This window comes from Pseudopipra pipra, chromosome 5 (genome assembly GCF_036250125.1).
Source record: "Pseudopipra pipra isolate bDixPip1 chromosome 5, bDixPip1.hap1, whole genome shotgun sequence".
Lineage (NCBI taxonomy): Eukaryota > Metazoa > Chordata > Aves > Passeriformes > Pipridae > Pseudopipra > Pseudopipra pipra.
The window spans coordinates 52,918,521-53,495,236 of NC_087553.1; the positions used below are offsets into that span (position 1 = coordinate 52,918,521).

The 576,716-nt window shown below is 38.1% G+C and overlaps 5 protein-coding genes and 1 pseudogene across 21 annotated transcripts; 2 read left to right on the plus strand and 4 right to left on the minus strand.

Moving 5' to 3' along the window:
- The first annotated feature begins 558 nt into the window (after window positions 1-558).
- On the plus strand, window positions 559-110,640 carry PTPRZ1 (protein tyrosine phosphatase receptor type Z1). 6 transcript variants are annotated; one of them, XM_064656114.1, is made up of 31 exons: window positions 559-646; window positions 15,367-15,432; window positions 47,919-48,098; window positions 49,957-50,108; window positions 51,457-51,552; window positions 51,810-51,876; window positions 55,256-55,413; window positions 55,948-56,098; window positions 61,546-61,730; window positions 62,469-62,595; window positions 68,740-68,783; window positions 70,937-74,507; window positions 78,190-78,334; window positions 85,177-85,268; window positions 88,364-88,449; window positions 90,711-90,731; window positions 90,897-90,993; window positions 96,004-96,086; window positions 96,801-96,935; window positions 98,167-98,301; window positions 99,331-99,494; window positions 100,187-100,270; window positions 101,783-101,918; window positions 102,863-103,009; window positions 104,101-104,194; window positions 104,507-104,580; window positions 105,527-105,655; window positions 106,678-106,824; window positions 107,110-107,252; window positions 107,853-107,988; window positions 109,605-110,640. In XM_064656114.1, the coding sequence occupies exons 1-31, from the start codon at window positions 571-573 to the stop codon at window positions 109,743-109,745; spliced, it is 7,062 nt and encodes a 2,353-aa protein (XP_064512184.1). In that variant the 5' UTR covers window positions 559-570; the 3' UTR covers window positions 109,746-110,640. The 6 variants fall into 6 exon arrangements, with proteins under 6 accessions (XP_064512184.1, XP_064512186.1, XP_064512185.1 ...); XM_064656116.1 differs by lacking the exon at window positions 100,187-100,270; XM_064656115.1 differs by lacking the exon at window positions 90,711-90,731.
- On the minus strand, window positions 99,666-143,025 carry AASS (aminoadipate-semialdehyde synthase). 2 transcript variants are annotated; one of them, XM_064656130.1, is made up of 23 exons: window positions 142,235-143,025; window positions 140,991-141,167; window positions 140,245-140,329; window positions 139,468-139,535; window positions 139,208-139,354; window positions 138,174-138,252; window positions 137,960-138,087; window positions 137,639-137,787; window positions 136,511-136,633; window positions 136,250-136,361; window positions 135,679-135,738; window positions 135,518-135,585; window positions 132,686-132,807; window positions 129,780-129,909; window positions 128,806-128,916; window positions 127,413-127,521; window positions 126,841-126,981; window positions 124,978-125,145; window positions 122,627-122,722; window positions 120,662-120,777; window positions 120,396-120,484; window positions 119,901-120,077; window positions 115,793-118,432 (listed from the first exon to the last, which is right to left on the minus strand). In XM_064656130.1, the coding sequence occupies exons 1-23, from the start codon at window positions 142,544-142,546 to the stop codon at window positions 118,314-118,316; spliced, it is 2,886 nt and encodes a 961-aa protein (XP_064512200.1). In that variant the 5' UTR covers window positions 142,547-143,025; the 3' UTR covers window positions 115,793-118,313. The 2 variants fall into 2 exon arrangements, with proteins under 2 accessions (XP_064512201.1, XP_064512200.1); XM_064656131.1 differs by lacking the exons at window positions 115,793-118,432; window positions 140,245-140,329; window positions 142,235-143,025 and adding an exon at window positions 99,666-108,390 and having other exon boundaries at window positions 140,991-141,126.
- Window positions 143,026-170,250: 27,225 nt separating this feature from the next.
- Window positions 170,251-173,173, minus strand: FEZF1 (FEZ family zinc finger 1). The gene is made up of 4 exons (XM_064656133.1): window positions 172,350-173,173; window positions 172,044-172,178; window positions 171,589-171,721; window positions 170,251-170,974 (listed from the first exon to the last, which is right to left on the minus strand). The coding sequence occupies exons 1-4, from the start codon at window positions 173,145-173,147 to the stop codon at window positions 170,670-170,672; spliced, it is 1,371 nt and encodes a 456-aa protein (XP_064512203.1). The 5' UTR covers window positions 173,148-173,173; the 3' UTR covers window positions 170,251-170,669.
- Window positions 173,174-182,944: 9,771 nt separating this feature from the next.
- On the minus strand, window positions 182,945-471,038 carry CADPS2 (calcium dependent secretion activator 2). Of its 9 annotated transcripts, none has more exons than XM_064656120.1 (30): window positions 470,589-471,037; window positions 409,301-409,414; window positions 374,966-375,298; window positions 350,465-350,545; window positions 348,708-348,944; window positions 344,528-344,649; window positions 326,347-326,458; window positions 319,079-319,218; window positions 293,909-293,975; window positions 288,395-288,503; window positions 287,044-287,244; window positions 279,129-279,265; window positions 275,325-275,512; window positions 263,077-263,178; window positions 258,869-258,932; window positions 256,668-256,791; window positions 254,155-254,175; window positions 242,712-242,815; window positions 238,965-239,121; window positions 231,736-231,877; window positions 231,487-231,606; window positions 223,729-223,884; window positions 222,399-222,546; window positions 221,424-221,438; window positions 218,840-218,914; window positions 215,484-215,567; window positions 215,340-215,372; window positions 205,721-205,828; window positions 187,674-187,778; window positions 182,945-183,899 (listed from the first exon to the last, which is right to left on the minus strand). In XM_064656120.1, the coding sequence occupies exons 1-30, from the start codon at window positions 470,913-470,915 to the stop codon at window positions 183,729-183,731; spliced, it is 3,897 nt and encodes a 1,298-aa protein (XP_064512190.1). In that variant the 5' UTR covers window positions 470,916-471,037; the 3' UTR covers window positions 182,945-183,728. The 9 variants fall into 9 exon arrangements, with proteins under 9 accessions (XP_064512190.1, XP_064512198.1, XP_064512193.1 ...); XM_064656128.1 differs by lacking the exon at window positions 470,589-471,037 and adding an exon at window positions 470,112-470,236; XM_064656123.1 differs by lacking the exon at window positions 254,155-254,175 and having other exon boundaries at window positions 470,589-471,038.
- A 44,269-nt stretch (window positions 471,039-515,307) lies between these two features.
- On the plus strand, window positions 515,308-521,906 carry LOC135415250 (inositol 1,4,5-trisphosphate receptor-interacting protein-like 1; annotated as a pseudogene).
- Window positions 521,907-548,119: 26,213 nt separating this feature from the next.
- Window positions 548,120-574,242, minus strand: SLC13A1 (solute carrier family 13 member 1). Of its 3 annotated transcripts, XM_064656135.1 has the most exons (16): window positions 574,111-574,242; window positions 572,272-572,400; window positions 571,378-571,514; window positions 566,472-566,659; window positions 565,832-565,883; window positions 565,677-565,743; window positions 565,007-565,170; window positions 562,347-562,466; window positions 561,079-561,177; window positions 560,888-560,989; window positions 554,714-554,817; window positions 553,759-553,868; window positions 552,935-553,096; window positions 550,779-550,916; window positions 550,496-550,677; window positions 548,120-548,261 (listed from the first exon to the last, which is right to left on the minus strand). In XM_064656135.1, the coding sequence occupies exons 1-15, from the start codon at window positions 574,207-574,209 to the stop codon at window positions 550,534-550,536; spliced, it is 1,815 nt and encodes a 604-aa protein (XP_064512205.1). In that variant the 5' UTR covers window positions 574,210-574,242; the 3' UTR covers window positions 548,120-548,261; window positions 550,496-550,533. The 3 variants fall into 3 exon arrangements, with proteins under 3 accessions (XP_064512205.1, XP_064512206.1, XP_064512204.1); XM_064656136.1 differs by lacking the exon at window positions 548,120-548,261 and having other exon boundaries at window positions 549,347-550,677; window positions 565,007-565,167; XM_064656134.1 differs by lacking the exon at window positions 548,120-548,261 and having other exon boundaries at window positions 549,347-550,677.
- Window positions 574,243-576,716: the final 2,474 nt, after the last annotated feature.

Consider the following 576,716-nt stretch of genomic DNA (forward strand, 5'->3'; position numbering starts at 1 on the left):
GAGACAAGAGTATGTGTTGTTTGAAAGTTTCATCACAATATTCATGAAAGTGAAAGCTTGACTGCCTGTTTTCTCTGCGGATTTATGTAAATTTTCAGGGACCTTGTGAATGGAAGGAGTCTGAATTGTGTCCATGGTAATCTGTTCAATGTGTAGAGGAAGTTACAATGGCCTTAACCCATGAAAAGGATCAGTTGTTTTCATGGAAAGCAGTCAAGACATGCTTTGAATTCAGATAGTCGACTTAATCAGAGCTGGACTTTGTTTTTTAAGGGTTTCTCTTTGAAAGAACTGAATGCTGGTCACCTGCTACAATCAAAATACATCATTCATCTGTAAAGGGGCATAAAAATTTAACAGTTAGATGAAGAATGGATACATCCCTGAAACAAAGGGGAAAAAAAAATCCTTCAGTTATTTACAATCTCTACTTGGACATGTAGAAGCATGAAAACACCATAGTCATCTCGGCTCATTACCTGCCTACAGCACTGGGAGCCGAGTGAATTCATACCAAGCTTCTATAGGACTGGGAATTTAGCAGCTTCAGTCCTCACTGCCTTCCTGGGTATGATGGGAGTCTTGCCTGGGCAGGAATGGCCAGCACACCTGAAAGGCAAGACACAGAGCGGCTTGAGCAAGCATGGTAAGTCAGAGTTGTACATCTGCCATCACTGGACACAAAAAGAATTCAAGTCTAGTCCTCCAACTCATTTTTCCTTGGGCAAAATTGTTCTGCTGGTGCAGCTCACAGCCCTGGTAAGAATAAAGTAATTGAAACAATATTCCTCTTTTACCTTTACCAAAATAAATCATACATAGCATCTTCATTTGGATTTTTTTCCTGCATTTAAATGAAATTACAGTGCAAACATTATGAGGAGTAGCAATAGGCAAACCGTGTTTATTTGGCTATTCAGTAGAAGTTTAATTTGCAAGATTGAATAATACCTGTCTCAGCTTTATCTGTTTCAGCTAGGGAAAGTAAAAGATCCTTCTGCTCCATATCTTAATTAATTTGCTGCAGGATATTTCCACAGTTTAATGGTAGATTTGTATTAGGGATGGCTTGCTTTTGATGATGATAAGGATGACAAGGTTAAAAATAATAAATACAATAATGTAAGAAAATAAACAGTTCACTGGCTATAGCTTAAGCACAGGTTTTTTGCAGTATCCATCTAGTGCTAGTTGAACATTTTATACCACTGTTAGCTAAATGAATTTGCTAAATTGCTGCACAAAGCTGCATTTAGAGAGCATTGTAACTACATTTCCTGGCCTTCCTTGAAAATGGCATTACCCAACAGCTTTCCAGTGGGAAGAGGCAGATCTTTCAATGCAGAGCTCTGAATTAACACAGCAAGAATAGCTGGTACTCGCCCCTAACTGAATTTAAGAGCTGTAAGTTCCCAGAATTATTTTCGTAAGACCTACTGTGCCCTGTGTATGTTCACTAGTGGAGATGTTTGGACATTAAAACTATAATGGGAAATATGGTAACTGCTCAAGGCGTAAGGAAGAGGAGCATTGACGGATGGGTGATCACAGTGCAAGCAACAACATAATCTCATCCAGATGGAGGAAAAACAGTCAAGTACTGTAATGTCTGGGAGTTTTACTGGACATTTAAGTTGTCTTTCTCCATGGGAGTGGACAATTGCAGCAAGGATTTCCTTACAAGTTGCAACAAAAGATAAGAGCATAGGCAAAGGTGTACTGTTAAGGAGTATCTCAAGTGTCTTTACAGGAGGCAAAAGGACCAATGGCGAGATCAGACTATTCTCCTGGTTCTCCAGGTCAAAGACAGTTGGATAAAGCAGAATGTCTAGGAACTGTCTGGAGGAATAAAGCAATATTAATGATAGCAGTAGTCACCTAAATAAGCCTTTCTAGAGTAGTTGGGATTTGAGGGTGAACTGTACAGTGAGGAGTCACAGAACTGGGCCATTTGAAAATACCACTGCCCACAACATAAAGTGTACTCTGCAGTGTTGGTTAGGCCAAAATCCGCTCAATCCTATTCTCTTACAAAGGCAATAAAATCATCATCATGGCTAGGCTTCACGAATGAAGATTTGAGAAGGATTCTATCCACGCTTGCTACAAGCATGCTGGTGGCTAAAAAGGCCAATACGAGATAGACAAGTCTGGTTGCAAAAGGCACAGCGGAATGTCTCCTTGGGTGGTATTGGCAAGACACAGTTCTTTCTGCGTTGTCTTTTCTCCTCAAGAATGATTCTGCGTGCGTTCTCAAAAGCAGCAGTGTTATGTATAGTGTGTCTCCATGTCTCCTGATTGGAGGCCAGAGTAGACCAATGATGATGATCAATATGGCCAAAGCTGAGATGTTGTTTCAGGGAGTCCTTGTATCTCCTCTTCGAGGCTCCTCTCTTGCAGCAGCCGGTGGCAAGTTCACCATAGAGCATGATCTTAGGGAGGTGGTGGTCCTTCATCCTTGAGACGTGCCCTGCCCAACACAGCTGTGTTCTCAGCAACATGGCCTCAATACTTGAAACTGCTGCCTGTTCAAGAACAGACACATTAATCACACAATGAGTCCAGTGGATGTTTAGGATTTTACGGAGGCCTGATGGACGCATTCTAAGAGTCGCAAGTGGTGGCGGTAAATGACCCATGATTCAGACCCATATAAGAGAGTAGACAGTACAATGGCTCTGTAAACACTGATCTTTGTACTTTTCTTCAGGTGTTTATTACACCAAACTCTTTTATGGAGTTTTCCGAAAGCTCTATATGCTTTTGCTAACCTGTTGGCAGTAAAATACAGTGCTGGCTAAAACCTGCATTTACTCTTTGAACAAGATGGATGTTGCAACACAAAAGTAAGAGTAATGTAATCCCCAGTTCTATGAGGTAGCTGCAAATGATGGATCTGAGATTTTTCCATTTATTAGATATATTAGTTCTCAGTCATGTTTTGCTTCCCTGACAGAATTTCAGAGTCTTAAGGGAGACATTGCTATAAAAAGCATCTATGGACACATTCTTGTCAACTGAAGCAAGGGAAGAGTCAGTCATATCACTTGCTCCAGCCAACTTCTCGAAGTTAACTTTTTTGCTTGCCTGGATGCAAGTAGAGTGTCTATCACAGAACAGGAAGTAACATTTATTTTTAGTTTTAATAGAAGTTGCATTTCATCTAGGACAAGTACTGCCACTGTTTTAAACACCGTGGTATGGTATGCAAATAGTGGGAATAGCCATGTTGGGTCATCCCTAAATTTAGTATTGTCCAACAGAGGCCAGTGCAGATGTTTCAGAAGAATGGGCATGAAATCCCACAGCAGGTAGAAGTGAAATATTCCCCAGTCTTTTCTCATTCATCTCATCTATGCCAGGTACCTTTCTACATGTATTGTGATAACTCTAAATAGTCTTGATATCTTTATAGCTATTTCAATCTTCATTTAGCTGTTTTCCTGAGCAGTTTCTTGCAGTGATAATTGCCTAGGCAGATGTGAAAAAAGTGTATCCTTTTACTGATTTTCTTCCTTTCAGCTTTCGCATTCATGCCCCCGGGTGTTCTTGTTCTTCCAAAGAGAGGGGAACAAAAGTTCCCAGTCTTCATCTTAGCAACATTCATTATTCTTTATGTTTGTTTTCTTTACAAAATAAGCATTCTTAACGTTTTCTGTCTCGCCTTACTTGGAACTTTTCCCAGATCACTTTCATCAGTGTTCCTTCTCACCCATGTTATTGTGCTTAATTGTTTTCGAAAAGGCAAGATCAGCACAGAATGCAGTTTTCCAGATGAAGCCACACTGGTGATTTGTGTTAAGGGGCAATAATATTTTTTCTTCTCTATTTCTCACACATTTCCAAATTTCTGCTTGAACTCCAACTGTACACTGAATTAAGAACTTGATTTAGATGTCCAGGGATGCCCTGGTCTTTTCTATCAGCTGCTAAAGTTAATTGAAAACCCGACAAAGTAAAAGTAAGAGTTTTTTTCAGTGCCTTTTTTTTTAAATTAGTTTTTGCTGCTATGCCTGTCAAAGCTAAACATCATTTGGCATTGTTACATGTTTGCCTTGATTGTTATAGCTCTTCAAACTTCCTTGAAACCATAGTTTTACCCAATCTAATTAACTGAATCATCAATGCATTGCAACATTTTGCCATATTCTCTTGGATCTTTTTCCTTTTCTGGAAAACTACTAGACATTTTGAAGACTTCTGAAAAGTGGCATTGCTATCTAAACTGGAAGTATTTTTATTTTAGGGAACTTAAAAAAAAACTTGTGCATTTTAATTGCTAAAAGTTGGTGTCAGTGTACTAATTTGCCACCCTTGCTGTCCCTTGAATGTCAGCTTGAATTATGGCGCAGTCATCACTCTTTAATGGCTCATCTGCTGTTCACTGGGTGAGCTGTCAGCTGTGCAGAAAGGCTTTGGCTTGTTTGTGTTCAAGAGGTGCTTTTCAGATTTGCACCTGCAGTATTTCTCTAAGCTTTGTCCTCTTGGGCCATTTGGCCATTTTAGATGTGGTCATTAAAGTGTTACTGGTTTGTTACATTGTGCTGGTTATTGCATCTTGCCACCCCTTAGGAATTCAATTTGCTTTTCTTTGCATTTCCTTTTCAATTTGCTTCTCTGTGATATAGCCACATATAAATACATATGCATATAGTATATATGTATGTATATTTATATTTATAAAACTCTCCAGTTTATTAAGACCCTTTTCTGATTAGTATCTGCTATTGGTTGTTTAAACTGGCAGTGAAGAAATAACAAAGAGAAGTCTGAGGGCAACCAAAAGAAACTTCAGAACCCTGTGAGGATTGGTGGATGGTTCGGAAGCACAGATAGTGATTTCCTCAATTCTTCTGGTAATGAGGAATAAAATTTATAGGAATAGGCAGATCCATCAGGTCTATGAGTGGCTCCAAGGTTGGCGTAATTGGAAACTTTTTTGCAGGTGCTGGGGTCCATCAGTGCTGGTCAGGGAGGCCCTGCAGAGAGACTTCAACAAATTAGAGGACTGGGCAATCACCAACCATATAAAGTTCAGCAAGGGAAGGTGCCAGATTCTGCACCTGGGGTGGGACAACCCTGGATGTCTGTACAAACTGGGGAATGAGATGCTGGACAGCAGTGCTGTAGAAAGGGACCTGGGGGTCCTGGTCAGTGGCAAGTTGAATATGAGTCAGCAGTGCCCTGGCAGCCAGGAGGGCCAACTGTGTCCTGGGGGGTATCAGGCAAAGTGTTGCCAGCCAGTTGAGGGAGGTGATTGCCCTGCTCTTCTCTGCACTGGGGTAGCCTCACCTTGAGTATTGTGTGCAGTGTTGAGCACCACAATATGAGAAAGATATTAAGCTATTAGATAGCATCCAAAGGAGATGGTGAAGGGCCTTGAGGAGAAGCTGTATGAGTAGCGGCTGAGATCACTTGGTCTGTTCATCCTCGAGGAGACTGAGTGGAGACCTCATTGCAGTTGTCCTGAGGGGAGGAGGAGGGGCAGGCACTGATCTCTTCTCTGTGGTGACCAGTGACAGGACCTGAGGGAATGGCCTGAAGTTGTGTCAGGGAAGGTTTAGGTTGGATAATAGAATGAGGTTCTTCACCCGGAGGGTGGTTTGGTGCTTGAACAGTCTCCCCAGGGAAGTGGTCGCAGCACCAACAGAGTTCAAGAAGTGTTTGAACAATAGTCTCAGACATATGGTGTGACTCTTGGGTATGGTCCTGTGCAGGGTCAGGAATTGGACTCAGTGATCCTTGTGAGTCTCTTCCAACTCAGCATATTCTGTGATTCTGTGGTATATATTATTGGGACTCACACCTTGTTCTGGTATAAAGTCAGTTGGAAACTTTCTGACCATCCCCTATTCATAACTCTGCAATACTAGGCATGATATGTAAGTCAGGCTTCCTCCTTAACACAATGGCAGAAGTGTCTAAATGGCCCTAGGACAAAATGCCCCAATTATGTGCCCAAAGGATATTCACAGAAGACACTCTGTATCCCACCTATTGAAGTTTTTCCCCATACCATAAAACCTTTATATAAATATTCGTAAGAGAGAAGGAGACAGGCAGACACACTTCACAAGCTGCTAATTAATGCCTTTACCCAGGGTTTTATTGCTCTACACCTAGACTGAGGACAGGATGTGTTTATCAAGGGCTTTGAGGATTTTGGGAGCCTGGAATATGAGTTCAGTGTTAAAATCTCTTTCTGGAATTAATTCTTCATCACTGAAGAGTCCAAATCCCTTAGTTCTGCTGGGAGTTAAGATCTGAACCAGCAAAGAGTTTAGGTAGGTGGATTCCCAATGTAGGAATGACTTCACAAGATGCTTTAGGTGCCTTGAAATCTAATTACAAGATTCAGGCATGCTTATAACATTAACTCACTATGCATTTTTAGATAATGTTTTTCTGATTCTGGTTGCTCTTAATTGATGGAACAATTCATTACTTTATTAATTGGCTATAAAAATAATTCAATCTTGGTATATGAGTCATTACAAATAAATGAAAACAAATTTAATAGTTAGGTACATAGTAATTAATTTCTTCATGTTGCGGTGTTTAGTACAAATTTGCCTATGAATCATGGTGACATTCTCAGGCTTCCAGATTTTCATTTCAAAGATTTAATTTCTTACTATTAGAAAGTCACAGTCGATTTGCAGTTCGTTATGCAGTGTTGACAGCTGACTGCCACCATGTATGACCTTTCAGTTGTATTGAACTAATCTGGTCCTAGGAGGATTGATGCAATAAGGTTCTCAGTTCAAACTGTGTTAAACATTCAGTGTAGGATTGGAAGTAACAAGAGGTCAGAACCTCCATTTTGTGGTTCAGTGCACAAATTAAGGCTTTTTGTGGAGTGCCACCACCACCTGAGACCTGGGAAAAGGCTTTTTACTGCCTTAGTGAAAGGTTGGATTACATGAGGAAATCATTATTGCAGTAAGGTGAAATTTCATGTTTGCAGTGATTGATTAAACCATGTATCTATCATCTTATGGGGTTGTTATTTCCACATTTTGGGTGAAACCTTGTTCAACTTAGTTTATGTCTGCTGATAGAATTCAACAGAGGTTAGAGCTGAAAGAATATGAACTAACAAAACAATGTGGTAGAGTTTTTTTGGTTTGGTTTTTTTGTTTTTTTTTTCTGAAATCACAAATCTGTATCCTGTCTCCTATTACTGTTATGTAAAATGTACATAAGGTAGGCATTAGGAGGATGGGTAGGTGATGTTTGTATGCCTATATGATGGGTTTGTATTTTGTCTGCCTTCACATGGGCCTTATATGGCTTCCCAGTCAGATTCACCTTCTCCCTCCAAGATGAAGAACATATTCATTGAATACAAAGGAGCAAGATACATGACTGTATAGATCATGCAAAATATCTGATCAAAAAGTCTCGGTCTGTACTTCCAAATATTATTAGTATTTGAATTCCAAAGTTGTCTGTGAAGTTTCAGTTTTGTGGATGATTGGCTCAGGACTAGGATGAGATTCCCATTTCCCTCATATTACTCTCTTGGGCATATATAAACCATGAAACCGAATTTGACATTAAAACTATATGAAATGGTAGATACAGTATAGATAACAAGCTGCTGAAAAGAATTAAAGTCAAGAAAAGCAATGTGAAGAAAATAGTAGTGACCTTATTTTATTCAATATCCTTTTTTTTTATGAAATCTGGTAGCTGTAAGATCTGGATAAGGATTATGGGAACCTCAGCTCCATCCAACAGCACCAGACTCCCAACTAACAGTCAGCCCCTTCCCACTGCCACTGTCTCTGAGTAAAGCTCAAAGACCTGGGAAAAACTCTGGCTGAGTGCATTAGAATTTATTTTTTATTGAACCTATGTGACACATACTTCTTTTTGCAATCATTTCTGGTTTTAGGTTGTGCCATAAAGGTTAAATTTGATATACATTCCAAATATATCATGGTGAGATCTCTATTAGTATTAAGCTGTATTTAGAGCCAACAGGTATGATTCGGCCTATTCAACAATTTCCAAAGGCTTTTGTCATTTTATACAGCAGGAGTCAGAGTGAAAAGTGACACTTAGGCAGAAGTCAGACAGCCAAGCCCAAAATTACCCAAGTCCTGAAAATGCTGAGAAATAATTGCCTGACTTCACAGATACCTCAGTTCTTCACCTGAAAGTCTCTTGAATGCTTAAAATTCTGCTTTAGGGTTTGCTGAGAATTTCTTGGTCTGGATATCATGAAGCAGCCTGGAGCCTATTTCATATCTAAGAAGTGTTTCTAATTTAAAAAATAGTTGATCTTTCAGGCACCCTTTCAAAATTAAACGTTGTCAGAACAGTTTAAAATATACGTTTGTAGTGTTAGCTCCATGTAAGGTATTACTGAGACTGATTCTCCCTTTCACTACATCCTGCTGGTTTGAAAACTTTATGAACATCAGGAGACAGGTTCACTTCTTCCTCTGCCTGGGGAGATATGTATCTATGGGGCAGTTGGTCCTTGAGAGCACCTTGAGAGAGGCAAATACAAGCCATCTGCAGCGACAGGAGGGAAGGTACTGCCTTGTGCTCGTGGTGAAGAGAACCTGAGTGGAGTGGGAAAAAATGTAAGTGGCCACGTGACTCTCTAGTCCCACAGTCAGATGACCTGTAGGATAGCAGGTAGCATAGATTTTGGCTCCTCACCTCAGTGTATTGTGAAATACTGTATGATGAATCAATTTTAAAGTAATTGCATTATTCTGATTATTTTTTCTGTGATCTCCCTTATGGCACTATATTAATAATTCTGCTCTTCTATTAAAAAGGAAAACTATTTAAAAAAAATAAAAAATGAACACAAAAGCATAAATTAGATGTGTTGTTTTGAATTTGGTTTGTGTTTCTAGTATGCCAGTGCCATTTTTCTCTGCAATCGTGAGCCACTGTTTTCTTTTCCAAATGATATATTTATGTAATGAGTTGCAATAAAGAAATGGCTAAAGGAAGAGAGTAAACATGAGATTTAAAACATGTTGTAATCATAAGAATTTGCAATATATATGTGTATATATATTTTTATACCCCTTTTTGACAAATCCTTATAGATAGACATTTATCTGGACATACTGATGCATATATATAATATAATTTTTAGTATTTGTCAAAAAATACCAGGTTCTAGATATGTTTACAAGTTTTTAGTTGTATTGTTTTTATTATGTTCATATATTTTGTATGAAACAGAGGAGATAATTTTATAGATGTGCAGTTGTTACTGAGTGTTCATGATGACCTTTGGAATTTTTCAGTCTTGATGTTGTGAGTATAGTTTCCTCAAGGGAGTAGAATGATGTTGGTACGGTTCTATAAAAGGTATGTGGCATAATCCCTAGATTTATTTGAATACTTATAAGAAAATCATCCAGGGCAACCTCTCTCTTCCCCTCTGTTATTGAAAAATAATTTCATTGAGACATTTCAAGTAAATACCACCCTGAAGCAAAAGAAGATATTGTTATTTAAAGAGCCGCCTTTCAGGAAACTTGCTGTAACATGACTGGAGGAGTAGTGGTTGAGTAGAATTTGCAATTCCAGCATCAAATAAATGGGAAAGGAAAAAATAATTAAAGACTTCCACCTTTAAAGAATATATTTCTCTTAATACCCCTCTGCCAGCACCTTCATAGGATCTAGTATAAGGCTGTTCATTAGGGCCAACAAGATTATTTAAACTATTTAAATAGTTTGCAAAAGGGAAAGTTTCTGACAACTTGACTTCACAGTCCGTACTGTGCTAAAAAAGCATTTATTTCAGTAAATGCTCCTTTGAGATTACTTGCATAAGGTCTGTTCTCTGGAGTTTTAGATAGATATTACCAAAGCTGTAGAGCTTTACTGGTCTGTAGCTTTTAATATTAACAAGCAGAAAACATTGAAGAAACATAGTAAAGCTTTGTTAAAAAACTTTCCAAAAGCCAGTTAAATGTGAACCTTTCCTATTACTTTGCTTGTAGTCAGTGAAGGTGACGGCAGATAACTTAAGCACATTGAATCGTACCCCATAGTATCCCTCCCAGTTTCCACTTGGCATGCTCAGACATTTAAAATTCCAGAGGGGTGGAACCTAAATGGTTCAAATTGGAGTCCTTGTTACATTTGCATATACAAATGCACTAGAAAATTGTGGTTAAATGTGATTTATAAGCTTTAGCTGATGCTATGGGGATTACACTTTTAATTCATGGCACTGTTCACTGTAGAGTTGTGATAGGTGAAGTAAACAGAGTGCCTATTAATACTCTGGTGCTTAGTAATAACTACTTTTAAATTAAAAAAATCAATCTTCTTCTTTTTTCTTTTTTTTTTTTAATAAGATTTCAACACAATTTATGTTAGTGAATACACACAACAACTGCCAAATTGTAAGAATAGGGTTTTTTGGCTTTATATTTAGTGCAGGAAAAGTCTCACTTGTCAATCTGTATTGGAAAGAGCAACCTACACTCAAGCATAATGAAGGGAATTGACTCTCTTTATATACACCTGAGCACGTACCATTGTCTGAAATAAGGCTACACAGAAGAAACTGTGGGGAAAAAAAAAAAAAGGATTTTTAAATTTCCCTAAGAGTGTGAGAGTTCTCAGACACATCCGGACAAAAGATTTAGACACTTCGACTTTCAGGGAGAAAGAATATATGAAACTGCAGAGGTGGGTTATTCAAGCATTTTTGTGTTTTTAAAGAATTTTACAGATGGCATTACAAAATTAAATAAATTTGTAAAAGAGAGACCTTACTCAGGCAAATGTAGATCATTCTGTTAAAGGGATAGCTACTGTCTGTTAGAACTTTAGGGCTACTAGCAGGTTGTGCTCTGAATCTTTTCATTGCCTCCATTGGTATAAACCAAGAGTTATTTCACTGGAGGCAATGAAGCTACACCATCATAAGATTGATGAAAGGTATAGAAGTGGATCCTGTTACCTTCCTGTCAATGGAAGAGGCTAAAATAAGGACATTACAATTGTTGAAGAAACAATTCATTTATCATCAGAGGTGATTTTGTGCAGTTTTAACTCTGTTTAAGGTTCTCAGAAGCAGAACATGTGTAATGAAACTCCCTGATCTATTTAGTTGTATTCTTTTTGTATTTGAAAAGCACCAAGCATCTCTTTTTTTAATCATGTGTAACTTCTTTTTTTGAATTTATTATTATGCCATTTTTATGGTTCGTCTTGCTCTCTTTGACTTCTTTGCAGCAACTTTGTCTGGTGTCCTACTTCTTAGCCACTAGCCATGTGCAGATTTTCTTTCAGGTACTTTGTATAAGCATTGCTACTGTCATACCCTTTCAGTTTGTTCTAAATTTCTAATTCTTTTCCAGTGAAGAGGCATGTATCTTAAACTACAAATAAGCCTGCCTGATAACCTGTCTCTGACAAGAACCAGTAACAACTGCCTAGGAGAGTGCATTAAAATAGGGCAAATATATAATGAGAATTTCCCAGTATAATCCTTCCAATTTCATCAGTGGACTTAGTGAGCCAAAGGTGGTGTCACTGTGTTTAAGAGGTATTTGTGGATTTCTCCTTCACGGATTTTTAAATCACTTCCAAACTTGTGTAAGCTTCTGATATTCCTTGCTTCCTCTTTCTGCAGTCAGTAATATACACTGCTATATCAGTGTATATAGCAGAGATCTCATGAGACACAGTTTGTTTAAAACAAGAGCTTCTGTATTTCTCAAAGAGAAAATTACCACATTTTTCAGTGACTTCTCACATCCTTGCTGGTATCTCGAGAGTTCCTGTGCACTTCTGTGGCCTAAGAACCATGAGCTGAATCTTGCTCATGTAAATTGGAATTCCCATAGGTTTTAATACCAACACAGCCTTTATCTCCATGACTGTAGCCATTGCCATTATCCACTTAAGGCTTTAGAATCTATCCTCTTTGCTCTCAGTTTAGATTTTAGGACAGGAGGAAAATATTGAATGATATCTGACTTCCCAGGACCAAATGGTGTTTGTAATGTCAATGCGTAGTGCCTACCCATACTGTACATGCAGAACATCAGTGCCCTGTTTGTAGATCCCACAAACACTGACATTACTTAATGTGTCCCAGTTCCCATAAGGAAGTCATTCTGATGTCAGAATCTCATACATGCCAGCTCCACTGAAGGTGCAACTCACAAGTTCAGGATGAGTGGAGGTAAAACCATAAGGATGTTGTCTCCTTTTCCTCTTGAGTCTCGCAGGTGGTATGTCTTGACACTGCTGTGGCACAAAGGACATAAAGGACAAAACAGAATTCAGAGGTTTAAGGTCCCATTTCCTCTTTTCTTACTCATTTTCCTGGCACAGAGTATCAAATCAAGAGGATCTCCCTCATAGACAATTCTTTCTGTTAATCATTAAAGCTATTCATTTTTCACCTTTAGTTATGCATAACTATGCATTGAGAATCAGAATGTTTCATTCACAGAGGAAAATCAAAAGCAACTCAAGCAAGATCAGTAAGTGCAAAAGGAATATCAGACTTATGTCAGAAGGAAGAAAACCTGAGTATTTATACCTTTTAAACAGGAAAATATATCTACAAGATCTTATTACTCCTAGTACTATGCTTTAACCAGAGATCATCTTCTCTGTTTGTGGCTGAACATGTGACAGATTCTGTCACAAATCAGTCGGTCCTGCTACCTGTCATGAGCAGGAGAGGATTTGTCACATTATTCCTGACTTTGTGGGCCTTGGGCACTGGGGTGCACAGTCTTTGGACAGAATATAAAAGGAAACAAATCTCACATCCTCAGATAGAAAAGTTTGTCTTTGAATGAGGGTAGAAAAAGGGGGACAAAAGCATTTAATGATATCTTGCATGTCTCTTTAACAGGCATAGAAAGATAACTGTAAAACTGTTTAAAACATGATACTGAAACCCAGCTGCCCTATTCTATAAATAAATCAACAATCTATGGAAATGTGTTCAACAGCTTCCTGGAAACAAGAGAGAACATTAAGGATTTTTTGCTTTATAAAGCAGCACCTCATTCAATAAAATTCAGACTATTTCGGACACTGGCTGGAGATGTCAGTCAGTATGACAGGAGTCATGCAGATTCTCAAGCTTATCCAGATTAGTAAGTATCATAGATTTACATAAAAAACCACAAATTTGGCATCAATTTTGCCTTCTTTTTTGTGAAGATGTTCTTACTATTATCATATTCATTTAAATTAAATGCAAGGAATTTAAATACAATATTTAAGCAGAGGTACCTGCTGTCATATACCATCAGCAAAATTTGTAAATATGTCAATTTTTTAACTAAAATAAAATTTAAAAATTAAATAAAATAATTTTCTTTCAGCTGGTCTCTACAGCTGGTTAACACTGACAGTTTACACAGCAATAGAATGCACGATTGAGTTTCCCAGGGCAGTTTACACAAGCAGCTCAAGGGAACAATTGCTGAATGGCTCATCCTCCCACAATCACACAGAACTTTCCTCTGCTACCTCTGCTGCTAGCTTCGTGCTAGCTATGAATCTTCAGTCCATTCCCAGACGAAATTTGCTTTTCTTCCCTGGTTTTGTCACAAATTTATAGTGTAAAGAGACAAGACTGACAGTCCGTGCAGATACAAGAAGGTTCATGCTGTGAGTGTGCTGTGAAGAGGCTATGGGCATATGGTGAACAACAGAGGAAAGAAGGTGCATGAACTCCTGACACCTCATGGAATTTTTAAAGACTTTCCATGAGATTTACTGAGTCTATAAGTGTGTAATGCACCAAAAAAGTGAACCTTGCCCTTTTTTTTCTTGTTCATTGAAACTATCGCTCTGTGTCCATCAGAACTCGTGGAATTAAAAAAGTGGTGGGAAGCTCTCACGCCCAGCCTCTGCTTAGTTTGCATGTGAATGCTCAACTGATTGTGCAAAGTAACAATTAGGACAGTGGATAAAGAAGGAAACTGGAGACATCAACACCTGTGAATCACAACTTACACAGCTTTCTTTTCCATAATTAATTGAAGAAACAGGCATAATGCACATTGACTTGGAAATGTGGGCCAAAGACAACACTGATGCATGTAAATCCCTTTTCAGTGCCGGTACTTATATGTGAGGTTTGATCTTAGTCACTAAGTGAATGTCGAGAACTGTTGCAAGGGGTATTTTTTTGGCAGGGAGAGAGAATGAAAAGAGAAAAACATTTAAGGGCAAGTGCATGGAGGAGGCAGAAGTCTGATGAAGTTAATAAAACATGGACTTCAGATAGGTAGCAGAAAGTCATTGTAAGACACATAAACGTGTAACCTTGCAAATAGCAATTATAATTTAACATGCTGTAATCAGGACTACATACTTTCTGCATTAAAGAAAAAGAAGTGGATGTTATGAAACTGTTTCATTAAATTATTTATTGAAGAATGTAGGGAGAACTGTATGGCACATTCTCAAGGAAGCAATCCATATGTGTTCTCAACATGCTTATATGCAACTATTTCTTAAATTTTGTATTGTACTTCTGTAGAACAGTAATGAAGCTAGTTAACATTATGACTCTTGAAGTGACAGTCTCAAAAAACCTATATATCTGCAATTTACATATATTAATAATTATTAGTGAGCATAGTTGTCTATTTGTCCATATCACTGGTGTTGCTAGAATTGTCCTGGCATAAAAATAACAAGGTTATTCAGTAGTCAGAATAGAATTTATACAGATAGATTTTTTTCTCTAGAAAAATATAACATGATTTAAAAGTATCTGGCGTCTAACATTCTGTCTCCATAAAGTTTATGGAGATATAAGTAATTTCACATACTTGACCTTCAATAATGCTGATGATAGTCCACAATGAAATTATATTTTAGAACATTTCTTTCATTATCCTTAAATGGTATCAGTACAAAGTCAGAGAAAATATGTAAAGTCATGACCACATTGAAGCAAAAGTTTAACTCATTGAATTCATAGTTATCTAGAATAGTTTTTTCTAAAGGACAAAGGACATAAAAAAACATAGTTTCTTCATGGGGGAGTTGTATTAGTTTTAAAAGGGGAAGAATGAAAGAATGGTTGTGATGAGATAGGGGTGGAAGGAAGGAGGGAGGGAAGGAAGGAACAAAGGAACGAAGGAAGGAAGGATAGAAAAGCACTTCTGTTTGCTTTGTTTATGTCCTTTATATGCTACAATATTGATGGTATTTATATTCTGTTTAGCCACTACTTAGCATTTGGGGTCCAAGATAAGGACAAAGTAAATTATTCATCAGTAATTAAAAGAGTGATTGTCTTGTTGGAGAGTGGCATGTCATCAACACTTCAAGTTCCTGTTAGACTTCTGGTTTTAATATTGTAAATTCATTACTATTTTGCAGATTTGGTGTATGGATACTACAGACAACAGCGGAAATTGATTGAAGAGATTGATTGGTCATATACAGGTAGGCAAAACTGTCTATTGAGGAACTTATTTGACTTTGATATTTTCATGTTCATTGTTATAACTTTAAGAGCCTCATATGCCTGTATACCACACGACATGCCTAAACAATTGCTAAAGTAAAAATGTAGGAAATGGAATCTGAAAAGATGCAGGAACTTTACAATAGGAGAGTGTTTTCATGTCTTACATTTATTACTTTTGGAAAGAGAAAGTCCTCATCCTTAAAACTTTAACCTGAGACCTGACTTATTTGATGAAGGCTGAGCCAATAAATTGTTAGGTATGAGTATTACTGTTCTAGCAAGTCTGAAAAGCAGACAAAAAGGCTGAAACAAGGCACAGCACATTAGGTAGAAAAGAAACTATCTATACACTGCATATGAACTTCTGCACTTAGCTTCTGAGCACTCGAGCATACTTTCCAGGTCCCACCCTGACTCTCCTAAAACCTCAGTCATTTTGAATCTCTCGTTTGCATAAGTAATAAAGATATACCCTGAAATTTTGCATGGCCATTGCCTCATCAAAGAAGGACTTTGCGAAATTCACAACTAGTCTCTTAGGTTCTTATGTATGTCAAGCACTTTCAATAATACTGAAAAGGTAATTTTGCCCTAAGTGATAGGTATCTTTTACCCAACATGTAGGAAGTGGCTTCTTGAGGATGTGCATAGACTCTTACATTTTAAATTATTTAAATTCCTGTTTCAAAAATACCAATCTATGAAAAATAAGGACTGTCAAATACCAGTTCTTTCATAAATTTGATCCAAAATGTGTTTCCTGTTACAGAAAATTACACCATTCTTTTTATTTCTCTCACTCATTTTCAAGACAGTTTTTATCTCCCAGCGTAAAACATATCTAACAAGTTTTAAGTCTAGAGGGAATTGAAACAGGTTAGCCATAAACCTTTCAAAATGAGATTTATAATGAAAACTCACACAGATTGTATAGCAAAATTCAAGCATAAGATCAATCAATACAGTATTTCATGTTCAAAATTGATCCATTTTTTAATATTGCAGTTTGAAGACTGCAGGGATTCCAGGATTCCAGGTGACCAGAGGACAATCTTTAAAGAATAGCAAATGAGGTTTGTTTAGGATATGAGAGGATAGAGCTCTTCCCTAGGCTGCACAGAGCACCCATATGCTGTGCAGCTGCTGCAGTAGCTGCAGGTCACCCTTGAAGGATATTTTGTGTGGAAAATTAGCACAGACTCTGCAAGCCAGAAGATCCAGACCTGTTGTTTCTCTCCCTTAATATGTGAGATACCTGTGTGTAGTCATCTGAATTCATATGCTTTGCCCTAGTGACTCCACTGTTGGCAAAGCCTTTCTCCCCATCCAGACCTATATTCGAGCCCTGCTCAGCACTGTGGGCCTTGCCTACCATCCTGCTGCTCCTGCAGCCTCCTGTCCAAGACACATCCTGCCCCTGCTCCTGCTGCCTCACCAGGCGCCCTTCTGCACAGGCTCTGTGTGTCCCCAGCACTCTTAACAGAATGCTTATGCAAATCAGGTACTCAAGAATCTAGGGCTAGCAATGGTATTGAGAGCTGTGTAATATGTGATGCTTTCCTGAAAAACTAGGTAATTGGTTCATAGCATAAGGGGAATACACAAATTCACTTATAAAAAGACAGTCTTCCTGAATATGAAGAAAAATTACAGATTTTAACATTGTGTTTTGGAGGCACAGAAATCTAGAGACTGGAGCATATTTGTTTTCATCTCATTCATTTATAATTACTTAATTTTATTCCTGCAGCAAGTGATATCAGGTACTGTATGTTTAACCACTATACCTAACTCAGACTTGTGGTTTTGAGGCATAGACCAACATGCACATTTCTGATCCTGCAACCATAGAGTTTAGTCCACCATGGGTAAGAAAAGTGCATGTGGCTTGGTACATTGACCTGAGTTTGAGCAGATGTTATTCTCTATATCAAATAAGAAATTTCACATACATTAGCTGCAGTGGGTCAATACACTCCTTTACTGGCATGGTGCTGTGAGATGAAAGTAAAATGGAACTAGAGAATCCAACCTACTAAAATTATCCAATTTCTGAAGGTGAAGTTTCATAATAAAGCAATTGCACATACTGGAAATTATTGTGAGTCATCATCAGATTTTGACTTCTGGATAAGTGTATAATGAAGTCATAAATGTTACTGAAAAGATTTTGTAGTGCTTTCAAGAGCTCTGCTTTAAGCCATAGACAGAGTCTGGATTTGCAAGCATTAATTTAATTTTTTTGAGTTTTAACTTTGCCTGTATTTGCATAAACAAATACAGGCAATAAACAAAAGTGTTAAAAAACTGAAAGGTGCAAGTGCTTGTTACAGATGCATCCAATTTTTTCAGGAATAACTGGATCCTGAAGTTAGTCCTATTCCTAAAAATTACTTAACATTTCATTCTATTTTTCATTAAAAGAGTCATGGAAATAAAAAATTTATATCATGAATATTTTCAAATGGTATCATATGCTAAAAGTGAATCCAACCATTTTTGGTGTAGAAAAACCAAGTGTACTGCAAAAGTTCAGTTTCCTTAAATCAGTCATATACTGATTGATGAGCAAAAATAATTTAGACAATATTTAACTGCACCACTAAGTTTAGTCATTCATATATTATTTCAAATCATAAAGCAAGTAATATGAATTTCAGTTATTTTCTGTCAGTGAGGTGGAAGATTAATTTTTATTGATGCTTTGTCTATCTGCATTGTTTTTGGCAGAAGGAATGACATAATGCTGTTTTCTGTTTTGATTTTTTTTTAATGTGGCTGGTTGATAGTAGTCCATGAAAATTCCAAGTGTGAAAGGTCACGCGTAAAACTGGCAAATGATACCACAAAGATTTTTTTCCCAGTGAAATTTCTTTCTGTTGAGTTTTACTCTTGGGATTTTTGTTCTTGTTCACAACAAACAAGTTATTTAGTTTAGGGAAAAAAAAAAACCACAGCTGAATTTTTTTAAAAGCAAGAGATTCTAAACAGTCTTCTGGGAATTACAAAAACTGGTTTTGAACATTTTTAAAAAATGAATGTACTATGTAAATGTATGGGACAGTCAGATCAGTGTTCTTTGTCTCACCATTCAGGAGTGTTATGTTCAGCCTATGCTGCCATTTATTATGTGATACGCTGTTACACAATTACCTTATAAGTCCTTGCAATTCTGATCTTGAGGGAAGTGTGATTTTAATACAAATTGTTAGGTCTCCAGGTATTTGAGATTAGCTCAAAGGTCATGGGGTCAATCCCCTATATGGCTCATTTACTTAAAAGCTGGACTTGATGATCCTTGTGGATCCCTTCTAACTCAGAATACTCTGTGATTCTGATTTTTGTTGTTTGCAAGCAGAATGTGAATCATATTTCCTTTTTCCTGGGGAGAAGCATCATGAATCACAGAATCACAGTACAATTTAGGTTTAAAGGGGGCCTTGGAGATCAGGTGGTCCCAGCACCAGCTCAAAGCAGAGCGAACTTCAAAGCTGAAGCAGGTTGCTCAGACCTTGTCTAGCAGAGTATTGAAGATCTCCAAAGAAGGAGATGGTGCAGTCTGGGCAGTGTGTTCCAGAAATGTTTTGAAAGCATTTTTTCATTTACCCAACTGCTATATGTTTTATTGCAACTTGTCACCATTGCCTCTTGCCCTTTTCTTGTGCTCTACTCTGTAGATTGCCTTTACAGAGCAAAGACTTCATCTAACCTCACCCTCTCAGCTTCAGTTTCAGCATACTCAAGTGCCTCAGCCTCTCCTCGTACATCATGTGCTCCAACCCCCAGATCATCTCAGTGGCCCTTAGTTTGTAAATATCCATCTCATACTGGGTTGGGGAAGAAATCAAGGCTGGACTCTGCATTCTTGATGTCACCTCACTGGTGTGCAATAGAGGGAAACAGTCACTTCCCTTGTCCTGTTGACTCCTTTTTTTGCTAAGGTAGCCCAGTACAGTGTTTGTCTTCATGGCTGCAAAGGCACACTGCTGATGCTGACTCACACACCACTCGTTGTTCATCAGGATTATTAATTATGACCTTTCCAGATAATTTTTAATATCTGGTGTATCTCAGTAGTAATCTACAGTGATGATGCTCGTCTGGCACTTGCACCAATACTTCCTTCAATAGCAATGGCAAAGTGTAATGATTTCTTTATTTTGCTCCCATGTTGAACATTGAACTAATATTATTAAAACTAAAATTGCTACCTTTTTGTGCCTGATTCAACACCCCACTCGAGATAATCCCCTAGTTTATCATTCCCCATTACTATTGCCAAAACTTCAGTTGTCATTTGAAAAGCCATGTTTGCCACCCCGAGTCCTGGAAATTTGCAGTTATTGCTTCAAATGTTCATGCCTCTAGCTTGGCTCAGAAATTAAAATTAAAATGGCGTTGTTTTCAGAGGTAGTGAGAAAATGTAATTCTCTTTCTTGCTCAAACAAGATCTAATGTTTTAATTTCAAATGTTCTGTAATATTTCAATACTGGGGAGATTGTATTTTCAAAGTCACTGCTCATAAAGTTTATGGGAAATTATTTTGTTGCTTATATCCATAATAACATACAGGTGTATTTTGCTTTTCACTTTTCACTTACCCTAAAAAGTGATCAAGGATCTGCACTATCTCAGCTGTGGCTCAAGAGAATGATTTTAACATTGGTAGCTAATTCTGCTTATTCTGTTAAACATCTGCTGCATCTGCTACCCCCCAGTTTGATCCAGGTATACTGGAGGCTTTCCCCGCAACTTCACTCTGTCTCCTTGTTCAGCAGCCATCTGCTGGAAGGATGGACAAGGTCGAGCATGCAGGTGCTGCTCCCTGCCCTGCAGCTACGATGAAGGAGAAGCTGTGCTGAGGAGTGTTTGTTCGAGTGTGGGCATGGTGCATGCTCCCTGTGAGACAGCCCTAGGAGCAGGGCAAAGGGAGTCAGGAGGTAAAAGCAGGGGTCTGGGTCCTAGCCATCACTGCCCAGGATGCAATATGATAGATGAGCCATTTTGTGAGCCAAATACTGACAGTCGGACTGTGTAGAAGAGTGGGAGGCACCAGCAGGAGCCTGCTGGACGTGGAACCCAGGAACTGCCTCCTGAACTGACTGCTTTAATGGACAGTTCTACTAGACCAGACTTAAATGTCTCCACGAAAGCCCTGGCAAAACCTGATGAAATCTCCTGCCTTCATTGGTTTGGTAAAACTGTGTTCTGGGGAGATGATGCATACCAAATTAAGTTGAATTCTTTTGCTTGATAAGTAACTACCATGGCGGTATCAGTATAACTTTGTGAGAAGATCTGGTCTTTTTATCAACTCCTATGAGATAAATCACTTTGTTTTATATTCACCAGGTATAGTCATGTCAGATGTATCAATCGTGGATAATAAAGAAAAACCTGTACTCTTGGGCTCTGTAGGTTCCTTCAGTAAAGGGTACAGGATAAGAAATGAAAATAACAAACATTCTTTTATTAACTCATAAAAATAGCTCTGCAGAGAGTCTTTTCTTTTTTAGTAGACCTTATGCTTCAGAGGCCGTCACACCGCTTCTTGCATGATAGCTCATTACATATATTTACATTCCCCAGATCACACAGTCGCTCATGGTTTAGTGTTTTGTCACTAAATTCACGGGCTTACTAATTAAAAAGTCTATTAAATTATTATGGTTTTTTGGAAGACTGATGATTCAGCAACAGAAATTACATTGTTATGCATCTGTTCATATCAGAGAGACAAGGTGTCCTCAAGTGAGAAGCTACATGCTGGCATTTCTGGCCAGAGAGAAATTCTTTTTAAAATATCTCAGTGTAGTGAATCAACAACACAAAGCATGTTACTCAACACAAATAAGATATCTATTCAGTATATTTGTGAATTTTGAATTCATATACAGTGATATGTACAGTCTGTTTCCTACAAGCTTTCTTTTCAATGAGGAAAGCTGATCTTTGTTAGCAGCAAAGTGCAATTTGTTTAGCTTTTATTCAGTCAATATTTGCAGGATAAGGTGAGTGGAAAACCGTTTCAAGAGGTGTAGGGAGAGGAGGTAAGACAATTGGACCTCAAATTCATGGAATTTTCAAAGTTGGATGCTTTTAGGACAGGTGTGAAGAACCACATGGTATTCATATTTGGCTCATCACTTCTAAATTACAGCATTTTTATTTCAATTAATATTTAAGTGATCTGTTTGCCAAAGTTTCCTTATAAGGAAGTCAGATAAGACCTCTTACTTTCCCCATTTCACTCCTTTAGTGCTATAAACAAAGTAAACCACTGGATCATCTTTAGAAAGTGCACAGCATGTCTTTCTGAGCATCATCTAGATTATTGAAATGATGGAAGGTTGGTTTCTGAAATACAGAAGTCAAAGTGTGAGGTATTTGCATAGTGTGGGACTGCTGTTATGATAAAGTCTGTCCAGGGATCAGAAAGATGTAGAAAACATTGGAACTTAAAAGCTTTGTTAGGAGCGCTGTCTTCAGGTCTTCAGGAATAAACCAAAGTGAAATGAAAAAAGCAGATTGTGAATATCTCACAGTAAACTGAAGCCTCTGGTCAAGCCTCTTTGCCCTTCAAAACAATTGTAAAAGTGTCCTCATGTACATACTACTGAATGATTTCTCATTTACAAGTGCATTCAATCTGTGCTACAGTAGGAAGGTTATGTTCTTGAGAACTACTGCTTACCAAATGCACAGATGGTTACTTTGAGGTCATCATCCCTCCATATCAAGATGATTTATGTATTTGTGAGGTTTAGAGCCCAGCAAATAATTCTCCAATTGTTTATGTTTCCAAAAGGCCTTATTTAATCACCTGTTACATCCTATTTGTTTAGGACTTTGTTACCAACGTTTTTTCCCTAATGAATTCAAACCCCACTCATTTCAGTGTGCACAGTTTGATAATACCTAATAACTAATTCAATGCAAGAATAGAATTTGAAGCCATTCCTGATCTTGCTGTGTCTCAGTAATTCAATAGAAATCAAACCTTTCTAGATAGATTTTCCAAGTTATGTTCTTTAACCCAATAAGCATTAAAGCAGTCCTCCAAAGGTCATGGTTACACAAGTATGTGAGAGGAGGAAAATGAAGGGTACAAGGAAGGATCCTGAGGAGGAGGGGACAGTAGGGTGCGGCCTCTGTTGACAGCAGAAAGCTCTCATGTAGGCTCAGGTGTCCCTGGGCACTGAGATAGGCTCCCAAGGGAAGTGGTCACAGCACCAAGCCTATCTGAGTTCAAGAAGCATTTGGACAATACTGTTGGGCTCATTGTGTGATTCTCGGAGTGTCCTGCGCAGGGCCAGGAGTTTGACTCAATGATCCTGATGGGTGCTTTCAACTCGGCATATTCTGTGAAGCCACAGGCTTTGCAAGCTCAGGGAGCGATGTGAGCTTAGCATTTTGCTTGACTTAGTTGAGGAGAGCATAGGAGGGGCAGCATCTACTGTTTCAGTTTTTAAATTTTGGTTGCTAAGTTACTGCAAATTACTGTAAATGAACCTAACCCATCTTTTTGTGCTGTACTGTGGAATTTCATATTCAAATATTACAATATGACTTTTTCCCACAAATAGTAACTTTTCTAAAACTTTTCAATTTGAAAAACTAGGAAAACCCATCAGAATTTCTACTTTGAAAGAATCAGCATTTGCCACTAGATGTATCAATTGAACTGTTCCCTCAATTATGTGATTGCCAGAATCAAAGAATTTCAGCTCTGAGCATCTCTTTCATCTGTGAAAGGTGCACAAAGTCCCTTCTGTCAGAAGCCAAGTCAGGGGATCACTCTGCATACATATTTAGCTAGTTCATGCTATGCTTCAACAGCTTTGCTTGAACAAACTCCGTATAGGAGCTGTGGCAGCCTCTTTCTGCTCTCTTCCAAGAGCTTTCTATATAAGAGAGTAAACTGTGGCTTGATCTGATATTGCCTGGCATCAATCCTATTTTAGGAGCCACAGAAACAAATAACTGTCTTCTTTCATCCTTTATTATAGATGCTGCATTTGAGAGTTAAGCTGTTTTTCCTCTGTCAGGGACTCCTCTGTCAGTGCACTTTAACTGATGAAAACTGTTAACCAGAGAAGTTTTTAAAAGGCAGTTAAGAAAATTAAGATAGTAAAAATGTAAAGGCAGAGAGAAAGGCAATGTGCTAGAATAGAGAAAGAATCATTCACATGTAAGGATTTGGAAATTTGTTACCCACCTTCTGGTATTTCCCTAGCTATGTAAGGAGCCAACTCAGGGCGTGGGTGTGTGGTCATCGACAGACTACAATTATTTTTAGTGGGTTAATGGCATTAACAAGCCCACAACAACAAAAAGCCAGTTTTGAATTACCCTGCCTGAAAGGGAAAAACAAAAAAAATATTGTTGCTGGAGTATTTAGGAATACTGAGTCAATGATTCATAAATTCTTTTCTCCTGTTTCGGAACAGACTGGATTTTCTGCCTGCTTGTACATGTTCTGACCACTTTGCATATACGCAGCACAGTATGATCAATCTCTTTGTTGTTCAGCTACATTTGTTCTGTTGTTTTTCATAAAAGCAAATATTTATGGCTGAAGTTCTAGTCAGTGAAAATTTACAGGGCAAGAGGTTTTTTTATTATTATTATTCAGCTGTATCTTCTTGAAAGCTAGCTTTACAGTAGGGCTGTGGTGTGTGTGAACAGAGCTCTCTAAATACAAGCACTAGCACATTACCTCTTAAATCTGCATTTTACTTGCTTTCTGAATGTCCAAAACAGATGGAAGGTGACCAGCACAGACAGGCAATAGACAACATGTAGTATTTGTTTTTGGGAAGTGGGACCATACTTAAATAAAGCAAGCATACATTTTTTTCACTTTAAGTGCCTACTTCAAACAGATTCAGTACATTATCATGGCTAATCTTTACGAACACACTTCACCACCAAGAAGAGATCTGTACACCTGCCACTCCCAATGTGACATGTATCTGATCAAAATGAGAACAGTACTTGTTCTTTTCTCTGTTAAAGGGACTGATGATAATCTGTTGCAGTGGCTTGATCACACGTCTGAAATACCCTTTGTAATAATTTGGTTTTTTCTTAGAGAAGCTGTGGAGCATGTGCTAAAAAGAGCTTTTCTGGATGACTTCCCTTGTCTCCTCCCTCCATCCCTTTCTCAAGAGAAATCTTCCTACCCTTTCCATTTGACACTTTTTGTCGAATTGTTTTATTTCCTCTCTCAGAGTGCAGACATGACTTGTTTCCCTTTTGCATTATAAAATTCCTCTTTTACCCACTATCAAATGATTATGTAGGGTTTTTTGCCTGCTTCTCCCTAACATTTATTAATGGCTGCATGTCAGTTTGCCACTTAATCTCCTGTGTTTCCAGGCAAAAGTCTTTCTCCTCCCAAGTAACTAATGGAGAAAGAGCTGGCTGAATGTTTCCTGACTATCTTGCAGTACCTCCCAGCTGCATTTTCCTCAATGTCAGAGACAGTCTCCAGTGTGGTTACCATGGTGCATTGAGCTGGCATGCCTGCAAGGGTTCACAAGAGCCAGCACACCCACTGCACGTTTTATAGGAATGTACGAGGAGGGAAGGCTCTTACCTGCTGTGTCACAGTTATGTAGAACGTATCAAAAGGTGCTTTTTGGTGCATATTCTGTGTAAGATTGGCCCAATTTAGTAGCATAAAACCCATCTGTCAATTAAGAATATTCTCTTTGTTCCTCCCTATGTGAAGGTGCTAGTACATCTATAGATGTGTTACAAGTTACATACATAAACCTGCTGATGAGCTTGCCAACTCAACAGGTCAGTACATAAATGTAAATGCTGATGGAAAAGAGTGAGGTTTACAATGTGCTATACTCATTAACTACCTTCTGTAAAAAGATTTTAAGGTGTTTTTTCTCATAATTTTTTATTCAATCTGAAACATTGTTATTAGCAAAAAAGCTTTTCATCAATATAGTTTCCTGATGTGAAAGTCAATACAAATAAAGTCCATCCTGGATCCAGCCATTGGAAAACATGATTTTTTAAAACTTGTGTTCGTAACTAGCAACCCGTAGATTTGTAGCTGAAATAACAAAATCTTTTTTAAGATGCTGACAGATTTAAAAGTTCACTTTGAAATGTCAAGCAACTGAGTCATATTGTTGTCTCTAAAATATATAATTCACTTCCCTAATGGATTTCAAACATAAACATGAATAAATGCCTTTGTTCCAAATAATAATTTACCAGTAACTTTTGTTCCAGTCACTTGTTTCGGGTTAAGTTGGTCATATTCTCTTCAACAAATGGTTGGGTAGGCTGGAAACACATTGCAGCAGATTCAGTGATCATAGCGAGAGGAGCTCTGAACTACAGTGTACTTTGATCTGTCTCCTTGATAAATGTTTCATAGAAACAAAATACTCTTCTCTCAGTTGCTCAGCTTTAGTCCTTGTGAATGAAGTAGGTGGGATTTTCCAGTCTGATTAAACTCCTTTCACTGAACTTTCAGGTTTCTCTTACTGGTATCATATATGAACCCCCCAGCTCAAACACTGCCGGTACAGGCAATCATGCCATCTAAGTCTTGCATAAAATTAATTGAATCCTGTTTTAAAAGTAGGTGTGATATTTTGCTTCGTAGTTCCCCTGAATGTCTGCCTCAGAAACTCATTCTTGACTTTTCAAAGAATCATAGAATCACAGAATCATTTAGATTGGAAAAGACCCTTAATCATTGAGACCAGATGTTAAACTAATACTGCCAAGTCCACCACTAAACCATGTTCTTAAGCAACACATCTTTTAAATACATCCAGGGATGGTGTGGTGGCACGGCCACTTCCTGGGCAGCCTTTTCTAGTGCTTAATATCCTTTGTGATGAGGCAATTATTTCTATTATCCAATCTACATCTCCCCTGATGCAACTTGAGGCCATTTCCTCTTGTCCTGTCACTTGTTACCTGGGAGAAGAGGCCAACCTCCACCTCGCTACAACCTCCTTTCAGATAGTTGCAGAGAATGATAAAGTCTCCTTTCAGCCTCCTTTTCTCCAGGCTAAACAACCCCACCTCCCTCAACTGCTCTTCATAGGACTTGCGCTTCAGACCCTTCACCAACTTCATTGTCCTTCTCTGGACACGCTTCAGCACCTCAGTGTACTTCCTCCTGTACTGAGGGACCCAAAACTGGACACAGGATTCAAGGTGCAGCCCCCTCCAGTGGCAAGTCCCTTCCCTAGTCCTTCTGGGCACACTATTTCTGATACAGGCCAGGATGCCGTTGGCCTTCTTGGCCACCTGGGCACACTGCTGGCTCGCGTTCAGCCATCTGTCAGTCAGCACCCCCAGATTCTTTTCCACTGGGCCACTTTCCAGCCACTCTTCCCCAAGCCTGGAGCATTGCATGGAGTTGTTGTGACCCAGGGGCAGGACTCGGCACTTCGCCTTGTTGAACCTCAGCCAATTGGCCTTGGCCCATCGATGCAGCTTCTCCAGATTCCTCTGCCCTCCTGCCCTCCTGCAGATCAACACTCTGGCCCAGTTTGGTGTCATCTGCAAACTGACTGAGGGTGCACATGATCCCCTCATCCAGATTGTTGGTAAAGATTTTAAACAGAACTGGCCCCAGTACTGAGCCCTGGGGAACACCACTTGTGACCGACTGCCAACTGGGTTTAACTCCTTTTACCACCACTTGTTGTACTGGGCCAGCCAGCCAGACTTATTTGGATTTCCAAGCTAGCAGTATTAGAAGACCATTGAGGTAATCTGGTTCTTCTGATAGAATTGGTTTGTTTGTTCTTTGGAGAGTTATTTTCTCTTGGTAAAATTAACCTGCACTGACATCCCTCTCCTGTTTGTTTTTCAAGTTAAACCATGACAGTCTAATCTCTTGACCCCCTTTGATCTAGCTTTCTCTGCTCATTCATGGCTCAGCTAAGATTATTTCGTCTTCAACATGGCTGACCAGCATCTGATACACTTATCCCAGATGAGCTGTCTGCAGGACTTTGTGCAGAGACATTAATACTTTACTGTCTTTACTAGGGGTTGCATGATTAGAGCTTCAGTACACGCCTGCCTTTCCATCATACTGTTTACAGCCCTCTGAGATGTCAGACGTGGTCTGATTCTCCTCCTCCCCTGTGTTTTTCCTATGGTGAGATTCTTATTAGTAAAAAAAACTCCCACTAGTAGTCTAAATGTATCTTTTTTTCAAATAGCGTTGTTGAATTTCATGCTGTATTTGCTACTGTTGTTCTCAAGGTCAGCTGTTTTTCCCATATGCTATACTGGACCTCCTTGTGATGGCATGTTTTCACGTCATGCCATCAGTAGGTGTAATTGGCAGAACTGAGAACGTCCAGAGTCTTCTGCATATACACAGCCTAGTACCTCCCATTTACTACTGCTATTTTTCTTCTTTTCTTGTTTTCTCATAGCAAAAAGTACTGGGTTATTAGATACTGCAGTAACAGGAACAAGATACTATGGTAACAACGTGGAGCATTTTTTGCACAATTACAGGATTTCTGGTTTTTTAAACACTTTTAGTAATCCTTCCTTCCTTTCTTTCTTTCTCTCTTCCTTTTTTCTTTTCCTTTCTTCACTTCCTTTCCTTCTTTCCTTTTTTTCCAATCTGTCTCAACTTGGATACCCCCTAAAGAGCTGTCTATGTTCTCATTCAAATTCTATAGGCAAATTCAGCCTCATTCTAACTCCATTGACTTTATGATCATGAGTCCATATAAGGAAGTTGGCTCATAAAATGTTCTATATCCTAGGCAAAATATCTCTTATGTTGAAAGTTTATTTCCTGATCAAGCATTGTTATGTTACGATGGTTTATAGTCTTAAAATAAATGCTTGTATGAATATTAAATATCCAATTAGTAGCTCTATTATGCTATCACCCACAGATAAATCCAGTTTGATAAATTCCTAGTTAAATAACATTTTAATTATTTCTGTGTAAGTACCAAATTTTACAACCACTACTCATTGCCTATATTCAAATTTCAAACTTTAGTCTTATAGCTTGAACTAAAGCTAACTGAAATCAGTGAAAAGATATCCCTTAAAATTGAACTTCAAATCAATCCTACCTTATAGTTGTGACCAATTTGTATCACATTAATGATGGAGTATGTTTCTAAACAAAATTTAAATGTATGGATTTTAGCAGTGATGGAATGGATAACAAAAATACTGAGAAATGAAGTGAGAATATTTATTCTACTTTCAGTGTGTAAAAATTACCAAATTATTTTTAAAATTATCATAGCAAAACTAAGAGTATTTGGCAATTAGGTGAGGAATCACTCTGTAATAGCTGATGGCAATTAGCTGTTCCCATGCAGATCCCTCATTATTTTACATTGTAAGAGAAATTACAAGCATATTAGCTTGCTTCTGCAAAGTTGATCATCAGTGAAAATTAAAGCTGACATTTGATTGTCCTGAAACTTCATATTTAATATCTCTCTAAGGTGAATGGCTCAGTTTACAGTTAGCAGAGCTATTGTTTCAGTCTGTGGTAGTACCAGATCTAAATTAATGCAAGTAAGTACAGCTGTTTCTGCACAACAAAATTAATTGTCATGTGAAAATATAAAATAGTTTCATAAAGCCTTTCAAGATATATTCAGGAAAGCTTCTCCCTGAATGTGATGTTCTTCACTGTTTTCACTAATACCTCAGATGAAAGAAGAGAGGGCATTTGCAAATTCATGGAAGATACGATGCTGGAAGTTGCAAGAATTTTGGGTGACATAAGAAGAATTCAAAATGAGCTTGAGGAATTGGAGAAATGTTCTGAAATCTATCAAATAGAATTTGTCGATACAGTGGTAACAGTAAGCACAAATTAATCCCACCAAGAAAGAAAATCAAGCATATAGATGCAAAATGAGAATTAACTGGTTAGGTGGCTGTATGGCAGTTAGCTATAATTACATCTGAATTAACAATATGTAGTTGTTATAGAAAGGGAAATCCCATTTTGAGGTGAATTAGAAGAAATTATGTATCAGGCATGGGAGGCAATTATTCTGCTCTAGTTGTCACTAGGAAGGTCTCAGCTGTAGTTCTGTATTTATCGCTGGGCTGCACACTTGTAGAAAAGACAGCGACAGACTGAGAGAAGATCCAGAGAAGAAGCAAAAGGAATAACTGGTGTCTAAGAAAGCCCCAAATCCTTGGAAAATAACTGAAGGAAATAAGTTAGTGTAGAAAAGGGACTTATGATAATAGTTTTCAAATATTTAAAAGTTGTTACTAAATTATTAGTTGCTCTCCATTCCACTGAAGTGATAAGGATGAATCAGTTTAATTTGCAGAAGAAAAGGCCTAGGTGCAATGATAGGAAAATCTGTGAGAATAGCTCAGTTCAGGTTGCTTACAAAGACTGTAGAATCCCTCTCATTGAAATTCTTTCAAAAAAATGGGAAAGACAAGCATTAGTGAGGGATAGTCTGATTATACTTGATTCTGTAATGAAGGAAAGGACTCAGATGACCTCTCAGTCTTGCACGTCTGTGATGCTTTGGGGACCCTATTTAATCATCTTTCGAACAGACCTCATGTATATGTTGTTGCATAGACAAAGACAATACTACCAACCATTCCTGAAGTTACCCAGATTTTCAGTCCTTTACTACTTTGTTAATCATCAAACATTTGTCTAAGAAAATTATTTTCTATGCTAGGTCATTTCCTAATGTTTGGCTGTTTGAGGCTGTGAGAGGAAGGACTACAGGGAATATTGCAGACCAAAATATGTTTTTTATATGGACACTCAGAAAAATGTGTAAGTTCTTCCTTCTGAAAAAGAAGAATAAAGCAGTATTTTCTGTGTAAGCCTAATATGTCCTCATTTTGGATCTGGAACCTGAAAGGATGAGTAGCTTTTATTTTATCAGCTCAATTTCTGTCTAAGGCAAGTGTTTCTTGGTCAAGCTCTTGACACAGTGCCCTGACATAAAATATGTGTTAAATTAATTTAATATTATTTGGGTGATTTAGACTACTGTAATTATTTTCAATGGAATTGTAGTAGGATTCAATGAGACGGAAACCTTTGTGTGAGAACAATAACTTCTTAAGTCACTCAGACTTGTTTCTAGGGCTTGTCTAATGTTAAATTCAAATTTAACATGGAAGACTTCTTGTAACTCTTAAGTTCATAACTTTTCGTGGGTTTTACCAATCACTTACTCTTCCAAAACTCCTGGATCGCATTTTGAAATCCAAACTCGTTTGCTTTGCATAGACATTAAAAAGTGTTTTGCTTTTCTTTGGACATTGCTGCAGATAATATGAGATTCAATTAATTTCATTTTCTGTTTCTCAGTCTCAGGCCTGCAGTCATGCGTGCTTATTGCTTCTGTCTGAGGGAAAAGCTCTTTATGGTAGAGCACTGAGAGCAGGCAGTGTTTTCTTTCTTGTGCTGCTGAGCAACTCTGATCATCTGGACTGTCAGCAGCTGGAATATTCTGATTTCACCGTAGGAGGAGCCCAAGGGTCGAGTATTCTGCATTTGTACTCCTTTTATCCTGCTCTGTATTAGTGGGCACTGTGGACTAGCAGAGCCTGTTGTTCCATCAAGCCTCCTGCAGTCCTACCGGACCAACGCAGCTACACAGCATCACCCATTAACCCAACTAATGGCTTCTAGTGAATGCTTTGTATTTGTTCTAGCATTCACATTTTATGTTAATGTGATAATATGAGAAATCAGTTTTGCCAACATGCTGTCTCAGAACACCTCCACAGCTTACTTCAGCAGCACAGTGCATCAGTGATGCTCACGCATTTATCGTTGGTGAATCACTTTCCTTCGTGTCACGCTCTTTTGCTTTCTGTCTAGCTGATATGTTCTTTATAATATTCCCAGAGATGACTGCACTGTGGCGTATGATGAATCTGTGCCCCTATGAGGATAATGTTAGGTTTCTTTTATGTGTCATAATGATAGTGCATAATGGAGCCAGAACCTATGCCTGGAGATGGAATAGTTACAAACAAAACCAACCCAACAATAGGAAATCTAGAAAAAACAATTTTAATAGCTCTTTGAAGTGTCAAGCTTGCACCTGCATATCCTCAGAAACGTTTTGTGTGTGTTCTTTAAAACACAAACTACTTTCTATTTGCTGAGCAGCCCAGAGCAGTAACACGACTCTATAAATTTTGTGCATGCTTTTATAATAAACTGACACATTATAGGAGTGAATTTAGGCAGATGCTCTTTCAACGTAAGATACATTAATACCCACATTTAAGACCTGATTCTAGCTAAGCAGTCCCTTGTGGTTACTGGGAACTGAAGACACTGCAATTTACAGGCCTATGCACTTGGTTGATTTAAAGACAGAGGTACGGTCAGGAAAAAAATGTCTCTGTCACTTCCCAAACATCTTTCTTCTTTCCTTTGACGTATTTCTATAACCCATGAAGTGGCTATTCTAGTTGTCAGGATTCACCGGGGGTTTTTTTGGCAGCAGAGCACGGAAGTGCTGGTGTATATGAGTAGCAAGGCTGTCTGTCTCTGCATAAGGGCATTATGTTCATCAGGCTGAAGTATCATTTGTCTTTTTTATTTTCAAATTAAGCATCCACTGCTATTAATTAGTTAAAGTGAAATGAAATACACAGTCAAACAATGCTTTTCCATTAAAAATTTCCAGGATGTACAGGGATGAGAACCATAAAAATTATAAAGCAGAGGATGAAAATTCTCCATCCTAAATGGCCATTTAAGTAGCACATCTGGAGAAAGGCAACTGCCAAATTTTTAGCAATCAGCAATAGCATTAACAAGGGAACCATTGTGCTATGTGTATTGGGAATGTTTGTTTTAAGCAACTAAGAGTTGTTCTAATACCAAATTAAATTATGTACCAAATTAAAGGTAAGATCATGATTTACAGTCTTTCAGTGGGCTCTACTTATTATTGAACAGGGACTTGTCATACCTAATCTAAAGAGGTGAGTTTATGCAGATATACAGCTGCAGCCAAGTCAAATGGCACAGGACTGCAGAGTGGGCAAGGGCAAGGAGTAAAGCTCCCTTAGCACCCTGTGCCTGCAAGCTGAGGATTATTTGAACAATGATCAAGTGTTCTCAGGGGACATGTTTTAATTAAATTCTACTCAGCTAAGAAGTTGGACAAGGACACAATATTGTCAACAAAAATCCCTCCCCGATGTGACACTGAATGCCAGCATCATGAGACCCCCTCAGTGTCCTTCAGTATTTTGCTTTGGTGGACTGGCAATAATATTACAGGTTGACAGTGCAGAAGCTGGCAAGAACAGAGCTCTTCAGGCTGTGCTTACTGACATTGATTTTCCAACCTGTGGAGTAGTATGCACCCAGGATGGCCATGCAGAACACTTGTAATGCATCAGGAGCTCTTAGCCCTGTTAAAGTTTATGTAGCTCTGGTGAAGAGATATTCTTTCTGATTTGACTTTGCAAGTTGTCTCAGTTTGAAGAGACTGGAATGTTTGTTAAAGAGGATGAGTTATGAGACCAAACTCCTCTCTCTTAGCAATTATAAATTCAAAAATTAAGGGGCTTTAATCGAGTAAGTGTGGAAGAAAAGAAGAAATAACAACCCTTTATTAAAAGATATATGTATATTGGCAAGAACAGTAACAGAACATAAAAACAACTAAACAATAGTCCTGTACCCAGAAGTTCCCTTCAAACAAAAGAAAAAGTCTGAATACTTCTCTGTCTTCAGCGCAGTTCTAATCACGGTCGGCAGGGGGCGCTGTTGGGTCACTGGGGGTGCAGAGCCTGCAGTACCCGTCGTGGCCGGCAGGGGGCGCTGTTGGATCACTGGCGGTCACCATGCGGGGAGAGGGGTCCGGGGGGTTGGTCTCGGGTCGTGGGAGAAGCCAAAAAGAAGATGGGGGACCCTTCCCCCAGTGGAAGGAAGGGGAAATAAAGCAGTTCACCCCCAACAGGACTCACTGTTGTTCTCAGTTGATGGCGCCCCAAAAGCTCCTCCTTTTATCCCAGCGAGCACAGAGACTCTCGGATGAAAACACAGCAGGTCTGGGCTGGAGACAAAAGACAGCTCGCAGGCAAGTTGAGGCCAGCAGTCAGGGCTGACTAGAACGGGAAGCCAGAAAGACAGGCTTCCAGGCCTTCTCTCCAAATGCACCGAACACAGACCCTGTCTCAGTCCCCGATAGAGAACCCAGCAGTCTGACCCTCTCCCCTTCGAGCAGAGCCAGCCACCCCCTCCCAAAACTCCTCTCCCCCCAGCCTCTGATGGGCCATCAGCAAGGAATGTGGCCTGGCTAGCTAGTTCTTTTGTAAGGCTATTAACTCCCTTCCCCCTTTCCATTCAAACTCTGTGGGGGGTTAGGGGAAAGAAAAATTCTCCTGAATTTCTAACCTATAACACAAGTCCAAATTATTTTTTTCTTTACAGGGGAAAATAATGGGAAAACAGTAATACTGTATATCTTTGTCAGTGATCTAGATGATGGGGCAGACTATACCCTCAGCAAGTTTACTGATGATATAAAACTAGGAGGAGTGCTGAGGGACCTCAGCTCACTGGAGAAATGGGCTGACAGGGACCTCATGAACCCATGAGGCTAAACATGGGAAAGTGCAAAGTCCTGCACATGGGAATGAACAACCTCAGACACCAGCACATAGTGGGGGTCAACCTGCTGGAAAGCAACTTTGCAGAAAAGGAGCTGGGAGTCATGGTGTACACCAAGCTGAACGTGAGCCAACAATGTGTCCTTGCAGCAAAAAAAGAGGTTAATGTTTACCTAAGCTGCATTAGGAGGAGTAATGCAGCAGGCAGAGGGAGGTAATCCTTCCTCTCTACTCAGCCCTGGTGTGGGGTTGGAGTACCCCTGGAGTACACCTGGAGTGTACTCCAGGCTCCTCAGTACTCTGGGCTCCTCAGTACAGGATTCATGGATGTATTGATGGGGCTCTGAGCAATCTGGTCTAGTGAAAGGTGTTCCAGCCCATGGCAGGGGCATTGGAACTACATGATCTTTGAGGTTGCTTCCAACCCAAGCCATTCTGATTCTATGATTCTGTGATTCTGTGATTAGAGAGAGTCCAGTGAAGATGACAGGCACAAAGTGAAACACAGGAGGTTCCCTCTAAATATCAGGAAACACTTTTTTTCCTGTGAGGGAGACTGAGCGATGGCTCAGGTTGCCCAGAGAAGTTGTGGAGTGTCCATGCTTGGAGATATTCAAAAGCCATCTGGACATGGTCCTTGGCAACTGGCTGCAGATGACCTAGTTTGAGCAGAGGGGTCATATAAATGAGCCCCAGAGGTCTGTTCCACCCTCAGCCATTCTGTGGTCCTGAGATTCTAGTAAGAGTCTCACACAAAAAAAGGATCATGACCAAACTGGAGAAATAAGGAAATACAAGAACATGGCAAGTTAAGAGGTGACAAGGGTGTGAGTCTCAATAGAAGTTTGCAATGGCAAATCTCTGCAGAATAAGAGTTTCGAAGAAAACCATGAGTCAAGGAACTGTTTATCAGAACTGGAGTGTGACAAGATATTAGCAGAAGTACAGGCAATATAGAAAAAAAAATCTTTTTCAACAGATCTCCTGTGACTCACAGTCACAGACTGGCAGTATTTTCTGGGAAGTCAAAAACATCTTTTCTTTGCAGAAACAATTCCATGGAAACTCCACTCACTGAGTCTTCTAGATTTGATTTTACCCTGCAGGGAGGTAGGCTATACTGGAAACAAGAGATTCTGGGTATTATTCCAAGATAAAGCTCATTCTCAAGAACTGAAAAGTTGTTGTTGCCTACAGCAGAGTGAAATTATCTTTAAAGACTTCACAATTATATATGCAAGAATCTGTCTCTTCGTTTTCTCAGACACTTTCATTTACACAGTTCTTTTGCCTTGCTTTCACACCCCTGAGCTCCCACCCTTTTCTAATGTAATACATTACTATTTTAAAATTGATGCAGAAGAATCATATAATTAATCTACAGGGTTTTTTGATGAATGCCTCCGACTGAAATCTTTGTGTAAATGTCATGCAAGTTGTTCAAGAGTGAGACTAACTTTTTCCTGTCTTCAAAACCGTACCAAGAGATAGAGATTCAGTACTTGGGCCTTAGTATGCCTTGCCTGCAGGATATGCCTTAGCTAGAAACTCAGGTTTGTATCTGCTCTTTAACATTCATAATCTTTTGCCACATTTTCCACCCCAATTTTAATCAATGCATACATTAGTCATTCACGTCCTGATGAGGGAGAAGTCATACACAGGTCCTCAAAGAATCAGAGCACTAGGAGACTGATACCTACACTGTGATGTAGAGTGCACATGGTAAGCACGAGAGAAGTTCTTACAGAAAAAAAAAAGAGCATTTTAAAACAGTAACTGCTTGGTTTATACTTTGCATGAATTAGGTGAGGTTTCTTTTCTGATTTCCCTTATTATTTTTCATGAGTCCTGGTTTTGGCTTGGATACAGTTAATTTTCTGCTTAGTAGCTGGTACAGTGTTGACTGTGTTTTGAATTTAGTATGAGGATAATGTTAATAACACACTGATGTTTCAGTTGTTGCTAAGTACAGCTTACCCTATGTCAAAGGCTTTTCAGTTTCCCATGCTCTGACAGTGAGGAGGTGCACAGTACACATGAAGCTGTGAAGGAGCACAGCCAGAAAGGTGACCCAAACTAGCCAAAGAGATATTCCATACCATAGAGCATCAGCCTCAGTAATACAGTGATGAGAGTTGGCTGGGAGCCACTGATTGCTGCTGAGGATCGGGGCAGCAGTCAGTGGGTGGATCGGTTGTGTTGTGCATCACTTATTTCTCTTGGGTTTTATTCCTCTCTGTCTCCTTTTCCATTATTATTATTAATAATATTATTAATAATGCTATTGTAATTTACTGTAATTTCCAATTATTGAACTGTTCATCTCTCAACCCATGAGTTTTACTCTTTTTTTAATTATCCTCCCCATCCCACTGGGATGGTGGGAGTAAGTGAGTGGCTGCGTGGTACCTGGTTGCTGGTTAAGGTTTAGTCATGACAGTGTGCAGTCTGAGCTTCATGTTTGAGAATGCAGGAATTAGACGTCATTGTTTGATGCAGACTTAGGGAATAGAGGATTTTTTACTTTGGTCACAAGACAAAACTTTTCCACAATGAGAATAATCAGGCATTGAAATAATCTGGGAAATGGTAGAATCCCCATCATGGACATTTTTAAGATTCAGCTGGACAGGGTACGGGGCCACCTTTTCTGGACTGTGCTTTTGGTAAGAAAGGTTGGATCAGATGATCATTGAGGCCTCTTGCAACCTGGTATTTTGTGGTTTTATCATTCAATAGTCATGGAACTATGTTAGAAAACTCTTAACGCATGCTGTGCTACTTGTTGCCAAAAGCCATATTACATGCACTAGATATTGTGCTGGAATAGCAAGTTTAAAACTACTAGAAATTGATTATGTTTGTCAATTTATAACAATTGTTTGCTCTAATTGCTTTAATAATAGAGGAGTTTGATTTGCTACAGAAATATGATCTATTTATATGAACAAACTAATGATACACAAGGGGTTTTGTGGCCATCAGTACATTCTGTGACCAGAATAGCTGACTGTGCATATGGATCTAGTTCAAATGAGAACCAAAACACCAGAGAAATACTGTAGAATAATTAGACTATGATTTAGGGGTTATGTGTGCCAGTTGGAGCTACATGAGGAATAATCTAAGGTGCGAATTTGAAAATCTTATTTTGCAGCAAGTTGCTGTGTAGACTTCTCAAGTGCACAAAGGTTTAGCATGTCCCATTGTAATAATGCTGATGGTAAGGAATGTATATTTTCTTTTAAGTTCACAATTCAAGGTTTGGCATCTACGTTAGGTACATAAATAGCACAAGAGGGAGTTATTTTCTTCAGAATCCACCAATTTGCAGAAAGGTGCCTGTCTCAGCACTTTTGTGTTATCCCTGCCCTTTCCCTGCTGAATGCTCCAGCTGCTGCTCTACAAAATCAGCCTTCCCTCTCCTTATCTTCTTGTGGACCAATGATGCTTGAATTTTTAGCCTCACCATGTCACAGCACTGGTAGGGTGAGTGAAGAGGACTTGTTCTCCTTCCCTTTTAAATATTCTCAGGCCTTTTCATGGGAAATGCAAAATATGGATGATGAATAATTTTCTTTTGGCTGAGGAAGGTACTCAACTCATCTTGTGCCAAATACACTGTCTGGCTGTAGCTACTGGAATATTGTATTAAAATGGGCATCACTTTGAATGGTCTTGCAGGGCAGGAGTCGCTGCTGCAGGGCTTTGCTTTCATCTTGATGCTGTTGGCTGCGTGGTCTGAGGGTCACTAGGTGCATACCAGCTGGGTCTGTGCCTTGGAAGATCGTGGCAAGGGATGACAATTCTTTGAATCCAAAATGGGCTTTGATTTTGGTTCCTCAGCTTAGGCAAACTGACAGTGCCTTAGGGCACAGGCAGTAATAGAATATTTAGGGAGCTTTTGTTGAAAATTTTGGTGTCTGTCTATTGTGCAATTCTGTGTATTAGCCATGGATTTAAAAAAAAAAAGTATTAAGCCATTAAAGAGTTTAGTGAATTTAAATTTAATATTGATATGAAAACTTTCCCACTATGAACTTCTGTCTCAGAAGTAGTAGGTTAGGTGAGAATTTCTATTTGTTTTTCAATACAAGCAGTGCAATGAAGTCTTCATTTCAGAAAATATGAAGTAAAAAGCTGTGCTTCTAAGAGCAGTAAGACATTTTAGGCAAGTTTTGTCACAAGACTAGAAAAGGTACAAGAACTTAACAGCTGATTGAGATAGATGTAAGAACACAGTTGCTGAGAGATGCATGAATTGTGTGCTTCTGTTGCAGTTGGTCATTTCAATTTTCACTGTCTATGTAGGTAAATGCTGTTAATGGCAGTGAGTTCCCAATCTGAGGTGAGTTACACCTACTGCTCAATAGCTTTTAGCTATGCACTCATAAGAATAACTACTCAGCACTGAAAGTGATTTTGAGAGTTCTTAATACTGAAAGATTTTAAAAGCTAGTTAGGCCTTTTAGTGCAAATTTTCAAAGGAAAAACAGATATGTGCACAACTTGTTTATGCAAAAAATACTTAGGGGAAATATCTACTGTGTAATTTACGTAATGCTGTTATCACATCAAGGTTGGTTAAAACATCTCTCGGTGGAAGAGTTGATAAAGAGTGTTTTTGAGGATATGATAATCTCAAAAAATCTAATCAGATAATAGTGTTATTTAAACTTAACATGGAATTTTATTAGAGGAAGAGTCGTGTACATCCACTGACATTGCTATGGCATTTCTGAAAGTGTCTGTTACAAAGTTGGAAATGTAATGGTAATGCTGAAATTATGAAATTAGTCCAAATAAAATAGTGCCATTAGTGAGGGAAGGTCTTTGGAATTCTAGGAGGGGGCTTAGTTTTTAACATTTTTTCAAGGATTTTCTTTTATTTTAGGGAGGTAAAGGAAGGAGAATTTAAGTCTTTGCTATTGTTGTCAAAATCCTTGCTAAAGGGCCATTTTATGAACTAGAATTGTCTTTCTAAAGTGAAAAATAAAGTGTGCTAAGAAATTGTGTAGATAAGCACACATACAGCTATGGCTCTGTGTAAAAAAAACATATGGCTCAATGTAATACTGTATAACAAATTCCTGCCCATCACCTTCTCTTATTTTGCAAACATAATATGTATTGAAATTCTCATAGAAATACACAAAATACAAAATCCTGCTAAAATATGCTGAAAAGTAACCCAAATTTCCTGTGGTATTATATTCTTCCGGAGATATATAGGAGCCTCATTTTGTAAAAATTGAAACTCTGCGAAAATGAGAACCTAGGGATCAAAAAACCAGAATTACCGGTACATCCTTTTGGACATTAGGGTAGTTTATCTGCTGGGAACTAGTGGGACCAACTGGCCAGTGATGTAACTCAGTAGTTTTATATCCTTATATTTGTCTTACTTTGGTTTATATCTGTCTAGTCCTTGCTTTTAAAGATCTTTATGTTATTCTTTACAGTTGAAAGAAATGCCTTTTTGCTATTCAGAGTTAAATACTGACCTTTTTCATACCTTTTTGTGTGACTTTTTCTTGTTCCACTAGTGTTGTTCAATAGCGATTTTGTGTATTTGCAGCCAATCTGATCCAAAGCCCAGAGAATGTAGTCATGATTTGTTTATATAAATCAGCAGGCTTTGGATCAGAACTTATGGCTGTGGCTTTTATGAAATGTATTATTCTTTTAGATAGGCTAGTGCTGACAGAAGTTGTTTTCCTAGGTGTTAGCAGCACAGTAATGCATGTGTTTGATAACAAAAAAAAGTGCCCCTGAGCTGTGCCCCCACAGGACTTCTCAAGGAACTAAACAAACTGCTCATTAACATTTATTGGTCCAGGAGGGAGGGAAGGATGGAGGTCATACCGCAATAGAAGAGAAAAGGAAACCCTATTGATTTGCTCAGTGAAAACCAATATTGTTAGATCTGTTGAGAAGATTATATGCTCTCTTTTAAAATATATCATTGCGTTTTGTTTCTCTAATGAGTGCCTCGTTCTGTCACCCAAGATAATTTCTAAAATACAACAGAGTCTACTTTGTAGTAATGAAGAGTGAAAAGTGAAGACTGACATAGTGCCATAGTGCAAATCATTAGATTTAGATGGTGAACTGTACTCTGGCAAAAATGAAGTTTCTTGCTGCTGAAGATGAATTTCATTTTGCTCGTCTTCTGGAACTACATCAACTATCACTTAGCAGACAGCTGCTAAATGCTGCACTTGTAGCAGATTATAACTTCCTCTTTCTTTGCTTCAGCTGAGAGTCCTTTAAAGTGCATTTTTTTGGTCAGTTTAAAATTGGTGCTAGCTTTGAGTCTACAAAATTTTTGTACTGTGTATGTGTTTCATATGCAGCCATTCCATTTGTGATAGAATGGTAGTTACATGATATGGGGCAGAGGGAGATACGACCATAAGCTTCATTTACACCCCTGTTCACCAACAGAAAGACGATATACATCTGTACAGTAGTCATAAGTTTAGGAGTAAGCTTTATTTCCAGGAGGCACAACTAAACTGTTCATGGGAGTGCACCATGTTAAAAAAATGTTGCTTTTACGTTGCAAATCAAGGGTGGCTTTAGGTGACAAAGCTTCTGACTATCCTGTTTTATTCTTCCTTCCTTCCTTGCTAGCAGCATGTGAAACAGCAGAAGAACAGGTAGGGAATCCTCTTCTTGTGGGAGACCGAACAAGCCTTTGACATTGTCATGATACACTGGCAACTAATTAAAAAGTGCAACTACACAGTATATTAAATGAAGCCTTAGGCCATATTCCTTGGTTCTAGCCAAAAGGCATTCATTGCTTATTTCTTTGCCTAAAAGTGAGTTCTATAAATTCCAGTTCTACTTTTGGCTCTGGTTAGTCGTAATCTTGGAATTATCTTTGCCACTCAACAGTGTTGTATTCAATTTCACTATCTATTAAGTATTACTAAAGGTAAAGGAAATAATTGCTGCAATCTGAATTGCTTGGAGCAAGGTTAGAAATACTCAGGGCTTCCAATTAAGGCTTCATATATTGTCAAGAATGAAATAAAGCAGGAGGAAGAATGTGTTTCTTTTTACTGGACATATTTTCATTTGGCACCGTACCAAATTTCTTTCCTTAATACTTAGTTGAAAAAAAGTATAACTTAGATCTTAACACTATAGTAATTGTAAAAAATTACATGGGAAGTTTTCATTATATATCACTACATGATTCTTTAGCTGCAATTATATGCAAATTCAGGAGCAATGAAATGAAAATAATAGAAAAGAGGTACCTTAAAAGGTTGGCAGAGTTTCTCCCATAATCCTTCTTCTGGTCTAAACAGCCATGAAAAAGCAAAAAAATTTTCTCAGTTGCTTTTTGACTATTTTATTGATCCATGTCTCAGTGACTGTAGATGTGAAGAAAGCATAAAAAGTTTATGTTCAAAAAATAAGCAAGCAGAAGATGAAAGAAAGAGCCATAGTCTGAAGATACAAAATGTTTCATCAGAATTTTCCTGACACATTTTCTGTGATAGATTTTAGTAAGAGGTAAGTGGTCCAGCAGATTTCAAATGAAGAGCAGAGAAGATCAACATAATAGGGTTCAGCTGAAGACAGGTTAGTGCTGTGACATCTTTCAGGGTATTCTCAGAAAGAGTCCATATTTGTGTGCAAATAGACACGATACAAAGAATAAAGTATCTATGCTGATACTTAGATACCAAAATGACAAGTCAGTAAATGGAATAATAGATTAGATGTTTTGGCTTGCCTGAATGCATCCGGTTGCAAAGCAATTAAGTGCTATTAAATGTTTTTGTAGGGGACAACCATTTACTCTGTGGGCTGACTCTCTTTAACCAAACCAGTACAATTTAATTTTTGAACACTTGACCTACACATTGGCAAGAAATCCATTCTTGGAAAACCTGCAAGCAATTAAATCACTAAGACTGTCATAGTAAGTGGCTAAGCCCAAACCTGGAAGCCAAAACTCCTTCTCTCTAGATATGACTCTTTTCAGACAAGTAATTTCATCCATTAAATTCAGGGATTTTCCAATCTGAAGAATTTTTACAAACTTTATGAGACTGATCACAATCAGGCTGTGGGGATAGCTGGGACTTTTGGAGGGGAAAAACACAAACCCAAAAATCCTTACAGTGAAGATCAAGCAAGATAAAGCAGACATGTTGTCTTCTACTCAATAATATGCAAAATTTAAGCCGTCCATTTTTTTATGACCATAATGTTTCCCTAGAATGCAATGTTATGCCATAGCCTTGGGAGTACGAGGTACAGTAAGATTCACAAGATTTATATTGGCAGAATTTCTCTTTTTGGGCCAGTGGTGCACTTACCCAGATTGAGAATTGAAATCATTCTTCTGCATTGCGCAACTTTTGGTAATAAGCTAAATGCAGTAGTTATTAATGGCATGAAACATCCTGAGATTCGCTGATCTCCGTCTCCTCTGTTCATACAGTTTGGATGCGCTGTCTAAATAATGACACAGAAATAAAGAGGGAAGGAAAGAATGATCTCTGTAGTTTGATGTTTGGAGAGGTATTGATTTGGCATCTAAATTTAAATTTTGTCCCCTTATAAGTACCCCCATCTTTTCATGACCTTATTTCTAGTTTCCCATACCTTAGATAAAATGTGTTTGCTTAAAAAAAGATTGGAACCATTTACACTTCAAAGTGATGAGTCAACAACATTTTTGGTAAGGACAATCCATTATTAACAGTCCACACAGAGGGGTTATCTTTAATATCCTATAGGTGTCCAATCTATATTTATAAAAGTAATTTTAACATCATGAAAAAAAAAGCTGATGAAAAATGGAGAGGAAGAAATTAAGTGGAGGTAAAGAATCCATCTCTCCTTTCTGCTGCCTTTCATCTATAACATAAACCCTAGGGTTCACAGCCATTTAAATTATTAAAGGTCTTCCCTGAGCATCATTTTCTTCAGACTAAACAGCCTCAGCCTCAGCTCCCTCAGCTGCTCCTCATAAGACTCGTGTTCCAGATTCTTCACCAACTTTGTTGCCCTTCTCTGGACGCACTCCAGTTAACTCGATGTCTTTTCTTTAGTGAGGACCAAAGTGAAGGCCAAAAGGAGAACTGGATGCTCATTGTAGGGGTGGGATCATTGGGACTAAGGTTAAGGAGCAGAGTTAGGTATGAACATTTCCTACAAAGAAAGGGTAGGAAAATTTTCTTTAGGCATTCTGCCCTCGGCAAGAGTGGCAAAGGTTATAATTCCTTCATTAACTTGTAATCTGCTGTGTTTGGGTTTATTTTCCTTCTTTGTGAATTGTCAGTTACTTCTTCAGAGCTGACAGCTTTGACAAACATTGCTTCCTCTGTGCACTCTTCAAGATATATTGTGCACATTTTTATTCTCCTCAGATTTCCAAAGCACAGTTTGGGGGAATTCATTTTCAAAGCTCAGTTTCGACAATATTTTTCAAAATGGCTGGCACAGCTTTGATTTATGATTTCCATCATAACACCTATAGTAAAACAATCTGTTCTTGTTTAAAAACATTCAGTTCTTTTGCTTTTATTTTGGCTTTCAGCAAGTTATGTAAACTGGAGCAGTTTCACCACCTGCTACCTACACCAGATGCATTTATGTTAACATTTTAGTTCAGATCAGGAGTGGACTTTTAAAGCAAATCTCCTGTCTATGCCCCACTTGCCAAGCTTTGATTCACAAGGTAGAGTTGTCTCACAGTGTGTGACATGGGTCCATCTTAACTGGTACTAAACAGGAGATGTACTGCAGGAGAGTTACCTTTTACCCTTCAGCAGCTGATGGGCATTCAGCCCATGGGACCAGACAGAGCTAGTCTGAGGTAAAAACCTTCTGAAAAACATATGGTATGGACATCTGGTCCTCAACCTCAACTGTTTCACTCTATAAATCTACTCATATTGTTCAGCACTATTTGCTAATATAGACACAATCAGTATCTGCTGGAACACTTGCAGAATTCATACCTAAATATATATTTTGCTGCTCAAATGTAATTTGGATTATCATTACCAGACTCCAGTTCTCCATTCCTTCTCAGACTCCATTCCTTATGATATTTCCCATAACGTGTTCCTGTACCAGACCAGAGCCTGCCATTGATTCCCTGGACATTTTAATCCATAGTTTTTTATCCATGCTAGGGCTTCACACTGTCTTCTGTGCTGAGCGAAGATTCCTATTGTTATCACTAGCTTCATGCTAGGAATTTATTTATTACACATTGAGCCACAGGTAATAAATATCAAGTTGAAGAACTTAAGTTCTACATACAAAACCACAAAATACAAAACTAGTAAGTTGGAAGGAGATTATAGTTTCTCTAATTTTAATTTATTTGTTTTTATTGAACTTGATAGTGGAAAGTAGGGAACGTAAAGATTAGTAGGGAAGATAGTAGGGAATTTAAAGAGAAGATGCAAAAATGGCATAATGGCATTCAGCAAAAGAAGCGTGGAAGAAAGTACCCAAAAGCATACTAGCAGGAGAGAGAAAAAGAGTACTGTTTTCAGTCAGTTCTAGTGTCAATGGTGGAAAGAGGAGAATAAGGGAAATGCATGTTGGAAAACAATTTGTGATGATGTTCTGAAGGAGAGACTGCAGGTGGGCAATGGGATTGGGTATGTCAGTGGAAAGAGAATGGAGATTTCCACTGCCTTGGGGCAACAGCAGGAGTCTTGAGAAGTCTTCAGCTGTGGCAAAAGGAGCAAAAGAAATAGAGCATGGAGCAGGGACTGCAGCCTAACTCCAGGGGATGGCCATTGGCAGCCAGCTTGGCACAAATTGGCAGAAACTTGCCAGGCAGGGCTCTAAAGACTTTGCTGCAACTTGGAAAGTCACTGAGCTGTCTGAAAGCAGACCTGGTGTAGTGGGCTTCCATGGCTGGGTTTTGGTGGGGGATGGGGCCCTACAGGGATGGCTTCTGTTAGAAGCTGATAGAAGCTTCCCCTGTTCCATGGAGCCAAAGCCAGCTGGGTCCAGGATGGACTTCCTGCCACTGGCCAAGGCCAAGACAATCAGGAGTGATAGTAACACCTCTCTGATAACATATTTAAGAACAGAAGGTTGTTGCACAGAAAAAATTCCAGACAGGGAAGAGCGGAGTGAGAACATGGGAATAACAACGTAGACACCAAGGTCAGTGTAGAAGGAGGGGCAGGAGGTGCTCCAGGTGCCAGAGCTGTGGCCCTGCAGCCCGTGGTACAGACCATGGTGGAGCAGCTGTGCCCCTGCAGCCCACGGAGGAGCCCATGCTGGAGCAGGTGGATGCATAAAGGGGAGTCTGTGACCCTGGGGGAGGCCCAGGATGGAGTGGGGTTGTGCTGGAGACCTGCAGCCTGTGGAGAGGGAAGCCCATGCTGGAGCAGGTTTTTCCTGGATAGGACTTGTGGCCCCTGTGGGGGACCCACGCTGGTACACGTCATTCGTGAAGGACTGCACCCCATGGAGGAGTGACCCACAGGACAGCAGTTTGGGAAGAGCTGCTGCCCGAGGGATGGACTCACGCTGGAGAGGTCCATCAAGGACTGTCTCCCATGGGAGGGACCCCACAGGAGCAGGGAAGGACTCCTCTCCCTGAGAAGCAGCAGAAACAACAACTGACCATAATCCCCATTTCCCATCCCCCTGCACCACTGGGGGGAGGAGGGAGAACATGGAAGGAAGGAGGGATGGGGGGAAGGTGTTTTTAAGACTGTTTTATTTCTCACACTTTGGCTTTTATCCTGTTAGTAATAAATATAAGTACTATCCCCACTTTGAGTCTTGTTTTCCTGTGAAGGTGATCAGTCACTGACCTCTCCCAGCTCTTACCTCTACTCATGAATTCTTAGCTGGTTTTTTTTCTCTCTCCTCTGTCCAGTTGCAGAGGGAGAGTGAGAGAGCAGCTTTAGTGAATACCTAGTATCTGACCAGGGTCAACCCACTACACCTGGTAACAAGAGCCTGTCTGCAGGGATGGATGGGGCAAGCTAAGAATTGTTATTTCTGTCCTTTTTGACCCTGTTCGAAAGCTTAACTATTCTAGTTTATATTTACATAAAATTGGCTTGCTTGGTTTTAAAAGCCTTCAATATTTTTTAGAAAATTCACTATAGAAGACCTGAGTAGATTCATCTTCAAGTATTGGTTGACTTGAGCTCAAAATTTCTTAAGGGAAGCTTTAGAGAGAGGTGAAATATTAACCACTCTTTTCTTATCAAAGTACATTAGAAATCAGAATACTGCATTATTTTCCCAGGTGATAAATTATAACTAACAGGTAGTGTCCAGGACAAGTGTGACTTGAGGAGGAGCTGCAAGCTTACTCTGTGTGCCATTCCCAATGTGCTTGCTTGGTACAGGGCACTAATGCCCACCTGCAGGATATTCACATTCATAACCCTGTAACTTGAACTCACTTTGGATTGCTTGGCTGTTGTGCCTAACAGTTTCTTCTGATGCTGTTTGCAAGAAGTAGATGTGTTTGTCTACCATCTGATCTGCAGTAATTCTGATGCAACAAGGTGATCTTGGTAACTAGCTTGACTTGTACTTGTTGAATAATTTAGCTCAGGTTTGTTTCTGGGTAGCTGGCTATCCAGATTAGGAATCTTATGTTACTGCCTATTGTCATGGTGACAGAACTGGCTGCTCTCTTCTCCCCTCTCTGAATTTTCTGAGTGCGATATGAGGGCTGTCCTTGCTTGGGGTACAGTATAGCAAATCTTCGCTGACAGACTTGGATGTGGCACAGTGGCCTGTACATGAGTGTTGTTTTGTTTCGACATATGTAATAGAATTCAAATATATGCACTGGATGCACTAATATTAGCTCTTAACTACTAGCAAGTGGGAAGCTAACTGAAGCAATTACGTTTTCTTAGGTCTGTGCAGTTAACTCTTGGTTTTAATTAGCCTGTTGAAGTGTTACCAGAATTCCCTGTCAGGAAAAATATCTATATGTTTGCAAACACATAAACATACACAAAATACCGTCTTATTTATATTAGGATGTTATGTAAACAAAAGATTGTCAGAGCAGCTGCTAACGCATCATACTGCTTAGTGGAGTACTTGTGCATTTCTTATGAAAAATAATCAAGTCTTTGTTGAAGGACATGGTGCCTGTGTCCATATTGTCTGTGTTTGACCTGGTCCCAGTGAAGTGCTGTGCAGCCCCTGTGCCCTGGAGAAGGGGTCTTGCTGCAGTGCAGGACCTCCCAGCTGCTCTGCCCAGCAGCAGCAAAGGGAGAAGGGTGGTTGGAGTAAGAGCACACAGACCTCCCTGGGCAAAGCCAGGCCGTACAGCCAGGCTCTCCAGACACAACATTGCTAATCTGTTTTCTTTTTCAGGGTAAAATCGCTTTACCTTTTCTCCTCTGTGTAAGGAAAATTTTTAAACATCTTGCTGGAGAGCCGACTTCATTTGGCAGAATGAACATTAATGACATTGGCATGATTAAAAGTTATTTGGAGAGGATAGTTTTGCAGCAGTTCCCAAGTTTTTTTGAATGCTGATTTCTTTCACCTAGAAAGTTGGGTTTTCTTAATTTATGCATATTGTGTGTGAGGGTTTTGATGTTGGTTTATATTTTCCTTAGAGACTCATAGGAATGCGTATATGATGTCTAAAGTGGTCAAAGTGTGACTAACTGTCAAAGGTAGGATGCAATGGTAGGTGTGCTAAATATTGCTACAGACAAAGTCTAAAAGAAGGGCAAGTACTCTGATCTCAGATTGCAAATTGTGTTTTAACTTTACCACAGTAAAAAATATATGGATACCACTTTGGGTTTTAAATGTATTTACCTAAAGTGTTTTAATTTCTAGGAACTTTGAACCAAAAGAACTGGGGCAAGAAATATTCAGCCTGTAATGGTGCCAAACAATCGCCTATTAATATAGATGAAGATCTTACCCAAGTAAATGTGAATCTGAAGAAACTTAAATTCCATGGATGGGAAAAGGAAACTCTGGAAGATACTTTCATTCACAACACTGGCAAAACAGGTAAAAAGACAGATTTCCTGTTTGGAGCTAAATGAGGTCAGAAAAGTGGACAGATGGACAACTAACCAAAGACTTGTAATGGATCATTTTCATTTCACTCTTCCTTAGCTGATGCATTCTGAACTTACCTATTAAATAAACAAACAAACAAATAAATAAATAAATAAATAAGAACAGTGATGACAATAGTTAAACATAACAATCACACAAATAAAAATTATGTGCATGGACAGATATAGCCAAAACAATCACATCGTTACTATCATCCCATCATGGGCACTTCATAGAAGCTAAACAGTAATTTGACATTTGCTATGAAATAATGGTAATTATTACTACATATATAGACTCTAATGAATATGCAAAAATTATTTTTTAAAAGTATGAATAAATTACCTTACCCATCTGAAAGCACTTCATGGATGAGTTGAGGTTTCAAAAAACTCAGGATGGGATTCATCTCACTTACACATAGACACATACAATGTAGAAACTTGCATCTGAATTACACTTGTAGACTTCTAACAGTCAGAAGAGAATTAGGTGCTTTTATGGTCTGATTTGTCTTACCAATTTTAGAATTGTATTTTAGAAAAAAAGGGATTTATAACTACAAGTTCCTATTTCTCCCAACCATAAAAGAAGCTTATGGTGGTATTTAAATTGTCAGACAAATCTTTTTGGAACCCCTTAGAAATTCAGGATAGCAGTAACTAAAAGGTGCTTGTTAGAAATACTGTTTCTGGTTTTGGGTATAAGAGTAGAGCAAGGAATCTCCAAACAATGTTCTTTGCCTTCTACCAGTTCCAGTGAGACCCCTAGACCAGCCTGTTTAGTTTAGTTTAGTTTAGTTTAGTGCAGTTTAATGCAGTTTAGTTTAGATCGTTGTTCCTAATTTCTGTTCTTGGCCCCGTCTTGTTTTTCCTACATACTACTCACAAATCACTTACTTCCCTCTTGCCCTACTAGCTGAGATAAATAGTGCATTTGTCTTTTCAAGATGCCCCTGAGAAAACATTCTTTAAAATCCTTGAAAGTGAACTGAGCTCTTCCTCATCTACAGAAATTCAGATATTATACAAGGAACTGCTAAGCTCGCTAAAATTGTCTTCAAGGTTTTGAGGAAAGTAATACAATGAAACTGAACTCTATTAGTGGTCTTTTCAGCAAGAGGTGAAGCAATTCTCAATAGCTGGAGATGGGAAAGCCAAAACGTATGGCTTCAGTCTACTCCATGCTGCTCATTCTCTCCAGAAGACAAATGCTTAGACTCATCTACAGTTTGTGTGCAACTATGTCCAGCTGAAGACCTGTTATCATGTTTTCCTAAGGGAGACAGCTCCACAGCTAAGGGGTCTCACAGTGGGGACAGTCCTCCTAAGAACTGGATAAAATTTTCTTTTCCCATGTTGCTTCATGATTTGTATAGAGAATTGCGGTAAAAATGGCGTGCAGGTGTGTATTTTCCCTTTTGTTAAAAAAACGGGTGCTTTCAGGAAGTTATGTGTTCGGGAATTTACTTTCTTAGACAACCAGCACAGTGGTTGTCAGTTGTCTGAGCTTTTTAATGTAGTTCTGTGTCTAGTTTCAGTTAATAGGAGACCAAGTGCACTTCATTAAATGATTATTTTATGAATTTCAGCATGAAATGAAACATTTTCTCCATGATAAGAGTGAATTACCACACTTCTTACTTAGTTTAAATAACCAATTTCCTGTCAAATTACTTATGAAATACAGAGAAATATGTGTATCATATTACCTTCTAGCACCTAATACTGAAATATGAGAGTTATAGCTGCCTTGGCTGGTGTTTACCTTGACACTCCTTATTTTCTCTCTTTCTCAATTTGTTCAGTGGAAATTAATCTGACAAGTGATTATTATGTAAGTGGAGGTGGGTTAGACACCATATTCAAAGCAAGCAAGATCACTTTTCACTGGGGAAAATGCAACGCATCATCAGATGGATCAGAACATAGTTTAGAAGGACAAAAATTTCCTCTTGAGGTAAAGTACAGAATTGATTTTGATTATTTCGATGATTTGCCAATCTGAAAAATTAATGTTCTTTACTTAATACCTTTGTTTATCTCTTGATTTAAGTCTATTTGCAAATATAATCATTCACTTAAATCCAAATTATTAATATCTAAATTATGCATTTTAGAAGGGCAGTGTAAAGTGTTAGTCCATGGCATGTTGGGAGTGTCTGAACTTTATTTTCACACATCTTTTAAGATGATATGAGATGTCAGTTCTGCTAGTCTGACGAAGTTCAAGCTCCCACTAATAGTTAAGCTCGTATGAGTTTGACCCATCATATTCCACATCAGTTCATTGTTTATAGTGTAAATGGACTTCTCAAAGCTAGGACTTTGCTGAGAGCCCATCGGAGCTGCTGGACCTCACAGAGACAAAGCATGGCCCATGTCGCTGGGCAGGAAAGAGCTGGCAGTAGTGTGCCAAGAGCCATGTGAGAGCAGGTCCTGGGTGCAGCCACATTCACAGGCAGCCAGGCCAGCATACCCCTGGCTGGTTTGGCAGAATAGTTTGCAGCAGCATGGGGATGGAGCAGCTCTCGCTGAGATACACAAAGGCACTCTGCAGGCCAAACTTTCTACCCTCAACATGACATCGTGGTCATTTTCCAGTTAAAAAGATGTAGTTGTGGCAAGCAACTGTGCTGCTCCTCATTCCAAGTACTTTGGGCTTCTATGTGAGAGCAAAGCAATAGCGCCAAGATTGACCTATACACAGGGGAGAGCTGTGAGCCAGGAGCTTTCCCTGGGCAGTGTCGTTTCCTTCACCTCATTAGCCATTCGGAAATACACACTCACGCTCCACCTGTCCTGCCATTGAAGAGAATATTCTCTTCCATCATCATCTCCTAGAAAGCTGGTCAGAACAGAACACTGCCCATTTATGTTGGTGGCCCAGTGCTGGAGATTTCCCAGCTTCAGTCAGATGTGGGCACAGTGTTCAGTAATCTTACATTACCAATGCTTCTCTACACTTACTGCAAGGCAGATGCAGTAGGCACATCTTGAAGTATTATTCATGTTTTATCACTGCTTTCAAGATTCATCTCACCTGCGTTCTCTAGATCATGTGTCCAGAAGAGGAGAACTCCTGCGTTCTTAATAGTTTTCCAGGAGAGGTTGTTTTTAGATAGCCAATTGCTGATGAATTCCATTCTTTATCTTCAGATAATGCATGTAAGATAAATTAAGAAAATCTATATATTTGTATTGAAATTTTTTGTTTGGATGTTTTTTTCTCCGAATGGTAGTATAAGTAACTGCATTTTTAAATTTTTTAATATATATATGACATTTGAATGTATTTTTACTTGCAGATGCAAATCTACTGCTATGATGCAGATCAGTTTACAGATTTTGAAGAGGCAATTAAAGGAAATGGAAAATTAAGAGCTTTATCAATTTTGTTTGAGGTAAACAAAGTATATCTTTGTGTCATTTAACAAGCCTTAAAACACACCAAATGTTCAAACTGAATTTAAGTGGTTCCGTTGTGTGACCACTGAGTTAAAAAAATTGCATGTCTCTTTCTAATTTATTCTTGCAGAAAAGCAAATGGACAAAACATGTTTGCTTGGCTTTAAGTCATCTATAATTTGGTGGTAAACTGTAACTTTCAAATTTTTTCATGAAGTGTGCACTGTTAAAATACACAATTTCTTTTTAACAGGTTGGACTAGAAGATAATCCAGATTATAATGCAATCATTAATGGAGTAGATAGTGTTAGTCGTTTTGGTAAGTTTGCCTCCATGTTTTATTGATTACTGATTAGACTAAATTCCATTTCAGTGTGATTAAGAAACCTTTAAGACATTGAGGAGCACAGTATTGTATTACTCAGCCGTGTCTATTTTGTTAGAAATTACAAAAGTTATCTGAATAGACTGGAGAGCTCACGATCACCAACCACGTGAAATTTAACATGAGCAGGTGCCAGAGACCGGGTAGTCCTTATTATTTGTACAAACTGGGGAATGAGAGTCTGGAGAGCATCCCTTTGGAAAGAGAGCTGGGGGTTTGGTTTGATGGCAAGTTAAATATGAGTCATCAGTGCCCTGGCAGCCAGGAGGGCCAGCTACGTCCTAGGGAGCATCAGGCAAAGCATTTTTTTGTTCAGCTTGGAGAAGGGGTGCCTCATCACAGTCTACAACTTCCTTAAGGGGGGCAGCAGAGGGGGATTTGCTGATCTCTCTGTGGTGACCAGTGATAGGACCTGAGGACATGGAATGAAGCTACATCAGGGGAAGTTCAGATTGGACATCAGAAAAGGTCCTTCACTGAGATGGTGATCTGTCACTGGAACAGGCTCCCCACAGAAGTAAATGGTCATGGCACCAAGCATCTGGATGATGCTTAGTCGTATCATTTAGTTTTAGATAGTCCTGTGAGAAGTAAGGAGTTGGACTTGATGATCCTCATGGGTCTCTCTTCCAACTTGAGATATGATTTTCTATGATTTATTTACCCCAAGACTGAGTATTTGTAACAACAGAACTAAGTGTGAATGAATAAATCTAACTATCATAAGAAATTTGCAACTGTTCAAATGCTAAAACCAGGTAAATCTGGATTTATTATGTGAGTCTTCTTAATCATACATTTCAGCATTTTTATATCTGGTTGGAAGCCAGATAGTGCTGTTGCAGCTATCCAGGATAGGTCTTACAAGAGTGAGACTATATGAATATCAGCATTCAGTAGACTCAGAGGAGAGGAATCATTTTATTCAGTAGCTCCTGTGGAAATCTGAAATAATCCAATTATATTGTATTTGTAGTAGCATTATTAAAACCAATTGTTAACAATTTTGTCTTTTAAGAAGTGCTCTGACATTGTTGCTTATTGGAACACATTGGAATTCAGTGTGGTACATGAAGAGATCTGGGCTCAGTTTCTAACTCGGTTTCACAGTAGCTTTGCAGAAGAATAAACATGAACGAGCATGGACTTGAACGAGAATATTTTCTTACATCATGTCCATAACCTTAAGTAAACCGTCTCAGATTTCCTTTATGTAATGATGCTAGATTTTGTAGAGGTCCTTTAGATTGATAAGTTGAAAGTGTACAGAGCTGGTTTTAAAGCTTTCAAAAGTATGATGCTAAAATCAAGATTTTCTTTTCTCTGGAAAACAAACACTATTCAACAAATATAAAAGGGAGCAACTTTCATGAATTATAAAGACAGAGGAGGTGAAAATGTAAAGCAGTTAAGATTCATTACTTTTGTGTGCCATCTTCTGTGAAACAAAAAGGAGAACGAGTAATACATCAAGGCAGATGCCATCCTACAGCCTTGGAAGGAGCTGTAAAACTATCGGTAGCAAGATTCAAGTCAGTCACTACATGGCACTTCAACAATGAATAGAATATCATTTTCTTGAAAAAATTGCAAATGAGCTCAGAAAATTCAGGTCATGAATAATCAAGTTGTTTCTTCTGAAGAAAGGTGAATAGCACACAATCTGTCTTTGTCTGTGATGTACATGAATTGTTCTTGTCAGTCATATCTGTATTGTGCTTATTTGAATCCGAATTGCTGAGTTCTCAAGCTCTGCAGAGGAGCACTCCTGTTTCTTCTGGATGAACTCTCTGTTTTTCATTATTCTTTGTACATGTTTTATTTTAAAATCCAGGCTGTCAATAAAATTTTAAAATTTTATTTTAAAATCTAGACTGCCATTAAAGGACGTTCTAAAATCCAAAGCTGTGAAATGTATGGCAGGATTCTTACTATGAATGAGAAGTTTCATGTCCCCATGTCAAGCATCTACATAAAACGGACTGGCATTCTTTTTTCCTGAGGCAGGGATATGTTAACTAGACATACCAGATAGCAATAATAGCTTCTGTCTGAAGGCTGATTAATGTTTCGACAGGAGAAACAGAAGGATGGGCTTTGCTTGGCACTGCCAAATGTTCCCTTTCATGATACATGAAAAAGAGAGGGGGAGGAGCCAGCTCCTAAACCTTAACTTAGTAGAGCAGTCACTCTACAGAAGAAAGGCACCAATCACTTGTAATAAACTGTTCATGTAATGTCACCAAATTTGTAAAGAATTATGAAGACAAAGACAGTTCAAAAATCTGTACAGGGCTCAAGTAACAGACATCTAAAACCACAAGTTAATGCAGGGTCTGAAAATTCATTAGATATTTAGAAGTGAATATTTACCAAATAGGGAGAAATTTAAAATCAGTAACTTTCAATTGAATTAAGGTATATAAGGATCTATGCTATTCCAAGCTGTGAAAAACAGCATTAATTTGGATGCACCAGACAATAAGGCAGATAATTGTCACAGACTAAATAAGTCCACCTTGTTGAAGTTGGCACCATTTATGCCAATTTCTGTTGCTGGACCCTACTGCCATACCAGTAGAAACAGCCTTCTGAGGATGGACTTTAAGCAATTCTAACAGTTGACAATGTACCAGGTAAACTGCTGACCTGAAAGATGTGATATTGTTTTCACAGGACAATAAACAGGGTGGTCATACTCTCCCAGAGGACATCTTTGCATTCTTTGCTGCTTCGTGTTACAGTTTTTTGCTGTATTATCGCCATTTTAAAAAAACCTGATCCACAGAAATTCTGCTTACACTTTCACAAGTTATATTAACTCTCGAGTCTAACGTGGTGACAGCTCCCCAGTCAGTGATTTTCTGCAGCAGTTTGTATCCTGCAAGGAACTCAACAACTTGATTAATTTCAGGGAGAATTTGAAGCCATGTAATGAAACGTAGAACAAAGATTTAACGTATTTTTTTTTCTTTGAAGTTCAAGAGTGGGACAAAGATTTGGCATCTTGGGCGTTTATGAGTAAGCTTACAGATGAACAAATTCTTGTGAACCAATGTACTGATTACTCTATTTATTACTGGAGTAACTCAGTACACCTTCCCAAATAAACAGAGTTGGTTCTGAAGTATGCTTATTCAAACTAAATAAAAAAGGCCCTGCAATTTATTTGTATGTTAGTCTCTCTGGAGATTAGATTTTGAATAACCTCAAAATTAGCACGTTCTTATAATGGTAACTCTTTTAGACAGTGAGATTTCTATTTATTCATTGCTTCTGTAGTATTTTAACCATCTGACTATTTTTTTTTCAGGAAAACAGGCTGCCTTAGAACCATTTATTTTGCTGAATCTTTTGCCGAATGCAACAGACAAATATTACACTTATAATGGATCTTTATCAGCTCCTCCATGCTCTGAAACAGTTGAATGGATTGTGTTTAAAGATACCATAAGTATTTCTGAAAACCAGGTAATTTGTGTAATGTTGTAAATCCAAAATATTATAGATAATACCAAAGAAAAGTATTTGCCATGTATGACATTCATTGCCAGGCCAACAACATAGCTTTTCTTCTATCTAGTTAGAAGTTTTTCATGCAGCCTTTAAATTAGAAAGCATATATATTACTGGAGTGTGTTATCTTTTCCTTTTTTTTTTTTAGTTTAGGACTAGAATCTGAGTCATTTCTTGTCTTAAATGGGTAAGAACATACTCCAGGCTGTCTGGACTTTGAACTCAGATAAAGAGGAGTACAAAACACGCTTCCCAGCCAAATGGTGGTGCTTGGCAGAGCACAGCTCCAACAGCAGAGTAATTGAGAAATACTGGTGGAGTAAACCATTAGATTTATTGATGGTACAGAAGAACAAAAGTTCAGTGTCATGCTGGATAGCTCAACTGTGAGACTTTAACCAGCAGCTGCTCCCCAGAGTTTTTGCCTGCTGGCAGAATCTGCTCAATTTATTTTGACTTTTGACTTCTTTTTTTCCTCACCTCTTCTAGTTAGCTGTATTCTGTGAAGTCCTTACAATGCAGCAGTCTGGCTATGTTATGCTGATGGACTACCTACAAAACAACTTTAGAGAACAGCAATATAAGTTCTTTGGGCAAGTGTTTTCCTCTTACACTGGACAAGAAGAAATTCATGAAGCAGGTACTTACTGAACAATCATTCCTCTCTTCACAAGTTGAAAGACAATTTTTGGTAAAAGATTCATCCAAGTATGAAGATACTCATTTTAAACCGTGCAGAACACAGCACACTGTATTATTACTCATAAATCTATCACTTCAGAGAAAAAAACTAGCAATCAAAAAACATGTCAGATTAAATGGAGTGGAAAATTAAATGCTTGTCTTGACCAAGCATTCAGTGAAGATCACGTCAGTTCAAGCTTTCTTGCACTGCCCTTTTAATGTGTTTCACACCTAAACAATGCTGCCTTTTCAGGGACTGCAGGAGAATTTTATTTTACAAACCCATTTGGTTCCTTGTCATTTAGTGTGAATGCTTTTACAACAGAGACTGAAGTGAGGTCACCTAATTTCATGTAGTCTGCTTAAAAATTGATAGATAAAGAGAATCCTAGAAGCCAGATTCTAAAACTTCAGGGAAGTTTATGAAGGTTATATGACCAAAATAGTACATTATGTAATGGGAAACAAGATCTAGCACTAAATATGGAAGTCAATGATTTCTATACTTAAAAGCACAGAAGAATATAGAGTAAACCTTTAAACTGAGGGCATTATGTTGCCACTTGGATGGGATACCTGTAGATTCTTAAACTCAATTGTGCTGAACTGTGCTTAATTAGAAATAAACAGTTGACTGAAGCACATGGTGTAGGTGTTCTACAGATTTAAAAGAAGCGTGGTTTCATAAATATACTTATTTATATTTATGTACATATATATATATGCACAAAAATGCAGCTATAGATTTTGTTTAATGTAGAACATTAGAGAAGCATTTATATTTTCACCTCCATTTTAAGAGAAGGTAAATAAGAACCCCTAGGAATCATTAAACTCAAATGTCCAGATGTAAAAGCTGTAACATGAATGCCAAGGTCTCCAAGAGTGAAAAGGCTTATGCATTTCATGTTTAATAATGAATAGTAGTCAACAGAAGAAAAATAGTCTTTTTAATCCCTTTAGAGGATGCAAGAAAAATTACAAGAGTGGGTCTTAGTAAGGTAGACAATTGAAAAATTATTTTGCATTGTGAAACCTAGAATCCTAATTTTCTCCTGCTGCATTCAGTGTATGTTCTCATTAGGCAGTAGGATTAATGTTTGATTTACTGCTGTTGTTGATACATGACATTTCTTAAGTAGAACTAAGTTTCATTTAGAATCATAGAATCATAGAATTGATTGGGTTGGAAAAGACCTCCGAGATCATTGAGTCCAACCCTTGGTCCAAATCCAGTCCATTTACTAGATCATGGCACTCAGTGCCACGTCCAATCTGCGTTTAAAAATCTCCAGGGATGGTGAATCCACCACCTCTCTGGGCAGCCCATTCCAATGCCTAATTACTCTCTCTGTAAAGAATTTTCTCCTGATATCCAACTTAAATTTCCCCTGGCGGAGCTTAAGCCCGTGTCCCCTTGTCCTATTGCTGAGTGCCTGAGAGAAGAGACCAACCCCCACCTGGCTAGAACTTCCCTTCAGGTAGTTATAGACGGTGATGAGGTCACCTCTGAGCCTCCTCTTCTCCAGGCTAAACAACCCCAGCTCCCTCAACCTCTCCCCATAGGACTTATGCTCCAGTCCCTTCACCAGCCTTGTTGCTCTTCTCTGGACCCGCTCCAGCACCTCAATATCCTTCCTGAACTGAGGGGCCCAGAGCTGAACACAATACTCAAGGTGTGGCCTCACCAACGCAGAGCTCTTTTAGCTCTTTTTCCCATGATGGTTACTGGTGAGCGATCTCCCTGTCTTTATCTTGACCCATGAGCTTTTTCATCTTACTTTTTATCCCTGCCCTGCTGAAGAGGAGGAGTTGGAGAGCAGCTGGGTGGGTACCTGGTGACCGGCCAACATCAGCCCAGTACACATCTACTGTCCTGCTCCGCCTCCATCACAGAGAGAGAGTAGACTGGGAATACTGATGAGCTACTTTTTGCCACATACTGTGTCAGGGATCTGCAAAGCCCCTGAATATCTTAATGTAAATGAAGTGACTTCATGACCTCAACAATTGAAAAGCTGCATTTAAAAGATAAAAAATCTCAAACCTAGATTCAGCTAAAAGTAGAAGAAAGCAACAAATGTGGGTGGAAAACAGCCAAATGTGGGCAGCTTATAAAGGTCTTCTGGTCAAAAATACAGTCCAGGCAGTTTTTGACAATGATTGGGCTAATGTACCCTGTCATTCCCCGTGATGCAAATGAGTTTAGATGAAAATTTTTTAAGTTACATGAGTAGCATTTTATTCCACGGAAGAATAAGCAGAGATAGGTGCATTATCATGGTGTGCAATGCTGGTTTTGCATATGATATGCAAAACCAGCATTTAAGTACTCATCTGGGGAAAGCAGGGACTTGAATTCAAGCCCAGCAGGGGTTTGAATAGGCCTCTGACTTCCTGTGAATTTTTTGCTCTTTTGTATTTTGCTGCTTGAGACTTGTAATCCAGTTTAATATCTGTGACTTCAGATTAGTAACAGACTTGAGAACTCCCTTTCTTGCTCAGATTTTCCAAAAGTTGGTATCAGAGCAGAAGTATTTAATTAGGTAAGTTGTTATGTTCCTTTCTTTTCCTAGTCTCTGGAGAGGGAAAATGGGAAAAAACAGGAGAAAAGTATCTCTGTGTTGCTAAGACTGGCAGGAAAGAAAAGGAAACAGAACAGGTAGAATGACTTACAAAGTGACATCACAAGAAGGGCAAGAGAACACCTTGGGAAGGAATGGAGGTGAAATAATAGGTAGATGATTGTCATGTAGGAATATTGTTGGTCACTGCTGAGATGAACATCAAAAGAAGGAGAACAAAACGGAAGACAACTTTTTTTCTTGGGGAAAAATAGAAGAACCATCTGGAAAAGGAAAAAATCCCAAAGAACTAACATTGGAGACACAAATCTTGTATCTTTAGAAGTTCTATAATACTGCTCTGTTACTCTGAACACAGTCAAGAGATTTCAGAACCGAATTCACTCACAGACAAGAAAGATGAAAGGAGGAAGAAGAGAGAAAAAAAAGAGAAGTGTTTGGAACACAGAGAAACTTGATGTTTACATTATAAAAAAGCATTTTGAGAGTAATTTTAAACACCTTCAAAAATTAATAGCTGTGGAGTCTTTAGAATCATTGAAAAAAAAATTAAATCAGTTTAAATCATCTGTCTTAATACTCAGAATTGGAAAGGGTGGTCTAGTGGTTTACTTTTGCCATCTGGTGGAAATGGTGTGAAATTAAAAAATTTAGTAATGGAATAGAATGTACACAACTTGAGATTTTTTTTTTTTAATTTGCTCATTCAGTGTCATGAATAAAATGGCATATCAGTTATATAGCATAATAGATTAAAAACCTGGCAAGCTACAGAATTCAGCTAATTTACACAGGCTAATACTGCCTCTATCATTAGCTTACACTCGCAAACAAAAAAATTAAAAAAGCCTTGATGCTTATTTTCCATTGACTAGGTCAGACCAAAGCTGCTCAAAACTGCCGACCTGCGTACAGAACGGAAGTAGTTTTTACAAATATTTTTGAGAAGTTTGAGTGCCCTCTTGTGTTCAATTGGCAAAATGCAAAGCTAATGGACTTCTTTTCTTTCAAAATGCAGTATTTTCCACCAAAGCATTGTGGCATCATGGTGTTTGCTTCCTTTAAGAGGACTCCAAAGGATCTGCACTTGTTTTCTTAGTTAGCTAGATAGGTTTTTTACTTGTTTTTGCTCAATATTCACATTTTGTTTTAAACAGATTATGAGATATAAAAAATGTTTCCTCATTTATTCCAAATTGGGAGTGACTATGTAATTACTTATGCAAAGTCAAGCTTAAAATTTTTTAATGAAAATATATCCGTCTAATAATTTCAATATGTAAGATTTAATTGTTGAATGATTCAGAGTAAACTTTGTGTGCTCCAGTCAGTGATTTTGCCAAATCTAATAGATTAAATAAAGTAGTAGAAATGAAGTAATAAATGAAGCATCAGACTGAAAAATATACCTCTCCAGTACCTATGGAAGTGCACATAAATGTATTTTCAGTACCTGAGACAAGCAATTCCCAAAAGCTAGTGCAGGGCCAGATAGCCACTCTGAGCATTTCAAACCAAAGTTCCAAACCCACGTAATTTCAAAAAGATAAGAAAAGGGATTTCTAACAGGAAGTATCAGGGACCCCTGCCTTCATTCTGAGACATCAGAACAGATCTAGTTGCTGTGCTCTCAAGTTGGGAACCAAAGTTGATGAACACTTTTGTGTTCTCCATTCTTCACTTCTGTGTCTGAAGACACAGTTCCCCCGCAAGCAGAAGGGACGATGAGAGCAAGCAAGGAGAATGAAGTCTCAATCCAAATCCAAACCATCCATTTATGATGCACCTCTGTATGATACTGCTTTATTTTTTTTTTTTTTGTATATCCTAACTCCCTAGACATTTTTTCAGTGAGCTTCAACTAGATAATTTACATTTTCTGCTAATGTAGTTTTTTCATCTGGGTTAATCTACATTTGACCTTTTATATTATTTTTAAGCCACACACAATTGTACTTGTACAATTTAAAGAACAAATGTCAGAGTCTCAGCAAATTTCTTGTGCACTGATAATCAGTACATCTGTGTATACATATGTATATGAAAATATCTAAATGTTCAGCTTATTTGAATAAGATGCAGAGTATTGGAGGATAAAACCTGGGAGACTGGCAAGAGTTGCTGCCTGACCAGGCTCCCCTCTGGTGTGCAGGTTCCAGGCACACAAAGAAGGTGTGTGTGAGCCAGGCCCAGGATTGCAATGGCCTGACCAGACTTCTTCAGCAAATACCTGCTAATATAATAATTTCTTAGCTGCTTCCTATGTGCCTTTTGTCTCTCCTTTAGGTACTATAAAAAGATTCAAACATCACAGAGGGGAAGTTCGAGTGTAATAGGTTTACCTTTAACATTTAAATATTTGAAAATCTACTCTAGATTACAGTCTATTATAGGTGGTGAGAGAATGTGCAGGTCTTCCAATGCTACTCTGATAGACCCATAAAGACAGAATAATAGAATTTTTTTTCCTCACAAGGACAGATATATGAATCTTTATGTTTTGTAGTTTATATGTTATTTCTTAGGGACTGGATATTAATATTTCACAAAATATAGTGTAAGAGTGAGGGAGATGAGGCTCAGTCCACAAATTACCTTGCTTTTGAAAATCTGCTGTTAACATACTGGTTCTGTTTATAGTGCATGGCATCTGAAATATTTTAGTGGAAGGCTAAAAACGAGACACATGAAAGACTTGCATTAATTTTCTCAGGAGGTAGCTCAAGATCTTAGTAGAGTCACTTGTACTATTTAATAAATACCATATTCTTTCCTCTTTTAATAAATACCATATTATTTCCTCTTTTCTATCTTCCAGTTTGCAGCTCAGAACCTGAAAATGTTCAGTCCGATCCAAAGAATTATACTAGTCTTCTAGTTACGTGGGAAAGACCTCGGGTTGTATATGACACCACAATTGAGAGATTTGCTGTCTTTTATCAACAGTTGGATGGAGAAGACCAAACTAAGCATGAGTTTCTGACAGATGGGTATCAGGACTTGGTAACTTACTCTTCAAGTTTCATAAAAAGGAGTGATGGCATAACAACTCTGTTAATTACCTTAAGGGATTAAACTCTATCTGGGAGCCAATTCCATAAAAAAATTCCTTCTTTGTCACCAGCTCACAGAAGCTGTAGTTCATTTTTCAGCCATAAAGCCACAAAGACAATTTAAAAAAAAGTAAAAGCCCTCTTACCCAGAAGAGGGAAAACCTCTGCAGGGAAAACCTCTGGCTTGCCTATACTGGGTCCAGATGTTTATGACCATGTCAATGACAGAGCTTAGCCAGAAACCTGTTAGTCAATTAATAGTGATCTGTACTTCATTGCTCACAGATGTGAAAGAATTACCTACACAGACATCTAATAAGATTCAATTCCATCATACTGCTATAAGTATTAAGTTACTGATTACAGCTTCATGTTATTTTACTGATATGTTCCTGTAACCCTCTTTAAAGACTCATAACTTATCACACATAATGTTACCTAAGCTTGTGTTGAGCACTAAATAATTATATAGTTTGGTATCCTCCATATTAAAAGTCACAAGATTTTTTTTTTAAGTTGACTGAAGAACATTTGTGACAATAAAATATAAAAAAACATACATTAGAATACTAGAAGAAAGGAGCTTTATGGTTCATATGAAAAATGCATTATTAAAAAAATAATATTTTCAAATATTTGATACTTATTTGCAAGTAAATTATTAAACATGGTTTTTTTTTTCTTTTAGGGGGCTATTCTAAATAATCTGCTGCCCAATACAAGTTATGTTCTTCAGATAGTTGCTGTTTGCTCTAATGGTCTATATGGAAAATACAGTGACCAAGTCATTGTGGATATGCCTTTAGAGGACCCAGGTAAGTGGTCTTTTAAGCTTAGTGATCTCTTTTAGCTGAAAATCTGTATTTGAAGAAGTAGTTTGTTTGCAAACCAGTTAAAATGCGTGACTATCAAATTATGCTAAAATGAAATTTCAAAATCACTGCAGTTAACCCTCAGCATGTTCCTTGCTACTGATATTTTACATGATGTAATTCCTTTTAAGCATTACCTATAAAAGACTGCATGTTAATTTTTTTAACTCTAAGAATATTCTGAAAAACACCTATCTGATTTCAAATCTCACAAGTGTATCTTTTATCAATATAATGTAGGGAAATAAAACTGTTTGGTATTATTTCTCTATGGCTCAAGCCCAAAATTAATCCACACAGCTAAATTATTAAGGTAACAAGTAATACAACCCCAATATATTATTTATAAGTCTGTATTAATGATTTTGAAATTTTATTTCTTATGAATACTTGGAGTTTGATTTCAAAAGACTTGTGGCGATGGAATTCCCTTGCTTCTTAATGCTGCCTTGCAAAAAATCAAAAGTCCTAACAAATAAATCTTAATGATTTCACAGCCAGATTTACTTCTTTTGTCTGCTGGTAAATATGAAATAATTTGAAACTATAGCATGAAGCTTGATTTTGTCCTTAATAATTCCTTAAATTCTGTGAAAGTTTTAGCATCAGACTCAGCTCTTATGAAAGTGAGAGCTATGTTTTTAACTAAGAACCCTGTAATTATTCATATTAAAAAATCAAAGACTTTCTAATCATGCAAGGAACCATTTTTTATCTAAGGGCCTGGATTTTGTTGTTTATTTATATATTCTGTAAGTTCAGTTTTACACTTACATAAGTCTGTTTGCCTACAGCAAAGTCCTTAGTGATGTTGTGGTGTACTTGGGAAAACAGGTCAGTTTTTCATTTCAAGGGAGCCACATTCCTTTACAGTGAAAAAAAATATGATTCTCAATGATCTCTACTGCATGAATTATGGACTAACAATGGTAACAGGCTTGTAATAGTGTGTTTTTGTCTGTAGGAGGAGGACACAGCATCTGGTATAGCACATACAATTTTTCAATAAACATTTAATTTGTCTTTCAAACACAATGCATTAAGAAGAATGCATTTTTGGAGTCTTATGCTGATATGTACCAGAATTTTCCTATTTCTCTTTAGTTTTTTAAGAATTCCACAAAAAAGTTGTGACATTCTGCCTGTCATTTCACTTTTCTGCTTATCCTTTATCCATCTCTTAAATACTATATTCCTCCACTTACTTTCCAGAATTCACTGGGTTTGTGTTTGAATAATTTTCTCAGATAAGTTCATCTACACACCCCACATCCATTTCTATATGGAATGGCAAATAAGCAGAGTAGTGTTGTCATTATTAAACAGTAGTTCAACCAATCAAGTCAGTGCAGTGCTGCCATAAGAGCTGTAAGATCTCTGAAAATAGATACTGCAAAACAAAATCCAGTATAGGTGGTATCCACAGGATAAACCATCCTTCTGCTGCTACTGCTGTAACCCTGCTCTGAGGATGAGTTGCATACCACCCTGCTGTGTGCCTCCCTTTGGCAAGAAAGGCTAATGCAGAGGCAAGGAGAGAGACAGGAGCGCTGGGTAAGCACTGCCCACTACACCTGCAGTGCAAGCAGATAGGCCTGGGGAACAAACTCAGCGAGAGGACAACGGGACATTTGGCAGCCTCCAGCTGGCCAACAGTACAGTCACTGAGCACAGCATCCACATATTGCTGCTGAAGTCATGCAAAGCAGTGGCTTTGCATTCATTCCAGTAGAAGAAAGAGTGAGGGTCTTGCTTTGGAAATACGTACTGGAAAATTAAATTCACCTTCCAGTATGTCAGCAGAAGTTTCTCTTGAGCTTTGTATGCAGTTCTGACTGTAAGTCTGATAGTCTCAAGACTTTTTATGCAGATGCACCATTAATTTCTTTGTTGATATTTTAAATTCTACAAAATATAAATAAAAATAGGAGGAAATTTTTAAATAAAAATGAAATACCAAAATACAAAAATATTTCTTTGGTATGCTTCCTATCTGAAATGAACACCAGATTATTCAATCTACTTTGGTTCTTTTATTTTCACACTTCCACAATGGTACCTCTCACAGTGTTGGATGAAAAAAATTCAGGGAAAAATTCCTTCCATGTAACTAGTATGATTCCTAAGGATGGACATTGCTCTATAAATTTCTAAATCTCTAATATTAATGTTTATTTGCATACTTAATTTTAATAATTATTTACATCTGAATTAAGTGCTGCAAATATTGCAAATATTTCTGTATTTAATTTTAAATATTCCTAATATTAAACAAAAGATATATGAGAATGTAGATACCTAATGAGAAAAATTTGTTCAGAGCAACTTGCTGTTTTCAACAGTAACATCAAATTGGTTTTGTGATCTACTTTATAGATCTTGAGGCAAAAGGGGATTTCTTGGGGCTCCTGCTTGTGAATTTATGAAAGAAAAGTTATCTTCACCATGAAGACATGAAATAAAGTTGACTCACATAAAACATAAATTAAATCTTTCATTTTCAAGAATTACTCTGAGTAAGCCAGTTTAATTAAGATGAAATTCACTGCAATCACCTCCAGATCAATTAATATTCATGTTAAGAGCTAGAGCAAGGCATGAGTCATGCAGAGGCATTAGAATGGCCTTTCCAGGAAGAATTCTGCCTTTGGAGTGGCCACTTCTAATGAGGGAAGTTTCAGTACACAAATCTGATATTTAAAAAGCTCAAGACCATTGTTTTAGACTTTTCCTTGTGAGACACTTGCAAGAAAGTGTTTCTCATGCCTTCTTCCCATGCAGTCTGTGTGCCTCCCTTATGGGGTTAGTGAGGACTCTGCAGCCTCTGGTGATCCACAGACAAGGTTTAAACCCTCTTATTCTCAGCAGTGCTTTGTAAGAGGAAGAACCTCTCTCAGGCCATGCTCGCTGCCTCAGTTTGTGGAAGCCTCAGAAGCAATGATGTGACACTGCGCAAACCACCATAGTGGAGTTCTCTGCTCTTTGGGATTTCCCTTATCTCTTGAGAGTGGCAGCCTTTCATCTTGTAATACAGTATGTGCGCACATTAAAATTGTTTCCAATTAACCTCCACTTAGTGAAAGTCACCAGATACACTATGTCATGTAGCTACACAACCTCCATTGAAAACTAAGGGAATCATGTATAGAGTGTTTTAGTAAGCTTTGATAGAAGTCCAACCTTTTTTTTACAAATTTTTCATTTGCTATTAGAATTGGATTTAGAATAACTATTTAAATGTGTGCTTTGACTCTCTAAATAACATCTGTATAGCTCTGAAGGTTCTGCAATAGTTTGTTGTGTAGTTAATACTGATGTTACTTATATGCTAGGAAAGGGAAAACAAGAATATTGCTCCCTGCTCATCCTCCTTTGTATCGACTTCAGATAGTGTTTATCAAAAAACTCTGTGCCATCTCCTGCATGGCAGCTCATGCCGTCAGCAAAGCTTTGCAAGGGTCTAACTATGCAATTTCTTTGTAACCTGTCTTTGTGATTTTAGTCCTAAAAACCAGTAAGAATATATTAAATGTCTAATTTAGGGGATGCTTTTTTCTAATTTTGTACTGATACAAGTAGAAATCTGAAAACTAATTTAATCAAAAGAAACAGGCTCTAGTTTTGTTCTTGCCATGCCATTTATTACAAAAGTCAGTACAGAAATGAGAACAGCTTATGTTGTTCATATTATTCTACAATTACAGATCAAACTCTTTAAAGAGATTTTTTTGAAGATTTGCATTGAACATAAATGTAGGGAAATGGTTAACTTTTTTGTCTTTGTTCTATCATTTCTTCATCTGTTGTTGAAACAGAGTATGAAAAGACCTCTACAAAACTTTCTAATGATTTAATTATTTTATTGAAAAGTATAGAATAATCAATATATGTTCCAGAAAAAATAAACAAGCTTGTTCATCAACCTACATCCATGGATTGTATTTGGAGGTTGCAGTTCTTTTTGGTTGGGGAATGTTAGTATATTTCTAAAATCTCCTGTAAATCAAAAGCTCAGCAACAGGATTAACAGAACTTCTGTAGGTGTGTGTCTCTAATACTTTTGACAAATAAATTTCCTATGACCAACTAAATTTAAACAGGCTTTATAAAATTCCTTAAGATTTACTGTTGTTTTTATATAGTTTTTATATAAATGTATGCTAATGCCTCTCTGTGGAGAAAATAGCAAGAAACTACTTTTATTTGGTGGAATTTGAGAGCATGTGCCCTACTGTTTACTCCAGCACATTCAGAACAGTTTATTTTTCTAATCGAGTCTGGTTAAAGCTCAGCTCAAGAATAGAGACCACAAAAAGAATGGATAGCATTTCTCTGTATTATAAACATTTTTCAGACAAGTCTGTTGAGTATAGAATACATGGCATGGGTGTACTGTGGGAAGACTTTCAAACTAATGTCTACAATAATGATTTATGTCATTGAGAAGCCAGGGGATATCATTATCTCGTCTACCCCCTCCTTTCCTCCACTCCCCTCCCCACCCTGCCCTGGAGCCTTCTGGGCTTCCAGGAGTCAGAGGTAAGATAATTTTTATATATCTTGCTAATGAGAGGTCAATTCAGTACTTGGTAATTTATAAATGTTTGTTACAAAAGAAAAATTTATGAAGATTTTGCGCAGCATTGTTTAGTCATAATTTATTTGCGTGCTTTACTTTAGAAATGAAACTGTCTAAGCTTATTATTTGGATAAACTTCATCTAGTGTATGTTGCCTGTAGCACGTCTCAATTTGTTTTGAAAGGTAAATATGGACAGACCAAAGAGAATACAAATTAAGTCGTAGATCCCCATCTGACTTTGCAGAAATGAGAAATATGAAGATGACAACTTTATACTAGTGTATTGAGGAAACTTCATTTGGGAATTGTGGAGGAAATGCAGACATGGAGCTGTGTGCGATGCTATTGTTCAAATCGCTCCCCAGGCTGAGATCGGCATTTTCACTTAGTGCAAATGAGCCCTCAGACTATGTACTAGCATTTGTGTACAGATAGACTGCTAGAACATTTCTTAGGAAAAAGCCCTAGAAAGGTTCAGAACAGGAATGGACCTTTCTGTGTACCAAAGGAACAGTAGGATGCATTAGCACTGTGGAAAGGTTTAAATTCCCTCACTGTAGACCTGTGCCACTTCCTACCAGAGATTTGTACATTTCTTTCAACCTACTTTGAAGCTTTTCTTGCTGATCACCACCAGAAGTACACTATTGGATTTGGCCAAAAAGACAGAGAGAAAGAAGGCAAGAGACTATCTCTGAATTTAGAGAGAAGGACTTTCACCTGGGCTGTAGGAGATGAATGTCTTCATCCTGCTTCAGCTGTTATTTATTTATGAAAAGTGGGGATGACTCAAAAGCCTTTAGAGGAGTTCTTCAGAGAATGCCCAGTACATGTTTATTAGGGTCTTTTGTGGGATGTGATACAACTGGCTTCATGTCCTTAAATTAAATCAAGTGGAGTGTGAATTTGAAAAAGGCCATAAGCAGTGGCATCAAGGAAAGATGGGTCTCTTTGGTCTGCCCTGGCAGAGGCAGGCAGCCTGCTGCATGTTGAGTATGATGGCATGGCTGTTGCTCTAGTACCTAACTCCAAGCCTGGGTGCATAAATAAAGAATTTGCTGCATGAAAATTATAGAACAGATCATTTTACAAGAATATTTTCCAAGCTTTCAGGTTAAATGCAGAGAACTATTTGGTTCTCAAACTTATCATTTTTCTCTCTTCTGTTTTTCTGTATTAAACTGTACTTTCTTATGGAAAATGTTCTCATAAACTTGCCTTTCCCTCACCAAGATGTGGTTCCTCAGTGCAAATCCAACATGGGCTGCAGTATCAAATTAGAGCCAGGCAAAACTGCTGTGGCTGAATATGACCTGTCTAGATGCATTAGCATTGCTACCCTCAGTTCTCAACCCTGATGTTGGCCACTCCTCCAAACACAGTCCTATAAAACATCTTATACATGGTCTCAATAAACATATTAACTACTCTGTTGAGTCCTTCCAGAATTAATAATTCTGTCAATTTAAAATGTTCGATGATACGGTGTGTATTTTTGTTTTGTAGAGGCTGACCTCATTCCTGAACTGAATGAAACTGAAGAATATGAGGTATAGCATTCATTTATTTTTAAGAGAGAATTTCAAATAAATGCATTTCAACTAAATTGAAATCATATTCTGTGAAAATTCACAAAAATATATCACCAACTGAGTGTATTATCTGCATTTATATATACATACATATATATGCACATATACAACCTTTGAGCTATATTTCTTCCTAGATAACTATAGAGATACCTCAGTATTTAGTTCTCTGGGGCTGGAGATAGTTGGTGAAGCAAGGGATATCACACAATCAAGTTACAATCACCTGACAAAATTGTTCATTTAGCAGAATCAAACTGTCACCCAGTGTTAGGCTTTTTAGTTTGTTTAAAGAGAAGTTGACTTGCTTATGATGGTCTTATCACATAGTAAACTAAAGTAAGGGAGAAAGGCAATTGTGCTGAAGAGTGAGATTCATGTGTGTCTGCTATCAGTGTGTTATTGGTTGAATAGTCACTCCAAAATTCTTGGGGGGGTCATTTGCTTCTTGAACTCAAGTTAGACTTTACAATATAGCTCTGTTTTACACAATTTTTTATGACTTTATGATAATCTCTGAAGGCTTCATGTTCGGTAACTAGGTTTCTGGTGTCCCAGCAAGGAGAGAGATAAAAATACACAAGATTTTAACAATCTCTAATACCAATTTTGCAACATGGGCAGTTCCTGCAGTAAGACCTACATTGGTATCAAGTAATCCCTCAGAATTTGTAAGGAGGTCTATGACATCAATATTTTCATTGTGTGACCCTGAGATTAGCTCAGTTGGTTAGAGCGTGGTGCTAATAACACCAACTTCATGGGTATGATCCCTGTATGGGCCATTCATTTAAGAGTTGGACTCGGTAATCCTTGTGGGTCCTTTCCAGAATATTCTGTGATTTGACATGATTTAATCAAGTCCTTGTAGTTAAGTAGGCAGTCTGTGCTTATCTGTCTATCTCTTTACTCTCCCTTGCATTTGTGGACACTGAGTAACCAATAACATAGTCATTTCTCTGATGTAAGCTATGTATCTAGATTATTATATTGTACCTGTCAGGTTAGTAACTGAGTGCCAGTGAACCTCAATTGATTTTTACTTGAATCAAGAAAGTTTAAAAGTGCAGGCATCGCCCTACAGAAAGTAGATTTTCAGAAACAAGTTTGGGGACACAGAGTCTAGGTACTACTGTCCCTACATTTTAGATATTTAGTCCATAGAATGAAATCCAAACCTGAGTCATGTATGAGCTACCTGATATTGTGTGAGTGCACTACTACTAGTTCCTGGTACAAAAAGGGGCTGCAGTGTGAAGCACAGCTCTAGCCTAGTGGGTAAAGCCCTTGTTCTGCTGAGGCTGGGTAAAAGCAAACAACTCCTATTTGCTGAGTGCTTCAGCAGGTGTTTATCTTGGGCACTTTCTTTCAAAGGCTTTTTTGATTTTTTAAATTTTTTACATTTTTCTCCCTGCCGTGCCCTCTTCAGTGCAGGAGTGGATGATCTACTCAACCTAAACTATAGTGGAAGATGAGAAGTTGTTAGATTGATAACTGTGCCCAAATCTCCAGTCTCCTCAGTGTTTTCTCTCAACATATGCTTTTGAATAAAAACAGGAGGCATTGCCACCACATCACCAAGCCAGATCTTAAAAAAAAAAAAAAAAAAAAGGAGTTGGGACTGTATTTTGCAAGAGGCTCTGTGCTGTGTGTGCCTGTCAAAAACTCCCTTCAGAAAGTGAAGGTGTCCTTCAATCTAGTTTGCAGAATTGTGCTTGGACAGGTTTGATTGTGATGCAGGTCTAGATGGGGGCACAGCACAGAGCTGCAGGTGCTGCTGTGTCTGGGTCAAAGCAAAAATGCTTGCTCAGTGATTTAGATGCTTCCACATTATGTTTTTTGATTTGGTGTATGTAAAATGGGAGAGAAGATAAAAGGTTGGGGTTTTTTTTGATATTTTTCAAGAGAGAAGAGGATACCTGTTCTTTGCAGAAATACTTTCTTAAGTATGCTTAATACTTTTTTTAAGACCAGCAGTTTTCTCAAGTATTGTCTTGCTTTGCCCCTCTTATTTTATGGAGCCAGGAAAGTATATTGTTGCAGTTTTAGTTTTCATTTGGGTACAGAGTCTATAAACATTTTTAATTGTCTTCGGCTATGATATTTTTTCAAAGGATGAAGTTGATGAAAAGGAAACAGAGGTGGATGAAGAAACTGCAATGGTTCCTAGCACTGACAGTACAATAAACCAGTTGAGGAGAGATTTCCAGGTGATTACATCCAGCTACAGTCAAGAAAAAATGGGGACAAATCTCCATGAAGCTAAAACAAATCGATACTTAACAAGAGAGGAAGAATTGCATAGCAAGGATAATGTTTTCAAAGCAGTTTATTATGCTACTTCTCCACCTGTTGGTGAAATTTCTGAAGAGGAAGATCATTTTTTGGAGTCCCAAACAATTACTGGAATTCCTCCTCAGCTCATCGACTCCACCAAAGGCGTAGAAGAAGAATACATATACCTTTCTTCAGGCACTGAACCAACAAGGATAGCCACTACTGGCCACAGTGATGAAGATTTCTTACTGTCTCCTTTTAAACCTGATGAGGAATCTGATGACTTTTGGAGTTCAGTTCCTACCACTTCTTCAGCACAGCTGGTTACAGAGGAGACCTCCCAAGAAGATACCCTTCCTTCAGGAAGTCCAGATATAAGTGTGCATGATGTTGTTTCCCAAGGCTCCATTAAGTATGTTTCAGAAGGTGCAGCACCCTCAAGCTCTGATGAGCCTCCAAAGCATACTTCAACTGATGGATATTTATGGCTTCATAATGCTACAGGTCCAACAACTCAATCTGTTGATACATCAGCTAGTAGGCAATTGTCTCAGATCAGTTACACTGATGCTTATGTAGAGGCATTAAAGCCAACTACATTGCCCTCTTCCAGCAGCCCAGTGATTTCACAAGACACTTCAGATGCGGATTTAGAATTGCCACATTATTCTACCTTTGCTTTCTCCTCTGCTGAATTATCACCTCACTCTATCTCTTCAAGCTCTGGAGAATTTGGTTCTGCTTCTGCTGCCAGTGAGGTACTCTCTCAGACAACTCAGCCAGTCTATAATGGTGAGATACCTCTTCAACCTTCCTACAGTAGTGAAGTGTTTCCTCTAGTCACCCCTTTATTGTTTGACTCTCAGATGCTCGACTCTACCCCTGCTACATCAGATAGTGATGTGACCTTGCATGCTACACCTGTATTTCCCAGTGTTGATGTGTCATTTGAACCCACCCTGTCTTCCTATGATGATGTACCTTTGCTTACATTTTCCTCTGCTTCCTCCAGTAGTAAAATGTTTCACCGTTTGTATACAGTTTCTCAAATGTTTCCACAAAGTGCTACTCCAGCTGTTGCAAGTGATAAGGTGTCCCTGCATGCTTCTTTGACGTTGGCAGAGGGTGATACATTAATACAGCCAAGCCTTGCTGAATATGCTGATGTGGTGTCACATCAGACCACTCATGCTGCTTCAGAGACACTGATATTTGGTCATAATAGAACTCACATATTTTCTCAAGTTGAACCATCCAGCAGTGATTTAAATGTGCATGTACTATCTACAATGTCTGAACTTCCTTATGCTTTGTCTGGTAATGTGGGCTCCCTCCAAAGCTTTACTGTTTCATATGGCTCTTCAGAATTTGTGCATGATTCTGTTGACATATTTCATCAAGATCCTTTATTTAGCAGCTATAACAATGTACTGGTGCATAAACCTTCTTCTGTAATATCACAAGCTGATACTTTGCTGCAGCCTACACACTCTCTATCTAGTGACATGGATTGGTCTGAAGCATACTCTGGTAGTGAGTCCCTTTTGCCTGATACAGATACTTTGATGATACTTAATGTTTCTTCCTCTGATTCTGTAGATGAGATTCTATATGAATCGTCTGGGTTTAGTGATGTTAATAACATGCTTCAAAAAGGTGATGTTATATATGGAGATGAGAGAGAACTGAAAATTTCCTCCTCCTTAAGTGAAGTGTCCTCCAGTGCTCAAAGTAAAGTGATACATGAACTTTCTGCATCTGTTTCTAATAATGATGTAATTAAGCAGAATACATCTCTGCAAGAAAGCCCACTTCCTGTTTCTAGCACAAAGGGAATACTTCCAGTCTCTTTTGCTTTTCCCACTACTAAGATATTTGATGATGATATTAGTAAACTTACAGAAAATCACCTTTCTGTTCAGCCTTTGCATGTTACAACTCCGGCCTTTGACGACACTTTGCTTAAACCTATGCTTAGCGCAAGCTCAGATCAAGCTCTCTCTGCCCCTGCTTATAGCAAAATGTTATCCTCGACTCAGCTGTACTTTTATGAGACCTCAGCTACCTTAAATAATGAAGCGTTACTGCAGTCCTCCTTCCAATCTTCTGACGATGGCACTCTGCTTAACACAGTTGCGGTTGTGCATAGTGATCCGGTATTGGCTGAAAGTTCAAGGGTTCATAAAGATAGTTCTACATTTGACCAAATATTGCATCAAATGGCACCAGGTTCTGCTACAACTGAAATCAAGCTGCATCCTACATCTCCACCTTCTGTTGCTGATATGATGTCAAACACTTTTAGTAAGCCCACAGCGTCACTTCAAGGTTTATCTGTTTCTTATGCGAGTGAGGAGTATGTTTCATCCAGTTTGTTTAACAGTGAAGTTTTTCAGAAGGTTATGCCTTCATTGTACAGTAGTGATGTTTCAATCCAGCTGACCAGTTTAGAAAATACAAATGCCTTTCCCCTCCAAGCAGCAAATGCCGTAACAACTCCCTTACTAAGAGGTGATACATTACCACATGTAGCTACTCCTACAGACAGCCGTATCTCTTCAAGTGTTTTTGAAACAAGTGAGGCTGCCAGTGTCTCTTCAAGTTCCACACTTGGTTTTGATCCTGTTCATATGCCTGCAGTTGTTTCTGTTTCTGATGTGTCTGTTCATCACACTCTTCCTTTACCAAATGTACATATTTCAGTTACGGGTGTTCCTTCCAAAAGTGAAATCCCCGTAACTTTGAGTAGTTTGCTGATTCCTTCTAGAGAATCCTCTGGGTTGTCTCCCAGTATCATGTCCAGTACCGATTTGTGGCCTCCTGTAGTTGAGGATGACTACGATGAATATGATGATGGCTTCCCTGTAAGTAACTGTATCTCATGCACTTCCCATAGAGAAGATGAGGATATGGTAGTAGAGGATCAAAATACAAAGGTAAACAATAACGAGGATCAGAGTAACCTAATTATAAGCTCACATTCTGAGAAACCTGAAGAAGATAAATTTTCAGCTGCTGCATCAGACAGTCAGATAAACCATGCCATGGACAGACGTAATTATACATCCATACCAACTTTGACAGCAAGCGTGATACCTAAGAAGCACAACGACCCAACAGTTTTGGAGAACCACTTTCAGACTTCTAGTGTCCAGTTGCAAAACACATCAGAGTCTAAGTCTTGGGCTGTTTTTACAAGTGATGAAGAAAGTGGTTCTGGCCAAGGTACCTCAGATAGCCTTAATGATAATGAAACTTCAACAGATTTCAGTTTTCCTGACTTTAATGAGAGAGACACTGAAGGGGCAGTTGAAGCAGGTAACTCAGAATTAACTCCTGGATCATCACAGTCATCAGCCTCATCTGTTACTAGTGATCACTCATCAGTATTCAACATCTCTGAGGCAGGTTAGTTATGGATAAGTCTAATGAATACCGTGGGATGCTGTGAGGGGATACTTTTGTGCTGTAGAAAATCAGGTTTATCTACAGATAATAAAAAGAGAACATAACAGTGCCAGTAAGTGTGATTAAGGAAGCATTGGGGAACGAGGTGAATGCTGAGCTGGATATCTTGTGAATGCTACTTTTGGCTACTTAAAACTGCACCTGAAATATTCTGCAGTAAGAAGATTCATAGTCTGCTTTTGGATAGATGCATTCTGTCAGCAGAAATTGAGTGATGCAAAATCTAAAACCAGAATTTTTGCGGTGCTAATTGTTTCATTTTAGTTTTAAAGGTTTGAGAGGGACTTAGGTTCTCTGTTAAGTTCTCTGTACAAAGACAACTGCTGACCTTATGGAAATAACACAAGAGGAAAACATGCCTCTGCCAGAGGAAACATACCTCTGAGATTCTGTTTTAAACTTACAGCAGCACATTGTTTTTTATTTTCTAAAAGGTATTGAACAGGGAAGAAGATGCTTGCCTGATTCTGATTCAATTTAATTTTAAAAAATATTAATTTTTATTCTTACTGCGTATGCCACTTTCATATTTCAGTGAGATGCAGAATTTTTGTGCCAGATTTGCATATTCCCAAAATAGAGCCAGATTCTCCTCTATCTGTTTATACTCAGTGCTATTTTCCAATTTATTCCTCTAAAAGTCAGCAAGAGTGTTTGTGACCGGTGCTTCCAAGGATAAAGTCAGAAGGCAAAACTGATAACACATTTCCTTTGTATTTAAAAATGCACTGTGGAAAATCTGAAGTATTCGGACACGTGTTTTACACTGCTTCTTGTTAGAGAATTGAAAATCCGAGAGTCAAGTTAAAAATCATCTATGATGTATGGGGGAAAAAAAAGAAAAAAAAAACAAAAAACAGAAAAACACCCACCCAACCAACCAACCAACCAAAGAACAAACCAAGAAACAAGACTGAATTTGTATTTTAGAAAATAAATTGAATTTCCATTAAGTACTCACGGCACCTGTAGAGGGCAGTATCATTCAACTAAACCCACTAAAGAATGGAATCCACAAAGCAGGGAAAGTGTCGGCCCAGTCCTACAAGTAAATACACAGTTATGTCACATGACGTCATATTACTTGTAAACAACAGTATCCTAATATGAAAAGGTGGTAAATTGGCACTCTATATAGCTAGGGCTAGTAGAATGTGAAAAATAGAAAATAAAAGAAAATAGAAAATATATTTAAATTAGTAGGAATCCTAACAAGATAGCTGTTACAAGACTAAATCAATAAGTGAATTAGTTCAGTGGGTAAATAGTTACCACTTTGTGTAAAATACATAACATTTCTTTAAAAATAAGCAAGAATAACATCAATATTTCAAAACCTATGTTACTAGTATGAATGAGTGTTACCATAAGATACTTGGAGTTTATATAATGGGTGTCATTTGAATTGTTCTCAGAAGTAACTCAAAAAGGCTTATACAATGCTGGAGGAGGAGGAGTACAACAGACTTAGTTTTTCTTCTAGATACTCTTGAAAGACATTAGAGAGTATCATTTCATGTACATTATTTTTTCCAATAAACAATGCCAAATACTGTCTTTTAATAAACTGAAAAATTAATTTGAGAATGTCTAACATGGTCTACTGTAAATCAAAGACATACTGGCTTTATTAAATTTTAAAGAAATGAAACAAAAACAAACAAAAAAGAACCTCTCAGCTGAGAACTTATTTATATGTTACAGTGGATTTACTGGAAATTAACGAAATGTCTTCTTGTTGTGACCATTACAGAAAAAAAGTTTTCATTTAAACTTCTCTCAGTCTTGTAGTTGTTGATGCATAATTATGCTTGTTCTGAACTAAGATTTTATCTGTAAGACCTCTGTAGCTACTTAAACCTTTCAACTTCGGTTGAAAAACTAGGAGAAATTAATAGAAAGAAATATATGAAAGATCCACACACATCAGTTATTAGAAATAAATCTACCATAGATGAGACTGCCTTTTCAGCTGCCATCATTGGAATGATGTACAAATAGACAAGAAACCCTGTGTTACAGGAGAAGCCTGCCCTTAATTAACCACAGGAGGAATCCTAATAGGATTTGGTCATGCAGTTTGAAGGAGTCCTGTCATTATACAGATAAGATTGGGTTTTGTGCTGTGAATTGGTCCACAGCTGGATAATCTAGTATGACTGTTTCAGTGGGATCATATTATGTTCTCTCATGCATACGTATAGTTTTTTCTGAAATCAATAAGTACTGATTTTAACCCATTCACTGGAAACTCAGGGACAGATTTTTTCAGAAGTAACTTGTGCCTTAATTACTTTGTCTACTGAGCTGCAGGATTTAAAGAGTAGTGATTGATGTGGGTGTTAAGAGTGCTTTGAATTAAAAGCAAGATGTCTGCAAGATCAGAGCCTAGACCTTTTTGCATATGAAGTTCTGAAAGCCCCTAAACTCAAGAAAATGCAAGCAACCAGAGAGCTGCCTGGAAATCTGTACAGGGTGAAGCCATTTGTTTTTTGACATCCTATTTAGAACACACCGCTTGCTGTCTTTTTTTTTTTTCCAGATCCAACTCCATTCCTTCCTCCATTTTGTGTGAGAGCTTTTTATTCCTGTTGAATTGGTCTCTTGAAATCCCAATGCAGCGTAGCTGATTTCTAGACAGCAAAATTCTGCTCCTATACAGAAAATTCATTGAATTAGGACTATTCACAAAAGCAGAAAACATTCCAGAGGTTTAATCCTAACAAGTGCCTTTTAACTCACATAATGGTCACAGATCACAGTAAACTGCACAGATTGAAAAAAAAAAAATTAGTTATTGTTAGTCAAAGTCACAGCTTTAAAAAGTTTACTTTTTAAGGTATGACCGAAGTTAAAAATGCAGGATTGATGTCATCCACCATTGTGTTTTCTTCTTTAATGAAATTATAGAATATATTGTTTTAATTTTCATATGCTCAAATATTTTGTTCAACCAGCATTACATGGCTCACAGAAACATGAAATCTAAGCAATATCTAAATAATAATTCAGATTATTACCTCCACTTGTAAAGATGGAGGTAGGAAATTTAATTCTGGCTCCAGTATAGTTGAGGGAGGAGGTGCACCAATTGGATTCAAAGGAAGCAGGATGTATCTATAAGACAAGTTACAGAATGGGCAATGGATTAAAATACAGAAAGCTTAACTGCAATGCAGCAAGCACATAAGAACTATTGCAAGAAAATTTTCCTATTAAACTATTAGCCAGAGAAGTGATTTGCATTATATGAGTGACAGATTAATATCAATTCCAATGCACATTCCAATATTACATTTTCAGATTTTTAACTCATTTGGCTTTCAGCTAATAAACAGATGAAAATAAAAAACTTTCTTCTATATTTTAACAACAATCTGCTATTCTTACAAAGAGAAGTCTCCACTGCTGGAAAGCTGAGTCACATGATCTTGAGTACTTTGCTTTACCCTCTATCTGCTTATTCTCTGTAAGCTGGTTTGCAAATGTATACACTTTCTGCAGTATGTAGTAAAAAACAGAGGTAAGTGGTATTAAGTAGGCTCATTATAAGACACATTCACTCGTGCTGTGCATTTCTCAGAATTTAAACATGGACTGTTTCAATTTTCTCTGACTGCAGAGGCAAGTAATATTAGCCATGAGTCTCGTATTGGTCTAGCTGAGAGTCTGGAATCAGAGAAGAAGACAGTTATACCACTTGTGGTCGTATCAGCCCTGACTTTTATCTGTCTAGTGGTTCTTGTGGGTATTCTCATTTACTGGAGGTAAGTTGTTTTTTGGTTGATCTTTTATTCAATTCTAAAGAGCTCTGATTTGAAAACTGTGACTGGCATTATTGAGCTGGTTTATAGGACAGAGACTGGATCTTGTCTCTCACAATGTCTTCATATTGCTTTCAGTGCCATAAAGAAGACAAAATAAGGTGGTTTCTGTCCAAAGCACTCAACTGCAATTCTTTTTCTTTGCAGAGGGTTTAACCACTGCAAATAGTTTATTTCCATATTAAGAGATTTTAGTAAACAATTACTTATGATTATTAATCACCTAGAAGCCAAGTGACTTAGAGCACTGGGAAGAGCAAGAGGTAGAAGAAAAATAAATAGCATGGCATGGGGTTTTTTCTATCTTTCCAATTCATTAACAGTTAAAAAAGGTAGTTGTTGATTCAGAATGAGAATCCATGGTCCTCAATAGGACTGTGTGAATAAGCAATTCATAGACTACTGTAGGAGTTTCTGTAGCTGACATTATATACAAGCTAGAAATGGGAGAGTTTAGTGATACTATAATAGTGTAACTGTTTGAAGATCACTTACTGAGTAGCTGTTATGATGTTCTGTGATTAAAAAGTTGTTCTACTTTGTGATTCTGCCAAACCAAAATTAGCCCACCAGCCTTTCCAACCTTTTAGCAGGTAACTAAGGATGTGTTTCTTGTGCACACACATACTCAGGTTTCTTCATGGACATGTTTTTCTAACTTAATAAATTGATATGCCAGTAAGAAAAAGACATAGGATAAAGAGAATTTATAAGTATAAGAAGTCATGATAACATAATCAGTGAGAGTGTGAAAATGCTCTGTGTGTAATCAGTGAATGTGTGAAATACTGCAAGTTGGCCTGAGCTAAAAGCATATCAGGAATCTATTTGGCAGTATGTGGCACTGATCCCAGCCTTTGGCACTCTTTTGTTGGTTCTAAAGCCAGTCTTCCTAGGGACATGTATGCTTAAGCTCTCAAAACCCGTGCACTTTTTCAAGTGTGGAAATTCTCAGGGACGAAGTTCAGTGGTGAACCAGAAGAGGGAAATAAGTTGCAAAAACTTCCTGCCATGGAGGTTTTTGCTGTTCAGTGATTGCCTGGAACCTGATCCTGTCACTGCTTCTGCTGTGCTAACACAGAAACCAGCAGTCAGAAACAGGACCTTGCTCTTACAAGAACTGTACAAAGAAGGGGGAAGACACACTTAAACATCTCACAGAAGCTTCCAGAGCTTGTTTCTTCCTCCCCAACCCCCACTAATCCCGCTTAATATAAAATGCAAAAAAATGGTGGAGAACAAGTAAAGAGACTCAGACTACACTTTCCAAGCTACTGACTACTGTAGTCTCCGTATGTGATGTCCAAGTTGTGCTTACTGACTTTTCTTCTAGTCTCCTGACACTGGTTTTCTGTTGGCCTATCAGGATATGTCCTACATGGGGACAGAACACATTCCATCCCTGAACAGACTAGGCTTGAGAAATTGAGTTCAAGCTTCCTTTTTTCCAGGCAAGTGTGCTAGTGAGTCAGTCAGCAATTACCATGGTTAAGGACACTTCTGAAAATGAACTTTGATAAATATTTCTTCTGTTTTCCCAAGTAGAAGTTAATTCTCATAATAATTGCAGAACTCATTTCTTAGTTTATGTCTAGTTGGATAATTATACTGTCCATCCCAGGATTTCCAGCCAACCACTTGCATACTGAGAATCTTTTCGTGTCTGTCATGTTATGCAACATGAATGTTCATATTTATCTTCCAAAGGGGTTCATCCCTGATGCTGAACAGTATTTGAAATCTCTTCTATTTGCCAAAGAACACCATCCATTTAAAGACCCAGATTGTACAATTCAGTTCTAGTAATCCTACACATTACAAGCTTGTTTTTGTTGAATAACATGGTGTTCATTTTGTATTCTTTTTCTGAGAATGAACAACTCTGTAAAGCGGGTCTTTCAGAATAAAATAAAAATCCCGTTAGCAATAATATCTTCTTGAATGGAATTTAATCTTTTCTGTATTTCTTGTGTACTACAAAATAAAATATGGAGCTCTTTTATTGATAATCCTCAACAAAATTCTCTTGGCATTATGATAACACCAGTAACTATTTCTTATTTCAGGGGAATGAAACATAAGAAGTATGTATTGTAGGTAGGACTTGGTAGTCCTCTTTCAAAGTTACCAAGACCCTCACCTCTTTGTAAAGCATGGAAAAAACCAAGATATTAACTTCATTGCTATGCAGTTTTTATTAAGCCTGGAAAATATTACTAGAAAGTCTGTAATATTTTTTGTGGTTAGATTTATATTATTTTGAAATAGTTGAGGTAAGCTGTCAATGTTTCTTTCTGTAATGCTCTTTTATTTTTTTTTTAATTTGGGCCAATTATTTTCACTTATTAAAGTTCATAAAAATTTTATGTTTTCAAGAAGTTATCCTATATTCCTTTTTCAACAGTAGTCAGTTAAAAAAGCATTGGTATATCCTAGCTGGTTATTTGAGTGAATAATGCTTTGGGTTGTTTCCGCTATTAACTCCGAATATGAATATGCAAAAGGTGTGTTATTTGGTTTAGAAAACCAATAACTACAAAGAGCAACAAGTTCTAATCTCTCAAGGTTAAAGAAAGGCAAAATTATTTTGTTCTTCACTTGAATGACTTGTATTAGAAAAATAATTCTATACCATCTGTTGTTTGGGTTTTGGGGGTTTTTTTACATGAAATTGTTAATCAGCACTTGAGGAAATTCCTCAATCTCTTCCCTATGCCATTAGGCACAGTTTCAATCTTTTTTTGGTAAAATATTAATTTTTCTAACAAGGATGAAAACTTCTAATGGCAAAATTGTCTAAAGATTGACTAATTACCAGTAGGAAAATACGCAATTTTGAACTACTCTGTTTCTGTGTATCTTTTGTGATTCAAGCAATTTTCAAGTAATTTCATTTTCCTTTAATTTCTTCAGCATGTGTAAGATTACAGTGGAATAAACAAGAAGATTCTTTTGCCTGTTTAATGGTCTTGTTGTCCAGATAGACTTTTTTTAAAGCTTTAGAGAGAATTTTCTGTCCAAATCTAGAATTTATCCATCTTTCTCAGTATCTGTCTACTTGACTGAGTCCTTGCAGCAGAGATGCAGGAGGAGTATTTGAAAGTACTTGCTCTGTTCTATTCTGGATGGCTTCATTATTACCATATTTCTTAATTAATCGGATTTGTGCAGATCAGTTTTATAATAGTCACTGTAAGAAGAGCTTGGAGAATAGTAGAACGGTAGCAGTTGTCAGCTGTGGGAGTTGTACCATTCAAAATTCTTTTCCAATGAATATATGTGAACTCTAGTAAAAGACTGGCTGTAATAACACTAACTGCAAACTGCTAATGCCTTCCAGCTACATTTGTATCTGTAGACTTACTGAATATCAGCTGACTGTCATGCAGGCTCTTACACATCTCATGACAGCAACACATCAGAAATTACCAACCTGATGGCAGACAACACCCTGAGTAGCCATTTAACTTTTAACTTTTCTCTACTACCCCGTATCTTTGAAACAGAACTGTCAGAAAATGTTCATTTCCTTATTCATTATTTGAACTGATGCCTTGAGTCCTGTGATAAGTTTATGGGAACGGAGTTGAGAACCCTCTCTAAGGATGGTTAAACTTGCACATGGAGAAACACTAAAATCAGATTTAAATTCACAAAGGCCACACTCATTCATCCATGAAGGAAAAATTTTTCAACAGTGTGACATCAAATTATAAATAAAAGTGTTGTAAAATCTGACAAAATTCCAGCTGACAAGCACATAAAAATTAATTGTAGCCATTTAAAAATTGAATAATTGGCATCATTGGATCCATTGAAGAGCCATTTGAAGATCCTTTGACTCTATCAGATCTTTAAATTATCTGAACCTTTTAAAAGTAAATTCAAATAAGTGTTTGAGAATGCTTATTGGTACATAATCCTATGAGCTCAAAAGAAGTTCTCAGAGAAGTAACTATGCCTCTAAGACCATTCTTGGCAAGCAGGGGATGTGCAAACACATCCTCTCACAGATGCCTCTTGACTTCCAAGGTTCCACTCCCTTCCTCAGTCCGTGCAGCAGCAAACACCATGCACATATGCACGTTCCCATGCACACACAGCGTCGTGCTCTTTGCCTGCCTCAGTGACAATCCCAGTTAAGCTCTGAGCAATCCCTGCCCTGGGGGAGAAGTAGGCAGATATCCTCAGCCAAGGTCAAGGGGCCCAAATTCTGGAAAAACAGTCTGAGGTTTAGTCTTGTCCAAAGTTCCCATTGAAGTGCTCATTCAGATCTAGTGTCCCTCCTGTTAGACAGAAGCACTGCTGCTGCTGCTTGCCTTCCTATACAGATCCAGACACTGTAATTAATTCAATGGCTTAGCACCATCTCCATATATAAAGTGTGTGATCGAAGAAGTGCTGTGTCTAAATTACAAATTACAGTTTTAGGTTGAAGATCTAAATTCTGTGATGAAAGGTGTAAATTAAATAATCGGTTTAACATTGAGTGATGGGACCTTTGTCTGGAAGTTTGAAATAGTCATCACTTTTTTCATTAACAACAAGTGATAATTAACGATATGTGGATATTAGCATTAGGTTTAATCATGAAGGCTTTCACTGCTGATGCAGAAGCAGATGGAGTGCCTATTTGTGAATCTTATTATAGGTTAAGTCAACTGCTATGAATTTGTCTCAAATGCGCTAAGGGTGTAATTTATTTTCAGCCACAATTAACTTGTTAAAGATTAAAAATACATTGGTTCAGTGACAGATAATGAGTGTATGGCATATTATGGGGACATTTTAAGTACTACTTTAGAGGTGAAAGCAATTATGCTAATTAAATTCTTTATAGCTCAATCTTTTCTCAAGCAAGGAGGTGACAAAACTCTGTAATGTTAGTCCATAAACTTTAGGTATGACCATTGTTCACAAGCAGTAGATATTTGGGGAAGGACACTTTTTGGGTTTGGAGCTTTAGCATCAGGGTGGTTGGCATGTTTGGTTGGTGCTATTTTTGATAAGCATAGTACAGCATTCGCTGTGCCCAGCAGGCAGAGCCGGACTTTCCAAAGTGTTTGATGATTTAAAGTACTTTGGCACTTGCCTACATTTTGGACATTCACACGCAGTCCTGAGACTAACTCTTGAGTCTTATGCTGTCAGTGAGACAGCCTCTCTCACCTCACCAGCCACTAACTAACTGTAAGGTGGTAGACTCTTTAAAAATTAGAAAGGTGTTCCCAGGCACATCCTGAATGTGTTCTTGGTCTGCATCCAAAATTGCCATTTTTTAAGTAAAACCAGCTAGGTAACAGATAGCATTGCTCCAAACTTCTCGTGCAAAGCCAAAGCTTCTCTGTAAACATCACAAATATGCTTTGAGAGGATTCTAGTTTCAAATTAATTTGTCCTGTGAATCACCAGAACTGTTTTGTGTGCCACAGTTTTCCCTTTGATGTAGCTGCCCACTTCTTGTGTTTTAAGAGAATCCATATTGTACACAGATCGAAAATTCCCAACAAATTCCGAGATTATGGGCATGTTTCCCAGAGGCTTAATTCAAATAAATTTACCAAAGTCTTTATTATCTTCATTAATGTTCTGAAAAGGATTACAACAGCCACATATTCCCTATCTATTTTTCAAAGTATCTTCAAAATTTATGGTTTTTTATAACAGTTATATCACTGCAATGATATAGGAATGGTACAGAATTAAAAATCACAATGATTACACAAAGTAGCAATCATACAACAGCTTCAGCTTTGAAGAAGCAGAATCTCACAAATATAAAATGAGATTAATATTTTTGTTATGCATATATTTCTTTTTAAATTTAATGATTAGTGAATAATATTTCAAAAAGATTAAGTGACCCAAAGTAAAGATTGTTATTAGTATGTCTAATCATATGGAGATTTTTTAATTAAAGAGGCTTTGCAAAGCTTACAGCAGCAGTTGATTACTCATTCCCTTGAATAGCTTGGACTGTTAACAGATGCTATTCCTATTATCTTCGCATCTGGATTACAGCACAGATACAAATAACATTGTGGGTCATAGTTGAAGTTGATTCCATTTGTATTCATACTTCAATGTTTTTGCAACAAAGCCGGCATCTCCTGGAGTTAGAAATTCCCCTGTTTCTGTCTGTCAACTTTGGGAAGTCCTCCTTGTTTAAAGTTCCCTCAGTGTTGCGATTACATTATGAAAATAATGTTTAGCCCCAGTCATAGTAGTTCTAGAGCCACTGTTAAGCTGTTACAGGGCACGTTGTCTTTTACTGCATTTCCATATCTGCAGTAGGATCTATCAATGAGTTACCACGACTGATCTCATACACTGCTCCATCTTCAGGCTAGCATAATCACGTAAAAGGGAACAGTAATTGTGTGTGGGAATTTGAATAAGCCAGGAAGACAGTAGCATTTTTTGTACTTGGAATTGCACAGCATCTACAGTAGCTTCTGATGCAGAGTTCCTCTTTCAGCTGTCACTATGTCTGATGCGTGCTCTATCCTCTGCCTCTGGTATAGGTACAGTTGAATGAACTATGTATTATCCTGAGGTAATGTATTGTCAAGTTGTATGTATAATTTGGTGGTGTACTGGGGGAATATTTATATTGTAGCAGTAATATTTGACACTCAATGAAAAATGGTTTTCAAAACCAAGATTTTTCTTTCTGACTCAATAATGCCAGAATTCCCAAAGATCTTAGATAATGTTTTGTTGGGGGTTTTTGTTTGGTTTGTTTGTTTGTTTTGCAATATTTATTTATGTTTCTTCCCCTCCAGGAAATGTTTCCAGACTGCTCACTTTTATTTAGAAGATAATACATCACCTCGAGTGATTTCTGCTCCCCCAGCTCCAATCTTCCCAGTCTCAGGTATTTCTGACAACTACTCTGTGGATTGGTGTTAGCTGTCGGAAGATACTGTTTTGTATGTGTCAATATGAATTCTTCACGTACTGTAACATCTGTAAACCAGAGATTTGTAGCCTCTTGTACAAATCTATGTAAACACAGGTGCACTTGATGTCGGCAGAGACTAGTGTTCCTAATACTCTCTCCTGTAGGTAACAAAGAAGAGAAATATTTTCACCTTACAGAGTTGTCTCAAAGATACGGTGTGCCTTCTAGCCATTTGAGGTGTAACCTCGCTGGAGTGGCTGCTGCTAGTGTAGCCATCTGAGCTATGCTAAATAGCTCTAGTTCACTGTCTCAAGATGGAGCAACATATTCTGCTATATTTCTGCCTTTAATTGGGTTTGTCACCATTGTATAGAACATTTCCTATTCTTTTTACCAGCAAGATGAGCATATGTCTCATCTCTCTGCATTTCATTTCAATTATGTGTTCTTAAACTTATGTATTTTACCAGAATAGTTACTATGGTAAAGTTCTCTGGGATCCTTTCATAAAAATGGTACAGAAGTTCAGAACCTTATTGGTGTCTTCTGGTTCTATATCCACCACATTTATTTGGAGAAATTCTGTCTTTTCCTTTCTCCTGAAAGGGTATCAGAGGAGCACATGCAGCCCTCCCAGCTTTTTCAATCTGTGTAGAATGAAAGTACTCTAAATAGATTAATTCTGAAGAAGATCCTAAGCCACATTTTCACCTGTGAGACAAGGATATCTTGTTCCACAAGTAATGTTTTTACAAACTGTTATTACACAAGGTGATATATTCCCATGGAATGAATAAGGGAAGAAAATCAGCCCTTGGGTAGATAACTAGTAAACACACTTAATTAAATAAATCCCAAACATTAGGCTTCTATTGTAACTGAATTGTAGACATCTTTAAATTATCTTTAAATGCCTTTTGTATTGATTGCCAATGTTAGGAGTTGCATAACCTTTTACTAAATGAGTTCTGAGTTCCTAAAATATGTGTTTTGAAGCTGGAGGTTTTCCTTCTGAAATGCTGATAAATATTAAAGAAAAAAGTTTTGCCAAGTGACTGAAGATACATAAAACATTTTATGGAAAAAGCTGCAAGCACCGAGGAAATAGTTCATTTTATTTTGCATGCAACAGATGTCAAGTGAGCAGGTTTTGAGTTTTCTCTATTGTACAAGTGTTGCAGCAGTGTAATTTTACAATTGAGTTTAACTACGACATAATACCTTCAAAGAGTGTAGGCAGGAAGAGCATTTTGTAACTGCTAAGTTTAATTCCTATGGATATGACCAAAAGCACACTCCACAGATCTCATTATATATTAAGTCTTTCTTTTGAAGGGTTTCATTGGCAGAGAGAGGAGATCAGTTATTCACAGAAAATGCCATGGCACTTTGCAGAACAATTCAAAGATGCATTCAAATAATAATCAATTACAGGGTAGTATTTGGACCCACTATCAAACTCTAAGTAGTTTGAAGTGGTATCTGCCATCCAGATATAAAATACATTCCTGGTTCAGAAGTGATTGAGTTGGGAGATTAGCTCTGGCAATGAAATAAAACCTGAGATCTCTTTCTCCCATGTTGTCCTCACTCTTAGGGTCATTTGCCTACCCTTCTGGTTCTGCATTTACATATCTTTAGGATAAACACTTTATACCAGATTTTATCTCTGAAGTGTGAAGATAATGTTACATGGTTGTTCAGCTTCTCTTAGGCTTGACTGGAAAAATTAACTTTTTTATTAGGGTCCAGTCATGTAAGTAGAAGACCAGATAGATCTTACTACAAATCAAAAAATTCTTGGTAACTGAAAGCTAAAATTATTAGGTGGGCTAAATGCTGAACATTGGTTGATGTAAATAACAGGTCCTTGTTTAATGTTTTTGATGTTTTGTTCTCATATGAAATAGTGATGAAATTACAGATTGTGAAATAAACATATTTTTAGTCCATGAAAGGCTTTAAAAAAAAACCAAAAAAACAAAACAACAAAATTATTCTTCAGAACCAACACTCTGTGAAAGAATATCCTCTTTTAACAGATAATTAACAAGCAGATGACTTTGTTTGCGTGGCATCTTTGCAGGAAAGAGAAGATTAAAAGTCCCAAAGATTTTTGGCATGATCTCTGATGAATGTTCTACACAAGAGTGTTTTTCTATATTTGTATAAAGTAAAATGAAGATGTCCTGAAATATAAATATCAGATGGAAAATTCAGGCTCAGTATCAGAACCCCAAAGTTACATGAATCACGGTTATTCCTTGAGAATGTAGATCTTTTCTTTGTGAGTATCCAGAAAGTCTTAAACATAAATCTTTCACTGAAATCTTGAAATACAAGACCTGGTATGAAAATTTGCAGTCAGTACTGCCAGGATCAGACTTATTATTCATAAATAATTGTAGAATCATGAGGAGAATGGGGGGGAAATTCTGGACTGGAAGTAGTCGCTGATGCAGTAAAAGATTAAAAAAATGATTCCTTTGGATACCAATGCAAACATGCAACATGTCAGTTAATATTAAACTACTGGTATAATGCTGCTTTAATTTAGTAGGCTTGGGACTATGCGGCCAGTCCATATACTGGATCAGAATTCCAGTGCAACACTAATCAGCATAAAACACCCACACAACTCTGCCGAATCATTCATTCTTGCTTTATCAGTATTATTCAGAGCTGTGCTCCTACATTCTCCCTTTGAACATCTTGTAGCAAACAGATAATCTTCCCATTTCTCCTTGACTTCACAGGGAATTCTGTGTGTTCTTCTATTTACAGACAAGCTCAGCGTCTTGCAGAATCAGCACCTTGATTTGGGGGGCTTAAAGACAGAGCAAGATCTTCCTAAATAATTGTTTAGAAACGTACAAGTGTTAGATAACTATTTTAGAAATGTTAATGATGTTAAAGAATGTTTAATTTTTGTGGGAGTTGTATATCCAAAGTTCATGCCAAAATTTTATTTCAGGATGTTGTGTGGATTGCCTACATATAAACTTCTTTATATGTCACTAGCTTTTTATTCTTCATAAATATATTTTTTGTCTTTTCCCACCCCTAAGATGATGTTGGAGCAATTCCAATAAAGCATTTTCCAAAACATGTTGCAGATTTACATGCAAGTAATGGTTTTTCTGAAGAATTTGAGGTATGGCTCTATGACGTCGTCTTTGTTCTTAGTACATACAGATAATGTTAAGTTTAATTGCCTGGAAACAAAAAACAGGGGATTACATTCTGACTTGGGCACCAATTTCAGGAATGCATGTAAATACAAGTGCTGTGAGCCCAGTAAGGAGTTCATGCATAAAGACTAGGGAGATTTATAAAAGCTAACAGGACTGGAATGAAAATGGCAATATTTATTACTGTGATAAAATACTAAATGATTGTGTGAATAAACTGTGCAAAGATAATGCAATGTATATGACTTATCAGATACAGTGGTAGATCTAAAGCTTTGCCAATACTAATGAAAATTTAATTTTGCAGAAGCTACCCACATTTGCTTGCTCCATTTACAGGGAAAATAAAATGGAAGTAATAATGAGTACACGTGGCAAGACTTCTGATTAACAGGGGAGCTAATGTAGTCTTCATATGTGGTAGTAAAAGATTTACAGTTCCTTTCCCAAAGTATATAGTTCATAAAAGGTATTTCAAAATGTTGAAACATATGCTCTAATCATATAATGTTATTATCACCATATGTAACTAATGAACTTCATCTTTTTTTCACATTCGTGTGTATTGCAATCAATTTAAAGATAGATATGTTCTTACTTAATTCACATAAACATTAAAACCCCAAATACTTTAATTAAAGATATTAACATTTTTTGCAAGAGATTTCTAAGCAAATCAGTCAGTTGGGATGGAAAAAAATTTTTTAATTGATCTATATTAATTTAAATATGATTGTAATATTCCTGCTGCAAAAACAATAATGAAAGTAAACAATTCATAGTTTTGCATCATTTGATTTTGCTTTTGTTTCTCCAGCCAATGTATTGTGATCTAATGGACCAAAAATTCCATGTCCTTCACATAACCTACTTCATCAACATTTCTTCTTCAATTCATTTAACATTCAGAACATCCATTTGATTGTTGGACCAAACTTGTAAATACTTGTGAATGTCCAGTTCAATATTCATATATTACACATGTGCATATGCACTGGCGGGACTGGACTCCAGCCAGACTGGCTATTAGTAAGAGCAGATGTTGAAGGACAGTGTGTAAATACAATGGTTCCAAAGCTCTTTCACCATTAGTGAGTACAGCAATACAGAAATCAGACTGTTTGTCTTAAATTGATCTTTTCCTACAATTGTACTTTTCCTAAATTACAGCAGTGATCCAAAGACCAAATATGCTACACCTCACTGAACTACAGCTGCCCTATCTGGAGTATTTCATGCTAATCTTAACTGTCTTGGAGATCCTTCTTGACTTTACAGAGTACTCCAGAATTAGTGTCCTGTTCTTTTCTGTACTGATGGAGAACTTAGAAGATTGGGAAAAACTGAAATACAGTCATTGTCTTTGCAGAGTTAACATACATTTGAAGAGAACAGGGGTCGTTCAGGTTTTGGTTTTTTTTTAATTTTTTTTTATATTACTATAAAACAACTGATTTAAAATCTAATTTTTATACTTGTAACCATTTTTCATATCTATATTTAAATAGGTGAAGGTGATTTATATTAAAAGGAATTATCAAAAGTGTTGGGAAACCTTATTTATAGTACTTTTAGCAATGACTACTTATTTCCTACTTAACAATGTGGACCTTATAAATGCTTGAGTTTCCTGTCATCTAAAGTAATAAATAAAATAAAATAATTTTGTGAGTCTTGCAGACTTTGTGCCTGTCTTTTCAAGCCTTTCTCTCTATAACATTGTCGGCTTCATTGTGAGACTGCTGGCAACCTGAGTGAGGGCTGTAACTCTGTCCTTCACCGGAGTGCCATGAGGCTGACAGAGTGGCACACAGTCCTGCTTCAGTGAAGGTTTTGCAGCTGAATGCGAAGAGAGCAAAAGTATTCCACAGAGAAACTAATGCACTTATAAGGACCAAGAAAAAAATCCAGTGAAAGTTAAAGATATAGATAATCTGGCTAAAGTCTGTGATGTTACTCATATGTATAAGCTTTCACTGGCCTAAGGTCTAACATTAAAGCTAAAGATAGGAAAACAGATGCCAGCATTTTAACTGGAAAATTACCTCGTTTCCTTTAGGAGTTATGTAAAAATATTCAGTTTTGTTGTTATTATGGAGATATATATTGCATGACCATAACTGTTTTCCATATAGTAATTGTAATTTATATAAACACTTATCCATTTGTTCTGTGCTGTGGAATTTGATTTTTTTTACTTTTTTTGCATTCATTCCCTCATTAGACACTGAAAGAGTTTTATCAGGTAAGGAATTATTTCACTGCATTTTTTTTTTTAGCAATGAAGTAGTTGTAAAATATCATAGATAATTGGGTATAAGGTTGTGGTTCTTTTCATGATTACTTACTGTATTTTAAGACATTTTATGAATCTTAATACTTACTAAAATATAACATAATTTTTTTTCAGGAAATCCAGAGCTGTACTGTAGATCTAGGTATTACATCAGACAGCTCTAATCACCCTGACAACAAGAACAAGAATCGATACATAAACATTGTTGCTTGTAAGTAAAGGCATCATTTGGTGTTTTGTTTAAGAAATAATTATAGACAAGTATAGGTTTATATGTTTTTGAAGGGAGTAAAAATACCTCTACACTGAAAGCAGAGAAGAGGCAGTCTAGGAGATTCCTAGAGTGTATAGAAGATAATTTCCTGCACCAGTTGGTAAATGAGCCTACCAGGGATGGGGCCCCACTAGACCTGCTGTTCACAGAGAGGGGCTGGTGGGAGATGTGATAGTCAGAGACCATCTGGGGCACAGTGACCATGAAATAATAGAGTTTTCAATGTTCAGGGATGCAAAGAGGGCCATCAATAAAACTTCTACCCTGGACTTCCAGAGGGCAGATTTTGGCCTACTCAGAAGACTGGTTCAGAGGGTACCTTGGGAAACAGCCCTTGAAAACAAAGGGGTCCAGGAGGGATGGACATGCTTCAAGAAGGAAGTCTTGAAAGCACAGGAGCAGGCTGTCCCAGTGTGCTGAAAGGCAAGCCGGTGGGGAAGATGGCCAGCCTGGCTGAACAGGGAGATTTTGAAGGAAATTAGGGGAAAAAAGAGAGCTTACCAACTATGGAAAAAAGGGCTGGCTACTCCTGAAGAGTATAAGAATATAGTTAGGTCATGTAGAAAGAAAATTAGAGAGACAAAGGCACAATTTGAACTCAATCTAGCCACTTCTGTTAGGGATAACCTCCATTCTTTATTGGACGTGGGGGGGAACATAATCACCAAAGATGAGGAAAAGGCTGAGGTACCTTAACACATTCTTTGCCTCAGTTTTCAACAGTAAGACAAGTTGTCCTCAGGACAAGTGGCCTCTGGAGCTGGTAGACAGAGACAGGAAGCTGAATAGCCCCCCTGTAATCCAGGAGGAAACAGTCAGCAACCTGCTGAGCCATCTGAATCCTCACAAATCTATGGGATCAGATGGGATCCATCCTAGGGTGATGAAGGAGCTGGCGGAAGAGCTCACCAAGCCACTCTCCATCATCTACCAACAGTCCTGGCTCACTGGGGAGGTCCCAGATGATTCGAAGTTGGCAAATGTCACACCGATCCACAAAAAGGGCTGCAAGGAGGACCCGGGAAACTACAGGCCCATCAGCCTGACCTCAATGCCTGGCAAGGTTATGGAGCAGATCATCCTAAATGAAATCCCACAACACCTACAGGATGGACAAGGGATCAGACCCAGCCAGTATGGGTTTAGGAAGGGCAGGTCCTGTCACACCAACCTGATCTCCTTTTATGATCAGGTGACCCATCTGGTGGATGAGGGGAAGGCTGTGGATGTGGTCTGTGTGGACTTCAGCAAAGCCTTTGGCATCATCTCCCATAGCATCCTCCTGGAAAAACTGGCAGCCCATGGCTTGGACAGGGGCACTCTGTGCTGGGTTAGGAACTGGCTGGGCCCAGAGAGTGGTGGGGAATGATGCTGCATCCAGTCACCAGTGGTGTCCCCCAGGGATCAGTGTTGGGTCCAGTTCTATTTAATGTCTTTATTGATGATCTGGATGAGGGGATTGAGTCCACCATTAGCAGATTTGCAGATAACACCAAGCTGGGGGGGGAGTGTTGATCTGCTGGAAGGCAGGAGGGCTCTGCCGGGGTACCTGGACAAGCTGGAGAGATGGTCTGATTCCAACAGGATGAGGTTCAACAAGGCCAAGTGCCGGGTCCTGCACTTTGGCCACAACAACCCCCTGCAGTGCTACAGGCTGGGGACAGAGTGTCTGGAGAGCAGCCAGGCAGAAAGGGACCTGGGAGTTTGGATTGACAGGAAGCTGAACATGAGCCAACAGTGTGCCCAGGTGGCCAAGAAGGCCAATGGCATCCTGGCCTGGATCAGGAGCAGTGTGGCCAACAGGTCCATGGAAGTGATTCTTCCCCTGTACTCAGCACTGGTGAGGCCACACCTTGAGTACTGTGTCCGGTTCTGGGCCCCTCAGTTCAGGAAGGATATTGAGATGCTGGAGCAGATCCAGAGAAGAGCAATGAGGCTGGTGAAAGGACTCGAGCACAAGTCCTATGAGGAGAGGCTGAGGGAGCTGTGGCTGTTTAACCTGGAGAAGAGGAGGCTCAGAGGAGACCTCATCACTCTCTACAACTACCTGAAAAGAGGCTGTAGCCAGGTGGGCACTGGTCTCTTCTCCCAGGCAACCAGCAGTAGGACAAGAAGACACGGTCTTAAGCTGTGCCAGGGGAGGTTTAGATTGTATATTAGGAAGAAATTTTTTACAGCAAGAGTAATCAGGCTTTGGAATGGGCTGCCCAGGGAGGTGGATTCACTGTCCCTGGAGGTATTTAAGATGAGACTGGATGTGGCACTTAGTGCCATGGTCTAGTAACCACGGCAGTGTTGGATCAAAGGTTGGACTCGATGATCTTGGAGGTCTTTTCCAACCCGGTTGATTCTATGATTCTGTGATTCTCCAGCTCCTCTTTAACAAAATGCTTAGAGAGGAGTAGCATGAGATTTCACATCTCTTCAGGTTAGTCCTCTGACATTCTTCTACTTTAATGAGCATGTGTCATGGTTTGAGAGCCTCAAAAATCCAATTCCCTATCTTCAAACCCCCTCCCACATCTCAACTCAATGTGAGATGGTTTTTTTTCCAGACAACCACACAAGACTCAAAATGGGGGAAAGGGAATATATTACAATGACTATACAAATAAATACTACAATACATTATTTACAGTCTTAATTGTCTCTACCATGACATAAGTATTTACAATGGATCAAATCTCTTCTCCCCTCCAAATAAAAGTCCAGGAGGGAAGAAGGAAAGATCCCTTCTTCAGAGCAGCAATGTCTCTAAGGCAGCAGGTTTATCTGTTTCGCTCTTCTTCTCATGCAGCAGCTGGATCTCTGCCAGCACACACGAGGGGTATCCAAGCCCCTCGGCCACCCGTCTTCAAACAAGGGTCTTCCTCTGTGGGCTGCGTAGCAGGGACAAAACTCGCTTCACCATGGTCATATCACGAAGTGCAGGGGCATCTTCATGAAAGTCCCTTCCTCAGGGGGGTTCACCCCTGAGTCAGAACATCTTGGGCAGCATTCAGTTGAAAGCCTTTGCCTCAAGAGTTCTACCAGAGCTCCTGTGCTCTGTCTCAGGCTGCCAGGCTTGTCAGCAGCAGCAAGGGGGGCCAAGGTCACCCCCTCCACATTCCGTTGGCCGTCCCAGTCCAGCTTCAGGATGCCTGAGCTTCTCAGCTCCTCTCTCTCTGGTGCTGCAGCACTCTACGACTCCTCTCAAGCCGAAGTCCATCTCCCTCCTTTCTCGGAGGTCTCAGAGGGATATGGGGTTTTTATTTCAGTTCTTACCCCAACTTCCTCTCTCTCTGCCCCTCTATCTCTCTCTCGGCTCTCTCAGACAACTCGGTGTCTTCCTTGGCTGCATACTGTTGCTTTCTTATCTTTTGGCTCTTAGCCACAGTCTCTGGACGCTGCTTCTGCCGCTGCTCTGTCTTTGCTCACTCACAGTGAAGAAAACTTTTTTAGCTTTGAGCCACAGGTACTTAGCCCAGCATTACGCTGTTCCAAGTCCCTGCAGCCCCCACCCGGGGGCTGGGGGGGCCCAGAGGCCCCAAGGGGCTCCGAGCCCCTTTACTCGTGGCATTCACAACATGGCTACCACTTCTACTACCAACTACAACTAAGCTTCTCTTCCGTTTGCTTGTGATATGTTTATATTTTGCAGAAGCGCTCATTGGATAAAACCTCAAAACTTCAAGGGTCACCACCCCCTGGGGTTTTACCATTTTATAACTTCAGGGGGGAAAACTGTTTCCCCCCCATCACAGCATGTTTTTCAAGACATAATTGTGTCTTCTGCAATGACCCAAAGGAAGTTGGGAGGTTTCATTATAATGCCATTGTAAAGCCAAAGAAGCTGTGTTTTGATTACCAGAATTAATCCATCTTCGATCTAGAATAATGATGATTTATCCTCTCTAGGATCTACACAATCCCTGGATATGTTTACTGACACATATAAACATAAATGTACTGGGTTTATGTTGTATTGTGCCCTGCAACAGTGGAATAGAACAGCTTCATTAGCCAGCACACTATTGCATCACTCCCAGATTTTTCTTCTCTGAAATACATCTATTCAGTTTTGTTAATCTCTCTTTGAAGCTTTTGCCTCTGGGTTTTCGATTATTTTGGTGGCTCAAAACATTCATTTTAACTCTCTATAGCGTTTCAACTTTGTTCTGATTACAAGAAACTCTAAATTAAATCTATGTTCAGCATTTGGCAGAAGGCAATGTAAACCAGCAGCAAGAAATTCCATTCCACCTTGCTAAAGATACCTCTAGATGGACAAAATGTCAGGGATTCTCCTCTGCCACTGTGTTTGTAGCAGACTGTACAAAAGGTGCCAGCCCAGCAACTTTTTTAGCAAAGGGCAGTGCGTAGGGAGCTTAGTGCAGCTGAAGCAGCAAGAATTGTCCTCTGTAACTGACTCAAGTCTAGTTCTTACAATCAGTGCAGGCTGCAGAAAGTTTCAGCTTGCCCTGAAGTTGCCACTGCTGAAGTTCTTCAGCTGACCAGTGTTTCTTCAAGGTCCCATTGTTCTCCGGTGTCCGCTCTTTTAACTTGGAATTATTGTGCCTCAATACTGGTGCCTGCTGTCAATTTGAGACATCCTACTCTGCAGATTTGGCAGTCATGACACAGGACTTAGGAAACACCCACACACCTCCACAGGTAGCAGATAGAGGCTGTAGGGGAAATACATCACAGGGCCTAAAGTGACCCAAGGTGCTGGTGTTCAGGCCACTAAATTATGAATCCCTTCAAACTTTGGATTAATAGTTTATTTTTCTACAACTAGAATTTTGAATCTGATTCATACCTAAGCAGAAGATGTTTGCATGAGTGATTGTTCCTGTATTAATCTTATGTATTGTAAAATATATTTCAGTATTTTTAAGGGCATTTCTTGCAGAAAGAATATAATTCTTATAGAGACTGCTTATTTTCTCCCTTGTTTTACTACAGATGATCATACTAGGGTTAAATTAGCCCAGCTTGCAGAAAAGGATGGAAAACTGACTGATTACATTAATGCCAACTACGTCGATGTAAGTGTCTTTTTCTATCTGCCGGCCTATTCATTTGTTAGACTTTTCTGTAAGAAAATTATCTATGGAGATGAATAGATTTAATTTTTAAAAAGGATCACAATGCTACAGATTGTATTAAAAAAATTTTTCATGGTCCAAGTTAAGCCTAGAAAGTTAAAGCATAGGTAAAACTCCAAATCTTTTTTGAATCCTTCTTGATATTGTAGCAGCTGCAGCTTAGTTAAGGGCATTTTGAAACAAAAAATGTTCTGTCACTGAGTCATTTTAGAAGTATTTTTCATCTGAGTGGTTAATTCTTCTGTCTGAGATAATCTCATGAGAAGATGCTATTTGGCTAAGAGCCTCACCAAGGCACCATTACCAGTTTTCATTACCTAGTTATTTACATGTTAATGGTCTTGATTCATTTTTTAAACCACTATTGTAACAGATGTCTCATAATCATTATCATGTCAACATTCTGCCAGAACATGGGCACTTGAATGTGTGTATCCTATTTGTTGGAATGATAAACATTGACATAGCAGTTGTATTCATATGTCATCTGGTACCACAGAGTTTCTGTGATTTGGATAGTTACAAATTTAAAAGTGCTTAAAAGCTTTTGTGAGTCTTTAAAAATAGATATATAAAATGTCATGTACTCCTCCCAACCTCCTTTTGCTCATGGACAGTGATTTGACAAGTGTCGTTTGTTATATTTCAATTTAGGGCTACAACAAGCCAAAAGCCTACATTGCAGCTCAAGGGCCACTAAAATCGACAGCAGAAGATTTCTGGAGAATGATATGGGAACATAACGTAGAAGTTATTGTGATGATAACTAATCTCATTGAGAAAGGAAGGGTATAAGTACCTTTGTCTGTTATTTATTTATCTGATGTTGATAGATTTACCTGTAGCAAACTCCTGACTCTCTTTAAAAAAACTGATTTAGGCATTTATTGAGCAAAGAGCAATAGTTTGTAGTAGTTGCTTGTGCTAGGATTGGCTATAGAAGTATAAAGCTGAGGATTTGTAGAATGAAACTTAAGAATAGATTCAATAACTCTTTGAAAATACCATGTTTTAACTTAAAAAAAAAAAAGTCTTATACTGAAAAAAGACTTTTCTTATATATGAGTGACTGTGGAACCTTGTGCCACGTTTGCTAGCAATTGGCTTGCCATAGTTCTCTTTCTCAGGGTTTCTGAGAAAGATCCTGGAAAGGAGAAGAACATAGTGCAGGTGAACTTTTCTGGATGTTCACTAGCAGCTCCCTGTTAACATCCCGTTGGACTCACAGTTGCTTTCCTACTACATGACTAGATACGTGTTTGTCCAGTGAGACAAAGTGAGGTCAAACCCCATCACAAGGTGTGTGTTCCTCTGGTCATGTGATGGAAGTACCTTGGGATCACATTAGGAGACATTGCATCACACTTGCCAAACACTGGCAGCAATGCCTAAAATGAATGTAAATCTTGTCATACAACCTATAAAGCATCTATCAGATGATACAGACAGCAATTGCAGAACAAGGGCTGCACTCAAGAGTACCACTTCATTTATAACAGCATGCAATAAACATGCACTCTTCTATATGACTACCCAACCAAAACGCTGGACATCACAGCGCTCTACTCTATATTCTGATCATACAGAGGCTCACTCTCAGCCTTGCTGATCATATAGATGTATACTCTGCCCATACTATAAACTAATCAAAAGCCACATACAATTCTACTGACTTGAATGTCTTCCTGGTTTTCCTACAGATCATGTTAGTTTCTTTAGTTTTTAGAGTGCCTATAGAATGGCAAGTTCCACACTATTAGAGCCTTTTAATTCTGATAGTATGATTTAAACCTCTCTTTTTTTGAGTATTCCAAATAAAGAGCATCTTTGCACAACCATCTCTCTTTACAACACAAAATAATGTTATTTGTTCTGTACAGAAGATTGTGTCTATTATAAACTGGGTATATTGAGAGTCCTTATATGGTTTTGTGCTTGACTATGCTTGACTTAAATTGGAACATTTCAGTTTACTAGTTTGACATTTCTTTTTCTCTGGTTTTCATTTGCTTTCTAACAGAGAAAATGTGACCAGTACTGGCCTGCCGAAGGCAGTGAAGAATATGGGAACTTCTTGGTTACTCAGAAGAGTGTTCATGTACTTGCCTATTACACTGTGAGGAATTTTACTCTTAGAAACACCAAAATCAAAAAGGTTTGTGGCATTCTGAAAACACAAGTGGGCAAAAGGAAATGTTAAAAGATGCTCAGAATCTTTTTAAGGAAGTTGGCAGCTCTTTGCTGCTGTCTATGTAAAGCCTAGTTCTGTAGGTCTCAGCTAGCCAAGTTGCTTGTCCACTTCAGTTAATTTGACGAGATCAACAAACTGAAAAGACACTGGCCTGTAGTACTGGTGTGATGTAGGACCATCAGGGGAAAATCACTGTAGAGCTGATGTGGACTTTGCCTGCCTGGTGAGCAGGATGATACATTTGCAGAAAGAGAGCAACTGGAAGAAAATCTTGTATGAATTGAATTATCTACCTCAGCTCTCCATTTTCCTTTTTAAGGACAGGTGAATCCAGACCTTGTTTTATTGTAATCAGAATCAGCATGTTCTCAGCTCAGCACTGTGATGTTGGTTACTTTGAGGGGGATTCTGAAAACTAAATTTATTCTGGCCAAATAAATGTCTGAGGCATTTAGTCTCTCACTTTCCCTGTATAATTAATACATAACATGCAGCATTTACTATCAATGAATTTATTCTGCCTATTTTAGGAAACAATATTTGAATGAGATGACCTACTTTCTGAACGCGTCCCTGCCTCTGAGTTGCCATTGAGGGAGGGAGCTTAGAAAAGCAGCCTACACAAGGCTATTTGCCTTGTAGATCACTAAAGCTGGGTGAAGTGAATCTTATTCCTTCTGTTCAGCCAACAGAGGAGCAGAGTGGCAGAAAGAGCTGGTGACTCTTAAGAGCGTCTGTAGTTTGTTATCCCTCCATTGCTCTTAATCTTTCTCTGTGACTTTCTAAGGGACAGTGCCGGGTCATTTTTCAGTGGGCAAGTTAATGGGACAGAAGCATAAGCCCTTCCTCTTCTGTTTGAAAGCTGGAATATTCAGAGCCAGGTGGCATGCTTTTAGCTAAACAGGGACAGTTCTAGTTCAACAACTATCAGGTACGGAAATAAAACTATGACAATGTGGGCTGCTTACATATGGAATTATTTTTCTGTTGCAGGGTTCCCAGAAAGGGAGGTCTAGTGGACGTATAGTAACTCAGTACCATTATACCCAGTGGCCTGACATGGGTGTTCCAGAATATACATTGCCTGTTCTCACCTTTGTGCGGAAGGCGTCACATGCAAAGCGCCACGCCATCGGGCCTGTTGTGGTTCATTGCAGGTGTGGTTTTTACTGCTGTAAGGTTCACTCCACTTTTGTTTTGCAGAAAAAAAGAATTTTTCAGTGGTGGGCTAAGCAAATTTCACTCTCGCATTTAGCAATTCCTGATGGAATAAGATTAATTTCTTAGCTGATATTTTTCTCCTTGGTAAGGCCAACTAATCAACTGTCTGTGCCACTTCCATAAATCTCTGTAAACAAGATGAGGCTGCTCTGCACTGTATTCTTTTTTTTCTTGCAAAAATGCTTTTACTTTTTTGCACATTACTATACTACTCTCTTGAATGCTATAAGCTTACCAGATACATATATAGCAAAAATTGTTACCTTTCTGGAAATACATTGTTAGGATGCTTTTGGCTCATGCTTTCTTTGGTGCACGGATAGTCTGTAATCCTAAGAGGAGCTCTGTCCACAAGAGAAGACTCACTGTATTCCTGTCTGAACTACAACTCTGCTGTTTTTAACATTACTTTGGGCTGTAGCAGTCATTGGAGGAGCATTCTGGGGAATGGTTTGAGGTCTGCATGTGCTGCAGTGTGCAGGCAGGTGTCCTGTCAGTGCTCACTAAAACTGGAAGCTCAGGGAGAATTGGTTAAAAAGGGTTTGTAGGTCCTGGAATGACTTCACAATACCCGTGAAGGACCAGGTTATTGTAAAATATATAAGCAGGTTCTGGTTTTCCACTGTAGTACCTCACCTTTGATGGAACATTTGGAAAGAGAACCTCCTCATGAATTGTGTCCTTCTGGAGCTGACTCTGAGGAAGCCAACAGGTAAAGTCTCCTCACAAATGCTGCAAATGAAGATATTTTATTTGTGGTATGATCTAATCTGACTGAAATCTGTTTTTAGCTTGGAAAATGAAAATTCCACATTTTGTTGTTCTGCTGCTATCTACATCCTGCTTTTTCATGTGAAATCCAAAATAGCCCAAAATGTCAAGTCTGAGATTGCTGAGAGATCAGCAATACATTATGAGTCAATTAAATTGAGTTTTTAAAAAATGAACATTGGTAAGTTGTGTGGCTTCAGTCAGACCTCTCCACTGGGTCATAGGTGTAATTCATCTCCGTCTGTACAGCTTTTAGCTAACCTGATCCCATGCACTATGGAATTTCAAAGGAGTGATCTCATGTTAGAAATGTAACTTTTGTTTATCTTTACAGGCTCTATTAAAGACACAGATGATGAGCTTCATTAAACTTATTTTAGCTATTTTTATGTTTTAGTGCTCTCCATGTTTTTTCTTTCATAACAAGTACGGATGGTATCTGGTAATCTTTGTGCCTAACAGTGTATTAATAACCTGGACCTTCCAGTTTCATATAATGTTTATTTAGACAGTTCAATACTGCAATTTGAGCTTACCCTACCTATGCTATGTGCTGCATCTGTGGAAGAAATGAGATGATTGAATTAGCATGTATGGAGTGAGCTTGGATCTGCCTGTAAGGAACCATGCAGACTCAGCACAGTGCTGCTCTCAAGTTACGTGTACCAGTATACGTAACACTCATTCATAACTTAGAGGAGAATTACAATTGACTAATTCCCACATATGAATAGATCACAAAAACTGACCTCTTGACCTTGTAATTCCTACCCAGATATTTTATGAAAGTAAAAGGTGGGTTTTAATCTTACAATACAGCTGGTTTTATGCTAAATCAATCAGAGTTCATAACAGGAATAAGTTTATTAACCCTTTCTTTTCCATTTTACCTTTTTAAGAAGACTTTAAACTATTGCTTGCCATCTCTTAGCTGTATCTGGAGAGCACTTAGGCTTTATCCTTTTACAGATATACTCAGCAGCTCTTCCATTCCCTGGGGTTTTCTTCAGTCCAGATCTTTGAAATCTCCTTTATTTGTAATGGGAGGCATAATGCAACTTTCCTTTTAAATTGTGGTTTCAGCATAGAAGAATTTGAGCACATTAATGTGCCCAAATGCTGACATATGCCACACTTTCTAGGTATACTTGACAAAGTATCCTAAGGAATATCAGAAGCTTGAAAATTGCAGACCTGCAGGAAACCACTTCATTCTATTTCAACCAATAGTTTAAACATCATTTGAGAAAATTATCTTTAGACCTGTTCTTGCACAGTGAAAAATATTATTATCAGCCTTGAAGTTTTCACAGAGTATCTATAGACCAAAATAAATTCATTTGTAAAGGAAAATCTTCCCTACGCAGCAGTTTGTTGAAAAAACTATGTGTAAGGACCAGTTCTTTTCATTAGTGTTTTACTTCAGGCTCAAGACTATTTTTTTGTTTTATAGTGCTGGCGTTGGAAGGACAGGCACATACATAGTGTTAGACAGCATGCTGCAGCAAATTCAGCATGAAGGGACAATCAACATATTTGGATTCTTAAAACACATACGTACCCAAAGGAACTACTTGGTGCAGACTGAGGTAAGAATGAAATATAAATAGCGTGAGATTATTACAAACTATTTCTGTTTGCAGAAGGAGAGATGATGCAGTCTTCTTTTTGGCACCACCAGACAGACTGGCAACCAGTCACCAGACTGGATTTTCCCGTTTGTTTCCCATGCTTTTGTAGAGACATCCTTCTAGGCTTGCTTAGAGCAATGCACTAGAAATTACCTATCTGTTGGTTCTTGTCTGTTTATCAGGAAGGACTCAGAAGGAAGTCTATATAAATCATGCTTCTTGAAGTAGTGCTTTCTTGGCAGGACTTGCATTTTTGCCATGGAGTTTTTTAAGGAAACACCATTGTCAGGTGTTCATCAAACAGTTTATATTAGGGAATAAAACATAGGACAAAAGCTGTTTTAGACAGAAAATTATCTATAGATGCTTTAAACTGAAGATTATATATAGAACAGTGAAAGACCAAGAGAAAACAATTAGGGCAACAGCAGGGCATTTGAAAGTCTGCTTCAGGTTTCAAGAACAGGTGGTTAGATTCCCCAGTGCCTTTCAATAGAATAAAAGGTAATCAACAGGTAGGACACCTGTTCCAAAGGATGTGAGAGAGGAAACAGAGGATAGCTATAGAAACTAGGGGTAGGACTGACTTGAAAATTTGACTCAAGGCTATGCTTGCATTTTTAATTCTGTTCTGTTAACATGAGATATCACAGGTGGTGGGGATTTGGTACTGTATTATATGATATATCTATGCGTATACATATATATTGCAAGTGTAATTGTCAGTTGTGCTTTTAAATGTGTACTGTCACTGCAAAGGGACAGTTATCACTCTAGGGGATAACATTTGAGAAAGCTCCCCCGTGAAGAAACACTGACCACATCAGAAGTGGCAGCTTAACCAGAGGTAACCAGGGGAATCTGAAAATGATGAGAGCTCACGTTTGGTTTCCTTTTCCTAGGAGCAATACATCTTCATTCACGATGCATTGGTTGAAGCAATACTCAGTAAAGAAACAGAAGTCCTTGAGACCCACATTCATGCCTATGTTAATGCTCTCTTGATACCTGGACCAACAGGAAAGACCAGACTGGAGAAACAATTCAAGGTGAGCTCTCTGAGATAGTAACACAAAAATCTTTATGTTTGCAAGCCTGAATTACTTAAAAGTAGGTATCTCAACACAACTTCCATTAGCTTTCTGAACACAACTTTCATTAGCTGCCGAACCTAAATTCAGATTAATTTAACAAATGCATGCAGTCAGTTGTGACAGAAGAATTATTTGCTTACTCTTAAACAAAGGATCTACAAAAAAAAAAGTAGGCCAATAAGTAGATTTTGGAAGATCTAACTATGTACCTTTGCAGGAAGATCTTAAAGGCAAAACAACAGTCTGGAACGATGTCATTGTAGCAATAATGTCATGAGCTATATTGATCAATCAGTGTATTCCCCTCAGTGTACATCACTGGTTAAAGACAGACTCCACCTTCAAAGACATTTTCATTGATCTAAGATTCAAGAGTCATTTGAACTGCTAAGAACAGTGAAGAAAAAAATTCTGATGACTTTCTAAGTTGTTTAGCCAGATAACTAGATACCTGTGATAAACAAAGTCTCAAGTTTCTATAAGTTTTTGAATAGGAGTTTATTATATGGTAAAAGCAAGCAGCCGGCTGGGTGACAGAAGTGGGGACAAGTTTCCCAAATCTGCACCCTTACTACAGTGTACATTTGGCATTTATCTTAGCTACTTCTTGCATATTAATTATATCATATACATATACATTTTACAGTTTTTTGCTAAGTATTTAATATATGGGTTTTCTTACAGCTAAAGCTAAATGGTTATCTTTACAACCAGTCATAATTCATGCATTCTTGGACAAACAGGCGCCTAAAAGATTTAAAGTTCTACCATATTTTATTCTTAGGATAGTAGGGAGGTTTTAGGGCCCCTTGACCTTGTAAGGGTCTGTTTTATTTCTTTATGGGAGTGTAATTAAGTTTTACAATCCGCTTGTTTTATTTTGATGTAATCACCCATTTGTTTCACGAATCACAATTATTTATCACAATACCTAAAGTTAAGAGAGACACTGAACCTGCAATATGTGCACCCTTCTGTTTAGTGCAACTTGTGAAAGAATGGCTTTTATCTAGTTACCTGAGTTCTTTTACATTTCATTGTTTCAGCTACTGAGCCAGTCTAACACACAGCAGTGTGATTATTCAACTGCACTCAAACAGTGTAACAGAGAAAAGAACCGAACTTCATCTATCATTCCTGGTAAGTTTGTTCAAATTGTCTTCTCTGGGTGGCAAAATGTTTATGAACCTCGTGTGTCAAACCTTCAAAATTTCCTCAACAAGAACTGAAGACATTTGCATTTGTGTGGAACAATGTTCTGTAAAGTACTTATAATGAAGAAGTGATTTAGGAATTACACATAGAAAAACAAAATAGATGGCTGGATAGCACTTCAGTGATGAAGATTGATGGAGCTTAGTGTTATTATCACTGTGAGATATGTGAAATAATCGCTGTAATGTTATAAGAGTCATTGCAACATACTTACTGATTCATAACTTTTTTTTACAGTGGAAAGATCTAGAGTGGGTATCTCATCACTGTCTGGTGAAGGGACAGACTACATCAATGCTTCCTATATTATGGTAAGTCAGTTAACATATTGGTGAAAAATAATGCATAGCTGTTTTCAGAGCTGCCATGTGTCTGAGTTAGGGTGGCACAATCCTGATTTTGAAAGCTCCTTTCTTCCATTATTCACTCTGCCTAAAAGAGTTACTTCCCCCAAGAAATACTATTACCATTATTACTGGGTTTAAGTTTGGTTAAGTGCATTGCATTTTAACAATCTGTAGAAATAGAAATCCCATCATAGTTTTAAAACCTGGTAAAGCTAAATGCCACCTATGGAAGGATCTTGTGAGATAAACTAAAAGTGTTAACTAACAAGTTAGTTTTTAATGGCTGTACTGTGATTTGCCTTCCTACCTGCTCATCTTACAGAGCCTTTGCAACTAGCATAGCCCAAGACACCATAGCTCATCAGCTTTCCATTATCTTTTGTTCTGTGGGTTTTCTTCAACATTTTGCCCTTCATTAGGTGAGAGGGAGGAGTTAATGCCTCCTGGACATTCAGGAAAGAGATGGGAAAGCTCTCTGCAGTGGTATATGTACATGATCCTTCATCAGGTGCATTAATGCAAAGGAACTCTCTTTTGTGGTAAGAAGTTCATTTGAGACATCTGTACAAATTAAGAAACTGCTTGGAATTTTTGCAGATCTTTCATGTATTCTTATATTTGTTTCAGGTAGTCAGCTCCTCTGAGTTGGCCATTCGAGTCTCCTCTGTCTCTTTTATCCTTTTTTTTATATTTTTTTTAGGTTTTAAAAATTATTTCAGTGTAATTGAATTTATTCCTTTCATGTGGAAAACACTGCAATGGATTTTTTTTTTTTTCTAATATTTGCAGGAAGCCAAAGAAGACACAATTGTGCAATGTATTTTCTAGACTTCTGGTCCACTAGAAGCTTCCTTTAAGCATTAATAGTTGGGCATCAATTCTGAGCCTGTTGATTTTTTATTTTTTGCAGGGTTATTATCAAAGTAATGAATTCATCATTACCCAGCATCCCTTACTACACACTATCAAGGATTTCTGGAGAATGATATGGGACCATAATGCCCAGCTAATAGTCATGCTTCCTGATAGCCAGAATATGGTGAGTTTTGTGGCTGATGGTTATGGGTTTATGTGTGAATTTTACTAGTATTACCATTTTGAAATATGCAAGACATGAGAAAACAACTTGGATTTTGAAAAAAAAACCAATTAAAAATTAGCAATATTGAATTGAGTGTAAAATCCCCAAACAATCTAGTGTAAATCTAGGGATCCTTATCTGGGCAGATTGTGATTGGCACGAGAGCCAGGAGCAATGGTGGCCAAGCATTCCCTCACATATGAAAGAAGCCCCTGGGGAGCATGAGTGGCCAGGACCGCTGCCAGCAGCGTGGGCACACAGGGCCTGGGGTGGCAGTTCATGCAGAAGAGTGTGCAGGAAGGGCACTGAAGCCCTGCCAGCTTGACCAGGGAGCAGTGGTATCAACCTAGCATACAACTGTGGTCTTTCTGAGCTCTGCATTCACCTCGACTGGAATCCTACTCTACCCTCCCTGAAACACATCTGACAGGCAGACAGGACACATGGCAGGGAGGTTTCCCTATCCATCTGACCATTTTGGTCATTCAGACTATTACAGGATTTTCTTAAATAAAAAACAACTCTTTTCATCATTTCTGCTGTCAAACAGAAAGGATGCTCTTATGAGAACTTCGGTCTGTACTTTCAGATAATCCCAAGACCACTCAAGTGCTGCCTGCAGGCTCCTATGTTACAATATACCAGCTAAGTTTATCCTGTGGCCATGGCCTGTGCACTGCACAGCAAAGCACAGGACAGCCTGAAGGCCAGGCTGGATGCATGGCACAGTGTAGCACAGCAAGTTGACTGCTATGTGGATCCACAGGGTACAGTGGTCTTTGGTCAGGATCACTACAGAGATGTCTGAAAACCATCACTTGCCATGATTGTAATCCTGATCAAGTTTTGATTTGTCGGTTTAAATCTAGTTGGCTGGATTGATAATATATGACATAGTATTTATTATGATGGATTTTGTATTTTAAGAGCTCAACATTACTTATCTTTATGTCTCCTTTTTTTTTTTTTTTTTTCTGGAGGCTGAAGATGAATTTGTATACTGGCCAAACAAAGATGAGCCTATAAACTGTGAGAGTTTCAAAGTCACTATGATTGCTGAAGAACACAAGTGTCTGTCTAATGAGGAGAAGCTCATAATCCAAGACTTTATTTTAGAAGCTACACAGGTAACACTGTCATAAACATATAACTTGATTTGTTAAAGATAATGCCTACATTTTGTTACATTTTCTATGGTAAATGAGTGATAAAAACCCATGCCCTAGGAACACCCCTGGGGGAAGTAACCTCTGTAGGTAATATGATCACATGGGGAATAGCATATTCCAACTTCCACAGCAGTGGGATTCTGTATCTGGAGGCTGGAGCCAGTCTTGACCAGGGTGAAGGAAAAGAATAAAGACAATAGTTTACAAAATTGATTTATGTTTGGATTTTTTTTTCTCGTTTAGGATGACTATGTGCTTGAAGTGAGGCATTTTCAGTGTCCAAAATGGCCAAATCCTGATAGTCCTATTAGTAAAACTTTTGAACTGATCAGCATCATCAAAGAGGAAACTTCCAACCGTGATGGGCCCATGATTGTACATGATGAGTAAGAACTGCAGCTTTCTGTTTGTTTTGATGTTTTTCTGTAGAACCATCATTTCACCTCATTTAGAGTGAAAGCTGCTGAAACAAGGCATGAAGTCTGCACTTAACAGCAGTGCTGCTGCTTCTGTTTCAGCTGCATCAAAAAGAGAAACATTTTTATTGTATCATACTTCATTTCAATTTTATTATTGCCATACTTTGGATAGTTATCAGGTAGGACATTGGAAAGGAAATCAGTCAGGACCTCATTTTCTTACTAAAAGAAGTAAGGCTGTTTAGATGAGGCACCTTACCTTTCTCCAACTGTTCAATAATGACAAAAAATACTGAAATGTTGAAATACTGAAGGACCCAAGGCCTTCAAGATTTGGTTAGAAGGGGATTGTAGAAAAATAACTCTAAGAAGTTGTAGCCAGGTGCCATGAAAGTTTTGTTAAGCCACTGCTGGGCAGACCTATTTCAGAAATTGCAAAGATCACATGACAGAAATTCATTTTATCTGTTTACCCTGGATTTTGTATTTTCTCCATCTGTAAAACTTGATTCAGTGTCTAGAGACACTGAATGTCTGTTTTGTTTTGTTTTGCTTTACTTTACAAAGGCATGGAGGGGTGACAGCAGGAACTTTCTGTGCATTGACAACTCTGATGCATCAACTGGAAAATGAGAATTCAGTGGATGTTTACCATGTAGCAAAGATGATAAATTTGATGAGGCCTGGAGTCTTTACAGACATTGTAAGTAATAGGCAAAATGTGTGCATTTTTTCCCTATATGTGACATTATTAGCTCTAGATCTTAGAGCAACATTACTGAACCACTAACATCTTAGTTTCTGCATGAGTTATTCAAAACTGTCTTCCAGAGGTGCTGTAGTGGACCTGCTGCCTATTCCAAAACAAAGAATTTCCTGTGAAAACCTATTTTGTGGTTATCAAGTGGTGATATTCAAAATGTGCAGAGCTGCTGCCATGATCATAAAATCTGTATTATGTCATGTAAACTAAGGTTTTAATTTATCAGGAATAAATTTGTGCTCCAGGTAGACCCTAAAGTAGTTACCTTAGTTTTCCACTTCAGGATGGACCTTGATCTTTCATGATCTGTTGAATTGTCACTTAACACCATTGTCACTGTGCCTGCAGGAAGGAGAAAAAAATGTGAAAAGTATAAAGTATAGTACATAGGAATTACTTGCTAAGGCAGTGTCCTACAAATTAAAATTCATCACAGAAATAAAAATTATGAATCCCACCTCTTTGGTCATATCATTACACACCCGACTGCTAGAGTTACAAATGAGTGTAATAAGGAGAACACTTTAGGAGTAAAATGTTTGGGTTAGCATTATCCAGTTTTTGACAGCAAAAACAGAACATAGGATTGACAAATGTGTCCACACCTTGCCCTGCCTGGGTAGCGCAGAGTGAGGAGACTGGCAGACAATGGAGCGAAAGTGGAACTCCTTCCACCTCAGAAGAACCATCAGGACATTTCACTCCTTTTTCCCGAGGATCCTAGAGCAAATACCTAGGTCCTTTATCTTAGATTCCAGATTCCCATCCTCTTACTGCAGATTTTCAAATTTGTGGCTCTTTCTACCCCATATCTCTTAACCCAAGATAATAGTTCAGACCCCAAATCCCACCCTATTTAGTCTGTCTTACTGTTCCACACTTCTTCCCTCACAGAAATTCTTTATCCTTATATACCCAAAATATTCCTCTGCCCTCAGAGCATCCACTGCCAGCACAACCTTTGCTGTGCCTGCTCTCCCTGCACAGACCATCCCAACTGTTTCCTCATTCCCAGCCCACACTGCAGTCCAGCTGGCTTCTGGCACTCCCCATTTCCCATGCATCCAATTGAGATACTCTGCCCCTTCTTGGACAGTGGCCTCCTTGATGAATCTTCTCACAGTCTTATCTGTCTTTCTAACTCTTATTCCTGGCAGGATCTTCAAAAACAGGAACAGTAACTGCAAGCACCAAAAAGAAAAAAGAAAAGAAAAAATCTTCCTGGATAGAATTCAGATGACAAAAAATTACAAAAAAAGCCAACAGGCAAACAGTAGCCCTAATTCTTACCCCACATTTGTAACTGACTTTAACAAGGATCAGATTCAGCATATAATATTTCTTTAAAAATACAGCTTTCTCCCCTACCTGTACTATATTCCCTAATGTTGTGCTTTACATCGTGTACAGGGGGAATCATTAGTCATAAAATCAATAAAGCTGCTAAGTAAGTAACATAATAAATTGTGGAGCACAGTTGTGCTCCATGTGTACAGATGTGTGACTGATACATCAGCTGTTAATTAATTTTGACTGTATCCTCTTTTCTTCTCCAGGAACAGTACCAGTTTCTGTACAAAGCTATTCTCAGCCTTGTCAGCACAAGGCAAGAAGAAAACCCTTCGGCATCTATGGACAGTAATGGCTCAGCTTTACCCGATGGAAATGCAGCTGAAAGTTTAGAATCTTTAGTTTAATTAACACATCAAATTAAACGTACACATCACTACATCACACCAGTCACACCTGTAGTTTACCATTATTATTTTCAGTTTTATACTTTGGGTGGGGAAAATCTGTGCAGTCTCTCTATATATAATCAGATCCCAACCGTTGCTCAAACCAACAGTCTTTTCTGTTACATACAACTTTACTGTGGAACTCTTATCATTAACAATGTGTGCCTTTTCTTGAAAGATTACTTGTAATACATTGTTATGTCTGGACTAACTTGATTGACTTTTACAGTGTTTCTAAGAATTGAATTGTGGTATGATTTTTTCAGTATTAGTTTTTTGATTTATCTGGCTTTACTTTTAACTTAAAGTTATCATATTTATAGATGTTAGGGAATCCTCAATTACGAACATGCAATGGGTTTAGTATTTGATCTATTTGCTGTATTTATAACAATTTACATTTGCTAGAAATATAACTTTTAATATAGTAGAATGTAAATAAAATACTGTTCTACATAACATTCAACATTTTAAGACTTCTATTAGACATTTAGAATAGTAATCTGATACTTACTGTAAATACTGCTACTTCTGTAGTGATCCATGGACCAAATTTATATTTATAATTGTAGATTTTTATATTTTACTACAGAGTCAGTTTTCTAGTTCTGTGTAATTGCCTTGTTAAAAAGTTGTAGTCAGTATGTTTTTATTTTAACAAAGTCTTCTGATATATAATTGTGCATCTTAAGCAATTTACCTTCATATAGCTGCATGTGATTTTAACTTTTTGTGGGAACTAGAAACCACTTGTTTTGAAATGAGAAGTTTTTATGAGAATAACACTGTATTTGGCATTGTTAAATTGTTTTTACCTATGGCATTGCAAAAAATAAATATAAATATTACAGTCTGTGCTGAGCAGTCTTTCATGTACAGTACAGTCCACTATACTTCCACACAGTCTTCACTGTCAAGTAGGAGAGCTTTTACTTACAAGAATAAGGACTTATCACTGACCTGCAGGCGGCTGCACTTCCCATGGAATCTGCAAGTTTAGGAGACACTTATGGAAAACTTTCATATTATTTAATCTCTGCTCCACTCCCACCTGTCCCCTCAGTGCCCACATTAGCTCGTTCTTTGGCCTCTCCTTGCTCATCTCCCAGTCTGGTCACTCACAGGTTAATGGGCTATCCCAGGCCTCCCGATTGCCTTAGCTGCCCCCTCCCAAGACTTCTCCACGCTGACTGTTTCAGATCATTCATTCAGCTGCTGAGGTCTTTGCTGCCTCCTTTGGCAAGGCAACAGTCAAACTCTGGGAAGCAATAGAGCAAGTAGTCACTGAAAGAACAAAAAATGTTTCAAGTTGGCCACTCGATTATTTTCTGTAAGCTTCTGAACTCAGAAAAGATAGTGATTGTACTGAAGATTGCAGCACCGAGGAGGCTGGAGGAGAATAACATATTTGTTTTAAACAAACACAGGCTATGAGAGCAGCTATTTTCTCACTTTGGTATATACAGTTGCTACATAGAAAGACTGGGAGCAGAGATACTGTTCCGGAGTAGAATGCCACAGAAACTAATGGACCCTATCTTAGATGAAAACGAAGCATAGGAAAAGATGAGCCTGATGTGGTCTTGGAGATTTTAGTTGACTGATTCCTAAAGTAGGGTTGTATGAAGGATCTCAGCATGTCAGGAGATAAGATCTAGACCCCCTCAGCAGTGTAGGATAGGTGATAGATAGGTGAAGCTGCAACAAAGCTAAAATAAATTTAAGTTTAGAGAAATCTAAACAGCAGAAACTTTAAAAAATCCTCCTACTGTTGATACATGAAACGAAGGTGCTAGACCAGGAGACAGAACGGCACAGAATGACAGAATACCTAGCAGTAAGAGAGACTTTTTCATGCTCATCCTATTTTATTAAAAAATAAATAAAATCATGTAGACAAAACAACGTATAACAGAATCATGGAGATGGTTAAGGTTGGAAGGGACCACTGGAGGTTGTCTAGTACTTGTAACAGATAGGTGTTTTTTTGTAAAACTGTGGTAAAATGTTAATGTGCTTAAATTCTCTTTTACACTTGACCACTTCTCTTTATAACCACAGCAGTGCAGTCCCAGAGGTTATGGAGTGGCTGAATACATTGGTCTCAGGACCCCAGGGGTTCCCCCTTTCCTGCCCCCCAGAGCTGCATGCAGGACGATTCTCCTGTCTCAGCCCAATGTCCCTGTGTGGGCACAGCCAGGGAGCATGCAGGGCACACACATGCACACACACACACATGCTCACACACAGGGAGACACGCATGCATACACACCCAGAGGATGGTAGAAACAGAATTCATGACACAGAGAATAGGACTAGAACTTAAGAAGGAAACAGGATAGAGGGCAGTGGTCAGGCACAGGGCAAAGTACTGCCCAGTAACTAGCACACGTACATGCAAACATCTTTTACCCTCTTCTCTCCTTTTTCTCATGCTTATTATTTCCCCATCCACATTGATCCCTCTGTTTCTTCAGCCTTCTCTATCTCTTTGTAGATAAACAACCTTCTTACCTAATTACCTTCATGGGTCTTAGTTTTCTTACAGCCATATCCAAATGTGTATTGTCAGATGCTGCCACTTAGATCATCTCACCCATACATGGTACTACCAACAGTTCCCTAGTATTTCTGGCCTTTCAAGCTTTTCTTTCCAGAATGTCTCCAGCAGAGCTTGGCCTTCCCTCACATAACTCCCCATGAACCACCTGTGTGGTGCCACCAGACTTCATGTCATTCTTCTTAAAACCTGCCAGCTGCTTGCTCTTGCCGCTCCAGCAGCTTCCCTCTGATGCCCAGCAGTTTCTCAGGATCTATGCAGGTGGCTCAGCCTCAGGTCAGGGGGTGCTAGCCATGTGCCTGCAGATAGCAGTACTCATCTCTTTAGTTCAAAGCCGTAATTAGTTCATGGAATAACTCAGAGGGAACCTACTTTTCTGAGGCAGAACATCTTTATTCAAAATATAAAATATAAAAATTTTACAACTTTTTTTTCCTGTGGTCCTTGCCATGCCTGCATATTTGCCAATTCTAAAGTTCAGGAAGAACAGGGCTGATATATGACTCCTAAGTGCAAGCAAACATGTGATGTATCCCTAGCTGAGTTAATGCCTTTGAAGAATAGGATCTAGAATTATTTTCTTATAATATTTGTGGGGTTTGGGGGGGTGACAAGAGTTAAAAATGTACAGAATGGGTGCATTGTACCAAATGATACACATTTTTGTAAGACTGTTGAATTACACATACACATTCTTCACAGTGTTCAGGGACAAAGTTGGTGCAGACAAAGGTGTTTAATGGTTGTGCTTTGAGAAAGGGAGTATCTTCTTTTTCCAAGTGGCCTGAGGGTTCTTTAGCAGTTCCTTTAAAGCACTTAGGTTGGCTGACACACTCCATTTGCACATCTGGTCTAACAGGGACAGTGATATTATACAGATTTGCTTTCTCATTCAAAAATTATACAATTTTTGATTTCCTAATCGCTAGGGGTGCCTGTATGAGAGAAATTATTTGTGATTTTATGGCTATTTTCAAATCATATTCCATAACCTTATTAGCAGATACTATACTTCTGCACATTAGCACACAGCAAGAGGGACTATAGTGATCATGTGCTATTTCTTCAGCCTTTTCTTTTAAAGAAAACTGGCTTGTTGCCTCACATATCAAAATAAAGAGCATGAAATTATTTTCTATAAATGTATTTACAGTTTCATACAGTTGTATATAAAAAGTAAATTTTAGGCAAATTAATTCTACTATGTTTTTCAAGCCACTATGGACCAAAAGCAAAAAAGGACTCCTCCTTCCTAAAATCCAATCTTGATATAACTGTTCCTTTCAACCTAAATGTTTTGCAGACATTTTAAATTTATAATCCAAGGAATCAGCTGTCAGTCAAGGTTTCTTCTAGATGTTTGTAATCACATTCATCATCTTAGCATGCTGACAAGTTATTTAAAACATAAGTGCTTAGGATAATCTCTTTACTCACACATATTGGTTCTGATCTAGAAAAAAATAAGAATCGTAAAAAAAAATCTTCTATAATCTTCAACTGTGATGGATTACAGATTTTAATAAATGCGTGTCAGTTCGTCTCTCAGACAAAGGCCATATTCTAATTAATTTTTTTTCTTGTAATCCAAGCTACAGACTCAAAAGACACATAGCCTGCCTTTTCAAACTGGGTCAAGTGTGGAGAAGATGTTATGTATCTCCTGCAAGAAGTAAGATATTAATAAACAACAGTTTAAGATCTATTTTTTTTTTTTACAAAGCTCCAAGTCATGTGTGACAAGGAAAACTTGATTAGTGGGCTTTCTCCTAAGAAATCATAGGTGAGTAGAGGCTAAAAAAAAGATAAAAAAAAGAAAACAAGTAATTTACTAATACCAAACATCACCAACTTTTTAGTGATTGTGATGTTGAGATTTAATACTTGTGGAAAAGCCTTATAATGATCAGTAATAAGTGATCAACAGGAGTCATACAAACTCATTGCTAGCAGTACAACAAATTAGCTAAAGACCTTAGTACGGACTTCGAAGATCAGTTGACAAAACTAGTTAGCAATGTTTATCACAGTGCTTTACCTGGCACAGTTTTTTGCTAAGTGCTAGGACAATGAGTAATTTCAGATGGGTTGAAATTTTCTGTGGTAAACACTTACTCCAAGATGAGTTTAGGAAAGTTAAACTTGTTCCTCTCTCAATTTTTCTGAAGCATAAGCAAAGCAGGGCTGGGGAGAAGAGGAGCAATATTGTGTTGTTGCGGTTAAAAACAGAAACAAAGACACAACTACTAGCTGGGTCTCAAGCCTCTTGGGTTACAGTCTTAGTTTTCACTATTTCCCTGCAGCAAGCCTCAGGTCTGACCATTCACTTCTCACAGGTTTGTGCTTTGTTGGATTAGGATCTTTCAAAGGGACAAGAGGGAAGACAAATCTCTCTCAGAACATTTGACCACGTTATGACTACTCCCTCTGTTTCCAAATTGCACTCTTTCCTTCCAGAGCTAAACCAAGTGGGCAATAAAACCTTTCGGATTATGGAATTCATTTTCTTTTTTCAGGAAAGTCACAACTCTTACACTGTAATTTAGACAGAGTATATTTGAGATGATCTGATTTGCCTTGATAAATTCTGCTGGACACTCGAAGCTAAATTTCTTTTTTTTTCCCCCTCCTCTTCTTAGTTTTCCAGCATAATCAATTATTTGATTGATTTTTTTCCACCTTAAACTATAGCCCATTTTTTTCCACCTTAAACAGCTACTGTGCTATGAGCTTACTCCCTTTGTCTAGCAGTGCCACTTTTGTACTCCAGTCCCTCAAAGGGATATAATTCTCCCCTGTAGGAATATCTGAGGCTGACAGAGTGTGAAACAGAGGCAAGAAAGGCAGCCTGAGTGTAATGGGGCTCGAGCACCTCATCTCAGGAAGAAACTGGGATCTTACACATCATGAAGAGCTGGCACTAGCATAAATTCCAAAATGAAAAAATGACAGACAACCTGTCCCTTGGAGCCTGATGTGAAAAAAGAGCTTAAGAGCCTTTTGGCCCAGGTAGTGATAGCGAAGCCACGTATTCAGCTAAGCAAGGCCCTCAAGCTGAGACAGGCTGTGAGACACCACGCTTTCATGCCTTCCTGGGGTACAGGGAGATATCATACATCTGCTGTTCTGTAGCTTTCCAGTTTAGTAGTTGTCCTTGTGCCCAAGAACAAAACTTACTAAGCAAAATTAATATACTAAGATTATAGCTGAAAATGATGTCTATATACAGGTATACCTATGTATATATGTATATCATTATATAGATGGGGATGCTTAAACAATTCTTGAAGAATCTTCTCCTGTGTGTCTAGCAAGAAGTATGCCAACATATTTCATGCACATAGAAAATGTGTAGACATCCTTTCAATATAACCATCTATGTGAAAAACCAAATCCCATTCATGTACATCTCATTAGACTGTAAAAATGACATGACAACAAAACAGAGGATTTCAAATTTATTTTTCAAGCAATCTTGTGTATTAGATATAATTATCTTTCCAATAATATGCAAAGAGAACTGAGAAGTATAATCTTCATACAAAAAGAAGAAGAATAAATTCATTTAAGTCTAAATGTAGAAAACAAAATGCAGCATTGCACTGGGAAACAGAAATATACTTCGATACAAAATGTTTCAAAAATAGTAGCAGTGTTTCTTGAAGGAAACACTGTAGTGCTCATTCTTTAGTGCTCTAAAAATATTAGATACTTCTAAAATTCCAATTTTCTTCGCATACTGCATTTCCAAGGCAGAAAAGCAAGTACAGTGCATGCACATATACAGAGTCACAACTCCATGGTTGTGTATTTGGGAGCTAAGGGGGGGATCAGAGAATTTTAAAGTAAAATCCTGGTCTCACCAAGCACTGGGCTGGAAGGGACCAGCAGATACAAGTATAACTTTAATCCTTAGCTGTAGGTCTTTAATCTACGTGGAGAAGGAGGAGGCAGCAGAGAGCAGAACATTCACTGCATTCATCCTTAGCCCAGCTGCCTACACCATCCATACAACAGACCAACAACCTGTAAGGTCAGTGAGAAGTGAAGCAACTTTGTGGAGCCAGGATTTCATCCAGTATATGCATGGCACTGTAACAGAATTTCATCTGATATATGCATGGCACTTTAACAGAATCCAAATTTGACATGACAAAAGCATTCAATGGTTCAGTATTCTCTTTGAGAATAATACTTTGCCCTTCATTCTTCCTTCTCCCTTTGGCTCCTTTCACCTAACTATTGCAGCTGCTACTTCATTGCATTTACACAAAGAAAATCCAAATCCTGAGTAGCAAAATTTGGAGATCAAAACTTGAATTATTATTATGGCTGCTTTTCCTACTGTGCAAAACAACACCTGGAATTCCATCACCTCAGAACTGTAATTACAGCACTATGGTTCTCAGGAGGTAAAAGGCTGTGCTTTTATCAGCAAAGTGCGCTTGTGAGCAAAGTTGAAAGCAGACAGCTTCCAGCATCAGTATTCAGCTTTAGAAAAGGGAAGTTCTAGGCAGCTGCACAGGTACCAGTGCAAATACTATCTGCCCCCAGCATTACACCTCACAGATCTAACTGTGAAGTTTAGGCCATGCTTGCATTGCAAGGTGGTGTAGAAATCCCTAAGCAAAAGCCAGAGAAGCAGCCCTGAACTGGAAGAAGGCAACTGCTGCTTTGTTACAGAGAAGCTGCACTTGGGCTAAAGTTCAGTTCTGGACTGATGTGGTTAAACTGCAGCTAGAGGGGGGCTGACACATCTGTGCAGCACAGCACTCAGCAGCAAGTGAGCTGGCCCACCGGCAAACTCCCATCAGTCTAAAGTGGCACTGTACTGAGTAGTATGCATAGGCTCCCAAATGAATACTTGAAAAGCCTGATAGCAGAAGGGCAGAAGCTAACTTAAAATGTGGCAACTTAAAATTCTAAGCCTACTGCATTTCAAAGCTGCATATACTACACAATCTATTCCCTTTGTAACAGTACTTAACCTGGACAAGGCACACAGTGTAAGTGGAAGGACTAAACATCATTTGGAGCAGCTTCTAACACATTAACTGTTGTATTTCTGTATTAACTGTAGAATGCCCTTCCTAGCTGCCTAGCTAAATGTTAATGTGCTCTCTCCACAGCACAAGGCAACACAAAACAGCAGGTATTTCAACATATTGCAACCAGCTTCCACTCTGTAACAGGAAAGGGTATGGGGAGGAAGTTTAAAGCAAACTTCATACACATCTGTGTATGAAACGGCAGGTGCTGCCTTTAGCTTTAAACTCCCTCCCTCCTCCAATTAATTTAAATTTACACTTATTATAAATGGATTAAAAAAAAATATTAAGATCTAGGTTTGAAATATTTAAGAACTGAACATTTTTAAGATTTAACAGGTTCTTATTTGCTAGTAGTGCAGAATTTCTAAACTATTTCTTGCATATTGTTATTGTGAAAATATTCAAAAATCCTATTAAAGGGGAAGGAACAATCAGACTTAAAATTTTAAATATCACTTTCATCTCCATTATTCTGAAAAATTTTTACTACATGAACAAGCAAACTTCATCAATGGAATTCATTAACTAGACTTTTCCACCAGAAGAGAACCCACTAATAGATACTTCTTTCAGCTTAAATTTGTCTTAATAACCCTATACAGCTGGAAGATAAACTATAACAAAAAAAAAAAAGAAAAAACAAACCCAACCCTTCCAAGATATTTTAGAAAAAGATCTAAGGAAAGATCTGATCGATGCTGAAACGCGTAGATGAAAGCTTATCAATTTTCAGAGGAAAATACCAAAATTCATGAGTATCTACAGTTTCTACATCAAAGCAGGTTTTATGGAAGGCAACATCTGTGTATGAAACGGCAGGTGCTGCCTTTAGCTGGTTCAAATTGAGATTCTTAAAGAGGCGGCAGAGGTTGGAACCAAACAAAGCCAAGACCTGGTTAAATCCACTGCTTGCAGTTACTGTTTGATAACACTGTGAGTACTGTACACAATGCCTTCTGCCCGAACACGTTCAAGTATTGGTCCATAAACATTCTTCGTCAAGGGTATAACCATGCCTTTGGCAACTATTTCACCTGAAATAAAGGTAGAAAAAACCCAGTGAGTTAGCCCAGAGTTAGGGCTCTACTAGGTTTACTCAGCAAGGCTTTGGTAACTTCAATGTGGGGCTTCTGAGGGCAAGATCAGGGTTGCTGTGCTGGACTTGGCCAGCTCCAACCGCAGGGCACAGCTGAGCCCCTCAGCCACAGATGAGGTGCCTCAGGGAAAACGTATTTAAGAAAGAGCAAGACACTGAACAGCAGTGAGGAAAGAAGTGTGAGAAACAGCCTTGCAACACCAATGTCAGAGCATGAGTGGGAGGAGGTGCTCCAGACACTGGATCAGAGTGTGATGAAGACTCTGCTGGAGCAGAGGAAAAGTAAGAGCAAGGAGCAGCAGAGAGAAGCAGTTATGGACTGATCACAGGTCCCCATTTCACAGCTCCCTGCACTTCTCAGGAGAGAGGGAAGAAGTTGAGCAGTGAATGGAAAAGTGAATTTGAGCCTGGGAAAAGGAAGTTGTTGTTTTAATTTGTCTCTTTTTTTGCATTATCGAAACCTGTTTAATTGGAAATAAATTTTCTCCCAAGTTGAGCCTGTTTTGCCCATGACAGTAAAGAGTAAGTCATCTCTGTCTTCATCTCAACTTATGAGCTTTTTCATCTTGTTTTCTCCCCATACTGTTGAGAAGGAGGAATGACAGAGTGGCTGAGTCTGGCGGTCAGTCAAGGGGAACCCAAATGCAAAGATTAATATGCAATTATATAAATTTTCATTTTTTTTCTTTTTGCATATATTTAAACATGCAGATCTATCAATCCTGGCATTAGGTTCTCACACAGCATCAGTACTGTATCAAAAATAAGGAAAAAAAGTTTGGAACACATTGTGGCATACACAGCTTGAACTTAATTCATAGAGCTGTGACACAGCAGTTAGGTGAAAAGTATCTAAACCTTAAAAATTTGAGTTGCTGGGACTTTTTAAAATAAGAACAACAACAAAAACCCCATAGTTTTGCTCATTTTGGTTAGCCATGAGAAGAGCAATGTTCTAAAGATTAAATGCAAGCACAGGGAAATAATATTATTTCTTTCAACACAGTAATGACTAGGAAGTTTTCTTGTTTATATATATAAAGCCTCAAATAAGATAAGCCTCAAATTTTGTCAATCCCGAAACTAGGTAGTTTGTTCAGCACAGGTGTATGTTAACCTGTTTCACTGTGGCATAATCAATTGTAATTTATCATGCTAAAGGTTTCCTCTACACCAGTTTAAGATTAAATTGCTTAAAATCTTTATGGATTAAGTAGGAAATTAAGACTTGTCACTGAACAACCAAACATGCAGATTAAAAATTCCTGTAAAGAAGACAGAAAGATTCTGATAAATTTAAAAAAAATATACATGTATACACTTCAGAAACACTATATATCTGCTTTTTACAGCAGAAAGATACAGAGGGTTGCAATACTGTTACTGAAGTCAGAATAGCCACTTACCATCTAGAACCATCTTCGCAGCAATAGCCGTGGGGTATCCTACTGTTTTAGCCATTGCAGAATGTCCTTTGTTATCTCCATAGACAACCAGATCAACAAATTTGTCTTCCAAATGACCAGAAGGATGCCTGAGACCTATTTCATTTCTCATAATAATCATATCTCTCTCTCCAGTACCTAAGAGAAAAGCGCACAAACTGTATTTCAGGTACATCAAGATGAGATTCCTGAGGAGCCAGGCACTACACATGGACAGCATGTGTATCAAGGAAGTGACTGAAGGCAAGGACTATTAAGGAGGACAGAATACTAAGATGAAACTAAAAACGTAACAGGGAAAGAAAAGGATAAATTGGAGAAGTAAAGAACATCACAATACATTAAAAACCCTAACATGAAGGTTTATTGATGAAGGTGAGCAAACTAATCTAACTATGGCTGATAAAAGATATGGACTTGCTCCACTCAAACACATGAGAATAATTTCTCACATACCAAAGGGCAACTTCATCTCCATATGCTTTGCAAGAGCCCCCACAATGGAATCTGCTGCTGGAACTTGTTCATCTCCCAATAAACCTAGCCTGGCAGAAGAAATGAGAAAGGCTTATATCATTGCCTATCAACAGCTTCATCTCAGTTTTATAATTTCCAGCTTGTTCAGCATACCAGTTTAACAGTCTCAACATGAACCAAAATGACTAGAATTGCAAACATTTTATTTTTTTTTAAAACATCAAAAATCACTGGAACATTTTTACCATTCTACTGCCTCCAGCTGACTTTTGTCCTTTTCCAGTTTGCTAAATACAGCTTCTTTAAGAACATGGTGCTCAACAGGAGACTTAATTCCAACCAGTTTGCACATGAGCTCTTTCTGCATTAAAAAAAAAAAAAGAAAAAAGGTTCATGAAGATATTTTTCCCACCCCTTTTCAGTCAAGGTTTTGGGAAACCACTGCTCCACTAAGCTCAGTTAAAATTCAGGACTTCTGACAAGACAGGTTATGTGTAAGGGAAAGTGAGAAAGTGTGAAAATCTTAATCACGGCAGGTGAGAATAGGGCCTATCTTTTTGTAAAACACTTTGTACCCCACCCCTCAGCTGCTTCCCCCTACTTTTTAGTCTTATCAGTTCCTCTGACAGTACAGAAAGAACATAGAAATCTGCATAAACAAGGAACAGTGGGAGGATGTTAGGACGAAAAAGAAGACACCTGGAGACTGCCAGAGTCAGGAACTTAAGGATATGATATCTTTCAGTTGGATTAGAAATGAAAATCGTCCCTCTCAAAATGAAGGAAACAGACTGATGAGATGAACGAGGCTCTGGCAATCCTGGGAGTATTACCAAAGAGCTTTCTTAAGATTTTTTTGCGTATCTGAAGGCCATTACTTAGATGCTAATTATTGCTTCCTTCATTCACAGCAAGACAGATAATAAAGAGAGCTATAAGCAAGATATGAAGCAAGAAAGAACTGCAGTCTCTTTAGAAGCTCAAGTTGGCCTGAGCTTCCCAGGCAGAGGAGATAAAGGGAAACTACCAAAATGTAAAAACCTTGCTAAGACAATGTTTGCAGTGAGAGTAATGAGTTTATAGTTATTTTCACAGATTACATAACACTGTATACTTATTCACTGAGGCTAGAAAGACTAGCCTCAAAATGAACCCTAAAATTCAAACTGGACAAAAATTATCAAAAAAAAAAGTTAATTCTCATATGGCTGTTCAAAAAATCCTTGAGTTTGGGAAAATGAGAACTACTGTAAGTTAGTCAGAGACAAGGAAGACTTTGCCCTCTTGACCTTCTGCTTTCTTGGTTCCGAGAACAGTCAAGACATTCTTAACTGGAAATAATGACATCATCAGAAAAATACTGTGTTGTCCTCAGACCATTACACAGCACAGCACAAGTCATTTTCCAGATTAGTGCTTAAAAAAGCAGAAAGATGAAGGCAGATCTGAATTTTGTTCACCTGAGCAATGAACAGTTATTCTCTCAGGGGCTTGCAAAAGGGAAGACAATTTTTCTCAGAAGGCAGACAAACAGACCTGGTAAGTAATAAGCTCTCTTTACCCCATATTGAAATATGAAATTCCCTGCTTTCTCCACAGAGCCAACCAAAATGTTGATTGTCAAACGTAACAGCAGCACATCAGAGTCAAACGTAACAGCAGCACATCAGAGTCATGCCTTGGCTGCGATAAAGATGAAGGCAACCAAAATCAAGACAGAAAAGCAGCATAACAGAAGACAAAAAAAATGCTGTATGGAGTTTTAACAGAAAAATAATATTTTAATATACTCCTTTATGCACGATCTCTTATTTCTTGATGCCCTAAAACATACTTTTACACTGAAGATCATGTGCCAGTACTGATATGGACACTGCAAACTCACAGCGCTGAGGGCTAGACTCTGAGTAACAGAAAATTTAAGATAATTCATAAAGACATGGCCATGGTTTTGTCTAGCTAAGTCCTGAAAGCCTCCAATGTCAGAGATTCCAAAGTCTCTCAGGGAACCTGTTCCAGCACTATATTACATTCCTGAAGAAATTATTATATTATATTACTGAAGAAAGTCTTCGAATTTCCAGGAACAAAAATCAGAGAAGACCAGGATGCAATACAAGATTCAGAAATGCTAAGTACATCCAAGCCTAGCAGTAAGAAAACTATGGATAAAATAGAGGAAAGAAGGCAGAGTAATCAGAGTAACTTACCCAGGTTAGAGGTGGTGTGGTTGAGCTTAGCAAAGGGTAAGGATCTGGGTTAATTAATCCTAGTTTTACAAAGCCTCCCATAGTTTTGGAGTATCCCTGAAATAAAAAAATAACATCGTTAAATATAATAAACACTCGAAAATGAGGTATTTCTCCTTCGTTTGAATGTAATGATAGACAAAACCATGGCAGTGTTAAGTGTTATTCTCTTGGCAAGTTAGCCACAAAAAGTCAGTGCCAGTGGGGTTACTGCCTCTCCACCCCTTCCCTACTTTTCAATACCCTCTTTAATGACTTATTCTGTCATAAATACTTCCATGGCAAGTACCATTGGTTCCTGAGATCAAAGGGCTCAGCTGGGAGCACTAGTTCAAAGTCCAGCACATCATTATAGGCAGGGTTGTATCAGCCAGCTGGCCCATAAACAAGCTACCAGAGAGCCCAATGCTGAACTCTGCTCACTCCAGTCTTACAACACTGTGATTGTATCACAGATCAAATCAGATATAATGATTTTAAAGATAAGAATCCTGTGTGTTTGTTTCTCTCCTTCAGGAATATCAGAGAGACTACCAGGGCGGCAGTAGAATGGTATTTAAAAGGATTTGACAGCAGTGGAATGATACTGCAAAAGCAGCAATAGGCTGCACAATAAAAGAAGTCTCAATGGATTTCTGCTTACTTTTGTTTGTATCCCCTTAACACTGCCACACCTCTGCTGCATACCTGAAAACACTTACATGCAAGTGACTAGAAACACTAAAAAAGCAGAATGGTGGAAATAAAGCACTCTGAAAGAGGGCTAATTATAATTAGGAGCCACTTCCATCAGCACTAGGTTATCAGCTCAGATGGCCTTGCAGTGAGATCCTTCTGTGTGACACCTGTTTTTAAACTGAGTCCATTATCTTTCTAAACCTATTCTTTAAAAGGCACTTTGAGAGGATGATTGCTTCTGCGCTGAACAGATTGCTTCCTGCTCTGCAGAACAGCAGTATGCGCAAAGGGCCAACAATACCTTCTGCCCTGCTCAGCACTATGTGCTGGGATGCAGGTACCACGCAGGTAGAGGTATGGCAAGCTCTTCCACACACCCCTACCAACATCACCCCAACCCAAAGTGCTTGGGCCTGCTTTGGGCATTAAGAAAGCAGCACAAACAACAGAAACAGCACTCTTGCAGCACATTGACAACCACTCGTCATGTCACTCTGACATTTTTGCAGTTCCTTGTGTTAACACTTTTACAAAAGAAGAAAATTTTACCAGGCACCAAATGGAAGACTAGATACTGTCATATTAAGACTCCATTATGAGATAGATGCCTTCCACATATTTTTAGCTTCTGAACAAGAGATTGTATCTAGACTGACAATAAGAGAGCTAGTGCAATTTGTAACTCTTATTCCGCCACACTGGCCTTACATCTTCTTTTGCTAAGCAAACCTACCTCCCTCCCAGAAATAAAGAAAAAATCCTGTTGTATTGCAACGAAGGAATTATGACAGAAAGGACATACACATTCCTCAGGCCATGGACAAATAACAGTAACTTAAACCTTGGCATAAACCATCATTCCAAAGACATGTTATGACATCCATAAAAGCTTTTTCAAACCTTCAATATGGCTTTAGATTTATTCCTTCATAATGTATATTGACTGACAATATAATTTAAAAAAAGGAAATCTGAAAGAAAAAAGATTCTGTTTTGATTCTGCTTTATGCACCTAACAAATGAAAGAAAAAGAGTCGATCAGCTAGAAGGCAAACACATTTATCTCTTAATATTTTACTTAGCTGGCCAAAACTATAAAGCTTCTGAAATTCAAGATGCCTAGTCACTTAATGAAAAACTTTCTCAGCTTCATGGAAAACCATAATTTTCTATAAGATTTTTACATTATGTTTTTCATGGGAATATAAGCATCAAAACTCTAAGTTCAAATTTTTATCAAATAAAGAGAATAGATCGGTTCTTAAAACCACTTAAACCATCACATAAACCCACCAGAATTACTTAATTTTTTTAAAATCTTCTATTGATCTGACACCAAATACAGAACCAGAATAAAAAAACCCACAGATACAGACTATGCAAAGCCCACTGACCAGTTGCTTAAAATGAGTAAAACTTTTTTTTCTTGTTTGCAACAAATACCTGTTAAATACAGCAAGTAAAGCTATATCAAAAAAAATGAGATACGTGCTTTGAGTTATCTCAATTGGAATAGTGAAGAGCTCATAAATAGCAAGTGCAGAGCTGAGTTTTAAATACACAGTTTTCTTGAAATTACAACATTCATCTCTTGAGGAAAACAATAATTGCTAATAATAACACCAACAACTTACTTTGTATCTTAAGGTGCCTCTCAATAAAGTGCGAGCTGTCTGAATACCATATGGCTCAGCATATTTTGTACTATCTCTGTTAGGAAAACCTTCAAGATTTAATCCTGGGAAAAAATCCATTGGAGTGACAGAATCCAGTAATGCTCCTCCAGCTGGAATATTGATAATCTAAAGTTTTTGAAAGAGTAAATAAGCAAGTATTAATATACTTAATAATTAATATAATATTAAATAATTACTATAATAATAATAACAAGAGTAAATAAGCAAGTATTCTTTTGGGGCACTATTCAATTTATTTCAGAACACAAAAGATAAAGTATGCTCAAAAATAGAAGAAACATGCTTAGTGTTTCAGGTGCAAACAAAGACCCAATCTAAATTGTGAAGGGAGACTCTGCCCCATATGCTCCCTGCTTTTTGGTCAAATCATTTATTATCTTGGGGTTTTTTTATGCAGGAGAAGGCAAATATAAACAGCATGGTGGGGGTAGTTTCTTCTCTTTTTAAAGATTAAAATAAAGATACGAAATTGCTGCCCATGTGTATCTTTACTTGAGGCTACAAAGCACAGAGAGAATACACTATTGAAGGGAAACAAAAAAAGACATTGACTAGGTCTATTATCACTCCCAGCCACAGCCTTGAACCCTGATTCCTTCAAGCAGCTAATGCCCAGATCTGCTGTGCAGCATCAATGAAAACTCATTTTCTGACTTCTGAGCAAAGGGGCAAGGTATACTTCTAGAAGAAATACTAAAGCAATGAAGCCTGTAGCTATGCCAAAAGATCATCTTGTGTTTGCCAGACAAGACAGGTGTGTGAAAGAATCCTACACAATGGTCAGACAGATAACTATTTAGTGGCAAGGAGAAAAAAATTGCAGAATTTACTGACAAGCTTTCCCAGTGCTCTCATTCACATGCATGATCTAATTTTTCCTAGCAATAGGTGAACCAGATCAGAATTAAATCAGAAACATTTTCACATTTTCCATGAAACCCTTTCGTCTTAAACTTTTAACTATGTGTTTTTACTTTTTAAACAATGATCCAATGTACAATCCTTGAATTTCTCCTTTCTTACAGTAGAGCACCAGAATGTCATGATAAAACATCTCAAAAGATTTCTAAGTTTTGCAGATAAAAGAGTTTAGGTAATTAGCTAAACTTTACAGTGGTTATACAAGGCAATATTGCAGTAACTACTCTGAGCAAGTGACAGTAGAAACACAGTACTAGAAACAGGAATTGTGATAATGGTTTGCAATAGCTTTGCACAAATCAGTTACAATCTTTCCATAAAACAGATGCAGTGCCATTTGAGAGGTTGCACAAACAGTAAAACAGATCATATATAAAACACATAAAAAAACACTTCACAAAACCCACTCAGTACTACAGGTTGCACTAAAAGAAAAAGAAATCAAGAATTCTGCTATACACTGCACAATTACAAAATGAAGCTGTTTGGTTTACAAACGTGACTAGATAGAAAAGCAAGTAGAAGGATGCACTCTCACCTTTGTTTCACAGGGCCAAAGACAGGGCAATTAAGTGGCAAAAGCAACACCCAACAGGTCTGGAAGTTGAACCCAGAAAACCAACTCCAATCCAGTGCTTTAGTTATTAGAACACCTTCCCTCCTTGCAATCAGTTTCCATGTAGTAAGTAAGAATTAAGCTGATAGCAGTCAGTCACCATCATTCCCCAAATATGGGACTAAGTCATGTATGCAACTGGCTTAGGCACCTGACTGACACTGGTTTGAAAGTAAATAGCACCTTACAAATTCCAATTCCCTTCTTAGCCCAATACCACCTTCTTTGTCTGGCTTTAAATAAAAATATTCACATTATTTCACCTCTCCATCTTTTAAATATGTGGCAGACTGAACTGTATTCAGCAACACTCCTTGTGGACTCCAGCTGAACTTGTATCTCAGAGGATTGTCAGAGTGCTCCGGAGCTGGCAGGCCACCGCAGAAAGAAGTGTAGGATATAACCTGTCAGATTTATCCACAGGAAAAAAACAGTGAAGACAAGACAGACCAGGATGCAAATGGCACAGAGCTACCCTGTAGAATCCCCATTAGTTCTTAAAATTTCTGTTGACATTATCCCCTAAATGGGCCAAATCAGAAGAATCTACAGTAAAAAGGGGAAAACAAAACAATTTCACTGAGCAACAGTGTCAAGTTGTCCCGCTGCAGACACTGTCCATAAAGGAGAGGAAACCAAAACATACACTGGGGCATGGCCATCTTAGTTGAAAAAGTAAAATGTCCACCATCTGTCACATATCAGTTACACATTAGTATCTACCAAATTCCAAGCACCAGAAAAAGTAAAATGTCCAGAGTCTGTTACACCTCATCTGGGGTTAAAAAACCAACTTTACTAATAGAAATTTGGCAGAACTACCTGCTAACCTTACCGTAGCACCAACTTCTTTTGCCTTGTCAATGCATTCCATTGCCAACATATGGTCAAGACCAGGATCCAAACCCATTTCACTGACAACTGTAATACCAGCAGCTTCTACACTAAAAATAACAGAAACACAGAGCCATCAGAATATTCATTATTACTGGCCTTTTATTCGGTAAATCTGTCCAGCAAAGGCCCAGTGAATCTTCCCCACAGTAAATTCTGGTCTCTATCTGCAGCTTGTGGAAAACAAAAAAACCAAAAGCAGATGTTGAAACCTGAACAATGACAACTGTCTGAGAGCTTTCTAACTTTTGATTCTCTTACTTCACTGCAAGACCTAAGGGCTGGTGGCAAAAGAAATTCCTCACATCCCGCACATCCCGCACTCTCCTGGACAGTGCCATAATGCAGGAAGGTAGTAATGCAGAGGGCAGCACAGAGATAGTCCTAATTGTCCTGAAGAGGTCCTGCAGGTGAGAGGGATTGAAAGGCCTACTTTCCCAAATTAAAAGTATTAGAGTTTTCTTTTTTTTTTTCTAATAGGTGCCGACACTCCCAGAGAAGCTCATTTATCACCACAAACTGAGGATTTATTTTATTTTCAAAATCACTTTGTGTTTTGATAAATGAGAAGTGCCTTTTCTTTTTTTTTTTTTCCTGAAAGCATGCCATGACGTCAGCAAGAAGGGGAGGAGGGCCCCTAAATCTCCCTCCTTGTCTGCAACACTGGTTCTCTACCTGTCTAGCTTTTTCTGTTTTATCTTTTGTAAAGACACAGCATGTACAGTTCTCATCTCACTTGAATGTGCTTCAGATTTTCTGGTAACACGACTGAGAGGAGCACCTAGTGAAGCCCCACGCCAAAACAACTCCCAAGCACATAGTAAGTAGGACAACAGAAACATTACAATAGTTAGAGCTGTCACCAATTTGAGAATAATACAGTGTGCCTATCCAAAAGAAGGGCACGAAGAAGGAGATTACTGTAGATACAATAAGCCAAGAATGAGTTTTTATTAGGGGAAGGCAAAGGATGACAAACAAGCTTGCTGTTAGAATAGGACAGCCCAGCTGCTCAACTTGAACATCAGATGATCCTGACAGGTCTGAGGGGAGAGGAAAAGGAACATTAACATGAAATAAGATGATGCATGCAGGAAAGTACATTTCAGTGTTTAGAGCACTAGTATAATGAGGTTGGGTATGCACTCATTGCTCCTCATTGCCACATGCACCTTTGGGGAAAAGTACTTAGTCTTCCAGCACAGAAAGGAAAGGAGAAAAAAACACAGAAAACACTAATTCACACCAAGCATTGCAGATGTAACAGACTGCAAAATATTCAGAAAATGCTAAAAAAGAAAGCAAAACCGAAGAGATGCTACTGTCACACCTACCTCTCCTGGAGTTCTTTCATAGCTGGTGTTAAGTAGCTGGCTGTTACCAAGTTCACTTTGTTCTCAATACATTTCTTAGCAACAAAAGGATGTGCTGAATAAGGTAGCAAACTACAAATGAAGGAGAATTATGCAACATCAAAATTCAACCAGTTACTTATGCTGTCACTAGAAAGACACTCACAAATGTTTTTTGTATGCCTACAAAAGAGCTCAAGTAATAGCTCAAAAAAACAGTCATACCCTGAGCAGTTTCATACCTACATAACTGAAGTACTACCCTATCAGGCCAGCATTGTTATATGCACTCAGAACAGGGCACCAAATAGTAGGGGAGTCATTCTTGAAACAGTATCTTTTGTCACACTTCTCTGTAAAACGCAAACCACTGACCTCTTTCCAAAGCCACCTTCTAAACAGGTATGGCTGCAAAACCACACCCGTGAAAGCTGGCATTACAAAGCTCTTGGTGAAGTACTTTGTGAAAAGCATGCTCTACATGGAATGAAAACAACACTCATGACATCCACAGCAAAAGAAACAGAAAGGTAAGGACTATGAAGTTATTTCCTTCCCTGTATCAATACCTGGAATTAATTCTTTCTTAATGGGATATTCAGGAGGAATGACCAAGGTGTCAGAATTTTGCCTTCTCTTGTGAACATGCCCATTTGATCCCAGGGACACATATATTTGTGGATGCAACCGGCCCCTCACACAAATGCCTGTGGAAGGGAGTCCACGTAACTAGTGAACACTTCAGAAGAGATGCTGCAGACAAAACCCTTTCTAAAGTCCTGATGCCATGGTACATGAGAAGGCACTGGCCAGTTACAACTACTTATATTTACAAATATGACCCCAGTTCTTGGCCATTAAAAAAAAGTTACTGTATTGATTTAGATCAGTCAACTAGGAGAAAGAAGCAGCATGACTTAGTTTTGAGCCAATCATGTTTTACACAGAATTCGGACCTGATCACGAGGTCATGTTTCTTCACCAGAGAGGACAGCTCTTCCTCGTGCTTAAGGACATCCATATGAACTGAAGTAACACTGCTGTATTTTTTTGTCAGTTGCTCAAGTTGCTCCTTCATGACAGATACTGTTTTAAAAGTAAAATGCATAAACCGTTACCTAAAGACAAAGCTAAGTCCTAAGCACACCCATGTATAATTGCGTTATATTTCCCAAAGACAAACAGTTGCATGGACGTTTTCCTTCACTAATAGTTGAAGAGAAATCAGGCATAAAGCACTTTACTTCCCCTAAATAGTCAATTTTATTATCAATTGCCAGTGTCAAACCAGTTATAACTCAAGAATAAGAATCTACAAGGATTACTTACTCTCAGAAGTAAAGAACCACTCACTGCTAAATTGTGTAATGAGAACAGACTTGCAACTTACTAGCAGCTTTGTTGGAGTACTTGACAAAAGTTTTAGCTGCAGTTTTCCTATCAGCAGACTAAGTCAACACAAATTATTCACACAAAACCAGAAGTTATCTCCCTTCTTTTCCACTTTAATGAAATATTGTATTGCACTGACTCTTGAGGGAAGATTGCAGCAGAAAAATTGTATGCCCAATATGTTTTAAAAGTAAACCATGTTTGGATTAGCATCATCCTGCTGAAAAACAACCATTTTCAATTAGTGTAACAATTTATCCTGAGACCTAAAGTATTTTAGGTCACTATGTAGTACATATTTTTGCCTGGTTCTAAAATAGTTACTTCTCTAACCTGGCCAATTCAATTCAGAGGTGAAGTATTCAATCAGTTTTTGATGGTAGTATCTATTTCTGCAAAAGCTCAGACTACTTCACTGAAAAGCAAGAAGCTGACTAGAAGTCCAGGATGGAAAAAAGCCTAAAGAGGAAAATTTATTTTTCCTTTTCAAGCTCTGTTTGGCTTAAGTGAGACAAGAAAACCTTAGCTGGTTTCAAGGTCTAGATGAACATGCAAGTTCAACACAGCTAACCAACAGATTTAGTAAACAAACACATGCTTAGAAAAACTTAGTCCATCCCTCATTCTACATAGCCATACATTTATAGATAACTATGGTTTAAAAAGAAATCTTTCAAACACTCCTTTTTAATACACTTTAACAGAATTCCTATTTACAATGAAGAACAGTTTAATAGTTTAAAGCAAAAACAATTCACATCATTCACCACTTTTAATGTAACAAAGATAGAAGCATTATGCTTTAGCTTAGGTCAAATATTACTAAAAGGCCCAGATTCAATCTGATTAGTTTTAATATTTCCCTATGGCTTACTCCTACCAATCATGCATACGATAATATTATAACTAAAGGGAATAAATCCAGTGTTTGCCTGCCTTCACTTCCCTACCATTATAAGGAACGCAGAACTGAAAAAGATCCATGATAATGCAGCCAGTATTTGCCACATTTCACTGGTTTCCTGCCCCGTCTCACCACGGCTGCCAACACAAAACAGAGAGAACTCAGCCAGGAATAAGGAGTGGCCAAAGAAGGAAGCAGGTGGGGCACAGGGTTATGGAGAATTAAAAGCATCTGTGCCTCTAAGTTAGGGCCTTATTTCCTTATGACCTTTCCACACTCAATGGGAAATAAAGATTGCTGGATTGTGATTCTCCACACTCTACTAGTAAAATTGTGCTGAGAAAAAGTGCTAGGCAAAATCATCCACAAATTCAAACTAAAAGAAGTTGATTACATGAAGGTTTCCCAATTAAGGTTTCCAACGTTTGGATTTAAAGTGGTGTAGCCTGACAGTAGGAAACCAAATATGGCACTGTGATGTGCATTTTGTGCTTTCTGCACCTACTTGCCTCCTGTCAAATATTAAACAAGTAATATCTTTGTGTCTCTTTCCTTCCGAGTGTGAGCTGTAGAAATTGCATGTTTTTAAGCTACCCAGATAAGAGGCACCTGCTATGTTTGCTCAGTGCTTGGCAAAACACATCTTCCAGTTCACCTAGTTTCCCTTCCTGCTACTGTATTGCAGGAACTAGATGCAGCCTCTGTACTGATGAGGGGATGTTCACTGCACATTGCTGTAATCCTTCCGTGTTCACCACCTCAGGCAGTACTGATAACCAGAGTGCAGCTTTCCTAGAGTTCCCCACTTCTTCCTGGTAAATCTTCTCCCAGGGGTTAAAAGTACTATGGTTATCACCATGAAGGGTACCAAAAGCAGCCAAGTATGAAAATAGCATGAAGGGAAAAAACAAACCAAAGCAACAACAAAAATCAACAGAAATATAACTGTAAGTTTTAAGTGAAACCACTTCCCAGTAAAGTATCTTTCAGGCAATACAGCCTTTGCTTTAAATCTGAAGTCACAGAATCAGGATAGTCAGAGTATGGAAAACAGCTACTGAGATCCCCAGCCTGAAACATGCTACAGATAAAACCAAAACAGAGGAATAAAGAAGCAGGCATGTGGGGCTCATGGGAAGGTCAGAGAAGTTTTACCACCAGGGCACTGGTTATAAAAACAGCAGAGACTTCACTCATACAGATGTCCATAAAAACATTTTCATCATCTTGTTGTTTGAGGCTGAAAACACAGCCAAACACCAGCTGACTTACTAGCTACAAAAACAATCCCAAGCCTCAAATAGGAAAAAATACCTCTAAGTTCCCTACAGATTACACATGCAAACAGTAAATTTTTAACGTGGCTATGTAATTTTCAAATCAATTATATAAACCCAAAATGCTCACAAAGCTACAAAATCCTTTTCTGCTGTGCATAATAACAAAGATTTTCTTTATCTGTTCTCAGTATAGCATCCATTTATTATTTATGAGAAAGGTTCTGCCACATTAGCAGGTTTCAGTAAGACACAATCTTGTAATGAAAATAAACAAATTCTTACGTACCAACTGTGATGCCAATGTTGGAATCTCTAGTGAGATATTCAAGTACAGGGCCAGAAACATAGCCTGATCCAAGCAATAAAACCCTCTTCTTATCACCCATCTTTAGCGACTGAGCCTGTTCCCTAGAAGGTGTTACAGGCAAAATTAAAAACCACACAGAAGGAAACTGTAAGCTGCTAAGGTTAACAGAAGTATATTTTAGTAAGTCTACAAACCAAGAGCTCTACTCAGACCGAGAGTCAAGTTCCTAATTAACTGATCCAGCACCATTTAGTACTGCTTCCATTCTTCTGCTGCGTAACTTCTAATTTATTTTCTCTAACATAAACATGACCGATCCATCAACATCTCTGCTGCTTCTTGAATTGTTAGTGGCTGTTCATCAAAATTTTCCTCAGTTGCATCTTTTCCAATGGCCAAATTCCTGTAACCTGATCACGGGAGGACCACCAAGCTGTCTATGTCATGCTGGGCTGTCAGAAAGGGATTTCAGTCTCTATCTAGCTCCCTTTACATCACAGGTAACTCTTAAAGTACGCAAAACCATTCTGGTGAAAGTGTATTTTGTGTAAGTTATACTAGGCTCATATTAGTCCATCATAGGAACATGATAGTCAATAAAAGTCAAATAAAAGTTAATGCCCAATTAAGAAATCATCATTGCAGACAAGGACTCAGATTTGAAAATCATCATACAGTGTTTCAACCAAACTATTAGTACTCTCATAAATAAATTTAATAGATCTCCTGATGACTTTCAATATAAAATATATTCACAGCAGATTTTGCATTTTATTTGCCAACTAGAATAATTTAATGCTGCAGTTGTTTAAATATGTTCTCAGAAACACATAAATTATAGTTGGAAAACACATTTTGGTTGTTTATAATTATTTTTCCTTTTAGCTTAAATTTGCATTAAGTTGTAAAACTTTCTAATCTATCTAAATTATTACTATGGATTACTGTAAATTTTTACCTTCATAAAAGTTTTACAGATTTTATTCTTTTTATAGAAAGTCAAGTCATGATTTAATACATTCGCAGAAAGTCTTCTAAGCCCATCACCCAAGGACTTTCCTCCTACTACTACCTATTCTAATAGAATATCTTCCACAGCTACACACTCATGGGCAGGGCAAGAGAAAAATACTTCTCTACCCTTTAGAGAGCAGAAGTGGTATGCAGCTTGGAGTGCTGATGAATGGAAGGACTTCCTCTATGAAAGTGAGCTGAATTTTGCAATCAAACTTTTCATATTTATTAAAAACTTTTCCAGTGTCTAGAATGAGGTCACACTTGGACCAAACACAGCATGTCTACTCTAGGACAGTCAAAAATGTGAGCTGCCAAATGACTCATCAATTATGGGAACAGAATCTACATGGGTCCAGAAAAAAAACATTTCAGATTATGCCTATTCTCTATATATGAGTTTAAATAATTCAGTTATGTTGATCTATGAAAAAATAACAGTAATACTGGAGGCCCACACGGTGATATGCCATTGCAGCTGTGGATGGGAAACCAGTAGGAGTTAAGAAGCAAGTAAAGGTGTAAAGATGAAAATGAATTTGGTAAATCAAAATGCTTCTGCATTCTAGTGGTACCCAAGGCAGTTCAGCTCATACAGTCTGACTGTCCTATGTCTGAAACGTTCATGGACTTGAAAGGGTATTAGCAATTAGTCTAAATAGAGCCCTCAAAAACTGAACTGGACACAGCATCATACTATGTTACAGTAATAACAAGGCACATCATTCCTATAGGCTTTAAACAAGAGCCTATCTCTACCTAAACCATGACACCTCAAGCAGTAAACCCCTGCTTTCATCTGCATCATCCCCAAAGTTTGCAAAGTAAAGGAGGGTATTGTTAGCAGGTTCTGCTTTTCCAACAGCTAAGTGTACAATACCAATGAACAAATGAACATGACATACAATACACACACAGATCTGCAGAAATATAAAAAATCTACCCACAAAAACCCCCTTTGGAATGAAGTCTCCAGATTCTCAGGGTAGTTTGCACAAGACCATGCAAGGGATTATAGAGGAAGCAAAAAATTTAGATCATTAGGCTGTGTGAGGAATAAGAAAATTTGCTATTGAGACAATATCTTGAGGAGGTCTCTGAAACAGCACATAACAAAAATCACTCTGAACTGAAGCCTCTGAGAAGCAAACAGCATGTTACTTTGTGTAGAAAATGCACCTACAGTACATCATGCACGTGTTCATGACCACAAATCTCAAAGTTCCCCAAGGAAAGCAGAAAGGTTTGGGATGCAGAAGTCAACAAACTATGTTTTTAGTGCATAATGCATGCAGTGCTTATGGTCAGATCAATTTAAACTTTTATATCATGTACAGTGCAGCTCTCATTGACCATGAATGTGAAGCCAGAGGTACCCACTTACTGTCAAACTACACAGCACAGCACTTGAGTCATACAAGATGTAACTAGATTCAAGGTATATTTAAGAGCCTTTTGCTTTCAGCCATTCCTTTCAAATGACTATATGTTACATCCATTTCAAAAGGATGAGTTACAGAGTAATACTGGCATGTGGCTGTTTTCTGCCTCTCTCTGGTAAAAAAGCTTTCATAACTCAAGAAAGAGAAAAATGATAATTTTCTCAACTTCAATATAAGTTATCAACACATGTTAATGATTTAGGCAATGTGCATGAAGAAGTAGGGAAATCATCAAGCATCAAATTTAGACACAGTGCAATATAGATGCATTCCACTAAACCACAAGAGTAAATAAATTCAAAAGGGGAGACAGAATGCAGAAAAGGGTGTGTGTGTGTAAAAAGCTATACATTACCTGCTCTCTCTCAGTTTCTGGATATATTGATACTTAGGTGTCAGTGAGCCATTGGATGCAATCACTGCCTGAAAGTATATGAAACAAATTTTGAGGGGTTTATGTATCTATGTATTTCAAAGCAGAAGAAGACAAGAAGAGCACCAAATTGAAAAACTTACATCTCGAACAACAGGTGAGTAATTCTGTTTTTCAAGAGGTTCTGAGCCTTCTGATGACAGCTGTGGAAATAAGTTCTTTCAAATCAGGTCATATTACACATTACATTTTCAAAATAAAACATCAAGATCTCAAGCAACATTTAAATGCATGCAACAATACCAATATCTTATAAATTTGAAATTCTTCTGGCCATACTCATGTCACTTGACTTTTAGGAAAATACAGGAATTCAAACAGCAGTCTGACTGTAAGCGAATGTTGAGTGCCCAAGAAAATCAGACTTAGACATTTACTGCAGGGTCCAGAAGCAATGAACTACCTGCCAGAGTCTGTTTCCTGCCTACAGAAAGCGTACTTGACAAATCCCTAAGACATCCAGGTCATTAATGTCTCGTTCATACTGTGTTTGAAAGGATTGACTTCAAAATCTTTTTTCTTTTTTTGAAGTACAATGTCAGTTATGTTCTACAGCAGATTCCATTTGAATGTATACAGGAGACCAGAAAAGCAACAAACAACCAGACCAAAGTCCAAGTCTTTTACCTTCTTGTCGGACACATAAGACCTTACCATCTCTTCAATATATGGGAAAAGCATATCGCCAAAGTACTCTGTTGCTTCTATAGGAAGCTGAGCTGGCAGATTGTCAATGGAACACATTAGAATCCCCGAGCCTTCAACACTGAAAGAGAGAACACAGCTCTTCTAAACTACTTCTCAGTACTTGAAAGGTACCACCTTTCAGAAGTGTTCTAAGCACATGATTTTTCAATATAATATTTCACTGTAAAAATTACATTGGAAAGCAATAATAAGTAAGGGCTCTCCCACCTGTCATGAGTGATATGCTGGTCAGCATCATACATACAAAATGGATTCTCAATTGTTGTACACTCTGTCATAAATTCTATAGATCCTCCAGTGTCTGCTGAAATGTCACATATTGCCAGAAGTCTAAGTGATTAAACAAAAAAGACAATGGAATAGAGCATTATACGAATTACTAAGAAAGATAGTTATAAAAGGCCACAAGTGAACAGGAAATAAAAGAAATGTGAGAAAATGTATCTGACTTGTAGCTTCATTCATCTTAACCAATTTAGAAGTCAACAAAACACAAACAATGATATCTGGAAATGTAATGGAAATCTGGCCCTACTGTAGTCATCAGATTTGCATTCACATCAACAGCACTCATATTTCATGTGTAACTTCTCAAAGACTGGGAGAATTTGTTCATCCACCATTTTTTCTCTACTCCATGTACTGCCAACACCTCTCATTTATTATCCATCTGCCAAATCCCTCGAGCTGTCTCTGAGAAAGAAAGGCATCAAGAGTGGGCAGACAAGAGACAAAGACGTGATTCCTCACCAGAATACATTTATATGTCCTCCCCAATTCCATGACTGAGCCAGTCTCCCAAAGAACTATTACACAGGGCTATTAGACAAAGGGTGGCTCTCACCCCCAATGAAAGGAGACTAACCCTTGATTTGCACCCCACACTTCAGTCTCAGGTTTGTGAACATTTCCACTATCTGCTGCAGAAATAAGAGGTGTTAAGGAACAGTTGATTGGACTTGTACAAGCTAAATGACACGGTAGGAAGAACTTTCCCAAAAACTCTGCTTGGGCAGAGAAACTTCTAGCAATATTGGAGCAGTAGGTACATTCCCAGATACCACACTGGATTATGTATGTGGATCAAGGGCAGAACTACCTCTGCAGAAAGACAGCTGATGCCTGTGAATCATTTGTACTATGATGTTTTCAAAAACTCCAAACTGTGAAAACAAGACTGCAAAGCACAAAAGAACAAAAGCACAGTCAATGGGGCACTGTAAAACATGCAAGAGGAACAATGTAAGAAACATTATAATTTACTAGAAACTGTGGTGAAATTGCCTAACATTACAACTCAATCATGGTGCTGCATGATGAAATGAGGTGTCTTACTTGTGTGGTAACTCAGGACAGCCCTCTGTTGAACCATCAGCAGATATAACTGGCACCAGCAGCTTCTGAGCATCCTGTCGACTTAGCAAGCGAGGAGTATGTTGCTCCCAGTATATGCCATTAATTAAACAAGTTGTGTAGGGTGCAACCTGCAAAGAAAGTTACAGATGCCTGATGTTCTTATTTAGTACTTTAAGAATCTGAAAGCCCCTGGTCTAGCATTTTAAGTTAATGTTCTCTCAAATGATGAATATGCAAAAGTTTAGTAACTACTAACACTCTCTGGAAAACCTTTCATAAAAGAACACAAGAGATGCTCACATCAATATGAAAGCGAGAAGTGTAATTTTCTGGATGTTTTTCATAGTCTACTGGATCATATATTCCATCACGTTTCCTTACAAGATGATGGTGACGACTTAACACTGTCCCATAGACTTTTCTGAGGTCTGAAGTTAAAAAAAAATAAAATAGCTGTTATACTTGCACAAAAAGTGTTCCCAGTGTTTTCAAACACTTTATTGTCACAGCATACCTCCAGATCTGGAAACTTCCTTTAATTCATGTGGTTCCACAAACTCACATGGGAGGGCATTGAACATTTCTTGAGCACCCTGAAACCATGAAGTATGATTTAGAATAAGCAGAGCATAAATGTAATGTAACACCACTTATTTGGTATTTGAAAACATATATAAAAATGTCACACACAGTTTGACAGTCCTGACAGAGAACATCTTCAAAGATGGACACAGTGTTTAACATATACCCCTGCTTACCCAAAACCAAGCTGCCAAGGAAGCAAGAAATTTACATCATTCCACACTACTGCAGACTGCCTAATACACAATCCAATGCCTGGTTCATGTTTCTAATGGCTGAGCTGGGAGGCCTCAACTCAGCCACAATAGATAGCTTAACTGCACTCTGAGGAGCAGTTTCTCTTTAGGGAAGACCCCTGAAGCCACTCCTCATCAACCAGGCCAAGAACTACCAGATGACTTCCCCAGTGAGCTGTGATCACAAACATAAGCCTTTCAAACACACCATCTTTTTGCATTTATGTGGTCAGTGATTTCACTTTATAGATGGAGCCTTGTTAACTGATCTTTGTTGCCAAAGCCAGGAATAAGCCTTTTCCCATGTCACAGAAAATAGCTCTAAAGTCCACCAAGCCAATTCAATGCTATACAGATATAAAAACTCAACAAATATAAGAAAAAATAACTCTTTCCCCTATACTTTATTAGGGTGCTTCAACATACTTTGTGAGACCAGAGTCAACAGTGGGAAGAAAGTGAGACAGAAATCATGCAGGGGGGAAAGGAGAGAGAAGCAGTAAGATTTAATCCATTTTTCATGATAAGAAGTTAGTGTGTCAGCCTTGTCAGGCATGATCTCACCTTAAACATTTTAGTCTATGTTACTTAAAAATTCTTGCTAGAAAAGGAAAATGTGAAGTCCGAGCAATCAAAACGAACCCATCAGCCCATTTAACCTGACACTTATCAAATGCCAAGGATTTCTATTAACAATAATATAGCATTTCATTTTGAAGACAATTCTTACCTTAGAAACATTACCAGTGCCTGTAAACACAAATGTTAAGGGCCCCACTGACTTTGGCATCAATCCCAGTGATATTTCATATCCAGCATCCCGTACTGCCTGCACAGCCTGACTGCTATTCCTGTAGTTGTGTGCCATCCCAATGTGCTGAAATCAAAGGCACAGAACCATCAAGATATTTTCCACATTCAAATACAGATAATTAGCAGATGCCCAAATGTCATTTTGTTAAAGACAAAAATATACACATATACTCTTACCATGAAGGGAGTGTGATGTCCCAGGGCTAAAAATCGTAAACCCAATCCGTGTAGAATGTTGATCATTCCTGTTGTTAAAAAAAAAATAAAAATCAGACCATCAGTGTTACTTACGAATATGCAGTTAGAAACTGAAGAGACTGACTGAAGTCTAAAATCATCTTGGATCTTTTTCCCATGTTGTAATACTATACTTCTAAAGAAAGTCTAATAAAACCAGAGAAGGAGAAATTCAGTAGCAGCCCATGACCTTAAACCTGCTCTTGGCCCACCTTATGCATTTCAGCACCATTTAATACTCAGACATACTTTTATGAGATGCATCCACATCACCAGATTCCAAAGAAGGAGATAAGAGTCTTCTGAAGAAACAGAGTTAAAGTTCAGTAGAAAGGAATGAGAACCATGCCCCACAAAAATAAGTGTAAATGTATATCAGAGTGACAAACATGCTGTTAAAGCTCTCAGGACTGACAGCAGCCTTTTTTTCCCAAAAACCTAGTAAGTTGATCTCTTGGTATTTCATCTGCTTCAAATTAGTTCAATGGACAAACAGGACTTCAAGACAACATAAAATATCAGATTTGTCAGGAATCCACAGGACTATTTGACATGTAGTCTCATGAAAGGAGGAGGAGCAAATCAGAGTGGAAAAAAGTTGTTAAAAGCAAGAATTAAAAACACACTGCAAGCCTCAACTTTTAGGAAACACAGAACAACCAGAAGTATTACAAGAAGTTACTTGTTGCAAGCCTGCCTTTACTTTATGCACTATACCTGCTACACCGGCCCACTTTCCAAAGGCCACAACTCGCATTCCTTTATGATCAACCATTTTTTCATAGTCAAACAGTCGAATTTCCTGAAAATACACAGTAAACTGAGTATCAAATTTTTCAGTGAATGCAGTCAGTGGCACATTGCTCTCCCAGGAACTACCTTTTCACATGCTTTTGTCATCCTTCGTGATAGAGGTTGATGGGTAATATAAAAAAGGCAACTAAATCATAACAAGATTTAAGTATAAAAATAAAAACATAATGGCTGTGTTGAATTCTTATTTCAAAGAGTCTCTGCACTGCCCGTGCCCTCTGGCACAGAGCTTGCCAATGTGCCACTCCAGATGCTGCAGGCCCATTCATATCCTCTGCCAAAGGACTGCTCTTTTCTGAGTGAACTGTCTGCCTTCCTCTGTAATGACCAATACACACTCCAGCTTAGTAACTTTCCAACAACTCTTAGCGCTCAGATAGAAAGAGCCTCTCTTGAGCACACCATGCTCACAACTCACCTGCCTCATGTGCATGAACAGAGTAACACTGCAAGCACAAGATTCTCTGAGGAAGAAATACTCAGCTCCAGGAAAGGATACTAAAACCAGTCTTCATTAGCCAAATGTACTACTGGAATACACGTCCTGAAAGTAAGTGGACTAGGCAGCAAGCTCCTGATCACACTGAAGCACCAGGTTCAGTTTCCACCTCATAATAACTGTCAAGGGTCTTTACTATGGCACAATTTACCTGTCTTAAAATCTCATCCAAAAGGGGCATGTTTGCCTCTTGGGCTTTAATAGTGTGAGAGAAGAAGGCATAGTTCTTTCTAGGGATTAATTTTTCCTCTGGAGGTCTCTTCACACCTATTATCAGAGAAGCCTCAGAAATATCTTCTTGAATAATGGCACCTGCTTTGATGTACTCCTAGGAAAGAGAAAAATCAAAGTAAATTTTTCGGTGCTTTTTCATATTCAGATCTCAGCAACTAAAACAGAGGAAAAGTTGATAATTCTACAAAGGAGAAACAAGTAACTGCATGTGCTATAGTCATAAATCTCTTTGATAAAGAGGTATCAAGTATCAAATTGAAATACCATGCTATTATCCTATTATACAAGGCCAAAACATAATTATGTGTAATTAAAATCCTTCATCTTAAATGTAAAAAATACTACGAAAATGATATTTTACTAAATTTAAAGTATCCTGTAGCATTGCAATAATGAAGAGTCTTTTATAATGTGCTGAAATAATTTAGAGAAATATGACAAATTAATCTGAAGACTGATGACACCTGATTTTATAAAATTGTATAAGGCTAAGTCCAAGCTGAAGAGCCACTTCTGAAGGAATATTTTTGCATAGTATGATCTGTGCTTTGGTGAAAACCAGCACTGTGCCTTAATTAAAAGGTGATATGTGCAAGTGATCACTAATTCCCTACTTATGTTTCAATTTTTGTTTTCTCAGATATCTTACAGCAGAGTATTACCGCTGCTACAAGAACTGTAAAAGCTCTCTGTCCTCAAGCTCATAAGTGTTAAAGAAAAAAACCCCTATTTTACATGAGGAATGGGATTGAAGCAAGAACAGGATTCACCAAATTTGTTCTTTTAAAAAAATATGAGGTTTTTTAGAGTTGTTGCCTTTGTACAAACAGAAGACAAAAGCACCAATATTAAATGAATTCCCAACTTTCTACTTCAAGAACAACTAGAACTTCTATGGAGACTGATGACAGGACAAGAAATCAATAAAAACAACTCCAAAACCCCACCACTCTGTCAACATTATATTAAAAGGCTAAACAAACTACTCCTTTTTCTTTCTACTAGCACATAATGACTCCTCATTTAACAACAACGTTTACATGTTTATGTTTTATTTCTTTATATGTTTTCTCATTAATAGCCTCTGAGTATTATTTTTCCTGTACTATGGTTAATAACTGAACTATGGTTTTCCTTATCTCTCTCAAAATGGGACCTTACCTTTTCATGGATGGCTCTCCGGTTTGACGGCTGCACCAAGACCTTATATCCCATCTTTGTCAACTCCTTAACATGTTTTGGTGCTAGAGGTGCTCTTCTTTCCCATGCATTAACATCTTCCCTCCTGATTGCCAGCACAGACTTACGATGATGCCAACACTTAGTATGGTGGAACATGCACCTACCATTTGTGTGACTAAAGGCTCGGAGCATGGTAAAGCCTGATGGCAGCAAAGACAAAGTAATAAAATAATACATGTACATGTATGATTCAAATATTTTTTGTGCAAAAGTTCTGGTCTCCTTTAGCATCTGCTGTAAAACATAAACCAGATAATTTATACTCTATTTACACCCTACTTTTGTGAGATATGAATTTACTTTCAGTGTGCTTTGTTGCATCTTGGTCTGGTGGGGTGTCCTTACAGACAAATTTTCAATTTCACTAATTGTTTTTACTACTGCAAAGGAAGGCTTTTAATGTGCTCAATTCATCAAGTTTTTAATTACAAGGCTTAAAAAGAATGCTGGAAACTTAAAGTTACCAATTATATTGGTACCATAATATGCCACCATAACATGCAAAGGTCAAATACTTATCAAAGGCTTGTATCACAAACAGTCAGAAGTAACAACCACACAGAAAGAAAGCATGACACAGGCTATAATGCAAGCAGCTGATTAAAAGAGAAAACCCAATATGTAAGACCAACACTAAGTATTTTTACATAACTAATTCTTACATGAGCCAAAAATGGAAGACAAGATCAAGACCTTAACTATTGCTCAGCAGTCACCATATGTGTGCCCAAATTTTATGCAAAATGGAAAACCATCATTAGGATGGATTCCCATGCAGAGGAATATCCTTTTATTTTCTGTCTCCTCCTCTTCACTACCAGTGAAACATATGTGCCATCACTTAGCTCTGCTGTAAATAGCAGGAGCTCTGCTCAGGTCCAGCACCAAATATCCAGGAGCCTAAGGACTTAAAATACTTATGCAATTAAAAGATGTGGATGTCAAAGATAGAGGCTTCAAAAATGTGAACTTTGTTTCCAACTCAATCTTAACTGATAATTACATTAATCTCTGTATCCAAATCGCTTGGAAAATCCTGTTCGTCCTCATGCCTCAAATTTGTAAAATCTTTATACACCTGAAGACTTAAGAGGTCCTATTTAACTCCAGGCTTGCTGAAACAGAAAAACTGGCACACAAAGGAAGGCATGAACAGAGGCACAGAGTCATCTACATTAGCTCCAAGTGTGGCCTTCCTAGGATTGCTAGATATGTCTACCAGCAGTTACCGTACAGAAGTTGGAGTTATTTTGTGACACTGCTTTTCAGCATAATAGGAGGATCCTCAAAGAGCATGTCAATACCTCTCAAAAACGAGGAAGCCTTGACATGCCATGTCACTGTAACTGCACACTAAAATGTAACAATAAGAGTAGCTTATAATCAACACACTGCATCTCATACCCAAACTTGCAGTGAAGCAAATTTCCCTCACACAGAGGCGTCCCACAAGAATAGAAGCGCCTCTTTTCAGCGGGAGTGCACTGCCCTGTCCTGAGACAGTGGGAGTCGGGGCAGTGAGCAAACAGCCGGATGACCTCTGGCAGGCCAGAAGCTGGTCTGCATACCTCCCCGTGTGTGCTCAGGCTCAGCCACAGAGATACCCATATCCCGTTGTAAAAGCGAAAGTAACTTCAGCATTCCAAGCCTGCAGCGCCGGGGAACTCTCCCTGGCCTCCCCAGCACGCCGGGTGACGGCGGGGCCGCAGCGCCCGTGCCGGGTGCGCTTCACATCACTCCGAGCATCACTGGGGCTGAGCCAGCGCCGAGTAGCACAGCGAGGGGCCTCCCGCCAGCAGGGACCACGCGTGAGAGGGAAACAAATCCCACGGAGAGAGGCAGGGAAAGGCAAGGGAGCGGACTCGGGCAGCGGGAGAAGCGGTGTGAGCGGGCGGCACCGGTCGCGGGAGGGCGGCAGGCACCGGGAAGCGCTCGCTGACACCGGGAGCGCCAGGCAGCGCCGTACCTACCTCGGGCAGCGGGGCAGCGGGAGGCACGGCCGGACAGTCCCGACCCCTCCTCCGGCCGATGTCCAGCGGCGCCACCGCCCCGCGCGGCAGCCAACCGCGAGCCGGCCGCGGGATACACCTCCCGCACCGCCAATGGCCGGGACACGGCGGCGTCATTTTCGCCGCAGCCACGCCCGCCCGGCGCCCCCCGTTCCTGCAAGGCCCAGCGCTTCAAGGAAATGCATGGAGAGGTAAGGTATTTACGGGAACTGAGCAGGAACCGTGCCGGCAGCTCGGAGGAACATGCCGAGGAGTAGGAGGCGCTGCGCCTGAACTTAATGCTGCTCAGATCATGCTAGGAGGAAGCATTGTGCCTGAACTTAATGCTGCTCGGAAAGGACTTCTTTTGCCAAGAGTGTCAGCTGTGAACATTCCGCGGGAGTTTGGAACCTTTGCCAGGCCATGTACCTTTCAAATGGGAATGTTACACAGATACCCTCCCCTATGTTGCATATTCTGGTTTGGCCACTAACCAAATGCTTAGAGCACTCTACTAGTAACTTGAAGACTGTTTTGAAAGTTGCAGTGTCATTCAGAACGTTGATTTTAAAAGCACGTCTGAAGTGTAAGCACTAGCAAATTGGGGTTTCTAAGGTGAGCCTCTTTCAGCTATGTTGGAAGTTACTATCTGTAAATGACTACTTATAACTGAATGGTCTCATATCTGAGTCACCACTGAATACCCTAACTACTGTGATGGTAATTAAAAACTTTGTACAAGTTCCTGCTGTCCTTTTTGAGTCCTGTGACATGATCTAGACACCAAAGCATTTCACTTTCAAAACATTTCTGTTTGAAAGAATTCTATTTTGAGATTCCTTCATGACTATATAAGAGTATTTTTTGTTTAATTTGAAATTCTTGAGGTTTGTACATTTTAATTTACTGAGGTACACTTTAATTTACATTTTAGAATGTTCTTCTAGGGAACTGAAGTTCCAGGCTGCGCCAAAACAATCAGCAAACCAATGACCATCCATCTTTATTCATAGAGATGTACTTGGTGACTCTGGCTTTATCCAGCAGCACAACTCTAAGTGCAAGCAGGAGGAGCAGAATGAATAAGGACGTGACTTAGATACTCTACCAAAGTACCATTTGGAGAGTTGATTTCTGCCACGGATTTGCCATCCCTCTGAAGGCAGATCAGAGTTTTATTGGCATAATTTGATTCTCTTCCTGCATCTAAAACAGACCAGGTGAACTGCACTCTGAAAGTGCCTACTGTGCTTCATAGAGAAAAAGGCAGCCTAAGTAACCAGCATGGACTCATGCTGTGATAATGTAAAGCCAGGTAAGATGAATCCCACCTGCACTGTACTGAGTTCCAGATAGGGAATGCAGAATGGCTTAAAAGGAATAAAACAAATCTGGAATTTGGAGTTTACAAAACATGCTAATATGGAATTAGAGCTGTTTTCTGTGATAAATACCTCCTGGTTTGGGTGGACTGTGATTCCATCTGCCTGAAAAACCCTATTTATAAGGTCTAATTCTTACCCAGCTGGAATGCTTTTTACTCTGCACTGTGGGGGAAGTGCTGACTTCCATTATGGTAACAATAAACTCAGAACACCTAGAGAGAGGTGGACTTCATAGATTTTATTCTCAGAATATCAAGGATAAATCTTGAATCTGTTGAAGTCAATGAAAAACTCACACCAACTTCTGCTGAGCTAGGGTTTCTCCCCAGGTCTTAAGTGAACTGGGGAATTGGCATCCTGAAGAGATTTTTGCGGACTGTGTATCTACCTGTCGAACTCCTGTTTCTCATTTAATTCTGATTTTATACTGCAGAGATCAAGAAGTTCCAAGAAGCTTTCAGGCTTTCAGTCAGAATAAGGCTATTGAAAAACATGACCTTTTATTCAAAAGCCACTACCTGCAGTGGCTGTTGACTGCTACTGTGAATACTGACCTACCAGCAGAATACTAGACATCACTGAACAGCACAATGTTGTGTTCCTACAGTCATGTAGAGAATACATTTACATTCCTACTGCCGGCGGAGGAACTGCCTTCTCAGCATTCCCAAAGAAAGACCTTCTAATTTTAATAACACCTAAGATGTGGGGTATATCTGTTCACATTTGTACATGCTAGAATTCACAGTAGCATCATACATGTTCATGTTCACTGTAAAATTGGTACTTCTGTCTTCACAGGGCATGCTCGGATGGTTGCATCAAATCGAGATGCCTTTTTAAGTCATTCTCATAATCCTGAAGACCGCACATAAGTATTTTGTGCAAATAAACCTAAACACAGAATATTACAGCCTGTGATATCAAATAAGTGAACTGACTAATTTGTACTAGGTTCATTACAAGTACTAGGTTCATTGCAAGAAACCGCAGCAGCTCAGCTAAAATAACCTGTCTGAAATATACTTCCATAAAAATCTTATTTGGGTCTTATTAATTAGACTTACTGATGTTCACACTAGTAGGGCTTTCAAATCAATAACAATTTACCACTAAGTATGGATCCATGGTATGCATAAAATCAAAACTGGGGCCTTCTTTTGAGAGAATCAGGATTTAGTGCTTAAAGAGTCCATTAAAGCAATTATGCCATAGCTGCATTAAAAGTGCAACCTTGCTTCTTAAGTTCCTTCAGTAAATAATGCCTGTCACTGCCTTAGCTCCTGCATCTGAAGTTTGTCAGAAAGTGTTGACATTCTTCTGAAAAAAATCACACAAAAACCAACAGATTTTTGCATTTATTTAGCACTTTACATTTCTGTACCACTAGTGTCTTTATCAATTTGCCAGTAAGAGAATGTATATTTTTCACATTTTAAAGCTGAGAAAAATGGCACAAAATTATGGTCCAGCCCATGATTCATATTCAGATCAGTGTCAGCACAGTAGCTCAGGACTTCTTCACTAATGTTACTTTTGCAAGAGTTCATGATTTTCAATGGATCTTTAAAATCAGAGATATAAAAATTATTTGAACAAAACCATGAAAATAGTAGGAAATATGTAACATGTAGTGACAGGTTCTAGACCTGCACAACTATCTCTATAGCCATGAAATAAAACAGAACTGAACTAGTAAAAAAAAAAAAAGCTATTTCTCTATTTCTTTAATGAGGATACTTGTCATTCTCCAGTACAACTCAGCAGACTTAAACAACTGAAGATGTGTGCAGGCATGAGAACAAAGTGGAATAGGGATGGGAGGAGGGAAAGGAGATATCTGCTTAAGCCACAATTGCTGATTTAAAAAGAGAAAAGCATGTTAGGCTATTGTCTCAGGATGGTGGGGTTTGACTTCCATTGAGAAGTACATGTGGGAGCAGGTCCTGAAGCACAGGATGTAAGCAAAATTTTACCCAGTAACAAGCAGATGTCCCAAACTAGATCCCTAATGTGCTGTTGCATGTGATCAGAGTGACAGTACATCTAGGGCCAACTGGCTTTCAAATCATATGTGATTTCTGGGTGTCGTAAAAAGGCAGTTTGGGAACATCTTTGGAAAAGATTAGTCAAAACATTTCTTTGAATGTGTTTCTTCTTTAACTCAATTTGTATGCATACTGAAATGCAGAAATTACTCTTCAAATCTGGTTTTCAGCTTTGTTCAGTGTCTCAGCTGTAGATTGGACTATGGTTAAATTAGAAGGAAAATTCTTACATCACCAGAAGCTATGTGTAAAAATCAGGACATCATCTAATGAGTCGTTTGCATTCCTTATTTCTGTGGTGCACTAAAAAAGAACAAACAAGGATGCAAATGGATGAAAAGAGGCATATCATGAATTATCATGCTTCTATTGTTTTCTTTGTCTAGTAGGAAAATGTCAGGGACAGAGCATAATTGCAGTACTTTTACTGGAATCACCATTGTGGTAGAATTACGGCTATCCACATTACCATCATACTAACTACTTCACTCTACCAGATCAAAATCTTTAAAGGTTTTGAGCACTTTTCAACTTGAACTACATGCCACTTCTGTGACTGGATGGAAATACACTAATAGAAACCATGGTAATTTCTATATCCCTTCTGAGATAGTCAGAGGAGCTAGCTAGACATTTTGTGAACCCAAGATGAAAACAGGAATTCAGAAAGCCTTTGTGAAGAGTGGAATACTGCCTGAAACCTGCCTGAAAGTAAATCTTTGCACCTGAGTAAGATTAGACATAGAAAGATGCATGCATTTGTCCCAGTTGCAAGTCTGTCAGTGTCTTGTTTCTTCTACTGTTGGCAACTCTGGAAGCCCTGCACTTTCTACAGATAGGCAGAACATTACAGCCTCACCTTTCCTCAGCACCAGCACCCTCAGAGATACCCACTGTGTCATTGCCCTGCATTAACAAAATGTATTGGAGCTGGCTGCCCTTTGTTGTGTGCTGGGAACTGGCCAATTTACTTGCCTGTTTCTGTTGTTATATCTATAAAACTAAAGCCTTAGCCAGAGAGGTAGACAATGAAACCATCTACATTCAGCATGACCAAAATTGTCTTCTCTACAGTCAGTGCTTCTGGCTTTAACAAAAGCTAGTGGATGGAGACTTGAGCCACTTGTACATCCTGGACTGAAAGGTAATCTTCAGGAAGCTGGGTATTATGCTGCCCTTGGATGGTTCAAGAATCACATTTTCAAATTAGCAGCATAAAGACCATCCAAAGCATTTGTCTGGTATTTGTGTCACCAGATTACCAAGGGTACTCTCTATCCATCCTTCCTCCATCATACAATTATGACTATACTGCATTTTCATCTACCTTTTACCTCTTGGTCTTAATATTAATTTTGATGGCTTTTTCCAATCATCAAGCTGCTTCTGTTTCAGTTTCAGCCACTTGGAATAGCAAATCTTCCAGCTTAAGCAAGAAGGGTTTTTACCAAGTGGAGGTTTGGTTTAGAACAATCTCCCAGAAATAGGGCCACCTCATATGTTCCACCAGCTCACTAAGGTAGTTCCTTTCAACATCTTTCTCCTCTGATACCACTGGCTACTGTTTCCCCCACCTACTACTTCTCACTCACAAGCTTTCGGTCAAACCGGTCTGATGTGGTGCAATTCCCTGCTTGCTCATCTCAATATAGCAGAACAATTATTTGAACCTGGTCTAGATTTTTGGAGTACAGCCTCTTTCTTTGCATGTCTACACAGACTGCATCTCATAATTTGCCTTGCTGCACGTCTTCTTTCTCTGTGCAGAAAGATCCCCAACTGTCTTTGCTAGTTTGGGCAGTACTTCCTTTTCACTGAAAGCCTTTTGCCTCAAGCCTGGTGTCCCCAGCCTACAACAGCTGAAGGACAAGTTTCATTTGGATACAGACCTGCACATGCACTTCCTCTCAAGCTCACAGTGCAGGGTGCAGGCTTGGCTTTCCAGTTAATATCTTCTCCGTTATAGTCTCTTAGTATTTTTCCTTGTTGAGATCTTATCCTTGGCATTGTTTTATTTCCTCCTTGCTCTGCCTTAAGCTTGCTTTTATTTATCACAGTGGTATTGTTAAGCTGAGGTAGATACTAAGACAAATTAATAAATAAATCATATTAATCTCATCTTCTTTCTTCACAATGTGAAATTTACACCCCAAAATTGTCACCTGATGAAGCTTGGACTGATGTATTATTTTTCTTTGTTCTTCTCCAGAATAATAAGTGTTCTTACACAAGTGTTAACTGTAAATTAATGTATATTAGGGTAAGATCCTAATAGTCTTTAAGTTCAACAAAGCTTGCTCTGCCTTCCCATTAATTAAATACAGATTCCTTTCACTCCACCATCTGTAAGAGTCCAATGCAGATGAAAAACAGCTTTCCACTGAGGACCATAAGCAGGATCTAGACTAAAAAATTAAATACCATGAAGATTTTTCCCATCTTTTTAATCCCACTATTTGCTATGTGAATTTTATGACCTGCTTCCTTTTACCTTGCAGACAGTTCCACATGCCCAGGAATCTGCCCAGGTGTCTGAGACAAAAACCGGTTCCTTCATGATACCTCTAAAAAATACATGTGAGGACTTAGAGTTTACATATTTGTTACTATATGCATAAAAAACTACATGCTTTCCTTACAGCAATATCTCTGAAGACTTCAATAAGTAAGACACTGAAGGCAAGGATAAGTAATAAATACACGGTTAAATACATTTCATATGAGATCTTTGAAGCGTTTGATCATGTCCTATCTGCTCTTTTTCCTTAAATACCTACATACAGTTAGTTTCTGCTCCAGATACAACACTCGAAATGCTTAAGTAAATTAGTGTTTCAAGTACGGTCATACTGTTCCCTTGAGATCCAAGGGGCCCAATTCTCAGTTTTATCTATATCCTTTTAACCACTTTGCAATGTAGTGGACTTCTAAAACCCTTCAAATGTATATAAACAGCCCCTCTGAGAGCAACCTTTGTCTAAGGAGTTTCTTTTTCTGATACAGTACTGTGATATGGCATCCCTCTCCCCAGAGCCCTGTGCCAGGAAACAGAACAGGAGCATTCCAGGAGCTTACCTGGCATCTGGTGATCTAGAACTATGTTCTGGTTTCCAGGCCTCACGCAGAGTGCTTTATACATTTACGACATCCACAAAAATCACTGAGAAGTAAAAAAAGCAGGAGCTAAACTTTATGGTGACAAAAGCATCAGTGATACCCTTATCCATGAGTCGGACCCTTTGCTATGTGCCTGAGGGGATGAAAACATGGCAATGACACACTAGAGTTTGTTTTCCAGAGCAGAATAGAACATAATATTCTGACCTACATCTGATGGAATATTGTAATGCTTCAGGAGAGCACTTTGCCAGGCTTCCCAAACTGTGGAGAGAATATTTTTTTAATAAATACATACATATATGTATATATGTATATATGTATTGTGTGTGCACTGTGCATACAGAGAGACCGTCTTCTGAATTTCATTAAAATAATACAATCCACCAATTTTACTTTCCTGGAAGACATATGGTAGTTGACAACAGAATCAAAGAATCATTTAGGGTGGAAAAGACCCTTAAGATCTTCAAGTCCAACCATTAAAAATACATTATACTTTATATGTGATAACTGATGGCAAGAGTGGTCTCCTTGAACATAACAGAAACAACATACTTTGGCGTAATAACGGTTCAGAAATTGAAAAAAAAAAAATTGCCAAAGTGAAAGCTATATTCCAGTATTTCACTTACCAAAACAGTTCAAAGATTTTGATCATTCAGTTTGAGATAATCTTGGTTCAGCAAAAGTGAAAATTATTTTTTTATTTTGAATTATTATTAACATTCCAAAATAAAATTACTTGATTTTATAAATGAAAGTTTTTAAAATAACAAATATCTAAAAGTTTGGGTTTTAAAAAATTTGGGGTAGCCATGGAAAAACTCAGTAAAAATAACACGTGAGTTACTTAGGTTAATCCAGATGTCTTGATATTGAAAACGAAGCCTCCAGAGGGCAGGAAATGAATGTATTTTTAAGTGGCACAGGTCTCTGAAACCTCTGACTATGCTGATCTGAAGTTTATCCTGTGCAATTCCTCTCTAAAATGGAGACGAGGGATTTCATCGTTATTCAGTGAATAAGCAGCTGAGCCTATGTCATACATTATGCTCTGCCAATTCCAGTGTGAAAGTAGGGTACTTCCAGAACAGCAGTGAAACAATAAGAACCACTGCAAGGGGACTTGTCAGAGAGAGTTTCAATTCTGTCAGGTTATCTTGCATTTAAAGAAAAATGTCTACCATGAAAAATTTAGAAATGCAAAGGAATATGACATTAGAACAAATTCAACACATGGCATTGACTAGCTGGCTGGCTCTGCAGAAGAGCTTCCTCAGAGCGACCACTGTGCTCTTGCAACAGGCAACGTTCTTGCCAGCAGCACAGTGCTACATGACAGCAGGAAAATCACAAACCCAGAGAGGAATAGCCTTTAGTGACAGCCATAAATGGGATTTGTCAAAAACCAAGATATTTTTGCCATGTATAAGAGAGGAGGATGCTAACTCCTAAAACATGTGAACAGGTGGGATTTCTTGCCAATTTGAGACCAGAATATAAACGTGTATGATAGGGAAAACATATCCACTGCAATAGTTTAAAGCACTGGTATGTATGTCTAATGAAATCCATGCACTGCCACACTGCCAGCTCTTCTCAGCAATACAGAATATTTCCACTTGATGGCACCAAATTTTGTTTTTAACCTCAACTCGAAACAATTCTCTAACAAGAGATGCTGATTTTTGAGGAGATAATCAGGGAAAAAAAATGTGTTTCTTTCTGAGCACATTTCTTTTCTTAAAAATCTGGAATTATAGATAAGAATTACAGTGAATCTGTTACAGTGGCTTTGTCTCCTCTGTTTGACCATGACAGTTATTCAAACTACCTATTTTTTTTCCAATGCTTAGAGTATCACCTTTCAGCGAAATAGAGGTTGTTATATTTTTATGAGTCAGCTCCTGAATGCGGTTGAATAATGCATTTTAAGATAAATTTTGTATATGGCCACATCCTGGAAACTCCAAATGCATTTGCTTATTTTAAAAAAGGCACCCATGCAGATCATAGTAAAATAACAGGTAATTTTTTTAAGGGCTGAGTATCCATTTTGATTCTTACCCTAAATTACCTGTTGCTTAGGAATAGTAATTACTGATGAGTGTTTCTCCAATAGCCTTAACTACTTTAAAAACTACTTTTAAACCTAGCTTAGTTGTTCTATTTAGGCACTAAGAATGTAAGCAAACAAAACTATAGTTTCAATAGTTGTCCAGTTCTTGGAGATTTCGCAAGCTTTAGACAATGGTCAGCATCACGTACAATGTACCAGATAATAACAGATTATATACTAAATAAAATTAGATTACAGTAGCTATCCATTTATTGTTTCTCATCTCCTCTTTCATCAATAAGCTGGGTAAGGCAGGGCTGAGTCCTGTGTCTATGCGGTACCTGCATAGGGAAGGGAGGATGACATGGTTCATGACTTAGCCTCCTATTATACTACAGTAACACAAATGATGTACAGAACCACCTGTTGAGGTTCTACAACTACAAATGAGCATTTTAGCCACATAATGAGAACTGTAACATTTCTATCCACAAAACAGAGTGGTGCAGCACTGGGGTTTTTGGAAGGATGAGGGGCATAGTCTTCTCCAGGGAGAGGATCAGGAAGCCAGGACAGTTTTGTGTATGTCCTCATCCAAAATTAGGGCATTCAAGGCAAAAGGTAATACCAGAAGTTTTCTACCAGAAGTTGTATTTTTAGGTTTTGTAGGAGTAGACTCTCCAATGTGTGTTCTGCATGGACATTGTGCATATGTGCAGTAGAAGAGCACTGAGAATGTGCTGTATTTATTGTGCAGGTGCAGATCAACTGCTTAGTGTGTAAAGCACATCACATTTACTGTGTGTCCATGACAGAGCTTCTCTGTATATGTGTATGTATTGTCACTCAGATGTTCAGATACACAACAAGATTAAAGCTACTGTTGCTGCCATGAGCAGGCTGCCAGATATCCAAAGGTCTCACTTAACTTACAGGAAAGAGGACTTCTTTGGAAAAGCGCAGATATAGTTTTCTTTCATCTACAAATCACCTCCTCTCCTGCTACCTGTTCTTTTTTCCTGCTCTAAAGGTCCAAAGTTCCCAGCTGAGTCCTGAGTCCACCTCTAAAGGACTTTTCTGATGTGCAAATTTTAAGGATTATCCAATACAGCTTATCCATCTACCTCCAGTTCACAAATCTATAATGAGACTTATTTCCTATCTTGTTCAGAGGTAACTTTCAAATCTAATTTCCACAAGATTTCTCTCTCTTCTGTGAGAATGTAAGTCATTTTCCCAGTCCTCGTTCCCATCAGGAAGATTTCCACACAATCTTATCTCCATTTGAGACCTGCTCTTGAGGTCAAACCTCTCTCCTTAAGGATGTGAACATTTCAGGTATCTGGGCTTCTTGGACCAGGAACTGAAGTCAGTCACTAAGATCAGTGTCTGTCATGGGCTGGCTTTTCTCCTTTCCTCTGTAGAAGAACAACATGGAAGAAAGCCCAGGCTTACAAACATGTAAGGACAGAACTATTCATTGACATTCAGTTATTGTTTTAAGCAAGTGATCTTTTATCATTTCTGTCTAATAACATCAGTCATTGCAATTAACTACCAAAAAAAAAAGCGCTTTTCATTTTTTCATTTTACTTTATGTTCTTCTGTTATTTCTTCTCTGCACATTACTGTTATTCAATTACTACATGACATTTATGGTGTTTCATTTTCTGTTAGAACCTGAAAAAATCCAAGAGCCTGTGAAAAGAGCATGAGCCTCCTTTCTGGCTCTGGAAAATACAAAGAGCATTCATTACCAGCTCAAGCTTTATTGGAGATGAAAAATAGCAGCTGAAAGCAATATTTCTCTTTTCCTCACACAAAGGAAGGAAACTCCTGGCACCATGACATCTTTCCAAGCCACTTCAGCCATCTAGAGTCCAGCCCAAAGCAGCTTCTCTGGGAGCAGAGATCCTGCTAAGGCACATCAGTCCCAGCACACACTCCAATTCTGCTGCAGGACTCTCATTCTGCTGAACCATGTGGGGTTTAATTAACAGATGTACGTCCCCTAGGACAGAGATCTGACAACCAAATACATTTTTCATGGGCAAGTTAATCTCAGTTAAATCCTTCATTTTCCCTATTTAATAGAAGTTAGTCATGTTAGTCGTAACTCACAATTAAACCAGAAGTTACTAATGTCACAAAAAAAAACCCCAATTCTTAATTACTCTTTCCCCTCCTATATTCCAACAATTACTTTTGTGTGAGTAGTGTCCTGACAACATACCCATGATTTAGCTCTAATGTGTTAGCAATCATTTTCTGTTGTTCCACACAAATCCTGCATCATCTCATTTATATTACTGAAAATTATTTTAAATTAGAAATGGATTCATGGAGCAAAGAGAAAAGATGCATGCCAATGCCAAATAATTCTGCAAGCATCCTATGCGTATGCCTCCATAGCCTCTTTTTTTGGTCACATGGGCTTTGTGTTTAATTGTGCTTATGAAGTTATTAGGAAATTACTGTTTCTGTGCTTGGTTTCTGTCTTATTCTGGCTGTAAGATACTGCTTTGCTCACTTTTTTTTTTTGTTATAGGTAAATAAACCAAATCAAAATATAGCAGCAATTTTTATTACAAGATTTATATAAAGTGCAAATAAGCAAATCAGCACGCTGGGCAGCCTGGAGAGACCTCTGCTCCTCCAATGGCCCGCAAGCTCAACAGAGACAAACAGTAACTTTTATACTTTTTTCAACTCCCCTCCCATAGTCACTTGTTAGCTCTTCATTGGGCTTGAGTTCGTGGGCTTCGTTCTGGTTGGTTCTGTTGTAGGCCCATTTTAATTGCCAGGTACTTCCCATCAGTAGTTTTAATTAGCTCTAATGTCCTTGGAGCTGGGTATGGGAATGGTATCCAGATGTTCTCTTTGGGTCTTCTTTATCATCTTTGTCCTTGACTCCCTGATCCTTGTTCTCTTCTTCCTTTTCTAATGAGTACATGTAGACAATATTTTTAGAAAAACAGGATATAGTATACGTGCTCAGCAAAGCAGAATACTTTACCTTGCCAACTAGGGAACTGCCAGTTGCAGGATAGTCAACTTATAATAGTAACACAGCAGTTAACTATTCCGCAGCTTACAACTCCCCAGTCCCAACAAAGCATTAGCTATAATATATGGAAAGTACAATATATATATTTTGACGAGTAAATTATTTTATCATTGCTTACTCATTACATTTTTAAGGATGTTTCTGACATAGTTTTTATAACCACACTGGCATCTAGGTGCCATATGCCACATCTCTCTGTTTTCAGAGACACGGAGTCTGGGCCATTTTGCATCCATATCACTTATAGTGGAAAAGCTCAAGCATGACCCAGGACTCCCCATATGTTTCACCTTTCCCAGATGGGAATCTAGCTGACCCTCTCCAGGGGAGGTGTAGAAGATGCCCAACATGTAGGCAATCGGGAAAAGCTGAGACTTTGGGCTCCAGTAGGAGTTTAAGCCCTGAAGTACCATGACAGTCATGAACTGGGGTCCAAGAATACATATTTTTAATGGTTGGACTCAGTGATCTTAGAGGTCTTTTCCAACCTTAATGATTCTATAATTCTATGATGTTGAAATTGCTGTTTATTCACAGCCCTTCCAGTGTACCTGTCTATAGTTCTCCATTGCTGTAATTGGTCTCACCAAGATAGCATAGTAGAAAAAAATTAACTGACCATGGCTGTTGTGCAGACTAGTGCCAGAAATATGTTCTGCAAGGACTAAAATAAACAGAAGCTACTAAAGAGAGCTGAACTAGGTGGAAAGAGCTAATGGTGTTAATGGTGTGCAGGATCTGAAGCAGCTAAGTGGTCTGCAATCCAAGAAGCTGCTCATTTCCGAATAGTATTGGGCAAAAAGACAGAGATATCAGCAGAGCAAGGGTTTCAAGTGGCAAGCTCACTAAAGCGGAGAGGGAAAAAATCTGATAGGTTGTTTATGCCATTTGAGTCTTACTGTTTTGTCAACAAAAAGGCCCTTCATACAAAGAAGTGTGTTCTGTGAGAGAAATCAGGAACATGCAGAGGCAGCTAGTGAGTGGGTAACCCAGTTATACCTGTTAATACAAGATAGCTATTTCACTGATAAATGTGACATGGTGATGATAAAGATCACAAGAGGATGACACTCAAGAGAAATACAAAAGAAATCTATATCATAGGACAACTTCATATTAGAAAAAATGATCATTGGAAAGCCAGAAAAAGCTATTCAGAAGAGCAGAGAGAAATACTCACTAGCACCAGTGGAATACATATTATAAAACAGAAAAGTAGTGCCAGCAAATAATTGCACGCACACAAAATGCAGCAATATGGCATCAGATACTCCAGCTTAGAAACTGAACCAAGAAGCAAAGGTAAAGATGTTGTAGATTTTTGTCAGATGTGGATTATATCATGCAGGACAGGAATCAGTATGATTATGGAAAGTACGAAATGACACAAAGCAAAACATTTATATTAGCACCCTGCACAGACAAACAGAAAAACAGGTCATACTGGAGGACTTCCCAAAAAAAAGTAACATAGCAGCAGTGAAACTATCTTCCCTTTGGCTACTATACAAACTAGCATTTCTGGAACTGCATTGTGGTAAAACATATGCAAATATCTAAACAGATCCAGTAAAAAAAAAAAAAAAAGACATTTAAAATAGATGTTGAAATGCAAATAAGCTGCATCTCTTGAGAAACAAGGTAAATAAACTTTAACTCATACCATGAGACTATTATATTTTTGAAATTTTGATTAACAGGATATACAACACAGAAGGCACAGAAGGAAAATACCACCAAAGGAAATGCATTGGTCTGTCCATGCAGGAGAACATGCTTGCAAACGGAAGCACATGAAGGCTGATATGTCTGCTAAAGCACCTACTGGTAAAGGGCGTCTCACAGCTGGGAAAAAAAAAAGATTAAAACAGAGGGTATTGCTGGTTTTAGCAAGAATAGTTAGTCATGGCATTTCTGAGTGCCACCTATTTTCTGAAGAATGCACAGTATGTGGGTGGAATTAGGTAACTGGTGCATGTGACCACCAGAAAGGCACAGGAAGGTGTTATTCAGCCAGTTTAGCAATGGGTTCTTTCAACCCAAGATGATTATCACTACTCCTTCTATATGCAATAAAAGCAATAACAACAACAAAGGAAAAAAGCACATCTAAAGCACAGTTCATGCAAACAGTTTTAGAACAGATAGATCATGCTCTAGAAATGCTTATTTCTCTGCAGTGACTTTAACAGGAGTTTGGACAATTAGATTGTGAACAGCTTCTATTAAGAAAGATTAATGTTAGACAAAGCACCAAAAGAAATGTTTTCCAAAGATTCTCTGTATCTTTTGTACAAAATATCTGGAAAAAATGCATGTATTTTGAAGTCTTGCTTGCAGTGCTTGAATATTTCTACATCGTTTTCCCTTGCTGTGAGCACTTTGACCCAGGACAATATGTTAAGTCAGGCTCATCACTTTTTGTAGAATTAGTGACACTAAATACTGGGAAGTGAAGGTATTGAAAAATAAATACAACAATCTTCTAAAAGCTGCTTCAGGCCTGTATCATCACACCAGACAGCAGCAAAAACTTTGTCCCATGTCTTTGTGAACCATATGGTTGCAGAAACCCTACTACTTCTTAATATTTCCAGTCCGTCCTTCCTTCCTCCCTTCAGCACTCCTCAGAAAATGAGGGAATGGACTGCTGCCTTAGACATGCTCTATATGCCCAGCACAGAATTTTTTTCCTGTGGAAAAAAATGTGCAATCCATGAGCCCTTCTATGGAAACACCAGCTGAATTGCTTAAGCACAAGCATACACAATAGCTGCCTCTCTGTTAGTAAATAAAACATGCACTGGACTGGTTTGCAGGCACTTAACCTAGCTGGCAAAAAAAGCCCCAACTTGTATTTATATTATTCAATTTTCTTACTCTTCAGAGTGGCTGCATCCAACCTGCCCAATGGGAATAGTCTCTGACTAATGTTAATCCTTAACTGAGCTTGGGAATTGTTTTATCTGGCCCTCACTAAACCATGCTAGTGACTGGACTAACTAGTTTGACAGTACATACAAATGAGTTTCAGTGCCCAAGAGAGTTCCCCCAGCTCTATTTAGTTGACTATTTTGGAATTAGTAAATATAAGTCACATGGTTGTGTGCAAAACCTGTAAAGTCTTCCTTTTGCTAAAGCAGAATCCGTGGCTCCATGACAGTGTTATTTATGAACAGTTGCCATTGTGATCCTGCATTGAATAGGACTTCATGCCAGTCAAGTGCTCGTGTGCAGGGGTACATGAGAGAACCAGGGATTCAGGCTGGGATGGTCACTAAGACATAGGTACCTGCTCTCTACAGGAATTTGTAAAGCCCCAGACGAAAATGAGTTGTACAGTTACAGATTTGAATGAGTATACACGAAGTACTTTTTTCCTCTGCAGAGTGTGTGAGGGAGAGTGGGGGAAGGGGAGTAAAAATTAACTACTTATGTAAAGGGAAATTATCAGAAAAACAAGTTTCTATTCTTGGGTTTTCCCCAAAACCTCCTACTGAATTTCCACTGTTTGTTTTCAGTTACCAGCCACAGAAAACAATTGCTTAAATCTCTGCCCTTCACAGCTGAATCACCAAGCAAAGATTTAGTTCAATTGGATTTCACAGAGATGACAGGATCTGTCAGTAACCTTAACAATGAAGATTTTCTCCTATGTCTGGTTTTACATGTCAAGTTTCTTTCTGCTTAGCTACAGTCTTAGACATGATCAGTGCAAAAGCCTAACACAGACTGTTTCTTCAAAGCAGGGAGGGATCTGTTTTGTATTACAGAGTTTAATAGCCATAACAGGTGCTCTAGACACCCACCTCATCATCATGAGGAGCATGCTTCCCTTAATTAAGATAGTCTATAATTCAAGGATATTTTGTTATGACCCACTTTTGTCTTTAATATGGACAAATATAAAATTATAGCATTAGTGGTCAGATTGGGATTTAAAAAAAAAACCCACAGTTTTGGATTCCATCTGTCTTCCTTGACAACAGGTTCCTTCACTGGTGTGATGAAGACTCAGGACAGATAGAGCCAATAACAAAATACCTTCTGAATCCTTGCATCTTCCCTTATGGCAAAGACCAGGAAAATGCCCTGGCTTGGGATAACAAAGAAACAAAGCAAATGGACATGATACTGCCACCCAAGGATCACATGAGGGCTCTGCCTTGATGCTGGCCACCAAAAAACTTGAATACTGTGGAATTTATCCTCAGAAAGCTCAAAGAAGACCTGAATTAGATTCCTAAGCATCGAGTCACATTTCACACACTCCCCTTTATTGGATAATAACCTGTACAATATATCACAAGAAAATTAGCAATCCCTTTACCATTCTATTAGTATTAGCAGTTAATGAACTATAAAGGCAACTGACGGTTGTGGGTTAGGGTTTTTCTCTGATTGATTCATTTAAATTTAACCTTAATTTATTTATGTCTCACTGAGAAGCTGCTACCTTATTCTGAGCTACAACTGTGGCAATTAGCAGCAGTATCCCACTGTGAGTATAATTCTGATTGTGTGATATACATCTGCAGTGGAATGACACTGCCCAGATATCTATTGAAGAGATCAGACTACTAACCCCAAAAATGCAAGATTATCTGCAAACATTTATTTGGCAGCACATTTTGAAATAGACTATAGCATGGTAACATTTTATAGGTGGGAAGTATTGTATGCCTTACTTACTATACCCACCATTGTTGATGCCCAAATATTTTTACAGATATAAATGCTCTCTTTCTATCTTCAGAATGCTTATACTTGGATTCTAACATAATATTTTCACAAAATAATTACATACCAAAGTGGATAATATTTCAGCATATCCATATTATCATCTTCCAAATACCCATGTCTCATGCTAATTCTACTGAAGTTAGAGGCAAAATCTAAGTTCTGTGAAGCTTCTGTCTAAACTATTGATACAAATAAGTTATTTTATTAGAAACTGCACAGCACTTTTCATTATTGAATAAAACCTGAGAAGTGGATTTAAAAAATCTGTATCTAAATTGTGAAGATTTTTCTGCTGCTTAGACTGAATAATTAATTTTAAAATAACACAGAAGATTATGGTATGTCACCAGATTTTTAAGAACAGCAACAAGGTAAAACTATAAAATACTTGAGAACATCCAGATCAACTAGGATATGGTGTTCCCGAAAGCTTGGAAAGCCCCTCAGAAATGGAAAATTATTAGTTACAAACTGAGGTACCATAAACTATTTTTTACTCTTTTAGATTGCTGATAACACAGAATAATTTTCTTCAAAAAATTGTCTTATCTAAGTAGTTGGGCTCAAAGGAGAAAGGGGTTTGGGTTTTTTCCGTTCAATCTAATAGGATTTAAAGTCCGCTCTTGAGGGGGGCGAGGGAAGCCAATCTTCAACACAAAAAAACCCCTCACTCAAACTCCAGAGACCCTCAGTGGGATCAGCATAGTATAATTTTTTGTTGCCTTTTCAATACCACAGACTGGTAGGAGCCTTAGTGCTTGAGATCGAGTGCCACAAATACAGTCCTTCATTGTGAGGGGAGCACACAGCCTACAAATGCAACTGCCACATTGAGGAGATGTCAGATGACTTACAGTGAGTTTACTCTGGCACATGGGCTGCCAGTTAATTCAGGTCCCCAGTGTAGGGAAGAGACAAGAAAGCAGGAGTGTGTCTGCAGTCGTTTCCACCAACTCATCTCAGTCTCAGCTGCACATCTGATCCAGCCTCAGCAGTCTTGAGACCACTGTGAGACTCCCGCTAGCACTTTCTCTCCTCTTGGCTTCCCAGGTATAAGGTATGGGTATGATGGCTCTCAAACATTTGAAGAGATTGATAGGTATCCAAGTGTCAAGAAGGTTGTCTGCACTTGTTGCAAATGTTTCACACATAAAGTGAGAAGCATTCCCTTTTATGTGACTTCATACAATCCAAAGTGTTATATGTGAGTGGGAAACATGGGGAAGTTTATATAGTCAGATTATCTTATGCTAGCCTTCACTAGGTAAATACACTTATATTCCAGTGCTATTATTTTCAAATACTATTTTTTGTTGGAAAGGTACAGATATTCAAAAGAAATTCCTCTCCAAGGAAGATACTTTTTCAAAAGCAAACCAAGAACAGGTTTCCTGATTATCCCAAATACTTGCTAAGTTTTAACAATTCGATAAAATCAAAATAATTTGGGGATATTTCTTAAATGGATGGGAGAAATCTCCTATGCATTTAATTTTTCTGCACTGAAGAATCAGAACCTTTCTGTTCCCTCACTTTTGCTATTAGAAATAACAACTGCTTTGACATTACCTTCAGCAGCTACAGCCTATCTTCCCATGCACTGTATTAGTCTGTAAAGTCTTCATGGTTGAATACAGCCACAACCATGGCTCCAGAAAGAGTCATTCCAGCTTGCATTGACGAGAGCCTAAGGTTTCTTAAAATCTACCAGATGCAAACAAGAGTGGTGTTTGATAATGAAATCTAACAATTGTCAGAATTCGGCTCATCCAAAAGAAGTCCTTAATCTGAACAACACAAAGTGGACTATACCCAAATCCAAGGGGGAAGTTGAAAACAAGAACTATGAACACAATATCTTACATGAGAGTATTTTTCATCACTCTTCTTTAAAATGAGGCACGGTGCAGCCAGACATGCAGGACACAGAGCATCCACTGATTACACCATGTACTCACTAGGCAGTAGGACTGGGATTTCATCCCTGCTTCCAAGGCTGTTTGAAAACAGTATATGTGCTCCAGGGCACCCAGCTAGAACAGCAACTCTGTTCTCTCCGATAGGCTAACCCTCCTTTTTGCTCACTGTCCTGCTTGCCACACCAATATTTTCCTGTTGAATGCAAAGGTAACTAAGAGGCTTGGAGAGTGCTTTCACTCAAAGTACTCCATGGCTGAAGGACTAGGATGGTGTCCGAGGATGCAGATGTTGGTGTCGTGAGTCAGCCAAGCAAAGCAAGGTACAGCTTCTGGCTATGTGGATAAGCAACCTCACCACCAAATTATTTTGCAAAAAGTGGTCACTAGCACCATTTGCTGGGATTTTATCTTGTTCACCCCGAAGACATAATAGAGAAGAAGGATGCTTCAGTAACTGGAGTGCTTCAGGAGGCTGCTAGAACTGCAAACTATCTGCAGTGAAGCCAAGACCTAACATGAGAGGGACTGCTAGAGGCACCTATGTCTCTCCATTGATGGTATAGAAAATACAGACATTTATGTTGATTTACTTCATGTTAAGATGCCCAAAGCTGTAAGCATTGCCCAAAGTAGACAGGCTGGTTTGACTCATACCTTTAGCAAGATTTTTCTGACTTGAACTTTACTCAAAAGAAAATAAAAATCCAGAAAAAAATTATTCATAACCTAATTACTCCATGTGGCATTTAACAACCACTTGTTATTAAAAGGGGTGAGGGAGTAACTATATCTATACCTTGGATAAGGCAGTGGGACACTTTACAAGTTGGTGTTTCACACTCCTTAAGAAATGGAAACAAAATAGACTAAGAGGTCTGTAAAAGCAGCAGATGGGTTGTACAAAGAGCATGACCAACAAAACTGGCTGGGAAAGCAGGAATGCCGGTTAGCAAATTATCTCATAATTCTAGAAATTAGCTTCATTTGTGCACTGGGGTAAAACCAAGATCTTTCAAAAGTATTGCAACACTGACACTCAGCAAACGAAAGCTTAATTCCCAGAATCTGGAATATCAAGACTGGGGACTGGGGAATGCTCCTAAGATGCCTGACACCCACATTAAATCAAATTAAATTATTGCTATCTCCTTATGAGTTGCTTAAGTATAGTAAGATAATTTTTTAATTAATTCACTTTTAAAAAGATGTTTCTCTTGCAAAATATTGGTACTGAACACTTGTAATTGGGCTGATCACACACCGCAGATCTGGGACCCCCATCCAATCTCTAATTCCCTCTCTGATCTTATGACTTTTCATTATATATGCAAAGAGAAGCAGTCCAAGGAAAGACCAAAATATACACACTGACTTTACAGTGCAGGACAGAGAACTCCTGAAGTGCTTGGAAGGATGTGAAGCAGAAGGGGCGTTTGAATGTGACCATGACCCCTGCAGGCAAGAACCCAACCCAGCAGACTCTTCCTTGCCCTTAAGCTGGTTATCTCTGGTCTTAAGCAAATTCCTCCCAATACAAAAGTTTTTATACTAATGTTTCGTCAGCAGCTACTTGTAGACTTCTACAGAGATTTATAAATGCTGATTTGTCAAAGAAATTTCTACCAAAAAAAGATTTAGAAAAAAAAATCTTATAAAGTAACACCTTCTGTAATTAGTATAGAAACAGTAAGTTCAATATAGTAAATGCAACTTGGTTGTGTTGTACTCCTTTGCTTGCATAAATTAAAGTAGCACTTTGGCCATTGTAACTTCTACTACAAGTCAATTTGGAGTGAAATAACATTCAGCATCAGGCTGGATTTAGAACAATTCCTGACTGCTTTTTCAAGAAACATGAGTTTTGCATTGCTGAGGACCCAGCTCCCTGTCTCGTGGCAGATTTCGTTTTGGAGTAACTCAGTCTCTGCTGTAGTTATAACCCTCACATAGTTTATTATTTTCACAAAGAAAACGTAACTGTACGCTGCATTTCTCAAGGTATGTGACAACCAGCACACTCCACAAAAACAGAAGAAACACTGTTTGCAGGAAAGGGCGTCTCTGCTTCTTAGGACTAGCAAATCAAAACAGTCCATGACTTAATTATGTGAAATCGTAATAAATACAGGTTGTCCATAAAAGTAATTATGAATTTGTTTTGGTATTTCCCTAAGTGTTCTAACCATTTCTACTGTAGCTTTTCAAACTGGATATTCCCATAAAATTAAAAACGTAATCTAAATTAAATTCCCTGTTATCACTTGCACTTCTTAGGATCATGCGATGCAATAGCATTACTGGACACAAGCAACCATTGGCCCTCAGCTTTCAGTATTCAGTTAAAGCAGCCCAAAGTGTTTTTTAAAAATGTATTCTTATTTACGATACATAAATTAATGTGTTTGCTAGCTAACAAAAAACAAATGGTTATGTGATTCCAGCATTTCTTGTAAGTTTTTATTAAGAGGAAGCATATTCTTCCTTTAAAATAAAGTAGATTAAAAACTAAGATTGTCATTTCTTTTTTATTTTCTCGTGAACAGAGGAAAAAAAGCAATCTATTAAGGTGTTTTCTAGTTAAAGCTAAATGATTATTTTTCTAAACATATTGTGGTTCAGATTTTGTTTAGCTTCAGCAGAGGTTGCTTTACAAATTCTTACTTGTTCAGGAAAAAAATTCAACTGAACTTATTTATCATCCAAGAGTTTTCATTATTGTTATTTAGAAAGTTCTTGTTCAAGATCTTTTCTACTGAATCTGAGTTAGACAAGGTTTTTATGTGGATATAAACTCTTCAAATGTTTCATGGTAATATCAAGAGGTTAACAGGTGTTTTAGAAATATTTTGAAAAGTTTTATACTGTTCCATTGGTTGTATTTAATCCCTCTATGCTACAGTACTGTGAATCAGGGTTTCTCTCACGTGCTGTGTCAGTCTGCAACTCAGTTTTATAATCCCATCCCTGAAAATAAATATTTAACTTACCTGTGCGCTGTTGCAGATAAGCTCGTCATGCTTACATTTGCAAAGGATTGCTCTTCTGTTTTCCACACAAAATAAAACTTATTATGTATTAATTTTTCATCGAATTATTCAGGGGGGAAAAAAGCAGAAAAGCAGCTTCTCTATGTGTTTTACTTCATTGGTAACTGAATATGGGATTTTAGAATTCACATAATAATGGTGGGAATTATTAGCCATCTCAAATACGAAAAGGGAGGACTTTTCATATTTCCACTGACATGATGTGGTGGTGCATTTTTTGAGTGACCTTAAAACACTTGTTTCGTGACAGATGGTTATTGGATTTAATACTGTTAATAAAAATATGCAAGGATTCTATTACACCAGAGTGATTGAACAGTAAAGCCATTAAAACTTCCATGGAAGCTTCAAAGGAGGACTGAACACAGACACTGCTCGAACTTCATAATACCACTAGAGGTAAAAAGAGAAGTTTTGTATTGTTTCAATAGTTGCAGATCACTGAAGCAAAAGGACAACTTTCTGCAAACCCACAGGACTAACGGTGAGTCCAACTAGCTGTTGCAGAGAGTCACAGTGTGCAGTGCAGCCCCTAAGTGATCATCCAAAAGTTATCCAGCCTGTAGCCTCGGGTCAGAAGGAGAAGGGAGACCCAGCATGGAGTGAAACTGGAGCTACCACTGCTTTTGCAGGAAAAGTGGAAGTTACTACTAAATTGTTACTACTACAGTTGGCAGCAGGGTACAACAAAATTCTCCCTCTGTAAAGATGGTACCTGAGCAAACCAGTAGCCCAACAGACAGCAGGCGGAAAGATTTACATACCCACAGAGTTATAATTATTTGATGTTAGCATGTCAAAATCCCAAGAGCAAATTAGGTCCTTTTTTTCTTTACCAAGCTCCAAAGGAAAAAAACGGTGACTCTCCCATTCTAAGTCTGGCAGAGGAGGTACAGAGTAAGAGTGTTTTAATTGCCAGTTTTCAAGCACTGTCCAAATAAACTGTTCTGGTACTAAGCTGTGACTGATATGCCTTTATTTGATATGGCTTAAGATAAATTTGTGGCACTTTTCTTACATCTCTCCATTTTCACCACTGTAGTGTTAAAAATAGGGGGAGGGAGCAGGGAGAGGGATTAATTAAAAATCGTTATAAAAATAGCCTAAAAAAACGCATCCTTGACTAAACAGTGTCCAATATTCATTCTGCTGGATTTCTATATGACTGCCCATGAAGTAAAGAATAGTTTTGAAAGCTATTAAAAAACTTTGTTCTTAATTTACTCTTTGACATGTATGGCTTTTCATTAAAAAAAATAAAAACAAAATAAAAACAAACAAACAAACAAAAAACCAACCAACCAAAAAAACCCCAATAAAATCCCAAACATCATTACTAATATCTTTGTTTGTTTGGGGTTTTTTAGCTTTTCTTTGGGTAGGGGGATTTGTTGTTGTTGCTGCTGGGAGGTGTCTGATCACAAATTAAGCAGTAATAAAGCAAAGTGAGTACCATTTCAGCTTCAGAAAGAGCTTTACATCTGATGCTGTGAGAAGATCCTTCTGTTGCTGTGTTTTATTTCTACAGTGATATATGAGAGCTTCGGTAATTCTGGTAGCTCTCTCACACAGAACTTTCGATATCAAAACTGTAGCATCTGACAAGCGTGGAAGAAATTCAGTTCCACCTGAAAAATTCTGGGTGGGAACAGTGGGTAGAGGGCAGCAGCTCCTCCTTTACAAGGACTCTCTGCTCCAGGGTCCCATAGGCACCATATTTGTCCCCCTTTCATTCAGTACTGATGCTGTTGTGATTGATGGGGGGTGGGCTACACTGTTGTCAGGATGCTAATGCTGAACTCTGCATGCCTATTTTAGCAGATCCAGACACACCAAAGCCCTTATCCTCCCAGCGTCCACAAGAAACTGAAAGAATGAGGCTGACCAGTTGTCACACAGGATATGGATAATATGGCAATGATGCTGAGTGGCACACAGGAGTGAGAACATATGACCTTTCTTTTAGGTACAGATGACTCAATTTCTCCTATCAAAATTATTCACAATTAAAAAAATAATACAAATTATTAATCTTCTCTGTGGTGCAGAGAGCTGTTAACAGCTCTACACTTTGGATATATATCCAATTATAGCTTTTCTCTCTCATGATGATTTCATGAGCTTTGAATTGCCTCTGACCATTAACTAGAAATGCACTTAACCTGAGATTAATCTTGAAAGACAAGAAATGAAAGATAATTCTGTGCAGGCCTTCCAAGACATGAATTAATCCCAGTCTTTGACACAAAATGGTTTTATATGGTGAAATAACAAATGATCTATCCATATCTCCCTGTGAGGTCCCACATCTGTAGTGTTTACCCTAAGAAATCTAGGGAGGATAAATGCTTATCCATGCTCATCACTGACTTTCTCTACTTCACCCTGGAATAAAGCTAGTGATTCATTTCCACTCCATTTCAAAACATGGTCACCCCTGTACCTGCATTCCTTAGCAAAATATTGTTTTTCATTAGAAAGATACAGAAGAATCCAGGTTATGAAGTGACTGCAGATCTTTTACAGGAGGAAAGGTAAAATACCAGTTATTGTTTATAAACGTGTAAATGATCTATGGTCAAGGAACACTGGAAATTCTCTCTCCCTCTCTAACCATAAAAAGGAAGAAATTACAGCCTCTGAAGAAACAAAGCAGAGCAAAGAGTTGCCATACATCTGAGTAACCAGCATGTATAGTCTTCTGTGGTGTCTTCAAGCATCATGTATGGTTTTGACTTGAAACTGCTGCTCATCACAAGGTGGCCAGATTATATTCTCTTTTTGTTTCACCATATATTTACATTCAAATCCTCTTGTTGTGATATAAAACACTTTTGTGACTTTTACAGTATACCTGCAGTGCTTTAATAGTTTTGAACTGCTTAAAAGAGTTATAAAACTTAGCACCTTGCCAAGATAGTTGCAGTATCATGTACTATTCACATTTGCTCAGCAGTAAAAAAAGCAAGTTGAACTTCTGCTTCAATAAGAACAGTAAGCTGGACTTCAAATTATTTCCCTCAAGCAGAGGCTCACAGAAATAGCACACCCGCATCATTTTAACGGGATGTTTAGGACATTTTACCTTTTGTTAGGTGTTGCAGACGTTTTTCTTTTAACTATAGACACACTGCAGCGATCTGATTTGGGAGGAATTTATCCCTGGGGAAGCTTGAATCACACTGTCCTGGTCCCAAGATCCGAGCAGAGCTGGAGGGAAAGTGTCCTCAGCTCTGCAGGACCCTGTCCTCCCTGCCCCTCTTCAGCCCTCCTCCCGCTTTACCAGAGATCACTTCAGGGGTCACTCACCTCCCTATCCCTCTGCTCCTGCCGCCTCAGTCCCTGGAGGAAAGCGGGGAGCGGGTCCCCGTTTCCCTGAGGTTTCCGAAGGGGAGAACCGCTCCAGGGGGTGTCCCCAGGCCGCTGCGCCGCCAGCGCGTGTCAGAAGGATGCACTGAGGTGTGTCCCTCCCCCCAAAATTTCTAGACGCTTTTCCCCGGGGCTGAGCACTGCCGAGGTGCCGCGGGCTCTGCCCGAGCTGTGGATCCGACCTGTTGCTTTGCGTTTTACACGCAGAGCCGCCCGCTCATAGGATTACCGCGGTAATCCGAGACGTGTGAGAGAGACGCGTTTTCCCTCTCAACCGCTTTCAAAGCCCCGCGGTGAGCTCAGAGCCGCCGGCCCCAACCTGAGGGCCAGACCTGCTGGTTGCGGACATCCCCGAGGGGGCGGCCCGGGGGAGGCAGGAGCGCCGCCTGCAAGGGGATCCCCCTCTCCTGGGTGTAACGCGTTAGGTATGATTTTAACCATGGCGTCTCTCTCCTCACCAAGAGCCAAAACTCAGGGAGGGCTCCAGGTGCTGCAAAACCTGGGGGAGACCCAGGGATGCCCCGCGGCACCACATCACCTGTTCTTGCAGGGCTCACTCCGGGACGGATCCGCAGGTAGGTCCCAGCGCCCATGGGGCACCCTGCGCTTCTCCCCGGACAGCGCCGCGCCGCCGTCCTCTGGCCCTACCCCGAAATGAAGCACTGTCAGCCCCCTGCCCAGGAAAGGACTCTGAGCATGAGGTGAGCTGCGGGCACAGCGCTGCGCTAGCAGCGGGAGGTGAGCGGGCCCGCCTGCCCTTCCAGGAGGGTAGCACCCGTCTCCCATGCCTGGCTCGGTTACCCCGGGAGCCGTATTAATCCCAGACGCCCCCTCCCGCTGCTCCTCAACCGCCCACCGACGGGCGGGCTTTGTTTTCAAGGCTCAGCTTGGCAGAGTCTGCTGAGCAGCTAATAACATAACAACTGGGCTTTGATCAATCCGAACTAATTACCCCTCTTAATTAAAGTCTTTAGCGGTTGTTTCAGTGTTTTGGCAAGGACGCGGGAGAGCTTTGCCGTGCGGCAGCGCCAACGCCGCGGTCCCCGCCCGCCCGGCCGCACCGCAGCCCCGCCGCCGCAGTCACTGCTCGGCAAAGGTTTATTTCCACCAGGTCAACGAATTCTTTCTTTTTTTTTTCCCCTCCACTTGCAAGAATCAATCCGAAATTCAAATCCGTACATAGAGAACAGTTCTGTCCATATAGATACTATATTCAGGGAGAAGAGGGAGAGGAGGAAACCAAGAAGGGTGGGATAACCAGCAGGCAGCAGAGACAGGACAGGATCAACACAGTGGGGATATATATACATCGAAATAATTATAAAGTGGTTCAGCGTTCCCCGCTCGGGTAATACAGATCCCAAATAAATACAGCAGAAATTGGCTTGACGCTTTTTCTTTTTTTTTTTTTTTTTAAACCATCTCTCCACCTGAGATGCAACGACAACAACAACAAAAAATTGAGTCTTTAAAGAACAAACGGAAAAAAAATAAAAAAACCCCAACAATCAGTCCCATAAACGTTAGTGGCGATATAGAGCATAATACACAAAACCGCTTAACAGGTGCATGCAAAGAGGCGGTGGGGGCTCGCACGGGCGGCCGCCCCTCAGGGCTGGAGCGGCGGCGGGCCCTGCAGCAGCGGCCCGGGCGGGGGCGGTGGGTCGGGCCCCCCCAGCTCGGCGGGGGGCCGGGGCAGTCCCAGGGCGCTGTCGTGCAGCTTACGGACGTGCTTCTTGAGGTCAAAGTTCCTGCAGAAGCCTTTGCCGCAGGTGGGGCAGGTGAAGGGCTTCTTGTCGTTGTGGGTGTGCATGTGGAAGGTCAGGTTGTACACCTGGTGGAAAGCCTTGTTGCAGATATTGCACTTGAACTGCTTCTCCCCGCTGTGAGTCAGCTTGTGGTTTTTGTAATTGCCTGGGAACGAGACAAGAAGGGCAAAGGGATCTGGGTTTGCAAGATCGACGCTGCAAAAAGGAGAAAAATATAAAAATCCCCAAACCCTGTCTTGTGCCCAGAGCTCGGCTTTAGGCTTAAACCACCGCCGATCTCTCAGCAAATGCCCACCTTCTTATCATCATCCCCGCGGCTGTTCCTCGGACAGACGACAAGGGAACGATCGAAAAAACAAAAATCGCGACAGTTGCAGAAATAAAACGCCTGGATTTAGCCTTCCCAGCAACGCGGGGGGGGGGGAATAAATTCTTGCATTTGGAGGCGAAAAAAATCAGCGAACTTATTTGCCGAATCGCGCTGGAAGCTGCGTGTTGCAGTGCGGGGAGAAGGGGCTCTTCCCGCGGAATGACTGCCCCGCGCTCCCCCCGGAACGAGACCTCTGCCCCGCTCCGTGGGCTAGGCCAAAGGAGATATGCCGGGGCTAGCGATCCTTAAAATTAACCTAAATATCTAATAACAAATATTTAAAACAAAATTAACTCCCCACCAGCCTTCCTGTCGCGAATTGTCCCGACACTTGACCTCGACTGGGGAGAGGAAAGCGGGGCAAGAGAGAGGGAGCTGGAGACTGGTACCTTTCTGGTGAAATCCTTTGCCACAAAATTCACAGACAAATGGTTTGTAGCCGGCGTGTATTCGAGTGTGCGTGTTCAGCGTCGAGCTCCTGTTGAAGGCTTTGCCGCACTGGTTGCACTTGTGTGGCTTTTCCTGGAGAGAAACAAACACCAAGTCACGGCTTGTTGGCTGTTTTGCGGGGTCTGTCTTCTGGTTGCCGGGGTCTGTGTGATGTTTTGCGTGGTGTATGACCTAGTTTGTGCGGTGTATGTGTTAACTGACGGCTCGCAGCTGCCGGTGCGGGACACCCGGAGATACCTACCGCGCTTGGGGCAAACGACATCCCCCCGCGGCTCTGGATCGGCCGCCCCACACCGCACGCCGCTGCCTCAGAGCAGTCGGACATCGCCGAGCAACCCGAGATAAGTGAGTGGAGGGTCTTGGGCAGAGAGGAAGGGACGGAGGGGGCGCTCACCTGGGTGTGGATGATCTTGTGCCGGCAAAGCGTGCTCGCCTGTCTAAAACCCTTCCCGCAAACTTTGCAAACAAAGGGTCTGGCTCCCGTGTGCACTGGCATATGGCGCGTTAAGTTATAATGTGCATTAAATACCTGTAAAGAGGAATCAGACAAAAATAATTAAATGAAATTGCTATTAGAAGATGAGAGTGCTGAGGGGAAGCCGTCGTTTAAAAATCAATCAAGCAAGGGACTGACAACCGGCGGACAGACGAACGGAGACAGGAAGCCGAGGAAGGGAAAGGGGGCTGCGGCGCTACTTGCCTTTCCACAAACTTCACACGTGAAAACTTTGGGCTTGCTGCTGGGAGAGCCGCGGCTGATCTCAGAGGTTTTATAGGAGATTTTTTCTGAGAGGATCTGAGCACTTTCTTTCATGTAGTGCTGCAACTGAACCTGCGATAAGTCCTTGAAGGCCACCCCCGCCGGGTACTTGTCCACGGTCGGCAGCACCAGCTTGTTCCGCTCCGCCAGGTAAGCCTTGGACTGCGGGTGCAAGGGAGAGCTGAGGAAATAAGAAGCCACCGGGTGGATGTTGACACTGGAGGACGGGTGACAGGGGCTGTCGCCTCGGTTGAAATAGCACAGGGCTCCCATGGCGTGGAAGGAGGAGTGATTGACCACTCGGGGTCTTACCAGTTTGTACTGCTGGAAGGGCAGGGCATCGCGGGGGAAATCTCCTTTCAAGCTCAGGGCACAGTTCAAGAGATCGCCGCAGCTAAAGGAGGGTGAGGAAGAGGAGTCTAAGTGAGCCTTCCTGGGTTCCGCTCCGGCCACCGCCGCTTTGGGCAGGGTGTCGTACGCCACCGGGACAAATGGGATCATGCAGGGGATGGAAGAGTTGAGATGCAGCGGGTGCTTGGGGTCGCCTTTGGCCACGGAGCCATGGAGGAGCTGCGGGACGGGGATGGAGCGGGGCTCTGGAGTCCGCGCCATGATGCGCTCAATGGAGAAGGCGAGGGGCTTGGGCGTGCTGATCATGTTGCTCCTGGCAGACAGGCTTTCTCTGGCTGGAGGAGTCGCTAGGGTTTTGGTCGCCGTGTGGTGGCCACTATTGTCCATGGCTGAATTGCATTTGTTCGCCCGGTTTGTGCCGCTCTGGTAGACGCCTCTTTTTTTTTTTTTTTTTTTTCCCTCCTCTCCCCTCTCTCTCTCTTTCACTTTCTCTGCCCCTTTTCTTGTTACTGATCTGCGAGGAGGGAGACCAGCATCATCGCCGCCACCATCACCACAGTCTCCGCCGGCGGAACCAGCCTTCTCAGTCCAGTGGACTCATGCCAGCCCATCACAGTTTACTTTGGCGCACCAATGACTCGGGACAATCGCTACTTATTTCTATCAATAGAAAGTGTTGTGTCAATAACGCAGCCAAGATCTCGCCAATCGTTAACTTCCAAGAGGAGAAGGTAAACTAGATAATTGCTCAATTCGCTTCCAACAGTCAACAGGAAAAGTTTTTTCCCCCCCAGCAAGCGGTTACTTTTCATTGGCGCCCGCGCCTCCCCCGCCCAGGGAAGGAGGTGGCTTTCCCTCCTCTCCGCTCTCCCCTCTGCCTCCCTCCCTCTCTCTTTTTATTATTATTATTTGCAATCTGCTTAACCAAGCTTTAGAGGCCAAGCAAATCCGAGATCAATTTTCTTGTTTGGCTTTAAGTGACATCATCTAAAATCATTGTCCAAGAACTAAATAGGGATGTGAAACCCAATTCAAGGGCAAGCACCAGGGTATTTGTCAAACGAGGTGCTGCAGAAGAAGCGGCTGGAGGGGAAGCTGTTTATTTCCTTGCCACTTTCCAGCCCGAGCTCTCTTTGTGCGTGCGTACGTGTGTGTGTCTGAGGGAGGGAGGGAGATGGCTGCTCTGCTCCTGAGACTGCTCCTGGTCTGCTCACTGCTTTAAAGAACAAGGTCAGATGGTGGTGAGCTTTTGGAAAACACGCTAGACAATTAGGCGGGGGACTTGCGGCAAGCAGACGGCCAGAGCAGCGCGAGGGGAGGCAGGCACCTCCCGGGCCAAATAGAACGAGTGCTTGAGAGCAAAAGGATGACTCAAAACCTGGGGCAGGGGAAGAGAAGAAAAAAGAGGTAGGGAGTGCCTTTTAAATCTGAAGCACTATTTATATATTTTTACATACATATATATATATGTAACCTGCATATACACTAAGTTTATAGCTTGTCTGACCTTATATGATACATGCACAACACAGATACCGAAAACTCAGGGCCGGTATAGATACACGAAGGAATATACAGGCTCCACACTGCTTATAGGTATATATGCACCTAAACAGATGCGATGCCCATGTATTTAAGAGGAGCTTGACGGCCCTGTTCGGGGCGGGCAGCTCCAGCGGCTGTTCGTACTTACAGCGAAGCGGGGGTGGTCGGGGAGATGAGAGGGGCAGCAGTGGGTATGGGGCTGTGTTCCCGCCCATCCCACCAGTCGACAATTCGGGCTCAGGACAAGATCCCGTTTTCCCTCCGGCCGGGGGTTCACTTGGCTACTCACTGAGAGCCTGCTACCGAAGTAACCCCAGGGAGAAGCCAAGGGTCCCTCCGTTCTTTCCACCTCCCGCAGAGAGCGGCTGGGCTGCTTCCCCCAGCGGAGGGACCCATGGGGCAGCCTTCCCTCCAGATGTCCAGCGCTGCCTTTCTCCGGGACCGAGGGAGAGAAGCAGGAGGTCTCGGTTTTGCTAATGGAGAGAAGCCTCCAGCGAGGCAAGGGAGGCGCGGCCCCCGCTGCTCTGGTACCAGCCGAAGAACCCGAAAAGGCTGTGTCTCCCCATCACCTCCCGGCCCAGGACAACCAACCTGAGGGAAAGTGAGAGCAGGGATGATGAGGGCTGGGGGCCTGGGGAGGGAAGTGGTAATGGAGGGACGGAAGGAGGGATGAAGGGAGGCATCCTCGCCCTCGGCGGTTGGACCTGGCCGACGCCGCCCCGGGCCACCGCGGCTCCGTTTGAGAAGGGCAATGCAGCGGCTGTTCCACGACGGTACCTCCTTGGCCGGGAGCTCCGTGCCAGCAACGGGGAGCTGCGGGGGACCGAGGAAGAGAATATCCTGCTGTCTCCGGGACGGACGTCGAACGATGGGCCGTGGCCCGTGCACCCCTCGCTGCAGAGGATGTGCCCCGCACGCCCTGCAACCTCCGTGTCCGCCCCGTCCCGCCGGTGCCCGGAGCGCAGGCGGGCAACAAGAGCCGGGGCTGGCCTCGGAACCTGCCGGGGTGGACACAGCCGTGCGGGCAAGAGTGGGACGAAGGAAGGGCGGAATCCGTGCTGGGCCCTGAGGGGTCTCCAGCCGTGATGCCCCGCTCCAGCCCTGCTCCCTGTTTTCCCCCGGCCTGGATGGGGGGGCCGTTGACCGGGGCTGCGCCGCTCACCTCCCCCTCCCTACCCCCAGTCCCCCACGGCACATGGGTCAGGGCGTTAAGACCGTAATTGCTGACCCTGATCGGGCTGCCGCACCCGCCTGCCTCTTACCTGCTCCTTCCCGCACTGGCACCACCAGCCCGGCTCGGCCGGTGTCACCGACCTGGGGGAGAAGGAGGCAGCAGTGACCCGCGGGGGAGGGGGGAGGTGGGACGGGGGCCGGAGCCGTGTCCCCCTACTTCTCCGGTGTGTCGGTGTCTCTCGCGTATTTTGTGTCCGCCAGAGGAGAGTTTCGTCCTTCAGAGCAATTTACATTTAATTCAATCTAGGCAAATTTCCTCTTGATTGGTGCTGAAGAAGGGAATTATTGTTGAGTGGGTTTTAGAGGCTTCAAATCCCATATACTTAATATGTTAACAGCTTGCTCTTAACTGGTCTTTTTGGGATTGACTTTTTGACATGTGTTTGAAAGTAAAATATGTAGTGTCATTTGAGCAGGGTAAATATCCCAAAGCAGCAATTACAGCCCTGCCATTGCAATTATCCTCCATACTGAGATACGGAGAGAAACGGGAGCTTTATTATTCGTTAGTTCCTTTCGGATACGTCTCCCTTTCTTTTTGTGCTGTGCAGGAAAACTTATGTTAGTGCCTAGTTATTCAATAGCGATCTAAAAGCAACGTTTTCAAAATTTTTTTTTGGGGGGAAGTCATCCCGTTCCGTCTCAGAGATGGAGCCTTGTTAATTCTGGAGTTGCCCGCAGTATAGATAGAGTTACTAAAATCAGTGTCGATTTTTTTCAGTCCTGTCCTGAGCTTTGCCTTGCTCTCGGACCGCATCTTTTTAGCGATTTTGCATATCTGCTGAGCTGCAAATGTCCTGAAGTCGTGCTAGTGAAGGTTTGTTTTGCTAGAGGCAGAAAGATTTACAGGCTCTGAAGGTAGCAATAAGAAACTTCTTGGCTGGTTTCTTTTGGCGGGTTCACGACGGGCCCGGGGCTTCCTCCAGTCTGGCGGCAGTTATCGAGTCCCGGCAGAAGGGGCCGACGGGGGAAGGAGCGGGCCTGCCGGCCTCCCAGTGTTACGAACCGTCGGAGGAATTAAGGGCAAAAGTTTTGCCTCGAGTTGATTTCGTGCTCTGCCCGGGAAAGCTGCTGTTCTCTTTTTCCCCGTAATCAGCTTTGTGTTTCATTCGCTCCTAAGCTATGTTCTTGATATTGCTCACTTGCATTATTATCATAACGTATCTCTACATGCATTCAAAATCCGAGTCACTGGCGAATTCATCTCGTCGTCAGGATTACTCCAATCCGATCCCAGAAACGATTAGAGGGAGATAAAATACCGCCTAAAGCCTAATCTTTAATTTCTTCCCCCTTAATAAAATGAATAATTCCATTGCGTTTTTAAGTAAAAAATGAATTGAAAAGGATAATAACTCCGCTAACCTTCTGTTGCGTGTATTAATATTTTCCTGGGAGTGTTTTACCACAACGCTCCTGCCCGAGCGGGCTACTCCCTCTGCGCGCCCGAAGCCGGCTCTCCCCGGCCGGAGAAGGGCAGGGAGGGCAAGCGACCCGCCTGGCTCCGAGGCGTCTCCGAGCAACCCAAGTGTGCGGGTAACCCGGGAGGTTACAGAGCATCCTTCTGGCCGCGACACCAACGGACCCGACAGCGCCTGGCCAGACCCTGATTACTGTTATTATTGTTCTAATAGTCGTCATTAATAGTGCCACCACCGGGATTCGCTGCTAAAGCTCGGGTTTGCTCTCGATACGCATCAGTCCGAGCCGTCCCCTTCCCAGCCGCCGAATCTGTGAAGAGGCGATTTATCCCGACACGGAACAGCAGCGCCGTCCTCCCTCAACCCCGCCGCCGCCGTGCCCTGCCCGCGGATCCGTGTCCCCCCTCCCGTCCGCCCGCAGACCCGCCGCGGCTCAGCACGCTGGCCCCGGCTTGTTACAATTCGGAATTAGCTCCCGGCTGCTGCGGGGCTGAAGGGCTCTCTGTTTATTCCCACTGTTGTTTACTGTCTTTTGAAGGGAAGTCAAAACATAAACGGGGGAGTTAAAGCGAGGGAAGCAGACCCCGGTGGGTCATCCACCGTCACCGTTTATCAGCCCGCGCCGCCGTCTTTTTAGGTGGGATCTGCTGCTGCCGCTGCCCGCCCGGCTGCTGGGGTGGGGTACATGGCTCTCAGGCCGACCCGGCCCCGGCCCCGGCGAGGCGAGGAGGGGGCGGCCGTAGAGCTCGGGCGCACTTCGCAGCAGTCTCGAGCTCTGCTGTTTCGGGAGCGCAGGCAAAGGCGCTTGGGCTTTTGCTGCGTTGTTTTAAGTTGTAACACTTCGACGTTTTCTCAACTGACACTTTCTCCGGTGGAAAAAATTAATAATATACGTGCGTGTGTGTGTATGCCTTCAGAGACTATGTGTAGTCTTCCCATACAGTGAGGGTGTGTTGGTATCCTTCTATAGCAGTTCCACTACAAGCAAAAAAATACAGTGCTGCTATTTTTAACCGAATCCATCACAAACGAAAACCAGTTGACACTGACCCGCCCAACACAAGTGTTGCCGGAGGTGAAACAAAGTTTGGAAGTACTGTACATTTCGTACAGATCCCTCTAAATCGAAAAACAAACTGGTGCAAATTAAACCTTTTCACGTATAAAGCCTTTAATCACATATAAACGAAATTACAAGTGACCCTCTAAAGCAGTGCTTCCGGCCCTCCTGTAATTCATGCGAGCGATTTGGCTAAGTGTGCCAGCTCCAAACGTGAACCGCAGCCATCACGTCTAATCTAATCAGTCCGCCTGTGAGGGGACCCAGCGGTGTCATCAGCTCCAAAGGGCCCTTGGTGGAAGTGGCTGGGAGAGGCCAGCGGCAGCTGGAGCCATGAATGACACTTTCTCATTTGTTCCTTTCCCAGTTCAACAAATGTTTAGCCCCGTTGCCACTAAATGAACGTCTCGCGCTCTTTGGCTGGGGGAAGCTATTTATTTTTAAGATTCCTGAATCGGATCAGGAGCAATTAACTTATTTTTTGTTTCCGTTTTTCTGTCAGTTATTGGGAGGTAACTTGGAGCAAAGCAAAGAGCTGGTCGCTGTGTGGGCCGGGCTCGCCATGGCGACGGGTAGAAGGTGCCTGCCGGACCTCTCTCGCTTCCAGTGGGGCCTGTTTCGATTCGCCGCTGCTGAGAGGGAGGGAGAAGCCAAGTGAAAAATGTGAAAATAAGAACAAAACCAGGAGCCCTGCTCCGTCGCGGCCGCTCCTGGACAGATCCCGGAGAGGGTTCCCGTCACCCCGCCTGCTCGCCCGGCGCCCCTACCCGGGCACGGACGCAAGGGAGAACTGGGCATCACTCGGGACGGGGCGGGGTGAGGGGCGACACGACAGTACTCCTCCTAAGGCCGTAAAAGTAAACTTTATGTGTGTGTGTGATTGTTCCTTTTTGTTTGTTTAGCTGCCTCTTTTTTTTCTTTTTTTTTCCTCCCCAGTCGCTCTTAAGACAAAACGCGCCCGTGCCGGTGGGAGGCCGGCCATGATGTTTCCGTGGGTCCCAAGGGCGTCGAGGGTTCCGTCCGTTTCGCACAGAACGAACCCGGCTCCCTCTCGGCTTCCCTACTGCCCTGCTGCTGCCACGCGGCTCCCGCCGTCTGTTCCGCGCTCGTTTGCTGACAGTCAAACGTCTGATTCAAAACACAGGTAGGTGCAAAACGGGCACTCTCTGTGCAGGAACCCACCTCACAGCCTTACAACCACTCCCCGAACCCCCGAGCTCATCGCCGTGTCCCTCGTGGAGCCGCACTTGCTGCCCACTCAGAAAGTTGACACTGGTGCCCCGGCTGCCCTCTGCGGCGGGACTCTGGTGTGTTCCAGGAGGAGCTCTGGCCCCTCAAGCCCGGAAACACCACACTCGAGATCTCCTCGGGAGGAGTTGTGTGAGTGTCATGTCCACAGGGGACAGGAGGGAGGCAGGAGAGAGGAGGGAAGCCGCTCCGCTGGGAACCCTCTCGATGAGCACCCGGTGCCCCGGGAGCCTCTCGGTCTAGCGGTCCCTCCAAAGCTGCGCCGGCTCCTGCACAGGGGGCTCCTGTCCTCCGCTCGGGTCGGGTTTACAGCGCGGGGCCGCTCTAGGACCGCCAGTATCAGCGGCGGGACCCGCCGGTGCGGGCTTGGTCGGCTGGGGCGGGCAGCGCAGCAGGGGAGCTGCGATGCCGGGACAGAGGTTTTGCTCGGCTGGAGGTGGGAGGCTCAGTGCCCTGAAGTCGCCCTTGTCGCCTCGGAGATTCCCACAGCCGCTGCCTTGGCTTACCCCTTGTCCAGGGTAAGCGATAGCCGAGGGGGCGAGCTCTTGGCCCCGGGAACCCCCTGCCCAGTGGCAGGAGAGCTGTGAGGGTCAGCGCCGCTTTCTTGCCCCGGCCCCGACCACCGCTCGCAGCGCGGGGCGCACACTCGGCCATGGCTTCTTCTGGTTCGGCTTCTACAGACCCTTTTATAGCATTAGGGCGCGGGGTGAGGGGTGGGGGGGAATTAAACGAGACTCCTCCTGCCCCCTTGCTGAAGGCTTTCTGCACTCCATGCCCGCTTAGGAGGCGGGGGCAGTGTCCCCGTGGAGGCTCCCGGAGCCCCAGGACAGCGTGGCGGGTGCGCCGCTGGCTGCCTTGCACGGAGGCGATGTGGCCGCTGGGTACGGGCACACACCTCCGGAGCGTGCTGAGGGTTTAAACACCCCAGTTAAGATGTAAAGGTGGCCCCTGCGCCCGCCCTCGCGGGGCTTTGCCGCGGCTGCTGGCAGCGGCCGTGTCCAGCGGTGGAATGGTCACGGACTTCTACCGGACTTCTCAAGCTTGGTATTGGTTCACGGTTTCACAAACCTAGTTACTAAGAAAATACTTGAATTTAGAAGAAATGAAAAGACCTTTGAAGCACTGTCATTTCTGCATCTGCCTTCCATTGATGTCTGCTGTGCTGTCTCTCTAGCAATAACTTACACATACTTTGTGTCTGAGTTAATTTCTCTGAAATCCCAAACATCTTGTAACTTCTTTATCATGGTTACATCATCTTTGGCCTTTGGTTTGCAGTTTGGTTTTTTTTTTACTATTTACTTACTCAAATCATCTTTGTTTTGGTTTGGTGTTTGGTTTTTTTTACTATTTCCTTGGTCATTTCCATCTTACTGACAAACGTGTCTTGCAAGTACTGCATGCAGACAAAATCGTATAGCAAAATGCTCGACATATGGGGTTTACATGCATCATGCTTCATGAAATTTGATTAACTCAGACATACTTCAAGCCACAAAACCTCATGGTCTTATTGTTTGGGTGGTTTTTTTTTAAATTATGTCGGGGTGCAGACAGAGTTGACTGCTTCCTAAGATATAGGGCGCTGGGGGGATTCCCCAGGCTGTCTGGACAGGGTCCCACCAGCCAGGGCCAGTCCCACCACACCCAGCCAGTGAGTGAGGCAGGGGGAGAGGTGGTGGAAACCCAGATCACTGACATGTTTGTGATGGTCACAGAGGTCTGAAATCAACCCTTGAGACAGGATCTGGACAAACTGGGCACATAAACAAGCACATGTAGGGCTGCAGCTGAGTGAGAAACCATTGCTCCTCTTCCATTGCTGATGGAGAGACTTGCAGCCCTGGATGAAGCTGAGGCAGAGTCCCTGGACAAAGGCTGTTGGTGGGGTCCTCAGGTGACACCTGTTAAAGACCACGATGGCCTACGAGTACTATTGAGGCCTTAACAGCTGAAATTACTATAACCTGTTCTGTAATTGTCCAAATTGATAGGAAAAGTTGTTTTCCTTACCAGGAAACCCTTCTTGGCACAAGGAGGTCCCTCTTGGGACAGAGGAAAAGCCCAAAGGGAAGGTGAGTACAAATCACTGTTTCCGACAGGGCTTTTGGCTAGCAGGGCTGGGCAGAGGTGTTAATGCGAGGTTGGTCTCTTCTGAAGGAGAGACAGACCCATCACTTACCTCATGGTCTGTGCTGGTGACAGCCACTTATGTCCCTAGTGTTTCTAGTTCCCACTCCAGGCCCCTACACTGTTTGTGGCTTGCTAAGGACAGTGTCCAGTTTTCGTATCACTTCCTACTCTCCTGTTACCTCAACACCTAAAAATCTCCTAATGCCTTCTAGTGAGAGCTCTACATGGATATGGCATGGCCCTGCACTAGGAGGCCTTGGCAAGCACTGCAGGGCCACTGCAGTGACACCTGCCTTCACCTATTTACAACTGGCTTCTCCACAGGCACCTCCACAGGGTCTCAGCAATGTAAAGATGGCTGGGAGAGCGCAAGCAGGGAAACTTTTGCAGAGACGAAGCTCTGTGCCTGAGTGACACTCTGGCCCTTCAAGTCCCACCTGGCCCTTCAAGCACTGTCAACTTCCATGCACTAGCACCACAAGGACAAGCGATAGGAAAGGGATATGTAATTCCTCTAGAGCTATCAAAACCTAAATGAGCAAACCCATCTGGTAATAGTGGAAAATACTGCTCCTCCCTCCAGCCCAGCAGAGATGGTAACGTGAATGGGAAGTGAATGAAGGAGAATGCACTGTGTTCCCCCTGCCTGCCTCTCCAGTTACTCTGCCCTACAGCAGTTAACTCCTGCCCCGCTGCTCCCCAAAACACACATTGCACTGCAGCTGCATCTGTCCTGGGGCCCAGCCTCCTGGGACCCTCTGGGCAAGGACTCAGTTGGGGCACAAAGAGCTGAGCAGAATGGTCTTCCTCACCAGTTCCCAGTTCTTCCTTCTGCTGAATTCACCTCTGCTCATGCACAGATGAGAAAGCTGGTTTGCCACAGGAAAAAATATGCTACCTGGAGTTTCTCTGTAGACATGTAAGAGAAGTGTAACTTGCCCTTCCATCCCTGCTTGTCCAAGCTTCCAAGTGTGCTGAAAGTCACTTTCCCTGCAGCTCTCATCCTCCGTTCCTGCATCCCTGCATGCTTGCAACAGACCCCTGAAGTCTTACAGACTGTTCTTGCAGGGAAACCTCATGTTAGCCTCATAAACCCTCAACATGCCCTCAGTGAAGCCCTTCAGGTATAACGCTATGGCTCAACAAGGACCTGAGAAACATTCAGTACTTTGGGTGTCATCTGTGTTCTTTCTGATTCTGTGTACACAAATTGGGGAATTACTCATGCTCCCACAAAAAGAAGTAGGAGAAAAAAAAAAGCCTGCTGTAGTTTTCATAAGCTGTGTGAGTTTTGACTGATGAAAATTTGAATTCTTTCCACCTCAAACTGAGGGCATCAAAAAACAGGCAACGGGTCCTGTGTTCATCTGCTGGTGAGGTGTTTTTGTTTGCTTTTTTCCTTTATCAAGGTATTGTGTCCTTCAGTATTTACTTGTTATATATATCTGCTCTATAAATGAAACATTTGCTATAAATCACAAACTATATAGAATAATCTTTCAAAAAACTTGCTCTCATGAGGAATCATACAATGGTTCAAATGGTTTGAAATATTGAAAACATCTTTTAATTGTTGAATTCTATACAAACTTGGGTAGATACAGAAATGGTCACGACAAAATGTGTTCTTATTGCCTGAAAATTTTCACAGAAATACAAACATTGATAGCAAGCTTACTGACATCCAACAGGATGAGATATCTTTAAACTTGCAAATTGAATAGACACAATACTCCTAAGCAGTTTGGATGTGTTTGACTGCCCTTGAAGTCCTACTACTTATATACCAACCTCAATATACAAAGAAACAAGATTAAAATTTTTAATGCACATCACATAATAATGTAAAATTAAGCACAAAATAAAGCTAACAAAGTAATTCTGAAAATACAATATTTTTTTTCACCTAGGGCACTGACTTATTCCAAGGAAGATTTCCTGTAAAGTTGTGTTTTAAGTGAGACACACATTTTGTTTTTGCACAGGACGTCAATATCAGATGGAGATACAGGAACGAATGGTAACAAACAAAAGTGGAAGAAACATAATCACAAGTGGAACTCAAACTCCATGCCAGTATTCTTGCAGCCCTAAGCAAAGCTATACATAAAAATATTCTACAACCATTATTATCAAAAAGTCCTTGGCACTTTTCCTCTGATAATCTTAATTTCTTTTTTAGTGGAGCAAATTACATTTCTGCACTGATATCATAAGGGAAAACTATAAATGCAACTACAAGGACAAGCTACCAAAAAAACCCCGAGCCAAAGATAAACCCCACCCTCAGACCATCACCCTCAACTCCAAATGCTTTGTGAGATAATATCATCCTTCCTCCTCATCACTGTCTTTCATAGTAATGCCCTGAAGTCCTCCTGCATCCGTGACTGAGACTGTGGCTTCCTCTACAGTCAGACGGCTGTGAATGGTATCGTAGGTTTTACTGTTCAGCGTTCCCTCCATCACGCCTTGTAACCTGAAGTCTCGGTAGGATTTCTGTGGCAAAAATAAAACATCCCGAATTGGACTTCAGCAAGTTTGAGCAGTTTTTTACTGTATATTGGCCATTTCTAGCATGCCAGTGGCACAGCTTCATTCCTTCTGCAGTTAGGGACCTATCATCTTGGTAAAGATTTTGCAGTCTTAGTTTTTGGGTTGCATGAGATTTCTATAAACCTGAGAGATTCTAATTTGATGGTCATTCCTTTAAGAGATTGTGTTTTGTGCTACAGCATACTATAACTGCTGATTTCTCAGTAACTTCCATTTGTCTCATTTATTCAGTAAGAAACCAGCAAAGAATTCTTCTAAATACATATTGAAATGTGAATTTGGCTACAGGTAGTTCTGTCATTTCACAGAAAGCATTAAATGCCTGAATTTTTCTCCACAATGTAATTTTTACTTATACTTATCTTTCCATTTATATGCCAAATGTGGAAAATCAAAGTTTAGATTATGATCTACATTTTAAAATGTCAGCGTTTCTCACCTGACTACTTTATTCAGTTACTTTACATTCTAAGTTTCCTCTAAATTTTGACTCACATCTCCTTTTTTTTTTTCCACTTGAGATGGTTTTGTTTCCCTGGTATCTATCCTTGCTGTGAACCAGCAGATATGACTTTCTTCTTTGACTTTCCATCATGTAAGAATTCTGAGTGAGCTTGTTTAATTCATCAATGCTACGTTCATGTAAGCATACGGAAAATCACCTACCTTCTTTATTTTTAAGTTGTAACACATCTGAAATAATCTTTCCCGATGTTACCCTAAAAAGCTTAAGAAAGACAAGTTGATCTAGCTAGTTTCTTATTTTGTGTACACTATCACTACAAATTCCAAATGTTTATGACAGAATATGGGGAAAAGAAAATGGAAGATAATTGAGGGCCATCAGGCCCATTCCTTTGCCTGATGAGGAGACCGTGCACAACCCTTAGAGAAAGAAAAGAGTTGATCTGTTTCACTCAATACTTCAAAGAACTGCAAAAGACACATCTTAAAATGGGTAACATTCATCTGGGAGATTTTTTTCTGCCACTATCTACAATGATTATTTAAACCTTGTTGGAATCACTGCAACTGAGATTTATTTGGCTTTCACAGGTCAACATCAGAGTCAACGGACACAGCTTATGTTTTGCTCACACACTCCTGCCCATACCCCATCTGGTCTTTTTCAAGTGTCACCACTGCATTCCCTTTTTATAACACTGTGCATTCAATTTGCTTTTATGCTGTTAACAGGTCCTACAGCAATTTCTTTCAGTTTTACCTTGTATTCTTCCCATTCTAAGACCAGCACTCTGGGGTTCAGACATTGCTCTTCTCTTGACACAGTTTTTCAGGATAATAATGTTCACTTCCAAGCTTAATTTTTCATTTCTCCCTAACTTTCTTGGTCCTTGACCCTTCTTTAGTCATATCCCTCTGTACGTGTCTTGGACATTTAACAAAGCCTTAATGCCATCATAAGATTTTAAAGAGAATAAAGGGAACAACACATCTTCTTCTAGTCTTTCTTAATAATGCTTTGTTGCAGCCAAACACTAAAGAAATGTATTTCTCTTACTCATCCTATGTCCCTTAAAAACGACCTCCTACTTTTTTTTCTTTTTTTTTTTTTCTTCAAGAGATGACTGGGGCAATACAGCCTCCCAGTGTTTTTTTGTTGTTGTTGTTTTTTTGGTTTTGGTTTTGTTTGGTTGGTTGGTTGTTTTTTATTCCTTTTTTTTTTTTTTTCCCAAAAGCAAACAGAAAAGTGCCCTTATGCACACAAGAGTTTGGAGGAACTGTGCCTCCCCACGTCTCTCTCCAGATGGGCTGCAGCAGGGAAAGTTTCTTATGATACTCTACTTAAACCATTGTTTCTTAGCAGGCTCCTGTCTGCTGAGTTCCTGTTTTACTGGTTCTGTCTTCTCCACTCGCCAGGTGCACAAAATTTTTTGTTTTCCAGAACAAATAAAAATGACCTCAACTTCTTCAGTCTCTGGTATCCAAAGAAGGAAATTTACACTTGAAATTTACATGCAGAGCATATGGACACAGAAAGGCCACTGCCATAAGCAGAATGTTACCACCTCCGCTGGAGGCTTTCTGCTTTTGAACAAGGATAACCAGTGTGCCACGTGGCACAGGGAAGGTGGGCTGGCAGTGCTGCTCATTCACCTGAACTTCAGTTTCGAAAGATCTTCTTTTCATCTCCCTGCTGATATTTCACTGGTCTAATTTAGCCTGCCCATTCTTAGATTTCACTGGGCACAGGTTTTAGATCCTCTAACACCTATTTTTTTCTGCAAGAGATGATAACTACCTTGGAGAGGGACTTTTTACAAGGGTATGTAGTGATAGGACAGGGGGGAATGGATTCAAACTGAAAGAGAACAGGTTTAGATTAGATGTTAGGAAGAAATCCTTCCCTGTGAGGGTGGTGAGGCACTGGAACAGGTTGCTCAGAGAAGTTGTGGATGCCTTATCCCTGGAAGTGTTCAAGGCCAGCTGGATGGAGCTCTGAGCAGCCTGGTCTAGTGGAAGGTGTCCCTGTCCGTGGCAGGAGGGTTGGAACTAGATTATTTTTAAGGTTCCTTTCAACCCAAATTATTCTATGATTCACTTGAGAATATCTTTAAACTTTTCATAAGAGCCATTAATTTCAACAAGCAATAGCAAACTGCTTTTGCCATTTGGGCGCATAATATAGTGAAGAGCTAAATCCTGTTGACAGAGAAATCAGTTAAGGTCAAAAATAGCTAAGGTCAGCTTGGGTGGTTCAGGGAGCTATGATCCTATCATTATTATGACTGTTTTCTTGCATTTCACTCTGTTCTGCTCCTTTTTGCTAGTGAATCCTGAAAGCTGCAGTTGCAATTCTGGTGTATATGAGTAAAAATGCTTCTGAATTTATAGTCTTGCATGAACTTCATGAGAAAATATTTTGAAACAATCAAGGTCACCACTGACAACAGGTGCTTCTTATTCCACATTTATACAGATAACAAGAATGTCCAAAGCTAAACAAGACAGAATTAAAAGGAAAAAAATCTGAAATAGTTTTATGTTTCTTGCCTAAAGGTATTGACTAAGATCTGAAAAGGATTTAGGAGGAAACTTTCTTTTATGGTAGGTTAACCCATAATTGCCCTATTGCAAGGAATATTACACTTTGCTTGGAAGGATTTGACATTGGCCAGTGTAAATGACTGAGGACTGAACTGGAGGGATTGGTATTTCTATTGATGCTGAGTACTGATTCCTGAGTACAAAAAATTAGAAAATGTTATCTAATACATGGAATACATTGAATGTTTTCAATTAAACCTAGTAATCAGATGCACATAAAAAAGAAAATAGTTTGTTTTTTAGGAAAAGGGGGAAAACAGAGAAAGAACACTATTGGAACTACTAAGGTAAAACAAAAAAAAAATCAGTAACAAGACAAACAATAATTTAGTAAGAATAATCATACAGCATTGCTGTATAGCTAGAAGTAACCTGTTAAAACTCCTTGGAACAATCTTAATTGTCCCTGAGTCCAGAATGGACAACAAATACTCATGCACACATAACTAACATCAGGGGGTTTAATAAGTTATTTTTCTTCTGGAATTTGCTACAACTGTGGGAAAAAAATCCCAATTTAAAACTACATAAGTTCACAACTTTATTCCACATTTTCTAACTTTTAGGGTGACCTATACTTATTCATGTTATTACTTTATTACTTTTCTCTCTTTACTATGCAGCCTAATGCAAACACATTTTATTTACCTTCACTATCTTGATGAGAGTCTTCAGCTGGTAGATGTGAAGCTGAAGGTCTAATCTGTCAGCCAACCACAAGGATATGACTTTCATGGAGTTGCTATACCATTGCTGAAAGGAAGGATAAAAAAAAAATAACAACAAACACCACAAAATAACCCTGCAGTATTCATTTAACAGATTTGGTAATGAGAGGTAATGAAACACTTTGAAATGATCACAGATCAGCACTTGAAGTCAACAATGATATAATTTCCTGTTATGAGAATCGCATGGGTCAGTAGAAAATCAAATAACTTGACCTAGACTGTTCTTTACATGAATTAGCACCTGCCATTTTATCTTTCAGTTACAACATGTTCAAGCAAAATAGCATTATGCACTTTGTTATCTGTCAGTGAGAATGGATATTAAAGATACAATTACATGAGAGAACTGACAGCTAAAACAGCAAGGATAAAAACAGGTAGGGTATCTTGAGAGAGAATTTACAATAACTAGATTTTTCAATCCAGACAGGAAAACATCATCAGAGCATATGGAATCTGTCTTGCCTTTTTTTTTTCTTTTAGTTCACTTCATTATTAAATAAAAAAATCAGAATCCCTGGAAACTGTTTTTAAGTAAGATCAAAATACCACTCCACCCCTCCCAAAATAACCATGTTAAGGTTTTGTTTTACATTAACTATTAATTATAATTACAGTCTACCTTATTTCCTTTTTATGTCTAAGGCAGGAGTATGTTTTCACTCATCAATTCACAAATGGATGTGTTAAGAATAAGCTCTTTGCTGTTGGTGTCTATGTTACTGTAAAAAATGCTCAGTTCCAAATAGCTACTATAATAGCTCTTTCACATTAACTGGATTAAAAGAGATTTTACTAAATATAGTTGTAGCATTTTTCTTCCCCCTCCTGTAAAATACCAACCAGATGTCATTTAGTCAAACTGTAAAAAAGAAGGGATTTTTTTTTTTCATTTTAGCAGTGAGAGATTAAAAGAGTTTGTGTCATAGCTGTTTCCATTCTCTTTCCCCACAGGGAAGAGGCTTAAATTCTTTTCTAATGTAATTTCCTGTATCTTTGCAAAATACAGAGATATGCAAAGAGAGGAAATCATGTGTATATTTTAAAATGCAGCATGTTAGTCAAGGTATATTTCATGAAAGTGATTCAGAGTACATATCTAACATGTCTCATTAGCCACCTCTCCATTAACAAACAAAATAAAATACATACTAAAAAATGAAGATAAATTACTGGCTACTAGATGTAACAGAAGAAAGAAATAGAATTCTTCCATAAAAATGTAAGCTCTTTGTAAAAAGCCTTAAAGACATACAGTAAATAAATATAAATATTTTTTCCTTACAGGAAACAGTCTCATCACATTGTAACTGCGAGTTTTAAGGTAAGTTTGAAACTAGATTTTCATATAATAATGGCTTCAATCTAATTTTTGAATGTGTTAAATTGTATTTTAATTATAAATCACTGGAAATAAATTACTTTTTTTTTTAGAGTTTCTTCTATTTACTATTTTACAGAAGTGAACAAACACACCACAAAAAAGGCAGATAGATACACATTTCATAAAAGTAGTTTTATTTATTCAGTAAAATGTGGGACTGATTTGATATCCATAAAATACTGTTTTTTAAATCACTGAATGACATTCTTCTACTATTTACATTATTTCACCCCAAACATACATGCTGGTATTGATTTCCTTTGTAAATACCTGCAAAATATTTTTAATGTGACAGAGTTGTTACTAAGTGGAAACTGTAAACTATATGACAGGTGTTGTACGTATACAGATGTCTAGAAAATAAAATACAGTTGAGCTTATTCACTTGGGTAACTCTATTGATCTAAATAAACATAATAAGTCCTATGTCAAGCATTCTACCCAGATGCAATAAGATGAGGCCAATTATTATATTGTCACTTGGACTCTGCAGTTGCTAATCTTAAACATAATCCTGGTAGAGAGAATTTTTTTAGCAGTAGAGCTTTCTCAAAACTGATATTCTTCCATAAAAAAAATCCAGTAACACATTCGTGATGTATTCTGTTCGTATCAAATAGAAATCAGAAGGGGCTCAAACTTGCTTACACAAAGTACAGACAGGATCGAAAATTCTGAGATCAATTTTCCATGCAACAACACTGAACAGTGCCAGATCACTGAGAAGAGACCATTCCAGTTTTCTGGCAAAACATGTGTTTTGAAGCACAGCCAAATAAGTTAACTAAGATAGATGCAGTAAAACTTAGATTCTCCCTTCATACCTGTGATATTCTTACATGCACTGAAAACAAAGCTAAAACATTGGAGGAAATTTATTTTCCTACTCAAATTTATGAATGAAAACAATATAATATGTTTTCCTGCCTAGTTTTGATGCATTAAACTTTCAATAGAAATGTTTAATGTGGTGACTGTGAAATGATACCACAGTACTTGCTCTTCCATCAACATGCTTTGTCCAGAAAAAACATGACTGCTATTTTATTAGAAAAAAAAGTATTATTATTTTGATTTGTCACAGTATTTTTAATAAAAATCACATCCAGTATATTTTTAGAGTCCCTCCAGAGTACTTGTGAGTAGGATTCCTGGTAAGTATTGGTCTTATACCCATTAGTGTTGAGGACTTGGTATTGGCTGAAGCTGCATAAATATAAATCTGGACTTTATAACATGAAGAGTAAATATTTTCCTATTGCTTCTTTTGGAGTCTTTTAAGAAGCACAGCACCGCAAATTCCTCTCAGAGGTAGAATCCAAGGCCACGCACTTTGACAACCATGAGCACATTATAGAGGCAGGGATGGATCTACTTAAGACTTATGGGAATCTGTTGCAAGCTCAGAAACTTCAGTGATTAGATAATTGTCCTGAGATCACACAGTTAAAAACAACAACAACAACAACAATCCCTTCTAACTGGTTTTAAGAAAAAGTTAATTTCCCACTAGTAACAATAGAAGTGAAAGGACAATACGCCTCTTGCTGATGTTCATTATATGGTACTAGTGCCACATTCTTTGCTGTCTTCTATGTAAGAGTAAAGCAGTAAGTGTTTATTATACATTTTTTTCAAATCCACACGTAACAGCAGCCAACCACATTAACAAAAACGTTTGCCTCGCTATTTCCCCTTCTCTTCTTATTCATAGCTCATCCAGCTCCTGTAAGGGCATGCATTACTCACTTCATTTTCCTGAGATACTCTTTTAAAGTAAAAAGTAAGAGAAAAGGAAAGGCTAGGGTTGACTCTGTGAGACCCTTGTATTTATTCACACTTATTGTGCATGACTGTACACTGGTAAATCATATTAGCAGCCCGTCTCCCCATCAAGCTGCTACTTGCTTTCCAGCCCTGGGAAGGTTCAACAAATCAACAGGAGCACGGAAAACAGAACATCAGTCTAATCTAGTGTTTAAGGTGAAGTTTTCAAACCCAATCTAAGAAGATCTTTAGAGCAAGCAACAAGCTGAAGGGCTCAGAAGGTGGTATTGACAATGAAAGAGTGTTGAAATATTGAGAAGCGCAGCACTTGTGCATTTTTAATAACAAGAGGGTCAACAAGGACACAGCTCCCTCAGTGCCAATAGTTGCCACACCAGGGCTATAAACGCTCTCAGTTCATCAGATTTCTTAAACAGTTCATCAGCTTTCTTAAACACCCTAAACCCCCTCAGCGGACCTTTAGTCTTAAATTAACAAACCAAAGCAATGAAAGAGGGTGCAGCTTGAATGGCCAGCATTGATCCCCAACGGGGCTCGGCGCAGCTACAGGCGCTGAAAAACTCGCTCTATTGTCGGGAGGAATTGACAAACCTCCTCGCCTAAATAGTCCAGCTCAGGCAGGCTGGTGGCACGCAGCTGTAAAGGGCTCCCCTCTCCCCGCTCCCAGCGCTCACAATGCACCAGGCATGAGCTCTTTGTCAGGCCCAGACTCTGCAATTTTCTAACAAGGATTAAAGTTGTTTCTCGGCAGGGCCAGTGAAAAGCGATTTAGCAACATACCGTGCTTTCTTCAGGCAAGTTAAAGAGAAGTAGTTCAGGAATTTCATTATTCTGTTGACCAGTGGAAATACAAAACAAATATATTAAATATTCACTGTCTTTCTGGGTGCCTGAGCTATAACATTTGCAGAACGGTTCAATTAAATATAACACTTATCGGCTGAAAGCAAGCACTTCAGATTTATTTTTGAAGTTTTATAAAAAGGTGCAGCTGTTTGCCACCTGGAAGGAGGCTCAATACATAGCAATACACAATGGTTTAGTCCTTGTAGGGCTGGTATCCCTAACGTCTAAGACATAAGACCCTGTTGAGTTTCTATACTTTGACTGCTCTTGATAAATGGACACCCTCAAAATGCTTTTTGTGCCAAATATGGCAGAATAATATGACAGATTTTCTAGGAACTGCATTTTATCTTCCAATGGGAGCCTTTTTCATGCTATTGATCAGGAATTTAGTCACTCAGACGACAATGGGATATTTTTATTTCCTTCAGCTTTACTTGCCCTACCACAAACAATAACAAAAAGTAAACTTCTCACTGAAGACACTGAACTCCAAATGCAGCATAAGCTAAACTGAGAAAATAATAATGAGCTAAAATAAGAAATAACATGAGCATGTTAAAATTTAAGTGCTAAAATGCATAGTTTTTATTAAAAGGCAATCTATTCTATTGTTTCAAGACTTTGACAGCTAGCACTAGTAGTGTGCCAAGGAACTTATAGACCGTTTAAAAAAAAGGTTAAATGGTGAAAGAATGCATAAGTTTTTCCTTAAAAACACAAAATTTGGAAAAAAAGTCCTGACTTAAGTTTCATAATTTATTTCCCTTTTTGTAAAATATGAATAATCGTACTGACTTCCTTTGTTGAATGTTGAGGAAAACAAGTGTCATTTGTAGTGTCTTTGAAAATACTCCCAAGTTTAGAAGGCATAGCTGTATTTAAAGTTTAGGTATAGACATCACCTACTTAAATGAGGATTTTTACCTGAGCAATGATGAGTTCATACACTCTTCTGAAGGCTGGCAAGCCTTGGTAACATTGAATAAAACCCTCCACGAACCCGGGGAAGGATTTCTTGGCCTGTGGGCCACCATGGTACATCAGAAGGTGTGTATACACAGGAACACCAAAATGTGAAATCAAAAGACCTAATTAACATTCAATATATTTTTTCAGAAATGAAAATATTTAGTTGCAAACTAAAGCAAAAATGAAGCAACTTTGCATAAGATGTTTATGCTTTTCCCTCAGCTTTAGGTACCCTTTTGATTAAGAGAGCCTGAGAAACCTTGGAAGACTGAAGTAACTGTAGGTAGATGTAAACAGAAAATTCAATGTATCAACATGTAGAAATTTTGTTTGCTCTCTCTTCTCAGAATAACAGTTCTGATTCCTGACATGGACAATTTATGAACTGGTTAAAATATTAATTTCTTCTAAAGGAAGGAGACCAGAACTTGATGACTAGTGATGTACTGCCCTCCCACCACTTTTCTGGGAGAAACTAATCTCTCCAGTGACTTGACTTTTCTAGATTGCACTGGTCATAGATGTGCACCAGTCTGTGAGGCACTTCCAGTCAGATTTCGTATAAGAAAAACTGTGTCAGTGACCAGGAAAATTAAGGAACAGAAGCTGGGAAACTTGAGAGAAGAGAAAGCTTTCTCACTTTTCCATCCCACTGTCAGCTCCACATGGCTTCATAGTGACAGCTACTGCCTTTCTGTGACACATTATCCAGCACCACAAGGATGTGGTTTCTTAATTCACCTTAGAATTCAGATCATGGGCAGTCCATGCAAAGGTGGTTTTGTTGTTGTTGTTGTTATTTGTTTGTTTGTTTGTTTTTGGTGCATGTGTGTCTTGTCATTTTTTTTCTGAATCAACAGAGATTTCTGTGTTATTGAAATGTTCTTCTATGGTAGTGCCATTTAGATTCAGCTGGAAGAAATGGTCAGTTAGCTGGCCTCCAACTGTAGAAATAGAAATTATATCATCTTCAGATAGAACAAAATTTTCAAGTACACTTGTAGCCTGGCTATTAAAATGCCATTACATTTTACAGCTATTAAAACGCTGCTGGCTGTTTTTCTGGGGGGTTGTTTTTTTTTGTGTGCGTGATTTTTTTTTTTTTTTTTTGTGTTTTTGTTTGTTTGTTTTGATTTTGTTGTTTTGGTTTTTTGTGACAGTAATTTTTCTGTATAAGGCATCAAAGAAGTTTGTATTATTTCCCTGAAACATGAAAAATGTCTCCACCTTTTCATTCAAAGCACTGCTATGAATGAAGAAAAAGTGACTGGGGGGGGTGTTCAAGAATACTACTGGTTTTGGGCATCACCATGATGCCATTATATTTATTCCTTCTGCACTTTTTTCCCCCCTAGGAATTGCCATTTAAAATAAACTGAAAGAAATTAAGATTAAACTAAGCATGGGTGAAAAATCCACAGTTGGAACCATGGGGTTAGCAGGCAGTACAAACAAATGAAGCCTACAGTCCTCTTCCACATTTTCATTCAAGGACCTGTCCAGAAATCCTCCCATTGCTGTTTCAGGAGCATTTCTGCTGTAATGCTCCTGAGCCCTGTGTTCCTTCATGTGTTCCTACTTCGCACAGAGCCCATGACACATACCTCTTTCACCCCACCAGTGTCTTACACTTCTAATACTCAGCACCATTTATCTAGGCATCTTCCTGGAAATGTCTCAGGCTTTCATCCAGCTTCTGTGTTTTGCTTCCTCATCAGGGCCTGAAACGCTAAGTCAAGTTTTGAACTTTGTCTCAGGAATGTGCAAAATGTTGACAGCCTAAACTACAGGTATATGCACAAGGAAGGGAGAAGTGAGAAAGGAATAAGACACAACTGTCTGCTTCAGCATTCATATTTCTTCTGAAACAGGGCTCAGGACCAAGATTTCCTTAGTTTAGTAATACGAAATTACAAGCTCTGTTTGGGTTCCCCTCCAATTTTTTTTTTTTATTCCCCCCCTCCCCTCACTCTTTTTTTTAAAATCTGATTGTAGCAGATTTAGGAACTTGCCTCTTGCACCCTGCTTGGCCAAGGTAGAAAGTTTTTCTTTCTTCCAGTGGGACTCTTCTTTTAATTTTCTTCTGCTTTTTTTTTTTTTTGGTGCCATTACTCCAGCCTCCCAGGAAGCTCAGAAAGCATTTTGATTTCTCTTAAGAACACATACTTTAGTCAGTCCCTTCCTTGCATATTTGAATGAGGGAATCCCACTGATGCTCTCAAAGCAATCAGAGGAAAAGGGAAATGAGCTCAACAGAAAAAGGAAACCAAATCTTGACAGAGAGACCTTGTTCAGCAAGACTCATGATGACAAACCAGTGAACAGTTGTTGGATGGGATATTTTGGTGATGTGAGGAAACAAAACTAGTTTTCAGAAATTAGTAATGAGAATAAAAGAAAAAACAAGGCTCATTTAAAAGCATATTAAGCATCTTTGAAACTCCTAGGCAAAAAGGATATAGTTCTGAACTAACAAAGAACATCTAACATATGAAAAACTTATCTTTTAGGAGGAAAGTAATTTTTTCATATTTTATGCTTATAATTAGAAGCTGGCTAGTTGCTATGGAACTGCTGCTACTCTACAAATAAATATACACTTTTAACACAAAATATACAGTACTCATCTCTCCCTGTATTGCATATTGGTTGAGGAACAGCAATTTACAATATTTATTTACAATATTTATACTACTTTCTAATGTTTGTGACCCTCATTTTTTTTCTGGCTTCTTCACATATGGCAGACGAGGTGAGAAACTGGAAGTTTGAAAAATCAGACACATCTAACTTCCTTCCATATTTGGATATATGTAATGTTACTGTTCTCAATTTAAATACTAGGTACTAATATGATAACCATGACTGTGAGAGACTAACAGCACAAACAGTTTATCTGCTCTACTCTGGATATGCACTGTGTCTGTGAACAGTACTTCAGTAGGTTATTCTGGTGCTAAAACTCTCTGGAGCAAACACTGTCAGTCTTGCTACACTGTGCATTGTGTTGCAATTTGGGTATATCTGCAAACATCCTCAAAGGCACAGAATGAGGAACATCACTTGAGTGACCCTGAAATGAAAGCCAGCTTGGATCCTTAAAATAAACAAATTAACATAATGCGAAATGGCCAGGTTGTTATTCGTTATAACACTTGTCTCTTTCTATCAGGCTCTAGTTTTAAAAACCCTACAAATGCACTTTGCTATACAAATACTAAGCAGTCTTCTTAAGTGCATGCCTAACATTATAGAATCACAGAATCATAGAATCGTTTGAATTGGAAGGGGCCTTGAAGATCATGTAGTTCCAACCCTCCTGCCATGGGTAGGGATGCCACTCACTAGACCAGGTTGCTCAGAGCCCTATCCAACCTGACCTCCAACACTTTCAGAGACGATGCATCTACAGCCTCTCTGGGAAACCTGTTCCACTGCTTCACCACCCTCTGAGTAGACTTTCTTCCTTACATCTAATCTAAACCTGCCTTCTTTCAGTTTAAAACCATTGCCCCTTGTCCTGTCACTACCTGCCATATAAAAAGTTCCCCTCCCTCCTTTTTGTAAGCCCTTTTTATAGCCCTTAATGTACTAGAAGGCTACTCTGAGGTCTCCCCAGAGCCTTTTCTTCTCCAGGCTGAACAACCCCAGCTGTCTGAGCCTGTCTTCACAGGACCAGTGCTCCAACCCTCAGATCACCTTCATGGCCCTCATTAGTAAGGTTAAAGGTCTGGGTTCATTCTGCCTGTAAGGTACGTAATTGAGCACTGACTTTTGCCCACTCATCCAGAACTTACTGGGGAGTCTCTGGACTGAGGCATCATCAAAGAGACCACAGGAGGAGAACTCTTGTTAGCTGTGTCCCTTCCTGAAAGTGGGAATATTCTTCATCTTGATACCATGTACCAAAAGTGAGGTAGACTGAAGTTGGATTAAGGTCTGTGCTGTAGCTTTTACACTCACCTTAGTAGTTCTTGTCCTAGAGTCTTCTACTTAGACTCCCTGCTCCCTGTGGAATGAGGTCAAGTACTTATTTTTATTATAGTATTTAAATCATCCTGAGTTCCTGTGGGTGAATATTTACAGACAACTAATTTCTTTTCACCTCGGCAATCTTGACTCATCATCCATTTACTCTGTATGTTATTGCAGTGGCATATGACAGGGCTGGATGCAGCTGTGAAGCTGACAGGGAGATGCACTCTGGTGGAGCTACTCCTCTCTTACATTGCATCGATTGGGCACTACACTGAGCAGCTCTAATGTGGAGCACAGGTCCAGCCTCCTGCCTCTCTCTTCCTTCTCTCCTCCCCTCATCTCTTTGGACAAAGTGTCCTTGGACTGGGCAGGTGCCTGGTTTGCTCCTTTCCATTCTTGTCACCCGTGTACACTCTTCTAGCTATGCAGATTTTACAGCTGTGTTGGGGGCTTTTTTTGAGCTGATTTTTCTATGCATTACTTGTACTTTTTTTTCTTGTACATTGTATAAACATTTAGTACAGTATAATACAAAGGACAGACAATGCAAAGTGAGAAAATGAAACACCTGAAAATTATGTAAAAGAAATCATGTCTACATAGTCCAACACTTCTGCACATTTAAATCAGCACTAAAGCTTCAGCTCCCCTATGAGCAAACAGGTGAAGAAGCTCTTTCCACTGACAAATCTGTGTCAGAGCTCTCTGCAGCATCCTCACCTGGTACTATTTTGATTTGCAACACAGCAATCTCTTTCTGTTATGCCTGACTCATTACAGCAAAACTAGGTTACTCTCATGCTTTCTGGCACTATTTTTCTTGTAATATGATCAACAGTGTGGTTGTGTGTCTATTTGTGAACACTTAATGCAGAGTTTTATTTTCCTTTTCCAACTAAGCTTGACCCAAATGAAATACAAGTATAAATATCAAACCCACAAGTAAGCTTTGAGAAGCCACAAGGTTCTCCTGCTGTTTATACATGTGTGAATTACAGTACATCAAGAAATCAATATTCCCTAGATGGTGCTTGTGCCTGGCACTTCATGGTGAACAAACATTAGGTAAGACAATATAAATGGTACAATCCTTATTGATTTCTCTTGACTGTGTAGAATGTGAAAGCTGCAGCCACAGTAACACTTACTGACAGACTCATCTAAAGTTTCAGTGCTATTTTATATTTTTATAGTTGTCCATGCTCAATTGATTCTATTAAGTTGCTAGACACATTTCAAGCCATCTAGATAAGAAAAAAAAGTGCAGTGCCTGGAATGAGATGCTGCTACTTTGTGCCTAGCAGGATAAAAAGGCTAAAGGACGAGATTGTGCCTGGATGCTGGAAGGAGTTCTCTTTTAATTGATAGAATTGTTATTGTTTTTAGTGAATGGATACCGTGAGTGATGGATAGGTGCATTTAACTAAGTTAATAAATGAGTGAACAGTATATACCAGAAACATCAATGAGGAAACTGTACTGGAAGCTCTCAATGTTATAGTCCCTCCACAAACAAACAAGCAAAACCCCCTCATAGTTCCACTCAATTGATAAAATTCTGTCACTCAGGAAAAAAAAGTAAGATGGGCTTCAAAATCTTAAGTTTGGGATTTTTTCCACATTTTTTCCTCTTTTGACTCATGATACACATTTAAAATTGCTTTTTAAGAGCAATTTGTACATTGTTTTTTGTTCTTTCCAAAAAAGTGAGCTTCTCACACAAGTCAGGGAAATTAGGGGGTAGGACAGTATAAGGAATCCTGAATATTGGGATATGAGTTTTAGTGCCCTAAAAAATAATTTTCTATTTCCCTTTTATACCCAAAGAGCTCTTTTAGCAAGATATCAGAATATCTATTTCATAGTTTCTTACTCCCCTGCTGGGAAAATTTAAATAATGTGACTGAATTGGTGTGAAAAAGGTGTCAGACATCCATTCCATGAATACTAAATGCAGACTGGGCTCTGGGATATTTAATGTCTTGAGAAAACCAATTTTATATCTTTTTGGGTTGTGTGGTACCCAACAAGATGGAAATTCAGAAATTAAAAATGGCATAAAAATGAAGACACGTGAAGACATGTATCATATTAAAACCATATAAAATCCATTCATTGTGTTATGGTTTTCTCTAGAGAAAACACTATCAGCTACAGTCTAAAACAGCTTACAAAGTGATGAATATTCTGATCCTGAAGCAGCAATCTCTGAAGCAGATGCTTTGCTTTAAGTGTATTGTGGTCCTAATGATTTCAACAGTACTGAGCTTTGCTGGATTCACAGCAGCATAATCAGCATGCTCCAAGAGCAGGCACTCTTTTTCTTAGCATAATTCAGAAAAAAAAAAACAAAGAAAACTTCTGTACTATATGAAATCAGATGGAGGTTACATTTTTCTCATTTCAAATGAACTGTTGTTCCTTTGCAGATATTGCTATCTCAAAAAATGAGGTGATCCTACTTGAAAACATCAGGAAAAATTTAGTGAACTTTGAAAATACTTTGAATAGTAAATTTGCAAGATGTTACTTCAATCTTGCTCAGAAGAGTTTCCTATATTTGAGCATGTTAATATAATTCACTTTTTCAATCCACATTTGGTGACACTGCCTACAGTTTTCTTTAAAATTCTTTTACCAAAAGGCACAGCAAACTGTTTCATAATTACAAGAATGCTATTAGATCATGAGAAAACTGCAGAGTGGTTCTCATATCAGGAACTTTCTATTTTCCCTATAAAATATGAGACATAATTAAAGGTGAGTTAAGACTTTGGTGAAAATCTAAAGAGCATCGGCAAATCTGAGCACTGCTCAGCTTTTCAATTGCTTTTCTACTTCTCAGTTCTTTTAAATGGTTTTCTATGGCAGGAACATTTTTCTTAATTAGTCACAGCTAATTACTGTTCTGGCATAGACAAGTAATCAGAAATGTCAGAGCTGCAAGGCTACATCTCCCTAATCCTTTGATAATAATTTAGCCTCCTGGGAGGGCCTCAAGCTGCGGTAAGTAGTGGCTGACAATAAGGCAAAATTAGGTGGGCAGCAGACCATTAGGACAGAAAAATAAAAAGCACTACCAAATCCTGCTGAGCACCATCAGGCAACTAACTACACTGCCAGATGAGGTGCCTGTTTAAGCCTGTGTTGTTAATTAGCTGATTCTACCAGACCTGCCACATATGTCCAGGTGCATCATGCAAAGATGTGTATTTCTGGGTTTGTGCCAAAGGACAATTTTGCACTGTGATCAAATTTCAAGAATCTGAGAAAGAAGCCCACATATTTCTTGAAGATTATTCTGAGTTATCAAAGAAATAAGAAGATCAACAAGCTACAATCCATTTTTGTTGAGTCTTTTTTTAAGTAATTAGGCACGGTCCTCTCATGTTTCTCAGAGGTTAATACAAACACAGCTTTTGATTCAAATGTGGCCTTTAACCAAATAGACCTTTTGTCAAATCACACACTTGCAAATAATTACATAACAACTAAAGTGAAGATTACTTATTAAAATTACCATGACAGGAAGTAATTTGAGAATAAGGAAAAAAAAATCACAATTAAGGTTTTCTAGAAAAACATTGATGAATACTAAATACTACAGCAATGGTGCTTTTGAGGTAGGCATGAATGGCACAAGGAGTTGTTACTACAGAAAACTCACATTTAAATTAAGTGTTCCTCTTAGCTGTGTAACAGCAGCTGAAGATTAAATCACTTGCCAGGGAGAAGCATTTGCACATTTTTAAACATATTTTGTTTTGTAAAAGGTCAGAAAACCTATAGAAATTATGCAATTGAATAAAGCATTTACTAAATATGTACTTGCAGATATGACAACAAACAGAAATTAATCAGATGAGTACTTCATATCTCCACAGAGCAAAGTACATGACATAATAATCTTTGGAGAATAATGAAGACCTCAAATAAGATCAAGTACATAATTGAACTTAAATCGCCCATCCCTGCTACTAATGGAAAAGAAAATAATGGTTTTGATATGGGAAAACCACTAGCACTTAATTAACATGCCAGACAAAATACAAGCAGTTTTACAACAGAAAAAGAATATTGCATTACATCTGAACTTTTGAAATACAAAAGCCAAAAACAGCTATGTAAAATCTGGAGTGCTTAATTATTTATATTACTCATAAAGACATTCAGTCCTTCTGCACTCCAAAGAAAGTCGTATGAGTTCCCTGCCATTTACTTCTCCTACAGTGCTTGTTGAATTGTTACCATGCATGAGGCCAAAGCCCCCAGGACATTCTCCTGCATGAGCAGTCCCTGTGAAGTCAACAGGAATACTCTGTCACACCACACTAGTTTAGTACCCAGAAGAGATAGGCGATCAGGAACAATACCTGCTCACAGGTAGCATCTTGTACAAGATAACTAAGGGACCTGCTTGCTAATGCTGACCTTTCCAGGATGTACCCTCTGAATATTTTATGTGTTTATGGTACACCTGGGAGAAGGTTTCCCAGAAATTAAAGCCTAAAAAAATTGGAAAACCTTTCAGTTATATCAATGACTAAACACTGATGCATTAAAGCTGTTCTTTTAAACCATTCTTTATTTCTCAGAGCAGCAATCAGTTATTGCATAAAGGTTTCATTGCATTTATAGTCTTAATAAAACTGGAATCATACATCTGTTAACACTATAAGTTTTCCACAACAGGCACAACACAAATATAAACTATAAGATAATGCTTCTAATGGCAAATACACCAAGAAGGAATTTGAAGCAAAAATGTCTGAAATTATTTTTTCCTGTGTTCCAACAAGAATATTCATACTTCACGTGCAATTCACAGGTACAAGAAAGTGAGAATCTAACCAAGTGGCACTTAGGAACTGCACATCATCACAGAAAGTAAGTATTGCATCAATGTTTTAAACAGAGCTTTATGCAAAATGAAAAAATGCTTTTCCAAGTGGTTTGTTAACAAAATCCAATTTAATTTTAAAGGAAATAGTTTTTAATTTAGAAGTCTAATGTAAATTTGCTCAGGAGTTCAAGATTTATTGGTCTAATTATAAAAAATCTGGTAGAAACATTAATCTAAGTTTAGTCAGTGAGGATAACCCAGCATGTTTATGGACACAGCACCACATTTATTAAGGTTAATGGTACAACTCCAATTGATTTTGAGAGGGTACAACCAGACCCCACGGGAATTTCATAGTCGGATATTTTTTGAATCTGTTAATTTTGTGATCAGATACACAAAAGCACTGTTCTTTCATAGGCTGTACAGATGTTCTTACATCATCCATCAAAGAGATTATAAATAAAAGAGGCCTTAATAATAATTAGTAATATTTTCTATTTATTCTAGGTTTGTGTAATTCTATTCTAAATACTTAATTTTGCCATTCACCAGCTTCTACTTTTACAGCCTGTTCTGAAAATAAGTATTTTTCAAACTGTTAAAAAAAAATTAAGTACACTTTTGTTTCTAAAGCATTAACCCAGAGCTACTGGAGAGCATCCTTATGTGCAACACATTACAAAACATTAGTGCTCTTTAAGAAATGTAATCCTAAAACCAAAGAAACACCTCCCCTCCACCCCCCTCAACTAGAAACTGTTACTGCATGAGAGTAGGAAATAAATGACCTGAGCCTCTGTAACAGGAGGAATTTGACAGGAAAAATTCCCAGCTCATTTTAGGAAGAAGATCATGCTCCAGACTGCAAATGAAGACAAAAATTCCTAAGTGTCTCTGACAAACTGACCAAGTGAAAAATCTTTGTGACTTCAAACCTGTTGACTAGTTATGAGAACAAGAAGATGTTCATCTGGGAGAGACCAGTGCTACCAGGAGCAGCCAGACATATTGCTCTGCCTGCTGTCTATAGCTCTTCTAGAGGAGGTAATAATAAAATGCACACAGAAGTTGAGTTTGTCAGAGGAAAGAAAGGAAAAAAACCCCACCACCTTGCTTCCACTGCATGATCAGCAGGTGTACTGAAGCACAGGATTTAAATGGTTTAAAGATGGTGCATAAAAAACTATCCACCCAGTCTTCTTTCAAAGTCCGCTGGAGATTTGAACCTCTCTCATACGTAAGGATTCATATCACAAACTTAAATTCCATTCTCCTGATTTTTGTATTTTGTATAGCATGGCAGTGCTTTTCTAGGCTTATCAAGCACCACCATAAAACACCATGTATTTTTTGTCTTCTTCCTAGTTTGAGGCTTCTCAGGTAGATAAACAACTTTACAACTCCAAACCTTAACATATTGTGACCCGCTGGCAGACATCTGTACTTGTATCAATACTATTCTTATATTTAAATGATCTTTGTTATGTACATAACTTTGTATGATGTTTGCTTGGTCACTGTAATAGCTGTTAGCATATAGCAGCCCTAATCAAATCAATGAAATCTGTGCATAAATAGTTTGCAATTATACATTTTTTTGAGTTTAAAATAGTATCCAAGGCCTGATCTCATCTGTATTTATAACTAACACCTCTAGCGCATAAAACAGTCAGGTTTTTGTTTTTCTGGATGAGGTGTTTCCCTGGATGTAGCACAGGAACATGCACTTGTGCTCTTACACTTGGCTGATGATTACTTAGCTGATATTAATACAAGGTGTTTTAAGGGGAAAGTAACTGTAGCCAGTCGAATGGCTTGAGGTATATTTACATAAAAATGTGAATATATCTTATTATTTCTATTGAAATATAACTAGATGGATTTGAATTTATAAGTAGTAGGTTTTGTTATATCACTAATTTAAAAAAACCCTATTAAAAATCATGGACAAAATCTTGCTCAGTTATAATGTCCTAAATCTGAATTAATCCCAGGAAAGGTGAATTACAGAGTGAGATAACTATTTTAAATTTCTGCATGGTATGAGCTTCCATATTTGTTAATGCTTTTATCTGCATCTGTCCAATCAGTTATATCTCCCAGTGTGATGTTATACAGAAATGTAATACCACCCTATGTTAAGAAAAATAAAGATAAAAATAGATTTTTGATACACAAAATACATATACATCCTTTTTGTTTTCTTACAGATACAAGCATTGGCCATGACAGCACACAATGCATACTTCGGAGTAAAAGGGGTCAGAAATGGGTTTGCAATCTCAAAGGCAAGTGCTACGTCAGAACTTGGATCCATACAGATGTTTTCTTGTGCTGAAAAGCTTAATTGCTGAAATGAAATTTGGAAGAGGTCCTTAACCCATGCTAATCCAGCTGTACTGAAGCACTGTCTTTGGGTTAGTGCTAACCCAAAATCATGCCAGGAACTGTGCTGATGACTTATTGGTGTGGATGATCCCTTGCTAGCTCTCAGGCCTGTGCCTGGTCCCTGGCCAGTGCACTGCTGTGGACATAGCCTGAGACCTGGTCCCATCCCACTACCTCAAAAAAGTCAATGTGGTCTCTCCAGTGAGAGCTAGACTTGGCCTTAGTCAGATAATTTTATTAACATTCAGAAAATGACAACATAAGCAGAAATAACCCCAAAGAAAAACAAAAAAATAGAAACTTGAAAATGAAACATATGCTTGCAGATTCAGTGCAAAAGCAAACTGAAGCAGAAGTTGCTAATACGGTTTTAGTACTTTGTGAAGGTGCCAGCTGGATGGATGATAATTTTTCTACCCCTGCAGGGCATCAAAGCTTTTATAAAATCATTCTTTTCACACATATTAGCACTTAGCTTATTAAAACAGATGATACTTTTTTTTTTTTGTAAAGCTGCATGGGAGTGTCTGGAAATATAAAATCTGAGAGATAAGTCTTATTTTGACCACCCAGTCTAACAAACAACAAACACTGACATGACATACCATGGCTGAGAGTCTATGTTATGGGACCTTCTGTGACTGCCACAACTGTAGTGTCACAGTAAAGGCTGTGAATTGCTGTTATGAAAACATTTGCTGTAACTTGCATAATTAAATGAAACTGCCAGCAAAGCTTTCTAAAATACTTAGGAGATGACACAAATAAATACATTTCAAAGTCTGTATTATGTTCCAGAATTAGTTTTGTAATAAATTCCATTTCACAGTGCCAGAGATGACTTCTATCCCTGTTCAAATTCCTACCTAATTGTAAGTGGCTGAGATAATTGTTGCATAAATTTATCCAACTTTATAATAAAATAAATTTTATTTTACAAATATTTTACATGTGAAGTGCTTTAAATTTATACAGAAGATACAGTTTCCGCTGCCTATAGCTACTTCTTCAGACAACTCAGAAAGGGACAGAGTAAACATAAATTAGTGGTCAGAACTTGACTGAACTGAAATGTGATCATATCTAACAAAAAGATGAGGGATTAAGGCAAAGGAATGAGTGGAGGGAGGCTGCAGAAGTTACTATCAACCCGAGGAAATTACTATGTGCTCGTTGAGAATGAGCATTACTCTGAACTTGCAGAAGTCAAATTAGAATTTTGAAAACGAGTTTGACAATTCAATAAATGTTTGGTCAACTTTAAGAAATTAGAAGTCTTAAACTAAAAATCCATAAAACAAAATGCTAAAAGTCATACCACAAAAGTACCAGTCAAACCCATAGATGTACCTGGCATAACTGGCCTCTTTCTGTATACAAGCAGAAAGTGATATGTGCAAGTTCTTAATTTAGCAAAATTAGGTCTGCAACAGAATTCACAACCCACACCAATCCGATTCTCTTAATTAACAAATTCAAAATCAAAAGGTGGAATATAATTGGACTACTCACAGTGGAAAAATGACTATTTCAAATAATAATCTTCTAAAAACTTTACTTCTGCCTCCTAGCATTTAAAAGTTTCATGCAGAAAGTATTTAAAGAAAGGCCACCCATGACAGCTGAAGCTTGTAAATAAAAAGCAAGAGAAAAAATTATCAACAGGGGAGAATATCTAAACTTGTTGGATATTATCAAAGTGCAGTTTATCCCTTATGATATAGCAGTGATACCAGAAAACTTTGAAAGGGTAGTTACTCACATCAAATAACTTCTCTATGTACATTTCCTCATTGACCTTTTCTCGAAGTATATCTTGGTTTTGTCGAACAAACATAATGTAGGTGTCTGCTAGATCCATCCCTGGTTTCTGTGGAGACATAAAGTGAAGGGAGAAAGTAGTGGGAAGGGGAAGATAGACCCCTCAACAACTGAGACTTACAAGAAGTTATACTTAAACATAATGAAAGCTGAGATATTTTATAATGTTCACACATGTATATTTACAAAATCTGCTGTGAATTCTGGGTTAGTTAACAAGTTCAGGAGGGTTCACAATTAATAAAGTTCTCCGTGCTTTAACTTATGGATGCTTTGAGTCATAAATCTACATTGCCATATGCAATGGAATGAAGTCTTGGCTCTCTGGTAACATCAATGGCAAACCTGGACATTTTGCCCTTTTTTGTTAGTGAGGCTTTCATAGGTACTCCACCTGAGTATGGAGGTCCAAATCCTGCTATCACATTCAGAAAATGGTTAAAAGAGAAAGGAGTCATTTCCTTTTTCATTGTCTCAGATTTCTTGCAATTTGCTTCCAAAGTACAGCTGAAGTTTGTTTCTGAGGTTAGCTTCAACTAACTGTAATTTAAACTAAGTTCAAGCACTTCTGACAGCATTGGCATGAAAAGGTTGACTATTTTTGGAAACTGTTGCACTGGCACAATCAGCTCAGAGGATGGCTAAGGAAGGAGCAAGGACTGAAATGTTTCCCTTCTCATACCACTGTATGTTCTGTATGAACAGCAGACTAGGCATAATTTTCATACCACAATCCCAAACATGAGACAGGCCAGGATATGTTGTGTGCATGTGATACTACCTCTGGACAGCCACAACAATGGCTGAAACTGCTCTCTCCTGCCCAGCTGTGACTTCTGGACCTCTGAAGCCACAAAAAGTTGTTCCACACTAACACTCCTAACAGCCTGCAACATCCCCTTTACTGGCAGCATATGCAGTGATGGTAAGGAGTTCACCTTTTTCTAACAGGAACCAAGATTGCACATAGGCACTTTGGAAGGTCTTCTGCAAATGCCTTCTATGTGAGTAAGTTTGTAAAAGCATCACTTGCTCCCAAATAATAGCTTATAAAGTTCTGGGCATGCAAAAGAAAGCTAAGTTTTATAATACTTCATAGTTAGCCTTGGCACAAAGCTATTTATAAAGGATCTGGATTTTGTGAAGCTTACTCTGTACAGAATAATTAACAGTTCTAGGGAAGGAGGATAAAAGCAGTTATACCCAGTCCCTGAATTCCAAGGCATAAGTAATTTCTATTTCTCAGAAACTGTTATTGCCTGAAAACAGCATATGAACAACCCCATAAAAACAGAGCCTATTTTAAAGACATTTATGCGTAACATGCTTATACAGTTAAAATATTTATATATAATTTTATATTAGGTCTTCCTTTCTACTCTGCAAGTGATAACTTCTCATTTTTCCCATTTCTTATTATCTTGTGTGCAATATTTTACAATGTATATGAACAGGTCTGAGCACAAGAGGGAAGGAAAGGTGCAACATGCCCATACTAAAACTTGCCCAAAAACTGTCGTCATCCTATTACAGTAATAAGATGACAGCATTGTCTCCTCAAAACTGCAGCGAGTGAAACCTCCTGGATCATGAACTTTAGCTCTATTTTTCCTAAATCTACTACAGACATATATCGAAATATGTTCCAAAATGAGAAGATTTTCGTTTTCATTTATACATGTACATATATGGCAGTTTCATTTTTTAAGAGTAACAGTTAAATGTGGAATGATGACCAGGTTTAACACTTGTAGCATCTCTCAAACTCACAGTGAAAAGCTGAAATGTTTCCTGCACATTTGGATTGGTCATTCCAGGGGCAGTGAAAGCTCGTTGCAAAAACTTATCCCATACATATATGCTTACGTGAAACTCTTAAAAGGAAAGCAGGACCATTTATATTTTTATCTGCATCACACATCTCAATCCCAAGCATAGAAATAAAAATGTAAGATTTCAATAGATAAAACGGTTTTCTGTTAGAAAACCTGGTTGACAGAAATCAATAGAGTTCCTTCATGAAAATGTGCCTTCATTAAAACGTGACAGAAATGTTTTTGTATTAAGACAAATCACAAAGTAAAGCAGAATTAAAACAGAAGACTCCCTACTTTACCTCAGTATACTCATTTGCGATAGTACAAAAGAATACAGTCAGTTGAAACCTTATGTATTTTCTAAAACCTGATAGGCAATTTACAGGAATTGGACTAGTTTTAACTCAGAGGAGTAATAGAAAAATAGTTTGAAATCTCCAGAGGTCGGCGAAGGAGATAATCTAACAAATGAAGGGCTGATGGTAGTTCTTGGAGATATATATTCAAATGTATTAATGAATCTTCACCTGGGTGCTAAAACCTAGTGGTTCTCCAATTCATGCATTTTTTTCTTTACTAAGTTCAATAAAAAATGTTCTTGCAGATAGCCAAAGCTAAATAACAACATTTCCCATCAGCATTAACTCTCCCCTTATCTATGAGATGTTTACCTAGTCTTGAAGCTATGACATATGGGAATTTCACACCTAGTGAATATATTTTCATGTGGCTTGTGGCACAGGAGTGTAATCATTAAAAGAATACACACAAGTAAGAGTAACTGCAACAGCTGGTGACATTTACCAATTAGAATTACAGTTCTTTTAAACACTTCATCCTTCTTTAAAGTGTGCAGGATAATTATCTTTGAAATTGCTGTGGAAAAAAATTAATTTTCCTTTTAAACACTGTCTGTCTACAGTAGAAATAAGTCTGGGTAAGGTAGATTATCAATACTCCAAAGTATGACTCTGTTTTAAAACCTCACCAAAATCATTGCAGGTTAACCATCTTTGCTCATGGTGGGCAAAGCACACATTAAACATTGAATGAACCAACAGTATATCAAATACTTCATTATTGCATGCATATCACATGCATTCAATTTATTTGTTTTCTCCAAACGTGTGGAAGAAGAAAAGAAAGCTATTATATGCATCAAAACAGCTTTATTGCTGTGTACATAATGTTTTAACGTTTTTTAATAGGAATTTTATATGAGTTGGAAAAATCTGATTACATGATCCTCTACTGCTCTGTACTGGATTATTAAACATCAGAAAAAAACCCAAGTTAATGTAGAGTTAAACAAACAAACAACAATTAAGAAATTTCATGTACCTTAAAAGACAAACAAATGGAAACTGAGATATATTTTAGATAACTGTCACGGGGGCATTTCATTACTAATATTGGAAACACTGAAGTATTCTAGTCTCCACATCTATATTCAATATAAAAAAAATTCTTATCTGAATCTTTGGCAGAATATCTGCTGAAGTTAATGAGAATTATTTGCACATCTTTGACAGAAGAATTTAACCTGGTATATTTATCCAGATAAGTATAAAAAAAAGATATTTTGTCTGAAAATTTCCTCAAGAAAAAAGGTGTTTTTTTATGATAGATAGAAAGTTATTGTAAGTTTGTTTTGTTCAGAATAGCAGACAAGATGTTTTGCCTATCTGAAAATGAAAGAGAACCAGACAAAGAGATGAATAGAGAAACTGGAAACACAAAGAGATCAAATAAAATACCAGGAAATTAAGAGTTGTAAATAGGGTTACTCTGTCGCTGGTTACACAAGTAACTGAATACACTGGTGAGTGAATGAGTTTAAACAAGGGTGTAGGCTTCAGCACATTCTTTTTTAGGGTTAATCACTAGTTAACCTGGCAAGATGAACATGCTGTTTAGGAAAAAAATTTAAAAATCCTTGTTAATTATATACTGCAAGTGCTCTTACTTCCTGCTGCTGCACCTAATCCCACAGGTGCGGGTTGTCTCTTTTACTATTCACTGGTAGGTAGGTCCTGATTGACAGGCACTTTTTCATAGCAACAAATTCAGATAAAGAAGAAACAGCTTAACTTTCTCCCTTTTAACAGGAAAACACTATATAATGTCTATTTAACAAGGAGGCAAATGTTAAAATACACTATTTCAGTTTCCAAGATGTTGTAGAAACTGTTTTATCATTGACACACACGGCTCCCACTTCAAAACTAGCCTGAAGCACCTAGTGAAAAGTAATGCTGCATTGCCTTGGTTTCCAGGCATTCAAATATTTGCTGCTGAAAGGTTTGCTACAGGCTTAATGCTGCCACTAATATTAGGCATTTTCCTACAGGAAAGGTACACCTCAGTTTCTGCACAGCATTTTGCAATGCAACAGTTTGGTATAAACCTCAAAAAAAATCATGTACATTTGTAATACTTCAGTTATGTTTATTCTCACTTTGGCATTTGTCACAGAACATTTCTTAGCATCAGAGGGTGTTAAACAAACTTGTATTACCAAAAAAACCCCCAACTAGTTTTACCAAGCTGCTATCCTGCCAAAGCAGTAATGTTTCCAGGATGAGAGCAGATGTTAGAGACTAACTATACGATAACAAACTTCATCCCGTTTTGTGTTTGCTCTCCACCTCTTTTCCCTCCCTTGCATCCTGGAGGGAGTCATTTTAACTACAGAGTGGATGTAACAATGAAATGAAAAGAAGTGATGAGCTGGAGGGGGCTATTGTGAGGAACACAGGAGTTCCCTATTCAGTGTCCACCACTAAATGAAGAGCATGTTGGAAAATTTCACTGCCTGAAATTTCTTTTCTAAATACTGCAAGGCTCATCAGTTGGGCTTTGGAATAACAGAATTAAAATATCATTAAAATATTTTTGGAATAAAACTACTTGTACCCACGGCAAGATCATCACCCCCTTCATTTCTTACAAAACAAAATACTTAAGCCAGGCAAGAAGGTGCATCAGTCTATTATAGAAGTAATATTTTAATCTCACATGGTTGTGAAAAAAAAGATTTTGCTTAAATGAAAGAATACAATGTATTTTCTCTCTCTCCAAAACATTTTCTTGTAGAAGAAAAAGCAACCTTGGCAAAGAGGAAATGTGTGTATTTTGAAAACTGTCATGTAGAACTTGTACTGTGATTCTGCAAGCATTTACAAAAAAAGCAAACACCTCTTCATATACATATAGTTTCATTGCATTCACAGGGCAACATAGGCATGCAAGTGTCTGCACCAGGATTTTGATTCTGTAGTGCAAAAAGTCTTCAAAATGCTACAGTTCCTATGACAAAATTGGGTATTTAAATATGCTTTTCCCACCAAAAAAGTGATATTTTACTATGCTACTTTAGCTTTCCTACTGATTAGCAGTCATCCTTCTGATCACCATTTAGGAGGTATCTCAAAAATACTGCTGACTTAAAAGAGATGCTGCAGGGCTTTCCCTCCGATTCTACAATACCCTGTTTTTACAGATCTGAAAACAGAAGGGCCAGTTCCCAGGTCTTGGTATACACAGGAGAAGGAGGAGGAGGGCAGAAGAAGACCTGAGCAGAATTCTTCAAGAAAATCTGCTCAAAAATGCCTGGCACAGTATGGCCACACATGGACAAATGCTCATTTCCCACAAAATGCCATTTCCTTCTTAAAACCAGCTAAATGAGGCCATGTGTGTATCACAAGTGTGATATTTGGAAATGGAGGTAGCTGGAAGGTCCCCATGTGTATCTGCCTGGTAGGAGGCAGGGTTCCTTCTTTGGCCTCTACAGGACCCCGTAAGTCAAATGCTGGCACATGTGTGAGGCCCCTTTTCATACCTTTGATCCCCACATAAAGGCAAGAGCGGAGTGAGAGGGCTGGCATTGTGCGAGCTATGCACTGCTGTCAGCCCTGGGTCCTTCAAATGGCCTCTCTGCCACTTGGTATGACAGGTGGCCCACATGAAGTGAGGGAGGATTAGGTTCCTTCTGTGCCCTCTAAGTGACTGGCATAGATTACTGGCTCCTACAAAAGGATTTAAACATACCTCTCCAAACAAAAAGCATGTAACTGGATGCTCAGTTTGTATGAGTAATTGCTCTGGTTGTATTGTAAATGAGGCAAATGTGTGTAAAAATGACCAGCTAGAGACATAATTATTTGAGTGCAAAACTTATTTACATTATGAGAAATTGAACACAATGAAATGATCTATATGATTAAGAAATAATATCATTTGAGATAACAACATACACTTTTTCCCTCTAATTCTACTGCATTCTTTCCCTGTTCTCATTAATTAATTGTCTTTGTGAACAGAATATTTTTTAAAAAAGAAAAATATCAGACAGGTTGTCTGATATCTTACAGATTGCTTGGACTTTCAAAGAAACTATCAAAGAGTCATAGCAGATTTTGATGAGTTGTTTAAAAAAAGTTTCCCAAATCAGCTTCTGCATTACCAAACACCCAAAACATAGCATTAACAAGAGAGCAAATGTCATTCTTCATGCACTATTTATATTTGTAACACTTGTGTTGTTTTCCTTCAAACACTTGGTTTCTTTCACATGCACAGCAGACACAATTTATTCCATGTCAGAGCCTGGCATACTGTGACAATTACCAATAAAAAGAGCATAACAGAAACTAGATTTTTCCAGTATTATTTTTAGGAAATCACAAGACACCATTGTTGTTACTTTTCTTAGTCTGGTCAATTTTGCACTGTTGCTAGTATTTCTGTTGATATTTCAATTTCCAAAACATATGCAGTGCCCATATAGCCCCATATGAATGGCTGGGGAAAGCAATGAGAGCTCCTCGGGACTGCATATGTCCCACTTCATAAAGAGCATTCTGAAAAAAGGAGGCTTATGTTGTGTGTTTTCTTAAACAGTTAAAAAAAAATACCCCAAAACACCTTTTTTCCTTTTGCATGGAATTATTCATAATTCCCTGGCAAGATTAATGAATGGAAGGGTAGACAGCAACATTTTCACAAACATATCTGCCAAATGAACCACAAGTCTGTGTCTATCTTTCCCATCCTGGCCTTGAGCATTTAAGAGATGCCTTCTAGGGAGCGTGCAATTTCATGCCCAACTATTTGATGTCTAAACTTCCTCTCAATAGAATTTGCCTTTTCCTCAAAATGACCAAGTATCATCCAAGAATGTCTTCCTTCTTTTTTGCATTCTTTAGTGTTTCTATTTTTATTTACCTTTTAACTTTTTAATCTCCTTTACCTCTTATCCCTTCTCTAAAACATTCTGTTCAGTACTACTTTAATTTTCTTCTAAGCTCTCTTTGGTCTAGTTAGTTTCTACTTATTTCACTATAAACCAGCATACTTTTCCCTCTTTGCCAAATCCTAGTAATCAAAGATAAAAAACTCTGTTGAACTCACACTCTCAGAAAACCCCCAAAGGCCTGCCCCTGCCCCTGCCTCCTTCTCCCCTAGATGTACCAAGTGATCAAAGGTGACCAAGTAAGATCTTTGAATGGAGAGAGGTGGGGCACAGGGGCAGAATTCCATTGTCTAACACAGTGCAGTTCTGCACATATTTGCAACTCCATCAAAAGAAAGGGCCTACTGTGGTCACTTTTAAGTCAATTCCATATATGCAGCTATATGGTAAGGAGGGACAAGAAGAGATTTAATACTGTATCAGATCAAAATAAAAGCACATGAGGCATTTAATTAGCTCCAGTGCAGACTTGCTAGGTTACCATCACACTGCCAAGAGCTCAGCATAGATTCCTCCCTCTGTGCTGTCCCTCACTCTACTTCTCACTTCAGCTTCGAGCCCAGGTGATGACCTTGTGACATGATGACTCAGAGCCTCCTTTTGCAGCTGTAATTTTCTACTTCAACACCTGGTGATTTTAGGCGCTATTCAGACTGGACACTCGCTGTCAGTTGCGACAGTGATGGCTCTTCTTGGCCTCAACTACATCTTCACAACAAGGAGAAGAATGTGAGGAAGCAAAATCAAACCACAGTCTACAAAACTCCTTCAACCCAGGTAAAAAGTCCTCTAGAATTTGGAAAATGTTTGTCTGGTCAGATCCACACCCTCACAGAAGTACAGTTTACACTTCTGGTTTACAACTGTGGAACTATAGTCCAGCTTGTATCTTGGGCTGTGGGAAAGGTGTGTGGGATAGCTGGAAAGCAAAGACACTGTGACAATACAAGGATCCTGTCAGCCTGTCTACAATCTGGTCATTTCTTCAAGTCAAGCGCCACCATTCAGTGAATGTGAAAAGGGTAACAGAGCCCCAGCAACCATCTCCCCGCTCTGCCAACCTCTCCTTCTGAAGTAGTGAGTGCATCCCTGTGTGATCTGATTTGCAATATTCCCCTGAGCTTGTGGCAAAGGTATTTTTCAGTCTCATCTTTACTGTGAACTTCAATGTCAATGTATGCAGGCCAATGGTAAAAGACTTTGATGTCTCCTCATGGATATTCTATGTAATTTGGAGAGTTTTCCATGTTAGCTGAAAGAAGTCTATGAATTTCTTGTTTGTTCAGTAATTTTTTCTTAGGTTTTTGAGTCTTAAGTGCCTCACCAAGGACCTTTTGGGGCACCTCTGCAGCACAATATACTAACAAGAGGTATACTAAATTAACTGGATTTGATATGAGGTCATTCCTTTGAATGCTAGACTGAGCCTACTTTTGTCTTTTTTATAAAACACAAGAGCATTTATAAAGCTAAAAAACCCCATGCAACCACTTAAGAAAAAAATTATTTGAAAACATCATCTGAAAACAACAGAAATATTACAATTTATCTTATGAATAAAGCAAACATAAAGAAAGCAAAATAACAAATTCCCGAAACAGATATTTCTCCTTTCATTTAGCACACACGGATTAAAAAAACAAATTCATTTCAGCTTGCAAGCATTGTATTTTTCAGCATAGAACTGCTAAAAGTTTTTCTGGCCACCACACAGTCTAGCATGTCTGGCACTCTTCTACATTGTAATTTAATTTTTTGTAAGATCTTTAATGTAAAAATTTTAGTCTTGGGTTTTTTTTCGCTATGCTTGGAAAATAAGATTTTTTTAGAATTGCATTAAAAAAAGATGAGAGCACAGACTTCTGAGAGAACAAAGGATAACAACAGTGACAATGACAATATTTGATAACTTTTTCTTTGCTTATTTAAAGAAAAGATATTCTACTATCATACTCTATAAAAATATTTTAATAACTGAATTTTGCTTCTATGTATGAAAGGGCTCCAGCAGTTACCCTTTTTATTTTTTATTTAAACCACACAACCATTGCATAAGCACTGGTAAATCAAATGGGGATTTAGCAAGGAAGAGGTTAAATAAGCAAAGTTGAATCCTGAAGTAACAAATCAAGAAATAATGGATATTCAAGTATGATGCTTTTACTTGTTGCTTATACTGCAATTTATCCAAATGATGGGAAGAAGCCTACAAAAGACTGTCTAAGTTACAATCCTCACTCTTCCACAACTGAAAAAGTGCATTGAGAATAACCTTTCCAAGCTTTGCTTTGAGAGTTACTCGTTGCTCGAGGGAAATGAAATGCCCTCTCAGGGTTGTAGTGACTGTTTAAATACTCTGTGTAAAGCTATAATGAATCTCTGTAGGAAAGCAAAATGTCAACAATAAAAAATGTGAGCTAAACCCCCCCTACTTTTTGAATTATTATGAACACTAGAATAAATAAATTAAAAAATGTTCTACTTACAGGAACATCAACATATTTTGCAGCTGCTTTCACCTTTAGAAAATTAAGCATAAAAGACACAGTAAGTACTTATTACTACAGATTGTACACAATTTCAGAATTATGCACAGAAAGAACAGAAACACTGTGAATCCAAACACTTACAGTGAATGAAACTAATGATGAGAAGAAAGTGCCTTCATCATATCTTGACAATTTAGACAGGACACCTTCTAATACTGAAACAACCTGGAGGAAAAACACAGAGAGAAATCCAAATGCACAGTATAAAAATTAAGTATTTGGAATGAGAATGTGAATTTTTCATCCTCATATTTTTATTCTTCAGCAGGGCAATGAAAACTGTAAATTTGATCACTTTCTCCATTTCACCAAGCTTTGAAATTAAGGAGAACCTTCATTATGCAGCTTCACCTACTGATCAAGCTGCTGAACCACTGCAGAAATAGAAACTCAACCCAAATTTTCTACTGAGGTGGGCCTGATTCCAGTGCAACATTGCTGCCTCTGGAACGTGGGGTTAAATACAACAGTGTGTGTACCCAGTACATACTTTGGGTAGAAATTATATGTTATTTTCTAGGACCATAGTTTCTAAGATCACAGCTTCAAAGACAATAAAGCACGATTGCTAAAGGTGGTGATCTTGATATCATGTTTCCCTTACCTTTGCAAGTGAATAGAAACCCAGCTCTGATTTCACCCAGCAGTGTAATAGCACTAGAGTTTTCTGTCAACAGCATATGCTGTCGAGCTGCTACTCCACGGCCAAGAAGGCGGCAAGAAAATGTATACTCAAAGTCTCTGGTACGGTGTGGTTTCTCTCCCCTCTGTTGTCACGTGGGATTCTCTGAGTAGTGTGATTCCTCAATTTGCCAAAATTTATTGCTGACCAAAAAAAAAAATCTAACTAATTGCATGGATTATAGCTTTAATGGTTAAACTCCCCCAAATCAGCATACAAATTCCCTTTGCATGTCCCTCTGTGATGTTATGTTGCTCAAGTAATTAATGGTATATAACATAAAATTCTGTCAGCTGTTGTATTCATGCACATTTCTTTTACACATATAAATTGCTTTTCAGTTTATATAAAGATTGTTTTAAAAATTGTCCCTTGCTCCCAACACAGTCATTCCCACAACCATGAGTATCATTTTATGAGTGTGAGGATAGAACAAAATTCCATCTGGCATGCTGTTAATGGGCACTGTAACAGTGTCACAACAGTGTCACTTCCAGAGGAACTGAGATCATCACTTTACAATAAGCCCTGCTCTTAACAGTTCAAGGAGCAGGAGCAAGTGCAAACCTACATTTGTCATTTATCAATCCAACCTGTCATATTTACAGTGATTAATTAAGACACCACTACATAGGTGCCAATCAAAGAATAAATCTACATCATGAGAGAGAGTGGCAGTTGTTTCTGCACCCCCTTTATTACAAAACAGCTTTCTGTTTTGCTATTGCATTCTTGTGAGAAGCTGCTGTTCATACTTTAACTCATTTTATCTGACTGGCAAGGATTCTTGGGCTCTTTCTGTGGAAAAGTGTTCAACCTTGTTGTGCAAAGATCTGCTATGGAAAAAGCTGATCTCACAAACCACATGGTGTCCTCAGCGCTAACATACGGTTCCAATACAAGTGGGACACAAAACAACAGAAAGCAAAACATTGCAGTATCAAGGATCAAGCTTGTTTTTCGAGATCTCAGTGCATGGACTTGTGAAGCTCTAAAAGCATTTCTGTGCATACCTCATATTCTCTGAATTGGTTACCCCGAGACACACTGTTTCACTGTTTTTTAACAGTGATTTTTTTAATGCTTTAGATTGGTAAGCCTTGTACAAAAAAATGTCCAGTATAGTCCTTACCAAGTAAAGCAGCATTGAAATGAAAGTTCTATTTTCATTTTCATAAATGACTTGCAGCTAAAAACAATGATTGAGACACTAATTCCACTGGAACACAAAGGAAATAATACAGAGGTAAAGGCTGAAAAATAGTGAAAATATATTAGATGCAAAAAACGAACACAAGCACATTGATGTGTATTTTTTCTGGGCAAAGCCAAGAGTAAAGCATCAGCGTCCCACTGTACCTTCAGAAGCTTTCTGCCTTGAAACAGGAGCAATCAGGATGTCATTGGCATTTCACATCTCCAGTGAGGAGACACTGGTTAAACTTCTAATGATCAGCCAATGACATGGAATATATGCTTCCTGTTCTGAGATTTTAACCTCTGGTAATACTATATGTTATACCAATAATGCAAATCCCTCTGTATTGACTGCAGTTGTCTTTAGAATTTCTTGTACACACATCCAGGAGGAATATGATTATTTTCTTCCTTCTTTTATAATCTCAGATATTAAAAAAGATAAAAATTAAAAGGTTTAAACCTTTAATAGCATGATTCGCTCTGATTAAATTCCCCTTTCTTCCTCTCCCTCTTCAATAACACTAAAACTATGAATTGGAAGGTTAGTCCGTGGCAATGACAGGCAGCATGTAAAACTTGAAACTCTCTAGTTGAATTGTTTGTAGTTACTTTTACATCAAAATTTCACTTATCAGTAAGTGGACACATTTTGCTCAAACTTCTACAATGATTCTACAAAGCCTTCCTCTTCAACTGATGGGTGTCAGTCTGAAAGCAGATTCCTGCTCCTCCCATCCCCTGCCAGCAAGCAGTGACAAGTGAAAATGAAGGCATGATGAAAATAGCACCAGAGTCTTATTTTTTGTCACTAACTCAAATTTTAAATGTATGGCTTATTTGTCCTATTTTGAAAATCATAGTTCTGGGTAGTTTGCAATACATAGATAACAAAACTTCTTATAAAATCTTTCTTTTCTGTGTCTTCAACCTATTAGGGATTTTCTTTTATATCAAGCACTTAAGACTTTTACTGGAGAAGAGGTGCTACAGATACACAAGACATTGTCTAAGTTTTCTTCAAAAGCCTTATATCATCTCAAAATATTTTTTCTTATTAAATATAAAAAAATCAATTTAAAGAAAAACAATTTATAAAATATTTTAAATTAAATGGTTTGTGGAACAAAATCTTATTAAAAAGTTAAACTGGAACTCTGGATGTTGTCCATCTCCAAATACAAAATTTAAATACTAAGTGATAGGAAGAAAGTTTTCATGTAAAAATTTAAACAAAAAATAACGCATGGTCTTACTTAAGATAATATCAACATAATTAATTCCTACCAGTTCTACTAGCTGCTATGAGTTCCTGTCTATAACAGAAATACAACAGACAAACTTATCTGAATAGCAGGTTGCACAGAAATTGTTTATCTGATGCGTTACAAAATTTAATTTTGTAAATTCAGTATCATTTGCACGACTGTTATTTAAAAATCCTACTGTTGTTCCCCAAAATCTCACTGTGTATTGAAAAACTGTGTGATATTTAAAGACATCTCCAAAGTTCAACAATTTTCTGCTTTATTATAAATTAAAACGTAAATAGTTTTACCTTTGAAACAAGAAGTGAACTAATTTCTTTAACAGTTTCTTCAATCAAGTCATCTATTTTTGAATGGTACTGTTGCTGTATTTCAAAAGATAAAGAAGCATTAGCATGTATATAAACACACACTTTTGCCATAAGTCAGAAATGCGCAAAGCTGATAACCTTGCCAGATCAGATTTACTTAAAATTATAATTTTGAACATCAGAAGAACAAACCCTTGAAAATGATCCACCCAATCAACACTTTCTTACATTCTGTGTTGAAAATTTTCCCATGTACACTGTTGAGTTAAGCAGCTAATGGGGTTATTATTTAGATGAATTGAGTTCTTATACTTATTCAGGCAAAGGAATGTGAAGGATACTTTTTGTCTTCTCCTATATAATTAAGGTGGCCATGTATTTTTTTCTAAAGCGTTAGTTTAGCTGGAGAAGCAAAAAGACTAGAATAAGATTTAATTAATACAGCATTTCATGTCTGACAACTCTCATTCATAAGTTATTTTAAATGTCCTCTAGAAATAAAATGAGCTCCAATTGTTCATCCTAAAAGAGCCTTTCTGTTAGCACAGTGAGCCACGGTTTATACAAATCTTACAATATGCTCAAGCAAGGGCAAAATTAAAATTTCATCAACAAAGCAGAATAGATGGTAACAAATTAATAGGCCATAGAAGGCATAATAAAACAGACTTCATTTGCTTTTTCATAAAGAAGGTGCCTTTAAGTAAATGCTTTTAAAATAAATCCGAAAGAGTTTTTAGATAATGCTACAGAGTTCCCTCCTGAAATTAACAGGAACTAGGGATCCCATTCTGTCAAGGAGGCACATCGCACATCAATTTAAACAGTAATTCTTCCTTTAGAAACATTTATCTGACAGCAAAGATTGTCCCCAATAGCCACTTCACAGAAAATGTGACTTGTAAAGACTAACCCTATCTTCATAGTTCAAGGCTAGTTGGAACAGCTAGCAGCATAATGCTCAGAGTAAAAGTACTGAGGTCAGTGTAAACATTAGCCTAACTTAGCAGCTGCCAGCTGAATAGTTTTTAGAGTTCTAAGTTTTTAAAGGCTGTTTTTATTCTGTCTCAGAATTGCCACACAGACCAAAACAGTAAATCTGATCTGCTTAATATATTTAGGAATAATTTTCTAAATAGCACAGATACCAAACCTGGATCTGAATTAAGAGAGAAGAAAACTAGGAGTTGTGTTTGCCCACATGTATGTATCTACTATAGGTACCAACAACAAATACATTAATTTTTGGTTTTAATTTTTTTAAAGGTTAAAATAACTTGGAAAACATGAACACAGAACTCAGACAAACATCAGCAAATATACTGGAGCAGTGAAAGAGTATATTAGAAATTCATCAATGAACTTTCTACATTTTCAGATATATTATATTCCAACCATATTAATGTCTCGACCAATATAATATTGTCTTGATCTGCTAAGGACTCAAATCACCGCAAACTGCCTATGACATCTGTGCTTACACAGTCTTCAGAAGGCAATGCTTTCTTACTCTCTGAAAACAATAAGCAATTATTCTCCCACTGATGAATGTCAAAAATATACACATTCCTATGATCCAGGAAAACTCAGTTGTCCCTCCCAGAAACAGTCTGCAGCTTTACCTCCATAGTACATTAAATTAATGGACCTATGTATGTACGATCAGTTCCCATATTTTTTTTCTGGTACTTTTTTTTTCCTTTATTTTTTTTTCTCACCACAAAGCAAGTGTAATTTTGTAGAAATGGAATATAATCAGTAACTTCACTTCTGACCGCAGAAAAAAAGAACAGAGTCAAGTTACTCAAAAAACACAAGCTTCCAAAATTACAATATTTGTTTAAAATAATTTTCCAATTACTTCAATCTGATTTTTTTTCATGATTTATTTTGAAAATCATGAGATCAGAAATACCTTAACCCACTCCTCCCCCATGCCAACTTATGCTAAAACAGCCACCCTCAACGAAACAAAACTTCAGATCCTCTTGGAAGATTATTTGACTCCAGAATAAAGGCTTTAAGATGGCTGAACTTTGAGCAGACCGGCTGACAGTGCAGGAGGCATCATCCAGAGCAGGCAAAAGGAGACTCTGTGGAGAATGAGGCTATGCCATCTGTCTTCTGCAGGTTGTTATAGAGGTACTGGTATTGCCTGTCCCCAAAGAAGGCTGTGCACATGTGTGCTTGCAGTTTACTGCTTGTACACTATGTGAAAGATGAAATGGCAGCATCAGCCTCATATAAAGAGTTGTTAGTTGAGGCTACTTCTGATGAGCCTCACTGAGAGGTCAAAGAGTCTAAAACCTTGTGACCTGGTAGGACAGGACACTGGGTCTGAAAAGCAGCAGAGTGAAGAATTCATCTGGAATCATCTTAGAGGATGAATAAGGAAAGAACGGAGAAGCTGATGATCAGTCTGTTGCAAGGGCAGACTGTAAGGGAATTCTGAGGGCATGGCTAAAAAGTTAACATGAAAAGCAATATTACCATTTAAAATAAAAAGTAGATGTTAGTATTCAATGAAAAAATGTAAACTAAAAAACAGTGAAGAGACACTTACCCATTGACTAGCAAACTGGTTCACATCACAGGAAACCAAAAGGAAAAATAAAGACGACAGGGTATAACAGGAAAATGATGAATGTCTCATTGAATTAAGGAAAAAAAAAAAAAGGACAATTACATAGAATATGCTAAATTTGAAAGATCACTCAATGAAATGAGGAGCACAGTACACAAATGCAAAAATCAAATGACCAAATAATGTAAATGTGTGCCTAAAGCAGACATACTTTTTTTGTTGACAAATCCTGAAATTTTTTTTCCCTCTCTCCAAAACCAAATCAAACAAATTACACTGATGATGCATTAGCACAGAGAGAACACTTTCAATTTTACTCTGGTGGTCTTTCCAGTCTGTATAGTATATCCTTTCATTTCATGCATTATTCCTGATGAGAATGACAACATGGGAAGGACAGTTATATATATGAAGTTTTCATATCCTTTGAAAGTACATCAGTGCTCCACTGTGGAGTATCTATAGACCTGGCAGCAGACTACTGCCAAAATGGTCCCTGTCCTTAGAGACCAAATAAAAGAATCCCACTAAATTACCTGATTATTTCTTTCCTCTCTTTTCAGGATATTCATAGGCATGAATGGTCTATGAGCCATTTAAACCTAAACTTTCCTCATTTGAAACCTACCTGCAAAGGACAATGTTTTGCTTCTATTTTACTATTGCAAAAGAAGCAGGCTCTTTCTCTGTTGCAACCCAGGGGCTGTGAGCCAGGAAATCCTCTGAATGTTCAAAAGACCCACAAGTCAAAGGAAATAAACTACAGAAGCACTCTGTGTGTTCTCTGGTGGAAGATGAGGTGTTGTGTCTTGCATGACGCCTGTAGGGACCAGTTGTACAGAGCTATGTGGTGCATTTCAGTTAGTTTGAAATGACTCTCCTAAGGACTGTCTGCAGTCTGAGATGTTTCAGATCAACCGAACATAGGAATTAAACAGACAAAATTCCACTTACCTCTTGCCCCCCATCCAGTATGCAGAGTTTAGCTGTCTGTTTTTTAGCATCAACTAAGACGTTAAACATTGTACACAGAGAAGAAGGGATACGCAAGTCTGTTGATTTGTTCGTCTTTTGCAGTTTGAGTTCAAATGCAATTCTTGTTCTGTATATTAAAATACAATTTGCAGTATGAGTATCTCTGATAATTCTGAACAGCCACTGTTCATTGTACATTGTTCATTCATGTACATTGTTAAGCATGTTGGCTTAACATGAACATTTTAGAATTAAAATTCGGTAAGTGCAGAACATCCGCCCATTCAATAAACAATTGCATTGGTGGCAATCTGAAGGTTCATCAGGGTTTCAGTGAATTCAGTTGAACAATAAAAGTATTATCTTCTTGCCTACTAGAAAACAATATGTTTCCTTGTATGATGACTAAAACCAATTTTAAGCAATGAAAATGCCCCATAATTTTCCAGCTTTTCTACCCTAAAATGCAGTTCATCAATCAAATGATTGCTTCAGAGAAATATAATGAAAAAAATTCTCTTCTGGCTTTAATACAAATGAGAATTTTAGACAATAAGTTTATTATTAAGAAAATATTAGTATTTATATTAAAAATTAAGACATATCCAGAGACATGTAATACAAACTCCCTATTTTCTTCTCAGTGCAAATAAGGAATAATATCATTGAAATATATTATAGTTCAGCATACATAAATATAAAACTAATGTTTTATTCCCACCCTTATTTTTAAATGCGGGTACCAGAAATTGACACAATATTCTTAGAAAATGGGAACAGAAGAATCCTATTTCCATTTTAAGAATTCTTAAGATCATATTAATATCACAAGAAGAGTTAGAATAGAATAGTTTCATCATTCTTTTCTGAGTTGCTACTGTGTAATCTTTATTACCTGTTGTACAGTATCTCTGACCACACTACAACATAATTAGTGTATTAAGACCAGCATGTTATGAATTAAGTCTAAAATATTAATGTATTTTATGTATTGGTACTAGGATTATTGTGTATTAGTAATTAAAACATTTATTGCCAACAGAATCTTCTTATTGACTATGAAATTAAGCAGCAAAGGTACCAGGATTGATATCACAGACCAAAAAACAACCCATAAGGAATGTTTCTTGTAATGTCTCTGTGATAATAATTCTGTTCCCAGATGCTGGGAAATACACACAAGTCATGATCTCTTTAGAGTTGCCCTGTTTCCTGTGACAGGATTCTGGTACAGATACACCTCTGCAAGCCAGTTCCTGTGCTCATTTTCAAATCTCTCCCAATTTTTAATTGATCATCTCAACTGTACCTTTTAACGCAGGCTTCTATCATGTCAGTGGCCATGAGTTTAAGTCTCTGCTCTAAATGGTGAGCAAATTCTGGTTCTGGCCAGTGAAGATCAAAAACAAACATCTGTAGAGCATCCAGTTTCCAGAAAAGATCTTCTGATGTAGCTGATCCATTGCTATAAGAAACAAAACAAAACAAAGCCCCCAAGAAAGAGAAGATAAATTTATTGATGTCTATCCCAGTTGCCACAGAATTATCTAAGGTAATAAGATTTCCCTATCACACCACCTTTCTCCTTCATTTCCCTGTATTTTTTAGCACAGTTGCTCTTACTTAAAGAAATGTAAAAATAGTAATGGAAAACTTAAAATAATTCCTATTAGGGTGAAAAAAGTAAAATTTTTCTCATTTGTTAGCTGAGAAATATGACAGGCTAGGGAGGTACATGGGAAGTTGGGGAGCATGAAAAATGAAGTAGCTCAAAGTTTAGATCAAGACAGGAAAAATATAGGGTACAGGAATTATTAGTGTTAAGGATCTTTTCAAAACAGTGAAGACAGGATACACATTTTCTTGCCTTCATAACTCTGGTAGATAAGTCTATCAAAGAAATGAGGATGCTATCAGTAATATTGTAAAAGAGATACCCAGACATATAGTCCCTTGATAAATGCTCATTAATTCTAACTGAGGGAATACCATCAGACCCATGTGGAAAAAAAGAAAACAGAAACTATTCAAAGAAATTTGTGTGCATACAAAACCAGGGCATTAATATGGTTCTATGTCACCTCAGATTGTCCATATAATTTTAAAGTTCTTCTTCCACCTTGGACAGACTGATAAATTTAAAGAGAATTGCTTGTGATAAAATACAAGATGGCTAATTTTAGCAGTAACTACAGTTACGCTTCCACTGTCAGTGCAGATAATTTACATTTTAATGATGTATTGTACTGCTATGCCTGGCTTACTCTTTAGGATTACTGCATACTATGCAGTATGGAATTCCAGGATGCTAGTGACACAAGCAACCAAACTCCACCTGACAGTCCCAATTCAGATCCAAGTAGTTTAAATACATCAGTACTGCCATTTTCTTTCTTCTGCCTCATGACAAAAGAACTGAATTATCAAAATGTTAAGTGATCCCACCTCTCACGGAAGGAATCAGTAAGTGCTGAGTATACTCAGGACAGAGCAGGGTCTGATTCAAAAACAAATGAAAAATCAGAAAGGACCTCTAATATCCGACTGCCTAATGCACCACCATTGGTTCATGCCAGGTTAGCTGAGGCAGTGGGCAGTGAAGTGAAGCAAAGCATAGCTCATGTTCAGGGCTCTGAAGTGGCAGCATGGATGCAGCAGGAGCACCGCTTCGGTCTCACAGCATCCACCACCTTCCAGACCCACCCGCCTGGCCCCTCGCCCTACTGCCTTAACACAACCATAACTTCAGAGCCATCATTGTCTTCTGCAATGTTGCCTCAGTTCCCAGTGGGACTGCCAGGGCAGGTGAAGGGGACAGCCAGTAAGGGCTGGGCAGTGGGTGACAAGCTGGGAGCAGAGGCGGCCGCCTCAGAGAAAGGCTGGCTCTGAGCGACCAACTCTGGCTTTGGTTTTAAATGGCACAGGTTTTCATATCTTCATGATGCACAGAATAATATACCAGAGTTTCAGACACAGTTTTTAGTTTAGGCTTTTTTGATATCATGTATTTTTTTCCCACTTATTTTAAACAGTAATTGTTAATTTTACATTGTATCATGCTCCTGAAAGAAAACAGCAGAAACAGGAAAAAGGCCCATGGGACTCCTAAGGTTACAACTTGTACATGGATATTACCTGTTAAGGTTGAACCTGAACAGGGACCACTTCTATACATCACTAAGTTTAATTAAGGAATAGAAGGGGAAAAAAAAATCAAAACTTCTAGCAAATTTATAATCCTGTTGGACTATTTCTTAAGTTATATGACAAGCAAATATTGAAGATGTCATTACACTTGCTGTGTATACTGGCAGTAAATGAAGCTGTAGATGCTACATTATGCACATTAACTGATTCAAAAGTGACTAAGCCAGTTTTTGAGATGACTGGGATAAAAGAATAAGATAAATCATACAGTGACAGAAATTGGAACAATCTCAGTATTTATATTAAAGTTGATAAAAACATGTATTTTCTAGAAAACAAATCATACTTTCTCAAGAAACAGAACTAACCATTTTCATCATCAGATCATACAATTTAACTGTTTTTTATTCCTCCATACTTTTTTTTCTTTTTTGCCTAATGGAATTCCAAAGGAAATTCTTTAGGACTCAGGAGGACTAATGTATTCATAATAACATAAATGTATTCTTATGCACGTTTACTCCCTAGTAGCCACTTCATTTTGTTTCATTAGACTACCAAATTAAGTTTTGCAATTATAATAATGTAATAACAGACACAGGTTCACGGAAGACTAATTCATTCCGTGAGAAACACTCATTCATTTTCTTTTAATATAATTTTTATCTCCCATTCTTCAATTTTTTATTCAGCATTGTCTAATGACATTTAAATTTGACTAACATATTATTCAAAAAAGATGTGGAGGGAAAATAAAGTGCTACAACAGAAACTGTTTGTTCCTGGTTCACACATCCAGACACCAATGTCTAATTTATTTGTTAAATGCTGCAGAAGAAGAGCTAAACTCAGATATTACGTCCTCCTGGCAGCAGGATTAATTCCTGCTTTCAAATCAAACCTGCATCTATATCCATAATGTCAGAACCACTCTTTTTTTTTTTTTTTTTTTTTTTTTTGTGAAGGTACAGGACACTCAGACATTCTCAGCTATTGGAAGTTTTTATTTGAATGTGTATGGTAAAGCCAATTCAGTCTAATGAATGGAATAATATTGCTCTACCAGGAAACTGAACTGATACTCTTTCATTAATAACTACATTTATTAATTATCTATGGTTTGAAAATTAAGCACTAACTCCACTGCTTTGCTGGTCAAAAATTAAGCTTTCAGGTACTATCTAGTTGTCCACTCTTATTAATTAGACCCTGGCAGTAAGAGAAGCTTACCAATGATTAAAAGAGGCAAATATTATGCCCATCCTGTTAAATTCCAATTTTTTTCTGATGGGAATTTAACTTTGTGTTTGGTCACACTTTGACTGGGAGAGTGGACCAAGTATCTCCAGAGGTCCATTTTAATCTAAATTATTTCTTATGCCTTGCATCATACTGAACACAGCAAAAAAAAGATCCAAGACATAACATTTCTCCAAGAAATATCATATCAAATCTGGGAGATGCATACAGCCTTCTAAGTAATTCAGTTATCCACTGACCGCTGAAAGGCAGCTTCCCACTAAGCTTGCCAAGTACCTAAGAAGCAGCAATTAGTCAAATGGTCCACTAATAAAGCACACTTTCTGGAAAATATGCAGACACATGGCTCCAGAGTAGATGTAGAATAAATAATTTCTTGCCTAGATATGAAACTCCACAGGGTGGCTTGGGATATAATAATATAGGAGAAATATTAAATATCTAAAACCACTATCGATCAACCTCAAGATTCAAAAGCAGCTGTCTTCGATTCTTCTAGAATTTACCAAAGGGCAATGATGGTCATTTTATAAATTACCAAATTTACTGTTTTTTTAAGGCTACTACTGAGATATTACCCTTAAGTGTTTAGTGAGGACTGTTTACAGAATAGGGCACCAGCTCTACATCCTTTGTGAGTCCCCACCTTGTGAGCTCCAGCTTTACATTTTGTATGCTGCCTCAAGATGTATGTTCAGGGTCACTTGAGAATTTCTTCAACAGAAGAGGATTTTCAATAATTTCAGAGTCAGTTGTACTTACCCCCATCTCTCTACTTTCCACCAGCAGATGAGGGGAAGGATGAAGCAAAACTTTTGCAAGAATCTTGCAACTTATGTAAAGTTCCTCAAAGACACTAGGGGTAGAGTTACCCCATGATTTCTCTTAGTTTAAGAGTGTAGCAACCCAAGCATCGAGCAACCAAAACACATTTCTTGAGTTTTCTTTCTTACTGCATATTAGTATTTTTGGAAGAAAAGAAATTTCCCCCACAATATACATTCGTCTTCCTGAAGACTCAGAAGGAACTAGCCACATTCAAAACTTCTGCAGAACGTAGAAGTCCTATGGCTATACTTTTAAATACCCATCCTTAAAAAATGCAGACCATGGCCTCCTACCACTTTACTGGAGGTAAGCACTATGACAGGAATGTATGTGGCACTACAGATAAAAGCCTTCAAAACAGAAACAAAACGTGGCCACGTGACTCCTTCAGCATGCATAAAGACACAGAGAGGTCCAGCATGAGAGCTCAGACACATTCAGACCAGCTCCCTTCATGTCACAATCAGGGCACTGGGACTGCTCCAGCTGGTCCCTTCTGGTCACTGATGGTCACTCATTATAGCTGAGCCATAGCAGGAAGAATATAGCTGACACATTTCCTTTGATGGTGCCTTGATGAAGACAAGACAGGACTATTTTCTTATAAGCATATATCTTATTCCATATTTCCCTAGCCTTGAGTTTTCCTGAAGCTGATGTTCTAGACTGGCACCAGATAGCAACAGACAACCTGTATCTACAGCATTTCTGGTCACTGAAACTATGTCATATCTGCACTGAAAATAATAATATATAAATTAAACCATAAACAATTAAAATCACCCACAAATCTAACTTAAAAGCCAGGTTCAGAACAGTCAGAGAAATTAAATTTAAAATATGAAGAGCAATTTAAAGTTGTACATCTGAATTAATTAATAAGTAAGGAAAAATTCCTCATTCCGGCTGAATAGAAGCTTTTACAGAATATTCAAACTTTTTTGCTCTTTAAGGTTATCTTCAGCCAAATGGAATAGTAATCCACACTGCTCTGCTTGTCTAGCCAAGGTGTCCTATCAGTTGTCCTCTCCTGAGACTAATCAAGAAAAACAGACTACTACTCATAACAATTTCCCCTTTTCATATCTTGCTTTCCAATGTCCAAAAAATAACTGAAAATGTGGTGATCTTTCTAAATGCTGTTATAAGCAGCATATATTTACTGCTACAAAACAAGGGGAGAAGAAGGAACAGACTGCTTTTTCTCAATCTTTTTGACTGTAGATTCTTCATTGTGCAATTCAAATTTGTAATGATTAATTGGCCAAAACCATCACTTTCAAAGAGAAAGAGGGAAGTCCAGCAGAACTTCGTGTATACATAGCCATCTTCTTGCGAAAGCATCAGCTTTATGGCCAAGATGAGTGAGTATGGTGAACTGGAAAAGGACGACTTGGAGGAGTCAGTGGAGAGAAGGAGCCACCTGGGATGACTGACAAAGCATGGCCTGGGCTCCTGAACTTAGAGCCTCTGCTGACTATATGTACAATACAACGTGCCACTCTAGTCCATTTAAGCTGCGTGTTCATCACATTGAAAGTGAAACCTGTAAAGAAACACTAGGTTTTGCTTAACAGGTATTGGAGCATAGGTATCTTCTATAATCTCCCTGTTGAAGAATTTAACTATAGGAAGAAGCTTTGTTCCCCCTGAAAAAGATGGGAAGGGAGAATTGGGCAGAGAAATAAAACTCTACTCCTTTCTTTCACATAACACTGAAAGTAAACCACTTCTGCTGGAAGGTAAGACACATTGCCAGCAGGAAAAAGGAAACTCCTTAGCATGGGAGGAGGAAAACTGTCTTGCAATGCCTTTGCTTTTTGATTTGATACAAATACATGGCCATTCTGAGAAGTTACTTGGCTCTTCAGTAGGATGTAGGTAGGCTGATTCTTAAAATACTGCCTGAATACCAGAGTATTACAAAGGTAACTTAATGCTATGTTCAATCAAGATTGTCAATTCATACACATCTTGTGAAATATAACCTCAAAGCTCTCTGCTTATGGAAAAACAACAGGAAGAGGTGCCTACATCTGAGCCAGCACGTTCTTGAATGCTGTGTGGGGTGGCTGAAAGGAGATGATGACCTTACAAAGGTCACACTGCAGTGGGGACACTACTCATCCCCACTCCTTTTGAAAAAAAGCAGAATGATAGATACTGCTGGCAAGTAGTTACAGCATATGTCAACCTCACTGTTCACCAAATGCTATGACAACTTCACTGATTAGTTTAGGATTTTATGCATACTTTGTCATACATACCATGAAACTAAATACCAGAAAATGTGCAAGGAGGATAAGGCCATAGCTTAATTTCACTATACTGGCACGTATTTTGACAACACAGTCTAGGAATTTTTTGCTGCACCAAACCCTCCATTTAAGAAAGATCTACCCCTACAATCCTCCAATCAGAATCTGTATTTATTATATAATGATTATAAATTCAATATTCAGAATAGATGAATATGAATCAGCTCTTAACTCTGAAAGCTATTCTTAAAAAAAAAAAAGTGACCCTTGAAAACATGGGGATAATAGAAAGGAATTTGAGTTGCAGAAGACTGATTAGTTTGTATCAAAAGAGCTGAAATGACTTGCATATCAGGAGAAACCTAGCATTATTACAGTAAACACAAAAGGTACCACAGCTGAGGATTAAGAGAAATTTTGTCAGTTTTTAGGGGAATTTACAGCAGAACAACAATCATAATAAATCCTTTGTACAAGGATTCACATGTAAGAGATGAGGGATAATGAGTTTGAGTTACTTTGGGGGAGATTCTGATTGGAAACAACAGGAAAATTTTTCACAATGAGGATAATCTTCCATTGTAATAATCCCCCCAACACTCCCAGGGGAAGTGGCGGATTCCCCAGCATTGGACATTTTTAAGACTCAGCTGGACAGAGTGCTGGGCTAATCTAGACCATGCTTTTTGGAAAGGTTGGACAAGATGATCCTTGAGGGCCCTTTCAATATGGATTCTATGATTCTATGAACTCTAGCAGAAAAAGTTGTAGTGCTTGTTAGGAGTGTTTACAAACTCATAAAACTTGAGAAGACAATCTTGGCTTAAAATCATATTATTAAGCTTTGTGTTTAGAATGTGTGTTTTTTGAAGTCTTTCACAACTTTTTCTAAAATAAGGTTATTGAGCCTTTCCCTAACATACATGAATGTGTTCTCACACAGAAATCTGACCTGTAACTACAGGAATACTCCCACAGAACAGGGTATGTATATTCTATTTTTTTTTTTAAGAAAAGATCACTGAAATACTAGGGAGAAATCAGAAAGAAATATGCTTTTTGTTTTTTTCAAACAGACAAAGAAATGGATGTACTTCTATTCTGGGTACTTATTAATATTTTACTATTTTCCTGTAAAATGGACATTTAATCTAACAACAATATTTGCAATTAATGATTTTCAGAACCAATATACAATGAATTAATCAAACCCATGCAAAAATGTAATGGGCTGCCTCATTTTATAAAACCGTGATCTAAAATCAATTATCCAAAAGGTTCCCCACTGCTTATTAATTCAGAAGAGTCATTAGGTTGTTTAGAATATTAAACATCATTCATACTATGACAGACCTTTGCCAAGTTGATTTTGTGTTATCAGGTTTAAAACCACTACATTTTAATGCACTAGAAAGCGCAACTCACTAACAGTCCATGCTTGGCTCACTCCCAAGAAATAATAATTTCCAACTAAGAGATGATAAACACCATGCAATCCAAGTACAGCTGCACAGAACACTAGCAAGGCCATGCAGAGCTGACATACAGTCAGAAGGTTATTGAAGAATACACACGTGGATTCATACAAAGAAGTCATCCAGGTTGGTGTAGTAAAGCTAGGTATTTGTGGAAGATTAAGAGGCAAACTTGGAACTTTTGGAAGAGCTACATTAGGAAGACTGTTGGTGATGCTCCTGTGAAGAAATAAACAATGTAGGAATACAATAAAAAATAGAATATTTAGAGGACAATGGGGGAGAACCCCTTATTAGACAGAAAACTATAGGCAGGTGCTTTGTTCAGATTTTGTAAAAAGCACTTACTTGACAGGTTGCCATGACTCTTGTTCAAGACCTCTGTGAATGGATTGGGCAATTGATGATTCCATGAGATCGATGTAGCGGACGACCATGGGAACAAAAATTTCTTGCAAGTGCTTGTGAAACTTTCCATTGCACAGAAATGCTTTAAAAACAAACAAACCACAAATACCTTCCTTGCTTTATTTTGTTATAGGAATAAGTATATCTTAAAATGTTTTAGTACACAAAAGCTAAGAATAAGATCCAGCTTGTGTAAGAAATATAGTTCACAAAAGGCAAGTAAAGTGTTCCATGAGGATAGTGCAGTACATTTTAAAATGTCAGTGTAATGAAAACTAGGTACATCCTGAAGTCCTTTATTGAACCAGAACATTTTTGCATCTTCTTAAAATGAATAATACTTTGCTGAATCTAAGCATTAGCAATTTGGTTCATTACTTACATATCAAGACAGAACAACAACAAAAAAACCCCAAACAAACCAAAAAGATAGTATTTGAATGTCATTCATAAGCAGTAGAATATTACCTGCTTCATAGATGGGATTTACTACATGAAAAACTGTACACATAATGCAAACTTAAGATTTTTAAAACCTGAAGATTAGTTAGCCACCACTACTGCTTGTCCCTGTATCCCCTGAAATGTTCTCTTAGCAAATCCTAACTCTTAGCACACTAAGGTCTTGTCCCACCGAGGGAATATATCAGTTTCATGTTTTGAATGTCTGTGTTCACCCATTAATCCAGCACTGTTATTAGGAACTAAAAGAATATTCCCATGTGCATATGGAAATCATACAGGCTGAGCCATAGAGAGAAATTTTCATGACTTTGGTAACCCTCCTTTTCCTTCACTCATATTCTGTTGTTTTAAATTCTTTTCTGGGTTTTTCCTCCTATCTATTCCCGCATCCAGGCTTCTTGTTTGACTGAATGGTTACAAGCCCATATTTTGAGAAGGCTTCCTCCTCTCCCTAAGAAGAAAAGCCTGAATCAAAGGGCTCAAAACCCTGGAAACCATATCATAAAATTACAATCCTTCTTGTTCCACTACTAATACAACTCCATGTATAACATATCAAAATAACTTCTATAACTTCCAGAAACTCCTTTGCCTTCCATTCCTGAATAATGTCCGTTCCAAAGTGAACCTGGGAGAGATGGAGACTATGGGAAAAATGTGCCATCAATTTCAGTTCCCTACTGCTACTTGTATTGCAAGGAAGTGCCTTTGTTGCTGAACGTCTGGACACTAATGCTATTTTTTTTTCTTGAACACAAGGATCTGAAAGCAAGAACTATTTTCTTGAAAACATACTTGTAGAGTAATAGGAAATTAGGTATCAATCAGTTTTACCTAAGGAAACAATATTATGCAATAAAGCATAATAATAAAGCATAATAAAGCCCTCTCTGGCTTTGTGTAACTGCCTCTCTTGCTAAGAATTTTGAAACTTTCAGCTAATTTCAACCACATTAGACACAGGGTTGGAGATATCAGATATAGGAAGTTTCATGAAAACAGGCAGCTAGGTATCAGACAGAGATTATTAGGGTTTCCACTGAGAAAAAGGCAGCGGCATAGGATCATCTCTTTATTAAACACTTGAGAATCCACCCTTGAGAGCACCTATGAGTCCATTACAAACATGATCCATTATTTACACTGCTCCTAGAACTACTTGTTAACTAGTTAGTTCTAGTTTAATTGTTTGTATATCAGGAATTCAAAATGGTGTTATTTTTCTCTATTTGTAGCTATTTTATATATCTCAAAACTGCATCATCTGTGACCAGCAGTATACGCGACTGAGGAGGATTTGGATATTAACACAAAGGTTTCACAATAAACAGCTGATGCACATCGCCTTTGAGAAACAAAAGGTGGCTGGTATCCATTTGCACATTAGGCTGATTTTTGAAGGCAACTTTGAGCTTAAAATTAACAGTAAGAACACAACTGTGTCAATTAGGTCAATCTTGCTGCTTTAGAGCAAACCAGTGCAGGACTGTAATTAATCAGGCAGTCACAGTTACTTGAAGCGATAAGCTTGTAGTTTAGTGTTTTCTGAGCACACCACAGAAATGCTCTGCTACAAGCCCAGCTCTGGGAATTATAGTAATGAAGCCTCATGGGCAAGAGGGTGACTCTTGTTATTTCAAAGTCAGAAGGAAATTTAAAGAAGTCATGGGCAATAAGAAATGTTCAACTTAAAGAGCTGAATCATTTTTTAACATCATGACATCAGTCTTTACAGGGAAGTGAAACTTTCCAAAATGATGGCAAGACTTATTGTCACTGCTCCTCCACAGGGATGCCTATGTACGTGGGTAAACTTACAAGAGCACTGTCTCAGATCAACAACTCTTTGAGCTTTCTCTTTTCCCAGGGTTCAGGGCATGGCAGCTCTGATTTGCCCATTTGGAGATCTCTATCAAGGATTAATGCAGGGCAGGGAAAGAACTCAGAGCACAGGAGTGATATAGCTGAGTATCATCATCAGACTCATGGCACTCTACCCCATGATTAGAATTGATCTTGCCAAAAGGCACCACCTGTGCGTCAAAGCAGATGGGAAACAAGAGATCCTTGAGGAAATGCCACACTTCAAATCCCTCAACTACCACTTGTCTTCAAAGCTTAATTCTCCATTGTCTTGTCCATATAGACACCCCACACCCTCTTCATATGAGCCACCTCACAGAAGCAACAATAAAATGAAAGCCCATGCCAGGGCAAGATAATGCATAGGTAATACTAAAGGAAAACACATCATGGGAACAGAAACAGATCCACAAAGGAGAAATTCTTGAAATACTGAAGATGAAAATTATTAAATTTTTGCATATTAGGTAGCTGAATCACATTTAAATATGACAAGAAAATACTAGAGATGAAAACTACAGTGTAATTATGCAGCGCTGGAAGGAGGTTTCATCTGTAATAGGAGTAAAAGAATCTACTGTGCTTGTGTACAACAGAAACTGTGGGGCTTCTCTTACTTTTACTTATACAGGTACATTTTAGTAGTTATCCTGGAGTCAGCATGCTATTCTGTCTTTAAGAGCTTCTGCAGAATCAAAGGAAAGGAAGAATGACACAGATTAACATGAGTCTCTTTTCCACTGACAAAATTAGCCCTTTGGCAAAGAGTCTATAATTATCCTGCTCTCCATAGGCTTCTCAGGAAGGCACCACTTGAATTTTCTGCCATATTTTAAAATCCAAAATGAAAAAGAGTAACTTTCAAGAAAGAAATATCCTTAAGGGTCCAGATTACATTTGTAGCAACTAAAACTCAACCAATGCCATGTGTAATGAAAGTTTATATTTCCATTCATTTCCTGTTTATATTACTTTCTGCCTCCACAGTGAAGTTCTTAATCAGTTATTTAAATTGTAGTGAAAATTGCAAGTGTGTCAGCTTATATAAAAATTGTATTTTTACACATAAGACATATATGAAATGTCTTGAAAAAGTGAATCAATACTTTTCATACTTGAAAAGTGAATTTTAGAGGTATATTTTGTGGAAGCAAGATGAAAATTTATTTCATCTTTATAAGACAGAGTGACTGGTTATTGCACAATTTACCTTTGCCAAAACTCCCATTTAGTCAGAAAAGGTTATGGAATATTCTGGTAAGGAGCTTGAGTTAGCTCTCATTATCAGTAAGCAACACGTGTAGCTCTTATCTGAAGGCAGACTATGATTTCAAAACATCTCCTAAGAGGAATGAGCAAAAATTTTAAGTCCCTGATCTAAGAAAAGATTCCCACTACAATTAATGAGAAGTGTAAGTTTGGAGGAAAGGTATTGGTGTGGGTATAAAGTTTGCCCTGATTACATGAAATCCAAGTTGTTTTCTAACTCTACTCTGTAAGATAGGGGCTATGATGTTATACATAAATTCTAGTACAAAAGAGATACAGAGGATGTAACAAAGCAGGAAGGTGATGATGCTGTCTTTGGTGTTGGTTGCCACTCTGCTACTTGCAACAGCATTAGTGGAAAAAACATATAAGACAGTTCCTGTTTGAAGTCAATAACCATAATAATGGCAATGGCATTGTAAAGGCTAACACTCAACATGCTGATTTTTCTAAATCAGCTTCATCAGACTGTCTACAGCTCATGGCTGAGTTAGAGCAGGTGCACAGACATTCCACTGAGTAATACTTGATAGGAAATGAAGCTTATGAGTTAACTATAACTCTCTCAGTTTTGACTGATTCATGCCAATAATGCTGAGCAACAGCACAGTACATAGTAAGTGACACTCAGGGAGAAAAGTTGGGAAGGAAAGGAGCAGAATATTGAATATAGAGTTGAAAAATATCTAAAATAAGCCAAATATACAGATACTTCATGTAACTAGGCATATGCCATTAAAAGTTATCTCTGATACCATCTTAAATGAAGAGGAATTAGTACATGTCTGTCTTCAGGCACTAAAAACATGATGAATCTAAATAATTAAACAACTATAGAAAGTAAATTGCCCTCTAGAGCTGGCCCCTTCACAACATAGTTTATAGGCTCTGTGGACAAAAAGTAACATATTCATTACAGAATATAAGACACAATCCTGGGACAACTATGTCCTTTTCCTCCCCTATGAATATCTAATTTTGGAAAAAATAATTTTGCTGTCTTAGAGAAATGTTGAGTACTGTCACTACTGTACAATCTGTGAAGCTTTACACAGTCAGGCATAATTGTGCATGAATAACAGAAATCTTGGAGATCATTAAAATGTATACTATAAAAGCAGCTACAATAATTTTTTTCAAACCTTTACATTTTGAGAAATCACAACAAATTCATCTTCAATCTATTATTCATCTTTGCAGTGAATGCCATTTTTTAAATCACTTTTTGCAGTTAGGTCTCATGCAAAAAGCTGAAATATTTTATAGGATGGGAAGATCATACTACTCCATTTTTAAAAGCAGTTCTTCAGTTAGACTCAACAGGAATGCAATCACTGATGAACTTTTGCTTGTGAAATTAGGTCAGAAAAAAATGAAGAATCTAAAGGTGACACAAAATGGAGTCCTTCATAATAGAAACGAGAAGCTTCAGTCAGGACTTCCCTATCCTCCCCTCTCTTAATTCATGAAAAGTTAAATGCTGTATTGGGAAATACATTTTCTTCTCATTGTTAATTGAACATTGGCTTTGAAGTATTCACCTTGAATCTTGCACAATGTTTTGTACACTATGTAAAATAACACATTCACTATTATTTGAATAGCCAAGACTATGCATTTTCATTATCTCAGTCTTTCTCATATTATATTTTAGTGACATAGTTATAAAAATAGTCTTACATGTAAGTTTCCTTTAATGCTGTAAATGTAAGATGTTTTCTTTATTGTTAGGAGTTCTCTCATGTCAGGTTTATGTGAAAACTGATTCCTGCACTGAAGATTTAGAGCTCATTTAAAGCTCTTGAGATAGAATAGCGTGCAGGCGTCCGTCCTCCAAATTTCACTGAAGATTAACCTAATATGCAATATGGTGACCTAACAGTTCTTCATTTCAAAGAAATCTGAAAAGTAATCTCTGATATAGCCAGAGAGTGAGAATAACCCAGTGGGATTTCCACCTCTTCATTTCCTAATGAGTTTTTTGATAATGAGAGGTGACTTTGCCAGTCACTGTGGGCTCTATTATGGCTAATTTACTCCACTTCACTCTCCTTGTTAATTATTAGCACTAGCCTTTTTATCCTCATGAGACCACATTCCAGTTTTTCCCTTTTTACATTTTTTTTCTAAATATATTTTTATGAAAGTGATAGTTTTCAGGAAAAGATTTTCACTTAGAGTAAAGCTAGAATTATTTATTTTACTTTAGAAAACTGTAAAATAGAAGCACAGGAAGCACTTTCTAATAGCTTTAATGGAGTTACAAGGTGAAAAGGCTGTTAATTAAAGAATAAGCACTGAGGTATGTTCTGCTTGGGAATCAATTCTTGGTAGAATAGTCACTTGCCACTTGCTAACATATCCACTGATTTGAAGGTGACTAATTTCCATGGTTGCTTTCCAGTAGTTCTGGGGGAAACAAAAGTGTATAGTTTTCCAGATGGTTTTCACTCGCCAGAAACTGTAATTTACTATATCTATTACCATTAGGGAATTGTCGAAATTGGTATACAGGTGTGATATTTCATACAACAGTTGTTTCATATCCTCCAGTTAAAGTTTTACAATATTTATGATAATAGTTTTAACATGAAAGTTTTCATTAAATGTCTTTCTTAAGGCTATTTTAATAATTTAGCATTATTATCCACTTATACTTTTAAGGAAAGAAAAATCAGTAGCCTATCAGGAATCTCTTTGCATGTGAGGACAACCCTTGTTTGTTTCTAACACTTCTCTCAGGTTGGAACTAAACCTCAAAGGAACACAAATGACACAATAATGTAGTTAAAACTGGTGTCACAAATCCTTCTTATAAGACTACTCTAAAATACCTACAGGGTTTTCAGCAACCAAATAATTGTTTTAAGTTCATGTAACATCACAACTAGGGATGTGCTTTCTAAACTGAAAATATAAGATGGTAGGAAAGACACCTGAATATTTTTCATCTGGATTTTAGATGATCAGACACCCACTTTAAGTGGTGTACAATCCACTGTATAGGAGTCTAACTCTTCTAGGGTCTGCACAAGATTGAACAATTCCTACACCCTTCTGAGCAGCCTTCTAAATTGAGCTTAAATGACAACATCATGGCTTTTTTAATAAGTTTCTGAAGATGCAGTTGATTCAACAAAGGATCCAAATGGAACATTTGTTGTGTGTATCTTACTCCATTCATGCTAAGCCTACAATACCTTTACAGACATAACTAATCTGGAAGTAGTTTACATGGAGGCTTAGAAGGAAACTTTTTTTAAGACTACAACTTTTTTTAAGCAGTATAGATTAAACACAAACTATCAATGCATCTTACACTACTTGGACATAATTGATTCAAAACCGTGTAATTTGTGAATACTAAATGGTTAAGGGATTGCCAGAACAAGGACTGAAATGCTGCAAGAATAGAGAGAAACTTCCAAGAAATGGCGCACCAGGATATGTATCATAAAAATAGACACTGTCACTTTTATTTTGACCATTATATTATTTAGAAACACATCTCTAAAGTGAGAGCACATAAAAAAATATAATACATAGAATATGTAAAAAAATGTAGAACTTACTGTCATTTCTGAGGGCATTATTCAGCAACTGGAAAAGTGGGAAGCTGTCCCAGGAGTCCTGTGGCTGTGCCTCAAGTGCTGAATCCATATCAACAGAGTACAAAGACAAAAATTTCTCTGCATGCTCAGCCAACAATTCTGGCCACCAAGCAAATGCCTGCAAACATGACAAAATAGATTTACTAAACACGAGTCAAAGGAATGAAATGTGTTTTATCTTCGAAAAAATATATCTGAGTATGTCATGTCATGTCCTATCTCATTTGGAGAGGAAGAATGGGCAAAGTGAAAAATGTGAAAATATTTTATAAAACCGTGCATCAAAAATGTAGGAAATCAAACAAGTTATGCTGGGAAAGGTGATATCATCAGAACAAAAATATAACACCAAAAAAACAAAAAAAGGAGTATAAATACCAGAGAGCAAATAATTTGCCAGAGAGCAAATAAAAGCATGAAGGCTTATCCTTGAAAGAATTATTGTATATGCTTCTTTCGTTTTCATTCAATTCTAAAGCTGGTAGTAATCAAATGAATTAATTTTTAAATAAATTTTTATGAATACTTTTGCATTCATTTAGTAATCAGAAGGGATGGTTTTAGTGTGAAATTTTACTCCCTGAAGTCTGACAAATTTTTTAACAGCTACAGCATGCTTTTTAGTTCCTATTTTTGCCTTAAAGATGTTGGCTTCTCTAAGAAAGGCATTCAGTTTTCTTTCTGCAAATGCTATAAGTACATCTTGAAAAGTTCACTAACGTTTATATTCATTTTCAGTAACTTAACATATTGGAATACACAGTTTTCTCTGGGAAAAAAATTATATTCTTAGATAATCCTAACTTTAAAGAAGAGAAGAAATCTGTGAAAAATAGTGTCAGTAAGTAAAGCCAGCTCCACATCAAAGACATGTAACGATTGTACCTTTTCACTGTCACATAAACCTAGGCTTTTAAAGGTCACTATTGAAGCTGAGCATTGGGTCAGGGGGACCTGTACGATCCTGGAGTTAAAGATGAAGGTGAAGTGAGTTCATGATATAGGATGAATATCAAATACTGCTGAGAGTGTTTTGCTCAGAGTTTACAAAAATGTCTGAGAGTGAGAAATGCCTACACACAGGAGACAGGAGAATGTCACTGCTTTCAAACTTATGCCACTCATTTTGAATATCTAATTTTGAATATTTTTGAGTTGCCACCATGGAACATATGTAGCTTGATCTACAAGTGCTGAGTCCCCACAACATCAAATAAAGTCACAGAAATTCTCACTTGCATTTCTGAAATGTAAGTCCTCGGTAATGCAGAATTATGTACTCAGGTCTGAAAGTCATCAAATAAAAGACAACTTCTGTAAAGTGATCTACAAGTACGCTTTTGCATCCTGGACTTTCTGATGACTGCCTGTAGTGCTTTCTGACATGGGGAAAATGGAGAAATGATGAATTGGCAAGATGAATTTTTAAAGAAATGCTAAGCATCCTCTGCTATTACTGAAAAGTACTTTGTGTGTTTACGGTGTCAGTATTGAAGGATGACGATTGGCACCATAGTGAGGACAGATGAGGCTTCAAAAACTTTGGTCGGAGTTTGAAATGGAGCCTTTTTCATCAAACTGGAAGAAGTTTCTTGTTAATAAATCCTGTATGAATGGGAGTTCATTAAAGCAATAGACCCTAGAAAATAACTGAATGCAAAAAAAATTGTGTACGGGCTTTGGCAGGTGACCCTTCCAGGCATGCAGAACTCCTTTCAGAAAAAGAAAACATTGCTAACTTTTCAAAGCAAAGCAAAACCAAAACTAGAAAATGAGCACGCTTTCTCTCCATTTGCTTCACCTTTGCAAATGACACTTTGAACTCAGATAGAAATTTTTCTGATTCTCTCAAGAACTACCCATCATTACTTAGGCAGCAAGGAAGAAGAACAGAGAAAAAATGTTACAGCACAGTCGTTATGGATAATATGTAAACAGGCTAAAAGCAACTCGCGATTGGTGACACACATTCTAGGAGAACAAAATCATTGATTGGATCAAAACAAGAATGAAGTTCTTATATTTTAGAAGACAGACAAATGTGGCTATACAACATCAGAAATCATCAAAACAGTTTATGCTACAGGTTCAAGACACAGTTCCATGATAAAAGCAGTGAAAAATAATGCTTAGTTCATCAGGAATCACATACCTCTCCTCCCTTTGGGAATCCCCGAAATTTGTAAATGTTATGAATTAAAAAAAAGAAAAAAAATCTAGTATTAAAAGTGTGATATACTATTTTAGAGATTCATCAACTCTACCATCACTGAACATTTCCTTATCATTATGATGTGAAGTCACCACACTTAAAATTCAGTTTTGAGTAGGGAATGTATAATTTTGTGATCTTTTTCACAGATATATTTTAATATTGACATTCCGTATGCTCTATAAATTTTAGTAAAATTGAACATTTATTACATGAATGAAGGCAGAAATAGTCTTAAAATGATCTTTATTCTTTTCAAGCTATCTTAGATGAGATTGAAAACTTTTGCTGAATAGATTTTCCTGAAGACACATGCAATATATTTACTCTTCTGAAAAACACCACATCTCTGACTGCAAATAAGTAGCAAAGAAATGAATTTTTGAACAGAGATGTTTAATCATGCAGGTGTGATTTGATCTTGGGGTTTTTTTTGTATTCTTTTCCACAGAAGTCTATTATTCTTAAAGTAATGCAGGTCCTCAAAAGACAAAGACAACAATATATACATTTTATTAAGTAGTCATTACGGTGTAACACAGTGGCAATGGTAGTGTAGAACAGGACCTCCAGGGAATTAATTTCAAATCATCAAAACAGCTGTTTCTTCAGTGTAAGATAAAACATCTATAACAAGTTCACACATGACAGATGTAAGCTAAAAACTAGATTCCACAGTGTGATATAAAGCCAGATGTTTTGAATGATCATATTTTATAACTATATCTTCTAAATCATGTTTATTCCTTTGCATATTTTAAAAAAATATTTATTGAGTTTTTGAGAACATTTTAAAAACAACTTCCTGAACCTTAGAAAACTGTATTTATTAATTAAATGTCTATAACATATAAAATTATGTGTATCTGGCCAAGTTTATTTTTGTAATTCCTTGATATAAAAGGTGCCATAATTCCAAATATTGTGGTTTCTGCATCATGAAGCAAAAGACATAAGCGTAAGAAACATAAAATTGTTCTATTTTATTTCTTCTACCCTACAATGCCATTGTAAAAAGCACAAGTTTAAAAGCATACTTTTCCAATAAACAGAAGAGTAATGTGAATGCAATTACCATAACTATCATTATTTTTAGATCTATAATCTAGATCTGTACAGCATGATGAAAACAAGCATTCAGTTACATTTTCTTTCTACTTTGAATGAGAGGTGAAAAGTTGGAAGGAAAACTGTATAAGACTACGAATATTTTCCAAACCATTTCACCACCTCCAGCACAAAGATGCTTTCTCTTTTTTATGCTCTTTAATTTTCATTTCTAAACCTACAGTTCATTCAAGCGAATTCAAGTAGAGTTTTATTTCACTTCACTTTTCATAAGCTTCAAGTCTCTTATTCCTCTGTAAATGTGAACTGCCTTAAACATATGTCAGAAAGTAAAGCTAAAATGTTTCTTGACACACTTGCTTCACATCAGGGGAGAAAAAAATCTAGTAACAAACCATCCTCTACAGCAAATGCAGCTACAGCCTCACCTCTGAATGATGCTCTTCATTTTGCTGCAATACTTCGATACAGAGTTCTGCAAGGTGAAGAACCTCTTCCAGTTTTCTAGCAGGTGTTGCTTGGTTCATGGTCTCTATACGAATATAAAATGCAAATTGAAATTGCTTTAGTTACAAATATGATTTACAGTAAGAGAAAATTATGTCAGAAACTAATAGGAATGGTGCAAAGTGACAATTCTCTGAACTATAAGCAATTTCAAACGTTAAGGATAATCATTTAATACACGTAAACAGAGTGTCCAGATCACAAGAAAGAGAAAATACTTAACTCACAAAAGCATCACTGATCACTGTAAACATTATCTATTTAATATGTGAGAAATAAGAGGTGCATCAGTGATGCTCAACTTCTGCAATAAGGAAGTCCTTTTTCTTTCTAAAGTCATATATACAAAGACAGCACACAGTAGAGACCTTTTTTGTTATTGTCAGTACCATCTCATTCTTACCAGATGACTCATTACTGTCATCAGCAAGATTCACGTGTTTTGCAGCAGTCAAAAATTCCAAATGTTTCATCTAAATAAGATGTTCCATTTTAGGCATATTTTAAAAATAGGAAAAGTGCAAACCACAATAATTCATATAACTAATTTCTAATAAATAATTATTGAAATAAATAATTTTCTACTTGCTGTTCAGCAATGAATAAATCTGCATTCTTTTCAGTACCATAATGAAAAGTAGCATTATAAAATAAGGATGTTATAACATAATTGACACAAATCTAATAAAAACTCCACATAAAAGAAGCATAAATGCAAAAGTCCCAAAAGACATGAGGGTCACTCATTCTACACAGTAGACTTCAAAAAGAAAGGAAACATCAAAGGTAAAACAACTGTAACTAAAATTCTTACAAGGAAATTAAACACTGATTAGTTTTCAATTAAAACAAATAATCATAGGACCAGGTCTCAGAAAGAGTCATGGAAGATAAAGGAAGAGTCCAACTGAAATTTTTTACAATCACAGTAAAAGTAAAAGTAATTTGTCCAATAACATAATTTGCATTGTTACAAGTAACTTTAGCATTAGCTATCGAAGCTTGTTTGCTTAACAATGCTTGTTTTGCTAAAAATAAACTATGGGATGGAAGGAAATGATGTACAATATAATCATATATAAAGTATGGTCACATTAACCAGCTTTGCAGACGACTTATGAAGCTGATAATAAAATGTCAGTGAGGGTCTCAGGAATCCTATTTTCTCATTTTTTGTGCAAGTTCATGGATCATATGGATAGCAACTTACATGAATACACATCTTCATATATAGAAAATTCTGCTGAAATTTCTGTCCAACTTCGCATTCATCATGACATAGAACATTAGCAGATTAATTAAAGAATTTACATAATCTCCCTGGTCTCAGTAAGAATATCAATCTGCATGCAATAAATGTTTTTAACAGTTAACATTTCTGGCAGGTCAAAGCAACTTTCCATACATTTTAAAGGCAGGTGATCTTGTCCAGTTCTTCAGCACTAACACACTGATGCATAGTACAGTGATAAAATATACAGCTTTGATGCAATCTTTGAAGAAACATTGGATTAGAATGTCCAGCAAATATCTACTTCACGGTAAATTAAAACCCACATCGTTTTCATGAAAAAACAAAGCAGGCAAATTATTTATTGAAGCAACTAAGAAGAATTTTTTCGAATCTTATTAAAATAACCATATAACCAGACACATTGAAATAATATATTTTCCAAAACCACTATCTAACTCAAGAAAGACTTATTGTAGGAACATGGGCCAAGCCCAAAATGTAGACCAGGACACAAAATTACATTCATAATGCCAAGATCACTGTTATCAACACTGTACTGTATTGAATTTGCAATTTTTATACTATAGAACAATTTTACGAATATAATAACAACTATATTGAATCAAATGAGATTAGGAAGGATTGGTCTAGTCCCTATTATTAAGGTTATAGTATACAGACTACTATTGGATTCAAACTAAACCCGTGGTTTCTACACTTATCCTGGACTGAAACTAGTGGTCAATGTCCTCTCTGCCCTGAACACACAGCAAGCACTATTCATACATAAACACGCATAAACGACTAATTTTATTTCGAATTCACCCTGATTTTCATTACCTTACTACTAACCACGTAAACAAAATAATCGCATTCGCAATGGCATTCATTCCTAATGAAACTAAATAAGCTGTAAACTATTCAAAAATTATATCCTAGAAGGGGTCCTCTAAATTATTAAGGAAGTAATTATAATAATTATATTGAATCTCATGTTACATTTTTGCATTCTCCTTCCTCACTACAGAGAGCAGGAGAAAAAAGATTTACTAGCTAACTGTGAGATTATCCTGCACCACCACTCTGATGAGATCGTGATGAAGAGAAACATTGTCTCAGGCAAGTACCAATTCAATTGAGCAGGGCACTAATGAAAATCAGTTCTGATCATATGTGCTGAAGTGAAGAATTTTGATCAGAAATGGAAATGAATGGAGAGTCTGGTTTTTTTGGTGTGTTTGTCTGAAAGGCATCATAAGCCTAATAAAATGAATGATGAAAGACGGGATCAGAAGTGTTCCCACACAGGCAATATGGGAATACAGTGTTCCCTAAATGGGAATACTTAGGAAGGAGAAGACCTACTTATGATCAGGCATGATGCTGCCATAAGAATAAATCAGTCGTGATAAATTATTTAAAATAGAAACTGTAATTTTCAGTCATTAAGGGACTAATGTTCAGGATTAGTTTCTTCTACAGAATTAGCATGTTTAGGAGGAAAGAGAGTAAGAAAATTGTAAATATTCCTTTGAGGTGAGTATGGCAAGTTTCTGAATGATGTTTCATGGAGGAATGACTAAAAATGTGGGAAACATTTGAATTCCAGTTTCACTTTTCATAAAACTCACCATGCTATTTACTATTTACTAGCTTACTCTGAAACAATTTATTGCTTGCTAAAAACAAACAAATTACTCTTGATGTTTCATACAGCTTTTCACAATATTTTAAAAATCATGATTTTCCTATGAAATTTGTTCATAAGAAAAGGTGGCAGAGAATTGCACTCACTCTCCATCCTTGGACAAATCTCTCTAATTTTGTGGTCATTTACTTATTCACAGAATAAATCAGTTCAGACAATTTCTTCTGGATGCTATGTACTTCCCTACATTTCACTTAAGCTTCATCTGAAGCTTCCTTTTCCATTTCTAAGTTACCACATCAGCTAGTCATTTTTCTCTGTAACTAAAGAGTTTCCACTTTCAAATTCTAGGCAGTATGTTTTATGGATAACCACCATTTACATGGGTATATAAACAAGGGGTTATGAAGTAATTTGAAACATAAAAAATGAAATACTCACTTTTTTTTTTTTTTTTTTTTTTACTAAGCAAGTAATATATACGAAATATGAGTAGCAATAAATTCTTATCTGGAAGTTTTAGAACCTCCAAAATACCTGAACAAAATACTGTGCTTGGCTTTGTAAGCATAAAAGAGTTATAGGAATAGAAATCAGTGCTGTCAGTTTTCATTATATTCATGATGTCTTTCTTCCCACAATTACTAAGGGTTGTTAAGATGTGTTTACACTGCTCAAACTAACAAGTTGCAGTGGGAGTCGAGACAGTAAATATCCTGCTTGACATCTTTTAGAAAATAAACAGAAAAAGCCATCAATCATCTGTTTTCATCTTTGGTTTCTGCTGAAACGAAAAAGCAAACCAGGCTTTGCAAATAATGATGCTTTCTCAAGTATGCATTACCAGTGAATCACAAAGGTACCGAGAAAATATTGTCAAATGAGCTAAGTTAACTGACTAAACCACTGCTGAAATGAAAAAGTGACTGCTTCATGGACTGATTGAGCCTAGGGCCACAAGGGACTGTCAGATCATCCAGTCTCACCTGCTGTGTCATACAGGTCTGGGAACTTCTCACCAGTCCTCCTTTCCTGAGAAAATCAGGATGTCTAAAACCTAATAACACTGTCTCTAAAACCTAACTTAAGCTTGTTTTCCAGAAGAGAGTTTATCTTTGAAGACAAATGCACAATTCACCTCTTTCATTTTCTCCCCAGCATGTAAGCTGTTAAACATGTGTGATTAATTTCTCATTGACATTTGCTGAGCACAGGAATCTGCTGATTAAAGAGGCAATTTTCCTTGGTTATGAATACAGTGCAGCTATGACATTCTTGTCTATGGCCTGCCAGTCTCCCCCCACTGACACAGCATACATCTCTTACTGGTTTTCCCTGCCTAGTATTTCATCCTTCCTCCTTTTCTTCAAACAAGCATATCCAGAACGAGACACTCAGGAGAGTCAACCTGTCTCAAGGCCAGAGACCAATGGCAGGGGTATTGGAAAAAATGCAAGTATGCTAAGAGACCCCCAAGTTCACAGTCTTGTTGGGCTTACAGAAACCTACACATTCACATCCAGAGGGGTGGATGTGGCTGGAGACTTCTGGGGTGATGCTGCAGTTTAGAATGAGGTTCAGCTCATTTTATGTGAAAGTGCAACAGAACATCCAGTTAGCATTTTGATCCTTCGTGTAAGACAACTGGCATTTGTTTTAATTTTCATCAGCACTGTTGCTCTGGTTGCTGGCAGCACTCAGGAGTTGTGCTACTGAACATTAAAGCTACCAGCATTAAATAAAGCCTGGAGAAAGTGCAAGATGTCTAATAATGGACGTGTCTGAAGATCAACTAATTTGTTTCTATGTATGTGCCAGAATTAGATTCAGGGAAGAGCAGATAATGCAATGACTGTCTGCAGTCAAACTCTTTCCAGGATACACTGCATGGCTTAAGCAAGTTTTGGAGTTCCTGAAAGAATTTGTCTGTATAGATATTCTGTAGGGGGACATAAATCTTGCCAAGGAATCTGACTGGCCCACTCCAGATAGGAACCTGAGAGTGAGCTCATATTGATGCAGAGAGGATGACAGGGACACCCCACAGTAAAACAGGAATAATATCATTTGATAATACAGATGCATCATAATTTGGGCTTTACAGATCCAACTCTGTTCCAGTAGGGCCCAGTACTTTGAACTTTTTCACATGTGAAAATCGCAAGATTGCTTCTAGACTTGTATCAAAAGCAGTACGAATATCAATAAACTGGAGCTAATATGTTACTAAACCTTAACTGACTCTGAAGAGTTAATCCACAACTAGGATAATCCACCCACAGATAATTTAGATTTGACTGTACTGGATTTTCTTGCAACTTCTCACAGAATTAATTCTGCATGAAAAAGTACAGAGGGACATCTGGGAGGACATTCTATATTTTTCTGATTAAAAAATAAAAATTTATCCCTAGATGAATAGTAGAATTTAACTTCATTATGAAGTTGAAACCAGTCTGTCCAAAACTGCTTTCTAAAAATTCAATAGCATTTTAAATTCTATAGAAAAAAATTAGAATCAATTATCATTATCAGCTATGTACAGAGAGATTATGAGATTCGTAGAAAGTTAGAGTTTACATCTCTTAGCCCACAACCTATCATTTTATAAAGTGGGTCACACTACAATATTTTCAGGTTTTAAAAATTTATCATAGTATTCACTTGCATTACCTTTATGGGGCAATCACAGGTTTGGGGTTTTTTTCTCTGTGTTTGGGTTTTTGGTATTTTTTTTTTCAAGAAGAGGAATCTGCTCATGGAAAAGCACTAGAACAACAAATTCGAAAAGGTATAAACAGCAGAAAAAAGGCAGAGATTAAAAGAAATCTCCTTTTTTATTGCTGTTCAAAGCATTTTTTGATTCTTTGTATTCTGATTCTGACAGCACAGACACGTGCAGTTGGTATTTTCTTTCTTTCCCTCACTTCTAATTTCTCTTCAAAGGGGGAAAGAACTGGTGTTCTCAGCAGTTTCTGATCCAGTGGAATAAAACTCAGACATAAGAAACATGGCAAACTGCAAGGCTCCATGAATGAAGAGATCTGAATAACTCATACACTAGATGGAGATAAAACTGGTACTTGAAAGTGCAGACTTACTAATAAGTATTTTTAAAAAACAGAATAATCTTAAGAGTCTAAATTTTAGAGACCTACTGAAAAATGACAACAACAAATCTAATGCTGGCAGGTAGGGAGAAGGAAAAAGAGATACAATTATTAACTGAAACAAATTTTTAAAAAAATTACTAATTGAGGGCCTAAAATAAACAGAAAACAGAATGAAATGTAACAGATTTGCAAAGGTAGGTTGAACTAGACTTGTGCAGCAGCTTTTCTTGATAGGATATTTTCTTATAAAAGAAATTCAGTAGATCTCATCTATTCTGACTATAAAGTATTTGATACTGTGCCTCATGGGAAAAGTATCAGTTAAGCTGAAAAAAATGAGGATTAAAAAAGAAACTATGTGTTGGATAAAGAAGATGCTTCAAGTGAGAGGCAACAGGTCATGTTGAGAAAGAGCAAAGAAAAGTTTCTTGAGGGATTCCTTGAAGATTAATCTGAGCTTCCTTAATATTTTCACCAATGACTTTAGAATAAATATTAGGAGTGCACTGATAATGTTGTAAAACACTGGCAATAGATAGCAGGGTCAAAATGCAGTAACAAGAATTGGATAATTCCAAAGAATGGGAGAGAGAAACATTAAAATACGTTAAAGAATTAAAGAAAAACATATTAAACTACTTTAAGAAGGAGAGCAATACATTTTGACACATGAACAGCAAAAACATTTGCTACAAAGTGGGAATATGTCAGCTGGAAACGATCAGGACTCTGAAGACTGGGTTGAATTAACTTTTCACAGAACAGCTGTGTGCCACAAGCACGATACAGACATCAGAAGACAAGTGTTCCTTGAATATATTAGATGAAGCATTTCTGGTATAACAGTACTGCCAGTACTGTGCAAGGTGTGTCATAGGAATGACTTTGCACAGTTCAAGAAATCCAATGTTCAAGAAGGTGAAATTCAAACTTTAAAAAGAAAGACTCCTAAAATTATAAAAATGAAGAACTGGAGGCTAAAAATCTGAGACAAGGTGATGAAAGCCTAGGTTGCATGAGTATGAAACTCTTGTCTAAAAATGCACCACAGGGCATGCAGGAACTGGAGATGATGAAATGCTAATGAAGGATGGAACTATCCCTTCCTCATTTGGGACACAGGACAAGGCTAGCATGCTAAAAATTGGGAACTAATTTTAATGTAAGGTGATTGATACACGTATAGATCAAACTGGACTTGGAAGGATGCTCATGTGGCTGAAGCAGGGGTTGGAAAAGGGGAAGCACAGTGGCAAAGACAGACTCAGCCCTAGTGTTAAAAGAGGATGTAGGTATGTTTACAAGAGTATCAGGATGTGAATCTAACAATCCAGTTCTTTTACAGACTTCTGCTCCAAAACTGAAATCAGGGATGTTTGCCCATATCCCCTTCTTTCCATTTAGTTGCACAACAAACAGAGACCAAGAAGATGCTATGCCACTGTGCAACTCATTCACTTTTGTTTGTTCAGTGAAATGAACATGCATGGAGAGCTTTAATCAAGTCCTCTCCAGGTACAATGACTCTCCACTTGCCTTCTCAGCTTCAATAATGTTTGTAGTGTTCTTCTTTTTAAGTCAGACAGATCCTTCTGAGCCTTGAGGGAATTTACATCCTTTAGAAACTTACATGTAATGAGTATGTTAATGATCGATGTCTTTCAAAAAACAGCAAACTGTTGAGTTGCTCCTGACCTTCTCTTGTATGGAGTTAATAGTTATTCAGCCTTTGGCAATCTGTCTGACAGAAACAAATATTGGGATGACAACTGTGATTTGTCTTTGAGCAATTGCACACTACACAGTAACTATCTGCCCTGATTTTAATGGAATTTATTCCCATTCCTTTCATTCAAACTGTTTGGCAGAAGGAGCGCAGTATAGTGAGTTACTACAGTATTTTAAAAATAATGAGTTAAAAGACAACTACGTAATAAGTCAAATCTTTACAATCTGTCTATTGCCTCAGAAATTAATCAGTGGACAATGACAGTTCACTTTACAGCCATTTACCACTTTAATCCCTACCCCAGTCCTTTTGTATCTGTACAGCAAGGTAATGTCCCTGTGCTCAAAAATGTATTTATGTGTAGGTTTCATTCACTTCTTAGACAATAACAGAAGCAATAGCAGAGTTAATTACTCCTCCGCTATTCAGATTTAAAATAAATTTAAATGGGGAAAAACATTAATTTCTGAGAAGGAATAAACAATGTATTTTAATACTCTCTGTGTGTTAATGGATGTGTGTAAAATATAAGTAAAAAATAAGAAATCTGTATAAGGAAGGCCATCTTTTTTGAAGGAGAGAGAAAACAAGTGAGGGAGGCATGCAAATTTCTATAGGCTCTTCATTGGAAGTATACAAAATGCATGTAAAGAATGCTATTTGTCTCTGGCCTCAGAATGTAGCAGGTCCAGTTATGTTCAAGATTATCTATAGGAAGAATTAATGAAAGTTAAATGCTGAATAAAACAGGAAAACATGCCATACACAAAATGATCAAAAAAGTACTTTCAGGTAGTAAAGTCTCAAATGTGGCATATGCTGAAATGAAAATGGGTTATATTTAAACAGAGATCTTCCCATATTGATGATGTGATTCATATCCTTGACAAATTATAAACCCTTCCTGCAAACTACAAGGGCATCATATGAGAATTCTTAGATACAGTTCAAAATTATAATAGTAGGTTTGCTGGTATTCTCCTCATAATGGCAACTATACTGACTGAGCAGATTAGCTACTCCATGAGAATTTCAGCTGTACGTGTAATAAGGAATGACATGCTGAACCCTGTCATTGCAAATGTAATTTTTGTTAAAAAAATCTGTTCCATATTCATAACAGCACAACGACAGGGGAGTGCTAAATAAAACGTCATCCTGACTGTAAACAAATATTGTTGATGGAAGTACTGCTTGTACCACCATGTCTGCCATTAAGAACATAACCACCGTCTTCGGGAAAACATTGAGAGTCTTGTTCAATTGAGACTGAAAATGAGAGCACTTGGAGAATAGACCTAGGACCAGGCAACCACACTGCTGAGAAAGGATTCTCTCAACAAAAAGAATTTGCATGTTTACCTCTGTATTACCTAACAAGGACACTCCTGCAATTCTTTATATAGTAGCTAGTGCACAAGCCAAAGGGTAAATAATAGTTATCAAGAAATAGTTCTTCCTCATTTTTCATGAAAATGCAACATATGGTATTAGGGCTAAGCATATTGCACATCAAGTTCATTATGAAATCTGTAGGAGTCCAGCTAGTGACACCAACAAGAGCAGGATTTGGCCCCATTAGCCAGGCTAAAATGTAATTTTATTGGGATTCCCTTCAGTGACTTTATCTTTTGCATCAGAGAAATGGGTTCAATGGTACACAAATTTCTGGTGAACACAGTCTATTTACTCCTTTCTATAATTTTTTTTCTGGGTTTCTGATGAATTTTTGGTTGCATTTTTAGTCAGAACTCATATTTAATTAAGAAACTAAATTATAGACACAGCCTAAAAACCTCTAGCTTCACCTAACTCAAATAGTGAATTTCTGTTTACTCAATATATGTGATAGCCTCTCATCCATTCTCTAATCTAGTTATTTGCCAGGTCACTTAAGGGACAGCTTTGCTATCCTATCTTAAGAACATGGCAGTGGTTTCTTTCAAAGCATGGATAAACCTAATGTAAAATGACTGAAATCAGGTGTAGTCTTTTTTTTTTTTTCTGTGCCTGTAACTATGTCATCTGTGCTTAATGGTCTAGGTTTCTGACATAAAGAGCCTGAGAAAGAATAATAAGGGTGTGTCACAAGGAAGATTTGCACTGGAGGTGATACACATCATATAAAATTGTAGAGATGAGGTTTTAGAGTGCAAAGGTCAAAGGACACACTCTCTACAATTACTTTTCTCATTTCACAAATTAATTACAACAAATTAATTTCTGAACTTCCAATTTTAAGAGATATTTTCTTTAATACCTACAGGTGTAAAAATAGCAACTGGAATTATTTGTTCTATCTAGCTTTAGGTATCTTACCTAGAAGGGAAACTGTCTTAGGGTATATTTGTATTTGATGGTGTGAGATAGGTCCTTTCACAGAGAAATTGTTGAAGGATCCTCTGAACACTCTGAATCGTCTGCTTAAGGAACCTCTCCCCGTTGATCAGAGGGGGTCAGCAGATTCCCTGAGTAATCCTATCAACTCATCCTAACAGACTGTAGTAAAAATAGCCATACCACCAGTGCATTGTCGGCTCTCTTTTTCTAAGAATTCCAAATAGATCTCTTCTCTTTACAGGGCATTTAAAGCTTTCAAACAAAAATCAGTGGAAGTTTTGGAAATTAGTGGAATCTTTGGAATCTTTAGTTATGAACACAGACTTCAAAAGAAGTAGTTTTATTAATCTGCTACTATTTTTCAAGCTCCTCATTGCCAAGGAGCTCCTCTTTGAACTACATCCATGCAATCTTTATAGTCATCACACCAGTCTGTCTTTCCAGATGGAAAATTATTTCATCCTGAGAGTACTACCAGGTCAATGCCCCTTCCTATAACAGTGGTTGATATTATTTGTGAAACCCCACAAAGCATCATGATCAATCTTTCTTTGGGTATGTGCATATGTCAAGTGAGAAAAAGCAGTATGCACATCTATTTCATAGTGTATATAGGCACAATTCCTCATATTTTTATGCAGCCAGTACCACTTAGTCACAAATACTACTTCAGCTGTGCTCTTTGTATGATGACTTTTAAGTATCGGGATAGAAGTACCAGAAAAACCTTTTTTTTACTACTGAAGAATATACACCATATTAGCTTCTATAAAATCAGGAACACAAAGAACTACCATCCTCGCAAGATTCAGCTGTAACTAGAAAAATACACATATCACTGAACAAAGCCATATCAGAGAAATGCAAAACCAGTTTTACAAAATTAGTTCTCCTAGCAAGACCTTCATCAATAAATCCATCAGTCCCCTTATGAAACAGATACAATTGTTGCTGATTACTATGAAATTACATTTCTTTAAATATACAAACTGATTTTGAATTTAACAGACAAACTTTCTGCCATCATTTAGGTATATCTCTTTCACAGAAACTACAATTGCATCATATTCCAAACCAGAAAATTAGCTTAATTGCTGATAAATATGTACAGCATAGTTAAGTATCAGTGTAAATGAAGAATTCATGGATTATACTACAACAAAATTAATTTTAATGTTCACAAATATTCTGGTCAGTATCTTGGTATTGTAGAAATTAACAAAAATAATAAATAATAAAACAACAGACACAACACACTACATCTGTAATACATGCAGACATGCACACAAATAGTAATCACCTGAGTCCTTTTCTGCTGTTGCTAAATAAAAAAAAAAAAAGAGAAGAAAAACATCATTACAAAAATTAAACTAATTTAATTTAATTAGGGAAGAAAAAATACCACATAAAGAGGTAAAAATCTTCTTAAAATCTTGAGCGCATCACACAAGGGAGGAGTTTTGTCAGGTGAAGAAGAAATGGTGTATGTTTTTAAGTAGTATATGTGTATTTACTAGTCCTATATAGTCCTTATTTCAGGCTCACACACTGAGCTTGCATTCATATTGTGTCTCGGAATTTAGAAACATAAATAATAGTAAAAGAATACAAGAAACTAAGAATATGAGAATATTAGTTTTACTAGAACCTTATTTTCATCTGCTTTTTAGGTACTTACTATTGGTCTATAGCTGATATTATCATGTAACAGTTACATTTTGACTGACTGATATTATGTTGTTCACTGAAGAAATATTCAAAGGAGAAAAATCTCCAAAATGTATGACAGCCACATTTTGAGAAATTCGGGAATATTATAAAGACAAGGACTATATGCTTTCCGTATGCAATTTGGAGTAAGTATTTAATACATACACTAACATAAATTATTTTCAAGAGAAGAATGTAACTTTAGTGCACAGATACAATAATGCTTCTATAAACCCAAAGAAGCAGAATGGAATTTATTGCTGAAAGCTATTACATTTATATGGATAAAAACGTAGAACGCTTGTAATGGCCAGAGTACAGAAGGGGACCTACACAGGTCTCATCACTACTGAAAACCAGTGCATTAAATTTTCTGATGTTATGATGCTGGAGCCCTTCACTTTCAAATAGCATTCCACTTTATTCTCAGAAAAGTACTTAACTTATTTCTCGTTATATATGCAATGATCTATTGTGCTTTGAGTTTACAACTACATGAATGTAAAACTACTTAAAGAAATCTAGTTGTGTTCTAATCAAAAGGCAATAAATCCAAAAAGAAATTTGCAAGTCAAAATATGGGCAACAGTTTTGTGTGCTGTTACATCTTACTGCAGTGCTAACAGTGTGCATACTTTAAAGTCCAAACTTTGCTACTCTCAGTGGAAGTCCCACAGTTTAAAATCTCAGGAAAAGATGAATTTACACCACTGCAAAAAAGTTTTCCAAATCATTTTATTGTCAGTGAGTTTATATATCTTTTGCAAGCTTCTGCCATATTGAAAAAAGTATTTCTATTTTTATACCCATTTTTTCAACAGGTTTGCAACATGACTTAAATACTGAACATTAAAAATTCCCTTTATGAATACAGAAAGATAAAAAATAATGAAAACACTTATTTTTTTCTTTTCATTTTCCAGAATAGATTTATTATTCATCCTTTTTTCTTTAACATAACATGATATCATAATTAATTATGATAAACTGGTTACTAAGATGGTTTCATGTTGTTACTTCCATGATATAATACTGGTTGCCATAGTGATGAGATGGGTCTTTTGTTAATCCCTTGTGAGATTGGTTAACTCATATTTTTCAGAGAATTTGAGCAGAAATGAAAAAAATCTTGGCTTTACAATATTGCTAAACAGATGAAGCTTCTTCATTTTGCTGCTGTGCTAACATTATTTCTTCTAGTGTATTGCTAGAAATATATGCTATTAAAAATGCATAAAAATTAGCATTTTTTAAAAACAGAATTCATCTTTCAGTATTTCCCTATAATTAACTTTATCTCCAAAAAGCAGTTATATAGATGTGCATACAGTTTTCTACTCCTGAGTATATCTGTACAGGCGTATCTCAGGCTTTTTTTGCTTTTTACAGAATAAGAGATGTGTCTTGACAAGACTATTATGATTTCCTTTTTGTTCTACATAAGGATTACAAATAGTAAAATGAAACTGTGTATCCTTGTCATTTTTTTTTGTAGAATTTTACTTAATTTCATTATTTACTTTCTAGAACATACCTAAATTCCAGAAAAACTTCTGATTACCTTCAAACCTAATATTTTGTCCCATTAATTAATTTAGACAATCAGGATGTAATTAAGGTTTTAATAATAAGATTATTATTATACATCTGACAACACAGCAGCAAAAATAAATAACATTTATCTATCTGTGTGCCTTATAAATACTTTAGAAAAGCATCTATACTCAGATTTTTCAAATTTCATAGTAGTGACACTGCTAAGGAAAGAATTTTCTATCAGTAGTTTAATTACTAGAAATAGTTAGAGAAATAAAAAATAACCCATAAACAACCTCTTAGATTTATGAAAAACTCAAAAGTAAGAACAAAGGGCAACTTAAATTAGGAAGTTCTAGTCTTTCATTCAAACAGGGTCCCAGGAGGCATATTAAGGCAATGAATAGGAAAAAGCCCCACAGTTCACCAGCTGAGATTTTAATGAGACATTTCCCCTTGCTGTGGAAGGGGTTTATTCTAGAAAGGGAAAAGGTTGCTCTTAGAATATGTAGTTAATAGGCATTGTTGGCTTTTACAGCCATTTTGGCAGTAGATTGCTGTACTAACCTTCTATTTTGGCATATTCTGTAAGTCGAGTGTAATTGATCAAGGCAGCCTTCTCCAGACATTTTTTAACCACTTTCTTCACCTCTTCTGCTGGTATGGGCGTGGCAATATCTTTCATTAAAACCTATGTCAGAGACAATTATACCACTTGATTACAATCATTACCCAAACCTCACAGGAAAATGATAAGAGTATCCTAAAGTTACTACAGATCTGATAATGATTAAAGGCAGAAATCAAAAAGGAACTATTTCAGCTGGTGGAACCAGATATTAATCTTTGAAGGTTTCTGTTCAACCCTGGTTTGACTGCCTACTGTCTGGCATCTTGCAGCCTGCCAGTCACTTTTAGTTTGGGTGATGTCAAGACCAGTATAACAGCAGCATTCCGTGGATGGGCTGGATCATGGTTACCACCAAAGATGTGGTTGTGGAAATTTGCTTTGTTCTCACCTATGGAAAAGCTTCCACCATTGCACAACCATGGACTCTTCAACAGGGTAAAGTTATTCAAATTCAACATGTCCTTGCTGTGAAAAAAATGTCATCTGTAGCAGGCAGGGAAAACATTGAACTTCTGGTGGAATATTTTATTTCGGACAAGTAGAAGAATACACCATATAAAGGTTTTCAAAACCTGCCAGTTGTTCTTACCTCACCTGTTGCAAGTGAGGTAAACTGAGAATCTATACCTCTTTATATGAATGCAACGTTATATACTCTGGAGTGCTATATAAAAAAAGGAATACTGTTAAAAATTCACTTGCATTTTTCCTTTAATTATATAATCCATTAAATTTCAACAGGTAGGTGTAAAAAAACCTCAATATGTTTTTATCACATTTTAAGGTAAATAATAAAATTTCAGATAACTCACAACCTTTAAAAAATGCTTCTCTGGTGGATTCCCAGACAAGCTACATCCTCATACAATATGTCTAAAAATTGTTGTTATATGAGGGAAGCAAGAGATATGGTCTGGGGAAGGACATGGTAGAAAAGAAACAGGTTCAGCAACAGAGAAGCTATTAGGAAGACATTGCAGCAAAGAAGACAGAACTACCATACTTGCACACACATATGGCTTATCTGTCTTAACTTGCTTTCTTTTAATTAATAAATTCTGGGTTATCAACAAATGAATATACACTATACACAACCTTTTATTCTGAATCTGATTTTTTTGAAAATTTTCAAAGACAGGTAAAATAAAAGGGTTCTTACCCATTCTGCATCCACAAATATAGGCATATACATTTATTCTCAGTCAAGACTGACAGCAGTGTTGCTTGAGCACCAGCTATAGTACCATTGCCATTTGTAACAGCAGGAATGGTGAGAGGAAATGGATGTTTCATATAGCACAAAGGAATCCACACAGCACTACAATCACTGAGATTGTAAGTGAAATAAAATATACATACTCAGAATCTTCATGTGTTTTTCAAACATGGCAGAGGTTTTCTAAGATGGAATCTCTATCCATGGAGTGTTCTGCAGTGCAGAATAACTAATATTTTCTAGGACCAAACCTCTCAGATTTTGGCAAAGCAACACAGCTTGGGATCTAAGCTTCTTTTGAATTCATATCTTCATCAGACGCCTGCTGATACAATTCCTCTGGAATCTCTGCTGGAATTTAAAGTCCTCTTTCCTCAGAGATGACTGAGATGCTTTTATCATTATGAGGTATTCCCCTTTCCAGTCAATACAAGAGGATTTTCTGGGCAGGAGTTTACATTTATAGCCGCCCATATCAGATTTGCTGCATATAGCTTTTGCTTCTTAAATTGACTCGGTTTATGCATTTATGGAATATTATTTGAATTATATAGAAGCTTTTTAATGTTACATACAAATACAGACAACATCAGCAGCATAGAAGGCATTGAAAGCAGGAAAAGAGGGCTGTAGAGTAGACTTGTACTACTTTAGAGGTAATGCTGTGTAAGCATTAAATTAAATAGAAACAGTGTCTTTACAGTGGCTTGAAGTGAAAGTCTAGTAAATAAGCCTTGCAGAAAAAAGCTGTTTGCCTCTGTGGAAGACATTGAGAAAGAAAAAAATGAACCTTTCAGAGAGCAGTTAAAACCAGTAGTAAAATATCTGAGAAGACATGAGTCTGCTTTCAACAGTCTGAAGGCAAAAGAAAAGTGCAGGCTCAGCAGTCATGCAGAATTTAAAATATGTTCTCAAACTTACCCTTTCAAGTAATGAAAGTGTGGCTTTTAAAGCTCCTTCAGGACGTCCAAAAGGGAAACAGTATCTTAAAAAGTAAAAATATATTAAAAAAAAAATTGGAATTATAAAACCTGTGTTACAAAGTTAGTTTGAGATGTAACTGTACAAAACTTGCATTAAATTATGTTAGCAGACGACTCCCATACACCAAATACTAATAAAAGTAGAAAGGCTTTTCAGTAGTCTACCATGGAGTACATACATAGTAGAGCAGTATCAGCCCATCAGCATCTCAGGCCTAAATACAGAAAAAAACTCTAAAAGACAAAGAGCATTACTTCCAATTTCTCAATTAGGAAGGATATTTAAAGGTCTCTGATGAGCTTAATTGTCACCTTCCTGGAAAGAGGCACTATTTCTTATGTAGCCATGACTGCTACTGCAGCTATGAAGTATATTATGTAAATTATACTTTGTTTCAATATTGGATCAAGACAAGAATAAAATGCCAGATATTTTAGTTTCCAGAGATATAGGAGAGTATAAATGCTGGCAGATATTCCATATTTTTTCCTATTATATTAAAATACTTCGGAAAAGCACTTTATGTTATCTTAAATTTTATCTGCTACAACTTAAACCATGCCCATTTCTAAAATTCTGTAAATTAAAAAGTGATTGTATTCATAGCTTTGTTTTTTATTTTTGTTTACTGAATGATCCAATATAGCAGCTCAATGAGAGTACAATGCTCAGGCAACTGCAACCTCTCTTAATCCTATCTATAAAATCTTGCTGGGATATCCCCAATTGAAAAAAGGATTTTTTACTTTGCTGAGATTATTTTTTTCTTAATATTACTCATTGAGAATGGTAGCCTCCTATTCTAATGTTTTTCACTAGTCAAATCTTTTCTAATGATAAAAGGATTCAGACCAGTAAATTTTAGATCTACATTTTGGTCAGCCAAAATAAAGCCTTGTAAATGAGGTCAAAACAGGATTTCCTGCAGCGAGAATTCCAGTATTTGTTTTTATCTCTGGAAAGACTCGAGAGAGAAAATTGACACAGCCAAGCAAGAGAGGTTAAAGTCTAAGACACTCATGGCAGCTTTCTCAGAAATATTGTATCTTCCACATTTGATGCCTGAGAGGCAGAGAACTGAAATCCAGGGGGTAGGTAAGGTGACAGAGAGGAAAGGTGTAAGAACCTTAAGAACTGGGAAACAGTTCAGATGACAGCCACCAGCATGGGGTGGGCTGACTGCATCTTAGTCATAATGAAGCCAGGCTGAGATCAACAAAAATGAAAATTAAAAAGGCCATAGGGGAGTATTAAAACTCCCCTATGTGTGGGTCAGCGGGCAGGCATGGAAGAGCATCTTTTTCTGATGGGTGTTACCTAGTGACTTAGGTGAACATAGCAAATGTTCAGTGCACCTCTGAAAAGGCAAGAAGAGACACACACTCTGCAGTTAAACTGTCCATGACAGCTGACCAGTTCATGAAATGCTAAGCAATGGAGAGGGGGCAAAGCTTAGAAAAATTCTGACATATTACGGGAAAAAAAAAAGCGTGCTGATGATTCTTGAAAGTCTGTACCACTGACACACTAATTAGGATGATCAGCGTGATTAGGAAATGTCAAGTGAGATGACAGGAGCTCCAAATTCAACATTTTGACTCTAGAAATATGCACTTGACTGATATCTTGTTAGGACAAGATATAATGACAATATTTTGGGACACAGATTTGAATTGCTTCCTTGGACAGCTAATTTAAGATTCACAAGAAAAGATACTATTACGGATTTCATCTCAAATGCAAAGAGAACATAGTTTGAGAGATGCACAAGAGAAGAGGTGCTCTGTACTAATGATGGTAATACAATACAATTTAATAGAGTAGCAAAAGAGAACAGGCCAAGAAAATTCAGTACGTGTACATTTAGTACATGTATATACAATTTCAAGAATAGGAACTATGAAAAAATGAAAAACTTGAAAAATGAAAGCAAAAACCATAGAGGTACAATCAAAAAAGCAAGAAACCTACAAGCAGCCTGTGGGAAAATTCAAAAAAGTAGGAGCTCAAGTCAAATGCATACCACAATTAAGAAATCAAAGTGCTAAAAATAAACCAACCAACCAACACCCCCCATCCATGAATCCATGAGGATGATAAAGAAGTTACTGTAGAGAATCTGGCATTTAAAAACTGTAAAACCTATCTGAACATGGAGGACATGAAAGACTCTGAAATATTCTAGAGCACGTGTCAACAGCATGGCTGCTCCAAGTGACAGTAAAAAGGACAGTGAAAGCAGGAAGCCAGTCTAGGAGATGGTGGGCCTGTCTGATGATGAGGAATACAGGGCATTCTAGAACAGTAAGGCCAAAATAGAGAAATTCAGTGCATACTTTGCATAAATATTTACTGCTGAATGCATTTTTCAAAATATTCTGCACTTCACAGTTATCACAGAAATTTTGACGGAATGAAAAATGGAGTTGTTTTAGTACAATGTTTTCTTAAGAAAGCAATCTCACAGACAAGGTTATTATTTGTTACTTGATAGTGGTGATCTTTTTACATTTCTCGAGTCAACGTTTTATTTAAAATACTATTTCCAGTGCTTTATCAGGTTGTCCTATACTGTGACTCTATATGCTTCATAAATTCAGATTCTAGGGCACTTTCTATTCTTCTTTCTTCAGTTATTCTGCTGGTATCCTTGTTTAAGTCCAGACATTTCGCTTAATTTTTTTTTTATTTCTAACATTTGTTCACAGAAAGAAATAGCAATTGCTCTTCAGTCGGCAGAGCACTGTTTGTCTGTATTGATTAAACAGGATTTTAAGGCAAACTTTAGAGTGCTCTGAAGGATGGAGGCATTTGTCTTTGAATGACATATTTAATTGCTCTTAAGGAGTTTCTAATGATGTCTAAATTTGCTCAAAATCCACCAAGACTGATGCAGAAAGATTCTATGGTCACTGATATAGGTCAAGCTCATCGACATAACTCTAATGTGTATGCTAGAAGACGTGATGGGGTTTTCTATTTGTTCCAGCTCAAAAGATTATTTAGACATTATCGTACATTTTGTAATTTGTCTCATGCATGCGAAAGCTTGAATGTAGGAGGCAGTCTGTCCTACACAGATCTGTATTGCTTCTCTTGCAAGAGCTCTTTACTCCCATGGAAGGCAGGAAAAAGATAATGTGTCAGGGAAGAATCTTTAAAGGGAAGGAAGGATCTTTTTTTTCACAAAAGGAATACTCTCTGAGAAGAATTCTAACTCTCTTTAGTTTAATATAGATATGAAGTCCCAAGTGAAGACAGCTGTGTACTCTATGCTCAAAAAAATCCCCAGTGACCTATGATGCCAGTGAAAACATGGCATTTACCTCATCAAACCAGAGGGGCATTCAAAAAGCTCATAGCCAACCACGCCTAAAGAAAGCAAGCTGTTTCACACAGCACTATTTAAACCATGGAACTGGTTGTCATAAGGCGATACAGAGATAAAAATTTCTACAAACAGTCTAAACAAGGATTAAATTGACAGAATAGTGGCAGATAGGTTGGCTTAGTGTGATAAACTAATGGGTTTGGTGGTCTATGTGCCATTTCTATGCAAAGCTCCATAAACCATCAATTGCTACAAAATTAGCAGGAAATCCAATGTTTGCTCTGCTTCTTGTAGTCCTTCCCTAAACATCTTTTACTGGTATTAACAGTCCTTAGTATGACACACTTTAGTGAGGATGATGGCCCTGAGCTGATTTAGTAAAGATAAGTATATCATGAAACCAAGAAAATTACATTAGATATCAAGAAAATTTTTAGCTGCTATCAAAGTTGTTCTCTACTCATATGATTTTTCTGATCCATAGTAATCCAGAAATAGTTATGTCTTAGTCACTTGTCATTCAGACAATTTTCTTTGTTAGTTACACAAAGTTTCAAGTTTAAAAGCATCAACAAAAGCAAGGCCTATATTCTTGCACAATCTTTTCTAGCATAAAAAATACAACTCACACGATACACAAATTTTAAGTACAAACACTCGTGTAAATAAATTATTCCATATTAATCTATTGAAAATTTCTTTGCAGGTAGACTATTTTATATTCACTCTACTTGTTCAAGACCAAAATTGAACACTGTGAGAAAATTCTTCCAGAAAAAAATCTTAGCATTCATTGAATAAATTACACACTCACCTGAAATGGCTTATTTGGTTTTCCAAAAGGGAGGAAAGTCTATCCTTAATTTCCTCAAACCTTTCTTTCTCTTCAACAGATACTGTTCCAATTCCATCTGGCCTGTAATATTAAATATTTAATAATTGTTGATATGTCTTCATGCTGATTCCTCTTTGAACAATGATCTTTATTTCTAAAGCTTTCATTTAACACATGTGCTAATGCACCTTCCCCCTTTTCCCTTACCTTGAACGATAAGCAGTTACTTGTGAATATTGTTAAAGAGCAGACTGCAACTAGACAAAGAATTGAACCTTTGAGCTGAACTTTTAAATTCAAGTCCGAAGTTTCTATCTGATCCCAATATGAACACAAGGGAACATATATCTCTCCCAAAAAATTCCAAAAGGTAGACAATATCCTTTCCCAAGAAAATTAGTACTATTGGCATGGTAGATTAACTCTTTGAATCTTCCATATATTTTCCGAGAGGAACAATATGGCTGAAAGTGATTCTAAAACAAAGGTGAGAGGGAAACTATTGTGAGAACAGCCATAGCAGGCAATGTTTAGGAAGCCCCCTGTATGGTGAGCATGGATTTTGATTCCTCATCCTATACTGACAAATGGCATCCTGTAATCAAGACTTCCATATAGATACAGCAATAAAGATGCAACAAAAAAGTCTTTAAAAAACAAAAGAAGTGGCATTTTTTCAAACATCAAATTTAAGTCCCAATAATTAAAAATAAGCCCTGTGATATGTATGTTAAGCATACAATTAGTCTAAAGTCTTAGCCTAAAGGTGTTATTAATGTATTTATATTAAAATGATGACAAAAGTAAAAAATGTTAAATACACTGTCCCCAAATGGTATTTTTGCCATACAATCACAATTTCCCCACATACAACACACTTTAAAAAGAAGTATTTCAAAACTTCCTGTTATTACTGTCTTAACTTTCGGCTGCAGGGTAACAAATCAGCTACCGCTTCCCACCTGAGTTTCTGACCCTGACACTAGGAGTGGATCTGCACTGTATCTTCTTCAGACCCTCCAAAACTATCTCAATGTTCCTAGAGAAAATTGTAGTAAGATGACATGAAGAAAGACAAAGTTTTGTGAATGTTCCAAGAATCATTCTAGGATTCTATTAATATCTTTTTCCTAAATGGTTACTTTAACTTTCTGCACTATACTTAAATCTGGGAGGGATAAGTTGCTACCTGGTCATGACATAAACAATTCTCTCACCCTTTAAATCCCTTATATTTGTGACCTGTCAAGTCAAGGTGGGAAGAATGCCTGAATTCCTTAAATTATTGTGCAGACAACAATAAAAAATCAGATATGGTGGGGATAGGAGTAACCAGGCACATCAATACACCATTGTATAAATTTGATGTGAAAGAGCAAAAAACTTATCTTTTCTCTTTTGATGGATGCCAGGATACTTTACCTCAGCCTTCTGACAGATGGAATGAGCTAAAATTTAAGTAAATTGCACTGTCTGATTTTATTGTCAGGAGAGATCGTGCTCTGGAGTGATAAAGCAAATAGTTCTGTCATATTAAGCCTCACTGAGGCATGTCATATATATGTCAGAAAAGACCTAGGGCTTCAGATAACAGTAAGTGAAAAAGGTGAGCCAGTAGGATGTCATATCTGTCAACCTGCACTAAGGCTAGGATCACTATGTACCAGGGACCTGTCACTTCACTGAGTTTGTTGTCATAAAGAACCTTGCTGACAACAACTAAAATTTTCAGAACTGCTAAATATATTTTCAGTGGATGTTTGCATAGAAGCAGATGTCCCAGAAGAAAAGAAGGACAAGATAAAAAGGTGTTAGAAAACTGTACCATCTATAGTACTGAAAAATTCATCTCCTGAAAATGTGCTTTTAGAAAATATCATGAACTCTGAATCATAACTTTGCTTCTTCTTGTTGCAAGCTTATTGCAACAAGAACAATATAAAAATGCATTTTTGCAACACAATTCTGAGACATATTGTGCTGATGATAATTTTTTCTACTTTTGGGAACATCTATCTACTACTGATAAAAAAAGAATCCATGGAAAAAAAAGTATCTGACTCTGAGATGAGCGGAGATAGAAAAAACAGATAAGTAGTTTCAAAATTCTCACTAATTTAATCATCTTTTTTCTTTAATTACTTTGAAGACTGGATAAAATAAATAACAGTGGTTTGAGCTAGCTATTTTTATTTATGAATTACTGTGTCTGCCAAGAAAATCAGACTCAAGCAGTCACTTGGTTTGCAAAAGTTTACGTCATCCATAAACTATGCAAGAACAATTTTGCAACAAAAAGCAACAACAAATGTGTCTTCCCTACTATCCCAAATGTTATGAATACTGGTTTGGACTTGATTTTTTTCAATTCAAAACCAGTGCTAAGCTTTCTTGTTGCAGCCTGGGACTCCTCTTACAAGAACTTGGTCAAGAAAAGTGATGTACTGTCTTAAGAAGCGTTTTCATTTTAACATCATTTTCTCAAGAAGGTAAAGAGAGAGTGGATTTTCCTTTCCTCCACACTCTTTTTACTCCTTATTGTTCACAACTATTTTTAGGATTAGAGAACTCGGTGGAACAGTGAACACTCAAAACCTGAGTAGGCTTCTCTCTCTCTCACTTATATTAGTTTTCCATTTTTTGAGAACTCTGTCAATTGGATTTGGTTTGGCCTGTCTTGCCTGCTTAGATCACAGTCTAACTGGCACAGATGTAATGTTATCTCTGGTCACAAGTCAAATTGTTTAATTCGCTCAGACTTAAATATCAAAAGAGATTTGAAATAAATACCTCACCAACTAGAGCTAGTAAATTCAAGTGGAAAGTAGTTGTCTGACCATAAGCCACTTAAATAATAAAGAAAAATAATGGTTGACCAAAATTTTAAAACAAATTTTTACTGTGAAAATATTGCAAGATTGCTGGCCTGACAGCAGTTACTCCAGAGAAGATGAGTGATTTGGTGGTGGATTTTGGTTTTCTTCTTGAAACTGACTGTTTTTCCTCATTTGATATAATCCTTTAAGGCTTGGAGTACCCTCTACTATTATTTAACTATAGACAGGTGTTAAAACCTACAATAATTTGAAGAGGTTACTTTATGCATAGTACGATTAAGATTCTTGTGAATACCTATGGCATTTGAGATTCTATTTCAGTTCCAACAGGAATTAGATATGATGGACACTGGGTTGACTGCAGATTGTTTCCAGCCCTCAACTTTGGAAACAGCTTCTCCTAGTGGCCTCTCAGAGAGAGAATTGTTACTTTAAGCAAAACTGCTTTGTTGAGACAGACTTGGAAATACTAGCCGAGTATGGCTGACTTTTGTCCTCAGGAATATTGTTGATACTGGTACTTTTTGGCAACTTTATATATTTTAAAAATGTTGGAAGTCTTTTCAATGAGCTTTCCTCATTAAACATATAGACCATCACTTTGGTCTTTCACGAGGAGAGCAATTCACAGATTGATATTCTAACATACACACTCAGATAAGAACAGTAAGGCTGACCAAAAAAAAATTGCCAAATATGAGAAATCATGATGAAAAATAAAAGAAAATAAACAGAATAAAACAAAATAAAAACAAAATAAAAAATACTTCAGCCAAGGTCTTACTTCAAGACATTTCTGTAATAAACCACATTTCAAGGGTGTAGAAAAAACAAAACTAAACTTAAATGGCATCTTCTCTCCTAGAAACAAATAGTTTTAGAAGACTGCAGTGGTTTCTAAGAGTGCTTGTTTTTAAATTCAGTAGGACACACAATCAAATGAAAGAACAGTGACAAGTTTCAAATTAGCAAGACAAAAGTTTGGCTGCTTCTTTCTTAGTAAACCAAAGATTTAATTGTTTAGAATTTTGATGTAGAATTTTTATTATCTATTTATAGGACTTCAATATTCAAGGACTTTAATATGGAAATTTTCCTTTAAAATGCAACTGTATTAATTAAGGCTTTTGCAGAGTCTACAGTTTATGTTACAGAAATCTAAGAACAAGGATTTACACTATCATCTTAGAAGCAGGCAGAGCAGAAGTCTTTTTAACTGAAAATGAAGAGAGCACCTTATCCCATGGCATTTAAACATAGCTTTAACCAGCAGACACTTGAAGACCAAGCATTTTGTTGTTTATATTGATTATTCTTCAAACATTCTGACCAAAAAATGGCACAATAGAGTCTTCTTCTGTATGCATTTCTCAGGCTGCTCCTACATCTGCTTATGGGTCATACCCTTTTTTCACAACTGAATGAAAGAGACCAATTCTGAAGGCCACTAAAACAGATTACAGTGATAAATCGGGTTAATTTTAATAATGTTTTATGTAGTTATATTTTAGGTATAATTCGTTAATAATATAATATAATATAATATAATATAATATAATATAATATAATATAATATAATATAATATAATATAATATAATATAATATAATATAATATAATATAATAATATAATATAATATAATATAATATAATATAATATAATATAATATAATATAATATAATATAATATAATATAATATAATATAATATAATATAATATAATATAATATAATATAATATAATATAATATAATATAATATAATATAATATAATATTGTTTTACCCAATCTATAAGGGTATGTATAGGCAGTAATCAGATAAAACTAATGACAAAACATGGTATATTATTTAGAGTTAGTAAGTAATAGCATTAGCTGTTCTTTCATTGCCTAAGATGGCAAGTACCACCTTAAATACGCAGAACTTTGTTCTGATACTCCTTATTAACGTGTGAATGATGTTTTATTTTCTACTAACATTTTCTATGAGGTTTTTCAGCAGCAGATTTGTTTTGGTATGTTGAAAAATGTGCTTCTGTTAACACTGTAGGGAATGACACATTTTATTATAACATTACTATATCTAGGAACACTTTCCAACACAGGACAGGAGCCTTTCTTTAACCAAAGGGGAAGACAACACGGCTTCACTTGGTACCTGCAACTTGGTGAAGGGCTTTGCTACCAGCTTTGGACACAAGAGAACCGTACTGATAACTTTCTTGTGGCTATTTACAAGAGTAATGTATGAAAAGGCATGTCACTAATTGAACAACATCCATAAAAAAAGCCCCGTAATTCAAACTAGTTATTCCATCAGAGGCTTGGGGGTGTGATGCTTATAAGCAAACCATATAAAAAGAAGAATATAGATTAAACTAAAGGTTTACCTTCCTCAGTGCTCCATATACTTTGGAGACAATCAGCTTCCAAAAATGAAGGATGAACTGGATGATGCAAGATGCTTGGCACAGGGCAGTACATAAAACTGAAAGACCTAGTGAAAAATTTCTATTCTCAGCATTGCCCAACAGGTCTCAGAAAAAGGCAAGATTATGTTCACTTCAAGAAGAGGGATATAAGTGTCCAAGGATCTACTAGTTTTTCCAGTTTTGAGAGAAAACTGCTTCCCATTCAGAAGGATATGCTCACAGAGAATTTCAATCCTAAAAGGTATATTTTCTCATTCCATTGTTCTGGTGAAATGCTGACTGATAACCAAATTCTGAATAAAAACATGGGTTTGAGTATGGGAAATCTACTCTCACTATTTCCATAACAGAGGACTGATAGAAAACTGAGACAAACTACACAATCAAAAGACTCTTGTTAAGTCTCTGGATGCTGTATCAAAAACGAAAGAGAACGGTAGCCTGATGTTATATAACTTCTGATGTAACACACTTCCCTAAAGATCCACACTGTAAGGGATCTCAGGCTTCTTCCTTCGGCTTTTGAACAGCCTTGGAAAAGATCTAAGATTAAAGCAGAAGACCCAATTGCCAATAAAAAACAGTGAAAGAAGACCTTGCACCTGCTATCATTACAACACAGACATGTATGGTTGAGAGTGAATAGGAAGCACAGCAGAAGAGGAAGCACTTTCAACTCCTTAAAACTAAAATGTTCCACAAAATCCTGTTAGCAATGGTTTCTTGGGAAAACCATCTATGAATAAAGCTACATGATATTCAAACACTTTATATATAAGTTTATATGTATAAAAACATAACAGTTCTGGGAAGAGATCAACTGGACAAAACCTTTCATGTCAGATGGTGACCTTGTACAGATAAATGGTGAAACTACTGACTTAATTCTGGAACTTTGGATCAAATCTTATTAGATATTGTTTATGAAAGACATAAATGAAGGAGAAACCATCAAGATACAGACAACCTTACTTTAGAGTTAAGTTAGTTAGGGGAGAAGGAAATACCTATTCAGAAGTTCCAGAAAAAAATATTAGAAGAGCTAGAGCAAAGTAATTATATTATTTTCTTTATTTTTGCAGAGCTTCGTGTTTAAGATTTAAAGGGGGTGATTTTTCTGAACATTCTTCTATCACTTGACACAAAGTGTAAAATTGCAATCAATGGTTCTTATCACAAAACATTGAAAAATGAAAAGAAATATATGAATTCATAGCACTCTCCAAAGTTTTCATAGTTTCATTTCTCTTAGATGTTCTTTTATTGCACTTTAAGATATTTCCTCTAAGCATAACAGAAGCAAGAACCCTATCAGAGAGTCTACAGGGCCAAATAATGGCAATGATCTAAAAGTAGCTCTCAGAGAGGGCAAGGCTATGACGCAGATAGGAAATGAATTTTTTGTATCATTATGAAGGAAATTATTATGAAGAAGACTTCTGTGCTGGAACCCTTCTTTGTTCATAGCAAAAGAATTCTTAATTTTCAGCACAGAATCTGTTAAAAAATTAAAGCGAGTAAAAAAACCCTTATGTAACATATTAGAAAAATGGACAGCAGTAAGTTGCTGGGACCACTTGGCAACCTGAATTACCTATGGTTATGTGAAAGTTCTCACTGAGAACTGTCACCCTCCCAAGGAATCAAACTGGGAGAACATAAGATCAATTTAAAAACCAGAAAAATTCTCCAGGGAACGTAGGGGAAACTAAAGGCCAGGAAGTTCTACATACATCTCAAAAAATTAAAGGAACTGTAATATAAGGAACTATAATAACCTTTTATTTAAGAATAAAAGTAAAGAAAAAATGGGTTAATATTACCTACTGTGAAGTCTGTATGGCTTTAAAGCCATGAGACAGAGAAATCTTACCTTCTGATCCTGAAGTTCTCTAAAGGGATCAAAAACAGGTGGGTGTGACCTGATTCATATGAGGTACCTGGATTTCCAAAGCTCTTTTGTCAGAGTTCCTAATCAAAAGCTTTTAAAGGCAATTAAGCAGCCACTGAGTAAAAGTCCTTACATTTATATTTAAAACTGGAGTGGTGAGTCCATGTTGTGAAGGTATGTTACCAGCAGAGATCTGTACTGATCTGTACAGATCTCGCAGAGATCTGTACTGAGGCCTGTGCTATTTCAGATTATTCATAAATGACATGGCTAACAGCTAAGAACTGAGGTGATAGCAAATGTAATTGTAATTATAGTTATATGGCATAGTGTGGAATTCCAGAAAGACCTCATGAAATCAGGCAGCAATAAAACAGCAATCAATAATCAACATAGATAAATGTAAGGAAAAATCAGTTGTTATTCAGAATGGAGATCTTGGTGTTATGATGGATAATTCCACAAAACTGTGGAATTCAGTAGCAGTCAAAGAAGCCAATCAGCATCTTTGGGAATCACCAGAAAAGGATAAGGAACTAGCAGAAAACATCCATCCAGTGTAATCGTTGCACTGTTCACTCATATTTGTTAAATCTTAAATTGCAAAGAGAAGACAGAACAGGATTTTTTTTTTCTCTCCTTTATGTCTCCAACAGCAACAGAGCATGAAATGAGATGTGTACGAGTCAAGTTCAAAGCAAGAGGTCTTCAAGCAAGAGGAGGCCAAGTTGTAGAATTTGCTGCCAAAGGTGTTGAGGGTGAAAAGGGCTTACTGAGGTTCAGGGGTGCAATGGACAAGTACCTGAAACAAAGGCTCACTCCAGGTTATCAAACAGGCATATTCTGAGCTGCAAAGAGTTAGGAGTCTGAAACAGGAAATATTGCATATGCTTACCCTTCTTTTACTCCAAGCAGGACAATGCTGGAGAAAGATGACTGGCTTAGAAGAACCCTGATTCAATAAGACTGTTCTTCTATAGAAACATACATGTGCTGAAGGTTTTACAGTGGAGAGAGAAACTAATTCTCTTTGGTTATATCAGTTATATACTGATTTTTGTAGTATTACTTTCACATTCACTTCTCATATTTGAACTTCCAGTAAATCAGATATCTTTCTGAATAGAAAAAGGTATAAGCAGGGAATATTGCTTGAATTTTGAATTTTTCAATTCAGTCTGTAACTCAGCAGGTGGAAAGAAGTCACTTTGCACTTCATGTGATACCCACCAGCATTCATTTCAGACAAGAGGGACTGAATAGAAGTCACAGCATGAAAAGTAGACAAGAGTGAACATGATGGGGAAGAAAACAATAGCTCCTACCTGGACTGTTTAGACTGAAATGTTAGCATTCAGGAATATCCTATAGTTCCTTGTTCTGCCCATTTAACTTTCACCAGCAATACACAATTGTATGCATAACTACAGTGCAAAAAGTATACTTGTGAACTAACGACTTTGATGGAGACCTTATAGTGGAACATTTCAAAAGAAAAACATTGTGATGAGAAGCCAAAGGAGATGCTTCTGTGTAAAGCTACATAGAATCAGAAGTACAGCCAAAGAAAGATGATTTTATTTGCTGGAGGAAATGAAAACAGTTGATTCAGAAACAAGGATGTGTTTTTGTTTAAACACATCAAGGCTATTCTTTTAAGAAAATATTTTCCTTTTTGGCAATTTAGGAATAGAATGTCTTAATAATATTATCCAAAAAAGCAGAAATGCCTTTTCTACATAAGCAGTTTGTTAGCCCAGTTGTAATGGGCTAACTCTTTCAGCAGGAAAGGAAAGGCACAAATAAGGCCTGAATTTCTCACTGTAGGACTCAGCACATTGTCTTCAACCCTGACTAAATGTTTCTGTTCCCAAAACAACAACACTGGCAAAAGACACACCAATTACCCGTATGCTTGATAAATCTACCAGAAGTTGTTACCTATATCTTCAACTCAGGAAGCTGTTAGGGACTGTTTTCTCTGGCCTTGAGATCAGGAATAAGGTCTGCTGCATACAGCCTACACCAGAGCTCAGTTCAGGTCTCCTCTGTGCTCCACAATGTCCCTGAAGCTCCAGGACAACAATTTACTTTTACATGTTTATTCCAGGTGTTTTGAAATAAACCCATGGTTATTATGTTACAGTCTGCAAGAGAAGTACAGCCTGCAGCATGAAAACAGAGTTTATGTTTCAAGTCCTAGGGTGCAGCAAAAGAGCATAGGGGACACCTGAAGGATCAAAAACATGTCAGAAGAGTTTTGGAAACATATGAAGGGTGGAAAGAGCCAAAGCTGATTCGGTCTTGTTCACAACGTTTACTAGGAGCAGTACTCTGTACATGCAATCCCACAACTGAGACAGAGATCTCAGTGTCTATGACTAATAGCCAGTTAGGATCCATTGTATGAAAATGCTTCCTCATCGGTTTTATTTAAGAAATCAGATGTGGTCATCATATGTCCTGGCATGGCTCTGGCATATTTTGTGGATTTGTTCTGATTTGTGCTTGAGTTCCTCCTCACCAGACTACCAGAAATGAAGGTGAGTGACACCTGTATCTGATCATTTGACTGATGTCACTAGATTGCCTACTATTTTAAAATTCATACCTAAAAGAAATGGACAATATAAACTACAGATACAGCTGCATTGCTACATTCTCCTCCATCACCTGACTTCAAGATCAATTTTGATGATCTTTCTCAGGCTAGTGGAGGGTCTAAGATCCCTCTGTGAAGCAAAGATGACATACAAATTAAATATATCGTGCCCAGAGTATAAAGCTCTTTGTTCTGTGGTCTTTCTAATTCCCAGCCTGAGTTATAAAACTAAGATGTATAACGCCAGGGACCAGCCTAGAACTTTGGCCTGTCATGCATTGTCTGTGAAATCCTTTTCTCCCTTTTACTATTTCTTAGTGCTGTGGTAGATGAATGAGTGGATATATTATGTGCCTGTATATGTGTGTCTGTCATTCTCAGTGAGCATGTCTGCTTCTGTCCTTGACTTACTTTTCTTCTTTCTTCATGTTTCTTTTTATTTCCTTTTTACAATATCTCAGTTCTAGTCAGACCCTCTCTGTTCAGCACTTCTTTTATTCCTAAAACACTCATAATGCTATTCAAAGAATATCTGTACAGTAGGAATAGACAGAATACAGAGTGCTTAGCACTGTAAATGATGTGCTCCCTGAGATATTTTCATGCACTGCGCGCACTGTTGTCCTTCACTCAAATTATGAAATAAAAAGAAATGTATCTACCTTTCTTTTGAATTCTTGAAATAAGTTTGAGCAATTATCACTGTATATTTGTCTTCTAAGGTTGAAACCAGTAATAAAAAGGCGAGAAACAACAAAGACTTAGACTCAATGGAAAATACGAATGCGTCAGGTTCTTCAGGAACTGACAAAGAAGCATGCTTTTACAGAGAATAGTTACCAAGTAAAAGCCAGAAATTTCCTAACTTACCGGTATGAATGTTAAGATCCTTGACAGTATTTCAAGCACATTCAAAAACATTTCAATTTTGGATATTATTATCAAGGATTACATATTTTCAATTTACCACTACGAAATCACTCCGGTCACAAACGCCCAGCTCCAGATGAGGCGTTCTCTGAGCCAATGAAGAGAACAATATCCTCCCTAAGGATTGCCCCTTCTTCTCTGGCCTCCATACAAGTAAAACGGCCTCTGTGGCTGACTAGTTGAAAAGCAACATAAGCATACACCTTGAGAAGAAAATACCTCTCTTTTCCAATTCCTACCAAGATTCAGTTTTGGGGATTTACTGACAGCATTACAGTAATTGCTTTTTGGGACTGTGAGGTTTATCTCTAGTGGCAGGATTGGACCAGTTGGGAGGATCTACTGGTTTTTCCCTTGATATTTTTGAACTTTTTAAACATATCTGGTACAGCAGTCTATAAATATAGTGCAAGGAATGGGGTATAAATGCATGTTCTCCTATAATTTGATGGATTGCCCGCCCCACTCCCCACTTGAATACAAGAAAGACATGGATAAACTGGAAGAAGTTCAGAGAATGTCCACCATGATAGCCAGAGACAAGAGCACTTGCTTTGAGGGAAGGCTGAGGGAGCTGGGATTGTTCAGCCTGGAGAATAGGAGGTGTCTAGGGGGACTAAATGACAGCCCCCCAGGTGTACTGGGAGGTAGACAAGAGACAATTGATATAATTACACTGAAATTAGACAGGTTCAAATTGGGTGAAGACCTGACTGGATAAAGCCCTGAGCAACCCGGTCTGACCTTGCAACTGATCCTGCTTCAAGCAGATGGTTTGCTTAGACACCTCCTGTGGTCCTGTGGCTATCCAATGATCCCATCTGCAGTATCTATTGTTCAACAGCAGAGATAGTTCTCTCACAGTTTGCAACAAGATATAGATGAAGCAAAGCTTCTTTTAAAGAATGTGCTTAGCATAGCAAAGCAACAACTTAATTTCTTCTGAGTCTTTCACTTGCAAGTGGAATGAAGACATCATCCCAAGAGAATCACTGTGATCACAAGCTCCTGAAGCAGTCTGCCTGTCTAGTGGAAAGGATTCCAGAAGTGTCATATCTCTTCCTGTCTGGGGTCACACCAAATTCCCAATATATGTTACTTCACTCTGTGGTAGCACAGCCAGAAGAACTCAGTATAGTATGATTAGGTGCCAAGCTACAGACTACAGAAAAAGAGTCAAAATTTCCCTTAAACTGCAAAATTGTTCAAAATGTTCACTGAAAATACCATTTAGTAACACAACATAAATGCAGAATAAAGAAGACCATCCTTTTAACAGGATGATATCCTTTAGCCTTGAATCAGCCTGTACCTATACAATGCCCAAGAAAACAAACTGCATTAAGACAGTACACACTGAAAGGAGACACTTTTTAACAGTAATCTGTACAGAGCCTCCAATACCCCTGAAGAAACTTTCATGACTGATTTCTGAAGTGTGCTACCTCCCTACCTGGTGAGTACAGGAGCCTATACATACTTTTACTCAGACTATGCATTTAAAGACTATGAATTTAAAAGTATATCATTAAATTACCTGTTACCATGAACATGAGAAGCACAAAATGCAAAACTGTAGTGGAGCAAGGTTGGATCAATGACAGAACCATTTTCCGAATATTCGATCAATTCATCAAGGTAGCAAAGGTGTCGGTGGCAGCCTCTCACTCCGTAGCGAGCACAGTATTCATCTAATACGAAGACTTGACCTGGGCTAAACCAGCCCTGAAAGAGAAAGGCAAAAAAACCCCACAACATTTTGAGATTTCTGTTCCCACTCTCAGCTTTTAAACTAAATAATGGAAGCATATATTTTTATGTCCATTACATAAACTTTTTCTACTAAAATGACTTATATCTGACTAATGCTGATGGCACTGGAAGAACCTAGATCCAACAATAGCCCTCTTACTGAAAGCATTAATTGTCTGGAAACTATTTGCAGTTCTGAGTAACCACTGTTATGAAATATATAGCTTACAAAAACCACACTAATACATTCAAAGTCTGATATGGATTAAATTATATAAAAACATAATATAAAATAAATTAACACTTTAAAATAATTAATTTTGTTAAAGTAATCACCTTTAAGCTGCAAGTGAATATTTGGGTAATGCTGAGGGACATTACATGTCCCTTACATGGACATTAAAAGACAGCTTCTGGATGGTCAGTTCTCTGTGGCTGCAACTTTAAGGTTTTGACCACAGTCTGACCATTTACTCTGTTTCTTATGTAATATGCGTGCACTTTTAACAGCTTTTTAATGACTTTTACTAGTAAAGAGATACAAAGCTAGGTAGTTTTTTGAAAGCCACCTGAGTAAAATGAGTAGGATTTGACCTTAAATAATAATTAGATATTCTCAGGTATACTGAGGGCTTTCTTAGGCAGAGTTTTGATGAGGCCAGAATGGCATAACCCAGACAGACATGAACAAAGTACAGACTCCTTAACACACGAAAACAGTTCTTGAGTGAATCCAGAGTGTAAAAAATATAATTGTTCTTGATGCATAAATATGATAAAAACAGCACAGTGATCTTCGAAAAAGCAGCACAGAGAAAAACATAAACCCTGGGAAACTACAACTATTGCACAGCTTTTCTAAATAAGCATTCGTCTTTGTTCTTTTCTTAATTGTGGTGATATTTCCCTCTCATCATCTCTGCCAAATGTTTAAGGGAGATTGAGGAATACCTGAACTCAAATATACAAATAACTTGAATAAGCAAAATGATTTTGTAAGTCATTAATTTATAACATCAGTATAGCAGCTGAAGACCAATATTTGTCTATTGCTTGTGAATACTTCTGCAAGGTCAGATGTTTAATATTTATACAAAATATTAGCAAAAATACTACTGAACAACACTTAAAAATATATTCACGTCAGTTTTAAATCATCTGTGTTTTAACTTCACTAAAAACTTGCATGGGACAGGAATTTAAATTTTATATTCTCCCCCAGCTCTTCAATTTAACATATTATCTGCAAATAAGGACACCTCAAAGTTATTTCATATTTAACAAATTTGTTTGCTCCTGATTAATTTCTTTGAAACCAGTGTTTCCACTGCCTCTAAGGGGCTTCAGGTGTTTCTAGAGAACACTTAGCTTTATTACAGAACCCATAACAGTACTCTGCGTTTAATCTAATACCTTGTCATGTTGTAATGCCTTGAGTAGCTTACAATGTGTTTGAAAGAAAATACGGTATTCTATTGAAAGAAGAAAGAAATGGATTTTAACTGAATATCTGCAATAATATGTATCATAGCCCTCGATATAATCAACAGTGGTTACTGTGATTGGTATTCTGCCAATACATCATCATTGTCACTGATCTCTCGCTACATTTTTATGGAAAACATAACAAAATGTTGCATATCATTGCCTAGCATAACAAAAGCAAACTATTATTAAAATTCCAGCTCATTCTCATAGGGGAAAATTCTGACAAGAACACAAAATTTTGAAGAACTCATTATTTTAACTTCAGTCTCTCTAAGAGATCTGTTTGTGTGGTCATTTTCACACAAATGCGTTCCTTCCTTGCTCTTGTTCAATCCCATATCATGTATAAGTCTCACAAACACATAACAACTATATCCTACAGAGTATTAGATAACAGCATATTTTTTATTTTGTAATTGAAAAAAACCAAAACCAAAAACAAAACACAAAAACCCCGCAACCTCTGCAATACTCTCTCAATGATGAGAAGAATATAGAATTGAAGAAGTTTAGGTCATATAGTAACTTAATACAGAACTGTGCATAATATTAATTACTATACTTATTTTTTGTATGTGTGGTTATTCTGTATTTGTTGAAATAAAAGGATGAATTGTTTTTAAAAAAATATAGGAAATGAGTTATTAGGGAAAAAAAAATCACATTATATGTCTATGTATTCTATTGTTAACTTGACACTCCCAATTTTTTTACATAAAAAAATACAGTTAAATATGCAGTTTAACAAAGAAATTATCACCCATTCTACTTATTAAATGCTGAATTTAAAAAAGAACTATAAGAAATACATCTGCTTTATGGTTGCTATAGCACTGTGCATTTCACCTAACCTCTTCTAAAAGTTCCTGATTTCAAGGTTATATTAAGTGTCTTACTATATTATTATTATAAAAAAAGATTTTGACCTCAATGCACTGTTAGAAAGCTAACCATTTTCTCTTTGAGTGCCAATTACTTTGTACAGATGTACCTTCGGGCCTCTTCTTTGATTCAATGTGCAACCCACAAACAGAAAATGAGTCCTTTAACTTTTCTATACATACTTATCTGGTAGTATTTTAAAAAGGAAGCAACTGTCATCAAAAAATCATTTTTCCCCTTTTTAACACTTGCAAACAAGCCTAAAAATTCCTTTTATTATCTTTGTATTATATGACCAGTCAGATCAACAGAAAAAAGAATTTTAAAAAGTTGGAAAAAAGAAGTAAAAAAAGTTATCCTTTTTTGTTGCTGTTGGGACAGTAAAGTTAAAAAAATTATGTGCTGTGAGGCATTTTAGGTCCTTAGTGAGGGATCACTATTTCAGACATGATATCAGGTGAAAAATAAAGCCTCAGGAAGTCTGATCCATACAAACCTGTTTAACAAGTGTGTATAATCTAACAGACTTCCACAAGATTGTTGCTGGTTTTCCCTAATAAAAACAAAACCTGAAGCAGCCCCACCCTCAACTAGTCCACAAAGCATAGAATAGAAAATGATTGTAGGAAAGAGAAACTGCAGCCAATATCTTATCTTTTATAGCTGTCTTTGAACGTGAAAAACATTCATTTTGATACAGAGGTCACAATCTACTTGTTTTCATTTAATAATTATCCTCCCATTTGTTACTTGCAATTCAGGTAACACATATATGCCCACATAACTATCATGCCTGTGGGTCTGCTTCCCTTCTTGGGTGTTTTTCCTTCTTCACATCAGAGTGGAATGAAGAACTACAAGACAGGTGAAAATGTCTGACATGTGGCAACTACATTTGGACCATAAAATGCCTGTACAGGTGTCAGTAAATCGTACCACAGGAGTACTTACTATTATCAAAACCTTATGTTTTTATTCAAACCTCCACAGAGAGCATGATAAATTTCAGCTGATAAAATTGGAGACAGTTTGTATCTCTTTGCTTTCTATTGAGTGGCACAGCAGTGGCTTGCAAGTATATAATTTTCAAATTTGAAACCAATCAATTGGACCCTTTATTCCAACTATAACTGCAGCTGTTGAATGAACTAGGAAGAAAGCACTACTTTGTAACAACTATTTCTCACTTCTTTATATCTATCTTTCAGTCAGTACTCACCAAACAAGAATAGGAGTCATTCAATCTGTGATCCAAGGTCTGTCTCTGAAGCAGTCTAAAGAGGGAAGCATGGTCAAATTTGCAGGGATTAGCAGAAATAAACTCATCCATGCCATGTTTCTGACCACGGTCTGTATCTGTTATACAAGGGAAAAATGTGCAGAATAATACATGTGAGTGTGTGTGTTCAGACTTACAAACACAAGTGTAAGCATGGTATATAAGTCTCAATATGTAAGCTTTCTTGAAAATATCTCCAAGAAATAACTCACATAAGTAGATGCCTGCAGGTGACTTACAGAATTTTGCTTTTTTAATCTGAAAATATTATTACTGAATTATTCTCCACCATACCAATCTATAGAGTTTAACAGTGAAAAAAAAATTGCTAACACAGAGACGTTAAACAAAATTTAGAAAGGCTGCCAGAAAACACAACACAGTACATTAAAATAATTCTTAAAGCATTGTTTTCTAGTGGGCTCTTCAAATGTTAAGATTTAAAAACAATGTTATGAGTAGAAAAGAAAAATATTCTGTTATTTCCTGGTTTTGTGTGGCTTTCTAATTTTAGCAAAATAAATAGAAAATATTTTTTAAAAAAAGAAAAAAATAAAAGAAAGGAAAAAAAAAAGAAAAAATAAGTTTGCGCATTTATTTCTTTGGAAAAGAAAGAGCATCTTTACTACAGATCAAAGTACCACTCATAGAAATATTCATCATGGCTTGAAGCCTACTTCTCAAATGGCAAACTGGAGCAGAAATGAACACACTGGCTTGAGCTAGGTCATTTCCAGCCTTCTTTTTGTACTCGGCTTTTAATGAGACAAACCTTAATGTAGTAATGGCAAAGAGCTCCTTCAACCTTCCAGCAAAGAGTACTGAAAAAGGGAGCAGCATTTTTGTGTAAATACATTGAGAAAACATACCATCCCAAATGGCACTTCAATCAAAGGCCCAAATTTATTCTTCTTCACAGATTGCATCTTTCAACGCCTTTAAACCCCGCGGGTTTATCAAAAGAGAAGCTCTAGTGATTGCTTTCATTAATGCTATGTTTTGTCAAAGTATTCAATGTGAATTATCTATCTAGTATGGACAGAAAAAGCCTTACAGTGCCCAAAAGGACTAGTTATGTATTAGCACATTAGCTGTCTTGGATTCTATAGACTGTACTGGGGTGAACAGTCCTATCAACTTAAAAATTGACTTCCCCTTTCAGTAGGGTCTTAGCTCTTTGTTCCTTTAAATTCAAACCTAGGTCTTTTTATATTCGTTACCAGAAAAGTATAGATCTAAGTGTATCCTAAATGCAATTTTGAAAACCTGCATAGTAGAAATCTCAAATTTCTAAAGAAAGGAGACAAAAGTTTATTGATTAAACCCAATTATAGAGTCAGGTTCATAATAAAACTCAATATTGATCTGTGGGCATGATGCTAACATAATCAGTCACATTTAGAAATTTAGCCCCAGATCATATTGATCCATGTCAAGTCCAACTTTCAGCTGTATTTGTGGATGGGAGAATTATTTAATTCAAGCTGAAGGATCTGCAACATCACATCCTGGAAAGATGCAGAAACTAATTCATATCACTTGGCTTTGCATTGTCAAAGCAAGAGTCACATCCATGTGACAGATTTCACCAAGGTGGATGCAGCAAATAAACAGTATGACAATATGTCGATGGTGTAAGGTACAAGACCATCATCCCAGAGAACAGCAGCAAGTATTTTTAATGGTTGAAAGATCTGTAGCATATGTGATTACATAGATTAGCATTATTTCCATGAGCATTAGACTAGCCTATCATTATTGACAAACCTAGCTTATATTTTTGAAAAAGGTGAAGGAAATGGTCTCTCTTAATTAGTGCAATTAAACTGTATTTAAAGAGATTAATTCAAAGATAAACAACTGATATCAATACATTTCTGAAAGTACTGAACAATATGTGAAGTTATCTACAGCTTCCAAAATGACCACAAACAGATAAAACTCTTTCAAACCCATTATGTTTAATGTGTGATGATTTCTACATTTCTTATAAGTTTTCCTTCTTATAAGAATATCTGGTTTATCACGACACTATTTATAGTAAGAGAGATGACAAAAAGGAAAAACTATTAATATTTCTTTCTGCCATTGGTATCATCTACAAATTCTATAGAGCTGAATCTTTCTTAAACTAACTGCCTGGATTTTTTTCTCTGGTTAATCACACAAATATAAAAGATGCCCCTTTTTAAAAAGAGAAGCTGTAAGTACTGACAAGCAATTAAGTATTCTGAAATCCAGGAGGCTGGATATTGCAAAAGAAACAGATTCAACATACTGATACAGTATCCATATGATCAGAATGTGTAAGGTGACCTATTGAAAACAATACAGCTTGTGAAAGCAGAATCTGATATTACATAATTTGGACAAAATAAGCAAAAGTATTTATTTAAAAATATAAATATTTGCTAGAGTAAATTCTACGTAAAGATCCTTGACTTTCCCATCTTTCTAAGTGAATCAAGCAGTACAAAAAACATTGTCAAATAGTAACAGAAGATCTGCTACCAAATATATTTTGGCAACAGAAAAACAACTAAAAACTTACCTTTCCCAGCTGTACGCAAGCAGGAAATAACAGAAAAAAGGTCTAGTGTAATACATTACATTTTTGTTTATTGTTATTACATACGAGGTAACTGGTAAATATTTTGAAACAAAATGGATTTTTAAACAAAAGTAAGAACTTGAACAAAGTTTATGAGGAATTTATTAATATTATATGACCATGATGAAAAAAATTACCACTCTACTTTTAAAAATTGTTAGAGTGATTGTATTTTTCAAATTCCTGCATAAATGAGCTTTAGCTGTCCTGTTCAAGCAACATGCAAATGAAGAAGACATAAAGAGTCCCATATTATGATAGAGAGTTAATAAAAAAATACAAATCCATTATTATCTCTATGCTTTCTCAATCTTGGAAAATATTGAGAAGATATTTGGGGAGAGCTTTGAAGCAGTAATATTTCTTCTGCATTTTCACAATTAGTTTTTTCTTCCCTTTTTGATGGAATTTGTTGTCCTGCTTTTCAATTTGCCTTTATCTCAAAATCATTGTTTTGGCTTCTACTTACATGTTTCGCTGCCTGTTTCAAGTTGTGTATTTATTTAATCTTTTGGAAACTGCTAATGAAAAAACTATGCTTTTTTGGATCAAGATAGGAAAAATAAATGTATTTTCAAATGATGGTAAAAACACAAAACCTATTGCAGGAGTTCTAGCAAATTCTTCAGGTGTTCTTTCAGACAAGAATAATAACTTTGGTAGAATATAATTCTAAATATGCCTGTTGCTGTCTTTGCAAGAAACTTCCAATTTTAGTCCATCTGCAAAGGTTATGAAAATCATCTCATTCCCAGTGACTCAGCAGAATGAATGAATTAAGACTACCAAGAATTTTATGTTTATAGCACATTCTCAAGTGGTTCATAGTATCTCTAGACATCACCTCTGCCCTGTTCCAGCCCAGAAGCAAACACACATTTTCTGCAGCATTTACTTTGTGCTCGGGTGAACTACAAGAACTGGCATTGCAAAGTGGTGACCTCCTCCCTTTTGTGGTTCTCAGTGACACCCCTGCTTGAGTTTAAGCATTGTGGAAGCAATCTGAACTAGCTCAGGCAGGCAGGAAAGAAGAGCAGGTAGAGGCAAGAAATTCAGCGTTGTAGGGATTTAAAAGATTTAAAGACTAGGAGTAGCAGGGTAAGAACTATGACTGATACAGAAGGGGCTGGAACTGGTTGGTAAAGACAGTGGCAAGACATGCATTACACTCCTTCAAGTGCCACTCCAGACAGATAGTGACAGCTTACATTGGAAACATTTTGACTCCTGATCATTGACCAGGACTCCAAAGTGCTACATGCTTAGAAACATAGGCCAAAGAGACAATCTATGACCCCAGAACATTATAATTTAGGTATCAGGCCATGAAATCACTGCTGCAGAGAAAGTGGCAGAGAATGAGAAAGCAGCTGCCCCATACAGGCTGTCAGGCTAGGGATACCACACTGACCACCACTGGATTGCCAGTATTTTGCTGAAGGACAGATTTGAAGAGGATAGTAGATAATTTTTATATGTTTCTGAGTAGTACAGGAGAAGAGCATAAAGGGGACTTACTGAATGCCTGAGGTGGTAGAGGCCAGTGTTAACATTTTCTTTCTAAAAGGGAGATGGGGGTAGTTGGAGGCAAACAGGAAACAGACATAAAAGGGAATGGGGGAACATGCAGGGAGATTGGAGTTACTCTACTCTTCCAGGTGGCAAAGGGTAAGATGGAAATAAAGCTGCCACACCTGCTGAGAAAACTACATCAAATGAAAAAATATATTTGTTTTTTTCTAAAAATTTTAATTAATTGAACATACAGATGCAAACATCAGAGAACTATTTTAAAAGAACTGCATTACAAGAATATTCCAAATTATTCCAAAACTGAGCAACGCCACCGTAAGTTTAAGCAGTGGTATTTCTTGTGTATATGTCTTATGACACCAGTATTAATATTAATCATACTCTGGTTTTTGCATAGAGTCTCTAATGTAGCCAGTTCAAAGACTGAGAGTGATACAAATAACATTTAACCCCCCCATGAAATTCATAATTTATTCCCATATTATTAAACTATGATAGAAATTTTAAAGCACTTATCATTGGTATATGCAAATACATTGAAAATGTTAATATTATATTTTCATGACTAACTCCAAAGCATTAATTCATTTGGCAAATTGCCTGCATTTTCTGCTTGACTGCACAACACTGATGGCTCCGCTTGCATGATTTAAATGTCCACACAAGTTTCCTCCGTGGCAGTCTCTTGGTCAGATGGATGTTTCATTTGCAAATGTCTTCAACTTTGCTGTCACTGGATTGGTGTTTTGTAACACCAATGTATGGCCTATGTATTTGACTTCCTTTGCTACCCTTTGCTACTTAAGAAATAAGATCTGATGTTCTGTACATGGGCTCTAAATAGTATTTTTATGACAACAGCTATAATCGGTCTCTGCAAATTGTCAAATTATTTTTGTTAGCTGTTTTGATGAGACATGATTCCAAAAAAGAGATGAAGAAAGCTATACATCTCAGATCAAATGATTTCTCACCTAACTTGGTTTTCCAGTATCTGATTCTCTCCTTCTCTGCAAATATTTTCACAAAGAGACCATTTCTGAACTCAAGTGTGTAGGATCAGAATGATGTTTGACTTTATATTTGTTGATTAAGACATGACAATCCCCTGATGTGCTGCTGTTAACTCCTGTGTTATGACCAAGTTATTATCAGTGTTCAGCACTTCAGGAGCCTTTTCAACTATATGAATACATCTCTTAATATGCTGCTCATTAAGAAAGGGATCACTTCCCACACCTTTATGTGACTCAGCTGAATCTATTTTTCGTTGGTGCTTTTGCTGAAACATTAATGACCTTGAGAAACTTCTGCCTTTTCTATAAACATTCACACTTAGATACTCTGTTCTTTGTATTCAACATGCTTTTGCAGAGTGGAACTGGAGACCAGTCTCTTTTTCTTGATCAGTGCTGACATTAACCTGTCTACTACAAAACTGCAATACCAAGTTACTTTACTTAGAAATGAAGAAGTTGGCTAGTATGCATTTTAAAAGTTTGACAGATGCAATAGTAGTTTGATTCCAGTGCCACACCAAAATGTTTGTTTGTCTCATTGGTAGTATAGAATATCAAGTTTCTTCTAAATTACCTACATGAATGATACTAAACTGCTATACAGCACCAACAGGAAGAGCCTCTACATTCAGTTAGAGATCTTTAGGCTGGCCTTCTGGAGTGCTGCTGCTGTGCACACGCAAAAGTAACATTTCTATTTTCTCCATTTGTGATAACAGCTGTAAAGATCAGGCAGACCCTGGCTGTCCTATTATAATCACATCTAGTTTCTTTTCACAAGTTCCTGATGTGTTTGCTTTGATCTAGATTTGAGGTGGCTGGATTTTATTCATATCATTTTAAGCACTCTTTTGCATAAGGAATTATCTTATGTGGAACCAAGCACCAGTAACCGCAAAAAAATACAGCCCATGGTATACAAAAGGAGTCTCTTTCCTTTCTACTACTTTCTTTTATACAAAAGGAGTTTCTGGTATAGATCACAGGAATACCCCATCTTAAATAACCCTTAAAAGTTTTGAACTTGAGAATATAGAAAACAGCAAGGGCTGTGAAAACAAAGTATTGTTTATCATTATTTACACAAATCACTTGATTAAAAACATTAAATGTTTAAGGAAAAGCTTGCATTTAACAAATGTCACTTCCAGCTAATAATGCAAGCTTAACTTTGGAAGATGCAATTTTGTCTACAAGGCAATGGAAAATGGAAATGTTAGTATGTATTACTAGCAAAGAACTAACCTCAATACTGCTAGGTATGTGGCATATTAATCATCATCTGATGTTTTAATTTCTTAAATGACCACTTTCAATTGCTTTTAGTATCTATCAAGAAAATTTCAGGATGATAGAAGATATTTTATATACACAATACAGAAAAACATTGAAACCTGTCTCCTTAAGCTGACTTTTTTCTACATCCTGCAGTTTTAAAGATATTTAAATTTTCTTCACACAGTGAACTCCCACTACCCAGTCCAGATCCAGATAACTGGAAGGAGGTGAGCAGAAGCACTCCTTGGCTGTTGCTCCACCTTTGCTTTTGCAACATTACTTCCATCCCACAAAATACTGCACTTTAATGCCTCTGTCAGGAACGGTTACTTCACAAATTGCTTCAGATTCCCTTCCACATTGTTTCAGATTAAAAACAGATATCAGTGCTTTTGTGAGAGTAAATTCTTTTCAATGATCTTGACAACCTAGTCAGGATTTTAGATAAATATTACTGAGTTTAATAAGCACATTTTACATTTTTTCTAACAGCAAAATGATATAAGATTATAGGGTGAATGGAAGGCTGTGAGACTGAGTGACAGCAGGACTGAGAGAGGAGACTGGGTTTGGGTCAACCTGCTGCAGACTTCAGACATTAAACCAAGTTTAGTCTAAAACATATATCTCCCTTCTGTCACTCTACATGTACAGGTATATGATAATGAAGAAGGATTATTGTATACAGTCGTATGACATTGCAAAAATCCAATGGTTACTACAAAAATCCTTGAATTGCACTCAGCCTCCATAACAACAACAAAAAAATGCATATATGCTTCCTATGTGCAGATACATGACATGAAAGAATACTTTGAAAGAGGCTATATGAATATCTAAAGATATATTTAATAAACGCTATCTACCTTAATTTTCTCTGAAACAATATTTTCCTCAAAGAAAGATGAGGAAAACTTGAATAATTTTAAAAAGGTTTTTATACATAGTTTAATATTACACTGTGCCCTGAAAAAATCCAGCAGCCTCTCTAGTGCCTTTCAGCTCACAAGGTACCGTCTGCACAGCAATTTTTAGATAACTAATACTTACAATGTATGATAAAACTGACCTAACTCTATAAAAGTTTCGAGAATAGATTGATGCTTTTCTATTCAACGCTACACTGGCTGGCTAATGAAAAATATAATGCAAACCAAACACCGTCTCCATGGTAATATGTTGGTCAATTGTAATGAACATGAAACTAATTACTGTATTTTCATGGATTATAATAATGACCTGCAAGTCAGGATTCCCCTTGCTGTTAATAAGAATCTGAGTTAAAGAGCTTCTGGCTAACAACAAACTGCTAGGCACATTTGCCTAGTGAATAAGTTCTGCTTAATTAAACTTCACTGAGGGACCTGCTACACATTTTAACAGCTAAAACCAAAAGCAATGAAAGACAACTTACAAAGTGGGGATATATCTGTGACATTGCCTCCTTTAGGATTCATCTTCTGAGCTTGACTTGCAGGAACAGGCTTATACGACTGACCCGTGGCTCTGTACATAGCTTGAACCCAGAGTATTCTATCCTGCTCATCATCACTGGCAAATATCACGGTATCGCCTTCTTTAACAGCATTGAAAAACATTCGACCACCCTGAAGACCTGAAGCAGTAAATAAGAAGGTAATATTGATAAATGCATGTTACTTCTTAGTCATCGTCAATGTTTATTACATTATTGGTTTTACTCTGAATATATATGTATGGAGGAGTGTGTGAAAACATTTTATAGGTATTTAGGACCTAAAAATATGATAAAATCTAGAGCTATAAGGATCAAATGGTAACACATAAGTAGAATAAATATATAAGTTACAGGAGAAAATATTTACATTACTCCACTTCCAATTCAGCTTCAGTTTATTTCTTATTCATCTTCTCTGTTTCATATGCTATTTTGCATTTCTCTAACGTATCTTCCTTCCTGGCAGTATTTTCCTAGATGGAATACCCTGTCAACTTTATTTCTTATTGAACAGAGACAGCTCCATACCTCTTATCACTGCTGCCGTTCCTTCCTTAGTAGTTTTTCTCACTCCAGTATTTTTCTCTGAGACCACATAATGAGAACAGCACACAATGGTCAATATGGCTGAGCCAGGGATTTCTTTATGAAAGAATTGTTTGAATTGTTGAATGTGTTTTTCCAAACACATTCTGAGCACTGTTTGCCTTCTCGACTATTCTAAACATTGAGCCAACATTTCCAAAGATCAATCTTCAATATTTCAGATGCCTTCTAATTTCATAACCCTCCACTGTATGGGTAGAACTGTTTTTCTCTGCATATGTAACTTTACTTTTTTCTGCCATTTTAATACTAACTTGTGCAGATTTTTCTGATACCTCCAAATTTATTTTTTATTACTATGAGTAATTTGTCTTTCACAAGCACTGTCATCATTTGCCTTCCTTTCTACGTTATTTATGAATATACTTAACAGTACACTGCCACATGTCACCACCATCAAAAACAGAAAAGAGAAATAGTGACTAGAATTCGTAAGTTTTTCCTCGTATTATATGTGGTCTTTCAATGGTTCAGGAAACTTTAGTGTAAAGTTTATTGTTCATTAGTCTTACAAGAAGCTTCCTTCTAAAAGGATGATTTTTCACATCAGAATGTCCTAGTGGAATAATTGCCAAAGAACCTTGGTTTTTTTTGGTGCTAGATCAAAACGATCAAATTGAATCAGCTGTTTTACACACATATATCGTGTCTCAGCATCACACTTCAAAATCATGAAAAGTACCTGTGTGAGGAGCTGTATAATCCACAGTGTATCCTTCGAGTTGCATCAGTTCCTGAGGCTCAGATTTCTTTTCTCTGTAACTGCACATTGCAAATGTGTATTGGCTAACCTGGATAAGAAAGTACTTCTTAATTGATGATTATATTCCAGAAATGTATAACAAAGGTACCATGGTTTAAATTAGCGTTCAGTTGCACTGGAAAAATAACAGCCTTTTTTTTTCCTCCAGAAATATTAACAGTGTAAAACTTTGCGTTCTTTCCTCTTTCTGCCAAAATGAAGGAAAGAAACAAACCACAGCCATAAACACATCTCTCTGCAGTTTCCTGAAATACAATGCATTTTGGGCTGTTGCTTTATAAGAAATTGAAGGGGAGCCATTTAGGTTCTTATAGGGAAAATACTTGGTATTGTGCTACTGACCAAACTTCTCAGTCTACTGTAAAAGAAAAAAAGTAATATATTCTAAGAAACTGAAAAAACCCGACTCTTATGTATAAAAGTACTGTTTGCAGAAGGAGTGCCACAATTATCAATAAACTGGAAAAAGGAACACATAATCTGGCCATTTCTAGTTACAGATGGAAGCACCAGAACCTTCAGTTTGATTTTGGTATCTTTTGCACCTGTGTTCTCACCCATCTCTGGGTTGCTTGGCTCACTAGATACAGCACTGTGTAGGCCAGGTAGCCTGCAGCTGGCATGAACAACATTAATTACTTCTCATCAAGTACAATTATTAAAAAAATAATAAAGCAATAAGAAAAGAATCCATCACCATGAGGTTATAGACTCTGTAGACAAAATAAAAAACAATAAGGAGAGCTGAGGAAAAAGTGACTGGAAAGATAAAGAAAGAAATGTAACAGCTGGGAGGGAAAAAGCTGAATCACTGAAACAAAATGAGGTGTTCCCAGCCTTAAATGAAGAGCTGGGAAGATTATAAGAGGGTGAGCAGAAGAAAGACTGTGTGAATCTGTGAACACTTGAAACTTAGGGAAACTGAATGTATATGTACCTCTGAAATGCTCATCTCCAAAGACTGTAGGATACCTGGCCAACAGACTTGTTTTGAACTACAATATTATTTCTTAGATCTGTAACATTTATGGATAGGCAAGGACTCATCTGAGAGATGATGGACCATCTTTATTTTGGCTGCTTATTGCTCAGCTAATTGTTATCTAGAATTACTTCTTAGGCTACAACTTCAGGAATGATTGTTTTTGAAGTAAAATTTGGACAGCTGCTTTCAGCTTCATTCATATATTTGCTGGTGCTGTACCTTTATTCTCTGTAAAAGATTGATGCTTTTTAAAAATAAGGATGGAATGTGTGATTATTATATGCATAATGCTCTAAAAATATTTCATTATTCTAATTATTGGGGCTTTTTTGAAACAGGACTATGCTGTGCTATGTGTATGCAGTGCATGGTGACTGAATATCCCCTGCCACAGCCTGTACAAGCAAAAGGAACAGCTCTCTCCACAAAATGGCCATCAGGCCTCAAGCACCAAACTGATATCTCCAGAACCACAGCAGAAGTCTACAGGGCGGAGCAATTAAATGTAGGTATTCGAGTTTAATTAATATATTAGTTAAGCAAAGGCAGTTGTATAGGAGATAAGAATTTGAGAGACACTGTCAGGCGACTAAAACTGAGTGCCAGCTTTCCACATCAGATTTGTACATTCGCTTAAGGAGGTTGTACCAAGACCAGACTAAATATACATAAACACAAAAAAACCAACCTAGCCCATCCAGAAAATCAGATTTTCAGGTTAGTAGGGTCTCTTACAAGCAGCCAGCCCATCCTTCAGCATGACAGGCACGGCAGAATTTCACCTCACTCTTTGTGCATTGAGCCCACAGTTTTGCTTTCATTCATAGTATATGTATTTTAGAAAATAAATATATTTTGGTTTAAAGATTTTAAATTATCCCCGGGCTGGCAGGGCAGGGCTTTGAAGCTAGGGTCTAGCCAGGAGTGAGGCAGCCAGGAGCACTGGGGTAGCCTGCCCCAAACCCAGCACCAGGCACTGGGCATGGGCCAAGGCTGGACCTTGGATGTGGGGAGCTGGAGACCAGCCCTTCTGTGGCATCACTGGCGCTGGGGATGATGGCCCCGGGAGGCTAGAATGGGGTGCTGGATTGTGGACAGGGACAGTCAGGGCTGGTGGTCCCCTTGGGACCCTGACACAGGACTCATCCTCTATGCCACACCATCCGCTCTAGGCCTGACAGCAACATCACCTTGGTCACTGCTTGGTATTTCCCTGCTTATATTCCCAAGAACCATATTTGCCCTTATACACAAGCATGGAGGGAGCTGTTGGTATGTCACACACCTCTAAATCCTTTGCAATTAGCATCATATTTCATGAGAGGTTTCTTTTCTCCTCTTTTCTTGTAAACCTACAGTTTTAATTTTTGATACCTGGCACTGCAGTAAAAAAAAATTTTTCAATTATTCTACTTGGTTGAATTAAATAAACTGGCAAGCACCCACATCCATGACTCACATTTTTATGCCAACAATTCCATATAATCACACTGTACAGGCAATGTGAGCCATCAAAAGGGAAGCTATCAGACACTAATTGTGGAAATAGGATGCACATTTTTTTCATATTTCTTCAGCCACTCTATGTTTCTGAAGATAAGCTTGTGGAAGGTCTGGGCTATGTATCTTCATTTTTTAACCTTACGTCTATAACAAAACAGACATTACAGTGCTGTTGATTTTACTTTTTCAAATGTATTTCAAGTGCATGCTCTTATTTTTAAAAGAACAATCAGTCACAATCAGTGACTTCATCTTTTTGTTGAAAATCAGAAATTTTAAAGTCTCTTCACCAAAGAAACAGATACAAAAACACCAGAAAACTTTGGCAGGGGAAAAGAAAGTCTCAACAAAATAAATACAGAACTTGACTCGTTTATTTATACTTGCAATCTCTTAAACCCTTTTCCTTATGGTTATCAGTGGCTGCTATCACTTATTACAAAAAGAATCACCAGCACAATCTGAAATTACACACACTTTTTAACATACATCTATGACTGGGTTTAAGTGTACTATTAGTAGTTAATGGAGCTGTAATTAGCTTTGCCTTAGAATTCAGCAAATTAGCATAAATTCTTCATAGAGTACTTTTGGTACTTGCAAGTCAGGACTATGTATGACACATTCTCAGATAAAAACAGAATTAAGCCATCTTCTTGAATGGTAATCTTGACAAAAGAAAGGGCAATCCTCTTCCTACAACTGCATTTACCTGAATTTCATTATTTTCCAGATGTCCAAACACCTGACTACCAGCTGTTCCACCTATTTTGTAACAAAGTGGAAAAGCAACAACCTGTGCATGTATGACAGACAGGCACAGAAATGTGAACGTGACTTATGAGCAGTGTCACTAGCGGATGTCCCCATGGGGCACAAAGACCCTGTTTAATGTGCTGGGAGGAAGTGTTACTGCAAACCTGGAGGCTGACTCTGTGGTGTCTGCTACAGGGCTTCACTGGGCAGCCCACTCCAGGAGTTCAGCAGCAAGAATTAGCCTGCGTGGTTGGCATGTTTAGAAAAAAATTATCCATGAAACAAATGACTGACTTTTCAAACATTAGAACAAATGAAATTAAAATGACAGAAGTGAATCTGCATTCTGATTACTGGAGAAAGATATTATCAGACAGTAAATGAAGTAAAACACAGCAGGTCCAGCTGAGGCTTTTCACCAAACATGTTATATCCCTGCCTTTTTCTGGTTTTAAATGAATAACCTTTTAGAGAAATAACTGGATGGCAAAGGATAAAAAACAAATATAATGAAGAGGCTAACATTTTCAGATTCTATAACCTTCCTGTAACACTGATCTGTTCTTTCAGAAACCACTAACAACTTCTAATACGTGCAGCAATAATGAAGGTGCACATTACTCACATCACACTCCTAAAAATCAACATTATTCTTCTAATGTCATAACCGAGTTAAATTTGCAAAGTCTGTGTAAATCATATCGATAGCATCTGCTTTAGAACTGAATTTCACGGCCTTCATATTTTGCTATGTAAGCTAAAAGTTAATCTATAAAGGAAGACTTGTCAATGTGTCAATAATATATCAATACAACAGATTAGTTCATTACTGAATGCTTATTTCACATGTATTGACTTCAGCTTATTGTCAGTGTATGTATCACAGCTGGACTACATAAATGAGCCAGAGCTGCCTGGACCGTAAATATTGATTTAACATGGTATTTTTTATATAGCTTTCTTGAATGTATAGCTGTTTTAAAATGAAATATATTACTAAATCCCATCACAGTTGGAAAATTCCTGTAATATTCTCCTCCAGTATTTCAATTTCAGCATAGAGAGCGGAAGATAGTTAAAATTAACTTGACTGGAATAAACTGGTCTCCCAGATGACGGTTCCATATCACACTCACATAAAGACTATGTATCTCTTAGGTTTACAATTTAAAAATCAGATGACACCTGTGTCTTAGAGGAAAAGAACAAGTTCTTTGTTTTTGTGAAAGGGGTAATAAGTAGGACGAGTGTTAAAGTAAAGAATGAAGGACAAGGCAACATGTAAACTTTCTTTTTTTTTTTTCTCTGCAACTTTAAATAATTTTCTCTTCACATCCATGCCTTATATAGAGATCTTCCCAACACTGACAAATATTAATAGTCACAAAACGCCCTCCTCTCTTCACAAAGGATCTTGGTAAAATCAGAACCCAAATGACTTCTGTAAACTTTCCAACTTTTTTAACCTTATAAGCATTACTCACTGATTATCAATATGCAAGCCAATTCCCATTGAAGCCAGAAAAACACCATATTGACATCAAGCTCAGCAAGAATAATATGCAAATACTCTTGGCTTTTAACTTTAATAAAGAACTTGTTCAGTAATTTTCTTTTACATCCTTACAATTTTCATAATTGAAGAGTAGGAGGAGACCGGGTGAGTGTGATTGACAGAGTGATAAAGGAATAAGGCTTTCTAAAAAGTAGTTTAAGAAGGTTTAGTTCTTAAAAAAACCCTCACTAACAGGCTTCAACCTTTGTATGACATTTATGGAGACTCAGATTTTAAGAGTTTTCTGTCAATAAAACAAAGGATGCAGAACAGCATTCCCTGTACTTAAATTAATTAAACAGTAAGTACAATCCTTTTTGTGAAATATGACTTTATTTTAACTGAAGTGCTGGTGGAAAGCTGTCAGCAGACTATTACAGTGTCACAGAAGTTTCCTTCAGAAGTTTCCAGGTTTCAGTTGAAACATTGCTCAGTGTAGGAACCTATTTATATATATGCAAAACTTGGTAATGCTTCAGTTTACTAGGTATGTAAATTACAAAAACTAACAAGAAGCTTGGAGTAGTACTGCATACATTGCCTGGAGATACTGATTTATGAATGACTCCAAAAATCATACATAATTCATAGTCCAAGAATTCTTTTTATTAAAATTTCATGGTAGACTACTAACCTGAACAAGAACAAAGTAGCGTTTTTTCCACCGCTTCCAAACCTTCTGTCCTAGAGCATACAAATATCTGCAAAGGAAAGGGAGTATTTTTCCATTAGTATGAAGCATGACATTAGGAGGACCCAATATAAATTTGTGTATTAGTTTGCTCTACCTACTGAGCTGCTTCTTCAGTGTTGTCACATTTAAGAAGTTATTTTTTTCTTCTATTTACTCATATCATAAAAATGCAAAGAGACATCCCTTTTCACTCAAAATAACACAAAAAGCAGAAACAAATGACCTCATATTTGGGAAGACTAACCACTTACATTTCACCAATTGTGTCCGAAAAACAGAAAAAATGGCTTAAAGTAGAACACTTTTGACTACACAAAAATACTGAATGTTAGAAAAGTTAAACTCCCCAACAGCTTTTATCCTGTTTGGTTTCTACAGATTTGCTAGTGTTCATTTAGTCTGTGAGAAGTCAATTTGGTAAAATGCTCACATAACACAATGTCAGCAGACACACAAGATTAAATTTTTTTCCCAGAGTAAACTACAATCTAATTTCCTAAACAGAAGCACTTCACTATAAAGACTCTTAGATTACAACAACTCCTTGTCACCTTGGCAATTTCCAGGCTTTGAATCAGATCATGTAATGAGAAGTATCAACCAGTGAGATGAGAAAACCACAGATGCTGATACTCTGTGGTGGTAGAGGGAGCACACTCATTACCCAAGAAATTGCAGCAAGTTTTCTGGCATTATGGTGACTTTTTTTTCTGTCACTGTGATCATGTTGCACTGTTGTTAACAAAGACAGCAAGAAGAAAAGGATGAGCTGTGGGATTGTAAACAAGAGCCTATGAGTGGTAAGGATCTGATGCTTAAGACCTGTCAAGAGAGCAAAATACTACCCAAGAGCTGTCCCTTCTGGCTGGCCAGATTCTGTCAAGGGCATCTCATACGAGGTTGGTCAAAGGCAGAAAAATAACTGTTCAGACCAATGAATTCTGGCTCAACAGGGCACTCTCCAGGGCATGCTGGTACATATATTATGAAGAAATAATAACTAGGATGGGAATGGTTGGTTGGATGATTGATAGATGAACAGGAGCCTCTCTGGTAAAAGGATGAGGTCTTCTGCTTTCTGATCACTTTTGTGGCTTTGCTGCCCGATAAGTTTGTAACTCAGTTAAAAAACAGAGCAATGAACCAACATCTTACCTGAAATGGGCAAACAAAATAGGGGCAAAACCTTTTTACAACTGTCCTAGGCATAAACTCAAGCCTATTCTTTCCCACATTAGTCATCACAAAGGACAAATTTGTGTCCAAAATGAATGTTCAGCATAATGTTTATTAACCACGATGGTTTGTCAGATTAAGTAGTGGTTCCCTTGTCATTACAACACCAATGTTTGCCCTTCTTCAGCTTCTGTTACACTTAAGTTGAAGCTCTGACTCACTTGGTTACTCTGCTTTTTATTTGTATGAGGGAGAAAAAATTGGCTTTGTGTACACAATTACCAGGCTTCATGTTCTCACAGGAAAATGTCAGAAAATGAGCAACCCAAACTTAGAAACACCAAGTTAATTATTTTTCAGAATTAATGGTGTTAATGTTTTCTTTTTTTCTTAATTTCCTTTTCAATTTAATTCTATTCTGAGACTGGTACAGAAAGGTGCTTTTAAAAAAAGAGGTCTTAAAAGAACATTTGCCATAGGGAAAAGTGGGCTGCTTTTTAAATTACTTTTCATGTAAGATATACCACGTACAGGCAGAACTAACACAAGATACAGTAAATTAAAAAATAAAAAATAAGAAAGCATACAAAAAGAAATTAAATAGCAATGTGCACTTTTATTCCGCCTACAAATTACTTCCAACTAAGGTGTTAAATAAGAGTCTCCTTGGGAAACAAAAGAGTGGAACATTAGCTATCTCACTTTAAAATCTTCGGGTCTTACATAAGAGTAGGTAACAAAGGAAAATAGCATTCATGACACAAAGCTGGATTTAGTATAGAAATGCAAAGCTTTATGTTGTCTGGTTTTACAAATCACTGTAAACACAGTTATAATCTCATGTTATTAATCCCTCTTCCAGTGCCATCTCTAATGGTGACAGCTTTTTTTTAATGTAGAAAGTTTCAGCCATTTACAGGGGGTATCTCCTGTGCTCATCTTAAGTGTGCATGCTCCTGAAAGATAAAGAGATTAATTCTTACTCAAGAGTCTAACATTTACATCTGGAAGGACCCAAATATTCTAGACTTCTAGAATCTTCTTTGAACTTCTTTTTCTGTAGAAACTGCAGCTGATGTCTAGAACAGAAAAAAATCTCCAATAGCCAGTTTGCAGAATTAAATGAGACTTGGGTTTCTCAGCTGGAGCAGAAATTACTAGGTTAACAGACTCAGAAGTCAGCTAAATCCCAGAGCTAAGCTGAGGAATGTTTTATTTTTAAGATGGGGAATTGCACCATTTTTCATGGGTCTCAGTTGAAGAATGTTTTGTTTTTAAGATGGGGAATTGCATTATTTTTCATGAGTCTCAGGTAAATGTCAGTACCACAAACCAGAACAGACCCTCACAGTCATGAACTCACACAACTGCAGCCTGCTATTTCTCTACCCATACGTGTAGCTGTATTCACCCATCAGTTCCACTCACTCTCTCCATCCAAAAAAAATGTGCACAAGATGCACAGCGTCAATTGTTCAGACTATTTTAAGCAGGAACAAGAAACACAGAACAGCCATTCATTCAAATACTTTACCTTTCTTCAGGTAAAATATTATGTTCAATACAAAGAAGAAACTGATATTCAGAAGAAGCCAATTCCATATTTCTAAACATTAACCACACCATTTGCTTCAATTTTTCTCACTCTAATTTGGGTTCCAAAGTTGGGATCATCTAAAATAATTCTTTAATTACTACAGTTCAGCCATGCAGAAGGAAGGAAGACACTGAAATACTTCCCCTATATCTGAACACAGCAATAGTAATTGCTTAGATTTATTTTGACTTTTCTGTAAGATCATGTTTTGAGAATGTTTAATAAATAGACTGACAAGAAGCTCGGAAACATTGGGATTTTGATGCACTTTGAAACATATTCAGATGGCAGACTTTTATTCTGTAAAAATATATGAATATAATAAATGAGATATACACACATAATTTCTGTGTCTGTACATATGCACACTAGAAAGAATATTTATAGTTTGTATGTACATTTGTGGTTGCCTTCTTCAGTGTTTTGATATTACTCACATAATTTCCAGTAACTTAAGACTAATATACCTGTTTTTATACAGCACATAGAAAAAAGGACCTTGATCAAACATTTTGAGTATTTAAGTGTGACCCCAGTGTGAAGATTTTCTAGCAGTTTTGTAGTAATGTGAAAATGCAACCAAATGTACAAACTCTGCAATCACTTTTTTTAGACTTTTTCTCTTATAAACAGTTCTGCAATCTTCTTTTCTTCAACATTAATACTGCTTTTTTTCTCTTCATTCACTCCCAAATAAAAACCTAAAAATTTGATTTCTATGAAGCCACAGATTTACATGATTATACTTCACAATGCTTATAATATGGTACCAAAAAAACCCATTTAATACTTAAAGTTAATTTTCCTGGAAAACAAGTAAAAATACAAGAAATTACTTTTCCACTACAAAATACAGAAAGACCTGGATAAAAACATTTTATACATCATCTCATCTCAGTCAATACAATTTTCTTCTCCAGAAATGGAACAAACAAAATGAACATCCATTTTCTTTAAAAAGTCTGGGCATCCCTATATTGTAAATACATAAATGTTGAATAGCTTTCAAAGTATATTTCCTTTTGCTACCAAAACGCAAAATCACACTGCTAAATATTATAGTTTAGTTTCAATTATGTGATGGCATACACAGGAAAGATGATGGCAGCTTATTTGCTCTAAGTCCTCACCTCACTGGAAGACTGCAGGGTTTTACTTTTTGATGAAAAAAATAAGCACTAATGAATAGCTGAAAAACATAATTTTGTGTGGAATACTGGAGCTATTCACTGATGGAGAAATGAGAATGGACTTATTACTTCTACAGAGATCATTTTTAGACCAGCCTTTTTATTCTAAGGAATGAAGCAATCTATCTACATCTTGAATGATAAATTCTCTACTTGTAAAAGGCTTCATTTATCACAAACAATGAAAAAAATATAGAAAGAAAAATCAATACATGTAGCAGTTTAGTCCAGCAAAGGCCTTTCTTAAAGAGAAACCTCAGTCAAGGTTGAAAGAGCAATTAATGCAGTCTCAAAAATCTGGGCCACTCTGATAGAGTTCGGTTAACATGTGGCAGAAGTAATCATCCACTTGTGAAAATGATTTTCAGTTCATTCTCAAACACCTTTCAGACACTCATGATCCCATTTAACTGACAACAATACAGGCTATCCGTGGGCATCATTGCATTCGCTGAGAGAGCCAATGGAGACCAAATGCCCACAGGCACTTTCAGTCATCCCTGTGCCTTGCATAAAAGGAATCTTCCCAGCACTGCATTCCTTCTTTTATTTAACCCCGAAAGATTAAGAAATTTTTTTGTCTTCAGTTGAGGACGAGAGAGAAAACTGATTCAAGACAACAATATGACCTAGGTCATAAGAAACCTAGCTGTAAACATTCTCAGATTCATTTTAGTACTTTCTGTGCTCTTGAGAAAGAGAACTAAATAAGCCTTCAACAGATGGAATGAAAAAAATCAGCCTAAACTACTGTAATTATGCCTGCTAAGGATAAAGAAATGTTGAAGAATGTCAAGTAATACAAACATCACAGCCACAGAAAACAGTTCCATTTATTCCAATTAGCAAGATACTCATAATATGAACAGGACAATGTGTGGCTTTTTTCCTGATAAACAACTTTTCACTTACAGTATAAATGGTTATTGGTATGCTGGCAGATCAGATATCCCTAGATTCTTTAACAGTGATATTTTACTAAACTCCAGAGTGCTTCAACATTCGTGAATATGCATGCTAGTACTTATGGAACCTGTGAAGTAACTACAATGGCAACTTGAGAATTATTAATCCAATTTATGTCATATCATGAAACCTATTTGGTATGTAAAGTGTAACTGTTTAAGAAGACAGAAGAACATCCTTTAGCCTCAAGAGAATTCCAGCAACAAAATAACTAAATCCTTTAGATGCAACATAAATGTAGAAAGCACTCTAATTCTAATGTAAGTTAACTGCAATGTAAATAGGTAATGCAGCACAACAGCAAAACAGCTGGTGCTGAGGAGCAGACATCCACTCTCTGCTTTTTGATGCAGTTTACTTTGGACTAGCTCTAGTCTCAACCCATGGACAAAATAGCTACCAGTGGTTTGCAGCATATACAGGTACACCCCTGGAGCTCAACTCTTGGTTAAATTTAATCAAAAAAGATAATAAGCTGTGAACAGAAAAGCACAGTAAGGAGGAACAACTAAGAGATTGGTTTTCAAAGTGAAAATCTGAATTTAAATGCTGATGTTGGTTTAGTATAAAAAGTTTCAATGACATCGCTCTCCCCTAACCGTTCACTTTAGCGGTGGAAACTATTATTTACATTGACAGACCTTAAATAACTCAGAAGCATCTGAGCACCCAGAGGTAGTCAAGTATCCAGCCTACACATCTTCATGTCACTGGAAGCACATGACACTGCAATTACATAGAAAAACAAGGAAAAACTGATGACCATTTTTCCGGTCAGGGAGTGATATCATTTGTGATCTAGAAAGTCTAAATGAAGGACCTGTTAGTATGAAAGATTTACTTTTGTTTCTTGGTCATACTCATCCACTCACGGAAACAGTAAAAAGGTGTTGAAAACTTTGGTGGCGGAGGCCAGTAAAAGCATGAACTCTTTTAGGAATGATAATTGGTTTTGGTTATCTCTGGGTGGTTACATATTTCATGTATTTCTTTTCACTGGTATTTTTGAATTGATATAATTTTAATTTCCTAAAGAATACAGACCTCAGCAAAGCTAATTTTTTTGTAATAAAATATATAAGAAGAACAAGATGCATACACTTTTTATCCTGAAGACTGTAAATTCTAAGTATTTTCATAACATTTGTTGTCATCATTGTGAATAGGTATTTTGAAGTACTTATGAAGTAGCCTAAAGGGTCTGATCTAGCAAAGGCATGAGAAGGTATGTTACACCTGGTATCCTGATTTGTGATTTGAAAAGAAGCACAAAAATTATGACATTGAATCAGTCTAGCACCTTTCTTTAATTTGTGCACGCAGAATATGTTTATTCAGAATGTTATGATGTTTTAAAACTAATTTTTAAAATCCTTGACAATGAGATTCTTTAAAAAATCCCTAAAAGAATTCAATTAAAACCACCATTTAAAAACATCACCAAAGATTTGAAACAAATCAGTTTACCAAGTCCTCACTTACATAGGATTGTTCCCTTAATAGGAACATTTTGTGACACTTGAGGAGTGCTTTATAAACCAAGCAATTACTCCTCGCAACATGTCCAGTGCAGGAGGTTAGCAATACCACATTAATTTCTGTGGGAAAGAAACCAAAGCGGAAAAGAGCAAGACTGTTCAGAACTTGAGGTCCTTGTGCACCAGAAAAAAACATCCAGGAAAGTCTCACAACAGCCCTTATCTTCCAGACACTGGAAAACGCATTTCAGAAGCCTGTAAAATTGATCAGTCTTTTAACTCCCTGTGTCAAAACATGCAACTCATTTATGAATTTAAAAAAAGTGAAAAGAAAATATTTCAAAGGGAACCAGCAAATTAAACATGTTTGTCTTTGCAATCCACTATGCCACTTTCAGTGAATATGTTTCCCCTGCACCTTGTATGGATCCAGTGTGCTTAGGGTATATTTCATTTTCAGAACTTTGCAGATTACCCTTCTGCAGAAACCCTTTTGTTTCCATGGGCTCTACCAGATCCTGGCAGTGCAAAGACTCCAAATTTAGCCATTGTAATTAGTTGCCTGAAAAGACATACATGAAGGAGGCTTTCGGTACCTAGGCACCATGAAAAGTTGATAATGTGACATTCATGGAAAATGTTTGCCATCTGACAGAAGTATTCATTCTAAAGCACAATTCAGAATAGTGAATCTTAGTTTGTTCTTTTCAGCCAATGCTATGAGGTAAAACTTCTGTGAATCCAATGACAATGTAGTTGATAACGAACAGAGACTACACTGACTGTAAAGATTTCAAAATGTTTGGCACACTGGGCAGAAAACAATTCTTTTTAGTTATGCTACTATAGAGCCATCCAGAATGAAAAGTGCTAGAACAAAAGTGGGGAAAATGCAGTTACCTTCCTGGAATTCATATACAATCTTCCCATGTTGCAGAAATAACAAGCTTTTTATTGGGAACTCTGTTATTTTCTTCCAGATTAAAATTTTGACACTTCAGTCACTGAAAAACTAAGAATACCACTTCTCTTTCCATCCAACATACAGAAGCAGAAAAACATAATGCTGCCTGCATATCAGTGGTGTGGACTGTCTCCATCATATCTCTAGCACCTTTAAGGAATGTAGGAACAGTGCCAGACATTAATTTCTGCTCTCACACAGCAATGCAACTGTTATAGCTTGTTTCCATGAACGCAAATTAGGTAAATTTCATTGTGCATTTTAGGCATTCCTGGACAGACTGTAGAAAAAATATTTAATTGCACTGAATGTTTGTATATGCAGTCATAATCTGCTCAGAAAGTCCTTGGTCTGCAGATGAGCGGAGTCTGGAAGAGTACTGAGACTACTCTTATAAACTTTCCCAGTCATTTGCTGTTGGCCACAGTGGGAGACGTGATATTGGGTTATATGAATATTTGGTCTAAAACAGCAAGGCTAATCTTATATTCTGATAGAGCCATTCTGCCTCAGGAAACTGAGTGGTGCAGAACAACTGTAAGTGATCCTTTCATCAAAAGTTAGAGTAAAAAAACCACTTTTATACTCCTGGCTATCTTTTGACGACAATACAAAGGTAAAAACAAGGAAGAAAGCTTTTATGGTATGACCCAGCCAATCAGTTCCCTGAAAATATCCATTTTTAAGAAGCTTTTTATACAGAACACATGTAGAATTTTAAAGATGCCAAAGAAACAAAAAGTCTTCTGACTCCATGTCACTTTGTCTCTTTCGAAGAAACTTCTCTCCAAAAGAATGTAGAAGTGGCCACCCAAAAGCCAGGCCTGTACCTTGTTCTCATCAGGGTGTGGAGGGAAGTATGCAGTTATACACCCCCAGAAATTTCTCATATACTCATGCTATTACTGTCTCTAGGAGTTTCTTTATCTAAAAATGGTGTCTCTGTGTTTATAACTTTTTAATGGATTTTTGTTTCAATTAATTTCCATAATGTTTTTCTTAAACATTTTAAACTTTCAAAATCTACACCTAGTAGCACAGTTCCACACCTCAACTACCTGTGCCTGGAAGCAGCTCTTTTGGCTAACTCTGAAACTGGCACCCATTGGTAATATTTAGCAATTGTCTTTTGGCATTGGAAGAGACAGCTTCCAGTGTACAGTAATTTGAATTAGAACCATTAATGTGATTGGATGTTTATCCTTGGAAATGCCACATAGAAGCAAACAATGTAAAAGTGAATTCCACAGGACTTACTCTAGAAAACAACAGAAATGCATCACTGGAAAATATATTCCCTTTGAGAAAGTTATTTAAGTATTCCCTCATGGAATTCAGGATTTTTAAAATGGATTAATAGAATTAGGAAAAAAAAAATTTCCTAACATGGTTTTGTTCTGGGTGGTGGTTACGGAAAAAAAGGTGCTATGCAAGAAAGATATAAGCTTAAAACAGCAGCACAGATTTGCAAGTTCTTTATTGTATTAAATACGCAGAAAGTAAAATGTTCAAATGCTCTGTCCCTCCACTGGAGTTATTAAACTGTAGCTGATTTGTGGTTGGAGCTGTAGGAGGACTTCAGGAATACAGAATTTACCATCTGTGAGGGAACATCAGAGCCATCTCCTGGGATCAGTCCATTGCTGCTGCACAGGATTGCTCTGACAAGTAACTGTCTACCTAAAATAGCAATACTACAATGATATTCAACTCTAAAACTGCTGTTACATAAAAATTAAAAAAAAGTGAAATTCATAAAATCTAAGAGAAAATAGAAGTGAGATTAATTTAGCTTCTGGAATATAATCACATTGCCATCTTCTCCCTTAATTTAACCATGCTGCCCTCCTGTGGATGTCAGGATATGTATAACGCCATGGCCCAGACTAAGAAAATCTAGCTCAAATTGATGCCTGTTACCTGCTTGTGACAGATTTGAAGAGGAAAGAAAATGCCACTGTGTAATCACAAAAAGTGGTTAAGTTAAACTTCAGGGCAAGGATTGTAAAACCTGTATTTCAAATAATTTTAAAATGAGTATTTTAAATAAGTAGAATGTGATATTATTCCACAAAGCATGTCTCTGTGGGAGCATACATATTAATAATACATTTATTCTCAAATTAAGGGGAGCAGATTGATTGCATAATGATGAATTACTTTATCTGTTGAAGTGCCAACACAGTTGAACACATATATTAGAAAGATTATCCAACAACTCAAAAAGCATAGAAATTATTCACAAAACTATCAGTATTTGGTAAACCAAAAAAGTGCTATTAGTTAAATTGTAATCTTTTTTTGCCTGGTATAGAGATACCAAATACATCTTGAGAAATTAGTGAGTCACAAATATGTTACATTTTTAAAGAAAAATATAAAAAATGGTGTGGCATAGAAGAATCTAAAATTAAGGAGAGGTCTATAAGCAATTATTCAAAGAAATTATCTCACACAGAAAAAAAATATTTTTTGATAATTACATTTCCATAAAGTCTCTGTTTTCATAAGCTCTGTTACTAATTAACTGGAAATTAATATTATGAACTAAAATGTTTATATAACTTGAGCTCCTCTATACTCAGAGTTGTCAGATTCCACTACAGAACAGATCCCAAAACCACCAGAGTACAACAGCTCCAGTTACACAGCACTGCTGGTTTTCTTCCAGACTAAATTTGTAAATGCTGAGAAATTATGCTTAAAGTCATAATGATAAACAATGTTTTAAAATAGACTTTTCTTTCTGAAGAAACACTAAAGTTTTAAAAACTACAAAAGGTAGAGTTATTTTCTGATGCTAAAATATATTGTTGGGAAATAAACACTTTTTCTTTAGAATCTTTTTTTGTCTTTAACTCAGTAACAAAATGAAAAGTGAAATGCTAAATTTTAAATCAAGCCACTCTGTCAAAATATTTTATATATTGTTGAAAAGACTTTGAAATAAATAAAAAGTCTCAGAATTGTGAAAAAATCATAAGAAAATCTTTTGGACAAGAAAGACAAGATATTTAGTATCGTCACATGCCATTTTGTGCCAATTAGCGAAGTTGGTAACATGGCATATCAATAAAAACCCAATTGACCTAAGTAGCAGGACTAATTAAATGAAGTAAGGTAATTAAAAGCTTCTCAATATATAATAAAAAATTATGGCTGAAAGTGTTCCATAATGTTGTCTTTTTATCTGCTTTTCTGCTGAGTTTTAATCAGTGTATCTATATGCATAAAAGATAGTGTCCAGATGTTAACGTGTTGGTGGCAGGAATCAGGTGTTCAATTAAAATATATTGAGTGTGCAAGAAAAAACCTCAAACCTTCCATTAAGGAGAATACATACAGCTCAATTAAAAATGAATGTAGCATTTGTGATTAAGTTGAACACTCACATTCTATAATGGCAATAAAATTTTACATGATATGATTACTTTATTAACTTAATCATACAATTCTAATCTAAGGATCAGTTATTTCCTGTTTACAAATGGATCCATTGCTTCTCAACACACAAAATAATGGTAAAGCTGCATTTACACAAATTGTTGGTTCCTCTCCTCTGATTCTTCTTCATTTTCACAAACAGTGAATTAAAAAAAGCAACTGCAACATCTGTAACGTTTTTAGAGATCATAGCCTAGCATGTGTTTTCAGCTACTGGCATTATTTTTAATATTTAATATCAGTCCCAGTTTTGTTGCTTGCATAACACCTTCAATTTAATTTGGATGCATTCATTACTCAGAATGTGTTTCTAAATGGCTTGACTGAAAGATCTGTAAAATGACATCCTCCGCCCATGTCATGTGGTATTGGTTCCTGGCCTATTGCTCTTAATCTAAATGGAATCATTCCGTAGTCTAAGTATTCAGATTGTTGCTTCAGATCTTAGCTTGCCCTTCAAAGCCATTCTATCATTCTATGATTCACTTACCAGCTTTCTTTTATCCTTTACACATACAGTGAAAAAAACCCAAACCTCACACGTTATGAAAAGACAAAGCAATACTACATCGCTGAACAGACACAAAGTTAATTTAGGAGGGGATTAAATTAAAACAGGTTTGTGACAGTAAGCACGCAGAAAAGACTATTTGCAGTGCAGGGTGAACTCTTCTTTACAGGTTTTATTTAAAGAAAAAGACAGAGTGAGCCAACTCTGTATGAAAGCATCACTAGACTGATGACATTGTAGAAACTGCCAGCCTGCCAAAGTGATGCCTATTTAAGAATGTGAGAGGTACTCAAGGACCCTGACAAGACAGTACAGTATTGGACTGCTAACACAATTGTGTTGACATTTAACAGGACACGGACTATTTAAAGGGAGATGGCTGTGACAAATATACTATTTGAGCAAAGCAAGAGTAGTGCAGGGCCATGAGGACTCTCCTATTATGTTGAAATAAATGCAACACTGCAATAATTGAAATTATATTACTGTGGAGTAAAAAACCCAAAACCACTTAATTGAATTTATAAGAAATTAGCTCTGCTTTTACATCCAATTTTGTGTTAGAACTATTTTTGCCCATACAGAAGAGCATATTATGAGTTGAAATCCACCCTCAGACCCAGGGACACATAGGGAGAATTCGACTGGTTACATACTATTAGTATTTAAAATTAATTTTTCTGTCATACCTTTGATTTTGCAACTGTTTATATTCCAAAAGACAAAGATTAGGTGAATTTTACCTTCCTACAAGTAACAGATGGATAGGGCAAGAGACAGAAGGACATAACAGGTAGGTGGCATGCCCCCATCCTTGCAGCTAATAGTACTGGCACTCTCTGTATTGAAATAATGCCAGGCCATGACAGTCCATATGCAATGTCAATGTACGTCAGGTGAAAATAACTCTCTCTTAAATTCACAGATTAGTGTATGTTATCAAGAAACAAGTCAGATCACCTGACAAAAGGCTACTGAGTAAACTGCATCTTTCACCTACATGAGATGTGTGCTATGCTCATTTGTAGCACATATATAGAGTAAAGCGATATAAAAAAACATCTAAACCAATTATTTCAATGATGTTCCGTCCTGCATTCTGGGAAAATAAAAATATTGCTTAGGTGACTATGTACAGTAATAATGTTATTAGGAATATCACAATCAGTTACATCTCCATTACTACTGACTCATGCACGTAAGGGAAGTTTCTAGACACCTTTCAAAAGGAACTTAGATGGCAAAAAGTTAAAAAATTTTATATGAAATAAGTAAAAATATAGTACAAAATAAACAAATATAGTCTAGCATATAAAATACTTGCATGCAATTTCATTCCAATGATGCTGTCAGTATATTTGGGTGCATTTACAGAGTAGCAAATTTAAGCAAAACTAAAATTCAGATTTTGCCATGAATGATACTTTTGCAAAGCTATGGGAACAATGTAACAATAACATAAAGAAATTTATGCAGAAAAAGCCAACTTGAAATTTCCAGTGACCAGACTCCCCTCGATTATGTTGTAGAGTTACTGGGAAGTTCCCAATACTTTGAACTTATTATTGCAAATTTCAGAACACTTCTGATGTGATAAATTTATTCATCATTTATTGTATTAATAATAAGCAGCTTACTCTATGCTTTCATTTTAGTAAGGCAAATGATGCATAGGAAAAAAAAAATGACCTGCCTATATTTCACTTCATGTACATGAAACTACTCTGATCATGATCTTCCCTGTGAGGACCTAGAAGGCACACATTTTGCTACAGCCAGACAACATTTATTTTTTTAATACTACCTTCAATCCACATAGGACTGACTGGTCAGCCCACTTATTCTTCTTACTTGATAGTAAGAACACTTACATGCAAATGAAACTTAAACCAAAGTTATTAGTTACTGTTTTAGAAGAAAAATCAGTTGCAAATCACAGTATTTTCTCAATTCCTCCCGTACAATTTCATGAACTTAAGGCCTATTTTCAGTAAAATGTTAGCACATCATTTTGCCACCAGCTAAGTTACCACCAGCTTTGTTATTTTAATTAGAATATAGAAAAAAATCTTTTTTTCACATGAATAGCTCTCTGAAGTTTTGATTTGAGCGTTTCCAATAACAGGCAAGACTCTGTTTAGATTGTACTCTTTATATTTTTAAAAAAATCTTATAAAGCCAATATTTACAAGCACAATTGTAAGATTTCACACAAAAACATGTATTTCATCTATTTTCAGGATTGAACCCTTACCTGAACCCTTGACATGGGCATCAAAGGAAGCTGTTGCCCAGTTTTGCCCAACTACTTTCAGGTACTTTAAAGAAGTACCTAAAGAAAAAAAGGGTTTATCTACATTGGTAACTTAGTCTGAGTAAGGAGTGTGCTTTTGAAGAAAATCTCTTCATTGTCCCCCAGTTGCAGCACTTGGTTCACACTGCAGAATTGAATCAGAGCACGTGAATCAGATTCCTCTTGCATTAAATGAAATCAGGTACTGTGCTCAGCTAGTGCACCCCACATATTCCAGCCACTAAAGGGCTGGAAGTCTAGGATAAGACCTGACAGAGACTGAACTAAATCCCCAGAAAAGCATCTAAGGTCCTCCACAATCACTGAGCCACTTTACAGATCTGTCTGGGCACACTTCACACTTGGCTCCCTTTGTAGTCAAGGAGACACATGCCAAACACAGTTCAGGTTTTCCAGACTACCACCTCTTTGTATTGGGTAGCATAATTTTGGTAGCCATCAGTGGCTAAAAATCCTTCATAGGTACCTTAGACAAGTCCAGGTTACTGCGCTTTGAACCATTCATACTTCAATTCTTCTTTCTCCATGATAGGGTTATGACATGCAACCTGCCATCTTGGTAGAGGGCTTAATTTTATCCTACTGCTGCATCAAGTGCCTGCTGCTAGAAGGTACTCAGTTGACCAGGCTCTCTCTCTCAGTGATACTGCATTCAAATTTGCTCAAGTGATATAGCCATGAATTAGGTATCAGCCACATAAACTATGCTGACAAGTCCTCAGTGATGCTGCAGTACAGCTCATAACCATCTTGACGGCCTGAAAAGTAATCTGTTCTCTAACATGATGCACTGAAAATTGTTGCCAAGGTTTTTTTCACTTCTTTTTTGTCTCATACATGCATACAAAGACCAGGAAGTTGAGATGGAGAGAGTTTTAAAGTTGAGAATTGCAGACAAAAATTTGATAGTATAGATCAGAAAAGTCTACCTAGCCATTCCATGGGTCACTGAGATGCTTGGTCATATGTTCTCAGATATTGCATGATAAGAAGAAATTAACTGGCGTTTACGCATGAATGCGAGGCACCATTAAGGTAAACCATAAGAAATAATCCATGCCAAAAGAATAAGAGTTTAGGATGCAGTGAGACTGTGACATAACTGCATTAAAGAAAGCTGAAAAGAGAACAAGGTACAAAATCCAGTATACAGGAAACAGACAGGTACCAATATGAGCAAGGCACTCCAACCGATAATTTTGTGAGGCTCAATAAGGATTTTAGCAAAGATGAATTAAAGAAGGATCTGACACACATGCAGTACTGATTATGGGCATTCTCTATATCTAATCAATTATGCATACTCAATCCTAGTGAAGGCAAGAAAATACTGAACAAGTGTTGTAAAGTTATGATCTAAAGACATTACATATGCAACTGAACCTGCATAATTTTGCTCATCACAGAGCTGAAGGAAACCCATCTTAACACTTCAGAAGCATGTAGCTTTAAAGTGAAATATAAGAAAAAGGAACACCCTACATAAACACTTTTAATGATCTTTCTAATGTGAGAGTAGAATCACAATTTAAATAAAAATTACATATTAATGACAACAGATTCTTAAACCTATTCTCAATTTCTTAAACTCGTGTTTCAAAAAGTTATGAGAAAAGACAAAGCAAACTTTTTTGTAAGAAAATATTTTAAGTTTTACTAGCAGCCTTGACTAACCCATGGATCTTTTTCACATGGAGTCTGTTGTGGTTAAGCTAAGTGAGTTTGGATCTAAATTTATATCTCAGCTTTTACAAATATTTCAGATTAATTACTATGGAATGAATTAAGAATGACACCTTAATTAGTAATGCTTCTCTTGGCAATTAGGATTCTCTTGGCTTCTCTTAGCAATTAAAGTGGCAGTGGCATATCATTAAAGTCTTCAAAGATTCCCTGTGCCTCCTCAGAAGCAATTACTGTGGGAAGCACTGAAAATCAGGCTCATAGCTATAATCTGTTCTCTAAGGATGTAGCAGCAGGATAAACGCTTTTGCTTCTTCCATAGTAATTTTGCATTAACCCATCATCATTATCCAATCAATCATTAATGTAATTTTAATGTGTCATTTTTCATGAAGTTCAATTTAATTTTGAAAAAGTAACTGATTATACTCAATTGATTTTGCAAAAGTGTACAATAGCAAAATCATTTAAATGAAGACAGTTAACACATTAGCACTTTTCTTCACGGCAAAATGCTAGGATTCTTTTAGCACAGTGAAATATTAGCACTTAGCACAAATTAAACTAGGATAACAGAAAATACTGTTATGAGACACCTTGGAATAATAGTTGCAAGGCATGCATACATCACTAAAAGTGCTGCTTATAATGTACGTAGGAAATTTTGACCTTAGTGCATGCACCCTTATGAATGTAAAAATGAGGACAGGTTTATCTGAATTTATCAAGATAAGGTAATTACAGCTACATGAGTGACACTTTCAACCCTCTGACTAAATAAACAAAAAATGTACACCATTTCCATTGGATCAAAATTTAAAATTTTTTATTAATTATGGGCCAAAATGTGACCAATATTTCTGCTGAAATATAAATCCATTGTTTTAATTTTCAAATGTTCTGACTTCAGAGTTTCTCAGTAGTTTAATTCCACATGTCTGAAGTTCTTGAAATGCTTGAGTTTACTCTGTGCTGGGATTCATGAGTCCTGTCTTGCAGAAAGGGATACTCACAGGCTTGTCTTCAATGTCTTGGATCTTCAGAGTCAGCAACTGTTTGAGATTTACTGTTGAAAAGAAAGATATTCTCCTCTTCCTAAGTTTTATTAAAAAGCTCTCATGGTTTCAAAGAAATCATGTTAACTTCATGCAGTAAAGTTACAGATCAGCAATGCCAGTCCTTTCCAGTTCAAGATATTCAGCAACGACTACATTTCATGAAGTATTCTAAAGTTTGCAGCCAGGATACTTTTCACAGCAGTTTGTAATATATCCTTCTTCAGGATTGTTCACTGAGTAGAGAAAATATACTCTAACCATATAGATATGTGGTGCTGCATGTTAGATGACATTTTGGCACACCTTTACACAAAGTAAGGAGCAGACCTTCCTGAAGTGGTATTTGCTGTGCTGTATACTCCTGGTGCTGCTCACATTTTTTTACCAAACCCTTTTTTCTTCAACAGTCCATTGTGTTTAAAATTCAACCAAAGCCTATTTCATCAGCCATAAAATGTATCTTCCATAAGTGGTAAAGCACTGTCATTAATACAGTTTGCTTCAGCACTGCAGAACCACCTACAGTTACCATGCTTGTCTTGATCAAACCTTAGATTGTCATTCTAGGTCTAGGTTAAATATGGATTGGGAAATGAAGCATTGTAGTTCACACCTCTTTTGTCTTTGAAGTCAAACAAACTCAGCTGAAAGTCTGGTACTTCTTTATGCCTTCCTGTCAGAAATGACAATGAAATCTTTTGCCCAGTGTCTCAAAGGTATATGGCAAGCAAATACAAGGTCACACTGCTCTGTCTTTATGAGAGAATTCCCTTTAGATATGTCTGCTTTTGTTCATCTTCCACATTACAGACATCCCCAATAGATTATAAGGTATTCTTTGGAAAACAGTTCATCTGCATGGGTAGATGAGAATGAGGTTCTTAGGACAACTTGGGCACTACACGGAGGCCAGCTACACTGACTCAACATTGTCCCATTTGCCAATAACAGGACAGATGAGAAAAACTGCACACTATAAAGTCACAGTGAGAGGGAGTGACTAGGTTTTATTTAGACACAGCTGAGATGAATACACACAGTTCCTGTGATGGGATAGTCTTGCAGCAGACTGCTGCATCCCACTGCTGCACTTAAACATGTTGTAACAAGATTTCACGAGGCAACAACTGAGAATCAGGAATCAGGAGTATTTTTGTTATATGGTTAGTGAATTAAGAACAAATCTTTCCTTTGTGATAGGCATCCCTTTCCCATGCACAAGGAAGAGTGGTGAAGGATTATCTTTTCCCAGAGGTAGTTTCAAATGGCACAAAGGTAGTCTAATAACCTACCATTTGTATATGAATCGCAAGTCACCTCAAAACACTGGAAAGCCTGATGTTGGCAGTGGGCAGTCTCTGTCAGGTATTTGCAGAAAGATTTACCTTCTAAATGTATTTCAGACTAATTAGGAGTACTTTTAATAGAAATTATAAAGGATACTGATATACTGAAATACAGCTCTACTGTTATTAGGATAAGGACATTTTTTGAATAGAACTGCAGGTATTAAAAATACAAATGAAGCATGCCTGCTGCCAAATAGAACAAAATGTATACGTCAGAGGACATCACAAACCCTAAACTACCACAGGTGCAAACACCTGACTTTTCTTATACTTCCTGGTCTTGACATTCACAAACCAAAAAATAAGCATTCTACCAAAGGACCAGAAGAACTTTCCTCTTCAAGGGAGTAGCTGAAGTCAGTGCTCTGCTGCCCTTTTCTGAACTAGAAGAAGAAATGCAATAGCAGCAAACAGAAAGCTAGATGGTGCTACTACGCTGACTTTATGGTTACAAGTAGACAGGCTGCACACAGACTTGGATAGACAAATCAAATATTATAAAGAGATACAGAAGAGTACATATAAAAAGATACTTATGTAGATGCAGAAACGCTGTAGTTGGATAAGTATTTGTGTATCTTTACATTTGGTTGAGTAAATTATGCTGTGTTGATAAGAAATGAAAAAGAAGAACAGGAATCTCTCAGATAGCCCCCTCTCCCTTTTGGAAAAGAAAAATGTTAAGGAGAAATATTTTCAGTAACTCTTGAAAAGTAATATACAAAGTTATTGGTTTTATCTCATGGAAAATAGTACTAATTGAAGAAGTCTATGATACATATTATCATATAATAACAAGGATTAGTAAGGATTTTCTAAGATGTTGGATAAATCTTAGGTGTCATTGTAGGTTTCTAACACTTTGAAGCAACTCTATATCTACTTAATCTAAGAAAAACTAAACTTAGTATTTTAGCTTAGCCAAAAACATGTTTCTATTTCATTTTTTTACTGTTGGTAAAACAAATTATTTAAAATTATTCTGACATATTTGTGTGTTTTGGCTCAGAAGAAGGACAATTACAAAGGCCTATCTGTGACAGGGAGCATGCAGTGCTTGCTAAGAGAAGTGTGATCGTATCCCTGACATCTTTATCTGTAGAAGTAACCCAGAATTGAAATAGAGTCATTTCAATGTAGTCATCTTCAAATCAGCCGTCAGATTGCAAATCTTAAAGTTATAAAGCCATTTCTACTTCTCTTCCTGCTCTTCTTTGCCAGGGGACCATGGACAAACAGCACGTAAGAGCTGGCACCACCATCGTTCTGGCTAACTTCAGTGTCTCCGTGGCTCTTCTTACTCATGAGCTCACTATGACAATGGTTTATCCAGGTGACAGGTGCACAAAAGCCCTACCACTGAGAAGCCAGCAGACCTCAGTGCTATCCTCAGCATGGTCTCCAAATTGCCTGTGACTTGGGGTGATCTCTGTTTGTTCCTATGCTTCAGTTCACTCAACTGCAAACCAGATTGCACTCATCTTCCTGTCTAAGGAATTCTTCTATCGATGGGTGACAAGTGTCACAAAAATGAGAAGGGAAAATAACTTATCCTCTAATTCTGCATCTTAGAAGACTGCTAATCAGGGCATTTGTCTCAGAGATTTCCTTTAGCTCTAAAACTACAGCAGAAGGAGGAGAAATGCGATACTTCAGTCCCAGTCAGAAACCACTAGCTATATTTATTGTTTATAAATGCTCTCCTAAGAAAATTTCAGCCAATTTCAAGTGCAAAAGAGAAAAAAACTGAAAAGGTTAGCAAATAAATGGCGATCTTTATATTTTGAAAATACAAAAATACAACCATAAAACCCCCCACAAAATAAAAAATAAAACATCAACAAGTTGTGAGAGAAAAATGATTTTGCACAGATTCTTTAAATTTTCAGAGACTACAAGTTCAAAAAAGTCACTAAAACACTTGCTTTGCAGATGAGACACAGAAAATCCCAAGTGCTTGCAGAATGTATATTCCAAACACAAAAGATTAAGAAATTAAAGGTATAACATTTCTATATGCAACATGTCATAGCAGAAAGCAGAACAGAATTTATAAGAATGAATTTTGCCCTTCAAATCTTTGAAAAAGTTCTGATCAGGAGCTAGGTTAAAATGTTTTACTTTGGAAGTCAAACCCAAATAATATCACCTAGTAATTTTGTCCTGTTCAGGTTGTTCAATTAGTAAGAATTTAATTTTGGTTTATTAATTATTTTCCTTCTGTTTTTTGGTATGACTATTGAACATTACTAATCCTTTTAAAGCAAGCTCACTATTCCTTTTTTATTTCTAGATTGGAAGCAATAGAATAATACCCTTTAGTAACCACTAGGCTATGCTAACAGTCAACTTAACAAGCACAAAACCTACTTTAAAAATAACGCATGCTACAAATGCACACAGATGTGCAAAGGCACATCAAAAAATCCCACACACATTAGAGAAGGTATTTACAGTAACTCACATATCTTGAGTCAATTAACCTGTCCTGCTTGGGTTTTCAACCCTAATATAATTATGAGTTAAGGAGAGCCAAGTGAGCCTTCCTGAAGCAAACAGCAGCTCCCTAACACTGCTATTCTAACTCAACAGAAATAATCAGGCTTTTAGCATTTTATAGAGAAAATTTTAAGCTCCAATTTTCCTCATTTCCTTTTATGATTTACTTTAGATTCAAGACTGCAACAGAAAAAAATTATAGAAATCTTAAAACCCCTTTAAAGATTACTAAAGATTAAAAAAAATATCTTGTATATGGTCTGCATTTTAGACAAGGGAAAGGTTACCATATTCTATGAGATGAAAAATACATTAAAAATTATGAGAAAGGAATTTGAAATATCACGAGTTGTCAATAATTGGAAGAACTGTTTTACAAATCCCCAATAATGAATGACATTTATCTTGTCATTACTTAGACTAGCTGTGTAGGCTTCCCCTTGTATTGGCAGGACTGAAGTAGAAGAGGATGGCTATATATAATTAGGATTAATTCCTCCTCTGAGAGCCTTTCATGCGAGAATAAAAATCTAAAATAGATAATAGGATAATGTTTACTGTAAGATGCTTATGAGTATTCCTTTTCTTCTTTAAGCGTGTAACAGAATGCATAGAAAAACCATGAACTGCTTCCTTGATCAAGTGCCTTCTTAAAAATCACATTAATAGGGGTAACACTAGATTAACTGTATGAACATGTCAACATAAACATCAGAGTAAAAGTATGTGGCTAGCAAAGCTGCTTCTGTTCTGAAGAAGTACAAATGAACTGCAATTGAGATTCACAATAGTGTTGAGTCCTAAAGATTTTTATTTCTTGCTCTTAGAAAGGTTACAATTCATAATGAAAAATCTCTAGTTTATAATTTTATTTTAAGTATAATTTTTGGTTATGACAGTGGAAATCAAAGAGAGAATATGATTTGAATATGCTGCAGCCAGAATACTATTTGTGAATTAAATACAAGACAGTATTTAATATTGTAAAATTACATATTTTGAAGTCTTGCAGCATATCCCCCAAGTCAGTAAGTAAAGTCTGTCTTAAACAGGAGAAACTTTTCTGAAGAGGCAAAATTGTAACCCCACCATTAGCTTGGTTGGCTTTTGCCAACCTTGCAGAACCTGAAATATTTGAGTGTAGCTCCCATATCTAAAAACTCTCTTACTGTAATTAGATAGAGCATTAATCCAATAAAGCCATCTTTCTGAAGTTGGCTGTGGAATAAAATTTTAATTCAACTTTGAATAAATTTAAGATTCTAATCTGAAAGACATTGTGTAATGCCAACAGATTGCCTTCTTTTTCTATGAGAGAGATAAGAATCTTGCACATTAGTTTGTTAACTCAGACTGACACAGAAAATTCAAGTTGTCTAGTTCAAAGATTAGGCAAAGATGAAGAATGAGATACTTCTGAAAAATCAACTGAAGAAATAGAACTTAGCTGGGCTAATCATACTAATTACATTAGAAGTCTGTTATTAAGGTTGTAAAATTCAACTTCCTAACATGATGAAATTCCAGCAGAAAGGATGATCACATTCTGTCTTTCTTTGATTTCTCTTCCTTTTGTGTACTCTATGACACTAAATGTAAATATCTGACCACATACTAACAATAAAATAAAATAAAATAAAACAGACAAAAATCTCCAGTCATTTTCTCTATTCAGGACAGCAGCAGCTGCCTTCAAGCTCTTTGGCACCTTATTTTGTCCTATGTCCTGCTTCGTTATTTGTTATGCAAACAATGCTTTATAGAGAGAATTGAGTTATTTGCATTTCCATGTTGTGCAGGTTCACCAGGGAACTGTAACAACACTGCCTGGCAAAGCATAAGCCTTTGGCTGAGTGAAATGACAATGTCTCAACTCCCGCAGCTTCTCCAGCATGTGGAAACTTTTTCTACCAGATGCTTTCCAAGATTTACCTTCAACTGTGTATGATCCTGGGAGGTGGTACTATTCTCCCTTGATAAAAGGACAACTGAAGTACTAAAAATTTTAGGCTTCAGATATTAAAATGAAGATCTAATTCTTTCAATATTTGGACTCTAACAGCACAATGTATATTTACATCCGCATTTCCACTGATTTCAGCTAGTAGCTGTATAATCAGATTCCAGTTTATCAAACTGAACACAGGAAACATACCACCAGTTACTATGTATGGAAACATTTCAGTCTCTTACAGGGATGTCCTTCTGTGTAGCACAAACAGGATAAAAGCCAGTTTTTCCACGTCTCTCTCAACTATTTTAACCACAAAATATTTCTTTGCCTTCCCGTAATACTGCCCATCATCCATCATATGTTTCCAGCCTCTTCACAAATGCAGATTTCTCTGATAACACAATATAAGTTCAGAACCAGAATAGCTTTAATATGTGTGTTGAAGCAGGTGTGAATCTCTCTTGAAAAAATAGCAAATGACCACTTAATACTAACACTCCCCCAGGAAGTCAAGAGAAGGCTGCAGAGAGTGCCTGGATAATGGCTCTTCATAACATTAATGGTTCCTGACTGTATACTCTAATAAATCTACTAGCAGGTCCTTATTTCCCTCCAAACAAACACCCTCTTCCTTACTCTCACTGCAGCTCCAGTGCCATCATAAAGAATTTAATCTATCTCTTCAATGGTTATTGAAGGAATTACTAAGCTTTTATTTCATTTCACATATATTTATTGTGGAGAAGTCCACACAGCCCTTCCTTGGTGCCCCAACTTTTCTAGACAAGTGTGTAGGTAATAATCATTATAGCCAATAGCTACAAAGAAAGGGAAATGATGACTGACCTTGAGCATTTTTAGTGGGAAGAACAACAATATTTGCCTGGAGAATAGTGACAGCAGTGACTCTGATGTAAAATGAGGTGCCAGGAGATTAAGATTCAAAATCAATGTGAGGAAGTAACCAGCAGCAGCAGATGAAAGGGATAATGACTGAATAAAATTTTTGACAGCAATATTTGATTGGGCTCTTTAATGCTCAAACAAGAAGACTACTGACATAATCCACCATGGAAAAGTAAATTGTGGGGTTTAGGAAGATCCTCTGAAGATCTCAGAAGAACAGCTGCTAGCCAAGAAAGTCTCAGGGGAAACATAGGAGCATAATGAGAAGAAACACTGGAGCCTTCCTTGTTGCTAGATCCAGGTGCATGTTATACTCTAATTGGGGTTGCAGAGAACAAGACCCCAACATTATCAGTGAGACGATCAAAAATGGTGACTACTTCTAGTCATGGCTTGGGGTAGCTGCAAGGCAGCACAACATCCCTGATGTGTGTAGAGTGAAGTATGCAACTGAACCAGGTCATGTGCAAGTTGCATCTGTTGCGTATTATTCATTACTGATGCTGTTCAAATCACCCTGCCTCCGTGGCCGCCTTTTGACAAATCTGCTGAAGAAGGCAGGCAGCACAGTGCCACCCTGCATCACGCTGAATACTGCAACTGGCTGAATGCCTACCAGCAGCAGGAAACTGAAACTATGACAGTGGGTTGAATCTAAACAACAATGTGCCACCATTACCAAAGCATTTCAGAGGTGTTTGGTGAGTCCAAATGAATGGGACAGGGGTTGAGGACTCAAAGGAGAGCATCATACTTTAGTACTGACAAACATTTCTCTTTTCCTCCCAGCTCCTCTCCACTCTACCTTATTCAAGTCAAGCCAGTGTTCCTGCTCTCTTCTGCCATATTAGCCAATTTCCCTTATTCATGTATTTGCAGCCCTACTTTGAAGTTTTCTAATCCCAGTCTCCAAGCACAACAGCACCAGTTCCCCTGTTGACTCCATGACTGGTTTCCTCATAGCTCCTGGTCACCAGTCACTGGTTTCCATCCAGCAAGTCTCATAGTTACAGTCCTGACCATTTGCATCTAAGTTTCCCAAAAGCAGACTGAGGGATGAGCTTGATACCTGGGAAATTTCAGCCCAATTAATTAACAATTCACCAAAACTGAAATAAGTTCGGTTGTTTTTTTAGAGAAAGGATCATATATAGGAAATTTTGGCAATTACTGCCTATATTCAATGAGCAGAATACTAACAAGAGGAGACTTAATAGAAATCTAAATAGTATGGACAGTACATTGATTCTTTGTGATTGTTTTATAACAAGATATGCCCTTGCTTACTGTCAGCAACACTACCTGGTTTTGCAGTGGGGCTGAGGAATAGTGGCGGCAATCGACTAAAGGAGATATCTTTATGAATAACCTATTCCACATAGATGAGTCTTTCTGCTGTGCCGTTTGCAACCGGTCATGCCTATCTCATATTGGCCTTTTTAGCCACCAACACGTCTGCAACAACTGTGGGTAGAGCCCTTCCCAAATCTTTGTTCGCAAAGCCTAGCCATGATGATGATGATTCCACATAGCTTCAGTGTTAGACAGAAAAACATCCTTTAACTGGTAGTTGTACGTAAATTCCTTTCAAGAGAAAGACCACACAGAGAAAGGAAAGGGGAGACTATGTGGCAAATACCATCACATTCAGGTATATAATTAATCCTATTTTAATGGAAAAATGTTTCTCCTAAATATCTTTTTTTTTTTTTTTTTTACGAAGTGCTATAAATTGTAACATTCAAAACCAGTATCTAAATGAGACTGTACTTTCAGTTCTGCATTTCAGACTTAGCTCATCATATGTCTTTACATATCACTGAACATCCGAAATGGATGTTATTCCTGACTAGTTTAAACTTTATGTATAAAATGAGGATATAACACAATGCCATACCTAAGAATTATTTTAGACTTTGATAATGCTTTACAAACTTTACAGGTTTAGATACATATGGTTAAAACACAGGCACAGTGAGGAAAAATAATAAAACACAGACAGATGGGAAATGGACACTTACCCACAGTGCTTCATGTGAGGTGGTTTATCCATTCTCACTGCCAGTTTAATTTTCAAATCATTATCCTGACTGTTTTTGGGGACTATCATTTTATGCAGATCAGGTGCCTTTGGGCTATTGGATGTTGGATATAATACTACCTGCAAGTCATAAAGAAAAACTTCAATGAGTTGATAAAAAAATCAACTGTTAGTCTTTAATGGAAACTTCTAAGCAGTGAAGATTTTTGTTGCATTTCCTCCAACACGAAAGATGACTAAAAAAGATTTCATAAATCTGATAAACCAGTTGACTCGATCTTATTGTAACAGACAAATTTCCAAAATCAACTGCTTCCTTTTCTTACAAATTGGAGTTTCCATATTATGAGTTAAGAAAATTTCCTCCTGTTAATACATTCTGAATTAACAGTTTTAAATGAAAAGGAACAGTTAGCATTTCAGAATGATCACGTACAATTAAATAAGAACCTAAACTTTTACATTATTCAGTGCTCTGCTGGAAAAACCCTGTTGAAACAATTTGCTGTAGCATTATGCAACGGATCAGGCCTCCAGTAGTGACATTGAGAGAAGATAACCAAAATATACTCTTCATCTATATTTTTTGATCAATAGCATTAGTAAAAGTCAATTTTAGTAAAAACTGCAGAAATTGGAGATGAATTCTAAAGCACCTTTGCAGCAAATGGAATATCATAAATGTAAGATACTATGTCCAGTTCATATGTGATATGACACAAATCTTTTGTTTAATCTATAGTGGTAGATATAAAAAAATTAAAAAAAATACACTGAATTGTAAACATTTAATTTTTAAAACATTTATACAAATTTCTTGAAAATTTTACTAGCAATTAATTTTAGATCATTGTTAGTCACAAGCCGTTAAATATTTATTTACCACCATTTATAGCCAGTACAATTAAATATTATTGCTTCATCAAATCCTTACCCACAGTAACATGTTCAGCACTTCAGTGCTGCTGAAACATAATTTCCTTTCATTCTTATTATAAGCACTACTTTTGAATCAATTCAGACTTTAAAATATTCTAAACACACTACTTGGGAGACTTTCATAACATTCAGTGAGTTCTGAATTACCATTAACATGGAGCAGTATTTCAAAAGTAACAACATTCTAAAAAGCAGCGTTCTTCACATCCTTTATTTCTTGAAAACTAAAATTAATCATTATGTTAACCATCAAGTTAATTTCTTACACATAGTACTGGGAGCTTGTGTCACATATTTAAAAGACAGTATAGTCTCCTCTGTGTTATTATGAAGGTTAAATCAAGGATTTGAGCAAAAGTCTCCAAGCAAGTGTAAATCTAATTGATGTTATTAAGCCAAAGATATTACAATAGTGTCATTCAGATCTAATCATCTGAAAGACGATGTAAGTGGAAGGCCTTCAGCTTTTCATCTCAGTATTTTGCAGAAACATATTCCTGCATCCCACTATTACAGGAGCTCCAGTCAAGCAGAGAAATATAAGGCATCACCCCTAATCAAGTATGCAACCTTTTTAACACCAGTGTAAAAAATAACCTGTCAGATCTATTGAGTACATTCAGTACCTTTTAGAGAGATAGCAGAAGAATCAGTGTATTCTGATTTTAACAAACCAGCAGGCTACTTCTTTTATTGTTTGAAACACACAGAAGACACTATTTATAACAGAACTTATTCCTTTTTTCTGATTTTCATTCTGAGTAAAAGCCATCCCTTAAAAAAACATTTAAAAGCATTATGAGTATAGCAACCTTTGCATTCTGATGTATCAAACAGAAATCTATTTTTAGTTTGTTTATCTCTTTAAATGCAAGATTATATAAACAGAATTATTACTCATTCTTTGCATTTCATCACTTGACATTCACATAGGACTGTAGGTGATGTTAAGAACTTTTCCTTTTTTACAGGCTGTAGTTCTCATTGTCTGTCCTGTAACAGCTTATTACAGCTCATGTGTCTCAAGTGACATCTTTCTCCTGTCAACTTCTTGAGTTTTTAGAATGCTGATTAAAATACAAGCAGACAAGAGTATAATTAATTCATAACTTTGGTACTGGGGATTTTTTCTGAATTTTTAAAGAAATATTATGGAGCTTCAATTTCAAAGCTCTCACAATGAATAAGTATCTGTCAGACCATTTAAGTATGCACTGTGTTGCTTTTGTATTACACTTTGTCATGCCTTCCAGCTGACAGAACTTTGTAATCAAACTTTTTGTTACATGCAAACACACGTACACACATTCACACTAAGCATTTGACAGGCATTAATCAGCTTCACGATAACCTTCACACTAGTATTGCCCTTAAGTGCAGTGACAACCATGTTGTACCACACATCAGGTGGCACAAAATTTAAGCTCCCACCACACTGAAACCAAAACACTCAGCAATTGTTCCTTGTTAAGAAAAGTAAAAAGTTGCTGAAATTTCTATTAAAAGCTCTCTCTCCACTATGGTACACTGCAACGTGATGTCATTGTCATTGTCCATAGAGAAATATTCTAGGCTATTTTGTGTCAGATTCCCTTTCAGCATTGCTTAAGGGATTTTAATCTTCTGGTTGTTTTATAATATACTTCAAAAAAATGAAATGGTATCAGCTCATATGTCTTATTTGACAGACATAAAACTCAACTACAGGATACTCTCACTGTGTCTAAAACTTCTAAAAATTTCATAAAATTACTACTACATCATATATTTCTGAAATTGTATTTTATTTTATTTTATTTTGATTTATCTTATTTTATTGTTCATATACCTGTGGATATCACCATAGTAGGTTATTCAGCAGCAGCACAGAGAACTATGAGTTTCTAGTCTAGGACTGTGCTTACTATAAGTAAACTAACAAGTAATCTACATTAAAAAGTATAATGAACTATTAATCACCAGAATGCTACACAGCAAACATAACTGCTGTGCATTACATTACTTCAATTCATTTAAGGCAAATTAATAGTATCAGAACAGTGTGGGTTGAGATACTTCAGTAAATTCAATCATCTCATGATCATTAAAAATATTGACCATGTGTTCCAATTACATCCATTATTACATTTCCTCAGACCACACTGTAACTGAAAAAGTGTCAAGTTCACTTTATGCTTTTCCTCATTTGGATGTAAAATAAACACAAAAATCCTAAATACTATAGAACAACACTTATATGCATTTGTGAAAAGTGATGTTCTCAAAACACTGTTTCTTAATTGTAAATGACTGAAAATGTTTCTCTCCTGGGCTTAAAAAATGACAGGTTGAAAGACATGAAGCTAATATAATCTGACAGTTTAACTAACCATCATTTTTGTGATTCAGTAGTATATTTGGGTCCCCAGCTGGATCACAACAGAAGTTAAATGAAGTACACCTGAGCCAAACAGTCAACCCAGACAAGCAACTATTAACTCTCCTCTGTCTTTGGCCCACTGATCATATCTTCTTTTAAAGGTATGAAAGAAAAGTTGAGTTGTCCAAAGTACTCTGAAAGCTTGAACAAACCAAACAGGAAAATCTTGCCTTCACAGAGCAGATAACCTTACATCGCATGGCCTTATTCATAAGCAGCTTTGTGAAGTCTGTTCAGAATAAACAATACACTCATGATCACGTAAGAAACCCCACAATGAAGTAGAGAAACCAAGCCCTCTAACTCCTGTGCTCTACCAGACACTTCTAACTCAATTTGTGATTATTTAAAGCTATGAAAAACAGCCAGTGCTTGACACATAAGATCATACACTTCCTCAACTGTATTTGTTGAAGCTTTCATCACGCAATAGGACTAATTAATTCTATGTAAGGCTTTTTCTTTCATGTTTTAAAATGCAGCAATTTAAAAAGTTGCCAGTGCAAGCAGAGAGAACAGGCAAAATTTATGCTATGAAATAAGTACTCTTCATCATTTGGCACATGTAAATTTATGCTGCTGGTCATTCTCTGAGCAAGTATCATAGGAAAATCTTCTAGTCAAATAGGCACTGTTTCACTAATTTGAAAATAGTAGTATAGACCAAAAATTATTGAGCTGGTTTGGGATATGAAATACTAAAGAGACCCTTTAGTGTTATGGTTTTTTGTGTAACTCTGACCCCAGCCTCCCTTATGGGACACTTACCTGGTTTTGATAGAAATGTCTACTGACTCCTCTTAAGTCACCCTCTACCCTAACTTGAAAGTTTGGAGCTGTTCTGAATTCTGTCAGCCCCTTGCCCCAAGACTGGCTAATGTCAGAAAGCCAGAAGCTGCTGCCAGTGTGGCAAGAAGCGAAATTCCTTCAAATTTCCCAGCAGCAGCCTGCCAAGCACAGCATCTCATTTTCCTTGAGCATTAAGTCATGATGCACTGTTGCCAGGAGGATGCAGAAAAAGAAGCTCAAGAAGAGGCTCAAAATCAGAGGTAGAAAGGGGAAAATGAGATGTCTCTCTTGAGAGTAACTCTTTTAAAAAAGTTATCCCCTTGAAAGAATGGGTTAATAAGAGCTCGATCACCAAGGGAACTTATGAGTTTTATATGCAAGCTCCATCATCTCACCTATTGATTAATCTCTTGCTTTTTGGCTGTGATTGTATTACAGCTGAAATGCTGAGACAAGGCTTTGAGTAACTCATGGTTAAAAAGAAACAAAAAGCAAACATAAAAACTGAACAGGTGTATGGTGAGAGAGCTATCTAAAGTACGGTTGATGATGAACTGAGAAGACTTCACAATTTATGCAAACAATGGACATCTGTTGATGGTGCCAGCCGAATACTTCCCCTAAGAGCTCTTAGCAATTGATAAAAATTGTCTTTGAGTCCTTCCCAAAGAGCCTGTCACCTATATCTAAGACAGAGCATCCCTGAAAGAAAAATATCTCAAGCACTTCTGATGAGAGGCATTCTCAAAGATACTGAGAAACCCTCTGTTAGCATGGAAACAGTAACACTCAGCGAGACATAGCAGGGTGCTGACAGGCAGACTGCATGGGGGGCAAGAGAAAAAGAGGGAATGGAAGCAATCTGTTATCATTTTCAAAACTTAAAAATGATGACAGAAAAACCTGAGAAATCTCAGTCATTTCAATCCTCACAATCCCCAGGCTGGCAAGCTTTAAATTTACATAGTCACAGGATGAAATTGTCTCTGCTCAGAGGCTCTTTGAATGTGGCACATTCAGAAATCCGGAAAACATGCAAGTATAGGTACCTAGCCAGTACAGCTACTTAATAATGTCTTTAAATTAAACCAAGAGTAACAGCACTAAAGGAAAAAAACTCCTAGCTGCACAGCTAATTATTGCTGGCTGCAGCTGACTGTGACAAGCAGGCTGTGAGACAATAGTTCTCTTTTAATTGAATAGTCAGAGCGACAAGGCTGAAAATATTCTTATATTCAAAAAGTATCAGCAATCAAACACCACCTGCTGCTCTCACATTGTATCCACATGTGTGCTAAGCACGCACAATGGCTGTCACTTTGAATTACTAGGTTTGAACATCTTCATACACAAAGTACTGAACAAGAAAACGTGGTGTGAGATTCCTGAGTTTCAGAAACCACCAGGCTGCTTTTTCAGAAGTATTTACACCAAACTGAATGCTTCTTCACGCTTCCTCAGTTGTTGCACATATAAATGCAAACATCAATTCTGCCTTCTCTATGCACATACAAAAACTATTAAAGTGGCCAGATCAGTGTCAGTCACATAAACCCTTCAAAGATATCTGAACAAAGTAAGCTCTTAACATTTCCTCATTAGAATGAACTTTGCTTCAAAGATGCAATCTGCCTCACTTTCTGGAAGCTAAAATCAGGGGTTTGGAGGTCTGGACAACCACAGGCAGAGACCACTCCAGAAGCTCATTTTCTTCAGAACTCAAATCCAAATAACATCCCTTCCCCTTCCGTGCAGCACATATCTCTGTTTTCAGCAGAAAACTGAGTTTGTTCAACTGTTCTCCAGTTTGTGTAAAACAGAGAAGAAAGGTTATAATTTGTTTTTGTTTGAAAACGCTTAAAGTGGTCAGCAGGGAGCCAGGACAATACCCTGCAGCAAGCAAATCTTCTCTTGGCATTCATGACTGGATTTATTGGTTCTTTTAGAGGAAAACAGACATGTCAGACTAGTGACACAGTAAGTATTACTTCCTGTCAGCTAACCCCATCTTAAATGCCTTGAAGGGAGATGTACAGACAACAGCCCTCTGTGGCTTGGTGCTTACCTGGTGACTTTTGCAGCAGAGGTTGAGCAGCCCTCAGCCTTCCAAATAGGGAAAAAGCTGTAAATACAGTCTGTCCTCTCTACTGAAAGCATGAGACTGCATCCCTTCTGCTCCACCATGAGCTAGTTACTTCTGGAAATCAGTAGTGCCTCCTCCTGAAACAGGGGACCTGCAGTGCTGGTATCAGGGTCTACATCTTAAGTTCATAAGTGAGAGAGACTGCTATGCACTGATGGGGTCAACGGAAATATCTTCTCTACAGCTCTGGGGAAACATTTGCTAGCTCCACATTTCACACCTTAGGTCTCTTTTCCTAAAAAACTGATCCCTTGGTGGCAGAAGAAGAGTTCTACAATCTAGGACTCTGATTGTAGAACTGAGCATTAAAATGTGAGCTATTCTTCATGTGCTATATGTCAGAGGGGAAAACTTCAGCAGAAGGAGGGAAGATTTGCAGACACTCTCTGCCTCATTCACACTACCCTATTCTTTCTATAATACATTTCACTCTCTAGCTCTTGGTTTTGGCCTAAAAAGGACAAATGATCGTGTCAAGACAGGGAAAACATGAAAAGAGAAGAGAAGCTCATGGAGTACAAGAATAGCTCTTATTTTAGTCTGACATACTATCTCCATGACTCCTCTCTCATTCTGTTTCATCCTTCTACCACTTAAGTCCTTCCTTTCCTTTCCCCAATTGTTTGCTGTATTTACTACATGCCAAATCTTATCTTACTCCCTTTCACTCCTACTTTGAATAGCTAAAAGCATTGGTATGTCATGTAGAAATTAAAAAAAATTTAAACATGACAAAGAGAACCGCCATGGATCCCCTATGTAAGTTTCTGAAAGTCAACATATCATGTTTTGAACACTAGGAAAAGTCACCCTTAATAGAAAAAGCAGTGTTTGGTACAGTCACAGCAGAGAAGATTGGTACTGAATGCCTTATACTATTTTATGGCATGTTTTATTAATATTCACACTTCTACCCATCACTTCTCACATATTTCTTGTGTCTACATATAATACTCACTCTTCCCAGTTCTTTATCTTCAAGTGCCAGCACCCCAGTGCTTTCTGTAAAGAGTTTTACTTTGACAACAGGGCGAGGGTGAGTAGTGGTGAAATCCCCTTGGGTTCCCCATCTGCAATAAAGAAAACAACAGAATTTAACTGGGGCTGAGGAGAGGCTTCAGAGTGATAGGACTGTCATCTTTTCTGCAGAATATTTATCAATGCACACCTAGAACTTAATTTTCAAGCTTTTGGGGGAAGAGGATGGGAAAGAAAAGGGAGATACATTTTTGAAAATCCAAAATCAAATATCTACATGGAAAAACTGGCTTTTCTGTATGACTTTTAAATAAAAAAATCAATCAAAAAATTTTTAATGGCAAACCCCAAAGAACTGAAATTAGATCCTTATAGGGACAAACAGAACCAAGCAAGAAAGCAAATAGAGATCTATTTTCTGTGAAACATACTATAGTCACTATCTTGTACATACAAGTCATATTAATTCAGCAAAGAATCATGTCTCAACTCACTACAGGTGACCATACCATGCAGAAATTAAGAGACTTAGGCAGAAAAAAATCTTATATTTTATGAGATGTTACAACTTAGTATGAAAACGTAGGAAAAATGTAAACAAAAATGCAAAAAAAAAAGGAAAAAAAGTGTTATTTATCAGAGTGACTATAGCTCTGAAAGATAATTACCGCCACAAGGCTTCATGCTTTTAGAGAACAGTAATTAGGCAGACAGACTTCTAGTTGTTAATCTCTTATCTCTATTAAGACACTTGGTTTGTCAGCCTTCCCCCCACTGTGTGTGACAGTGGTACAAAAAAGGAAAGTTATACAAATCAAATTGCAACTTCCTTCAGCAAGATATTTCATTTTTCTAAAAAAATCACATGTAGCTCTTTGCATTGATGATACTGATTTTGATTATGCTACTAGGCATAAACAAAATGCAAAAAGTAAGCACAGCTCCAGCTTCTTTTCATGTTTTTCCACTGCTTGAGATATTATGATTAGCAGAAACTAATAAAATGAAAAAAAAAAAGGTGACCTTAAGAGCATATTCTATAAAAGTATGTGTCACGCAAGCCAAAATCTTAGGCCTCATTTAGAAAAAGCAGTAATTTTACTTTACATTCAAGAATACACAATCTCTCCACTGTTGGACAGTGAACACATTGTAGCAATCTTCCAGCAAAGGAACCTATTAGGCAAAAGAAAATCCTTCTACTAACATGAGTTACCGACTTCAAGACAAAGTCTAGAAAGTAATATGTAACCAAAACTAGAAAGCTTTAAGGAAGCAGCAGTTCTGTGTAAACCAGTCCTACAGGTGGCTGAACATGCAGACTACAAAAGTCAGGTTCACTGTAAATTAACCGAACCTTATGTTACATTCTGTCTTCTTTGCTTTGTCTGGATTAGATAGATGCTTCCTCTCTGTCTGTGGTGTGTATAGCCTCAACCTCAGCAAAGGTAATTGAAATAGGAACTGACATGAAATTACCTTGCTGAGTGGAAGAAAACCTGTTTTATGATGTGATAAATGCTGCAACTGCAGGATAAGACATTGCCTAGCACAACTGCTCTTCTCAGCAGTGGTCCCAAGGGTAGGTTTTGTCACAATACATAAATGAGATTTCCAAGGAGAAAGCATGTTCATAAAAGATGAGATAGTTGTATCTTCAGCTTCGCCTCCAGGAAGGACGCTGCCTTGAGATTGCAAACACAATCTAAGCACTTTGATACCTCCACCCGCTCTCTCAGGTGCCAGGTTTGTTTGTCCCTGGGCTTCCAGAATCCTTAAACTGTTCATGCCATAACGGACAGGACCATGCAAAAAACCAAGAGAAACTCCCATTAAAATAACAAACCAAACTCAAATCCTCTCTACAAAGATCCAGTGCCAGCATCAACTCATACAAAAGAGAAGAGAAATGGAAGGTCATGCTGACTAAAGCATTTAAAGAAGAGAACATCACCAGCAGTGACTCAGCTTCTGCAAGCTAAGCAGCAGGTTTTAGCACCCCAGCACCAGATTTGAAGGCTGGTGCAGCTTGCTCTGGAGACTGAGGCTCCATTTTTGAAGGACATAGCTGGGAGGGATGGGGCACACATGAGCCTTGCCCAGGGAGCCTGATATAATTTGCTCCTTCTCCAGTTTAGATGCACAATGTGAGACTGATGTGAATGAGAGTAACATGGGGTCATCCACTTGTTGTTGGCACTCATGTAGTACTAGAAATCACCTTTAAAATCAGATCTGATTACTAGCCTTGACTGACATTTTTCTCCCATCCCTTGTTCCATCTGCAGCAGTAAGTGAAAATCCTGGCATGAAAAGCAACCGAGTCAATTCCTAAAGCTTAATGTTTATGGTAGAAATATTCCATGCATTGACCTGCATGCTCCTGGTTGACCAGAACTTCAGCAGACTCTCATAATCTCTTAGGAACATGTCTTTGGAAGTGAATTATCTGTTAGATGATCGCAGAATTTACGGACTAGATTTTACCATCATTCCTCATGAAAGAGCTCATGAGAAATCATGTTCTGTTAGAAAAAGCAAATCTAAGATTGTATTCTTTAACATCACGCTTACTTGTGGGCACCTAATGTTCCTCTCAGCTGTGAATATAAAACCAAAGTACACATAGCTCATCTTTTTGTTCCTTGTGGATTACTAGAATAAAAGTCCTGTTTCTTTGAAGCTTTGTATTGTTGCAGAGGTATCAATTCATGCCATTTGAAATTAGAAGTTGAGAAAACACAACAAAAATAGAAGTGGTACCATGTTCACTTAGTTGCTTCTTCCAAGAAAGAACATGAGCATAAGAAATCCAATAATCCAGAGAGACATTGAGTTTATCTTTATGCTGTACACTTAAAAGTACATTATTATGTTATAACGCATACTATTAAAGCATCAGGCAAAAACTGAAGTGGAATTCAGAAATGACAGCCTAATCAAATGTATGATATTGAACTCCCAGCTGTAGTTTAACCCATATGAACATTCATGCTAATAAGAATTTGCAATTTGCATTTTTGCCAGTACGAAATGAAGTGTAGCAATAAGAATGTCCCTGCTGGCTATATTTTGCACTGTCAATACCTACTGATAAACTTCAGTCCTATTAAAGTTCTGAACTGTAAAGATTGTGCCATGAATGTAACAAGAAACCAGGCACATAGTATTTACTAAGGATGACCCAAAACAAGGGATAGACTGAGTAAAGCTTGCAGGTGTACAAAAGCAAGCCTATTTTGAAACACTCTTTACTATTCTGAAATTATATTGGTGCTCAAGATCTGTCAGATTTCAACTTATTTTCCCCCCCTGGATATTTTTTTTATGACACCTGGTCAGACTCCAGTCAACAAATTAATTATCTGTTTATTCTTCCTGTTTTTGAATAATAATTCAATTTAACCAAATTCCACTGAAATGGATATCACACTTTCAGATACTATATCTGAAAAAATAATATGAGATATCAGATTTTCAGCATACAGACCAACTTAAAATTAATTACAGTGTAAACGCAAACAAGCACTTTGAATAAGCTAGTGTCATCATCATCTGTAACTAAGAACTGTGCAATTAAATTAATAAATTTTACAATACCAAGATCATAAATACAGCCTTCCTAACAAATAAACATGATTTTACTCAACCATTTATTATTTCCACTGTAAAATTCCATCAACTTTTTCCATACTTTTGGCTATTCATTCTAGATCTGTATACCCATTCAAAGAGCTGGTAAGTTTAATGTTGAAAATAGCTTAGGAGGATACTTAATAATTCATGGAATCAATACCTGAACAGTAATTATCATTATGCAGATCTTTATTACCATTACTGTAATGTCTTATTTGACTTTATAGATTTTATGTGCTAATATAATCATATCCACTTAGTTTCTCAAAAATTTAATTTTTTTCTTCCAAAACACATTTTTCTTCTGTCTAATGCATTCATACATACCTATAAAAACATGAATATCTCCTGTTCTGACATCTGCTTAATTTCACTGGAGTGAATATTGTAGCAGAAAATTTCCTTTAAATTTAAAAGCTAAGCTGCTAGGTATAGCTCAGATAAATCTATACCTTTCTTTGAAGGTTCAGGTTACATCCTGATATTTTTCCTGGAGAAAATACAGTACTTCCCAGAAATGTTTTTTTCTGATCCACAAATTAGAAGTCAACCACCATGCAAAAGATTGTTCATAATATTCGTAAGACAAAAACTTTTTAGTTGTTTAATTGAGCTACTTTCTGTTTTAAGTAAGAACTAACAATGTGGTCTCTGGAATTTGAATGCTGAATAAAGATAAGTTACTTTTCTTTATATTGTAACTTTCAACACCAATAACAGTGAAATATTTTCAGCATGAAAATAAATCTTACAGCTGTCTTTTACTTTTCATACAGGGGAGCGGGTGAATCTGCAGGCTTTCTGTGAAAAGAGAAGTAATTCACATGTGCCACTTTGAACTCATTTGAGTCCAAGTGTATTACAGATAATTTATTTAAAGCTTGCTCTGCTATGGAGCTCCAGAACTGTGGAAGGGTGAAAGACCATGCAAATTAATTCACCTATCTTCTGAAATTTTATTTACAATCAGTGTATCTTTGATAATTCTTAACAAAATAGAAAAAACCCCAATACTTTATATTTTAAAAGCATATGTTTTAATTACCAAATTAAGCAATAGAAACAGCAAATCAGCCACTTTCCCCACCTTTGGAGGAGTCATTGATTTATGGATATACATCCAATGGTTTTTGTAAATGTGAAGAATTTTGGTGATGAATGCATCTCGATGGGAAGTGCAAAATTTTAGTCAAAACAAGTGTGATCTCATGCAGTCTTCATATTAAGTTATATAATTACCTTTATTGTATGACTGGGCTTTTTGTTTGTTTGTGTTTTTTTTAATCTTGCTAGAAAAGCATTCAGAAGGAACAATAATTTCAGCACTAAATGCTGCAGTGTGCTCACTGTACTGTCAGCTGCAGCCTATGCAGCATATTGGAGACCTCTAAAACAACAAAGTCTGAAAAAATCATCCAATTCCACCTCTTCAGATCTCATTTTGCTATATAATTTTTCTTTACATAAGTTTTCTGCTTTTACCTACTCGTTCCCTTTACTATAGAAACTGCAGTGATTTGATGTTTGTTCATCTTTAACCATAAACCTCAGTATTTTCACCATATTTTTGCTGCTGTCAGAGGTATGTGGGTTGATATTGTAATTAGTGACAGAATCCATTGCCAAAGTTTATTTCCCTTCACTGCAAAAGTACTTACTACCAGCAAGAAGGTGAATGTTTATTTCAGCTTAAGATTTATCACGGTGTCACAGAAACTCCTCTAAGCAAATTTATTTTTCTACTTCAGTTTGGAACACATTTCATACACTGGAAACAGCAGCAAAGTTCTCTCTCAGGTCTTCCTTTCTACTCATGGTCTCTGCTAGTCAAAACTTTTCTTTATGAGATCACAGGAGTGAATTTATAAAAGTTATTATTCTAAGCAAATATCTAGAAGTTTTATTTTAGTTCTATTTACTGGAATACTTTCTGATAAAATATCAAGTCTACAGAATTTTTACACCATCAGGAATTTATTGTCCTTGGCACTAAGGAAATCTCATTTTTGAAACCAGTACCAGGGTATATTGCTCTCCTTGGTGGTGCCTCCTTTTGCATCTTTCTAGGTTTGATTCTTGTTTAATTCTACTGCATAAATGTACCTGAACAGGTTTCTTAACCATTCATCAAATTACCTTAAGAGGTCTTAGGAAGAGTTTTCTTATTTCCTATCCATACAGGGACATGTACAGAGCTGGAATGAGCTGGAAAACCCATCCAGGCCAGTTTTTTAGGCATCTTACTGCTCCAAAAGAGAGATTTACCAGCACTTCATCTTTGTACATCTTGGAGTTGAACAGGAAATAGAATGTTGAGTTCTCTGCAACATCCCTGTGTCTCAACTATTTCAAGAATCTATATTAACTTTGCTGTTTCTACTTCGTTTAGAAACAAACCTTGACCACAGAAGACGAGGTATCTATAATCCTCAGGTTAGAAACCATACTCACAGTGCTAGTTATGACATGAAAGGCCAGGAAATAAAAGGACAGATAAGGCTCAGCCCTCCCTGACACATCTGACTATACTGACACTTGAAAACACTTCAAATCCAGGCCTGACAAATGTTCCGTGTTTAGTGAAGGATTGCGTGAGTGTGGAATTTATGGACTGTTGCATATTACTAACTCCAATTGCATGTACGCAGAGAGAAAAAATGTGAGAGCAAGCCAGTCACTGTACCAGCAGTGCAAGTTATCCTACAGCAATCTGACAATAAATCCATAATTTGACAATAAGGCTCCATTCAGACAAACAAAAATAGAGTTAAATCCATATTTATCTGATTTTGGCATTTTTACTGAAACTCCTAAAGGGAGTATTAGTTGTTGCTAATTGCTACTAGCTCTTCCCCACTGATAAATGGAAAAATATAAGCATTTCCTTTTCTCTTATGAACACAAAAATACCCATCCATTTGGTAATGATTGACACCAGGGTGCTACACCAGAAATCATAGTTTTAACGTTAACAGCTGTCTTATACAACCCAAAGGCATGCTTATTTTCTCTTTTGCACACCATACAAAATAATATGAACATTGAAGCTTCTCCCTTTAATGAAGTTTCTTGAAAACGGATTTTGAAAGTTATTGCACAAACAACACAAGTTTATTATGCAGCACCAAAGATTTAATAGGGTAAGGATTATTTCTTATATGTAACATTACAGCCATTAATCTCTTCATATATATTTATTTATGTATGCATTCTCCAGTACATCAGTGGAATCTGGAATTCATGTTTGAAACCACAAGGGAAAGAGCTTGTACGCTTCTACCTTTCTATAATGCTTATAACGGGGTTTAAGTTGTAAATGTTTTTCGTGGAAAAAAATAATCTACATTTTCTTATTTCTCTATTTGAAAATTACTCATTTATTTTGATGGAAGTACAGGGAGCATAATTTCCTCAATCAGAGCAATCACATTAAACTGCAGCTGAAAACCAATGCATAAAGTAAGTTCTAAACAAATCATAATGTCCTTTGACAGTAGAAGCACAGGTGAGCCGCATGCTCAGGCAAACTAAACCATGAGCTTGGACATGTGTCTTGGCCTTTCATCACTGCTCGCATCTAACCTTTTATGGGTCTTGACTCTACTCTTCCCTGTGTTACTGTGACTCCACTATTTTATGCACAAATCTCGGTGAGAATTACAGATTCATTGTTTTACAATCCCTATTGAAGAAACACTGATATTTTGCATAAATACTTCCTGTATTCAACTACTATTTTAAGGGCTGTCAGCTAGTGAAAAAGCATAACAATAATAAAGGGTTTAACCCTGAGGTTTCCATCAAAATCTTCCTAAAATTATGAAATATAGGTATGAGAAAGATAATTTGTTCTACAGAGATGGATGATAGGAGGAAGGAACAGTAGAGGAAAAAGGTAAGTCTTGGTATAACGATGGAAAGTCATGCAATTGCCTTTAAGGGTCACCTTTGATTCCACCTAAGCAGAGTCTACACTACTGTCTTTTACCATTTTACATTTATTTCCACCTACATGGGTACTTCTGACTTGGCACACTAGTGGTTTGAAATGCAGACTAACAAACCATCTCTTCAGCACTGCTCTTATAAAAAAGTTGGGTGTTCAGGACCTGTAGCTGCACACACTAAGTAGCTCTTCATTTCATTTCTGAATGCATTGTTGAGTCACTATAGCCAATCAGAAAATGTTTGGGTATTTTTTTCTTTTTTCTCTAGATTCAGCAACAAAATTAAGGAGTTTCAGGGTAATTGTTATGAAACAACAGGAATCCCTTCTAGGAACTTTTTATCAAGAACAAAAAGCTCTGAATTGGATCTTTACTTCAGCAACAGTAAGGATAGAGTGTTTTGATGGATATGCTATATTTTAAAGCTCCTTTACACAACTAGATTAATATGAAAGGAAAGAAAGAATGAATAATTTGATCATATGCAGGTTTTTTCCAGGATTTTCCTTTGGTAAAATAACAACTGTTTTAAATAAAAGAATTAGCAGAGCTCAAAATTACTATTTATCACAGAGCTAATAATGAGCTAGACACAATCATGTATTTATTTTTAAACATAATTATCAATATATGAAAATTGCTTGTAAAAAAGATACAACGAATCTGTGACTAGTTTTTCTTTAAAATAAAGAAGTGTCTAATAGAAACCAGAAAGGCAAACCAGAAGAGGGGTTCAATGCATAATAAGCAACTAACTAAAAACACTCATTTAGGCTTCCTACACTGAAAATGAGAAAAATGCACTCTAACAGTACAGAATGCTATTATGACAACTATTGTCATCACAAATATAAACAATATGAATAAATTATTACTTAGTCTTGTTTTCCCATTTCACTTTCAATACAGACAACCAAGACAAGCCAGGGTGAAGATTTTCACTGGTATGTAGCTAGACTGACACACTGCCAGGCACTAGGAATCACTGATACACATTATGTGAAGAATTCATAAAGCATTAACTCCAGTTTCCCACCAAGTTTCAAACCCAGTTAGAGACTGGTGATGGACACAAAAGCAAGATATGGTCATTTATGCTCTTGAAATTTCTATATGCATATGTATTTCACTTTTATCTTGAAAAAGATAATTATGAATCCATTCACACATTGTTAAAATTTGCAAGTCCTATTTATTTCATGTTACTTTGTATTTGTACGACACTTTAAACCTTCAAAATGTTGTACTTTGCTGTACACAGTACTTTGATGAAGCGGGTAGATGCTGTCACTTCAGTCAGAAGATGGGGGAAAACAAATCACAAAACAGACTGACCCACCTGAGCCTGAAGAGTCTATCAGGAAAGACCCAGGAATCAAATCAGAAAATTGCAGTATTCCAGTTTCCATCATACCAACTGGTATGTTTTATTCTGAAACCTCTTTTACTACTCTTTCTGACTCCTACTGTTATCAGCTGTCCACATTATTCTGTCTTTGTTTTTACTGTCCTCCTACACTCAATCTGCTGGTATTGCTTTCAAATAAGCACATTAACCTGTAGAGTCATACCTGAAATGATATGGAGTTGTTAAGAAGTTTCAAGATCTATAAATATTTTTTCTTCATCTGTTCAGTGGAGTATTCTGTATTCTTAAAGTACTGGACCTCTTGACACCTCTGAGGATCAATGCACATACTAACACAGCGACAGCAGAGAACAGTCTGCCCATGATGTGGTGAAAAGCAGTTTTCTGAATGTCATGAGCATTTGACATGTAAAAAGTACTCATAGCCTGAACAGTTTTCAAAAGCAAAACTTCTTTCTTTCAAACCCTTTTCCTCAAGTTTTCTCTTTACCCAAAACAACAAACCGAAACTAATAAAACTGTAAAATCTGTTCCAATACAAACACTGTATCTAGTAAAATGTTTAGAAATTAATTTGAATGTACCTCTATCATATTGCTTACAATGAATATAAGCAAATTTTTGAAAGGTCTCTTCAAACCAAGATACAAGAATAGTATATTTTGAAAATGTAAAACAGTACATTCTGATCATATAAAAATTTAACAGAAATCCAAAGCAGTTGCTTTCCTGTCAACTATTGCCCATAAACAGTAATTACATTTTCCAAATCTGAGGCAAGTGCAGACCACTTTGAATGACAAATTTTAAATCCACTCTACCAGAGTATTCCAGGAGGAGACTGGGGATAAAATTTGAGGTAGTCCTTCTCAATCCCACCTTTTTTTCTGACAGACCACCATCCCTCTAGATCATACTTTACAGGCTGCCTTTGCCTTCACTTCGACCCAGCCAGTGACAGGTAGCTATACCCAGGTAGCTATATTAGTATGAGGCTTAACCTGATCCAAAACATTTTTCTTTTAAGCAAGATTTAATTAGCTTTGGCTCCACACCATGGTATTCATAGCCAAATGCCTTCCAGTTTTAAGCTGGATCACACATCCATAGAAGCTTTAGCACAATGTTAGAGAATTCTTATATCTATCTGCAAAATATTAGTTGCATTTGCTGTGGATTAGATGGGAATAAGAATGGAAACAGATACGTCATGTACATTAAGGAGCATATAAACAGTCTTTCTCCAAGCCCTGATTATTATAGTGAAAGGCATAAGAGTGGGACATGCAGCTTCAAAATCAAATATTTCCAAAATGCACTGTGAAATAAAACTGGTATCAGTCTTGCAAGAGACATGTAATGTCATTTTACATTTTAAAAGAAGACAAGTACCCCAAAACAGCTATTCTTTTCAGCAGTGCCACTAGATAAGGAGGCTTAAATAGGGGATATATATTATATACCCTAATATATGCCTTGATGTCAGAAGGATTTTGTTTATTGTTAACTATCCAAATAGAGCAGAGAATACAACCAACCTTAACTATCTTGCCTCACCCCAGTTTCTTCCATACCATGTTTATCTTTATCTGAAAACTGAATATTCCCTTCTAGCACTGGCAGTTTTCAAAAGTCCCTTAGATAGATAATTTTGGGAGTTTATCATAGAATCACCATAAAATTTAGGCTGAAAGGAACCTCTGGAGCTCATCTAGTTCAAACTCTGTGCAGAGGAAGGCCAGCTAAAATCAAGTTGCTCAGATTATTATCCAGTGGAGCTTCAAATTTCTTTTAACATTAAAAGCCTCTATGTAATTCATATTTCTCTGCAGTAAGAGAGATGAAAAATTTCTTAGACAATATAAAATAGTAATCAATGAGAGAATATAGCACCAAGGCATCATGAATAACTGAATAGAACTGTCATGTATATTTTCAGCTGAATCCATATTCCTTTTGTGAAACTCTTCCATCATTAATCCACAACACAGGCTGGGATAAATGTATATTTTGTTTCTTTTCTATCATTTCCTTTGCAGAAACAAGAAAACATCAGATAATTTCCTACTGTCAATTTCTTTTTTCTCCTTAACAGCTGGATACTAGACCAACATATATGGTATTTCATCATAGCACCCAGTTGTTTGAAAGGTAGTTTATTCCACCCTAGTTTGTGAACTGCACCAAAAAACTGCACCAAGATGAAAGCAATGATGGAATTTATCCTTTACAGATATAAAGATGAATCCTAGAGAAAATTATAGTAGTCATTATGCTACTCAATCAAACCTAGTTTATGGAAGCAGACATACTTTCTTTCCTGTCATGATCCCCACTCACCTCCCTAAAATTCCAAAATACTATTAAAGGATCATGCTCACCTTCACCAAGTTTTCAGCACTATGTAAACAGCATAATTATGTTGCTCAAGCTTTAGCCTGTGAAACAATCTTACTAATGATGTACAGAAGTTCTCTGATGTATAAACTCGCTTTTGTAAATGTTGCATAAAATGTATTTAAGTTTTAAAGAAAATAAATCAGTATGCTAAAAGTAGGATGAGCAATTCCACTTTGTTACCCTCTGTTGGATCAACACTGGATATCATGGCACTTATATGCAAGTAAGAAATTTTCAGAGATAATAGTCAAAAGAACACGTGAAATACATCCAGTAAAAGACCTTGATCAAAAAGCTAAATCCTAAAGAGAATTTACTCTCAGAAGATGCAATAGGAAGCATATGAACAGCAAGCTAAGCACAGTTAAATCAAGCACTATGAAACTGCAATCTCATTATCCCTGTGTGAAAAATCCCATGTGCGGATACACTCATTTCAATAAAAAAAGCACCTAGACAAAAAACAGAAAAAAACCCCTCACTGCAAGGAGAGTTGGCTGGCTTGTTAGCAACAGAAGAGTTTGATTACTCCCTCTCTGATCAGCCAAAATTTGTATTTCTGTCTCTCCTTTCTTCCTGTGTTTATTCTATTCATTTTCTACTTAAGAATCAAAGCAATATGAGGCAGGTACAACTTTTTTATTCTACTTTTTCTCCTGTGCAACAGCAAGAACATGGATTTGTACACATGCAAACAATACAAGGAATGATTACAGAAAATTAACAGTATAATTGAATGACTACCGACAAAATTAAGTTTCACTTATGCAGATGCAGAGCAGTAGCAGGTGGGAGGAATAGCTGGGCCTTCTCTTTCCTCACATACTGTACATCTGTGTCATGCAACCAAAAGTTGGATGATAGTTTTAAGTATTATCATCTTTTTGTTTCCCTTAATCAAAAATAAAAATTAGAAAGTTGCAGGGACTATGATGAAGAAATAAAACTATCCGATGTTTGGAACATGATTGTCACAGGTTATAAATGTTATCTATCCTTTTTCTCTTCAGAAATGTCATCTTAGGCCATATCCTCAAAACATCCTATTAAAGAAAAAGGGTGGGTTTTTTTCATGAGTGAACATGTCATTTAAGGAAGTTTTAAATTTTAGAAATTAGACCTTTTATCCTTTTTTTATTTTTAAACCTCTCTATGAAAGTTTTGCTGTGTAATCTTTAGTTATGTATCCACAAGTTCTCATATTTCAAATACTTTATGGAATTAAATATGATGGAATATGGCATAAAAATAATATAAGCAGCATTTACTTTATTTGTGCATTACTGACTGAGGTTCCCTGCCTCCTCTAGTCAGATTTAATCACGTATTCTTCACATACTTCTAATATATAACAGCCCTTTTAATAGGATTATGCAATTACTGGCAACAAAATATGAAGAATATCTTGGCTCTATTAAAATTTTCTCTTCATGCAAGATATGATCTTTTCCTATTGCATAAATATGTGACAAGAGAATGTCACTCGTAGTGCTAAAAGATAGCATATTCCTATCTTTTATCTTTAGGCATGATTATACATACCTAAAACATTGCACTTTCAGGAAATCAAACTATTTTAAAAATCAGGGTGAATAAAAATCAGTGATAAGAAAACATGTGGACACCAGACTCCACAAGACTAAAAATGAAGCCACCTCAGTAACATTTGAAAAATGAAATTAGCACTGGATTTTTCCAGATGACTCCCTGTGGCGTCACAGCAACAAAGTTATGCAAAGCTTCACACAACTGAAGGGGCCCTCTGAGGGGTCTGCTTACTGATCTCTGGAAGAAAAGGTCACAGGCTATGTCGGAGGGATTTTCAGCAGGGCTAAAAGGCAGGAAACAGTTGGAAGGAATGAAGAAACATTTCACAGGCACTAATAAAAATTTTATAGGGTTTGTGTGTGAAGCTGCGTAACTGATGTTTGTAAAATTACTCAAGACATAAGCTCAGTAAAACGACACTGTTCTATAGCATTTGCATTTTAGAATAACTATTAGTTAATCATTAATATACATACATATAAGCAGTGCTTTATTTAGCTTGCTAAGGAAGAAAATTAAGCACTTCATTATGAACACACAAAATTGTTATTCAAATAGAAAGAAAGCAGACAGGGGTTCAAAGCATTAAGAAACCAGAAAATATTTATTATAAAAATAAATACTATGATAAAAACTATGCTCTCCTTCTGGGAACTCTAACTGAGCACCTCCCCTTTAAGAAAGAACATTGTTTCTTTCCTTATTACTCCTTCCAAGGGAAGGAGCTATAGCGATGAACATTCACACCATTGCATCATCTGAAAGGCCCACTTTGCCCACCTGGGCAGCTGGAGAGAGGGGTTTGCCACGGGTTGGAGTTGTTCCGAGGTCTCAGCCGCTGCTGATAACTGTCCCTGCCTCCCTGGGACAGCAGCAGAGCCGGGAGCTCCAGCATTGTCACTTGCCCACTGCTCGCTCATCACCAGAGGCTGCCCCTGCGGCTCACCCGCCACCCGCTTGCCACGTGGAACTGCTGTCCGTGCCAGGAGCCCCTGCTGCCACTCCACAGCCCAGCCCAGCCAAGTGGGCCAGCACACCATGCCAGGGGCAACATGTGGCAGGGAACAAAGAGACTCCAAACTAATACCACTGCTGCAGTTAAGACCTGAACCTGTTAACCAGGTGACGTGGAGTGGCCAGTTTAGTAGTGGAAGTCCTTGTGAGAAATACAGTTTTCCTGGTTTTTTGTGTAAGAGGAGGTTTAGGTTGGGTATTACAAAAAGGTTCTTCACCCAGAGAATGGTTGGGTGCTGAAACAGGCTCCCCTGGAGATGTGGTCACAGCACCAAGCCTGATGGAGTTCAAGAAGCATTTGGATGATACCCTCAGACCATCTTGAGGATGGTCCTGTGCAGGGTCAGGAGTTGGACTTGATGATCTTAGTGGGTCCCTTCCAACTCAGCATATTCTGTGATATTTTGCTTTCTTTTCTTTTTTTTAGCTGGGCAGATGGGGGTGGTTGACAGGGAGGACACTCCACTATTCTCTTTCCCCTTTGTTCCCAGAGTACCATGTGATGCTGTGGATTCCCTTTTTTTTTTTTTGTGGGTAAGCCGTTTCCCTTGTTTCTTTGTGGTGCTGCTATTTTTTCTTGTTAGTAAACTGTTATTTTTTCACTTATAACCTCCTTGCATTATTTTTGTCTCTCTGTAGTAGAGGGGGAATAAAAAGGGAGGGTGTTCATTTTATTGGAGTTCCCGCCCCAATATTTGTCTTTAAACCAAGACAGGCATTCAGGGATTTAAAGTAATACTTATAGAGATTCATAAAAATAATGGAGAAAATATTCAGCATTTTGGAATAGCAAATTGTGATTTAAGTCTGCCCTTGACTCGTGCTTCCATTAATCTCTACTCTAAGACGACACTGGCTTACAGTGGCATTTTGAAACATTCATTTGAGTATCTAATTTTCTCCTTTTCACTGTCAAAGCTTTTGAAACTTCTGACTGAGTAGTAGAACTGCACTGCATTTCACATTTTGCCCGTGAAAAAAATAGGCATAAATAATTCTTTTTACTGCTTTTCCTTCACAAATGTATCTACCAGTTCAAAATGATAAACTGATTACAGAAAATATGTGTGTGACAAGTGCATGATTTGGAGCCCTTGCCAGCAGTTTCCCACAGCAGGCTGGTGGTAATCATTCACTTTTCATCACTATCTCATTCTACACTTAGTAGGAGAGCTTTGGTACCCTTTTCTAGCTGTACATCCCGCATAAAATCTGAAGTTATGATCTCCTCCAGCCTCACTGATACTTTTCCTCCATATCAGAAAGACAGTATCGAAAATTATACCAGGAGCCAGCTGCAGTAGCAGGCAAAGTAGGCAGTAGCCAAGGCCTCCGACAGCTTGGTTCTTCTGTATCAGAAAAGAGATGGACTGGTTGTGCTTGCCCAGCTGGTCACTGGCCTCTACACACATGACTTTGCCTACTCCTGCCAAAGGACCAAGGGGGAAAGGAAGCATCTCTATTCCCAGTAGTAGTATCGTCACTAGCACCAACAGCAGCAGAAAGTCACTTCTGCTTCCACCTCTTCCTATACCTCCTCTTTCCAGAAGAACATCTAACCCTGCACCCAAGGACTGACCCTCCTCATCACCCTGGCAGGTCCCTATCAGAGAATAGTGATGAGTGCTGGAAGAAGCAGGTGTGCAACAGGAGGCAGATGACTGCATGGGGCAAGGGATGTGTTGATCATAAAACTAAGAAAGATCTTAGAAGAACTGGACACAGCCTGGGATGGGGAAGAGAAAAAAGAGATGCTTTAAGTCTTCTGAAACCTGGGGACTCCTCCTGACTGTAACAGTAGTTCCTAGGTTCTCTTCTACCAGCATTTTTGATTAAATGCTGCCAAGCCCTCTTGTTGCCTCTGCCACCAATCAATAAAAGCAATATTGCTACTGCCAAGAAAACCTGATTTGGTTCTAACAGAAAAATTAAACTGTGGAAGAAAGAAGGTCCCATTCCATAGGCAGCTTCCTTCATCTTCTTACTCTTTGCCCATAATTTGCTAATTTCATGCTTGTCTAATTTAATATCCTCCCCCATTGCCTCAAATGACATCTCTATATGTGCTCGCAAACTAAATGTCTCTATATGCCCATAATCATACTGTATGCCAATGTCTCCTAATCACTCTTGCCAGAAATGGAAAACAGTACAACTCAGAAGAGCACAAGAACTAGATAGATTCCAGAGCTTATAAGATGTGTCCATTCAACTTAGACTGTTTTATAGGACAGCAGGTCAACAGCACCAGTAACATCCATTCCTGTCCTTCTAGTGAACAGTTTGGGGCTTCTCTCAAAAATTCACCTCCTAAAGATGCATCATTTTTTCCATCCAAATCCATACAGATTTGGTTCATACACATAACTTATATGGAATATCCCATAATCTGTCTTCCTCCCATATTCAATCAACTCATACCTGAAATCCATTAAATCAGTTTACAAATTTGGAGTAGGTCCTAACATTACACTTTTTCCTAGAAATACTTCAGTTGTTCTCATACTGACTCCATTTTTTATGGAACTTCCTTTTCACAAAGCTTCTACTTTGACAGGTAGGAAAATCAACTAATCTGTTATTAACTTTTACTTTATGCATCTATACATGATATATACCTTCTGATTGATTTTACAATCTTTACCTTAACCTGCAGCCCTCAGTATGTAAAAAGTAAACCATGAACTAACTGTCAACTATCCGGATCATGTTTTGTTCACTATATTTGGAAATAGCTGAGAAACAAACCCCTTATATCTACAGTGTTTTCTAGAAGGACAATAAATGTACCTAAAATTCAAAAATCTACATATTTAGGTGATTTAGGGAGATTTGAAGACCCATACCAATGACATCAGAGGTTAATTGAGCATTTAAAATAGACCCTAGCAACTTCAAGGGTGAGGAAAAACAGAGATACATGATCAGAAGGACAAGAACCTTGGCTGTGACAGCAGGCAAAGGCTACAGGCACTCCTTGCAGGAAACTGTATGAGAGCAACTCCGAGTTTGAAGACAAGGACAGTTTGGTGATGTGTCCTCCATGAGAAAGCCTTGTGACTCTCATGGGACCCTGAGCCACCAGCGAACATCTCAACTAGTCCAAAAATGAGCAGGTGATGTTGCATACCCACTTATGACCTTGCTTCAATGTGTACCTCCATGTGTCTTTTGCACTATCATTCCTTTTAGAAAGTCCTCATGTAGTAAGTGCAAATGATAAGAATAAGTATTCCTATGCCTGGGAGAAGGAACACAGCCAGGGACTGTGACAAATGAATTTTACGTCTTTTCCCACATATTTAGTATTCTGCAAAACTGTTTGAATATGTTACTGGAGTAGGCTGCTGGCTTACTTGCCAAGGAAATTTGCTGCAGCTAGGAGAAAGTCCACCAAGTTAGATCTCCTCCTACTCCCAAACCCAGAAGAGACAGATAAAACTGTGCTTATAATTTTTCCTAACAAAAGTCTCTCTTTGTGGTCCAAACAGAATAGAAATTACCACTCCAATTCCATAGAAGATGTTTTATCAGATATTGTAACAACTGCAATTTTTAAATTGTTTTTCACAAGGCACACTATGGTGCCAGTAAAACCCCAACGTGCTATCTGGAAAGTCATCTACAAAAGATTCCAAATGACATTTTAACAGAGAGAAAAGCGTCTGAAGACAGTGTGCAGGTCAAACAAATCAACCAATTTAATTTCTTCCTCTCTGCCACTCTAACTGGTTCAGATGGCATGATGTTATCCCCCTCCAAGTCAGTTTACTGACTGCTTCCATCAAAACTTAATTGAAAGAAGTGGATCCTATAATTTAAAATGAAATAGGCTCAGCATGTGAGCAAGCTCTGTCAAGACTGATTACTGAGTATTGATTTCCCACCAATTGTACAAGTTACACTCCACAAGGCCACCTGCACATTAACCTAGAATACATAAAATCACCTCAGGCTAACATCTATCACAAGGTTTGTATTTTTGGACCATGCAGTCTCTAGTTCTTTTCCTCACCCATACATTCAATGGCATTCATTTGGACAGCATTCACACTTTATACTTACTTCATCATAAATAGCTATTATTTCTATTTTAATTTTTCAGAAAGAATTCAAGATAACTACCCAGGAAAAAACTTCATATAACCTAGCACTAAGTTAATTGTAAAACCTGTAAACACAGTCAGACAAGCTCTCCCACAGTATGAAGGAAAGATACTGGATGGAGCAACAGCAGAGTGGCTTACTGTGGCCTGGAAGCTTCTGCTTGGTCTGTCTGAAGCTTCTCACCACCTTCCACTTCCATGGTGCAGTAGACAATCCGATTTGGAGCAACTGACCTTAAACCTTGTACCTCCATTATAACAATCTGAGGAAGATAAAGCAAATAGTTTATCCTTCAGAAAAAATTACACATCATGACTATTGCAGTACTAAGCTCCACACAGGTAAAAAAAAAGAAAAAAAATCCCCGAAGTCCCAAAGTCCGCTCATTCAAATCTTAACAGACAGAGAAGAATTTTGATTTTGTCTTCTTTTACCACTTTCAACAACATACAGTAGGAATTGAAATTTTTGCTCTGCTTCTACTTGGACAATGACCAAAAACTCACTCCAATCATAATTTAAATGCCAACAGCGGAGTTTGAGACTAATGTCTGAATATAATTCTAAATCTTAATACATGAAGAAATGTATCTTTTAATCAGTCACCTAAGTGAATATGTACAGAATGAATAGGTTACTAAGTCTGAGTGTAAACAAGTACACTAATCACATCTTGAAAGGTAAACTACGGTTCTGTGTCACTGGATGTTGCAACTCTTTAATCTCAAAAGTGATTTGTTGTGCTGGCATGAGGCAGGTCAGAGCATCAGCTCCTGTAATTTTTTTCCCCACTACATACATCTTTTCCTTCTCCCAGTGCAGTACTTACAGTCAGGTTCAGCATGCATATGGGGAAGAGGGAGAAGAGAAAGGGAAAAAGCCACTGCTACCAGCTGTGCTCTGAGTTTTCATCACCAGGGAAATTACGAGCTTGGCAGATCCCATAGATTTTCACCTCCTCTAGACTACTCAGTTACAGCTCAGAAAAGCCAAATGCAGGCCTACTTTAAATGCTCTCTGCTTTTTATAAATCTTACAGTTTTTCACAGTGTGAAATTATTGGAATTTTTGCACTTCAGATCTTTCTAATTCAGAGAAGTCTTGAGTAGACAGTCAGGTTCCCCTGCTTGCTTTAGAAAGGCAGCTTTTCTTGCCAGTTTCATTTGGGCCTATGAGAAGAAACCAGGAAAAATGTACTCCATCAGCAAGAGAAGCTGTCCTCAACTGAACCTCACCTGTAAACCAATATTTGTTTAATTTGTTTTAAAGGTGCCAGAAGTAATGACTACTTTTGGTCTCATTAGACGAATTGGTTTCTTATGTTAGCAAGCAACTACTAAAATATTTTGCTATTAAACACTTTGCAAATTTGCCACTTTGTTCCAATTAAAGTAAGTTAAGCCAGGCTTCACCCCTAGCTGTAAAATCTTTTGTCCTTTAAAACTCCCAGAACCTTAATAATAGTTAAATGTCTTGTAAAATTGCTAGTTTGTAAATATTACAGTGAGATGACAGTCATTGATAATTTAGAGCATTTTTATATTACTTGTAAATTATCAACACTGCCCATTATGCTTTATAAGTAATAACAGCAATTTAGGGAGAATAACATAGTCAACCCTCTTTTCCATCTTTTGTTGTCCAGGAATTCAAGTAGTCAGCAAAATGATCAATGATCACTGAGAGACTGCACTAGAGCTCCTTCTAGATGATACTATCTATATGGTCTTTCCACATACCAAGTGTATGTCCTTGCAGGCTTCATGTTTATTCACTTTTATGTTGATACTTCTTTTCCTGAGTTTCCAACTTAATTGCACAGTACATTTTAATTTGGTAAAAATTCTGGATTCCAGCAATGGAACAAAGTTGCATTTCATTCCTTCCAAAGTGTATCAGATCTACATTAGCTCATTAGCTGATAAACAGCTTCCTAAATGTTTGTCTATTTCTGAAACTGTCTAACAGCTGAAGAATATAAATGAGGAAGTCTTTTACAACTACATTGTCTGTTTTTTTTTTTTTTAATTTCTGCAAACAAGATATTTGAGGAAACATCCAACTTGTAAAAACAGTCCCTGTTGCCTGCACTGATGCTCAGGAGGGTCTATGACCTTAGCTAGCAAGGTCCACTCCCACTAGAACATTATAAATATTACTAGCAACTTTTGCTGTTCATAATAACAACATGCAGTGGCAGCACGAACCCTGGCCACTTTACTCCCCATACAGAAATTTTAGTCAAGTTCTTTCACTCTGTCCTAAGATATGTTCATTCGTGTGCCTGTGCAGCAGCCCTTGGCAGGGATTTTGCTGGTTGCCTTACAGTTTAGTTGAGCCATCACAGGATGTGACATGGATATGTTTATGTGTTATTCAAGAAATGTGAAGTTCTGCACATATGACCTCACATTTTTAAAAAATGAAGTATTCTTCATTTTGAGAAAATGCAGTCAGCTTTTCTTATTTGGCCATTTGCACAGAAAAAGATCACACCATCTACATTTCAGTCTGCATTAGTATCAGTTCAACTGTTTCTTTTTGCCTTTATATCTTCTGAGATTTTGTTTCCCAAGAGTAAGAGACTTGTTTGGCAAGAGAGTCAATTTACGTGGTTAATACCACATTTAAGATGAAAATCTGTCTTACTAAAAACTATCACACATAGAGAATTTAATTTAATTTAATTCTTTGGCTTGCACAGGATAAACTGTAGATAACTTATGTTGCAGAACACCTCTTTATCAGTGATAGGGAAAAATTAAAATAAAAAAATGTTAGTTCACCAGACCTAACAGTCTACATTTCTGGTGGGAGAGGGGAAGGGCTATAAAAGCAAAGCTGTTCCAAATTTATCAAAAATTATATCTCTTGGCAATTTTCAATGATTGTTTCAAACTTTTACTGTGCTTTTCACCTAAATATCACATTATTTTGGGTACATAATAGTTCTTTCTATAGGCGTAGAGAAGGCTTTTCTTCTTACATCCCCCACTAAGCAAACCGAAAGACAGAAAACATTATATTCAAACTTTTTCAGGTACTTTTTAGGTGCTTCAGAACTATTCTTTGTTAATGGACCATTCTAGCCTTGGTAATCCACTGGAGGCAGACACAGCACATGTGATGGAGACACATGGGATTCAGCACAGGAGTTACAAATACTTCATCTTTTCATATACTTCAGTACTACGGCCTGCACTCTACTTTTACATGCTTGATGAACTAATATTTTTTGGCATATAGAATGATGGCTCTTACTACTCTTTGAAAGCTGATGTTGAGCTTTTACATTTCTCTGTTATACAAAGAATTCAAACCTTTTCATCATCTATTCTTGATAGGTTTTTAATTCTATGTCTTTAATGATGACATGGGATAAAATTATCTGAATTTTTAACGACAGATGAAAAAAACATGCTCATTTCACTGAAGAAAAAACACTGTTTAAAAGATAAACCATTTTTATTTGTTTTAAACTCTTGAACAATTGAAATATTTTTTTCTGTAACATCATCTGTTGTCTTAAACTAAAGCCACTTCATATGCATAGCACAAGTATGGCACCTTCAGACCAACAAATACACAACACACACCCTGGTAACATTTTGATTCTATTATTATTAAAAGAGAGATAAGCATTTCCTAGGATGCACATTTGCGGAATTGGACCTGAGTTATAATGCTGGAAATTTTCAAGGCCAGGTTGGATGGGACTGTGAGCAACCTGGTCTAGTGGAAAGTGTCCCTGGAAGGGAGGTTATAAATAGATGACATCTAAGGTCTCTTCCAACCCAAACCATTCTATTCTCTGATCAGACATGTTGTGGTTTCCTCTTGAAGTCAGTTGAGCTCTATATGGATTAGGACTGCATCGACACAGGCCAGACTTCCTGCATAATCTCAAAAAACATAAGATAGCTTCTTAAGGAAAGTGCAGAAGTTTATAAAAACAAATTTCTGTGTTTATTCTCTAAATGTTTCCAGTGAGAAAATGCTACCTGTTTATAAAATTCTGTGAACGAGGTTTTGATAACAACAGTGGTTCATTATTATGTTTAAAAGTATACTTAGCTATTTAATGCATTGGAATTCATTTAAAGTTACATGTGTGTGGGAGATTCAACTGCCCACACTGCTGTGTGGGCCCAAATGAAACTACTGCTGCAGGAGGAAAATGTATCATACAGCTGTATTCTAAATCCTAATTACATAAAATTTTAAAATTACCAAGAAAGGACTAATAAGAAAAAAGTATCAAGACAGAGATATTCTAGCAATTTAAACCATCAACAAGTTTTCTCTGAAATCTGTGATTACCTCTAATGTGAAGGAGAGAACCACGTCAGACTTTGACAGCTGAACTTCATTTTCATCTCCTATGTCCAAGAACGCAGAATTCTGTGACCGCTTTAACTTCTGCAGTTTAAATTCTGGCCCACCTTTAGACACTGGTAGACTTTCCAAATTTGCCATCAGCAAATTCACTGAAGACCGCAACTCTTCTATGTACATGTTCTCCATTTCCCTTGTTACAAATTCTGGGAACTTTCTTTCCTTGGAAAATATATTTTAAAAGTTAGGGAGGAAAAAAATTCCCTCATTTTACATCATGTTAATTTACCAATTTGCTTTCAGTTAAGAGACAATAAATAAAAATAAAAGTCATAACTGCAGTGTCTATCTATTTATATGTCTTCACAACAACAATGGGCAGGCTAATCCTGTCCCACAAATACAGTTAATTTTGACAAGAAGAAATAAACTACAATCGGAACCTCGTGCACCTCACCAAGTCATTTAACCATAAACCCAGGTTGAAGAACTACACATTAGGTATTTTTAATGCAAGTGTTTTAAACATAGTAATTAATAATAACCTTCAATGTTACCTTCAAATATTTTATAAATTGACAAAATGACCTGTCCACTAATATTTTTGTTACTTCATCCAGTTCTCATGCTACCAAAAATAAGTCAATCACATTCAAGCTTCTAATATAAAGCTGCTGAACTACAATCATGACAAGAAACTCCTATCATCATTTACCTCTATTTTTAATAACTGATCATTCATTTTGAAAGTAATGTTGAATTATTACACATGGATTATTTTAAATAATAATTTCTCTTAAACAATAGAAAGAACTTGAAAATCAATTTTTAGATAACATTATTTAAATATTTAAATATAAGCAAGAAGGAACATATACACAAATATAATGCATATATGAACACATACAGAGTCAATTTTATACAGAGTTTTCCAAATATTGAACATTGGGTGCTTGGGAGAATGTCATTCAAGATTAAACAAAAACATAAATTATTCTAAAATATATGTTTTACATATAAATGAGAAACAAACAAACGCTCCCCATGTGCTGTCTGCAAAGACAGGTACCTTGCTCCTAAACTAGACAATTTTATTCGTTATCTGTTATAAGGCATATCATAAAATGTTTTACAGTAAATCCTCTACAGTTGGGTTTTTTTTCAATAACAAAGACCAAGCGAGTTGACTGTGACCCAAAATACCTGCAGCAAGTCTGGTGGTCTGGCTCATTATAGCATTACAGTGCCAGTATATTACAGATTGAAAAAGAAAAAAGAAATAAAAAGTAATTTATAGTTAGAGATTAAAAACACAGGACAAGGTTCAAGGTTTTCTAGCAAGAAAAACCCCTTAGGAGTGCTTTTTAAACTGTACCTTATCCTGTGAGGATCATTCAAATAATAATAAACCAACACAGAACACGGGTGAGACGGACCGTGTTGTTGATATATCTTTCCTCTTTTTAAGATGTTTTTTCCAACCCCAATGTAAAAATTGAGGAAAACTGGACTTGCTGATGAAGGAAGTGTAGGATTACACAGCATAACTTTCCAAAACCAAGGTTGGTTTTCTCCCTACCCCTGTTACACAGATATTCCAAAGCAGAAAGAAATTCATCTGCCAAACTATTTTCAAAGGATATGCTTAATTTTAGAATCAGAAACAGGAAGCACACACTATGGATCATCCCACTCAACCTCATATGAAGATATTTTTTTGGTACAAGAAAGCAACCACTTACCCTTGCCATTTGATCTGCCAATTGTAGTCGACCATCTAGTTCACGTCTGATCTGGGCTGCTTGTTCATCTCCATTATCCAGCTTGGAGAGAGAACAAAAATAAATCTAACTGTGAGAAATGCACTATATTTTAACTTTATAGCAAGTAATGTAGCTAAAAAACAAAAGAGAAATTAATTTTCTTCTTAAAATCAGTGAAACACTAAGCAAATAAACAGCTTTGAATCTTACCAAGATGAAAGAAATAAAATAGCCACCAGTTACTCACAGCACTCAGGGTCTCTGAAGGGTAGCCAGTGCTCCCTTACATTTTTAATACTCAAGCTATACAGAAGAAGCATTATTTCTTTATGAAAATAGCAGCTAAAACCATTTCTCCATGAAGTAGAAAACTAGAATGAAAGACTGGCTTAGAAAATGTTTGCAAGGAAATTTATTCTGTGGTACCATGAGTTCCTGTATAGGCATATATAGGTATAGGGAAAGAAAACTGTGTGACTGTGTCTTCTAAGAATGGTACTATTTCACTTACACAGCTCTTTTCTCCCAGTATTGCCAAACTGCTCACATCAAGATGTATCCAATTTTTGAATTTCCAGTATTGTCATACTTAGGGAATAGACAGGACCAAACAACTGACTTCCATCAGGGAGGTAAAGGGGAAGGACACATCTCTTCACCTATGCAGAAAAGCTGTGTCTCAACAAAAGGAGACTCCTCAACTCATTTTTCACCTGTTTACTTGTTAAGGGCAGTGAAGGGGAGTGTAGATGAAGTGGGACTTCACCTCAACACATGGACCTGCACAGCTGGTTAAGAGGAAAACAGAGTGATGTATCTGGAAAAGATCAGGCGCATCTCACCATCTTACCTGAATAACTGCTGAACAAGGACAAAGATGGAGTTCCTATGGAGGGTTCTCTCTGTCCCTAGGGCTAACCACAGACATGACTTGACATGCTGATATGACCCTAGTGCATTTAGTATACTGCTAAGGTGTAAAGTGGCAAAACTGGTTCTCTAGTTGAATGAGATCTCCAGCTAATGAATACACAAGCAGCTTGGCAAATTATTCATTACATTAAATTAAAGTTTTTTTTCAGTAAGACTCCTAGTCAGTGCATTAGGCGAAACACATAACACCACCTCCTTTACAATGCTCCTCAACTAAATGTGATACTTCTTATTGAACCAGAGTACTCATGAAAATTAGGCACTCCAATTTAAAAAAAAAAAAAAAAAAGAACAATTAAAAATGCACTATCCAGTGCTTACAGGTCAATTACAGCACTATGCTTAATGCAAATCTGACCCCATTTAGCAACAGGATGAAAAGTTTTTCACTGCTAGTACGGAAGCAACGACAGAGCAGGCAATCTGTCACCTGTGCAATCTGGCATCTTACAAGATTCTAGCAGGAACTGATCCAGACTACCGGAAAAAAGAGAACAAAACCTGACAGCATCCCCAAAAGAGGCTCAAGTTTATACCAGCGAGTAGAAGATGGATCATATTCCAGACTGAAAGGTTATCCCACTATGTGTGTTCATAAATCTGCTCCTAACTTGACTGTGAGCATGAAGTGTTCCCGATGAAAACAAATGTTTTAGGTTCTCAAAATACAATTACAGTATGCCAGATGAATCCCCAAATTTGTATTCTTCCATTTCTCAACAGATTAAGATGCTGTTTATTGAACTTGTCACAAAGAATATTTCTATTTTCCTTTGTGTTATAACCACATACTTTTGCAATTATTTTTGTTTACTCAGTATGAAAGCCTGTCTAATATGAAAAACAATTTTGTTTTCCTTTTTTGGCTAAGAGAAGGTCGACATTATTGTAATAATATATCCCATGACAGGTAATTGCTTGAAGAATATCTGCTTGAAGGTAATTTCAATGACTGAATTTAGATTTCTGCAAAAACGAGGCTGCGGGAGAACAGAAAAAAAACTTTTTCCTGTGTCAAGGTACCACTTAAATGACTGCCTCCATCAATAATTCATTTGAAGAGGTAAAAGATTTTTCTTAAAGACTGATATTTAGTTATTTTTCCATTTTAAAAATATGTTCATTTAAGTTAATGAAGGTGAAACCTAGTTTTGTAAATCTTAGCATTTTTTCCTTAACTCTGCATTGCTATCATCTGTTTGTACTCAAGTACTTAAAAATGTGATTTCTCTACTTACTTATTTTAAAACTTCAGTCTTCTTCCCCGAAATACTTATACATTTTAATGGTCTTATTAATGTATGTATGTAATGATGTTTTGTAAAGTATGGAAAGATGCTGAAGAGGTGAACAGCAAAGAATGTTACTTTACTTATAGAAAAGAGCCAAGGTAATAATTATTGGTAGGTCATTCACATCTGTCCCAACAGGAAGTAAAGCTGTCGATATTAGTATTTTTGCAGTAAGCAAAATAAAGTGACAATGAGAAAAACAGTAACTTTGATATCCTATTCCATGCAAGGTCATTCTACCTGTTTTTATTCTAAACTCAACAAAATACATGAAAAAATAACTTTACAAGCAAAACAGCTAGTGATTATGAATGTGCACTCACTCAATTTTTGTATCTACTGAATATGAAGTGACAACAGCAGAAAGATTGAGTAGACTCTGAAAATACAGGTGGTATTTGAAATTTTTGAGTTGTGTCCACTTTTTTACATAGGGAGACACTTAATAGAACCCATCACGTCGGTGGGGAGAGGTGACAATCATTAACATAAGTGTACCCTTTTCCATAATTCCTTATTTGTGGATCAAACCCATACCCAAGACATCTCTGGATACTAAGCTATGACAAGCAATTACTGATGTAATTTTCAAGCTGTTAAATAAAACCTAGAAAAGTGTATGACATTATGCACAGAAATTAATATAAATGTAACATTGCAGAATAGCAACTCAGATTCTTCCCAGCATTGCAATTGAAATTTGGTTAAAAGAAATCACTAATCTGGAAGGACATAAAACTGAGGCAAAGGTTTGTTTGGTTTTTTTTTTAAGAATAATTGGCATTTACATGGCATCACATAATGCTTCCCACCCTTAAATATCAAGTCATGTTTTTTAAAAGTTACAGCCTTATTGTAAAACAGAGTACACATAAATTCCATTAAAAAAAATTTCAGCTTGCTGTGATAGTAATTATACATCATAGCTATTCACTGATTGCACCAACATTAGAGTTGCTTTTCATGTCACTTATACCTCACATAATTAATTAGTTTGTATTTTAGCAGCAGGGAACCTCACTACAGAACCCTCTACAGACACCAGAGACATAGTTTCAGTACATCAGACACATCAGAAGTCCCGACCAAACCAACCAATGTTTCCCCTAAATGCCATACATATGGCCCCCCAAATTTCTAAAACCTAGGCAAAGACACAGACTCCCCTTTTGAGGACCTGTTAATTCAGAAGAAAAATTCCCAGCTGAGGAGTATGAGTAAGACAGTTGTGTCACTGGTGCCCTTTCTTTCTGCAAAGATGATTATTTGGATTTTTAAAGCTTCTTCAGAAGAATCAGTAGTTATGAGTGACTACACTTGGGTGAATAAGAAATCACTTTTTATTAAAAACAAGTGACAGCTCACCAAATTTTTTCTTCTCAAATGGTGTCACATAAAAACAGCTTTCTAAAGCTCCCAGCATCAGACATCAAGCTATTAATTAAAAAATGTTTTTACTCCTTAATGTTTGAAGTTGCCTTTATTTTTTTCTCACTCTGAAAAGGGCAATCATCTTTAGAGATGGAGTTGGGAACATCCTCAATATGCAAGTTGTCCAACAATTCATATTAAGAGGATTTCAGTTGCTAACATAAGTGTCAACTTCTGAAAGATAGACTGAGAGTTTCTATTCCAAATTTCTTCTTTAATGTTTCAACCAAAATAGTCCCCTGTTTCTAAAGAGACTAGGGTAGACAATACACTGCTTTATCCATAATAAGAAAAGAGGTGACCATCTTGTCAAAGAGCTCTAGCACAATCTTGCTTTGAAGTAAGCATATGAAATATAGCAGGATCCCATCTGTGAAAACCAGCTCAACTCTGTACAAGTTACGAACCTTTGAAAAATCACTTTTGCAGCAGTCAGGCTACAAACAGCCATTACCAGAGGCTAAATCAAACTCTGTATTTAGACTCCTCTTCAGGTAGTGATGCTCTCTGTCTTGAATATGTATGAAGTCTGTGCTCAGATTATCTGCTCATTAAAGAAAGACTGTAAACTTATCAGAGTTAAAAATCACTATTTGGATCAACAACATGCTATCTTTCTTGACAAACAGTTGTTTAATTTGTATGCCTGAATAGCACAGAAGAGAAATATGTCTAAATAAATTAATGTTTCTATATTTTAACACGTTGGAAAAGACTGCATACTTTGTGATTCCTATTTAAATATTTTTTTTTGTCTTTAAATTACTTAAAAGGCTGTAACATAGCAGTGTATTTTGGTGCAAAAGAAAAATGGTACACAGGAAAAAAATCTGGTTAATGTGCAAGAGCAACTTAAGGTAAAAAATGTATTAATGCTGCCAAGAGGTGCTATTCATCTATATTACTCTACATACAAAGTAAATCAGATACATTATGCCCATGAAACAAGACCAGTTTGTGTACAGATGAGTATAGACCTGCTGCAAGTTATTGTTCCTTACATTCACAATGCTCAAACTGATAGTTCCTCCAAGTGACTATTTTATTAATGCTCAGTTAGCTACCCTGCAGCTTTCTAATTTACAGAAACATCAACATGAAATTACATATACCTGCCAATAGCAACATAAATTTCTTTACATTTAATGACTAAACGGATGGTACACATATCTAAGGACTCGTTTTTCTTTCTGCAACATGAAATCCAAAGTCTTTTCACTCTGTGTGAGAGCAATGGCCGTTTTGCCTTTACAGCCACTTTTTGCCACATATAACCAAGTCTGGGCCCTGCTGAGCTGTGAAGTTGTTTGTGGATGCCCATGTTAGGCAACCTGTAGGGTCCATCCCTGACTACTCTCAGACAGCCAAGGTAAAAACTGTCAACAAAAAACAAATGGAATAAAAGACATGGATTTAAACTGACAAGATAGTTCAACAGTGAAAAAACCAGACTTCTGGAAGCAACTAATGGCATCCAGCAGCAAGGTTGAAGAGGCCAGAGAAATTCTAGTGCTCGATTTTGGCTGTCAATCAAGTAAGCAGAAAGGAGGTAGTAGGTGTAGCAGACGCAAATACTGGCGGTTTTCAGACCACTGTCATTGCTACTCTTATCTCTGACTCTAAAAGAAGGAGTTTTGCTTCAGAAAGATCTGATGCCTCTTAGAACTGCAGGATTTGTTCCTGTGCTTATCTTTACACAGGTGGAGTTGCTCGAAAGGAGAAGACTGGGAAGAGATTAAAGGTGTCTGCAGCGTCAAAGAGCCACTGTGCAATGAACACAAACAGCCTGCAGAGATTCCCGATGTTTCCCAAGCTTGTGAACTGAGATTAGCAGCTAAATATGTAAAAGTGGAAGAATCAACAAATTCCAAGTCAGGCCAAAAACTGAGCACCCAACTCCAGTCTACTACTGCAATCACTTTTGGACATGAATTCAACAGGACTTAACTTCTGAAGGACAAGACTGTGCTGGAAGTAAATGGCTTCCACTTCCTACAGGAGGGAAAAGAGATTTAATTAAAGAGCAAGATGTGTGGAGCTTTCTGAATGGCTGCTGCTGGACCTTTTCATAAACTTCCTCCCTCCTGTCTCACAGCAAGAAAGACATAGCTGTAAAAGTAAAGAAAATGTCATCACTCCTCTATTTTAGAGGAAGCTATGCCATTAATTTCAGTTTTAAGATATTTTCTCTTCCTTGTGTATAGATTATACAGAGGATTCATTCAGACTCATAAAAGAGCAATTAAATGGTATTTAAAAACTCCCTCATGCTCTCTGTGCCCTGTAAAGTCCCTATCACATATCACACTATGCTGATGGATGACTCAGCCTGTGTGGTGGTGAAATCCTGTGGATTTCTCACAGGTCTGCAACAGAAAAATTTTAAAAACTCAGTTCCTAAATTTTACTGTTCCCAACTCACTCCTTTTCCCAGTCAACACACACAAAACTCATCTGGCAAATAAACTCAGAAATGTGTTTATGAATAGGTGCAACCCAAAATCAAAGTGAAACACAAGAGAAAGGATATCAGAGAGAGAAAATCCCTTAATAGTTAAAATAAAGCGGGAAAACAAGCACCTATTTTTGAAATGCTTTCTCTTGTGAAATAGCAGTATACATGTTTTCAGCTAATTCTATGTCAAAGGACAAACTCAACAACCACTCAGCATTTATACTTCCCGCAGCAAGTAGACTTATAAAATCTAACAGGTCCAAAACCAACAGGAGGTGTTTAAAAAACTTTTGACAACGCACCATCAAGCCTCACAGGATTTTTGCATAAATTTTACTTTAGCAGAGCACAAGATTGCCTCTCAAACAACTGGCTAAGCTGATTACTCAGTTTTCCTGCAACACAGTGCCCACAAGGAGCTCAAGCATCTGTTCAAATTAGTTTTAATACAAAGTCTTACTGACTGGTATTTTTTTCCCTCTTTTTTTTTTTTTTTGGAGGGGGGAGGGTAAGCAGCAGTTTTATAATAATATAAATATTGAAATTAGAATGGAGGGTGTTTAGATGAACAGAGAAAGCAATTAGCATATCACTTGCTCTGTAGTCAATATTGTTAAAAAACAGCAATAATGCAGGTAAGGAGAAATGCCAGTCAACAGTCAAACACTTTACACTGGCTTCAACTGGATAAAAAATAAAATTCAATCAAATTGATGTTTTCAAGACCTGTGCCTGACTACCTTCAATAAGTCCATGAGATATAAGACTTCATTCAGAATTTTTTTACTGGCTCAATACTACCCAAAAAGCTCAAAAAAATCATGGACAATCTCAGATGGTAAGAGATTCTGTTCTCTGAAATATTTTTATAAAGTTCTGGACCTGCTTATGTGATTTCAATATTGATTTGTATATGTATGACTGATTAAGTGGCAAAAGATATCACATCAATTGCTTGTACTTATCAATTACACTTATTATATACTGATTTGTAAAACTTTTTTAAAATGTAGATTTTTTTTTTAAGCAACCATTGGATGGACAATTTGGCAGTTTCCAAAAGAATCAAAGCTGAGATTTTTATATGGCCTTTGCTTACATTCAAGATTTGAAAACAAATAAGTGCAGTTTTGGGAGTTTTGGCACTGGTTGAAATGTTTCCCACAATTCATTTTATTCAGGGACTTTCAATACCAAACTCCCAAGTAAAACCTAAACTAAGACTTGAAAATAAACAAGAAAGGAAGCACATACAGTATTCAAGTTAATCACAATGTATGCAATGGGAATAGCTAAAAATTTTTATTAAATCCACTCCACTCAGTACATATACATAGGTCAAACTTTGACTGCACTTGGCCAACACTGTAAGTGGTAAGATGTTTGAAGAATTACATACACACCACCTATTAATGAGAAAATCTCTAGCAAGAAACAGTTTGTTTAATACCATGATGTGCAGATGTATAATGCAATTTCTGTCAATGACTGCTTCCCTATCAATCATCTTTCATACTTGACTGCTATTAACCTTTTAGAGAAACTGTAAGTTAAAAGCCTTTTATTAACAGAAAACTTGATTAACTTTTCCAGGTAACCTTAGCCAATAAGGTATGTCCCAAATGGCAGAGAATTGCCCAGTCTTTACAAAGAGATTCATAGCGTTGTTCAAATATAACGTGTACCCTCTACTTAATATTACCATTACTGGGGAAAATTGAAAAATAAATTAACTGTTCAAAATTTATCCTAGACCAAATTAAAATGTAATCCTCAATATTTTATTACATATTTTCACCTTCTGACTCTGATATTCTGTGAACAGGACACTTGGAAAATTAACACAAATGTCCTCGCACAGTTAAGAATGAGGTTTTTGTTGGTATATTTGGATTTTAACAGACCCCATCACCATTTTTATCCACATGAGCTGAGGACAGAGTAGGGCTTCCCAACCAGAATTTTCACTAATTTACAGGCATGGTCCTTTACACAACAAAGTCATATCATTGCTCTGCATCAATTGCCCAAATAAAACATTTCTTTCCTTTTACTTTACACCACTGAAATTAATAGAACTGAAGTTAAAATTTATGTTCTAATAACCTAAATTCCAAGACTTCAGATGTTTCTCGTCTTGAACAAATCTTGACAAGTGGTATATAAACACATGAATAGAATTCTATAATGCACACAAATCACCTTTGTGCCTAGATATTTGGATGACAACATTTGAAGAAAATCTGCTAAGTCCTCATATTTACAAAAGAAACCACTATCTCCATATTGACTCTGCTACTAGTTTTTCCTCTGACTTAAGGTAAAGATAAAAGTTGAGGCTTTATTTGGTCCACAGAAGCCATTAATTATGCAATGTGGGGTTTCAGTGAAAAAGATACTCTGACCTAGATACAGATATTTTAAATATTTATTTATTCCCAGAAGTCTGTTTAGGCAACAAGGAGAGAAAAATCAGACAGCATGTACTTAGACACTTAATGCTTTGTCTTTAGCTAGCATTTCTGTAAGTATTATAGACTCTTTACATAGTCCTGGAATCATTATATTACTGGGACATTACTACCAGCAGATTCTGAAAGGGGGGGGAAAAAGCAAATAAAAACAAATTTAAAAAAAGAAAATTCCAACATTAAACTCCCTCTGAATTTTATTTTATTCACTACTTAAATGGCATTTCAGTTCATTTTGATACACTGTCCCAAGTTTGTCCATAAATGCTATGATCATGGTACTCTTCTGACCTTCTCTACAGTAAAGGGAATAAAGTAAAGATGTATCAATTTTATGAACTGTATAAACATGGAGATATATATATATACACACACACTGATTGGAATATTGACCAAGAACAGTTTCACACCCTTTTCTGCAACAGGCTCTTCACTTTTGCTTAGTTTCCTTGAACTTTCACTTCAAATTGTTTTTGTAGCAGAGGCTCTATTCTATAAAGCTTAGAGCCAATACTGCAAACCACGTCTGCTCCAGTTCTGGTTTTAGCTGTAGCCCAAATTGTCTTCATAACTCAGCTACAACTCCCTTGTTACACAAACGGTTGCACCTACTCAAACAAATACAAAAGAAGTCTATTGGCAATTTAAGTACCCCTCTAGTTGTACATATCTGAGGGCCTCTGTAGACAGTGAAAATAGTGTACACGCAACCCTTCACATAATTCTTGCTTGTTTGCTGTCATATCCCACAGCATTTATTTTGACACATGCTTAGAAGTAAAATGGCTGTTGATCTCCTGAGCATTATATTTGTGCACTTTCCACTATGTAAGCCATTAAGATTTAAATAATAAAATTAAAAGCAATTAAATTTCTTTATCCTACTTGTACCTGCACCGCATTTATAAATTGTTCAAAATAAAAGGTCCAATAAGAATCTATTTAAGGTCAATGCAAGCCAAGAACTTTGGCTTTCCTAAGGAAACAATGGGTAGAGTTGCAATAAAGCCTGCATGAAACGAGACAGATTATTTGTTTTAAAGCTTAAAAGCCTCTGCAAACACTTGAAAGAAACTGAAACGAGGGAACTAAGAGAACATCTAGTTTAGAGAAGCCACTCCACTTCTATAAATCAGCTTATAAGAATTAAAACCTCACACACTATAAATCATACTTTATTCTAAATTTTTCACTTTACATACTACCTCTTATTTTTTTCATTTTTTTATTGCTATTCTTCAAGTAATAAAATATGCTAATAAGACATAATTACTATTTCATCCCTCAAATTTTAAAGGAAATACCTTTCTTTTGTCTCTCTGGATTATACCTTGCAGGCAAGAGACATTAGAAACACCTTATTAGATCAGACAAAAAGTCCATACACACCAGAACTGTGGGTGTGACAGTGACAGCAGAGGAGGTTATTTGGGTAAAATGCTGAGGCCTGGCTGTTCTCCAAAGTGAACATCTCTAATGATAGTTGTGGAGCCCGAGGAAGTGTGTGGGATGTTAGAAGGTATACCCGGGCCAAGGGCTATTAATATCAAATTATGGACCTGTTCTCCAGGAATATGTCCAAACCCTTTTGAACCTCCTGTAGCTGTCTGCCCTCATCAGCATCCATGACAAATGGTTCTAGAAGTTCTCCAAAAGCCATATACAGAAGCGTTGCATCCATTTTCAATCTCACAGAAACTTCCCTGAGTGTCACAGGTTTTTAGTCGTGTGGCATTTATCGAGTGAAGGTACACATTCACCTTGGCCACTACCTTCATAACTTTGTGTAGTGGTTTGGATCTTGCTTTCCCCCAGAGGCTAAGAAAACTGGTAAAACCCCAAGGGGTGGAAAGCCCTGGAAGTTTTGAAGTTCTGTCCAATGGGCGCTCCTGCGAAATGTAAACATACCACAACCAGAACGGAAGAGATGAGTTGTAGGTTGTTGTTGGAGAGGTGGCCATGTTGTAGAGCAACGAGGAAGGGGCTCGGAGCCCCTCGGGGCCTCTGGGGCCTCCCAGCCCCTGGCTGGGGGGGGACTGCAGAGACTTGGAACAGTGTTAAGCTGGACTAAGTGTCTGTAATTGAACCTGGAAATGTTTCAGCAGCTGGCACTGACCAGAGAAACGGTGGCAGAGAGCCAGGACAGATAAGACCTGAACCGGAGAAGCAGCAGAAACAACATGCAGCACCACAGAGAGGACTCCTGGAAGGAGAGCCGGGAAAAAAGAGAGTTGGCAGCAGAGCTACAGAGTTTTTGGGGTAAGAACTGGAACTGAACCAGACCTCCCCCAAATTCCTTTGAGACCCCTCTGAGAAAAAAGAGGGAGATGGACTCCTATTTTGAAGAGTAGTTTTGGACATGCAGCACTGGAGAGAGAGAGAGGAGCTGAGAAGCTCAGTCGTCCTGAGAGCTGAGCCAGGACGGTGTGGGAGGTTGGCCTTGGGGGCCCTCCCTTGCTGCAAGCTACAAAGAAGCTCGCAGCCTGAAGCAGGGCACAGAGGCCCTGCAAGGAGCTTGAATCTCCTGAGGATACCAGACCGTCATGAAGACCCCCTGCGTCTCGTGATATGACCGTGGTGGAATGACCTTTGTCTGGGGTGATGTAGCCCACGGAGGAAGACCCCTTTGCCTGTGTCAAGGGGTTGAGGGAGCTTGGATACCTCCCTCATGAGTGCTGGCAGAAATCCAGCCACAGCTGCTGCATGCATGTGAAGGAGAACCTGCTGCCTTAGAAGAGACTCCTGCTTTGAAACTGGAAGGGATCTGTCCTTCTTTCCCTCCTGGACTTTTATTTGGAGGGGAGAAGAGATCTGATCCATTGCAAATACTTATGTCATGGTAGAGATAGTTGTGATCGTGTGTATAATGTATTGTACTATTTATTTGTACAGTCATTGTAATATATTCCCTTTCCCCCACTTTGAGTCTGGCATGTTTTGTCTGGAAAAAAACATCCCACATTAGATCAAGATGGGGAAGGGGGCTAGGACTAGGGAATTGGATTTTGGGGCTATCTCAAACCATGACACTTTGTAAACCTCGACCATACTCCTTCCCATCAACCTTCTGACGTCTAGACTGAAGAGCTCCAGCCCTTTCAGTATCTCTGCAAAAGGGCACTGTTCCATGATTTTTAATGTCGCCCTCTAGCCATCACTGACCTCCCCTACATTCCTCAGAGGGGGAGACCAAAGCTGCACATAATACTCAATGTACGGGCATAAGAAGGTTATATACAGCAGGAGAACAATGCTACTGTTGTATACAGAACTAATTATTTCACCGCAGGGAACTCGAAGTGTCTGTCTGAGTTGTAACTGCCCATGCTCAGTTCAGCATCCTGTGGACGTGTACTGGTTTATTTCTCCTCTGATGTATCACCTTACATTTAGCTAAATAGAGCTACATTACATCATATCTGTCACACTTTCACCCATGCAGTTTTGTGAGGTCCTCCTGGAGTTCCCCGCAACTCAAGCAACATTAGAGTAGCCATAACAGTTTCATATTATCATTCATATAATTCAGAAATTTCCCCTTGCACTGCCTTCTCCAGGATATATATGCTGAATAAACATGCAACACTTCGAAACAGAGTGAAATAGACAGAAACAACACTTAAACTCTCTAGGAACCAATCAAAAGGAAAACAAAAGAAACTTTTCCCAAAACCTCCTTTGAAAATAGCAAGACTGCACCATAAAAATACCACTATCTGGACTTGGATATTTACAACAGAATTTGTCATTCAGAAAAAAGTGTCATGGGCTGATGAGGAGTCAGACCACTGGATGTTTAGCACTGCTTTTAAATAACAAGTATTACCATTAAACTGCAGAATAGGATGTGATTAGAATCACATTAGGATTCAAATGAGTGGATCAGTAGTGGATTATAGAGGAGAAAAAAGAAGTTAGAACAGGTCAGAAGTGTCAGTGCAAACAATGGAATTTTCTGCCTCTTGTTCTCTTGTCATTTGTGATGACTGCACAGACCAATTGACAAAACCCAGGTCTGCCCTTCTCACTTGTTGAAACTACAATGTTTGACCACCTCTGCTGGACAGGATGAAAACCAAGGAAAGCACATCGTGTTGAGACAAAAGGAAGGAGAATAATTGCAGGCTCTTACTATTTACAGATTTAATCACTATAAATTCTAAGAATACGTTCCATAGATTAATCCAGGACATGGATACAAAGCATCAATTTTTATCAAGAGAAATAGAAAAATTAAGATCTGTAGTATGTCATTCCGTAAACATATTTTGTCTAACTCAGTCTTGGTTTTCACATCTGCTTACTGGAGTTCAGGGATACTGTCAAGACAGACTCCTCACACTCATCACAGCACTGTCTTCCACACTGCAGAGGTCAAACTCTTCAGTTGTTGCTAATATGAAAATGCCTTCCACCTCAACTTTGCCATCACAAAATTATGAATACCCACACACAAAACAGCTTAACCTTTACTTTTTTTTTTTTACTCAAGCCTTTGTCTTGCTATTTGTATGGGTGTTCTTCCTACAGCTAGGCAGGGCAAAAAGCTTCAGAGCTATTCATAGAGCCTATTGAACCATCCAAATAAAGTATCTTTTAAGTCAGAAATGTAGGGTCCCTCGGTAATCAATGGAGAGATAGAGAAGCCTCCAGAGTTATTTAAAACACTTAAACAGTTATCTATACGCCTACCATGAATACTGTGGAAGTCCCAACTGCGCTGGTAATCTCTGGTAAGATGATCAAAGAAATGGGTGTTCTTATTCTCTCTCTCACCTTCCCCCAGACCCTGCTGAAATAGATACTGGCTGTCACCTTCAGAACAAGGTGGTTTCAGATTCTGCCTAGGGAATACCCTCCCACACCCACCCTAAGCAGGAAGTGCTGGGCCTGAAATGAGTTATGACTCATGTCCTCATCCTCCTTAGAAAAAGTCTTCCACCCTCCTCCTCTCCCACCACCTGCACAAAGATTACCATATTGAAGACAACCAAAAAATTAGCTTGAAAACCTTGTTGTGATGTGCATAAAAATATCCTAAAGGGGCTCACAGTGTTTTCTATTTTCCTAAAGTTATCTTTGCTTCAGAGGGAAATCCCCTCTTCTTTTACTTACCCTCCTCACTCTCAAAAATTATCATGCAGAATGTTTTCTTGCCTTATTAATCATTGATAAGATTGTCTTTGGAGTGTTGAAACCAAAGCTAATACATGCAATTAGGAGAATAAATGTTAATGAGCATTGCATTAAGTAAGCAAAAGCACCTTGAATGCCATGTCAACATTTTTTCCAAATAATTAAATGTGGTTGACTTAACTAGACAGAATTCAAGCTGACAGCTTTTTCTAAATATGATGTGGAGAAGCTAGAAGATAACAGAAATGAAATCTCATTCTCCCTTTCTGTTCAATTCTATTGCATCAGCCGGAGAATGCTCTGTATTGCCACCTGTTTCCAGAAGTCAGTGATATTAATGCTGTGTAGATACCTATCCACAAATATAAAAACCCTAAATAGTTCAGTAAGGACTGAAAAATAGATTTAATCCAGAGGTTAATGTATAAGAAGGTAAGCTTCATCTATAGATTTGTGTTGTACTGTGAAAATTTGACTTCCTTATTTAAAAAGGTTCTAATCTACGGAGCAAGGTCCAAAAGAAAACAGTTTACGGCTCTTCAATCTATTAACCTAGTTTAAAATCCTCCATGTTAGGTTATCAATCCTGTCCACAAACATGTCTGTGCTTTCTTGTCAAGTTGGATGTGTCATTCTGGGCCATCTTTGTTGTCAGAGTCTTACAGTCACCTTGGATCTCCTCAAGGTCATGTCACTGATGCAGTGACAAGCATCAAGGGACAGAGGGTGGAAGGCTGGAAGGGCCTCAGGAATCTCTGCAACATCACAGATCCAGGTAGAACACAGTATAGAGGTCACACATCACAGGCTAGAAGCAAGTATAAAGATCTGGCCAGATGTGTGCTTTTGTCCTAGACAAGGTGGAGTCAACAGACAACACTTTTCACTTCATCTTTTTCCTGGTCCCACTCCCATGATCTGAAGTGTCCAACATGCACTCTTCCCACAAGAACAACTGCAGAGAGGCACAGATCCATTCTCCTGCTGCTAGAAGTTACAAGCTTCCAGCTTCTATCTTTCCAGAAACATGGAAACTGCTAACATTAAACAGGTGTGAAAACTAGTTACAGAAAATCTGCTATCCACCTGTAAAACAAAATAGTTGCTCCGGTATGGTAAAACTGGAATACTGTTCTGACAAGAAGGGATAGGCATTTCAGGCAAGATCCTTCTGTCTTCAGTCTCCTGAGAAAAGACACAGTACGGGGAGAAGACTGTGCCACATTGACTGGAACGTGATTTATAGAGCTCCTAGGAATAAAACAAAGCTTCTCCAGAAATCGTGTATACCTTTGGAGGCTCTCTCAGGTATGGCTCTGCTATTTTCCATCATTTATGAGCAGTCCTAGTGTTCCAACATTAAAAAAGGTTGGCAGTGCATGATCAGTTAGGAAAACAGTTTATTCAGAGGTGACAGAGAGAGTGACTCTTCCCTTACTTCATTTGCAAAAGGATATTTCTCCTACCATAGCCCCAGAGCGATTACCATACAATGGCTCCTTTCAACACCAGCTAGAAGTCAACATTTCTACTAAATATGTAGCCTCAATTTTATTTCACATTTTTCCTGTTATACTAAAATGTCTGGAAGTCAATTTATTTATCCGCTATCTCAAGAAACAGATTCCCATAGAGAATACGAAGTACAGATGAATCCTATTCTTACTCTCCTTTTACTTTTTCCTAGCAGGCTGTAAACTTTTAGAGGGTTCAAATTATTCTTTCTTATCTCTATGCCTGTTACTGACCAAAAAAAAGGTTATTTCCACTGGCCTGAGAATTTTTCATGCCTGTAGCGGAAAACTAAAACGAAAATAATCTACCTACCTGTAGAAGTAGGTAGTACCTACCTACACTTAGGAAGTCCGAAATGATGAACATCTAATCACAGACAGCCTCAGCACTGACACTAGATTGAATCTGAGCAACTATCTTTGAGGCTCATAATATAAAGTATGGGAATAAATGAAAGGCCAAGGAGTATCTCCCTGCATGACGGGATTATTCTATTGAAAATCAATCCTCTCTTAGGGTGAGAGGGTATCTGGGGTAGACAGCCTGGAAGCTTAGAGATTGAGAGATTAGATCCCAGCTATTAGGGCAGCCTCAGCAGAGGAGACTGCTGAAAAGGTGACCTGAGAGTTCTCTCATTTTTAAGACAGCCACAAAAATACCTGCCTAGAGGATGAAAAAAAAATACACACAAATTATAGCTTATTCAAAGAGAGCTGCAGATTTCTCAGCCATTTTACATAAATAATTACTCTGGCATGGGACAGTCTATCCTCTATTGTGGCTGGTAATAATATTTAAAATATCACAGAATCACAGAATAGTTAGTTTGGAAGGGACCTCTGGAGACGTTGTCCAACACCCCTGCCAAGGCAGTGCTATATTAAACCTACAGCATCCAGGTGGAACCTCCCTGGACAGCCTGTTCCAAGGCTCTACCACCCTCAAAATAAAGGCAGTCTTCCTCACATCAAGGTGGAACTTCTTGTGTTTTAGTTTATGGCCAAAATATGTATCTATCATATATATATAGAGAGAGAGACATAAAGAGATGGCTCATTTCCACATTTACTTGCATCTTTGTCTCTGGAGTGACTGGGGTGCAGGAGCCCATCAGGACCTTGTCCTGGCAGCCAACTGCAAAGAAACTTCCTTTCATGAAGGAAGAGCTAAGAGGGTTCTCACTTAAAAATTTCAAAAATGGGGGGAAAAAGCAGCTAAGCTTTAGAACAAGAAATCCAGTACCAGTGAGCAAGAGGGATACAGAAACAAAGGGTCATTCTTTTCCTGTGGCTTTTTTCACAGGAGCAGCCTCACACTGGCTGCTGAAGACATCTCAGGATGAAAAATGCTGCAGAGGAACAAGTGATTGTTATAAGCAAAACTGCTTTACTTTGAATTGATGAAGAGGAAATATAGAATACTACCATGTCTTAAGAAGAACAGATGACAAATTCATGCTAAGGGTCATTAACTTATTCGGCTTGCTCACAGGCATTCATTGAAATGCACATATAAGCTAGTAATAAGACACATTAATAAACTTAATCATCAGTCTGGAAATGTGGCTGTACAAATTATTTGTTTTGTATTCATCTACCTGAAGACACAGAATCTCTCCTTAAAAAAAAGGAATTAAAAAAATTTAATAACACAACAGCCTTTGGCAGAAAAGTTTTACTTTTATTGCTTAATAACAAAGTAGACAAATTTTATCTTCAGCTGGTAATATTAAACATGATGAGTCAAATGCACTGGTACTTATAATACAAGTGCAAGTTAAATGCCAGATATATTTGGCTTTGAGTGTTTAGGCAGCTTAACTCCCTTGGATCTAGAATTGAAGAGAATGTCAAAACACCATTAATTACTTCATTAAAGCTCTGAAAGAGTATTTAGGGAAAGGAATACAGGGAAGATAAAAAATAGATGAAGCTTAAAAGGATCTCCTTTAACAAAGCCCGAAACAACTTCCTTATTTCTTTGTGCTACAACAGCCATTCTGCACTTGTTGAATGCCAAAGACAGTCTTAGAAAACAAAACAGGTTGAAAGAACACTCTGCAGCCAAAATCCCAATGTCTATGATTCCCATTCTCAGGGGAGGTGTAAGACAGAGCAGGGGAGATGGGTAATTCTCAGCTTCTCTCTGCTGATTCCTAGTCAGGCCTGGCTTACCTCTTCTGGCAAGAAAGGTGATCCACAGGAGAATAGGGCTACAAGGACACTAACTCAGTCAATGCAAGTAAATGCACTAGTCTATGAGTGCTGATAATCTCACAGTTTACTAAAGACCCTACATGTCCAATTCCTTCACACAGCTGCAGAGCAAAGCACAAAATCAGAAGCCACAAATGCACAAAGAGCTCTATGACAGAAAAAATCCATATGTAAGATTAGCTCAGTTGGTTAGAGCATGGTGCTAACAACAGTGAGGTTGTGGGTTTGATCCCTGTATGGGCCATTCACTTAAGAGCTGGACTTGACGATCCTTTTGGGTACCTTCCAACTTCAGATATTCTGAGTAATTCTGTAAATTTTGTCTTAAAAGTAATTAAACATGTAAAACTATCCTTCACAGTTTTTTCTTAACAGTTATACTGAACAAATAAAGCTTTGAATATTTTCATGTTTTTCAGATGACCCATTTGTTTTCCTTTTAAAGGTAGATGTCAGTCAATTTTCCTCATCCAATAGCCAAATAAGAAGGATGCTGCAATACCTCAAGTACTGAAAATGCATTAATGTTGCCAATACACCATTTCTCCCTGGTATTTCCTCAGTATTCCTTTAGCTATAAAAGAACCACTTCAAAGTATTTCATTATATAGCTTGCAAAGCTTTTAAACATTGTTTAGAGTCAGATATTTAAACATGATAAAAAGGTAACTTGCTTTTCTGGAGATGTTTTAATATTCTTTCCATCACTCTTCTATCATCAGAGTAAATGACAACAAATCAACACCCTTTGGGGCAATCAGAGACTTTTTTCCAAAGTAAACTCTGCCATTATATAAAAAACATTTGTTTACAGGATAAAATTCTCTCTCCCCAGGCTATTTAAATACCATTAGTGCATGCTAACAGAACTGAAGCACTTCAAGTTACAAGACCTTCTTTTTCATCAGAACTCATGTTACTAAGCTGAAAATCCAAACTGGCTTGACAAACACTGTTCATCTTAGCTCTGGATATCTCACAATCTCATTAGAGAAGTAATCTTAGGGGGAATATTTGTAAGGTTGCAGCACTATTTCCCAAAGCACTGAAACTTTTGTCTTGAGCATGACCTACTTAAACCTCTCGAATGGAGGTAAAAGACCAATGAAGCACTTCAGGAAAAAAAAAAGATAATCATTGAAATAACAAGATAACCATTGAAATAACTTCATATTAAAGTCCTGTGTGCCTGTAATCAAGAGTGATATCTCCTGAAAAACAGACAACATATCAAATCCTATAAGAAATGACAACTTATTTCTCCATTGAAATATTAGGTTTGAATTAGTCTGCTCTCGCTGAAGAACAGGCAGTGGCAGATCATTTCTCCCCTTGAAGAACAGGATAAAATCAATCAGAAAGCAGATTTTTTTTTGAGGGAGGAGGGCAAGGAAGAAGATATATTCAGGTATTCACAGGTACTAGAAGCCAAAAGTAGATATGAACAAGACTGAACTGTGGACATTTGAATGTTTCTGCTATAAAAGGCATGAAACACTTTTCAGGATGATAGACACATAGAAGGACTAACCTGTCTGTGAGGAAGGACATCATTATTGCCCCATGACAATGTGCGGAAACTTTCTAGACTCACATTTATCATATAAAAACACAGTCAGCACCTGAATACTGACTATAACTCTACAGTTTCCCATAGTCCTACAAAATCATTGCTTTTCTTCTCCCCAGAGATTTCCCATACCACTGCAGTCCTTTTTGCCCACTGAGAGCCCAGACAGCTTCTCCCCTGACTCCAGCCCTGCCTGCAGCCCACTCTGCAGTGTCTGCAAAACTGGCTTTTATCTAGAGAGTAAAAACCTCCCCTGCACTGGGGATGTGCATCAGCTGCTTCCTATCAGTAAAATCCTAGCAGGTAAGGCCTGAAAGTAGCAGATCTCCTATATAAAGCATGTGATCAGCACAAGGGTTTGGTTTTTCGTTTTCTGGTTGGTTTTTTTTTTCATTTTTATAAAAAAAAAAAAAAAAAAAGGCAATGGGAATATCTCAAGCCAGGTACATCAGTGGATGTCTTAGCTAAAACCTGATGCTACCTTTAAAACACAACAATGGACCTTACCAACATTTTTCACAGGTTATTTTGTTGCATAAGGTATAATTTTTTGTGAAATAAGTAATGACAGTCATTGGTGACCATTGGAAATATACTGGCTTAACTGAAGCCCTGGTCACATTATAACATCTCAAGCAGTAAGTATCTTTTCTTGTGATTAAAAAAGACTCAGATACACATACGGCATAGAAGTACATGTTCTCGAATATAGAGACCAAATAATTTTTCTTCCTGTGCCATGCCTCAACTTAATTAACAAATCTGCTTAAGTTTTGGTCTATATACTAAAAGGCAATCTTAGTACTTGTTTAATTACTCAAGAAAAAGATTATCAACACTACATTGAAACTTTCTGCACAAAGAAGTCATTATTCTTTTGCTTCATAAACTCACATTTGTCCCTATAACTTATACAGAGTATGAAAGTTTCTAAGGAAAATATCCAGAAGTATGGAAAAATTGTGATCTGCGAAATAACTGCACTACTTTTCATTATTTTTACCAAGGAAACCATCAGAACTAAAAACACAAAAGTCATGAAGGTCTTGTTGCAAATTAAATTGCCCTTAATTTGACTTTTTTCCAAAACTGCACAATTAACTGGAATTCAGTAAAGTGCTGGGTGAAAGACTCCAATTGTATTCAGCACCATCAGCAGACTTCAGTTCAGTAGAAATTCTTCACAGAAACTATTTTTGGAATTAAAAATAAAAAAAAATATTACAGAAGATAAAATATAATCCATTGTTCTTAATATTAGATGCTTATACAAAGAGTTGCATCTTGCTAAAGCTAAAGATAATAAAGGATGTGAACTAGATACAACACAAGGATTTTAAACAGGGAATTACATCCTGAAGCAAAGTACCATATAAAGATATTTTCAAAAGAATTAGTTTGTGGTTAATTCCCAAAAAGTCAACACTAGAAGACTTAGTAAATAATTCTTCTTAAAAAATGTTACATCATATTTAAAATTACTTGTCAAAAAAGAGAATGTGACTTGCAAAACATTTTTCATTATGAAAATCAGTATTGTTCTCTTCTCCTGCCACCCAAGAAAGGGATTTACATCGGCCAAAAAAGTCAGCCTTATAAAGGTACTTTCAAAATAAAATAAACTCTTGTGTGGAGTTATGATTTACCTGATACAGAAATTCTGGTACTGATGAAGTGGCGTAATAATAGTAGTAAAGTCACACATCAGTTTGACTTTCATTGTGACTTTCTGCAAAGTTATCCTCTACATCAGTGAATAATTAAAAAAAAAAAGAGAGAAGAGAAAAAAAGATTATATCATGTTTGATGTCTATAAATCAAAGAAATTGTAACAACAGTTTGGCCAGGCATCTCAAATGCAAGTCAAGGAGCTCATTAAGTCCCAGATAACTGGCAATCATTCCTTTATCATGAAATACAGCTCAAGGCAGCGCAATGTAAATAAAAAATTAGGTGAAAGTGATTCACTTACAAAACTGAACCTTTTAATCACAAAGAGATGTGGGTGGTTGGCAGCAGTCACTGGCCTTTCTCTAAACTGATCATAGAAGAAGTCTTCAACATCCTAATGAGAACATCCTGTTAATGTTCACTGCCTAAGGACAAGCTTAGGCATTTAGTGGATGTTAAAAGATTGTGACAAATAGTTATTCTTCAAAGAAAAATGCAAAAAATTCTCATAGCTATGTGGACTATGTTTGATAGCGTCAGAGAGCTGGTCTATTACTATCACTTTATTTTTGGTTAAGTTATTCTGCTGGTTGAACGAACATTGCTATCAAACAAAGGATAGAGACTGGCAACTAGTGTGGACCCACAGGAAGCCCCACTCTAAGAAAATTGTCTGATGGGCTGCTGTGAGATACCAGTGGTGTAAAAGCTGAAGAGAATGTTCCATTTAGAACAGGTTGGGGAAGAGAGGCTGCTGAAATCCAATAAAAAGTTTTCAAATGCAGAGAAAGTCAGAAGGATGAGGCTGGCAGACAATACTTCCTACTGTTATACACAGCACCCTTGTCTGCTTAGCAGACCTGTAGGTGCAGGATAATTTACTCTTACCATCAACATTGTAAGACATTTTTCTGTTTCCTATTTGCAACAGGCTAAAAGATACAAAGAAAAAGGGGGAAAGAAAAAGACAAGAGTTTTCTGCACAAATTCTAACTACAGATTTGCTGATAAGGGCAGCTGTTTCTCAGCAAAATATACAGAATTTCATACATCTGATTCTCTGCTAGAAGCACAGGCTAGAAGCCAAAGTAATCAAAACCTCTATCAAAAATACAATTTTAACATCTGTTTGGACTTGGACTTATCTTACTTCTCCCAGACACTATTGATTATCATTATCTGCAAGTCTCTAGTATTTTAAACAGCATTGGCAAAGGGAAATTAAAGTGAGCATTTTCATACAAACACAGACAGAGGCTTCTAGGGCAGAATGAATACTACTGTTGCTGACTGAAATCTGAGTCTTATCTTCCTCTCATCTTCTATGAATACACTGTCAATAGAAAGAAATAAGATACAGTCTAAACTAAAATATTTATTAAAACTATAATGAGAAGTAAGGGATTTTGCGGAAGGAGAAAAGACACTACATTATCAGAGAGACTTGTTGCTGTCTGCACTGCACTTCCTGGGAAGGCTGGGTATGACTGCTTTGGTTTATTATGTGCTTGACTGGACCACAAGAATAGGATATGAAAAGTGTGTTTGGTGGCAACTCTTGGAGTACATAATGAAAGTTTCTGCTTTAGCAAAGTAACCTCATCCTTGCCTCAGAAAACTAAAATCCTCAGAAAGCTAGAACCCCGAACAAGGGTATATCCTTGAAGTCTTTCCCTCTCCATTCTTTCCAGCTTGAAATACCCAGGTGCTCATGTATCTGCTCCCAAAGAAGTAAGTCTCTCTTCCCATCCTCCAATACTTTTATGAATCCAGGGTAAACACTGTGTCCTTCAGAGGCCTGTGGGGGAGATTTTACAACCTTCAGTGCTCAAAAGCAGGAAGATCAAGAGAAGCGCCTTCTCTTAATCCCATTGAGGCATCTGTGCACATGTCAGGGTGGTCAGTCTTTTTCCCTTTTTACCTACAATGAGATTATTTTCTGTTTAATTTTCAATTAAAAAAGAAGAAAAGAAAACCATTCCATGCTCACAGTTTTACCATGTTAGAGGACAAAAATGAGCCACTGGGATGTTTCAATCTCTCCATAAGTTATGGCCTCATCAACATTTCTACAATTAAGAACCAAAATAAAGAAGCCTTCAAGTATACAGATAGAACAACCTAGTGGACTGTATCATCAGAACCACGTTATACTAAGGGAACAATTTTCTTGTTTAATTGTTCAAAGCTCTACAATCACACTCTTTTATATTCCTCTAGCCCAACGCAGACTAACAGCAGATTTTGACCACTCACAGTGACATACAAAGGAAGATTTAGCAATTGTCAGGCAGCAGAGGAGAGAGAAATCCATGCAGACTTTCTACTACAAGTAACAGGTTATCAACTTCTGGGGAAAAAATTGTGAATTTTTCATGTTTTCAGGTATTGGAACAAGTTGCCCAGAAAGTTTGCACAGTCTGCCTCCATTCATAGAACTTTTGAGACCTTCCTGATAAAGCCCTCAGTAACCTAATCTGTCCTCACAGTTGACCCTGCTTTGAGCAGGACTGAATGAGGTCTTATCCAAACTGAACCATCCCATGCCTCTGTGTTCTATTGTATATAAACCCCTCCCACAAATAAGTAGAATTATTACCACAGATTTCAGTGCTTCTTTATTTTGTTACCAACCTGCATATCCCAGAGGTTAGCTTCATGATTTACATGTATGTGAATTAACAGGCAAAAGGAAAAAGAGGGGGCATACAGGAAAAAAAGAAGGAATACTTGCTATCTCTCACTGCTCATAATTCGATGCAGAATAGAATATTACACTTTCTCATTATGAAAGTTGGACCTATGACCCTGAGAAGTGTTAAACACCACAGATGTTTCAATTATAGAATAGTTACATGATTTCATGCCACACTAATCCATAAATGAAGTAGGCAACAAAGTCCCAAGATTCCTCGTTTGTTCCTGTATTAAGATGGCCCATAACTACAAGCCAACCTTTAGCATAATATACAAAAAACAGCTTAGCTGTAATCTGGTTCACCATTTTATAGACAGGGCAGAAAGCTGTGTGAGCTCAGTTTAAATGCTACATCCACATTGGCTGGTTGTGAGACTTGCAAAAATAGCTCAGTTTTCTTCAGGTTTTTCCTCCTAAGTAACTGCTAATTTACACTTGCATCACTGTGAAGACTGGCTAATAAAATATTTTTACATACCAATTACAGTACTGATTAGTGAGAGATTATACATATAAATCTAAATATGACTGTTGAATAGGCTGTCTTGGCCTCAGTAATTTACGGGGAACATCACTTATCCAACAAAACAACAAAGTAAAAATGTGCAAATTAACTTGATAGAGAGTGCTTGAAATGGAACTCATTTAGTTCTAACATGTGAACCTTCTAGACACTAGATGGCCAACAGCATCCTGAATCACCTGTCATCTATTTACGGCATAAAATTTCTTTTAAAGGTATATACACATGCTCAGAAATGTATGTATGTGCATATGTAATTTATATGAAGGTATGCAGGTGTACAAACCATAGAACATTCCTCAGAATCACCCGAATCACCAGAGCTGTCACACTATAAAGGTGTCAGGAGATCCTGTAGCATAAGTATCATATACTCTGGCATACCCTTTTTCCAAGTGCTCAGCAGTGACCCAACCACGGAGAGATTCCTTTCTCAGTAGTCTCATCTCCTTGGACTGTGAAGCAGTACCTAAAACTGAAGGATTCTACATGCAGGGAGGAAGCACTTGATCTGCTGGCAAGGGGGAGATATTCTGGACAGAACAGAACTGAATGACACCAATACTTACTTGACAGGCATTATAAATCAACTGGTGTTCCAATTTTTTGATCCCTAGAATCTGCTGAAACATTTCATAAAGCTGTTCCTTGCTCAGAATCAGCTCTGATACAGCACTTAAGGCCATTCTATTTGGCTGTTTGCAAAAGTCCTCTTCTCCCCTGTATATGGCATCGTATTTGGCTAGCCAAGAACTTAACACTGTCTCTTTGCTTAATCCATCGATTTCCGGCAAACTTCGGACTCTCTTTTCTATGTTTTTCTTAAAAACATCTCTAAAGTCACTTGCAGAACATCCTCCACTGTGGACCATTCTTGCAACCCGATCACTCTTGAGAAATACCTTTTAAAATAAAAGAAGAGAAAAAAAAGAAACAGAAAAAGTTAGGCATGGACACAAACACAAAACAATCCCTTATTAAGGGATTACAGGCCAAGTTTGCTATGTTTTTCACAAACAAACAAGTGGCCATTTTGAAAAAGTAAGTTTCTGCATTGAATTAGTACTTACACTAAGTAGTTTCTGAAGTATTTATGCATAAATTTACAATAGCTAGGCTAGAAAGAACTTTGAATTAACAGCAGCTAATTTAAAATTTACCTAAAATGAGAGACAAACTCAGGGGAAAAAGAAACCCAACCCCCCAAAAAACTAGAGAAACAACTGAGAGAAGAAAGACACAAAGACACAGAGCTATTTCTACTACTGTAGATACAATACTGGTGACACAATATGGGATTCTCTGTGTAAAATTCCCAGAGACCAACATAAAAATACCCTCCCAAGTACTCATACTCTAAGATATGAAAAGGCAAATTACAACAACAAATCAATTAAATCAGCATCAGCATTCTGTAAGAACTTTTCAGTGTTCAAGGATGGTATTCATCTCTTCTTTTAATAAGGGCCTTAGCAAGGTTGATCTGTATGTGGCCTGTACATAGCTCATTTCTAGTAGCAAGTCTCATGAAATTGTTCCTCTACAAGCTGCAACCGACAAAAAGGTGACCTGCGTAAACAACTGTGCCTTGAGCAAGAGATAAACTACATCATGCCACTGAAAGCATAACTTGGGGAGAACCACCTGGCTTCCTGCAGCAAAGGGGATGGATCAGGGCCCTCCACCCTACACAGTTCAGCCTGCTGGGGGCTGCTTGGGTCCCACACCAACACCCCACGCACAGCTGAAATGCAAGGAACAGAAGTGAAACCACAAAGTTGAAAGAGATTTCCTATCCGTCACCTTTCTGACTGCCTGCTCTCTTCAATCAGATGTATGAGCTGGAAGTTAACTATGTATTTTCAGATAGTCGTTTTAGTCACTGAGAGCTATGAAATCACAATGAATGTACAGAATAGCACAGTAGAGCTCTTACTCCATTTAATATCTCATGTGAGAAGACAGTGCACCTAACAACCAACCTAAAACACTACTGTGCATCGCTTATACAAAACAATGGAGTAGGAGTGGATCTAAAAAGCTGAGCAGAGAGGAGTACACAGACACAAACAGATCAAGAAAAATGTATTCTAAAAGTTTCAGTGTTTGTCAATGCATGTACTCTATTTTAAAATTTTGTTACTTACAAAGCACATCTTTCAACAGGTATCCTAATTGATATTGTACACAAGGTTGCAGATTAAGCCTAAAAGTACTTGCCCAAACAGATTATTCAAAAAAACCATCACCAATATATGCTAATCACATTATATGCTCTATCTGTACCAAGATAGATTTCCTTTTATGGAAACGTAAGTATCTAAGGTTAAATTCTCATCCATAATGAGACCTGACATGGTTACTGTCAATTAATGTTTATATTAATTTCCTCAAAATGCTACTCAAATATCGAATTTAATTTCAAAATACATAATAGTCAGAAGTTCCACTAAGCAATAAAACATCAACACAAACAGGTACATGGATATTAAGTCTTTCCTTGTTCTAACAGTCTGCAATTACAATGATTCATTCCTCCAACAGCTTCACTAGAAAGCAAACAGGAAAAAAATTACAAAAGATGACTTCAAAATAATTTCAGCTACTTTCATAAACAACACTTAATCTTCCATCATATTAGTCTGCACACCCAGTGAGAGAAAGAAGATGCAGAAGACAGAAAGAAATTAAGAATATTTATAGACACTTTCCACCCAATGTCTCATATCCATGCAAGACTACATGACCCTATGTATTGCTAATATAACTGGATTGGTCTTCTTAAAAAAAAACCCAAACAAAAACAACCTGCAAAATATATACTGTAAGATCATCAGAATATGGTTCACCATTCATTATCTTCTTTCATTCATATTGTTCCAAACCATTAATTCTGAATGCAAGAGCTGAGAAGCTGTTACCATTTTTCTTTATTTATGAACCATACTAATTCAAAATTTATTTCTGATTCTGAAGTCGATTTTCCAAGAGACTGCAGGAAAAATCTATTCCATTTTTTAACCACTTAAGCATGGAAGGGAAACACTATTGTAACACTTGGTGTGTGTTACATTGACAAAATAATGGCATATTCATGTTGGACAAAGCAACAGGTATGTGCACATACAAAATACAATCTGCATGTATCCCTGACCCTAAAATGTTCCCTTCTCATGTATTTTGGGTCACAAACTACATTGTTATTAAATTTTCAAAAATTATTGCAAGATAATTCTTTTGCAAGATGCGGTGGATATAGAAGGAATTTACTCAAAATATAAAGCCAAGGTGTGGCTAACAGACTATGAAACATGGTTGGTTATGAAAAGGAATCCATTGGACTTAAGCTTTTATTGTACTATTTGAATAGCAATTTACCAAATTTTTTCCTGAGAGAAAAAAAAAAAAAAGTACAACTTTTATTTATGATAATTAAAAAGCAATAATAGCATTTTAACAAACCCACTCAATTTTCAAGACTTTGTTAGCAACAGAAAACCATAAGAGAATGGAAATTCCATTAGGAATGTACCATATGTGTCTCAAATTTAAAACACTAACATGCATTAAGAAGCTATTATATGTCTCGTTATTCCTGTTCCTGAAAGACATATGCTACTCTTCACGTTGAATGCAAAATCTTTTGCTTCAGTTAGATTTCTTGAGATGTGTCTCTTGAGTTTCAGAGCTTTTCTGAGCCATTTTATGACTGCTTAAAAAAAAAAACCAAACAAAACCTAAACCTGTCGCTCAAAATGCACACAACACCTCTGGGACAGTAAACGTCTAGACATATAGACACCATCTGAATCAGCTTATCACCTTTCTGTACAAGGATTTCAAGCTGCGTCGTAGTTTTTTTTTACTTACTTTTTTAAATTCTGGCATTACTGGATCCAAGCCCTTAGTACCCTATATGTTCCAGGATTCAAGCTCTTAGTACCTTGTATGTAGGTGTGTCAGGGATGCACTTGGCCCCTTAACCAAACCAGCAATAGTTTGGTACAGGCTCCAAAGGAGGTAATGGCCTGGGCCGTAGCTGGGCCAAGAACTCCTCTAGTTCCAATCTGTTCTCTGAAAACCCACAAAAGAGCAGAGTGACCCAGTGAGCATCGATGCATATGAGCTTGGAACACTGATCATGCATTTCACACATGAATAGAAGGTGGCTTTTCCAAGAGTCATTTATCAAGAAACAACAAAATCTGTGGGTACAAGAAATCTCATGCACACCTTTCCTATCACATGTAATTTGACTAAAAACCAACCACTGTGTTCCATGTATATGACAGCTCAAGTAAGTTTTCTTTGAGCTCTTCCAGCTAAACAGCCTGGCTGAACAATGGTGATCTTTGCTTGAGCTCGGATGGCTCTCAAGGCTGCTCCTTGAGGCTGAGAGACCCATAACCAAGGGCAGATCTTTGGTAAGACAACCATATCATGCATAACCTTTTAGCATGATAACTTTGACTTGTGCCTTGGTAGCTTTGAATCACCATTCAAATGGTTGTGCCATACAGTAATAGAGTAAACCCTGACATCAAACTTTAAGTCACACTTTCACAACATCATATTAAGACCACTTTTCTAATCACAGAATCAGGCAAGGTGAAAGGGACTCACAAGGATCACCGAGTCCAACTCCCGACCCTGCACAGGACCACCTCCAAGAATCATACAAGGAAGTTGTAGACTGCGATGAGGTCTCCCCTCAGTCTCCTCTTTTCCAGGCTGAACAGACCAAGTAACCTCAGCTGCTCCTCATACAGCTTCCCCTCAGGGCCCTTTACCATCTTTGTTGCCCTCCTTTGGATGCTCTCTAAGAGCTTAATATCTTTCTTATATTGTGGTGCCCAAAGCTGCACACAATATTCGAGGTGAGGCTGCACTAGCGCAGAGCAGAGTGGGACGATCCCCTCCCTCAACCGGCTGACGATGCTTTGCCTGATGACACCCAGGACACAGTTGGCCCTCCTGGCTTCCAAGGCACTGTTGACTCATATTCAGCTTGCTGTTGACCAGGACCCCTACCTTTCACAATGCTTCTTTAAGCAATCTAAATCACCCACTCAGGACAAGGTGCAGTAAAACACTGCAGCCCTTACACACAGAGAGGGCCTCTAAATAACAGGTCACCCAAGAGTTGTGGTAGCTTCCTACTTCTATTGCTATGATTACTTGTACGCCATTCTGAACTAAGCATAAAACATTCTTTTCTTCTAGACTACCAATCACAGGTAGTCTAACAGGATCCTCTGCATTGATGCAGACCATAGAAGATGCTTCATTATCCTCACTCGGGCATTTGTAAGTGATGGCACCAACTGCTCCAACTGATGTTGCATACTTTATTTTACACGTAAGTCTCCAAGCCCCAGGAGCTACCAGCTCACCGGCCTGGTTAGGAGTTTTACTATAACAGGGTTCTTTAATACCTCTAGATAGCATCAAGAGAATGAACCATGGGCTTGTTCCCAAGGAACTTCTTTATTAATTTAGGGGAGTAAATAAGGGAACTTGGCCAAAGTTCAAAAGGACACCACACAAAAATGTTCCACCACAATACTGACTCAGCATATACTACTAATCCACACACTTCAGTCAAGATCCAATAAATCCACAACACTTAAGGCAAAATCCAATCAGTTCCACAACACGAAAATCAAGATCCAATCCCTCCAGCTCCAAACCATCATAAGCATCAAGAAAGGAGCAAAGAAAGAGAAGCAGAGGGAGCAAGAAGAGAGAAGGAGAAAGAGGGAGAGACAGATTATATAGCTACCACTGAAGCCTTGTAGAAGACCAGCTCTCACAAGTCCGATGGCAGGGCCATGAGACAAGGCAAACATATGCCTTTGGTTTTATCTGATGTGTTCTGCACTCAAGCACCTGCTGTGCTTTGTACTACTACCGCAAATCAAGTTTATGACACAAAGAATAACTCTTTAAAAAAGGACAGCAATTTTCAGGTCTAAACTGAGCTCTAAATTTTCTGAAAAAGACAACCATTCTCTTTCTACAAATTAAAAATAATTGAAATAAGTTTCTTTTGGATGGGACATGCACCATCATGCTGTGCTAGAAGCATTACTTGAGGCAAAATGAAGCATAGGATATTTACTATGTAATATTAAAGGGCCCTTTGCTGCTACTGGGGTAGGTCCTCAAAGTCTCCCATACTACAGCTCATTAGCAACTCTTGTCACAGTCAGCAGCTACTACCAACTTTACTTTAAGTTCTACTTGTTCCACAGGAACAAAAATATTCCCCATTTCAGTGTTTAACATGAGCAGTGTTCTCTGGGATCAGCTCACACACCCCTCAGTAGTTCTATCGCAGTCAGAAACCACACAATGCTTCACACCAAGAGCTGGAGCTAGTTTGATGAAGGCACAGAAAACTTCTGACAGTTTGGAGAACAGCTCCCACAACTACGTATTTTAAGAACAAAGGCTTATGCCTGGTAGGAAGTAACATATTAAAACCAGCACTGTTTGCTGCTATACATTGGAGTTGCAGAAAAAACACACTGGTTCAGATATGATATTCTCACTGCACTTATGAGAGTCTGGAAAAAAAGAAAAAAAACTCCAAAAATTGGTAAGTTGATGTTTACATTAGCTCTACTAAGCACACTACAAGAACAAGATCATTTAGGGTCAAAAATAAATAGCTAATGCGGTAGCATCATACATCCAATAGCACACGGTAATTATTTTTATGCTACTTGAATAAAATTACTGCATTGGCCATTGAAATAGCATTTATATTCTAAGAGACTAACAGTTATCAATGTATTTTAATAATTTTTGGCTGCTGAACATGAGTGTAAATTGAGCTACTTGATGAGATTTGTTCAGTATTTTGAAATCAGAAGTACCTTTCATGTTTCTAGAAAAAAAAATTAACACTGGCTTGCAGGTCTTCTTCCTCCCTTGTTGTCTTTTATACCTAGAAATATCCTCCAGGGACTATTTTGATTTTTTTAATATGAAATTATCAGAGTTAAACTGTCTTAGTTTTTAATCTATGTAAGTTTTCAGAACAGAGTCCTCACCTGCAAAAGATACTTAAATTTTAAGAAATCACACTAATAAACTCTTATTTCTCTATTTCAGTATTTCCATCATTATTTTTTTAGTCAAAGGTTACTTCTCCTAGAAGCATACTATATTGTACAGTTTTGTCCTAATTCAGGAGGGAAAAAAGGTGAAATAAAAAAAAACACATAAATTTCGGTTAACAGTGAGGGATTTTTTGTTTTTAAAATCTCCTTAAAGCATCACATTACATGAAGGTGAGAAAAGGTAATAAATTTAAAGTAATAAACCATCATCATCCAAAGAGTCATAATCTTCTTTTAATACTTTTCCTTTTTTTTTTAATATATCTACTACCCTTCCTGAGCATATTAGGCTATGATTTCTTCTTATTAAGACTAACGGTTTGGAAACAATCACAAGTTGAAATCTTTAGGTGATATACTTTGCTTTCTTCAACTCTTTTGGGCACATTGGACATTTTCCACAGCTTAGCAACCAGCTGTCTGTAAAAAAACCGACCAAAACTTCAACTCTTGCAAACCAAAATGTGTGCTACTGCTTCAGGCTTACATGTTTGTAAGTGTACTATACAACACTGTGCACTGGGATTTGTTTCTCTGCCACCTTTTTCAAACTGGCACAAGCAAATTCCCAAAGTCTACTCAAATTTCTGTTCCTGATGGCTACACATTTCACAGACTTATGTATTGCAATGTTCATGCCTTAGGCACAAGAGCAAGCAGAAAGACAATCACCATAAAAAATGAACAAAACAATCTCACCCAGAAGCAGTGTTTTCTCCTGGATTCATTTATTAAAGTTATCCAGATGCCCTTTTGCAACAAGCATATTTATCCTCCTTTCAAGGCTGACAACAGCAACAATAGTTTTTGCACCCTAGTGAGGCATAGAAAGTTATGTATACAGATTGTTGCCTACAGGAGCAGTTTGTGGATTACTTTTGCTATACCTTCACTTGGAACAGCCACTGTGATCTTCACTTTAAAAGTGTACTTCCCCCTTTGACCAAGCCCCAGAGTTCACTGGCTGTCTGAAGCATGCTGAGGGACTTTGTACACCATGGTGCACATGGCCTCAGGTGGTACCACCATTCTGGAGTTTCTCCAAATATCACCTCAATGTACAACTCCAAAGCGGTCCAACTTCCCTCCTGAGTGACACTGCTCACCCAGGCAATCAATGTTCACATGGTTTGAGATCTCTGTGGGCTGATCCACACATATTAAACACTGGCAGCCAGAAAGATGAAAATCATCTTCCCCCCGCCAAAGATGATGACCAAGTACCCTCACGCTAGACCCTGCATGAGAGTAATTAGAAGCAAGCAATTACCAAAATGACTTCTCATCTTTCAGTTGTCTATGCCAGGGAGAAACTAGCTGATAAATAGGCAATAAAATAGCAGAAATGATCTGCATATTTCAAAATGTTGTGATGCTTGGTTTGTTGAAACATAAGAAGCAGCCAGCTGTTAAAAAAATCTTTGTAAGTCTGTGTCCAGTAATGGCATTGAGCAATCTGATGTGCTGCTAGGGAGAAAACACTGTTTCCTCTGCATATTGCTTTCCTCCTGTCTAGGATGTTGTAAGAGTGCTGCAGACAATGTCATGAGGTCTGAAATCACACCTATATATATTAACTCATCATTCCTATTTAATCATGGAAATAAATGCATAAATGAGACTAGAGATCGAGCAGTTTCTGTGCAGGCCCAGGCTTTTCTATCCATCAGCTCTCTCCTGATAAAAAAGCCATATTATCCCTGTAGATGTTTCTCAAGATCTTCATATATAGGAGAAAGAACACACTGCATGCAGTGGATGTAGAATAAATCATGAAGTTCAACAGTTCCACAGCAGAAATGGTGCTTCAGCTGTCAGCCTGCCAGAGAAAGACGACTGATGCAGACCATAAGCACAAGTGAAAGTATATTTTGTACTGAGCAACACACAATGCCAAAGGGAGAGAGAAAAGTTTTATGCCTTGAAGCACACATTTGTTTGCTTGCAAGTTAAATGCAGGGGTTGTCTTGTCACCACCCAGACAATTTACCAACAACCTATTCTTATGCTGTTTTCCCAATCTACTCAAGAATTGGCAATTACAGCAGATACGAAACTGCTTCAGCAGGAAGTTACAAAGTAGAGGTTTTCCTTGACCACATAAGGAATTTCTTCGTCCACTGTGTAGGGCTTAACCATGCTCACTGTCCTTGGTTATATCCATCACCATCGACCTGGCAAAGAAGTAATTTGCAAAGTCTCTTTTTGCCAAAGTGCATTTTCTTGGTTAGTAAAGTGAAATTTAATGAAAGCATTAGGAGCTCATCTGCACTTTGCTTCTCGAGTTTCTTTCCTCTTTATAACAGAGTTGACAGCTTGTTCCCCCGTATGCTGATCTTGCCTGACCAGAACTCCTCCCTTTGGTGATGAGAATTTCGAAGGGTCTATTTTAGCTAGCATAAGCCTGAAAAAGGCTGTTAAATTGAATGTGTAACACTGCATGCCTTGGAGAAATCACTGAAAAAAGGCTTACTCTCGCTTCACTATTGGTCCTGTTTATTTTCCAGCAAATTCCATAAGGAAAGTGTCCAACCCTGACTATGAGGGAAGAAAGTGAAGGATAACAAAACCAGGCAAAAATAATAAAGCAGAAAGAAGAGACTGAAGATTGAAAGAAACAGACTTCAAAAAGGAAACATTTATACACAAAAATAATAAGTAGCAAACACAGCCTTGCCAAAAGGATTAGAAAAAAACCATTTACTTAGCATATTTATCTATTTTACAATCACAGACGATGATCAGTTTATGCATAACTACCTCTGTACCTGCAAACTTGAGAAAAACATCCAGCTGCTTAAAATCAGTAACATACATTTCCATCTGCATTGCTAAAGAACTCCTCAATTCTCTGACTTTTCGGTGTTTACTTAGTGCTGTACAAAATACAACAAGCCCCAGCACTTTATCTCTTCTGATAGTGTTTATCTCTTAGGATACAAGCTTACTAAATATAACATCCAATTTCTTGCATTAACTTTGAGAAAAAGTGAAGTAAATGGGCAAGTACAATAAGGAAGAGAAAACAGTCCTTCATTTCTCTAAATTGTCCTCCAGAGTCACTCATGGTTCTAGTTTCTATTCCACTTGACTGAAAAGTAGAAGTTATATAAGTGACAGTTTTCATCATTGGTACTGCACTGGATTCATTTTTTCACAGATGAAAAGAATTGGCTATTTCACTTCCCTATTACCATAAATGTTCTCCTGCATTAACCATTTTCACCTAAGTATAGATTAATAGCTTTTAGTTCGAATGAGCATACAACTCTATCTCTATTTTTAAACACAATACCAGGCAGTCTATAGTCAGAGCAGGTCTGCTGAGATCCTTTCAGTCCCTACTGCCCACCACCCCCCTAAATACTTTCATTTAAAATAAGGACATTGTTTCAGGACATTTTTTTTTAACTGATCAACATCGCTTTTTTATTTCCAATTTATATATTCTGCCACTGCAGCAGAATGCTCAAAAAGCATATGAGCAAATAGGAATTGGGCTGAAGCCACTGAAATGTCATGAGACAACATTATTTTTTTTCTGTCTCTGTTTTAAAATTGAAAAAGTGCCATCGAACTGACAACTTAAGCAAATTATCTGGCAGTTTCTTTCCCTGTTCCATTTGGGTTTAGTGGCTTTTTTTTTGGTGGTGGTGAAGGGCACTTCAGATGGGGAAACAGGTTAAAGCGCTGAGTTCACCCTGCAGCCTAAGGAAACTGGAAAAGAACTGACACATCGCGAATACTGCAAAACTTGGGTAGTCACTGGAAAACAAAGACAAGAGTAGACCCTCTTAAGCCTTGTAAGGCTTATTGATGATGTCTTATCTTTTAATATGGCATATTCCTCCTGCTGTGATGCCCAGGATTTAAAGAAACAATACACACAGGGAAAAATGCAGCCCCTTTCCTTCTAAGAAAAAAACTTCTTTTGCATCCCATGAAGGATGACACAGTTTTAACAGTATTCTTGAGAATCAGATGTAGTGTGCAGAAGTGGCAGAGAAAAAGATCTATGAGAAAGAACCACAACTATGTAGTTCCCGTCCCAAAGCAAAAAAGAAAAGGCTGTCTGCTCCTGTTATCTCCTGTATGACCCAAGAGCTGCTAGGATAGTCCACTACGATTGTTTAAAAAATAAACCCATCATTACTAAAATAAGGGAAGTAAGAAAAAATAGGCTGAACAGGAGAAAAGAACATAACAACTACTGCAGACATCTAGAGCTTCATGACTGAAGACAAGTAAATAAAGAGATGCAAACCAGAAGATTAAAGGAGTACAACCCCATCTAGCTGGTAACTTAGCAGTTACTGAACTCTTTACAAAGAGAAAAAGGAAAAGTCTTACTATTTTATCTCCATCTGCATTTACACACTAAGAGAAAGGAACTATTCAGGGAAAAATAAGGACAAATCACCCTACAACCCATGTTTAGTTATGCTACTCATCTATTTTAGACCCCTTTCCATGTGCTGATCAAGGGCACACTCATCCAGAGGATAACCCAGAGCTCCTAATGCTCTGAAGCACTCCCTAGAGGAACCTCTCTCCCTCCACAATAGGGGCAGAGAAGCTCACAAAGATCCATTGTCCAGACTGTCTTACAAAGCATCCCAAGGCAAGTGGTGTGAATGCTTTCCAAAAGTTCTAAAGTGTCATGACAGAAGACTTCAAATCATTTGAGGAGAAACAGGATGGAACAACACAGTCAAGTTTAATTGCAAGCTGATGTGATAGATAATACTAGCTTTGTAATGAGAATGTATTTGGTATAATAAAAATTGCCTCATTGCCTCTTCCAAAAGACTATCTATACTTCAAAGTGTTTCTGTTTTAAGAGAAAGATAAAAACAATGGAATATGAGTGCAAATGCAGGCAGGGACAATGCATCATGAAAATGGGACTGCTTGGGGAAGTGTTTGTTTTGTCTGTACTTAAAATGCCTTATTATTTGTGCAGACATTTCTCAACAGCAATACTATCTCATCACTCATTAGAATGCATTTCTATTCCAGAAAGTGGTACAAAGGATATACAGAACTTCTAGACACCAGATCATTGGCACGTTGGACTTAGCTGCTAACTGTAGTCTTATAAATCTTTTTATTCCAATAAAACTTTCTTAAAAAGTCAGTCTTTATCATAAATACATTCCCTCTCTCTCTCGTTATAAAGTGTTATCTTTGTGTGTCAAAAAACAACAATACATTTTCCTTGATTAATTTTTCACAAGGGTGATCAATTTGTGGCATTGGTAGAAAAGTTATAATACACAAAAAAGCTTCAAAATGCATTCTGAATCTTAAATACTTTCTTAGATTTATTAATCACCCAGCTGGCTACACTTCAGACAGCAATGCTTCAATGGGAAGATTAATGAACATTTGGTCTGCAGTTTAATCCCTCCAGATTTTAGCATGCAAAATGCAAACTTTTTTAAGTTGGACTATTTTTATGCATTCCAATTATATGTCAAGGTCCAAATAGCTTTAATGGTAACTTTGAGGCTTCTTAGTCATAGTTTGCTCTCTGTTTAAAGTACTTAAGTTCTAGAAAATAGTAATTCACTACACTTCAGCATTCTCTAGACCATTTTAAAGATTACTTTTCAATATATCAGCTCAAGTCAGAAACACGTTCAATTTCTTATTTATTTATTTTATACAATCATCAGCTATTCTGCCTTGCTAGCAGTATATTCTATGGCAAAGACTTAACTGATCAAACAATGTAAGACACAAAAGTGAACATTAGCTTCTTCTCTACAGCCACTGTCTTCAGCCACAGTGACCAGTTATTGCCTCTACCTCTCAAAGGAGCAGCTGCTGCCTGCCAAGATCCCGGTGCCCCTAATCTTCATGGTTCCCATACTGCTTATGTAATGCCTGAAGTCCAAAAGAATGATACAGATGAGGTAAGAGTATTTGCACCCAGGCTGGGACAATGGCGAAGACATTGTCCATGTGCCTGTGCCCTCCTCTCTCAGCATTTCCACAACTATGCCTTTCCTCTTCTGTGCTTCCAGAGGGAGGTGCTGATAATAGCAGAACAACCTGTGAAACTTCATTTGCAGTGAATAGGGCAGGCTGAAATTATTACAGAGAAACATCTTCCTAGAGATAACTATGGTTGATTACAAAGGGACAAAACCCAGTTAACTGTCCAGTGTAACTCAAGATACTGCAAACAGTTTTGTTGGACATTTACGCATATAAGCAAGGAAAAAAAAACTTCATAGAGCTCTTATAATTGAGGGCCCCTCCTAAAAAGGACCCAAAGCCCAGAATTTTTTTGCTTCACAGTTCCCAGCAGCAAGTACAAGGTAGAATACTGAGGGTAGAAAAAGAAAGGAAAATCACCACCACCATGATGCTGAAAAGTTCTCCAGTTTGCTCCTAGTCCAGTTTCAAATTCACAGTAACAAGACTTCACCTCTTTCTCTTTTCTCTAATTACGGGCACTGGTTTCAATAAACTAGAAATATACAGGAACGTAGGCTTACTTTTCAGTTTTTTCTTTCAAATGACAGTAGTACCTCTATTCCAAAATTTTTTCAAGCTAAGCCAGTCAAGAGCTTGGGCAAGAAATGCAAATGATTTACAAATCAAACGTAATAAGCAAACAGACTTACCCTCCTGCTGTAAAACAGTGCTACTTGCTACTTATACCAAGATAAAGCTTAAGTTATTCAGGTATTGTGACTAACTATTAGTCAACATCCTAATATATTTTTAATATCCAGAGAGAACAGCACACATCACTTGTCACCTCTAAGGCTAAATCCTAAACACTGCAAAGCCAAAGTCTGATCAAAAATTCTTCTCATTTAGTTTTTGTACTGTTATTCTACTCAAATTCTAGTCATAATTCCAGTAATGCAAGAGATTTTTCATTTTTATTACAGTTTCTTTTAGACTATTCTGAAAACATATTTCCCACCTACTTATCTAAGAAGCAGACTTGCACTGATCTAAATAGTTTTTATAAAAAGGTAACTCAATTCTGCGTCAGGCTATTTGGAAACATTTGCAGTATTAATCTGCCAACTTCTGAAACACATTACTCATACCAAGGGCCTTCTGCCATCTTCTAATTTGATGGTCTAAAGTGCCCAGAATGATCATCTGAGGTTTTTTATTTTAATAAATTAATTTTATGACAGCCCAAAACAGCCTCCTTATTATGGTCACTTCTACAAATGATTGTACCTTTCAAGACACTTATTATTACAGACAGGTTAATTTACTGTGGAATTTGAATATATATCCTGATCACTATTTAAATACTGAAAAAAAAATCAGTTACAAAAAAAAAGCAGTAAGCTGTGTACTCAGAATTTGTATTGTGGTGTCACTTCAGAATTAATGCTTCACTCAGTGAAATAATTCAGATTATTTCACCCTTACACTAAGAATGGAGCCCAGAAAACTTGAAACAGGAAAAAGGCTAGAGAATTTGAACAGCTAAGGGGTAAAGATTAAGAAAAGGAACAAAACTATAACAAGAAACACCCTATCAGAAGGTAAGCCTAATAGTTGCTTGCAGTCACAAAGCCAGTACATAGCTGCCCAACAAGACTAAAAAAGTGAACTCTAAAAGTCAAGGAGAAAAGAGTTTTTACAAGACTGTTAGATTCAAACTAAAAAGCCTGGCATGTTGGAGTAAAGCTGCCTAGCAGTACAGCCGCGTCCTAGAGCATGTGCTGGCAGAGCTGCCACAACTAGGAAGGGGCACACATCTACAAGATGCTTGCAAGCTACAGCAAATACAAGAACGCTGCCTCGGCATTACCTTGAGCAGCCCTCGTTCTCCCTGCTCTGCCATCCGATTGGTTTTGGCAGGTACTTCTGCACATGGTGACAGAGCCAAGCTCAACATCTTTAACTTGCAAGATAATATATATTTTGGCAGGTTGCATTTGGAATCTATCTGCATTAAATTATACCGAAAACTTCGGAGCTTCCAGGCACAGAGCAAGGTGTAGCTTCACTCTCGCAATCCAGAAGCAGTTAGAGCTGCAATGTCGTCAAGTAAGAGATTGGCAGTGAAACAATCGTAGAGGCAGCTCATAAACACATTGTGAAAAGCAGGAAGACTTCACTGTCACTCTCAGCCTTTGGTCTTTTGGGATGCAAAGAACAACTGACATCAAAAATAAAACATCATTGAGCTAAGGAGCCACTGCTAGACTTGAATAAACCCTGAACTAAAATGTCAACAAAGGCAGTTATGTCTCAATGCCAGCAACAGGAACAGATTTACATTGAAATTTGACTGGATCTTGGTCCTCCTTCGAATAAAGGTTCATGCTAGCTTTGCAGCAATATTTCCCTCTACTTAAAAGCAAGATGTTACTTTTTCAGCAGCTAACTTTATGCCATTTTATATTAGACTGTATACCAACATTGCCTACATTCAGTCTAAATCAAACACATGAAAAAATACCAGTATTTCCACATTCTAAAGCTATACTTTATTAAAAAAAAAATTGAAATAGCAATCTAGGAGAAGGAAACTTTGAATACTAAGAACTTAGATCCACTGGGTAATCCAGATAAAACAGTCCCTGAATGCAAAACTTAATCTCCTATCCAGCAGCACTTCAATGCAGACCCCTGTTTCCACAGTTTTGTTTTTCAGTCTAAAAATTTCAATGGCTTCCTAGTCCCCAGGAAGTAATTTTCCTCTCTACACCTCTATACCTCCTGTTACACTGGGTATGCTCCCTGATGGAATATTTCTAGGAGATCTTCCATTCCGGAAGATACAGTCTCCCCTAATCAGAGGGGAGTTCCCTGACCCCACATGCAGCCACCATTGAAACGTGGCCAGACACACTCAGAAGTAACAAAACCGAGCAAAGGCATTAAATCAGATGCATCCTCCATGCACCATTTCTTTTTCACCGTTTCTTTCAAAAACATTGTTTATGAACAGTGCCCATTTCTGAACATTATGCCCATGGAGTTAACTAAGGAAGGAAGTCATAATGTGAGAAATAAAGGCAGTTTTCTTATATATCGTCAAATGCATTTGTTATATATTGTCAAATATGGCACGGTTCCAGCCCAAAAGTAACTTAGGAACCCTAATTTGCTAGAACATTCTAGATATTATGCTCATATTCACTATGTTTCATCTAGTGGTTTCTCGGTTGTTTTTAATTTTAGAGTAAAGCCGAGGCTTGGATTCCATTCTGCAGCCTTATTCAGAGAAGAAAAAACTGAAGGACTGGAGAGATCTTCAAAATAATCCATTATACCAGAGAGACTTTAGTCTAAATGCTACATAAACAGTATGAAATTCTGACTTCAACACAGCCATAGAGAAGAAATCTATGTTATCAATCTAAAACCCAACGGAACTAAGTTATTTCTCATTTTTTTAGATGACATCTTTTGATATTTCAATTAGGATCAGAAGACAGTAATTCAGGTTTTCTTGTTGCAGGAAAAAAGTTACATTTTCTTATCTGAGCAAATAGGACTAGGAAAGAAACATACCACAGATGTGTACCCCAAACACACAGAGGTGGCCTCCCTCTCCTGACTAATCCTTTTTATTCCTGCAGGTGTTTAATGTGGTTCACTTCACTTTGTGTCTTTATGTAAGAATTATGAGCCACACACTACATGAAGCACATACTATTAAAGCTTTTTCACATCTCAGAACAGAGTCATGATTATCTAAAAGTGAAAAACTGTGGAGATGGCTTGGAGGGGGGCAACATTATGTTGTACTAAAAAAGAAAATTGCTATCTCTGGACAACATTTTGAGACCTCTGCTACAGAATGCTGTAAAAAGGATGAAAAGACATTGTCCAATTATTTTCCACAATACCTTTAAACTGAGAGTTCTTTCACTGATCAAATTTGAATTAGTGTGTGTGTGTGTGTGTGTGTGTGCATTAAAATTCGCTCTGTAAATAATGACATGTAACAAGACCAGTAATATTATCATTCTTTTCTCTGCAAATTATTAAAATGCTAGGAACAAGAAGTAGTCCTGAGCAGAAATGCTTACAGCAATCTGAGACTGGTGGCCATCAAAAGGCTGCCAATACCTCTTGCCCAAATTCCTCATCAAGTGTTCAGTGGCTATCTTGCAGCTGACTCAAATCTGCTGATGATCTCAATTCCATGACTCATTCATACAGATCAAGGAATAGGTCCAGCTGAAAATTAACGAAAAATGGATAATACTTGAAACAACCTGCTCATCTCTCTGACTATGAGTTGACAAATCTGGCTCACAGCTTGGCTATGCAGTGGGGACAAGAGAGATGAGGGGAGAGAAATCCTCCCATGGGCTGTTTTCACTAAGGTTGCCTTAAATGAATTCTCAAACCTCTATGTTTGAAAGCATTTACATATACATAATAAAAACCATTTCATTCTTTCCATTTATTTAATTCATCAATTATTTAAATAATTGTGGCACACAGATATCAGAAGTCCTCTATACTGCAAGGAGCTGAGTAAACTCAGAGGCAGACTTCAGAAGTACCCTACTTCTTCGATGGTAGTAATTCACCATGCAGTGGAAAGTCCTGGCCAAGGTGCCTACATATTCCAAGTAATTGTATCTGGAGGTCTGGCATAACATTACAGGGTTCACAGATGTCTAAACACAGGCAAAAGGGATTATATCTAAAAATCTTATTTCTCTTCAGAGCTCAAGTGTCAAGCATCAAGCTGGGGGACCTAACTTGCCTCATGTCCTGGAGAGAAATGTTCAAGTAAGTTAACTGAGACACAGGTGAGAAGCCTCTTTAATCACAATGTGAGATCATGGGGGTTGGCAGAATGAAAACTACATCTGCTATTTACTAAGAGAATGAATTCAACACAAATGAGGAGACTGTCCTCAGTCAAGGAGCCTTCTCCATCTTCCTAATACAGCTGAGACATGGGAAATTGGCTCTCTGGATTAGTGATATTACAACATCCACTTGGGAGGAAGCAGTCTGCATTCTTAGTTCCTCCTCTAAGGCATGTTAATCTGTTTTAACCAGTGATCAGTTAATCTAAAATACATAAGCATGAACAAATCACTGGAGAGAAGCCTTAAGGAAGATGAAATGCCAACAGAGTAGACAGAAAAATAGCTAAAAGCTCTGGAGGAGCTATTGGTATTAGAGCTCCTAAAGTCAAACACTGCTTGCCAGCTTAGCATGATCTTGTTTTCACCATTAGAAAACAAATATTTGACCTTCTGAGCAAGGAATCTGATTCAGTTACCATATGCGAAGTCTGATAACTCGAGGGAAACCTAGCTTGTATTTAACTAATGTATCAAGGTTGTAGCTATTCTGATCTTAAAGGCTCCAAGCAACCAGTTCTTATGGAGTTCTACCCAACAAGTTAATGACTATTGTATTAATTACTGTCATACTATTTTTTTCTTGTGTTAACAAGAAAAATAACTAGAACTCTGTTTCATTTTTGCTAGACTAAAACTAGTTTAATACTAGTTATAGGCAGCAGTTACAGAAGATGCTGAGGAACACTTCTGGTATTTTAATTTATAGAGCTCTTTTTTTTTCTTTTATGAACTATAAGAAGTGCTAAATCAAAGGCAGAGAACATCCATCTTTGTCTTGGTAACTATGGCATTTCTCCTCCCCTCCTCCCCCCATGAATATTTCTCTTATCATCTCCTACATTTCATATATTCTCAGTTATATTGATTGTTACCAGCTCCAGCTGTTTTACACTCAGGTTTTTTTGCAGGCTCTCCTTCCTCCTGGATATGATTGCTTTTATCCATCATATTTGCAACTATAGTTTGTGGGTAATTGACTTTTATTAAACTACTCCTAATTTTCCACATCCATTTTTTCCCTCACAACCACTGAATCTTACCAGTTTCTTAAGCTTCAGGAAGTTTAGCAATTCTTCTGCACTTCAGGAACTGCAAGTGTAGTTGCATTTACTCCAGCAGCCTTGCCGAAGAACCCTTATAATATGCATACTGGTTTATATATAAATATAAAATTTATACACATATATATTCACATATGATGTCCTCTCCTCTGGCTCTTTTACTTCTTCTATATCCCTTTCTGGAGATGTAACAGATGTAGCAATAGACATCAATCAAACTCATTACAGTTTGGTATCCTGAGCTGCATTGGGAAGAGTGTGGCCAGCAGGTTGAGGGAGGTGATCCTCCCCCCTCCTTGGGCCTAGTGAGGCCATATCTGGAGTTTTGTGTCCAGTTCTAGGCTCCTCAGCACAAGAAAGACAAGGAGCTACTGGAAAGGGTCCAGCAGAGGGCCACAAAGATGATACCTATGAAGAGAGACTGGGGAAGCTGAGCCTGTTTAGTCTAGAGAAAAAAAGACTGAGAGGAGATCTTATCAACACATATAAATTTCTCAAGGGCACATGTCAAGAGGATGGTGCCAGACTCTTTTCATTGGTGCCCAGCAACAAAATGAGGAGTAGTGGCTGTAAACTAAAACGTAAGAAGTTCCACCTCAGTACGATGAAGAACTTCATTACATTGAGGGTGAGAGAGCACTGGAGCAGGCTGTCCAAGAGAGGTGATGGAGTCTCGCTCTCTGGAGACATTCAAAACCCACCTGGATGCATTCCAGTGTAACCTGCTCCAGGTGACCCTGCCTTGGCAGGCGTGTTGGACTAGATGATCTCCAGAGGTCTGTTCCAACCCTAACAATTCTATGATTCTGTGACTAATGCAGAATAATTATTGTTTTCTTTCTTGAGTAGTCTTCCTTCTGTAGTTACCACTTGCTCTCTACAGATCATAGTTTGGTTCCTGCCACCTGAAAATATGCTGCACCACCCTGAAGATATCTGTCCCCTTCACATGGACCATTTGCATGACTACCCACTTGGATTACTGGAAATTATTTTCAGCTTTTAATTTACATGCTCTGATTAACTGACATTTCTTTAGATTGGTTTTTACTACTTATTAGGGTTTTTACAGACTTTGTCCTATGTTTTTTAAGATAGGATGTTAAGATTTCATTTACAAACAAGGCATTCTCCTGAAGTGTTGCTTTCTCCTATGGTTTACTTTTAAAAATCTGGTACAATCTTTTTCTAATTTTCAGCAACCTAGTTCTCTTCTGACTTAGGTGATGCCCATCTTTTTCATACATCCCTCTGACTGTCTAAACTTTTGCTAGTTCTTAACAAACCTCCTCCTCCTTGCAACATTTTCCTCAAGAACATACTGAAATGCTCCCAGCACAAGGCACAGGGCCAGCTAAACAGGCAGGATGAGTTTCAGAATGCTGTTATGAAAATTATACTCTTTAAGTCTTATTTTTAAATGACCCAGAAGATTTTCTTTAAAAGTCTATCCTATATGAAAAATCATTGCAAGAAGCCTTAAAAAAACTTGATGGTATTCTACAACCAGCGATATGAAATCTCCAGTCAAAGTCCCTAAATATAATTTTTCCATTGTAACTTTTCCCCTCCTTGTAAGAGAAAGTAAGAAACAAGTTTCTTCCTTTCTCAAACATAAATCAGCAGACTGCATAAGGTGCCTTTATCTGTGCAGCTATTTTTTCTGTATTTCTTAAGACTTGCTGTCATTGCTTTCACAATAAAATTTTGCATAGCCACAAGACATATATGATTAGAGCAATTATTTTAACATAATTAACACTTTTTTTTTTTGTGTGGTGCTTGAGGTGGATTTTTTTGGCAGGCAAGGCTGTTTGCTTTTTACATGTTTTGTTTGAGGCTGGATACATCCTTTCATTCCCTATGCTTGGTTATCCTGTTTGTTAATCAGTGCAATACAGCTGACACTGCCCTCACCAGTTTCTTTTCCAGACATGTGTCTCAAGATGCTGTTGGCAGACAGAGGAGCCCCGGGAAGCAGCACTGGGTGCCTCACACATGGCAGCGATCTCAGACCAGCTACGGAACTCACAGCCCAGCCAGCAGCATCCCATATAGTCAGCACTCTGCCTGCTGGGCCCCAAGTAGGTCAACAGTGCACTCATGCAGCATGGAGATCCAGGAAGGGGACAACAGGAGCACTCAGAGAAGGAAACCATAACAAGCAACAGGATTTATTGTAGCTCTGGCCGAGGTTGTAGCAGTCAGGCAGCATGCTGCAAAAGCACAGCCACTGTATGAAATGGAAACATCAGCACAGCTGAAAGATATTCTGGAGGCCTCCTGACAGACCGCTCCATCTGCCCTCCTGAATGACAATTTTTTAATATCATTGAAGTTTCCCTGGTACATAAATGCTGTAACAATAATTTTTCTCTGCTGCACCCAGTTTGTTTTCCTGCCTCTAGCTTTCAGCTTTCCTAATGAGCTGTCGATTAGTTATGCAAATATGAAAAACAAACACTCAGCTCTGCTTATGGTAACCTCTTGCTCCTTGCCATCCAAATTCACTGGCTCTGTATTGCAGGGTATGCATTTGATTGCCAAACCCAGCCCTCACAGAAGGGAAGGCATCAACAGCAGTTTCTGTGTAAAACACAGTTTATAGTAGAACTGTAAATAACAGTGCAGTTTTGGGTGCCACAATATAAGAAAGATATAAAGCTATTAGAAAGCATCCAAAGGATGGCTACAGAGATGGTGAAGGGTCTAGAGGGGAAGCCAAATGAGGAGTGGCTGAGGTCACTTGGCATGTTCAGCCTGGAGAAAAGGAAACTGAGGGGAGACCTTATGGAGTCTAAAACTTCCTGATGAGGGGAAGTGGAGGGGCAGGCACTTTTCTCTGTGGTGACCAGTGACAGGACCCAAGGGAATAGCCTGAAGTTATGTCAGGAAGGGTTTAGGTTCCATATTAAGAAAAGGTTCTTCACCCAAAAGCTGACTGGGCACTGGAACATGCTCCCCAGAGAAGTAGTCACAGGACCAAGTCAGACAGAATTCAAGAAGCATTTGGACACATGGTGTGATTCTTGGGGCTGTTCTGTGCAGGGCCAGGAGTTGGACTTGGACGATTCTTGTGGGTCCCTTCCAACTCAGGATATTCTATGATTCTATGCACATAGAATTCCCACAGAGTTTTGGTCCATTATTCACCCTTTGTCTGAACAGATAATCACTGGAAAAATCTGTTTTAAATCCTGCTTTTTAAAACACCACGTTTGCTTATAGTTCAGGAGCTCCAAACAAATTTAAACCAACCTCCATGTAAGAAAGAAGACTGTTTTCTGGGCCTTGCACAGGACATGTTGAAACCTGGCACAGATCTAACAAATTGAGGGGGATTTCTAGTTTAAACAGCCCTGTCAATCCAAATGCAAGCACCAGAACCTTAGCATTTTGCCAAAATGTAGCCTGATATGCTGCTATAGTCCAGAATAAATAAATTTCCGAAGGCTGTAATGTGATGAGTCCCTTGCTGAAGCACTATTAATTAGCTAAATGCGTGCTGAATTTTAAATATAAACAGCCTCCCTTGTAGTTGTTCTTCATGAATACATTTTATTTCATTAATGGGCCATGCTTAGGCCATCTGTCTGACTCATGATAGGCTGAAAAGTAACAGCTGGATCTCTGGGTCACACAGCTACATGTGTTTTGCAAGTGCTCCAAGAACATTTTACAGAAATCACCTTCAGAAGTGTAATTTTGTGACTTTTTCAGACTTCCATTTTAAGCTTCTATGTATTCCAAACCCACTTTACCTTCTTTCACTATAAAGCTTACCCAGTTAATGGACAAAATAAAACAAACAATCAAGCAAAAAACCACACACCCTACACACCCATCCACCACAGTAATTTAGGCATTTTGCACTCATTCTGAATCTCTGAATTGCAATGGGCTTCTGTCTCCAAATGATTTCAACCAGGACAGGAACTGTTTCAGGATCACAGATTGGCCCATTTTAGAAATATGTTTTAAAGGTAAACAAATAAACCAACAAAGAGTGAGCTAAATACTTACATTAGTTCAAATTATTCTATTGTTACATTGGTATCCAAAGAGAAGAATGCTGGACACTGAAGTCCTGGGCATTTCCTCAAACAAAGCAATGGATTTGAACATGCAGCAGGCAGATGAGACCTTTCTGCTACCTGCTCTATGCCAAGAAAAAGATGATAAAAAGGTAGCAATGCTGCTTTAGTATGAGTACTAAGGGTCATGCATTTCATGATGAAGGTAAGAAATTAAATTCCAACTCACAGGCTGTCACCAGGCTAGCTATAACACTATTTTGACAGGAAAAGTAGATTTCTTTTTCAAATCACCAACTCCTGTGTCATAATCTGTTGAGTGGAAAGGGAATGTTGGCTTTAAAGCTGTTAACATGTCCACACTGCTGTTTAACCATAACCTTTTCTGACAGTTTAACATCATCAACTTAAAATTCATTAACATCTCTTCCAACTTAGGCTAACAGCCAAATCAAGACCATCTCCAAAAATTAAATTTGTAGAGTGTTTCATAAGCAATGTTTTCTACATTGTTAACCTCAGTACATTTTAAGAGCTTTCATTAAAAAAGGTTTTTCCCCCTCTCTGCCTGCTTATGCTTTGCAGACTCCCCGGCCACCAGTATTCATTGTCATTACTATATTTTTGAAGCATTGGGTCTGGGCTCATAGACAATCAAAGGGCTCATGTATTTCATCTAAAAGAAGTGTCTCGTTCCTTGACTACTGAAGTTACTTCAGTTCCCGTAGCACATGTTATTTACCCACATATTTTTGACCTTCAGGACAATTTATTCAACTTCTTAATGGTTCATGAACATGTTTTGGAAGCAGCATTATCCTCCTGTCTCATTTGAGGAAAGACAGATGTACCTTCCCTTTCAGTAGAGGAAATTGGGTTTAAAGAAAGAATTACTGTGAAGCCTACAGCCACTGCAAGTCTGCATATTTTAAGTCAGAAGAAATTATTATGCATATTCAGATCAAGAGCCATAAAACAATGCTAAGCCTGAAGACACCTACAGTGATCAACCTGATTATGAAGTGATCTACACAATTCTTCTCAGAGCTCACGACAGAATCAAAATCTGCATTTCACAACAAGTTAAAGTATCTTTCCCTCAACTGCTTGGAAATTTCTCACTGACTCCTATTCAAAGAGGCCTTATCTTTGTTCCACAAGCTGTTTTAAAATAGTTACAAAAGCTCTCACATGTAAGTTTTTCCTCTCTTGCTGTCATTTTTTAGTCTGACCTCTGCATCATCAAACTGTCTGGCAATGCTGGCAGACAATTCAGTCTCCTCCTCAGAGACCTACAGAATGCAGGTAGATACAATCTGAGCACATGATGAGCTGGGTCATGATGATGATGAGGCTGGCACATTGGAAGGATCACGGTCCACCTGCAGTTCTCAGACCCATCTTTGTGATACTGCCAAGGAAACAAAAACTACCTACTCCTTCTGGGTTCATCCTCAAATGTAGGAGAGTTCTCCTTGTCAGAAATAAGGCATCCTTTCAGAAGAGAGTAGTATTTTTTAAGTAGATCCTGCTGACATCTCAACTCTTGTTTCAGAGATATCCATAAAAAGGACTTTAGCATCCGTACATACCTGGGCCAATGGCCACTAGCACAAGTCTTCTGTGTTTAGAGCTCACTTCTCTAACAGTGAGACTCGTTAGTCCCATAAGGGAGATGACTCGTCTTGGGACTTCTATTCATCTTCTCTTCAGGGCCTGTGTTTGGTGTGGACTTGGATCTGTCCTTCCTTTCAGTCTTAGCTTTGAAGTTCAACAACAGCCTTGACCTATGCTACATTCAGAGTAGTATAATGGTGACATAATGGTGACAACAAGAGAAGCCAAGTAGGAAGGAAGGATATTTTACCTTTTCCTTGTTCATCAGTTCATCAGCAGCAGCAGCCTGACTTTCTGAAGCAGTGCGCACTGGTAGTTGGATTAGAAAAGTGGTAAAACTCTTTTATGCTGAAGATGAAAGCTTTAGCTTATTTCCCAGTGAGCCTTTATGGATGTGCTCACTATTCCAAGAGGGAAAGAGAGCTAAAAACATCACAGTGAGCTGCACAACTGTGGTGGAGCTGTGGGTTCCCAGCACACTTTGACATATGCTCACTCTTATTCCCCTCAGAGCCCATTGCCAGGATCAAGGCAGAGAAGGCCCATCAACTCAAAGCAAGTAGAGAAACAGAGGGAGATAAATGTAAAGCATTGCTTCTTTTAGTTCCATTGTTTCATTTTCTCAGTTGTATTTGCTGCATAACTGAAGAGCATTCAGAGGCTGAGAGCTGGAATAAGGCAACAGGGATCATTTACAATTAATCACCAATTACTGCTGCAGATCAGAACCTGTGTTTCAAAAGAACTTTTTTCTCCAGCTACATGAATTACATCAACTACTGGGGCCTCAAGGACCAGCTTATTTGGTCTTTTCACAATTGAACATTTGGATAATGGTTAGGACAGGACATTACTGTCCAGAAGAAATGTTTGTACTTTAAGATCACTTCTCTAAGTCCGTTGTTCCCTCCCAACCCAAAATGAGAAAGAATGGTCAGAGAGTAACTAAAATCACCTCCACTACAGTAGTGACGAGGAAACTAATTGATTCTGGAGATGAGACAACAAGGCTTCTAAAACTTCCCCCACATCCCCTTCCCCCCCAAAAAAAACTTCTGAGAAATGAGAAAAGGAAACATTTTGACAACTGATACAAGGCTCATTTTCCAGACACAGAAGTGCCTGCATAGAATACGAACACAGTAACCACAAGCTCTTCTGGTTTTTGAAAGACAAAATTGAAGAACTGGCTAATTGCCTTATGCTTTTACCAGTGATGAAAAGGTGGACAGGTAGAGGATCATCTTAAGCCCTGCTGGCTGGAATCGAGGAGAATACTCATGGAAATCATGCACCTCCCCTGCCCTGTTTTTTCATCAGAAATCTTTGATCTGGCGGTATCTGAGAAAGGATGCTGAATACCTTGGATTTTGATCTGACAAAATATTGCCACTTGAATGTTAATAAGTTTGGGAAACTTGTAATTGCTCATTGCCCGTTTTAAAATCAAGTTTGGTAAATTATTTGGCTATGTGGGGTTTTTTCATAGTTTTCCAGTAAGTTTTATTGAGCTACCAAAAGTTCAAAAGCCAAGGGAAAAAAGATAACTTGGTTTCCATTACAAAAGGTTAGACTTTAAAATTATAAAATTACTTAACTGAAGGCAAAAATAAAGGATATTTAGTAATGTACAGATTCACCTCAAATAAGAGACTGCTGCACTAGTGCCCTAGAGGAAGGTGCAAGAGATGACAGAGTAAAGCCAAAGGGATTTCAGTGGGCATTTCAGTACTACTGATCACATTTTATGTGTCACAGCTCATTACGACAGTGCAAGAAAAACAGTACAGAACTAGACACTTAGCTTTGCTTTGTTTCATTTTGCTTCCATCTAGTTTAACTACTTACAAAGGAAATACTCTTGAAAGCACTACAAACTGAATTACATTGAGAGATAACCAGTAAAACAGTGAAGGAACAGTATTACAATACTGACTCTTGTAATTTGCCCACAGATTTCTACCACAGCATTCTAGACTCTGGACATAAACAAACCAAGGAGATCAACTAAGAAAGACCAAATAAACAAGCTGTAATCTAATATATAGACTGACTCCTTTTATTGTTAATGTTCAAAGAAAGAGTATAGAAGACTTGTGAGTGAATAGACTCAAAACAGGGAGATAAGTCTGTGTTTATGCCTATTCAGGAATAAAGATTTGAGAAAAGCTTGGATTTCATTGAAATTGAAAGCTTGTGTCTGATTAAAGTAGATTAAAGTACTTTTTACTCTTAAACTTGGAAGGCTCTGCTGCAGTAATACCTGCATACAAGGAGCAGAATCACATATTATTCATGGAGCATATTTATTACTGTGAATATTGCAGAGGCATAAACATATAGAAAAAAAGGATGACTGCTGCTCTCAAAGGAAAACCTTTCCTAGTTTGGGATAGGTACACCAAGAACAGAAAACTTAAATGCAACAAAAACATCAAGGTCTCATCCCCAGGAGATTATTTATTTTCTCATGCTGGCTGCAAACCAGCATGCTGACATTTCGAAGTGAGGGAAAACGCTGAAAGCTATGTGATGCTCACATGTCCCAAGCACCCAGTCACAGCTTTCTAGCTGGGCAGTGCTGCCCTAGTAGCAGGGCACAGGTGAGCATCTTAACATTTATTTTACAGATATCAGAACTGTAAAAGGATTTGGCGCTCTGTTTGAAACCCTAAGAAATGAGAAAAGTGAAAAGTCCAAAGAGGGATCATAATAAATGCCCGATATCAAATTCTATACTACAGATTAAGAATTTAGAATGTGTTCAGTATTTTTGTTTTGCTAAGGCGGCACAGGACAGACACATTTATACAAAGGATAATACAATAAGAGAAGAGATTGTACAATTCACATTTAACAAACAACAAGCTAAGCAATGAGCTTAAGTTAATGCAATGAGCTTAAGTTAATAAGAAAAACTGAACTAGGAAATTAGGAGAAATGGTTTTATTGCAAGGCAAAGTGGAAAGAAAGTTTCCTTAATGAGGTAGTTACTGTTCACTAGCAGTGCTCAAAGCAGCATTTACTAACTGGAACAGACTGGGTAATCTATTTCTCTTAGTATGCTCTGTTTAAGATAATGTTGTTTCGTGTTGAGAATCTTGCATGGATAGAAATTTTATGCCTACATTTATTTTGAAGAAACCTCTTGTTTGCTCTGTGAGAAGTAAAACTTTTTTAAGACAACATGAAATAGAAAAAGCCATCTCTATGGTACTTTAGAAAATAAAAGCTTGAGAATAATCCTGTTTTCCAATGTGGCTTTTCAGAAACACCCCATGGTAGGAAATGTCGATCAATCAAAACTTGAAAATCATCACTTAGAAAATACTAACATCATTGCTGTCTGTGTTCTACCTACACAATTCTCTGGATATAATAATTTGTTGTTGTCTTTTGAAATTAGTAACATAACAGATATGAAATGGGGTTGAGAGAGATCAGTGAGAATTTAAAACCTCACCTCTTGTTTACTGATTTCTGGATTTCAGCCATGCATTCGCTGACCCTTTTTATCCATTACTGCCATGTTTTCACTAGCTTAGTTTACTCAGAGATTATAAACTCACCCCTGAGAGAAAATGCCACTTTTCAAGACATTACTTTAAAGTTTAAAAGATTTTGACAAGTCACACATCTCTAAGGATTTGACAGGTAAAGTTTTGTAACACAAAGTAAAAAAGTGACAGAGAGGTTCAATAAAAATATGCGAACAAAAGTTATTTATCCAACCATCTAGAAATCCAAGGGTAAGCGAAATAATATATAGAGTAAATATCAGCCCTAGAAATTCAATCTAAGGCACATAAAAAATGGAGGTTTTCTCCTTTGCTACCTGTTTGCTTAGTGGGTTGGGTTTGGGGTGTTTGTTTGGTTCATTGGTTTGGGTTTTACTGTTTGGGTTTTGCAGGGGTTTTTGTGTTTTTGTAGATCAAAAACTCATTTAGATAGTAGTTGCTTGCTATTCAGTGAAATGATTATTTAGAAAAAATATGGCAACTTTCTACAGCAGATTGCTAAATCCAAACTTGAAGCCTAAAGAAATTATGCGAGAAAATTCTAGAACCTATAGTCAGGTGACAGAGACCCTGATTGGAATAACTTTGGCTCAAATGGAATTCATAGGAATCTTGTAGAAATTTTTACTTGTCTTGTACAGAGACACTTCAAGTATGATATTACATGAAACTACATGACTCCCTCTGGTCATGGAGAGAGAGAGCAATTCTCTAAATATCTAAGTATCTGTCTGAGTGGTGAAAGAAGAAGAAAAAGTGTCCTGTTGCTCGCCATTGATTTGGAGAGTCCCTGAGATACTGCTGACTAGAACACACAGACATCACAATATACAGGCATAAAGGAAAATTCATTGGCATCAACATGACTCTTACTGAAATATTTTGCTATATTATTTCCACATCCAAAGGGCTTTGAAGTCAGCTCTGTCCTGAGACCTGAAAAAGGCATCAGGAAGAATAACTTAAAAAGATCAAAAGTTGCCATCCTTTCATCATCTAGCAGAAGAAAAATCCTTCTAAATAATGATTTTCAGATAAAAAAGAGTAAAATGGTAATATCTCCTGCAAGATTTTGGCAGATATATTAAACTGTCACAGTTCTTGCTAGTATCAGGCTAGCTGAAAAAATCCCCACTGCTTTTAGTTGCCCAAAAGACAAGATCAAAAAAAAATGTGTATAGTCTGTGCCTCAGTGCAACATGCTGTTAACTGCAAAACTAAGGTGCAGATAAGTTAACTCTGAGACTGAGTTAAACAGCACTGGGATTAGGAGAAAACAGTTAAGCAAAGCAGACCTAATTCACTGTTGTGTTACAGTTCAAACCATTCCTGATTTTCTAATTGGTTTGTTCATATTAACAGACATTCAGAATTTATCTAATAAACAAGTAACTAATGTCACATAATGCTTACTACATTAGAGACACACCTCACTACCCAACACTAATTATCTCTGTGGTGAAGAGTCAGACCTGCAAGGAATCCTTCTTTGCCTGGGACAACAGCAGTCACAAAACGAACAAAAAGGATAGTGGTACTGGAATTTTTTTTCATCTAAATTCAGTGGGCCATTCCTTTCTCTCTTCCTATCAGCACACACAACTTCCAAATCAAAGGATTGATGTAACTAATGCACTAAACTCCATCCATCAACTATCTACCTCATTTAGAAGTTTGAAATACAAGTCTGTTACAACAATGCTAACATAGAAACCCTATGACATCATCAGACAAATTAACAGTGATCATCCACAAATACCGGTGTCCAAAGAGACTGGACAGACACAGTTTGAACAGCTATTCTGTGCAGATGTACAGCCTCTCTGACACTATACAGGTGGAAGTGAAAAGCAGATTTCCAGTCTTTGAAAATGAAAAGAATAGTTACATGTAGCTACGTGTAATGCAAGAGACTGTGGATTTCAGCAATGATACAGTTTCCACGCAATAGCAATACAACAGCCTCTCAAGAGAAAGCCATGAATCACAAAGCCTGCAGCTCCACCCTATCAGGTCTCTCCTTAGCAGGAAGAGCTTGAGATCATGTAAAGCATGTTTTAATTTGTTGTATCTTATCTCCCCCTCACTTCTTTCAGGAAAATAGACTGCTAACACTGAGGCAATCTCCACTACATGCCAAATTGTGACTGGTGATCCAAAACACTGAAGGCATTAGAGCTTCTTCAACAAAATGGATGACCTAGATAAACCTCTGTTAGGCAACTATCTTGGAAGTGGCCTAAACCTATGCTTCTGAAGCTTTTCAAAGACCTAGCCTAAAACAGACCTCTAAAATAACAGTCCCCATGCCAACATTACATGGACCTCAAGTCTGTCAATGTTTTAAAGCAACTGGAAGGAAATAAACTAAGTGCTAATAAGTGCAACTACAAATATATTTGGTGTGGAAAGGCTTCCTTGAAAGGCAAAACACAAGATTAATGTAAGAAAACATCCTTTTGAAACAGCTTCTCCAAATGAGACTGTACCAACAATAAATCCCACACTAGCCTAGTACTCAGGTTTTTGAAGAGGATTTGAGCAGAGCAAAAAGCCCATACCCTTAAATACATGCGTATGCCAATTATGACTTTTGAGAAAAATGAAAGCAGAAACCAATGAATTTATGCCCTGAAACACTGTTAGCTTCTACACTTATCAGTCTAAGGTATTTAAATAAATGTTTAATCTACCAATTTCATTATTTTCCCTCAATAATATAAAAACAGAACGTTCCAACATTTAATTACTATTTATTTTGTGTGTACTATGTTTTGATTCTAATGAATGCATTTTGGTTCCTTTAGGTGTCATCTTCATGTCTGAAATATTCATCAGGATTCAACAATGCCTTTTGTTGCCTTGAATAAAACAGCTGATATTAAAAATCAAACTGTAAAAACAACCAAAGTACCACAGTCCAGAAAGCTAGTTCCTTTCTCTGATTTCATCAATAAGACCCTTTTGCCCCTCACTTCCATGCAAAAAATCTTCAGACCAAGTTATCCAGAATTATGAATAGAAATAGCATTGTTTCACTCCTTTCTTTACAGAAACACAACAACTTAATGTCTTTACAGAGAAACACATCATCTTAATGTCTTCATACAAAAAATCTCCCATAAACACAATTCATCCTTTTCTGAGGGTAAGTGAAAAGACTTGCATCAGCAGCTCAGGATTTGGTACTAAAGAAGGTTGGTAATTGTAGGACACTTGGTCTACTTACTAAGGAAGCTGAAAGGTGCCGCTTACCTACACTGGTAAGAGGGAAGGGAAAGGCTTTCTGCTACCACCTAGGAAGCTGTAAAGGATAGACCTGGGTTGGATGTAAGGAAGAAATTTTAATAATAAGGGCAGTAAAATAGTGCAACAGATTGTCCAGAAAAGCTGTAGATGCCACATCACTGGAAGTCCTCAAAGTCAGGTTGGATGGGACTTTGAGCAACTTACCTAGTGAAAGATGTCCCTGCCTGTGACAGGTTGGGCTACATGATCTTTAGGGTCCCTTCCAACCAAAATCATTCTATAATTCTATGCCATGGTTTCTATGCTCTTTTTTATTTTTGATTTTCTTTGTTTTCTACTTTCAGTTCATCTTTTTTAAGCCCCTCCTCCAACTTGCCAGTGCCTAGCTATTACCTAGGTTTGTACCCAAATCTCCTGCTTCATCAATTTTTGCTGTTGGTCACACCTCAGCTCTTTCCTATGGCCTGACTGTGGCAGAAAACAATTTAATTTGCCAAGGACTATAACACCTCAATTTAAATAGAAAGTAAGTTAAATATGATGTTTGTATCACAGGCAAACTGGTACAGTTGAACTAAATCTGATTTTAAATTCTGCAAATGCCTCACACTGCTACAGATCCTGCATTTAATATTCAGATTTAAGCAGCATGCAGTAATTATGATTTAGAACCACATATTTAAAATGAAGCAGCAAGAAAAGCAGGAAAAAGACCAGTATATAACATTTCTTGCAGTTTCGCATTGCTGTAAGCAGAGAGTTGAAAACCTGAGAACTTGCAATCATTGCAATTTGAAAATTTTCCACAGTATTTCAAACATTCATTATAGTTCTTTGCACCCATTTTAATGATATCTAAGACTGCATAAATTCAAGACTAAAGATTTAGCACTGTGAGTTTAGCCCAAGATACATGCATACCTATTAAAGGTAAGTGTATTAGAGGTGGTGAATGAACCTACTAGGGCTCTGTACAAGAATATTTTCCAACCTCAATGAAAGAGCATGCAAGAATTGATGAGTGAAAGATTATCTACTATTTTACAGACAAGTTTTTAAAATACTGGGTTGAATTATGAAAAAAAGATTTTATTTCACAAATCACTTTCTCACTTCATTTTACACTTAGCAGTGTGTTCAATATAATTACTTATAAAAAACTGCCATATGATTGAACTTTCCTCTTTATCCGAAAAGCAGCACCAGCATCTGATGTTCTACCAATCAGAATCTGGCTCAATGTCTGAAATGGAATTTAAACAAACAACCAATAACAACAACAAAAAAAACAAACCCACACAAACAAACCACAAAACCAAAAAACCCCCCCATGCTAATTCTGAGAGAATGATTTCAGAAAGAGAATTGTAAACATTTTCATGCCTTTGCTGAAACTGGGATGGAAGAGGAAATCATTCCTCAAGCCAATCATAATTACACATACACAAAAATGAAACATGCTAAATTCAGTGAGACTATCAGAAAGTGTGGTGGCATGCTAGGGGGACACCACATAGAACATCAACGTAATAATTTCTAGAAATTAAAGAGAAGTTTATGTAACTTTTCCTATGATTTTTTTTCCTACTACATTTTTAAGATAAATGAAAACCAATGCCACATTATTCATAGTAAGTCTTAAAAACCATTACTCTTATATCACAGTGAAATTAATGCTGAAATTCTTATTTATTTATTTATTTAGCAAATAAATTGTTTTTTCTGAAAATATTTATAGAAAAGTAAATCAAAGACTGAGCAATAATAAGTTCCTAAATCTTTAGAGCTTACTCTTACATTTTTGAGAGTACACATTCTGAACAAACCCAGTAATTACAGATTATAGTGACTCAAAACACCTGCAACTAGTGATACAGAATTTATGTCACATCCCCAAAACAGACCTTCTCTTTCATATTCAAAGTTAAAGAGTGGGAAATCAACTACAGTAATTAATATACCCTGGATTTGCAAGCAATATTTTAATAAGTCTGAAACCATGACTACTGCACAGGATTAAAGGCAAATTAATAATTTTCAGAATAAAATAATTACTGTGCAGACCACATATTTGTTCCCTTCCCTGTCAGGTAAAATTGAACTGTAGGCCAGCAACTAAAGTGTGAGTTAATTAACGCTGAAGTTTGTGAGATGATGTATGACAGAAACAAGGAAGGTGTCCATAATTCAAACTACTAACAAACATCACCACAAAGAAAATGTGACAGACCAGATGAGGTAGACATAGAAACCATCAGAGCACAGCATCAGCAGAACACATGAAGAATTAGTATAGATTAATATTTTCAACAAATGAGTAACAAAATTAAAAAAAGCACAAGAGACACATATAAGCAATGATGACAGTATGTGGTCAGATGCATAAAACTTTATTAAAATGCATTAAAGAGGAGCAGTAGCTTGAACTAAGTCTCCAGCTATATTCCACCACTGCACTATTCATTCACTCTACTGGTGACTATCAACTACAACCCTGAAAAGAAATTAAAAATTACTAGCAAACACTGACTTAAACTGCACAACTGGAAAAGGTTGTGCAATATAATTTAATGTAGACAAAAACCAAGCTAGGACCTAAATCACATCTTTTTCTCCTTGAAGAAAAGCTTATTCACTAGCAAAGAATAGCTGACAGAGAAAAGGAACAAATAATATACCAAAAAAATAAAGAAAAAATTTTGAAAAAAAAAAGGTGGTAGACTGAAATATGGAGGAAGGCCCCTGAAAAGACATAGAAGTTTAACATACAGCCGTTGTGATTCATTGGGCAGTTAGATGCAACAAAATGAATTCACAGTAACATTTGGTTAAGTAAGAAATTAATTTGCTAGCCATATGCTTCTGAGGTTAAAAAAAATGACAGTGAACTGTCCTCTAGTTTGGAATGGGACCTGTCCCTTAGGCAATTCAAACCACATCTACGGATATGCACTGAAGGCATTGAACATGCCTGGGAGGACACAACAGAATGTGAGAGCTAGCCCAGCTGCATGGAAACCTTCTGTTCTTTTGGAAGGGAACTGGCAGGTTCTCTCCAAAACCTTCTGCGTGGTAACTAAAAATCAGAATATGTATTTCTCAGGATGGTAACTTAAAACTGAAGTGCTTATTAAAAGAGGTACCTTAGACATATGGACATAAAGATAGTGGTGCCTAGTTGTATCAAACGCTGCCAGAAACATTTTTAGCACCAGGGTTTTTTTTTATTTTATCTTCCTTTTTTTTAATTTTTCCCTTCTTCAAAAAGGGTGAGTATTTTCCAGTTCAGTTTCTCTCTTGTGCCCAAGCAGTAGATTTCAACTTTTAAAATGGCAAAGCTGGAGTAGGAAGAAACTGTAGGTTTGGAAGTTCACAGCCTTTGAAACTTAAGATTACTTTCCTTGTACCTGCACTAACAGGCATACTGTGAACTGTTTAAATAATACAGAAAACAAGGCACATATCTCACCTCATAGTAACTTCGCACAGCATTGCAAAATGCTTCATCTGCTACAATTTGCGTCTCGCCATTCAAAAAGGCCTGGAAACGTTCCTTCAGTAACTGCAGCTGCTGCTTGTTGAGCTGTGCAAGAAAAAACGGAGAGGGGAGAGAACAATGATAAATGCAGTTAGTCTTGAAGGAAAAATAAGCAGCACTGTACACAGTTGGAAGCCATGGATGGGCAAGAAAAGGCAGAGGCTCACTGGCCACCTGGCTCCCCAGTGTATGGCAGCTCTTCAGAGTCCCACCTCAGCAAGCCAGGTTGTGGCAGCCAGACATGCAGGCATACAGCATGCAAGTAAATCTCTGCCCTTTCCATGGTGTCTTTGGGATGTTACAGGTAAGTCTGCAAGGATACTTATGAGCAGTATTTTATATGCATGTGCTGAATATAATGGTCGACCTCCCCCATGGTAGCAGTACCAGCTAATAAAACTTAGCTCCAGTCTTCAAATATGTCATTTTTTTCCACCTTCAAATAAATTAATAAAAACAACTGAGATACCTCAATTTTTTTGAGTAATCCAGCACTACCCCTGGAATGTTCCAACAAGCATGCTCACTGTGAAGAAAATGGACCTGTAGCCACTGATGCTATAACACTATGAATGACATGAAACAACTAATCTTGGGTAACAGCAGCCAAAAGGTTCAAAGATTGACACCAAATTACATTTGGTGTAATATCAAAGTTAAGTACATTTTGAAAAAAAACTCCTAGAAGAACACATTACATGATTAAACCTTGCAATCAATGTAGTTTTATCAAAGTTTAATGTTATGGGGAAAAGCAAAGTCTGAAAGCTCTCCAAGGATCCAGACAGAGGTCTTTTGCCAAGGTTCCTATCAACTCTTGAAATACTTAGTAAGATATTTCTCCCTATCAAATTTGTGAGAAGTTTGAATATCACATCAGAGGAGACTGCCACTAACATTAATATAACAAAGCAAGAGGTATAAATAGTTGGTTTTTTTCAGTTGTTTTCCATAAAAACTCAAGTAAAGTCTTTCCTGAACTTTAGCACTATAAAACATTCAAAACCAACTGACTGAACAGTTTTTTCATCCTTCCTGTATTTTGCTTAATTAAAACAAATAAACAAATAAACATACAGCCAGAAATTGGAAATATTTTCCTAGAGGGCAAAAAGTTATATTTGTAATGACTAATCTGGAGCAAATAACATTGGCCCAATGGTATAATCATTTCTTAATGAAGAACTTTTTGGCATCTATGGTAAATATGGTGACCTTAGGCTTTTAGGTCTCTTATGTCAACACTTTGAAGTCATTTAATATACAACACTTTATAAATTAGCAAAATCTCTGCTATCCTGATAATGTGCCTACCTTGGATAACCTCTATTTTCTTCATATCAAGGGAGAATTTTCATCCTACACAAACTTTGCTAAGTTTGCAGACTCATGTGCTCCTATGAAACATAGTAATTTTCTGCAAAACTCTCCAAATTGACGGCACACTTGAAAGCTGTTCTATTTTGACAGGAAGCAATAGTTTAGATGCCATCTAAAACTTGATATCAGAAATCCTCTGAAAAATAATGAAATGTAGGCAGTAGTAATGCAAAGTCAAAGAACTGTGCCCTTAAAAAATAATCCAAGCTAGGTAAAAATACATGATAATTCTATTCCTCATCTCAATGGAACAATTAACAACATAGAACAAGCCCCAGGAGACCCCTACAGAAAAAAACAGCCTCCTGTTGAGGCAAGCAAACTTCAACAGAGGTTGCTGTGACTTGGATAAATTTCTTGCAAGAATTCCAGAGAGCAGCAGCCTAACACTTTACCCAAGCCATCCTGTACCACTGCTAGTTAAAAATCAACGGGAGAGAAGTATTTGTATTATATCTGTACACCCACCAAAAATGGCATCCATCCCCCTACCTGCCAAACATCCATTCCTTGCACAGAATGTGCACCACAGATGTTAGCTGTAACAGAAATCAAACTTGATTCCCCTTATTTGATTCCCCTTATTCTTCTCTCATTTTCCAAATATTTTAGACAAGTTGAAATATCAGAAAATGCAAATCATTAAGGATGATTTGAATTCTTTTTTCAGCATACACTTGCTCTTGTGACTTAAAAAAGAGACGAGCACTCATGCAGACAGTGCCCCACTGCTGAGCAAGCAGCTCCTTCATCCCATGGAATATTCACAGCTCTGCCACAAGAACACATGGGCTTCCTGCCAGGACAATTATGGAAATGTGTTTTCATGCTTGCAGACCTCATTCTTTAGGTGATTTGCTTGTCTATTATCTACATATGAAACAAAAACATTATGAATAAGGCAATGAAACATAAATTTAATTCCAACTTTCTCATTTCTAACCATCATAGTTCAACAAACTGAAATGCCTTTAAAATATTCATATACGGCTTTCATATTCACTACTTTAGGTAGTAAGAAATTCTAAGGTTTGAGTGGCATTTTAGGATTGCTGTATATTTCTTAAATTACTAATGTTTTAGTGCAAAATCTAGATGTGCAGAATAAAGTTATCCCATAATACTAAAAACCAGTAATATTTCCAGTGTAAAATATAAAAAGCTACAACTTGCACTAAGGATGACCTCAAGTCTATTTTACATGTCTCAAATATTATCATATATAGAAACTCAATTGCGTTAACTGTCAAGATACAGAATAATTTATAGTCGTCTGCCGCAGCATACAGCTCCTCTGGGTTTTTTAACTTCTCAGAATATTATGTGTATAGTGAATTCTCTCTTTTTTTTTTTTTAATGTTGGTCATTTTTAATGAATTCATTAGCACTCTTCAATTTGCAGCATTTAAAAAGGAAAACAAAACTAACAGTAGAAGTAGCAGCTTAGAAATGCGGAGAAAAAAGGGAAGTGTAATTGCATTAGAATGCTGCAATAGCAAGAGGAGAGAAAGAGGCAACTGTACAGGACATTGACTCTTGGACACTGTCAAGCAGTTCAACTTGTTGAAGTCTGGGCTACCTTTGAAGTTGTCCATCTTAGAGACGAGGACATCATGCATAACCAAAATCCCAAAGGAAATGCTTAAACTTAAGGGCAGTAAGCCTGGACACATTTTCTCTGGCAGGACTTCACATAATGGAGCTCAAAGTCCTTCTGCAGGACCACTGCCTTTCCACTGCATGCGCCCTTTCCTGCTCTGCTCTGTGCAAGACCCATACGCATCAGACCTGTACTTGCAGTCCCTCCCAACTTCCTCTCATCTTTACTGTCAGTGCTTCTGTTTCCACATTTTAATTCTAACAGAAGGAACTATGAATAGGAAACGTAAAATAAAGAAAAAAATTACATTACTTCATGTAGCCCTAAATGTAAACTGAATACCACCTGAAGTGTACAGCAAATCTTCACTGATTCTGCTGCTTTCCATCAAGCTGCTTCAGTTTTGTATTGCTTACTTGGATTGCACATTCTCAGTGGTATGAAATGTGTTGTTGTAACTCTGTGTGATACTTCATAAATAACTACTGCTGCTTCATGGGAGAATGTATAACTAAATTCCAGTGACTCAGAATATCAGGTTTGATTGCACTCTGCAAAACAACTGAAGACAAGCAAAGACAAATTTAAGGCAAAAGAAGATTAACTACCCTAAAATTTGTTTTTAATTTATTGCAGCCACACCGCAAATAATTTTTTTTCCCCTCCATCCCTGTGCCTTCAAAAAAGGTAACACTATTTTTTTTACTTTACATTTGCTAATCTCAGTAGACTGTCAAAGAATGAAAACATATATTTATGGTAAACTTCTCAAAGAGCTACTTAATTAAATTAAGAATAACTTTTTCAAGTTACAGTAGCAATTTAACTTTTTATAATTTACAGAGTAATACAAAGGTAAGAAAGAGCTTCAAGCACTGAACTATTAAAAACATTTCTAACCTTGCATTTAGCGTTTCAAAGAAGTCTTATATATCCAAATATAATCCTCTTCAAGCACCACTTTAAACAATTGCTTTTTACCTTCTAAAGTAAAACTTGAGTATTAAAACCTAGAGGCATTTCTAGTTTAGCTCCACTCATACCTTTAAACAATTTCAATAAATGGATTTTACACAGAGTTTAAATTCTTATTTTTATAAGAAGTTGCATTTCAAATAGATCTGGCAGCTTAGAGAGTTGTTCCAACGTCACAAGTTTTACTTCCTTAAATAATAAATTCCAACATTTTGAAGGAAAAATGAAGCATCTATGCATTTTTAACAGTAATACGGCTTATTTCTCTTTGAAAGATAGAAGGAAAAAAATAAAACCATAGCTTCATTGAGTCTGATGCTCAATTAAGAGCCTCTTCATCTGCTTCTCACTGCCTAAGTAAACAGAGCAGCTCACTACTGCCCTAATCATATGCAGCCAACAGCAGCTGGCAAAGACATAACTCACAGCACCACTGTCCCTTAGAAAACTCTGGGCTTAAAAATGAACAAGGTTAACACATGGCCAGTGCGTTGGCTTGCCCCCTCGAGCATCGTGGATGCTGGTAAGCAACAGTCCCCTATTCCCCACAGGTGCAGTGAGCCAGGAGCTGGTGCTGGAGCAGTAACATTCTGAGCCATTGCCACCTTGTGGCCATCTCAGGAACACCGTAGGTTGCAGGTCTTCACGCTCCGACTTGGGATCTCTGCGAGGATCAATAACCCCCTGATCTTAACACAAGCAACAGCATTTCTTCTTCTCTCCTCCCACATTGTAGTGCGAAATTAAGTTTCTCAGACCATATGGGTATTTTAGGGAAATAGCAGGAGGTGATGACTGCCATTACAGACAGAGCTAGACAAAACATTTCTTAAGCAGACTGCAAAGGTACAGGGATAGGGAGGAGGCAACCAAAGAGCCACTTCCCGAACCCTCAGTGCTGCAATGTGTATTGTCTGTAGCACCAAACATGACTGAAGTCCCTGAACACTTCCAAAAAAATTAGAAGCTCTGTTATTTTAAAATTATGCCATTTGGTTTAATGCCTTTAACAATAGCAGTTGCTTTTGAAAAACTTCAGTCAAAAATACTTTTTGAGACAAGAAGGGAAAAGAGCCAAGTGAGGGTTCCCTCAAACAGCTGTTGCTCCCTTCCACTTCAGCCAAGAGATAAATTTTCATCTCCTGAATGAACAGAAATGAAGGTACAAAGAAATCCTTTTCTGGTCAACTTCTCACATGCTTCTTGAATGTAGCTTTGTTTCTTGTCCTGACAATTTCTTTGCCAAGGAAAAAAGAAAAAAGAGTAGAAATGTCAAGGACTAACGATTCCACTTGCCCATACCCTCAGCCAGAACAAAATCTGGATGATTCAACAGGTCAATGCATTTACAGCGACACTCAGTTTAACACACAACTTCCAGGACGATAAAAATTCAACTGCCCATAATTTCCTAGCAATTCAAATAGACCATGTGTTCAAGGCCCTATGCATCTAGCAGGTCCACTTGCACATCAAACCAAGCTTTCAATCTATGCTCCACGTGCCTATAAAAGGAGTACGTATGTGCTTTACGCAGGCTTTGTTAGGGTTTTTTTAGATTTTGTTTCCTATTATTTTATTCTGCCTTTAAAGGTAGTTGGTTAAGTGCCAATCTAACTGACATTTACCTTTCTCCCCACCTTCCTGAATTCTCCAACTGCAGTAGCATGCTCAAGTATGTTGAGTTTAACAACTCCCTCCCTGTGTCTCCTCTGCAAGGTCTCTTAGCTCAGCTGTGAGGCGATACTGGTCAGCCCAAAACAGCAGCTTTCCTCTTCTCAAATGAGCCTTAAAAATGGCAGGACAGCATCTAACAACACTTGAAACAATGCTCACTCTCTTGCTGACAGAGAACCAAGAGCTACCCAAGCCTTCACTCCAGATCAACTCTGCTGTAACTTCAGCTTCCCTCGTCCTCCATGGTGGTGGGGAGGGCTTTGGATAAAGCCACTCTGGATAAAGCCCTCTTTTTCCAGACCCTGGAAAGCCACACAGTTCCTCTGTGAGAGCCAAGAGCAACGCACAAAGCCTTAGGCTAAACCCATCATTATCCTCTCCTTCCAGAAAAAAAACCGACTGTGCCACATTATTGCCTGTTAACGAGCTTCATTTCACTCTGGTGATGAGAGTAAGCCTGCAAAGCAAAAAACCGGTTACAAACAGTGATTCTCAGTCTATTTCCCCTCCTTCTCCCCCACCTTCCTTCCTCTTCCAGTATCTGCCTACACACAAATAATACTTGTATTTCAGAGCAGAGATACAGAGTACTCATTTATAGTGAATTGCTTGAGAGATTTTCTCCTGAGAAAGACTAAATAAACAGTATTAGAAAATATCAGTACAAAGACAGAGGTGATAGCTGTGGTTACTGTGCTGAATTATGCAGGTCTTAATTATGTGCAATAATGGTCCTATACAGCATGTGGGTGGCACATAATATATGCTGTCCTTTAGTATTCATTGCATAAACCGGTTTGATTTTCTAAAAAAACTGATAAATATTTTGCTGTCACTTAGCAACCCTGGCTGTTCTTTGATTTTCTTAAAGTTGAAGTTATTCCAAGTAAAACACTGTCTGTAAGGATTCTGTTTGCTGTCACTCTGTGCACACTACATTGTGTACATAATCATTGTGCAACAATTCAGTGCCTTGTAGCATCAAATATTAGATTACCAAAACCAACCAATACATTTTACCAAACACATTTATCATTCCTTATAATCTAACAAGCACAACATGGCATTTACCTTTTGTTTGCCTGACACTTGTTTTAAAATCCTGAAACACTGCCAATAATGTACTCTTCATTAAATCCCACCTACAGTGTGTTTCATTTTAAGTTATAAATACTTTATGCATTGTTAAGTATTTCCATTGTCCAGAGCAGCATATTCAGGATTCTTTGACAGAATTGTCAAACACTTCACAAGCAACAGAGGGTTTGGATGTTGGTTTACTTCAGGGAGCAGAGAGAATGGGACAAAAAATCATGGTCAGTGAACAAAGCAAAGTCTGATTTATGTGAAGGCATTCAAGAGTACCTCACTGACCTCCCAAATATGGAACTAAACACAGACTCTAGAAAGGTCAGATTGGTACCTGAGAGAAAATAAGTATTTTGAGAAAAAAGAGGAACTAATATTTTCTGGAGGGAAAGAAAAAATAAAAATCAGACTTTCTTAATTTTTGGACAGAAGAATGAAAACATATAAAGAAATACAGAAAAATTTAACTGCTTAGAACTTCCTCATAGTAATGATAGATTTATCCTTGAAAAGAAAAATCAAGATTTTACAGACTATGCTACACTAGGAAAGAAAGCATCTGCTGTGTGTTTTTCCTAAATGCAGTAAATATAACACCCAAATAAAAGCTATCTCCACTGAAATGAGGTTGTCAGTACAGCTGCAATCATTTCCTTTTTACCTACAACCAAGATTTGCTATAGAATTTAGCTGACAATCATTATCTAGATTTATAATATTTTAGTTGTTTCCCCCGTGCTGCAGACTTCACTGACCTCCTCTGGAGGTCTGGAGTGGCTGCATAGACACACTGCACTTAGGGAGGCTACATTTTGCTGTCCCTTGTGCCACCACTCTTTGACACCATTTCCCATGCAGAATACATAAGGACACTGCAGCTTCACTTGCAATTGCCAGAGTCACAAGGAGATCAGTCATGCCTGAAAGCTATGCAAGCAAAAGCTTACAGCCAAGAAAGCTGCTGATGGTTCATGTGGTTACCATGAAAATTATACCTACTACGGATGCACACAGTCATACTTGCCTATGGTGGGAACCTCAGCTGCCAGTGCCTTTCACAGAATCGTAGAATGGACCAGACTGGAAGGGACTTTCAAAATCACTCAGTTCCAACCCTCCCACTGTGAGCAGGGAACCTTCCACCAGGTTGCTTGAGGCCCTATCCAACTTGGCCTTGAACACTTCCAGGGATGGGGCAGCCACAGCTTCTCTGGGCAATCTGTTCCAGTGTCTTCCCACCCTCACAGTGAAGAACTATTCTTCCTAATATCTAATCTAAACCTAGCATCTTCCAGTTTAAAGCCATTATCACTTGTCCTTTCACCATCTGCCCTTCTGAAAAGTCCCTTTCCAGCTTTCTTGTAGACCCTTTAGGCACTGGAAGAACCCAATGAGGTCTCCCCAGAGCCTTCTCTTCTCCAGGCTGCACAACCCCTCAGTCTGTCTTCACAAAAGAGGTGCTCCAGCCCTCTAATCATCTTCGTGGCCCCTCTCTGGCTTTGCTCCAACAGCTCCACATCCTTCTTATACTGGGGGCCCCCAAAGCTGGACGCAGCACTAAAGACGGAGTCTTGTGAGAGCAGAGGGGCAGAATCACATCCCTTAACCTGCTGGCCAGGCTTTGATAAAGCCCTGTACAGCTGACTTTCTGGGCTGCCAGTGGACATGGCTGAGTTGTGTTGAGCTTCTTCTCCACCAACACTCCCAAGTCTTTCTCCTCAGCGCTGCTCTCAATCCATTCTCCATTCAGCCTGTAGTTGTGCCTGGGATTTTCCCAACCCATGTGCAGGACCTTGCACTGGCTTTGTTGAACTTCATGAGGTTTACACAGGCCCACCTCTCAAGCCTGTCAAATTTCCTTTGGATGGACATCCTGTCCCTCCTGTGTGTTGAACCCATCACACAGTATGGTTTCCTGAGAAAACAACAGTGTGGTGTTTAGCTGCCTGCCAGGTTAAGCCACAACACTAAGAGACTGTGTTTGGCACCTGGCAAATACAAGTTATATTCCCATCACACTCTGTGGTAACATGTTTCAGGATTAGTTTGGCTTAAACTCAAGGAATAGAAAGGATAACAATGAAAGCTGGAATAAAATCCAGAACAAGGTATCCATTTTATTCTGGGTTCTGATAATGTTTAAAATATATTTCAGCAAACTAAGTAATTTTATCAAATCTCCACAAAATAAATTATCTAGTTTTATTAATAACCAGAATTGTTTTCATACTCTATCTACCTTCTCCGTCAGGGTTGTGAAACAGAAATTTATGATGGGCAGGATCTCTGGAATTCGTGTAGTCAAACCTACTTCTCTGAGCAATGCTAGGCTGAAGATACATTATGCTGTTCCAGACCTCGTCTAGACAGGTTCCACGTATCTCCAAGGATGAAGATACTGAGGATTCTGTGTTTAACCTGCTCCAATGCTTTTTCTTTTCCCACCCAGATCCCTAATATTTAGTCAGAAGTTCCATGTCGTGGCTTGTGACTATTCCTTCCTTATTTTCTTGTGCCCCTCTAAAAGAGTCTGGTCCATCTTCCCTAAGCCCTGTCCCCCTTAAGGACTACAAGACAGCAGTTAACTTCTAAACCTTCTCCAGACTAAACCAACCCAGATCTCTACACCTCCCCTTGTTTATAATGCCTTCCACCTCTCTAATCATCTCAGGGGACCCTGATGGACCTCCTCCAGTTATTGATTTCACTCCTCTGTTTGGGGACCCAAGAACAGACAGAGTGTTCCAGATGTGGCCACACCAGTGTCAAGCAGATGGAAAAATAAAGGTACTTCCCTTGACCTCCTAGTTGCACTCCTGCTAATGCAGCTGAACATGCAGCCAGCCTTCATTCCCCCAACTCACACTCTATTTGCTCTCCATCAGGTTCCCCAGGCCCTTTGTTGGAGAAAGCCCAGCCAGTTAGATGCTTACCTGTAAAGGTGCATGGGTCTCTAGCCTGGAAGTGTGGCTTGGCTTTCCTCTGTGCTGAACAGCTGTAAGTTTTTGATGACTCATCAGGTCAGGAAGTCAGGAATCCCCTGAGTAGCAGCCCTGCTCTTCTGCTATCAAGTGCTCCTCTCAATCTGGTATCATCTAAGAACATGCCAAGGCTGCATTCAGTTCTATTTTCCAATCCAATCTATAGAATCACTTAGGTTGGAAAAGACCTTTAAAATCATCATATCCTACATTTGATTACTATACTTGTACAACAGCATCTTTTGGACAACATACCTGTACCATCCTTCAGTTCCACATCCCAATAGAAACATGAAAATACCAATTCCTTAGGAGATTGGAAAGATAAATTGACAATACATCAACTGTGAATGGTTATTTTCAAGTAAAGCTTTTTAGCTTCCCTAGAACTAGGTAGGAGCAGACAGTCCACATCACTGAGTCAATCATCAGGTCAAGGGCAATAAATTCAAATCTAAAAACTATCTCATTAATTACATGCCTTCAACTCCAACTAACAAATTATTGTCAAAAAAATTTAACAAGATTAGCGGGTAACACAGACATGTATCAACACCTCGCCAAAGCACAATGTAGGTACCAAAAGTTGTCTTGGGAGACTAGACAACCTTATGGAAGAGAAATCTACTGCAGATTATATGTACAGAAATGTTACACACTAAATACAACCCCCATTCCCCCCATTTGGTATAGAAAATCCCTGAGACTAACATAATTATGGCAATTACAACATAAACTTGCTCCATTTTCAATCTTCATCTAGGCATCTGATTAAGGCTGCTGTTAGAAATAGCCTAATTGGCTAGATGGGCTCGTTTTCTGATGCAATTAACAAACAGAAGAAATTAAGGAAGCAGAGGTAAAGCCTGCACTGTAAGGTTATCACATCATACAGACACACATACTTTACACATGATAATACACAACCCAATATAGCTACAGTATGGTAGAACTAAGATGCTCAAAGAGCCATAATACTAAACACCATATAAAAAAACCTGAAAAAATACTATGCTAACCCAAGTGACCTTCGGTTTTGTCTGGCAAGGACACTCCTGATGTGAGAGACTGCACCTTTGAATGAACTATCCAGGTATCATCTGACCTTTTACACTTCTATTTGTCACATACTCTTCTACCTTGGAAACTCACAGTGGGAGAAATCTCTACTTCAAAATCCTTTCCCAGTTTCACAAGATGACCCTTCAAACATTTTTGTCTCCTACTTCTCCAGGAGCCTCAGGAATACATTTATCACAAACATCTAGACACTACCTGAACAATAAATACAAACATCTACATAGCCATCACAATAAACATCCGCTGTGAGAGATACATCCCAGCCCCTGAATGCATTTATTTCTCAGCATGTAATATGAATTTGAACCAGCACACCAGATGATCTCATGAAAACTACAGGGATGAAACTAAGCAACTGCACACGGCAACCAACCTGCACTAACATTTCTGTAACAGCGAAGACAGCACTTCTCATGAAAGTACTCCTTCTCCAACCTCTCAGTCCCATCTCCCAGAGCTATCTCTGGAAACTAATTTTCATAAACCTACAGGATTTCAATACTCATGAACTCATGGAGGTTTAGTTTTGTCTTGCACTATAAAATTATACCATAGAAATCTCTAATAAGTAGGTAAAAGTTTTATCATGTCCCTCATAAACACCCCTGTACATGTTCCACAACTATCTATTCTCTAACATAAGTAACTGAAACTCTGTGCTTCTGTCTCAGATTTTAATATCTCATGTGACTAAAACTTCCTCTCATTTCCCCCCTCTCCCAATCACACAGGCCAGCCTAATATAAGGCATTTATTTTTTCCCACAAATTTTGTTCTCCTTACATCAAAGAGCCACGATTGCTACAGGATTATTCAATATCAGCATCTAATCTAACACACCCATATGGAAATTCTCAATACACTACTAGGTTTGGTCACCAAGATATGTAGGAGACTCTATACCATTTGAAGACTTCAGTACAAAGGAACATCTCCCTGAACCAAATGTTCTAGCAGAAAGAAAGGATTTGAAAAAAGGAACAACAGGATTTATTTTTACATGCAAATAATTAGAAAGTCAGATTGGATCACCACAGTCCTTCTGGTCAGTTTGCAGAAAGTTCTCAAGGCTTAATGTATGCAGCTGAAACTACCAGGTGAGCAATAAAGATTTTATAATGACATCTGATTGCAGCTTTAAGCAATACTCCACTTCGTTTCAAATTCTCAAGCCAAAATTTGTTTCAAATTCTCAAGCTGAAAAACACCAAAAGGGATGCAGTGGTAACACACAATCCTCAAGCATATTAGTATCAAATATGTTTTGTCAGATGTCCATGTACACTGGACTCAATTAATCCTTCCTACAGCAAAATACACAGATATACTATCCAAATTTACACATTTAGGCATATTGACCCACATATTTCAAACACAACATGGAGCATTCCACTGTCCATCTCATTTTGGTTATACATACATATAGCATACATGACTACATTGTCCTCTTTTGTCAAAGTGTTATTTTAATCTGTGCAAAGTTTAAAGACAGCACTCAAACATCTGTTGATATTTTTTTTTCACAACAGATTTATTAACAGCTAAATTCATCAATTAATGCAAATTCACGCAGCTCTCTGGAAGAATGAGCCTATCTTGGAACTGCATGCTATAACATTTAAATGTAGAAGCAAAACACAGTACATAAATCTAAATGTACAGTTTTGCCATTCTAAATAAATCTGTCAGACTTCACATATGAGACTGGTACACTAATGCTATCCAAAGCTATATTTCACTGGGCAATCTTTATGTAATTAAGAGTCTCAAGAAAATACTTGATTAAAATTCCCTTAAAAGGAGAAATACTCACACACACGCACACTCCGAATATCACAAATACATTAGGCTGTATCTTCTGTTTTAGAGATTTCAAGCAATGGGATCATCATAATCATTAAATAGAAATTCGTAACAGTAGCTAAAAGATTTTATTGTCAGGTTCTCCTGATAGTGACTCAGAACTTTCTTCTTTTTTGCTGCATTTCAACCCTATTTCTAGTTCTACCTTTTGCTATGCTAAGTGATTTCCTCTGCTTGGTATGTATTCATATCATCCAAGCCTTTCAGAATTTGCTTCTATTTATGAACATCTTTTTCTCATTTCATGCTTGTTCCTATGTGTTTTTTTTGGAGGAAAGAAGCAGCTTCATACTTTAAAAAGAAACCATTTGTTGCTTATTTTCTCTCATAAACAGGATTCTAGATAAATTTTCCTTTTGTACTTAACCAAATATTTCCCTCTTCTTAACCATTTGAAATGAACTTGCAGTATTTGCTATCACACCATCTACTAATTATAATCTACAAATTTTATTCCTAAGTGTTAGGTCTGTCTTCCCTTGTGAAAATGTTCCTTGGTTCTCACAAAGTCCTTCTGCAATGTGATGTGCACAATTCAGGACACCAAAATTCCTGTAACTGATGCACTTTAATTTTGTCTGCGTGTGCACTCGTACACCAGATAACTTGAGTAATGGACAGTATTAGTATGATAACATTTCTGAGTAAAATAATTGCTTTTGTCCTCTCTGCTGTACAGTGTGCTGGACGAATCAGAGACCAGCCCCTTCATGGCAGAGTTGTGGTGAAGCGCAGCAGGGAGGTCCTGATGCTCTTGCCTTGGGAGCTGCTTGCCCCTAGCCTCCATGGTGGCTGCATGGCATGCATCAGCATCTCATCTCCTGCTTCCCTGATCCTCAGCCCAAATATCACCCACTCATGTTTCCCTGGCTTGGTCTTGGACCTGCCTCCTGATCACTAGATGGAGGCTGAGCCTGAACACTTTTTTCAGACATGATCCTGACTCTTCCCCCTCAGTGGCATCCCAGCTTGGTCCCCTCAAGGAACAGCCTGCCCCTACTGCTCCCTGACATTCCCTTCATTTCTCTCCACCGCCCTCAAAATTATCCCTTTCCTAGCAATAACCCAGGGCCTCCACATCTGCTCTCCCCTCTTTCCTTACGTCTGCCTCCAACTTCAGTGACCACAGAGCTTCTAGTATGCTGTTCTCCATGTTACTTCTCCTCCTGCTCGTCTGTAAGCTATGCTCTAGCAGAAAGGCAGAACACCCGTAAAAACAACCAGCCCTCACCCTCGTGAATAAAAATGTACCTTTAACGTTTCAATTTACATTATTCAAGTAGAGGCAGAAACAACATCATTTATAACATCTCCATGTAGATCTCCAAGTCCATACTGCACAAATTGTATAAGCTATTCAATGATGTTATCAAAATAGCTTTCAGGAAGATCTTCAACAATTTTTTTCCAATCATAAGCCATGTTGTATCTTTGTCTTCCCCATTTTTGTACTGTTTTCAAAATTTTGCAGTCTTTCAGCTTTCATAAATAAATTTTCTCTTTATGTATCTTCTTCCTCACAGATGCTTCAGAGAGGTTCCTAAAGATTTCATCTTTGTATTTATACCAGCTCACATGCACGAGTGGATGGCACCCAACAGGCTTATCTAAGCAGATGACCTACAGGTCTCTTTGCTTTTTCCCTCACCTCAGGTTTCACTTAGAAAAAGGACTGGTGTTACACTGTCATTCTGGTATCTCTCCCATGGTGCCCAGGTGTCCGCTTGGGTCCAGTACAGACCTCCTCAGGGGTTCACAGTGCTGTCTGTGTTCAACTCTTCCCCTCCTGCCTTCTTTGGATAGACACTGCAGTTCTTGATCAGGAAAAGAAATCAAAATCATCTTCAGCTCAGTCCTCCCTCCAGGCGGAATTTTTGCTGCTCCCTAAATAATCTCTGTGATCCAACTTTCCCTACATTCAACAAAAGCTGTTTATGCCTGAATTATTATATCAATTTCTACCTAATAAGCCCAGTACCACTGTCTTCCAAAGACATGATTATTCATCACTACAAATACCTGCTCCTTCCTTTTGCCATGAAAAGAAGGTAGACAGCTAACGTAATTCAGTCAGATCACCAGTTTTACAATGATGCATTTTTCTAAATCAATTAAAGGAGTAATTTTGGGGTTTAGGTTCCTAATATTCTTGCATTAGGATATTTTATTTTATTAAGTTTTCAAAATAATGTTTAACTACAAAATTCATGTCCTTTAGAGTTGTATCCCATCAGCCCTTTAGTGCAAGCAGCAGGGACCACATTGCAATGCACAATACAGCATTGAGATAAATTTAATTCTGTGAAAATAGAGCATAAAAGTCTGGAGAAGTCTGGCCTTAACCTTACCACTTATCCTACTTAAAAATAAGGAGGAATAAAGTCATAGCAAATTCTGCTTTCCCACAAGAAATAGTACTGGAAGAAATCACCTTCCAACTGAAATTTCAACTTGAAAAAAAATAAATCTCATCTCCAATTATATATCAGAGGTTAGATTAACGTAACATTTCAGTATCAGCATTACAGTCTCATAGGAAACAAAAAAACAGAAGACAAGTTTAATTAAGGTGTTTCCCACTCTGCAATAATGTTAGCACTAATTAAAAAAAGTTATTAAGCTGCACTTATTTCCATAGAAAGTTACTGGCAAAATGTATTTCTTTTATTGCAGTCTTGATGCCTTGAGGGAGCAGAGCTAAATGGCTGAGTCAGTCAGTAAAACAGTAAACCAATTCCCTTGCATCACGTTCTCCTGTATGCTCTGAATACTAAACGGGACAGAATATTGAAAACAAAAGCTGAGTGTCTGCCAGTTGAAACATGACTCTTACCATGCTGGCTGCAGTGATAACTTGTTCCCTCCTCAATGAGTAAACCAAATGAATCACAACAAACAACGGGGTTGTACAGTATAATACTACAGATTTGTTTACTCCATACATGCATATTCAATTCAACAATAAATATAGGCAGTTACTAAAACTCATTCCACAAGAAAGATTTTTTTTTTTTAATATAACAAAGATAATCCAACGGTAATGTTACCTCCAGGGTCTTCACTCTTACTCTGCACAGCACACAGCAAGTATGCATTATTTTTCTCCTCTTTTTGTACAGCCTCCATATATCAAATAATGAACAAAGGCTTCAAGACATTCTCCAATGTAACGATCCAAATAATCAGGTTAGGTAAAAAGTTACTTCAAGCATAAGTTCTTTCATTACAAAAGCATGTGAATCTGAAGATTTACCTATTATCGATTTTTTAAAAAGACAATATTTTTTACAGATATGGTAGGGTTCACAAGTCTTTGCCAAAACAGCCCATGTCTGTGAAAACTCATTATTCCTTTCTTACGTAAACAGTCCATGCTTCTCTGCTAGCAAATGAAAGTGCAGTGCACCTGCATGAATGCAGCTGGAAAGAGAAGAGTGACAGAAGACTTAACAATCTTATACTATTGATTTAGAGTGAAATCATTTCCAGGGCACACTGTGGAATCAGATTTGATAAAGCACAAGAGATCAGAAGGAAGAGGCAGCAACATCAGATGCAAGCTGGGTGGAGCAGGGACAGATGGCAGGATATTCAAGTGAGGGTCTCAAGTCTGAGCCAAGTTCAGTAGGTTGTCTCTTGACAAACCATTTTGATAAAAAGAAACAACTGTCCTTTGACTTGATAAGGTAACCCAAATTTGGAAATCATTGAATAGTTACAATATTCTGCTGACCCTCAGCTCAACCCAGGAACCAGCCAACAAGGGATTATGTTCATTTCCTCTCTTCTAATGTTTGCTAGAGATTAAATCACTTAAACCAGTGCCAGGGTTTCTTCTGGAATGACAGGACACAGCAGTAGATGAATTCCATTTTTATCACCTCCAAATGTTAATTCAAACAAGATCATTTCTTTGTTGAGAGGACAATACAGCATATAATAACTTTTTCACATAAGTATATTACTAAGTCTGGAACTGTTATAAATATCCCTAATTAGCTTGGCACAGTTAGTTTATTAAGGTTTGAAAGGGAATTGGATTTACATAGTATTTTGGGATATGTGCATTTGTTAAACTCAGCGCGGAGGGGAAAAAATTAGTCAGATCAAGATTAAATAAATATTGTAGAAGTCTTACAATTCTGATTAGGAGCTAGCTAAAGAAAATACACAAGGAAAAGTACCACACAGTCACAGGAAACTGACTTTCAAGAAACATTATTAGAATTCAACATACATTTATTTGGAACACGGTCTAGAAAAAGAATCTTATAAATACAGTTTGGTAAATGCTTGGTTAGTAAACTGTTTGGATTTTATGTACACAGTAAACAACTCTGAAACAACAGGTAGTTTTAAAACTTCATCTGAGGGTATGAATGAGAGGATGGAGCCTGTCAACCAGTTTTTACACTTTAGAAAATCCCTTCACTACTGACATCCTAACACAAGACAATAAAACTTATTGTGCATAGTTTCTACTTACACTAGAACAATTTTTTTTATAATGTTATGAAATAGGGGGGGAAAAAAGACATACACAGAAAAAAATTGGTTAGCCATGAACAAACAGCCAGAGAGTGAAGCATCAGATTCACCAGGGTTTCTGCACTGAAACTGCAGTTCAAGGACAAACTCAATGTGACCCAAGCCCTAAGAGGCAAAGGCCTGTGCCAGACTTTAATAGAAGAATACAAAAAGGAAAAAAGAGGGAGGAAAGAGCTTTAAGAAAAACCCTGAGTACAACAGCACGAACCTCAGAGTAAGATGGGCAGAGATGTGATTTCCTAAGTACTTGAGTTATTCCTGAATGTTCATTACAAATCTACTGGGAACACTTCACCCTCCTGAAATCAATTCCCAAACTTATGCAGTGTAGAAAAACCAGTGAACTCTTCTCAATTTACCTTTACTTCTACACTGACAAGTATTTGCAGTATGATGTGCTTGATTAATATATTACAAGTTATGGTTCCAAAAGTCATTTCACTCCCTTTAATTGCTACCATCCTAACATATATAAAAATTAGGTATTTAAGTAACATAGGAAGAGAAATAAGAAACTACACATCATACAGCCATCATTATTCTTTATTCCTGAAGTCCGAACATTTGATCACAAATTTTGCAATATGCGCACAATAAACTAAAAAGGGGATTTCATACGCATTACCTTAATCTTTTACAGCTCTTCCTATTTCTGCCACCCTCACAAGGAGCAAAGTTTTCCTAAACAAGGTGGGGAAATAAAGAACGAAACAACAATGCTAACTGTTTTCTGTCTAGTTAGGAGAGAGAGATGAAAACAAACAAGCATAGATACACCAAAATTGCATAGTTGACTATAAACAGCTGAAACTGCTGGTTAAACTAAACATTGGTTTTGCCTCCAAAACACTAAGCTACTAAGCAAAAATTTAAGCTTCAAGGGCTTATTAAAAATAAACCCATTAAAGATCTACCTCAGCTCTTCCAGAGGTACAACTTTTGCTCTTTATTCTTTCATATACAGGATCATTTCCAACATCATTTAAAATATGCATGTTTGCAACTCCAGCTGTGATAAGAGCCCATATGTTCCAGCACACTGACATGTGACATTGCTAGAGTCAGTTCACAGTTCTAAATAACGTCACAAAATAAGCTTCCCTAACCCGCCCTAACTGGTATACCTAAGCACAGTTCTTTCTAGGATTTTCATAACATTTGCTTATTTTTGGGCAACATCACCAAAGCTCAGTGTGTCCCATGCTTTTGAGACACATCTGTTTTCCTGTCCATGTCTGAATACACCATACAGTTGGTACACATATGCCCAAATAAATCAATATAAAATTTCTTGGAAGCATCAAGCATGCTGTGCAAGTACAAACCATTTGTGTTTTTATCATGCATAAAAATAAAAGAACAATTTAGGATGGGTGGGATGTAGAGGTCATCTGGTCCAAACTCTTATTCAAAGTGAAGTCAACAAAGTTGCAACTACTGCAGTGCTCAGAGCCTTGGCCAATGCAGGCCTGCACACCCCCAATAATACAGATTCTGCAAAATCTCTGAGCAACTTGTTCCAGTGCTTAACCCCATTCACCATCAGAAATTTGATTTCCTGATAACCAGGAGTTTCCTTTGTTGCACTTTACATCTTTTGCATATTACCCTTTTTCTGTCCATCTCTCAGAATCATCTCCATTTCTTCTATGTCGCTGACCCCACCTCTGCAAAAGCTGCCAGGAAATTGCATTTGAGACCATTGTTCATGACTTCTCTACATATCAATAGCAAAATTACTCATAAAAAAAGGATTAAGTCTGGAAGATATCCGGGCAGAAAAGAGGAAGACACATCAGGAAATAGCTAAATGGGTCTTCTGCACCTAAGGTTGGTAGAAACAGGAACACCTTCCCTAGCCAAAAAAAAAGTACCCTTGAGTACTTTGTTGTCTAAGAGATCCTGCACACATTCATGTTTCTCTGGGTAACCTCCCTTGCAAACATCTCTGCATTCTTTAAGGTTCCCCTCATTTCCAGACCATGCTGGCAATAGCAGAAAACATGGAAGCCAAATTTAAAGCACCACAGACAGAAGATCCTGTACTAAGGTCCTTACAAATGCATACATTGATTCTGCAATCTTATCTTTCCTGCATGTACCAGAAAATGAATTCTGATACAGTGCTTCTCTATGTAAAGTCGTTTAACAAGATTTTCGAAACCAGCAAGAGTCACAGTACATTGGACTTATGTGTGCCAATACAAGGTTTTTAGCTTACAGATTGCAGTCACCCTCCAGGACTGTGCCTTACAGATAGCTGAAACTGTGAGTTATTTCTGCTGAAACCCAAACTTAAGACTGCAAGCAAAAACTATAAGCAAGGGATTCAAACACAGTTAGTTATTATTCCAGCATCACCCAGAGAAGAAAAAAATCCACAAAACGTGATGAATCTCCTGTTTCTATTACAGTAAGATCAAACTCACTAGGGAGCAAATGCAAAAGCATGTCTGAAAGCACCAGTTATTGCCTGATCCACAGCAGAACAAGACAACAGCTCTGTAGATCCCTTAACTGTGTTTCTAAGAGTTACTAATCCAATTTGACTTTATATCAGTGATTTTACTTCCTACAGGGAAAAAACGGCAATACAACGAATATTTTAGAAGTAATGTCCTGACTGTCAAATCACAGCCTTTACTGCATGCACAGGAAGTTAGCTGTGGAGGACTTGATATATCTTGCAGAAGATATCTGGGGACAAGGGGGGAGGGACACTGTTTCAGAAGATTTGAGTGCTTAGCCCAGTTATTCTGAAGTACAAGTTACCTGGATTGCTAAATATGGACTCATCGGTTTCTACGACTCTAGAATATTTTTATTTCTTTTATTAATTTTATTAATTTCTATTTTTATTCAAAATTAATTACATGCAAATAGCAAAGGAACTGAAGGAAAGACTCCCTAATGACTTAGACAGGTCTAAAGACTCAACCTTACATAAGGCTTCTCTATCACTAATGATGGCATTAAGTGTTAATTTCTTATTTATTTTTGAAGAATTTAAGTTTCACATTCTGTTGTTGTGGGCCACATAAACAGGTGAATATTTTTATTTCCAGTATTTTTGAGCATCAGTTTCCTTAAAAACCTTCATGTGGACTCTTTCATTGGTAAGAGAGCATGGTTTAGTTGATCCTGTGTGCACACATCGGAAATTTATCAACCTGACCAGAGAAACAGAGTATGTTCACAACCACAAATTACATTTAGTCATGCATCTGCTGCACAGTTAATGTATGTCAACTATGGTAAGAAATGTCTGCCAAGACTGTCTGTATACAGATTCAGATTTTTTTTTTGGTTCATCAGTATGTAATTCCTTATGGCCTTCTCTACTTATTCTGCAAGAAAATGTAGGAAGGAGGGTAGTGAGTTCTTGACTGGTATAGTCCTAGTCCAAGTGTCCAAGTCAGTTTTAACTCAGAGGCTGAATATAACAGGAAAGCAGGTAAGCTTCTTTTGAAGCAATTGGATCTTTCAGCTGTATTGAAAAAGATATTGAGTACTGATTAGAATCTTTTAGTTCCCTTAAAATGACTTTCCACCCTAAAATGATTCTTTCCACTCTTTCTGGTCCCTGTGGGTCTTCAGCCTTATGACTTTGTCTTTACTCTGTTCCACTGCACTCCCATTGATTTTCTCCCTGACTTCAAAGATCAAACATCCATCCTTTGTGAACAAGGTTTTCCAGCATCCTTAAGTAACAGAAGAGTATATCCCAACTACTTCAACAGTGGCAGAATCTACCTTTGGAAGTGGAGAAAGAAGAAATTGTTTCCTTACGCAAGTCCAGTCAGGTCTGTGCCAGCACACAGGACACTAATTTCAACAGAAGAACAAAGATAAGCAAGTAATAAGAGGACTGTGGCAATTTGGAGAGCAGGAGCAGCCCTCATACAAAATGGTATGATTTTGTGCTTTAAAACACTGCCTCAGCTATTTATGTTTCATCAGCGGGATAGTAGTGTGTCCAAAAGACAACCAGTACTGGCTTCTGCTGCCTTGACAGAGAAAAAAACAAGTGGCAGAGGCAGGAACACTTGCCTTCTGATCTCAGCAATGGGAGTGTGAGCACAAAACCCCCAATTCTTGACAAACTTGCAGAAAGGAGGAAACGTACCTTGAATAACAATGAGGAAAATAAATCTCAAAAGTTCAGGAGATAGCTAAACTTTGGCTTGAAGAGAGAACCTAGACAAAGAAGCGTGATTATTTGGAAGCTGTATACACAAGGGTTTAGTTTGGTCTGTTGTTTTTTTAAGGGGTTTTGTGATTTTTCCTCCCACTTTCCTGTTTTTCTCTTCAGCAACTAATATTTTTCACTGAAAAGGAAAATAAAAAAAAGGACACTATACTAGATCAAATGATTGAATTTGTTTATGATTTTTGGCCAAAACTCTCTTCAATAAAGCTACATAACATCTATTTTAAACACTCTCAGTTCGGAGGAAAGAACTGATGCCCATTAGCTAGGTTGCAAGCTGTCAGGATTTCAGGATTTAGCTCTTTGCATAAAATAGCTCATCCAGTATAGCTTTGTCTCATTTCAGTATTTTAAATATTTGCTACTCCTACAAATAAGTAAAGAAGAAGTTGGTAATGATCTGTAATTTTCGCTGCCTACCATTCTGTCCTTTTAGATAAGATGCATGCAGTATCCCATAGAAGCTCTAAATCTCAACCTTATATGAAGCAAATCCCTGAGGTTAAATCAAAGTCCTAGACTTCAGATTTATTTTGTGCTTGCCCTGAAGCTTTGTTTTGATTCAGCAGATATAGATATAGCTATGGATAGACAGATAGATATGAAAGTCTTCTGGTTTCCCATGTAGAAACTAAAAAACTGTGTCTGTATCAAGAGATTTGACCATACACATATTGACCTAACACAATCAATATATTAATATCAATATATTAATAACACTGTTAGCTCATCTCTCCCTCCTCAGTAACAGACATTTGCAGGCAGTTCATAAAAGGTTCTTAAGAATAGGAATTCTAGTTCTGAGGTTTAAAATGGAGTGATTATGGAGTATGATTTTATTAATTAAAAGATAAGGAATTGTATTCTGATGTTATGTTTAAATTACCCATTCAATTTGCAAAAAAAACAAAAACTCAAAAGAAACCAGAATTAAAGTTATCACCTTAACTTGCCTCCATTATATCTATACACACTACTGTCACACTGACTGATGTCACAAAAACAATCATAAAAAAATATTTTTCTCATATGACATTCATTTTTATAAATAGGATGTACACAGATGTATGCATGTTTGTCCTCCCTGCATCTCAGGCATCTATATAGAAGACAGTTTCCATCCCGAGGTACCTCAGTGCCCCAGTGAAAAATTCAGCTGTTGACTGTGCAGATAATTAGGCTGTTTGATTAAAAGCTCAAATTTACTATTTGTGTAAAAGTAGCAGATAGTTTAATTAAGTCAGGGAAACTGCAATCAATCGACACAACTCTAGGTCCACAGATAGAGCATTTGTGGAGACAGAGGCAATGGGTTGCTCAGTCTCAAAATCCTATTACCTCAGTGAGGATAAGGTTAAGAATTCTCATTGTATACCACTTGTTGCTGTAAAACCAGGCAGTTAAATAATTGATAGAAATCCAAACTTCATTCTTTGCTGCAATACAGTCATCTCATTTACACAGATGAAGCTGAATCTCAAGAGAAAGTTTGAATAAAGTCACGGAAAAGAACTGAACCAAGCAGTTGAACCAACTACGTTCAGATCTGTCTTAGTAACCAAAACACTTCTACTAAATCTTTTGTGCAAGACTGCTTCAAAGATTTCTTTGCAGAAAACCCAGGGGGGGATAGAATCATTAGTATTCTAATTAATGAAAGGAAAGGATGACGGTTGATAAGTCTGGTCAAGCACATTGACTATAAAGGGTACATGTTACTGTTGAAAGAAGCAGAACAAGTAGTTAACAAACTCCCTACATCCTAGCAGTCCAAAGAGGACAAGAAATCAATCCGAGTGACATATTCTGAATCTTAGAAACTTGGTTTAGAGTTCAGATTTCAATAGTAGCAGATGTTATTAACAACTAGAAAAAAAATTGCCTTAATTTCAGAGGAGTCAAATTGTCCTTTCTAAACCTACACGAAACATGAGTTCCAAACAGATTTTAATAAATTAATTGCCTAATCCACAATCACATGAGCAATCAATCATGTTTGCAGTCCTGGAACTTTCAATTTGAAATATCAGTTGAATCTAATCATGTAACCATCCGTGGTTCCAATATAATCATAGAGAAATTCAGCTTGGCAGGAATGCCTAGAAGTCATTTAGTGTAACTCCAGGATCAGAACAAAACTAACTTCAAATATAAACCAAGTTGCCTAGAGCATTAACAGACACACAGTTATCCAGAATAATTTAGAAGTCCTTAATTTTTAAGTACTGTGTTGATGAATTAGTACAAGAAAAGTTCAAAGAAAAAAACCACAATAAATGACTTCAAAGTGATCAAAAGAAACGAAATTTTGTCTGTCTAGTGAGTAATCTTAAGACTATTTCCCAGAGAGGTTGTGGATTCTCCTTCTCTGGCAATATTCAAAAGCTGTCTGGACAAAATTCTGAGTAATGTGCTTTAGGGGACCCTGCTTGAGTAGGAAGGTTGGACTAGATACCCTGCAGTGGTCCTTTCCAATTCTATTCTTTGATATTTAAAAGTCCTCCTGAGTTACTCAAATCAATCCAGTATTTACCATTGCAGATCAGTCTCTAGACACTGTTTTTCTACTGTCCTAATTTGTCAAATGCACTGCAATAATGGTATTTGGCAGCTTGGTGCTTTCATAGCCTTTACTATATAACATGGGAAGCAAACACAGAATTGCCTGTTTGTACAAACTATCATAAACTGGTCCCCTTCTTCCTTAGACACTGAAAAATTGTCACAAATCAGCTAGCTGATCTTATCTGATTAATTAAACCTGGGAAATGCTTAAGAAAACACTTCTCCCTCCTTCCTTTCTTCCACTCCTACCATCCCAAAAGAAAAAACAACCTATAAAAATGTTGAAAAGAAAGTTTAATCTTACAGTTAAAACACCTGAAACTGCTAGATTTGGGAGTTCAGCTATGAAGAGTCAATATGAACTTTCAAGAAGCCCCCAAAATCCAACATATACCAGTAACTGCAATCAAATTGTAAATTCCCTGATATATTCCTCAGTTATTTTGGGAAATCAGTTTATACCTTCCTTTTAAGATTTCATAGAAGCATCTGGGGCAGAGATACAGGGAAGTAAAAGGCAGGAAGAAAGGGAGAGAGACCATATAAAATGAAAATTCAGGTAAAAGAAGTAAAACATCTAGCTGTGCATTAAAAGAAGATAAAATTGAAAGCTAAAATGAGAAGATGCATCTACAGAACACATACTGCATCCTATGGACAACAAACATGAATGATATAAATATGGGTCACTTCTTCCTGTTCCACATGGGGACACAATTTATTATTTTTCTTTTATTGACTTGGGGGGTTGCTGTTTCTATTTGTCTGGAGAGGAAAAGATTTGAAATATAGAGAGAGGAAAACAAAAAATAGCTTCATAGTTTTTAAGCCTCAGTGTTAACATCAGCACAGGTAATTGTCAGTTTTATTTACATTTGTGTAGGAGAGCTTCACTGAAACCAAAATTTAAGATCTGCCATCTTCTCCTGTTCTATTAAGATGCTGCTTAAAAAGACTAGTCTCTATTCCAGCTTCTACCCCTCATTTTATTCCTACAGTAGAGTAGTATTACTATGCAAGATCCTAAAATAGTGCTCAGTGAAGAGAGACTTTCTCCAGCAATTTAGGATGCTGATCAAGACACCACAACTCCTGGGAAGAATTCAGACTCCTTAGTCACTGAAGAGATATTTCCTGAAATGGAGTTTTAATAGAGGCTTACTGATCTGTTGTCCTGGACAGGGCCTTCCAAAAGCATCCTTTCTCTAGAAGGCGACTTACAGATGAGAGGCTGCCTAATTTCCCAGGCAAGTTATATAAGCAACACACAGAGAACAAAAAGTGCTATGCTTTTCCTTCACTACAACAGACTGAACTGAATAAGTGATCATCTGGCTCCAGCATACACTGGGAACAGACCACAGTTAAGAATTGGTGAAAATCCAGACTGCACCAAGCAAGTGACAAAAATCTCAGGTTTATTTCTTTGTTCACAGTACAAAGGCCAGCAAGTTACAGTGCAACCTTAGCCAGAATAAAATACCTCAATGACAACTAAAGTCGATTTGAGATTAATCATAAATTCCTATCAATATGACAAAAGCATTGAAACTTTCGCAAGACAATGAAGCAGAGGTAACCCACACAGTGCATAATGGTCTTACCGCTTCAAAGGGAGTCGGGAAGAACCATACACAGTTTGCATGAGTTGAGTCAGAGAGGCCCAGCACACAAAACCTGTGATTTTCCTGATCAGTGTAATGGTTTTTCATCTAAACTGTTTTTCTCACAGAGATATGCAGAGTGAGCTCTCAGCGGTGGGCTTTTTTCCCTTACATTGCTAATGTAGATTAAAAGTTAGCATATTACTGAACATTATGATAATAGCAGAGCCTAGTGCTAAGTCTTTTCTCAAGATTTCTTTACACTGATGATTTCTACCTTTTGGAAAAATGATTTAATTCTCTCACTTAAAAACATCCCACACAATCACGAATACGTGTATCAACAAGGGAAATTGCAAAATATTATTGGAATGATTGTATTTTAATAGCTTTTACACTAGATACAAATAGTATTACTCTTTTTTCCTTTTTAAAGAATTGTAGGACCCTATTTTATATGCACACACACATGCTAATGGTAGTATGACAGGTTTTAATGTAGTGTTTTGTGTTAGCAGATGGCCCTTCGGTGCTGTGTTTTATTAGTTTGTTTTGCCCAAGAAATATTTGGCTACAGGAACTGCAGCATGTCATTGATTTTATTATTTCAGTGAATTATCTCAGAGTCTGGTAATACAAACTGCTTATGCACTTATTAATTTAATTTATGTTTTGTTATTAGTGAAGAAACCTCTTTGTCATTCCCCTCTGCTATCACTGTCTTCTCATCAATCCCAGTTGATGGCTTTCAAAATGTATCATTCTTGTCATCAATTCATTTTCCCTGTTTTCTATCCTTTTGGTGTTCCAACTGGATTCAGCATCCAGCTCAGCTCACATTTCAGTCCATGCCCTGGCTCTCCTCTCCTCTGGTCAGCACTGGTGACAGACTCCCTGCCAGCCACCAGGCTCTGGGACAGCTGCCAGCCCGGTTTTTCTTCTGCTCATATTGTCCAGTGAATCTCCACCTCTCTGTGCAGCATGAGGCTCGTGCGCAAACTGAATGCAGGAGGGGAGTGCTGGTGTAAGACCATCCTTCGCTCCTCAGAGGCACCTGGCACACCAGTGGCTCTTCCACGTCCTTCTATCAGCTGCCAAGAGCACAAAGCACACCTCCCTGGTCTGAGCAAAGAAATACCATTAGCCAAAAGCTCGTGATGAAAATGTTTTGCACAAAGCAAGTGTGATATATTTACTTCTAAATACAACTTCTAAACACTTTTAACAGTTGCTCCAAAATAATTATAGTAGCTTAAAAAAAAAAGGTCTACCTTTCAGCCTTATGTAGGTCATCCAGTGTTGGAAATTAAAACTCTCAGATTCACAACACAGTTGATAGGAATGACTGGAGGGGAAGCAGCATGTAGAGAAGCCCATATGGGCAACATATGCTCCACCAGGAAACCACTAACTTTGTGACAGCAGCAGAATATTCAGGATAAGAGATGTTTATTCATGGCTCCAAGAACAAGAGTGTGGTCTAAAGATGGCAGGCAGCATATTCAAGTATAAAATATCCCATTAGAGCCATCTGTGGGAAGAGAACAGGCACGATCTCTTGCTAGAATACTGAACAGCTAAATGTGCTAAAATGCACAGGCACCTAATACAGCCAAGAGTTTCTTCCATGAATTCAGTTTAGAGTCAATGTACTCCAGCAATTTCTGTCTAAAGGACCACACATATTAAAAAGAATAATAATTAACACAAGGCATGGCACATTTTTAAATATTAGCCAATTAGCCACAATTTGTGTATTATCAAGTACAATGTTAAAGTTTATACAAGTCCTTTCCAAGAAGAATTAAAAGCAGAAAGCTTTTTGTCCTTAGCACAGACAGTGCTTAAAACCACCAGCCAAGAAAAGACCCAGTGAGCTTGGGAAAACTGACTGTTAAGGATAGGAAAATTATAATAATCTATTCTTCCCTTAAAAGGTGATAAATCCTACTTATGTCACGTTTAAACATGCACAACCTAAAAATATAAACAATTTTTAAAAATTCAGTTTTTACCAATTCTTCAGGATCTCAAAAAAAAAAAAAAAGGAAAACAGGGAAACAGTATTGTCCTAATTCAGATAGGAGGTAACTAGTAAAAACAAAGCAAAAAAATGCTATTGGGTGGAAAAATGTATATGTGAACTACTGCAACAGTCAAAGCTGTTTGTCATCTCTAGGTAAGATTCACTGATGACTATTAAATCCAAACGTGAATTGTAAATTCTGAGTCTGCCACCAGTTTTCCTTTGATGTGCAGAAAGGTGTGGAGAAGTCGCCACACTTCCTACTGGGGGGATAATCACTGTAAGTCACAGAGCTAAATTCTATTCAGAACTCAGCTTGAAGCCACACGTAAATCTACAACTTTCAACTGTAAAATGGGTGACTAACAGCTGCATCCCACAAGATAATACACAAAATCTTTAACAATTCTTAAAGTGTCTAAAACTCCCAAAATACAGCTACAGTGTTTGAACGAGCTGAGCTGTTTCGAGCAGATAAAATAACATTTATTACTTTTTCTGCATTCTGCTTTGACTAGACATTCAAAGATTTTCAATGAGCAAAAATTAAAAGTGAAGCTAGAATCTTGGGGGCGGGGGAGAGAATCAGAAGATATTCTAAGGTAGCAATTTATTATTTCTTTCATATTTCTCAACTTTTTGGATTGAAAGACCATGATCAAAGGGCCATCAATGTGAAGACAATTCCAACTCCAACTAAATTCTACTAGTTAAAACTTTAATGTATCAGCAGTTCCATCATTTTCATCCATCTTGTTGCACAAATAATTTTACAAATGTTTTACAAAAATATAAGTCTAGTGTGTTTGGACAAGAAAAAAAGGCTCCTCTAAATTGCATTGCAATTGCAATTGCATTACCCTCTAAATACATATTACCCTGTAAATACATAACACAACATATTAAGACATTTCAAGACATTGTTGTCTTTCAAAAAACCCAAACAAACAAACAACAACAAACCTCCAAAACCAAAACAAAACCCAACTAAACCCTCCCCAGATCCCCCCACTGTATCATAGCTGCTACTTCAAAAGCACATAATCCTATATTTAATAACAGTGCACTTTCAGCAAACAAGGTCTCTAGAAGTGAGGTCTGTTTTTAGTCACAGTACTGAAAGTACCAAAAGCATTCACATATGCAACAGAGAAACTCATGGTCTCCAGATTCACAGATGATTCCCCAAAGACAAAGGACAGTATGTGGTTATCTTTTCTTCTTACGCTTCTACTATTTTGTTTGTCTCCTCTTTTCCCCCCTTACATCTCTTGCAAACCCAAATGCTTTATAGCTGCTGTAGTACATATTAAGAACATATCTTATGTTTGTACGGTATTTTAACAATTCAGAACTGCACTCTTTGCCATTTCATTCATACACATAAAGATACACTTCTATTACAGGTATCAAAACCATTTATATTGCTGAGGTGACTCTACAATTGCATGTAAGTGAATACAACAGTCATTTCCCCCTCCTTTGCTTATTCAAATAGAATACACTGGGGGAGATGACCACGTAGTTTTAGTTCTAATTTAAGTGTTAACATAATGGAAAACCAAAGGAAATAGAGGAAGGGGAAACCCAGCAATCTGATAAATGCTACCTTGCTTAAACAATACATTCTCTATGTATTCTATACATATATGTTCACAGTTTCACAGACAACCGCTCTCCCTTTATAGACTAGAAAGTATGACGGTCAATTATCCCATAAAACTCTTGTGTGCCAGGAGAGATGACTCCTGGTTTGAACTTCAGGGTATGCCATGGATGCATTATGGAAGAAGAGTTTATGTGAGAATCAGCACAACACTATCAATTTTCTTTCCTCTCACACATCTTAATAGTAAGCAGTTATAAACCCTTAAAGGAAAGTGCTAGCTAATTATGCCTTTATCAGCATTTCTTTATATTCTACTTGCACAAAAGAGGAAGGTCGTAATTTAAATGCAAATTACTGAAGATAAGACAAATACTCAGAGTTTTTATGAAAATCCATTTTCTAAAGAAAGAGAACCACAAAAGAAGTTTAAGTATTAAGAAGCATAGGACAATTAACTTTGTTTTTAAACAAATAGATCTCACTTAATCCTGAATGATGCAGCAGTTAATTTTCTGACAAGAACTTTTGATTTCAATTCATCAGTTAATTACACAGCAACTTGTCTGGCAATAAAATCCATGTGACAGAAGTCTTAGAAGCTCGAAACCTTTCTAGTGACAATTTCCCTCCACATATGTTATGTCAAGACACAGATTTCTAAGTTTAAAAAGTTTTGAAAGAGCTTTCAGGGATTCAAATAGACAATCTATATCCTACAAATTTTCTAGGCTATGCCTTTTAATTTGAACTAAAGGCAGGAGGAAAAATATAAAATCTTGATGTTGAACTGGACAAGTGAAGGAACTCATTTAAATGCACAAGTAGAAAGCTCCTGACCCATTGAAGTAATGCAAAATAAGACAGTAATTAATAGAAAAAGGAGACAGTAACAAGTGTTTAAATTAGTGAATTTAAATATGTTATTAGTCTTTTTTAGATGGCAGAAATATTTTATATACTTCTACAAGCATTGTAGGAAAAAATCACAACAGAGCAACTGAATATGAGGAAGAATTTCTTTACTGTGTGGGTGACCGAGCACTGGAACAGATTGCCCAGAGAGGTTGTGAAGTCTCCCTCATTGGAGATATTCAAGAATAGTCTGCATGCAGTCCTGTGCCATGTGCTCTGGGATGACCTTGCCTGAGCAGAGAAGTTGGACCAGATGAACCACTGTTGGTCTCTTCCAACCTTACCCATTCTGTGATTCAGTGGCTCTGTAATAAATTCCACTTGTTCTGCCATATAGTGTCCAATTCCCTCACCCCTGCCATAACTACTAAAACTTGAAAATTAAAATAAAACAAGATAAATCTGTTATTTTAAAAGTAAATGTAATTTGTACATAAAAAAATCATCTTCCTGTTCAGAAATGTATTAAAAAATATTTCACTTAAAGAAGATATTAAAATAGCCATATTGTAAGCATCAAAAAAGTGTTACCAAATTCTAAAATGCATTTTTCCCCTACACTTATAAAAAGGTACAACTGAAATTAGTGCATCCAAAAAGGAATCTGTGGTATCATTTGCATCAGTAAGCAATAAAGGGAATGTGATTCAATTCCTGATTTAGAAAGACAAATATAATTTAAAGGGTTTTTTTTGTTAAAATTAATCAACAATTTCAACTTAACATCAAGTTGCATTACTGTATGTAAGTGGATGCTACTCAGTTTTTATCTGTAGGTTACTAGTGCATTTCTAATTGCATTTCTTTAGCTTCCTTATTCTTCCTGAAGACATTTGACTTTGTTTTGCATCGGTAGTCTTCTCATAGATAATTTTTTTCCTTTGCTTTGTATTTCAAGTGATCACCTGCACTAGAAAAGTCAAGGTGACTTCTCCAGCAAGAGGAACAATGTAAACTCACATCATGCATCTATGCGTTGCACTACCACAGTTAAAGCCTGAGATTTCTGACTAGCAAACATTCTCTAGAATGGGTTACTGCTGGAAAGCATTAAGTCCTGTGCTTCTACATCACTAGTATTTTTAAGTCCCCTCCATTAGACGCCTACATATAGTAACTACAGTTTACTTGCCACAACATTTTGGATTTCAGGGTTTTATTCTGCAACTTAAAAGCCAAAGGACTCAATAGTATGAAAGAAGTTATAATAATTCTTAAGATTTCTATTGTTTCAGAACAAGATCTTTTAGTGCTAAAAAGCGAACTATTAAGAAACAACAAAACTGACTTTACAGCAAAATTACATGTACTTCAAGTATAGCTTTTCCTTTAAGCATATCAACAGTCTCACAGTCAACTGGGCTATTTAGATAACAGTGTTAAACACCAATTCCATTCCTTGTCAGTATTTCAGTCTGATTTTAATCAAAGGTATTTAATTCCTCTTTTTTGCAGGAAAGGACAAGAATGTGTGTAAATGTGAACAGAATTAGGCTCACATGCAAATCTTTTGTATGCTTGAATACCAAACTACTGGATACACCTAGCTGTCTTTGTCTGCTATTTTGAACAATAAAGAAGTGTCTTGAAATCCAGAAATACAACTTAGTTGCCAATATAGCCCATGACAGCCGTAGAACATAGGACTTTATGTTGTCTGCATCCTTGTAAAAGTAACACTGAGGTTAGCTCTCCATCTTTCCCTGATTCTCACAAGTCTCAAGCGTGGAGCTCTCCCCTACCTGTAACAGTCCAAATAGCCTGCCTCCTCCACACCAGCTTATCTATCAGTTCTCAATGCCAGCTCAAAACTAAGCATTCCTTCAAGTGCACCAGGTGAGAGAGGAAAGAACAGAAAAAGCAGGAATTTCCGCTGTGCAACAAAGTGCCCAAACTCTCAGCTTCTGCAAAGAGGTTTGGTCCCCTGTTCTTCCTTTCCTGACACATTAAAAGCTAGGAGTGATGAAAGTCAATCTCTGATCTCCAATAGCGGTACAGGGTCACCTCTAGAGACAGAGTGCTGCAACACAGCTCTTATTTCCCCTCCTGGAACAGATCAAAGCCACAATGGACAGAAGCCTTTATATTCATATTCTCTTTGTCTCCTTCAAGTAATAGATAAAACCTGAGAGAGAGAAAAAAGGAAAGTAAGTAGCCTCCCAAGACACTTCCTACTAAACCAACTCTGTCATGTTCCAGCCTCAAAATTACATCCAGTTTGGTATGAGTACATGTGGCACAAATACTGCAAGATAAAAAACCCCACGGATACCACTTATGCGCAAAGGGAGCAAAGGCTGCTTTGCACCTCTGAGGGTCCACCCTCATGCATAGGGAGGTCAAAGGTGACTCTCATTCCCTCTCTCATTTTAAAGATAAATCACAAAGAACAGCAATAATCACCATCGAGCAGTAACATTCAATATAAGGGGGTTTAAGTAACTGTATTTATCAGGAAAATGCTCACACGCGATTTTATTGCTAGAGAGAAATGAAATCTTTATAAAGTCGATTGTTTTGTCCTCCTGCATTATTTAAATCAATTGTTTTATTTTAAATAAATAAAAAGAGAGTACTATGACAATGGACCGTGCAGTTCTTGATTCAACACTACCCCTTCTCTGGTTGCTGCAGCAGATAAATAAAAAGAGCATAATATCCAGTCCGCCTAGACCTAAAAACTAAAAACCAGAAGTTAATTACATTTTTTCAAATAAGAAAAGGGGATGGAAGATGGATTTAAATGTTATCAGAAGAAAGTAATCAAGATTATTATGCTACTAGAAAATACGCCAAATGTGTTGGGAGGAACAAACCCCATCAATAAATAAGCAATCACTGTGCTGTGCAAACATACAGTCCACTTCTAAACACATTTCTTTCTTCCTATGCATGATTAAATATACTTAGATAGATGCTTTGCTTGGGTGAGCCAGATTGACAGCACTGTATTGGAAACCCCTTAATTGGATCACACAGAAAAAATTTCAAAGTTTTAGGCTGTCACTTTTTATCTATGTACTGCAGTGATCCCTTCTTTTACCACAGTGCATCCCGCAGTGCCCAGAGAGGCATCCGAGGCAATGCCTATGGTGGCCAGTACAGGGGTGTTTTTTGGAAAAGCCACAATACTTCTGTAGGCCAAGAGAGGATTTGAGAGCATGACAAAAGAATGTTCCATGTCCAGAAAAGGTATTTTGCCATCTACTTAAAACCAAGCTCAGGTTTTATACAAGCTATCGTCTAAAAGCAGATGCTGGTCCAGGAACTGGCTGTGAGAGGGTACAGGAGTGGCCTCTGGGAGGGAGGCTGGGGCTGCCCTGAGATGGACATAGCCAGTTCCAGACAGCTCCAACCCACCCACTGCAGGGCTAATCTGAGCCCCTCATGCACAGTGGCAACACCTCTGGGAGAAGATACTTGAGAAAGGGCAAAATGCTGCACAGTAGAAAGGAGTGAGGGAAAAAGTGTGAGAACCAGGTGAGAGAAGGGGAGGCAGTGCTTCAGGTGCCAATCAGAGAGACCACGGTGGAGTAGATTGTCTCCCAACAGCCCATGGAGACCACACAGGATCATGTGTGGTATTTTGTGAAGGACTGCAGAGCCTGGGGAGGACCTGTGCTGGAACAGGGGAAAAGCAGGAGGAGGAAAGAGCAGCAGAGAAGAGCTGTCCTGGACTGGTCACAGCCCCCATTACCCTCCCCGCTGTGCCAGCTGGGGTGGGGAGGAAGAGGTAGATGAGCTGGAAGTGAAGGAGTGATAATGAGTCTAGGAAAAAGATGAGGTGGGATGGGAGTGGAAGGCATTTTAGTTTTGATCACTGTTTCTCACCATCCAGCTCTTCTGACTGACGATAAATTAAATTAATTCTCCTCACGTCAAGTCTGTTTTGCCTGTAATGGTAACTGGTAGGTGATGTCCCCGTCTATCTCAACACACGAACTTTTCCATTTTATTTTCTTCCCCTGTCCTATTAAGAAAGGGAATGAGAGAGCTGCTGGGTGCACATTTGGCAGCTGGCCAAGGTCAAGCTAGCACAGCTATAAAACTCTGATTTCTGTCTACTCAATCAAGTCTTCTGCAGCTGTGTACCCTGAAAAACCTCCAGCAGTTAAAACCTCCCTCTGCAGCCAAAACCGCAAGGTGCTGGCCTGCCCTCTGACACAGCTAAAAAGCTAGCACAAGTTACAAGGGGAAACTACAAACAGCCATGCTGCCTTTGTCAGTTGTCATGCAGGTGTGTTTCCCCCCCAGTCAAGGGGACTATCCTCCTCAGCTCAGGATATCACAGAATCATAGAACAGCTTGGTTTGGGGACTTAAAGATCATCTAGATCCAGCCCTCCTGACATGAGCGGGGAATTTTCCGCTAAACCAGGTTGCTCAAAGCCCCATCTGACCTGGGCTTGAACACCACCAGGGATGGGGAATCCAAAACCTCTCTGGGCAATCTTTTCTAGCGCCTCACTACCCTCCCAGTGAAGTAAGAAGGGCTGCTGTCTGTGTGACACCTGCCCTATGGCATATCACAGAATCACAGAACATGCTGAGATGGAAGGGACCCACAAGGATCATCAAGTCCAACTTCTGGCCTTGCACAGGACCAGTCCCAAGAGTAGCACCATTGCCTGAGAGTATTGTCCAAACACTTCTTGAACTCTGTCAGGCTTGGTGCTGTGACCACCTCCCTGGGTAGCCTGTTCCAGCACCCAACCACCCTTTGGATGAAGAATCTTTTTCTATTATCTAACCTGCTCTAAGCTGCTTATCATAAATTGTGTAAATGAGTAAACACAATGGGAAATGTTACTGCACTGAACATTACTTGTTTAAAAAAAATTCATCGATAACCTCTAATAATTCAAATAAATCTTACAATCATTACAAAAATATGAATGCAACCCATTCCATGAATTATGTGAGATTTTTTTTTGACGATACATCAAGTGTACATTTTTCCTTCAGTTTTCACTTGCTTCTGTTTTTTCCCCAATGATTTCAGATTACATGGAAATGTACTGACAAAGGACAGTTGGTAGGTGACCTTTCAGTTTTGGAGTAACTTGTCACTCTGACTGACATTATATACTAGCCACTATTTACATTTGGCCTTTGAGCAGCTATGCTCACATATTTTTGAAATAGCATCTTGCTCATTCCCCAGAAATTTTTCTTTTTCAAGTGGTGTCCTCTACAGATAAAGAACTACTTAGGGAAGAAACCCCACCACACAGTAAATTAGGTGACTGCACAAAAAAAAAAACCTTTCTGACAGTATAATCCCTGTACCGTCCATGTGAAAAGACTGCAACACAAGAAAGTTTCAGCTTCTTAATATCTTTTTTTTAAGGAGCTTACTGTGTTTTCAAAGCAATTTATTTTGCCCTGTAATCATTCAAATGAAAAAGAGAGGTCAAGGTGATAATGAAGAAGAGGAAGGTGCACAGAACAAAGACATTCATCAATTCTCTGCAAGACACTTGCAACAGGGTTTCTGGCTTTTGACAGTTACCTAAATAGAAGTTTTCCCCCTTTGTCCCATAGCCCATACAAGTCTCCTCCTGCACCCAACTTCCCAGCCTCTCAGCTCCAAAAAATGTACACTGGGTTTGCAAAGACCACAAGTCAGACCACCAGCACATCCTTCCTCACTTCTAATACAGACTTCAGTCATAGGACTACACCCATATTTGCCAGCAATGTCTTCTTCTTAGCTACAACCCTTCATAAAGCTTTTCATCTGCTTTTTCACTGGCATTCAGGTCTGATGTGAGTCTGGACTCCAAGAAATATTAATATAGTTATTATGCTGTCAATTTGTGCTTGTGCTCTAAGTCACATCTAAGCTTTCTATACCATCTGAAGTGCTTTAAACCACTGTATTACAATAATTATTTGAAAGACTACATCTTCACAATACTTCCGTTTATCCCTCTGAAACAGCTTATTCTTTTCCATTCCTTACCAAAGTTAACTCTTTGATAATAAAGAGTTTGCACAGCAGACTACTGGCAGCTCATCAAAAGCACCTCTACCCTTGAGAAACAAATAGCTACACCAACAGGAGAGCTCTTAGGAAGTCTCAAAGAGTCAGATCTCAGAAGGATGTTACACTTGAACATAAGATTTGCAGTAAACGAGAAGACAAATCAATAGAAATGCTACATTATGCCCATGGTACTTTTGTTCCCACTTTATAAGAGTCTTCTCTAATTAACTGCATCCCTATGCTGAAGGCAGACCATTGTTAGGAGCAACAATTAAACAGATCTGTAATTCAGGTCCCTCACAAGTGAATCTGATTTCACACATGTAAGAAACAGGCAGCTACACTCCCAGGGCACCAGGATGTAAACAAGCTTTGTTAGGGTCTTTGTTTTAACTTCTCAGTCCATATTCCAGCTAAACAGAAGCCAAAAAAAATGCTCCAAATAAACTAAGCAGGAAGAGCCAATAAACCTAGAGCCAAAATTACTTTCCCCCATAGTCAAGGCACTTGAGAATAAATTACTAAACAAAATTAGTTTTTTTCACACAAAGATCTGTGTATAATATTAGGTGTTTCGGTTTGCTGCGGAGGTCAATAAAGCTAAGATGATCCCAGGGAGGCAAGAAGCTGGAATGCTTTATTGGACTCACAAGTTCATCTTTAAAGGGTTTAGGGTCTACATATTCAACAGGAGATTGTAACTATTACAATTTATTACAAACAGGGGGTTTCAGGGGATGACATAAGGCAAAAACCCAGGTTAACAAATTTGGGGTCTTACACATACATCATAGGGGAAAACCCATTTTATCTTGGGGGAATTCGGGTTTACAGAATGCAAGGATCCAGGCAACACAAATGGAGAGATAAGGTACAATAGGTCTTCTGCACAGGTTTGATGAGATCAGGGCATGGTTTCTCTGGGCTTGGGCAGGACATTCCAAAGCCGTGACATCAGTGGATGGACTCTAGATGTCTGGACTCTAGATGGAGGTTTTTCCCCAGTCTCTGTTAGCCCAAGGCTTTTGTTTAAACCTAGCAGTTTTCTTTTTCTCATATCCAAATTTTGGAATCCAACAGTTTGGTTTTTAAACAAAAAGCCACATGAAGACCTATGAATATGGTTTAAGACTTCACTAATGTAGGCACTTACGTTTTGACTTTTCTGTTCTTTTTTTAAAGAAAAATTATTGCATTGTATACTGCGGCTCCAAAATAAGCTCATTAAGCTGACCAACTTGCAACAACAGCGGTAGTAGTAAAGAGAGAAACACACAATAACTAAAAAAAAAAAGAAAGCAGAAGAAAAAAGCTGTGTAATTTAAATTACAAAAACTCCATGATCTCAGCTACATTTCAATTCTGCAATGGAAAACAGTCTTCAATGAACACAGGAGAGCAGAAAGCAAACAAATCATATAAAGAATAAGAATCTGTTTTTCAAATTACCATAGGCAGAAGAAGTGTTTTTGTCTCCTATAATCTGACTTCATAAAGTTAATAAATGGACAGACCAATACCTACTGCCAAAGCTAAAAAAAGTAAAGGTATTTTGCTAAATAAGGTTTAATATTTGATATCACATTAAAAACACAACTATCAGGTGAGAAGTGCTTGTCTGTGGCAGTGTACTACAACAACACTGAAGTACACATGGAAACAAAGATTCACAGAATCACAGAATCGCACAATATGCTGAGATGGAAGGGACGCACAAGGATCATCAAAGTCCAACTCTCGGCCCTGCACAGGACCAGCCCCAAGAGTCACACCATGTGCCTGAGAGTATCATCCAAATGCTTCTTGAACTCTGTGAGCCTTGGTGCTGTGACCACTTCCCTGGGTAGTCTGTTCCAGCACCTAACCATCCTTTGGGTAAAGAACCTTTTTCTAATATCTAACTCACTTCACATTAATAGAGAGAGGTTCATCTTCACAGAAAAGTTCTTGAACTCCCACTAGATCAGAAACTTTTAATCCCCATCATATGGCCAAAATTAAATGGGGTAGCTTCATCCTGGTGCTTGTCCCAGTGAATATGGGGACATGATTTCAGAAGGAGATATTGTTTTAATAGAAGTAGAGGTTTCCTAGGGCCTCTCTCCCTCTTCCACCTTTTTATGCAAGCAAAATAATATTGTGTGAGTCATACTCACTTTGGATTTGATGAATTCTGGTCTGAAGGAAGAGATTCCATTAAAAAAAAAAACCAATGTGGTAAGAATGCAGCAGACCAGAAATATGCATGCAACAGCCACATTCAACTCTAGACACATTCTATATTGTAAACAGTTTGGCGACACTTCAGGATGCAGGATATATTTCCTTATGACACAGCCACACGGATATTCCTTACCACAACTTGTTGCAGCCATCACACTCCAGTTGAGCACTTCCCAATAGCCAGAGATCCAGGCAGCTGTGTCCCACCTACACTGCCTACAGAACTTGACTCACAGGAAATTCTTCTCTAGACCTATGGAAAGTTTTTCTTCTCCCATAAGAATGGTCAAAACCCTGAACAGAAAGGTTAGAGTCTTCATTATTGGAGGTGTTCAAATTCCTCCATATGCTCAGTAGAGATATTACCCATGCAGTCCATGCAGCCAAGAGAGCAAGTCACCTCACTCTACTGCAGGAGTCTTATAACCAGCCCTAAATGAGTGGATGACCTTATGAACGAACTGATGCACACTAGTCTGTGTTCACCAGATTAATACTAACCAAATGGGAGTCCAGACAAGTGTACCCAAATTTATACATCTTAATGAACCTGCCCCTTCCCAAAGTTTTTTTTCTTGCATGTGTGCGAGAGACTGGAGAAAATGGTTACTGGCTCACAATTAGTGCAGGGGGGCAGGGTTGAGGGAGGTGGGGAGGGCAAGTTCTGCCAAGGTGGGATAGTGCACTGCTCCACACCCCACCAAGTGTAGCCTCTAGTCCAGCCCAGAATGGCTACTAGCACTGGCACATCAAAAACCCCATCTGGGGGGAAGGCCTCGAGAGACTAAGGCAGATAAAAGCAATAGCACAAAGATGCACGTGTTTGCGGCCCACCATTCGGATTTTACAGTACTTGAGATTGTGTTGGAATTCAAGCAGTGACTACTAATCTTTCTCTGCCCCCTTTCCTTCTCTCTCTCTCTCTCTCTCTCTTTCTCCCCTGATTTCCTCTTCTCGAAATCTGGCTAACCTCAAGTTAGAGGTTTGCTAAGTCAGTGCTTTGTGGAATACTTTATTTTGATTGAATGCTGCTTTAACATTTGTCAAGTACCCTTATTTTCTGAAATTTTCCAATAAAAGTTTGTTGTTTAATCTCCTGAGAACGTTGTTGCATTTCTCCCTTGCACCTGCCTCAGGGTATAAAAATCCTAGGCCCCTATAAGAAACTTAACGAGAGAGTCCGAGGCTTTACAATGTGCAAACTGATCTCTTCAGTTAAATAAAAAATTTAAAACTAGCTAACTCATTTCTGAATCATTGGTTACATCCATAACAATATCTGCCACTTCAACATTACAGCACTTGAGAAGTAATAAAGCCTCTCCATGTATGAAGTGAGAGAAATAATCCTACTAAAGGGATAATCTTGTAATTTACAATAATTACTATATTTCATGCAATTTTTCCATTCTTTTATTTGCAAAATATATGAAAAGTGGTTGCAGTGCACAATAGTGTAAGGAACACAGATTCATTCATTGCATGAAGGGCACAAAAACTGTACTGTCACTAAAAAGGCCAACACGAAACATTGCATCTCTCAGTTTCCATCCTGCATCACAGGTTACAAAATACTTTGAAAGTGGAGCATTTTATTACCCAGAAATACCAGATGTTTCTGGCATCATGACAACACAGCAGTATGCTAACAACATCCCCAATAATCCAGAACTTGTAGAAAACCCACACTTAAGGGGGTTAACACTGAAGGACCAATGCTTCTCTTACTTCAGAAAATAATATTCTGCATAAGCCAAAAACTAGACTTTTTAAAGAGTATTTAATGAATTATTTAACCATAAACAGTACTAAACAACAGAAAAATAAGGAAAAGAAATCAATTTTCTGTGAGCCTCCTGTAAACACTACCTCATCTTTTGACAAGGAAATTTTTCCCTGGTATTTGATCTCCATTTCTGCTAAATTTCAGAGCTATGTAAATAATGCAAATTCGGCCTAAATTTCCAACTTCTTACAGCCAGATGCAGGACTTTCAGGCATATTTACCCACATCATATTGCTCCTACAAACAACTGCTACAAAGTAATCTAAAATAAATAATAATTGAAAAAAAAAATTTATGACTATGTTGCTTGCATACAGTGAAGTCCCAGAGTCACATGTTAATGAATAAATTCACACTCTTCATGAGCCATCTGGTTTAAAGCCAAGTATTTTTCTCCTCCACCCAGAAGTCTTGTATAAACATAAGAATAGTACACACCTAGCAAAAATCAACAATTCCCTCTAAGGCAGATTCACGAACACATTTTATGACAATAAATTTGCAGCCTGTCCCTTTCTGAACAGGAGGCTGAAAGAAATATCAAAAAAAGAAGATATTTTAGAATCTAGTCATTGACTGCTATTGCCATACACCTAATTTTCAGTGCAATAGTTCCCATTCATATTGGTACGACTTCACTTAAGCAACACTAAAGTCCTTTCATCACCTCCAGGCTCCTAAGCCACAGACCAATTAGTAACTGCTAAGTTATATATTAACTCAACAGGAATTTTGCAGTCAAATAACAACAGATCTGCCTCAGACAACTAATGTTTCATACCAGAATTGAAATTATCCAAGTCTTTCAGATGCTTGTCCCTTCTCTAAAATTGAATTTTATCTTTACAGTCATAAACAGTAGGCTCTCATCCACTAAGACTTTTGTAATTACTATTAATTTGACTAAACGAGTATCTTCAAAGCAGAAGAGCAAGACAAATGAGCAGTTGGAGGTGTTATTTTTATTCATGTCTGACCTTCAGAGGCACCATTGTCAAAACTGGTAAAACCAATTAATTTTTTAAAAAATATCAATTACTAGGAAACGTTATACTACCTAAACTAAAAGTATTCTGAGTTCTGAAAAATTTTGCCAAAAAAAATCTGAGAATTTTTCTTCCCTAACCCTCCTACAGTTTTCTCCCATGTCAAAACATTCGAGAAAGGGTGATCATCACAACCAACAAGGGAAAATCCAGATTGCCTTGCCCAGAACAAATTATTCCTCTTCTCATCTGCCTATCCTTACACCATACTCCTCTGCTAATACTTAAACTCCTGGAAAATAATTATCAAAATTATAATATTCAGATTACATTATCTCAACTATTTAATTATAAAGCAAAAGTGAGGATGGGAGCTGTTCTTCTGCAAAGCATATCATGAAACTTTTGCAGTTGCAGCTGCATCCCATGGTCTCACTGAGTTCAAGAGAGCTGTTGTTAAGGTAAGAAAGACAAGGGACACAAACTTTTTTACCAAAAGTGCTTCCCACTTTCATCAGCAGCTCTTTAAAATATACCACTTCCAGGAAGAAGCAAACCACTGAAACCACTGAAACTGAGTGGGGAAATCTTTCAGTCTAGAAACAAACACAGAAATATAGACTCAGCAACTGACTAGAAACAGTGAAAAATTATCCAGTTTTGCATATCACAGTAGTCCATGCTCTAATTTGCCTATTTTAATGCAAGGCTGGCTCTACCATGTTACGCCCCTCCGGACAACTAGGTGGAGCTGACATTTGACATTTGCATATTGATAAAGACAGAAACCCATAGAGGAAGGGGACACAACACTATTTAGCCATTTTTCAGATCTCTGTAGATTAGGAAAAACCATATTATCATAGTTTTAATTCCACATGATTTAATTTCTTCATTTCTGCTTCAAGGAAATGGCCAAGAAAATTTTCTCACTCTGCCAGATGCTAGCAAACCTAATCAAGAATGAGGTATTTAAATTAAAATGTTGAAGTTTACTGGCCTTTTCTTTTTTTTTTTTTATTTATTCCTACTGCCTTATCATTGCAGAGTGGTATGATTTTTCTCAAAGTCTAGCACTTGAAAGGAACAATCTCAGAAATGTTTATTTCAAAGCATTGAATTATGTCATTATTAGCATTTTATTTCAAATCATGACTCATGGATATTCATTCTGAAAAGCTACAAAATAAAAGCACTAAGAAACATGCAGTGGGAGACCAGGGCAATAATCAAAATGAGAACGAAAATCAGTAAAGAGAAAAAGAACTAAAGCAATGGGACCTGGACCATATCACAGACCATAATTCACTGGTGACTAACGTAGACTGAATGCTAACAACTGAATGCTGGCAGGAATGCATTTGATCAAAACCTACCTGATGGAGCGCAGAGCTCAAAAGGCAAATCAAGCAGGTCTTTATGAAGCTACTCTAATTAGAGCTTAGTGGTGTGACCATTTTTTTGTTCCCTTCTTAAAGAGAAAAAGAAAGGAAAAAAAGAAAATAGTCTTAAAGCTATTGCTCTCTGTATATACAATATATTCACAAAGCATCTACTTGTGCAAAATCCCACTGAACCAAAAAAAAGTTCCCCTTCTCACAATGCCTATATACCTGCATCCAAGCAGGGCATAGCAGATGCCCATAGCAGGTGAATGGGAGGAGGGTAAGCGATTCCAGGACAGCACACACATTTAATATACGATAGCAGGCCAGACAACATCAGATGTTTGAAGGAGACAATGAAAGGAAGTCCGCTGAAAGCCTCCCAGACTTCCCGGCTGACAACAACCTTGTTCAAAGTGTGACAAAAACAGGCCAATAGGGGAATTAGCAGAGTAGAATGAAAGCTGTAAAATTCAAACCCAAGGCATAATAAAGACACTTTCAAACAGTGACCACTACAGATCTGCATTTATAGAGCAATCTTTTCAGGCAATGGGAAGTGCTACTAGGGAGCCTTGGGAGAGACTCGCAAGTCATCTTGGCACCACAAAGCAGGAGTACAAATGGACAGGGAGCAAGGACAAAATCCCAAATGGACAGGTTAATTTGCTTCACTTTGAGTTACAGTGTCTTGCCTTCCATCATATTTAAACATGGGGGGAAGCTGCAGCTTTCTCCTCCGAAAAGCTTAGGACCCATTTCAATCTAGTGAGAACTCACTGATCAGCTTTAGTTTATGTTCAGGATTTATTTTCTAGTCTTTCACTTAAGTTGACAGACAAGAAAAAACACTGCCCTACCATGAAAAAAAGATCATCACTAAGTTCGTTGCAGGTGGTTTCACAAATTTAGGAGATACCTGAAATGTAGCTTTCTGCTTACAAATGGAACAGTAAACTGTAGGAAGAAAATACAGTGTTTTCCAGAGGTCGTTTTAAACCTCTGCTCAGTTAACTTGAGTGAGGTTCCCAGTCAACCCATGAGCATCTGAAGTGACACCAAAGGCTTAATCAGACTGTAGGGTGGAAAATCTGTATTTTTTTCCTCATAAAAACACTGCATACTGTGAGGATGGCTTTACCGTTTGTTGTTTTTTATAGTACCCACTTGCTTTAAAGGGAGTTTTTTTAACAGTAACAATTTAGCTTTGGAAAAAGAAACTGGACTAACCCTGTCACATTCAATTATCAAATACACTTCCCTTTCGGATCACCAGGAGGGGCTGACTGACAGATCTTTAGGTGATCAGCACAGGCTTTTCGCATTTAAGTTGGAAGTAAATTCTTATTTTTAACCCTAAAAAAGCTACCTAAGAAAACTTCAGTAGACACCATGCTGGTAATTTACGTATCTAACCAAAAGTAACAGAATAGGATTCCTGATCTCCATCTCTCCCACTGTCACAGAAAAAAAATGGCACAGTGATTAGGTACATGCCAGAAGAGAAGAGCTGATGGTCTTACCACAAAGCTATTGCATAATGAACCATTATTGCATAATGGTTGGTCTGATATTCCGGAGATGCAATTTCCTTTCCAAACTTCAGACAGAAATCAACTTTCAATATTTCTACTATTTTCAAAGTCACAGTAGAGGAGCAATACCTAGATATCCTTCCTGTTCTGCACAGAGAGCATAACCAAAGCATACAAAAGTCAGAGCTTTCAAAGGGAGAGCTTTTTCCTTCCTCCAGCTCCTAGTTCTGCACTCTTTTACCAAGACTGACAAGTTAATTTGATAGGATGCCTCTCTTCCCCTTTACAAAGCTTTTCTTCCTTCTGGTGCAAAGGACCAGAAAACATAATCCTAAACCAAAAGAAAAGACACATATGTCATTCTATAAAATCCAGTATAGTTGAGGAGTGTGAGAAGGGGAAGAGTTGTGGTGAATAAGGTTTGCTTAACTTTGTGCAATTAAACCTTGCAGGAACAAGAACCAGGCTTTTTAAGTGATTCACTTAGTCCCCAGCACAAGCACAAGTACTGTTCTCAAGATGTACAAAAGTAATGACTGACCTTCAGAATAATTCACAGTACATTCTTTGTAACAGCTTTTCCTAAAATTATAATTACTTAAAAGTGCTGACTAGGAGTAAGGCAGACAGGCCAAGGCTCCTTGCAACTTTCCAGTGCTGGGAGATGACTGAATTACAGCACTACAGGCAGAATAAAAGATGATGTAGAGCCAGAAGTCATTCATTCTTGTGCTCTATTCAACCACAATGTTATGGTGGAAAGAAAGGAAAGAAAGTTAGGAAGGAAGCACAAATCTATGTCTCTTGTTTCACAGAAAATTAATGTATATACATGTCAGTGGGTTTGAAAACAAAAACATTGGCTCCAGTATACTGGATAATATTTTAGAGAGGATTCACTCCAAATGCTGCAGCAGTTATAGATGCTTGCCACAAGTATTCAAGTCATATGGAAAAGCATAGTAAAAATTCACAAGTCTGTACACATTCTGCAGAGAAACCAACATGTCCTGGCCATTTAACCTCCCATGGTCAACAAAAAGCTTGACAGAACAGATGTTTAACAAACTCTGCTCTTCACTGTGCCAAACATGGCCAGGGCAGAATGTCAGAAACCACCTTTTTAGAAGCTTATTGGACAACCAGGAACTCAAGACTACTGATGACAGTTGGGCTAAAAAACAAATAAAAAAGAAGGCACACAGTAACACCGCAACTGAATTCATATGAATTGTGCCACTGAACATGCTTTGTTCTTTATCACCGCAGCACTTAATTGCTGGCAATTATTTTGGAAAAATTATTTTGAAAAAATTAAAAGTTTAATTATTAATTATTTTGAGAGTTTGCTGATAGTCATGGTTATTGAACACAAATCTGGTCTCAGCAGTTTGAATTTTGTCAGAAAGATCTTTTTAGTCTGGAAACTGAGAAGTGGTAATTTATTCTCTACATTAAGGAATTAAGAAGAGTTAGTCAATTCAGTCATCTCAAGAGTTGAGCACCTTGAATGAGGAAGTGTGCAAATTCTTTAGATGAGTCTGAAAGTTATCCAGCATTGCCCAAAGAAACCTCCTTCCCAAAAGAGGGCAGTAGGTCTCTATATTCACAGGACCATGGACTCCTCAGGAGAAGAATATAAGAATAAGGTTAGAATCAGGGTAATGGGGCAACCTCTGACCCAGAATGGGAAGGATTACAAAGTCCCAGATTTATCAGAATTATTTAAGAGATGACAAAAATCAAGTAATACATTTTCTTTTTATTCTTGCTTCCTGACTAAAAGAATGTTGTTGATCTTATCCAGACAACAGTTAAGCATCTGAGATACTGCCACAAAGGGAAAAAAGACTCCATAAAAACATGAGAGTAAGTGATAAAGAAGAAATAGCAGGAAAGGTAGCTTAAAAGTTCTGGAGGGCTGTACCTGCAAATTAAACATAAATGCAGTATTTTCATGCTTGTTATGACAAAGAGAACAGGAAAACGACATTCTGAATTTGAAGACTGATATTGATACTCCAGGCTGGGATTCATTAGCAAACAGAGTGGATAAAAAAACCATACTGGAATTAAAAAAACATACTGGAAAACACAGCCAGCATGGGAGCTGTGGTAACAGAAATGAGGTGAAATTCAGCATCCCACACTTCAGGCCAGGAATCTCAAGAACTTCTGTGAGATTTTCATTCTTGGCTACTCAGACCTGAGGTTTCAAATGCACTGCCTCGGCTCACCCCTGGCACATGCTAATGTGATATGAGAAGGAAGATACACTAATTCCACCTGCAAAACTAATTACAGCTGCAAAAAGATAAAGGCTGTTAGTATAATCAGAGAAGGCGAGAGACTACTGCCTGAGGGATGGTTCAGACCTTGGATTGTTTCATATAGCAGAATGAGACACCATCCTCTACTAAATCCTTCAGGAAGGAAAAGCTGTTACTGTAGCTGAAGGGCAGAGCTGACGAAACAGTAAGTGGGTATAAACCAAACTGCAAATACATTCTGTTGGGAAGCAAAAGTCTTACAACCACTGGAGTAAGGAAAAACAATGGGGATACCTAATAACTGAAGTTTCACCTGTTTATAAAAGAGACATCTTGGTTTTGGACACGAGACTGACTCAAGCCAGGAGGTCCCTTCCCATTTGCTGTACAAGTATGATACACAGTAGCTTGTCTGTGTGTTGAAGACATTATCAGCTTTGCAATAATTTTGCAAGATAATCTTTCCATCCCACACCAAAACAACAATTTCATACAGCCATGATATTTGCCAGGATGCTTATTTGGTGTACCTGAGGCCCAGCAGCTTTGTTAGCCTGGCTTATTACTAAAAGCAAAGCATTTAGTTAAACAGGTATCATTAAAGGCACAAATATGATAGCAGAGCTGTTTGGCAGTAGAGATGTTATTCCCTGGTAACTATTTGGTTGTTCAGAAAGAATCTTGTGAACTGGTAGGTGAATAAAATACCTCATTTAACACAATAACTATTGAGGGGACAACCTACAGCTATCTTATTTGTGCCACTTTTCAGAAATGGCCCTTATTTGGTTTCCTAAGTTGTATGCACACAATTTGCAAACACACAATTTGCAAACACACACATAAAACTGTTTGAAAGGTACTGCATCAAAAATGATGTCCCTAACTCAGACTATCAGCCTCTCTTTAAAACTGTATTAGTCCATTATAATCTTTCTCACTCTTCTGCACTGATTGCACAAATTTATTTACTTGCTATTGAAAAAAAAAAATTGAAACCCAACAACAAACCAACAACACAAATTATTTCAATGCTTTATTTGGCTTACAATTATTGGTCTTAAAATTAGCAAGCGACTTACAAGTATTTTGAAACAGTTTTCTATTTCGATAGTACCCTAAGTTTTGGGGTTTTATTACTCATATGAATGACTGTGATAAGTAAATATTACCTGACACCTGCCTTACAGACACAAATGCACATACTGTCCAAGGATGGGTTCACTCCACTGACAAAATGACCTAGTTTCTTCCTCTGAATCCTTCAGCTTTTTGGAAAGGAAAGGTCAGAGGCTACCTATCTTCTATTAATGTTATTGTGAAGTTCTGTTCATTTTCCAGGCTGTCCAGCACTACAGATTGAAATGGATTTGCATTGCTGACCATTTGTATTGCTCAGAGCTTCAGCACATTACACCTCTTTACCCAGTCCCTCAGACAACACATCACTCCAGCTATTATAATCAGGATGCATTAACCCCCGTATCTTATTAGCACCGAGGCAACACCATCTGATCACTGATATGAAGAAGCTGTTCCACCCTAACCACATCACTATCAAAACCAAAATGGACCAACTTCTTTTTTTTCCCCAAAAAGTGGCTTATGACAGCTGTGTTTGGAGCTCTGTAGCCTCAATGAAGTCAGAATGAGTAAAAGGTAAGTACTATCTGCACAGTTGTGCAGCAAAGGATGATAATTTTTTTTTTACTCTTGTTTTTAACCACACGACCAGGATAGCTGTTTTCCTGTTGGAACCACTTATTTTTCCACTATATAAAAAAAACCCAATTTGAATCAAATTAGGAAAATAAATTATCCTTCACGCTGAGAACACATATGCTTCCAGAGCAAGTGTCTGCAGCCAAGGTATAAATCCATCCTAAATACAAAAACAAAAATGATATGTAAGTCTTAAGCCTGTAAAACTCAAAGAGCAGAAACAGAATAGTAGAAATTCATTGTACTGATTTCAACAGGGCACACTTTGAGCTAGCCCTAAGGAATCAAATCAATTCTAAAAGCTCAATATTAATAAAAAATAAAACTTTTACTATTAACAAAAGCAATAGGGACATCTTTTCTTCCTTATCACAAAGTTTAGGAGTTTGTTTTACATGAAGTAGCTACCAAACTTAGCTGAGGTAGAAATACAGATCTGCAGGGTTTGGGATATTGAGCTTGTTGTTGGTTTGGGGGATTGGGAGTGGGTGATGTTTGTTTTTAAAGAAATTAAATGGCAATTTACAACTTCTACTACAATAAACAGAATTAAAAAAAGACATTTTTGAAAAAGTAGTAGTATTAAGTAACTTGTATGTCAGTATTTTATGCTCAATGTGGAGCATAACTTCTTTAAAATAACTTTTAACTTCTTTAAAACCGATGAGATCCTAACTTTTTTTTTCAATAGCAATCATAAAATTTCATGAGTAGAAGCACCCATTCTATTATCATATATTATCTGTAGATTTTTCCGTGCCTCTCTTATGCATATACACACCCCGTCTCCCCCCTCTTTTATATATAAACACACAAATGCATGTTTTTCACATCCCATAGGGAATTTGGCAGAACCACAGCATGCAGGAAGTGGGGATACACCACCAGCAGCAGGACCCTCTGCCTCAGCCACAGATCATGGTCAGGGTCTCATTTCGAGCACACACGAGTCAATTGCTTCCCTTCTTCCAGTATGTGAATACATTCAGAGTTACAACATACAGCCTTATGAGACCAAATAAATACTAATCAATTCACTACAACACACAACCTTATGGGACCAACAAGATACTGACGAATTTATTGAAGCCCAGAAAAAACTAAAAGACACTACAAAGGACATGAGTATTTCAGTTCTGGGTCTGCTCCATCTGTGAACATGAATTCCACATAATGGGAGGCTCACTACAATGATCACAAATTGATCAGTGAGAATTAAATGTTATGCCTGTCTGGAGGGACACCACATAACAGTGGATTGGTCTCACAGTCTAATTACTTAAAGGCACTCATGTCACTCTTGGCTGCCTCCATGTGCACCCAAGCACTTTGGGGAACCTGCAGCCTCCCCCTTCAGCCTCTAGCAGATACTCAGAACCACATAGGAAATTATAACTAGGATTCCATGCTTCCAAGCATTTATTTTTATTTATTCTCTATAAATGTGTCAATATAATTGAGTATTAGGGCCATTTAAGACAGTTCAAGTTAATGAATTAAGGAGTACCCAATTAGGCAGGAACACTCAAACAGGTGCCTGCATAAAACTTTACTCCTGATTAGCCCCTTTAAAGAACAGCTTAGGATAAAAAAACTTATTAATAAGTTAATTTTTTTTTATGAAGAAGACAAATCTTTAAACTTTCAATTTTTTTTTCTGTCAGATATAATTTCCATATTGCTGTCTTTTCAAGAACATAGAAAAATCACAGTCCATTTGGTGGCCCATACACTTGATGACCAACAGTTGCTACACATACACATGTAATAATCAATACAGAGAGGATGTTGCCCTCTGCAAGAACTCTCAGCTCTATGAACAGCAGACTACTGGAAAGCCAATTATTAAAACAAAATATACTATGACAGTATATTTCATAAGGTTCTAGTGAAGTCATACATTAAAAAAAAATTGAAAAGAGCATTTGATATTAAAATGGAAATACTGTTCCTATTTTACCTGTCATTCTGACCCTATTAATCCCTACCAGCATTATTATCCTCAGCACTAGAAAGTATAAGCACAGCAACCGCTTGTAAACCAGTTAAGGTCTATCTGCAGGATTAGATTCAGTGAATGGCTCAAAGTGTCACAATATTTTCCAAGGGCACTTTATTTGCTCTCTGGAGATACTCTTGAAAATGATTTCTCAGTCATTAATTATTCATTCTATTTCTTATAATCAGTTCTTTTAATTAGTATCCCAGGCAGCTTTGCTGAGGATCCCACACTTTCAGTAATTAGGGGCAGTTTGTTGTCCCTAATTAACTTCAGACATAGCAAGACTCTTATTACTTTGTTACTTCAGCTGTTTTTATGTTTGCATCGCATATTCTGTCCTGCTTTAATGGCTCAGAAAGGCGACTGTCCTGTTTTGCTACTTCTCTCATTTAGGTTCCATCTCTCTTTCTTGACTCTGTGTTAGCTGCTTTATATTAAATCTCTCTGACTCTCTTTGAAGTCACATCTACACTGGCAAGCAGTGTGACACCAGAAAAGTGCATCTGCGCAGTGAAACAGAACCCTGCCAGGCTGTACAGTCTCCTTCCCATGTGTGCTGCTCTGCATAATTAACTGCACTTGTAACAGACACAGCTTGTAATATAGCAAGAGGGTCATGTATGGAAGCTTTAACCAATTTACTGATTTTATCATACCTCTGGGACCTCTTGAAGGCCATTACAGAATGAGTTCTGACTAACAACTGCAGTTAGCAATTAATGTGTTAATAACCTATTAAATATCCAGAACACGCAAAACAGCTAGCAGTTTAGGAATAATCTGAATAATTTTACTGCCATTTTAAGTAAATAATACTTCTAATTCTTACATGATGCTTTTCATCTACAGACAGCAAGGTGTATTAAGGCAGGAGAAAGATTCTTGGAATCCAGTTGTTCCCAAGAAAGTTTGAGGAAGAGCCAAGAAAAGACCACTGATAATACCAGTCCGGTTCCCAGGGACAGTGTACTGCTGTCCATTCTTGTAATTCAGAAAGTAAAGACATTTTACCTCAGCCTGTGGGTGGTGGGGGCAAAGAGGGGACAAACAAATCTTCATTTGGCTCTAACAGAAGTCCAGTAAGGTATATCTTACACACAGGGTGTCTGAGAGAGAGCCACACACAGAAATAGTCACATAGTCTGATACCAGTCAGTGACTGATCTGCAGAACCAGCAGATCACCTTTATATTACACGGTTAATAACATTTCCTTTTCAGCAACACACAAGCAAAATACATCCACATATGCACAGGCTGCTAGATCTTGTAATTCTCAGACTACCTTTGTAGGATGTTTTGGTTTTCATATTGTAGGTGGTAAAACAGAAGGCTTATAGTCACAAAACACAGCTGGTCACTTTGTAACACTTATTACCACAGAAAACGGCCTGGAAACATTAAGTAAGGGTACTTAAAAACTTGGATAGGACAATAAGATAACTTTAAAAGCTGGCCTTAATCTCAAGTGGTGTTTTAAAGTAAATGAATTTGGGAGCCAAAGTATGCTGAAATTTCTTGTATCACAGAATATTTAAGGTAAAATGCTTGTAATTACTTCATAACTATGTACTAGCAAGCTCAGAAGCTCCACTGTGTGTAGCATTGTCATAGGCTTACTTGTCCTAAAAAACTAGGCAGGGAATTTTTCTTTCCCATGCATCACTCTAAGGGGAGGATGTTGAACAGGGGAGGGTAGTTTTGCCTTAGGTGACTGACCCAGACAAAAGAACTAACCAGCAGATCCACATTCCAAGCTGATGGCCCTCTGAAGACTGTGGAGAGGGGTGATTGGTTTTTTTCCTCTCTCTCCTGGGAAACAGGAGGCACTTCACTTTTGCCTTGACTATAGGGAGGGTGTGTGTTGGAGGGGTCCGAGGTTGACTTTGTTTTCAGCCCGGTCATCTGGCTGTTTTCTGACCCCAGTTTGTTTCCTGCGCCCTGTTCTGCCCCCAGACCAGGTCTGCTTGGATATCATCAGAGAGGCTTGACTCATCTGCAGAGGAACCTTTTGGGGAGGAGGTCGCCCTTTCCCTCCTCCGCTCCCGTGTTTGGCAGTGGCTTGTGCCCATCAACGAAGGCGGGAAAATCCCGGCCACAGCCAGCCACAAACACTTGAGTTTCGTGGGAAGAACCCCCTTTTCCCCCTCCCCTTCTTGGTGGTGGGGGGCAGATCTCCATTTTCGGCTTCTCCCCGATCCGGGGGCCCCACGTGGCGACTGCCAGAGCCCGACAGCGCCCCCTGCTGGCCAGCACTGAGCAACGCAGGGTCTGCTCCTCCAGTGGTCCAACAGCGCCCCCTGCTGGCCGTGGTTAGAATTGCGCCAAAAGGCAGAAAGTACTGAACTGTTTCCTTTCTGAGGGGGATTTTTGGGTACAGGATTATTGTTTGGTTGGTTTTGTGTTTTTTGTTGTTCTGCCAATACACATACATCCTTTAATAAAGGGCTGTTATTTTTTATTTCTCCATACTTCCTCAGTTGGAGCCTCTTAATTTCAGATTTACAATTGCTTAGAGGGAGGAGTTTGGTCTTCCTCATAACCCATCCTCCTTAGCAAAACACTTTAGTTTCATTAAACTGAGACAAGCATATGTATGGTTATGAGAATGATACTGCATTTGGAGTAAAGTCACCACAAACTGAATCTAAGTGTCTGTTCAGGCAAATACTCCAACTCAGAGAGCTAATGATTACTAGAAAAAAAGAATTTCTAATGGAGTTTGCCAACTTCTTTCTTTAAATACCCCTATTTACTCTTAAATTCCCACTGGTAAGAGGCTGAAAAATTCTCTGCCTTTTAATGACACTGTAGGAAGAAAGAGAGAGTGAGAGGGGACCTGATTGCTAAAATGATTTAATATCAGATCTATACCAAAAAACCTCTTATTTATTTTTATTTCTTTTCTTTGCTTATGCTCCATTCATAAAGAGATCAAAATTAAAAAAATATTTAAAATGGTCAATATTAATGTTTTAGCATTAATGCATATCTGATGTATTAAACACTGGAACGGCGAAACATACTTCTGAACAAGAAACAATCTTCCTACAAGGCCTCAGAATACATAATTTAGAAATAAATGAAGGAATGTATGAGCAATAGGCACAAACTGGAGATGATTCCCAGCAAAAGCCAGCAAGATAAACATTTGGCATAGACTGCCTGAAGGTAGATATTTTTAAAAAACAGAAAACTCATGAATTCACCATTAGAAAGTCCTAAACATAAGAAACAACTCCAATCTTCTACAGAAAAAACAGTTTTCCCCAGTGCACTGTATGCTACTACTGATTTTTATGGACTCCAACTCCTGTGCCCCACACTTCTCACCAGCTCTTTACTCTTCCTATTTTGTATAACTGACATGAATATTGAGACTATCCACTTTTTTCCAGCTTTGTCCTTTCTTCCATGTCCTCATCTATGGCCCAACCAAGTCTACTCAAAGGACTATCCTAAGGATTTTTTTGGGGTATCTATACTTTCACTCAAAGTATCCCTCCAGCACTTTTATCACACAGAAGCTGCCAGCCTCTATTTCTAAAATCTCACAGACAAGACAACTGAAGATAAATGAATAATTAATGGTTGAGAGAAAAATGGAAACAGAGCTGGAGAAAAAATCTTGTACAATCAACTTCTCTTTTTCTAATTTTTCTTCACCAGGTCATGTAGTTAAAAAAAGTACTCACTGTACTTCATTCTTCACAATACTGTTAATTAATGCTTTTCCCCTTCCTGACAGGAAAAACACTCAAGAATATTCTTGACTTCATGCATACAAGTAATCATGCTTGAAGAGAAGCATATGCTTTTTCTCCTCACTGCAAAACAAATAAGAACTAGATATATATATTTTTTTTAATAAGTACCATCAACTTCTAGAGAATTTTAAATACAAAATGAAAAGCCTTCAATGCTTATGGCTGAGAAAATAACCTTCAAAATGCAAACTTAAACTGATGCAGCCTGGTATCGACATGCGAACACTCCATCTCTCCTGCTGCTCAGAGTTTCCCACACACAGCAACAAATTGAAAACTGCCTTTTCACAGCTGCTACTCTGAAACCTGGGGGAATCTGCTGCAACACACAAGAACTGAGCTGCTTTCAATTCAGCGCCAGCACTTCTAGGCAGAAATGGGCACTGGAGATAGGTACTAGGCAAATGGAACAGGGCTTCAGCAAATGCTATTCCTCTCCCTTCCTCCCATCCTGAATGGCAATAGCTAGAAGCCACGGAGAGGTCTGAGTACCAGACCTGTGCATGCCACTGCCATCAGCTGGCAGCAAGAGGAGTAACTTGGAAAGAAATACAGGAGTCATGTTTGCAGTTAATGTGCCAAAAAAAACCCTATATGAAAAATTACTTAAAGATTAAAGAGTTTAAAAACCTTAGAGGCTTGCACCTGGTTTAGACAGAGTAACATACTAACTGGGGCTCAGTACGAATATAGAACTAGAGTCAAGGCACAAAGACTGGCACCCCAACACACATCCCTCAATCAGCAGAGGCAAGCCAAGCACTTTCCTAGAAGACAACATATCATCCCGTCTTTCCCTATGGACACCTCTTGGGTTCAGAAAGCAAGTTTTGTCCCTGAGCTATTAGCTTTCCAGTTCTAGCAAGGGAAGCAGCAGCAGACAGGGATATGGTAAGCTAGCAAAATAGGAGATGTACACACAAAATAGAAACAAGGGTAACAGGAGAGTAGAACACAAATACAGAGGTACATTAAAAAAGCAAAACAATACATTGCAAAAGCAACTTCAGGATGATTTTCACTAATATGAGAAAGAAATGGTAAAAGCCAGAAAGAGAAAAACCAACTCTAATAACCAGCACGCAAATGGAGAGGCAGGTGGTTAGTAGTGTCTCCAAACATGAACTGATGACAGCAGGTGTGCATGGAGGAGCAAGGAAGGGAAAATGAAAATTTGCTTTTATAGAAATGCATCATTCAATGAACAGTTAACTAGCAACCAACAAGCGTTTTCTGCTCTGGCAATATTGTATAGTTAAAGACAGTACATGGTAATGGTTATTTTGATATATTGCCCCTCTCCAGATACACGTAAAGAAGTGTGGCTCAGAGGGGAAAAGAGTATTTTCACCAGCTTTGTTATTCCATGGCAGCAATGAATATATTTTTCAAATAATTTCAGATAAAGTATTAAAGACAAGATAAGCTGATTTGGTATTTCTGCTTCTCAGTCACCAATTACAGCAGTTCAGATACATAAAATATAATGTGAGAATAACAACTGCAAAGGGTGAGAAATGCAAGGCAGCCCAGCCAGCCAATTCCCCTGTACAGTTCCTGCAGAGATAGAGACAATCAACTGATCCTTCAAACTCTCCTCATCAGCTCCTAATAACTAGTCTTCCTCAGGCACTTTAAATGGGGTATGTGCCAACAAAGTCAACACACTTGTCAAACTGTGTGGGTGACAGAAAAAAAGAAAAAACCTGGGGTCACTCATTCAGAAAAAAACCCATAAAATTGCCCCATCAAATAATAATAACTAAAAAATAATCAAATTTCAAAGGCAAGTATAGGTAAAATAAGCAGGGAAAACAAAACAAGCAAGTAAAAGAAGAGACTGATGAATTTTTCATCATAGTATACTAGGTTTGCAGACTGTCCATACACATTCACTTCATAACACAGCTGTTTACCAGCTCCTGGTTTTCCCAGCACATTGTCTAGCTTTTGGCCAAGCCCCAGCTATCAGTTCTGAGCTGGCAGGCCAACAGAAGAATTTAAGATTAAAACAAAACTCTGAAGGACCATAATTTCTGAAGTGGTGCTGGTAACTAGAAGGCTTTGCTTCTCTTGTCACCCTTCAGTATTTCTTCAGCCATGGGTTGATTCAATTGCCAGTGGTGAGCAACTTGCCTACTGCAAGCAAAACCAGCTTCTTCCCCAAAGAGCCAGTTCTGACAGGGGCAAAAAGATCTATTTGCGAATAATCTTGTCTCAACATGTATAGAGCTCTGTAGGCCACTATATTATGGGCTTCAACAGGATTTACCAAAACACTCTATCCTCACTTGCCTGCAAATAAAATACACACAGCTTAGAGCATCATGACAAGGTGTTATGGGGGAAAATAAGGCAAACAAACTTGATTTAAAATGACTTCCTGAAACACCAAAAAAACCCGGAAATTTTTCTAAGGGAAACAATGAAGGTAGGAATGGAAGATGTTCCTAGAAAGCTCTTTAGCAGAATTTTGACCAGATGACCAAGTTTTATACCGAAGCTCTTCCTCTTAAATGTGTCTAGAGTTCCCGAAAACAATGGCTTTGGATGTACTCTCCTTGCTACCTTAGCAGTGCAGAAAGCAACATCTTATGAGGCAGGCTCAGAAGCCAAGAGACGATTTTTCTTTTCCAAAATATGCTTAGTCAATAAATAAGTAGATACACACCACCAGCTCAAAAGCAAGGAAATGTGGGGCTTGGGACAGGAGAAATAAAAACACTGAGAATAACACTGTTATCCAGAGAATGAAGTCTATCCCCACAACCAGTATTTTCCTGATACTATTACTTAGTGGACACATATTACTGTAAACCTCTTCTTTAGAGGTAAACTCCAAGAAACAGATACGAACAAACTCACAGAATTCAGATGAAAACAAATTATTATTACTGCTCCTACTTTGACAGTTAACTAGAAGTCAATGTTTTCGATCTACTCGTGATTGAGCAGCTGGACAGGAGAGAAAAAATGGTCATCAAGTATTCAGGAAATAAAGTTATTCAGTTACGAATTTTATGCAGCCAGATCAATTACTTCTGCTACCTACCACCTATGAAAGCAAGACTTGAATATCAGCTTTGATGTACTAAGCCTTTCATGCATTATGAAATCTCGTTTAGCCTAGGAGTGTTACTTCTCCCTCAGTCTTGGGTTTTTGTGTGGCCACTTGACTACCAGAGTAAATTTTAAAATGCTGAGGAATTAAAACACAGGAAGAACTTTTTTTTTAGTTAATTGTAGTATTTCATTGTCCCTTCCTTCCCCAGGAACTTTAACTCTGATTTGTCTCCCAGATATAGAACCTGCCCTTGGCATGTACTCCCTGAGTAAAACTGAGTAGGTACACACAAGTGTACAACTGATTAGTATAAACAGCAGTTACCAAGGTCATCATCTAATCACTGACTCAGCGTATGTTCACAGACACCACTTTTCCTTGATGGAAGAAAGTCACAACAGCAATGCATTTCCTTCACCACCTCAATCTCATTCTACAGACCAACTCAATCTGCTGGATTGAGATTCAGTTTGGCTGGGGTAGGAGAACACAAGGAAGAAGAATGGGATGTGTTAAGTATTTTCTTCTTCTCTTTTGCTGAGACTAGAAACAAAGAGGAGTGGAGACACAGAAAATAAAAATGCTGAAATACCTTCAAGAGGACTCATAAAAAAGCGGTAACTACAAAAAAGTTACGGTCTCTTTAAACCAGGGACAGACAAACCTTGCTTTACAAAAGAACCATATGTAATGCATTAATGCATTAATATTTCTCTAAAAGTAGGAAAATACATGACTAAATGTCCATAAATATCTATTGAAAAAATGTTACTAAATACATATTAGGTCTACTCTTTAGAGAAAACTCCATCTTTGTCAGGATTTGCCACGCAACCTTGAAAAATCACACCATGTTTCAGCTCCACATCTCCAATATTTGCCTATTCCTCCTTCTCTATTAAAAATCTCTTTGCAACCAAAATAAGATAGGATGTAATAGCAGCCACCAACTAACTCTGAACAGTTAAAAAAAAAAAGTATTTCTACCACATATCCTAAAGATTTTTAAAAAAAACAAACGCAGTCTTACCATAAAAATATGTGAATCAGCAAAACTTGGGCTGAATGACATTAAATTTGTCATTAAAAAGAAGTCAGTGGAATTGATGGACTCTGGTGAATTATAATACTTCTTTTTTTTCTTAGAGTTTGATTTTTTTAGTTAATCTTATCTATCACAATACAGCAGAGCTAATTTTACTTAGCAAGAAGGAAGAAGAAAGGACAACAGAGGAATGAAACACTGCCTGCATTTAAAATTCTTTAATTAGTATTACGCAGTCCTTTAAGAATGGTGGTTTCAAGATACTGTATAGTGTATTTTAATCTGATACTAAAGCAAGAACATAAGAAGCCAGCCATATTGTAACCCATTTCCTTACTGATATTACAGTACAGTTGAGGATATTTGATATATGAATTCTTTCTCATTCCCTTACTGGATAATATGTTCCACATTAAAAAGGAAGAGTGCAGCACATTAAAATACTGCAGAATGCAGTTTTTGCTCAGCAATATGCCAAATGAACTGGCAGAAAGAACAAATTACTTTTGCTCTTAAGCAGGGTGGATACTATTCTTAGGTTATCAGAAAGACTGCTGGTGCAAAAGCATTACAAAGAGTGCACAAGCTGAAAGAGGCAGGGAGCTGGAACCAAACAGCATCAAAGGTTATCCATGTCTTGGATAACATATCTACTGATGATGGACAGGGCATGCAGTAGTTAACAGCTCCAATTAAATAACACGGGTAAGAAACCTCAGTCCAGCTCTCAATAGACAGCCAGTCACATCACACAAGTCAGAAGTGAAGCAAAAGAAGAGATCAAGGAAGAATCCATATCTGTATCATACCTTGGCAGAGAGAAAATTAATTCAGGACTTTTACCCCATGGAATATGAATCACAGAATCACAGAATGAGTAAGGTTGGAAGGGACCACAGTGGGTCATCTCATCCAACCTCACTGTCTGAGCAGGGTCATCCCAGAGCACATGGCACAGGATTGCATCCAGACAGTTCTTAAATTTATCTCCAGTGAGCGAGACTCTACAACCTTTCTGGGCAACCTGTTCCAGTGCCTGGTCACATGCACAGTAAAGACTTCTTCCTCATATTCAGGTGGAACTTCCTGTGCATCAGTTTCTGCCCACTGCCTCTTGTCCTATTGCTTGGCATCACCCAGAAGAGCTGGGCTCCATCCTCTTGACACCCTCCCTTTAGATACTCATATACATTGATTAGGTCCCCTCTCAGTTATCTCTTCTCTAGACCAGCTATCACATCTCCGAAAGTGTCTTCCTTCAGGACATGGTGTAAGACAGGTGGTTGTACTCTCATTCACAGGGCCACCATGCAGCACAGAGCGCAGAAATTAGACACAAAAGAGGGCTCCTTTGTACAGCTCTCAGCAATCTCGAACTATCAAAGCAGGTTTTCTGAACTCTCAAAACTCAGGACCACTTCTGCTACCCTATATTCTGGGTAATATATACCACAGTGTCAAATAAGAGGAAGGATGGTAATGTGCATTTCATTACTTCCTAGACAGAAGTGCAACTCCTAGAAAGAATTATTTTGTGTTATGTCTTATTTAAAAACTCTATTTTCTGACCAGCTAAAGACAAGTCATCATTGTTCTGCAGCTAAATTCCTAAACATGACAAAAGTCTCTTTGCACATACAGTTATTAACCCAAAAGTCAGAGTTCACGTAAAAACAGTAATTACCAGGAGTAGCATGTAATTTTAGGTATCAGGTCAATTCTATCAGTCAGTCTGTTCATTGCTCATGTTAAATCCACAACAGTTTTATTTCTGTATTTGCAGACATTTTATTAATAAAAATAATACAGTAGTTATTTTTAAAACACTTCCTATGCTTAATGACTGAGATAAGTGAGAACTTCTAAATACTCAGTATCTTCTGCGATTGATAGTCACAAGCTTAACTTGGAAGCTGATTAGGAAAATTTAATCAAGAGGAGGGCAACGTGGCACTGGAGCAGGTCACACAGATGGGCTGTGGGATCTCATCTCTGGAGGCTTCTGAGTCTCCTGCTTGAACCTAGATTGGTATCAACACTGCATCAAGTTCACTTTGGCTTTGTCCAGTGGGAAGTCACACTCAGATGACCTCCATATGTCTCTTCAAAATATCGTTTCTATGGTGACTCTGTTTTGGGGTGAGAAATCTTCAATGGGGTGAAAATTCTCATTTTGACATGTTTTCTTTGGCTTTCTGCTTACAAGATGTCTTTATACAGGCTCCACAGTTTAAGCACCTAACACTTAATAAAACCAAAACATTTTTTCAGAAATAATCTTATTACCGCCACGTTAACTTGTCAGAGAATTCACTAAGCACAATTACCTGTAGCAGACATACTTCGAACAACTCAAAACATTTAGTATTGAATTCTACAAACCCTTAGAGATATGGAAGCATCAAGATCATAAAAAGCCAAGTGGAAATGAATTCTTTTTTGTGTCCTATCACTATCCTTCTGGAAAATTACGTGGAATGGGGTTTTTTGTTTGTTTCTTTTCTGTTTTGATTTGGATTGGTCTGTTTGTTCACAGAATTGACAGTAAAAATACACAAACTTTTTAGACCAAACATTTCAAGAGCTGAGCTTTTAAGTGGTTATTTGGAAATGCAATGCCTTAAGTATTCTACCTATTCAACAGCTCAAAAGTAAGTGAGAATAAGCAAAAATCCCTACCACACACCTGCCAGTTCTCAACAGCTTGCATTTGATGTACAAGGTGCAGAGAATAATTTTGGTCAACCTTCACTAGAAGGCCATTCTCATCACAAACACGCATGTTGATTGTTTCTATGTACAGAGAGAGAGCACTTAATAATTCATGAAACAAAATAGTTTTCTCGTTCACCTCTGTATTATGGCTTAATTTGCTCGGGTTGGGTACTGATGGTCACAACGCGACTCACAGAAGGCACCTCTGGGAAATTTAACTCCAGTCATCAGGCAGCGCCGAAAAGCAGGAACAGATCCTCCACGGCAGAACGGCCCCAGCGCCCCCGCGCCCGCTCCCTGCGCTCCTGTGCCCTTCGCACGGCGACTTTAAGCATAACTCTAAAAACTTAAACGACTTCACCCCGGTGACTGATGGATTTCTAGGTGAAGGGTCTGTTTTGGAGAAGGCGGGCTCAAACCCAGCCCTCCAGCAGCTGCTCCCGCAGCGCCCGCGATGCCGCCGGCGGCTCCTGGCGCCGTGTCCCGCCCGGTGCCCGGGGCGGCGCTCAACCTGTTGCGGGGCGGGAGCGCGGCGGCGGCCGTGGCTGCGGGATGGCCCGCGGGAGACAAGCGCAGGCGGCGGGGCAGGGGGAGCGGGGAGGCGGGGGCTCACCTTCTGCTGCCGGCGGGCCATGTCTGTGGGCTGCTTGGCGTTGAAGGGGTGCGCGATGCACCTCGCGATGAACACGTAGAGCTGCAGCCGGAGCCGCTTCTCCCGCTCCTCTCGCTGCAGGCGCTCCTGCTCATCCCGGCCCTCGCTCAGCACCGAGGGGCTGGGGCTGGTCTCCCGCGCCGCCCCGGCCTCTCTGCCCCGAGAGTCCCGGGGCGGCGCCGGCGGCAGCGAGCGCGGAGAGCCGCCGCCCGCCGCCACCAGCACGTCCCGCCGCTCCTCTTCCAGCAGCTCATCGGACTCCTCCTCGCTGGAGGAAGGGTCCAGCATCGCGCTCGGGGGGCGCGCCCGGCGGCTGGCACGGAGCGAGGTGGGGAGCGGCGCGTACCTTTCCGGACACGTCGAGTTTACACACGGACTGTTTCCGACCGGCGGCGGCTGCCGGGCGGGAGCGGAGGGGCGGGGAGGAGAGGCGGGGTTTGGGAAGGGGGTCGAGCCCGGGTTGCCTGGGAATTGCTTCGACCGGCTCCCAGCGGAGACAGAGGCGGGACCGGGGCCGGGCTAACATCTTCGCCCGCCCCGGCGGGGATAGCGGCCCGCGAGTGGCCAGGACGGGCAAGGGAGGGCAGCGCCGCATCTGACAGAGCACCGCACAGTACAGCATGACTCGGCACCGCACGGCACGACGCGGCTCGGCTCGGCTGCCCTGCTCCCAATAAGGGCAGCTGCTGGCCGGGAGCTTCCCTGGCAGCGCTGGTCCGGTGCGCCCTGCCCCGCGTCCCGGCCAGCGGGGCCGCCGTGGGAAGCGCATCCTGCCCTCTCCATCCGGCTCTGACACACGGCGAAACGCCGTGCTGGAAGGGGAGAGCGGAGGCTGTGCGCGCCAGCGACCCCGGGCTCTCTGGCATCCTCTGCCAAGTAGTGGGGGTGGAAATGAGAGACATCTCAAATGGCCCCAGAAGAGGAAGACACCGAAACCCTGCCTTTTTGAGGTGGGTAGTGGGCTGATGCTGAACTGTGCATTGCTCTCGCAGGTTATTTCTGTCGGGAGCCTGCAGCCACTAATCGGTCGTTCACATCTCTCTGAAGTCGTTATTCCAGAGTGTCTGAGGATCCGGACAGATTTGTATTCACAGTGGTTGTCGTCACACTTAAGGCTGTGAGAACCATACGAAAGCCTACGACTAGGAGGCTCTAAAATTGAACAAAAAAAGGCTTCACCTTGTGAAAGCCAGATTCCTGGAGTCTGATCAGGACCCCCTGGAAAGGCAGGCTTGGGGAGGGAAAAGACATCCAATTTCATGTGGATCAAGAAGTCCTTGTCTCAATCCCTATTCACCCACATGCAAAGGTGCTGGTACCAGGGAGGACAAGGGAACTACTGAGCAGGGAAGGATCAGGGGCCAGGAGGACGAAGGCTGGAGGGATGGACTGGCTCACAGAAGGCCGTGGCTCTATATGCTGCTCTAAAACAACAGTAGCTGAGTCTGTGCCCATGCTGCTCTAGGCCCTGCTCTATACCAGTGACAGGTTTTCAAAGCCCTGCATGGAAACTCAACAAACTCAGGCAGTCAACCCTGTTCTCACTGTATGAGCTGGGCTGGGTTTAGAGTGGTGGACTCTAGTCCGTTATCAATGTTTTGAAGTTCCCAGTACTGCAGATTTAGGAAAGGATCTTTAAAGCTGGCAGTTATCTACCTACTGAACCATCTTTCAGGAGGTGGAATTCCTCTTGCTGAGGGCAGCAGCTATTAGTTAGATGGTAGCATTAGGCACTAGGGATCTGGGTTCTGCCTCTGAATCTCTACCAGGGGAATGAGGTGAAACATTGAGGGAGAGTTGTCCTGACAAACACACTGGCTTTCTTCAAAGTTCGAGTGCTAAGTGTAGCAGTTGTATAAAAATAGGTGGGTTATTTATATGGTTGGCTTGTGTCCTTAACATTGTATAATAGTAGGCAATGTGAAATGCAGAAAGGCAGTCAGTGAAGAGCACGAATGTCAAACTATTGAACATCTGTAGTCACATTTCCTTAGCGCAGTAATTGCTTAAGCCAGTTTTTGTGGGGGCCACCATAAGCAATCACATGCCAGTGCTTGTGTTTCCAGTGTATCATTGCAAGTAGTGCTAGTCCTGTAGTAGATAAGAGGTAGTTCCTTGAAAAATATGGTTACTGTAAACTACTTTTTTACTAGGAGGAATACAATGTCCACTCAGATTTGTGGGGGCCTTTTGCAATAACTTGTTCTCATTCTAATGGCAAATGAAAATAAAGTAACACTAAATAAAGTAACACTAGAAAAATCTTGCCACTAAAGATATGCAAAGCACCAACTGAGATATGAATTCCCTGAATTCAAAACGGTCAGATCCCAAGCAGTTTAGAATGTAAAAATTGCTCAGTCCAGCAGTGTCATTTCACAACTACTGCTACATTAAGGCCAGGATGATCATGTTATAATAAATAAGATTACATGACTCTTCTCTTTAGAAAAGGTTATGTTTGCTCCACTAGCTACCTGCACCTTTTTGGAGGGAATATGTGTCTTCCTTTCTTTCATGCTTCATATCAGATTCAGAGATGTTGAGAAGGACAGGAACTTTCTGAGCTCATCTAGTCCAACGCGTGGAGCAGGGTCACCTCAAGCAGGTTGCCCACGGCTGAGTCATCAGGTTTTGAACATCTACAAGGAGGTGGGCAACTCATGCCAGTGTTTGACTACTCTCACAGTGAAAAAGCTTTTTCTTATATCTAAACAGAATTAATTGCCTGTATTTCATTTTGTGCCTGTTACTTCTTATCCTTCCTTGGGTGTCATTGAGTAGTGTCTGGCTCTGTGTTCTTCACTCCATCAAGTATTTATATACTGATAAGATTCCCCTGAGCCTTCTTTTCTCCAGACTGAACGATCCCGTCTCTCTGTCTCTCCACATAATTCACATGCCAAGTTATTAATCACCTTCCTGACCTTTTGCTTGCTCCAGTGTGTCCACGTCCCTCTTATACTGTGGAGCTCACAGCTGGACCCAGCACTCTGAATGTGGCCTCTCCAGTGCTGAGAACAGAAGGATCACACCCTTGCCCTGCTGGTGATACTCATCCAAATGCAGCCCAGGAGGCTGTTGGCCTTCATTGCTGGAAGAGTGCATTGCTGGCTCATGTTCACCTTGGTGTCTATCAAGACAAATATTCCTGAAAAGTTGCTTTCAGAAGCCAGCCCCCAGCCTGCACTGGTGCATGGGGATTTTCATCCGCAGGTGCAGGATTTTGCAATTTTTCCTTTTGTTGAACTTCTTGAGTTTCTTGTTTGCCATTTTCTCCAGCCTGTTGAGTCAAACACAATTGTGTGATGTATCAACCACTCCTCCCAAGTTCATGGTGTCTGCAAACTGTCAGAGGGTGTGCTCTGTCCCATCGTCCAGGTCATTAATGCAGATGTTAAATGGCATTAGTCGCATTGTCAATCCGTGGGTACACCAGTACTGACTGGCTTTCAGGTGTTCTTTGTGCCACTGATCACAAACCTTTAGGCCAGGCAGTTCAGCTTTCCCACCTAGCTAGCCTGCACTTCATCCATTTTTCTATGAGGATGCTATAGGAGACAGTGTTGAAAACTTGATTGAAGTCAAGATAAACAACATCCACTGCTCTCTGCTCATCCACCAAGCGAGTCATTCAGTCAGAGAAGCCTGTCAGGTTTGGCCAAGCATGATTTCTCTGCCATACACCCATGGTGACTATCCCATCACTTTCTTGCTTTGAATATGTTTAGAAACAGTTTCCACTGTTATTTGCTCCATCACTTTCCCAGGGATAAGAGTGAAGCTGGTTCATAGTTCTTCTATTTTACCTCTTGAAGATAGGAGTGCTCTTTGCTTTCTTCCACTACTTAAGATATACATGTCTTCCATAGAGCTCCATGCAAAGCAAAAGTCTTGTGCTTTGCTTTTAGGCCTCAGCTTTTCTCATTGTATCTCCTTATTTGGGGAAAAAGATTAAAACAAGAACAATTTAGGTTTTGTTTTCCATCAGACCAAGCTCAAAATAGAATGTTCTCAGCTTAGAATTGACTACGTGGATAAATTCAATTGACAATATCTATCAGCATATCTAACAGTCTAGGATGAACACTCTTACCTTCTGCAGCTACTTTTATCACAACCTTTTATTTGGTATTGTGTGTTTCCGTTCTGTAAAGCTACTGTCTTCTGACATTATTTGCATTTTTGGTTCTGGTCTCTTGTTGATTCTTGGTGCTGTTTTTCATCCGGTGCATTTAAATGTATAGTATAATTTTTATATATTTTAAACATTTCTGCAGAGCACAAAAGCCAGCTTTCTGAAGCCCTATTTGTACTTTACTGATAATGCTACCATCAAACAAGGGTGTTATCAGTCTTAGAAGAATCAGTCAGAACTTGTTCCTCAATTCCTCAGATGCCTGTTCAAATTCTGCTCAGCCAGTTCAGTACGCAAACATCAGTGGAGAATGTTTATATTCAAATACCTATAAGCTTAAAAAATCCAACAACAACAATGAGAAGTCATTCATTAGTTCTCATTAGGATAATCTAACCAAACCCATTTTATTTGTATTTACTCTTCACTTTGTCCAATCTCAGCACAGATTTTTTTACAATTGCACTCATCCAACTGCAATTTTTTCTGCCTAGATAATATATTCTACCTAATTTTGTTTGTAGAGTGTATTAATCTTAATAAAATGGTGTTAAGAACGGGACTGTTCTTTTTTTATATGGCGATGAAATGAGGAATTGTCAAAAAGGTTTTCTATTTAGGGGATAAAAGAAGTAGTGAAATAGTTAGTGGTAGAAAAGTCAGTTTTGAACTGATTTTTTTTTCAAGACATAAAAATTATAACTGTTTTCAAATCCTTCATTTGGGAAAACATGACTAAAATTAAGGTATATAAGAATATTTTTATGTTCAGTAAAGGTGTCTTTGTATAGAATCAGTGCCTTGTAATTCACTTTTAACTGTCATTTTGTCATAAAATTCACTATTTTTTTGAGGTTCAGTAGTTCACAAAAGTTTTAGCTTCATGCAGTGCATTGTTATTTTAGACACTTCTTGTGCTATTTTTGTCTAATGTTTTGGATTACCAAATCATGTGATTAAGCAAGAATCTCACTTGTTGTTATTTGTAAGTGGGTCATAGACATGACAGTGATGTTTCTACGGTGCTTTATAATTGCTTTATCATGGAAATATACCACACCAGGCAGCACTAAGTGACGGGTGAAATGCTGCCTCACCCTTTGCCTTACCCACTGTGACTACCTTTGTTTGTATACCATGAACTTGTGGAAAAAAACTTGAAAGCATGAAAGAACACTTCCACAAAAGTACAAAACCTAAAAGTAAAGTAGAAAAAATAAGCACATTTTTATTACTGCTTTTTTTTTTTTTATAGTGGGACTGTTAAGCTAAGCATGTATTTTTTTGTGGTCTTGCTTACCACTTCTGAAGGCATCTGACAGTAGACACTATTGTCCATTTATATGTATGAGTTTTTGCCCAGGCAAGAACACATAACAGAGATACTGTAAAGGCCTATGGTGTAGCCAGTGTGGATTTACAAACTGCTTGGAAGAATATAAGTTTGAAAGTGCAAAAGAGTTTGTGTCTTGCATTCTTTTCGTGATGAGCTGTGTACAATAGGTCTTCAGAAAAATAAATTTATCAGTATTCATGCACTACCCATGTGTAGTGCTCACCTTCACGGTATGAGAAGTTTGTGCTGATATATTTCCCAGTCCTCCAACTTTTCCATGCAGCAGATTAATTTAATCCTTTGTGAAAAGTTCGCAGGAGGTGCTCAGATTTCTGGAGGTTTTGTTTCTGGAATATCATCATCATGGCTGGGCTTCGCGAACGAAGATTTGGGAAGGCTCTATCCACATTTGTTACAGGCACGTTTCTGGAATATAATATAAATTCATTTCATTTCAGGAATGCATTTCTCCCAGAGGCATTTCAAATGGTATCTCTCCATGAATTCAGATGCTCTGTACAGATTCAAGTATTTGGGTGGGAATTTATAGAAAGAAGTCACTCAACATTGTGGTGTTGACCACACATAAAATGGGTTTGGCAGTAGAAGGGACTGTTGCAATGAACAGAGCTCTTCAACTTGCATTGACAAACCAGAGCTTTCCCTGAAAACCAGGCTTGCCACCAGTTTATTTCTTAGTGGGTCTCACTATAACATGATACTGGTGGTGGAACTCTCTGCGTTAATATTCAGATAGCTTCTTTATGATGCTTGAAAAGATGGGATTTATTTTTTTGGTCCTCTCAACCAGGCAAGCAAGTGGAAGAGCATTCACAGGCTTAGAAGATGGAGACGTTGCGGACATCATCACAATGTTATTCTTGCTACAAAGTCTCTCTTGTTCACCACAATCTCTTGCATTTGCAGACAATGTGTAATATATTCATCCTCTCCTACTTAAATCAGACACCTTTGCTCCACTGATCAATACTCAAATTGCAGAGTTTGGGACAGAGTTTCTTCCACGCTATTCCATTTGATTTGACTGCCTATGAGTAATCATTAAACAAAATGGCTTTTATGTCCTGATAGTTCTTTTTTGCATGCCAGAACTGGATGCCAGTGTTCACGAGTAGATAGGTCTCAGACAAGAGCATAGGGAGGATCAAATAACATCCACATGTTTGATTTCTAACTAGCTTTCCTAGTCCTTAAGAGAAATTCCCATTGTCTCCTCAGTTGAGTCCCCAGAGGCAGCTGACCAGCATAAGTGATTGCAATAGCTGATCCATATAAAGAAAAAAACTGTTAGATTGAAGTATTTCAACACATAGCTCCCAGTTTTGTAGCTCAGGTTTAGTTCATGTATATGTATGTAAATGTATAGAAATATACGAGAAAATGCTAATCATATGTCCTGTTCTGACATTTTGGTGGCATGGCATTACTCACAAGCTGTGCAGCAACAATGTATTGAGTAGGTTATTACTAAGAGGCTACATTAAAATTTGTGTCACGTCATCACTTAGTACTAAAAGCTATTCTATAAAATGGAGATTTTTGAATTAATTTGATCTAGGGTACCCTTATGTCAGAAATGTAGTATTCTGTACAAGTTAAGCTAAAGTATTAATGCAAGGATCTTAAGAAGTTATTTGGATTGTATTTCTGCTCCAAAATAAGATCTGCTACACTGAAAAAATTTGTGACTGATGCTTGTCTAACCTTATTCTTAGTACCTTCTAGTATTTCATGTCCCTAGGCAAATAGTTCCAACATTGAACTTTTTCAATTCAGAGAGCTTGTCTTAGTGTTACCCTAAGCCTCCTATTCTGGGAATTTGTGCCATACAGCCTATCCTGTGTTTTTGATGCTCCAAAAATCCCCAACTCCATTCCTGCTCACCCTGCACCATGTTTGGTCAACTCCTGGGCAAGCAGGAGGACAAAAGTACTTTGCCTCCACTCCCACTTTTTTTGTATAAAAAGGAATTCTCTTCCTTGTGCTCAGCTTTCTGTGGTCTATGTGATCTGTCAGTCTTTCTGTGTAGGTGATGGGTACAATCAAAGTACACTTTTCCTGAAGTGGTGCTCTCAGAAGTAAGCCAGTCTTACCACATCATGCTGAACAGACAGAATATTTATGAGCTTACATGTGACTGTCCTTTTAATATTTCCAATGGCAGAGCTGCCTTGGTTCCCTAACACTATGAGCTTAACAGCCACCCATGTCATTTTGCTTGTGTTAGAACTGTAGCCCTGTTCCTTTCAAAGCAGGGGTTTGGTGAAGTGCTATTGACAGTGAGAACAGCTCTGTGATCATGAAAGGAGTAGGTAAAAGGGATGCAGGAGGAGCTCGGCCTTTCCGATTCTTTCTACTCTCACTACTCCAGCCTGCAGTTTTACATACTGCCAACTTGAGAATATTTCGAAAGCATCATTATCCTGTTAATTTTGTTTCCTGAGTGAGCTCAGATTTCTGACTGTGTACATAATTAATCAAAATTAGCCAAAAATGCAGTTTGTATGGACCCTTACCAGGAACTGGGCCTGTAACTGAATATCATGCATAGTTCGGGGAGATTCTTTCTTGTTTGTTCTGAACTCTGGACTTCAGTCTCAGTCTAGTCACAATGAATTTGTCTTGCTTCAAAGTGTTGGAGTTCAGGTGGATTGACACTGTCCTTTTCATATCTTTCATTCCACTTGTTATGGAAATGAACTGTCATTTAACATGGCCCTATTCTGCACTGCCCTGACCGATGAGTTGAGAATCAACTTTCTGGAAAAGAAAATAGATTAACTTTAAGCAGTCATGCCCTAAAGTTTAGAAAAAACAGCCAGAGCCAACTTTTGTTTTGTCAAATTCTGAATAATGAAATAAATGGTAAGAGGGTCATTAGCTCATAGCCTAAACGATTTGTGTAAAGGAAATAGTCCTAGATGGCAAAGCAAGATTAGCTGTTTAATCAAACCAGCTGCAAGGATGATGAGACTTTGTAAATTTCCTCAAGAGTTTGAAATGGCAACGAGAACCTTTTGGTTCTGACCACGTCTTCCCACTGCATGTGAGGAAACCAGCTTAATTCAAACCCATATGGAGTGATATATGTGGTCATTTTCTGTTTGGTTATGAAGTGAGTGTTTGTCAGACCTTTCACAGCATATGATCAAAACAAAAAGAATTCCTACTGTCACAGTTGAAATCTGCATTTCAGTACTCGGACAGTAATAATCTGCTCAGATGCCTATTCATGAGCTTGAATTTGTTATGTCTTCCAGAAGAATTCCTTTCAAACGACTTATGTACTATATTGCACAGAAAAATGTTGCAGAGAATACAGATCGAGGCAGCCGTACTGACCATACCCAAGAGCTATACTCTGCGGAGGGCAGGAAGCTCATCACTGTGATTATGCCTCTTTGAAAAGTGTAATTGTACCCAGTTGTCTATGTTTTGAATGTAAATCCTGATAAGTTAGGAAAGGATTTAAAGTCCACTGCTGACAGAATTAGTCCCTTTTTTCTCTTCAGTGGGCTTTTCTCAGTTTGTTTTCCAAAGGCTCCTAAACTCTGACCTGCATTTGAACTTTAAGGGAATTGCTAGTTGGATATGCCAGAATATAATGATTTTTAAACCAGGGATAAGAGAAGTGTTGTTAGTGTCTGGATTTATCCTTTAGAAGACCTTCTTACAGCCTTTCTGAAGGGGGACATTTTTAGACCTAGCAAGCTGGAACCATTTTTAATCATTCATTTTTTAAATTAGTATTCTGTAACTAGACTTGCATAAAGTATTTCTTTAGGTTTTATTTTGAACTAGCACAATAATTTCAATCATGTAAATGTAAGTGACATGGCATTGTTTTCTCTCCATCACCAGGTGAAAATTTTCTGCTCTCTCATGCTCTCAGCCTCTTGGTCTTCTAACACAATGCCTTGGGTTAGCTGAAAATCTGATTTCAATATAGTTTTAATACAGTTTCAGTGCAGTTTTGATACAGTTCAGTTCATTCCTATCACAGGTGACCTGATGATCCTTTTTCCTGAACATTTTTAGTTACAAAATGAAGTTGCATTGTTCATTTGCCACAGTCTTAATTTTGCATTTTGTAATTTGCCACAATTTACATTGTGCAATTTGCCACAGTCTTAATAGCATCTGGGTATGTTATCTTTAACTTCATCACCTGCAGTTATTATATTGAGTGAGAATTCATATTTCCCCATCCCCTCCCAAAAGCCCTGCCCTTCTGCTTGTGGAGGGAAGTTGAAGTGGCAGCAGTCCAATGGCTCATCTTAAAGGAGGCAGTTAAGAAGAGCACAGTGTGTGTCTGACTTTTTCCAGATCTGGTGACTTTAAAGGCAATATTATGACTTGGGATCCTGGACTTCCCAGAACTTGAGCTTGGTACTGCTGCCTTTGGCTGTATGCATCTTTTTATAGTGTCATGTTGGCTCTTCAGCATTTTGTCTTCTTCTGTCATCTGGTGACTCTGTGAGGGAGGCTGTCATAAATTCACTCATAAGTCAAGACAGGTAAGGCCTTGATTTGTATCTTGAATGAAGCTCTGACATGATTTTTCTCAAACTACCAACTTTCTGCCTGACAGTAAACTGAAAGGAGTGCTGGAAATCTTTACCAGGTTAGTAATACTTGCATTTGCTTCTGAAGTAAGAACATATGCATAGACTCATAGAATATGCTGAGTTGGAAGGAACCCATCAGGATAATCAAGTCCAACTCCAGGCCCTGCACAGGACACCCCATGAGAAATGCTAATATTTTATTTTACTTTTTTTGCAACTTTTCATATATCTAATAGATATTTTAAGTAAACTAGGCATTTACTAAGTACATTTTATGAGAAATAAATAACCTGGTTTTATTATAAGCAAAGGAATTTAGTGGAAAAACAGAAGGGGGTGGGGTTTTCTTTTTTATTTCATTCCAAGGGTTTTTTTAGGCGTATCGTGAAAGCTGTAAGGTGGAGGGTCTGACACCAGGGAACCTTTGCAGCTGGGAATAGAGAAAAGTATAAAAGTAAAAATGTATGCTCTCTGCCATGTGGCCATCCATTGTGTACAGAGAGACCCCCCTGTACCCTGTGGAGGGGTACCTCACAAATCAATCAAGAGGGAAGGTAACACCCCCTCCTGAGTCAGAGAAATTACCTTTTAAGGTAAAAAACTGGTAGTCACTGAATATGTAACAGCTTATGTAAGCAAAAGAATACAAAAGGTGCGATTTTCAAACGGTTGGTGTGCCTTTAGGTCCATGTGGCTTGGAGTGCACCCAGCGTGCTGCAATAAAGAATTTCTCACTACACTTTCTTTGTCCTACAGGTATTTTTCCATTTTTAAATCTAAAGGAAGGATTTTTCCTACACATTTTTTTAAATTAATTTTGCTGTTTTCATTTAATTTTATTTTTTTACAAAAAACATATTTGAAGAGAGTCCTAGATGAAAATGTGGTTCAGTGCAAGTTTACTGAAATATATTTGTCCCCACAATAGATAAACAAGTAGAAGGTGACACTTTCTTCATACTGAATATGTTTATATATTTGTGTTTAGCTAATTCCAAAGACAAACAAAAAATACAAATATATAATTACTTTTTGCTGTCCATCTTGCAATCAGTCCTTTGAATTACAGCCTTTGGGGATAGTTGCGAAATCATCACATGAGATTAGTGTTAAAGGGAGAGTTAACAAAATGAAATGGCAGGAATTATGTCAAATTCACCTGCCTTTCTGTGCTACTAGGTTTTGCAACTGGGTTTTTGATCTCCAGCAGCATCTGCCTGATCTTTTGATTATAAAGTTCATACAGGTGAAGGTGTGATCATACTGCTTCAATGTGAAGCCTTCACACTGTTATCAGAATACTGCCCTGGCTGGCCATTTGCTTCTGTAGGAGTTTAAGACATTTGTTGTAAATCAGAAAGCTGTAAGTGGCCTGGAATAGGACAGTGCGGGAGAAGGCAGCAACATGCTCTTAATGACCTGAGACAAAGAAAATCTTTCTCCTTCTATGCCACTCAGTGCTGACATTTCAGGAAGGCTGCAAGCATATAGTCTAATGGGATTTTTAGAGCCTATGCTTCATAGAGAAACAAAATCCCAGAAATAAGTTATGCTAGAAATCTGGTAATGTTTCAAAGCTCCTACGATTTCATTGCATGCACTGTATCATTGCCATGGTACCTAGAATTTTAGACTGTATTTTAGATGTACTTATAATAAAATAAAATTTATAACAATAATGTAACTTAAAATGTTTCTGTACAATACACGCATTCATCCTACGTATGCTTTTTCCACCATTCAAGGAAGTACTTCATTTTACCTATAAACTTAACCCTAGTCAAGCAAATACCTGTAAAATTTTGAGACTGTTGAGTTTAATGAGACTGAAACCTCTACTGATGGTTAAACACATACGTACATGGGCTCCCAAAGAGGTGTTTGGTTTTGGGTTTTTTTAAAGTGATAATATGTCCTTTTCCTATAATCAGATCTGCATTAGTAGAGGGAATCAGGGTTTGTGTACTAAGCCACTGTTGATGAGTTGAAGCATTCAATGGTTCCATGCTTTATTTAATACTTTAAAAAACAAAGCATTAAACTCAGCTAATGCTTTGCTTGTCAAGTGACAAATAGCAAAAATAAATTAAATTAGTTTAATTTTTTTTTTAATGGTGATGAAAGGAAAAAAGGTAAGGTCTGTCTTTTATTTTCACAAAAGATTTTATTTGACATATATGACTAAAAGTGCATGAAATGAGAGTGAACATTTACACCTCCTTAGTTAAATGATCCCTTACGTAGTGGGGAACTAAGCTGGAAAACAAACTTGCCAGTCCTTACTATTTTGAATGGGGGGGGTTTTGGTTTTGGTTTTGGTTGGTTGGTTGGTTGGTTTGGTTTGGTTTGGTTTGGGTTTTTTTCCTTGGAGTTTCTGGAATCACTAAAATAGGAATGAACTTAAACTGTCATAGATAGAAAACTTACAAAGATAGTCAGTATTATTTAAAATTGCAATGAAAAATCTTGAAAATGTGACCCTACTTCATAGGAATGGCCCTGAAACCAAGAAACAAATAAAATGAGGTTTAAATGTTTCTGTTAATATCTTTATTAGGAGATTTCAAGTGTTTTGAGATCTCTTGCATGAAATTTTAGTATTTATTGGAAGTTCTGATGCTAGGATACTGGGAATAGTTGGCATTCTGATCGTAGACTTGGTAGGTAAATGGAAAATTTGCCGAAGTGAGTGTGTCAAAACAATGTCCTTTCCTATTTCCAGAGCTCATTCCGGCTTTTCCCATATACAGAAAGTGCACAGTGATGAATGATTCTGCCTTGCTACATTTTGTTTGCAAAGAAACATTTTTGCCAGCAGATAAACAGTTGCACTTATTAATCTATACAGAAATATCCATAAGATGGTGCTGTATCTTAAATCTGACCAGAGTCATTTACATTGACAAACAAAAATTATGCTGCAATTGTAGTTTAGAGCTCCTGTTGTAAGCTGAGGGTTGGTAACAATTTCTTTGGCAAGCATATTGCAAATGTTAAGTTTCCAGTCACTCCAATATGTTAATTTACATGTATTGAAATATTAGTCACAGCATCTTTGTTCAAGCCTGAAAAATGTAGAACCAGCTGAAAGGTAGTATCAGTGGTGCTCAGGTTATAAGCTGCCAGTACCTTGTTTTCACAACTGAGTTTCACTCCATCTTTTTTTTATAAAGGCAAGTGATGATGCAAGGACTCCTCCAGACATGACTTTAATGGAAAAAAAACCAAACCCAAACCAGTGCACTGGGGGTTCTATTTAAAGGGGTAAATTGGCCATTAAAGATAATGGCCAGCAAATGAAAAGACTGTGAGAGAAATGAATCTGAGAAATTTTAACCACCCACGTAGGCAACAAGAGCAGAAATTTCATGTGCAGCCAACACATAATTTTGTGGGATTTTGGTGAGAACAATGTCAAATGGAGGACTGGCTGGACAGCAACCAATCACAGCATTATTCCACTGGAGCCTGGGCAGTGGATTATAGCTCAGTAATAGCCTTTCACCACATCTCATGGCTTGGAGTAATGCACAGCCAGGGCTGAGCTGCCAGTGCTACCATGGCTCCCAAGCCAAGCCAGCCAAATTGCTGACAGTAGGAGGGAAAAGAGGCTGTTAGAGAGGGAATAGGCTGTTTATCTGCCAAGGTTCCTGCAATTCCATGTGTGTTTCAGATATAAGGCTACAATCCTTCAAAGACCTTGTTGCGCTGGGAATTTTACCTTCAGGAATCATTCAGGTTTGCCCATACATTTTTCTCCCTGATCATTTCTCTGAAGGGGTGAGATGACAAGAGAAACTGGTCAATTGATAAATCTCTGGTTCTCAATATAATGTATTTCAGTTCTTCATTTACTTCTGGAATTATTTGTACATAGTCTGAGTCAGTTTTTCTCTATGAAAACAAGAGGCGGGGAAGAGGCAATATGCAAAATGGGTAATGCAGAAGGAGAAGAAGAAGGAAGGATGGGTTCATTGCAGCATAATGCTGTAGGCAGTAAGGAAAAAAGAAAATGGTGAATGAATTTTCACTGATGAAGAGAGAGAGCACTTAGTATCAGCAGTGTACCTGAGTTGATCCAGGCTGGACTAGGAGATGGAATATGCCAGAAAGAGACTCATAGCCTCTTCCATCTCTTTTTGAGGCATTGGAATGATGGTATCTGCAGACTCTGCATCCTCCTTTGCCTTTTTGGATAAACCTGTCCCCCTGTTGATTCCAACCTGATGAAACTCCAATTGCATCATTAGGTAATAAAGGTAAGAAGGATTAAGTAAAGAAGGACTGCGAGACCTTATCAGCTAACCAGGGGGTGGAGCCGAGCTCAGTGCTGGGAGATTTAAACTGCTCCAGGGAGCGTGGCACAGTAGTGAGGGTGTGGCACATCAGTGATAGTGTGGATCGGCAGTTTGCGAGGCAGTTTGCACAGGCAATTTGGGCAGGCAGGGCAAGTAGAAAGGGCACAGCCACCCTCCCAGCTCTCCCTGGTGGTTTGTGAGGCAGGTGTGTGGCTGTGGGTATTTTTTTTTCTTTTTTTTTTTTTTTCTGCAACTCATCTAGACCCAGTAGTGGTTTCCAAATGAGCAGAAGCTGTTGCTAACCCAGACAGAACCCTCCAGGAAGGATGCAGCTGTTCAGGTCTCTGGCTGTGCAGTGTCTGAGCCTGGCGTTGGTACCAGAGGACAGTATGAGAGATGCCTGCTTATGATGCAAGCAGGTGAATGATTTGCTGTGCTTAGTGGCAGAGCTCAAGGAAGAAGTGGAGAGGCTAAGAAGTATTAGGGAGAGTGAGAGGGAAGTAGACTGGTGGGGTCATACCCTTTCAACCCAGCCTTCCCCGGGGCCTGGGTGAGGGATATTAGTGGGAAACTCCCTGAGCTAATCCGGCCCTCTGATTGTTATCCACTGCTGGTGGTCCAAGGTGGCAGTGATGACATTAATGAAAGAGGTAGCAGGGTAATTAAAAAGGACTTCAAGGCACTGGGTTGATTAGTTAATGGGACAGGACCACAGGTGGTGTTCGCCTCAGTCCCTGCAGTAGCAGGGATGAATGAGGAGAGGAGTAGGAAAACTCATCAATAGGTGGCTAAAGGATTGGTGCCACCAATTTGGTTTTTTTGACCATGGGTCAAATTTTGATTTCTTCGACCATGGGGAAAATTATATGGTACCTAGCCTGCTAGAGGCAGATGGGCTTCATCTTTCTAGCAAGGGCAAAAGGACTCTAGCCTGTAAGTTGTCGGGGCTGATCAGGAGGGCTTTAAACTGGGTTTGAAGGGGGAAGAGGTTGAAATTAGGCTCTCCAGAGATGAGCCTAAGAGTGGAAACCCTGAGTTAGAAGTGAAATCAGCAGCCCAGCTGAAGTGCATGTACACCAATGCACACAGCATGGGTGACAAATGAGGAGCTGGAAGCCATCGTGCAGCAGGAAAGCTATGATGCAGTTGCCATCACAAAAACGTAGTGGGATGACTCGCATGACTGGAGTGCTGCCATGGGTGGCTACAAGCTCTTCAGAAGGGATAGGCAAGGTAGAAAAGGTGGAGGAGTGGCTTTATATGTTAGAGAGTCTCTTGACTCTGTAGAAGTTGAAGTCAGTAATAGTAAGGTTGAGTGCCTGTGGATCAGAATCAGGGGAAAGGCCAACAAGGCTGACATCCTGGTGGGAGTCTGTTACAGACCACCCAATCAGGATGATGAGTGTGATGAATTATTCTGCAAGCAGCTGGCAGATGTCTCAAAATCGCCAGTCCTTGTTCTTGTGGGCAACTTTAACCTGCCAGATGTCTGCTGAGAACTCCACACAGCGGAGAAGAGGCAGTCTAGGAGATTCCTAGAGCGTATAGAAGATAGTTTCCTGCACCAGTTGGTAAATGAGCCTACCAGGGATGGGGCCCCACTAGACTTGCTCTTCACAGAGAGGGGCTGGTGGGAGATGTGGTGGTCGAAGACCGTCTGGGGCACAGTGACCATGAAATAATAGAGTTTTCAATGTTCAGGGACGCAAAGAGGGCCATCAATAAAACTTCTACCCTGGACTTCCAGAGGGCAGATTTCAGCCTATTCAGAAGACTGGTTCAGAGGCTACATTGGGAAACAGCCCTTGAAAACAAAGGGGTCCAGGAGGGATGGACATGCTTCAAGAAGGAAGTCTTGAAAGCACAGGAGCAGGCTGTCCCAGTGTGCTGAAAGGCAAGCCGGTAGGGAAGACATCCAGCCTGACTGAACAGGAAGATTTTAAAGGAAATTGGGGGAAAAAACAGAGCTTACCAACTATGGAAAAAAGGGCTGGCTACTCCTGAAGAGTATAAGAATATAGTTAGGTCATGTAGAAAGAAAATTAGAGAGACAAAGGCACAATTTGAACTCAATCTAGCCACTTTTGTTAAGGATAACCTCCATTCTTTGATGGACATGGGGGGGAACATAATCACCAAAGATGAGGAAAAGGCTGAGGTACTTAACACATTCTTTGCCTCAGTTTTCAACAGTAAGACAGGTTGTCCTCAGGACAAGTGGCCTCTGCAGCTGGTAGACAGAGACAGGAAGCTGAATAGCCCCCCTGTAATCCAGGAGGAAAGAGCGGCCTGCTGAGCCACTTGGATCCTCACAAGTCTATGGGACCAGATGAGATCCATCCTAGGGTGATGAAGGAGCTGGCGGAAGAGCTTGCCAAGCTGCTCTCCATCATCTACCAACAGTCCTGGCTCACTGGGGAGGTCCCAGATGATTCGAAGTTGGCAAATGTCACACCGATCCACAAAAAGGGCTGCAAGGAGGACCCGGGAAACTACAGACCTGTGAGCCTCAGTGCAATCCCACAACACCTACAGGATGGACAAGGAATCAGACCCAGCCAGCACAGATTTAGGAAGGGCAGGTCCTGTCTGACCAACCTGATTTCCCTTTTATGATCTGGTGACCCGCCTGGTGGATGAGGGGAAGGTTGTGGATGTGTCTATCTGGACTTCAGCAAAGCCTTTGACACTGTCTCCCACAGCATCCTCCTGGAAAAGCTGGCAGCCCACGGCTTGGACAGGGGCACTCTCTGCTGGGGTAAGAACTGGCTGGAGGGCCGGGCCCAGAGAGTGGTGGTGAGCAGTGCTGCATCCAGTTGGCAGCCAGTCACTAGTGGTGTCCCCCAGGGATCAGTGTTGGGTCCAGTTCTATTTAATGTCTTTATTGATGATCTGGATGAGGGGATTGAGTCCACCATTAGCAAATTTGCAGATAACACCAAGCTGGGGGGGAGTGTTGATCTGCTGAAAGGCAGGAGGGCTCTGCCAAGGGACCTGGACAAGCTGGAGAGTTGGGCTGATTCCAACGGGATGAGGTTCAACAAGGCCAAGTGCCGGGTCCTGCACTTTGGCCACAACAACCCCATTCAGCGCTACAGGCTGGGGACAGAGTGGCTGGAGAGCAGCCAGGCAGAAAGGGACCTGGGAGTTTGGATTGACAGGAAGCTGAACATGAGCCAGCAGGCCTGCATCAGGAACAGTGTGGCCAACAGGTCCATGGAAGTGATTCTTCCCCTGTACTCAGCACTGGTGAGGCCACACCTTGAGTACTGTGTCCAGTTCTGGGCCCCTCAGTTCAGGAAGGATATTGAAATGCTGGAGGAGATCCAGAGAAGAGCTATGAGGCTGGTGAAAGGACTCGAGCACAAGTCCTATGAGGAGAGGCTATGAGGGAGCTGGTTGTTTAGCCTGGAGAAGAGGAGGCTCAGGGGGGACCTCATAACTATCTTCAACTACCCAAAAGGAGGGTGTAGCCAGATAGGGGTCAGTCTCTTTTCCCAGGCAACCAGCAATAGGACAAGAGGGCATGGTCTTAAGCTCTGCCAGGGGAGGTTTAGGTTGGATATTAGGAAGAAATTTTTTACAGAGAAAGTAATCAGACCTTGGAATGGGCTGCCCAGGGAGGTGGTGGATTCACCATCTCTGGAGGTTTTTAAGATGAGACTGGATGTGGCACTTAGTGCCATGGTCTAGTTGGATCAAGGGTTGAACTTGATGATCTTGGAGGTCTTCTCCAACATGGTTAATTCTATGATTCTATGACTCTTTTTCAGTTGGCTAATGGATTTAATTTACTGGTGAATGTTATTGAGAAAACCTGTGTTTTTTCATATACCTAAGATTGGTCCCTAGAAAAAAATCGCTACTCTTCGTGAAAGATACAACATAAACTTGAAAGATATTTTTCATTTTTCTTCTTGCTATTGAGCTATTAAGCAAAAACTGAAATATCATTCTTAGTAGTGTATGGTCTTATGATAACACCTCTCTGCAGGTAATCCTTGAACCGGTTCAGATGATCAAGACGGAAAAGAGGGAAGCATAAGCATAAGCTACTTTAATGGAGCTAATATAAACTGGAGGCTAAAAATACACATATATAAAACAAATGTAGTGTATGCCAGATTATTCATGAGATGGTCTAGGATTGATTGCAAGAGGTTACATGCTAATGTAAGGCTAGAATTTCTACCTTGTATCATGTAACAGATATTGTCAATATATTCTGGTTTACTTTAATTCTGTGAATTCTTGTTAAACACGCTTCAGGAATTTTTCTGCCTTGCTATACTGCCATCTTTCAAGCAGCATTCTGCTTGCTTTTGGGTGTAATGATGCAAAACCTGATCATAGAGACAGCTAACTCTGCTGATGTGCTGTGTTATTATAATGCCACCTGATACCTCATTCATTTGATACATTAGGTAGCATACTACATCAACAAAGCAAAGTGCTCGCATCACTTCTACAAAGATGGAATGTTTCAGTGGCAAGAATAAATTCAGGGTAAAAGCTATATATATGAAGCAGTGCCAAAATGCCCTTTGGCTTTGTCTATTCCACTTTATGAAACTTGTTAGATAATTCAAGAGCAAGAAAAAAAAGTAAACTCATGTACTCATTCATTATGAACTCAACGTGACAGAATCTTGGTTTGTTTTATATATATGCTATCACCAAAATAAGAAAACAAAAGGAGTAAAATGTTTCTGGAATGCTGTGTTTTCAATAGGTATATAAATGGCGTACAAACAAAAGTAACTTCTAAAATGGATTCTAAGATATGTCATAAAAACCACAGGTGCTTGCAGTTAACAATCTTTCTGACAATTGAAGACATCAGAATGCCTCATGAGGAATAGGTTCCCTGAGCATAGGTCACCCCTGGAGAGACTAAGTCCCATGCAACAGCAACAGCATGAACAGATCACTTCTCTGTGGTTCTGTGACGAAACATAAAGGGGAGGTAATGAGTTAAGCAACCAGGTCCCCTAAGAATATTTAGGTGTTGTCCTCCATTCCTGATGTAGGGATTCTTGAGGACATCCCAGGCTGGAATACAGCCTGCATCCATTCTACACACTTTTACAATGCCTCTGTCAATCCCCAGGTATCCACTGTGACCACAGCTGGGAGACACCTCATGATGTTTCCATGAGGTTTCATCACTTACCCATTCCTCTCCTGGACTTCAGTGTTGTATGTCTGCTTGGCCCTGCCTTAAAGAGAGATTGCATCTGCATATGGGACAGCGATGGAGCGAGCTCCATTCCTGCAGGTTCATCACTGTGGCCCTGCAATCCCTGGGCCATACTGCAGTTCTCATGGGTGCCCTGAGCAGCAAAAAGAGCAGGTGTCCAAGAGAGGTGAAACAGCTTCATAACTGAGGTGCACACAGTGTACCTGCAGGTATACAACACATCTTTCACACACCACTACTTCTTTTTGCCAACAGGTTCCTGACTCACATTTGTTATTCATCACATCTTGGCTTACTGCTCAAACTCATCCAACTATGCCCTTTCTTCTGTAGGCACCAGTGGTTTGGTGCTGGTGGAGGTCACTGGCTGCCCACTGCTCCCTGTTCGGCATCCTTAGCAGGCTGCTTGTAGAAAGCAGAGACTTGTAGCTGCATAAAGATGTATGCTGTTGGACTCCCATCCTCTTTGGAGGTGGAGTAGGGGCCGAAGTTTGGACATCGTTCACAGCATCTTTTCCATACACGTATATGAGCACTCTGTTACAGTCCTTCTGGGACAGGTAATTTCTGAGGTACATTTGCCTCCTCTGCAAGTGGAACTCTGAAATGGAGAAGTGCTGTTCATGGTCTGACCATGGGCCTTCTCCATTTTTTTTCACCTTTACCTACCATCACATCCAATTGCAGTACTCTCCCTGAAAGGTCATTGGTGGTCTCCTATGTGACAGTTGTGGTCCAGTTTCCTGAACATGCTTTCCTAGAGGCACTCTTTCCATGTGGATAGAAAGTCACTGTCACTGTCTTCTGCAGGGGGCACTCTGGGCAGAGGGCTCCTGAGTGCTGCAACAGGGTGAGCAGCCCTGAGCCTTTTCTCCTTTCCCTCCTGCTTTCATGCCCGAGTATTTCTGGTGTGTTTGTCAGGTGGCTGGATAGTGAGGATGATGAGGGAATTTACCTTTTGAATGGTAACTGGGGAGCTATAAAGCTGTAAATATGAATGCAGCTTTGAGCTAAACTCCTTCCAGTCTGAGTTAAGACCATCCAGCAGAGGTGGCTGCTGATCTGCTTGTCCCTGTGATCTTGGCAGTCAGGGCTGCTGAAACTGGAGAAGTTCTTCCTAATTCCAACAGCAGATTGATACTGCTAGTCTTTATGGACTAGTTCAGAAGTTTCTGACAAAATGTCTCTATGTGCATGGAAGATGCACTAAGATTGGTGAAGACTGTCTCTGTTCACAAAGAACAACCAACAACTACCCAGTTCTACTAGGCTACCAAGTACTGTGACAGAGTGCAAGAAATGCAGGTGCTCAATCAGTTGTGAAAAACCTGGTTAAGATTAGAAATACTACACTGGTGATTTTCAAAGCATGGATAGGCTTCCTTAAGGAGATGGGGGAACTAATGCAGCTTAATTCCTGTGCCACTTGAATAAAGTGCAGTCCTCATCTGAGGTAAGGCCTGCATCCTATTTCTGAATCAAAATCTGCCAGAACAAGACTTACAGAACACTTGCTTGGCAGACTCTGCACTGTGATTGCAGTAGAGAATTTCAAAATCTCTTTAGCAGATTCAGTGCAATGGAGGTTCTATCAGGTGCAGTGTGGGCGTGGGAGGCTCCAGCAGGACTCTTCTGAGACAAAGGCTGCAACAGGCCAAGAGAGAAACATCTCTGAGGAGCAAAGCCTGTTTTGAGCTGTGGTCAAAAGTCCTTGTTCTATCTCTTTCAGTGTCATAGCCAATAAGTGTTACAGCACAGCTAGTGCTGAGAGGTTCAGAGGTGTTCAGTGCACAGAAAGGAAGTGCTGAGCACAATGCAGGGCTGGAAGGGAGTCTGGAAGGTGCTCTTTTTATGTTTTCAGTACAGTCACCTGATGCCCCCAGCTGAGAACTAATTTGCATGGAACTTAGCTTTACACAGGGAAAATACAGTGAAAAGCAGATTTTGTGAATTGCTGCTTAGAGAGCACACTTGAACAGAACTTACTGTGCTCATTTGTCAGCTAATTCATTAGGGTTCACATCATGCTGTCAGAGTGCTTGGCTGTGTTCTGTAATGGCATTTTTTTCCTCTGCTGAACAGCAATTTTGCAATTGCTGCATCAATTATTACAATGTAAAATATTTTATATACTATTAGATGAAAAGTAAACTTATCTTGTACCACGATTTGCACCAGAATATGATAAATGCACTTGATGCTCATTGTGCTTTACAGAGAGAGGCACTCAAGGGAACAGATTGTCTAAAATGAAACTAGCATCTGGAAATTTTGTCTGAAGCCTGATTACAATTGAGGTTTAAAGGGCCACTTTAAAAAAAAAAAGAAAAAGCTACTTTGAAGAAAATTTGTCTGTATGGGTAATTTAAAAGCCTAAGTAAATTTCAATAAATTCTGATGAAGTGAAGGTATTAATAAACCAATATTTAATTTCTATGTCTTGCATATCTAATGTTCAACAGGATCTAAATAAGTTTAAGAAATGCTCCATAGTATGTCAGATAACTGTATTTGCATGTGAAGAACAGTGTTTTAGGTTATTTGAAGATTTTTACTTGTGATAGCAAAAGGCATGCTTTTCATATTTTTCAGGATTTGGGTTTTTTTCCTTGAAAAAAACTCATGCAAATTAGGTTCTTTGGAAATATAGTCATAATCCTTCCTAGAAGCTGTGAGCTTGAAGAAATTTGGTTTAGAAATAAACAAGGCACAAAGATTCAAGCAATTATGTGATGTGCTATTACTTAGGCGCCAAGGTCTGTCACAAATGTGTGTTTTTTTCATTATGAGATTTTAACAGAAAAATGTGAGACACTGCCAAGCTCTCCCAGTTTTTTTGGCAGTAATTTTTTAAATGACCCAACTGGCCAAAATTACACGTGGTTCATTCTCTTCTTCATCTGTTCTACAAGGAGAAGAAATGTGTGAAGTGCAGTGCTTTTCTTTGATGGAATCATTGTTCAAGTTTTTTAATTTATTTTTTATTATATTGTCTGCTGTTTATTTTAAAAGAAGGTAATTTTGAAGCTGTTTTCTTTGAAATTGAAGCAACAGGGTCAAGTTTGCAGCTGACCTTACTGGCTATAGAAATTCATATCACATTTTCATATGCCTGAAAAATCTGAGGTCTCTGTAATAATTTAGAAATAAAATTATTTTGTCCTTGAGGTATAAAGTGTGATATTCATCCTGTTTTTTCCATCTGTTTTGGGCCTGTACCATGAGGCATCTTTAAGAAAAACATGGCTCCTGTGGACCTGAACAGTACTCTGTTGGAAATCCATGTTGCATATGTATGTAATGGTGTTGTTCCACAGTTCCTCCGGTTGTTGTGGAAAAAGGCAAGTGCAGTTTCTGCTGCTGACCTGACTGCTTTGTGTTGAGGCAGGTTGCTGTAGCTTGGAAGAGACCCCATGAAGGTGTGTGAAAGGAAGGCCAGCTGCTGCTTGGCAGGATGGAGTGGGGTCTCCCAGGCAACTGAAGTGGTTCGGAGATGCTGTGAGAGTTTAGTGACACTGAGAGATGAGAGAGCATGCCTTAGCAACAGACTCAATTGGCCATAATGAATATATGCCTCTAGGCACAGATGGTTGTGCAGAAAATTGCTCTGAGGGATTTTATCTACCTGTTAACATTCTCCTGCCTCCACTGGACTCAGAGCCAACCTGCTGGTCCTTACGCGGGAAAGAATACACCTAAGGATGAGGCAATTTACTGACACTGAGGTGATCCAACATTCTGAAGGATAGCTAGAGCTGTGTGTGATCTGCATAGCAGTACCATGCATGTCTGTGTCATCCCTTCACCTACTGCTACTGTGGATGAGCTGAATTGCATCCTCAGTTTTCCAACAGCATCAATAGGCCTCATTAGGGATAGGAGACAGGTCACAGGAAAATGTAGAAGACAGATTAAATAGCAAGATGATCACAGGGCTGACTTAAAATCTCTAATATAGATTCCTTCATACTACTATTATCACCCAGAAAGTGGGTAAGTCTGATCTGAAGTATGTATAGTACCGATGCCGTCAGGACTGGATGCACCATAGGACAGATGCTTTAGAAAGAGGGAGAACTTACAAAAAGGTTTTAAAAGAGATTTTTTTATTCAGTATTGTGCATACTTGTTTCAATTATTCTCTGAAAATAGTACTATCCTCTCTTTCCCATATCTAATTATTCTCTTCATCTACCTTGTTCTCTTCATCTATCTCTGAGCTCTTTACTTTTCTACATTGTCTTTTGGGGGGACAGGGAGACTAGAGCCAGATGCATCATTCTGTCAATTCAGAGAATGGCATTATTATACTTTTGCTATCACTTTCCCACATGCTCCTTTTAAATTCTAGCAATTTCTTTGCTTCTTAACCACTCTCACAGAGAGATCAGAAATTTGTATTGCAGGGTCCACTATGATTCACAAGTCCATTTCCTGAATGGTTAATTTAGAAACAAGTAGAGTGGCTGCATGGTTCAAATTGCTCCGTCTAGTGTTCATTAACCTCACATTTATCAACTTCTAAGAAAAGCTTAATCCTTTTACCTTTGTCAATTAGAGTATATGAACATAAGGATGGAGAAAATGTATATACTTGTATCATTTTAAGAAAGGAGGCACTGAAAGCTCAAGTTTAAATTAATTCCTTATCAAATCAAAATGAAACCCTGATACTTACTGTGTGAAAGCCAATTACTTCTGTTCACCAACCTTCAGAAAGTCTTTGATTGCCAAATAAAAAAAAAAAGGAAAAGGGAATTATCAGGTTAACTTCAAGAGACTATTTTTTTAATATAATAGGAAGGGCTGATAAAGAATGACACATTCAGAATATAATGTCTGAGTTACGTACAAATATTCTTAAGGTAATATGTGTAATTTGGGTCATATTCCCTAATGACTGTCTCTAGTTCCCCAAGATCAATGTGCTTTCAGTTACTTTTTCCTGATTCACATTCCAAATTCTGCTCTCCCTCACCATTAAAATTCCTGCCCAAGGCAACTTAGTTGCTCACTCTAATATCTGTTCACATCCATATGACCAGAAGGGTACTCCAAAAGTCACCTCTATCACCAGTCTCTCTATTCATATAATTCCTAAATTACTATCTTTTCTCTTATTATGCAAGACTGAACCTTTGTTTTGGAGCCCTACACAAATTTTGTCCCAAGATAGCACAAGCTATCACTTTTGCTGTCAAGTATATTTGCCTTTTCTGCTCCTGACACTCGTCCAAAACACCGCACAGGCGTAAACAAAGCAGAATCTGACATGCAGAAACATAGCCACCAAGCAAAATGGCTGGAAGAAGTCAAAGGCATCATAGTGTGATTCCCAATTTACTGTTGACTTTCCAGGGGCAGCCATTTGAAAAATTGTGTTTCATTGTAAAGGAACGCATGATGTGGAAGTTAGTGAGATGCTGTAATTTTGCAAAATTATTTTCACTGGGATAAAATGATGTATAAAAAGGTAGTTAGCTGTGTGAGCTTTCCATGCTTAATTTTTACCCATTTAATCTGACTTTAGCCATTTGATTTGACTGTATTCTTTCGTACTACATTAGACTTCTTTCATATTCTAGGAGTAAAAAGGCAATCATATGAAAACTATGTCATTATTACTTCAGTAGACTTTGCTTTTAAGATAATAATATAAAAAATAAATAGTGAAAATTCTGTGCTGCCAGGGCTAACAGATAGCTTATCAACTTTTCATAAGTGTTACCCATGGAAAAAAAAAACAACAAAAAGCTAGTCTTTTTTTTAATATAAGAGTGGTAGGAAATGGGGAATATTTGTATTTGTTAAAATTTCTTTATATTTGTAAATGTAAAAATGTCTTAGTTTGACCCACATGGTATTCTTGATATATCATTGCCAGATTCTCCACTGGTAGAAATTAATTTAGCTCATTGACTGTAGCAGGCCTGCATTTTTTCACCTCAATTGTATAACTTACCTAGAGCAAGAACATGAATGTAGAAGGAAGACAAAATGTCATTATTATTAGTGCTGTTCTGATATATCTGTTGAAATTATGAGCTAACCAGTATCTGTAAGCCATGGAGGGAATACTAGAGCCCTCACCGACACTGTTCTGGAGTTGGTGAAACATCTCTTGGAGTATGTGTAACCAGTCAAACCTCTTCATATCAGTTTTCAACTGCCCTAAGTATGATTGTTCAACATAAGAATAGTTTGATCAGATGAGTAGTTGAGGCATTCCAAATACTTTTATAAAGGATAAGCGGCAAACCCTTGCTGCTTATTTTTTTAGATATTTTTCATATCTAAAATCAATTAGACAAACTCTCAGCTGAATTTCTGACTGTCTCTTGGATTAGTTGCTTAGTTTAATAGGCTTCCAAGCTTGATGTGTCAGCATTGCTAAAATATGCTAAAATACCCAAGAAAAAGTCTATGGCAAACTTCGAAAAGGTGAACCTGGAAACTGTTGTTTTAAGTAAATGTTGAGTTCCCATTGTATCAGCTGCATGTGGCATTAACCCACTGCCTGAGTGTTGCAGACTTCCCTTGTGAGGTACTGAGCTAGTGTCTGGGAACTTGCATATTTTCCCTAGAAAATCTTTGAAGTCTCTGCAGCTTTTAAGGTGAGCCCTCAGAAGCATGTCACTGAGCAGGAGGGCTTTGAAGGTCAACAAGAAAGCAGTGGAGCTCAGTTCTGAAGAGAGAACACTGCTATGGATACATTCTTGCCATCCTGCAGGGAAGGCTTAGATGCCCACATTATGTGAGGACCGGAGCAGTTTGACAATTGAGTGCTTTTGCTTCAGTAGGCCACTCAGCTCATTATTGTCCTAGAAGGATTAGGAGAAAGTCTTCCCCACGAAACCTCACCCCTAAATTCCTAACCTTCCCCTGAATTCCTAACCCCTTCTTTGCTCACGTAGGCTTTCCCCTAAGTAAAGAATGATAGAGTCTGTAAACCTCCCTGCAGATCTATCTCTAAAATAAACAAATAAAGAAGAACAATATTGTCAAACAGGCATCTAGGAATTGGACAGTTGATACTGGAATTACCTCACAGCCATCTGGCTTTGAAAGGAGGAATTGGCTGGCAGTTCAGCTCTAAAAAAATCCCAAACAATACTGGGTATTTCTCCCTCACCTTTTATTTTTTATTTGGAGGCACAGAAAAAAAACAAAACTAGTACATGCTGACTATTTTGAAGAAATCTGTTTCTCACAGTATCTCTGGGAAGAAAACAACCACAGAAGATTAAATTCAGATTGAGATGCATCCTGTTTTATTTGTAATTTTTTTAATGACTGTTTCTGAGTTAAGCAAGCCTCTTTTTATTATATATCAGTGATATGCTATCAGGCCTATACTGTCCCCTTCTTCCAGGGAAAGTGGATGAAAATCACTGTAAGACTCTCTCCCTCTGGAGGAAAATTCTCAACTTTTCTGTGTGGAGTGCTCAGCCATGCAGAGCAGCATCCTCCACTCAGCCCATGGCCCGTGCTCTCCATTGAGGTGGCTGGCCTCAGCCACAGGTGCCCGTCAGGCTGGCTCTGAGGTGTGTTACCTGCAGGCTGAGAATGTTCTCCTTTGCTGTCCTCTTGATGGTTTTGACAAAACGTTTGACATTTGATAAAAAATTCAAACTTATGCCTCTGTATCCACCTTTTATGGCCACACACTAACTTCACACCAGTGTCCTTCAGACGCTGGGCCTTATTCAGGGATTAAAGAAATCAAAATCTTTTTTACTGACTTCGCTGGTTTAAGACTGGGCTCCTTGCTTTGGTTAAAAGCACCTCAGATGAAATGTGAAAGTGATAAGGCCTTCCGTGCTGTGTGTGAATTTCTCTTTCTTCATGTGTGGCATTTTTTCAGTGATGTTGTTTTGCTATTTGCTCAACCTGCACATCACTTAGATTGCTTGAAGCCATTAGATTTGATGATTTCTTTGCATAATAAAGTGGGAAAACATATTCAGTCAAGGCCAGCCCCTGAAGAAACCCATTGTTTGCAGTGATTCAATTTAATTTCAAACGTGTCATATCAGTATCTATTGTTAAGTTTAGTATTTCAACACTATGGAACCTGATGAGATGAAATTACATTTTCACTGTAAAATCAGATTTAGCTTTTTGAGTGATGAACTGGTGAGGGATTGTATTTCATTATGTATATTGCAAAGAAAAGAATATGCTCTGCTACACAATAATAGCTTACATGCAGCTGGTTTCGTTTGTTTTTTTTTCTTTTTCTTTTAATATGTGTTTGTGTGTGAGAGGTATTTGTGCTGGAAAGTACCAGTCTCTAAGTTTTAACCGCCCTAACTTTGCCAGTGACTTGAATCTACAAAATAGTTACTATATTCCTTTAAAGTGTAATGTTGTTTCCATAACCTTGGATTTTCCAACAGTCTGCAGCTGAATATTGTTGTTTGTTTAAGTGCAGTGTGATTTACTGTCCTTGAAAATATCATCTGTGGCAGTTTGATTGTGTAGCAGAATGCCAGTCGAAGGACACAAGAACATCCTCTACCCCCACCAACTATACTTATACATTCTGCAGCAGGTATATTATTTTAGGTTTTGATTTGGGAAAATATTCCTAAAAAAGACAACTCAGATAGATATATCTAGTTAGGAGATGTATGAGTTCATGTCTTGGCATTTGCATAAAGACATGTTTAAGTGTGTATCTTTTCCAGAATCATGGCCTCAGATTTATTCCCTCTGAAGTCTAATAACTGAACCAATGTTAGACACCTAGACTTGAGATGCCTAGTAATCCCTTTAATAATTTGAGTCTGACCTTTAATTAAGTTTACAAACTCCTTGAAATATTTCATGGCAGATTTCTTTAAAGCTGCAGAATCCTCAGTTTCCAAGACAAACATGCTTTCATTTAAAAGAAATAGGAATTTATTTTTCACAAACGATTTAAAATTGAGGTTTTACAGATTTGAATGCAGAAGATGTTTTTCTGTAGGTAAAACTTCTGTGAGGTTGATAAATCATTTTGCTCTATATGGGAATCCATATTTTTAAATATTTTTTCTTAGCATAATTACATGAGCCAGAAAATCTATTCAAATATGAACAACATGGTTCTTCTGTGATAGTACTTCCTTTATATTTGCAAGAATTTAAAGAAGTTCAATGCAGCTTGGAAGAATTCAGTCTTTTGATCTTATAGGTAAAAATTAAGTATGGAAAGCTCATGCAGTGTAAGACTGATCAAACTAGCAATTCATTTTTCTGTTCCTACTTGAAATTTTCAGGAGGATTTTTTTTTTTTTTAAATGTTACAATTGCCAAAAAGTCTTTACATGTTGGACTTGAGGATTAGAAAGATTCCTCAGAGAATGAAATCAGCTGCTACAGATTCAGGAGTGTTTGCCTTAGACTTATCTATTAGCAAATTTGTAAAATACAGTGCTGTTAGGTAGACTGAGAAATGTACAGTTTGAAAGTCTGTTTGAGAACACCATGGGGTCTAACAGCAATGTGCACCCTCAAGCCAGATAGTCTGGTTTGAGTTATTCCTTTCTCTCTTGTAGCTGCAGCTGGGAGTCTATGGACTCTTGTAAAGCACACCTTGCACAGTTATTCTGGTACATAGCAACATACCAGGGGCAAAAGTAAAAATTAATAGAACTCTTTGATTTAAGCACATCATTGTCATTTTGCACAGCTTTTATCACCACAGAAGCAGAAAAGTACTTGGAAAAACCGCTACCAGGTGTAACCTGCTTTTTGCACAGTCCAGTCCTTTGCTTCACATCTACCTAATCTGTCCTGAAGTTTGTGACTCCAGCCACCATTCCCATCATCCCATCGTTACCAGAACAGAGAATTTGTTTCATTCCATATTAATGCCACCCTTTCTGTACATAACTATTTTGATTACATGTGGAGAGCCATAACCTTCTCTTTCTGCAACCAGGAATCAACCACACAGTTTTGAGGCAAACATCTGTTTTTTCTCAAGTACCTTTCAGCAACCAGCTGGCTAAGTGGTCGGCTGTCAAGACATTCAATTTATAAGTTTTGACTACATATATGAACCTGTGTGATTACTTTTAACTACTTTGTTTTGTCTTTACCAGATTTCCTATCCTTGTATTGATTGCTGCTGCTCTGCTTTTTATTCCTCAATAGCATTCTCTACACTGCAATGATACTCCTCAGTGCTGAAAAAAAGCGTATACAGGGAAACTCACCATTAAAATACTAAAAAACATATTAAATAAAATAGATAGACCTTATTTTTATTCATGGAATTGCCATGCTTATTGTCTTGGGATATAATTCAAAATGGTAAAATTTAATCAGAAAAGGGAGACAGATGTCTTATCTGAGTCTGTATATCCTTCTGTCTAACTTTCACATCTGGACTGTCATTTTGTTCTATGCAATTGTGATACAATTCATGTATCACACAGGCACAAAGTGATGGTGACAGATACAACTGCTACTTGACAACCTGTCCCAGACATTAATTTCCTTCTGCATTAAAAAAATTGTCATCTGAATATCCTCAGGACTTTCTCTGCAGAACTTAAAGTGGTTGTTCCAGAGAAATTCATACCAATAAATCATGGTCATTAAAATTGTTTAATATAGAAGGCATTTCACAAAAATCTTTTTTCCAAAACTATCTCCTTCTAACCTTCACTCAAATGGCCTTCGTTAATGAATGGCTTTGAGAGAATAAAGTAATCATGTTCAAGAGTAAGGATTCACCATCAGATCAGAAAAACAATTAAGAAAAATTAAAACATGGCCACAAGCAACCAGGATGTCGTATAGAACTATAATTTGAAATACAGAACTGTATTTCCTAAGAATGGCTAAGTACTGTTTTATTTGAGGAAACCAAGAGCTTCTCAAGCCTGATTTTTCCAGAGCAGGAATTTCTCTGCTGTCTCTCTCTTACTCCTGAATTGAGGCATTTTACATATCTGATGGTTTCTCTCGCACCATCCATATGCAGCTGTACCTTTTGCACCACTGCTCTTGATTAGCTGAGTCAGAGGCAACTTCAGCACAGGATTGTTGTGCAAAAAAAAAAAAGACTAGATATGGTTACTATTAAGTAATTACAGGCCTGGATGTCCCAGCCAATTACCACAAGGACAACCCAGTTCTGCCTGTTGCATGCAACCATGCTACTTCAAGCTGTGATCTTGTCAGAGCTCATAAGCAAAGCAGAGCAGGGCTGGTGAGGCAGAAGATGGATTAACTCTAGAAACACAGCAGAAAAAATAACACAAAATGAATTGGTAATTGAGGAGGTAGCGTCTCATACAGTTGGCATTGCCAGTTTACAGAATTTTATCCTGAAGCTTCTGGTAATGGAATTTTTCCTGTCTCTCTTGGTTTTCTAGGCTACTAAGGAAAAATAGGTTTATATTTATTTAAGGAGATTCTGGATAGTAAAAAGATATCCCGGATGTAGGTATTAGATGGTAAAAAGTTTCTTCCTATGTTACTCTTTTAAAGGCTCTCCCAGTCTTCATGTTTGAATTATGGTCTTTGAATACCTAGATAAAAATGGAGCACTCCACAGTAGTACCCTTCTGATAACATACAGGGCCACAGAGCCTAACACAATTGTGGCAGTTGTACTTCTGTCTTTAGAACCCCCCTGCCAGGAGTGAAACACCTGACCATCCCGTGGTTCAGGAGGACCTTGGGCAACAGCCTCTCCTGGGCCGAGTAAGTCAAAGGCTGTGTTTTTCTACAATACCAAGCCAGAATAACCTTTGATGCCACAGGAAAAGCTATCCCTGCCACTGTTTCCCATGCTTGCTGGTTCTTAGCCTCACATCATTAGTTCACTTGTACTAAGGCACCCTCCTCTCAGCCGTACAGGATCTGAAGTGGGTTAGAACACACTACACTGGGAAAAAAAAAAGAGATAGAGAAAGAAAGAAGAAAAATTATAATTAAAGAGCAGATAAGTTAATTTTAACACAGTTGAATGGTGCCAGAAAGCTTATGGATTTTACAAACCGTCCTCCCAAACTTCTTTAACAGTAGGAACAATTATGTCTCAACAACATAAGCTATGCATAACAGAATTGCAATGAGAGGGAAAAAAAGGAATAACTGAATGCTTCTTGGAACACCCAGGAGTGACCCATCATCTAACTGAATCTGACATGTGGGATTAGGGACTGGAAAAGAAGCTGCTCTGCATAAGTGTGAGTGCTCTAGCCGGGAGGCAGTGTGAGTGGGTTTCTCTGCATTGGACTGATGGGCCTGCTGAGAAATGCTTTGCTCTCAGGCAAAGTGCTGGAAGTGTTCTATCAATTTTATTGAATTGATTTTAAAGGTCTTTGAGTCATAATTTCTTTCTCTTTGCTGCAAGTCAATTCATTCTGTAGTTGATTGTGAGGATAGATGAATAGTTTACATTAGGCCTATAGCAATAGTGGGGCAAAGGTTTGTCAAAGAATAATGTAGCTACTAGAAATTGAAGGTGCCTTATTGTAAATACTGGAGGCAAAAAAAGTCCCAACGCAAAAGATTTGATGAACTAGACAAATCCTTTGTCACATAACAGTCTGCAGCATTCTTTCATGCAGTAGAAGAAGATACTTTAGAAATCTGAGTAAATACAAGATAAGAAGGCCTCACCCACTGTTTTAGCTTTTCTATTCCTAATTAAAAGAATGAAGTGCTAGAATGATGTAATAAAAGTTTTCTATTTGGCATATGTCAGATTATCCCTTTGCCAAACAGAAATACACATAGCTCTCTGCATGGACTTCCTCACAGCTTTAGCAGTAAAGGAAAGCTGTGTCTTAATTGGACGTGAGAGAGGTATGAGATTATTGCATAGGGTGACAGAAGAAAATCAGGAAAGTCTGCGTTACGTATTAAGATTTTCTGTACTTCCCCTATGCAATCTGAATTACATTAGGTCTTCTCCAACCCCTGGACAGACAAACTCTATAAAGGAATAGAGAAGTCAAGCACAGACATTAACTTTGCAAAAAGCTGCAATGATTTAAGAAATTCTTAACTCATAGGTGTTTCTTGGAGCCTCTCTTCTAGGGATACTCGTTTCCCCAGCTCTTCTGCTGAACAGATGGGATCACAGAAATATTCTCTTTGGAGCACCTAAAGAGGTGATCTGAGTTAATTTGCCTGATTTTTCAGAAATTGGATGATGAGCAATTCACCTCTTATTTCACCAGAGCTGGAAACCCCATCAGCTCCAGCTGGTGCATCCATGCATGCCTGAAGCTCCAGCTGGCTCTGCAGGGGCAGGTCAGTTCTGGGCTTTAAAGTGCAGTCCAAAAATTCAACCTAAGTCATTAGCAAAGCAGAGTAAAATCCTGATCTTGTTAATCAGCGATTGTTATCTTGGTTCAAATACTGCAGTGAGTGGGAAAGGTCATCATTTAACTGTTAATCAGCGATTGTTATCTTGGTTCAAATACTGCAGTGCAGTGGGAAAGGTCATCATTTAACTGCTGGTTTTGTCCTTTGGGTCTGTCCCTTGAGTTCGTCTGTTTCATACATACAATTGTTTTTCACATATATAATTGGTTTTGAATCTCCTTCTTAAATGACAGGGAATATTGATTTCCTCCATAATAAAATTAGCTCATCTTAAAACCATTGACACATAAAAAATATGTTTTTAATATAACTGTCATTACTTACTGCAGCTTGATTTTAACTCGGGCTCTATAACCACTAAAGCATTTAGATATTGAGAGCATGTCCAAAACTACCAGAATAATGTAATATGTAATGCAGTTTAATATGTAAATATGGTGTAGAATTACTTAAACCATTTAAAGCTACACTTTGTTACAGATTATTATCCTGCTTGGATTTTATACCAGTCTGCACCAAAATGTATTGACCTGTAGGTAGCACCTTTTCATACCTAAAGTCTATCTGCCTGATTAAATGTTTTTAATGCATAGTTTTCTTTAAGTACCCTTACAACAAATAAGACCTTCAAAATTATTGAAGAAAAGAATAAAACATATTTCATTCATATAAAAAGATACAAATCTTGGCTTTTCTTTCTTTTGTGTTCATATTGATGATGAAAGTGACTTCAGTCAGGTCTTGGGGAGTTTCAGTAGCCAAGCAAACACGTTTTTGTTTGCAGCTGTGCTAAATAGAACAGTGCCATCTAGTTGCCTGCGAGGCAGCGATTCCTGGTGCCGCTATGTGACCTGTCCAAGAGTGGGCTGTAGTTCCCCAACAGGTCAGTTCATTGCTGTTGTGACTTGGTTTTATGGAGGACTCTTTTTAAACTGCTGTTATATCAGCATCAATGAGGTTGTTTCAGACTAACTTTTCTTTCACTGTTTTTTGAATACCCTGACCACAAGGGAAATAGAGCTGAAAAACTAGTCACGGAGTTTTAAAACGGTGATTCCGCTTATAATCAAGCATCATCATGGACCTGCCACTCTGATAACACAAACTAGATTTGCTCCTGTGAGCTTATATAAAAGCTGACTTATCTTTTTTCTCACCTTATTGGATAAATTACATTCCTTTAATTAGCATAGAGCAGTCCCCCATGAAACAATGTATTATCCCAGAACAGAAATTAGGACTACATTACTTAGGGAAGCCTTAAGTCTAAGACAGTCCTCCTGCTGCATGGCAGAAGTGCTTTTCAGTTTCTTTTGCTTACTCTATCTTGTTTTTATCTTGTAGATTTAATTAAGTCATCCAATATTGAATTTGATGAATACTGTAATAGATCTTTCCTGGCTAAGTTTTATGGAGTACTAAGTGAACCTAACTCTGAAAGACTGGAGTAGATGTATTTGTGAAAAAGCCCAAAAGTTTGACTCAATCGTGTTAACAAGTGCAGATATTTACTTTTCTATTTGGAAGGTGCAATACATCATAACAAAAATTTATATGTAAATTGTAGTGAGGAAATGATCCTGTGATTAAGTTGCAACACTTCATTTTTCGTTAGCTAAAGATGGACATGGTAGGAAATAAATGGTCCTTGCATGCTGTAAAACCATATTCAGACTGGAACTATGTATAGAGGTTAATATAAAATCTACAATGCACGAAGTGATTCCTGCTCTCCTTTGATCTGTTTTATGTTCAGAGAGTCTTCTGGGACCACGAAATTCAGCAACAATGGAGTTAGCGTCATATCTTGAAACATTTATATTGCTTCCATCACCATGGTGCCCAGGAGCCTGAAGCCCTGGTTCAGACTTGTTTATCCCAACAAAGAGAGCCCATTAACGGTGGTCTCTCAATTATGACATAAGAAACAGCAGATTTGACACAAGTAGGGCAGTGGCAATAGCCAGTGCTGACTGCCATCGCTGGACATGTTCAATGGGAGCTTTGTGCAAATCCTGCGGGGAAACAACCCAAAGGCCTCCTTGAAAAATTAGAAAGTGCATGGTGGAACTTCATATTACGGAAATGGGAGCTTTTAGTTAACTCCTGGCACTGAATAAGAGGTTTAGGTGGAATAGATAGAGCCTGTGAGGAATACAAGACATGCGGTGTGTAGGTGGAGAGCAGCAAAACGAGACTCTATGGAGAAATAGGGAGACACTGCCAGAGCCACAATCCAAGAAGGTGCTCTTTGAATAAGAGTTCGGCAAGAAGACACATGTCAAAAACAGCAAAAAATTTGACATAGCAATCAAATACTGGGATCATAAGGATCTGGTCAAATATTTGTCTGCAAGATAGTAAGAAATATAATAATTTAGAAATATTATTTAAAAAAACTGTTGGTGATTTGGAGTTCTTACCAAAGGTGACAGCTGTGCTGTGGGCTTGACTGATGGGCTAAATGGAGGTAGTTTCCATGGTCATGACCAAAGGTGGAGGAGACATAAACATAGATAGGACCAACTGCACACTAGCAAATTAAAGGGCAGATGGAGAGAATCAAGAGCTAATGGGAAGTCAGGCTTATAGATTCAAAGTCATAGAGAGGTTGAGCAGAACAAGCTGATGAGCCTAGGATGGGCAGTAGCACCAAGGTGATGGAGGAGAATCCAGTCACTAGGAGATCAGAGCAGAGCCCCACTTCCTGGAACAAAGGCAGTTGTGTGGCTGCCATGGCAGCTGGGAAAGTTGTAATCAAAGCCATGGGCTGACTGAGGAGCTGAGGGTAAAGCACTGAGCATGGAGGAGTCAAATTAGAAATAAAGCCCTGTCATCACCCAGGTGAATTTGTCAGATTTTTGAAGCGATTGGAAAACAATATAAAGACTGTTGTAAGCTTGTGAAGTTCAGTGAAAGGTGTAGACTGGTACTTAATTAAAACAAGGAGAATTTTAATGAACTAGCTGACAATCTATGGTATTCCTTGTAATGGATTGGAAGACATGGTTGGAAGGTCCCTGGGTATCAGGCTGGCAGGCAGGTAGGGCAGAGCACTTAACCATGGGAAGCAGGTGGGCGAGACTGCACTGACATTTCTGCTCAAGTAGAGATTCTATGGCAGAAAGAATAGAAAAGATTTTAAAAGAATTTTCTACTTAGGCTCCAGAGAGACTGAAAACTCTCCATATGGACATGAAGCTCCTTTGTGAAGGCCTCAGATACAAAAGCAAACAGAATAGTAGCCCTATGCAGGATTGATGGGTGGCTAAATTTCATTGACTGCAATAGGGCTTTCTCAGACAAAGAGCTTTATGGTCTATGAAAATGCAAATTTCATAGTAGTCATTTTTCCCTACATGTCTCCAGAAGGTGAGAGCTTCTTTAAGATTAAATAGAAAGGGGAAAAAGAAATAAAAATAATAAAAAGGAGATGTGGTGATCTGAGGCTTAGCAGCTATGTATGTACTGTAAGGCTGCAGTGTGGTAGCCATGCCTAGTCTGCTCACCTGCAGACTTTACATCAGGGCAAACCTGATCCACATCACCCTTCTGTGCACTCTGGTTTTCTTGGAAAGGAACAAGAGTGACCAGGCAGGGCTCTCCAGTGGGTTCTTCAGTCTTAGTGTCTAGGTACTTGTGCAACAGGGTATACAGTTCACATAGTAGAGTTCACATGTCCAGCAAGAGAGTAAATTGGCCAATAACCTGTCAATATCCTTTCATCTTACAAACCTGTGGCCTTAGGTCTAATTAGGTAATGCATCTTGTTCTGCTCTGTAAAAGCAAGTGGTTTCTTGGTCAGACTATATCTGTGGTATACTTTATTGCTTTGTTTTCTTGCTGCCGTATTATTCATGGACGTGATCGTACTAGATATAGTGAGTTCAAATGGAAAAATTTAAGGACCAGAGACTTGAATGAGGAAAAAGAACTAAAAATTGCATGAGTAGACATATTCTGTACTGAAACAGTTCCCTGACATGGGCTTGCCTCCTGGAAATGCTGCCTCTTCAATCGTAGATTAAGTTAAAAGTTTACTACTTGCAAGACAGCGCTGTACAAACCTTCTCTGATTTAGTCTGAAAGACTGTGTATGCCTTTGATTTCAGATATGCAGACTTTAAGGTGAAGGCTGATCTTGTGGGAACAAAACAGGCAGTCCTGGTTTCATTTCCTGCCTGTGCCTCAGACTTTCTCAAGATAAGACACTAAGCTCTTGATTCATTATTTCATGCTCCATTAAACTGGGATGCTAATACTTCCTTTTCCTTTGTATACTCTTTTTCTTACCTAATGAAATATTATACTTTCTTGCTCAGTGTAGCTGGTGTTGCAATTGTGTGTTAAATAAACAAGTACATGAATACAGAACTCTCTTTCTTCATTCTATGTATATTCAGCAGTAGCTCATAAATGTGAATTGGTCTTGAGAGTGAGTACATTCACAATCTGCCTGTTCAGCTGGTTGCAGGTATATTCAGGTCTGGGTGCTGATCCAGAGTTGTTTCCAATAGGACTTGATAAATAATGTATCACTTTTCAGGACTTAGTAGTTCAGTCAGAATTAAGCTAGTTTTTCTTTATGTAGTGTTCATTATCAAGTAATAAGTAAGGTTCATTTCACCATATAACTCTATGACTTAGGTTATTTGGTTAGAATCCTTAGAATCTATTTCTTCCAGATTTCTAGTCCATTATACTAGAGATCCAATAACTTTGGAAATCAAGAGGTTATTTCTATCTCTCTTCTTTCCTGGAAAATCTTAGTTAATAATTCTTTTATGTAACTAACAATCAACTTAACAGGTATTTTCATGACAAACTGTACCAGCTGTGAATGGCCAGACTGCACTTTATGATTTCTCTCAATTCCCTTACAGCCTTAGAATACTGAGTAAAAGATTTATGGTCAATGTTGGTGAAAAGCTCATAAAAATGATCACTATCAATTAGGGTTGATAATGTGACTGAGTTGAGGACTTAAGTAGTGTTATTTACATCTCTTTGCAAAAACCATCAGAAATGAAAATTTTTATCATGTGTCCTGACTAATCCAAACTTCAGTAAATATATTTATTCTCTGCCCAAAGTCTCCCTGCAGTCTCAGTGCTATGACTTTACTCTTTATGTGCTTTAATCCCCAACAGCAATGTAGATATTCATTTATGCATAAACTAATGCTGTATCCTGGCCTGGACTTAGCTGTAGATAGAGGTATTGATCTCTGATGCAAAGTGTTGCCATTAGGGTTAATGACATCTGTCATCTGTGTCAATGACAACCTCCTACCAAAGAGTAGGAGGGAAACAGGGCTGTGCAATCCCACTGCCTTAATACTGTAGTTTTATTTTGGAGCAAAAAGGTGCTTGTTGGCTCTGATCATGAAAACAATGAAAATTTTTCCTGTGATTAGGATTGGAGACATACTGGTCCATAAAAAAATGTAGTATTTTGTTCTTTTCTTAAGCATGGACCTGATCTGTTGGTGGCATATTCTAAAAATAAAAATGTCCAAATTTCTCAGCACTCGAGCTTAAGAAATTAAATCAATAGCTGTTGATCTTCTGTATTTCTTACCTTTAGGATTTATGTATTAGATTTTTATAATTTTATTTGCTTGCATGTTTTAAGGCTTTGTTAATACTTACCTGCTTTATTTGGCAGATACCAAGTAGCAGTTAGTGTCATGGAGGCTGCTAGTATAGCTCAGTTCAAAATGCTTATTGTGTACTGTAAGTATGGTTAAATATTCCCTAGATTCAAAGTGCAGAATGCATCTTGTGGTTTAACATGCAATAGAACTGCAATTCCATTTGCTTCAGATGGACATAGCTTTCTGTTGTATTTTGCTGTGAAAGCCATAGCTTCTGTCCTGTTCTTCATTGCATTTAGAAACTTAATCAGTCCATGAAAACTGCCAGTATAAGTTTAGATAGGGTTGTTTTCAGTTTCCTGCAGTGCAAATAACCTCCCTGAACTCAGAGGCCTCCAACAGCACAGTTGTGGTGGGGAGGAGGTAAAGGGCACATCTCTAAGGCACTATAAGAAGAGTAGTCATCCCTCTTGATGCTAGAAAGCACTAGACCAAGGTAATAAGATTATGCCATAGCAGCAGCTTGTGGATCGATCGGACTCTATGCGACTGTTTATAGGGGGGGCAGTTAAGACATCATATACGAAAAATGGTGATTATCAGATGCTTGATGAGAACCAGTTTTGGGAAGACACCTTCAGCCAGACAGCCAATAAATTAAAACCGCAAAGAAGTCCTTTTCCTCTCAAGTCAGAGCCTTGTCTCTTGTAAAACCACATAAAATATAATAATTCTGATTCATTTTAATATTATAAATCAATATGTACAAAACATAGCAATGAAATAATACAGGAAATCCTGAAGAGACCCTGTTACCAAAATTAAAAGCAGCTTTTTATATGACTTTCTGGAAAGTTCTTTGGTTTTTTTTTGTCAGGGTCTGGTAAGTGTTCCTTCTCGTTTATAAAGCAAAAGCATCTCTTTCTGTAGAAAGTGTGAGACTTCCTGGACTATACCTCATAACTCTGTATCTCCACTATTCACATAAGTCAACTTTGATATTTGGAGCCCGCCCATTTTGAAGTTACTTATGATAGCTGTGTGCTGAATGAGGAATCAGAATTATATTGTCAGTTCTGTTTAGCTTTGTTTTGATGTCCTTTCTGGTAGCCTTACCATCTGCAGGTGTATAAAAGTAACACCTGTTCAATGAATTCAGAATAAGGACATTTTATGGAGGCAGCCACACAAAACATTACGGAAACTCTCTGGTAACCTGGAATAGTAAAAATAACATCAAGAGATAAAATACCGATCTTATTCAAAATTCCTACACAACTGAAACACAGACAATAGTACTCAGGGTTTAGGAAAAAGATTGACCGTGTCCTGGGGTGCATCAGGCAAAGACCAGACAGTCAAGGGAGGGGATTTTCCTGTTCTGCTCTGCACTGGTGAGGTCTCACCTTGAATATTGTGTGCAGTTTTGGTCACCACAATATAATAAAGATATTAAGCTATTAGAGAGTGTCCAAAGGAGGGCAACAAAGATGGTGAAGGGCCTTGAGGGGAAGCCATATGAAGAGCAGCTGAGGTCACTTGGTCTGTTCAGCCTGGAGGAGACTGAGGGGAGACCTCATCGCAGTCTACAACTTCCTTGTGAGGGGAAGAGGAGGGGCAAACACTGCTGTCTTCCCTGTGGTGACCAGTGACAGGACCTCAGGGAATGGCCTGAAGTTGTGTCAGGGGAGGTTTAGGTTAGATATTATGGTTCTTCACCCAGAGGATGGTTGGATGGTGGAACAGGCTCCGCAGAGAAGTGGTCACAGCACTAAGCCTGCCAGAGTTCAGGAAGTGTTTGGATGATACTCTCAGGCACATGGTTTGACTCCTGGGGATGGTCCTGTGCAGGTATAAGGGTTGGACTCGATGATCCTTGTGGGTCCTTTCCAGCTCACCATATTTTGTGATTCTGTGATCTTTCTGACAAAGGGCAGACATCATTAAAAATGGTAAAATTCTCGACCAGCTTCACTGAAATTGAGGAGTTTCTTTGAGATTGCAGATCAAAGTAAAGTTAGAAATGAGTCTTCAGTCTTTAAGTTTTTTAAATGGATGCCTGTACCCTTCTTTACCAGAGGACTTTCTATTCGGTTCACATTTAATTTCTCAGTGGATCAGGTTCTTCTTGGAGAGACAGAGCTTTGTCTTCTGCTACCCTTTGATTCACTTTGCTGGAAATAAATGTTTAGCCTTTACTTGCCTATTAATCTGGTATTCTAGGACACATCTATTTTGTGCACTTGAATTCCTTATACCTGTATGTGCTCACATGTTGAAACTTGATACTCTAGTATGTCGGTAAACAGTCCCCATACAGTCTTCTAAGACTTCTTTTCTCCTTTAGTTTGTAACACTTTTTAATGCACTGACACCCATTGTATGAAGGCCTTTGCTGCAGATTCATTACATATGGACAGGCGTGGGTCTCCATTTGTCATGGTGAAGCAGGTCAAATGAATCAGTATGTAGATAAGTGTTTCCTAACTAGAGTTCATGTTAACCAGGACAACCCTAATGCTGACTGAGTTTTGTCATGCTAAAGCATTATAAAAATTATGCAGAAATACAGCCTTCTATCACTTCACCAGCTAATAGCATTATTATTTTGGTTTTGTGGAATAGTTCAATTAAATAGAATAAACTATAAAAATAAAAAAAGTCCAAGGAAGGCTATAGTTCCTCTGCCATTGGATTTTACCACTCCTTTCTGTAACAGGTAATAGTATTTTTTTTTTTAATTTTCTATTGTGGGACTGAAAAAGGCACAGAGACCAGATGACATGCATCATTCAGGGAAAATCTGCCAGAGCCCTTATGATTCTCACTATTCCTGATTTTATTCATCTCAGCCTTGAAATGTTCAGTTCCAGCTTAGGAACAAACACAAAGCACATTTCAGTTGTGCTGCTCTAGTACCTGCTGCCTGAGTTAATAACAGGAAAGAAAAAAGAAGTATTTAAAAGTTATTATCTAAAAGGAAGGATTGATTTTACTTGTGTCATTTTAGTCTAAAATACTAATAACTTGAAGTAAATTTTCTCTTTATGCTCTTTAGATGTGGTAAAAGTACATATTAACAAATCTTGGTGACAGTAGTAAAAGTTAAAAACAGGAGCAAATTCTGACTTTTAAGTCTTTAATTTTCTATATGACTGTAGATGATTGTGATAATACTACAGTCTATAAGAGGAAGATATTCCTAAAGATTTCTCCTTTTTGAAGTTATGCACATATAATTACTGTATTATGAAAAAATAATTATGGTACCCTCAGGAATTTTCCATCATCTTTATAAGCAACCCGACAAGGAATTGATAAATTGCAGGAAATAATCCAATAAAACAATTTGCATCAATTTTATCTCACAATATAAATTTAAATACCAATCTATTAAAATAGAATAGTAATGCTCTTATAAAAAATTATTTTACAATGTGCTTGTTAAGACTACATGTAATAACAAAGACATTTGTTCCTCCCTAGCGAGGGGGTCCTCTAAAGACTCAGAGATCATAGAGCTATCTAGGACAACACTACATTTTATTGCTTGGAAATAGTTGTTTTAAAGCTCATCTTTTTTAGGTATGTAAATTTATAAATGCTTCTTCTCATCACATCTCTTAAGTTACCTACCCTGAATTTCCTCTGCTGTTTTTTTAATCCTGGACTACAAGGTGTCTCTGCACCTCTTAACAGTGACAGTTGTCTCTATTACCTCTCGTATGTTCATTATCTCCAAGATTGTGTCATTATCACTGTCATATATGGATCCCATTACAAAAAGATGTGTATGGGAACAAAGAACCATGGTCAAAATCTGCAAAAATTGAGTTCATACTTAGTGGACCTGGGAAACAGAAAGCTCTTGTCTCTCTTGTGCCCTTCCCCTGTCGTAGTGTGAAGCTGCACTGGGTCACCTGGATTGAGCTGGCTTTGCACAAATTACATTGCAGTGTAGATCTGAAATCAGAGGTGAGAGGCACATGCATACAGGTGTAGTTCTTGGCTGCAACTGAACAGAACTGCCCATGCTATGCTGATCTGTGAGATCTTTGAGAGGAAGGCTATGCTTGAGTCTCCTATGGTCCATGTGCTTCTGCAATAAGTGCTGAGTGTCCACAAGCAGATGCTGTAGCCTAAGAGCCAGATCTTCCTCTTTACTTCCTCAGCCACTAAGTGGATGTAAGGAAGAGACTTTATTACCTGTAGCAACCCCAAGTACTGGTAAGCAAGTACACACCTCTGGTGTGTTGCAGGAGCAATGGTTCACAGAGTGTCTTTATGTGGCTAATGATACTGGAAATGGGGAAAGAGGGGTGCACCTCCTGTGCTAGAGGCATCAGTTGATGCAGTTGATGCCCTTGACAGCTGGAAGACAAGCATTGATAAGGTGGGGAGAACCATCTTATTCCTTCTGCCCCTCACAATCCCCACAGATGGGTGTGTGTTATGGTTTATTCATGAGAGGCTGTTCACTATGTTTCATTAGAAATCACTGCTGCTGAAAAGACTGCTGATGGCTGATCAGAGCATCAACACCTTACTTTGTGTTCCTTTGTCTATCCCAGCTCCACAAATACTGTTGTTAGTGGTACAAATGCTGTGTGAGCTCATTCAGAAAGCAACCTGGGACCCACAGTGACAAACAAGTGCTTTGTTATTAACAGAGAAAAACAGGCTCACTCCCAGAAACTTGTGCTCATTCTTGCCTTAATCCATCAAAGAGTGTAAGCATGTACTTATTTTGAAGAGCACAAAGTACTCTTGAATTTTACTCAGACTACTCACATGCTTCCCATTTAACATAGCTTTAAATGTTTTGCTGAATCAGGGCCAGAAGACACGTGTAGGGACTGAACCCATTCCTGCTTCCATTCCTGGTTCGTTGCTCCATATATAACAATAACAAATATTGCACACCTAAAGGAGAAGAACATCTTCATGGTTCAATAATTCAAACTGAAGCATAAGGTGACCTGCAGGTGGATCACCCATGTGAGAAGTGTGTCATTTTGGCAGGACAGTGCTACCTTCTAAGAGTGACATTTCTCACCTTCAAAATACAGCCAAATTACCAGCTGAGAAAAAATCGGGGCTGAGCCACCATCCTTGTCCTGCTGAAAAGATTACTTCATCCTCTAAGGGTGTCATGCAAGCTGCTTTAACAATGAACTAATTTAAATTTATTTTGCTTTAGCTAAGATTAGTTCATCTTGTGACATTTAAATTTCATTTGCTCACAGTAATTTTGTTGTGCAGAATGTTGCAGATAACAGAAATGGCAGATTATGTAAATAACCATTTATAAGCAGCAGCTTTTTTCAATCTATTGTTCTGAACATCCTACCCAAATGGCCTCATTTTAAATATATGTCTCTGTGACCGGACACTTTGCTTCAACAAACTTTTTTAAGTTTCACCAATCTCCCAAAAGGTACATTATTTAAAATAAAATTGCTGTTCAAAGCAATATCAAACAATATCAATCAATATCAAACAATAACAAAACCATTCCTGTGCAAAGGGCAGAAGATACAACCTAGCCATCTGCTACATGCAGCAGCAACATAATTGAGAAGTTGTCATAGTTTGAAATTGGCCCCCCTTGAGAGTTCAAGGGGCTCAGAGGTGACTGGGTGCCAGGACAGTGTTCCCTGGAGAGCCAATCACCACTCATGTCGTTCGCTTCTGCTCAAAAATCATATATCACATCACTGGAAATGGTTGGCAGTTCTGTCTTGGTTGTTTTGCTGTTGGTGTCTGCTGCGTGTAGGTGGACAAGGCCAGGGGGTGGCTGCGACCCCCCAGCTCAGCCTTTGGCTAGAGTTAGAGTCAGCATTTGGAGTGTGTGCTGTGAAGGAAGAATTTCTCAGCACCTGAGGTAAGAGGGAGGAGGCCAGGCCTTCTTTCCCCCCCCTGCAGCTGTGGGACACTTGGGACAGTGCATAACTGAACCGAGCTGCCTGTGGCCAAGGCTAGGGGGCTTTTCCCCCCACTGCATTTAGGCTGGTGGGGGGTGGATTTTGAGGCTCAACACTTGAGCAGAGCCAAGTGGACGGGCTGATAAAATCAGCTCGATGCTTGGGAGAAGAATCCCAGGCGAAATTGGAGACGGGCCAAGAGAGGCTCGGGAGTTGCCTGTCGAAGCTGACCGGAGGCAGCCAAAAAACTGACTTAGAGGAATGAAGATTCCAGGACGCGTACGCTTGATAAGCTACACTGCAGCAACCTACGAACCGAGGTGGGACACTGAGAGGGAGAGATCACCAGCAGCAGGAGAGCAAGGACTCAAAGCTATCTTCTTGGACTTCATGAGGAGGAGAGACTACAACAAACAACTGCTGGACTTGGTGAGGAGGGAGTGTTCAGGAACCCCAAAACACTCCCACGGCAGACTGTGTTACATATCAGCCTTAAAGGCTGCTCCTGGACTAAAGTTAAAGGAGGGGCTTGAAAGGACTGACTGATAGTAATGTAATATATATATATATATAGTTGCCTTTAGTTTGTATAGTATTTATTTGTGTAAATAAATGTATATACTTCCCCCTTCCCCTACAGAAGCCTCTGGCCTGAAAGTTTCTCTCTGGTGTTAGGATAAATTGTTGAGAAGGGGTGGGGGAAGCTTGGAAGTTGGATTTTAGATTTTTTTTTAATGTGGCTCAAACTGCCACAGAAGTGTAAGAAAGAACTGATAATACTTGAAGTGAGATTGCCAAACAATTCACAGAAAACCATATACATACCTTTGGTTTTTTATTATGATATTCAGAAGCCTTTTCTAATTAGGGAAGTGAGGGCTTGAGACAGATAGTTAAGCTAAATATTCATAGAAATCCAGTGCTAAATTCTACATCTTTACACACGTCTCTGATTCATGTAAAGACAGTATTGTCATGCAAGTAAGCAATGCTGTTCAGTAGGGGCTTTGTTGGGGTGGGGAAAGCACTTGCTGCCAAGCACAGGGCTTTGCTAATCCTTGAAAGAAGATCCAAAGGAGGAATTGCTAAGTATGCTTTCTGTTTCACTACTAAGATTCAAAATTAAAAGTTTTAAAAAAAAAAAGAGAGAAAGAAAGAAGAGGATGGATTTGCTGAAAAGGTGTGATACAAGCTGAAGGCCAAACACAAATCCTTAGTGATAAATGTCAGAGGGAAAACATGAAGTAGTAGTTCCAGTTGTATTCACTGAGGGTAAATAAGGGATGGAATTAAGCCTGGCTTCTCCAGTGATGGTGAGGGTATCTTAAGTGTATGTGACTTGTGTGAATGCTTGATGGATGCCTCCCAGCACCAGCCTTGGCAGACATGAAGAAGCTTCCTTCAGGAGCTGCACCCACATGTTGTGCTGGTGGGTTGGGTTTTTGCAAAATTCTGTATTCTCTGTATTGCTCTTCTCTGTGTTTTTCCTTTCTGGACTGGTGACTAGTTTTCAGAAATACCAAGGTTAAAACAAGAGCCAGAAGGAAATAATTTTTATGTGAATGGAATGTTGCTGGCTTCTTTTGGGTCAACTGGTTATATTCAACTTGACTTTGGTTTCTCTGAGTCAGGTCTTTCAATGTCTGACCTAAAGAGTATGAAATGAAAAAGATTTGTAAGGTGCAGAGAAGCAGCTGAAAAGTGTAGTGGAAAAGTTTGTCATAAATCATACAAGGTATATATTGCATAAATAAATGGTAAGTAAAAGAAGACAAGGTTGCTTGAAGGGTGAACATGCAATTACAGTGAAGTGATTGAAACCCAGTGGTCACTGATGAATGTATATGTGCAAACAACAATATCTTTTAATTGTGTAATGATGAACTCTTATTGATATATTCCTATGATATTTATATAATCAGATTTTTAAAATTTATAAATAACTACTATATTAAAAATTACTACAATGTATGTACTTCTTTATCCATTTTTTCAAGATAACATCTGCTACTGTACTTTCAATAGAGCTCAAATATAAATAAATGGTTTCTAGCATATTTATTAAATTTTGCATAACTACTTTTAAATAAGTTCTTTTACATTTTTGTTTGAGGTAACAGAATTGTATAAACACTGTTTAATGGCAGATGCAGAACAACAACGTTCAATGCTATAAAACCATAAAGCTCTATTGTACAGCTATATACATAGGATGGACCAGTTAGGGAGTCATCTTATTTTTGGGAAAAAAAAAAAGAAAAAAACACTAGGTTGTAATCTATAAAATGTGACTGTCCTCTTCACATGGATCTGACAAGCATGAACAAAGAAGAAAGCATGAACATGAAGAGAGAGGGATGGAAGGAGTTAGTCTGAGAGGCATTTAATTTTCTCTGAGTTCCATTGAGATACGGATGTGGATGTAGTACACTTCATAGAAGAGAGCATTTGAACAGCAGCGGTAGAACTCTCCTCCATGGTACATTTATTAGCATGAGAACCAGCTTTCTACTATCACAACTATGAGTTGTGCCTGTTTGAAAACTGTGGTAGCGTTGCAAAAGGTTTTGGTCAAATCCTGCAGCAGCACAGCTCTCAGCACAAATCTCACGAGCTGTTTGGATTCTGCAGTTATTGCAGACAAAGCACAGGGGAGGTTGCCAGCCCCACAGTCTGTCCCTCACACGTGGGATAAACACACAGGGGGGAACCTGCCATACACAGTTTCTGGTTTCCATCTCTCCAGCCAGGAAAAAAAGATGATCTTCTTGCCTCAGAGAATACTGAACTGATACAAGGAAGAGTGGAAGTATTTTTTCATGGAAAATATAGTCAAACTGGGCCAGCAAGGACTAGTAAATAGGCACTGTACAGTGAGATCTTCTCCCTCTCTTATCTATCAGGAAGGTGGAGATACCAGGATGTTTCAGACACTGCCTAGTTCTCAATCGCACAAATGTGTCTTGAGGGACTGAAGAGAGGGATGAACTCCCAGATGAAGGAGCTTATCTGGTTGCAAAAAAAAAAAACAACAATTTTGAAGAAATTGGGGGATGGAATAGCAAGGCTTATATGCTGTGCCTGCAGCTTTTGTGCTGTGTGCTGTCTGGACCTCCCCATATCACTGAGAGGACAACGTCCATCCTGTTTTGGAGAGGAACATTTAAACAGGTGTGTGTGTACCTGCTTTGGACTTTTTTAGAGTGACCAAAGAAGGTAAGCCAGTGACAGGTGTGACTGGGAGGCAAGTTCATGACTGTGTTGAAGTTGCCAACTAATATCCATACAGTTAAAAGATGGCTTTGACTTTGAGCTATTTTTAGGGTAATAACTAGCTCCTAGTTTTTATCTCATAGGTCCTTTCCTAATATCAGTTCAAAGGAGATATTTATCATATAATTTCAGAAAAATGTAGAGTTCATTATGAATTCTATTCAGTTAATTAAACTATTTAAATAAATTTCCACTATGATGCCATTTCTTATTGTCATTTTCAGAATATTATAAAACAAAGTTCAAAAAAAATTTTTAAAAGTAAACAGAAATACTATATCATAATTTATTTTAAGAGTTTTTCAAAACTTGGCTACCCTGGGATGATCTATTATGTGTAAATTGCATAATATTTTCTCTCTGTTGATAGAATTTGGAAGAAAAGGGTTGAAGTGGAAAGCTGTATTCAAAAATGAATGCACTCCCCCTCCTCCTTCCCTTAGCTTTTGTATCTAAGCTGATTCATATGGTATGGAATATCCCTTTGGTCAGTTTGAGTCAGCTGGCTTGGTTGTGTCCCCTCTCAGGATCTTAAGCACCTCCAGTCCCTTGATGCAGGGGAATATTGAGAGACAGCACTGATGCTGTGCCAGTGCTGCTCAGCAGTAGCCAAAACACTGGGATGTTATCAACACCCTTCTGGCTACCAATGCAAAGCATAGCGCTGTGAGGGCTGCTATGGGGAAATGGGCTCCATCTCAGCCAGACCTAATACACACTGCTTATAATTTCATGAACCATACTTTGACAAAGGAAGAACTGCATGATTTAAAGTGCTAAATGTGATTACTGTGATTACCGTGCACAAGTTATTTGTGCCTCTGTTTCCCTAGTCAAATATAATTGCAGTTAAAAATGCAACTAAAATACTAAAATACACTTCCATAAACAGAAGGGAGATTTGTTTAGGTCATGCGCTAATGGGTTCTGTGTTTGGTGGTAAGCACCTACCTATTTTATTTTACAGTATTAGCATTTTTGCAGATTTAAAAGCCACTGAGTCAGACAATGATAGTCGTGTGGATTGATTATAACCCCAGGCTATGAAACAGATGAAGTAAATAATCTGCAGTGGTCTTAATTTTGATCTTGCAGAAATACCTCTTCCAAAGTGAGCTTTACAGATATGAAAGAGAATCGTGTCTCACAGAATGAGTTATGTTTGGACAGGGCATGGTGCTTCTGCTGGAGCTCTGAGACAGGCCTTGCATCCTGTCAGCTGCCTGGGGCCCTCTCCATCCTGCTGCAACATCTCTGCAGCTCCCATCCTCACTCCTCTCCCCACACTATCTTCCTCCATCCCAGCCCCATAGAAATCCTTCTGTGTGTCCTCCTGCAGGCCATGGCTTTCACATAACTGCTTTTCGTGCTTGTGCAAAGTATCATCCAGGACCCACAGGCATTTGGGGATGGGCTGGATGAAGGCACACACCAGCGTATGAAGCAGTGTGTGGACTACCTTAACCAGGAGATGGTTTGGCTGCTGCAGGAGCTGGAGGGGGAGCCTGGAGCGGAGTGGTGTGGCCTGGGGAGCCCTGTTCTTTGCTGCCTTTCAGCAGTGGCAATTCTGGGCCCTTGCTGGAGTCTTGCTTCTTCTCTTGGGGCTGTGGTTTAACCACAGGAAAAGGAGCCATGAAGCAGACAGCAGTGGTGAGGAGAAGAGCTCCAGTAAGAACCTGGGAGAGGAGAAAGAATAGAAGAAGATAGTGATGTTGCAAAGGAAGAAGAAGAAAACAATGAAGCAAATGTGGAGGAAGATGACAATGACGTTGAAAATGAAGAAGAACTCAGCATTGTTGATGCAAATGAAGGAGACGATGAAAATGAAGGAAATGATGATATAAAGGTGGAGGAAGACAGTAGTGTTAGAAACGAAGAAGAAGGCAATGATGCAAATGAAGAAGAACAACATGGTGATGCGATTGTGAAGGCAGACAAGAATTCTGGCAAAAAAGAAGAAGAACGTGGTAATGTTGCTGAAAATGAAGAGAACAATGCTGAGGCAAATGAAGAGAATGATGCAAAGGTGGGATAGATGGAAAGGAAGAAGGCACTGATACAAATGAAGAAGAAAATGGTGTGAATGTGAAGGAAGACAGCAATTATGTTGGAAATGAAGAAGAAAGCAATGATGCCAACAAAGAACACGGTGATGCAAATGGGAAGGGAGACAGCAATCATGATGAAAATGAAGAAGAACATGGCAATGTTGCTGCAAGTGAAGAAGGCAATGAAGAAGGCAAATGAAGAAGAAATGACGTGAAGGTGAAGGAAGGCAATGATTTTGGAAATGAAGAAGGTGATGCAAATGAAGAAGAAAATGGTGATGCAAATGTGAAGGGAGGCTACAGTGGTGTTGGAAATAAAGAAGAACATGGTACTGTAGATGCAAATGAAGAAGAAAACAATGGTGATGGAAATGCAGAAGAAAGTGAAGATGCAAAGGTAGACCAAGACAATTATACTGGAAATGAAGGAGAAGGCAATGATGTAAAGGAAGAAGAGGAAGACCATGATGTTGGAAATAACCTAGAACTACTTTTAGAGGAGCGCATACAGTGGCCTGTTCAGGACCTAGACAAAGGTTGAGCAATGACGAGTGACCTACAGGACAGCTTCATGAGTGTCTTTGGAGACAGCATATCAAATAGTTTCTACCCAGTGCCACAACAAGCCATTGGGGTAGGCAGTGCCTTTGAAGGTTGCAGTCCCGGTGTAGGATATGGTCTACCTTGTACTTATATTCCTGAACCCCCTGTGGGGCATGCATTCCACCTGGAGCTGGACATGCAGAGCAGATGCTGCCAAGAGACTTCTGCATCCACGTGGAGCTGGTGTGCACCTGCATGAGGGAACAGCTGGGCAAGAAGATGTCGTGCTTCCTCCACCACTCCGAAGAAAAGCTGATGAGGAACAGAAGCCCAGCCTCCTCCACACCCTCTAGGCTCCTACCTAGATGTGGAGAAAACTGCCCTCTGGTTCTGTGACTGATGAAGTTAGCCTGGATGCATTTGCCTCAGTCATGCCATTGGCACTTAGCGTTTCAGCCCTCCAGCCGCTCCTGCAAATTCCAGCTGACCAAAAGCAAGAAAAGCCTCACAGCTGAGACAACGCAGCAAGGCGACTCCGACATCTTTGTGAGCAGCCCACAGAGGCTGACTTCACCCCAACACAATGTGGCCTGAGAGCTACACTGTGGCAGAGGCAAAGGTCTCCAGGCACATCGCCAGGCAGGTGACGCCTGAACGCTTGCACCTCAAATGCCTGCAGCTCTCCACCCGCACACTGATGGGCACAGGCTTTTCCAGCTATACCTGGAAGACTGTTGTAATGCACCTCCTAAACACCGTATCATGTGGTGTAGGAGGGATTTCCTGCAGTGTCTGGGGGATATCATGGACTACCTGCACTGCTCCCTGCAGTGGAAATACCTTCACCAGTTTGTCTTGGGCAATGAGAGGGTTCCTGCAGAGATCAGTTTGCCCCCAGATTTGCAAACGGTTGTACCATACAACCTCTTTCAGTACCTGGTTCTGGATCCAGCCACCTACAGGTAGGCGATTCAAGCTTATGGTAATCTGCAATTTTGGCTCAGAATGCTGGTCTACAGTCATTGACAGAAGTCTTCACTTACAAAGCTGTGCTTGTGGGGCTCACACCTGCTGGCAGACACGTGAACACTCTGTAGTTAGTGCATTTATCGCTGGCAATGCTGAACCTGCTTTCCTGTTACTTTGAAACTAATAAGGTGCAACACGTGGTTTCCTTGAGCAGACACACATCTCTGAGATCCCTTGCTCTGTCACTTTTAGTTACTACAGTGCTATTGCAATGTTACCTAAGTATACAAGGAAGATATTAGGTCCACTTGCATATCTGCATGTGGGACTCTGAATCTGATAGAGGTTGCTTGTCACATCTCCAAGACAAAAAACTAGCCCCTTAGGAAATTAATGTACTCAATGAGTTGTACTTTTAATGGCTTTGTAAGGACTTAATTCCTGTCAATGTCAGAAAGTATAACTGATAATTCTAATTCAGTTTACCACAGGAAAATATGTAGTCTAGTTCAAGCTATTTGAATGGGAATTGGGTTTATTTTCACTGCTTTGAGAGATCTTTTGCTTGACAATAGCAAAACTATTTTGCAAACCTACTTTAGCCAATTAAGCTACCTTGTTCTACTTGCTTGCTTGCTTTTCAGTAATATAATATATATGTAGAAAACAGGAAAAAGAATACAAGGAAAAAGAATACAAAGGAAAAGAACAAAAAGAGAGAAGTCCCAAAGCTTTTTCAAATTTCCTGAAAACAGTAATTGTTTATATTTAAACCACATTTTCTTAGAGAATGGCCACCCAATGGCATTAATGATTAGTGTGGAAAACTTGCATTTATTTTCAGTTGATTGTGTATGCTTTATTTCCAAAGTTAATTTTACTTAAAACGCCCCACATATACAATATATAAGTCCAACCAATTGCCAACCATTGCTGTTCTATTTAATTATAATATTATTTAAATGAACCTGTCACTCCTATGCTGTATTATTGTAAGACATCACCTGTACAAGCCTCGCAGACATGTCAGTTCCCAAGACAGAGTAGTGTCTTAAGTCTTAGGAAAAAAAAAATAAAGGAGAAGTTACTCAAGAGCTTGGGGACAACATTAATAAGCTGTATAGACATATAACAGTTTTCTGAAAATTAAAAACTCTTTCAAAGTAGTAGGTGTTGCCCACAGCTGCATGAGCATGGAGCCTGCACTAACACCGGAGACCATCTGCAGTAGGGATGAGGAAGGGTAATGTGTGTCCCTGTAACTGGTGAGCTGGTATTTTTCAGCACAGTATGAAAGTATAGCCTAAGTGCCAGCTACTGATAAGGAACCATGGCTCTGGATTACCCTCTAAGCCTGTGGCCCAAAACCAGCCACCAGGTTGCGGATGTCACCTGCACATTCTTTCTATGCACAGGCTGCTAAGCTCCCTATTCTTTCAAATAACCGCTGAAGCAATGACATGGGGGCAAGGTCTTGTCTCTGTGAAGCAAAACAGCACTTTTTATGCACAGTCCATCTTAGATGGATTTATAATCTTAGATGGACTGACCTCTGGATCTTGAGGTCTACTTTTCCGGCTTAGGTTTCACTAGAAATATATTTTCTGCTAGCTTAATCCAGTGATGAATTTTACTGATGCACAAGCCAACGTGAACTTACATCTATTCTAGTTTATCTGTATAGTCTATCCAAAGGTATTTGCTTGTATGTTCCATGTCACACAGTGCTGTCAGTAGAAAAAAACAGAGGGCAGAATTTCTTTTACTCTTGGGAACTATAACATGAGATAAGGCAGAAATCACAATAAAACCTCCCTGATTTTCTCCAAAATGTGCTGGTGTTTCATTGCTGACTAAAGGAATGTTTTTCTCCTATCCCCTGAGTAAGCAGATGAGACTCTGAATACTGAGAGAAGTGGATTACTTAGATTTAAAAGAGACTTTAGTGAATAAAAAGGTATTACAGCACAGCTTGATAGAGCTCCAAGCTGAAAGGAAAGAGAGCATGTAGTTGTCCTATGAGTATTTCTGAGTTATATGACCCCTTAGGCAGTGCTAGTAGGGAGGAAAATGGGTAAAGCTCTTTCTCATGCACCCCTTTCAGAATAAGAAATGCAAAGGCTGTGCAGCATATCCCTCATGGCAAAGCCTCGATGGTAGTTACATGGTTGAGGACAGAAATGCTGTTTCCAGTACTGAGCTATCTAGTCTAAGCTTATGGTGTCTGGTGGTGTGAATGTTTTATTACAGCTGTTAAGACTACAATGACTTCCTTTCCCCTCAGCCTCATTATTGTTTGAAAGAGATGTGGTGGGAGGAAATGTGAACAGAAGCAATCTTGTTTTCATGCTTCTAACTTGACACAAATGCTGTAGCACAAGGTCGCTGGCTGGTGCAAAGATTGGCAACATCTTTAAAAGATGGTTATTGTCTCCAGTATCAGAGGGCAGGGTTTTTCTCTCTGTTGTTCTTTCTCATCACTCATTTTTGAATTGATTTGCCATAGAAGGTAGTAATCCAGGAAGCCTCCCTACTTTCTGATATTGTTTCCAGCATCAGTCCTTAGATGTCTCTTCTGTTATGACAATCTCCATATCAGGTCAGCTGGCTGCTTTTGCTGTGGTTTAATGACAGAAAAAAGCAGCATCTCTTTTTTGCCAGGCACGTACTGTGTGATTCTTGACATGCATGTCCCATCAACCCCACAGGGCTGCTCAGCACATCCTCTCCAGCTAAACTGGGGAGCATTTAGTCTCTTTAGGGACTGCAGGCTCAGGCTTCCCTACTGGATGTTTTTCAGGCAGGAGCACAGCAAGGTTTCACTCCACTGAGCTGGAACATGGTTGGTGTGTGCCAGGAGCTCCTGAGCTCCCTGGTCTGCATATAGTCAAGAAACCTGTGATCAAATAAGAAGTGTGTTTGTCCATTAAAAGACAAGAAAAACTGAGAAGGTTTGGAATTTGTATTTCTCTATCCTATTTTTCTTTGAAACTTTGTTTTTAAATAATTTATATTGCATAACATGACTCATTCTTTAGTGCAAGATTGGACAATCTGATTATCAAAATTACTGCTATGTGGGACTCTAGTTCCCCGAGGGTCTTCATCTGCCAATAATCTTAATTGCTATTCTCTGTACTTGACATCTTATCTATTTTCTCTACTTCTTCCCACTTAGAAAATTTAAAATGATGACAAGTTAGCTCTAGTATTTGGTGAATGTAATAATTAAGGAGGAATTGGCAGCCACTTCATAGTCAGAATTTTTAATTTTTAATTAAAACTACATTTAAGCTTTTAGTGAGGCATAAAAATAAAACTTAACCATGACCAGATCTAAAGCTATGCCCTCCAATTTACAGCTGCCAACAGAAGGTAGCTCTTCTCTGCTGGATTACATCAATCAGCTGAAAATGGGATTCATTGATCTTTTCAAAAAATGTCTGGAAAATTATATCCTTCCTCAAAGACTCCAAAGGATTTAAAAAATGAGCCTCTAAATACACTTTGGCCCTGGTCCCGCAGTTTATTTAGATTCTATAGAAATATTTATATTTTGTCTCTTACAATCTCAAATGGATAGATGTCTTTTGTTTAGGTCTAACCAGCAGACTGATTAAAAAAATGCATTTAGAGGGGAGAACAATGCAGAACAAAATAATTAATTATTAATTATAATTATTTTAATTATACCAATGAATCTGAGTATTGATACAGTTTTGACAAATACTAATTTATCAAGTTTTGTGTAGTATTATAAAGTTTGTGAGACTGCATTTTTGGTGGAAAAAAAATAATAAAGTGGTTGGTTGTCCCTTTCACAAATGTGAAGAAGGGCGTAGTGCAAATTCTAATAGCACTTTGAGGTATCGTGGCATAGATCTTTCCCCATCTTGGAAAGTTTGTAGTGAAAGAGACCTGTTTGGGAACAGTAGGTTCCTATGTTGGTCTTGCTTATCTGGAGCTGAGGCCTGCAGTGACTGCTGTTGTCTACCACGCATGAGGGGAGAGTGCTGGGCCAGGTCTGGCTGTCCTGCTTTTCTCAAGGGAAGTGGTATTGGTGAGATTTTGCTAGTTCTTTATTTTGCTGGTTACTGGATTTTTTGATTGTGCATACCTGTTTTATTTTTGTCCCTTTTTGTCCCTTTTTTTCCCTTTTCCTTTTCCCTCTTTCCCTTTTGGGAGCAATTTGGGATTTCTCTGTTCATATGTACATAGTACCTTAATTGTATATCTGTGATATATGTAAAATATATATATATATTATATAGCTTTTGCTATTCCATTTTTTTCTTTCTTCTGGGAGGTTTTCTGCTGTAGTCTGTGGGGTTTGGTGGGAAGCCAACTACAACCAGCTATGCTGTTTTTCTTTCTTCTCTCTCCTTCTTTTTTCTTTCTTTCTTTACTCTTTTAATCTATTTTCTTTTCCTTCTCACAAATGAATTGTGTTTTACTAAAGCCTGTATATTGGTTGTTTGTGGTGCATGTTTTCTGTGGAATAGGTCTCTGTGTTGGGTGTTTTAGTAAGACCCTTTTCTTCAGTTATATGTTACTTGATGTATGTTATATGTAAAACCTTTTACCAAAATGTCTTAATTTTCTCACCAAATTAAAAGAATTTCTCTTAGAGAAAAATGCGTAGTTTATCTCCAGACGTGAGTTTGAGGTTATGGCGAACCAAAAGGCATTTAAAAAGTCCTAAATAAAATGTAACCGCTCTGGACACCTTATGGCTTAAAATCTGGAGTGTAACACCTTCTTTCACAGTTAAATATTTATGCTATTTCTAAACTCTGTAGTCTAGATGAAAAAAGTGTATAACACTTTATTCTTCTGTGAATTTTGGTTGATTTAGCTCTTAAATTAATGACACCTTAGTTGTGGCAGCCTCTGCTCAGTTGAACCTTTGTGCCAATCATTTGGAGCAGCATGCTGGCTATTGATTTATTACTCCTCTTTGCTTCACTGTGAATTCACACACAGTAGCACTGAAGATACAGTCCAAAAAATACACTTTGAAATAGTGTGATAGAGACATATACAAGGTCAAATGAAAGGAAGAGGTACTTCACCCTGTGCCTAGTTAGACCAGAACTCGTTGCTCTGGAATATTTTGGAAGTTCGATAAGTGTTCAAGGTGAGCCCGTGTTGGTTCATGGTGGAAAAGTACAGTAACAGTTATTAGACATAGAGAAGTTGCCTTAGTGATCTACAGAAAATCTCTATTTCCTCTAATGAAATTTGGCAAGATAATATATACTTTTTGCCAGACTTTTGTTTTCAGGTACTCTTGCAGGTTCCTCAAGCCCTGGTCATTCCCTGTGGAGTTATCGATAGTCCAGAAAAAAATAAAGATGATGACTGGGAATGATCAGGAAAATAGTATTCTGTTAGAGGGCTTTGTCAAGAAGTCATGATAGATCACTGAGCCAAACTAACTTTTAGACTTTATGTGGTAATTTACACTTATGTTACAGCAAGAAATAAAATCCCACAGATGACTCAAGGAGAGGATTGCAAATAAGGAATACACTTATGGGGACAGGGGAATAAAGAGGAAGGTGACTCAGAAGCAGCCAAATTCTGATGTTATCCTGAGAAGGGATGGGCTTTGATCCCTTCCTGAGAAGGGAGGGTCGCTTTTCTTCATAGGGGCAACTTGTGCTTAAGGGAAGCTTAAGTTTAATCCATAAGCATGCCTTTGTACCATAGAAAGGAATAGCTGGGAATTGGAAAAGAGATCTGTACTGCCTCATGGCGGTTCATGCAGTAGAGGTGCTTGTGTGTGTGTTTGTGTATTTACATTTATTGCATATCTACTATGACTGTATATGCATATATAGATATATGTAGGTTTGTGTATGCACTGTATTGCACTTGATATAGAAAATCAAATGACATGAGAAAATATCCAAGGTGGACTGGATCTGAGGTCATCTCTGATGTGAGCTATGCAACAGGCTTGAGAGAAAGGCCAAGGCACAGTGTGTTGGTAGGAAGAGGATCATGTTCCTTCCATCACGCGAAGGCCTGTCCAATCTGCTGAAAAACAGAGTGGCTAAGCCTTCAGCGATGAAGTTTAACATCCCTTCTTACATTTCTGTTTTTTGTGATGACATTTCTGTGTATTACTGCAAATAATGCTTACTATGTATTTAAATGCTTTGTTCTGCAATCTGATTCAGAGATGCTTTCAAGTGTGCGGCTTGATGAGACTGGCAAAATGAGAATAACCTGTCCTTGATAAGGGAGGGTCAGAGAGATAGGGCACAACAGTCTTTTAAAATGGGAAAATTCTTGCTAGTTTCTACAGATGAAAAACAGTGGCTCTGTAACCATAGAAACATGATGGGCCAAGGATGATGTTGAACTTCTGATGAATTTCTTTTGTTTAGAACAAAATGCAGTTTGGAGGAAGAGATATAGTGTAGATAGGGTGAATTAATAACAGTGCTTTGTGTTCTGTACTTCCTTCCCTCTTAGATTTTGGAATACTTTATATAGTTATTATTATTCCATTTTACAGGAAAGGAAAGAGAGACCCAGGGAAACAAAACTGAGTTCCCTGAAGTCACAATGCAGAAACAGGAATAAAGCCCAACTCTTCTCAGATTGAAGATGAATTAACAGTAATAACTAAAATGCTTGCAAGCAGCTTTTCGAGGGATCCAGTAAAATTTACATGAGATATGACATGATTTCCTGCAAGAAAGACAGTATACTCAGCCTTGCTCTTTGGTTACATTTATACAAGGGGAGATGTGTTATACAACTCTGAACTAGCAGCTCTGATACAGCCAAACTCTGGGCAACTGCTTTGATTTCTTGCCTAAGAATAGGCTTCACTTTCTGCCTCAATGACTTCTTTGCTTTTGATATCCCACATATATAGATATACCTGGGCTAATTTGATGTCCCTACCCTGCTTCAGTCACACCATTAACAGCATGGAGATGTAGCTTGAAACTTTTACTCTGTCCATGACAGCAAAAGACAGGCTATAATCCAACTTTCCAATAGTGTTTGGAGTAGTAACTCTTAAATCTCACTGAGGATTTAGGATAATACTCCACTCTTCCATACAAATAATAAACTCTATTTACTTTCTTGTGTATGTGAATTTGAACCAAATTTGTCAATAGAAAATTGACAAGATAACAGGAGATTTTTAGAAAGCTGGCCAGTTTTGCTAACTGTCAATTGTCTTACAAGTTGATGTGAAGCAATATTCTCATCAACATAAAAAAAATAGATGGCAGTCCTAGTGAGCACTGGAGATAATATACTGCAGTTGCAGAAAATAAATGGAACACTGTGTTGCTTGGAATTATTTGCCAGGAATTTGATCTGTATCCAGTTTCTGAAAATACCAGCGATGCAAAGGCATTTGGTTTCTAAAACCATAATAATTGCACTTAATCCATGTAAGAAATTCCTTCTATGAAAGAAAATGTTGATCAATGTAAGACTGTAAACAGCCCCTCTCCTGAGATGAAAGAATATGTACATATGCATAAATATTAAGGGTACTCACCAAGCATCCACAGATATTACATATGATAAGATACACCAATTACAGAAGTGAACAACAAACTTAGATCGTACAGTAAGTAGCCTTTCAGTCAGTGAAGGAAATAATTTTTCATGCCTTCAGGTTAAAAAGGAGACTTTTTTCTTTGGAATTGTGCCTACTTTAAAGAGTAGCAGTGGATGGTAATTTGTGTTCTTGACAAGTTGTGGCACCCTCTCAGCACCCTCTTGGACGTTAGTTCTTGCAAGGCAGCATACCTTTCCTGGCTGCCTGGCAGATGGGTGCCTCAATGGCCCTTAGCAGAGGGTCACCCGATACAAGCACTCCATGATAAGATAAGAGTCAGGTGACAAAGGCAAGACTTTCAGAGCCAAAATAGAAGCACTTGATGAATTTTAGATTTAGCAGCAGCTCACTTTGGATCATTTGATCTTAAGTACTGGATTGGGCCTTATGGCCACTTTAAACACTGTCCTAGAAGAGTGTGGAGTTTTTTATCTCATACTTAACCTCTGCGGTTTTGTTACTGCTTTATAAGATTCTCTTGAAGTGTTATGGTTGCTAAAATAATTAATAGCTAAATAATCAAATAGAATTTCAAGTATTTTTTGTCATATCCAGACTTATGGTAGAGATCAGGGGTATCAGCCCATTTAGATTATATGCAGTACACTGCTTTTCTTTTGGATCTTAATTTCAAACAACTGGATGCTGCATCTAGGAAGAAATAGATTTATCATTTTTTAAAAAACTACATGTGCCTGTCACACTCTCTTTGAAATGCTAACGGGAATAGAAATGAGAACTCATTTTCTATTCTGACAGACAAATGATTAAATTGGCCTGTCTATCCCTTTCCAGCCTCTGTTTGAGCTGTCCAGTAGCTATGATGCTCTGGCAAAGAAATATGATTTCAGAGGAGACAACTGATCATGGGGGAGCTTCCCTTTGTGCAGACACACGTGTGAATCATTATATAGCAAAGAGAATTGGCTCTGGGATACTGCATGTAGCAAGCTAAGAGGCTGATAAGGTCTTTTGTGATCAAAGAGTTAAAATTCTCTAAATAAAATGTTATTTATTTTCTGTCAGGCATGAAAATATCACTCTGTCTTTTCTTTATCAGGTCTGTGAACATATATTTCCCAGTCTACATCAGATGTCCACTCTGACCCAGCATTTTGACTCAAAGGTCATATTTCCTCAGGATAGTGAACCTTTTCTACTGTTTTCTAAGAGGCTTTCCTTGCTTTTGTATAATATCCAGAGTTTTGGCAGCAGTCCTTGAAAACAAATTTGTCTTTTAATGAGGAACATAGGTAGCTGATGCCAAATTTCAAACAGCATATTGAAAAATGAACTGTTTTAATAATTGTTCTACCTATGGAGTGCCACATGAGACCATTTAAATTCTGAGTATAACTGCAGAACTGGACCTTGAATTGTGCAGAGCAGGAAATTCCCTCTGCTCTGAAGATGCTGTAAGGGTAAAAAATGAGCTTGTTTGAAAAACTGTCTCAGTAATAAGAGTAACTAACGCACCTTGAAAATGTAAATTAATTTAAGGTAGTTGCTATGAGTTTAGAAAAGATCAGCAACAAGATCTGTGTGTCAGTGCATATGTGTAGGAGGCAGGCAGAAAGAGGGCAACAAAGAAATGAGGGTCTGGAGGGGGCCTGTTAGACTAATGACTCTCACCCATCTTTACCTCATCTTACTCAGTACAAGCACACAAAAAATTCTCAAGCTCTATAATAGATTTAAGACTTCTGATATAAAAGATAAAAAATCTGAAAAATGTTAACTGTGCCAGGGAAAGAGTGCAGGGGACCTCAAATAAGTTTCCAGTGTTATGGCGTAGCATCCCATCATCTCTGTTTACTTGGCATATATCTGTCACTGTAGTTTAAATATGTTTGATTTTGTTTTTTGTTTTTTAAATTCTGTTTTAAAGTATAGACCAGTAGGCATTTCTGTACATTTCCTGTAGATTAACATCCTGCAGATTAACATCCTGCAAATTAACATCTACAAAAAGCCATGTTTTATTTATAAATTTATAGGATTAATCTTGGCCATGGCACTGATAATTTTCTGTGAAAAATTTTTGCAGGAAGTCTTTTGGCCGGCTGACTTATTTTTCATGAATTTTTAGATGCTTGAAATTTCTGTTCAGTTGTCTCCTTGCAGCTTGCAAACATACAAAGTGTTATGTCTGGACTATTCACCAACTGATGCAGTGTTTTCTCCAGCCCATCAGTGCTTTCATTTTCCAGTGCATTGGCTAGTTTCAGGTAACTTTTCCCAGTAAAAGAAAAACCCATTAAAAATGTTTTTATTTTTTGTAGCAGACTGTGTCACGTGGTTTCATCAGCCTTGATAATTTTGTCCACCTTATTAACCCAATCAGGATGTGGCCATTTTTTTCTCCTGTTTTCTCCCTTAACTGTAAATATCAGTAAGGAGAGTGTATTTAGTTAGTTCAGTTTTGCTCTGAAATTCTTAAACTCAAAAAATATTTGTGTAAAGTTGATCTATTATAACTCTACTTTTGATTTCAGATCTTGGCATTTAGAATCAATTTGATGTGTAATGCTTTTAAAAAGAGCATCAATGTTTTCAAAGAGAACAGTATTATGAAGCAAGGTAATGGCTTCAAAGCTATTATGACAGCATCCATAATCCAGGGGCAATATCAGTTTGCTTGTATTGGAAGCATTTTAGTACACTGGAAATTCTAATAAAACTCTTGCATTTGTTATTAATCATATCTAGACCCACATGAAGATCTAATAATTTCTGCAGAGATGAGTAAGTAGCATACACAGCTGTGTTTAACCAGTACCATGGGTAAAGCATGTACATAAGACAGGGACACTTTGAACCATCATAACAATTTGAGAAAGACATCATCATCTTGGTCATATCTGTTCTCAGAATAAAACAAACACAATTGAAAAATCATCTGTTTTTACTTAGGTAACAAAACCTTAGACTTCCAAGTGTAAGCTAGTTATCCTCTGCTGCCTTAACGATCTACACAGCAAACATGCAACCAGAGCAATTCAGCTTATTCTGAGATATATCTTTAGTATCAACCTCATAAATCATCAACAGGAGGTGCATCTTTTTATCCCTCAATTAGAAACAGAGCACAACATCAGTAAAGGCTGAGGCATCTAACATAGAGATGTCACAAATAAATGAAATAAACTTTACCCCTAGTGAACAGATTTATGAAAACTGCTTTATAGTTCTAGGTCTCTGATATACAGTGCATCCTTCAAATCTAGATCTTCAAAACGTCTTCTGAAGATCAGCAACAGAATTCATCTTTAGTGTCTTAGTCTATGAGTGGTTTAAGTCACTGTCTACCAGAATATGTGTCTAAATGTAGGACTGATAAAGTCTTAAATTGTAAAGGTATTAGTGATCTATCTGGCATTCCTATTCTTAGTCTGTTTGTCCTTTGTCTTATTTTTGAGGAAAAAATGTGGCCAGGCTTTTCTTTCAACTTTTCCAGGAAGTAAGCTTTTTCATGCCGAGAAAGTTGTTATGCTAGTAAAAGAATTTCTTTTCCAAGTTCAGGGTAGACTTTTGACATCTTGAGTGTTTCTGGCACAATAATGATTGTATTTGTGTTTGTTTGTGTCAATCAAGATACACTGTTGCAACTGACTTTGAATGGTTTTACATATTAGTTCATTTTTAATATCTGTCTTGGTATCTGTCTTAAATTATGAAGCTAAATGTAATTTCAAACTGGGAAACTGGAATTTGTATTTTTGTAAAAGAAATTGGATAAAAAAGTGTCAATACTGCTCATTTTCTCTGTTTCAATTTCAATAAATTGTTATTTTTCTGACAACAAAGCACATCATTCCCAAAATACCCAGCCAGTTTCACTGAATATCTTGTTTTCCAGCATGCAGGTGTGTGACATCCTCTTCTGAGCAACAGATAATAAGAAAGCTCTGTCCTACTGCCCTGTCTTTGACAGTCCAAACAATGACTCTGTGACAGGAACAGACACCATCTCTTTATATGACGTCAGTGTACCCTGTGAGGATGTACTGCCTGCTAATGAAGGGCAGAAAGGAAAAATAGACAAGAAAACAACAATAAAAGTTCTCACTGGGTGCGGAAATGGAATCACACAGCAGATATGTGCAGAGATCAAGGATCTTACAATCAGATAGAAAATCTTACTTTCATAAGTGCTGGTTATTGCTTCTCCCATTATCAAACAGGCAGATATGCAAAAGACTTAGAGGAGCCATACATAAAGGATAAATCTAAACAAATCTAGCTGGGCTTCATTAGATAAGCAAGGAGACAGATTATTTTATAGTCTCTGATGTCCTGAGGTTTTTATAGGCAAAAACTATTCAGGCAGTAACATGCACTCGTGGCATTGGTAGCTCTGCACTAAATTGTGGTCTCATGGATATCTGGAATGCATTTTCATGGCCTGACACTTGTACCTCACTGTACAACATTAGGTTATCTAATAGCCTGACCCTCAGAGAGAAATGAATTTGATCCCTTATATCCCTTATATCCCACTCTGTGGGAAGTTTGCAAGAAATTTAGCAAAACACAGTGATAAAGGCCTTATAAATGAAGTTAGAGATATGTAGATGAGATAGACTGGGTTTAACTGTAACTGATGCCATAAGAGATTTTCAAGAGCCAAAATAATATTTTTTTAAGCAACATCTGTGATCATCTATGCTGAGAGAAAAAGTATCAAGACCTGACAGGGAATATAGTCTGTGAAGACACATCATAATTGACTCTCACCAGTCAAAGCAAAAGGTATGCTCAGTGTCTTTACAGTGATGAGTGGGTGACATGGGCCCCTACCCTAAAGCTAGCTTGGTACGTTCAGGTTCAGGTCTCATTTCAGGGTGAGTATCATTCAGGGGGAAAAAAAAATCTTCAGAACACAAGCATCACTTGGTAGTATTTCACAGGGGAACAACACCTTCTTTAATTCAGTGATCTGGGTAATTCCTCACTCTTATCTCTTTAAAAAATTTTAGAAGAGCAAAAACTGTAAAAAACCTGAAAAACTCCCAAAACAAAAGAACGTCTACAAATCTCCTTTGCTACTTGTTTCCTGGCTTATGTAATTTTTGTGGTTTGTTAATCATTAGCAAAGGTTAAGTATGTTTTTGTTACTTAGCAACCATGATTGGTTTTTAAAAGTTTTATTTAAAAATTTATCTTGTATTTATCCATGTTTTTGTCTGCTCCTTTTCTCCTCATTGTAATTCAAACTCAATAAAATTTGAATACAGCCACACATCTGGACTCATTATGTTTATTTTGCAATAAACATGCAAAATGAGAACTAAAAAACGAACTGGAGCTAGAGAGCCATTGCTATCCATTCTATGTGAGGATCTATTCTTAGCTGGTTTTCAATTTGCTCTTTGATGCCTTAGGCAAATAACCTAGAGCAAAAGAAAAGGGTATTTTTAGTCTTTGTCTTATTTATTTTCCTTTTCAGTGTTTTTGTTGTGGTGGAACTTTGTGGTTTATCAGCTTCAACCTAAAAATGGTAGCCTAAAATTAATTCTGAAAAGTGTTAATAATTTGGGAATTAGTTAAAATATTAGCCCTACTATGTTTAGATTCTGTTCATGTATATTTTAACTTCAGAAGAATATTTAACCTCGTGCAATATCATTATAAAGCTTATGAGCCCAAAGACTTACCAGGTTTTTTCCAAGTATGTCAGTTACTGCAACAAAAGATATTACTTGTCTCTAAAACGTTTGCTTTGCTTCCACATTTTGTAATATTAAGTTGATCTCCTAGCTTAGCTAAAATCAATGGGAACTTTCCTATTGAGTTTCCTGGGGTCATAATTTCACTCTGTGAGTGAAAAACTAAGGACAATTGAAAAAAAAAAATCACACCCTGAGGATATAAAATACTAAAGTAGCCAGCTATCACAGCTGCTAAGCTCTTGTTTTTCCCTAGGAGCTGTGAAGCACAGCAGGCATGTGAACTGCACACTGCCAAACTCTCCAGCTGCTCAGGAGGTCCATTCTTGGGAGCAGGTAGGGCAGAAGTTACCTGGATATCTCAGGTAGCCAACATAGAGGTGGATTCCACTTATCATGGCAAACAGCCTGCACATATGTAGAAAGCTTTGGAACAGTGAGTTTGTTATATTCACGAGATAAGGAATGTAAAAAAGGTAGAACTAGAAGGATCAGAGGAACTGTTTCTAAGCTCTTTCTATTTTTCTCTCTCTGAGAGAAGGTTTCTGTTCTTTGTCAATCTCCTATAAGCAAAAAGGGCTTATAGGAAATAAGATGAGGCTTATGTCGTTGGAAGCAATGGTGGAAGTCAACAAATGTTGGTGTGGGCAGAAAGGAGTGGATGTCTGAGCCTTTACCTAAGGATTTAAAGAGCCTAACTTGGGCCCAATGATTGTGTCTTCAATCTTCCCACCCCAGAAACAGCTTTGAACTCTCCACTCCGACTTGGTTGAGAGCAAAGGTTGCGTGATTGCTCTTCAAAGGGAGAGATTCTAGGTGAAACTCAGTGCATAGCAGTGTACAGAGAAGCAGCAGCATCAGCCTCCAGGGCAGTAGCCGGCAGCGTCATGGCTAGCATGGATGCTTTTCTGCTTCACAGAGATGCATACTCCTCACTGTGTGCCCTTGAAGACTGGCTGCTGCCTCGCATCTCTTCTCAAAACTTGGGAAGCTTCAGGCAGGTGTCCACTCTTCTCATTCCTCCATAAATAGGACTTCACCTCCAGGAAAACAGAGAAATGTCTGAGAGGGGTTCTTTCTTAATTCCAGGAGTGTTCTACTATGTTCCCGGGTGGGAACAAACCTGCAGCATAAGCCACCCTGATTTATCCATCAGTGTTTTTATCCCAGTATTAATTGCATAGTCTTTAGGTTATTCAGACCCAGAAAACTGACTTCATACTTTTAATGTGCTCATGTTTTTCTTCTACGCAGAAAGTAATGACATTTTTTATATTTAAACATCAGATTAAGCGCATTTTCCAGAGTTTCCCAAATTTACTTTCCGAAACAGCAACTGATATTTTCTTAAAAAAATAATAAGGGGGGGGAGAAAGAAACCCATCCCTGAACTGACAGAATGCAACAGTAGGAGGGAAGCATTCAGCTGGCAGTTACTTACTTCCTGGCATGCAATTTTAATTAAGAAGTCAGCATGTCTGCTACACAAGCCCACAGGAGGCAGTAACTAAAAATGACTAGGAAAATGTCCATGGATAAAAAGATAGGAGAATTAAATAATGACACTGTATTTCAGGGAGCTAATTGAATATATTCATTCTTACTTTTCTCTAGATAAGACCTATTACTAAAGGAAAAGTAATCACAAATTGCTGTATCACAATATGCACAGAAGTACCTATTTTGCAATGTTTTGCAATGTCAGAGATTCACTATTGATCTAAGATAAATCAAAGACAGCATCTTTTTTTTTTCTTCTCCGAAGTCATATTCTGAGAGATCAATTCATATTTTTAAACTAGGCCAGAAATCCTTCATTCCCTAGACCATAGCTGTAGTGATTACCTAGCTATGTCAGCCAGCAAGTAGATTGCTTTATATCACTTCCAGTAATTTATCATAAATACATTTTTATCTCCTGGTATGATCATTTTTTCTTTTTCTCATAGACCCCATCATTAGGACATAGAGGCTGATTCATATCCTGTGCTTTCAACATTCATTATCAATCATCTTTCCAAAAAAGTACTGTGAAATCCTGCACTGAAATTTTGTTGTTGGCTCTTACTTTCTCCACTGGTAAATATTCAAATGGAATGCTAAGGAATAAAAAGCTCATGCATCTGCCTTTTTTTATATATGTACAGATCAATCTGAATGGTCTGGGACTAAAAATAAATTTGGAAGGAAAAGCAGAGTAATATGGCATGACTTAAAATTAGAATTACAGGTTCTGTTGAGAAAAAAACTGGTCAGCTAGTCTCAGTCTTTCTATCATTCTGTCATATTCACTTATTAAGAGCTCCTCGGTGGGCCGGTACATAATTTGTGCTCATGGCTAAATAAATTGCTGTATGAATATTACAGAATACAATTAGGTCAGATAACAGTATCAAAGAAGCTTTCAAACTTTTTTTAAATTTTTATAAATGCCATTTAATGGGCTCATTATCATAGAGTCAGAGAATGGTTGGAGTTGGAAAGGGCATTAAAGATCATGTAGTTCCAATCCCCCTGCCATGGGCCGGGATGCCACCCACTAGATCAGAGTGCCCAGGGCTGCATCTAACCTGGATTAGAACGCTTCCAGGAATGGGACATCCTCAACTTCTTTGGGCAGCCTGGTCCAGTGTGTCATCACCCTCACAGTGAAGTATTTCTTCCTTATGTTCAATCTAAATTTACCCTTCTTCATGATAACTGTTGCCCCTGTTGTCCTGTCAACTACAGACCTCAACAAATAGTTTCTCTCCATCTTTCTTAGAAGCCTTCTTTACATATTGAAATGCCACAGTTTCTCATATATGATGAATAGTTGCTTAGCCACTTCCTCCACTAGTTCCCTCAGGACTCATAGATGCATCTCATCAGGTCCCATGGACTTGGGTACCTTCAGGTTCCTCAGATGGTCTCAAATCTGATCTTGTCCTACAGTGGAAGCTTCTTTGTTTTCCCAGTCCCTGCCTTTACCTTCTGTGATGTGGACGGTGTGGTTGGAGCATTTGCCAGTGAAGAGAGAGGCAAAAGTCTTCCCTTCATCACCAATGTGCCTATAGAAGCTTTTCTTGTTGCTCATATCATCCATGGTCAGTTTTAATTCTGTCAGGGCTTTAGCTTTTCGAACCTGATCCCTGGCTGCTCAGACAATCCCTTTGTAGTCCTCCCAGGCTAGCTGACTTTGCTTCAACCCCCTGTGGGCTTCCTTTTTGTATTTGTGTTTGACCAGGAACTCATTGTTCATCTATGCAGGCCTCTTGGTGTTTTTACTCAACTTCCTTTTTGCTGGGATGCATCATTCCTGAGCTTGGAGGAGGTGATCCTTGAATATTGGCCAGTTTTCTTGGGCTCTTCATCCCTCCAGGGCTTTATCACATGCTATTCTACCAAGGAGATCCCTGAAGAGGTGAAAATCTGCTCTCCTGAAGTCCAGGGTAGTGAGCTTGCTGTGCACACTCCCAGCTGCCCTAAGGATCTTAGGATAGATCTCCACCATTTCGTGGCCACTGCAGCCCAGGCTGCCCTTAAGCTTCACGTTCCCCATCAGCCCCTCCTTGTTGGTGAGAACAAGGTCCAGCATAGCACCTCTCCTCATAGGGTCCTGTATCACTTGGAAAAGGAAGTTATCATTAATGCATTCCAGGAAGCTCCTGGATTGCTTATGTCCTGCTTTGTGGTCTCTCCAACAGATATTGGGTGATTGAAGTCCCCCATGAGGACCAGGACTTATGGCTGCGGGGCCACTCCTGTCTGTCTATAGAGGGCCTCATCGACTTGGTCTTCCTGATCGGGCAGCCTGTAACCTGAAGCCTGCAGCAGACTCCCACCATAATGTCACCTGTCCCTGCTGCCCTTTTAATCCTCACCCAAAACCTGTCAATCATCTCTTCTATCCCCATAGCCCCAGGCACTCCAGCTGCTCACTGACATAAAGGGCAACACCAGCCACTCATTTCCCCTGCCTGTCCTTCCTAAAGAGTGTCTACCCTTCCATTCAACACTACAGTCATAGGAGTCATCGCACCACATCTCCATGGTGCCAATAATGTTATAGCCCTGCTGTGGGTTAAAAAATTACTTCTGAGAGAATGCATTTTGAGATGAAACACTGAAGAATCGGTAATGACTTTCAGCCTTCTTCTGCTGGACTGCCTTTGTGAATCAGGATTGATGGGACAGTGTTTGGAGCAAGCTGAGCTGTGTGAGCAAGCAGTTATTTGAGGCTGTATACATCTCTGTCTGTTCTGTTTCTTAATTATTCTAACATCATTACTTAAAGTTTTGATGTTTTGCTCATATGAACAAAATTAGTAACAAAGTTGTTTTGGCTTTATTCCTTTTCTTTTTTGTCTTAAGCTAACCTACAGGGAGAAATTTTCCTTTGCTTTTGCTGAGTAGAGGAGAAAATATCCTCTTTTTTTTTTTCTCATAACCCCGAGAAATCCAGACACTGACAGAATAGCCTGAAGATTTCTGTAATTTAAATCAACTGACAATGATCACTTCAGGAGTCACAGACTCCCTGAAAATTGCCAGAGTTTACTGACTGTCAGTTGCTTCTCCTACCTGTCTTAAGGTACAAAATGCCCTAAAGGAATTGCAGAAACGAATGAATAAAGACCCAGTAATAAGTTTTGTATCACTGTGACATTCTCAGGAGAGTGCTTAGAGCCAAAAAATTGAGAAGACAAGAACCAGTAGGTCTAGAGTTACTCAGTTTTGCTCCAAAAACACAGCTGTATCTGTTAGCGTTGAGGGGTTGGGGTCTGCACAGCCCAGCCATCCTCTGCACCTGCCAGCACCTGTGGGGAACTTTGGGTTGATGACATCAGCCTGGTTAAACCTGCCAGGTTTAACCAATTGATGTTTTTTGGATGCTTATGATAAATAGCTTGAGGCACTAGTTTGAATGAGGTTAAACTTTTAGTTATTTTGCTGTTAAACATCTTGTCTGAAGCATTCTCTGGAGGGTCTCTCTCCCTTGCCTCTAGAAGCAGTCATTTCAGAGAGTAGAAGCTGTGCTCTGTAAGATATCTGCTAAGTAAAATGAATCTTCTAGAGGCATCTCTCTCTCTCCCTCACAACTGGAAGGGAACTCCACGCAAGAGGATTAATTGAAAAACCTCTACTGTAGATGGCTAAAATGTAGGGCTAAAGATTTGATGCAGAGAAAATATCACTCCATTTCAATAGCAGACTTTTAAATGTCTCTGCTCCTATTTCAGTTTGTATATTGGCTTGGTGAATCAGATTTTAATTTCCTTTGAGCAGCAACTTTAAAGGTGAATTACTTACCTTGTACATGTAAAGAAGGGGCCAATGTCCAAATGACGCTACAAAACTGCTTTTAATAAACTCAGTTAAAACCAATAGCATGCCTGTAATCTCTCTATCATTTTATATGAAGACATTAAATAGTTCTTTAGATGAAATAAAGCTGCCTTCAGGCAGTTTTAATTTGCAACAGAACTGATTCAACTAATCACTATATTGCTGACAGCATGGTTCCTGGCTGCATGGTAGGGATAATATTTTTATATGGATGAGCTGTTCTTGATTAATTTATTAGTGATAGAAAGCTCAGGTAGGCCTCTATAACATCAGAGAGTGGTTACACTGCAATGGTCTAAACATGTACTCACATACCCGTTCATTTATTATATTTAATTGGTAGCAGATCACAGACAATGCTTCCTCCTGCCAACGCAAAAGCTGAGTGCTCTCTCCAAGGCCACATTAGGAGACTGGGGAAGCCTGGGAGCAGGAGGGCTGTCCCATTAAATGCATCACTGCTAATAGACATCCAGCAGGGCTTGGAGATGACTTACCAGTAGTCTGTGTACATTGGTTTTTTTCTTTAAGGCAAATCAGCAGTAATAATTAACTTGTACTCCTCGGTAAACATTAGTGGTCTTTTGAACTTTTCTAATGGAAAACAATTTGGACTTTTAAATTTATAAAATTTCAATTAAATGTGCAAGAGCCATTTGTTTCTATTCCAGTTCTGGTATCGCCCTTATCTACAATTTGACTCTGCCAGAACATCCTTTGCAAGGATATTCCATGATATTACAAAAACTCCCCTTCTCTCTCAAACTCCCTACCATGAAATGTATTATTTTGGGGGGCATATAGCAGGAACTCATATGTGCCTCTGGACCCAGGTCATTAAATATTTAAATATTAATTCAGGTTATTTTTGTTTTCGTGTATTGTCTACATGAAGTGTGTAAGCAGTCCAGAGGCTGGCCAAGAACTTAAAAAATCAAAAGACACATGAGGGACGGAGAGTCAAAGAAAAGGGAAAATAGGAGAATAATTGCCTTTGGCATAATTTTACAGTTTTTAGATAAGTTTTGAAAAAAATATTGCCTCATTTTCCCTGTCGCTTATGTAACTGTACTCTCTGTGACTGTGAAGAAATTAAAAAAAAACCAACAAAAAAACCCCCTTGAGTTAGATGGTCTTGGAGCTTAAAAATGTCAACACTACTACTAAAAGAGAATACCTTTTTTTACAGGTATTTAGGCTCGTCATTTTTAAAACACTCATCCTATCAGGCAGCTGGATCCCCTAGAGGACAGGTGGAATTTGAAGAAATGAATATTCTGGTCTTCAGAGGAAATCTATTCATAATAGATAGAAAGAAAAACACTTGAGCAAGTTCCCAAATATGATGAACAAATTAAGATACTCTTGGGTATGTCCAATTTGTATTATCTGTAAATTTTATCTGTACAAACGCAACATAAAAAGCTCAATGGACTCTATCTTGTCTGGTATCATTGGCCACTATCCAGTAAAGCACTTACACATTGCTAATTTTAAGGATATGGTGCCCTGGTTTGAAGACAGAATACCCAGCAACATATTGGAACAAGATAGGGGGAAGGAGTTTGACAAGCCTTGCAACAAATACTATCCTGCTGCTTCTTAAAGATACCTGTATGTAGTTGATTCAAATGTATTTTTTTACCAATATGTATTGAAGATACACATAGATTATACTTTTCTCCCCGTTTTTTCCAGTGCTAAACAAAGACAGCAAAATTGTTGCTCTCCCTGTAGTCTAACATCCAGATAAATAATAATTCACTTCTGAATATGTATTTGATAAAGAGAACATAACAGAAGGGAATGCTAACGTGCATTTCTGTTATGTTAATTTTTTCATTGCTACTGTTGCTGAAATGTAGTTTGCCAGAATAGGATTTCTGGAGATGCTGTCTATGAATATATGTTTAGTTCTTCCACCTTGTTAGGAACATGTTAATAGATTTTCACATCTGTCATTTGCTTATCATAAATGCCAGCAGTTGCTTCCCTCCCCCCCAATCATTTTTGAAGTAAAAGGATACTTTTCTCATTCATCGTCAACCCAAATGACTAGAATAACAAGAAGAATACACCCTACCAGAGGATTTTCATTTATTCCCAGCAAAACTCACAATTTAGAGTATCTTTCCTTAGGTGAACAGAGAACAATGAAAGAGCCATGTTCTTTCCACCCACCATCTAACCCATGGATGATAAGGGTTGTTGGTGTTAAGTGTATTAAAGGGCAAACCCATATGTCTAGAATCTTTAAGGGCAGACAAGACAGACTGTTTGATCAGAAGTCACCTTTAGGTTTTAAGTTCTGTAAGTCACATTAATAGTACTTCCATTCAGTGGCTGAAAAATAGCCCAGTCTTAAACTCCCAGAGAGCAGTGATTCTTAATATGGTAAAAAGAGACTGATTTGTCACAAAATGGGACTTCAGATAGAAGTCAATATAATGTTGACAATTTATTGCTTGGTCTTGCTGGGAGGCATCGTTTTACCCTGGGGGAGCACATATCTTGGGAAACAGTTCTATTTAATTTGCAACCATAATCAAGTGATGTGATTTTATTTATGTATGAATTTTATTTACAAATGAATTTCAGCAGGATATGGCTCACAACCTTGGATAATCACGCTGCAAGGGCTTACAGCTATTCTTATGAGTAAAATGACTGGGATTTTCTATGGCATTCATCCACTGCTAAATAGCTCAAAACTTCCATTATTGTTGCCTGTCACTAGTTTCTGAAAAGGTTTTTTACTTTCACTTGCTTTGCAAACCTGAAAGAGACTCACAATTTTACTACACAATACAGTAGCTAGCAGTAATTAGTACTATTGTTTTCTTTTGGCATTTTTTGCCTTTCTGTTAACACCATTTACTTGTCAGGAAAACACCCCAGTGGTTTTGAATCAGAGGTAGCTTGACATCTCCCACATGTGGGCAAAGAAAAAGACCCAAGATGTGCTGAGAGGATACTCATTCTGGAGGTTGTAGTAGAAGCTGAACCAAGTTGAGGATGCCTCCTTGGACTGCAAGCTGCTTGTCAGAAGACAACCTCCAGAGCAATCCCAAGAGCTGTGCTCCCACGTGATAGTGCAAGGTAAAGTCCATGGGAAGAGGCTGGGCTGGGGTCCTCCTAACATTTAGCTAATTTTGGCTGTGACACAGGAGCATTAGAGACAAAAGACCTGTTTGGCTGGACCAAGATCAGCTGTCCACTGCTGTGCTTTACTGCCTTTGAAGGAGAATCAGAACAGATGGAAGTTTCCATCTTTGATTACCTAGGAGGGGATTTAGATTTCCTGTGATTTAATCCAATCACATATGCCTAGCAGAAGCAGAAAAGGTTTTTCCATGTAGTCTGTAAAATCATTCTGGAAGTGCAATACAACTTAAGAGTAAAGGGATAAGTGGCTGCAAGAGGGCACTGGAAGTTCAGCTTTAATTATAAAGCCTTAGTCATATTCCACTATTACATAAAGGCTCCTCCACACCTAAGAATTTCAAAAGTGGTGTTCAAAAATATTACCCGTGAGATACTAAGACATGTATTCAATAATTGCTATGCTGAAAATATGCAGTGTAATGAGGAAAGGGTTAAAGGCTCATTCAAATTGAAGAATTGTTCTTAATGGGTGCAAAACTCCATCTGCTTTCACAGTGTGAACGGGGAAAATTATGGTACTATCTATGCCATCCATTTCCTTCTCCTCTGATGCATTATAATAGCATCTAAAGAAAGAACTAGCCACCACATGATTTTCTATATTATGCAAACTGAACTTTTCAAATCCTTGAAGAATGTCATTAGAAGCTGTCAGTCTTGTATGTGGATCTTTACCAGTTTTGAAAGGTGAGACTTAGAACTGCAGATTGCAGGTTAGCTTCTTTCTCTCTCTCTCTCTCCCTTCCTCTATCCCTTCCTTTCCTTCCCTGCTCCCTTGCCCTTATCATTTATTTTCTTATTCCTTTTATTTCTTTGCAATAAGATGCAGAGCTTTTCAAGACAACATAAAGGGACAATTATTCAGAGAAATTGTCTAGGAGAGCAGAAAATGCTTTTCCCATTTGTTATGCATTTAAGCAAGTGCTACAAGAAACAAGAGACTTTAACACTGTTTACTTCTGCTGAGCCAAATAGTCAAAACTATCAAATGCTTGTGGCTTAGTTATTCCAGGCTTACTTAACCTGGAATGCTTCTGTTGTGTAGCTTTAGTACATATGTTTGCTTTGCTATCTATGCTCATGAAATGCACACATGAAGATGGACATCATATAGCATGAATTACAATGTCCGGGGTGAAGAACAACTTAGTGATGCTCTGTTTACTGTAAAGGTTAAGCCTCTTAGCCTGTTGAATCACAGTGAACATTGTTTTAAATGCCACTTTTAATAGAAGGATTTTGTTTTCTTTTTAAAGAAAAACACCTGGCCTGAAGGTCCAGCATCTGAATTTTAACATAGGCTTTTGAACTCTTTTTCATTATTATTTACCTAAAGAGCTATATTCAAAGAAAAATCTGACTGCCTGCTTAGTTCTGGAAATATTACTTTCCCAGATTGTTCAGATTGATTCCTAGTTTAGGGATCTCTGAATGTCAATGTGCTTATATGTCTCTATGGGGTATGAGACCACAGTCCAGCTACAGCAAGAGATTCTCACCCTCAGATTCCCAGGGTGACAGTCTCTCCCCATACCTTGAAGGGGGTCCCACTGTGAGAGGGCAAATGTGTGACTGTGGTCCCAGCTGCCAGCTCCAGAGCTTCCCCTCACATCTCACTGCCCATTCTATGTGCTTAAAGCTGTCTTTTTGGGGCTCAGAGATTTTTCTCTGTTGGCTATACAGTCTGTCAGGAAGAGAAGGCATCTTACAGCCTGATACCATTGGTCTCTTTTATGATGTAAAAGCTGTGGGTTCAAATTATTCAGCATTTGAGGAAGGATGGTTTGGGTGCATCAGCTTGCTGGTTCTTCAGCCCTCTCATGGTACCTAGTTTTATCCCACTCTGGGAATTTTTAAAATTTAGGACAGCAATCTGAAATTTGCACCCAAATTTCCACAATTGCCACAAGTGAAGATGGCAGAATCTGAGGCCTTCCACCAAAAGACTAAATTAAATGCTTGGAAGTGACTCTTCCAGCCATCCATGTGGGTCTGCTCCAGTATCCTTGACCTAAAATGATTATTTCTGAATAAGAAACCAGGAACTGAGGAACTATTTTGCATAGGGTATATACATTGCTTTCTGATTTTCTAATTTCTAATGAAGCACCAAACAGTTTGAGACTGCAATGTATTTATTTTGTGTTTGTAGAGGAACCTACCAGACAGCCGAATTTTTACTATAACTGCCTTTTTAAAGCTAAAAGATCTCCTTTTTAAATTATTTTAAAAGTGGACTTTTTTGATATCCAGCCTGTTTAAAATATCCTCAGCGGATACTCTTCACTGCCATGTATATCAGGTGTTGAGATATAACAATAAACAAGGTTTAAGAAATCTTGGGCACTTTATTGACAAAAAGTTTTCTTCACAGACCACAATTGTAGCTCTTTTTAATTTACCACTGATATATGTCAGACTGTACAGCATCTGGAAAATATTTGTTTTAAAATTAGTAGATTGGTATTGTAAAGGAAAGTTGGACAGAAATTGAACATTGTGCAAGTAAAATAACATACATCAGCTTCCAAAAATAAAAGGCAAAAGTACTAAGAAATGACACTGACAAAAGTTCAGTGATTGTTAAAACCACAAATCATCAAATCAACTTTGCAGAGACAAAGAGGTAAGCTGATAGCCAAAATTATTATTTATGACTAATAGCTGCAAAGCAATCTGATATATGTGCAGACCTGAGCACTGGGAGATATCCTCAGCCCCAGGTGCTCTTGCCCCATCAAGGCAAGCAACATCCTGCTGTGGGCTATCAAGGACAGGGCAAAAAAGGGGGCATGATTAGACTTCTGGATGTCTAAGGGATCACCAGAAGCCTTCCAGTCCTGCCAGCAGCTGCACGTAACATGCAACTTCTTTTCACTGTTGCTATTCATATGCAAAGGGGCTTGGTATCTAGACATAACTAAAAAGTTGTAAGATCCAGGGTATAAAGTGGGGTTTTTTTGCTTCATTCTTCCTAAGCTGCTGTGCTGTGTTGCTCCTCAGCCAGCCCTCAAGCTATTGGCTAGTTGATTTTAAACAAGCAAGACCCTTGCAGTAAACAAACACAGTCATTTCATTTTAAATGTTCATAGGGGGATTTACACTGCAGGACTGATCTGACTATCTGATCGCAACAATAGGAAATTCAAGAAGCTTTTTCCAGGGTTCACATGGTTTGTGGTTTCTGGTAAGCTAAATGTACATCTTCCAAAAGCAAAGTGAAAATATATTAAATAAAGCATGGCCATAGAAAAGGAGAACAAAGACCTGGCACATCTCTCTAATGAAGTGCATGGCAAAGGCTCCTTTTAATTCATCAGGAATGGACCACAAATAAATAGTAAGTCATAAATATTACTTATGTACTAATACAGTAGCCTAATTAGACTCATCTGAGACAAAGAAAAACCACACCATTTTATATGGAAATTACGCGCAAAGCAATTTACAAATAGTTTATGTCATTATATATTAATCAACTCTTAAAATAATTGTAGGTGCATTTCCACCATTTGTCATAATACAAATTCAGAGCAAGAAATACAATAGCAAGATATGTAGAGTGTATTTCTGCTGGCAGTCAGCACAGTGCTCTGTGCCTGCAGTCAGAGCCAAATCCACCTGTTGCATACCCAGAGCGCCACACTCTGAAATTCTCTTTTTCCTCCATTTCAATGTTCTCGGGTGAGAAAGTTTTAGCAATATTAATCCCTACACTGCAGCATTGTTAATTTTTACTTAAAAGGTTCCCAAAAGTTTTAAAAATAAGTTAGCAATAATAACAAATAATTTCAAAGATTGTATCTGACCCATTCCTTAAACTTTTGGCTAAACAAGTTAAAAATCCTGGTGAGACCCTACACTCCCACTACTACAAACTTGTTTATTCACAACTGGCTTACTTACAGGATGCAATCTCCAAAGACCTCATGCTTGATCATTTAATTTTTGTCACTAATTTGGTACATTATGACACAATGAAATACTGGTCACTGAAAGTCAGTTTATATATAATTCTGCATTTCATTTAGACAAATTATAAACACATGGCCCAACAGATGACTGACTTTCTTCACAAATCTCTCCCTTCTCTCTTTGCATATTTTTCACTGCATACACCAATGGTAGTGAAAACAGTTTTTAAAAGTGCATCCTTCATTAAAAAAATTGACTCTCTTCATACTTAACCATGCTTTCTGTCCTGAAAAAAAGTAATTTAGGGAAATTCTATGGTCTGAATTATGTGAGGGTTCAGACATGATGGGCTTTTTTGTCATATTATTTATGATTCTATGAATAAACCAAAAAGTAAATAAAATGAACAGCTGAAAATCATCTGGCACAAACTGAGCTTCAGCTTGCACTGAAAACTGTATCACTTAGTACAGTTGACAACTTCTGAAGAGTTCTCTTAAACAGTGCAAAATGTTTATTTTCTTCCATGAAGATGTGTAACTTGAAGAAGGAATACCAGTGTCAAAGCCTGATTTCATGGTGTAGTGCACTCATGGACCTCTGTAGACCTTGCCATATTCAAGGCTAAGGTTACAACAGCCAATTCTGTATTGGGAACATTAATAAAACTCGGGAACAGTTCAGGAACAGTTAATAAATTTCCTTTGGCTGAAAAACAATTGCCACATGATTATAATACTGCAGAGCAGACCTGTGGAGACCGAAAATATCACATCCATTGGGACTGGTAAACATAAGGCCACAAAGAGGGCTGTCTTCTCTTTTTCATGTTTCATTAAAAAAGAAAAAGACAGTTTTACAAACAGAAAAGAATCCATCCCAAATAAAAGGGACAATAATGAATCTATTAGCCTAAAATGAATATGTTTGTTTAAAGACAAAATATTTCACAACCAGGACAGTAAAGCACTGGAGAACATTAGCCAGGGAAGTTGTGCAGTTTACATCTTGGAGAGTTTTGAGATGTGACTAGAAAAATCCCTAAACAACCTGGTCTGAATTCAGCGTTAGCCTTCTTTGAGCATGAGATTGGATGAGAGAGTCTTCTCAGATCCCTTCCACTTCAAATACTCTGTGATTCACTGTTTCTGCTGCTCTTCAATAATCTGGAAATTACTGACAGAATTAGAAGGTCATACCTGGGAACCTTAAAGTAAGAGCATTCTCTTAGCTGTTTGTCCTCTCTGTGCCTGCAGGCCTGCACAAGCCAGGAGCTCCTGCACTGCACATTCTTCTGGGAGAACACCATATAGTATAATCCAAGGTTTGTATCTTGGATTAGTTACTTGCATAAGCATTTCCCAGTGGTACCTGACTTCATTTAGCCAAATGTTGCGTATCTGTAATCATAATCATTGCTGCAGGGGATCAGTTATCGTTATTTGTATAGTGGCAGCTCCTGATAGGCCTAGTGATGGCCATAGCCTTATTTTGCCACTGCATTAAATAAAGTGGGGTTGCCATCCTAAAGAGATAGAAGCCTCAGTCAGGCTTAAAAGAGTGGTGGCATGCACAGACAGCAACTGCTTACACAAAACCATCATCATTAAGAAAAAGTGCTTCTTTAATAATTCACTGCAACTGAATCTGCAACTAGTAGCTAAAGGAACCATACTACATATACAACTATATGCTGTATTCTGGCATTATAGAAGTCATGACTGACATCTCTAAATGTGCACTATCAAAAATAAATGTAAACTATGTAATCAAAAAACGAGCATTTCTTGGTTGTTGTTGTTTTTAGGAAAAATGGATAATTTACACTATCTATAAAAGACAGATTAAGGTTTACAACTATCATGCAGGTGTCCCAAGGCATGATCCAAGCTAAATACATGCAGCTTTCATTCAGACTACTAGCTACGTGCTCTTTACAAATTATCACCGGTCTTCCCAACAGGTGATAGTCCTTTTGGTGAAAAACATGTAACAACCAAATAGAACATCATTATTTGAAGATATCTTTGAACTCCAGCTTCCATTCTGACTACATTGCACTGTTTTGTGTTTAGAACATTACAACATTAACACCGTTTAGTAACCTTAAACTGCCACCTGTTCTACAGAGATCATGAGCCTGCAGGCGAAGATGCACTTCATTGACAGTTTGAGTGTCAAATCTTCAGCAGTCTATCTTATGGTTTCATTCATCAAGGGGATTTATCTCTACTTTTGGCAGAGAGATATGATGATCATTTAGTCTCCATTTATATAGATCAACTCAGATCCATCAATACATGTCAATCCAGAGAAATATTAATTTTTTCTACTCTTGTTTTCACAGCAGTAACGATATGTTTCAGTGAGGTCTTGGGAGCAGTTAGACTAAACATATGCTTAAGTATGTATTCTCCTTCCAGGTTACAAGGTGTTTAATAGATAAAGTGCTGTTTAAGTGGTCATGCTGCTATTCTCCATTTTTCTGTGCATTTCTGACAGGTCTGTAAACTATGTGTTCAAGAGAGTCCCCTGCCTGATCTTTTGTTTATGATCAACACTGTTTCAAACAGAGTTTGAATCTAGAAAACAGAAAACTAATATGTTCTCTGACAACCCCCAAATAAAAAATAGCAAGAACACATATTTGAAATAATAAAATGTACATTTCATTATTCTGCTACCCTGAGAATGGGGGCAAACTGCCAGTGATAATGGCTATGCACATTTATTTTTTTTCCTTCACAACATGAAGATATTAAAATTCAGACTAGCTGAACTAGATTAGAAACCCTATCTAACTGTGATATTTAGAAAGTCTAGCACTCTTCCTGATTAGACTCTCAGACTGGATCATCAGTCTCTGGGACTGTGAAATATGGCATTTATAGTAATGTAAGTCCTTATCGTTGTGGTGACAAAAAGCATTTTAAGTGACTCACCACATGTGAGAAAAGAAACAAGACTTTTTTTTTTTTTTTTACAGCCCAGTGTCATTTGTAGATGGAATGTTTGGTAACCAGCTTGGGTAAGTATAGAGATCAAATATAGGCACTATCCATGTCATAATTGCAAGCATAACTACAGCAACTCCGATGATGTTAATGCCCAAACCAGCTTTCACCTGAAAAAGAGGGAAAAGAAAGCAGAAACTTACATCAAGATACTGAAGAAAATTTTTAAAATGTTTAAAATCCCCTTTAGGGACTTTTATTTAAAACTTACCATGTCCATAACAGTTAAATGACCATATGAAAATACGATGGCATTGGATGGGTTTGATACAGGAAGCAGGAATGCGAAGGAAGTACACAAGGTAGCAGGTATCAAAATGAAAAGTGGATTCACATGAATGGCTTCAGCCTATTGAAAAATAAGAGAGTACAGCTGTCAAGGGATGCATTGCCAAATTAAATACATAAATAGAAACTTCTTATATTACCACAGGTGAACTGCAGATAGAACTGCTAGTCTAAATAGTGAGAAATAACTTTTTTGGTAACTCGTTTTTTGAGATTATATCTGAGAATGCTTCAGAGGAGAAAAGATAGTTCTTTAAATTCATGCCTGATGTTTTCTGATTGTAGTTGAGTCCATAAAATAAGGCAATTGCAAAGGCTGCTCACATTTCACAGGCACAAGAAGCAAAAGCACTGCAAGAAAGATTATGAAGTTGCATTTGTATGCAATTCGTAAGAGGAGTTCAATGAGGGGTTCAATTCTGTTTGATATCTTTATTGGTGATCTGAATAAGGGGATCAAGTGTACCCTCAGTGAAGTTGCAGATGACACTAAGTTGGGTGGGAGTGTTAATCTGCTGGAGGATAGGAAGGCTCTGCAGAGGGATCTGGACAAGCTGGATCAATGGGCCGAGGCCAATTGTAGGAGGTTCAACAAGGCAACGTGCTGAGTGCTCTACTTGGGTCACAACAACCCCATGCAGCACTACAGGCTTGAAGCAGAGTGATTGGAAAGTGGCCCAGCTGAAAAGGACCTTGGGGTTGACAGTCGGCTGAACATGAGCCAGCAGTGTGCCCAGGTGGCCAAGAAGACCAAAGGGATCCTGGGCTGTATCAGAAATAGTGTGGCCAGCAGGACCAGGGCAGTGATCATCTGCCTGTACTCAGCACTGGTGAGGTCACACCTCAAGTACTGTGTCCAGTTCTGGGTCCTTCACAACAAGAAAGACATTGAGATGCTGGAGCGAGTCCAGAGAAGGGCAACCAAGCTGGTGAAAGGTCTAATGGGTAAGTCCTATGAAGAGAGGCTGAGCTGTTTAGTCTGAAGAAAAGGAGGCTCAGAGGAAAATCGACAGACTAGAAGACAATCAGTAAGTTTTGAAGAAGAAAAAATCAGATGTTTTGATAAAAATGATTAGAAGAAAAGACTGAATTGAGCTAAAGACAGAAGAAATGAGAATTATGAGTAAAGCACATCTATTAGCCCTCTCTTAGCTGACAACCTGCAGTGTTAACCATTTTTGCTGAAGATGCGGTCCTAAAGAAACTCTAAGAGAGCTGTCCTTTTTAAGAGCTTCAGATCTTCACAGATAGTAATAACAGCATTAATTTTCATGTGTTGAACTGTGCTGGATTTTGCTGGGGTAGAGTTAATTTTCTTCACAGTGGCTATTATGTTTAGATTTGTGCTGAACACAGTGTTGATAATATAGAGATTTTTTTTCCTCCTGCTGAGCAGTGCTTACACAGAGCAAAGGCCTTTTCTACTTTTCTCACTGCCACACTGGCAGGGAAGTTGGGGGTGAGTGGGAAATTGCTAGGAGACACAGCTGGGACAGGTGACCCAAACTGACTCAAGGGATATTCCTTATTATATGGCCACATGCTCAGTATATAGAGTGGGGGGAAGAAGGAGGAAGCAGGAGGATGTTTGGAAGGTTGGCATTTGTTTTCCCAAGTAACTGCTATGTGCGATGGGGCCCTGCTCTCCTGGAGATGGCTAAACACCCACCTGCCCATGGGAAGCAGTGAATTAATTCCTTGTTTTGCTTTGCTTGCCTGTTCAGTTTTTGCTTTCTGAGTTAAACTGTCTTTATCTCAATGCATAACTTTTCTAGCTTTTACCCTTTCAATTCTCTCCCCAGTCATGCTGGTCAGGGAGTGAGCAAGCAGCTGCATGGTACTTGGTTGCTGACTGGATTTAGACCACGATATGAACTTTTATCTAATTTTACTAAATTTTCCACATCCCTTGTAAGAAATACTTTAAACCACCAAGTATCCAATGCACAATACAGAACAGGAAAATAAACTGCATGAAGTATTTTATGGAGACTTTTAAAAACTGCTTCTTTAAGCAGCTGTATTATTATATGGATGATAGAGCATATTCTGATTAAAAATAACATTTGTTATACTCACCAAAGGAGATAGTATGGGCAAAAATATTGTAATGGTAGCTGCATTGCTGGCTACTTCCGTTACTGAAGTGACAATAAGACAGGATATCAGGATAACCAACCACAATGGTAATGATCCTATAGGGGTCAATTTACTTGCTACCCACTCAGAAAGTTTTGAAACCTGCGTAAGGAATATGGCAATATGATTATGTTTAGCAAGTCATTGTAAGAAAAAATTTAAAAATGGTGTAGAAGAGATTTTACTCATCTGCTACTTGCAAAATATTTATGTAAAAGACAAAAAACTGGAAATATTTTCCATATTCCTACCACATATTTTTAAGCCCATTTTTCAAATTCAGTTGTGCCCTATAGGAGCCCATGCAAACTATATTCCACTTATTTATATTTGTACCTCTGAGATGGTTAGTAGAGTCTTATCAGAAAATGGTAATATGCATATATCAGGCTTCATCACCACAGTCTGGGTCCAAACCTGCTTGATTTACTTAAGTAACCACCATTGTTCACATAAGAGATACTTCAGTGACATTTGACATTAACCCTAAGGCTTTGGAAACAGTGTGTCTTCACAACTCCTACCACCATCAGGTTTAAATTACATAAGAAACAGTAGTCATCAGTTGTCTTAGAAGACAAAGGAAGCTTCTTTTTTTGTAAACCTGCTTTGTGAACATCTTGAATATTCATCACATTTATCATGTTCAATATTGCTACAGAATAACTTGCTAAAACAAGATAATAACTGAATTCACTGCATGTCTGAGTTGCTCCTGTTGTGGGTCATGCTATTTGTTCAGTATCTTCTATAAATTGCATTACCTCACAGCCGTCTGCCAGTGCAAACCCGCCACCAACGAGAATAGCTATTTCCCAGGGCATGCATGACTGAAATTCCTTCCAAGTAATGAGTGGAGTGTAACCAAAAACAGCTAGAGAAAAAAAAAAAACAACAAAACAAATCCCCCAAACAACATTTAAAAAAATAATCTCTCTGAGGAAGTACTTGGGAAAAATTCAAAGGCAATCATTATAACATGAAGAAAGCCTCTGATGGAATCAACCTTCACTTCCGGGGACAGATCTTTTCTGGGGAAAACTGTCACAGCCTGGAGACACAAGAGCTGTAACGGTTTCCACCAGTGGAACATTGGCCCCTTTCCCCTCCTTCCCTATGTGGAAGATAGCTGTGGGATATCAATGAGTTTAATTTACTCAATAAGACTGCACTATTCACAGATTGCTGTGCAAAGGCTGTTTCACTTAAGCTCAGTTATGGTCTTGCATTCTCTATGAACCCCCAGATCTCATTGATTTCAGCAGCACAATTGAATGCATAAAGAGGACAAGCTAGAAGTATACTTTAGGGAATATTTCATTTTGAAGAGGAAAAGTTACATGATAATGAACTCATGTACTATTTTGAATTTTACAGGATACCTTAATTAAGCAGTAAAATTTTCCAAAAATAAGCCCAGCCCTGCCCATTCAGTCCCGTTTCAAAGCCCGTTGCAGTCAATGGAAAGGTTTCCGCCTGTGGTGATGGGCTGCAGGCAGCAGGTTCCTGCACAGCACTAGCTCCTGCTGTTAACATAGCATAATTGTTGGCACTGACTTCCAGGCCAGGGATGCTTTATATCCCAGTAAGATTTTATCCTGTATTAAGATTATAGCATTATTACTTAACAACATTCCTCTAACCAGTGCAATAAGTTCTATTTATAGTAGCATCTTAGGTACCTTATTGTAGTAAAATCTTTATCAAAATATACTCAACTGTTTTCGCCATTTGAAGTCCTAGACAATGTTTTTGCTGGAATAATAAAGAACAGGACGCCTATCACTAAGGCAGCTGTTGAATCCATAATATAGCTTTTATACCTAAGGAGAAGTTAAAAAGAAAAAAACACATAAATATACATATTCAGGAGGAGAAGAGGAAAAAGATTGAGGAGGAGGATAGAGTAGCAGAGAAGAGCTGCTGTAGACTTGACCAGAACCCTCTATTCCCCATCCTTTGCACCACTTGATGTGGTGGAAAGAGGCAGAGGTGTAAGGAATGAAGGAGTCAAGCTGAGCCTGGAAAAAAAGAGGGTGGGTGAAAGGTGTTTTAGTTTTTGGGTTTGTTTCTCACCTTCCAACTCTATTTTTAACTGGTAATTAAATTAATTTCTCCCATATCAAGTCTGTTTTGCCCATGACTGAAACGGAAAAGCAGTATCCCTGTCTTTATCTTGACCCACAAGATTTTTGACCTTATTTTCTCCCCTGTCCTGATGCCAAGGAGCAGTGAGAGGGCAACTGGGTGGGCACCTGGCAGACAGTCACAGTCAACTCATCACATCTGTAGAAATATTTTGTGCAGTCCCTCTAAATTCATAAATAAACATCTTGAGTAAGTATGTGTTGTTTTGCCACACAGAAAGGGTGACGGTTTTGTAGCTAAGAAAAGGCAGCATAGCTTAATTTTCATCCTCCTATGGCTGTCATTACTAGGGCCATAGTCACAAGGGTCATATTTGTTTTGGTCACTTCCAGTGCCTGAGAACTGTTTGCACTACTGTTTCTTAAGCTAATTCAATATCCTTCTAACTTGTACAGAGTAGCCCTAAGATCAGGTAAGGTGCAAAGCTGAGCTCTAAGGCCATTTTAACACATCCATCTGAGTCTGTTACAGACTGTTAGAAGGTGACATATTCCAGTCTCTTATTTCAGTCAAGATGGTCATTAAAAATGAATAAAAATTGTACTGAAGAAAGTTAAAGCAAACATTTTCTTAACTTTTGTTATTTTTTCAATTTTCTGCAAGTTCTGTAAGATTTTCTGGACCAATATACCAATATATTTGTTCTGTTAGCCTCAGACCATATGCTTTTCTGAATATACAGCTACAGTAGGTCTGATAATAACTTCCCAGCAGATCTTCCCAGCAGCTTACTGTTTTGTACTAAATAAGGGCTTTTCACTGAAAAGAAAAATTTTTCTCCTGATTTTATGCTACAAAAGCATAATCTGCTAGATCCCTTTGCTTGGTTAGGTGAAATTCAAAAAAGCTTAATATGCATAGCGCACTGACACCAAAATCACCATAGTTTTAGCTAACATTGTCACAAAATGAAGCTGCCATAGAAATTGAAGTGATTCTCTAATTTGTGTCTCCTGCTTCCCAGTGTCTGCCTGCATAGAAAATACATTTTGAAAAAACGTATTTGCTATGGTTAAAAAATATATGTTGTTATGGTTATATAGTCAGAGGGTTCTGCCTATATATTACCCTTATCCTAGGACCAGATGTGCTGGGTCTAAAGATCCAAAATCTCCTCCTCTAGGATCCCATCCTGCATTCTCTTAAGACTTGCTAGGACTTTTGAGGGAAGGCAAGGTCTGGATACAGAAACAATTCATGCTGCCACTTTCTTCTAGGCAGATGCATTTTTATAGAATGTTCGAATTTGTTAAGGGGCCTTGGGAGGTCATCTGGTCCAACCCCTCCCTGCTCTGGCGGAGTCACCCAGAACCAATTGCCCAGGACTCTGTCCAGAAAGTTTTTTAATACCACCAAAGATGGTGACCCCACAACCTCTTTAGGTTGCTGTTACAAGTAAAAAACATTACATGATGTTCAGGACTCCTGCAAGTTTCAGTGTGTGCTCATTGTCTCTCATCCTGTCAGTGGGTGCCACCAAGAAGACCCTGACTCTTTCCTCTTTGCTCCATACCATGCAGATTTAAACATTGTCAAGGTGACCCTGCAGCCCCCTTCCTTCAGGGGTCATTCCTCCCCATTTTGCATTTACACTTTGCATTTATGCTTGTTGAACTAGGGAGGTGCAATTTTTTGCTCACAAAACTTAGCATTCCTGATGCAAAACACCATTCTCAAAAAACCTGCTTGGGACACACACAGCATCCTACCATTAGTCATACTGTTATGAAGATACACACATGATGCCATTCCAAACAGAATGAGATAATATTTTTTCAAAGTACATTTATCCAAGTGGTAATACAATTGCACATACAGCATCTACCTGTTTATAAACTGCAAATCTGATTGTGGTATAAGAAAGCAAAAAACTTGTTGATTCAGGAGATCTCACATGACTGCAGCTGAAATAATTGTAGAGAACAGGGCTGTCAGCAAAAGTACATTCTTTGAGAGAATCAAAGAAATCGATAAACCATGCAAAAAAAAGCATGAGTACATTCAAGCAATAATCTAAGGAAGAAGGAGGGAAGCCCACCTTGCAGAGATCAGCTGTAACCAGCTGCAGCCCAGTGTTGAACTTACTGTTTCTTATAAGGTTCCTGTAGTCCTGGCCAAAGGCCACCCTGGAACTCCTCTAATTGAAGCTAATACTCTACAGCCTGGAATCAGGCCAGGACATAGAAGGAAATTGCTGTAGCAGAAATTATGTGTGATCCTATGCTGTCAACAGACGGGGAGGAAACAAGCATTTTTAGCCTGTGCTGCTCTCTGTATTGTTATACAATATTTATTAAAACATCTTGCTGTTTTCTCCCAGAGGGAGGTAACGGGCACAGGACAGGACAGCAAAGGATTGATTAGTCTTTAATAGATTTACAAATTTTTCTCATAAATGTAATTTATTTTTGAAAGACATCTGATAAAGATGTTAAAATGAGCTCTACTCAGCACTGATACAGCACAAATATGGATTAAAAAATGGCTGACATTACAAAAATTAGCTTAAAAAGTGGGAAGGTATCATGATTAAATATGAGTATTCTGCTGGGATTTCAAAAATATCAGTGTTTGCACAATAAAGAGCTTTGAGTAACTTGTGAGGATGCACACAACGGGCTGAGAACATGAACATGGATGGTGAGAGTGATAGGAATGTCTTTTCTGAAGCAAAACAAACTTTGAATATTTGATTTAGTTTGTCAAAGCAAGCTTATAAAGAGATATGATTACCTTATACATATATTTTTAAAGCAGCAATCACAGAAAAGTTTTTAATCCAACAAGAACATGTAGCTGGAAGTTATATTCAGACGGAAAGCAAGATGTGAGTTTGACAACAGACATGACTACCCACCAGGATAGACTATTAAGGAAAGGAGTAAATTCCAAAATCCAAGGAACCTGGGCTTTGCCACCCTGACATCAAGACTGATTTCTTTCTGGAAATTCATGTTCTAATAAAATGAATATCTACTGAGCTTAACACAGAGAACAATGTAGCTCTCCTGACCTTCAGCATATTAGAATAAAGGATCAGACAGACATTTCTGGTATAAGAGCCTGAGAGTGGTATGATTCCCAGCTAATAGGACTCACTCACTTGTGTGGGATGGTCTCATACTTATAGCTCTGATATTGTGGCTTTTCATGAGGTCAAAGCTTTTTTCAGATGACAGAACTCCCTGAGGCCTGCTCAAGACTGCAGGATATGATCCTGTGGAAAGCAAGTACTATCAGATTTCTGTAAGGGTGGAGACAATTTCCTTATACTTGTTTCCTGTGCCATAAACTTTAGGAAGTTGTGCACATGCCTATCTGTACACTTAAATCCAGAACACTGAACAATTTTGTGTGCGCGTACCTTCAGGAGCGAGTGTGTGAGAGATATGAGCTACAGCTCATTGCACTGCTGGAAGCCCACACATGTCGCATCACAGTGAGAGAAACATAGTTCCTGGGGTTTGAGTTCTTTTTCCTGTTTCTTTGTTGTATTTCTTTGTTTTACTTTTTTTTAAGAAGATGGCTTGCTCCCAGTTATACCTGTGCTGGACCCTTGCCCCACTCATGTATCTTGGCTGAGTTTTCGTTGCTCAGAAAGTATAAACCTAATTGCCTGGGTTTATGCCAGTTAATGTAATTGATTGATAAAGGAGAGCTATCTGGAAATAGACAAGTTCTGAATAGTTAGAAATGCTTTCTTTCCTCCTGAAGGGTGTAACAGAAACTTTATTTCTCTTCAGGCTACCTCATGCAAGTTAGAACATGATTCGGCCTAACATGACATGACTTGTGATTGCATTCCCTTCCAAGGAAAACTTTAGAGGGCATCCACAAAGTAATGTCCCTGTGAAGAACCTGTAACCATGCTTATTCTGAGAATGTTCTGTATTTCCCTGCCAGTGAAAAAAAATCCTCAGACAATGGTAGCTAGGTTCAAATATGAATATGTGGCTCTCTGGACTGAAAAAAATAATTTGAACCATAAGTCCCATATTTGAAAGGTTGTTTACCATGCCTGCTTTTCAGTATCAGATGTAGCTCTTTAAACAGTGCTCAATGAGCACTAAATTTTAATATGAAGCAGGAAGAGAAGCCAAGCCAGCCTGATTGCTTAGCTAGCTGATTGATTGCTTGATTAGGTCAACACTCCAAAACCCCTTCAAGAATACAGTGTTTCATACGAGACAATGATCATTAGCTCTGCTGTTGTTATGGGGGGGTAGTAAATGTTCTTTTGCAATTTTTTTGATAATTAAAAGTAAATAATTTTAAAACAATTTTAGTTTTTAATACGCTTTATAATGACAATTTTTGCAGAAAATAATTTTGCTTCATGCTTTAAATGTTCGAAGTGCTACAATTATTCCTGGTAACATCCACTCCCAGACTTTCTGGAAGAGCCCTGGGGAAGGTGTGTAAGTGCATGAATGATGAAAATATATTTAAAGAGAGAAAGCATGATGGATACAGATTCAATTTCATTTATGACAAATGCCCAGGAAAACAAAATTGGAAATGATATCCTAGTTCAGCACTGGCCTTTGGGCCATCCAATAATAAATGTTAAATCCGTAAGGACCTAAACAGCACTAAGTCCTGCTCATCCCAATCCTGCAACTACTTCCCACCACTCCAGAGCAAAACTCAGACCTTTATCGCAGAAAAAGAGAACTGAAATTACAGGAAGTACAGCAAGAGAAAAGGAGATATCACAGTAAAGTTCCTGTAAGATTGACTGATTACTTAGGAAAAAAAATCCAGGTGATCCTGGAGAACCTGAAGCAAAAAGCAAAGCAATGTAATAGTTCTTCGCTTTTTTGTCATTAGTTGAACTGTGATGTTGAGGGAGTTATGTATGAACAGAAAGTAATTTATAGCATTAATTTGAGCTGCCAAAGCAGGGGATGTTGGCCTGTATGTGTACTAGTGTGGCTGTCACTAAGTGCAGGAGATCAAAAAATTCTAATCAAAGATTCATTATCGAAATTTCATGTTTGATGAGGAAGTGGGATACTATGACATTAATCATTATGCGTTCTTCCTCACCAGATCAAGTCTAAAACCTAGGCATAATCCTTCTTAGGAGGCACTTACCATAGAATCATAGAATCAGCGGGGTCGGAAGGGATCTCTGAGATCCTCAAGTCCAACCTTTGATCCAACACTGCTGTGGTTACCAGACCATGGCACCAAGTGCCACATCCAGTCTCATCTTAAAAACCTCCAGGGGTGGAGAATCCACCACTTCCCTGGGCAGCCTATTCCAATACCTGACTACCGTCTCCATAAGGAATTTCCTCCTAATATCCAACTGAAACCTTCCCTGGCAGAGCTTAAGACCATGCCCTCTTGTCTTACTGATAGCTGCCTGGGAGAAGAGACTGATGCCCACCTGGCTACAGCCTCCTTTCAGGTAGTTGTAGAGTGATGAGGTCTCCCCTGAGCCTCCTCCCCTCCAGGATAAACAACCTCAGCTCCCTCAGCCTCTCCTCATAGGCCTTGTGCTCTAGTCCCTTGATTTTATCCTGTAATGGGTTTAACACATTTCAGCTATTGCACACATGCATATGTGAAATTTCTAGAGTTTATCTATACTGTATACTATACTACAAAGATTTGCATCAACCTGGAATATTTCTGAAATATTGCAAATATTTTCATTTTTTAAAACTGAAAAGAAAAGAAGGTATGTAGTTAAGACACAGTACAATTCTTGCTGCTGTATCAAAAGAGACAACTTACTCTGGGAAAAGTGAAGACCACCCTGGGATGAAGCCAGGATCTCTGGTGAACCACAGAATGGTCATTATAATGAATAAGACAAGTGTAACAGTTTCTGGGTAGCTACAACAGAAACAGAATGAGTTATCAATTTTCTTAAATTCACTCTTGTATTTAATTGCTCTTGTTTGCAGATTTATAGTTTGAGATACCTCATTGGTCCAAGTTTCTTATACTCCTCCTGAATCACCCGTGATGAGGCCTCTTCTCTAGCTGTTTTCTTCTTGCTGCACTTGAACATGTTTTTAAAACTGGAATGTAAAGCAGCAGAATTGCTGAGTGTATATTAGTGTATACAGAAGAAAAACAAAACGTCTAACTTTTCTAATATCAGTTACCAATTGCATTTTACAAAAGGAAAAATGTCACTTTACAGTACAGTATCTCCGATTCAATTATCACAAACTGAGCATATTGGAATTAACTGAAAAAGTCCAGTGGGAGATTGACAGAGGCTGCAACAAAATGTGTCCTATTCTTGACTAGTTCATTTGCCCAGGAAGCATGAAACTTTTATCATGGAAACTAATTGAAACAATCAAATATATAACCTAGCTATTTAATGAAAGTCATCTATGACTTTGCTTTACTTTATTTTAGAATGAAAAAGTTTGTATCACATGAGTAGCCTGCAGAGTATTTGCTACAAGCTAGGTTTTCATTCCTGGCTAAGACTCTTACACAGTGTTAAAAAGAACACTACAAATCAAGAAAAATGACCATCAAGAAAAAGAAAACAATATATGTTCACATATAAAGTGGTAAGCGTGCGATGACTCTATCTGCTTAAAAATAGTCTCACTTTTCATCTCTCGCACTGTAAGTAGCCATGTAATTGTGGAAGATTGCTGTCCCACTTATCTCTCCAGATGTTAGTGAACTTATGGAGAGCAAGGCTTTGAAGAATCAGCCCAAAAGAAGTATATCCTATCCAAAACCATAAAAGCCCAAGCTCTGTGGAAAGACAAAACCCCTACCATACCACCACACATGAACTTAGAAGAAGCAGAAGTTTTTTACTTCAGATTTACAAATATAGTCAGTTTATAACTCAGATACTGTTAAAGTATTAAAAACAATCCCTGACTCCACAAAAGGGCATACTCCTGACTGTGAATCTTCCAGTCAGACCAAAATGTATAAGATTTCAATATTCGTCTGTCTTGCAAGCATGCATTATTTAATGATGACTCATTTTTGATATGGACTTTTTACGCTGAGCTAAATAGTCAAGGATCCCTATTTTAGAAAATTCTTGTTCCATCCAGAGATTAAGTCATACTAATCAAGGACAGAAAATCACTGTTGCTGCATTTTCTTCCTATTGAACCTGTCAAACCTAGATGCACTATTTACTCCTGGTGCAAATTATCTTTTATACCAGTTACCTTTAGTTTTATTGATTATACCATTTACTTACTCAAACCCAAGGAAAAGCCACTGGAGCCACACCCAGGACAGCAGCAGAATAATAACTCCGATGGGGAAGGCAAGGATAAACCAGGATCCAAAATTGATGCACTGGCAACCTGGGTAACGTCTGGATGAAAGTAAAAAACATGTTCAGTTGAGCTTTGCAAAGGAATGAAGACTTGTGAGAAGTGCCAGAATGTACTGCTGCAAGACAGTGCTTCTGGCTGGCAGCATGAGGTGTCCTCTGGTATCCTCTTCCTCACCCTCCCATCCTTATCTTCATGACCACTACAGGAACTAGCTGTGCCAGTTATTCAATCACTGGATCAGCAACAGATCTGGTGATCTGACATGGACTGAGATGTGTCTAACCTGAGTTCAGTAGGCAAGGGGGGGGCCACTTGTTAATTAGCATTAAGGACCATTAGGACTACAAGGAAGCAGAAGTTGAAAGAAAACAGTTCTATGAGATGAGACTTTAGCACAAGAAAATAAATGAAAAAGCTTCCAATGAACATAGAGGAGAACAGTGGAGATTTGTATTTTTAAAATTTCCATAAGCAATTCAAACCTGATTAAAATCAAAATTACTATTACTAATTTCCAGGAATGTTCATTTGCTAGGTGGATTGTCTCTCCAGTCACCTTGTCTCTTTGAGGCTGTCTTAACCTACTGTTACAGATGTGGGCCATTCAGCCATGTGATTTTATAAAAAATGGAGAAAGGGGCTCTGGTTTTCTGAAAGAAATTATTTTGCTCTTGAATGTGAAAGATGCTAGAGAATCAAAAGAGCAGCGTAATGAAAGCCTGTTTTACAATTTAAATTATTTTGCTCTTGAATGTGAAAGATGCCAGAGTCAAAAGGGCAGCATAATGAAAGCCTGTTTTACAATTTACTTTGTGAATAGAAATTACTCTTCCCTTGAGCTCCTTCAACTCTACTGAGTGAGCTTTTAATTCTAAAGTGAGAAAATTCTAGTCTCTTTAAACAGCTTCCTCCTTGATGCAAAAAAATCAGGTAGAATGGAAATAAAAATGTCCAGAGAGAGTCTTTAATGACTATTTCTGATTATTAGCCAATCTTTTGTATTTCATGTCTTGCTAGAAGGAAAATAATTCTGATGGTTACATAGGTTTTTGAAGCTGTAAATGCTTATCATAAATGCTCTCTCAAGCACATTTTAGGTTTGATATGTACTTACTATGATGCTTAGATGTATTCCAAATAAAGTGCTAACAGGGACAAAACCAAAAGTCCTATCGTCTTCTTGAGGTGATGCTCTAAATTGCGACTGTACATAATGATGAGACAATGAAACTAGAACAATTAAAAGCATTGTGCTGTTACATTATTTATTGATTACAGGGCTACGTACCTTTTATTACATGATTAGTCATATCAATTTTTGAATTTAAAAATTGCAAGATAGGAAAAATCTGACATAACTGTAACAATTTAGCATTCCATCATTTGCTAAAGTGTTTATGGTCTTTCCTGAAACATGTGTGATAATTTCTTATTGAGCAATAAAACAAGCTCTTAAAAACTTTATGCTAAAAATTCAATTCCATTATAATATGTTAATTTATTGTGTTTATATTCCACAGTAGGTTTGTACAGGGCCGAATATTTGTGTATTTCTGCTAATCTGAGTATTGCATTTAGGTATTCTTCAACTCCCAACCAAATATTCCTCAGGTAAACAGAACAATCAGTTTAAATGATTTTTCAAAATGATCTATTACATAATACTGGTTGGATTACCTGCTGTTGGATTATCTACTACAGGTCTTGCCTGAGGCAAGGATGGACAGGACACACTGAACTATTTATTTTCTAGACCTATTCCCTCTGGAAAATGAAAACACTACAAATGCAATCAACAACTGGTCTTTAACATTTTGCTATGTGCAATACAAAATAGTGGGCAGAGGGTAACCAAAGGATAGTACTTTATTTTACTCCATTCAAAATTAGAGTATGCATATTTCTGGAAATAGTTTGCAGAAAAAAAAAGTTCAGCAAGAACTATTGGGTTATCAAGAGCTTTGGAATTAAATCTGCCATTTTCTTTTCAAAGCAGTTCTACTTAAATATGAGAAGGAATATTAAAAAATGCTTTGGAAAACCTCAAAACAAGGTGTTCCACTGAATGCAGGTTTCAGACTGGCTTGAAATTATTTTCTTTTTCATTTATTAATGGATCTAAATTCCTCATATCACCAATGCTTAGCCTCTTGTAAGTCTCTCCTGATGGTCTTTGCTAAGCAGACCCAGATTTAACCCCTGCTTCACTTAGAAATTAATAACAGCTCTTTACAACCTAATAGTGCCTATCTTATTCATGCTAAGCAGCGCCTTCCTTCTCAGACAAGCCCATCTTTTTTCCATGCAGCTACTCAAATAGTAAAGTACTACTTAACCAAAGAATGATCGTCTTCTTGTGTGTGTTGGCAGATCATTTATAGCTTTTCTCTGTGTAAAGCAAATATAACCATGCAATTTCATTTTCTGTCTTTAACAAATAATTTAAAAAAGCAATAGAATCAAGTAATATCAAATCAAAGGGTAAAGTTTCTAATGCATTTTAGGGGAACCATGTGAGAGCTCAAGAATAATGTTAGAAGTCTGGATTAAAATGAATATAAATAATATAGTCTCTTACGAATTGAAGTGCTCAGTAAAAATCAGATTAGTCGATGTTCCTGCGATTGTGGTCAGCCCTCCAATGGTAGCAGAATAAGCAATACATAAGCACATCACTTTGAGAATCCCATTGTATTTGTCCTTTCTGCCTTTTCTCTCTGCTTCAGCAGGTGGTAGGTTCTGCTTAGAAAGTATATACACCAATTAATATATATGAAGGGCTCATTATGAGGCACAAAAATAGGATTCAAGGATGCCTTAGAAGAGCAAGACAATTTGCTGGTAATACAGCTGTAAGCAGTGTGGTTTGGTTTGTTGTTATAGTGGTACTGCAATTATTCATGCAAAGGAAAAGGAGGAAGAGTCAAATTCTGAAATCCTTTTCCTGATCTGTCTTCACTGAGACAAGAACTTCCTTTATATATACTGATATATATATATACACACTGTAGATATCAACTTTGTATTCTGGTGAGGTTGGTTTAACTTGCGTAAAATACACTGGGAGCACAAAACCACTAATGACATGATTATGTAAGCAAACTGTATGTATATGTGTGACTACACATATATTTCTTATTCACGTGAAACTAGATTCATTGCTACCTGTGCCATGTTAGGTGTTGCATAGAAGTGAGATTTAGGTTAAAACTAAGTTACACTATGTAATAAAAAGACACCTTAAGTACCTGTTCATTTCCTTTTTCATTTTCATTTTCAACTGTGCACACAGTACTAGCCACACTGTTGTTATATCTGGAAAACAAAGGCATGTATTGTAATAAACAGATATTCTATTTAGAAGAATTCTTAGAGCAGAATTTAGTAAATTAATAACAATTACCCATTAATTTGCTTTTCTTTCCACTCAGTGTTTTCACAGTCTCCTATGTGTTCTGTAAGACAGTGATGCAAAGACAAATAAGCGTTTAAAGGAGCAAAACTGGAAAGGCTCCATCAGCATGTCCCATTCCATGCAATCACTTCACATTGTCCCATGAATACATTTGTAAGTGCCGGTCTGAGAAACAGTTGAGTTGTTCCCTATTCCTTCATGACTCCTATTCCCAGAATCTGAATCCTTTAATGAGGAGAAATCTTTCTACCTTATAATCGAACCGTGTAGGAAACCAGTTTAGATTCATTTGTTCTCCTAGCATTACCCTAGACATTAAAGAGCTCTTTTCTTGTGCTAACATTTAATGCTCAGTGTATCTGTAGCCTGCAGTCATATTTCAGACATTCTACTAGACTGATAAGCCAGCCTCTCCCCTTCTTTCCTCCTCTCATGAAACTGCCATCTTCTGCACCTGTTTTAATCAATCTTTGTGAACATGAGAGAGCTCACACATGGTATTCCAAGAGAAGTGTCACAATGAAGCATGTAATGACAATAGTACTTCTCCAGCCATTTAATTGTATTTCATGTGTTTTTTACTGCTGAGTGAGGGCGGGCAAGAACCAAAGCTGCAGCGCATGCCTACCGTCCAGCTCCAGTGCTGGGTTGGCGGATCCATTAGAACAAGACATCTCCAGTGCATCAGCTTCTACTTCGGCTCTGATGATCTGCTGAGCTACAGCCTCTACAATTGGCATCACCATGGCAGCAGCAGAGGTGTTGCTGAGCCACATCGACAAGAAAGCACAGCTAACCATGAAACCCAGCATAAGCCTGGAATAGGAGAGACGAGTCTGTGACTGCTACAGTAACATCTCCTGTCACCAGTCTATTTAATATAAATGGAAAATGTTTTCAACAGAAAGCTCTAAACACTAAAAATTTAAAGTCTGTAATTGATTTTTGAGGAAGTTTATGAATTAAAATTGATCAAAGACTGAAATTACCATATTTTAGTGTTAAAGGTTCAAATATGTTGTCAACTGAAGTAGAAGCAATAATGTTTATTTACAGAATTATACTATATTTGAGCAATCTTTGAAGAAAGAACACCGTACACGTCATGAATTCAAATGAGAGTTAAAATGGCTATACTGCTAATGCTATTAATCTTGCATTATACAATCCAGGTCTGGATCTGAATCATGGATCATCTACCACCACCACCTGCGTCTCCTAGAACGCTTCTATCAACACCGTCTCCGTTCAATCCTAAACATCCACTGGTCAGATTATATGACCAATACATCTGTTCTTGAATAAGCAGCAGTCACAAGTATTGAGGCCATGTTGGTGCGAACACAGCTGTGATGGGCAGGACACGTCTCAAGGATGAAGGACCACCGCCTCCCTAAGATCCTGCTTTATGGTGAACTTGCCACCGGCTGCTGCAAGAGAGGAGCCCCGAAGAAAAGATACAAGGACTCCCCGAAACAACATCCAGCCTTGGCCATATTGATCAACATAACTGGTCTACTCTGGCCTCCAATCAGAAGACCTGGAGACACACCATCTATAACGCTGCTGATGCTTTTGAGAAAGCACGCAGGATCACCCTTGAGGAGAAAAGGCAATGCAGAAAGAATCGTGCCTCGCAGAATATACCACCTAAGGAGTCTTTCTGTTGTGCCTTTTGCAACTGGACATGCCTATCTCGTATTGGCCTTTTCAGCCACCAACGCGCTTGCAACAAACATGGGTAGAGCCCTTCCCAAATCTTCATTTGCGAAGCCTAGCCATGATGATGATGATGATATAATCCAGGTCAAACCCCTGGAGTTATCTCTTAGGCTATAAGTCCTCTAGATACCAGTCCAGTTGTTATGGGAAGAAATATTAACAATTCAGTAAATGGTATTTAGTTCTTAATCAGAACACCAAGCCAGGCACAGGGATTATTGGGGCTTCAATAAGCGTCTTCTTTGATATTAAAAGGGAAAGGGAAGGTCATTAGTCTGGTCTTGGCACAACTTTTTCAAGTTTACTACAAATAGGAATTGCATCTGTGCAATTCCTGATTGCACTGATGCAATACACTGAATTGTATCAATGACTGAAAAATCAAACATTCCATGTTGTATCTGGTGAAGTTGGACTGTAAATTTAGAATACAGGCCGCAAAGTCATTTTACTGCATTTCTTGGAGTTGTGAATGCGAACAGTCCTCTTGACTTCCTGTTCCAAGGTGCTGTCATTGCCAGTAAACACCTGCCATGCATCACCACGGTGAGAGACCAACTGAGTAGAGGGATGGTGGTGGTGCAGCATTTTCTCAGAAGTCATCTGTGCAATTTGTAAAGCTCTTCGCCCAGCCTTGATCAAGAGCTCCACAAAGAAATGGAAGGCCTACTTAGCACATGAAGCCAATATAAAAATTATATAAAAATTGTGTAAACATTATTTTATTATGTAAAAATACTATTCAAAATGTCTCTCATAGCCTTTCTTTTCAGCCATTAGCAGCAACATTTCAAACTTGATTTTTTCTTAGCAGGGGCACCTTGTTTTTTCTCTGTGCGCTTTTAATTGCATAATGATAAAATGATCTGTAGACTTGCAAGATGTGGACCGGATTTAACAGAAATTGTCATCAATAAACTCCACTAATTCAGGCAGTTTTTGGTTAGGTTGTCAGACAGAGGCTGTAGAAGAATTGTGTTTTTAGGACAAATTCTTATGCAGAAATTACTGGTCAGGATAAGCACACTGAATATGAATTTTCAAGCTGTAGAAAAATGCCATTTTAGTAGAACTTGCAGGGGAGGTTAAAAACCAAAGCAAATTAAGGAATTCACTAACATGTTTCAAAACTGTTCATCATAAATTTCCAGCATTTGATGGATTGATGATCATGTGACCATTTGGTACAATGTAGTGGGCTCTAATGAGGAACTCTGAAAGTGATGACAAAATAGTAAAATGTATTCTCTCCTGTTCAGCCTCTGCATTCAGTTTTTCTGCATTATTTTCCCAGTGGTATAGTTAAAAAAATATTTTGCATGGAACCTTGGATGATAATTTCATTTACATTTAACTATAAAGTCACTCTTGGTTATGTAGTACACAATTAATGTTTTATTACCCATTCTAGTCCTTGCAGGCTGCATAGACATATTCACCTTTCTCTGATAGTTGCAGACCAGACTGCATGGTGCAAATGACAGGAGGTCTTTACAGACTCATAGAATCATTTAGGTTGTAACACACCCTTAAGACCATAAAGTCCAGCCCTAAACCTAACACTGCCAAGTCCATCACTAAACTATGTTCTTAAGTGCCACATCTACACATCTTTTAATTGTCCCCAGGGATGGTGACTCAATCACTTTCCTGGGCATCCTGTTCCAATGCCTGACCAACCTTTTCACAGAAGAAATTTTTCCTGACCAACCTTTTACAGAAGAAATTTTTCCTATTATCAAATCTAAACCTCCCATGGTCCAACTTGAGGCCATGTCTTCCCCTCCTATCACTTTTTATCTGGGAGAAGAAACTGACCCCCACCTGGTTACAACCTCCTTTCAGGTACTTGTAGAGAGTCTCCCCTGAGCTGCCTCTTCTCCAGGTTAAACAATCCCAGCTCCCTCAGCCGCTCCTCATAAGACTTGTGCTTCAGCCCCTTCACCAGCTTTGTTGTCCTTCTCTGGACATGCTCCAGCATCCCAATGTCTGTCCTGCAGTGAGGGGCCCAAAACTGAACATGGGTTTTGAGGTTTGGCCTCACCAGTGCCGAGTACAGGGGGACAATCACTGCCCTGGTCCTGCTGGCCACACTATGTCTGATACATATTTGTTTCTCCAGAAGAATGCATAGTGAAAAATCCAGAAGTCTCCTGCTATTCTACTTTCACTGCTGCACCCCCTCATGACCTCTAATGCAGAAACCTCCTCCAGTGGTATCTCTGCCTTGAGCAGGATTAGTCTCCAATGTACACAGGCTGGCTGGGGACTGCTGCGAGCAGCAGAGGACAGCTGGTGCAGAGAACAGCACCACCACTGCCGTGGGCACCGCTAATGAGCAGCAGATGCTGAGAGATGGGTAGATCCTCTCCTTCACCAATCGTCTTATCATAATCTTATTATCCCTTTGTCATGATCAGGAAATGTGATGAGCTAGTTATGAAGGATACTGCTTCCTCAGGGTTACAACGCTGTCTGTGGAGTTTCACAGCATATTCTGAGTTGGAAGGGACCCGCAAGGATCATCAAGTGAATGGCCCATACGGGGATCAAACCCATGGCTGTGGCATTATTAGCACCATGCTCTAACCAACTGAGCTAATCTCAGGAGTTACTCTAGGTCTCCTCAGCAGCTGGCTGCAGGTTGGATTGCCCACAGCAAGTTCCCCAGCAACGTTCATCTTAGCATGGCACACCATCCACTTGTGTTCTCCCTTTCAAGATTTTGGTCAAAAGGTGAGAAGTGAGCTTTAGGAGTGATCAACCAAACAGAAGTTGAAACAACTAAATCTACATAGCACAAGAATACAGCCAAAGATAAAGGAAGGCAGTAGAAGAAGATTGTAAGGAGCATTTTGTCAAAACAGAAAGCTACCAGCTATCAAAACATGCAGAACCTAAGCAAAATAACTGTGATATTTATAATTAGGTCAGATAAATCACTGAGGAATAGAAATAATCCAGCATTTCCATGAGGTGCTATTAGTTAGACCATCTCATTTTTTAGACCTGGGGTTTCTGATTTTCTGACCTTTTGCTTCCTATTAGTCTGTTTCCTGGCAAGGAGTCATGAATATGATATATTCTGGGAAGCCAAACTTGCTCTACAAATCTTATCTGCAGCCTTACTGGTGTGCTGACAGGTACATCTCTGGGCCTAAACCTTTTCTGCAAGTTTGTAAAGCAAGCAAGGAGTTTTTACTTCATAAGATATATGATGATAGTGAGTAAGCAGAGAGTGTGATTTCATTTCCCTCATCACCTCATCCATCTGGGGAAGTTCTTCTCTTTTGATAGTTTTTTTATATGTAAACAAAGGAAAAAAACATAAGTAAAGACATTGTGCTTAACGTGTTTTTCCTTCCCCACCATGTGTTTAGTTTTATGACTTTTTTTTCCTCACTGTGCATTTGAGGTCTTCTTGTATTTTTGGGAATGTCCAGAATTTTGAAAAGACTATTGAAATAAAAATTAATAATCAGCATAAAACAGATTTTATATTGAAGACATTGGGTATGAATGTTCCAAACACCATCAAGAAACAGGACCCCTATATTATTCACAAATTAACCATTCTTTTTGTCCAGAAGGATCCTTATTATGAACAGAATCACTGAAAGGGAACTTTCAATTAGGACCTCAGCAAAATAATAAAATGTCACCTGGAAATCAATCATATCAAGTCAAATATCTACTTTGAGTAGAAAAGAAAGGCTGGATTTCTGCTAACTGAAAAAGCACTAGGCAATTATTTCTGGAATACGTAGATTTCCACAAGTATTATTTCTTTCAAGACATTCTTTAGCACATACCATGCAGGCTTGACACCCACCAGCATCACCATTCTTAAAGCCACTCTTTTGTGCAAATTCCATTTTTCTATTGACGTTGCCAAGCAAATTACTCCAATCAGCAGCAGATGAAAGTCTTTAAAATAAGAAGATGCCACCTAAAATAAGAAAAAAAACCAAAAACCAAAAAATCCAACCAACCAAAAAAAAAAACCAAAACCAACCTTTTTTTTTAATTAAATGATGAATTTCTGATAGTATTTGGCATTATCAATTTAATGGAAAAAAATACAGTAATACTGTATACTGAAATAAATATCAGGAAAATTTTTTGGCTTAAAATTAAACTGTTAAGTTCATTAGAACTGTTAATTTCATTTAACCAAATGTTGCAAGAGTAAATGCAAGAAAGTGCATATTGTTAAAACAAAATAAAAAATACGGCTTATGATAGAACAACCTAAAATTATCAGTCACATCTCACATATGGACTAAATCACCAATGAAATGTTGCTTTTATTACTTTTGTCATCTCTTCAACAAATACAATAACAACTTTAAACATAGAGTATGGTGTCATCACTTTGACATGAAGATGTATTTTGCATATGGGGTTGCACTCAGCATTTTGCATGGGGTCATTAGTATGACACCTCACATCTGTAACATTAAGATATTTTATATCTAACTAGCATTTTTCTATTGACTGGCATCTAAGCACTCATAATATAGAAAAAAGTGTTAAAGACATACAAACAAGTACTGAGGACAAAGCATGTAAGCAAATTTTGAGGCAGAATGACTGTGGTTGGTACTCCATGGATTAGCCTGACAGGTTTCAACATTATGCATTTCTTTCTTTGAAGTTTTGATCCTTGATATCCACAATATAAAAGAGAGGAAAAAGAGATTTACCTCCTTGGATCCCATTATACCAAACAATGGGAACATAAAGGCAGGGAGCAAAGCTGAAACAGCCAGTGGCAAAGCTTCTGTGAGCCAAAAGATGGCAACCACAAACAACGTGTATGCACATTCTGCTTCCTAGAACACAAAAGGCACCAACAAGAATATGAGTTGATCATCCAGTGGAAAAAATCACAGCTATGTCAATAGAGAGATTCCCCACACCCGGAAAAAGTATGAGTCAAGGGACCTGATTTCTCTAAGAGATAGTAAAATTATTTAAATTCTACGACTTAGGAAAGGTAGGGGAAAAGTCAGCTGCCTAATCCTTCAAGGACAATTAATCACATAGGTCATTCTGGAGCATTCTCAGGCCATGAATTACCATAAATCACAAACATTCTCTATATGCAAGCAAGCCTTTAAGCCTCTAGGAGAACTCACAGTCAAATTTTGTCTCTCCTGTAATCAATGAAGTTTTTTCATCAATATCAATAAGGCAAGGATATGATCTAATGTAAAAAAGCTTTGTGCGAGACTGACAAGAAACACAGCTGTTGTTTTTAAGACTTGTAATTTTAATGACTGTCTTTTATTTAAACTCCTGAAAAACAAGAGTTTTTTCTTTTTCTTGTTTTTTTTTTTCCAGGAGAATCTTTTTCAATGCTGCCTGTAAAATGCAGGTGAAGTGAGTCTAGTTTCTTCTAAAATCCTAGAAACTTCTTTTGTGTGTTTTTGATTTATATTTATGCTTTTAAGGAAAATGGCTTTTAGTGCCACTGGTTAGGGCATGAAACTGCCCAACAGCAGCACAGATGATTTGTACTGCGAAAGGGAAAGCTGAATGATGTGGCTCTTGGAACCTTTGACTGGTAAAACAACAATGTTAAATCTAAGTCAGTCAGCTATGGCTATCATTTATTTTTTGAAAGAAGTTTTTGTTATGTACTAAACAATTTGAAAATGTCAAAATTCATCTAGCAAATGTTCATCTCACTTAAGTCCTACCACATTAAGAATTTCCTGTGAGTTTCCTCCTGAAAAGGAAACTGAAATATTGAAACTGTGATGTGAGTGTGAAGCATGTTGCTCTGTAATCACTATCTGTGATGCAAGCATTTCTGAAATTAACTTTCATGTATTGTCACACGTGATATGTATGATTATGTATAATGCACATGTGATAACGCATCACGGGAGAATTCCATTTCATTCTACTTACATCAGAGCTATACCAAATAGAATCATTAACAACATCTTTAGATAGCTGTTTCATCAGCTTGGAGTTGTCACAAGAATTAGTGAATGCCTGAAGAATTTATTCCAAGTAAAATAAAACTAAGATATCCTGCCACAGACTTTATCTAGGAACCAGACGAAATTTATCAGGTCATTGACTTCAGTCATTTACTATCAGACAGCACAGTATGTGATGAACTTAAAATCCTTCATGAAACAAAAAAGTAAATGCAGCTCTCTTCCTGACAGTTCATCTTCACTGTCAGTCATACAGAGATGTTTAAAAGTGTCCAAAAGGTAATAGCAAGGACAGGATTTTCAATGTAATCTAGATGATGTTAAATGGGAAAAGCATTTCTGAACAAGAAAACAAATATATGACTCAGAGCTTCATGAATCCAGTACAGAATTTTGCATTGAAGCTGTCTTCTCTACAATTCTATGCCAATACACTTTGACCAAAAAAAAAAACCAAAATGAAAACATAATGAATTTATTCAAGATCCCTTCGAACAGAAACTATCTATGATTCTATGAATCTTAAAAGATCTGGGAATCTGTCTTTACATACAGGTGCAAAATAATTATGTCTCAAAGCAGGTCACTTACTTTGGTTTTGATGATAAGTGGGAGTGGAAGTAAAAGTAGTGGAGTGAGGACAATGAGCAGCAACCTTCGGTAAACCAAGAGGTAGCTAAGAATCTTCATGGTTGATGGTTGGTAGATGAATTTTCCTGCAGAAACTGCCAAAAAACTGGTCTGACTTTAAATAGCTGACTCTGATTAATATTTTTCCAAGCTATCACCTTTAGCCATTGCTAAAGCAGGCCAGTAAAGCAAGTTAAAATTAAATCTTGATCTTTATTGTTTTAGTGAGTTTATTAACAGTAGGTTGATAAGATAAGTGTTCATCATAAACCAAGGCTAGATGTCAACTCTGGCAGGACTTTCTCTCCCTGCCCTTCCTCACAACAAGTTTATATAATTAGAGCAGGTTTTAGACAGCTAGAAAACTAAAAACTTCAGGTGCTCTCCCAGTCACTGTCGACTTCAGTAAGAAGTCAAAACATATAACATACATAGAATATATATTCAAAACCAATTGTGACATTGTGTGAAATCATATGCAAGATAATTATATTGAAAAGAATTAAAAATTCTTCCTTGTCGTCTCCATCTGTGGAGATATTCAAAACTTGATTGGACAAGATCCTGAGCAATCTGACCTGAACTTTGCTCTGCTTTGAGGAAAAGGTTGGACTAGAGAACTTACAGAAGGCCCTTTTAACCTCAATTTCTCTGTTGTTTCTGTCTGTCTAGAATTTAAACTATATGAAAAAAATCGAGGGGAGGAGGGGGTTTCTGTCTTACCAGGCAGGGAGTGTGTGATAGCTCATTTTCTCTTCTCTTGCAGAAAGAGGATGAGGGTTTTTATGTACATCATATAAAGCTTTGAGGAAGGCTAGGAGTAGAAAAGTTTTTGAGGCAAAAGTAAAAAATAAAAAAAACCTTTTGCTTGAATTTTCCTGTTTTTCAATAAAAGAAAACTTGGTACAGTCTTTGTAATACAACAAACTAGCATCAAACAAAGAACAGGAAAAGATAGGAAAGAGGCTTGTACACTGTCTATGGATGAAGATCAAAAGGGGAAAGAACACAGTGTTTTGTGCTCAGGATCTTACATGAAGCAGAAAATCGGAAGAGGAGACAGATGAAGAAGTCTTTGAGTTATCTTCAGGACTATCCAAAGGCCAGGTAATAAAGGTGGATTTTTACTATCCATATAACTTTTTGATTATAAGAATCCATGTGTCAGGGTACAGACAAACCAAGCGATCAGATTGCCAGTGTTGGGTACAAATGTCTGGTTTCCGGAAGGTAGGACTTTGGTTATGGGAAAGCAATATTTCATATCTAACTGTCAGGAAGGAACTGACTGAAAAACCAAAGGTGGGAAATAAATTGGGGATGAAAGTAATAATGAAATAGCAGCCTTTGCTACTGGGCAATTGGGAAAAAAGCTTTGACACAACCTAGGAAGCTGAGACTGAGACCTTCTGAGAAGATAATGTAAGGAATTAAAGATGTTAAGTGAACTGGAAACTTTTGAAATGGACTGTTCTAAATACATAATGACGAAACTTGTTTAAAGAGTTCAGGAACAGAGAGCAAAGAGAGACACTATGTGCCTGCACCAGGAAATCTCCAAATATCCAAAAATAAAAAAGAAATTGTATGATATCTGGAAAAAATTGCATGTGCTTGAGGACTGCTATAAAGGAATAACAAAAATTTAGACTAATAAATTCAGGAGGATTTTGATGTGAAATATATTTCAGTTGGAGATGTCAAAGAAAAGTTCTGTTAAAATGTCAGAACTAAGAAGAAAACAGAGGAGAGTAAAGGGATTTAGTAAGCAAAAGAGAAGACAAGCTGCAGACAGTGCTAGAATATTCAACACTTTCTTTGCTTGAGTCTTCACAAGGGTAAATGACAGTCAATTAAATTAATTTTGACATGAAAAAGGGAGTGCACTGTGGGCACAGTGCTGGTGGGAGTAGTGAATATTTAGATTTAATATATGTATTCAAGTCAACAGTTCCAGATGAAATTCACCCATAAGTCATGGGTGATAATTCATACAGTAATCTGAGAAATATTTTAGAATACATTTGAATACATTTTGTTATGCCATATATTTGGAAAACTGTGTAGTACTACAAGTTCCGAGAAAACTGGTCACATAAATGGAAATGAAATATGGCTAATATGTCACACGAACTCAAACTAGTTTTCTCTTTCTATGAGACAACTAACTTAGTGACCAAAGATGTAAATTGCATGCATTTTATTTTACTTTAATAAACTTTTTAGGTGAATTAAGGGTAATTCATAAGGATAGAAATAATGTTCTAGGGGAAACTGTGTCTGTGTGCACAAACGATTTAAAAAAAGTTGTTCTTGAAGAGCAGTTGCAAATGTTTTATATTCATACTTAGAAGACATTTCAAATCTGGTCCTTAAGGGGTCTATTCTGCTTAATTTTCTAGCCCATATTTTTATTAGTGGTTTGAATCATAAACTAGCAATCAGCAGGACAAAGATTAAAATAATACTTTCTAACCAATACTAGATAAAAGCTGCTTTTTCAGCATTCTCTATAGCAAAATGCTGTGTGGAGATAGGGGTGTACATTTCAGAAAAAAAGAGAAAAG

What these genes read in the sequence shown, in the direction of transcription:
- PTPRZ1 (XM_064656114.1), top strand. Translation starts at nt 571, where the DNA reads ATGATGGGAGTCTTGCCTGGGCAGGAATGGCCAGCACACCTGAAAGGC. An exon ending in GAGCGGCTTGAGCAAGCATG is followed by an intron (nt 647 to 15,366) that starts GTAAGTCAGAGT and finishes ACTATTTTGCAG; the next exon opens with ATTTGGTGTATGGATACTAC. An exon ending in GATTGATTGGTCATATACAG is followed by an intron (nt 15,433 to 47,918) that starts GTAGGCAAAACT and finishes TTTAATTTCTAG; the next exon opens with GAACTTTGAACCAAAAGAAC.
- AASS (XM_064656130.1), bottom strand. Translation starts at nt 142,546, where the DNA reads ATGCTAAAGGAGACCAGAACTTTTGCACAAAAAATATTTGAATCATAC. An exon ending in TGTCCTGAGTTACCACACAA is followed by an intron (nt 136,634 to 137,638) that starts GTAAGACACCTC and finishes TTAATCACTTAG; the next exon opens with ACTTCTGGCAATATGTGACA. An exon ending in CATATTTAAAAGATGGAGAG is followed by an intron (nt 125,146 to 126,840) that starts GTGAAATAATGT and finishes CAAAAACTTTAG; the next exon opens with ATTATCAATATTCCAGCTGG.
- FEZF1 (XM_064656133.1), bottom strand. Translation starts at nt 173,147, where the DNA reads ATGGACAATAGTGGCCACCACACGGCGACCAAAACCCTAGCGACTCCT. An exon ending in ACAAGATCATCCACACCCAG is followed by an intron (nt 171,722 to 172,043) that starts GTGAGCGCCCCC and finishes GTTTCTCTCCAG; the next exon opens with GAAAAGCCACACAAGTGCAA. An exon ending in CAAAGGATTTCACCAGAAAG is followed by an intron (nt 170,975 to 171,588) that starts GTACCAGTCTCC and finishes TCTCGTTCCCAG; the next exon opens with GCAATTACAAAAACCACAAG.
- CADPS2 (XM_064656120.1), bottom strand. Translation starts at nt 470,915, where the DNA reads ATGCTGGACCCTTCCTCCAGCGAGGAGGAGTCCGATGAGCTGCTGGAA. An exon ending in TCTCATGTTCATGGTAACAG is followed by an intron (nt 263,179 to 275,324) that starts GTAATTTAATGA and finishes TTAATATTACAG; the next exon opens with GCCAGATGGAATTGGAACAG. An exon ending in AACCAAATAAGCCATTTCAG is followed by an intron (nt 258,933 to 263,076) that starts GTGAGTGTGTAA and finishes TTACTTTTTAAG; the next exon opens with ATACTGTTTCCCTTTTGGAC.
- SLC13A1 (XM_064656135.1), bottom strand. Translation starts at nt 574,209, where the DNA reads ATGAAGATTCTTAGCTACCTCTTGGTTTACCGAAGGTTGCTGCTCATT. An exon ending in AAGAAACTTGGACCAATGAG is followed by an intron (nt 560,990 to 561,078) that starts GTATCTCAAACT and finishes TTTCTGTTGTAG; the next exon opens with CTACCCAGAAACTGTTACAC. An exon ending in TGCCCATACTATCTCCTTTG is followed by an intron (nt 550,917 to 552,934) that starts GTGAGTATAACA and finishes ATTTTTCAATAG; the next exon opens with GCTGAAGCCATTCATGTGAA.